Source organism: Scyliorhinus canicula, chromosome 10 (genome assembly GCF_902713615.1).
Source record: "Scyliorhinus canicula chromosome 10, sScyCan1.1, whole genome shotgun sequence".
NCBI classification, from domain to species: Eukaryota; Metazoa; Chordata; class Chondrichthyes; order Carcharhiniformes; family Scyliorhinidae; genus Scyliorhinus; species Scyliorhinus canicula.
In genome coordinates this window covers 43,181,576-43,758,291 of record NC_052155.1, presented here as the reverse complement: position 1 = coordinate 43,758,291, position 576,716 = coordinate 43,181,576, and the positions used below count along the sequence as shown (strand labels likewise).

The window sequence follows — 576,716 nt, the reverse complement described above, 5'->3', positions numbered from 1 at the left end:
GATTGGGTCTGTACTCATTGGAGTTTAGAAGAATGAGAGGCAACTTTATTGAGACATATAGGATTATTAGGGGGTTTGACATAAGACCATAAGACATAGGAGCAGAATTAGGCCACACGGCCCATCGAATCTGATCCACCATTCAATCATGGCTGATATTTTTCTCATCCCCATTCTCCTGCTTTCTCCCCATAACCGCTGATCTCCTTATTAATCAAGAACCTATCTATCTCTGTCTTAAAGGCCAGCACATCCTTCCTTAGATATGGGGCCCAAAACTACTCACAGCACTCCAAATGGGGTCTGCCAGAGCCTTATATGGCATCAGAAGTACATCTCTGGTCTTGTATTATAGCCCTCTTGACATGAATGCTAACATTGCATTTGCCTTCTTAACTGCAGACTTAACCTGTACATTAACCTTAAGAGAATCGTGAACAAGGACCTCACAAGTCCCTTTGTGCTTCTGATTTCCGAAGCATTTCCCCATTTAGAAAATAGTCTATGCCTCCATTCCTCCTTCCAAAGTGCATAACCTCACACTTTTCCACATTGTATTCCATCTGCCACTTCTTTGCCCATTTTCCTAGCTTGTCCAAATCCTTCTGCAGCCCCCTTGCTTCTTCAATGCTACCTGTCCCTCTACAGATCTTTGTATCATCTATAAACTTAGCAACAGTGCCTTCAGTTCTTTTTTCCAGAACATTAATGTATATTGTGAAAAGATGTGGTCCCAGCACAGACTCCTGAGGCACACCACTAGTCACTGGCTGCCATCCTGAGAAATACCCCTTTATCCCCACACTCTGCCTTCTTCCAGTCAGCCAATCCTTTATCCATGGCAGGATCGTACCCTTAACACCATGGGCTCTAAACTTATTTAACCGTCTCCTATGTGGCACCTTGTCTCAGTATTACGGTGGCTGAGAGGACATTTGATGAGGACTCGAATACTGAGGTAGTATGGGCTGAGTTAAGAAACAGGAAAGGAGAGGTCACCCTGTTAGGGCTTTTCTATAGGCCTCCGAAAAGTTCCAGAGATGTAGAGGAAAGGATTGCAAAGATGATTCTGGATAGTTAGCGAAAATAACAGGGTAGTTGTTATGGGGGACTTTAACTTTCCAAATATTGACTGGAAACACAATAGTTCGAGTACTTTAGATGGGTCCGTGTTTGTCCAATGTGTGCAGGAGGGTTTCCTGATGCAGTATGTAGATAGGCCAACAAGAGGCGAGGCCGTATTGGATTTGGTACTGGGTAATGAACCAGGACAGGTGTTAGATTTGGAGGTAGGTGAGCACTTTGGTGATAGTGACCACAATTCGATTACGTTTACTTTAGCGATGGAAAGGGATAGGTACACACCGCAGGGCAAGAGGAAAGGCAATTATGATGCAATGAGGCAAGACTTAGGATGCATCGGCTGGAGAGGAAAACTGCTGGGGATGGACATAATGGAAATGTGGAGCATGTTCAAGAACAGCTACTGCGTGTCCTGGATAAGTATGTACCTGTTAGGCAGGGAGGAAGTCGTCGAGCGAGGGAACCATGGGTTACTAAAGCAGTTGAAATACTTGTCAAGAGGAAGAAGGAGGCTTATGTGAAGGTGAGACGAGATGGTTCAGTTGGGTCGCTTGAGAATTACAAGTTAGCTAGGAAGGCTCTAAAGAGAGAGCTAAGAAGAGCCAAGCGAGGACATGAGAAGTCTTTGGCAGGTAGGATCAAGGATAACCCTAAAGCTTTCTATAGGTATGTCAGGAATAAAAGAATGACTAAGGTCATTCGAGCAGAGAGATCTCGGTGTCCATGTCCATAGATCCCTGAAAGTTGCCATCCAAGTTGAGAGGGTTGTTAAGAAGGCGTACGGTGTGTTAGCTTTTATTGGTAGAGGAATTGAGTTTCGGAGCCATGAGGTCATGTTGCAGTTGTACAAAACTCTGGTGCGGCCGCATTTGGAGTATTGCGTGCAGTTCTAGTCGCCACATTATAGGAAGGATGTGGAAGCATTGGAAAGGGTGCAGAGGGGATTACAAGGATGTTGCCTGGTATGGAGGGAAGATCATATGAGGAGGGTCAGTCAAGGACAGTAGTGGGAAGTTGTGCGTGGAGTCCGAGGAAATAGGAGAGATGTTAAATGAATATTTTTCGTCTGTATTCACACAGGAAAAAGACAAAGTTGTCGAGGAGAATACTGAGATACAGGCTACTAGTCTAGAAGGGCTTGAGGTTCATAAGGAGGAGGTGTTAGCGATTCTGGAAAGTGTGAAAATAGATAAGTCCCCTGGGCCGGATGGGATTTATCCTAGGATTCTCTGGGAAGCTAGGGAGGAGATTGCTGAGCCTTTGGCTTTGATCTTTAAGTCATCTTTGTCTACAGGAATAGTGCCAGAGGACTGGAGGATAGCAAATGTTGTCCCCTTATTCAAGAAGGGGAGTAGAGATAACCCCGGTAACTATAGACCAGTGAGCCTTATTTCTGTTGTGGGAAAAGTCTTAGAAAGGTTTATAAGAGATAGGATGTATAATCATCTGGAAAGGAATAATTTGATTAGAGATAGTCAACATGGTTTTGTGAAGGGTAGGTCGTACCTCACAAACCTCATTGAGTTCTTCGAGAAGGTGACCAAACAGGTGGATGAGGGTAAAGCAGTTGATGTGGTGTATATGATTTCAGAAAAGCGTTTGCTAAGGTTCCCCACGGTAGGCTTTTTGCAGAAAATACAGAGGCATGGGATTCAGGGTGATTTAGCAGTTTGGATCAGAAATTGGCTAGCTGATAGAAGACAAAGGGTGGTGGTTGATGGGAAATGTTCTGACTGGTGTCCAGTTACTAGTGGTGTACCACAAGGATCTGTTTTGGGGCCGCTGCTGTTTGTCATTTTTATAAATGACCTTGAGGAGGGCGTAGAAGGATGGGTGAGTAAATTTGTAGATGACACTAAAGTCGGTGGAGTTGTGGACAGTGCAGAAGGATGTTACAGGTTACAGAGGGACATAGATAAGCTGCAGAGCTGGGCTGACAGGTGGCAAATGGAGTTTAATGCAGAAAAGTGTGAGGTGATTCATTTTGGAAGGAATAACAGGAAGACAGAGTACTGGGCTAATGGTAAGATTCTTGGTAGTGTCGACGAGCAGAGAGATCTCGGTGTCCATGTCCATAGATCCCTGAAAGTTGCCATCCAAGTTGAGAGGGTTGTTAAGAAGGCGTACGGTGTGTTAGCTTTTATTGGTAGAGGAATTGAGTTTCGGAGCCATGAGGTCATGTTGCAGTTGTACAAAACTCTGGTGCGGCCGCATTTGGAGTATTGCGTGCAGTTCTAGTCGCCACATTATAGGAAGGATGTGGAAGCATTGGAAAGGGTGCAGAGGGGATTTACAAGGATGTTGCCTGGTATGGAGGGAAGATCATATGAGGAAGGCTGAAGGACATGAGGCTGTTTTCATTAGAGAGAAGAAGGTTAAGAGGTGACTTAATTGAGGCATACAAGATGATCAGAGGATTAGATAGGGTGGACATTGAGAGCCTTTTTCCTCGGATGGTGATGACCAGCACGAGGGGACATAGCTTTAAATTGAGGGGAGATAGATATAGGACAGATGTCAGAGGTAGGTTCTTTACGCAGAGAGTAGTAAGGGCGTGGAATGCCCTGCCTGCAACAGTAGTGGACTCGCCAACACTAAACGCATTCAAATGGTCATTGGATAGGCATATGGACGATAAGGGAATAGTGTAGAGGGACTTTAGAGGGGTTTCACAGGACGGCGCAACATCTAGGGCCGAAGGGCCTGTACTGCGCTGTAATGTTCTATGTTCTATGTTGTCTAGGCCTCTGGAAATCTATATAAATCACGTCCACTGATTCTCCTTTGTCTAACTTCTTTGTTACCTCCTCAAAGAAAGATTTGTTAGACATGACCTCCCCTTGACGAAGCCTTAGCTGACTCAGTCCTATTTTATCATGCGCTTCCAATTATCTGCGATTTCACCTGTAATAGTGGACTCTAAAATCTTACCAATGACCAAAGTGAGGCTAACCGGCCTATAATTCCCGTCTTCTGCCTCCCTCCCTTCTTAAACAGCAGCGTTACATTAGCCACTTTCTAGACATGGTAGATGCTGATAGGTTGTTTGCCCTTGTGGGAGAGTCCAGAGGGAATAATCTCAGACAAAGGGGTCACCCATTTAAGACAGAGATGAGGAAGAATTTCTTCTCTCAGAGGGTAGTGAATCTGTGGAATTCTTTACCACAGAGGGCTGTGGAGGCTGAGTCATTAGGTATGTTCAAGGCCAGCAAAGGAATCAAGTGTTATGGGGATAAGGCGGGAAAGTGGAGTTGAGGATTATCTTTTCAGGTCAGTCATGATCTCAGTGAATGGCAGAATAGACTCAATTGGCTGAATGGCCTACTTCTGTTCCTACTTCTTATGATCTTTTGTAATACCTCTTTCCAATTCTATATAATTCTGCAAGTTTATTAATATTGCACACCTCTTCTCAGTGTTGCCCATCTCTCCTTACACGCCAGAGATGTTGTGGCCGACTGTAACATTTAAGATCAGTTAGTGAGATCAGCAAACACATCAGGGAGTTTACAGCAATCCAGGCAATTAACCTGTGTTTTTCCTAAACCCTGTGAGTTCACACCTACTGAGATAACAGAGGTAGTTACAATACATCAAGTAGAATTTTTTTCAGAAGTGGTGTAAATTGTATAATTTCCTAGCATACATGAAAAAGCGAAACATCGAGGGCTGCATTCTCCGTTTCAGCGGCTATGTGCTGGTGCAAGCGGAGCATGTGTGATCTTTTACGACCAAAAACTCAGCGTGAAACCCCTACTGATTCCGGGACCGGTGAGGGGCTAGCACCAGCGTCGGGTGAAACCCCCGCCTCCCGCACCAAAAACGGCTGGGGAAAGGCCGGGTCCTGGTCCGTACATGCGCACAGCTGACGACCTGCAGAGGTTGCGCTGTACAACATGGCGCCGGCCAACTGCGACCCCACTGCCTTCCTCCTGCCCACCCCCCACCAGTCCCCCCAACCCTCGCAGAAGCCCCCTCCCCCGGCCAATGACATGGACCCCGGCCAGGTGTGGCGGAACTGGACACAGTCCGCAGCCGCCATGCTGGGTTCCTGCACGGCTGAGACCACACATGTCCCGCGCCATTGCGATCTCGACCCATCGGGGGCGGAACATCGCGGGAGTGCTAGCCAATGACGCGCCAATGCCGTTGCAATGGCAAGTGCCGCGCAACGCCATGACTCCATTTTGGAGGGGACGAAGCATGGCTGACTGGCATCAAACTGGCGCCGGCCCCAATATGGGCATTGGAGCCCGTTCCCTGCCTGATCGCCGAACACGATTTCGGCGTCGGGCAACAGAGAATCCTACCCAGCATCTTCTGCATCTCTTAGATGTGACTCGGGGCATTTCACATACATTGACTCACTTTGAAGTGCCGTGATTGCTTCAGTGTAACCAAATACAACAGCCCTTCAGGCATAGCAAGATCCCACAAACAGCTACCTGGTGAACACCAGTTGATCTGTTTTTGGTGGTTTTCTTCCCACCTTTACTTTGAAAGAATGGAAGAAAAAGTAGATTTATATAGCACCTTTCATACCCTTAAGCTCTTCATGGGCAATGAACTATTTTTGATATGGAGTCATTGTTGTTATAAAAGCAAAACTATCAAAAGTAGCATTGGATCTTTAACCTGCACATGAATCAGTGGAACAAAGAGGCTGTACCTTGGTTTGACATTGTCATTAAAAGATAATCCATCTGTTTAGCGGTGTTTTCAGTCCCTTTAACTCTGGCATCATTGGTGAATCCAAGCAGGCTGAACTTTCACTCCAGTCTCCTCTATTTCTGCACTGCATGTCTGAATGGAACTTCTTTCTAAGCAGCAAAATCAAGAGCCATACTGAGGGTAGCAGAATTCCCTGTCTTGCATTTGTCAACCAGCAAACAAATTACCAGATTAGTTCTGGATTTATTGTCACGTGTACCAAGGTACAGTTAAAAGTATTGTTCTGCGTACAATCTAGACAGTTCATTACATACATGAAAAAACATAGGACATACATAAATACACAGGGTAAAGACATAGACATTGGGTGAAGCATACACAGTACAGTGGTAACAACAGTAGAGAATATGCATAGAGAGATCAGTTCAATCCATAAGAGGGTCATTCAGGAGTCTGGTAACAGCGGGGAAGAAGCTGTTTTTGAATCTGTTGGTGCGTGTCCTCAGACTTTTGTACCTTCTGCCTAATGGAAGAGGTTGGAAGAGAGAATAACTCGTGTGGGAGAGGTCTTTGATTATGCTGCCCATTTTCCCAAGGCAGCGGGAGGTGTAGACAGAGTCAATGGATGGGAGGTAGGTTCGTGTGATGGACTGGGCTGTGTTCGTAACTCTCTGTAGTTTCTTACAGTCTAGGGCCGAGCAGTTGCCATACCAGGCTGCGATGCAGCCAGATAAGGTGATGATTTCTATGGTGCATCTGTAAAAATTGGTAAGAGTCAATGTGGACATGCCAAATTTCCTTAGTTTCCTGAGGAAGTATAGGAGCTGTTGTGTTTCTTGGTCATAGTGTTGACGTGGGTGGACCAAGACAGATTTTTGGTGATGTGTACATCTAGGAATTTGAAGCTTTCAACCATCTTCACCTCAGAACCATTGATTGGCAGTCATGTTGCAGCTGTATAGAACTTTAGTTAGGCCACACTTGGAGTATAGTGTTCAATTCTGGTCTCCACACTACCAGAAGGATGTGGAGGCTTTAGAGTAGGTGCAGAAGAGATTTACCAGGATGTTGCCTGTAATGGAGGGCATTAGCTATGAGGAGAGGTGAATAAACTTGGATTGTTCTTATTGGAACGACAGAGGTTGAGGGGTGACCTGATAGAGGTCTACAAAATTATGAGGGGCATAGACAGGGTGGATAGTCAGAGACTTTTTCCCAGGTGTCAATTACGAAGGGGCATAGGTTTAAGGTACGAGGGGCAAGGTTTAGAGGAGATGTATGAGGCAAGTTTTTTTACACAGAGGGTAGTGGGTGCCTGGAACTTGCTGCTGGAGGAGGTGGTGGAAGCAGGGACGATAGTGACATTTAGGAGGCATCTTGACAAATACATGAATAGGATGGGAATAGAGGGATACGGACCCCGGAAGTGTAGAAGATTTTACTTTAGATGGGCAGTATGGTCGGCGCAGGTTCATAGATCATAGAATTTACAGTGCAGAAGGAGGCCATTTGGCCCATCGAGTCTGCACCGGCTCTTGGAAAGAGCACCCTACCCAAGGTCAACACCTCCACCCTATCCCCATAACCCAGCAACCCAGTAACCCCACCCAACACTAAGGGCAATTTTGGACACTAAGGGCAATTTATCATGGCCAATCCACCTAACCTGCACATCTTTGTGACTGTGGGAGGAAACCGGAGCACCCGGAGGAAACCCACGCACACACGGGGAGGATGTGCAGACTCCGCATAGACAGTGACCCAAGCCGGAATCGAACCTGGGACCCTGGAGCTGTGAAGCGATTGTGCTATCCACAATGCTACCGTGCTGCCCACAGGTTTGGAGGGCTGAAGGGCCTGTTCCTGTACTGTACTTTTCTTTGTTCTTTGTTCTTTGATGCAGGCAGGAGTGTGTACAACACTTAGCTTCCTGAAGTTGATGTGGAGATGCCGGTGTTGGACTGGGGTGATGACCAGCTCCTTAGTTTGCTGACATTGAGGGAGAGGTTGTTGTCATTGCGCCATGGCACTAAATTCTCTATCTCCCTCCTGTACTCTGACTCATCGTTGTTTGAGATCCGACCCACTATGGTCGTGTCAGCAGCAAACTTGTAGATGGAGCCATATTTTGCCACACAGTCATGTGTGCATAGGGAGTATAGTTGGGGGCTAGGTACGCAGCCTTGCGGGGCCCCAGTACTGAGGACTGTCGTGGAGGAGGTGTTGTTGTTTATCCTTACTGATTGTAATCTATGGGTCAAGAAGTCGAGGATCCAGTTGCAGAGGATAGGAGCCAAGTCCTAGGTTTTGGAATTTGGATATGAGCTTGGCTGTGATTATGGTGTTGAAGGCGGAGCTGTAATCAATGAATAGGAGTCTGATGTAGAAGTCCTTGTTGTCGAGATGCTCAGGGATGAGTGTAGGGCCAGGGAGATAGCTGTGGACAGGTTGTGGTGGTATGCGAATTGCAGTGGATCAAGACATTCAGGAAGTATGGAGTTGATGTGCCTCATGACCAACCTCTTGAAGCACTTTATAATGATAGATGTCAAGGCCACCCGACGGTAGTTGTCTGGTTGCCTGGTTCTTCTTTGGCACCGGTATGATGGTGGTCTTCTTGAAACAGGTGGGAACTTTGGAACAGAGTAGGGAGAGGTTGAAGATGTCCATGATCACACCAGCCAGTTGGTCCACACACATAGTGGTTAGCATCAATGCTTCACAGTTCCAGGGTCCCAGGTTCGGTTCCCGGCTGGGTCACTGTCTGTGCGGAGTCTGCACGTCCTCCCCGTGTGTGCGTGGGTTTCCTCCGGGTGCTCCGGTTTCCTCCCACAGTCCAAAGATGTGCAGGTTAGGTGGATTGGCCATGCTAAATTGCCCGTAGTGTCCTAAAAAGTAAGGTTAAGGGGGAGTTGTTGGGTTACGGGTATAGGGTGGATACGTGAGTTTGAGTAGGGTGATCATTGCTCGGCACAACATCGAGGGCCGAAGGGCCTGTTCTGTGCTGTACTGTTCTAAATTCTAAAGGATCTGAGTGTATGACCAGGGACTCAGTCAGGACCCATTGCTTTCCATACGTTCACTTTCAAGAAGGCCGATCTGACTTCTGAGGCTGTGGCAGTAAGTATGGGTATGTCTGATGCTGTTGGAGCAGTTGACAACAGTTTGTTGGCTTCCTGCTCAAAATGAGCATAGAATGCATTGAGTTCATCGGTGAGGAGTGCGCTGTTGCTGGAGATTCTACTCCGCTTTGCCTTGTATCCTATTATGTTGTTTAAGCTTTGCCACAACCGAAGAGAGTCCGTGTCGTTAGACTGTGACTCTAGCTTGTCTCTTGGTGTCCCTGATGGCTGTGTGGAGGTCGTACCTAGATTTGTTGTATAGATCAGGGTAGCTTGTCTTGAAAGCCTCAGACCTGGAATTCAGTAGGAAGTGGATCTCCTGGTTAAACCATGGTCTTTTGTTCGGAAATGCACATACTACCTTCTTTGGCACACAATCATCGACATACTTAGTGATGAAGTCTGTGACTCCAAGCAATCGTGTAGGAGTTCTTCCGTTGCCTCGGACCAGCATTACAGGACCTTCTTAACCAAATTCTCCTGCTTAAGTTTTGCTTCTATGCTGGGAGGAGGAACACCGTCTTGTGGTCTGATTTTCCCAAGTGGGATGGATCGGTAGGCGCCCTTGATATTTGTGTAACAGTGATCAGGGATGTTGGTGCCCCTGGTGGGAGATGTGTTAGTGGAACTTTGGCAATGCACTCTTGAGTTTGGCCTGGTTGAAGTCCTCGGTCACGGTGAACAAGGCCTCCGGGTATTCTGTTTCACTGTTATTTATAGCGGTGTACAATTCAGCAAGTGCCTTGTTCACTTCCATCTGGGAGGGGATGTAAACCACTGTGAAGGTGGCAGAAGTGACCTCCCATGGAAGATAGTATGGGCAGCACTTCACAGTCAGGTATTCCAAGTCCGGGGAACAGTAGTTTGCCAGGGTCTCCACATCTGAGCACCAAGAGGAGTTGCTGAGAAGACAAACCCTCCACCCTTTACCTTGCCCAATGCCGCCATGCGATCCATCTGGTGGACTGAGAATGGCACAGTCCAGTGAGGCAGGAGTGAGATATGTCTCTGTGAAACAGAGCACACAGCAGTCTCTCACTTCCCTCTGAGAGGTAAGTGTTGTTTTAGCTCGTCCAGTTTGTTTTCAATCGCTGGGAGGTTTGACAGGAGTATGCTGGGGAGAGGAGACTTGAAACCACGTTTTCCTCACTTCTTCAGTCGGCGGCTGCTTCTGGATGGTCCCGGGATCCGATGGGATAAATCGGATCTTGTGGAACGTAAGTGGTTGCGCCTGGCGGAGTCGCAGGCACTGGTTGCAATTCTGGGTCGGTGGTGGGGCATATTCGCGATCCAGAAGGTGTTGCGAGGATGGGTGTACTTCAGCATGTTCGGGTCCTCGTGTAGGGACTTCACTGTTTTGGGGGTGTTTAGGCCGGGTTTGGTGTCACAGTCAAGGTCTTCCTGGGTCAGGTTTGGCCGAGTCATGTGGTCGGTTCCAGCGTCGGTGGTCGGGTCGATCAATCCTGAGGTTAAGGACTCGATGCAGGCCTGGTTGATTCTTCTTCTGCTGGTGAGTCAAGGTGCTGGGCGAGCCTCTGCAGGTCAGGTCGGGTCAGTCCGGTTCTCATGGTTAGGGACCAGATCGGACAACCGGGAGCTGGGTTGGGCACTTTGAGAACCGGAGGCGCTTCGTGGGCCGGGTCGGGCGCTCCAGGAGCCAGATCCATTCCTACGCAACGTTGGGGTTGGGTCTCTTCCACTTCCACATTGACGTCAGAGTCAGGTCACTGGACGAGTCCTGCTGGGTTGGGTCATGTCGGGTCATATGGGTCGGCCCACAGACATTGTAGGATCTCCAGAGCCGTAAGTAAACATAAAAGAGCATGGTTGAAGATAGTATTAGTTTTAGTATTACGTTTTAAAAGGTTAGTATGATTATAAAAGACATGGGAAGATGATCTGTGGAGGAGAGCTCACAGAGAGTCTTTTGTTAAATATAAATTTAGAGTACCTAAATCTTTTTTTCCAATTAAGGGGCAATTTGGCATGGCAAATGCACCTACCCTGCACATCTTTTTGGGTTGTGAGGGTGAGACCTACAGATACACGGGAAAATGTGCAAACTCCACACTGATAGTGATCCGGGGACGGGATCGAAACGGGGTCCTCGATGATGTTAGGCAGCAGCACTAACCACTGCGCCATTGTGCTGCACTGCACACAGAGAGTTGCCACACTCTGGCACCATCTTGGATTGGCTTGGAACTAGAACAAACAGACTGAACCTTGGTTTGACATCACCATTAAAAGATAATCCATCTGTATAGCTTTAATATTGCACTAGAGTATTTAAACTCGTGCTAAAGCTCTGGGTGGAACTTATAACCTTGCAACCTTGAGGCAAAAGTGCAATTTATTCACAGGAATGAGTAATGCTGATATGACCATCTTTATTTCCCATTCTTAGCAGCAATAAGGAGGTGATAGCTTGCCTTCTTGAACTACAGCAGACAAAGGCAGCATTAGAACAGTACCATCCAGTCAAGGACCCAAGTGGTTTCAGTCCCTTTAACTCTGGCATCATTGGTGAATACAAGCAGGCTGAACTTTCACTCCAATCTCCTCTATTGCCACACTCCTTGTCTCAATGGAGCTTCTTTATCAGCAGGAAAATGGGCACCACGGTAGCACAGTGGTTAGTACTGTGGCTTCACAGCGCCAGAGTCCCAGGTTTGATTCCCGGCTGGGTCACTGTCTGTGCAGAGTCTGCACGTTCTCCCCAGGTCTGGGTTTCCTCCGGGTCCTCCGGTTTCCTCCCACTAATCCTGAAAGACGTGCTGTTAGGCAATTTGGACATTCTGAATTCTCCCTCTGTGTACCCGAACAGGCGCCGGAATGTGGCGACTACAGGCTTTTCACAGCAACTTCATTGCAATGTTAATGTAAGCCTACTTGTGACAATAAAGATTATTATTATTAAGAGCCATATTGAGTGCCTTGCATTTGTCAACCAAAGAACAAATTACCAGATTTATTTAATTCAATTACAGGAGCATACTATGGTATTCAAAACAAGGTGGTACAATAAGCACTACCTATTTGTCGATGATCTGCTGCTTGACAGCATCATAATATGCTCCGACTATAAAAAATATAAGAAATAGGAGTAGGAGTCAGTAATTTGGACTCTCTAGCCTACTCTGTCATTCTATAACATCATAGTTGATTTGACACAGCCATAAATCTACTTTCCAGCTGCCGTCCACCTTACTCCCATAACCCTTGGTTCCCCTGTAGATCAAAAATCTGTCTAACTCTGCCTTGAATTCATTCAATGATTCAGCATCAACTGCTCACTGTCGAAGAGAATTCTAAAGTTTCATGACTTTCTGGGAGAGGAAATTCCTCCTTATCTACGCCCCTTTTTATGAGAACCCCTTATTCTAAAATGGTTTCCCTTGTTCTAGATCCATCCATGAGGGGAGATATCCTCTCAGCATCTACAATGCCAAGCACCCTCACAATCTTAAGTTTCATTCTTCTAAACTTGAATGAGTATCGGCCCAACTTGCTCAACCTTTCCACATAAGATAAACATTTTATTCCAGGAATCAACCACTGAACCTTCGCAGAACTGCCTCAAATGCAGAGGAAACAGAGTTAATGTTTCAGGTCGATGACCTTTCTGTTCAACCCTGTAGACTAACTCTTCTGTCATTCAATCACTTCTATTGTGCACCTATTTCAAGCCTTCCTCTGTTCTTGCCCCACCCACTCCTTGCTCAAAACCTATTACATCTCAAACTTTTCCCAGTTCTGATTAAAGTTAACCATCTGAACAGTTAGCTGTGTTTCTGTTTCCATAATGTTGCCTGACCTGCTGAGTGCTTCCAACATTTTATGTTTTTATTGCATTTGCCTTTTGAATTACTTGTCATACCTGCACGCTAGCTCTTGGAGTTTCATGTGCGAGGGGTTTCAGAGCCCTCTGTACCACAGCATTTTGCAGTCTCTCTCTATTTAAATAATATTTTATTTTCTATTCTTTCTGCCAAAATAGACAAAATAGAAAATTTTTTGCCCACTCATTTGACCAATATATATTTCTTTGGGTGTTTCTCACACCTTGGGGCGGCCCAGTACCACAGTGCCAGGGACCTGGGTTCAATTCTTGGCTTGGGTCACTGTCTCTGCGGAGTCTGCATGTTCTCTCTGTGTCTGTGTGGGTATCCTCCGGGTACTCCGGTTTCCTCTCACAAGTCCCAAAAGAAGTGCTTGTTAGGTAATTTGGACATTTTGAATTCTCCCTCCGAGTACCGAACAGGCGCCGTGGCGACTAGGGGTTTTCACAGTAACTTCATTGCAGTGTTAATGTAAGCCTAGCTGTGACAATAATGCAGATTATTATTATTATTTTCATTAAATATATTTACAATGATCAGTTCCAAGAATAAACACCCCATGAACTCTCAGGACGACAAATCTCCTTTAATTCTCCAACTCAATGATGTCACTCCCTGGCTGAATGGACGGAGTCTCATTGTGAAGCCGCGCCTCCTTGCCCGAGCCCGAGTGCACTGCATTCCCGCCTACCCTTCCCTCCGATTGGTTGGTAGCTTCCTATTTGTCGCGTTGCCAAGGGCGACGGAGGGTGCGATTGGCTTGGGCGGCCGTCTGTCAATCCGCCTTGACCAAAGGGGAGGGGTTGAGAGACATCCGGGAGATCGGGTCGTGGGTCTCGAGCGGAGCTAGGGAGAGAGGCGGTTGCTGTTTGAGGGCTGAGACGGACTGGGGGGGTGGGTGAAAGAGAAAGTGAATGAGAGAGAGAGAAAAAAAGTAATCACCGGTGGGGTAAGGAAGGAAGGAAGGGTGCAGGCATCACCGGGTTCAGAGATTTAAACTGCCGCCGGAACGATTTGTATTTTTTTGTCATTTGATTGCGGGCAGGCTGGAGTGGGATGACGGAGAGCGAGCTGCGAGGGAATGGCAGCGTTCGCAAGGTGAGACTGCGAGCGGGCGGCGGGCCGCGTTTCCAGGGAGACGGGCACCTGTCAGCGGGCTGGTGCGTGTGGGCTTTACAGATGGGCAGAGTGCAAGGCACCGAGTCTGTGCCGCTTTGATGGAACATGTACTGTTGTCACTCACAATGCCGAGAGAGTGCAGCATAAAAGTGTAACACACAATATATACTCTTACAAAGTACAGCCAGAGTGGAACATATTCTATTGAAAATGTGCGGAGTGTAATACACTAATCATTGATACAGGGGGAGTGCAAGATTTTGTAGACTGTATTGAAAATGTAGGGAGCGTAACACACAATATACACTAGTTTACGCAGCGTATAATGATATACACTAGTGTATGCAGAGCACTATCAGTGATTGTTGTAAAAACCCATCGGGTTCACTGATGTCAATTTAGGGAAGGAAATCTGCCCTTGCATGCAATGTGCTGGACTCTTAACTGTCCTCTGAAATGCTATGAACAGTGGTTAGCACTGTTGCTTCACAGCTCCAGGGTCCCAAGTTCGATCCCGGCTTAGGTCACTGTCTTTGCGGTGTCTGTGTGTGGGTTTCCTCCGGGTGATCTGGCTCTGTTTTCCTCCCACAAGTCCCCAAAGACGTGGGGCGAAATTCTCCGACCCCCGGCAGGGTCGGAGAATCGCCTGGGTGCGCCTAAAATCCTGCCCCCGCCGTGGCAGAGATTCTCCGCCACCCGGGAAGTGGCGGGGGCAGGAATCTCACCCCGCCGATCGGAGAGGCCCCTGCGGCGATTCTCCGGCCCGGATGGGCCGAGGTCCCGCCGCTGGGAGGCCTCTCCCGCCGCCGAGGTTTAAACCACCTCTGGAACAGCGGGCACAGTGGCGCGAGCAGGCCCCCGGGGTCCTGGGGGGGCGGGGGGCGATTGGACCCCGGGAGGTGCCCCCACGGTGGCCTGGCCCGCGATCGGGGGCCCCCGATCAGGGGCCGGGCCAGTGCCCTCGGTGCACTATGTTCCTCCGCGACCGCCACGGCCTCCACCATGGCGGAAGCGGAAGGGAACACCACATCGCGCATGCGCCGACCGGCGAAAGCCTTTCGGCCAACCCCGCTGCTGAGTGCGCCGGGTGTTTGCGCCAGTCTTCTGGTGCAAACCGCTCCGGCGCGGGGTTGGCCCCCAAAGGTGGGGAGAATTCCCCACCTTTGGGAGGCGTAACCCCTGAGTGGTTGGCGTCACTCCCCTACTCCGGCACCCTCCGTCACGCCGGGTAGGGGAGAATGCCGCCCGTGCTGTTAGGTCATTTGGACATTCTGAATTCTCCCCGTGTCCCTGAACAGGTGCCAGAGTGTAGTTTTTCAGAGTAACTTCATTGCAGTGTTAATGTAAGCCAACTTGTGACAATAATAAAGATTATTATGATGAAATGGCCTGGCAAGCCACTCAGTTCAAGGGCAATTAAAGATGGGCAATGTGAAAGATTTTTTTAAATTAATGAATTTGTGAAAGAAGATTTTTGCTACCATATATAATCTTGTGAATGTTGTTCTCATGTAAAAGTGACTTCTGGCTTAAAAACTCAATTTTTAATTTACATTGTAAATGTAGAACCCAGTTTTTCAGGGATCTTGCCATTTTGTGATAATTATTGGATTAATAACTATGAATCATTAATTTGAGGGCACACATAGGAACATGTAGATTTTCTCTCCATTAATTCTAGCGATAATCTCTATCTCCCAACCAATCGACAAAACACATGGGACGGGATTCTCTCAACCCTGGGCCGGGCCAGAGAATCCCCGCGACCGGGCAATGCTGCACCGATGCCGGCACGCGATTCTCCGCAGTGTGGAGAATCGGCGCCACTGGTGCTGGCAGGGTTGGCACGGCCAGGTCGTGGGCCGCTCTACGCGGCCGGCCTGCCGATTCTCGGCCCGGGATGGAGTGAGCGGCCGTTGTGGAAATGATGAGTCCCGCCGGCGCCGTTCTAACCTGCTCTCAACCGGCGGAAACTCAGCATGGAAGAGGCGGGTGGTGGCTTGTGGGGGAAGGAGGCGGGCTCCGACCCTGGGGGGCCTCCGATGTGGCCTGGCCCTTGATCGGGGCCCACCAATCGGCGGGCGGACTCTCTGGCTGGGGGACTCATTTCCTACATGCCGGCCCCTGTAGCCCTGCGCCATGTTGTGTCGGAGCCGGAGCGTTGAAGGAGGCCACTGTGCATGCGTGCGTTGGTGCCACTGCGCATGCGCAGATTCCCCCTATGGGGGCCAGAATTAGTCCTGGGAGTGGCCCGTTCACGCCGTCGTTAAACGCGACAGCATTTACGATGGCGTGGACACTGCCACGGGATGAGAGAATCCCGCCCATGATCTATCACAATGCCTTTTGGAAAGTATAGCAAGTATGCAGCTTAATTTAAACTGGAGAACAGAAGTAGCCGCATGGATTAACAAGAATCGGCAAAATGGTCATGTTCTCATCTGTGGAGGCATCTAACCCAATGCCCTGAGAGAAATGTAGAAAGATGATATTCCAAAATTCAAGGCTGGTTGGGGTTGTACAAGATTCCTGAAAAGGCACAACTTCCTCCATCAGGAAATAAATTGCACAGCATCTGCACCTTCGCTCAATGGTAAAATCATCAAATTCTGCGATTTTGTCATCAGGGGCGAAATTCTCCGACCCCACGCAGGGTCGGAGAATCGGCCGGCAGCGGCGTTAATCCCGCTCCCGCAGGGTTTTTAATTCTCTGACCGGCCAAAACCGGCGCTGTGCAAATCCCGCCGGCAGCCTCTGAAAACAGCTGGCGCCGGCGGGATTTCATTATATTTTTGTTTCCACAAATCTCCGGCCCGGATGGGCCGAAGTCCCGCCGACGTGGCCACGGGTCACGTCGGCGAAAATCACAGTAGCTTTAAAACGGCGTCAACCATCTTCCGTTCAGTGTCGGGGGGGGGGGGGGGGGGGTTGCGGCATCGGGGGGGGGGGGGGTTGCGGCATGGGGGGGGGTTTGGGGGCAGCAGCGTGCAGAGAGGGGGGGGCGACGGATGCCCGGGGCCAACGCACCGTCGCCCCCCCCTCTGTACGCCGCTGCCCCCTACCCCTACCACCCCCCCTCACCACCCCTACCACCCCCCCTCACCACCCCTACCCCCCTCCCCACCACCCCTACCCCCCTCCCCACCACCCCAACGCCGCCCCCCCATCTCTCGCAACGCCGCAACCCCCCACCCTCAACGCCGCAACCCCCCCTCATCGCCGCAACCCCCCCTCTCAACGCCGGGTCCCCCCCCGCCCCCTCAACGCCGGTACCCACACCCCGTCCCCCTCCCTCTGAAGGCCGGTACCCACACCCCCCCCTCCTTCTGAAGGCCGGTACCCAAACCCCCCCTCTCTCCTCCTCCCCCCCTTCCTTCCTCCTCTCCCCCCCTTCCTACCTCCTCTCCCCCCCTTCCTACCTCCTCCCCCCCCTTCCTTCCTCCTCTCCCCCCCCTTCCTTCCTCCTCCCCCCCCTTCCTTCCTCCTCCCCCCCCCTTCCTTCCTCCTCCCCCCCCTTCCTTCCTCCTCCCCCCCCTTCCTTCCTTCCTCCCCCTCTCCTTCCTCCTCCCCCCTTCCTTCCTCCTCCCCCCTTCCTTCCTCCGTTAGTGGGGGGGGGGGGGTGCGCGGCGTTGGAGGGGGGTAGGGGTGGTGAAGGGGGTAGGGGTGTTGAGGGAAGGGGGTTGGGGTAATGGCAGCTGCGTGCAGAAGGGGGGCGACGGTGCGTTGGCCCCGGGCATCCGTCGCCCCCTCCTCTGCACGCCGCTGCCCCTACCCCAACCCCCCCCCCCTCACCACCCCTACCCCCTTCACCACCCCTTCCCCCCTCCAACGCCGCCCCCCTCCAACGCCGCCCCTCTGCTCAACTCAACACCGCAACCCCCCCCTCTCAGGCTCACCGCCGCAAACCCCCCCCCCTCTCGCTCAACTCAGACGCCGCAAACCCATCAACGCCGTGTCTGTCTCTGCTCCTCCTCCCCTCTCCCCCCCCCCCGCCCCAATGCCGGTCTGTCTCTCTCCTCCTCCATCCTCCCCCCCCCCCCCCCCCCAAATTCCGGGTCAGTCCTTCTCCTCCTCCTCCCCCCCCCCCCCAACTGCCGGGTCTGCCCTTCTCATCCTCCTCCTCCCCCCCCCCCCCCCCAATGCCGGTCTGGCTGTCTCTCGCTCGCTCTGGCTCCCCCCCCCCTCCCCAAAGTGCAGTGTCAGTCCTCTGTCTCCTCCTCCTCCCCCCCCACCCCCCAAACGCCGGTCAGTCTCCTCTCTCCTCCTCCTTTCGCCCCCCCCCCAAATGCCGGGTCAGTCTCTCATCCTGCCTCCCCCCCCACCCCCCCCCCCCCAAAACCCAAAAGCGCCCGGGTTCTTCACCACTTCCAGCAGCGGGTGAAACTGACGCGTATCGCGTCAGTCCGCTTGCTGGCCCCTCCGGGAACGGAGAATAGCCGCCTAAAAGAAGGCCCCCACGCCGGAGTCATCTACACCAATTTGCTCGCCGGAAAATCGGCGTTACGACGGTCTGCAGAGAATTTCCCCCTGATCTGAGAAAGCCAACATTGGTAATGTACGTGGATCATTGATAAATTTTGATGTGCAACAAACAAGACCGTTATCAATGTTGTTGAAAAACTGTCCTTGTAAAGTCCGCTCCCAGGACTAATTCTGGCTCTCATAGGGGGATCCGCGCATGCGCAGTGGCGCCAACGCACGCATGCACAGTGGCCTCCTTCACAACGCCTTGGCTTGGTGCAATGGTTAGCACTGTTGCCTCATGGCACCAAGGACCCGGGTCGATCCTGGCCTTGGGTCACTGTTCGTGTGGTGTTTACACATTCCAACCCCTGTCTGCGTGGGGCCTCGCCCCCACAAGCCACAGATGTGCAGGGTAGGTGAATTGGCCGCTTTAAATTGCCCCTTGATTGGAAAAAAGGTTTTAAAAGAAAGGCTAGTGGCTATGGCCCTCCACAATTGCTGCGATGAATCAGGACCTGGACTGGGTCCTGGGTCGTTATCCGGTGAGTCAGTTCTGGTTGTTCTGGTCTTTCTCTCTATGGGAGAACTTGGGTCTGAGTACAACCTTAACTTGGTGCTGATACTCCCTCATTATTTTTTTGACTGTATAATTGATCCAGGTTCGTTCTGGACTTGGATAGGGTTGGATCACGTTTGGGGTGCGCATGTAATTCCTCTTGGAGCTTGCTTCTCATGGCTTGTTATTTTTGTGGGTATGATTTAATCCATTGTTTTTGTTTGCCACATTGCAGTTGATTCTTGTATCTAAAAGCTATGGCTGTGGCGCGTGCCAGAGCGATGTATTTGTCTGTTGGTGTCCACCTATGGCGCGCACATCCAAACTGGCTGTTGGCCACCTGCGTCATGGGAGGTGTGTGCACTGTCCTGCGTTTGTGATGTTTTCATTACTGTTCTTCTCATGGTTTCTGGTATTCGGTTTCGCCCACTGATTGTACCTAGCCAGTTGTGATGTTGTTTCCCTGTTCCATTTTGTGTTCATGTATTGAGCCTTTTGCTCCGCTCTCCATATGTATATTATTTTGTAATTTTGTTATGTTTGTTTCTAATATGTAAAATTCTAATAAAGCTTCTTTTTAGAAAAAGAAACAACCCCTCAAAAGTATTACCCTTGTAAAAGTCAAATTTGCCATTTGCCTTAAAAATTGGTCTTCCAAGAGTTCGACTTTTACATGAAATGCAAAGATTTATTGGCATGCTGAATTTTTTGTCATGCAGTTGTTGAAACGAACACTATTAAATCTTTTATGCAAAAAATGGCTTGGTATTTGAAGCAACAGAAGAGTCATGGTTATGGAGAGAGCAAATGGAGTTGATTGGATTGCTTCAGCAAAATAGGCTGCACAGCCACAATGGGTTCCTTCTATTCTGTAAACCTCTTTTTGTTATTAGATAATTAATATACTGTGCCAAAGTTGATCTGAACCGTTTTAGACATCTTAAGTTTAGGCTGTTTTAAAGCCGTTCACTGAGCCTCTGAGTACCCATGTTGTAATACCCAGTTGTAACAGCTGAGCATGAAGTAGTATTAGGTTGGGGGTATTAGTTCAAATATTAGAGCGCTTGCTTAGCATGAGTGAGGTAATGGGATCAATGCCCACATTCTCCACCTTGATTTAAGGGCAGTACCGTGGCATAATGGTTAGCACTGCTGCCCCACAGTGCCAGGGACGTGGGTTTAATTCCGTCCTTGGGTAACTGTGTGGAGTGTGTACGTTCTCCCCGTGTATGCAGGTGTTTCCTCCAGGTGCTCCAGTTTCCTCCCACAGTCCAATGATGTGCAGGTTAAGTGAATTTGCCATACTAAATTGCCCTTTCATGTCCAAAAAAGTGTAGGTTAGGTTACAGGGGTGCAGGAATGGGCCTAGGTAGGGTGCTCTTTCAGAGGGTCAGTGGAGACTCGGCCAAATGGCCTCCTTCTGTACTCCAAGGAGTCTATGATTTTGCGTCGAAAGTGGCAGCTAAAGTTTTATATTGTAGACAACCGATGTTTGATACACCAAAGCCTAACTACATGTTCTTAAAGAGAATATTGTTGTCTTCATTTAGTTTCAACTCCTTATCTTTAGCTTTGCTGGAATGGTCTAATTAGCATCATGGGAGCTCCTTCATTAAATTATCATGATCTAAATTACAGAGATTGAGGGCTGTTGTACAAACCAACACTTAGAAAGCCAAATGTCACCAACCTGAATGAAAGAATAATAAGAGATTTAGTAGAAGTGAATGAGACCTCAGAGACTCTGCAGCCTTTAGCCAGCCTTGTTATAATGACTGACTGATCTCACTGGGAGACATCTTTCTTCAACCACTCTCCTTCTCCTCCTCCTCCTCCCCCCCCCCCCCCCCCCCCCCCCCCGCCAAAGCTCAGTTGAGGTTAGACAAATGGTGGATTAGGGAATTAAAGACACATTCTGCATATAATGCCTTGCTATCCCCTGCCCAACACCACCTTGAAGAGTTTCATATTGTTTCAGAGGTTCAGAGTTAACAGTTTATCTCTTTGAGAATGTTACTAGTCACCTGCACTGAGAAACTGTTCATGGTGTTTTTACTGATTTCTGTAGGATATCCACTCTCTTAAAAGTCTTCCTGTGGATAAAATATGTACCTGTATTCCACTTAATCCTGATGTCAATGCTGAAACTGAGCTTCTGTATCCTGTGGGAAATGTTGAATGGCAGGTTCAGTTTTGAACTATAATTAGAATAAGATTGGAATAACAGCTGCTTGCAGGAGAAGCTATTGAAAAATATTTTTTATCTTGTTTACATAACAGTAATAATTTGATGATTTGGAGCTGTTCCTTTAAAGTGTAGTATTTATTGAATTGATACCTCTAGCATAAGCCTCTGAATGTGTTGTGACAGAATAACCATTGAACAGGTGCTAACATCAAGTTCTTGGAGAAGGTGCAGATTTGATTTTACTGGGGAAAAAAATGTAGTTATGTTGGCATCAGTTATGTTGATAAACTAGAATTGTTCGTAGTGTCAAGAAGGATAAAGGGAGATTTATTCTTTATTTCAGGGGATCTTGGCGTCACTGGCAAGGCCACTATTTGTTGTCCATCCCCAACTGCCCTTGACACCTTGGTGGTGAGCCACCATCTTGAACCACGACAGTCCATCTAGTGCAAGTACACCCGTAGTGCCGTTAGGGAGTTGGTCAGAGTTTTGCAGCGAGAGTTCCAAGTCAGGATGGTTTGTGGCTTGGAGGGAAATTTGCAGTTGTTTCATGTGTCTGCTGCTCTTCTCCATCTTGGTAGTAGAGGTTGCAGGTTTGAAAAGTGCTGTCCGAGAGATATTGGTGAATTATTACAGTGAATCTTGTAGATCCAGTAAGAAGTCTTACAACACCAGGTTAAAGTCCAACAGGTTTATTTGGAATCACTAGCTTGCGGAGCACAGCCCCTTCATCAGGTGAGTGAAAATGGTACACGTTGCTGCTGCAGGGTGTTAATGGTGGAGGGAGTGAATGTTTAAGGTGGTGAATAGGGTGCCAATCAAGCAGGCTGATATGTCCTGCATGGTGTCATACCTAGTGATTTAATTCATGCTAATGCCTCAACCTCCTGTGCCCTGAAGCTGAGTACTACAAACTGTGATCTTGTGTGGTTTGAGCTGCAAATCATTCTGGCAAGTGGAGTGTATTTCATCACTTCTCAGATTTGTGCCTTCTAGATGGTAGACAGACTTTGGAGAGTAAGGAACTTGGTCTCTCGTTGTCTTGGACCCCTTGCCACTGGATCAAGGCCTTGTTCCGTCAAGTCTGTGTGGTAGCTGGTTTGCAATGGCCACCCCATGTTAAAACAACTCGCACACAGGTATCCTCCACCCTGAAGCTCCAGACTTGGAACATCAAGACTAGATGGGGTGGATGCAGGGAGGATGTTCCCAGTGATGGGTGTGTCCAGAACCAGGGGTCACACTCTGAGGGTTCAGGGTGGACCATTTGACGAGGAGACATTTCTTCACCCCAAGACTGGTGAGCCTGTGGAATTCATTACCACAGGAAGTAGTTGAGGCTAAGACATTGAATACATTCCAAGAGGCGGCTAGATGTCGCATTTGAGGTCAATGGAATCGAGGGTTATGGGGAGAAAACAAAGTACGCTATTGAGTTGGATGATCAGCCAAGATCGTGACGAGTGGTGGAGATGGCTTGAAGGACCGAATGGCCTCCTCCTGCTCCTATCTTCCATGTTTCTATGACCCTCATGGACAGCCCCAACAGCAACGACATACTGCTACCATTACTTAGGAGATTGGACATTGGTGTTCTTAGCAAGACCCGGCTGGCAGGGAAAGGCCAGCAACAAGCTGTCAGTTGCACCTTCTTCAGGGAAGGTAGACTAGAAGAAGAGAGCCACGTCCACAGGGCCGGTTTCACCATTTAAGAATGAACTAGTTGGCTGTTTCATAGACTCCCCTTGCGATAAACAAATGCCTACAGCTCACCCTAGCCCAGAACCAATGCACTGCAGTCTTCAACACGGATGTCCCAACACTAAACCACAATAAGGATTCCTACGTCACACTCCTATTCGTTGACTACAGCTCTGTATTCAACACCATAATCCCAGCCAAGCTCATATTAAAGCTCCAAAACCTAGGACTTGGCTCCTCCCCTCTGCAACTGGATCCTCAACTTCCTGACCCGTAGACCACAATCGGGAAGGAGAAACAACAACACCTCCTTCACGATAGTCCTCAATACTGGGGCCCTGCAAGACTGCATACTTAACTCTCTACTATACTCCCCATGCACACGACTGTGTGGCAAAATGTGGCTCCAACTCAATCTAGAAGTTTGCTGATGACATGACAGTAGTGGGTCAGATCTCGAACAACAATGAGTCGGAGTACAGAAGGGAGATAGAGAACCTAGTGGAGTGGTGTAACAATAACAATCTCTCCCTCAATGTCAGCAAGACTAAGGGGCAGGTCATTGACTTCAGGAAGCAACATATATCGCACACAGCCCTGTCTGTATCAGTGGTGCCAAGGTGGAGATGGTTGACTGTTTCAAATTCCTAGGTGTGCACATCACCAACAATCTATCCTGGTCTACCCATATCGCCGCTACGACCAAGAAAGCACAACAGCGCCTATACTTCCTCAGGAAACTAAGGGAATTTGGCAGGTCCACATTGACTCTTACCAACTTTTACAGATGCACCTTGGAAAGCATCCTATCTGGCTATATCACAGCCTGGTATGGCAACTGCTTGGCCCAAGACCGTACGAAACTACAGAGAGTCGTGAACACAGCCCAATCCATCACGCAAACCTGCCTCCCACTCATTGACTCTGTCTACACCTCCCAGTGCCTTGGGAAAGCGGTCAGCATAATCAAAGACCCCTCCCACCTAGGTTATTCACTCTTTCAACTTCTTCCATCAGGCAGGAGATACCGAGAACCCACAGTAACGGGTTCAAAAAAACTTTTCCCCTGCTGTAACCAGACTTCTGACTGACTCTCTTATGGACTGATCTGATCTGATCTCTTCACACCAGAGTAACACTGCACTCTGTATGAACATACGAACTAGGAGCAGGTGTAGGCCATCTGGCCCCTCGAGCCTGCTCCACCATTCAATGAAGTCATGGCTGATCTTTTGTGGACTCAGCTCCACTTTCCGGCCCGAACTCCATAACCCTTAATCCTTTATTCTTCAAAAAACTATCTATCTTTATGTGTCTATGTGTATTTATGTTGTACTATGTGTTTTTTTCATGTATGGAATGATCTGTCTGGACTGTACGCAGAACAATACTTTTCACTGTACCTTGGTACATTTGACAATAAAACAAATCCAGACAGACTAGTCCAGTGACTTCTTTTTAGTCCAGCCTTGAATAATCCTGGGTCTGATCCCATGGCACAGTTGATCCTTTTTGATGAATTCAACACCAAGTTGGAAAGGGACATGCTCTGGGGAAGTTTAGTTGATAGAGAGGGAGAACACATTTCTGTTGACAGTGGCAACAAAAACAGAACCTCCATTATTGTGGCAAACCAGAACAATGTCTTTTAAAGAAAACCAAAATTGAGGCCACTCAAAGACCCTGATCAAGCCTATACAGCCAGCACCCCACTACAAACCTGATGACTTCTGTGACCCAGAGAGGTAGTTCCACAGTGCCCGGTCTCCCCCAAAGCATCCAGATTCGTGTTATGGGAGAGGTATTTTCAGAAACCCCAAAATGTATCATGGAGTTCACCACCCCCACCTTCAATGGATTGTTTGCTTTTGAAGCACACAGCTTGTTCCCCAGGTGTAGTATTACAATTATGGACACATGGTTTTTAAAACAAGCTTTAAAACATGTTTATTCCATGAACTCAAATTAACCTTTAAATAAACATTGGATCTCTTAACACCCCTTAGTTCAAAGATAACCCCGAAAATAATACAACTCCACCCAATCCTGCAAACTGTTCCTTTCCAAAAGACTTAACAAATCCTTCAAACAGAAGCACATTAGATTTATATTCAATACTGAGACCTTTTTACAATTCCGATTTCACCAAAGGATTAAGAGATAGTCCTTCTTGGCAGAGATCACCAGCAATGCAGCTCACAGCCACACCCAAGCTTTCTTCAAACTGAAACTAAAACTCCCAAAAAGCAGAAGTGAGCTCAGCTCCCCCCCCCTCCCCCCCCCCCCCCCCCCCCCCCCACCGTGACATTACTTCAGTAATATGATCAGCTTGATTTCTTAAAGGTGCATTTCTTAAACATCCAATTCTTAAAGGCACTCTCACATGACATTCTGCACCTGAAAAGAGACGCTTGCCCACTCAATCAGGAAACTGCAAGACTGTCTCAATGAGGATAACAGGGAGATCTGGAGCTGATGAGCCGTAAGCACAAGTCTTTGCTAAACCTGAAGCAGCAACCCAACCCGAGAGCAAGGCAGTCTGATGCAGGCTGAAGTCCAGCAAAAAGAAATCTGTGCCCTAAAGAACAGATGGTAAGTGGAGAAAGTGCAGGAGATACTGCACTTAGACGACAACCATGACAAGTGAGGTTTCATTAATTCAGTGAAGATCAACTGCAGCCCAAGCACCCAATTCCCCACGCCATTGCTGGCCAAGAACAGAGAGACAGTCAGCGTCCACTGAAAGAAGCACTTCGAAGACTTCCTTAACATATACTCTGTTTTCAACACGGGTGTCCTTTATTCCATCCAGCATTCTACCCACCACCACCTCCTTAGCACAACCTAAACCTGGTACAAGATTTTTTAAAAAGGCCGTCCAACAGCTAAAGAACGGCAAGGCATCAGGAGCTTATGGAATCCCTGATGAAGACTAGCTTTGAGTTCCAGATCTTTAATTGATGAATTGAATTTAAATAGAGGGTGATGACAGACGGCTGATTTAGTATCTGGAAGCCAGTGACTAGTGGCATACCACAGGGATCTGTGCTTGGCCCCCTGTTGTTTGTCCTTTTATATAAATGACATGGATGACTATGTGAGGGTAAGGATCAAAGTTTGCGGATGACACAAAGATTGACCGGGTGGTTAACAGTGAGAGTGTGTGTCTTGGGTTACAGGAAGATGTAGATGGGATGACCAAATGGTCAGCCTGAAAAGTGTGAGGTGATACACCTTTTTGGAAGGAGTAATTTAGCAAGGAAGTATACTATGAAAGGTCTGACACTGAAAAGTTCTGAAAAACAAAGGGACCTAGAAGTGTTTGCCCAGAGATATCTGAAGGCAGTAGGGCAGGTTAATCGGGTGGTGAAAAAGGCTTATGGGACAGTCGCTTTTCGCAATCGGGGCATAGATTTTAAAAAGCAGGGAGGTCATGATGGAGCTGTATAGAGCTTTGATGAGGCCACAGCTGGAGTACTGTGTTCAATTCTGGTCACCACATTATAGGAAATATGCAAATGCCGCGGGGGTGGGGGGGGGGGGGGGGGGGGGTGGGAAGAGAAGTTTCACCGGAATGCTGGCTGGGATGGAACATTTGGAGAAGTTTGATAGGCTTGGGTTGTTTTCTCTGGCGCGAAGACTGAACTGATTGAGGTGTACAAGACTATGAGGGGAATGGACAGGGTGGATCGGGAGCAGCTGCTCCCCTTAGTTGAAGGTTCAGTTATGAGGGGACATAAAAGTAAAGGGTGGGAGGTTTAGGAGGGGATTTGAAGAAAAATACTTTTACCCAGAAAATGGTGATGGTCTGGAATGCAATGCCCGGGAGGGTGGTAGAGGCAGGATGCCTCACATTCTTTTTAAAAAGTACCTGGATGAGTACTTGGCATGCCATAACATTCAAGGCTATGGGCCAAGTGTTGACAAGTGGGATTAGGTGGGCAGGCCAGTGCCTTTCTTGCATCTGTGCACTCAATGGGCCGAAGGGCCTCTTCTGCACTGTAGTACCCTGTGATTCTGTAAATGAGCAATGCAAAGGCACATTGGATCAAATTGCCTCCCTTTGTGCTGTATGTATCTGAGTGTTTTTATACTTTATAAACTTTCACTTTATTTGATTTCAGGGCTGTGATCCCTTTGCACAGACTCAGCGGAGCAAGCTGCAGCACCGCCGCGCTCGGATTAACCAGCAGATTAACAAAGAGATGCGAATGCGAGCAGGAGCTGAAAATCTATTACGGTGAGTATTGTTATTTAGCTAATAACAGATGACAGAACTTGTCCCACAGACAATTGTCTGAGTTTAAGTGTTGTTATTTTTTTAAATAAAAAGTCCTTTTTCTGTATTTAGTAATCTTGATGGCAATGGGCATAAAACGAAGGAGGAAAGATCCATCAAATTGGCTTGTATTTTCACGGTGTAATTTGTACACATCATTATTCCCATCTGCTATGCTACTTCCAGTCACGTATTCTCATGCGACAGATAAATGTTTTGGTCAGTTGAGGAAAACAACTCTGGTATCAACGAACCCCCTGTGTGCTGTTATGCTGGTCATACTCACAAACTCATCCAACTATCTTTTGATTCCATTCAGTCACTGTACATTTCAGCATCTTATTTCATGGTTTGCTGATGTGATGGAGGAATTCTCTCAACAGCAAACTTGTATTCCCCAACTGAAGTCAGTTGCTTTCCTATAGAATTTTGGAGTTGATTTGGTTCAGGTTTACACTTTGTGGAATATCTTTTAGCTTCAAAGAGAGTGAGAGATCTTTGCTGTCTTTGGATTGGATTGGATTTGTTTATTGTCACGTGTACCGAGGTACAGTGAAAAGTATTTTTCTGCAAGCAGCTCAACAGATCATTCAGTACATGGAAGAAAAGGGAATTAAACAAAATTCAAGAAAATACATGAGAATACATAATAGGGCAACACAAGATATACAATGTAACTACATAAGCATTGGCATCGGTTGAAGCATACAGGGTGTAGTGTTAATGAGGTCAGTCAATAAGAGGGTCATTTAGGAGTCTGGTGACAGTGGGGAAGAAGCTGTTTTTGAGTCAGTTCGTGCGTCTTCTCAGACTTCTGAATCTCCTGCCCGATGGAAGAAGTTGGAAAAGTGAGTAAGCCGGGTGGGAGGGATCCTTGATTATGCTGCCCGCTTTCCCCCCGCAGCGGGAGGTGTAGATGGAGTCCATGGATGGGAGGCGGGTTCGTGTGATGGACTGGGCGGTATTCACGACTCTCTGAAGTTCATTGCGGTCCTGGGCCGAGCAGTTGCCATACCAGGCTGTGATGCAGCCCGATAGGATGCTTTCTATAGTGCATCTGTAAAAGTTGGTAAGGGTTAATGTGGACATGCCGAATTTCTTTAGTTTCCTGAGGAAGTATAGGCGCCGTTGTGCTTTCTTGGTGATAGCGTCGACGTGAGTGGACCAGGACAGATATTTTGTGATGTGCACCCCTAGGAATTTGAAACTGCTAACCATCTCCACCTCGGCCCCGTTGATGCTGACAGGGGTGTGTACAGTACTTTGCTTCCTGAAGTCGATGACCAGCTCTTTAGTTTTGCTGGCATTGAGGGAGAGATTGTTGTCCTTGCATCACTCCACTAGGTTCTCTGTCTCCCTCCTGTATTTGGACTCGTCGTTTTTCGAGATCCGGCCCACTATGGTCGTATCGTCAGCAAACTTGTAGATGGAATTGGAACCAAGTTTTGCCACGTAGTCGTGTGTGTACAAGGAGTAGAGTAGGGGGCTAAGTATGCAGCCTTGCGGGGCACCGGTATTGAGGACTATTGTGGAGGAGGTGTTGGTGTTCATTCTTACTGATTGTGGTCTGTTGGTCAGAAAGTCAAGGAGCCAGTTGCAGAGTGGAGAGCCAAGTCCTAGGTTTTGGAGCTTTGATATGAGCTTGGCTGGGATTATGGTGTTGAAGGCGGAGCTGTAGTCAATAAATAGGAGTCTGATGTAGGAGTCCTTGTTTTCGAGATGCTCTAGGGATGAGTGTAGGGCCAGGGAAATGGCGTCTGATGTGGACCGGTTGCGACGGTATGCGAATTGAAGTGGGTCAAGGCATTCCGGGAGTATGGAGGTGATGCGCTTCATGATCAGCCTCTCGAAGCACTTCGTTACAACTGACGTCAGGGCCACCGGGCGGTAGTCATTGAGGCATGTTGCCTGGTTCTTTGGTACCGGTATGATGGCGGTCTTCTTGAAGCAGGTGGGGACCTCGGAGTGGAGTAGGGATAGGTTAAAGATGTCTGTGAATACCTCTTCCAGCTGGTATGCGCAGGCTCTGAGTGCACGACCAGGGATCCCGTCCGGGCCCGTCGCCTTTTTAGATGACTGTGATGTTCGTTTTTTAAAGCTCCTGTCCATATATTCCCAGAAAGAAATTCAATTAGCATGTCTTGCAGTCATTGTTGCAGATCAAGTAATTTTTGATATTTTTTCACCTCTGAAACCTTTGACACATTTCAAGATAGAAGTCAACAGGAGGCAGGGGTATCCTCCAGAGGAGGTTAAGAATGTCGAATGAGTATCTGGCTGATTCGCAGTTCCCATTTTCTTGATAGAACCTCAACTGATCTAAGCCCCAGCACTTAGCATTTTTAGTGCCTTTCTTTCAAGAAAGTTTGCCTTTGAAAAGAACTTTGACAATTCCCCCCCCCCCCCCAACTTCATGTCACAGATCTCCAGTGCAATTCATATAGAAACATTCCAGAGAAATGGTCAACTTATAATGTCAGACATCTGGTGGCAGCCATTTTTGAAAAAACGGGACTTTAAACTGTGCTTAGCTGTTGAAATTGTAGATGAAGTTGCAGTTTCTTGTCGTCGTGTTGCTTTTACTTAACTGCTCAGTTTTAATAACCTTTGCTCTAGAGTCGCCAGGTATCTTTCTGATACCACCACGAGGTTCAAAGCCAAGTGCTGATCAATAACTCAATACACCAGTTAGTAAGTTTCAAATCAAAACACATTTATTATACACACAGTCAATCACTACTCATGCATAAAACTCTACTTACTAGACCAGGGGTGGGCAAACTTTTCCGTGCAAGGGCCGCATTCAGAAATTCACAATTCACAAAGGGCCGCATAGTATATTAAGTAAAATAATTACTTCACCCGGTTATGATTCTGGGCGCCTCATATAGAACATAGAACAGTACAGCACAGAACAGGCCCTTCGGCCCTCGACGTTGTGCCAAGCAATGATCACCCTACTCAAGTCAACGTATCCACCCTATACCAGTAAGTAACCCAACAGCCCCCCCCACCCATTAACCTTTTAAAAAAAAAAATTAAAAAAAAAAAAATTTTTTTTTTAAAAATTTTTTTTTTTTTTTTTTTTAAATGACTTGGTGGGCCGCAGAAATACCTTTGGCGGGCCGCATGCGGCCCGCGGGCCGTAGTTTGCCCACCCTGTACTAGACTATCACTATAACAGAGGCCTAAACTTAGCTTTCAAATGGCCCACCAGGTCAGAGGAACAATGGCCTTTTGTCCAGGTCTGAATCTGCTGGCTTCAAAGCTAGTATGGAATAGTAGCTAGGAACGTCTATCTCGTAGCGTGCGTTGACTGGAGACTTACTTGGTTGGTGCAGCTGCTAGGTAGGTTTCTCCTTGCTGAGAGTCACGGTCAAGAGTTCTTCGAGAACTGCCAAGAGAGCCTGCCAAGAGAGCGAACTGAACTTGGGGACTCTATAGTCCCCAGGGGTTTCGCGCCCTTGTGGGCGGATCCCGGACCTGGTCCCAATTAATTGGACCATGTCCCAATCGGCTCTATCGGTTTCTCCAATACTGGAGCTGTTCCCTGATCGCTGGGCGGTTCCTATGTGTCCATTGGCCTTCCTTTGTCCTGGCTCCTGCTGACGCTGGGGAGTCTGTCTTGGTCCCGATTGCTTCAATGTTTCTAATTGTTCCTGGGGATTGCTCATTAGTATGTAGATGGCTTTTGGTTTCGGTTCTGTCTGGGTTCTGCAAGTCTTAATACACAGGAAACCTTGCACCTGCTTGTTTTCCTGTACCTGGCCGATTTTCCCTGCATTCTTTGCGGGCCTCCTTTTTGGAATCGGGAAGTGGCCACCGCAGGTGGCTACAGTCGTGACAGTGTTAGGAATGTTGTGACAGTGTTAGAAATGATACTGGCAATAAAGACTGACAAGTCCCCAGGGACTGATTGATTGTTACACCCCAGGTTTTAATAGAAGAATGCAAGAAAACTGCAAATCTTCATTATTTAAGAAGTGTGAGAGAGAGAGAATAGGAAACTTGAGACCTGTTAGTACTATGGTGATGAAGTTGTTGGAATCTAACATTTTAGGAGCTCACAGAATGGTTAAACATGCCCAAGGGCCTGAATGACCGACTCCCGTTTTTTTTTTCACTGTAACATATTTCTGGATAAATTAGGATAGACGCTTTGTGTGTCTATCTTGTAACTGTTGCATGTTTGATTTACTTCTTTTAAAATATATTCTGGACAGTTAATGGTTTAGCACAGGGCTAAATCGCTGGCTTTGAAAGCAGACCAAGGCAGGCCAGCAGCACTGTTTAATTCCATACCAGCCTCCTCGAACAGGTGCCGGAATGTGGAGACTAGGAGCTTTTCACAGTAACTTCATTTGAAGCCTACAATAAGCGATTTTCATTTCATTTCATGAAATATACCATTCGGTGCAGTGTTAAGCTATGCAAATTAGGGATAGTTTAGGTTCAATTCTCGTTCTGTGCTGAATTAGTTTTTAGTCAGCATAGCAGTAGGAACACCCTGTTCCCCTTGGCTAAAGAAAGCCAAAAGTTTAGTCCTGATGCCAATGCTAAATACAAACCAGTGACCCAAACTGCTGCATTTGTATTCTGCAAACTCGATGTCACCCAGAATTCTGATAAAAGGTCACTCTGAAAGGTTAACTCCGTTTCCTTCTCCACCGATGATGCCAGACCCAAGTGAGTATTTCCAGTGTTTTCTGTGTTTATTTCTGATTTCCGATATCTGCAATATTCTGCTTTGGTTTCAAATTTGCTCAGCAGCTCAGCCATGCTGCCTTTCACCCCCAAAGTTTTATAGACCGTTGCATTCATTTGTTTGTTTTGCATATGATCAATGACCCCTTTATCAAAGGTGCTCTATAAATGCAAGCTCCTGTTGTTTATTCCCTTAGTAATTTACCAAGTTTAGTGAATGCCACAAAAATCTATAACTTGATGGTCCAAAACGAAGAGTAGACAGCTCCACAAGAGTATCCAGATGTTCCATGTCACTGCTAAAAGCCTGGCTGTTCAAGTGGCAGGGTCTATTTCTGTATGTTGATGATGTTTGAAGCATTGTTGTTTTTCAAATTCATCACTTGCTATTTGCATATGTTTCTGTAAATATTCCTTCCAGAAATTGATCTGCTTTAGCTGCTCCAATTTTCAATTAAGACTGACTGAAGTTGCCAACTGTGCATAAGCTTCACATGATTAAATCAATTAAAGTACATATTTATTTCTCTTCTGTGGTGTAATGCATATGTGCAGAGGGAGTGTGTTTTGCAATTCAAGGCCCAGGAATCAAAAGTACAATTTTTTTTGGAGGGGGTTATTCCCCTGCACCACCACCGTGTTTGTTTTCCCCCCCGCCCCCCAGTTTTCTCAGTCTTTAATACTATAACAACTTATAACTATATAGCACCTTTTAATGCAGAAAAATATCATGACACCATGACAGATGAGGCATGAGTCCTATGAATTTTGTTAATGCTACTCTAACTGATCATTCAAACCTGTACAAGAACTTTCTGGTGCCCCAGGATGAGAATGCGAACAGTGATTTACTTTTGATTCCCTATCACACCGTACTGTTAAGATCTTTTGCATTTACCTTAGCTGGGAGACTAGGCCTTGGTTTCACACATTGCCCAAAAGAGGTCACATCCGGCAACTCCACACGAGCTAAGTACTACGATTATGGCTGGATTATGACCTTCAGGCTGCAGTAACCCACGATCTCTTACTTGGAGGCAAGAGTGTCAACTTCAAGTTGATAAATTGAAATTTCAGTTCTCTGTGCTGTCCTAGTTCCCACTGTTGTTTTTCAATTTAGCAATGAGAATAATTCTAAATGATCGGCATGTAATTTTTGTCCATTTTAAATTTCTGACGATACTGCAGAGCTACAACTAACAACAAGGTGAAGGAAAATGTGACTCTGGAATTGAGTTTTGTGAACTCAAATTTGCAGCTCTTGAAGGAGGAACTAGAGGAACTGAACAGCTCGGTGGAAGTTTATCAGAATGAAAAGTAAGTATTTTTCTATGTTTATGCTTTATATCATGACTGTATTTCACATTTTAAATTTAATCCTATAGGTGTCCTCGGTCTACCAAACCCAAGTTAAACGAATAAAAACACAGTGATTGATCTCCTCAGCCTTCTGCAGCAGAGTCCCACAGGTTCACCACCCTCTGGCTGAAGAAATTCCTCCTCGTCTCTGTTTTAAAGGATCGTCCCTTTCGTCTGAGGTTGTGCCCTCTGGTTCTAGCTTTTCCCAATAGTGGAAACATCCTATCCAGGCTCTAACCATGCGAGGACAATTCAGCATTTCATCTGGCCATACTGCAATATGTTCCATCACTTCAGTTTTTATTTTAAATTATGATTTGCTTTTTAGTATCTACATTTAACTGTGCTGTTAAAACACAGTTTGATTAAAAGCATGGCATGCGGAAACAAAGGTCATTTTGGGATGGTTTTTATATTTTATTTTGTTATCAGGATAGCACCATGACTAGTGGGGAAGTAAAATAATAACTTGTGATGACAGCTGGAGAAAGAGTTGATGGTTCGGACCCTTGCACCTATTGCTATGCTTTCTTCTTTTCCGTTGACAATATTTATTTTTAATCTGGAGAGTTGAACATTTGGTTTTTGCTGCTTAGGTTTCCTACATGTGAGTGTCACCTATGACATAAATATTACATCACCTATGACCGATATATAAACGGTTTTATGTATTGCCCTTCTGAACAGTGCTAATCTGACTCTGGCATTTATAGGAGTCCTTTGGATACTTGTAATAGAGGAATCATTGGAATTGAATGTGAGTTACTTCCTTAAAATGTAATGAGTTGTAATGCCATTGGTGTGCGATATTTATCATCATGAATTTGTGGCATGCTCCATTCGAATTCTTAATCTCAATAAGATTCTATAACAGTAATATCTGCATGAGAGACAAGTATCCGTTTATTTCGCCTTTCCTGTATCCCTTATTAACATAAATCCATTAAAAAATCTGCAATGGTCTTCTGTTGCACCATTGAAGAGAATTAAAATGCTGAATGAAGATGAGGGGCGTGATTCTCCGACCCCCACGCCAGGTGGGAGAATCGCGGGAGTGCCGGGTGATTCCCGCCACTCCACCCTGGCACCCGCACGCGATTCTCTTTTCTCTCTCTTCCCCCCCCCCCGGGTTGCGGCTTCTGCCGGCCTATTTCCCTACCGTTCCGCCAGGAAGTCCAGGAAAGGCTGCCACCGCCGAAAGAACCCCTGTACTGATCCCCTCAGGGCAAATTTCACCTTCTCCAATTTGATAAACCCCGCCATATCATTGATCCAGGCTTCCACGCTTGGGGGCCTTGCATCCTTCCATTGAAGCAAGATCCTCCGCCGAGCTACTAGGGACGCAAAGGCCAGGACACCGGCCTCTTTCGCCTCCTGCACTCCCGGCTCCACTGCAACCCCAAAAATTGCGAGTCCCTGGCTTGACCCTGGATCCCACCACTCTCGACACCGGCCTTGCTACCCCCTTCCAAAATTCCCCCAGCGCTGGGCATGCCCAAACATATGGGTGTGGTTGGCTGGGCTCCCCGAGCACCTAGCACACCTGTCTTCACCCCCGAAAAACCTACTCATCCTCGTCCCAGTCATGTGGGCCCTATGCAGCACCTTGAGCTGTATGAGGCTAAGCCTCGTACAAGAAGAGGAGGAATTCACCCTTTCCAGGGCATCCGCCCACGTCCCCTCCTCAATCTCCTCACCCAGCTCCTCTTCCCATTTACCCTTCAGCTCCTCCACCGAGGCCTCGTCTACCTCCTGCATTACACGGTATATGTCCAAACTCCTCCCTCCTCCAACCTACACCCCCGAGAGCACCCTGTCCCGTACCCCACGTGGGGGCAGCAAGGGGAACCCCTCCACCTGCCGCCTGGCAAACGCCCTAACCTGCATGTACCTAAACATGTTCCCCGGGGGAGCCCAAACTTCCCCTCTAACTCCCCCAAGCTCGCGAACGTCCCATCCACAAACAGGTCCCTTAACCTCCTAATACTTACTCTGTGCCAGCCCAGAAATCCGCCATCGATGCTCCCTGGAACAAACCGATTGTTCCCCCGTATCGGGGACTCCATCGAGCCCCCCACTTCTCCCCTGTGCCGTCTCCATTGCCCCCAAATTTTGAGGGTAGCCGCCACCACCGGGTTCGTGGTATACCTCGTTGGAGGGAGTGGCAACGGCGCCGTTACCAGCGCCTCCAGGCTCGTGCCCACACAGGACGCCATCTCGATCCTCTTCCATGCTGCCCCTTCCCCGTCCATTACCCACTTGCGCACCATCGCTGCCCCGTTCCAAGAACACCCTTCTCACCCTTGGAGTCCCATGCGCCCACACAAATCCCGTAATACTCCTGTTAACTCTCCTAAAAAAGGCCTTCGGGATAAGGATTGGAAGGCAACAGGAACAAAAACCTCGGGAGCACCGTCATCTTGACGGACTGCACCCTACCCGCCAGTGACAGCGGTAACATATCCCACCTTTTGAACTCCTGCTCCACCAACCTTGTGAGGTTGAGCTTGTGCAGGGACCCCCAGCTCCCAGCCACCTGGACTCCTAGGTACCTGAAGCTCCTCCCTGTCTGCTTCAGTGGGAGCCTACCAATTCCCTCCTCCTGATCCCCCGGGTGCACCACGAACAACTCGCTCTTGCCCAGGTTGAGCTTATACCCAGAGAAGCCCACAAATTCGCTGAGAATCCTCATCACCTCCGGCATCGCCGTTTCTAATGGTCGAGCGGTGATTCTCCGGCCCGGAATGGGCCGAGCGGCCTGCCCAATCCGACCGGTTCACTCCAGCGCCAACCACACCTGGTCGCTGCCGGTGTGAACAGTGCGCGAACACTGCGTGTGCGGCCTGTGGGGGGGGGGAGGATCGAGCACCAGGGGGGTGCTCAGTAGGGGTCTGGCCCGCGATCGGTACCCACTGACCGGCGGGCCGGCGTCTCTAAAAGACGCACTCTTTTTCCTCCCCCGCCCCGCAAGATCACTCCGACATGTCTTGCGGGGCGCCCGCGGGGAATACGGCAACCGCACATGTGCGGTTTGGCGCCGGACAACATGCGCATGCGCGGGTGATGTCATTTAAGCGCCTCCGGCCGCGTCATGTACACGGCGCCAAGGCACGGCGCGCAACATTGATGCTGCGCCGCTCCTAGCCCCCTGGGGGTGGGAGAATAGGGGGCGAGGAGCGGCCTCCGACGCCGGAGTGAAACACTCCGGTTTTCACTCCGGCGTCGGCACTTTGTCTCCCGTTGGGAGAATTTTGCCCGAGATGCTTCACTACAGAGGGGGGACAAAATCACATGATTGTGAATGATAGTGACATGGTTGTCTAATTTTATTTAATAATCCTGAATACTGAAAAGCTTTCCTATTTTCTGTATATTTTTGATATTAATTGTGTGCTCTTCTGCTCAGTGTAACATGTATAGAAGCACAAAATAGGTGCCCTGAATATGGCACCTATTAATTTTGGCCAATGGGAAAATTACCTGTTGGATAAACATTAAAGAGCAGTTTCACCTACCTTTATAATTTGGCATTGTTTAGCTCTTTGATCTATTGCTTCCTTTGTAATTGAACATTGCTGGTATTGAGTCACTGTTGTGTGAGTCACTGTTGAGGTGTAGTAAACAGGGCGTTGTCATGCAACCTTTTTATCAAAGGTGCAGAAACTTGATTTATGGCACATCTCATAATGAGCAAAATGTTGCACCGCTTCTCTATTTAGCTTCTAAAGGTGGATTCTATTATCTTCTGTGATGATTTGGACTTTCTTTAAGAAGCTCTTGATTTGTTAAGGGCAAGTACCATACCTGAGCACCATTTTTGTTTTCTCCTCCTGTTAACGAAACAACTTGATTTAGGCTCTTTGTGATAACAGAATTCAAATTGGTAACTCGCCATACAGAGGATTGTGGATGTAAACATGTAGTTTACCAATTTGTGATGCAACATGCTAGGACTTTAGTGATCATACTGGTATGTCTTGTATTGACCGGCATTTTATTCAGAATGCACCATTAAGCTTGTGTTGAAATTAAGAGTCCCAACTCCAATTCTTACACCGACTCAAAAGAGGGTGATATTTTATCTGTGTGCCATTCCCAATGGCAGAACCAGAAGTGGGTGACATTTCGGGAGCTGGCTCCCACGCGATCCTAATTAAAACATTTCAAGTGATGACAGTGGGCACCAAAAACATGTGCGATCATGTGACCAAGGAAACTTTTCAGAGTTGAAATCCACCATCTGCTGGCAACGCAGCAGATACAGGTCGGCTAGAAAGGAGCCCCCCTGACAAACTGGGAGCCTCTATAATACAGCCACCACTTCCCTGCCCATCTGTATTGCCATTTCCAGAAGGCATTTGATAACGTGCCATATTAAAGGTTATTGCAGGAAATAAGCTCATGTTATTCGGGGTAACGTCTTGGCATGGATAGAAGATTGGCTGGCTAACAGGAAGCAGAGAGTAGCCATAAATGGGTCTTTTCAGGTCGGCAAGATGTAATTTGTGGTGTCCCACAGGGATCAGTGCTGGGTTTTCAACTGTTTACAATTTATATTAATGACTCGGAAGGGTTTGAAGGGATGGTTGCCACATTTGCTGATGACAAAAAATGTGTAGGAAAGTAAGTTGTGAAGGGGGGTGCATAAGGAGGCTACAAAAATATATAGATAGGCAAAGATAAGGCAAATGGAATATAATGTGGGAAAATATGAAATTGTCCGTTTTGGCAGGAAGAATAAAATGCATATTATCTAAATGGTGAGAGATTGCAGAGCTGCAAGGTGCAGAGAGATCTGGACCCGAGTGATGAATCGCAAAAGGCAATTAATTAAGAACACAAATAGGGAGGTCATGTTTCAGTTGTACAGGGCACCACCAGTGAGACCACATCTGGAGAACTGTGTACGGTATTGGTCACCTTATTTAAGGAAACATGCAAATACATTGGAAGCAGTAGGAGAAGGTTTACCAGACTAATACCTGGAATGTGTGGGTTGTTTCATGAGGAAAGGTTGGACAGGCTACACTTGTATCCACAGGAGTTCAGAAGAATAAGAGGTGACTTGAGTGGAGCATATCACATCTGAGAGATCTTGACGGTGGATGTGGAGAGGATGTTTCCTCTTCTGGGAGAATCTAGAACTAGGGATCACTGTTGTAAAAATAAGGAGTCGCCTATTTAAAACGGAGATGAGGTGAAATTATTTCACTAGACGGTTGAGTCTTTGGAATGCTCACCCTGAAAAGGTGGTAACAGAGTCTTCTAATTTTTAAGGCAGTGGTGGATAGATTCTTGGTAAGCAAGGGGGTGATAGAGTATCAACGGTAGGCGAGATGCAGATTTGAGGTTACTATCAGATCAACCATTCTCTTATTAAATGGTGGGTCAGGCTTGAAGGGTGAATAGCCAACTCCTGCTCGTTTGTAGGTTCAAATTTACATGGTCTTATTGAGAGCACAAATTTAAATTTCACTTGTAAACATTGCACATCACATTGATTTCACTTAATTCATACGTGCACCATTGTTATTTGATGAGTTAAGAATAGCTTAGTGAGAGTGCTAAGTGCACTGGCACTCCTCATGATTGGCACGCATTGATAGTCACAGGGGAGTTGGAGGCCATTTTTTTATTGTGGAAGAAACACTGTCATGTTTTTATTGGACTGGGGCAAGAGACTGGGGCTGAGACTGGGGCTCACCCCAGTCCAACGCCGGCATCTCCACATCATGTTTTTATTTGTTCACTTTTATTGAATGTTTAGCTCACTTGGCTAAATCGCTGGCTTTTAAAGCAGGCCAGCAGCCCGGTTCGATTCCCGTACCAGCCTCCCCGGACAGGCGCCGGGATGTGGCGACTAGGGGCTTTTCACAGTAACTTCATTGAAGCCTACTCGTGACAATAAGCGATTTTCATTTTTTCATTTCATTAGTGTTCAATGTTGCACTTGACGCTCTGTTCGACATGGCCGACCTTACTGGCTTAGCTGACCCTCTCTATTATACATTAGAAAAGGAGATTTCCAAGATCACACTCAGCAGGGATAATAAAATGTTATAGGTGAAATGAAACCCCTGCAAAGATGGTTCAGGATCTAATCTCTTGGTCATGGTCGGCTGATTGATGTCCGTCCAAGTGTGACGCAGATGGTGCCAGGACCAGTATTCACTAGTGAATCTCCACCCCTCTTGCTCTTCTGGGTGGCAGAGAACACATGATCAACAATAGCTAGCAGAGAGTGATCTATGTTCCAAGAAGACAGTGGGGTTCTGGCGATGGGACCAAGATCATATAAGGTGCTGCATTTCTTGGGGAAATCTGGTGCACATCAAGTTGTCCCTGGTATCCCATGCACTTCTCTCCATGGCCCTGCTATCCAGTAAAGACTTGTCCATATTCATGGACTTCTCCTCTGGCATCAATTCATCCTCCAATCTGTTACAATAATTCTAGTGTGTTATATTGTCATGCTGCAGAGTGCACAGCAGATCACATCTATTCGTGAGACCCTCTGTGGTGTGTACTGCAGAGCCCTTCCAGACTGGTCAAGATAGTGGAAGTGTATTTTCAATCAGTCGATGGTTTGTTGAATGATGGCTCTAGTGGTGGCATCAGCTACATTGTCATACTCTTGTACTGTACTCTGTTGATGCCTCAATTATGTCATCAACCAATTCCTTGTCACCCAGAATCCCAGCTGTCAACCAGCTGCTGCCTCCAACAGCTCTGGAACTTGAGTTCAGCAAAATATGAGTTATGACAGCTCTCTGGGAAACCAGCACAGACCTGCTTGATTCTTGCCTCTGGCCACACACTATTTGCACAAAGTGAAAGCTTGGGATTCTCACATGCCGTTGGATGGTCCCAGGGAGCTCGAATGGTAACATAAATGCAGTTGATGATTCCATGCACTCTAAGGAAAGGAGAAATGACTGAAAAATCAAAATGCCATTGCTGGTTGGCTGTCTCCATCTGTGGAATAATTAATGAATTAATTTGTGTGATGGTAGAGGGTCACCTTGTTTATGCAGCTGTGGGTGGCAGCATATATGATAAGCCATATATGTCATCCATGGAGCCCTGGTGAAGAATAAATTATTGTCAGTCATCTAGAGAGCCCCTGGCATAGGGTTCCCTCCAAATCCATGTGTATGCAAGTCTTGGTGTCCAAACCCCCACATCAGTGGCCACTTCTTGGGACAATCTCTGTCATCTCTGACATTGCCTTCTAAAATCTACAGGCAGTTAGTTCTTGTCCTGAGGAGGTCTTGATGCACCAGTACTTGTCTTCAATGATGTCTTCCCTGAATGGCTGTATGCTGACCAATCTCTTCCTCTGGTGCTGCTTACTGCTGGCGATGCAGCCTCTGCTATTGACTGACAAAAGCCCTCCTTTTGAGGTTGCGGGAAGGTTGGGTGTGAAAGTCACAGGTGCTCTATCAATTAAACTATGTGGAGAAGGCAGATGATATGAGAAAATGTGCATCCATGGATTTCGCAGATGTTTTGGGGACGTACCAAAAATAGTCATTTTAGTAGAAGTCGTTAACCAGCATTCTCTTTCTGTCACTTTCATCCTTGTCCCCATCACCCTTAATCTTCCCTTTATAACCCTTCAACCACTTTTTCTCCAACCCCCATTACTCTGGACTCCGTCCTCCAACTGCAAATGTTATTTCTGCCACTGAGCCTTCGCCTAGCCCCATCAACATTTCCTCCTCTGATCCTATACCCTCCGTGCATAATCCTTGAATCTGTTAGATCTTGTTACCTGCACTTCGAGACCATCAATTATCCCAACCTCAAACTGGATCTGCTCCCTTCAGAATCAACCTACCCCTTTTGACTGTCAATGTTCCCTCTGCCAGCCAACACTGAGATGGACCCACTTGTGAACTGTACTGACCCTGCCAGTTCACCCCTGACACACCCTTGCCGGTCCTGAGCCTCCACGCAGGTTTACATTCTCCTGCTCCCCTCCCTCATGTCACAAGGTTAAATTTTTTTAAATGCTGACCTCCGACACAATTTCACAAAGCCAATTGTTGCAGGACACCTTTAAATGAATGTGAATTCCTGTGCTGTGCTGATTTAATATGCTGACTTAATATGGGGTGTCATTGCAAAATGTTTGAATACAAGAATTCATGGCAAGCCTGTATTACAAGTAGGCATCACGGTAACACAGTGGTTAGCACAATTGCTTCACAGTACCAGGGACCTGCGTTTGATTCCCGCCTTGGGTCACTGTCTGTGCGGAGTCTGCATGTTCTCCCCGTGTCTGTGTGGGTTTCCTTGGGTGCTCTGGTTTCCTCACACGGTCCAAAGATGTGCAGGTTAGGTGGATTGGCCATGCTAAATTGTACTTGGTGTCCAAAAAAGGTTAGGTGGGGTTACTGGATTACGGGATAGGGTGGAGCTCTGGGCTTAAGTGGGCCGCTCTTTCCAAGGGCTGCTGCTGACTCAATGGGCCGAGTGGCCTCCTTCTGCACTGTAAATCTATGATTTCTATCGGAACCCACCACAGGTCGGTGGGAGGCCAGTTCTGCCACGTCACTGACGTCTCTGCATCTCAACCTGCCATTGGGAAACAGAAATTATGGCTCCCGTCTAATTAAGTCAGCCTACACATTTCCCACTCATAAAGTACCATAAGATGCCACCAAGTCTGTGATCGTGTGACTCCAGAGAAGGGCAGCACTTGCCAATGGGAAGAAAATAATTGGCTGCACGCTGCAATTTCCTGAGATGCACTGTCCATCATTAACCACTCTTCGCTCGAAGTCATTGCTTGAAGTATCTACCTCCATCTGTCTTCCTTTCCTTCAATAATCTTATCCCTTTAAAATGACCCCTGGTCACTACTGTTTAATCTGTAATAAAAACAAAATGCAGGGAAATCTCAGCAGGCCATAGAATCTGTGTTTTAGTTTCAAAGGAGTGTTGATATATTAACTGAGAAATGCTGGATAATAATAATAATTGCTTATTGTCACAAGTAGGCTTAAATGAAGTTACTGTGGAAAAAGCCCCAAGTTACCACATTCCGGCGCCTGTTCGGGAAGGCTGGTACGGGAACTGAACCCGCGCTGCTGGCATTGTTCTGCATTACAAGCCAGCTGTCCTTCAAGAAAACGATAAACTCAGGTCTGGAAGTATCTGAAGAGAGAAACAAGTTAATGTTTGGAGTCCAAATTACCCTTCTACAGAACTATTTTAATGTCTTCCCTTCTCTCTCATTCTTTTCAACCTTGATGGTGGCCTTCCCTATCTTTCTCTGCACAATTTAAAAAAAAAACAGAAGCCCTGTATTACTGATTTGATAAGTGTATGTTTGGATCTATGATCAGTCATCAATGTAGATAGTGAGACAACATTCTTTTGCAGTTGCAAAGGGAAAGAAACCTTTACCCAAGTGAGGCATTTTTCTAAATCATTTGCTTGCATCTGATTAAAGACCATCATTGATAACAGCGTAGGATTAAAATGCCTCCCGATACTGGGAACCCCTCTCAAGGTGAACTTGATTTTTTCCAACCTAACAAATTCTGCGAATTCCCACACCCCCCGGTTCGGCAACTGAGTCCCTCCATTCCAACAAGATCCGTCTCCGGGCTACATGGGAGGCAAAGACCAAGACATCGGCCTCTCGCCACCTGGACCCCTGGGTCTTCCGACACTCAAAGAAATTGGCACTTCTGGATTCGGGACAACCTTCATCCTCAGCACCTCTGACCTAACGTCAGCAAATCTCTGCCACAATCCCTCCTGTTTCAAACCGGCCCAAAACATGTGGATGTGGTCCGTGCACCCGCGCACCGCTAATACTGATCCTCCACCCCCTCAAAAAGCCTACTTATTCTGACCACCATCATATGCGCCCTGTGGACTACTTTGAATTGAATAAGGCGAAGCCTAGCGCACAAAGAGGATGCATTTACTCTCCTCAAAGCCTCCTCCCACAGCCCAGCCTCCAATTCCCTCCCTAGGGCTTCCTTCCGCTTCCGCTTAGACTCACCTATCAGGATGCCCTCCCAGTCCATTAATTCCTTGTAGGTCTCTGCCCTACCTTCACCAACCCCTGTTTTTGACACCACCTTGTCCTGCAACCCCGGGAGCGGCAGGTTGGAAAGGACGGCACCAGTTTCCTCACATAATCTCACACCTGTAAGTACCGGAGCCCATTCCCACTGGGCAGCTCATACTCCTGTACTAATCCCTCCAAGATCGCCTCTTTTGTCACTTTCTAGTTAAATTCTGCTTCAATGATTCCTGCAGCTACACTTGCACATAAAAAGAATAACATTAGGGCACATTGTCATTGTGATTGCTGCTGTGCTTGCCCGTTGAGCTGTGGTAGTGCTGTCATTTAGTCCTTACAACGATTCAAGAATTGTACTGACAGATATACTTCAGATTCAGTTAAAAAAATTAGCATATACCAATCATTTGTTATTTATTTATGTCCAGTCATAACTATCGATTATGTTTGCATCATACATAGTTTATGAGAACAATTAACCAATTTCAACAAGTGCACGTTTATTTAATGATATCCGATCAGTGCAAAGACATGTACATGCTGCCTCTTTATTACTCACCGGCTTCCCATTATCAAGAATATGGTTATCAATCACCTCCCCTTAAGTATAATGGCCTTCAGGGCAGCACAGTGATTAGCATAGCTTCCGACGGCACTGAGGACCTGGGTTTGAATCCTGGCCCTGGGTCACTGTCCTTGTGGAGTTTGCACATTCTCCCCGTGTCTGCGTGGGTTTCACCCCCACAACCCAAAGATATGCAGGGTAGGCAGTTTGGCCACTCTAAATTGCCCCTTAATGGAAAAAAATAATTGGGTACTCTAAATTTTTTTTTTTTTTTTTAAAGTATAATGGCCTTCTCAAGGTATAAATGTCCGCTGCAATAATAATTTTTTAAATACATAAGAGTACCCAATTTCTTTTCCCAATTAAGGGGCAATTTAACGTGGCCAATTCACCTACCCTGCGCATCTTTGGGTTGTGGGGCTGAAACCCACGCAGACGCTGGGAGAATGTGCAAACTCCACAAGGACAGTGGGCCGGGATTGAACCCTGATCCTCAATGCCGTATGTGGCAGTGCTAACCACTGTGTCACTCCGGCAATGACAATTCTGTATGATTGACTCCCCTCCAGACAACTTGATATCGATACAAAGTGGGGAAAAGAACCCACTTTGTCCATAGCCACACTGTTGTTTATCTCTTTATTGGGGCCCCATCATCAGCAGTGTCCTTGGGATATTTTCCTACAGTTAACAACTTCAGCTAAACAGCTTGTGCATGTAATAAAAATTGATACAGAAAACGTTTAACCCCTTCAGCGAGTTTTGAAACTAATTCTGATATGTCTAAAACTACACCCTTTCAACAATTCTGGTAAGAACAAGTGAATTTTGAAGAATGTCCCTGTAAGACTGTGGATTTCCATTGATTGAGTATTTGAAGGGCGGCACAGTGGTTAGTGCTGTTGCCTCACAGCGTCAGGGACTGGGGTTCAATTCCAACCTTGGGTGACTGTCTGTGTAGAGATTGCACGTTCTCCCTGTGTCTGTGTGGGTTTCCTCCAGGTGCTCTGATTTCCGTCCGCACTCCAAAGATGTGCAGGTTAGGTGGATTGGCCATGCTGAATTTCCCTTAGTGTTCAAAGATGTGCAAATTAGGTGGGGTTATGGCGATAGGGTGGGGGAGTGGGCCTAGGTAGGGTGCTCTTTCAGAGGTTCGGTGCAGACCTGATGGGCCAAATGGCCTCCTTCTGCACTGTAGGAATTCTGAATCTATGAAGTCAGTGCATTCTTTGAGAGTTATAAAGAATCTATAATGGGGGCGGTGCAAGTCATATAGCAACATAATTATTCAATTGTCAAATTAACAGTTGCTTTCAGGCAAAACTGTAATTAAATTGTATTTCTACCAAACTGAAGGTGAAAGGAAAAACTACCAACTTTTTGAATCTGAAACATAAACTGAAACTGTTGGAAATACAGAATGCTAGTCAGTATCCATAACGATAAAGGACATGTAATATAGTTTATGGTGTGTATCTTTTGTAAGAATCAGTTAGGGTGAATGCACACCCAAAACTTCAACCTATCATTTCTAACAATCTGAAACATTATCAATGAAACTGCTTGCCAATGTGGATGAACTTCGCACTGGACTGCTGCAGGTCACGAATTGAAAAGAATAGTGCATAGCATTTTAGCGGAGTTGATTATTTTTTAAAAGAATTCTTTCATGGGATGTGGCCTTTTTTGACGAGGCCAACACTTTTATTGTCCATCCTTAATTGCACTTGGTGGTGGTGAGCTGCTGCCTTGAACTGTTGAAGTCCTTGTGATGTATGGTAGCCCACAGTATTGTTCGGGAGGGAGTTTCTGGATTTTGACCCAGTGACAGTGAAGGAACGGCAATCTAATTCAGATCAGGATGGTGTGTGGCTTGGAGGGGTTCTTCCAGGCGACAGTGTTCCCATATCTGCTGCCCTTGCCCTTCTATGTGGTAGAGAACAATGTTTTGGAAGATGATGTTGAAGCGGCCTTGGTGAGCTGTTGCAATGCATCTTGTAGATGGTATAAGCCGCCACCATGCACCAGTATGGACACGAGGGGCTTTTCACAGTAACTTCATTGCAGTGTTAATGTAAGTCTACTTGTGACAATAACATTATGAAAAAAATGATTATTATTATGAAGCCTGTGATGATAGTGGCATACTTGTCTAGGTTGGCCACTTAGTTCTTGAATATGGACCTGTCCACTGACTCCAAGCTGTCGGGTAGGAGCTCTTCTGTTGCCTCAGACCAGCATTGCACGACCTTCTTAACCAGATTCTCCCACTTAAATTTCTGCTTGTATGCCTGAAGAAGGAGCACTGTCTGATATTCTGAAATGCGGTTGGGGGATGGAGCGGTAGGTGCCCTTGATGGTTGTGTAGCAGTGGTCAGGGATGTGAGGGTCCCTGGTGTAACAGGAGATGTGTTGGTGGAATTTTGGCAGGACACCCTTGAGGTTGGCCTTATTGAAGTCCCTAGCCACGATGATCACGGTCTCCAGTATTCCATTTCCAGATTGTTTATAGCTGTGTACAATTCATCAAGCGCATTCTTCACTTCTGCCTGGGATAAAATGTAGACTGCTGTGATGATGACAGAAGTGAACCGTTGTGGATTGTAGTATAGGCGGAACTTCACAGTCAGATAACAAAGGGACCAGGGTGTTCGTGTACGCTGAAAGCAAGCATGCAGATACAGCAAACAGTTAAGGCAAGTGGTGTGGTGGCCCTCATTGCAAGAGGACTTGAGTACAGGAGCAAGGATGTCTTACTGCAGTTGTACAGGGCCTTGGTGAGACCACACCTGGAGTATTGTGTGTAGTTTTAGCCTCCTTATCCAAGAAAAGATATAATTGCTTTAGAGGAAATACAACAGTTTCCTAGGATGCCTGGATTGACGTATGTGAGATTTATTTAAAAACTCATGGAATGTGGGCATGGTTGACTAGACCGGCATTTATTGCCCATCCCTACTTGTCCTTCAGAAGGTGGTGGTGAGCTGCTGCCTTGAACCGCTGCAGTTCCTGAGGTGTAAGTCCACCCATAGTGCTCTTAGGGAGGGAGTTCCAGGATTTTGACCCAGCAACAGTGAATGAACACTTCTGTTCTCTCTCTCTAAAAACCTGCAAAAGGGGCCTTTCTCTTTACATAGCCAGTTAAACCTGCAGGAAATTCCAGTTCAGCACCATCTGCAGGCAAGAGGGGCTGTTTGAAAACATTTTAAAACTCTCATATTGAAAACTCTAGTCTTATCTCCATAAGGCTGATAGTTAACCTGCTGGAGGTGGAGGCAAGTCAGAATTTAACAGACCTGAGGTGGATCTTCCATGTGAAGACCCAAGTAAATACAAGTTAAAGTGACTCCCTAGAGGGGATCCCACAGCCTGAGAGTCCTGCCTGAATATTCCAGCAAGAAGAACCTAGTTAGCAATTCATCTGGTGATTTTAGCACTCCGTGTCCTGGGAAGATAGCCAGCTTCAACAATTTCAATATTAGCAACAAGGACACTCGTCTTTCTTTGTTTCTTCCATTTTAATTCCAATTTTACCCCTTTCCCTTAATTCCGATTTTACCCCTTGTGCGCATGTGCGCACGCGCTTGGATTGAGGGTGGAGAATTAAAAAGGGAGAGTAATAGGTTAGTTTACCAATATAATTATTGCATGTATTATCTCTCGTTATAAATAAGCAGTTTTCTTTTGTTTCACTTACAAATCTGGTGCCTGTTGATCATGGGAGCAGTTAAGAGTCAAAGATCTCAAAAACTATATACAAATTATCAATTAATTCACTTGTGTTGGGATTCTGGGGTGCCTGTGGGGCTGGAATTGACCGTGCACAAGCCCAGGGTGTCGTAACAATATGGTCATTGTGTCAAAGGCTGTAAACGGGTCAAGACGAATAAAGATGGAGAGGGATGAGGTCCCCATTAATTTGTAGTTAAGATCCACTTTGGAAGATACAGTGGTGTTGGGCTTTTGCTGCTTCTATGGGTATGAAGTTACAATTCTGCAAAACATGTAGAAGTTGGAAAATGTATTATGAATTAGACAACAATGTGCTTCATAGGAAGGTAGACCAAGAGTATATAAATTTAATTAATCTCTTTAAATTAAAAGCAGAAGTGAAGAACTGCTTTTTCAAAGACCTGTGAGTGAAATAGTCTTCTGGACAGTATAGCAGTAGGACAAATATTCAGAATGTAGCTGAATGCTGTACTGGAAGAATTAGTACAATAGAGGACTGGAGGAACAAGCTTCGCTGGGTCGCATGACATTTCTTGTTCCTGACTTAATGATTTTTACATAATTTATCTCTAGCTATATTGTGTTAGCAGGCAAGCAGATTCCTTTTGTTTTCTTTGACAGAGCATTAGCTGGCTGCTGTTTCCAATAGCAACTTATATTTCTGCAATTAAGTTTTTATTTGCTTTTGCTGTTCTTCATACCGTGTAATCCAGGACAATAGTGTTGTGTTTGTCTATAAAAGAGCTTTATTCACGCAGCCAGTTCATTGCTTATTTCTGGTTAGATATAAGCTCATTAATGAAGTGATGACCTCTTTCCCCTCCAGTAATTAAAGCTCAAAAGGTTCCTTTGTTATTATTTAGTTAAGTACTGACGTCACAAAAGAACAGCTGTTGTTTATTTTTACATCAAGAATGTAATATTTCCTGAAAAGCTGACAAAATTGTATGTTAATTAAATTAAAGAGAGTCTGTGTTGAAGCTCTCCCCCATGTGTTATCCTGCACATTCCTAAGTTCTTAAACTGTTGTATTGCCTTTTCATTATTTGCAATTTCCTTTGTCTTGAAATACAGCTTCGAAACTGCCGCACAGATCAGAAAAGTCATTTTAAAGCCCGAGCTAATCTTAGTCAAGATGGCTGTAGGGTGCTGCATATGGCCTCCGAGCCACTTGGCTTAAACTTTCCAGCCAAACTTTCAATTTCTGATTGTTATTCAATGACCCTTTCGGCAAAGTGCAAATATGTTGCACGCATAGTCATATAGCCTGCCAACACTCGCTCAGTGTCAAAAATGAAGAATGGCTTATGTTCCAGAAAGCCAAGTGATAAAAGATAGAATTACAGCCAATGTTTATTCACTTTTTTAAGGATTCATTTGCAGAGATACACATTACAAACATGAATCTCTGAACCCAATAACCACATGGCTGTCTGATCCTATTTTATTGTGATTCTAAAATAGGAGCATAAGTGAGTACACAATTAAAGCCCACCACAATCAACATCCTGGGGGTTACCAGTGATCAGAAACTGAACTGGACTAGCCATTTAATACTGTAGCTACCAGGGCAGGTCAACGGCTAGGAATCCGACGAGTATCTCACCTCCTGTCCCTGCCCCCACCACCAAAGCCTGTCCACCATCTACAAGGTACAAGTCATGTATGTAATGGAATACTCTCCTCTTGTCTGGATGAGTGCAGCTCCAACAATACTCAAGAAGCTTAACACCATCCAGGGCAAAGCAGCCTGCTTGATTGTTACCCCTCCGCAAATATTCAAACACTCCTCCACTGAAGAGCAATGGCAGCGATGTGTACCATCTACAGGATGCACTGCAGTAACTCACCAAGGTTCCTTTAGACAGCACTTTCTTAACTCATGTCCTTCTAGATGGTCGTGGTCAAGAGCAGCAGATACTTGGGAACCCCACCACCTGGAGGTTCCCCCCCCAAGTTACTCACCATCCTGACTTGGAAGTAAATCGCCGTTCCTTCACTCGCTGGGACAAAATCTTGAAACTCCATTCCTAATAGCCCATTGGGTGTACCTACACCTCAAGGACTATAGCGGTTCAGGAAGGCAACAAATCACCACCTTCTGAAGGGAACTAGGGATGGGTAATAAATGCTGGCCTAATCAGTGATGCCCACATCCAGTAAATGAATTTTAAAAAACATGCTTACAATTAACTGATTTATTTTAATTTTTAAAACAATTTAAAATTAGTGTTTAATTGTCCTTTGCAATTGCACTGTTTCTGTAGATATCACATCATCTCTCTCTGATGCCATAGTACGATTAAATGAGATGGGAGATGTCTGAACATAATCGTGTTATAATATTGTTATGTCTGTCTGGGCTAGTGCGCGGTTAATTCTAGCCCCACTTGACCTCGAGTAACACACAATTGAAATTAATAAATAATACTTACAAAACACCTCAAAGTCTTTGGCCCTCGTCTCCAAATTAACTGCAATCACCAGGTTTGTAAAATTTAAACACAACTTTATTAATACAAGAGCAAGATTAAATATGCCGCAGATACATTGGGTTAACTATTATCGCATTCTTAACCCCCCCCCCCTTTAAACTAGCCCCACACTCTATATATGTACACACACACACACACACACAAGACAGTGAAGCACAGAGGGAGAAAGAGGGGTGAAAAATACAATAATAAATAAAAGAGATAAAAGCCTTTGTTGCAGATAAATGTCTTCGAGATTCATGTTTGTAATGTGTATCTCTGCAAATGAATCCTTAAAAAAGTGAATAAACATTGGCTGCAATTCTATCTTTTATCACTTAGCTTTCTGGAACATAAAGCCATTCTTCCTTCAATTTAGGCTTTCAGTTAGAGGTTTATTTGCTTTCAGTCTAATGGTTTTAACTGTATTCATTCAGGTCTCTGTAATTTCAGAAATACAGCTGTTTTGCAGATTTTCTGGCAAAACGAGAGATAGAGGAAGAGACTCTGTCAGCTCCTTTCCTCAGAGTCCAGTATTCCCGAGCTCTATCTGAAAGTGGATTTTGACCTGAGATGGGTGTTGTTTGAGTGGAGATGAGGGTAGCCGTTTAGGGTTATTGATAAGCACTGTTTAACTGGTAATTGAAAGCTATTTGTCTTTATCATAAAGTTAGTAATACTGTGTTAGTAATAAAGTTTGTTTTAGTATACCATATCCCTATTTGTGCATGAAATCACTCTTGGAGCAAAGTATTCTTTTCTCACAGTCTTACAAATTAAACAAAATATTGGGTTTCTGTCCGGTATCCTAGCAACTGTTGGGGTCTGGTCCTAGAACGTAATGCGTAGGACAAGTTTTTTAAAAATTCTATTTGGAAAAAGTAGAGGTTGATGATGAAGATCCTATAGGATTTTTTATTTCATTGTCACATGCCAAGTAGATCTTCTAAATTCAAGTATTGAGATGGCAGTGAAGATGCCTGTATCTCTGCATTGTAACCAGGATTTCAAAGATATATGATGCTGAGCATGTGAGCATTTTGCTTTAATTCTATTTGAACTGTGCGATGGGTGGAAAATAGCAGTAGACGTGCAGATTTTTATCCTCATCATGTCTGACGGATCCAATTTGAGCTCTATTGGTTATAGGTGTGCTGATGGTGGAAATGGTGAGAGTAGTTGAAAGTAATGAATTAATGAACATTTATTGCAAATAGTTTAAGACTTGTGATTTTTCCTATGAAGTGTTAATAATAATATATGAAAATACATGGATACATAGAAGATAGGAGCAGGAGGCCTTTTAAGAGATGAATTTCAGGAATGCTTCACCCCATAGCCCTCAATATTCTTTAATTTTTACTGATCGCTGTCTTTTTCACTGTCTTTATTTATCATGCTGCATTTTATTGTTCTGAATTAAGTATTTATTTTTGAAGGGGGAGTGCTTCATTGAAACAGATGTCCCTGACTTTTTTAAGCAGGTGGGTGTTACCTGCATGATTTTCTATTTTTCAATCTATAGTCATAAACTTGCAATAAATGGAACTGCAGTGGCGAGAGAGTTTAGAGGAAAGACCTTGGAAATAATACATCTATTTCAATGTCTAGACAATGTGATGCAGCAATTTACTGAAGTTAATTGATTATTGCAGAAAAGAGAGATGCTGACCAAGCTTTTCAACTTGTACTCATCAGGACAGATCAGTCATCAGGACAGATCAGTCATTGAACTTTGAACGCGACACTACAAGTTGCTATTTTGATGACTAGAATATATGCCCAAATGAATAGTGTAGCCATGGGATCCACTCTAAGTCTAAAAGTTTTCATGAATGTGTTTTTGATCGAATGAGCCCTAACCAACTACCCCATGATTCTTTCTGATAAGTAGATAATAGATTTGTGATCTTTGAATCTGCAGCTGCAGGTAAATATTTCCTCCATATACTCCATCCATACATTAACTTCTGTGATGGATGGAACAGTATAACGTGCTAGTTGAGAAATCCGCTAGTGGGTCCTTCACGAACTGTCTGTCGCAAGCCTATCTTCACTCGTCAATAAACCCGGATCCACTTAGCTTCATATGCTAAGATTGCCCTTATCACTAATCTTTGAAATAGGTTCCTTAGCCATTTGGATCACCTTGCAAGCCTGACACAGAAATAGAGTGCATCAAAGCTAGCCTGCAAAGCAATGCCTTCAGATCATTGTTCACTGTGTATTGCACAAACTTGCAAATGGGCCAAATCTGGCACTTTTGGGCTTGAATAGTGTCTGGTCTACCTCAAATTAACCTGGAAAAGCAAAGTATCTCAAAGATTTGAACAATAGTTTCACGCTGCTACTATGCGGAGGCTACTTGACTGGTAATTTCCACCAATTGGATGTTGCTGTCAGTCCAAAAAGACTGATACGCAATTGAGCACATCGTGTATGAATTTCAGCTAGTGTGATGCCAGGTATGTCGGCCGTATTTCCTAGTAATTAGCTGAACGAATCCATGTTCCTTCACTTTTCCACTTCATAATAGGCAAAGCACGGGCTGTTCTCAACCAGTCCATATTTGAAAAGCACAAAACAAAACTTTGACTATTAGACGTGATTCTGCCATTGGGCAGCACTTGCTGAAAAATTCTGAATGTCCTAATTGCTACTCGAACAACCAATTTAAGATAATCAGTTGAACTCGTGGCTCATTTATGCTAGCTTGAAGCATTAGGGATCTGTTCTCTGCAAATAAAAGGAATATGTTCAAGCCTTGCACCTTTTTTGCATTACCCGGTTAACTACAGTTTTTGGTTACTTTCTCTATGGCAATTCCTCATCCAATCGGAGTTGACTTGCTACCCAATCATCACCCTTTTCTCTTGTTTATAATAAGAGTTTCTATACTTTAAAGTAAAGAGTCAACAAAATGAGTGTTGGTCCTACCGAAAGTGAGCCTGGGAAATTAATATGGAAAATAGGAGACGGCAGATGAATTGAACTGGTATTTTGCATTATTGTTCACTATAGAGAATACAGGTAACATCCTATAAATAGCTGTGGAATTGGAATGGAGAAGAGAAGTCTGGAAAATTACAATCATCAGGGACGTTCTACTGAGCAAATTGTTGGAACTGTAGGTTAAGTCCCTGGGTCCTGGTGGATTTGATTCTAGGGTCTTAAAAGAAATGACTAGTGAGATAGTTGATGCATTGATTTTAATTTTCCCAAATGTGCTAGATTCGGGGAAGGTTCTATGAGATTGGAAAATAACTAATGTAACTTTTTTTTAAAGGTGGGGAGACAAAGCAGAAACTATAGGTCAGTTAGCTTAACTTCTGTCTGAGGCAAAATGTCAGTAGCTATTATTAAATGTGTTGAAGGGCACTTGGATAAAATAAAGATAATCAGGCATAGTTTATATAATCTTTATTAGTGTCACAAGTAGGCTTACATTAACACTGCAGTGATGTTACTGTCCCCTAGCCGCCACACTACGGCGCCTTTTCGGGAACATTGAGGGAGAATTCAGAATGTGCAATTCACTAACAAGCACGTCTTTCGGGACTTGCGGGACGAAACTGGAGCACCCAGAGGAAACCCACGCAGACACAGGGAGAACTTGCAAATTCCTCACAGACTACTGGCAGACAATGACCCAAGCCGGGAATTGAATCTGGGACCCTGGTGCTGTGAAGCAACAGTGCTAACCACTGTGCTACCATGCCACCCATTCTCCTCCAACTCTCTTCTCTGTTTTCCTCACTGCTCTGCTGCACCTCAGTAGATCTGCAACCATCAGATTGCCACAGACATGGAGATGATCTACAGGACAAACAGGAAATCGTTCAACCTGCAATCCAAAAACAGAAACACTCCATCACAGAGTTTCTCCCATGCAAATGACTGCACATATTCAGAAACTGGGCTCCAGGTCCATAGAATCCCTATGGTGCCGAACGAGGCCATTTGGCCCATTTGAGTCTGCACCGACCCTCCGAAAGAGCAGTGTATCTTGGGCCCACTTCCCCGCATGGTTCCTGCAACCCCACACATTGATCATGTCCAATCCACCTAACCCTCACAGCTTTGGACTGTGGGAGGAAGCAGAAGCACCTGGAGGAACCCCATCCAGACACTGGAAGAACGTGCAAACTCCACACAGTCACCCAAGGCCGGAATCAAACCCTGGTCCCTGGCACTGTTGAGGCTGCAGTACTAACCACTGTGCCGCCATGCTGCACATTGTTGACTGCTCCTCCAAACATGTGAGAAAATGGAGCTTTCTCTTACAATCCGAGAAACTAAGATCATATTTCAACCAGCTACCTCAGGAGAAAACAAACCACATTGATTAAAATTGATGAGATCCTGGAAAATCTGGAGTACTTTCCGTATCTCAAGATCCTCTTCTTGATGATGTCAGGCACAGCAATAAAATTTATCATCACCTTGAACGTGCCAGCTCAACTTTAGGCCTACCGAGGAAATTAATATTTGAGGACCAGGATCTCCGTCCCGAAGCTGAGTTCATGGTTTATTGGACTGTAGTGATCCCACACTCCTATATGCTCCGGATGCTTGGAAAACCAGCAGCAAGCACGTCCAAAACCCTGGAGAAGTCCCACCAATGGTGTCTTCACAAAATCTCCAAATCTGGTGGCAAGAAAAGTGGTCCAACAGCAGTTTCCTACCCAAGCCAATCTGCCCAGCATTGAGGTGCTAATCACTCAAAATCGGCTCCATTGGGCAGGACATGTCGTTTGTATAACACCAGATTCCGAAGCAACTGCTTTATTGAGAACTCAGTTGTGACAGAAGACTTGCAGGAGGAAAGTGGAAACACTTTAAGGGATGTCTCAAAGAACCCCTGAAGAAGTCAAACATCCCTGATTTGTGACTGACCAAAATGGAGAAGGTCCATCGGGAAGGCTCGAAACTCTTCAAAAAACTTTGGGTGAAGTTCAGGCGCGAAGGGAGCATGCAAACTCCAAACTGTACCAACTCTTCAAGCACCATCTGTCCCACATACAGTAGAGTCAGCCAAACGCACGTTAGACTTATCAATTATCTCTGAACCTATTGAACTGGAGTGGAAGCAATTCATCCTTGATCCCTAGTCATATAGTATGTCAGACTGAGTGCTAGACTTCTAGATTGGAAAATTAGAATTGGACAAAGTGCCAAAGAGCCAAGAGGAACCTGTGAAACCCAGTGATAGCAGTATCAGGAGAACTCAAACAAATGAGCTGTTGACTTATTAAAACATTCGATAAATGCCAGTACTTACAGTCCAATTTCTTGTGAAATTTGTCCCAGATGGAACACAGTTGTGATGTTGAGTTGTTAACCTGTGCTGTGGTTAAATACTCTGAAAGGGAAACAGTCTAAATAAGCTTATTTATTAGAGGTGAAATATTGTTGTTGAAAGATTCTGCTGACTGAGGGCTGCTTGTTTTTTCAGGAGAGGCTATATTGTTTTGAAAGGTCCAAAACAACAAAACAATTGTACAGTTGTAATTGATCAGTTACAATCTGTTCTTTTTATACAAAGTATAATGTCCAAATATCCAATAAGTGATTGGTATTCCATAACCTTTATGAAAATAATTTCACGTAGGAAGTGGCAAATTATTTAGCATAGGCAGTGGCAAATTGTGGTGGAAAATCAATCTCAAATCTGTCAATCTAAATTGCTGAGCAGACTGCATTTCGTGAGTCTTTGAGTCCGAATGCAGAAAGTTTATAATGTCGAATGTGAACTGTAGTTTTGTTGCCAGATTTGTGTTGTTTGCTGACAGCAGGTGAATTACTTCAAGTGATGTCATTTACTGAATGCTGGCCAGGCTAATCAGTTCAAGGCATGATGCCATCTGGACAAACAGTTCAAATGAGAAGAGGCAAGCAACTTAGTCTTTTAGTGAAGTGTTGTATTGGAGATTTAATGGTGTTAAACACTGCGTTTCCAGGGACTGTTCATAACTCCTGTTTTCACCTTTCCAGTCTCATGAAGGCTTACTGCTTCTAAAGTTACTGGGTAGTAAGCTGCCGTAAATAAAATTATAGAGTCATAGGGCAGAATTTTATACCCTCCCCTATAGTGAGTTTGGTGGCTGCCTCCACCCAGATTAAGTCTGTCGTGGGAAGGCACAATTAATGCCCACTTAAGGACCTTATTACCAGTAACTGCGGCAGGTAGGAGGGCTTTCCATGCAAGGGAACATGCCAGTCAGATCCTGGGGTGTTTGCTTGCAGGCTCAGGGGAAATAAAGCCCGTCCCTAGCCTTTTCAGTGCCTGAATGACACAAGTCGGTGGGCCTTGTCAGAGGTGACCTAAAGGTCTTTCTGCCGCTCCAGCCAGCGGCCAAGACCTATCATCACCTCCAAGATTCTGTCCATGGAAACAAGTCATTCAACACGAGTAGTAAATGCCAACAGTTTGGCTGCCATCCATCTTTCTTCAGCTAACACTATCAGTGCATCCTTCTATTCCTTTCTTATCTGCTTATCTACCTTCCCCTAGCTTAAATGCATCTAAGCTTTTCCCCTCAACTACTGCTTGTGGTAGTGCGTTCCATATTCTAACCACTACGGTAAATAATTTTCTCTCTTGATTTTATTGATGAGTCGTGTGTAGTTCATAGTTTTGCCCTCGCCCACATGTGGCCCATCTCCCACAGGAGAGAAACAGCACAGAAACAGACCATTTGGCCCAACCAATCCATATCAGTCTTCTCTGTCCACCCTACCAAGTCCTTTCACAAACCTTAAAGACCACTATCACGTCACTACTCTGCCTTATCTTTTCCAGGGAAAAAGCTGAGCCAGTTTAGCCCCTCCTGTGTGAATTCTTTTTACACTTAATGTATCCCTTTATCCTTCATTATGATATGAAGACCAAGTTGCACACAGCACTCTCATGTGTGCTCTAATCAAGATTTTCCTGCCTACAAATTTTGTTCCATGGGACAAAGTAGATGGGGAGAAACTAACCCCATTGTCAGAAGGGTCAAGAACCGGAATGTGCCAGTTTTTAGTGTGTATGGAAAAAGAAACAAAGGCAACATGAGGAAAATCTTTTCTAAGCAGATTGTGGTTTGTTTCTGTAGGCACTGCCAGAGAGTGTAGTGGAGGCTCATTTAATTGTGGCTTTCAAGAAGAGTTGCTAAATTACCTAAAGAGAAGAAAAATTGCAGAGCTGCAGGGAATGAAAAGTTGTCTTCCTCTTGCAGTGAGCTGGTATGGAAAGGATAGGTCAAATGGCCTCTTTCTGTGCTGTAGCCTTTCTATGGTTCTGTTTGTCCAAATCACCCAGATGGTCATTGTTGAGTAAATCCAAACTGAGAGCTGACAAACCAAACCCTGCAGTGAATATCACAACTAATTTTGATCCAGTGATTGCTGCAAAGATTCTTTTCAGCAGATATCAATGGATAGCACTCAGCAGTGAGAATCCTGGTTCATTTTCTCCTTTCTTATCCCTTGGACACTGGGCTCAATATTTGTCCGAAGTGCCATTCTAATTGAAATCAGCGAACTCTGCATACCTTAAGTGCAGGTTCTGTGATTTAATGGTTTGTATAATTATGCCATCACAAAGCTGCTACAAGTTTGCCTGGCAGCTAAAATTTCTGATTTGGGCACTATTTCCATGTCGAAGTTGGACCAGGCTATGTCTGCACTGGAACTATGACCATTGTCACAATGTGGCATGAAGATCCTTTTAAAATGAATTATTTGGCAGAAAGTTGCTTCTGCATCCAAAATGGATTGTGAGCAAGAAGGCAGAAAGTAAAATTGAACAATAAAAGTGAAAATTGGAATGAGATAAAGTGTTGACAGTGAAGTTAAAATAAGAAAGGTTCAGTTGAACACAGACCATCTGTCAGATACACTGCAGACACTCGACAAGGTTCCTAAGGCAGCACATTCCAAACCCACGACCACTACCATCTAGAAGGACAAGAGCAGCAGATACCTGGGGCGGAATTCTTCGACTCTCCCGGGGGGTCGTAGAATAGCCCGGGGCCGGCGTCAATCCCGCCCCCGCCGTGGCCCGAATTCTCCGCCACCCGGGAATCGGCGGGGGCGGGAATCACGCCGCGCTGGTCGGTGGGCCCCCCGCGCCGATTCTCCGGCCTGCGATGAGCCGAAGTCCCACTGCTGACAGGCCAATCCCACCGGCGGGAATCGAAGCACGTCTGGTGCCGGCGGGATTGGCAGCGCCAGGGTCCTGGGGGGGCACGCGGGCCGATCTAGCCCAGGGGGGTGTCCCCACGGTCCCCTAGCCCGCGATCGGGGCCCACCAATCGGTGGGCGAGCCTGTGCCTTGGGGCACTCTTTTTGTTTCTTCCGCCCCGCCATTGCCTTCACCATGGCGGGGGCGGAAGAGACCCCTTCCCCAGCGCATGCGCCGGTCTGGCGTCAGCGGCTGCTGACACTCCGGCACATGCGTGTACTTCCGCTGGCCGGCGAAGGCCTTTTGGCCCAGGCTGGCAGGGCGCCAAAGGCCATTTGCAGGAGCCACTCCGGCGCGGGTCTAGCCCCTAAATTCCGCATCTTTGTGGAGGCCAGACGCCGGAGTGGTTATCGGCACTCCACAACGCCAGGACCCCCTGCCCCGCCGGGTAGGGGAGAATCCCGGCCCTGGTTCTCCATTTCTTGGAGGTTCCCCTCCATGTCACTCACCACCTTGAGTTGGAAATATATTACCTTTACATCACTGTTGCTGGGTCAAAATCCTGGTACTCCCTCCCTAACAGCACTGTGGGTGTACCTACACCTCAGGGACTTTAACTGTTCAAGAAGGCAACTCACCACCACCTTCTGAAGGGCAATTAGGGATGGCAATAAATGCTGGACTAACCAGCAACACCCACATCCTGTAAAAAAAAATGTATTATTGTATTGGTTCTGTAATGAATTTGGTGATGTTCTAAATTTAGTTTTTTTTCAATGTTAATTTTAAATATCTGAGAAACAAAATATATAAAAGCATAAATATTGAGCAAAAGATAGATCTTGCCATATTCTGAACTCATTGTAATTCATAGAATCATTTTTTTTCCCAAAGGCCCTCCTGTAGTAAGACAGGATAACAAGGCAGCCTTTTCTTTGTAATCCTCCAGATGTTCCAACCAGCAGACTGAAAGAGAAAAACATTTATACAATTTGGGCTGTATTTGATCCTGGGCTGTATTTGATCCTGGAGGCAGGCAAACAATCACACTTGTACATGCATCCCTGTGATGTTATTCAGGAGAAGTCAGAATTGGTATCAAATCGGTAACTAACCTGCATTCATTTGTGTATGGCCTCTGAAAGCCTGTGGTAGCCGTTTACTTGGGGAAAATAAACTCTACTTTTCCTTTGTTTTTTCCTTGAAATCATAGAATTCTGTAGGGCAAATTGGAGACCCTTTGGCCCATTTTGATGGTTCCAGCTCTCTGAAGAATTATCGGTGTTCAGAAAATCTCCCCTTTTGATATTTTCTTCATGATCTTAAAATTATTGACTGAAAAGTGAAGTAGTTTATCCCAAATTACTTTCCTTACAGAATTGTGAACAGTTCTAATAGATTTCCCCTGAAACTCAATCATTCTATTTAAAAGTACACCAGCTTCTCCTACTGGTGCCGAAAGGCAATTTGTATATGATGTAACTGGGCACTGGTGGTGAGGGTATTGCGATTGATAGGGTTGAACATATCAAATTCTAGGAAGTAATAAAGGAGGCATAATAAGGAGGGCAATAATCACAGTCACTTGAGAATGTCATTTGTGACTTGGCCAGGGGGGTAATGCAGGGAAATTGCATAGTAAGGTATAGGAAAATTTTAAGTAATGCAATCTGGTTTGCTGAAACCCAAGATCCCCCTTCAGTCCTAAAACAGCTTGATAACTTTTGCATTAATGTCATACAGGGATATCAACCCTATTATGGCTAAGATCCTGAAGTTCCCTTCACAGTTACCTATTCAATCATTCCCAGAATGTCAAAGGTAAAATTTGTTGTGTTTTAAAAAAAATAATTTTTATTGGAATTTTTTTACGGAAAATATGCAACAAAATAACCCATAACAACTGTAACACCCCCCAGACCGTATAACGTAGACATACAACGCATGTATCATATCCCCCCCACCCCTCCAACCCCAACAAGAGAACTTAAAAATAAATTTAAATTAAATAAACAAACATAGTCACTGTCCCCCCCACCTTTTCCCTCCCCCCTCCCCCCCCCGGGTTGCTGCTGCTACTGTCCCAGTACCCTATCGTTGAGCCAGAAAGTCGAGGGAAGGTTGCCACCGCCTAAAGAACCCTTGTACCAATCCTCTCGGGGCGAATTTGACCTTCTCTAGCTTAATAAAACCCGCCATGTCATTGATCCAGGTCTCCCCGCTTGGGGGCCTCGCATACTTCCATTGTAGCAAAATCCTTCGCCGGGCTACTAGGGACGCAAAGGCCAGCACACCGGCCTCTTTCGCCTCCTGCACTCCCGGCTCCACCCCAACCCCAAAAATCGCGAGTCCCCATCCTGGCTTGACCCTGGATCCCACCACCCTTGACACCGTCCTCGCCACCCCCTTCCAGAACTCCTCCAGTGCCAGGCATGCCCAGAACATATGGGCATGGTTCGCTGGACTCCCCGAGCACCTAACACACCTGTCTTCACCCCCAAAGAACCTACTCATCCTCGTCCCAGTCATGTGGGCCCGGTGCAGCACCTTGAATTGGATGAGGCTAAGCCGCGCACACGAGGAGGAAGAATTAACCCTATCCAGGGCATCAGCCCATGTCCCATCCTCGATCTGTTCTCCCTCCCACTTAGTTTTCAGCTCCTCTACTGACGCCTCCTCCACCTCCTGAATAACCTTGTAGATATCAGATATCTTCCCCTCTCCGACCCAGACCCCCGAAAGCACCCTGTCACTCACCCCCCTCGCGGGAAGCGAAGGGAGTCCCTCCACCTGCCGTCTAGCAAATGCCTTTACCTGAACATGTTTCCCGGGGGAGCCCAAATTTCTCCTCCAACTCCCCCAGGATCACAAACCTCCCATCAATAAACAGGTCCCTCAGCTGTCTGATGCCCGCTCTGTGCCAACCCTGAAATCCCCCATCAATGTTCCCCGGGACGAACCTATGGTTCCCCCTTAACGGAGCCTCCATCGAGCTCCCCTATGTCGCCTGCACTGCCCCCAAATCTTGAGGGTAGCCGCCACTACCGGACTCGTGGTATACCTCGTAGGAGGGAGCGGCCACGGCGCCGTTACCAGGGCCCTCAGGCTTGTATCTTCACTGGACGCCCTCTCCATCCGTTTCCATGCTGCCCCCTCCCCCTCCATCACCCACTTGCGCACCATCGACACATTGGCCGCCCAGTAGTACCCCGAGAGATTGGGCAATGCCAGCCCCCCCCCCCCCCATCTCTACCCCGCTCCAAGATGACCACCTTCACCCTCGGGGTGCCATGCGCCCAAACAAATCCCATGATGCTGCTGCTCACCCTTTTAAAAAAGGCCCTAGGGATAAAGATGGGCAAGCACTGGAAGAGGAACAAGAACCTTGGGAGAACCGTCATTTTGACGGACTGCACTCTACCCGCCAACGATAGCGGCACCATGTCCCACCTTTTAAATTCCTCCTCCATCTGCTCCACCAGCCTGGTAAAATTAAGCTTGTGGAGAGTCCCCCAACTCCTGGCCACCTGCGCCCCCAGATACCTGAAACTCTTCACTGCCCTCTTAAACGGGAGCCTCCCAATTCCCTCCTCCTGATCTCCCGGGTGTACTACAAATAACTCGCTCTTGCCTAAATTTAACTTATAGCCCGAGAAGCCCCCAAATTCTGCTAACAGCTCCATCACCCCCAGAATTCCCCCTTCTGGGTCCGCCACATACAACAGCAGGTCGTCCGCATACAGCGATACCCGATGTTCGTCCCCACCCCGCACCAGACCCCTCCATCTCCCTGACTCCCTCAACACCATAGCCAGAGGTTCAATCGCCAGAGCAAAGAGCAAGGGGAACAGGGGGCACCCCTGCCTGGTCCCACGGTAGAGCCTAAAGTACTCCGATCTCCTTCCATTTGTAACTACACTCGCCATCGGAGCCGCGTAGAGCAGCCTCACCCATTTGATGAATCCCTCCCCAAATCCGAACCGCTCCAACACCTCCCACAGGTACCCCCACTCACATCTATCAAACGCTTTCTCTGCATCCAGCGCCGCCACTATCTCCGCCTCCCCCTCCACTGCCGGCATCATGATAACATTTAGCAGTCTCCGCACATTCGTGTTGAGCTGCCGTCCCTTGACAAATCCTGTCTGATCTTCGTGTATCACCCCTGGCACACAATCCTCTATCCTGGTGGCCAGGATCTTCGGCAGCAACTTGGCGTCAACATTGAGGAGCGAGATAGGCCTGTATGATCCACACTGCAAGGGGTCCTTATCCCGCTTTAGGATCAGAGAGATCAGTGCCCGCGACATCGTCGGGGGCAAAGCCCCCCCCCCCCCCCCCATGCCTCATTGAAGGCTCGCACCAACAGGGAGCCCACCAGATCCGCATACTTTTTATAAAATTCCACCGGGAACCCGTCCGGCCCCGGGGCCTTACCTGACTGCATTTGTCCAATCCCCCTGACTAGCTCCTCCAACTCTATCGGCGCCCCCAGCCCCTCTACCAGCTCCTCTTGAACCCTTGGGAAACATAGCCTGTTCATGAAGCTCTCCATCCTCCCTCTCCCCATCGGAGGTTCCGACCGGTACAGTTCCTCGTATTTGTTGCCTTTTTTGAGTGATCTAAAAATATCTCTATTACTAATTGTGGGTTGTAGAATGGTCTGATAGTGCTGAGTTGGAAAGAGTGCTGAGTTGGAAAGAGTTTATCAAAAGCTTCTATTCCACCCTCCACCTGCTGCTACCCCTTTACTCATTAAATAGTGTTTTTCATGACATTCATTCTTCTGAAGTTGTGTGAACAGGAAATAATCGGTGATGTGTGATAAGGTTTTGATATTGTGCTTTCTGCCTTCACTGCTTGAGCATACAATCCAGTATAATCCATTGAAGTTATTCATTTTTGGCTAGTTGCGATTGATTACTGCTGCTCATTATTAAAATAAACCCCCCAAATAGAGTGAAAGTAATGATCTTGACTTTTTGTGGCCTGAGTATGTATTTCGGCATTACCAAGGATCTCACAGCACTTCTCATTTACCAAACATATGGTAAACAACCAATCAAACATGTAATTATACAATATCATTTTGACTTGTCATTATATTAGAGATCACCCTCTAAATTAATTTAGTCTTAATCTGCCACATGCATTTAAAGGGTCAATAGTTAGTTACTGTAGTAGAAAATAGAGATTAATTATACATTTGAGAATCTCTGTTTGTGTTACAGTGAATCTATTAATGTTCCCATGATTCCTCTGGGCCTGAAGGAGACAAAAGAAGTGGAATTAACAATGCCTCTGAAGGTTAGTGATTCTGTTGTTTCGACTAAGTTGGGAGGGGTGAGTTGACTCCTCTTTGTCCCACAGTTGATTTGATTATAACTTTGACATGTAAAAAAAATGTGACATTGCCAATTCCCTTTCTACTTAACAGCGTATAGCTCGGTGTAAGAATTAAGCTAGCCAGATTCCTTGAGTAACAAGTAAGGAGTTTGTTCTATTACTGAAACTCGCTCAGGTAAAGATACAGAAATTATTAACAAAAGGTTCAAAATGTCCAACTTCCCACTAATGCAAAAAAAGCACAACTTCCCACAAAAGGAACTAAAACTTTACAGTGTACCAGATTTTAAAAGTTGGCCAATTAATAACGGTAGGAAAGGTTATTCCCAGATTGTCTGAATGATTGATTGCAACTAAAGGCTCATTTTTTAGTGTCTCACTAAGGCAGTCACTCTGCAATCATAGCTGGTTGATTCTCTTTTCTCTTAAACCACTGGTGTTGAATTGGAATCCTCCTTTAAAATCTCTTGGTTTGCAGCAATGCAGTCTTCTGGGAGGTTTTCAGAACTATAAGGCACAGCCTGTTGAGGGAGGTTACAGAGAGAGTTGGGGGGAAGGGGTGTGTGTGGCTGCAGTGGCAGTCTCTATCTGTTAGTTGAAATCCAGTATATTTTATGCTTATCATAGCCATTGTCTCTGACTGTGTCTCCGTAAAGTGACTCGTGGTTTTCACAAATGTAACTTAGTAGCTGTTGTAACCCAATGTCCTTCATTTAGCACAAAATGTTATTTTCAGAAAGTTCAATATATCCAGCAGATGTCATGATAAATGAATATTCTACATGGCACATCCTCGTAACAGTATAATGAAGTGACAGTATAATGAAGTGACATATCTGTAGAAATATTTATCTTGCTGTCCCTTTTTAAAACTTGCTTCAGTGGGTCATGAATTTCCTTCTGCTCATTTTCACCAGTCCTGTTGTGCTTAGTCAGCAGGAAGTTCCTGACTTGATTTAAACTCCCAACTGAATATTCAGCGAAATTCTTCATCTATATTGCAGATACAATTTGGGTATCAGTTTTTGGGAATAGAACAACAAAGATGTTCCTTTTGACTGCAAAGGGCAGGTTTTTGAGTATGAATACATATAGCTTCAACAAGCATATGTGAATCACATTGTGACCCTGACTGATCATCTTAAATTGGTTATTTCTGTAATTCTTAGCACACTTGGAATTGTTCAGCAAATTCTGTCCAATTGCAGAATCATCTAATGTTAGACATGTTCTGAGTTTTGCAAGCATGAGTTGGTTGAGTACGGTCAGAATAGCCAAAAGAACATCCTGTTTAATACAATCCACCAATCATTGGGATGTACAGCCTAAGTACCAGGCATTGCACTGGAGATGTAAAGTAAGCACCATAACCACTGCATGATACAATTCTTAATAACTCCATTTTTCACTTGTTGGGAAAATCCAACATGGGCATTTTAAAAAAAACTAAAGAATGGGTATAAATTTGAGTATACTCTTATAATTATTTGCTTGCATCCATATTGATCCAGTATAAATTGGTTTCAAAGTAAATTTTTATCCTCGTCACTTTTCCATAAGGAAGAGCAAAATGATCTAAATTCGAACTCTGGGCCCATAGGGGAAAAATGGCATTATAATTCTGAAGGGTCTCAAGTGAAATTAGTTTGGTGCAGTGTCACTCAGTGCCTTGCATACATGAGACCACAGCACTCTACTAATTGGCACCAAACTGATAATATGTCTTTGCCACACTTTTACGACTCTGTATAAGAGGTGTAAAAGAAAGTGTGGATTTCACATATGTGGGGTGCAGTGGAGATTTGAAGCACCTTTCTAGTCTGAAAGAACATTTTCATGTGACCCAACATTGTGCTTAAAGATATTTGATTTGCCACAGCTGACTTTTCTCAGTTTAGTGACTGCAATACATCCACAAAGAATTTAGAAAATCTGATTTTGTTTTAGCCTTGCCTGATTAAATCTGTACAAAAGTTCATTGTGATAGATAACAGATTAAAAAGGTAGTCAAAAATTGCACTGTCCTCCCCTGAGATCAACAAACTCAGTAATTCATTTTTTGAGAAATCTGATCTTGCCTGACATTAAATACAGATATACAAGGAAATGTTCTTGAAATAAATTTCAAATAATTCTTCATGTAGTCCTACTTCCTTTTTTTGATAGGATGTTATTGAAGAACACTACAATGAAGCAGCCTGCAAGTACGAGAAGGAATTGAAGGAACTTATGGATCTCCGACAGGTTACTATGCTTCCTTTTGGGAAATAGTGAGATATATGTTCCGGCATCAATAAAAATACTCAACTGTTACAGTGCAATGTGGGTTAATAGCCAAAGAAAAAGGACAGCATTTAATGAAAGGCGCTTGAGCTGGATGGGAGGCAGGGTGGATGTGGGAGGGTGGTGGAACCAGTAGAAACATGTGCAAATGTGCTGGGTGGAAGTCCAGGCAGCTGGAGGCCATGGTTCCAAGCTGTAGTGTTAGGCAGCCATTGACAAATTGAGGCCCTTAAGAGCCTCATCCCGCCAAGAGGTTTTCCTGTGTGGATTAGTGACAGGTGGGAAAGTCCCTCCTTAACAGAACCTGGTTCATTGAACCATGCTTCCCATAGCTCAGGGGTGGGCAAACTTTTCCGTGCAAGGGCCGCATTCAGAAATTCACAATTCACAAAGGGCCGCATAGTATATTAAGTAAAATAATTACTTCACCCGGTTATGATTCTGGGCGCCTCATATAGAACATAGAACAGTACAGCACAGAACAGGCCCTTCGGCCCTCGACGTTGTGCCAAGCAATGATCACCCTACTCAAGTAAACGTATCCACCCTATACCAGTAAGTAACCCAACAGCTCCCCCACCCATTAACCTTTTTAAAAAAAAAAAAAAAAAAAAATTTTTTTTAAAAAAAATTTTTTTTTTTTTTTTTTTAATGACTTGGTGGGCCGCAGAAATACCTTTGGCGGGCCACATGCGGCCCGCGGGCCGTAGTTTGCCCACCCCTGCCATAGCTGCTAGCCTCTGGCCACCTGTTCCTGAGCGGTGGAAGACCCGCCTAATCTCTTTTAATTGGTTGGACATAAAGAACAGATTTTCCAGCCTCCCCACCACTTTTTTCTCAGCAGCAGAAGGTGGCATGCTGTTCGCTGGCCGTGGGATTCCCTGCTGTCGCCACTTGTCAATGAGAATTCTCATTGAAGCTTAGCCATGTCGCCGATTATCTCGTGGGTCAGGGGTGCACTGGCAGTGGGACCAGAGAATCCCGCCGCCAGCGAATGGCTGGAGAATTCCAACCATAATGACAGGAGGCCAGCCGTTGTTCTACTGAGCAGGCTTTCTACACTCCTGAATTTTTACCGGGAAGGTAGGTACTGTGGCACCACTAAAATCCAGCCCTATGACCCTGAGGTTTGAAGTTTGGGGCAATGAAATGAAAACCGAAAATGCTGGAAATACTCAGCCGTCAAGAAGCTTCTTTGGAGTGAGAAAAGCACAGTTAATGTTTTGAGTCCAATATGACTTCTTTGGAAGAATGTTAAAAAATTTGAGCAACATTGGAACTTGTGTTTTTGAAGTTTATTTGCTTCTTTTCTCTCCTATACCTTGTAATAATCATGACTTGGAGTTTAGGCAGAAAAACTGCTTCTGGGCCACTGCCAGTGCTTTCCAGAAATGAATTCCAGGGAGTAAGTTGACTGCTGTAAGAAATTTCCCTTATGTGTGATTTGGTCTTTGTTCAGTTAAGCATGTTGTGGAGATTTAAAGGTACAAAGCCAAGTTCCACACCCAGTGCTACAGTATGCTAGAACACAGTTGCTTGTTAAACCTGAGACTTAAAACTTAGTGGTACCATTTTCTTTGTTTCAGGCAATGCGCACTCCAACCAGGAATGAAGCTGGGATTGAGCTTCTCATGGAATACTACAACCAGCTTTACTTCATTGATAACCGTTTCTTCCCACCCAATAAAAACATGGGTATCTTTTTCCATTGGTAAATATCCTATTCAATGTTTATTGTTGTCGTAGTTACTTGAACTGTTGCTGAAACACTGAATATTTTAGCACAATCTTGGTCAGTCATTTGTGGTAAATAACATTTTAAGTGAGCCTTGACATGTCTGGAAAACGAGACATGGTATAGCTTTATTGACTAGTAGGATTCAACAGCAAAATGAGCAATATGGGAACCTGCCTTTGCTTTAAATAGAACACTCAACATAATATAAAGTCGGCGCAGTTTGTAGTTTCCTGCTGTGCACTGCTTAGATCACATCAGGCAGTTGAGTGAGGCTTTGAGAGTCATGCCATACATAACATTTATCAGAGACTGCCAGATGATGGTGAAAGAGTAGAAACATTACAGACTTTTTTCTTGTTTTGGGACAGTTCACATTGTAAGAGTCCTTTTGTTTCCATTTTCTTTTTATTTTATTAATTTTGGTCCGTTGACCCAGCTGAGGATTCTAGCTCAAGCAGCCTGCTTGTCAGAATATTGTGTTCCTAGGTTTAGTATTTTAGAAAAACTGACTCGTTGGTGCAGAGTGAATCTTAGGAACCAGCTTTGGAGGAAGTTGCTTCGGTTGGTTGGTTGGCAACCTGTGGGTTGACCGAGAAAAGCATTCTACTTTGGGCAGCATGGTAGCATAGTGGTTAGCACTATGGCTTCAAAGCGCCAGGGTCCCCGGTTCGATTCCTGGCTTGGGTAAGTGTCTGTCCGGAGTCTGCACGTTCTCCTAGTGTCTGTGTGGGTTTCCTCTGCGTGCTCCAGTTTCCACAAGTCCCGAAAGACATTTTATTAGGTAATTTGGACATTCTGAATTCTCCCTCTGTGTACCCAAACAGGCGCTGGAATGTGGCAACTAGGGGCTTTTCACAGTAACTTCATTGCAGTGTTAATGTAAGCCTACTTGTGACAATAAAGATTATTATTATTATTACCTCACAACAGTCAGTGATTTGTTCCTGCGTGATGCTTTCTGAGGACACTTGGCAGAAGTGTTTAGACCTTGGAAGTGAAAGTGACAGTCTCTCTCTCTCTCTTGCTGCTGAAGTAAAGCACTTTTTTTTTGTTCTAAAACCAGGGAATGCCTGGCACATCTTTGCTGCAAACTTGAAATAATCCTAAATCTACAGAGAAAGTGGACACCTTGCCAGAGAAAAACTATCTCAAGCCTAGAAGGAAGAAGTACTGAAACAAAAGCTTGAATTCTAAAACGATATTAGCTGGAAGCCATATTAGTGCAGCAAAGAGTGCATGTGTGTAAAATATTACTTGTGTTAAAGTTACAAACCTGGTGACTGTAAATTATTGGGTTCAGGCAAAGATCTCCGGTATTTTAAAATAACGTCTATTTCACTTTGTTGTGACTCCGGTTCAAGTGGGGCTGGAATTGACTGTACGCTACCCAGCATGTTGTACAAGTCCAGTATTTTACTAGTTGCTTACTGCACCTTTCTGGTCCTGTGTTATTATCTCAAATTGTAAATAAGTGTGACTGCTGGGTTCACTTGGAAAATAAGAATCGAACATTGCATTTTTTCAGAGTAGATAGCAGAATATTGTGGATATCCTATAGAAACATTGGTAATATATACCTCAGTTGAAGGTTCATTATTTGCTATACAGCTCACGGCCCCTTTCATGCCATATATTAAGGGTGCAGTTTTTGTTCCAAAACAAACTTGACCTGATTTTGAAAATTGTCTTTTTCTTTTGTGAAGGCCCAAGGCGTAACATGAGATTATTTCAGTCTATGAATCAATAAATACTTCAAGGTGAGGATTCTTGCGGGAAGGAGATGCATTTGTGGAGATCAATCTGAAAAAGATATTTCATTTATATATTTTTTTTAACTGGTTGTATTGTACTTGGTTGATTTTATGCTATTTTCTGGACTGTAATGCAGATAATACAAAGTAAAATAAGAGCAAAGTATTTTAAAATATTTATGGGATCTTTACATTGCTGGCAAGGTCAGTATTTATTGCCCAGGTCAAAGCGCACTTGAGTAGGTAATGTGAGCTGCTATCTTGAATTGTTGCAGACATGTGAGGCTGGATTCTCCGTTTCTAAAACTCGGTGTTGATGCCAACAGAGAATCCATGGACTTTTACAACAGAAAAACTGGTGTCGCACCTGGACTGATTCCACTACCATTGAGGTTCTGGCACCGATACCGCGTGGACCACACTCTATTCTACTGAAAAATGGTGCGGAATATGCCAGGTCCATGATCGACACTCGGGAGGCCGACAAGCTGCAGCAGCACATACACTTTGCACTCCCTACACACACTTTTTAGCCCAGCCAAAAACGGACCCAGGGTAGTGTCCTGGGGGGACATCTATATGGCCCGTGGCACTAAGTTCACAGTGGGCCGTTAGCGGTGTGTGCAGCTGCATAGCTGCCTTTCTAACTGTGGCAATGGTGCTCCGTGCCTGTCCACCCTCCACTACTCCCCCAGCCCTGGCAGAAGGCCCAGTGGCACAACTGTCAGCGCACTCTGGCCATATTGGACACTTTCCGTAGCCCCCCCCCCCCCTCTCCCTCAGCAGCCACCACATCAGTTTCACGATTTTTAAAAGCAGAAGTCAACCATGCCATCAGGAACTCGACCCATCGGAGGCAGAGAATCGCGGAGGCCCTAAAGAGTACATAGAACTCATAGAATTTACAGTGCAGAAGGAGGCCATTCGGCCCATAGAGTCTGCACCGGCTCTTGGAAAGAGCACCCTACCCACGCCCACGCCCCCACTCTATACTCATAATCCAGTAACCCCAACCAACACCAAGGGCAATTTAGCTTGACCAATCCACCTAACCTGCACATCTTTGGACTGTGGGAGGAAATCGGAGCACCCGGAAGAAACCCACGCACACACTGGGAGAACGTGCAGACTCCGCACAGACAGTGACTCAAGCCGGGAATCGAACCTGGGACACTGGAGCTGTGAATCAATTGTGCTAACCACTATGCTACCGTGCTGTACAGGGTCGGGCCTGCTAATATGCAAACAGTGCCTACTGTACGTGCGGAGTGAAAGCATAATTTTCAAGATAACGGAGAATTGTGATTTGGCGTCAACTCGACGCCTGCTGCGATTTTGATGTCGGAAACTATTCTCTGCCAAATCGCATTTCCTGATTTCAACGTCAGCTACCAGAGATTCGCGCCCGTGATGTAAGTTAGGGAAGGAGCTCCACGAATTATATCCAGCGACAGTGAAAGAAGGATAATATACTTTCAAGTCAAGGGAGGAAGGGAGGATCTTGAAGGCGTGGTTGTTCCCATGTGCTTGCTGCCCTTTATTCTTAGAGGTGATGAGAGGTTACGGGTTTGGAAGGCCACCTGTCGAATGAGTTTTGATGAATTGCTGCAATACTTATAGATGGTACGTGCTGCTGCCACATTGGTGGTGGAGATAATTGAATGTTTAATGTGGTGGATGGGATGCCAATCAAGCAGTCTGCTTTGTCTTGGATGGTATCAAACTGCTGGGGTGTTGCTATTTATATCTGAAATTCCCAGCAAAGGACTACTACTAAAAGAGTGGCAAATTGTAGTTTACTAGCTTCGCAGAGCCACTGTGCCTCCTCTGTTTGCATTTTTTTCCTTGAGCTAATCCTTTACTTTTTTGTGTTGGCTTCTCTCTCATTTACTTTGGCCCTTCAAACTCCTGCTACTATCTCCCTACCTACCTTCATTTCCAGTTTTCTTTAGCATATCTTACACATACCTTTTCCCATTGGAGAATATTGGGGAAGTGCTGAAAGGATTCTCTGGCTGCAATGAACCACATGAAGAACATTCCTTCCGTGGCCAACAAGTCCTGGCATGAAATTTGAACTTGGCCCAGAGGTACAGACACTACCATAGACCATAAGATGTAGATACTTCTATCTGCCTGCATCACAGGCTAGTACAGTAACTGCTCGGCCCAAGACCGTAAGAACTAAAGAGAGTCGTGAACACAGCCCAGTCTATCACGCAAGACCGCCTCCCATCCATTGACTCCTATCTACACCTCCTGCTGCCTTGGGAAAGCTGGCAGCATAATCAATGACTCCTCCCACCCAAGTTATTCTCTCTTCCAACCTCTTCCATTGAACAGGAGATACAAAAGAGAACATGCACTAACAGGTTCAAAAAACAGCTTCCCCGCTGTTACCAGACTCCTGAATGATCCTCTTACGGACTGATCTCTCCACACACTTCTACTGAGTAGTACTACACTCCGTATGCTTCGCCCAACCCCTCTGTCTATGTATTTACATTGTGTATTTATCGTATGTCCTTTTTTATGTAGGTTTTTTTTCATGTATGGAACAATCTGTCTAGACTGTACGCAAAGCAATACTTTTCACTGTACCTCTGTACACATGACAGGATTAGCCAACCCTCTGTCCATGCCAACACCATGGGCTCATCTTATTTAGTAGTCTTTTGTGCAGTACTGGGGTCCTGAGTCTTAACAAAGGAAACTACGATGATATGAGGTGTGAGTTGGCTTTGATTGATTGGGGAATGTTACTTAAAGGGATGACAGTGGATCGACAATGGGAAACATTCAGGAAGCGCATGGGGGAACTGCAACAATTGTTCCTGACTGGCACAAAAGTGCAACAAGACCTGGGTGTCTTCGTACACCAATCACTGAACGTAACCATGCAGGTGCAACAGGCGGTAACATTGGCAAATGGTATGCTGGTCTTCATTGCAAGAGGATTCGAGGACAGCAGCAAGAATGTCTTGCTGCAATTATATATGGCCTTTGTGAGGTCACACCTGGAATATTGTGTGCAGCTTTGGTCTCCTTATCCAAGGAAGGATGTTCTTGCTCTAGAAGAAGTGCAGTGAAGGTTTACCAGACTGATTCCTGAGATGGCGGGACTGATGAATGAGGAGAGATTGAACTGGTTCGGATTTTATTCGCTGGAGTTCAGTAGAATGAGGGGGATCTCATAGAAACCTATATAATTCTAACAGGACTAGATGGGGTAGATTCAGGAAGGATGTTCCTAATGGTGTGTGTGTTCAGAGCCAGGGGTCACAGTCTGAGGACACAGGGTAAACCATTCAGGACAAAGATGAGGCGATATTCCTTCACCCAAAGAGTGGTGAGCCTGTGGAATTAGTTCCCACAAGAAGTAATTGAGTCCAAAACTATGTTTTCAAGAAGCAGTTAGATATAGCACTTGGTGCGAAGGGGATCAAATGATTTTGGAGGGTAGAGAATGTAACCGCGCTATTCAAAAAGGGAGGTAGAGAGAAAACAGGCAACAATAGACTAGTGAGTCTAACATCGGTAGTAGGGAAGTTGCTGGAGTCCATTCTCAAGGATTTCATTTTTAAAAAAAATTTTTTTATTGGAATTATTTACAGAAAATATAAAAATATGTAACAACAAGCAATAATATGCAACAAACTACCCCATAACACCCGCAATTCCCCCCAAACCGTAACAACACATGTATCCCATCCCCCCCAACCCCACCAAGAGAACTTAACCATAAATTAAAATTAAATAAATCAAATTTAAATAAAATAAACAAACATAGTCATCCCCCCCGGGTTGCTGCTGCTACTGTCCCAGTACTCTATCGTTGAGCCAGAAAGTCGAGGAAAGGTTGCCACCGCCTGAAGAACCCTTGCACCGATCCTCTCAGGGCGAATTTGACCTTCTCTAGCTTAATGAAACCCGCCATGTCATTGATCCAGGTCTCCACGCTTGGGGGCCTCGCATCCTTCCATTGTAGCAAAATCCTACGCCGGGCTACTAGGGACGGAAAGGCCAGCACACCGGCCTCTTTCGCCTCCTGCACTCCCGGCTCTACCCCAACTCCAAAGATCGCGAGTCCCCATCCTGGCTTGACCCTGGATCCCACCACCCTTGACACCGTCCTCGCCACCCCCTTCCAGAACTCCTCCAGTGCCGTGCATGCCCAGAACATATGGGCATGGTTCGCTGGACTCCCCGAGCACCTGACACACCTATCTTCACCCCCAAAGAACCTACTCATCCTCGTCCCAGTCATGTGGGCCCTATGCAGCACCTTGAATTGAATGAGGCCAAGCCGCGCACACGAGGAGGAAGAATTAACCCTCTCCAGGGCATCAGCCCATATCCCGTCTTCGATCTGTTCCCCCAGTTCCCCCTCCCACTTAATTTTTAGCTCCTCTACTGACGCCTCTTCTACCTCCTGCATAAGCTTGTAGATATCGGATATCTTCCCCTCCCCGACCCAGACCCCCCAAAGCACCCTGTCACTCACCCCCCTCGCGGGAAGAGCAGGGAATCCCTCCACCTGCTGTCTAGCAAATGCCTTTACCTGCAGATACCTGAACATGTTTCCCGGGGGAGCCCAAATTTCTCCTCCAACTCCCCCAGGCTCGCAAACCTCCCGTCGATAAACAGATCCCTCAGCTGTCTAATGCCCGCTCTGTACCACCCCTGAAATCCCCCATCCATGTTCCCCGGGACGAACCTATGTTTCCCCCTTAACGGAGCCTCTATCGAGCCCCCCACTTCTCCCCTATGTCGCCTCCACTGCCCCCAAATCTTGAGGGTAGCCGCCACCACCGGACTCGTGGTATACCTCGTGGGAGGGAGCGGCCACGGCGCCGTTACCAGGGCCCCCAGGCTTGTATCCCCACAGGACACTCTCTCCATCCGTTTCCATGCTGCCCCCTCCCCCTCCATCACCCACTTGCGCACCATCGACACGTTGGCCGCCCAGTAGTACCCCGAGAGATTGGGCAATGCCAGCCCCCCCCCCATCTCTACCCCGCTCCAAGATGACCTTCTTCACCCTCGGGGTGCCATGCGCCCAAACAAATCCCATGATGCTGCTGGTCACCCTTTTAAAGATGGGCAAGCACTGGAAGAGGAACAAGAACCTCGGGAGAACCGTCATTTTGACGGATTGCACTCTGCCCGCCAACGACAGCGGTACCATGTCCCACCTTTTAAATTCCTCCTCCATCTGCTCCACTAGTCTGGTGAAGTTAAGCTTATGGAGAGTCCCCCAACTCCTGGACACCAGCACCCCCAGGTACCTGAAACTCTTCACTGCCCTCCTAAAAGGGAGCCTCCCAATTCCCTCCTCTTGATCTCCCGGGTGCACTACAAATACCTCGCTCTTTCCTAAATTTAGCTTGTATCCCGAAAAGCCCCCAAATTCTGCTAACAGCTCCATCACCCCCGACATTCCCCCCTCTGGGTCCGCCACATATAGCAGCAGGTCCCGATACCCGGTGTTCCTCCCCACCCCGCACCAGACCCCTCCATCTCCCTGACTCCCTCAACGCCATAGCCAGCGGTTCAATCGCCAGTGCAAAGAGCAGGGGGGACAGGGGGCACCCCTGCCTGGTCCCACGATAGAGCCTAAAGTACTCCGATCTCCTTCCATTTGTGACTACACTCGCCATCGGAGCCGCGTAGAGCAGCCTCACCCATTTGATGAATCCCTCCCCAAATCCAAACCTCTCCAGCACCTCCCACAGGTACCCCCACTCAACTCTATCAAACGCTTTCTCTGCATCCAGCGCCACCACTATCTCCGCCTCCCCCTCCACTGCCGGCATCATGATAACATTGAGCAGTCTCCGCACATTCGTGTTGAGCCTCCCCCTCCCATGCCTCATTGAAGGTTCGCACCAGCAAGGGGACCCACCATATCCGCATACTTTTTGTAAAATTCCGCCGGGAACCCGTCCGGCCCCGGGGCCTTACCTGACTGCATTTGTCCAATCCCCCTGACTAGCTCCTCCAGCTCTATCGGTGCCCCCAGCCCCTCTTGAACCCTTGGGAAACATAGCCTGTTCATGAAGCTCTCCATCCCCTCTCTCCCCCTCGGAGGTTCCAACTGGTACAGTTCCTCGTAAAAATCCCCAAAGACCCCGTTTACTTCTGTCCCCTTCTGCACTACATTTCCACCCCCATCCTTCACTCCACCAATTTCCCTAGCTGCATCTCGCCTACGGAGCTGATGCGCCAACATCCTGCTCGCCTCTCTCCATACTCATATACCGCGCCCTGCGCCCTCCTCCACTGTGTCTCCGCCTTTCTGGTGGTCAACAAGTGTAATTTGGCCTGCAAACTGCGCCACTCTCCCAGCAACCCTTCCTCCGGTGCCTTCGCATATCTCCTGTCCACATCCAGGAGCTCTCCGACCAGTCTCTCCCTCTCCTTCCTCTCCCTCCTTTCCCTGTGGGCCCGGATGGAGATCAGCTCCCCCCGGATCACTGCTTTCAGAGCCTCCCAGACCATCCCCACCCGGACCTCCCCCATATCATTGGTATCCAGATACCCCTCAATGCTTCTCCGAACCCTCTTACACACCTCCTCCTCCGCCAGCATCCCCACATCCAGGCGCCAGAGCGGGCGCTGGTCCCGCGCCTCTCCCATCTCCAGATCAACCCAGTGCGGGGCATGGTCCGAAATATTGCCGAGTACTCGGCATCCTGCACCCTCGGAATCAATCCCCTGCTCAGGACAAAAAAGTCTATCCGGGAATACACCCTATGGACATGAGAGAAAAAGGAATACTCCTGCACTCTCGGTCTCCCAAACCTCCAGGGATCCACCCCTCCCATCTGGTCCATGTATCCCCTCAGCACTTTGGCCGCCGCCGGTCTCCTGCCCGTCCTTGAACTGGACCGGTCCAGTGTGGGATCCAGCACTGTGTTAAAATCTCCCCCCATGATCAGGCCCCCTGCCTCCAGGTCCGGGATGCGGCCCAACAATCGCCTCATGAAGCCAGCATCATCCCAATTCGGGGCATATACGTTCACCAGCACCACCTTCTCTCCCTGCAGCCTACCCTTCACCATGATATATCTGCCCTCCTTGTCCGACACCACCTCAGCCGCCTCGAACGCCACCCTCTTCCCCACCAGAATCGCCACCCCCCGGTTCTTCGCGTCCAATCCTGAGTGATAAACCTGCCCCACCCACCCCTTCCTCAGACGAACCTGGTCCGCCACCTTCAGGTGGGTCTCCTGGAGCATAGCCACGTCCGCCTTCAACCCCCTCAGATGAGAAAATACCCTGGTTCTCTTAACCGGCCCGTTCAGCCCCCTCACGTTCCAGGTAATCAGTCGGATCAGAGGGCAACCCGCCCCCCTCCCCCGCCGACTAGCCATAGCTTATCAGATGTTCGCCCCAGGCCAGCACACCCCGCCCGACCCGTTCCCCATGGCGATAACGCCTCTCCTCTTCTCTCTTCCCCCCCCCCCGGGCTCCTTCCTGGTCATTCCAGCAGCAACCCGGTATCCCCCGTTCCCCCCCCCCCCCCATCCCCTCCCCCAGGCTAGGACCTCTCCTAGCCGCGACACACCCTCCATAGTACTTCCGTGAGTCAGCTGACTTCTGCTGACCCCGGCAGCTCCTGCCAACGCCCATCCCCTCCCGGCATGGGGTCATCCCCCTCTTGCCACACCTCCTTGGCACCGCTTCAGCGCGGGAAAGAAGACCACTAGAGGCCCCTCCCCCACCACCAGCTCCAGCCCCCCTGCCCCGCAGCGCGGGAAACCAGAGGAAAGCCCGCGCTTTCACACTGCCACACCCCACCCTTCTGACGCAGTTCCCCAAAATCCAGTTTCATCTCAATCCCCAGCCCCGTACAGAAGAGAACATATAAAACACAAACCCCCAACATTCCCCACCTAACCCACAACCATACCCAACAGACAAACCCACCCGTAAACAGAGCAAAAAGAAAACCAGCATACATAACACACATGTCGAAGTTAAAAAAGATGAAACAAAACAGCAACAGCGGAAACAACAACGGCCATAGTATGTCCCCAGACCCTAGTTCGAGTCCAGCTTCTCCACCTGTACAAAGGCCCACGCCTCCTCCGGGAACTCGAAGTAATGGTGCCGGTCCTTGTATGTCACCCACAGGCGCGCAGGCTGCAACATTCCAAACCTGACCTGCTTGGCATGAAGCACCGCCTTCGTCCGGTTGAACTCGGCCCGCCGCTTAGCCACCTCCGCACTCCAGTCCTGGTAGATCCTCACTACCAAATTCTCCCATTTACTGCTCCTCTCTATCTTGGCCCAGCGCAGCACACACTCCCGGTCACTGAATCAATGGAACCGCACCAGCACCGCCCTCGGGGGCTCATTTGCCTTGGGCCTCCTGGCCATCACTCTGTGAGCTCCCTCAAGCTCCAAGGGCAAATGGAAGGACCCCGCTCCCATCAACGAGCTCAGCATCGTGGTCACATACGCCGGGAGATCCGACCCCTCCAGCCCCTCCGCCAGGTGCAGGATCCTCAGATTCTTTCACCTTGTGCGAATGTCCAGCTCCTCCAAGCGGTCTTGCCACTTTTTATGAAGTGCCTCGTGCAACTCCACTTTCCCCACGAGGACCACGGCCTCCTCCTCCCTTTCAACGGCCTGCTGCTGCAACTCCCGAATAGACACCTCCTGGGCCGCCTGGGTCCCAAGCAGCCTGTTCGTAGTTGCATTCATGGAGTCCAGCAGCTCAGCCTTCAGCTCCGCAAAACAACGCAGGAGAGAGGCCTACTGCTCCTGCGCCCACTTCCACCAGTCCTCGGGTGTTGCGCCGGCCGCCATTTTGTTGTTCTTCCCCCGTTATTTTTACGGAGATGCTGCAGCTTCTTCCTTCGTCCCACTCCGGGTGAGCACCATATAGTGTGGGGCAAGTTCCTCCAGGCACCTTCCCCCACCAGCGCCGTTTGGGGCCCTCGAAACGGCCCAAAAGTCCCTAAATAGCGGGAGCTGCCGAACATGCGGCTTAGCTCCGCAGAGCCGCAACCGGAAGTCCATTCTCAAGGATTTCATAACACAGCATTTGGAAAGTAGTGGTGTAATCCGGCAAAGTCAGCAAGAATTTACAAAAGGAAAATCATGCTTGACAAATCTACAGGAACTCTTTGAAGATGTAACTAATAGAGTTGATCAGGGAGAACGGGTGGATCTGGTTTATTTTGACTTTCAGAAGGATTTCAACAAGGTCTCACATAGCAGATTAAATGTCAAGTTAGAGGGCATGGGATTCCGGGTAGTGTCTTGATGGATAGAAAGCTGATTAGCAGACAGGAAGCAAAAAGTTAGAACAAATGGATCTTTTTCTGATTGGCAGGCAGTGACTACTGGGGTACCAAGGATCTGTGCTCGGACCCCGACTGTTCATATTATACATTAATGATTTGGACAAGAGAACTAAATGCATTATCTCCAAATTTGCAGATGATACTAAGTTGGGTGGGAGGGTGAGCTGTGAGGAGGATGCAAAGATGCTTCAGAGGGATTTGGACTGGCTGAGTGAGTGTGCACATGCATGGCTGATGCAGCATAATGTGGATAAATCTGAGGTTATCCACTTCGGTAGCAAAAATAGGAAGACAGATTATTTTTTTAATGTGTGTAAATTGAAAAGAGGTGGATACACTGCGAGACCTCAGTGTCCATGTGCCTCAGCCGCTGAAAGTAAGTGCACAGGTACAGCAGGCAGTAAAGAAGGCAATTGGTATGTTAGCATTAGGTAATTTGGACATTCTAAATTCTCCCTCTTGTGCCCCGAACAGGCACCAGAACGTGGCGAGTCGGGGCTTTTCACAGTAACTTCATTGCAGATTTTAATGTAAGCCTACTTATGACAATAAAGATTATTATTAATACGGTGAGAGGATTTGAGTATAGGAATAGCGATGTTTTACTGCAATTGTATAGGGCATTGGTGAGGCCACCCCTGGAGGATTGGCTGCAGTTTAAATGTCCTCATCTGAGGAAGGATGTTCTTGTTATGGAAGGAGTGCAACAATGGTTTACCAGGCTGATTCCTGGGATGGCGGGACTGTCATATGAGGAGATACTAAGTCGGTTAAGATTACATTCATTGGAGTTTAGAAAAGTGAGAGGGGATCTCATAGAACAAAATTCTAACAGGATTAGATGGGGTAGATTCAGAAAGAATGTTCTCGATGGTAGGGGAGTCAGAACTAAGGGTCATAGTTTGAGGATTAACCTTTTAGGACTGAGGTGAGGAGAAATCTCTTCAGTCAGAGTGGTGAATCTGTGGAATTTGCTACCACAAAAGTAGTTGAGGCCAAAAACGTTCCGTAATTTCAAGAAGGAATTAGATACAGCTCTTGGGGCTAAAGGGATATGGGGGTGGGGGGAGGCGCGATTAGGGTATTGAATTTGATGATCGGCCATGATCATAATGAACGACGGAGCAGGCTCAAAGAGCCGAATTACCTTCTGCTCCTATTTTCTATGTTTATATCTAATCCTTTTTGGAAATCCAATTATTTGCATCTACTCGTTCCCCTTTATCCTGCTTGTTACCATCTCAAAGACTCCTAATAAATTTGTCAGGCATGGATTTCTCCTTCATGAAGCTATGCTGACTCTGCTTGATTATATTATATATTTCTAAATACTCTGCGTACATTTCCCAATGACGGATGTTAAGCTAACTGGCCTATGGTTACCTGTTTTTTTTTTTTGTCTCCCTCCATTCTTGAATAAGGGTGTTACATTGGCAGTTTTCCAATCCACTGGAACTTATTCCGCATTTAAGGATTCTTGGAAGAGTACTACTAGTGCATTCACTATCTCTATAACTACTTCTTTAACTATCCTGGGATGCAACACATCAGGTCCAGGGGACCTATCAGCCTTTAACCCCTTAGTTTCCTTGGTACTTTTTCTCTCGTGATAGTTAGTGTATTTATTCACCCCCTCCTTTCTGCTCCTTGATTATTTGGTATTTTTGGAATATTGTCAGTGTCTTCCACTCCTGTGCCATTTCCTGCTTCCTCATTATTATTTGCACTGTCTCGTTGTCTAAGGAGTATTTATTTAGCTCCTGTGCCATTTCCTGCTTCCCCATTATTATTTGCACTGTCTCATTGTCTAAGGAGCCTATGTTCACTTTAGCCTCTCTCTTCCTTTTTATGAGCACGATCTGCTGGCGCTGGCGGGATCTTCTGCTCCGTCCCTTGGTGCACCCTGGCAATGGTTTTCATTTTTATATTACTTGCTAGTTTACCCTCCCTTTACCTTTTTTTTTCTTTGGTTGTTTTTTAAAACTTGAAAATGGAGGAGTGGTAATCCTCTGTTTACCACTAATCTTTGCCACATTTTATGTTTTCTATGTCAGTTTAATATTATCCTTAACTTCCTCGATTTAATCATGGTTGAGGTTCTATAAGACCTCCTAAATGATTGTTTTTAATTCAAGTCTGGGGTGACCCTCGTCTTGGCAGATGGTAGTCAATTGAATCGGTTTGTTTCAGCTAGGAGTACTCTTGCCTTAGTCAGAACATTGTTGATTGACGCTTTGCTCTGGGGCACCAGTACATTATCAAGGTTAATTTTCTAGTTTTGGATAGATTGTTGCATTGTTACGAGATGTTATCCAAAAATTAAGCATTAAAGCTTGTTCCAATCTGAATATTTAGGTAGATGTAAAATGTCCCAGTCAATTATTTGAAGAAGATTGGGGAGTTCGGCATTCTCGTCATTTCGATTCCTCTTTCAACCAAGCCTACTAAAACTAAATTAATTGACCATTTATTTTATTGCTACGTGTATGATTTGGTTGCAAGCAAAGTATATGTTCCTTCTGCCAATATAAATCAGTAGTCACAGGAGTTAACTGTTAAATTTAAATGATACAAATGTTTTGAGGGGTGAATAAGGGGTTATATTGGTAAGTCAATATATCAAACCTGCTGTATGGAAAACTGCAGCACCAAACTTTGTAAAGTAAAGGATTCACAATTGTCCTATGTAAGCGGAGTGAGGATTTGCATCATGATAGAAATCATTTGTAGCTTTTTGATGTTTCTGATTTGAAAATGCTTTATGTTTAAACAGTGTGCTTTAAAGTAAATTGACATTTGGAAAAAAGAGGAGATTGCAGTGTTAATTCGTGAATTTCCACAATAAGAGCATTAATCAATTTGTTATCTCTCTGAATCAGCTTAATAAACATCCACACCTAAAATGTTGGGAGTTAACCTATAAGTGGTGAAGCTAGTATCTCCCCTTGGAGGAGGGAGTAGCTGTTTTAGTTGACTGACCTACTAGAGAGTTCTTGCATGAGGAAAGAGTTGAAGGCACCATCCGTCCATTTCCTATAAATGCAGTTGAGAAAAATAAAAATCATAATTTGGTCTAAACTGAGACTGTGGGCTGGATTTTACAGGTACGTGCCAGCTAAAAAGTCAGTCGTGAACCTGTCCTTATTTACCTGTGCTTATTTTACTAATCTTTTAAGGGGAATAAGTTTATTTTAATTAAGTGAAGTGTTTTCACATCTGTTATTCTGTTTGTTCACTTGTGTGGTTTGCAATGTGAGATTACTCCATGTCCACTCAATGAATGCAGAAATCTTCTTACTGACCGCCCATTATCACATTTTCTGTTTACAGCCAGCACAGCAGTTTACACCTGTTGATTGGCTGCGTACATCATAAAGAGCCCAGCATCATTGTTACGACCCTCTGGGCTAGTACGTGGTCAATTTCAACCCCACTTGACCCAGAGTTGCAACACAATTGAAACAAATAAATTCTTTGAAAACACCCAAAGTCTTTGACGTGTCCGTAGCTGCCCAAAACCTACAGTCACTAGGTTTGTAAATTGAAACACAAGTTTATTAATAATTGAATATGCAGCAAATATAACTGTTAACTATTCTCTAATTCCATATATATATGTGCAAGACACTCGAAAGACCAGCAGAGAAGGGGGGGGGGGGGTAAAATAATAAGTAAAATATAAGAATCTTTGCTTCAGATGGGTGTTTCTAGCACACCTTTCTTTACTTTAGGCGTTCAGTGCGAGATTTCTGCTTTCCATATATTGAATAATTTAATGGGATTAAAGCAGACAAGTCTCCAGGACCTGATGGTCTGCATCCTAGGGTATTAAAGGAGGTGGCAGCAGAGGTGGTGAATGCATTGGTTGTGATATTTCAAAATCCCCTGGATTCTGGAAAGGTCCCGGTTGATTTGAAACACGCTAATGTAACTTCCCTATTCAAAAAGGACGAGAGGTAAAAAGTAGGAAACTATAGACCGGTTAGCTTGACCTCTGTGGTGGGGACGTTGCTGGAATCAATCATTAAGGAGGAGATGACAGAACATTTGGAATGACAAAGCTCAATCCACCATTGTCAGCATGATTTTATGAAAGGTAAGATATGATTGAGAACTGTTTACAATCTGTATAAATGATCTGCAAGCAGGGACAGAGTGTAACATATCAAAATTTACAGATAATACTAAAATAGACGGGAAAGCAGTCAGTGAAGAGAAGATAAAGGTTTTGCAGACCGATATAGATAGGCTAGGAGAATGGGCCAAAATTGGTCAGATGGAGTTTAATGTGGATAAATGTGAGGTCATCCATTTTGGCTGAAAAAATAGGAAGGCAAATTATTATCTCAATGGAAAGCAAGATGCGTCTGGGCAGAGAGATCTGGGTTGCTTTGTTCATGAATTGCAGAAAGTCGGTATGCAGGCACAGCATGCAATAAAAAAGACAAATGGAATTTTAGCATTTATTGCAAAAGTACTGGAATGGAAAAGTAGAGAAGCATTGTTGCATTTATTCAGGGTGTAGGTGAAACCACATTTGGAGTATTGTATCCAGTTTTGATCTCCTTATTTGAGGAAGGATGTGGTAGCATTGGAGGCAGTTCAAAGGAGGTTCACAGATTGATTCCAGGGATGAAAAGGTTGACATGTGAAAGATTGAACAGTTTGGGCTTACACTCTCTGGAGTTTAGAGGAGTGAGAGGGGATCTGATTGAGGTACATAAAATATAAAGAGGGATTTGGTAAAGTAAACGTAGACCAAATGTTACCCCTTATGGGGCATTCTAGAATGAGAGGTCACGTAGTTTGAGAGGCAGTAGGTTTAAAACTTAGATGAGGAGGAACTGCTTCTCGCAGAGGTTGGTGAGTCTGAATCATTAAATGGTTTCAAGAAGGAGATGGATATAGATATATTTCTGATTTTTTTTTAAAAACAGGTGAAAGGGATATGGGAAACAGACATGGTGGATCAGAGACCAGGAAGAGATCAGCCATGATCTGATTGAATGGCGGAGCAGGCTCGAAGGGCTGTATGCCTACTTCTAATTCCTATGTTCCAGTCTGTTTTCACTGTAGATTCATTCATGTCTCTGCAGTTTCAGAAACACAGCAACTATCCAGATTTTCTGGAGAAAACACGAGAGAGAGAGCAGGTCCTTGTCTCTGTGTCCAGGTCTCCAACCTAGTCCCTTGCTCTCTGAAAATCTTCCCACTCAGGCAGGACGCAACCACCGCCTGTTACCTGGCAGAATGCAACCTTTTGGCCAATTGATCAGTGTCCCACTGTTCTCTCGGGTGCTGAAAGCCAGCGAGATTACCCTGCTTGACTTAAAGATATATTTTCATTAAGTATCTATGGATCAAAATGATAATAGCATAATTATAGAACAGGAAAATAAGCGAATCAACATGAAGGGTCCTTGCATTGTAACATCCTACAGCTTAAAGCATATTTTAAAGGGAGAGGTACATTGTAGCTAGAGCAGTTGCTGAGAGTCCTTTGTGACCTGAACTTAGCCTGGGAAGGAGAGAAGAATTGCTGAACATATCAACATGGGAAGAGAATGGGAACAAAGTTTTCCAATGTTGCACTGAAGGCCATGGTGGAGAGCATGTTAAAGGGAAGATGCATTTTGGCTGCTAATGAAGCAGACATAATAACACAATGCAACAAATAACTAACCACTGTAGACAGCACACACCAAGGATTTCTAATGTTGGTGGAAAGGAGGAGAGATGTCCTTTTTCTACAGATCTTCCAGACACCATGAAGAGGCAGTGGGAGTGGGTAACCAAGAAAGTAAATGACAAACATTTAGCCCTAAGGATATGAATGTAGGACTGTAAGAAGTTTAATGACTTCACTGTCGGTGGGATATGGCATCATTAAAAGCCATATCTCACTAACTGCATCTGTTTGCTTCAGCCACTGCTCATTCACCAACAATTTACCAATGCAGATCCATGCCTAATATTCCATACATATCTCACCCTTAGCATTTTTTCACACCTCATATCTCACAGCTTGCACACACTTCCAGCCATTCAACCATGGCTGCTGCATCACCTAAATGACTTACACACTCACTGGCACTCTTCCATCTCTTGCATGAGAAGGTGGTGCACCATTGGAGTCAGCAGGAGCTATCTGGTAGAGAACAGGCGTACCTGCATATTTGAACTCTCATGGAGAAGATGGTGTTAGCCATTATCAAAATAGTTATGGATGATGCTATGGTCAGCAGCAGGGTTGAATCCTATAATAGGTGGCATTTTCCTTGTACCTGAGCCTCTTTCACATTCCTATTCTGACCTGTAAACGTGCACTTTTGTTTCCCCCACTGCACCCCAATCTTTTTTTTGCAGCTACCCAAGAACTGCAACCCGGCAGGCAGTGGAGAGAAAACCAAGGAGACAGCGCTGATGAAGAAAGACTTGATATCCCACTTGCCACCTACTCTGATACTGACACTATTCTCTATGGCATAGAGGCAGGATCTGTCTGTGGTTTAAAATAAAACTAGTACAAGTGAGCTGTAACCAGGGCAGAAAAGAATGATAGCACAGGTACAAGCTCACTGGAGGTGGAGATTGCACATGAAGGTTCTGCCAGAGAAATGTGCGTACACTAGGCTAGATTTAGATTTGGATTTATTGTCACGTGTACTGCGTTTCAGTGAAAAGTATGGTTCTGCGTACAGTCCAGGCAAATCGGTATAGACTTGGGTGAAGCATATAGAATATAGTTCTACCACAGTAAAGAAGATGAGTAGTGAGATCAATTCAGTCCATAGGAGGATCATTCAGGAGTTTGGTAACAGCAGGGAAGAAGCTGCTTTTGAATCTGTGTTTGTGTGTTCTCAGACTTTTGTATCGATGGCAGACAGATTAACCTGGGAGGGAGGGGTCTTTGATTATGCTGCCCACTTTCCCAAGGCAGCGGGAGATGTCGGCCAGAGTCAGTGCCGGTTTCGCGTGATGGACTGGGATGTGTTCACAACTCTCTGTGGTTTCTTACGGCCTTGTGCCGAGCAGTTGCCATCCAAAGCTGTGATGGAGCCAGATCGGATGCTTTCTATAGTGCTTCTGTCTACAGCAGAAGGCTGATGAGTCTGTCCCAAAATGCTTGATGCTTATGGAATGCTGCCAGAAAGCGGTGATCAATGGCATGGAGGTGTTGGCATCAACTTAAGCCCAGAGCTTGAAGCCCATTCTTTCCTACATGGGGTTGGTGGCTACCTCCACCAGCACACTTGGGGACCCAATCATGATGCAGGATCTAATCAATGCCTCCAGTTTCATTGAAGCACCAGTACCTTTCACAGAATAATAATAATATTTATTATTGTCAGAAGTATAGAATTTACAGTGCAGAAGGAGGCCATTCGGCCCATCGAGTCTGCAACGGCTCTTGGAAAGATCACCCCACCCAAGGTCCACAACCCCACCCAACACTAAGGGCAATTTTGACACTGAGGGCAATTTATCAGGGCCAATCCACCTAACCTGCACATCTTTGGACTGTGGGAGGAAACCTGAGCACCCGGAGGAAACCCGCGCACACACGGGGAGAACGTGCAAACTCCGCACAGACAGTGACCCAAGCCGGGATTCGAACCTGGGACCCTGGAGATGTGAAGCAATTGTGCTAACCACAATGCTACCATGCTGCCTACATTAACTCTGCAATGAAGTTACTGTAAAAATCCCCTTAGTCGCCACACTCCGGATACACTGAGGGAGAATTCAGAATGTTCAATTCACCGCGTCTTTCGGGTCTTGTGGGAGGAAACCGAAGCACCCGAAGGAAACCCACGCAGACACTGGGAGAACATACAGATTCCGCACAGACAGTGACCCAAGTCGGGAATCAAACCTGGGACCCTGGTGCAGTGAAGCAACGCTGCTTTGACAAAGGGTCATCTGGACTCGAAACATTGGCTCTTTTCTCTCCCTACAGATGCTGTCAGACCTGCTGAGATTTTCCAGCATTTTCTTTGGTTTCAGATTGCAGCATCTGCAGTAATTTGCTTTTACCCAATGCTAACACATGTGCTACCGTACCGTGCATTGAAAGCTCAAATTGCTGCTATTATGTCTCTGGTCACCAGTGTTGAAAGAGGCTTGTAGGTTTCCATAGCTATCCAACAATCTGTCCTCTAACGGATTATTAGAATTGCTGAGGTCCTGCTCTAGGAGTAGTAGTGGCTACAGTTACATGAATCTGCCAGCTTCTCTCCGGGCGACAGCATTTATGATCACAGTCCTTTTACTCTGTCCATGATCATGCTGTTGCCTGCCAGCCACCCAGCCCAAGCTGCTGCTGTCCTTGCCAATATGGTGCAGATTGAAATTGGGTCTCCAAAAATCCAGTGCTGCTTGAAGGCATTCCTAAACTCATTCAACCTTTGACCAGCAATACCTCAACCATTGGGGTAGCACTGCATAATAGAACTGGGACAGGCAAAGGCACATGAAAGGCAGGAGCAAAGAAATGCACAAGGAGAATTCTGTGCAAGTTGGCTTGGTTTAATTTTTTAAAATTGGTTTGGTATGTATCTTGTGTTTGGATTTTATTTTCACATTGTGGCTAAGTGATGGTCATTGACAGAGAAAAGGTATGCATGGTGAGATTGTTGGTGAATTTTCTTTATTTATTCATCTGAGGAAGGAGCAGTGCTCTGAAAGCTAGTGTTTGAAACAAACCTGTTGGACTTTAACCTGGTGTTGTAAGACTTCTTACTCTGCTCACCCCAGTCCAACGTCGTCATCTCCACATCATTCTTTATTTATGGAATGTGAGCGCCGCTAGCTAGGCTACCATTTATTGCCCATCTCTAGTTGCCCTTGAGACGGTGGTGGCCTTCTTGCCCTGCTGCAATCCCTGAAGTGTAGGTACACTCACTGTGCTATTAGGGAGGGAATTCCAGGATTTTAACCCAGTGACCGTGAAGGAAATGCAATATATTTCCAAGTCAGGATGGTGAGTGGCTTGGAGGTGGTCTCAGGGTAGATGGTAGTGGATTTGGGAGGTGCCGCTGAAGGATCTTTGGTGAGTTCCAGGAGTACATCATAGAAAGTACTCACTGTTCATCGATGGGATCGAGTGTTTAAGCAAGCTGCTTCGTCTTGAATGGTGTCGAGTGTTAGTTGGAGCTGCACTGGGTGAATGGATAATTGGGGTTCAGGGTATTGATATGGCATTCAAATTATTTCTTCGTGTAGTGCCAGGGCAGATAGAGCCATCTAAGTTGCAGCCTCCTTCCTCTTCCTCTGCTTTGGTCACTATTTACTACATGTTCGGCCTTTTTAATTTGGGGAATTGGTTGGAGCATAGAGCTCAAATAGCACAACTGACATCAAATCAACGTTACATACGGATTAATGTCATAATCCACTGCTCTACATATTTTTGGTGGATGTTAACTGCGCACGTGCTAATGCCTTTCACAAGATGGTATCCAAGATCATTTTGAGTCCCAACAGCACACATTTTTACCCAGTCCAATTTGTAGTCTCTTATCTCTAAAGGAAACAGAATGTTCTTCTGTTTGTTGGGAGGCTAATGAAATGTTTATGAGAGATTGCACAAAAGACAATATCGAGCTCCGATCCCTGGGTTACGTATAATTGGATATTGGGCAGTACAGACACACTCCTAAATGTAAGGTGCTTATGGCTGTGGTCAACACCACCCTACCTAAGAAAATAATTAAGGCAGATCCAAACAGAAGCACTGCCAATTTTAGCCTTGCATCATGAGAGATAAATTTTCTGTTCAAAGTTTCAAAATGATATATTAACCCATTTTGTTTCCCTTTTCTCCTCCCCAATAAATTGACAGGTATGACTCTTTGACTGGTGTTCCTTCCTACCAGCGGGCTCTGGCTTTTGAAAAAGGAAGCGTACTCTTCAATATCGGTGCACTATATACACAGATTGGTGCACGGCAGGACCGGACAACCAAGGAGGGCATCGATCATGCTATTGAAGCCTTTCAAAAGGCGGCAGGTAGGTTTGCATTGGATGGGTGGAATACGTGTTTAATTAACAGAACAAGCAGATGAAAGTAAAACATTGAGCCTAACTATGTGCAACAATGGGTGGGATTTACCGACCACCCCGCTGCATGTTTTCCAGCTGCGGCCCGCCAGCGGGATCAGCGGGCGGTACGGTAGCACAGTGGTTAGCACTGTTGCTTCACAGCGCCAGGAACCGGGGTTCGATTCCCGGCTTGGGTCGCTGTCTGTGCAGAGTCTGCACATTCTCCCCGTGTCTGTCTGGGTTTCCTCCGGGTGCTCTAGTTTCCTCCCACAATTCCTGAAAGTTGTGCTTGTTAGGTGAATTGAACATTCTGAATTCTGCCCCAGTGTACCCGACAAGCGCCATAGTGTGGCGACTAGGGGATTTTCACAGTGGCTTCATTGCAGTGTTAATGTAATCCTACTTGTGACACTAATAATTATTATATTCTGGATTATTATCTACCAACCCTGCCGTTGTCAACGGGATTTCCCGGCGTCAGCATCCCTCATCGCTGGGAAACCCGTGTGTCAGTGTGGGACGGAATTTCCCAGCAACGTGAACAGCTGGTAAATCCCGCCCAATGTTTTATGCTGAATGCCAATCGATGGACTACGAATTCCACAAAGATAATGTACATTGCCACAAAAGAGTGATACTTGCCTTCCTTGTTGTTTTGATTTCAAAATCACTCTTATTTCAACTTCCTTTTCCCTACTCCTAAACGTTATTGACGTCTGATAGCTTTAAAAAAAGATTTATTTGGCCCCTGAAATTTGTAAGATCCATGGGTGAGATTCTCTGTCAGACGATGCCGGAATCGGGAAACGCGATTGGTTGGAGTATCGGCTCCGACTCCGAAATCGTGACGGCCGCTGATTTCACGACAAATCGCAATTCTCTGATGCCTTGACAGAGGCGTCAATGCGTTCCAGAATGTATGTACGGTAAACACTTTTGGCTTATCATTAGCGTGCCCGTCCGATATACTCCGGGACCTCCGCGATTCTCCGCCCCCACTGGGGCAATTTTCCAACGGCAAGGTTCACTTGTGCTTTTAAAAATCGTGAAACCGGCATCATGACTGATGAGGAAGAGAGAGAGAGGAGGTAGGACACTGGGAGACGTAACTGTGGACAGCCGGGCCGAACACAGGCTAGGGGTAAGGGAGGCCCTGCCAGAGCCGAATGGAGAGATTGTGGCCACTGGGGCGGTGTCCATTAATGATCTGGGAGAAGGAACTGAAGGCACTATTGCTAAATTTGCAGATGATACAAAGATCTGCAGAGGGACAGGTAGTATTGAGGAAGCAAGGGGGCTGCAGAAGGATTTGGACAAGCTAGGAGAGTGGGCAATGAAGTGGCAAATGAAATACAATGCGGAAAAGTGTGAGGTTAAGCACTTTGGTAGGAGGAATTTAGGCATAGACTATTTTCGAAATGGGGAAATGCTTAGGAAATCAGAAGCACAAAGGGACTTGAGAGTCCTTGTTCACGATTCTCTTAAGGTTAACGTGCAGGTTCAGTCGGCAGATAAGGCAACTGCAATGTTAGCATTCATGTCAAGGGCTAGAATAAAAGACCAGGGGGGTACTTCTGAGGGCTGTATAGGGCTCTGATCAGACCCCATTTGGAGTATTCTGAGCAGTTTTGGGCTCCGTATCTAAGGAAGGATGTGCTGGCCTTGGAAAGGGTCCAGAGGAGGTTCACAAAAATGATCCCTGGAATGAAGAACTTGTCGTATGAGGAACGGTTGAGGACTCTGGGTCTGTACTCGTTGGAGTTTAGAAGGATGAGGGGGATCTTATTGAAACTGTGAGGATACTGTTGAGGCCTGGATAGAGTGGACGTGGATAAACTAGAACCAGAGGACACCATCTCAGACAAAAGGGACGTTCCTTTAAAACAGAAATGAGGAGGAATTTCTTTCGCCAGAGGGAGGCAAATCTGTGGAACTTTTTGCAGCAGAAGGCTGTGGATGCCAAATCACTGAGTTTCTTTAAGACAGAGATAGATAGGTTCTTGAATAATAAGGGGATCAGTGGTTATGGGGAGAATGGGGATAAGAAAATATCAGCCATGATTGAATGGTGGATCAGACTCGAAGGGCCAAGTGGCCTAATTCTGCTCCTATGTCTTATGATCTTATGGACTTGCGGACCGCAATTGCTGCAGCCTGCAAGGCTGCCATCTTGCTGCGCACCCAACTGGCCAACCACTTTGGCCTTGATTCTGCATAGTGACACTGGCCGTATGGGTTCCCCCGCCCCCCACTCCCCACCGGGGGGAGACATGCAGGGGCAGAGTCTACATTGCCAACTGAGAGCACCATGTAATCCGTTGGACCTGCGTGGACATGTGGGTAAGCACAATCTTTCGCCCCCCTGCAGACAATGGATATTGGAATTCAACCAGCAATCCGTAGCACAGTGGTTAGTACTGTTGCTTCACAGCTCCAGGGTCCCAGGTTCGATTCCCGGCTTGGGCGGAGTCTGCACGTTCTCCCCCTGCTTGCGTGTGTTTCCTCCGGGTGCACCGGTTTCCTACCGCTAGTCCCGAAAGACGAGCTGTTAGGTAATTTGGACGTTCTGAATTCTCCCTCTGTGTACCCGAACAAGCGCCGGAATGTGGCGACTAGGGACTTTTCACAGTAACTTCATTACAGTGTTAATGTAAGCCTACTTGTGACAATAAAGATTATTTTTTTAAAATGGTGGCCTTCCTGCTATTCGCCGCAGCCCTGTGGGGTGCACTGCAGCTGCACGAGCTGGAGCTGCTCGAGGTGGAGGAAGTTGCAGCAGCAGAGCACGTCCCATAGGAACAGGAAGGAGCCGCTGAGGATGGAGAGCGGGCCGCCCAACAAGCCGAGGAGGAAGAAACGCAAAGGAGGGACCGCTTGAGGCCTCGTGGACTGGCATCGCTTGTCATTCGAGGACCTGCTAGACTGAGCATGGCGTTGAAGACTCCGGCTGGGCAGGGGCACAGTATGACATATCTGCCAGATCATGGGGCACCTGGCACCGTGGGGGAGGACACCCGCTACCAGTGGCCGTCAAGGTGACAGTCACACAATGTTTTACGCCACGTGGTCCTTCCAGGCGCCGAGTAGAGACCTGTCTGGAATCTCACAGAGCTAGGTGCACAGGTGCATCCGTGCCCTCACGGAAGCCCTATATGCCCAGTCGGCTCAATGCATCCATTTCCAATGTGGACCGAGCCCACTAGGGTGCACGGGCAGCGAGGTTTGCCACCATCACAGCCATCACAGGGGGTGATTGACAGGATGTATGTCACTCTACGAGCACCTGCAGAGGACAGACCGCTCTACACAAACGAAAAGGGATTCCACTCGATGAACATGCAGCTGATATTTGACGGTCAGCTGCCATCATGCACGTGTAATCATAGAATTTACTGTAAAAATGGAGGCCATTCAGCCCATCAAGTCTGTACCGGCTCTTTGAAAGAGCACCCTACCTAAGCCCACACCTCCACCCTAGCCCCATAACCCAGTAACCCGACCCAACACTAAGGGCAATTTAGCATGACCAATCCACCTAACCCACACATCTTTGGACTATGGGAGGAAACCTGAGCACCCAGAGCAAACCCACGCACACACAGGGAGAACGTGCAGACTCCACACAGACAGTGAACCAAGCTGGGAATCGAACCTGGGACCCTGGAGTTGTGAAGCAATTGTGCTATCCAACATGCTGCCGTGCTGCGCCCAATACCCGGGCAGTGTGCACGGTGCCTTCATCCTGGCACACCCGACAATTTCCGGCCTCTTCGAGACGGCATCTTTCTCTTCTCTCTCTTCCCCCCCCCCCCCCCCCCCCCCCCCCCCCCACCCACCCGTTGGCTCTCGGCGACAGGGATCATCCGCTGCCAACATGGCTGATGATGCTTATCTGAAGGCCACTGACCAACGCGGAGACCCGTTACAGCGACGCCCATGCCAATATCGGCACCTACCTCAGCTCTTTACACTTCCACAAACAATTTCTCTGTAATGTGCCTTGCACATCTTTGTTGAAACCTCTCCTAGCTCCCACCTATCACTGATCTTCTACTCTGGTCCAACTATTCCACTCCCATTTATTAAAACACGTATATAATCTATTACAGTTCTCCCCCACTTAACTCTGCAGAAGAGTCATACAGACTGGAAACATTAATTCTGTTTCTCTCTCCACGGAGAGAATTTCTGATTTCCCAGTGTTGTTCGTTTCACTTGCTGTTCTGTGACTGATGAAGCCTTGGCGTCCAGCTTGAGATCCAAATGGACGAAAATTTGATCCTATATTGCAGCACGGTAGCACAGAGGGCAGCACTGTTGCTTCACAGCTCCAGGGTCCCAGGTTTGATTCCCGGCTTGGGTCACTGTTTGTGTGTGCACGTTCTCCCCGTGTCTGCTTGGGTTTCCTCCGAGTGCTCAGGTTTCCTCCCACATGTCCTGAAAGATGTGCTGTTAGGTCATTTGGACATTCTGAATTCTCCCTCGGTGTACCCGAACAGGCGCCTGGGCCCTGACGCTGTGAAGCCACAGTGCTAACTACTGTGCTTCTGTGCTGCCGTCAGTCAACATCACCAAAATAGATTATCTGATTATGCTTGATGTCTGTGGGAGCTGGTCGCTTAAATTATTTGCTGTTTTTCCTACATTGCCACAGCAACAACACTTTTAAAAAACATTCTTATTTACAACAAGGTGCTTTTGAGATATACGGTGGTTGTAAATGTGCTGTATAAATTGAAGTGTTTTTTAGAGTTGGCAATTCTCAGCCAGAATAGCAGTTACCACAATCGCACCTAAGGTAGAAAGGGAGGAAATCAGACCACCTTCTTTCTTTTAATAGTTAAGCAATAACATGCTGAAGACTGTTGTTGCCAACCAGTCAGCTAAGAATGGAACTTATTATGGCTTTACCCTCCAAAATACCTCCTTTTGTATTGGCCTTATTCTATTCTTTTCATGCAGTTTGATGGTTTCCAAGATTCATTGGGCCTGCTGACGGTTAATTTCCACATTAAGTTATGGGGTCTGAAGGTGCCCATGGAATCATACCAAAGCAAAATTTGGAGCCATCAGAAACTGACAACAAATTTCGAAGACCATTTAGTTTGATTCAGTTGAATCTAAATCAAAAAGGTTGTGGATTCAGGACATAATGAGCACATAATCCATGCTGACACTTCTGTACAGTATTGAAGCAGCGTTGAATTGTCCCAAGATGCTTCTTTTGGGTTCGTAGTTAAACTAAAGCAAAATCAACATTCTTAGGTGACTGTTAAGATCTCTTGACATGATTTGAAGAGAAGCCATTTTCAATCATTCTTGGCCTTGGAAAATTTGCTTGGTTACCTGTAAAGATCAAAAACATAATGTCCAGTTGCTTAACCTCTTGGCTTCTTTACTCAAAAGTAGTTTTTGGACATGGGATGCTTTGCAGAGATCATTGTGTCTGTCAAGACAAAAGTATAATAACACTTTAAGGAAGACGTGAGAGCTAGCAAAGAGTTGCTGTTTGCCTGATGGACCACCTGTGTTAAGAACTTCTAAGAGGGATGCTCTCCTGTGCATCTGGATGCCATCACCAAAAAAATGTTGTTCAACTGGACATTCATTTCTTTTACTATTTGTATATCTTGTGAGAATATCAGCTACCTCACTTACCTCCATAAAAGTGTCTGCACTTGCAAAGTAATGAACTGGATGTGAAACATTTTAGGGCATGCTGAAGACATGAATGTGATTCAGGTTGATGCCATCTTTTTCTCCAAGCACCACCTGTATTGTATTCTAAACATTGCTTATATTACATAGGATTGTTGTGTTCCATAATTATAGTACAAATATGTCATGTCCTATTCACCAGGTGCATTGAACTACTTGAAAGAAAATTTCTCCAATGCACCAAGCCTTGACATGAGCACACCATCCCTCAACATGCTGGTACGTCTGATGATTGCACAAGTACAGGAGTGCGTCTTTGAAAAAGTGATGGTGGCGGGAGTTAAGGATGAGTTCTTGATGCAACTACAGAGTGCACAGGAAGCTGCAAGGGTAAGATGTTCCTCCCACTTGCGCTATCTGCGTTTATTGAGAAATTAGTGCAAGCCATTTTCCATTATCACTACACAGACACCAATAATAACTTAAGTTATTGACTTTTTAAAAAGTTTAATAAGTAATTGTCTGCACTTTTTCCAAGGGTCTCTATTGATTTTGATCTTTGCCTTTATAAATGTGATTCTCCTTGCAACTAATAATTAATGGAGATGGTTGCTAGGTGGAGACAAAATATTATTTAAAATATGTTAATTTGTTTTTTGATTTTACTCTGTATTGTGGACAAATTTTTATAACATAAATTCACCCACTATAAACAGTGGACACTATATACCTGATCCAAGGATGGGTTTCCAAAGGTATCTCCTTTCAGATTGTGTCAGTGAGATTGGGTTCACGTTTTAAAAAATGTATTTAATGTATTATCTATCTAGGGTGTACATGAAATCATTAACTTTTTAGATTTTGTTTTTGCTACGCTGATATTCCTAGCTCCCAATATGCAGGTCTCACATGATTAGCAGCAGCCAACCCCAAAGTAAAAGACTTGAGAGTTTGAAATGATGACTTGAAAGCAGAGGATATTACCATCCGATCTGAGCTTGGACTTTACACTCGCGAGTGATTTTCTGTAGCATGACTATCAGTAAGGGAATCCTTGCCTGCTTTTTAAAAAATGTTGTTCTCCTTAGCGCAAGGTTGCTGAAGCTATTTGTAGTATCTTGACTGAGTTAAGTGAATGTGGTTATTATTTCTTTGTGACATGTTACCAAAAGAGATTTGAGGACATTTGTGAGAAAATTGGGAAGACTTGTCTATTCTTAATCTTTGCATGACTGACATTACAATTCCTCACAGGATACCCATTTTAGGGCAATCTGCAGGCAGGGACCACTCTATTTGAAGGCAGCATGATTGGTACAATCACTACAAATACAGTAACATAGTCTTAATTTTGCTGTCATGAATCATTATTTTTTGCTTTGTAGGTGGCTGATGTGTACTCCTTGGTCTATCAGACAATGACGCAACCCCCAGTGAAAAACTACGTCCCGTTCTCTTGGACGACCATGGTTCAGGTCAAATCCGAGTATTTCAAGGCAGTTTCTCACTATTTTGCAGCAGTTGCTCTGTGTGACCATATAAGTAAGTATTGTGAAAAAATCTGATGGTTGTAATGAGATTAAAGGGAAATATTTTAATACTAATCAATCTCCATTGGCATAGAACACAGGGGACACAATTGAATAGCTTTATCGGATGAAATTGGATTAAGGGGCATGATGATAATTGGAACTTTAAATCCTTTCTTCACATTTTATTTTTAAAATCTCTGTATGGCACCTGTACTTTAGGGGGGGGTGCTCTAATTTCAGGTTTACAAAGGTAGGTTCCATCATAAAAGTTGGCATGAATATAAATGAAAAGTTCCTAATATATAGTATTTATCCATAAAGCATCATATCTACTTGTTAAAGATACAGCAGCATTGGAACAGGGTAAGATCACAGAGGACATCTGCAACTTATTAAAAGTTAGGAGGTTTCTGAAACATGACCAAAAAGGGGCAGGTTATCCACTCGAAGACTTAAACCTTTCTATCTTGACTGGTTACTATACTGCTCAAGTATGAGACAGCACTGAAAACTTTAACACTAATGTCTTTACTCGATTTAAACGATGCGCCCATTAACAAATCAAATACATTACAAAACCTACATGTTACAAGGCATCATACGGTTATCCACTTTGGTCGGAGAAAGAAAAAGGCAACTTATTGTCTCAATGGAGAGAAACTTCAAAATATTTAGGTGCAGAAGGCTCTGGGTGTCCTCGTGAACGAATCTCAGAAAGTTAGTGTGCAGGTGAAGCAGAAGGCAAATGGAATTTTGGCATTCATTCACTGTACTGTGTCGAGTTTTGGGCCCTCACTGAGGAAGGATGTAGTTGCATTAGAGGCGGATCAGAGAAGGTCAACTGGATAGATTCCAGGGATGAAGGACTTGTCTTATGAAGAGAGACTGAGTAGATTAGGCCTACTACTCTGGAGCTTAGAAGAATGAGAGGAGATATGATCGAGGTATATAAGATGCTTAAAGGGATTGGCAGGGTAGAGGTGGAACAGATGTTTCCCCTTGTTGGGCATTCTAGAACAAGAGACCATAGTTTTAGGCCAAGGGATGGCAGATTTAAAATAGAAATGAGAATGAAGTCGTAAATCTGTAGAATTTTCTACCCGGAGTGCAGTGGACGTTGGAATGCTGCACAAAATTAAGGCAAAGATATATAGCTTTTTAATTAGAGGGATGAAGGGTTAAGGGGAGTAGCCAGTAATGTGGAGATGAGGGCAAGATGAGATCAGCCATGATCGTATTGATTGGCGGAACAAGCTCAAACGGGCTGAATTGCCTACTCCTGTTCCTCTTCTCAAGTTCTACTTGTGGTTTTTTTTTATCACCCAGCAAGCAGCTAACGTCCTGCTAATTGTACTTCCAGCAACTGAGCAAGTTGCCTTGACTTAAACATCATGGGTGGGATTCTCCGTTGCCCGATGCCAAGATCGTAATTGCCGATCGGGTGGGAAATTGATTCCGGTATCTGAATCGGGGGCTGGCGCCGGTTTGCCGGCTGTTTCCGATTCTCTACCCCCCTCCAAACTGGCATCATCATGACATGCGCTGCACGCAGTCGCAAAGCCGTTGGCACATCATCGGCCAGCCCACTCGCGATGCTCCGCCCCCGATAGGCCGAGTTCCCGACGGCACGGGACATGTATGGTCTGAGCCGGCGTGCTAGCTGCGAACTGTGTCTAGCGCAGCCACACTCGATTAGGGTCAATGCCGCTGGCCGGGGGATTGGCTGTCAGGGCTGGGGGGATCAGTGAGGAGTGGCCAGGAGGTGGGCTGTGAGGTCGTGGTCGGCGGGTTAGGTTTAGCGGACAGCCAGTGCCGTGTTGTTTGCCATGACCGGGGCAGGTCGTCAGCCGTGCTCATGCGCGGCCCGAGACCCGGCCATTCTCCGGCCTTTTGTGAAACAGGCAGCAGGTGTTTCAGTCGGCACCGGTGCTGGCTCCTCAACGGTACCGGAATCGGTGAGGGGTCAGCGTCGGATTTCCTGTTGTGAAAGTCGACACGTTCTACACTGGCGACAGCACTTAGTTTCCAGAATGGAGAATCCAGCCCCACATCTTTTGCAATGACCTTCATCCTAAAGTGAGCAAAATGTTTAACTAACAAGATCATACCATCCTATCATAATTCACCTTAAGCTACAATTGTCCAATGAAGTATCTAACTCTTGGTTCAAACGCCAATATTGACAATTCGCATATGTTTAAACTTCTTTAGTAATTTGCATTCACCTGCATGTTACATTTGTTTTAGAGATCCTTATCGGCAACTTTCTTAGCTGGTCTCTCGAGAGCACATTTTCTGACCATTGCACAATTAAACAATCCAAACCTTTTAAGGCTCCTTCCAAACCGTTTCTTGGAGAATTAGGTAGTTAATTTGACAAAAAATATGTTAACTAAACGTGTCTCCAGGTTTCCCTGCATTACAAAAGGAGGTATCATCAAGTAGTGCCTGTCTGTGTATCTCTCTGTCTGTGTGTCGCGCTCTCTCTCTGTCTGTGTGTCGCGCTCTCTCTCTGTCTGTGTGTCGCGCTCTCTCTCTGTCTGTGTGTCGCGCTCTCTCTCTGTCTGTGTGTCGCGCTCTCTCTCTGTCTGTGTGTCGCGCTCTCTCTCTGTCTGTGTGTCGCGCTCTCTCTCTGTCTGTGTGTCGCGCTCTCTCTCTGTCTGTGTGTCGCGCTCTCTCTCTCTCTGTGTGTCGCGCTCTCTCTCTCTCTGTGTGTCGCGCTCTCTCTCGGTGTGTCGCGCTCTCTCTCTGTCTGTGTGTCGCGCTCTCTCTCTGTCTGTGTGTATCGCTCTCTCTGTCTGTGTGTCGCGCTCTCTCTCTGTCTGTGTGTCGCGCTCTCTCTCTGTCTGTGTGTCGCGCTCTCTCTCTGTCTGTGTGTATCGCTCTCTCTGTCTGTGTGTCGCGCTCTCTCTGTCTGTGTGTCGCGCTCTCTCTCTGTCTGTGTGTCGCGCTCTCTCTCTGTCTGTGTGTCGCGCTCTCTCTCTGTCTGTGTGTCGCGCTCTCTCTCTGTCTGTGTGTCGCGCTCTTCTCTCGTCTGTGTGTCGCGGCTCTCTCTCTGTCTGTGTGTCTCGCTTCTCTCTCTGTCTTGTGTGTCTGCGCTCTCTCTCTGTCTGCTGTGTCGCGCTCTCTCTCTGTCTGTGTGTGTCGCGCTTCTCTCTCTGTCTGTGTGTCGTCGCTCTACTCTCTGTCTGTGTGTTTTTTTTTCGCGCTCTCTCTCTGTCTGTGTGTCGCGGCTCTCTCTCGTCTGTGTGTCGCGCTCTCTCTCTGTCTGTGTGTCGCGCTCTCTCTCTGTCTGTGGTGTCGCGCTCTCTCTTCTGGTCTGTGTGTATCGCTCTCTCTGTCTGTGTGTCGCGCTCTCTCTCTGTCTGTGTGTCGCGCTCTCTCTCTGTCTGTGTGTCGCGCTCTCTCTCTGTCTGTGTATCGCTCTCTCTGTCTGTGTGTCGCGCTCTCTCTCTGTCTGTGTGTACGTCGCGCTCTCTCTCTGTCTGTGTGTCGCGCTCTCTCTCTGTCTGTGTATCGCTCTCTCTGTCTGTGTATCGCTCTCTGTGTGTGTGTGTGTCGCTCTGTGTGTGTGTGTGTCGCTCTGTGTGTGTGTGTGTCGCTCTGTGTGTGTGTGTGTGTGTCGCTCTGTGTGTGTGTGTGTGTGTGTGTCGCTCTGTGTGTGTGTGTGTCGCTCTGTGTGTGTGTGTGTCGCTCTCTGTGTGTGTGTGTCGCTCTGTGTGTGTGTGTGTCGCTCTGTGTGTGTGTGTGTCGCTCTGTGTGTGTGTGTGTCGCTCTCTGTGTGTGTGTGTGTCGCTCTCTGTGTGTGTCGCTCTCTGTGTGTGTCGCTCTCTGTGTGTGTCGCTCTCTGTGTGTGTCGCTCTCTGTGTGTGTGTGTGTCGCTCTCTGTGTGTGTGTGTCGCTCTCTGTGTGTGTGTGTCGCTCTCTGTGTGTGTGTGTCGCTCTGTGTGTGTGTGTGTCGCTCTGTGTGTCGCTCTCTGTGTGTGTGTGTCGCTCTCTGTGTGTGTGTGTCGCTCTCTGTGTGTGTGTGTCGCTCTCTGTGTGTGTGTGTCGCTCTCTGTGTGTGTGTGTCGCTCTCTGTGTGTGTGTGTCGCTCTCTGTGTGTGTGTGTCGCTCTCTGTGTGTGTGTGTCGCTCTCTGTGTGTGTGTGTCGCTCTCTGTGTGTGTGTGTGTCGCTCTCTGTGTGTGTCGCTCTCTGTGTGTGTCGCTCTCTGTGTGTGTCGCTCTCTGTGTGTGTCGCTCTCTGTGTGTGTCGCTCTCTGTGTGTGTCGCTCTCTGTGTGTGTCGCTCTCTGTGTGTGTGTCGCTCTCTGTGTGTGTGTCGCTCTCTGTGTGTGTGTCGCTCTCTGTGTGTGTGTCGCTCTCTGTGTGTGTGTGTCGCTCTCTGTGTGTGTGTGTCGCTCTCTGTGTGTGTGTGTCGCTCTCTGTGTGTGTCGCTCTCTGTGTGTGTCGCTCTCTGTGTGTGTCGCTCTCTGTGTGTGTCGCTCTCTGTGTGTGTCGCTCTCTGTGTGTGTCGCTCTCTGTGTGTGCCGCTCTCTGTGTGTGTCGCTCTCTGTGTGTGTCGCTCTCTGTGTGTGTCGCTCTCTGTGTGTCTCGCTCTCTGTGTGTGCCGCTCTCTGTGTGTGTCGCTCTCTGTGTGTGTCGCTCTCTGTGTGTGTCGCTCTCTGTGTGTGTCGCTCTCTGTGTGTGTGTGTCGCTCTCTGTGTGTGTGTGTCGCTCTCTGTGTGTGTGTGTCGCTCTCTGTGTGTGTGTGTGTCGCTCTCTGTGTGTGTCGCTCTCTGTGTGTGTCGCTCTCTGTGTGTGCCGCTCTCTGTGTGTGTGTGTCGCTCTCTGTGTGTGTGTGTCGCTCTCTGTGTGTGTCGCTCTCTGTGTGTGTGTGTCGCTCTCTGTGTGTGTGTGTCGCTCTCTGTGTGTGTGTGTGTCGCTCTCTGTGTGTGTCGCTCTCTGTGTGTGTCGCTCTCTGTGTGTGCCGCTCTCTGTGTGTGTCGCTCTCTGTGTGTGTCGCTCTCTGTGTGTGTCGCTCTCTGTGTGTGTCGCTCTCTGTGTGTGTCGCTCTCTGTGTGTGTCGCTCTCTGTGTGTGTCGCTCTCTGTGTGTGTCGCTCTCTGTGTGTGTCGCTCTCTGTGTGTGCCGCTCTCTGTGTGTGCCGCTCTCTGTGTGTGCCGCTCTCTGTGTGTGTCGCTCTCTGTGTGTGTCGCTCTCTGTGTGTGTCGCTCTCTGTGTGTGTCGCTCTCTGTGTGTGTCGCTCTCTGTGTGTGTCGCTCTCTGTGTGTGTCGCTCTCTGTGTGTGTCGCTCTCTGTGTGTGTCGCTCTCTGTGTGTGTCGCTCTCTGTGTGTGTCGCTCTCTGTGTGTGTCGCTCTCTGTGTGTGTGTGTCGCTCTCTGTGTGTGTCGCTCTCTGTGTGTGTGTGTCGCTCTCTGTGTGTGTGTGTCGCTCTCTGTGTGTGTGTGTCGCTCTCTGTGTGTGTGTGTCGCTCTCTGTGTGTGTGTGTCGCTCTCTGTGTGTGTGTGTCGCTCTCTGTGTGTGTGTGTCGCTCTCTGTGTGTGTGTGTCGCTCTCTGTGTGTGTGTGTCGCTCTCTGTGTGTGTGTGTCGCTCTCTGTGTGTGTGTGTCGCTCTCTGTGTGTCTCTCTCTGTGTGTGTGTGTCGCTCTCTGTGTGTGTGTGTCGCTCTCTGTGTGTGTCGCTCTCTGTGTGTGTCGCTCTCTGTGTGTGTCGCTCTCTGTGTGTGCCGCTCTCTGTGGTGTGTGTCGCTCTCTGTGTGTGTGTGTCGCTCTCTGTGTGTGTGTGTCGCTCTCTGGTGTGTGTGTCGCTCTCTGTGTGTGTGTCTCTGTGTGTGTGTGTCGCTCTCTGTGTGTGTGTGTCGCTCTCTGTGTGTGTGTGTCGCTCTCTGTGTGTGTGTGTCGCTCTCTGTGTGTGCCGCTCTCTGTGTGTGCCGCTCTCTGTGTGTGTGTGTCGCTCTGTGTGTGTGTGTGTCGCTCTGTGTGTGTGTGTGTCGCTCTCTGTGTGTGTGTGTCGCTCTCTGTGTGTGTGTCGCTCTCTGTGTGTGTGTGTCGCTCTCTGTGTGTGTGTCGCTCTCTGTGTGTGTGTCGCTCTCTGTGTGTGTGTGTCGCTCTCTGTGTGTGTGTGTCGCTCTCTGTGTGTGTGTGTCGCTCTCTGTGTGTGTGTCGCTCTCTGTGTGTGTGTGTCGCTCTCTGTGTGTGTGTGTCGCTCTCTGTGTGTGTGTGCCGCTCTCTGTGTGTGTGTGCCGCTCTCTGTGTGTGCCGCTCTCTGTGTGTGCCGCTCTCTGTGTGTGCCGCTCTCTGTGTGTGCCGCTCTCTGTGTGTGCCGCTCTCTGTGTGTGCCGCTCTCTGCGTTAGAAGACTTTCTGCGTGATTTAAAAGCCCTTGCTCGGGACTGTAATTTTCAGGCTGTAACAGCCTCCTAACATATGGAACTTGCTGTACATGATGTATACGTTGCAGGGCTTAGGTCTAACTATGTGCACCAGCGATTGCTTGAAAAAGGGGCCCATAACTTGGAGGACACGGTAGAGTTAGCTACGACTGTGGAGGTTGCGTTCCGCAGTTTGAACTCATTCCCCGCGGACCAAGCAACCCCATCGTGGGCCCCCGACCAGCGACTGCCCCAGGCCTGCGCCGCGCGTCCACCCACCCACTATGGAGCGCCAGCGTGCCATTTTTGTGGCCAGCCCCAACACCCACGGCAGCACTGCCCGGCCCGGAACGCGACCTGGAGCCGCAAAGGACACTATGCCCGAGTATGCCTCGCAAATTCAAAAACTCCAAACTCCCCCGCAGTCCAGAGCACTCGCCTCCCGAACTCACAGGCCCGCAGGCCCCGTAATGATGCAGCGTGTCTGCCGACTCCGCTCCCACCCGACATGTGCGACTCATGGGGGCCGCCATCTTGGCAACCCTCCTCCACGCGGCCGGCCACGTGCGATCCATGGGGGCCGCCATCTTCCTCGCCGCCCGCCATGTGCGATCAACGGGGGCCGCCATCTTGGCCATCAACCGAACCGAACCTCGACGACTATGACCTCAGCGGACAGTCATCACGGGGCCACTCCAGCACAGCTGATTCGAGCCGCCGACTACCCGCAACTCAACGCAGTCACGTTGGACCAGTCGCGTCCGAAGCACCTCCCGAGCTCGATGATGTCCGTTAAAATCAGTAGGTACAGGACACCGTGCCTCTTTGACTCCGGGAGCACCGAGAGCTTCCTACATCCTGACCTGGTAAGACGCTGTTCGCTCCCTATCTTCCCTGCACGGCAAACTATCTCCCTCGCCTCGGGCTCACACTCAGTAGACATACAAGGGCGCACTGTTGCGACCCTAACGGTTCAGGGCGCCAGCTACTCTAATTTTCAGCTGTACATACTCCCCTACCTCTGCGCCCCACTCTTACTTGGACTCGACTTCCAATGTAATCTCAAGAGCCTCACACTCAGCTTCGGCGGACCTCTACCTCCACTCATTATCTGCAGTCTAGCGACACTAAAATCGACACCCCTCCACTCTTCGCTAATCTCACTTCGAACTGCAAACCCGTAGCCACTCGCAGCAGGCGGTGTAGCCTGCAGGACAGGGTATTTATCAGATCCGAGGTCCAACATGAGGGAGTCATAGAGGCCAGTGACGGCCCCTGGAGAGCTCAGGTGGTGGTCGTCAAGACCGGGGGAAAGTTCCGAATGGTGGTTGATTATAGCCAAACCATTAACCGGTTCACGCACCTCGATGCGTACTCCCTCCCCAGAATTACAGACATGGTTAATCAGATCACCCAGTACCGCATATTCTCCACGGTGGATCTGAAGTCCGCTTACCACCAGCTCCCAATCCGGACCGCCACTACACAGCGTTCGAGGCAGATGGCCGCCTCTTCCACTTCCTCCGGGTCCCCTTTGGCGTCACGAATGGGGTCTCAGTGTTCCAACGAACAATGGACCGAATGGTGGACCAGTACAGGCTGCGGGCCATGTTTCGTACTTGGACAATGTCACCATCTGCGGCCATGATCAGCAGGACCATGACGCCAACCTCCACCGATTTCTCCAAACCGCCCAGAAACTCAATCTCACCAATAATACGGAGAAATGCGTTTTCCGCACTACCAGACTAGCCATCCTTGGCTACGTCGTGGAAAACGGAGTCCTGGGTCCTGACCCAGACCGTATGCGCCCCCTCTTACAACTCCCTCGCCCTCATTGTCACAGGGCCCTCAAGAGGTGCCTGCGATTTTTCTCTCATTATGCCCAATGGGTCCCCCAGTATGCGGACAAAGCCCGCCCACTATTTAAGACCACACTCTTCCCACTGTCGGCTGAGGCCCGCCTGGCCTTCAACAGCATTAAGAAGGACATCGCCAAAGCCGCCATGCGGGCGGTGGATGAATCCGTCCCCTTTCAAGTGGAGAGCGACGTCTCAGAGGTCGCTCTCGCCGCCACGCTAAATAAGGCAGGGAGACCAGTTGCCTTCTTCTCCCGAACCCTCTCTGCTTCGGAACTTCGACACTCCTCAGTCGAAAAGGAAGCTCAAGCCATTGTGGAAGCCGCACGGCACTGGAGGCACTACCTCGCAGGTAGGAGGTTTACCCTCATCACCGACCAAAGATCGGTTGCCTTCATGTTTGACAACTCGCAAAGGGGCAAAATTAAAAATGATAAAATCTTGCGGTGGAGGATCGAACTCTCCACCTATAATTACGATATCATGTATCGACCGGGGAAGCTCAACGAGCCCCCAGATGCCCTGTCCCGCGGCACATGCGCCAGCGCGCAAGACGACCGCCTGAAGGCTATCCACAATGACCTCTGCCACCCGGGAGTCACCCGGCTCGCCCACTACGTCAAAGCCCGAAATCTGCCTTTCTCCACCGAGGAGGTCAAAGCCATCACCAGGGATTGCCCGATCTGCGCGGAGTGCAAACCGCACTTCTATTAACCAGACAAGGCCCACCAGGTAAAGGCATCCCGGCCCTTTGAACGCCTGAGCATCGATTTCAAAGGGCCACTCCCCTCGACCAATCGGAATGTGTACTTTTTGAACGTCATCGATGAGTTCTCCCGCTTCCCCTTTGCCATCCCGTGCCCCGATATGACCTCCCACACAGTCATCGGAGCCTTGCACAGTGTCTTCACCCTGTTCAGTTTCCCCAGCTACGTACACAGCGACAGGGGTTCGTCCTTTATGAGCGACGAGCTGCATCAGTACCTGCTCGACAAGGGCATCGCCTCGAGCATGACTACCAGCTACAACCACTGGGGGAACGGGCAGAGGAGAGGGAGAACGCAACGGTCTGGAAGACCGTCCTATTGACCCTCCGGTCCAGGAATTTCCTGACCTCCCATTGGCAGGAGGTCCTCCTCGACACGCTCCATGCAATTCGGTCCCTCCTATGCACCGCCACCAACCAGACCCCTCACAAACAACTATTTGTTTTCTCTAGGGGCACTACCACGGGGGCTTCGCTCCCATCCTGGTTGAGGACACCGGGCCCGGTTCTCCTCCGGAAGCACGTCCGGTCACATAAAACAGACCCGCTAGTGGAGCGAGTTCTACTGCTTCATTCAAACCCCCAATACGCCTTTATTGAATTCCCCAACGGCCATCAGGATACCGTTTCCCTTCGTGACCTGGCCCCTGCAGGATCCAACACTACCACCACCGCCGAGGTACCCCTCACACTACACCCCCACCCAACCCCTCACGCCCTGCGCCCCCGCGCCTGTAGGTTCCCTGCCCACGCTCGGCGCCCCCGCGCCTATGGCCTTTAAATATGAATAATGGAGTCTTTCTGCCAGAGGCAGTGGCAGAGAGAGGTCTCGCGCCCAGCACCTACACTGTACATGCCCTGTACATCCGTGCTTTGGGCGTGAAATCATGGAGGAAAGATTCCTCCATTTTGTAGCTGCCAGCAAACAAGCAACAGGACTATGTGAAGAACTGAAAATGCATTATTTTGTAATAAGAGAGGGCCAGAGACACAAACAGGCCAGACTCTTACAATTTAATCTGCTGGAGAGAGCTTCACAGGAGAATCCATGGCAGAACAAAGCAGTGCTGGTGTGAGCTGTATCCAGAGCTCTGGGGTCTCTGGTGAACAAACAATTAAGAAGAAACTGAAATCAGGAACAAAGCAGTATAAAGATGATTTATTGAGGTATGGCTTTAATTGTGCCAATGCAAATCAGGATGCAAAGCCCATGTGTGTGTTTTATGCAAGGAAGTACAGGCAAATGAAAGTTTTAAACCCGCAAATCTTCAAAGGCATTTGAAGACTAAACAAGGCGAGTTCGAGGAAAAACCTCTTGATTTTTTTCAAAGGATGTCGCAAGAATTTAAATCATCAGCTGAAACCTTAAGCAGAAACGTAGCATTGAAATACAAAGCAAGTGAGACCGTGAGGACCAAGCAGGCGCACTTGCCGCATTAAAGGTAATCAATAATGGTGTGTCACGAAGGTCGGCTGGCGTGGGTCATGAACACTGGTCGGCGTGGGTCCCGAAGGTCAGCCGGCTGGTATAAATGCGTCCCGGGGAAAAAAGTTTGAAAAACCTGACCATCTGGTTCAACTGAATTAGCATTGTTAAAAACATATAAGTTTGTTATCTTTGTGTTCCAAGACATGATATCATGATATCGCCAGATTTTAGTGTATGTAAAAATTCTTCAATATTCTATCTTAATATCCAAGCAAGGCAGAACTTTTAAACGTTTCTGATTATTGCTTTGAATTCACTTTATAACTTGGGCTTCTTGATAAACATTCCATAGTTTTAACTATTATAGACCAAAACCTCTGTAATTATAGAATCTCTACAATGCAAAAGGAGGCCATTTGGCCCATTTGAGTCTGCACCAGCCCTCTGAAAGAATTCTTCACCCAAACTGGCTCTACTGCCCTCTGCTGTGACCTAGCGAGCTACTCAGTTCAAGGGCAATTAGGGATGGGCAACAAATACTGGTCTTGCCACTGGTGTCTATATTCCATGAAATGATTTTAAAAAAACAAATGGATGGAGAGAAAAATGTTGCTCTCTCAAAAACTTCTCCAAACTGCCGATTTAAACAAAACAAATCAATTGCATTTTTGCTGAGTCCTGTGTGGAGCCTTCGCCCAAAAGAATTACAGTGGGAATACTGCTCTCACAAATCCCTGTTGAACACCACCTGACAGCTAATTTTAAACTGATGTTGCAGGTATCTGGGAACAAAGTAATTACCAATAGAAGCTTACATTTATGTAGCTTTCCTCATAAAATTGTGACCTGTAACTTCCAGGTTCCCCATTGTCAGATTTGGGGAGTATCCCAAAGATGAGTATCTTCCCTCTCTAAGTTCCCGGGTAAGGGTTTACGCAGGATTTGTCCAGAAATACCAAGTTCCCTTGGAAAATTGCGCTGCACTGGGAACCACCCAACATAGTGATTTAAATCATAAGTTTGGATGGTTCTGCCAGTGTAACGCTAATAATTACTCCGAGTTAGAAGAAATAAAACCACTTCTAACTATTTTGAAAACTCAGTTGGAGCCCCACAGGGCACAGGTCCCCCCCCCCCCCTCCTTCCAACCTGTACACATCGCCTCACTGACTTGGCGTGTACCCCCCATCCTGATTCGCCCAACCCGACCTGACACCCCCCCCCCCCCGACCCCCCACTGACCCAATCCACCCCGTCACTGCTCCCCCCCCCCCCCCCCCCCCCCCCCAACCTGGCTCCTTCCTACCCTTCCAACCATATGTCTCCCCTTCCGCTGAGCTGGGACTTATTTTCTCCCTGACGTCAATTTCGCTGTCCCTTTAAACTACCTACTTTGTGGCAGCTAATGCATTACAAAAAGGGGTGTAGTCTCTGAGTCCACTGGTGCTAGACTGCACTGGAGCCTGGGGGGACTGCAGGTCCCAAGCACCCCGGCCGTAGGAAGTTGGAACAAATTTTTCCAGAGCGGGTAAGTGTGATTTAAACCCTTGTAATTCCAGTGGACCATCGCTTTGCGCCGCTGGATGGAAGTTATGGCCTAATATCCCTGGATAATTTACCAACTGAAAGGTAGGAAGTGTAGGCACATAATGGGAGACATTGAAGGCATGTTAAATGGGAAGTTTTGAGAGAGTCCTTTTTAAAGCAAGAGAGAGCATGATGGCAGGGCAATTCCAGAAACACAGATATAATGATTGAAAATTGATCAGCTATTTAGCACGGAGATAAGAAATTCCTTCCATGAAGTGGTTGAGGATCTTTGGAATGTTCTATCCAGAGGGCAGTGGATGTTCAGTTATTGAGTCTATTCAAAACAGACTGATAGATTTTTGAATACTAAGGGACAGTGGGGTAGTCTGGCAAGGTGGAATTGAGGTGGAAGGCCAGCCAATATTGCACTAATGGTGGAACAGGGCTGAAATGCAACTACTATTTGTTATGCTCTTCTGGAAGGTTGTCCTCCTGGTATATGTAAAAAACCTTAATTCAGAGTCCTTGGAATAGCAGATGTGCTCTGGTAAGGACTGGAAAAAATCCAAAATATGTTAGCTGAGGCCTTGTAGGGCATTGACAAGTACAAGGTCTTGAAATTGATTCACTGAGAAGCAGGTGACAGTGGAGCTTGGGGAAGAAGGATATAATGAAAGTGTGCTGCTTTATGCAGGCGAGGACTCTGGCGAAGAGCATCTCGATTAGCTGGTATCGATGTGCAAACAGGATGAAAGACTGGCAAGAAGTGCATTGGAGTAATGAAGAGATAATTATTTGAGTAATGGTAAGGTAAATTAATGCTACTTAATTTCGGCCTAAGTGGACAGTGAATAAATAGACATGTAAGTGCTGAATAACTGGGGAGAAATCTTTGCTTCAGGGAGAATTGGGAAGATAAAACGGCAGATTAAACTGGATTGTTTTGCATATTCTTTTAAGTGGGTCCTGACGATGAAGAAAGTGAACAAGTGAAGGCCCTTCAGCAATTACATGTGACGATGCCGGAGGGTCCCTCGTTAATCACAGTACTGAGAGATAAAGAAGAGCGACGTAAACTAGGTATGCAATGATTTTGCAAGACAAATATTTCCATATATTGTTGTAATATATTATCCACACCTGTATCTCAATGTTATCTTTATTCTAAGTTAATTTAATAAATCTATTAACTTTGAAAAGCTGAGCCTATTGAAAGTGAGGCATAATTGCCCAGATCTCTGCTGAAGTCATAAGTAGCAGTAATTCCATGAGCGGGATTCTCTGTACCGTGATGCGCCCCCGCCGGCAGCGGGATTCTCCGTCCCGCAAGCTGGCCAATGGGATTTCCCTTTGTGGGCAGCTCCACGCCATTGGGAAATCCCTGGATATGGGTGCGCTCCTGCCGCAACGGACAATCCAGCCCTGTATATTTGCAATCTATCATGTAAAAACAACTCAAGTTTGCACATTTTTAAACTTGAACTGCTGCTACACTTGGATCCCTGAAGCTGCGAGCCATCACTACCTCCACCTTCTGTCAACAACCTTTGGTCTGCCACCATAAGCCTAGTCTGCCTTCGAAGATCATCAAGCCACCTACCATCTGTCATGATATGCACCGATGCACATCATGAGGTAGAAGCAGGCAGTGACAGATACCCAGGTGAGCCAATCAACATACAGAACAGAACACAACCAATCACCAGACAGAACACCAGAGGGGGGCTTCCAACTATAAAGCATATGAGGCATCAGCACTCTGCCTCTTTCCACTGGTGACAACTGTAGTGACAGTCGGGGCGTACATATCAATCAACACCTTCTGCACGTGGATCAGAGCTAGCCTGGTCTAGATAGTTAGAGTTAGTTTACTTAGAGTAGTAGAGAGTCAACCCACAGGTAGCTGTGTGTTTTGTTCCAGAAGTTCAATAAATCTTATTGAACCAAAGCCTACGTTTGGTGTTTGCTTTATCGTTTATCTGCAGTCCGTGTTACCCCAAGGTGAATAACACGACACCATCATCCTTGATCAACGGTCTGTCAACCTAGATCTGCCTCTGCCACTCTTGACCCTAGCCTCTGTCGTTCTTGAGCTTCCTTCGGCAGAAAGTGACATTCTGTTCGCATCCAGTTTCCTCCCTCTCTTTCCCCCATGACCCTTAAGTCACCACGACCTGACCTACCCATCTCTCTCCCTTCCTCCCTCGGTCAGCCAGACCCTAACATCCCTGTGCAACCACCAGTCAAACTCACTGCAACAGCTCAGCTTTCTCTCCTCTGGTCCAACAAAGTTCCTTACACAAGAAATACAACTCTCACTCACTTCAAATCCACCAGGAAGACCACCTTGCCTGCTGCATGTACCCTTAACTAGTCTTGAACATGAAGGTACATACTTCTCATTTGCTTCCAACTGAATCGCAAAGGTACAATTTAATCTGCTGCCCAAGTGTTTTAATGAGTATGCATGACATGCTAATGTATTAAAAACAGGTTCCTGCTGCTTGCTGTCAGGAACCATGATCCATTTTCATCCACCTGCCAACTTAGACAACTTTCTTCTGTCGTTGGAAAGCTGAGATCTTGCCTTCCACACAAATGCCCTCGCCCACCTTGTTTTCCATCCCAGAAGATTCACTAGATTCATTCTGTAGACTACAGGTTTGACCTTCTGATGAACTGTTTAGAACTGAAACGTTAATTCATCCTTTTCTCTCTACAGATGCTAACTAACTTGCTTATGTATTTCAGTTATTATCTAATTTTGTTTCAGATTTCCTTCTTGTACTGTCTGTCCAACAGACTGAGTGGTGATATATTGTTGCCAAAGTCTGACGATGCTAAATAGAGAAAGTGAAACTTTTTTTGAAGATTCTTATTATTTCACATGTTCGCATTTCTCTGTTCGTTTTCATTAACTGGTTAATTATGAGGACTTCATTGGGAAAAGGAGGTTTGAACAATACAGCACAGGAACAGGTCCTTTGACCTACCAAAATGCATTACCTCACATTTGTCCGGATTAAACTCCATTTGCCATTTCTCTGCCCAAGTCTCCAACCTATCTATGTCCTGCCGTATCCCTTTATACCCATCTTATTCATGTATTTGTCGAGATGCCTTTTGAACGCCGTTAATGTATCTGCTTCCACAACCTCCCCTGGCAGCGTGTTCCAGGCACTCGCCTCGCACATCTCCTCTAAACGTTGCCCAGCGAACCTTAAACCTATGCTCCCTAGTGACTGACCCCTCCTCCCTTGGAAAGAGTGCCTGCCCATCCACTCTATTCATGCCCTTAATAATCTCTTTTTTTTAATATGTTTATTAAGGCGTTTATAAATAAATATCAAACAAAACCACAACCAGGATGAAAAAGATAACCAACAAATAACAAACAGGAGAACACAGCATAACTCAATAAATAGCCAACAATCGTGCTGCGCCCTCACTACCATATACCCCCACCCTCTCTGCCTCCACTTTTTCCAGTTAACCCATTTCCCCTGCGCAACTCATCCACCAGATCTTCCAAACTCGGGACATTGCCCTCCGCACAAAAATCTCCAAACCTCTTAATCCCCGCCCTCCACCAACCCTGAAAACCCCCTCCAGTTCACCCGGAATGAACCTGTGATTCCCACAGATCGGGGCCCAAATCGAAGCCCCCTCAAACTTATAGCACTGTCCCCACACCCTCAGCAGCTCATTTGCCTGCAGCCTCCTCCTCCTCCACCTCGAGAGGCCAGCTTGTCCCATCAGCTTCTCCAACATTCCAGCCACATACGTGGCAGCGTCCGCTCTCTCGATGCCTTCAGGCATTCCTACAATCCTTACGTTCTGCCTCCAGGAGCAGTTCTCAAGGTCCTCCACCTGCAGCCATCTCTGTTATCCCTCATTACTCCCACCTTGGCTGCCAGCGAAGCCAGCTCCTTGTGCTCCCCCCACTGCCTCCTCCCCTTTACAGATGGTCTGACCTTGGCACTCCAGCCTCTACGCCACTCGATCAATCCCAGATTTCAACACCTCTACCGCCTTGGCTAGGTCCTCATGGGCCTCTCTCCTCTGCTGGCTAAATTTCACAGTTAAGAAGTCCACCAGTTGGTCCGTCGACCATTCGGCCATCAGCATCGGCCCTACACCCTCTGTCACCTTAAGCAGTTTCGCACAAAGATTCACAAGCACCAGCTGTTCCCTTCTCCTTGCCCCACTTCTGGTCCTTGAATCCATCTATCAGTCCCACCAGTGGAATCAGATTCCCCTCGGACACGCCCTACACCTTTTTAGCCAGACATCCACCCTCCAAACAGGGGAAAAGGTCTGAAAAAAACAGCCTCCAGCAGGAGCTGCCAGATGTGCAACTGCTCACACCATGGCCGCCACTGGATGTCTGGCCTCATAATCTTGTAGACCTCTATCAGATTGCCCTACAACCTCTGTCGTTCTAATGAAAACAGTCTGAGTCATTCATCCTCTCTGCATAGCTAACACCCTCCAGACCAGGCAATATCAAGGTAAATCACCTCTGCACCCTCTCCAAAACCTCCACATCCCTCTGCTAGTGTCGCGTCCAGAATTGTGTGCAATATTCTAAGTGCGGCCTTACCAAGGTTCTATACAACTGTTGCATGACTTGCCAGTTTTTATACTCTATGCCCCATCCAATGAAAACAAGCATTCCTTATGCTTTCTTGACTACCTTGTCCACTTATGTTGCCACTTTCAAAGATCTGTTGACCTGTACGCCCAGATCTCTGACTTTCTATATTCCTAAGAGTTTTGCCATTTACTGTATATTTTCCCTCCCTCCATGTTAGACCTACCAAAGTGCATAACCTCGCATTTGTCTGGATTAAACTCCATTTGCCATTTCTCTGCCCAAGACTCCGACCTATCTATATCCTGCTGTATCCTCTGATAATCCTCAACACTATCTGCCACTCCACCAACCTTGGTGTCATCCGCGAACTTACTAATCAGACCAGCTACATTTTCCTCCACATTGTTTATGTAAACTACAAACAACAGAGGCCCCAGCACCGATCCCTGTGGGACACCACTAGTCACAACTTTCCATTCAGGAAAAATACCCTTCTACCGCTACCCTTATCCTTCTGTGACCGAGCCAGTTCTGTATATATCTTGCCACCTCACCTCTGATTGCGTGTGACTGCACCTTTTGGGCGGGATTCTCTCGGGCCGGGCCAGAGAATCCTCGCGACCGGCATGAATTGCGCCATGCTGCCCCAACGTGGGATGTGATTCTCCACAGAACAGAGAATCGGTGCAGCACCGGTCGGGGGCCACTCTACACATATCCCCGCCGATTCTCGTCCCAAGATGGGCCGAGAGGCCGTTGCAAAAAACCCGTCCCGCCGGCGCCATTCTAGCCTGCTCTCAGCCGGTGGGACCTGGGCTTGGAAGGGTCCGGGGGTCGGCCTGTTGGGGGGGATGGGAGATCGACCCCAGGGGGTGGCCTCCGTTGTGGCCTGGCCCGCGATCAGGACCCACCGATCGGCGGGCCGGTCTCTCGGGCTGGGGGCCTCCTTTCTTCCGCGCCAGCCCCTTTGGCCCTATGCCATGTTGCGTCAGGGCCGGCACGGAGGGGAGCCACTGCGCATGCACGTGTTGGCACCAGTGCCACTGCGCATGTGCGGACCCCGTGGCACCCAGTTGATGCCAGGATCAGCAGCTGCAGCGGCGTGGGCCGCTCCAGTGCCATGCTGGCCCACTGTAGGGGCCAGAATTGCTGATCCTGAGGCCATGTTGACGACGTTGAGAAACGTAACGGCATTTCTGACGGCGTCAACACTTAGCCTCAGGATCAGAGAATCCCGCCCCATGTACCTGTCTGCCATGAGGCACCTTGTCAAAGGCTTTACTGAAGTCCATGTAAACAACATCCACCGCCCTCCCCTCATCAATTATCTTTATCACCTCCTCAAAAAAATTCAGATCAAGTTAGGGGAGCACGACCTCCCCTTCACAAAACCATGCTGTCTATCGCTGATGAGTCCATTTGTTTCCAAACGGGTTTTGCTTGGCCTGGCGGCATTTGAAAAATATATGATTCATTAACAGCATGTTATCTTCCATTCTCTTGCAATGCAACACTCATTTGGAGCCAATTAGCAGAAAGAACTTAAGACTTGGGGTTAATTGTGTCCCTGATTGCACTCCCACCCTTCTGTCCCCAATATTCTATGGTGGCAATTGGGGGCTCAGCATGATTAGGACTGTGGCATGAACCTATATCCTGAATCGTATTGTAATTTTTTTATTTTCACACAGTCCTACTTATAGCTTCACTGAATCCATTTGCTAAATTTACACCAGACTATTGATACTTTGTGACTTTCAGAAACCAGGTCAAGTCTTCCAAAAGTTAATTTCAATCAGCATTCCTAATCCCTAAATTTGAAACGGAATGAAAGTCTGTTATATCAGTAAAGATTGGGTTTCCATCTTGAATCCATTAAGGTGAAAGGACCATTATGAACCTAATATATCACTAACCAATAGAATTACTGTTTGATTTACGTAATCACAGCAATAAATATTCTTCTGACTATCTCTTTAATCCTTTCCCCCACTTTAATTTTAATAGGGAAGGCACATTTGAAGAAAGCAATAATTAAGCATGAAGAAGCAATGAGGATTCACAGTCTGTGTCGGATTCTGAGGAAGATGGATATCCTGCAGGAGGTGCTAGCTCTTGTCCACAAACGATCACTGAAGAAGTACTCTGAAATCGATCATGAGGATGACTTTTTTGATACTGCTGAAGCTCCAGAAATTCATCGTAAGTTAATATTTTTATATTGATGATGTGCTGCAATATTAAGGCAGTTCAGCCCAGCAAATAATGAAAAATGTAATGAAATGAAAATTGCTTATTGTCGCAAGTGGGCTTCAAATGAAGTTACTGTGAAAAGCCTCTAGTGGCCACATTCCGGCCCCTGTTCAGGGACGCTGGTACGGAAATTGAACCTGCGCTGCTGGCCTGCCTTGGTCTGCTTTAAAAGCCAGCTATTTAGCCTTGTGCTAAACCAGCCCCTTTTTAAGGGAACAATATCTAAATTCAACAGCTTTAGAGTCTAACTCCATAGGTTCCTGGAGAGGTTGGGCTTCTGTAAGTATTGGGGTTCCATCGTGTTTTTTATGATACAAATCAGAATTCATATTTTACTATGATGAGCTCAAATGGAATTCTGCAGGTTCATAGCAGAAAAATGATCATGTAAGCAGATAGATTCATAAAATCTCACCTGGTTATTGCCCTCTGGTGAAGGGAAACTGCCATACCAGTCTGAGCAACGCATGACTTCAGTTACATATAACATGGTTGACTGTTAATACTCTGCTGTTACATAGCAAGCCCCTTACTGCAACTGAGGAACATTGAATGTGACTGTGTCAGTATCGACCCACACCCTGACAAATAAAACAAAGAAACCAAAGTGTTGCTTTCAGTGTTTTACCACTGTCAGCGACACATAATATCAAATCTTGGATCTTCTGATGTAAAAGACACTTTTAATGCATCAGTGTGCTTTTTAACTCATCAGGGCAAGTATCAAATACTGCATAAAGCTACTGTAGTGCAAGTATGTATTTCAGTTCTAGAGAAACACCACTTACTGCGTCAATGTAATTTCCACCCGACTGAAGAAGCTCAACACCATCCAAAACAAAGCAGCCTACTTGATTGCTCCACAAACATTCAATCCCTCCACCACCAATGAACAGTGGCAAAAATAAAAGCAAATTACTGCGGATGCTGGAATCTGAAACAAAAGGGAAAGTCTGGCAGCATCTGTAGGGAGAGAAAAGAGCTAACGTTTCGAATCCGATAACTCTTTGTCAAAGCTAACAGACAGAGTGGGAAGTATTTATACTGTGGAGTGAGAATGAAAGATGAGTCATAGCCACAGAAACCCAGGCAAACTGGGTGCTAATGGCCACAGATACTAAGGAGAAAGAGTGTTAATGGCAGTCCCGATGTGGAGATGCCGGCGTTGGACTGGGGTGAGCACAGTAAGAAGTCTTACAACACCAGGTTAAAGTCCAACAGGTTTGTTTCAAACACGAGCTTTCGGAGCACGGCTCCTTCTTCAGGTGAATGGAAAGGCTTGTTCCAGAAATGTTTATATAGACACAGTCAGAGATGCCCCGGAATGCGAGCACCTGCAGGCAATCAAATCATCAAAGATGCAGAGAGAGAGGTAACTCCAGGTTAAAGAGGTGTGAATTGTCCCAAGCCAGTTCAGTCGGTAGGCCTCTGCAAGTCCAGGCTTGTTGGTGGGGGCCGAATGTAATGCGACATGAATCCCAGATCCCGGTTGAGTCCGCATTCATGCGTGCGGAACTTAGCTATAAGTTTTTGCTCAGCAATTTTGCGTTGTCGCGTCTCCTGAAGGCCTCCTTGTAGAATGCTGACCCGGAGATCAGAGGCTGAATGTCCTTGACTGCTGAAGTGTTCCCCAACTGGAAGGGAACAGTCCTGCCTGTTGATAGTCGCACGATGCCCGTTTATTCGTTGTCGCAGTGTCTGCATGGTCTCGCCAATGTACCACGCTTCGGGACATCCTTTCCTGCAGCGTATGAGGTAGACTACATTGGTCGAGTCGCACGAGTATGCGCCGCGTACCTGGTGGGTGGTGTTTCCACGTGTAATGGTGGTGTCCATGTCGATGATCTGGCATGTCTTGCAGAGATTACCCTGGCAGGGTTTTGTGGTGTTGTGGTTGCTGTTCTGAAGGCTGGGTAATTTGCTGCAAACAATGGTTTGTTTGAGGTTGCGCGGTTGTTTGAAGGCCAGTAGTGGGGGTGTGGGGATGACCTTGGCAAGATGTCCATCCTCGCTGATGATGTATTGGAGGCTGCGAAGAAGATGTCGTAGTTTCTCCGCCCCAGGAAAGTACTGGACGACGAAGGGTACTCTGTCAGTGGTGTCCCGTGTTTGTCTTCTGAGGAGGTCGGTGCGGTTTTTTGCTGTGGCGCGGTGGAACTGTCGATCAATGAGTCGAGCGCCATATCCCGTTCGTACGAGGGCATCTTTCAGCATCTGTAGGTGTCTGTTGCGCTCCTCCTTGTCTGAGCAGATCCTGTGTATACGGAGGGCTTGTCCATAGGGGATGGCTTCTTTAATGTGTTTCGGGTGAAAGCTGGAGAAGTGGAGCATCGTGAGATTATCTGTGGGCTTGCGGTAAAGCGAGGTGCTGAGGTGACCGTCCTTGATGGAGACGAGTGTGTCCAAGAATGGAACTGAATTTGGAGAATAGTCCATGGTGAGTTTGATGGTGGGATGGAACTTATTGATGTCATCGTGTAGTCGTTCCAGTGATGTCTCGCCGTGGGTCCAAAGGAAAAAAATGTCATCGATGTATCTGGTGTATAGCATCGGTTGAAAGTCCTGTGTGGTGAGGAAGTCCTGTTCAAACTTGTGCATGAATGGCAGTCCCCAGAGAGGACAAAGGATGTGAAAGGTCAAACAGCAGGGAAACTAACATCAGAGGATGAACTGTAGGTGTTGGGTGAGGAGAAGGGGGAAGCAAAGAGGAGAAAGGTGGATAAGATTGGGGGGGGGGGGGGGATTAAATGTATATTAAGAAAGAAAGAAATGGTAAAAGACAGTTAAAATGAAATAAAAACAAATGGGTCAAGGTGGGACTGATCATCTGAAGTTGTTGAATTCGATGTTCAGGCCGGAAGACTGTAGTGTGCCTAACCAGAAGATGAGATATTGTTCATCCAGTTTGCGTTGCGCTTCACTCGAGCATTGCAGCAGGCCAAGAACAGACATGTGGGCATAGGAGCAGGGTCTTTTGTTAAAATGGCAAGCAACAGGAAGGTCAGGATCCTGAATATGCACAGACTGAAGATGCTTAGCAAAGCGATCACCCAGTCTGCGTTTGGTCTCTCCGATATAGAGGAGACTACATTGGGAGCAGCAAATGCAATAGACCAGATTGAAAGAGGTGCAAGTGAAAAGCTGCTTAACCTGGAATGAGTGTTTTGGGCCTGGAATGTTAAGCATGGAAGAGGTGAAGGGGCATGTGTTACACCTGCGATTGCATGGGAAGGTGCCATGGGTGATGGGAGAGGTACTGGGTATGGTGGAGGAGTGGACTAGTGTTGCAGGCAGGGCATTTCACGCCCTTACTACTCTCTGAGTAAAGAATCTACCTCTGACATCTGTCCTATATCTATCTCCCCTCAATTTAAAGCTATGTCCCCTCGTGCTGGACATCACCATCCGCGGGAGAAGGCTCTCAATGTCCACCCTATCTAATCCTCTGATCATCTTGTATGCCTCAATTAAGTCACCTTTTAATCTTCTTCACTCTAACGAAAACAGCCTCAAGTCCTTCAGCCTTTCCTCGTAAGATCTTCCCTCCATACCAGGCAACATCCTTGTAAATCTCCTCTGTAACCTTTCCCATGCTTCCACATCCTTCCTATAATGCGGCGACCAGAACTGCACGCAATACTCCAAATGCGGCTGCACCAGAGTTTTGTACAACTGCAACATGACCTCATGGCCCCGAAACTCAATTCCTCTACCAATAAAAGCTATCACACCGTACGCCTTCTTAACAACCCTCTCAACCTGGGTGGCAACTTTCAGGGATCTATGGACATGGCCACTGAGATCTCTCTGCTCGTCCACACTACCAAGAATCCTACCATTAGCCCAGTACTCTGTCTTCCTGTTATTCCTTCCAAAATGAATCACCTCACACTTTTCTGCATTAAACTCCATTTGCCACCTGTCAGCCCAGGTCTGCAGCTTATCTATGTCCCTCTGTAACTTGTAACATCCTTCTGCACTGTCCACAACTCCACCGACTTTAGTGTCATCTGCAAATTTACTCACCCATCCTTCTACGCCCTCCTCCAGGTCATTTATAAAAATTACAAACAGCAGCAGCCCCAAAACAGATCCTTGTGGTACACCACTAGTAACTGGACACCAGTCTGAACATTTCCCATCAACCACCACCCTTTGTCTTCTGTCAGCTAGCCAATTTCTGTTCCAAACTGCTAAATCACTCTGAATCCCATGCCTCTGTATTTTCTGCAATAGCCTACCGTGGGGAACCTTATCAAACGCTTTACTGAAATCCATATACACCACATCAACTGCTTTACCCTCATCCACCTGTTTGGTCCCCTTCTCAAAGAACTCAATAAGGTTTGTGAGGCACGACCTACCCTTCACAAAACCATGTTGACTATCTCTAATCAAATTATTCTTTTCCAGATGATTATACATCCTATCTCTTATAAACTTTTCCAAGACTTTTCCCACAACAGAAGTAAGGCTCACTGGTTTATAGTTACCGGGGTTATCTCTACTCCCCTTCTTGAACAAGGGGACAACATTTGCTATCCTCCAGTCTTCTGGCACTATTCCTGTAGACAAAGATGACTTAAAGATCAAAGCCAAAGGCTCCGCAATCTCCTCCCTAGCTTCCCAGAGAATCCTAGGATAAATCCTATCCGGCCCAGGGGACTTATCTATTTTCACACTTTTTCCAGAATCGCTAACACCTCCTCCTTATGAACCTCAAGCCCTTCTAGTCTAGTAGCCTGTATCTCAGTATTCTCCTCTACAACATTGTCTTTTTCCTGTGTGAATACAGACGAAAAATACTCATTTAGCACCTCTCCTATCTCCTCGGACTCCACGCACAACTTCCCACTACTGTCCTTGACTGGCCCTACTCTTACCCTAGTCATTCTTTTATTCCTGATATATCTATAGAAAGCTTTAGGGTTATCCTTGATCCTACCTGCCAAAGACTTCTCATGTCCTCCCCTGTCTCTTCTTAGCTCTCTCTTTAGAGCCTTCCTAGCTAACTTGTAACTCTCAAGCGCCCTAACTGAACCATCACGTCTCATCTTTACATAAGCCTCCTTCTTCCTTTTGACAAGTGTTTCAACGGCTTTAGTAAACCATGGTTCCCTCGCTCGACCACTTTCTCCCTGCCTAACAGGTACATACTTATCAAGGACACGCAGTAGCTGTTCCTTGAACATGCTCCACATTTCCATTGTGCCCATTCCCTGCAGCTTTCTTCTCCAGCTGACACATCCTAAGTCTTGCCTCATCGCATCATAATTGCCTTTCCCCCAGATATGACTCTTGCCTTGCTGTATATACCTATCCCTTTCCATCACTAAAGTAAATGTAATCGAATTGTGGTCACTATCACCAAAGTGCTCACCTACCTCCAAATCTGACATCTGTCCTGGTTCATTACCCAGTACCAAATCCAATACGGCCTCGCCTCTCGTTGGACTATCTACATACTGCGTCAGGAAACCCTCCTGCACACATTGGACAAAAACGGACCCATCTAAAGTACTCGAACTATAGTGCTTCCAGTCAATATTTGGAAAGTTAAAGTCCCCCAAAACAACTACCCTGTTACTTTCGCTCCTATCCAGAATCATCTTTGCAATCCTTTCCTCTACATCTCTGGAACTTTACGGAGGCCTATAGATAACCCCTAACAGGGTGACCTCTCCTTTCCTCTTTCTTAACTCAGCCCATACTACCTCAGTATTCGAGTCCTCATCAAATGTCCTCTCAGCCACCGTAATACTGTCCTTGACTAACAATGCCACCCCTCCCCCTCTCTTACCACCTTCCCTGAGCTTACTGAAATATCTAAATCCAGGCACCTGCAACAACCATTCCTCGCCCTGCTCTATCCATGTCTCCGAAATGGCCACAACATCAAAGTCCCAGATACCAACCCACGCCGCAAGCTCACCCACCTTATTCCGGATGCTCCTGGCATTAAAGTAGACGCACTTTAAACCACCCCCCTCTCCCAGAATGAGCCCCAATCCAGGAATCTGAAACCCTCCCTCCTGCACCATCCCTGCAGCCACGTGTTCAACTGCTCTCTCTCCCTATTCCTCGACTCGCTAACACGTGGCACGGGTAACAACCCAGAGATAATAACTCTGTTTGTCCTGGATCTAAGTTTCCACCCTAGCTCCCTGAATTCCTGCCTTACATCCCTATCCATTTTCCTACTTATGTCGTTGGTACCCATGTGGACCACGACTTGGAGCTGCTCCCCCTCCCCTTAAGGATCCCGAAAACACGATCCGAGACATCGCGGACCCTGGCACCTGGAGGCAACACACCAACCGCGAGTCTCTCTCGTTCCCACAGAATCTCCTATCTATCCCCCTAACTATGGAGTCTCCAATGACTAACGTTCTTCTCCTCTTTCCCCCCCCCCCCACTTCCCTTCTGAGCAACAGGAACAGACTCTGTGCCAGAGACCTGTACCCCATGGCTGACCCCTGGTAAGTCGTCCCCCCCCAACAGTATCCAAAGCGGTTACTAAGGGGAACGACCACAGGGGTTCCCTGTACTGACTGCTTCTCCCAGCCCCTCACACCATCACCCATCTATCTTTATTCTTTGGCGTAACTACCTACCTGAAGCTTCTATCTATGACCACCTCTGTCTCCCGAATGATCCGAAGTTCATCCAGCTGCAGCTCCAGTTCCCTAACACAGTTTTTGAGGAGCTGGAGTTGGGATTTTTCTCATCCCCATTCACCTGGGAACACTGCCACCTGGATGTTCCCTCCAAGTCACTCACCATCCTGTCTTAGAAATGTATTGCTTTTCCTTCACCATTGCTTGGTCAAAATCCTGGAATCCCTCCCACAGCACTGGGCCAACACCTCTGGGACTGCAACAATTCAAGAAGGCAGCTCACCACCATCATATCAAGGGCAATTAGCAATGAGCAATAAATGGCCTAGCCAGCGATGCCCCTATCCTATAAATGAACTTTAAAAACAACTTTCACACTTCTGCTCTAATAGTTAATTTAGGACTAAATTAATGGTAGTGTTGGCAACAGGTCCATGGTACTGCATTAGAATAGGAGAAGGCCATTCTGCCCCTTCAGATGGTTTCACTATTCAATTAGTTCATGTCTGATTGCACACAACTCAAGTTTTGTGCTTTTAATCTATATCCTTTGATATCCTTGACTAATAAAAATCTGCCAATCTCAATGCTGAAAATTTCAGTTCACCCAATATTCTCAGCTTTTTGTGGGTAGAATTCTAGATTGAACCTGATCAAGCTGATATTGTGTAGATTGAGTTCAACCAATCAGCGGAGCAGGTTTCCCATTATTTTCCTGAATTGAAACTTGTTCTCCGAGGCAGAAGGACAGCACCATGGAGTCCCTTGACGATCACCCACTGAGTCATTTTCTTGAAGGCTGGGGAGGGAAGAAGCAATTTCAGTCTACTATACATTCTATAAGCAAATTAAATTCGCCAATTAAGCATTCATTTTCCTTTGCAGCAAAAACACAACAGAAACCCGATATTAAAACTCCAAACTTCTCCAAGGTGAAAGTCACAGATATCTTTCACAGACTGGTAAGTAGAATGTTCATCTGTCACGAACAAATTAATGCTTTTATTTTTGATGTCTCGTTTCCCACTTAATGTGGTCAGTGAAAACCTGTATTGCAGTAGATTTGTTCTCCACTCCTAAAGCTGTAATCCCACCATTTGCCGTTGGCTGCAACCAGAGGCAGGGATAAAGGGAGGGAGGTGAAGAGCTCCTCCCTGAGTCTCAATGCAACTTCAGTGCACCAAGAGGCTCAACGAACATAATCTTCAACGGGCGACAAATCCAGGAAAAGCAGCATCAACCTCTGTACGTGGCCTTCTTCGATCTCGCAAAGACCTTCGACTCTGTCAACTGTGAGGGATTAGAACATAGAACATAAAGAAATACAGCACAGAACGGGACCTTGGCCTCCGATGTTGTGCCGAACTTTTGTCCTAGATTAAGAACAAATTAATCTACACCCCATCATTCTACCATAATCCATGTACCTATCCAATAGCCGCTTGAAGGTCCCTAATGTTTCCGACTCAACTACTTCCACAGGCAGTGCATTCCATGCCCCCACTACTCTCTGGGTAAAGAACCTACCTCTGACATCCCCCCCTATATCTTCCACCATTCACCTTAAATTTATGTCTCCTTGTAATGGTTTGTTCCACCCAGGGAAAAAGTCTCTGACTGTCTACTCTATCTATTCCCCTGATCATCTTATAAACCTCTATCAAGTCGCCCCTCATCCTTCTCCGTCCTAATGAGAAAAAGCCGAGCACCCTCAACCTTTCCTCGTAAGACCTACTCTCCATTCCAGGCAATATCCTGGTAAATCTCCTTTGCACCTTTTCCAAAGCTTCCACATCCTTCCTAAAACGAGGCGACCAGAACTGCACACAGTACTCCAAATGTGGCCTTACCAAGGTTTTATAGAGCTGCATCATCACCTCACGGCTCTTAAATTCAATCCCTCTGCTAATGAACGCTAGCACACCATCGGCCTTCTTCGCAGCTCTATTCACTTGAGTGGCAACTTTCAAAGATCTATGAACATAGACCCCAAGATTTCTCTGCTCCTCCACATTGCCAAGAACCCTACCGTTAACCCTGTATTCCGCATTCATATTTGTCCTTCCAAAATGGACGACCTCACACTTTTCAGGGTTAAACTCCATCTGCCACTTCTCAGCCCAGCTCTGCATCCTATCTATGTCTCTTTGCAGGCGACAACAGCCCTCCTTGATATCCACAACTCCACCAATCTTTGTATCGTCTGCAAATTTACTGACCCACCCTTCAACTCCCTCATCCAAGTCATTCATGAAAATCACAAACAGCAGAGGACCCAGAACTGATCCCTGCGGTACGCCACTGGTAACTGGGCTCCAGGCTGAATATTTGTCATCCACCACCACTCTCTGACTTCTATCGGTTAGCCAGTTCGTTATCCAACTGGGCAAATTTCCCACTATCCCATGCCTCCTTACTTTCTGCATAAGCCTACCATGGGGAACTTTATCAAATGCCTTACTAAAATCCATGTACACCACATCCACTGCTTTACCTTCATCCACGTGCTTGGTCACCTCCTCAAAGAATTCAATAAGACTTGTGAGGCAAGACCTACCCCTCACAAATCCGTGCTGACTATCCCTAATCAAGCAGTGTCTTTCCAGATGCTCAGAAATCCTATCCCTCAGTACCCTTTCCATTACTTTGCCTACCACCAAAGTAAGACTAACAGGCCTATAATTCCTAGGGTTATCCCTATTCCCTTTTTTGAACAGGGCATGACATTTTCCACTCTCCAATGACCTGGTACCACCCCTGTTGACAGTGAGGATGAAAAGATCATTGCCAACGGCTCTGTAATTTTATCTCTTGCTTCCCATAGAATCCTTGGATATATCCCGTCAGGCCCGGGGGACTAGTCTATCCTCAAGTTTTTCAAAATGCCCAACACATCTTCCTTCCCAACAAATATCTCCTCGAGCTTACCAGTCTGTTTCACAGTGTCCTCTCCAACAATATGGCCCTCTCATTTGTAAATACTGAAGAAAAGTACTCGTTCAAGACCTCTCCTATCTCTTCTGACTCAATACACAATCTCCCGCTACTGTCCTTTATCGGACCACCCTCGCTCTAGTCATTCTCATATTTCTCACATATGTGTAAAAGGCCTTGTGGTTTTCCTTGATTCTACCCGCCAAAGATTTTTCATGCCCTCTCTTAGCTCTCCTAATCCCTTTCTTCAGTTCCCTCCTGGCTCTCTTGTATCCCTCAAGCGCCCTGTCTGAACCTTGTTTCCTCAGCCTCACATAAGTATCCTTCTTCCTCTTAACAAGACGTTCAACCTCTCTTGTCAACCATGGTTCCCTCACTCGACCATCTCTTCCCTGCCTGACAGGGACATACATATCAAGGACACATAGTATCTGTTCCTTGAACAAGTTCCACATTTCAATTGTGTCCTTCCCTGACAGCCTATGTTCCCAACTTGTGCACTTCAGTTCTTGTCTGACAGCATCGTATTTACCCTTCCCCCAATTGTAAACCTTGCCCTGTTGCACGCACCTATCCCCCTCCATTACTAAAGTGAAAGTCACAGAATTGTGGTCACTATCTCCAAAATGCTCCCCCACTCACAAATCTATCACTTGCCCTGGTTCATTACCAAGTACCAAATCCAATATGGCATCCCCTCTGGTCAGACAATCTACATACTGTGTTAGAAAAGCTTCCTGGACAAACTGCACAAACACCACCCCATCCAAACTATTTGATCTAAAGAGTTTCCACTCAATATTTGGGAAGTTGAAGTCACCCATGACTACTACCCTGTGACTTCTGCACCTTTCCAAAATCTGTTTCCCAATCTGTTCCTCCACATCTCTGCTGCTATTGGGGGGTCTATAGAAAACTCCCAACAAGATGACTGCTCCTTTCCTATTCCTGACTTCAACCCATACTACCTCAGTCGGCAGATCCTCCTTGAACTGTTTTTCTGCAGCTGTTATACTATCTCTAATTAATAATGCACCCCCCCCCCACCTCTTTTACCACCGTCCCTAATCTTATTGAAACATCTATAACCAGGAACCTCCAACAACCATTTCTGCCCCTCTTCTATCCAAGTTGCCGTGATGGCCACCACATCATAGTCCCAAGTACCGATCCATGCCTTAAGTTCACCCACCTTATTCCTGATGCTTCTTGCGTTGAAGTATGCACACTTCAACCCATCTCCGTGCCTGCAAGTACTCTCCTTTGTCAGTGTTACCTTCCCCACTGCCTCACTACACGCTTTGACGTCCTGAACATCGGCTACCTTAGTTGCTGGACGACAGGGGTTCCCATTCCCCTGCCAAATTAGTTTAAACCCTCCCGAAGACTACTAGAAAACCTCCCCCCCCCCCCAGGATATTGGTGCCCCTCTGGTTCAGATGCAACCCGTCCTGCTTGTACAGGTCCCACCTTCCCCAGAATGCACTCCAATTATCCAAATACCTAAAGCCCTCCTTCCTACACCATTCCTGCAGCCATGTGTTCAACTGCACTCTCTCCCTATTCCTAGCCTCGCTATCACGTGGCACCGACAACAAACCAGAAATGACAACTCTGTCTGTCCTGGCTTTTAACTTCCAGCCTAACTCCCTAAACTCGTTTATTACATCCACACCCCTTTTCCTACCTACGTCGTTGGTACCAATGTGCACCACGACTTCTGGCTGCTCACCCTCCCCCTTAAGGATCCTGAAGACACGATCCGAGACATCCCTAGCACCCGGGAGGCAACATATCTTCCGGGAGTTTAGCTCGCAACCACAGAATCTCCTATCTATTCCCCTAACCATTGAGTCTCCTATCACTATTGCTTTTCTATTCTCCCCCTTCCCTTCTGAGCCCCAGAGCCAGACTTCCCCCGGTAGATCCCCCCCCCCAAAACAGCATCCAAAACGGTATACTTGTTTTGAAGGGGAACGGCCACGAGGGGTCCCTGCACTGTCTGCCCGTTCGTTTTCTTTCCCCTGACTGTAATCCAGCTACTCTTGTCCTGTACCTTGGGTGTGGCTACCTCCCTGTAACTCTTCTCTATTACCCCCTCTGCCTCCCGGATGATCCGAAGTTGCTCCAGCTCCAATCTCCTAACACTGTCTCTGAGGAGCTGTAGTTGGGTGCACGTCCCGCAGGTATAGTCAGCGGGGACACCAGTCGTATCCCTCACCACCCACATCCTACAGGAGGAGCATGAACTGCCCTAGCCTCCATCCCCTCTTCCCTTACAGAATACAGCTGCACTGTGGACCAACTGGAACTCCGCACTCCGACTCTGCTCCAAGTCATCTGTACTCTCTGTAAACTCCCGGCTCCCTTCACGCTCTTTGAGGAAATGTAGGAAATGAAATGAAAGGATCACCTTACTCCTTCCTCACCTAACTCCCTCAGGCACCAAACTCTCACTGTAGCACTGAAATGCACCCAAATTCAGTACTCCCTCAGTCACCAAACTCTCACTATAGCACCCAAATTCAGCACTCCCTCAGTCACCAAACTCTCACTATAGCACTCAAATGCACCCAAATTCAGCACTCCCTCAGTCACCAAACTCTCACTATAGCACTCAAATGCACCCAAATTCAGCACTCAGTGCAAACAAAGTCTGCACTGTAACTAGCTCAGATTTATACTGTGACTCTAGCCACTGAAACTGGCCTAATCCAATTAACTAATTAACAAGCTCCAGCTGCAAGTAGTTACAAGTAGAACCTTATTTACAGCTGATTGAAAATTCACTTTCTTCTCAACCAAACAGCAACTTTTAAGTTAATTAACTCAATAAAAGAAAGACTAGACTTTAGATACAAATAAAAATAAACGCTTAATATCTCTGTCACCAAACTCTCACTATAGCACTCAAATGCACCCAAATTCAGCACTCAGTGCAAATTTGTGGAACATCCTCTTTGTCACCATTCTCCACCTGCTCCATGATGACATGCAAGCTGAGATCCTCACCAACGCAACCACCACAGACCCAAAATGTGTGAAAACTGATGTCAAACAGTGCTGCTTCATCGCACCAAGGCTCCTCTCCATCTTCCTTGCAGCAACACTCCACTCCATCACCCTGAAGTTCCCTGCTGTAGTGGAGCTAACCTACCAGACAAGTGAAAAACTTAAATCTCTGCCTTTAGGCCAGAACCAAGACCATCCCAAACTCTGTCCGAGCTGCATTATGCAGACGACGCCTGTGGGTGTGCACAGAGGCATCAACGCATTTACAAAAGCATATGAGAGAATGGGCCTCAGACTAAATATCCGGAAAACAAAGGTTATCTACCAGCCCGCTCCTGCCGCAGGAACTGCCTCCCAATCATCAAGATCCACAATGTGTCCCTGGGCAATATGGATCATTTCCCATGCCTCGGGAGCTTTTTCTCGGCACAAACAGACGTTGGCGATGAAATCCAGCATGGACTCCAATGCACTCTTCAGATGCCTGGTGAATAGAGTGTTTGAAGACCGAGAACACAAATCCAGCACCAGGCTCATAGTCTACAGAGCAGTCGTGGTCCCCACCCTCCTGCATTCATCAGAAACATGGAAAATGTACAGCAAATACCTCAAATCCCTGGAGAGATATCACCAATGTTGCCTCCGTAAAATCCTGCAGATCCACTGGCAGGATAGGCGTACCAACGTGGCTAATATCTCCATTATCGAGGCACTGTTCCCACTCGGCCAACTGTGCTGGGCCGGCCACATTGCCCACATGCCCGACACAAGACTCTCAAAACAAGTGCTCTACACCGAGCTTTGGCAAGCGATCACTAGGAGGATACAGGAAACACTGCAAGGGCATTCTGAAAGCATCCCTAAATAAACATCCCCATCGACATGTGGGAATCGCTTGCCTTGGAAGCAAAAACTGGAGAAGAAGCATCCGCGAAGGCATCAATCACCTCCAGCGTCGCAGGGTGTTGAACTCGGAGACCAAGCGTAAACAACAAAGAGCGGAGAATCCAGAGCATCCCACCCCACCTCATCAAATACCACTGCCAAACCTGTGACAGTCTGCGGATCCATGATTGGACTGGTTAGCTACTGCACAACCACCTCCCGGAGTGGAGGAGGTCATCCTTTACCCTGAAGGACTGCCCAAAAAGAAGGTAGTGGAGTAACTTGGAAAGGTGACATGCACCATTTTTCCAAAACTGTCTTTGTCCACACAGTTAGTTAATGAGATTAGGGAGGGTATTTTCAGTTGGGTGAATTTCAAGGTCAGCACAAGTGGCAGACTAAAGGAACACGCTAATAATTGAAGCGACTGGATGTCAACTTGTGTCCTCCTCTCTGTGGTTAACATGCATTGCAGTATGTTTGTTTCCAACTCATAACATTGAGTTCCCACCATTTGCTGTTGGCTGCAGCCAGAGGCAGGGGTGAAGGGAGGGAGATGGAATGCTTCCAAGGGGCATCCAACTGGCTGGACCCAAAACCTCCATCCTCCCGGATGAATGATCATTCAGTCATCGTTTCTATGCTGCCACGGTAATGGTCTCTCTATAGAATCTTGTAGGTAGTGGAGACATGTGAAAAAGTGTCCACCTAAAGCTTCTTGCACATGGCTTTCATGACCCTGGTTGAAGAGCAATGTTTCTATTTGTGATCATTTCTGAACAGGAGGAACACCCATCTCTGGTCCACTCGGGTATCTTTTACCTGGTGGGATGGGGATATCATGTCTAGACCGAGGCCAGGTGAAAAACGTAGCACTTGCCTGCTGGCTTTGGAAGTGAAATCTATAGAGGAAATTCTCAGTAAATGTGTCACTCCAATTCGTTCACACATTCATTGAGGCACCAGTGACTCTATGGGAGCAGCAGGGCCCCTCGTTCAATAGCCTAATTGAGGCATCGGGAAAGGTGGCTTTCCTCAACGGAAGTGCTACGGCAAGCCTTCCTCAACAGTTCCTGCCGGTTCTCAAGTCAGCGGGTGAGCTCCAGTCGCAAAGATTCAATTCTACCCTATGGTTCTAAATTTTGGCACAGCAAACTCTAATGTGATATATTGTCCCATTATACTGCTTTTGTGGTTAGCTTTTCATTTCTTTTTATATTGAAAAATTACTTTTATTTTCATTCACTTGTCTCCTTTACCACAGATGTAGCTTGGATTCAAGATTATCTGCCCATCCCTGCTATGGAGCAGTAAATTGTCTCCATTGAAGTTAATAAAGTAGGGGTACTACTTTGTTAGTGGTATCATTAGTTACACAGGTCATTTTAACATTTGTCATGCATTGAACAGACAGAAGGAAGATGGATGTGAGCAACTTCATCTCATGGCATTATGTACCTAAACAGTAATCAGAGATCACTCTAAAGTGCATTTATAAACAATATATCTTTCCTTTTTTCTTCTTTTTGCCTTCTTTCCTTTTAAAGGGGCCTTTGTCAGTTTTCTCTGCCAAGAACCGATGGACCCCAGCTACAGAAGTTCACCTGAAAAAAAGTGAAAAAGGATTTGGATTTACTCTACGTGGAGATTCACCTGTCCTTATCGCAGGAGTTGTCCCTGATGGCTCTGCAGATGTAGGCATACATTGCTGTATTTTACATGTGATGTGATTATTTTTGTATCTCCATATTTATACAATCTTTAAAAAGAGAATGACTTCAAAAAATGAACCAAGCTGATAGAAATGCACAGCGGTTACAACACCAGAGGCTAGCCATTCATCTCGACTATCTTCTATCACTGGTTGCCTTTCATGTGAGCAAACCGTCATATTTACCCTCGCAATTCCAATATCTCTGGTTCTTATCCCTTCATCCACACATCTAATCTGTGGAATCACAGCATGGCTGCAGCACAGAAGGTTGGCCTGTCGTCTCGATGCTGGCCCTCTGAAGGAGCAACACACCTCATGCCACTCCCCTGCCTTTAGAGCTTGCAGATTTTTCCTTTTCAGATAATGATCCAGTTCTGGTTTGAAAGCCTCGATTGACCCTGCTTCCACCACACTCTCAGCAAGTGCATTCCAGATCCAAACTTGCTGTGTAAAAATCTTTTCCTCATGTCACAGTTGTTTCTTTTGCCAATTCCCTTAAATCTGTGCCCTCTGGTTCTCGATCCTTCTACCAATACCTTCAATAATTTATACACACATGCAATCTCTGCTTCTGCACCCTCTTTAGAATTGCTCCTTTTATTTTATCTCTCTGAACACTTCCCACCAAAATGAATTACTTCACACTTCTGTGCATTAAGTTTCAACTTCCACTCGTCCACTGCCATTGGTCACCCATTCCATTTCTTTCTGCATGCTCTTAAGCTGCAGGATAACCACATCTATATATGTACTATCCACAAAACTGTTAAAGTCGCAGATGTGCTGCAGTGATACCAGCTGTTGCTCGAGCTCCGCAATTCGGAATTAGAGCTGCTTTTTAGAAGGGAATCGGTTGAGAGCAGGAACACTGAGTGATTGTTTTCTCCTCTTTTGTCATGTGACACGACGAACAATTGTAACACTCACTCGGCAACTCAACATAGCCAGTGGACTGGTCATTCTGGTCTTTTTTTTCTAATTCATTCATAGGCTGTGGGCATTGCTGGCAAGGCCAGCACTTGTTTCCAATCCCTAATTACACTTGAACTGAGTGGCTGGCTTGGCCATTTCAGAGGGCAGTTGAGAATCAATCACATTGCTGTGGTCTGGAGTCACATATATAGCTCAGACCAGGTAAGGAGGGCAGATTTCCTTCCCTAAGGATAGGTGTTTTTGTACGACAATTGACAATGGTTTAATCGAACCCAAATCCCAGAGCATTCAATACGATCATGGCCGACCTGATTGTGGCTGCGACTGCACTTTTCTTCCAACGGATATACCCTTTGACTCTCAACCTTTAAAAGTATTCAATGACCCCCTGCGATCACCGCTTTCTGGGAAAGTGTTCCACAGACTCATGACCTTCCGAGAGAAAGATTCTCATCTCAGTCCTAAATGAGAGACCCTTTTATTAAACATGTCCCCTAATTCTAGTCTCTCCCATGCTGAAATATCCTTTCAGCATCCACCCTGTCAACTCCCCTCAGGATCTTGTATGTTTAAATAAGGTCATTTCTCAGAAGTTAGCACTGCTGCCTCACGGCGCCAGAGACCCAGGTTCGATTCCAACCTTGGGTGACTGCCTGTGTGGCGTTTATCTATGTGGGTTTCCTGCCCTACAGATTGACTCGATCTATAATTCCCACAGCCTCGGAAAGGCAGCCAGCATAATTAAGGACCCACGCTCCGCGGACATACTCTCTTCCACCTTCTTCGGTCAGGAAATAGATACCAAAGTTTGAGGTCACGTACCAACCGACTCAAGAACAGCTTCTTCCCTATTGCCATCAGACTTTTGAATGTACCTACCTCGTAATAAGTTGATCTTTTCTCTACACCTTGCTATAACTAACATTATATTCTATAGTCTATCCTTCCTTCCCTATGTACGGTATGCATTGTTTGTACAGCATGCAAGAAACAATACTTTTCACTGTATACTAATAATACATGTGACAATAATAAATCCAATCAAATTCGGGTGCTCCCGTTTCCTCCCGCAGTCCAAAGATGCGCAGGTTAGGTGAATTGGCCATGCTAAATTTTCCCTTGGTATCCAAAGGTTAGCTGGGGGTACAGGGATGGGGCAGGGAAGTGGACCGAGATAGGGTGCTCTTTTAGAGGGTCGGTGCAGGCTTGATGGGCTGAATGTCCTCCTTCTGCACTGTGGTGCTTCTAAACTGTAATGGATATAGTCCGGGTATCTGTTGAGTGAGCCTTCTCTGAACTGCTTCTTGTGCATTTAAATGCTTTCTTAAATAAGGGGACCAAAACTGTGCTCTTACCAACTGTAGCAAACCATCATGCTTACATATTCTATTCCCCTTGCAATAAGTCACAACATTCCATTTATTTCCTTAATCACTTGCTATACCTGCATACTAACTTTTGTGATTCATGTCCCAAGAAACCGATTTCTCTGTAATACAGGCTCCTGGTGTCTCTCACCATTTAAACAATTTGCTGCTTTTCTATTCTTCCTGCCAAAGTGAACAAGTTCATATTTTGCAACATTATACTCCACCTGCCAAATTTTTGCCAACTCACTTAATGAATTGATAATCCTTTGCAGGCCCGCTTCAAGACTTACTTTTGGTCCCTTCGTCCAAGTCATTGAAATAAATTGTAAATAGTTGAGGCTCCAGCATTCATCCCTATGGCTGCCGTCACATCTTGCCAGCCTGAAAATGACACATTTTTGCCCACACTCTTTTTCCTGTTAAGTAACCAATCCTCTATCCATGCTAGCATATTGCCCCCTACAATATTATTTTGCATAGCCACCTTTAATTTGGCACTTTCTCAAATGCTTTCTGGAAATCTAATTACAGAACATCCACAGGCCTCCTCTACCTGCTTTGCTTATTGCTTGTTCAAAGATCACCAATAAATTAGTCAAACATGATTTCCCTTCCACAAAATCAATTTTTTCTCTTCCTATTTTTACTGAGTCATCTTCTGTTAAGATGTGGAAAATTGGATTGTAATCTGTTCCCAGACTGCTGCCATTTCAATTCAGTGGAGTGAGGAAAAAAAACTCCTTCCCTCTCTGTTTTCCTGTTTTCCCACAACAAACGTGAAAACCCTTCTGGGGAGTCTCGGGTGTTTCTTTTTATTTGTTCATGGGATGTGGGTATCGCTAGCAAGGCCAGCATTTGTTGCCTGTCACTAATTGCCTTTGAACCGAGTGCCTTGCTAGGCCATTTCAGAGGGCATTTAAGATTCAACCACATTGCTGTGGATCTGCCATGTAGGTCAGACCAGGTACGGTGGCAGATTTTCTTTCCTAAAGGACAATAATGAACCAGATGGGTGTTGACAAGAATCGACAATAGTTTTATGGTCATCATTAGATTTTTAATAAGAGTGTGAACACTTGAATTGGCAGTTCGATGTGACATATTTCTTATTACTTGGAGCAATACTGCATAAGTTCCGATCTGTAATTCTTGTGCTCTTCTGTAATAATGAGAGATGAATTGGAACTGACACGTGTTTTATTAACTTTCCTAGGAAGCTGGTCTCCGAGAAGGAGACTACCTTGTGTCAGTGAACCAACAAGATTGCAAATGGTCCAAGCACACTGATGTAGTTCAGTTATTGAAAAATATCAGCACAGAGGGTGTGAGTATTGGGGTGATAACCCTAATCACCTCTGAGCAACACAATGTAAGTATTTACCATTCAGATATCATTGTTGATTTTTACACGTGCTGGTTGTTGTGGGAGTCAGTATTGTAATTAGCATGTCACCGTGCATAAAAAATAGCTTGGTGGATAAGTAATTTATAGTTACTTTTTTGGAAATCTGCAGAAAGAACCTCAACATTGGGAGATGAAGCCTTAAAGCAGGTGGCGATGGCAGCTGGAAAGCCTGGGACAATCCTGCCTTGGCTGTTTCCTGGAGCCTCAAGCCAACAACCAATTAACTGCCTGGCACCAGTGCTCCTGTCCCTTTAAGCTCAACGATCCCACCTTGAGTTATTGGCCTGTCGGACGGTCTGTGACACTCTTATCATAAAGTAGTAGGATGCAGGTTTGTCCCCATGATCTGTAAGACAATGTGCTACCAATTTCAGCCAATGTGGAGAGGGTCCAAGAGGATGTCAGTTAAGACTTCTTTGAATGAGAATTGAAAATTAAGATAGAGTTGTCATAGTGGAGGGGAATGGGGAGGATACTCCCAAGACCAATAACTTTCAGAGCAAGGTGGAGGGTTGAGCAGATTGCCCATCTGTTCCCTCTCCTTGCTTTACCGAACTGGCCATTCTTCATGCAGCACTACTAGGAGCAGTGGCTAGTGCTGGTACTGCATCAAGGTTAGAGCAACAGCATTGGAAGCAAACATGGTGAGTAGGGTCAGGTAGATGGATCCGGTCGGTCAGTGGTGGAAGTTGTTGATGAGGGTAGGGGCTGGGTTTCCACAAGGTGGCCTTTGCCACGAGGAAGTCTTTCCATGAGAGACACGGTGCCTAATCAGGAGAGCAACCCCACGCCTCTTCAGTTTTCACTGCTGCAGGCATGCTTGCATGGAGTCAGGAAGGCAACAGGCACTCCCTCCAGATTCAAAGAAGCCTCCCTGCCTCTCTGGGCCACAATAAATCTGCTGCCAGTATGTACTGGTTAAAATTAAATATAATCTCTGCTTCAAAATAAAACAAAAATTATAAAGCACTCTTGATAGATTTGTTGTATCTGAATGTAATACTGACCACTGGAAACTAGACAAAGAACCAGGTCCCTTTACTTTTGTTTTATTATTCTATGGGACATGGTCATTGCTGGCTCGGCCAGTATTTATATTACCCGTCTTCCATTACACTTAAGTTGGTGGTGAGCTACCTTCTTGAACCACTGCAGTCCATGTGATAACTTTTACTGTTGCTCACTTCAAATGAGGTAGTGATAAAGACAATGTCTGAATGCAATATGGGCCTCAGCTCTAGGTTAGATATATGAAAAATCAGTCCCTGTCACTACAATTCACTGGCTTCGTGTTGGATGACAATATGATTCTGAGCTCTTCCAGAGGGTGAAAAAGTGAATAAATCTCCAACATTTTGTGTCTGGGTACTATTGCATGAAGAATGGCCAGTTGGGCAAAGAATGTAGAGAGAGCAGATGGGCAATTTGCTCAACTCTCCATCTTGCTCTGAACGTTATTGGGTCTTTGGAACATTCCTCCACTATGACGACTCTCACTATAATGACTCTATCTTATTTTCCAATTCTCATTCAGGGAAGTCTTAACTGACTCCTCTTGGCCCCTCTCCACATTGGCATGGCTGAAATTGGTAGCACACTGTCTTGTAGATCACTGGGATAAACCTGCATCCTATGACTTTGTAATAGAGTGTCACAGGACCTCTGATAGACCAATATAGGTCAATAACTCTTCAAGGTGAGATCATTGATGTATTCTGTTTTTTCCTGAAAAATGTTCTACTCTTGTTAGCTTATGTGTTATCCTTGTGTTAGCTGACATGTATTGAGTCCTGGTTGAACAATGGCTCAATTTTTAAATTCTCATCCTTGTTTTCAAATCCATTGTGATCTCTATAATTCCCTCCAGCCCACAATGCTCTAAATTATCTGCGTTGCTCCAATTATGGCCCCTTAAAAATGCCTTATTTTAATAATTGCACCATTGATGGCTGTGACTTCAATAGCCCTAGTGCTGGAATTCCCTCCCAAAAACTCGCTCTTGCTCTCTCTCCCTCTCCTCTTCTAAGGTCTTTATTCACCTGAGGAAGGAGCAGTGCTCTGAAAGCTAGTGATTTAACACAAACCTGTTGGACTTTAACCTGGTGTTGTAAGACTTCTTACTGTGCTCACCCCAGTCCAACGCCGGCATCTCCACATCATCTCTTCTAAGGTGTTCTTTACAACCTACCTTTTTGACCAAGCTTTTGGTTATCTGCCCGAAAGTCTCTTTATGTGACTCGGCGTCAATTGTTTGTTTTACAATGCACCTTTGGATTTTAGTTGATACATTAAAAGGCACTGTTGAAGTTCTATTAGATTGTCAATCTGCAAATTAAAATTCATTAAACAAGCTAATTAAGGGCATTTCTTTCTGACAGTATTTTCACTGAACAATTTGCCAGAGGTGGTTATCATCATTCTGCTCTTCTTTCCAGCAAACTGACAGAAAATCACTTCTAGGTACAATGACCTCGGCAAGCATCTTCTCTGGGAATGATAAAGAGAACAGCAGGAAAATTGCTGATTCTAGCAAGAGTCCAGGCTTGCTGCTCACCTGGAACAAGAAGAAAAATTCTGGCAAGGATGGCAGCACTTTCAGCTTACCCTTCATTGCTGTAACAGACGATGGATCATTCTACTGAAGAGTTTTATCATTCCTAACTTATGAGAATTATTATCCAGCTCCACAAACATACCCATCTCAACTGAGGATGCAGAATGGTTCTTTAGAAATTCATCTCATCTTGAAGCCCTATTAATCATGCACTAGAAGATGTGTTATCACTCAAATCCTTTCATAGGGGAGGCAGTGACATTGTGGTAATGTCATTGGACTAGCAATCCAGAGGTCAAGGTTGATCCTCTGGGGACATGGGTTCAAATCCCATTATGGCAGCTGGCATTTAAATTCAATTAATTAATTAATCTGGAATCCGCAATGATAATCATTAATGTAAAAACTCCTCTGGTTCACTAATGTCATCCTTACCTGGTCTGTCTTAGAAGTGACTCCAGAACCACAGCATTGTGGTGACTCTGAAATGGCCTGTGAAGCCACTCCGATACGGCAAACTGCTACAAAGTCTTATTGCATATGTATTAAACTTACAAACTATTGCTTTACTGGAAAACTTGTTTGTAGAAGACAATGGTATTGGGGCATGATGGTGAGGTGAGAGGAAGTCAGACACAACTAACGAGGCTTCAATATTTTGTAATAGATTAGGTAAAGTGGAAGAACTTTCAATGTCAGGCTTGATGAAAGGTTGACCCAAAATATTTGTCTTTCTCTTTAAGATCTGAGCATTTCTCGCATTTTATATATCTAACGTATATACTTGTGTAAAGTAGGAATTTTTAGATTAATGTTTTAGGCAAAAGGTAGGTTGATTTACACACAAGTAATATTCTTGTGGGGTTTAAATCCATGCATGTTGAAGGGACAACTGTTACCTTGAAACATGAAAAATCTTTTTCAATTACCTGTAAGCTATGCCATGCTTTCAGTAGACTAATTACTGGTTGCCATAACCTCAATTTTTCTTGAATACGAGGGCAAAACCACACACCATCGCCATGTTTCACTTTAAGTGTAAAATGAAATATTGGGCGTGATTCTCCGCTCCCCGCGCCGGGTGGGAGAATCGCGGGTGGGCACCCCGTCTAATTTCACGACCCCCTGGCGCCCCCCCGCAATTCTCTCCCCCCCCCCCCCCCCTCGGAAGAATCGGCGCTCGCCGTTTCTCACGGCGACCAGCGATTCTCCGACCCGGATGGGCCAAGCGGCCTGCCGTTCGCGACCGTTTCACGACGGCGGCAACCACACTTGGTCGCTGCCAGGGCTTGTAGGGGGCCTGGTGGGGAATGAGCACCACAACTGTGCTCGGGAGGGGACAGGCCCGTGATCGGTGCCCACCGATCATCGGGCTGGCGTCTCAATCGGACGCACTATTTCCCCTCTGCCGCCCCGCAAGATCAAGCCGCCACGTCTTGCGGGGCAGCTGAAGGGAAAGACGGCCACTGCGCATGCACGGGTTCAAGCTGTCAGCCGTTGTGGCGTCAGCCGCGCATGCGCGGGTTGGAGCCAGCCAACCTGTGCATGCGCGGCTGACGTCACATAGGCGCCGGCATCGCGTCACTCTCGGCGCGGCGGCCGAAAGTTACGGAGCGCCGCTCCTAGCCCCGCCGGGAGGGGAGAATAGAGGGCAAGGAGCGGCCTCCGAGGCCGTCGTGAAACTCGGCCGAGTTCACGACGGCCCTCCCTATTTTCCCGGGAGCAGAGAATTCCGCCCATTATCTCTCATTTCAATTGACATTAATTGAAAAGACATCCTTGCCCATCGTCCCTTGGAGCACAGGAAAATGTGCATAATCTAAACAAATTAGTACATTGAACCAGAAGAGGAAATTAAAATTACAGGTAGTAACTGGTTATTTATCATGAATACTTTGACATCAGCTTTGACAAAGAGTCATCTGGACTCGAAAAGTTCGCTCTTTTCCCTCCCTACAGATGCTGCCAGACCTGCTGTGATTTTCCAGCATTTTCTCTTTGATTACTTATCATGACATTGGCTGGATTATAGGGCAGAATTGGCAGAAATGTAGCTTCTGACTTGACAACAGTTAGTTGTGTTGTTTTTTTTTTTACTGGCATCCTTCCAAGGAATGGGTTTTTCATCTCATTTGGCATTATAAGATGCAATATGGGGCATGATTTTGCGGCCACGTTGCTTTGAAGGGTAAGCAGAACGCTGCCGGATTATCCCGGGAGAGGCCTGCACAAGCGTCCCGACAGCCTCTGCGCCTTGCGAGTTTCACCGGAGTCCTATGAACTGTCAGAGTCAGAACTCCACCCTAAATGGGCAAGACTGAATGACCCTCACGGAAGTAGGTTGTAAGCCTACTTACATCCTACTCACCAGCGATCCACCGGCTTCCATCAATTCACAGGCCTCCCCAGGGAGGCTGCAGCCAGACGCCGATCAGTTCTGGTCCACACAAACTTGGACCAGACGGCACGAAATGCAGGGGTCTCCCAGCCCATTGGAGACCCCTGGGTGGTCAGGGTAAACGCAAGCTGGCACCCTGGCCCTCCCCTTGGAACATGGGCACCTTGGCACTGCCAATGTGTCTGGATAGCATGGCCAAGCCAGCAAGAACACTGCCTGGGTTCCAGGGTGGCAGTGTAAGGATGTCTGAATGCCAGGGTGGCACTGCCAAGGGTCAGGGCGAGGTAAAACCTTTACCAGATCTCTCATCATGACGAGCCTCATCTAAATTGGAGCTTGTGCTTTTCTCCTTCAGTCAAAGTTTTATTTTTGTCTTGTGATACTCCCTGTTCACAGCTTGTTGTGATCTGTCTTCAATAAAAACAATGATGATCTAGAAAGAAGCACCCATACCAGCAGATTATCAGAAGGTAATATATTATTCAAAATAGTATCTAAGTGTTCACTTATTCGAGCCTTTCTCTCAGTTTGCTTCTCCATAAAATCTACACATTGGAACCCACCTAAAATGCTATTTACTTCCCACCCCTTTCTGACTGAAACAAAGCAAGTTATATATTAGGAAGTCATGCTGGGTTTAGCTTGGTAGAATTAATTTGGTTTAATCCTTGCTGCTGTCATACAGAGATTATCTCAACGACAAAAACTTAGAAAAGACCTAAAATGTGCTTTTAGATTTTAATCTCTTTATTGTTTTTCTTTAACGTTCAGTTTATGCCTAAAAGAGAGACAGCTGAACTCCGATCTGGAATACGACAGAATGATCTTCATCTTCAGTCTACCATTGTTTCAGAGACTTGAATCATTGGTGTGAAATTCTATCAAAACGTATATTTTTCAAAAAATATACTAGATTCAATTTGATTCTGCAAATGTTTTGAATGGAAGAAACTACATACTATGGGGACGATTCTCCGATATGGTGGCCAAGTGTTGGCGCTGTCGTGAACGCTGTCGCTAAATGGGCGCCGCGCCAATCTGCGCATGCGCAGTTGGACCAGCTCAATCCTGCACATGCGCAGTTGGGCCGCGCCATCCTGCACATGCGCGGGGAAATTCTTATGCGCGCCGGCCCCAACCCAACATGGGGTCGGTGTTCAGGGGCCGACCACGCTGGAAAGTAGGCCTGGGGGCTAGAGGCCGGCCCGCCGAATGGTGGGCCCCTATCATGGGCCAGACCCCACCGGAGGCCCCCCTGGGTGAGGGAGCCCCCTGCCCCTCCCCACAAGCCGCCGCGCCCCCTGAGCGTTCCCGCAGAGTTCCCGCCGGCAGCGACCAGGGGTGAACGGCGCCGGCGGGCCTCTGTCGTGTCGGAGCGGCCGCTCGGCCCATCCAGACCGGAGAATCGGCGGCGCAAATGCCGCCGATTGTCCGCACCTCAGAGAATTGCGCACCGGCGTCGTGGCGCGGTTGCTCCGATTCTCCGGCGCGGGGCTCGGAGAATCGCCCCCGATAAATGCTAACAGCTGTTGAGCCTCACAATACTGTAACTTCATGGTTTGTGACTAATAGCAGAGCCTAAAGCAGTAATCCTGTGGAATTGGATTTGGACAAGGTTAGGACTACATTCTAAATGGAGTCATCTTTAACTGCCTACCCTATCTGATATATTTAACTTTCAAACCGGCAGAAAGTGAAAGTCTGACATTCAGCACAAAGATTCACTGAAATGTGCTGCCTTGTTTTCAATGTGTGAATATGTAGCACTTAGTTGCATCTTTTTTTAAAGAAATCATTTTTTAGTAGGTGTTAGTCCTTTACCGATGGCTGAAGCTAACTACAGTTGACAATGTAGAAAAAGTTCATTTATGGGTGACTGACTTGCTTTGGAGAAGCATGTGAGGAATTTACTTGTGTCATGTCCATTCTCTCTTCTGGCACACTTATCTGGGGTTTTTTTTGTAAGAAAACTTTTCAAAGTCTTTCTTGAGTGCATTGCGTAAATCTGATTTTTCATACTGCAACATAAAACTCATTTAACTGAATACTTGGTTTAGTTCCTGAAGAACAGTTTGATCAGTTCAGTTTGCTGGAGGAACAAGGAGGTGGGGGAGATGGTTTACAGTTACAGTTTCTCATGCACACATGATTGAGTTGATCAAATCAGTAAATAAGCAGAACTGTGAAAAAGAAAAAATCACTTGTATTATGTATTTCATAACTGCAGGGCATCGTAAAATGCTTTACCACCAATGAAACACTTTGGAGGTATAGTGACTGTTGTAATAGGGTTCCTGTCATTGCATGGCAGGAGCTCTGTTTCGTCACTGGGAGGGAGAGGGGAAATCCCGCCAGTATGGATGCCATTTTGGGACTCCCCCCTCGATTCGCCGTCCCAGTTGCCTTTTCCATCCACCAAAAACTGAAGCGGAAATTCCACCCCCCCCCAAACCAATGACATTGATGAGGAAATTGGTTAAATGTACAGCCTGATCTCTAGAGTAGTTTGAAGTTGTTTGAGTAACTTGTAATGACCAGCTTATTAGCAGTTTATTGAAAGAAGTGTTTGTCACCCCAGTGCATGTGTGGAATCCCTTGTCTTTGCTGCCCACCTTTCTGTGGAAGGTACAGCTCCGATCTGGAACTAGAATCGCTCCAGCCTCCGCCTCAGTGGGTTAAATAAAATAATTGTATCAACTGCACACTCTTAAACAAGTGAATTCTTGCTTGATATGAATGATAGCCATGTATGCTTTGGATGCTGTTAACAATTACTTAAGAAATTTGGTGCCAGGCTTGATGCTAATCTGAAAGTTTCAGGAAAATTGGGCTGAATTCTCCACACCCCAATGCCAAAATCGTGTTCGGCGACGGGGCAGAGAATCCAGTTTCCCATACGAAATCGGGAACGGCGCCATTCTGCGATTCTCCGCCCCCCAAAAAGCGGAGTACTCTGGGCGTACACCGTGCCAATTATCCACCACCTCGGGCCATCGCCTGAGGCCCGCCCCGCTATTCTCCCTCCATCCCTGACTGGCCGAATTCCGGACAGCGTGGACTATTCATGGCCCCACCGTTCGTGATACCCGCATGGTGGCTATGGACTCAGTCCGCGACGCCACGGTTGGGGAAGGGACGATCGGAGGGTAGGGGCGCCTCATTCGGGACTGGGGCTATGTGTGCGGGTGGTCCGGGTTGGGCCAGCGGCCAATCGGAGGCACTATTTTGGGGGTCCAAGTCCACGGGTTGAGTGCGCTATGGAGCATGGTGCGGCCACTAGAGGCAGCTGCCGTGCGCATGCCTGGCCTCTGCCTGCTAGCCCCCTGCAAGGCTGTGAATCTGCACTATTCGCGACGGCATGGGGACATGGTCCCAAATACAGAGAATCCAGCCTATTATCTTTTTTTTCACTACTGCACCTGAGCACTCATATACATTTATTTGTGTAAATATTTTACAACAACATTCCCTTGGTGTATGAGAGGTTTATTCATCTCCTGTCTTGAATTCAGGACCAGTGATTGGCTGCCATTTTCATTAACAGCTGATATTCTGACAAGCCTCAATTGCCGCCAACTTTCAAAATTCTGCCCTACAATGCAAACTGAGTAAATTCAGAGCAACATAATTTTAAATGTAGAAACAGGATATCGAAATTTTTCAGTTCCGAGTCCATATTCGGTTATCTCAGAACATTGTTTTTTTTCCTGTCCAAACTGTTTTCTGTTTTTTAAATGATTTTGATTACAATAAAATTCAGCAATTTTGTAACATTTTAAAATAAAGCCTCTGTTAGCAGAACTAAAAAGTTGTAGGTTAAGTCTTTTTTTGGAGGATTGGTCCATCTGTACATTCAGCTTCATGAAATAACACAGATTTTTGGATGTTGAAAGTCTACTCTTAATTCTAAGTCACTTAATTCAATAATTTGGATTTTTAGCATGAAGTTTCCACCTAATTAAATTTAAACAATATTAATAATCGCATAATAAACTTGCCAAAATGCCTTTGATTAGAGCAGTCTGTATTTGCTATTAAGATTGTACTATAATACTTTAATTGGGACAGGTAGAGTTTCTTAATATCTTTGTTCACAAATCTAGCTATTTACAGTGGATTGGTCACTTGCAAACATATAGTTTGTTGACACAAGTGAAACACCTGAGGGGTTTAGATGATGATCCTAAACCAAGAAAATAAAGTTTAGTACTTTAGAAACAACATCTAAATGCCAATCATACTTTGCTGTTTTGAATAGATTGATAAATACATTTTAATCTATTTCAATGGTTATTGCTAATCCATTTCCTATTATTCTTATATTAATATTTTCTATTACTAGCACCATAGCTGTTAATTTATTCCATTATGGGAAGAGTGGATGCTTGTTACTTTGATACCAGGATTGTAATGGGGCCGAATTTTATTTTTCTTAAAGAAAATGCATTATTTTACTGGAAAATGATGCTTATTAGTGCATGCACATTCCCATTTTGGATAGAATGGCCTAAGCACAAATTAAAATTAAATATAGGTTTCTACTAATGCAAGGGTTAAGTTGTCTGTTCCTTAGAGCAGATGGGAAAGTATCCTGCACTAAACACCATGAGCTCAGGTTAACCTTTGCTTTTTATGCAGACAGCTTTGCTGTGCTTCATCAGCATTCATAATTTTTTTCCCATCTTAAACTCAATTACTTTTACGTTGTGTGTAACATTGGGTATATTGCACATTTTCTAAATGTGGAACAAGGGATGAGTTTTGTTGGGACATCCAAGGCGTCACCCACCGATCAGAGAACCGGCAAGGACCCCCCTTCAGTTCTATGGGGGAGGCCTGATGGTAAAGTGCCCTTCAGGCACACGCATTTAATTGGCCATGGTTGGACTTTTCCTGCAATTGAAGTCCCTGGTAGCGGAAATCCTGCCTATGAGACATGCTAGCCAATCAGAGGCCAGCAACTCCTCATGGCGCCAGCGGGAGCTGTGTCTGCTGGCAGCACTGCATCCACCTGAGGCCGAGGGTCACAGAACGAACCAAGGACACACCATAGGTAAATGATGGTGGGATATGGGTCACAAGGAAGAAGTCAGAGGCAAAAGCAGGGAGATGGCTTTCATCAGCCTGCACCCCAGCCTGATGCTAGGTTCCTCAATTGGGCACACATTGCCTGATAGCGAGACAATTTAAACCGAAAGGTAGCTGACAAACTGAGCATGTTTGCAGGATGGCCTTCCAAGGACATGCCACCTCCATTTAATACTATAGTATGGTGTGGTGTTTTTATTACAACAGGTTTGTAAAAATTGCCAGCTGATTATGCATGCAGCATTTCTTGTCCCATTGTAGTTAGCTCCACCATGAAAACAATTTGGAAACTATCTCAATCACTTGATTGTGTTACCAAAATAGTTAACAATGTAGAAAAGTAGAAGTTACCTTTATATTCATGTGTGTATGCAGAAATGATCAATGTGCAAGTACAGATGTTAGGATCCTTGAATGGTGACTAAATTGTGATTAAGTTTGTACATGCATACAATTTTACAACTGATTTTATGGAAAAATGTATGCATTTTGTAGAGCACTGGTTAAATCCAAGTTGTTTAAGGCCTTTCAAAATTTACACTACCACCTAAACCTGTGAGATATGCATTGCTGCCGAAACCAACAACTCATCTTCTGTCCATCCTAAGTTTGTATAAGGTACGAGAGCAATAATTGTCAAAACTTGACATGCCAATTTTTTCCCCCCATCTGGCGCTTGTAATGTGAGGTTGTTCTGCATTCATAGCCATGACTTGGCCTTTTTTGTGGTGCAAAGAAAGCAAATATTTTATTTTATTCAAGGTCCCAAGGTGTACATGGACTAGATGTTGATGAGGGTGTTGCCTGCAGCATTGAAAAACTAGATGAGATGAAGTTGATGAACTGAATTTGCTAATATCACACACAATGGTAAATTCTGAGGCATTATTTGCATTTAGGTGGCTATTTTAGAAATATTTAAAGCACATGCATGGCTTAGCTGTATTAAATCATTGTTTTGTCCTTTGAAGTCACACTACATGAATATCACAGCTCTAATAAAAGTTATAATTTTTGCTTTTTATGTGCATCTACTTGTGATCAGTGTTGAATGCTAACCCTTGCACTTTGATCTGGAGATTTTGGATATTTGTTCACAGACTTGGAAGTATTGCAAATTAAAAGAATCGCGTCACATTCTTTTTTCCTACTTTCACTTTCTTCTAACCTTCAATTTCTCGTTGTAAAGATAATTTATTTATGAAAAGGTCAGCAATATTGACCTCAGCCCTTGTATTACTCATTGAATTTCAAGATATCTGCATCACTACTTGACCTTGAGATAGTGGTGGTGGCCTTTATTGAACTACTGTAGTTCTTGCACTAAGGTACTCTCTCAATGTTGTTCCAGGATTTTGCAGTTGCTAATGTTGTGCTGTGCAAATCAAGTCACAAGAATTTATAGGATGGTAAATTACTGTTGGACCCAACAAGTATCCACTGAATCAACCTCAACCATACCTACAGCATTTCCATTAGATCTGTATTGTCTTTTCCTTACAGAATTATGTTCATTGTAACCTGATCCTATTTATAAAACCTTGTGCTTTGATGGGAGCTGTAAATTATAATCTACTCAAATCATTATTAAAAGAGTTACTTTTTACTCTTCCAATGGTTGGCATCTGAGTGGCACACTCAAATAGAACTATTTTTCACACTAATCGTTCCCAGTCTATCGGATAATTTTGTGCAAAATGGACAACTTCTAATAGATATGATGCAGTTGTCTCGGTAATGTTTTAAACTACAAGCACATTTATTTAATAAGATACAGGAGAATCCACCAATCATAACCAAACTAAATTTCATAAATTTTTGTATGTGAGTGCAGGTAAGACCAAAAGCAAATCTATTTTTAAAAACTGCCAAGTGTCTAATTCATGTTGAGTAATTGTACATCCATTTCTGAATGTCTGAAATAATGTTTACTTGTGTCTAAGAAATGTCCGACGTGTATGTCTGTAGTCATTTTAATGGTACAATATGTATTTTTTAGGTTTCTCAGATGATGACTACTTGTAATCCAAGTGATAAGATTCTATTTCTGTATCATGACTGTACTATGAATAAACTGAGACATGTTAATACTTGTTTATCTGTTTCGCACATTTTGGCTACACCAGATTTTCATATGTTTTGGCCTAATGAGAATGAAACTGAATGTAATTTAGCCAGGATGTGAATTAACAACTTTGTCTCCTGAAAATGGTGGGTCTTGTTAGAATTCAATTCCTCTGAAACAGATAGCTGGTTCAGTACCTTATGAAGTGTGAGCTTAGGGCCATACTAGTCTGAAAACGCCTGATCTTGCTAAGAAGACTTGGTCGGGCCTGGCTAATACTTGGATGGGAGACAGTCAGAGAATACCAGGTGCAAAAATTCAACATCGTTGGAGACATTGACAAAGAACATGAAAATACAAGAATTAAGAGTCGGGAGTCTGGCCCCCTCTCATTTCGTAAAATCATAGCTAATATTGAACCACAACTCCACTTTTCTGCTTGATCCTTTGAATCCCTGGAATCCCATAATATTAATCAGGGCTCTGAATATATTCAATGACTGAATATCCACACCTCTCTGGGGTAGAGAATTTCATGGAAACTCAACCATCTTGAGTGAAGAAATTTCCCCTAATTCAAGGGCTGTTTGACTGTGGTAGGGAAAGTATTTGCACTACTGACTTCCGGAAGAGTACCTCTGGAGGTTATAATGAAATCATAAATCAGTTTCAAAAACAGAAATTACCGCACAATCTCAGCAGGTCTGACAGCATGTGTGGAGAGAAAAGGGAGCTAATGTTTTGAGTCTGGATGACACTTTGTCAAAGCTGGAGAGAACTGGAAATAGGGTTGTGGGGGGGAGGCGGGCGTGAAGCAGCAGGACTGGATAGACGACCAGCGATAGGTGGAGATTGACAAAGATATGGACAGAAAGACAAAGGGTATGTAAATGGGAGTGATTAAGACTTAAGAAGGGTGCCGATAGTGGCACATAAAGAGTCAAAAGGCAACTAGGAACAGGGAACATATGTGCCAAGTAGGATGGGGGGTGGACAATGGTGAGGGGAAAACAGGTCGATGGAAGAAATGAAAATAAATTGCGAAAAATAAAAATAGAATCTTCTGATTAGCCAGACACATTACAGCCTTCTGGACTTAATATTTAGTTCAACAACTTGAGACTGAACTCTCCTCCACCTTCACCCCATTTTTATTTCTATCAGTTTCTTTTCACAGATGCTGTCAGACCTGCTGAGATAGTCCAGAGTTTTCTGTTTTTGTTTCGGATTCCAGCATCCACAATAATTTGCTTTTATTATCATAAATCGGTTTATAATTTTATTGCACAATATTTGTTGCAAACAGAAAGAACATGTCCATCCTTTTCAACTTTTTCTGTACCTTTTTCAACTCCCCAAAAGCTGGAGAGATGGCCATTCTCTGGTTCATTCGCCAGGACAATGCCTTGACCAATAAAGAGTTGACTTGCCTGGTTTGAATTTAAACGAAAGCTTGGCACTCAGCTGTTCCCTGGTGCATTCACCATGGCAAGGACTCTACAAATCCGAGTCCACTTGTCAACCAATTCGCACCCTCCTGGAGTATAAATTCCTGTTATCTTTGAGATTTCGTATTCTTGCAATTCTGTCTTAATAACTTGCGACAGCATGTCTTTTTCTTCCAGTAATTCTCAAGTTCTGTTCTACCAAGTGACTATTTAAAATTGAAATATGGAATAATAATGAGACACTCTGCCTTATTATTATACATAAGTGCCAACCAGTCTCTTTGAAGCAGGCTGGCGACCCACCCACCCTGCTTCAGTTAAAGCTGGAAGTGGGTGGTTTTGGGTCAGGGTTTTTGATTTTGATTACCTAAACCCTCACCCCCACTCCCGACACAACTGAGTGCGAACGTGTGCATGGTTTTTAGTTAAAATTCTCTTTAACATCGCAGGTCGATGATTTTGCAACAATTAGAAAAAGTTAGAAAAGCACGTACAAAGGCAGGGAAAATGCAGGATGGAAAGGACAAGAGGGATATCTTAGGGTGAAAGGTAGAAGACTCGAAAGAGCGAGTGCATTTAGCTGCATGTTTCCTAGCGCTCGCAGTTATACAATGTGAGTCGCGTTGTACAGGGGCCTCATCTGGGGGGGGGGTAGGAATGCACAGCCAAGGTCTCGCAAAGCCCGTTTTGTATATTGGCTGAGGTCTCCGAAATGATCCCAGAATCCACCCCCCAGCCCGAACGGACTAATGAACTACCAACACTAATTAACTCATGTAGAGCTGCTGCAAAATAAATCTGTCTCTGAGCACGATCTACTTCCAACTCCCATAACCAGAGTCACATGGTGGGTTAACACTAGTTGGAGGTCGTGCATAATATTATGTGCATAACTGCTTCATGTGTATCATCACATCCCCTTCAGAGAGTGAAATTATTTTTTTTAAAATAAATTTTATTAAGATTTTCACAAAATCTAAACAACAAAACAATATTAACAAAACAACCATGGTAAAAACCCAAGAACAACAACCACCCAACTACAAAAGCAACTACAAAAACAAAAATAAAGAAAACAACAAAAAGGGAAGAGATAACACCCGCCACATCCAACATACCCATGTACACAATTCTCCCTCCCACCGAACCAAACCCCTCCCCCCCCCGCCCCCCGCCCCGGGTTGCTGCTGCTGCCGGCCTATTTCCCTACCGTTCTGCCAGGAAGTCCAGGAAAGGCTGCCACCGCCAAAAGAACCCCTGTACTGATCCCCTCAGGGCGAATTTCACCTTCTCCAATTTGAGAAACCCCACCATATCATTGATCCAGGCCTCCACGCTTGGGGGCCTCGCATCCTTCCACTGAAGAAGAATCCTCCGCCGGGCTACTAGGAACGCAAAAGACAGAACACCGGCCTCTTTCGCCTCCTGCACTCCCGGCTCCACTGCAACCCCAAAAATTGCGAGTCCCCAGGCTGGTTTGACCCTGGATCCTACCACCCTCGACACCATTTGCTGGGCTCCCCAAGCACCTAGCACACCTGTCTTCGCCCCCGAAAAATCTACTCATCCTCGTCCCAGTCATGTGGGCCCTGTGCAGCACCTTGAACTGTATGAGGCTAAGCCTCACACAGGAAGAGGAGGAATTCACCCTTTCCAGGGCATCCGCCCACGTCCCCTCCTCAATCTCCTCACCCAGCTCCTCTTCCCATTAACCCATCAGCTCCTCCACCGAGGCCGCGTCTACCTTCTGCATTATGCGGTATACGTCCGAAATCCTCCCTCCTCCAACCCACACCCCCGAGAGCACCCTGTCCCGTACCCCACATGGGGGCAACAGAGGGAACCCCTCCACCAGCCGCCTGGCAAACGCCCTAACCTGCATGTACCTAAACATGTTCCCCGGGGGGAGCCCAAACTTCCCCTCCAACTCACCCAGGCTAGCGAACCTCCCATCCACAAACAGGTCCCTCAACCTCCTCATACCTACCCTGTGCCAGCCCAGAAATCCGCCATCGATGCTCCCTGGAACAAACTGGTGGTTCCCCTGTATCGGGGACTCCATCGAGCCCCCCACCTCCCCCCTATGCCGTCTCAATTGCCCCCAAATTTTGAGGGTAGCCGCCACCACCGGGCTTGTGGTATACCTCGTTGGAGAGAGCGGCAACGGTGCCGTTACCAGCGCCTCCAGGCTCGCGGCCACACAGGACGCCATCTCCATCCTCTTCCATGCTGCCCCTTCCCCGTCCATTACCTACTTATGCACCATCGCTGCGTTGGCAGCCCAATAGTACCCACAGAGGTTGGGCAGTGCCAGACCCCCCCCCATCCATCCCTGCCCCGCTCCAAAAACACCCTTCTCACCCTCGGAGTCCCATGCGCCCATACAAATCCCGTAATACTCCTGTTAACTCTCCTAAAAAAGGCCTTCGGGATAAGGATGGGAAGGCACTGGAACAGGAACAAAAACCTCGGGAGCACCGTCATCTTGACAGACTGCACCCTACCCGCCAGCGACAGCGGTAACATATCCCACCTTTTAAACTCCTCCTCCATTTGCTCCACCAACCTTGTGAGGTTAAGCTTATGCAGGGCACCCCAGCTCCTAGCCACCTGGACTCCCAGGTACCTAAAGCTCCTCCCTGCCTGCTTCAGTGGGAGCCTACCAATCCCCTCCTCCTGATCCCCCGGGTGCACCACGAACAGCTCGCTCTTACCCAGGTTGAGCTTGTACCCAGAAAAGCCCCCAAATTCGCTGAGAATCCTCATCACCTCCGGCATTCCCCCCACCAGGTCCGCCACATACAGCAACAGGTCGTCCACATAAAGCGACACTCGATGCTCCTCCCCACCCCGCACCAGGCCCCTCCAGTTACCCGACTCCCTCAACGCCATGGCCAGAGGCTCAATTGCTAACGCAAAGAGCAAGGGGGACAGGGGACACCCCTGTCTCGTCCCCTGGTGCAGCCGAAAGTACACCGACCTCCTCCTATTCGAGGCTACACTCGCCATCGGGGCCTCATAAAGCAGCCTCACCCAACGGACAAACCCCTCCCCAAACCCAAACCTTTCCAACACCTCCCACAGATACCCCCACTCAACCCTATCAAAGGCCTTCTCCGCGTCTAATGCCACCACTATCTCCGCCTCCCCTTCCACAGCCGGCATCATTATAACATTCAGAAGCCTTCATATGTTGGTATTCAACTGCCTTCCCTTTACAAACCCCGTCTGGTCCTCGTGAATGACCCCCGGCACACAATCCTCTATCCTTGTAGCTAAGATCTTTGCCAACAACTTGGCGTCTACTTTTAGCAGCGAGATCGGCCTATATGACCCACACTGCAGAGGGTCCTTGTCCCGCTTAAGGATCAAGGAAATCAGCGCCCGTGACATAGTTGGGGGCAAAGCCCCCCCCCTCCCTTGCCTCGTTAAGGGTCCAAACCAACAGGGGGCCCAACAGGTCCGCATACATTTTATAAAATTCGGCCAGAAACCCATCCGGCCCCGGCGCCTTCCCCGACTGCATGTTCCCTATCCCTTTAACCAGCTCCTCCAGCTCAATCGACACCCCCAGTCCCTCCACCTGCCCCGCCTCCACCTTCGGAAATCACAGCTTGTCCAAGAAGCGCCCCATTCCCCCCCCCCCTCCACCGGGGGTTCAGACCGGTACAGTTCCCCATAAAAGTCCCTAGAGACCCCATTAACGTCTACCCCACTCCGCACCACCTTCCCATCTCTATCCTTCACTCCCCCAATCTCCCTGGCCGCGTCTCGCTTTCGGAGCTGGTGTGCCAGCATCCTACTCACCTTCTCCCCGTATTCATACACCGCCCCCTGTGCTTTCCTCCACTGAGCTTCCGCCTTTCTGGTGGTCAGTAGATCGAACCTGGCCTGAAGGCTATGCCGCTCCCCCAGCAATCCCTCCTCCGGAGCCTCCGCATATCTCCTGTCCACCCTCACCATCTCCCCCACCAATCTCTCCCTCTCCCTCTGCTCTCCTCTCTCCCTATGGGTTCAGATGGAAATCAACTCCCCTCTAATCACCACCTTCAATGCCTCCCAGACCGTCCCCACTCGGACCTCCCCGTTATCGTTGGCCTCAAGGTACCTCTTGATACACCCCCCGACCCCTCCCGGCCACCTCCTCGTCTGCCAGCAGCCCCACCTCCAAGCGCCAGAGCGGACGCTGGTCCCTCTCCTCCCCCAGCCCGAGGTCCACCCAGTGCGGGGCATGATCCGAAATGGCTATGGCAGAATATTCAGCATCCTCCACCCTCGAAACCAGCCCCATGCTCAGGACAAAAAAAATCAATCCTGGAATAGGCCTTATGCACGTGGGAGAAAAATGAGTACTCCCTGGCCCTTGGCCTCGCAAACCTCCAGGGATCCACCCCTCCCATCTGATCCATAAACCCCCTCAACACTTTAGCCTCCGCCGGCCTCCTACCCGTCCGGGACCTGGATCGATCCAATGGGGGATCCAGCACCGTGGTGAAGTCCCCCCCCCATGATCAGGCCCCCCGCCTCCAGATCCGGAATGCGGCCCAACATGCGCCGCATAAACCCCGCCTCGTCCCAGTTTTGGGGCGTAAACATTCACCAGCACCACCCGCTCCCCCTGCAGCTTACCACTCACCATCACATACCTCCCGCCACTGTCAGCCACCACATTTGACGCCTCAAACGACACCCTCTTTCCCACCAGGATCGCCACCCCCCGATTCTTCTCATCCAGCCCACCCATTCCTTCCTCAGTCGAACCTGGTCCGCCACCTTCAAGTGCGTCTCTTGGAGCATGGCCACATCCGCCTTCAGCCCCTTCAAGTGCGTAAACATCCAGGCCCGCTTGACCGGCCCGTTCAGCCCCCTCGCATTCGAGGTTATCAGCCGGATCAGAGGGCTCCCTGCCCCCTTCCCTGCCGACTAGCCATAACCCATCCCCTGCCCGCCACTGGCCAGCGCCCCCCCGCTCGGTCTGTTCCCCACGGCGGCAACACCCCCTCCCCCCCCCCCCCCCCCCCACCAGCGCCCCCTGCATATTCCAGCCCTTCCTGGCCATTTCAGCAGCAACCCGTACCCGCCCCCACCCCCCCACCCTCCCCAAGGCTAGGACCCCTCCTGGCCGTGCCCCCCCCCCCCCCCTCCATAGCACGCCCGTGAGCCAGCTAACTTCTGCTGACCCCGGCGACTCCGGCCACACCTCTGGCCCCTCCCCACGTGGGGCTACTCCTCCTCCTCCGTGCCCATCAGCAGGCCCTCCCCCCCCCCCCCCCCCCCCCCCGCGCTTGTGCGGGAAAATAACAACCAGCAAAGGCCCGCACTTCTCAGCCCCGACCTCGCCCCCATCACCCCACAGCGCGGGAAAACAGAGGAAAGCCCGCGCTTTCGCCCTGCCCAACCCTGCCTCCTCTAGGGCAACTCCCATTGCCGGTCCCCACCACCAGCTCCCAGCACTCCCAGTTTACCTCCCTGCCCGAACCCGTCCACCAGACCCAAACAAATAGACATAAAGACATCGCCCCACCCACCCTAAAACCAACACACAGGTATATGAATGGGCGGGAACAGAGGGAAGTAGACCTTGGAAAATAGGAGACAGGTTTAGATAAAGGATCTGGATCGGCGCAGGCTGGGAGGGCCGAAGGGCCTGTTCCTGTGCTGTAATTTTCTTTGTTCTTTGTTCTTTGCATGAAACAGAGAAGCCCCCCTCCAAAAAAAAATAGACACAGTTACATTTACATACAAAACCCCCATCCCTGACCTTCAGTTTGAGTCCAATTTCTCGGCCTGCACAAAGGCCCATGCCTCCTCCGGGGACTCAAAATAATGGTGACGGTCCTTGTAGGTGACCCACAGACGCGCCGGCTGCAACATGCCAAACTTCAAACTCTGTCTGTGGAGCACCGCCTTCGTCCGGTAGTACCCGGCCCTCCGCTTAGCCACCTCCGCAATCCAGTCCTGGTAGATCCGCACTACCATGTTCTCCCACTTGCTGCTCCGCTCCTTCTTGGCCCACCTAAGCACGCACTCCCGGTCAACGAACCGGTGGAACCGCACCAGCACCGCCCGCAGCGGCTCATTCGGCTTGGGCCTCTTGGCCAGTATTCTGTGGGCCCCCTCCAGCTCCAGGGGCCCCTGGAAGGACCCAGCTCCCATCAGCGAGTTCAACAAAACAACCACATAGGCCGCTAGGTCCGACCCCTCCAGCCCCTCCGTGAGGCCCAGGATCCGTAAATTTTTCCGCCTCGATTGGTTGTCCAGCTCCTCGAACAGCTCCCGCCACTTTTTATGGAGCACCTCATGCGTCTCCACCTTCCCCGCGAGGGCCGCGGCCTCATCCTCCCGTTCGGAGGCCTGCTGCTGCAGCTCCCGGATTGCGGCCCCCTGGGCTGTCTGAGTCTCCAGCAGCTTACCGGTGGTAGCCTTCAGCGACTCCAGCAGCTCCACCTTAAGCTCCTGGAAGCAGCGCCGAAGAGTCTCCTGCTGCTCCTGCGCCCACTTCCTCCACTCCTCGAGGGCTCCGCCGTCCGCCATTTTGTTTACCTTCCCCCGCTTTTCCAGAGGCGCTGCCACCGCTTTTCTGCTCACCCCACTCCTGGTCCGGACCATAGGACCCTGGGGATCTACTGCAGACCCCTTCCCACGTCGGGAATCGTCGAGAAAGCTCCGTTGGGGGCCCTGAAAAGAGCCCCAAAGTCCGTTTCTAGCGGGAGCTGCCAAACGTGCGGCTTAGCTCCGCATAGCCGCAACCGGAAGTCCAGAGAGTGAAATTATTTACATACATTGGAGTATTCTTTACATACTTGATGATATGCATAACTATTTACATGTTCAAAATTCTTTTTATAGTCTGTCATAAGCCAGTCTTTCTGGCTTGTGCCTTATTCTTGTAGACCTTCTCAGAGTCTTCTGATCTTGCAACGGTTCTTCATTTTCTGTATCAGTTGTAGGTTGAATTTGATGTTCCTTGTGTATTGATGTGTCATCCTCTTGTTGTGTTTGTTCCGTGTGTTCTTCAGATGTTTCAGGACTGTTGCATGCTTCCTCTGATGGATGCATATAATGGTTTGAGCCATTTCATAGTCTCATCGGTAAACCTTTTTGCAGATTTGGCTTGAAATCTCTCCCTTGCAGCGTTTTTACATCGGAGAGGTTGGTGAGGTTGGCCCGTGTACCCGTGTCGAGCTTGACTGTTATAACTGTACCATTTATTTTCAATGGCACTGTCCATTTATCCTCATGATTCTCTACCTTTAATCCACTATTACAGCAGATTGATACAAAAACATTGTTATTTGGTGTGACTTGAGTCTCCCTCTCTTCGCTGGAGATGATGTCCACAAAGAATTTGTCCTCTAGGCACACTTCATCATTGGCCCTGATACTCTTTGTCTGCTCAGGTCTTCTTGAATAACATTGGGTTGCAAAATTATTTCTGCCATTGCAAATATCACATGTTTTTCCATACGAAAGTCATTGCTGCAGCCAATGCTGTTTGCCACATTGCAAACATAAAATGGAGGTTGGCCGCTCAAAATGGCCACCTACACTGGCTGCGTCACCGCACTAATGGCATCTGCCACCTCTTCTGTCTTCGCGCCAAAATGCCTTAGATTCAACGTGTTGAGAAGTTTTGCAGCAAGCTCACTCGCGTGACTTATTTAAATCACACTTTCAAGTTGCAGATCTTGGGCTGGATTCTCCCCTACCCGGCGTGACAGAGGGTCCCGGCGTAGGGGAGTGGCGTCAACCACTCAGGGGTCGGGCCTCCCCAAAGGTGGGGAATTCTCCCCACCAGCCCCGCGCCAGAGCAGTTGGCACCAGAAGACTGGCGCCAAAAACCGGCGCCCCCGGCAGCGGGGCTGGCCGAAAGGCTTTCACCGGTCGGCGCATGCGCCGGCAGTGACGTCAGCGGCAGCGCATGCGCGATGTGGGTTTCTCTTCCGCTTTCGCCATGGCGGAGGCCGTGGCTGCCTCGGAAGGAGAAAGAGTGCACCCAGGGCACTGGCTCGGAGTCTGAGCGGGGGGCCCCGATCGCGGCCCAGGCCACCGTGGGGCACCCCCCCCCCGGGGTTCGATTGCCCCCCGCCCCCCCCCCCCAGGACCCCGGGGGCCTGCTCGCGCCGCTGATCCCGCCATTCCAGAGGTGGATTAAACCTCGGCGGCGGGAGAGGCCTCCCAGCGGCGGGACTTCGGCCTGTTGGGGGTCGGAGAATTTCGCCCCTTTTTCCAGAAGCCACTCGCTTAGAGATTAGAGATTCCGAAAACTATTTGATCTCATATCATCGACGCCTGGAGTGTGCTGAAGTTGTACGACTGCGCCTTAAATCGCAAGTCAGTAAGGAAGCTATCGAATGCCTCTCTCTTTTTAGGAGAGCAGTGGCGATCAGATTGTTTCGGCACTTTATCGAAGCTTTTGCTGTCAGCCTCATTTTCAAAAACAAAAGTTTTGAAGATCTCAATTGCTTGTGGACCTGCTACAGTGAGCAGCAACGCAATCCGTCTCTCATCGAGGTGTGCCGACAGCCCAAGGGCTGCAACAGAGTTTAAACTGTTGCTGAACACTCTCCAATTTTCATCTATGGTACCAGTAATCTGAAGCTATTTAGGTACCTTGATGCCTTCCATCCCTTTGCCGCACATTGAGTACGAGATGACAAGGTTAATAGCAAGGATGCATTTTCTTCTTTTTCTTTGAAAGTTATCTTCCGTGGGTTGGATTTGCTCTTATTTCTCTCAGTACATCATCACTCTAGATACCAGGTCATGGTCTGTAGACTGGCTGAAGACAAAATTCATGTGTTCAGAAGTAACAGATCAAGTTTGCCCCTGATCGTTGAAAATTCGCCGATAGCTCCTCCAAATTAGCTAACCATCCCTCCACCAATAGATCCCCAAACCTCTCGAGGCTCTGTCCCTTCCACGACCTGTACAGTACAAAGAGGTGGTTGCCACAGATAGGGGCCAGCAATGACATGGAGCACAATTTATAATGTTACCTAAATTGCCTCTCTATCCTTGGAGTGGACATCACCACTGCGTTAGAAGAATATGTCCCGGGACAGAAAAGCAGCAAAGCCATTGCCAAAGCCCTTAAACTAGAGCCCCTACAAGAGCTCATCTCCATCTGTCCCATATGGAGCTCGGCTCCCCAATCCACTCCAGCACCTTCTCGATGTTTGCCGCCCAATAGTAAACACAAGTTGCCTAACGCTAGAAACTCCTGACCACTGGTTCCTCTGAAGGAATGCCCTACGGCTTGCTGGGCTCTTTCTTTCCTAAATGAAGCAGGCACTAACTTATTAATTGCAGCAAAAAAAGATTTAGAGAGAAAATAGAGAGACATTAAAAAATAAATTAAAAGCTTGGGAGGATATTCATTTTTATAGTCTGGATCCTGCCCATCAAGGACTGAGGGAGGTTATCCCAATTCTGCAAGTCGGACCTCACCCTGCTCATGAGAATAGCGTCATCCAATCTATGGAGTAAGGGCCAATCATGGGCTACTTGGATACCTAGATAACAAAAGCTACCTCTTGCAAAATGTTACGGTCATAACGCCAGATTTGTTCCCCTCCTCAGGGGATTGACCAGAAAATATCCATTCTTCTTCAGGTTCAGTTTGCACCCCGAAAAGGAGCCAAAGTTCCTGAGCTTAATTATTTCATCCACAGACGAGACTAGATCCGTAATATACAGAAACAGGTCATCAGTATATAAGGAGACCCTATGTTCCCTTCCACGTCCCACATCCCCACCTTATCCCCCTCTATTTACCCCAAGATCTTGGCGTTATGGCCAAAGGCTCAATCGGCAATGCAGACAGGAGTGGAGACAGTGAACATCCTGCCTTGTACCCCTAATCAATAAGAAACAAGCCTTGCTCAAAGCATTAGTGTGTACACTGACCGTGAGGCCCCAAGATAGTAGCGCACAACAAATTTCCCAAGGACCTCAAAAAGATATTCCCAATCCAACCTCTCGAATGCCTTCTCAGCATCCATGGACACAATTACCTCTCGGAGACTGGAGAGGTGTAAGGATAATATTTAACAGCCACACTATATTATCTGATAGTTGCAAATCCTTAACCAAGCCTGCCTGGTCTTCTGCAATCACCCCTGAGACACAGGGCTTCAATCGCAGCACCAACACATTCGCCAGTAGTTTGGCGTCAACGTTGAAAGAGATATGGATCTATATGATCCACATTCTGTGAGGTCCTTATCCTTCTTCAGAATGAGAGAGATAGAGGCCTGTGAAAGTGCGGCGGGTAAGAAACCCAGTAACAAGTGCTCATTAAACTTTTTTTTTTTTTTAAATAATTTTTATTGAATTTTTCAAAATACAAACATTTTAACCCCCCCTACATTTACATTTAAATTATAACAAAACAAAGTCAAACCCCCCTACTTAACAAGAAAAAGAAAAAGAATCCCCCCCCCCCCCTACCCGCGCATCCCCCCCCCCCCCCCGCCGGCGAACCGACAGTCAGACCAACTTATCATTTCTAGCAGCGTCCTCGGGCAGGCCTTGCCCGTGCCACCGCCGCTACCGTACTTCCTTCGTCGTTTTCCCCCCCTCCCCCCCCCCCCTCCCTCCCTCCCGCCCTCCCCTCCCCTCCCGGGTTGCTGCTGTCATGGCCTCAGTTTCTATCTCTGATCCAAGAGGTCTAGGAAGGGTTGCCATCGCCTGGAAAACCCCTGCACCGACCCTCTCAGGGCGAATTTGATCCTTTCCAATTGGATGAAGTTTGCCATGTCGTTTAACCAGGTGTTAACACTCGGAGGCCTTTCGTCCCTCCACTGAATCAGGATCCTCCTCCGAGCCACCAAGGACGCAAAGGCTAATATTCCAGCCTCCCTCGCCTCCTGTACCCCCGGTTCCACCCCAACCCCGAAGATCGCAAGTCCCCATCCTGGCTTGACCCTGGACCCCACCACTCTCGACACCGTCCCTGCCACCCCCTTCCAGAACTCCTCCAGTGCCGGACATGCCCAAAACATATGTGCATGATTCGCAGGGCTTCCCGAACATCTAATACACCTGTCTTCACCCCCGAAAAACCGACTCATCCTTGTCCCCGTCATGTGGGCTCTATGCAGTACCTTAAATTGAATGAGACTCAGTCTCGCACATGACGACGACGAGTTGACCCTCTCTAGGGCGTCTGCCCATGTCCCGTCCTCTATCTGTTCCCCCAGCTCTAACTCCCACTTATCTTTCAGCTCCTCTACTGGTACCTCCTCCACCTCCTGCATAATCTTATAGATGTCCGAGATCTTCCCCTCCCCGACCCAGACCCCTGATAGCACCCTATCACTCACCCCCCTGTCGGGGAGCGCGGGGAACCCCGCTACCTGTCGTCTGGCAAATGCCTTCACTTGGAGGTACCTGAACGTGTTCCCCGGGGGGAGCCCAAATTTCTCCTCCAGCTCTCCCAGGCTCGCAAACCTCCCCTCTATAAACAAGTCCCTCAGTTGTCTAATACCCGCCCTCTGCCAGCTCTGGAATCCCCCTCCTGTGTTTCCCGGCGCAAATCTGTGGTTCCCTCTTAGTGGTGCCCCTATCAGACCTCCCACTTCCCCCCTGTGTCGCCTCCACTGCCCCCAGATCTTGAGGGTGGCCGCCACCACCGGGCTCGTGGTATACCTCGTGGGAGGGAGCGGCCATGGTGCCGTTACCAGTGCCCCTAAGCTTATGTTGCCGCAGGACGCCCTCTCCATGCGCTTCCAGGCTGCCCCCTCCCCTTCCATCATCCACTTTCGTACCATCGATGCATTTGCCGCCCAGTAATATCCGGAAAGGTTGGGTAACGCCAGCCCTCCACTATCCCTACTCCGCTCCAAAAAGACCCTTCTAACTCTCGGGGTGCCATGTGCCCACACATACCCCATGATACTACTCGTTACCTTCTTGAAAAAGGCCCTGGGGAGGAAGATGGGCAGACACTGGAACAAAAACAAGAACCTCGGGAGGACCGTCATTTTAACTGACTGCACCCTCCCTGCTAGCGACAGCGGCACCATGTCCCACCTCTTAAACTCCTCCTCCATCTGCTCCACCAGTCTGGAAAAGTTCAACTTGTGTAGGGTCCCCCAGTTCTTTGCCACCTGCACCCCCAAATACCTAAAACTTTTAACTGCTCTTTTGAAGGGGAGCCTCCCAATTCCCTCCCCTTGGTCTCCCGGGTGTATTACAAAGACCTCACTTTTCCCCAGATTTAATTTATATCCCGAAAAGTCCCCGAACTCCGCTAGTATCCCCATTACCTCCGGCATTCCCCCCTCCGGGTCTGCCACATACAACAACAAATCATCCGCATAGAGCGAGACCCGATGTTCCTCCCCTCCCCTTGTCAGTCCTCTCCACCCCCCTGAACCCCTCAGTGCCATCGCCAATGGCTCAATCGCTAATGCAAAGAGTAAGGGAGATAGGGGACATCCCTGCCTAGTACCTCGATGCAGCCCAAAATATTCTGACCTCCTCCCGTTTGTTACCACACTTGCCATCGGAGCTGAATAGAGCAGTTTTACCCACTTGATAAATCCCTCCCCAAACCCAAACCTTTCCAACGTCTCCCACAAGTATTCCCACTCCACCCTGTCAAATGCCTTCTCCGCGTCCAGCGCTACCACTATCTCCGCCTCCCCTTCCACTGCTGGCATCATAATCACATTTAACAATCTCCGAACATTTGTGTTAAGTTGGCGTCCCTTCACGAACCCCGTCTGGTCTTCATGGACTACCCCTGGCACACAGTCCTCTATCCTGGTTGCCAGGACCTTTGCTAACAGCTTGGCATCTACATTTAAGAGGGAGATAGGCCTGTAGGACCCGCACTGGACCGGGTCCTTGTCCCGCTTCAAAATCAAGGAGATCAGGGCCTGCGACATTGTTGGAGGCAGAGCCCCCCCCTCGCGCGCCTCATTGAAGGCTCGCACCAGCACTGGACCCACCAAGTCCACAAATTTCCTGTAAAACTCCACCGGGAACCCATCCGGCCCCGGCGCCTTCCCCGCCTGCATCTGGCCTATCCCTTTAATTAGCTCCTGCAGCTCTATCGGCGCCCCCAACCCTTCCACCAGCTCCTCCTGTACCTTTGGGAACCCCAATTTGTCGAGAAAGTTCTTCATTCCCCCTCTCCTCTTCGGCGGTTCAGACCTATACAATTCCCTATAGAAGTCCCTAAAGACCCTATTCACCTCTTGCCCCTTCTGCACTACATCCCCACCCCTCTCTCTCACTCCCCCAATCTCTCTGGCTGCATCTCGCTTACGAAGCTGGTGTGCCAGCATCCTGCTCGCCTTTTCCCCGTACTCATACGCCGCACCCTGCGCCCTTCTCCACTGCATTTCCGCCTTCCTAGTGGTCAGTAGGTCGAACCTGGCCTGCAAGCTACGCCGCTCCCTTAATAGCCCCTCCTCTGGCGCCGCCGCATATTTCCTATCTACTTCTAGGAGCTCCCCCACCAGCCTCTCCCTTTCCTGCCTCTCCTTCCTCTCTCTGTGCGCCCTTATGGAGATCAGCTCTCCTCTAATCACTGCTTTCAAGGCCTCCCAGACCGTCCCCACCTGCACCTCACCTGTGTCATTCGTACCCAGATAGTTCTCAATGCCCGTTCTCACCCTTCTGCACACCTCTTCGTCCGCCAACAGCCCTACATCCAGGCGCCACAACGGGCGTTGGTCCCGCGCCTCCCCCATGTCCACGTCCACCCAATGTGGTGCATGGTCCGATATCGCAATGGCCGAGTACTCCGTGTCCTGCACTCTCGGTATCAGCCCCCTGTTCAATACGAAAAAATCGATCCTAGAGTACACTCTGTGGACGTGGGAGAAAAAAGAATACTCCCTCGCCCTAGGCCTACCAAATCTCCATGGGTCTACCCCTCCCATCTGCTCCATGAACCCCCTTAACACCTCTGCCGCTGCCGGCCTCCTATTCGTCCTGGAACTCGATCTATCCAGCCCAGGGTCTAACACCGTATTAAAGTCCCCTCCCATGATCAGGCCCCCTGCCTCCAGTCCCGGGATGAGGCCCAGCAGGCGCCTCATAAAACCCGCGTCGTCCCAGTTCGGGGCATACACATTTACCAGTACCACACTCTCTCCCTGCAGCCTACCCCTCACCATCACGTACCTGCCCTCCTTGTCTGCCACCACCTCTGCCGCCACAAACGACACTCTCTTTCCCACCAAAATCGCCACCCCCCCGGTTCTTGATATCCAAGCCTGAGTGGAACACCTGTCCCACCCACCCCCTTCTCAGGCGGACCTGATCTGCTACCCTCAAATGAGTCTCCTGCAGCATTGCTACATCAGCCTTCAGTCCCTTCAGGTGTGAGAAGACCCTTGATCTTTTGACCGGCCCATTCAGCCCCCTTACGTTCCACGTGATCAATCGGGTCGCAGAGCGACCCGTCCCTACTCCCTGTCGATTAGCCATGTCTTGTCCCTTGCTCGCCCCGGGTCATCCCTTCTTTTCTGACCCGCTTCCCATAGCGATGGCCCCCCCCCCCCACCCCCCCCCGGCTCTCCCCTTCTCGTCCCTGGTCTTTCTAGCAGCAACCCGGTGTCCCCCCCCAGTCCCCCCCCCCTTCCCCCCCCCCCCCCCCCCTGGCTAGGACCCCTCCTAGCCGCGATGTACCCCACATCGTACTCCCGAGAGTCAGCTGGTCTCCGCTGACCCGGCTGCTCCTGCCACATTCCGACTCCTCCCGGTTCACCCCATCTGCGCCCGTGAAAGATCCCCTTAAAACCCCCGAGAAAGACCCGCATAATCAACCCGCTCCCCCCCCGTCCCGTCTCCCCAACTTAACGATATAAATACAAATACCCAATGGCAACTAAATACATAAATACTTAACTACATACTTAAATAACAAAATAATTAACTAACTATCAACTAACCGCGTGCCCAACCATCACCCTCCATCAAACAGTATACATAACCGCAGATAACCATAACCCGAAAAGAAAAAAAAAGAACCAAAAAACCCCCCCAAGCACCCAAAGAAAAAGGGTAAGAGAGGTAAATAACTAAGGGAAATTGGAAACGGGAAAAAACACCCCATAAGAAGCCAACGACCCACAATAGAGATTTCAACAGTACAAATATACAGAAACACCCAACAACTCGAAACCTTCAAAATATTCAGAAAAGTCAACCGTTCGAGAAAAAACACCCCAAACACTCCACGAAACTGTTACCCAGTTCCGACCTGGCCTGAAAAAGAAAAGGGCCACTTGCACAATCAAGAGTCCCCCGGCGGCTACGACCGCCGGTGCTCCCAGGTTTTAGTTCGTGTCCAACTTTTCCTCTTGTACAAAGGTCCAGGCCTCCTCTGGGGACTCGAAATAATGATGTTGGTCCTTGTAGGTGACCCACAAGCGCGCCGGTTGCAACATTCCAAATTTGATCTTTTTCGCGTGCAGCACCGCCTTTGTCCGGTTGTACCGGGCCCGCCGCTTTGCCACCTCCGCACTCCAGTCCTGGTACACCCTTACCGTCGAGTTCTGCCACTTGCTGCTTTTCTCCCTTTTAGCCCACCTCAGGACTTTCTCTCGATCACTTAGCCGCTGGAACCGCACCAGCACCACCCTCGGGGGCTCGTTTGCCCTAGGCCTCCTGGCCATGACCCGGTATGCCTCTTCCAATTCCAGGGGCGCCGGACCGGCCCCTTCCCCCATCAGGGAGCTCAACATCTCCGCCACATATCCCGGGAGATCCGACCCCTCCAGGCCTTCTTCCAGGCCCAGGATCCTCAAATTTTTCCTCCTCATCCGAGTGTCCAGCTCCTCGAAGCGGCTCTGCCACTTCATGTGGAGTGCCTCGTGCGCCTCCACCTTTGCCCCGATGACTGTGGCCTCCTCCTCCCTCGCGGCCATCTCCTGCTGCAGATCTTTAATCGACGCCTCTTGGATCGCCTGGGCTCCCACCAACCTGGTGGCCGTCGCGTTCATGGACTCTAAGAGTTCCACTTTCATCTCCGTGAAAAAACGGAGGAGAGCGGCCTGCTGCTCCTCCGCCCATTTCTTCCACTCCTCCGGTGCACCGCCGGCCGCCATTTTGATTTTCTTCCCCCGCTTTTTTTGGGGAGCTGCTGCCGTTTTTCTTGCCGCTCCACTCCGGGTACCGACCATAAAATCGGTCTAGTTCTCCTCAGGGGACCTTCCCCCACCGGGATTCGTTTTTTCAGCGCCGTTGGGGCCCTCCAATTGGCCCAAAAACACCTTTGTTGCAGGAGCTTCCAAATGTGCGGCTTAGCTAGTCATAGCCGCAACCGGAAGTCTGCTCATTAAACTTGTCGACCAATACGTCATTAAGTGGCCGGCGAACATCTTATAAAATTTGATGGGGAACCTATCAAGGTTGGAGGCTTTACTCGTTTGCATCAATCCAATGCCGTTCAATACAGTATGGTAACTTGTGGATAGCACAATTGCTTCACAGCTCCAGGGTCCCAGGTTCGATTCCGGCTTGGGTCACTGTCTGTGTGGAGTCTACACATCATCCTGGTGTGTGCGTGGGTTTCCTCCGGGTGCTCCGGTTTCCTCCCACAATCCAAAGATGTGCAGGTTAGGTGGATTGGCCACAATAAATTGCCCTTAGTGTCCAAAATTGCCTTTAGTGTTGGGTGGGGTTACTGGGTTATGGGATAGGGTGGAGGTGTTGACCTTGGGTAGGATGCTGTTTCCAAGAGCCGGTGCAGACTCGATGGGCCGAATGGCCTCCTTCTGCACTGTAAATTCTATGAAAAACTATGAAAACTTCCTCAAGGCTCAACAGGGCATCTAACTCCTCTCTTCCCTTTCTCTCCACAACTGGGAAGGACAATCCATCTAGGTACGCGGACATGACCGAACCATTCTCCAGTGGCTCTGCTGTATAGAAATTGATGTAAAATGCCTCAAGGCCGCATTAACGCCTCTCAGGATGGAAAACAAGCTGCTGCATGAATACAAAAAACCAAAGAACAAAGAAAAGTACAGCACAGGAACAGGCCCTTCGACCCTCCAAGCCTGCGCCGACCATGCTGCCTGGCTAAACTAAAATCTTCTACACTTCTGGGGTCCGTATCCCTCTATTCCCATCCTATTCATGTATTTGTCAAGATGCCCCTTAAACGTTACTATCGTCCCAGCTTCCACCACCTACTCCGGCAGCGAGTTCCAGGCACCCACTACCCTCTGTATAAAAAAACTTAACTCGTACATCTCTTCAAAACCTTGTCCCTCGCACCTTAAACCTATGCCCCCTAGTAATTGGCCCCTCTACCCTGGAAAAAAGTTTCTGACTATCCACTTTGTCTATGCCCCTCATAATTTTGTAGACCTCTATCAGGTCGCCTCTCAACCTCCTTCGTTCCAGTGAGAAGAATCCAAGTTTATTCAACCTCTCCTCATAGCTAATGCCCTCCATACCCGGCAACATCCTGGTAAATCTCTTCTGCACTCTCTCTAAAGCCCCACATCCTTCTGGTACTGTGGCGACCAGAATTGAACACTAAACTCCAAGTGTGGCCTAACTAAGGTTCTATACAGCTGCAATATGACTTGCCAATTTTTATACTCAATGCCCCGGCCAATGAGGGTCTTGACTACCTTCTCCACCTGTGTTGCCCCTTTCAGTGACCTGTGGACCTGTATACCAAGATCTCTCTGATTGTCAATATTCTTGAGGGTTCTACCATTCAATGTATATTCCCTACCTGTATTAGACCTGACAAAATGCATTACCTCACATTTGTCCGGATTAAACTCCATCTGCCATCTTGCCGCCCAAGTCTGCAAACAATCTAAATCCTGCTGTATCCTCTGACAGTCCTCATCGCGATCCGCACTTCCATCAACCTTTGTGTCATCCGCAAACTTACTAATCAGACCAGTTACATTTTCCTCCAAATCATTTATATATACTATGAACAGCAAAGGTCCCAGCACTGATCCCTGCGGAACACCAGTAGTCACAGCCCTCCAATCAGAAAAGCACCCTTCCATTGCTACTCTCTGCTTTCTATGACCTAACCAGTTCTGTATACATCTTGCCAGCTCACCTCTGATCCCGTGTGACTTCACCTTTTGTACCAGTATGCCATGAGGGACCTTGTTAATGGTCTTACTGAAGTCCATATAGATAACATCCACTGCCCTTCCTGCATTAACCATCTCTGTGACCTACTTGAAAACCTCTATCAAATTAATGAGACACGACCTCCCTTTCACAAAACCGTCCTGCCTCTCGCTAATATGACCGCTTGCTTCCAAATGGGAGTAGATCCTGTCTCGAAGCATTCTCTCCAGTAATTTCCCTACCACTGATGTAAGGCTCACCGACCTGTGGTTCCTTGTAGTTCTTGATCTGTATGACCTGCCGAGACGCTGCCTGCCACCTCAGCTGGTGGGCTAAAGATGGCTGCCCCCCCCCCCCCCTCCCATCCCCCCCCCCCCCCCAATCGCGTAAAATATGCTCTGTAAAATATTGGCGATCACACCCAGGAGTTGCTGCCGCTCCACGGTTGCTTCCTTAACCCTTGGGTGTAAAAACCGCCATGGGTCTGCCCCCGCTCTCCCCACCCCCAATTTGCTGCATAAAGGCCAGAATTACCTTTGCTCCCCCTGAGAGAGCCAAGCCAGTTTAGGGTCCAATACACAGTTGAAGTCCCCTCCACAAACTAGTCGGTGCATCTGCATGTCAGGAATGGAAGCCAAGAGCCTCTTAACAAATGCCGCATCATCTCAATTTGGTGCGTAGACATTTCCCGGTATCACCAACGTACCCGCCAAAGATCTCCTGACCATCACCTATCTGCCGTTGGAATTCACCACAATCTTGGTGGCCGAAAAAAGAACCCGTTTGTTAAATAAAATCGCCGTACCTCGAGTTCTTCCATCAAAGCCCGAATGAAATACTTGGCTCACCCCCCACTTCCGCATGGGGTCTGGTCTGATCGTTTTCCCGCAAGTGAGTTGTCATAATATACACACAGGTATATGATGGCGCACAGACAGACATTGATTGACACACAGGATGACCAGTGAACACACAGAACACAGCAGCCAATCACCAGACAGGACACGACCCATAAAGCCAGAGGGCACTAGTTTTCCCGCTCTCTTGGGATCCAGCCTCTGAGACAGTCAGAGCCCGTGAGCAACAGCTAGAACATACACCATGTGGTAGTAAGATTGTCTGGTCAGGTTAACCTCAGGTCTCCAGTCAAGTCAGCATAATGTCAACCCACAGTTAAAGTATGTATGATAGTTAAGAATTCAATAAAATAGAGTTGCATTTAGAACATAAGAACATAAGAACTAGGAGCAGGAGTAGGCCATCTGGCCCCTCGAGCCTGCTCCGCCATTCAATGAGATCATGGCTGATCTTTTGTGGACTCAGCTCCACTTTCCGGCCTGAGCACCATAACCCTTAATCCCTTTATTCTTCAAAAAACTATCTATCTTTACCTTAAAAACATTCAGTGAAGGAGCCTCAACTGCTTCACTGGGCAAGGAATTCCATAGATTCACAACCCTTTAGGTGAATAAGTTCCTCCTAAACTCAGTCCTAAATCTACTTCCCCTTATTTGAGGCTATGCCCCCTAGTTCTGCTTTCGCCCGCCAGTGGAAACAACCTGCCTACATCTATCCTATCTATTCCCTTCATAATTTTATATGTTTCTAGCACGGTAGCCTTGTGGATAGCACAATTGCTTCACAGCTCCAGGGTCCCAGGTTCAATTCCGGCTTGGGTCACTGTCTGTGTTGAGTCTGCACATCCTCCCCGTGTGTGCGTGGGTTTCCTCCGGGTGCTCCGGTTTCCTACCACAGTCCAAAGATGTGCAGGTTAGGTGGATTGGCCATGCTAAATTGCCCTTAGTGTCCAAAATTGCCATTAGTGTTGGGTGGGGTTACTGGGTTATGGGGATAAGGTGGAGGTGTTGACCTTGGGTAGGGTGCTCTTTCCAAGAGCTGGTGCAGACTCGATGGGCCGAATGGCCTCCTTCTGCACTGTAAATTCTATGATATCTATGATATCCTTCTAAATTCCAACGAGTACAGTCCCAGTCTATTCAACCTCTCCTCGTAATCCAACCCCTTCAGCTCTGGGATTAACCTAGTGAATCTCCTCTGCACACCCTCCAGTGCTAGTACGTCCTTTCTCAAGTAAGGAGACCAAAACTGAACACAATACTCTAGGTGTGGCCTCACTAACACCTTATACAATTTCAGCATAACCTCCCTAGTCTTAAACTCCATCCCTCTAGCAATGAAGGACAAAATTCCATTTGCCTTCTTAATCCCCTGTTGCACCTGTAAACCAACTTTTTGTGACTCATGCACTAGCGCACCCAGGTTTCTCTGCACAGCAGCATGCTTTAATATTTTGTCATTTAAATAATAATCCCGTTTGCTGTTATTCCTACCAAAATGGATAACCTCACATTTGTCAACATTGTATTCCATCTCCTAGACCCTAGCCCATTCACTTAACCTATCCAAATCCCTTTGCAGACTTCCAGTATCCTCTGAACTTTTCGCTTCATCACTCACCTTAGTGTCGTCTGCAAACGTGGACACATTGCCCTTGGTCCCCAACTCCAAATCATCTATGTAAATTGTGAACAATTGTGGGCCCAACACTGATCCCTGAGGGACACCCAAGAGGGACTTCCAAGTCTGTCTCTCTCACTGCTGCAGTCAATGCAGTCCTCGCAGACCCAGCTTACCCAACACATCATGATACCAGTGAGTCATGCCCAAGTCTGACGGACCTACCTTGAGATAGTCCAGCAATCCTTTGACCAGCGATCAGCCATCCGGTAACATGGACAGCGTTCACCCTCCCCCGCAGCTCCGCATCGCCGGCAACCTCGGTGTTAACTGGAAGATTTTCAAGCAGAAGTTCCAGCTGTATCTGGAAGCCACCACCTCAAAGCTGCATCGGATGCCAGGAAGATCGCTCTCTTCCTTGCAACAGCCGGGGACCACGCTGTCCACATCTTTAACTCTCTCACCTTTGCTGAAGGCGAGGACAAGACAAAGTTTAAAACAGTCCTGCTGATGTTCGACAGCCACTGTGACATCGAAGTCAAAGAGATCTTTGAACGCTATGTGTTCCAGCAGAGGCTTCAGGGTAAGGATGAACCTTTTCAGTCCTTCTTAACCCATCTCCGTATCCTCGCGCAGTCCTGCAACTATGGCTCCACTTCCGACTCTATCATCCGCGACCAGATCGTTTTCAGGGTCCACTCCGATCCCCTTCGCCAGCAGCTCCATAAAGTTAAGCAGCTCACCCATACCATCGCCATCGAAACCTGCATCCTCCACGAGCACGCTAACATCCGGTATTCCCATATAAAGGCGACAGAGACGGCGCGGCAAGTCCCCCACGATGCGGAGCGGGTGCAGGCCGTAAAGCAGCTCCAGGGCCTGAGTCTGGATGAGGGTGGCCATTTTGCGTGCTTTTCCCGGGCTCCTGCGCATGCATGCCACGACCAAGGAGACGGCGAGGCCGACGACCGAACTGCGCAGGTGCGCACATCGTTCGACCGCATGCGCGGTGGCGCACGGAGTGTCCTGACATCAGCGCCATGACGTGCAAGAACTGTGGCTCCGCCCATTTAAAGCGGCAATGTCCTGTGAAATCTCGACGCTGTCTGCAGTGTGGCAAACTTGGCCACTACGCAGCACTGTGCGGATTTGCTCTACTGCCCAACACACAGCGATCCCAGCCACAGCGTGGGAACGTCCGGTCAGTACAGCAACCCGTTGCAGACTCCGACTCCAACATGGTTCCAGATACCGACACCGAGGGTCTCACATCCCCATTCCGGGTGGGCATCATCACCAAGCATACGATGCTTTCCGCCAAAAAGGTCAAACAACTCCCAGTGATGAGCATTGATCCGGATGATGAGTGGCGTGCCACCCTTACAGTCAAGAAGGCTCACATACGCTTCAGGCTGGACACCGGCGCTTCAGTGAACCTCATTTCCAAGTCTGACCTCGAAACCATCCGCGTCAAGCCGAGCATTCTTCCATCGGCCTGACAGCTTCTCGACTACAATGGCAATGCCATTGCTGCCAGTGGCTCATGCCAGCTTGCGGTACCGCATCGTTCTTCAAAAGCAACCCTGCGTTTTGAAATTGTAGGATCCAACAGAGCTTCCTTGCTCGGTGTTCAGGCCTGCAAAATCCTGAACCTAGTGTAGCGGGTTCACACCATGTCATCCGCAGAGGCAACGGCCTCGCCAAATGTCAACTTCCAAACCCAGTTAGATGACATCATCGCACAATACCACAGCGTCTTCGAAGGTATGGGCACACTCCCTTACCGAAACAAGATACTGCTGAAACCGAATGCCACACCTGTGGTTCATGCACCGCGTTGGGTGCCAGCATCCCTTAAGGACCGCCTCAAGCAACAGCTGCAAAACCTCCAGGACCAGGGCGTCATTTCTAAGGTCATGGAACCCACAGACTGGGTTAGCTCCATGGTTTCTGTCAAAAAACTGTCAGGGGAACTTGGCATTTGTATCGACCCCAAAGATTTGAGCCGTAACATCGAGAGGGAACACTACCCTATACCTAAAGGAGAAAAGCTCACCAGCGAGATGGCTCACGCCAAGTTTCTCACTAAGCTGGATGCCTCCAAGGGGTTTTGGCAAATACAGCTGGACGCGTCCAGTCGAAAGCTGTGCACATTCAATACCCCGTTCGGTCGCTACTGTTACAACCGGATACCCTTTGGCATCATCTCCGCCTCGGAGGTGTTCCACCGCATAATGGAGGAAATGATGGAGGGCATCGAGGGGGTGCGAGTGTACGTCGATGAAATAATTATCTGGTCCACGACTCCTCAGGAGCACATCGATCGCCTCAAGCGAGTGTTCCACAGGATCCACGAGCATGGCCTCCGACTCAATTGAGCCAAATGCTCGTTCAGTCAAGCAGAAATAAAGTTCCTTGGTGACCATATTTCACAGTTCGATGTGCAGCCAGATGCAGACAAGGTGTCGGCGATCAACATCATGATGACCCCGAAGGACAAGAAGGCGGTCCTCGGCTTCCTAGGGATGGTCAACTTCCTTGGAAAGTTTATCCCCAACCTTACATCACACACCACAGCTCTCCGCAATCTCGTTAAAATAACTACGGACTTCCAGTGGCTCCCCGCTCATGAGCAAGAGTGGCGTGAGCTCAGGTTGAAACTCACCAAGGCCCTGGTGCTGGCGTTTTTTGACCCCGCCAAGGAGACGAAGATCTCCACCGACGCGAGCCAGGCTGGCATTGGGGAAGTACTCCTCCAGCGGGACGAATCCTCCTCCTGGGCCCCAGTCGCATATGCCTCTAGAGCCATGACACCTACTGAGCAACGATACGCTCAGATTGAAAAAGAATGCCTGGGCCTCCTCACAGGGATCGACAAGTTCCATGATTATGTGTATGGACTCCCCAAATTCACGGTCGAGACGGACCACAGGCCATTGGTTCACATCATCCAAAAAGACCTCAATGATATGACGCCATGGCTACAACGTATCCTACTCAAACTCCGCCGCTACGATTTCGACCTGGTCTACACCCCGGGCAAAGAGCTCATTGTGGCCGACGCACTCTCTCGGACCATCACCACACCGTGTGAGCAGTCGGACTTTGTCTGTCAGATAGACACTCAGGTGGAATTTTGTGCATCCAACTTTCCGGCCACTGATGAAAGGGTCGTGCAAATTCGTCTGGAGACGGCCAGTGATCCTTTACTCCAGCGGGTCATACGACATCTCACGGATGGTTGGCAAAAGGGGCAGTGCCCCCAGTTCTATAATGTAAAGGACGATCTACCGGTAGTGGACGGCATACTAATGAAGCTGGACAGGATAGTAATCCCACAGAGTATGCGAGGGCTAGTCCTCGGCCAAATCCACAAGGGTCACCTGGGGGTTGAAAAGTGTCGCCTTTGGGCCCGAGAGGCAGTATATTGGCCAGGCATCAGTCAGGATATCGGCGACACAGTCCTCAGTTGCCCAACGTGTCAAAGGTTCCAGTCGGCTCAGCCTAAAGAGACTCTACAGCCGTTTGAACTGGCGTCCTCCCCATGGTCCAAAGTTGGTATTGACCTCTTTCATGCAAAGGGCCGAGACTATGTCCTCCTCGTGGACTACTTTTCTAACTACCCCGAGGTGGTCAGACTGACTGACCTCACATCAGCAACAGTAATCAAGGCATGCAAAGAGACTTTTGCCCGTCATGGCATTCCACTTACAGTTATGACTGATAATGGCCTTGTTTCTACTGCCAGGAGTGGACGGACTTTGCCCGGCTGTACAATTTTACGCACGTCACTTCAAGCCCCCACTGCCCCCAGTCGAATGGAAAGGCTGAAAAGGGGGTCCACATCGTTAAAAGACTGTTGTGCAAAGCTGCTGACTCGGGTTCGGATTTCAACCTGGCGCTGTTAGCCTACCGGCGACTCCTTTGTCCGCTGGCCTGGCCCTAGCACAGCTCGAATGAACCACACACTATGGACGACGGTGCCAGCTATCCACATCCCGGACCTTGACAATTTTCCGGTCCTGCAGAGGATGCAGCAGTCTCGGGCCCAATGCAAGTCGGCATACGACGCCCATGCCACAGATCTCCCAGCTCCGGTCCCTGCTGACCGAGTTCGTGTTCGGTTACCTGACGGTGGCTGGTCTGCCACAGCTGTGGTGGTTAAGCAAGTGGCCCTGAGATCATTCCTCGTTCGCATGCATGATGGATCCTTTCTTCGGCATAATAGGCGGGCACTGCGGCTACTTCCACGCCCGCCACCTGAACGGGATGTCCCGCCTGCTGGTTCCTCAAGACACGCCCTTCCACGAGGCCACCGATCTGCCAGTTCTTTTACCGACCTCTACATTGGAGGCAGTTCCGCCCGTTCAAGTGCAGGCGGCCCCTGACCCACCCTTGAGGCGGTCAACCAGAATTCGTCGCCCACCACAGAGACTGAATTTATAGACTGAATTTATGGACTGAATGTTGCATTACCTTGTGATCCGTTTACACATCTGTACATGTTGTTTCTTTCTAATTTTTTATCTGCCCTCTATCTGCACTAGACACCTTCCCATGTAAATACGTTCACATACTTTGTATATAGTCAGACTCCTGTACACACACACTCATTATTTATTGACCTACACACATTTTTTCAAAAAGTAAAAAAAAAGGGGGGTGAGATGTCATAATATACACGCACGACCACTATAAAGCCAGAGGGCACTAATTTTTCCCTCTCTGGGGATGCAGCCTCTGAGACAGTCAGAGCCCGTGAGCAACAACTAGAACATACACCATGTGGTAATAAGATAGTCTGGTCAGGTTAGCCTCAGGTCTCCAATTAACTCAGCATAGTGTCAACCCACAGTTAAAGTATGTATGATAGTTAAGAGTTCAATAAAATCGAGTTGCATTTCTTCAAGTGTTGGAAGCCTGTCTCTCTCACTACTGCAGTAAACGCAGTCCTCGCAGACCCAGCTTACCCAACTCATCATGAGTCTCCTGCAAAAACACCATGGGGGCGATTCTCCGAGCCCCGCGGCGAGCCAGAGAATCACCTTAACCGCGCCACGACACCCTGACGCCAGCGCGCGATTCTCCGAGGTACGGAGAATCGGCGCCATTTGCGCTGGCGCGTTTCACACGCCGCCAGCTGCAGGCCGCTGAAATCCGCGGGGCCGCCGATTCTCCGGCCCGGATGGGCTGAGCGGCCGCGCAGATACAACAGAGTCCCACCGGCGCCATTCACCCCTGGTCGCTGCCAGCGGAAATTCTGCGCGAAGGGTCGAGGGGCCGCTTGTGGGGGGGTCCTCCGATGGGGTCTGGCCAACGATCGGGGCCCACCGATCGGCGAGCTGGCCTTTCCCCCCCTCGGGCCTACTTTCCTGCGCGGCCAGCCCCTGAACCCGGACGCCATGTTGAGTCGGGGCCGGCGCGGCACCCATTTGGCTCCGGGAAGGAGGCTGAAGCGCGGGAACTGCTCCAGTGCCGTTCTGGCCCCTGTGGGGGACAGAATCGGTCGTCCCCGTGCCTGTTTCGCGCCGACATGAAATGTGACGGCATTCACAATGGCGCGAACACTTCGTCTCCATTTTGGAGAATCCCCCCCCCCCCCCCCCCCATATCCGCACTTCGATTCTTTAGGTGAGCAAAAGCTCTTGACCATTTTGCCGGGTCATCCAACTCCCTTACATTCCAGGTGACCAACCATATTGTAGGCCTCCCAGCCCCCGCCCCCCGCTCATCCTGGAGTCAGTAATTTCCACCGCAAGGGATTATCAAGTAACTATTCCAAAAATTTAACATGGCCAACACCCACCCAAGATAGCTGCCAAATCCACCATCAAAGTGAAACAAAGAAATCCCATAGTCACCATCAGCAAACTAATCCCTCCCCCCCTCACCCAGCAACATCCCACCCAAATATACACATTGAAGTCATACTGATGATCACTACCCCCTCCTCCCAAGCCCCAACCCCCAACCGCAAACAGATGCTTAGCTACTTGAACCAAGTGAAGCTGGTTCAACGGCTACAGCTTCTCCCCCTCTCACTCCTGTTAGCTAGCTGAATTTATTGTCATCAGACTCACCATGGACTACTCTCCAAAATCAGTTGCATTCTTGGACACACTCATCTCGATCAAGGACGGTCACCTCAGCACTTCGCTTTACCGCAAGCCCACAGATAACCTCACGATGCTCCACTTCTCCACCTTCCACCCTAAACACATTAAAGAAGCCATCCCCAATGGATAAGCTCTCCGTATACACAGGATCTCAGACGAGGAGGAGCGTAACAGACATCTGCAGATGCTGAAAGATGCCCTCGTACGAATGGGATATGGCGCTCGACTCATCAATCAACAGTTCCAACGCGCCACAGCAAAAAACCGCACCGACCTCCTCAGAAGACAAACACGGGACACAACTGACAGAGTACCCTTTGTTGTCCAGTACTTTCTCGGAGCGGAGAAACTACGACATCTTCTTCACAGCCTTCAACACATCATCGATGAAGATGAACATCTTGCCAAGGTCATCCCCACACCCCCTCTACTTGCCTTCAAACAACCGCGCAACCTCAAACAAACCATTGTTTGCAGCAAACTACCCAGCCTTCACAATAGCGACCACGACACCACACAACTCTGCCAGGGCAATCTCTGCAAGACATGCCAGATCATCAACATGGATACCACTATTATACGTGAGAACACCACCCACCAGGTACACGGTACATACTCGTGCGACTCGGCCAACGTTGTCTACCTCATGCGCTGCAGGAAAGGATGTCCCGAAGCGTGGTACATTGGCGAGACCATGCAGACGCTGCGACAATGAATGAACGGGCATCGCGCGACAATCACCAGGCAGGAATGTTCCCTTCCAGTCGGGGAACACTTCAGCAGTCAGGGGCATTCGGCCTCTGATCTCCGGTTAAGCGTTCTCCAAGGCGACCTTCAGGACATACGACAACGCAGAATTGCCGAGCAGAAACTTATAGCCAAGTTCCGCACGCATGAGTGTGGCCTCAACCGGGATCTTGGATTCATGTCGCATTACATCCATCCCCCCCCCCACCATCTGGCCTGGGTTTGCAAAATCCTACCAACTGTCCTGGCCTGAGACAATTCACACCTCTTTAACCTGGGATTACCCCTATCTCTGGATCTGTAAAGATTTGATTACCCGCAAATGCTCGCATTCCAAGTATTGTCTGGCATCTTTGACTTTGTCTATAAATATGTTTCTGGAACATACCTCTCCATTCACCTGAGGAAGGAGCAGTGCTCCAAAAGCTTGTGTTTGAAACAAACCTGTTGGACTTTAACCTGTTGTTGTAAGACTTCTTACTGTGCTCACCCCAGTCCAACACCGGCATCTCCACATCATGAATGTATTGTTAGCAGGGCAGCTCTCTTCCCTTCCACCACCCCCCGCCCCCCAGGATAAAGAAAAAGACAATTTAATTGCTCACTCCTGAGATTAAAACGTACCTCATTAAACAGTACCCCGACAAAACTGAATTCCCAACAGGAGCTATATATTTCCAACTATAATACATGAGACATTACGGGCGGATCCTCAGACGTCCTGCCGGGCTGGAGAATCGCCGGGGGATGGCTTGAATCCCGCCCCGCCGCCCCGATGCCGGCTGCTGAATACTCTGGCGCCGGTTTTTTGGCAGGTGCAGGAATCGCGTCGCACCAGTCAGGGGTCGTTGACAGTGGCCCACCCCCCGGCGATTCTCCGCTCCGTGATGGGCCGAGCGGCAGCCCATTTTCGGCCTCTTCCTCCAGCGTAAATTACACAAGGTTCTTACCGTCGGGACCTGGCTCTGTGGGCGGCCTGCGGAGTCCTCGGGGGGGGGGGGGGGTGATCTGGCCTATGTGGGGGGCACTCACGGGTCCTGGCCTGCGACCAGGGCCCACCAATCTGTTGGCGGGCCTGTGCCGTGGTGGCACTGTTTCCCTCCGTGTCGGCCGCTGTGAAGCTCCGCCATGGCCGGCGCGGAGAAGAAACACACTGCGCATGCGCAAGAATCATGCAGCAATTCTGCGAACACGCTGGCGCTCCTGCACAACTTGCGCCGGCTGGCGGAGGCCCTTTGGTGCTGGGTGGCACGGCGCCAATCACTCCATCGCCGGCCTAGCCCCCGAACGTGTGGAGGATTCTGCATCTTCCTGGCGGCTGGACGCCAGAGTGGTTCACGCCACTCTTTGGCACCGGTTCGGCCCACCCGCCGGATACCAGTGAATCCCGCCCTACTTTTCATAGAACCATAGAATCCCTACAGCGTAGAAGGAAGACATTCGGCCCATTGAATTTGCACCGAACCTCCAAAAACCACCCTGCTGAGACCCATGCCCACCCAGTAACCCCACCTACCTTTTTGACATTAAGGAGAAATTTAACATGGCCAATCCACCTACATCGCACGTCTTTGGACTGTGGGAGGAAACCGGAGCACCCAGAAAAAACCCACGCAGATACTGGGAGAAAGTACAAACTCCACAGTCACCCAAGGTCGAAATCAAACCTGCGTCCCTGGCACTGTAAGGCAAGAGTGCTAACCATTGTGGTACCGTCCCACCTATCTTTTAGCAGTTAGCCATCGACCAATATACATATTACATGTGAAGCAAAAATCCCCTATCATCACCAAGAACAGAAAAACAGAAATTTACCAATATATATCGACAACTCTGTACAGGATATCCCAACACACTTTCCAAATCTTGTTAAAGGTCGTCCACACCCTCGCCAGTTCAGCTCCAACGTCCTGATAGATCCTTACAAGATTACCTTCCCACTTCGAGTCTCGATGTTTCTAGTCCCACTTCAGGAGCCGCATCTTCTCCTGAAAGCCATGAAAGTGATCAATGACTGCATGGTGTTTTGTTTGGCTGGGGCATCTGACAAAGTGTCTGACGGGCCCTGTCCAACTCTGGAGGGAACGCGAGACTTCCACCATCATTTTTCCAAACATCTGTGAAATATACGCTGTAGGATTCAGGCCCTCCAGCAACCCCATGACTCTGAGGTTCTGCCTCCTCGACCAATTCGCGAGATCGTCGACTTTGGCCTTCAACCTCTTGTTCTCGTTGGCCAGACCGCAATCTCAGCTTCCAGTGAAGCAATTGGCTCACCATGCCTCGACAGTGCATTCTCCACACCCTCTAGCACCTTGCAATGTTTCTTCACTGTCTTGGCAGTCTTTTCCAGTCTCAACCGGGTGGACCCTAGGACTCCTCAATTGACTTTTTCAGGCTCTCCGACATCACTTTCCACTGTTATCAAAGTGCATGTCAAATTATTTTGCCAGCATATGTTGAATTATATGGCCAGCATATTAGAGAGCACATCTGTCATTATCGTGAAGCCAGCCACTGCAGAAGCAGCCTCCGGCGTTAGCTCCTCAGAGGAACTGCGTGATGCCTCTGAGTCAGTCGACGAATTGCCTTCTAACAGCTTCTTACCTCCTTTATTTGGCATCGATTAGACCTTGTATGATCAAACAAATATGTTTTCTACAAGATTTTCCCCGAAGACCTGGGCAAAAAGATTTAAAATCAAGGATCCTGGTGGGAGCTACCTAGTGAGCGTCCTCTCCTCACATGCTGCCATCAGAAATCCCAATTAACACACCAGGATGAAGTCTTGGGGCTTGTCAGCCTTTAGTCTAATAGTTTTCTCAGTACCATTTCCCTGGTGGTTGTAATTGCTTCAAGTTCCTCCCTCCCTTTCACTTGATTTACAAGTATTTCTGGGATGTTATTTGTGTCTTCTACAGTGAAAACAGACACAAGGAGCATGATCTACTCGAATGGGAACAGAGTCCCTTAATGCGCGCTGTAATGAACTCCAATTGGCTTTATTGGTTGGCCAATTGGAGTATGAGCTCCCTCAATGATAGCTCATTGAGGGGGCCCATATAAGCACCTGTGTAGGCTTTGTGAGCCAGTCTTAAGTCGGCTGGACTGCTAGCAGCACTGTTTGTAGCTGCTCCTGTAATATTGTTATTGTAAATAAATATTGGTGTGGTGATGGAACTCCTGCCTCCCGTGGATTACTACACGCGCGATTAGCCGGCTGTTTAGAAACACAGAAAATAGGTGCAGGAGTAGGCCTTCAGGGTACCTTTGAGCTTGATCTGCACCATGGGAAACTGCCAGCATGGCACTGCCAGCCTGGCACCCTGGCAGTTCCCCACCTGCTGGCCAGGATATAACACAGGTGGCACTTCCAAGGTGGCACTAGTAGTGTCAGGGTGCCACCCTGCCCAGAGAGCAAGTACCTGGCGGCCTCCAATCTCCTGGGAGATTCCCATGAATACGATTCTGTCTGGTTCCCCTTTGTGGAGACCAGCACTGAACGGCGCTCGCCCGAGATCTCCAAGGCAAGGGTTAGATCCCACGCCTAGGGTAGATCGTGGGAGTCCATATTAGACTGAGACTTTTGAATCGACCTACCTCGTATTAAATTGATTTTTTTCTCTACATCCTAGTTATGACTGTAACATTACATTCTGTAGTCTCTCCGTTTCCCTATGTACAGTATGCGTTGTCTATTGCATGCAAAAAACAATATTTTTCATGAAATGAAATGAAAATTGCTTTTTGTCACGAGTAGGCTTCAAATGAAGTTGCTGTGAAAAACCCCTAGTTGCCACATTCGGGGAGGCTGTTACAGGAATCGAACCGTGCTGCTGGCCTGCTTGGTCTGCTTTCAAAGCCAGTGATTTAGACCTGTGCTAAACAGCCCCATTGTATACTACTGCATGTGACAATAATAAAACAAATCAAAATAAAAAAAATAAAAAAAGCAGGCAGTAAAGAAGACAAATGGTATGTTGGCCTTCATAGCGAGACTATTTGATTATAGGAATGGGGATGTTTTACTGCAATTGTATAGGGCATTGATGAGATCACACCTGGAGTATTGTGTGCAGTTTTGGTTTCCTTATCTGAGGAAGAATGTTCTTGCTATGGAGGGGGTGCAGCAAAGATTTACCAGACTGATTCTTGGGATGGCAGGACTGTCATATGAGGAGGGACGAAGTCGGTTAGGATTATATTCATTGGAGTTTAGAAAAGTGAGCGGGGCATTGGACTGGGGTGAGCACAGTAAGAAGTCTTACAACACTAGGTTAAAAGGGCTGATAAAGCAGACCAGGGCAGGCCAGCAGCATGAGTTCAATTCCTGTACCAGCCTCCCTGAACAGGCACCGGAATGTGGCGACTAGGGGCTTTTCACAGTAACTTCATTGAAGCCTACTGGTGACAATAAGTGATTTTCATTTCATTTCATAAAGTCCAACAGGTTTGTTTCAAATCACTAGCTTTTGGAGCACAGCTCCTTCCTCAGGTGATTCAAAACAAACCTGTTGGAGTTTAACCTGGTGTTGGAAGACTTCTTACTTTATTATGGGTATAACAAATAGATGGCCGGTAAGAACTACATGTCCCACAGCTCTTTGCGGGTAATGGGTACTGGTCCCGCAAATCATCATTGCCCGAGGCTGAAGCGGATTGGCGGACAGGAGTCGCCCGCCACTTCCGGGTGGCTGAGGGCACTGTCACTCATCGGCGGGCTCCTCCGCGACGTGTGACGTCAGGCCGAGCTACGTTATGACGTCCGGCGTCGTCGGCCGGGGCTTCAAGCGTGAGAAGCGGCGTTAGGTGTCTGTCGTTCTTGAGTGGGCCGGTGGCATGGAGGAACGAGCAGCCTTAGAGAGGCAGATCCAGCTACTCACCGGTGAGTGTCAGTGAGCCCGCTGCGCCGGGGAATGGACGCCACCCACCTGGGTGATGGTGACAATCGGCCCTGTGTCTCTTGTATGTAAACAGACAGACCCATGGGTAAACCGAGTGTCCTCTTCACAGGCCCCTAATCCTGGGTTGCCATCTCTGTATGTGTCGATTGACTACGATCGGTGGAATTAACCATGGTAAAGGTGTTAATCTATTGAAATTCAGTGTTTGTACTGCTGCTGTCTCAGCTGGGCTGGCGCCTCTCTTGCCTCTTTTATAACAGGGGGTAATTGTTGAGCCCCATCCAGTGACCTAACCCCAGAACCCGGGCTGACACTCCAGTGCAGCGCTGGCGGCCAGCCAGTTGCACCGTTAGTCTTTGCAGATGAGGTGCCAAGCCGAATTTGCCTTTCTTTTGTTTTTAGCCCTCTCGGGTGATTAGTGTGTTTGTGCTCTCGAAAAGATTCCCAAGACACTCCCCGAGAATAGAGCATGGGGAGTTCTTCCTGCTTTCCAGGTCAAAAATAAAACAACGGCAGCACGGTAGCACAGTGGTTAGCACTGCTGCTTCACAGCTACAGGGTCCAGGTTCGATTCCTGGCTTGGGTCACTGTCTGTGTGGAGTCTGCACGTTCTCCCCGTGTGTGCGTGGGTTTCCTCCGGGTGCTCCGGTTTCCTCCCACAGTCCAAAGATGCGCAGGTTAGGTGGACTGGCCCTTGGTGACCAAAATTGTTAGGTGGGGTTACAGGGTGGGGTGCTCTTTCTGGGAGCTGGTGCAGACTTGATGGGCCGAAGGGTCTTCTGCACTGTAAATTCTATGATAGCTTGTTTTATAATTGTTTCTGTAAAGTAATTCAACATCCCAAGGTGCTTGGCAGGATTGGTATAAAGCAAAAATAGCCAATTTATAGTTCTATAACCATGGTTAAAATATTATTTTGTCAATTTATTTGAATGCTGTGTGTGGGATATTGTTTGCAAATTGGCTCTTCTGTTTACCACATTACAATTGTAACTGCATTTCAAAAAATACTCCATTGTGGGACAGGTTAATCAGATGGTTTTAAAACCTAATTGTTATTTTCTCTTAATGTAATAACTCTTACTTTTTGCCTGTTATGAGAATGAAAGTGGAACTTTGAGACAAATTTGTTTTATTTTGAATAAGTGTTCAGCATGGAATTAAGTAATGATAAATGATGGTCAATTTCATCAGTAAACTGAATTTAAATCAGTCCAGGCAGATACAGACAGAAAATTCTGTTTATAAACGCTGCACTGAACAGAGGAACTTTCTTTCCTCAAACCTGTCTGAGAAAAATAGTAGATGTGGAAAAGTTGCGGATCTGTACACTGCAAGAACAGGACAATCAAACCACTATTGAATGCTAACTCTGCAATGCATGGAGGAAATGTGCAAGTTGCCACATAGCAATTTGGGATGTGAATGAAGAGTGGATGTTAGAACATATGCCTTAGAATTTTTTAAGAGTCTAATCAACCGAAAAAAGTTGTTTGAAAGTGTTAACATAGAATCTGCAGTGCAGTAGGAGCCATTTGGCCCATTGAGTCTGCACCTGCCCTTGGAAAGAGCACCCTGCTTAAGCCAATGCCTCCACCCTATCCCCGTAACCCAGTGACCCCACCTAACCTTTTGGACACTAAGGGGCAATTTAGCATGCCCAATCCACCTAACCTGCACATCTTTGGACTGTGGGAGGAAACCGGAGCACCCGTAGGAAACCCACGCAGATGTGGGGAGAAAGTGCAAAGTCCTCACAATCACCTGAGCCGGAATTGAACCCGGGTCCCTGGAGCTGTGAGGGGGCAATGCTAATTGTGTTTTGGAATATATGATTATCTCACAAGGTTTTGCTGTAATTGTTGCTGCAAGTGTAATTTTAATTGTCAGTTATTATTGCATGCTTATTGCATCTCAACATCAGAATCAGGCTGTGAACTCTATTGTATTGAGGAGTAACAACAAAAACTAACTGGCTATTTCTGTCTGGAATATATTTCAATTTGGCTTACTGTTTTTAAAAAAATGGTGTTGATTGGGAGACAAATGGTAACCTGAACTCCCCTGACTTCGAAAAAGTGCCTTAGGATGTTTATATCCACCTGAGACAGCAAGCAGAATCTTGGTTCAGTGTTTTATCTGAGTGGTATCTTTCATATTGTATTCTCTCAGCACTGCATTGGAGTGTCAGCATAAATGAATGTACACAAGTCTCGGGAGTGGGGTTTGAACTTGCAACCTCTGATTCAGCTGAGAGTGTGACCACTGAGGCAAACTGTCAGTAAATGGTCCCTTGTGCCTGGCTCATTTTGTAGTCCTCTCGTCTATTGAGCCACAAGGTTAAGAGTCCAAGGGCTACTTTACGGCTGGAACAATTTAGGACTCTACTGTTCTGCAAAGAAAGACCTTGAGGATCCTCGCGATATCTTAAAAGACTTCATCAATGACGTTTGAGTATAGGCATGGTATAATTTTAGAAAACTTTCAGATGTGCTTGGAACCACTAACATGGTGATTCAGAGATGGGAATGTGATAAATTAACCGAATGAATTCGGTTAATAGTCCGGAGAGAATGAATTCTCTCCGGACTAGTGCGGAGTCTGCACATCCTCCCCGTGTGTGCGTGGGTTTCCTCCGATGTGCAGGTTAGGTGGATTGGCCATGATAAATTGTCCTTAGTGTCCAGGGTTGCCCTTGGTGTTGGGTGGGGTTACTGGGTTGTGGGGATAGGGTGGAGTTGTTGACCTTGGGTGGGGTGCTCTTTCCAAGAGCCGGTGCAGACTCGATGGGCTGAATGGCCTCCTTCTGCACTGTAAATTCTACGATAGCATCTATGATAGCATCTATGATAGTCATTCATTCATTTTCTGTTTAGGGCTGTGCGTTATATGGCTGCTGTGTTTGCTTGCAGAATAGGCAACAGTCACTTTCATGGATTATCACAGAATCCTACAGTGCAGAAGAGGCTTTTTGGCCCATCGAGTCTGCACCGTCACATGAAAGGCACTGTCCTATGCACTTAATCCCACTTCTCAGCAGTTGTCAATAGCTTTGAATGTTATGGCATACCAAGTACTCATCCAGGTACTTTTAAAGGATTTGAGTCATCCCGCCTCTACCACACTCCAGGCTGTGCATCCCAGAGTGTCACCACTTTGAGTAAAAAGGTTATTACTCTGGTAGTGCAGCCTAGACCATTACCAAAAGGATTTTTGCTTAACCCCCCCCCCAAACTTCCCACCCCTCACTTTGAACTTGTGTCCCCCTCGTAACTGACCCTTCAACGAAGGGAAACAGTTGCTCCCTGTCCATGCCGCTCATAATCTTGTACACCTCAATCAGGTCGATCCTCAGTCTTCTCTGCTTCAGAGAAAACAACCCAAGCCTATCAACCTCTCCATAACTTAAATAGATGCAGCCTGTTGAGACACAGGAGAAATGGTCGCGACTCCTATAATTGCAAGTCTTTCTATAATAGCCTCTGCCTCATTAAAGTATTGCTATAATTATTCAAACTAATGTTTTTTTTTTCTTTTCACCCCACAGCTCTTATCAGCAATCACAAGAATGTGCATGGAGATGTACCTGCATGTGCAGAACCTAGTAACTCACATACACAAGGGTCATGGACTAGTAGTAATCCTAAATATACACCTGTCTGCTCACAGCAAGTTCCTGTGCATCATGGACCAGAAGCTAGCAGCTCGTGGCGGACAAAGTACTCTCTGGTCAATAAAAAAACCATCAACACCAGTGGCGAGGCACCTGCTAATGTGTCTCGAAGTGAGATGATGCCTGCTAATACACGCGAGTTGAGCAGTGTTGGCAAATGTATAGTGGGGGCTCGCGGACCAGAAGGAGGAAGCTTGAGAAACAAGTCCTGCAGAACAGTTCAAGCAACTCCAAAAACACAGTCTTTATTGGCCCTGAACTCTGAGCTTGCAGTGAAAAACAATAAGCTATTAGCACTGAAGGAGAAGTTGCACAAAGTGAAAATGGCCAGAAGGATGGACAGAATAGGTGCCAAGCCATCTCTCCCTGCAGAAAGGTCTCCCCTAGAAAGTGCGAGCAAGCAGACTGAAGAGCGACGAGCGATGAAAATGGCAGAACAAATTACTGTTGAAATAGCAGGAAGAACTGAGGCTAGCATTCCCCCCAGCTGTTGTGGAGTGACACTGCATGGATTGACTAAAATCCAACCTGTTGAGTCGAGTTACTGTGCCGACGCAGGTACCAAGGCATCAATGCACAAGCTTCAAAAAAACCCCATAAAGGGTCAAATTCACTGCATTGCTGGCACTACAACAGGTGGAGCAGCGGGTAAATTCCAGCAAGCTGTTGAGTCAAGTGATGCTGCCCACATAGGTCCTGCGGCATCAACAGGCAAGTTACAGAAAGCATCCCTAATATGTAAAATTGATCAGTTGGATGAAAAGGCCAAGAATGATTGTGTAGTGTCAGGAAAACTTCAGAACATTTTGAATTCTGTGGACCCAGTACCTTGTAGTTCTTCCCCAGTTAAAAGATCCCAATATACATGGCAGAAAAAAAAAGATGTCTGTGTAGATTCTGGATGCCAGAATGAGACTTTGAAGACCGTAAGGGAGTCAGTCTCCATTAATACGTCCCAGATTCAAACATGTGTGGTTGGAGGCCGTTTGAAATCAAAAGCCCCATTTCCACATAAAGTACTTAAGAAACAAAGGAATAACACTCCTGTTTGCAGCAGAGTGTGCAAGGGAAGGAAAGCAAATTATGTTTGGGTTTCAAACACTGCTAAACCAAGCCAGCCTGTGAAATCCAGTGAGATGGCTCTAAAGTCTGTCTCACCAAAGTTGGTCAAAAGTGCCACAAAGTATGTTGCCATGGGAGAAGATGGTACAACACTCAATCCAAACCTGGAGCTCAGATCTTCGGGAAAGCAGAAAAAGGCCGGGTGCTGTCATAAGAGAGGAGCTTTGTTGAACAAATACCGCTGGAAAGCAGCGGAGATGGATTCCCCTTCAAAGTCTCTCTATCAATGGGAGTCGCGGGACTCTGACCAGACAGGACCTTCAGGGCACCGGATGCGATCCATAGCACTGAAGAAGGCTGAGTCCGCCACAGATGCCCTGAAAAAGACATTCAGTGGGTCTGGATTTTCTCATTACAAAGTGAAGAGCAAAACTAAAATAATCCGAAGTGGAACTTTGAGGTGAGTCTGTGCATTTGAACTTCTAATAACTTCTCTGCTGCGATTTTAAATCAATGTATTATAATGTGAAGCATCTCTGGACATTTTAGTACACTAATGGCTGCAGCTAACTGCAAGTTTTGCTGTTATTCAGAATAATCAGATGGTTTTGTGCAAAATAGTAGGTAAAAGAAGATTTTAGACAGAAATACTAAAGACATTTTTTTTAAAAAGAAAAAGTATAAACGACTGAGATGAGATTATTGTAGCCAGCAAGTAGTCCCACTGAACAATGATCTATTGATTACAATACTGTACTATTTTAAATAGCATCTGACGTGGCTATACTGTTTCTGAAATGTTTTGCTTTTTTTCAAAACATGTTGCTGTGGGGACTTTGTGCTCTTAAATAAATTGGATATTTATTAATTGGGGGGAGAAACAGTTTTGATGCATCTAATCAGTGAATTTATAGCAATGCCAGGAAACACATGACTATGCAATGCGACTCTCATTGAGTAAGGGGCCTGAACGATGAATGCGTGGTCGAGGCAGCACAGAGCCTCATTTTGTACAGTGGGGCACTCCGCTCGCTGGAACTTCCCATTGTAGTGAGAGACAGCACGGTAGCACAGTTGGTAGCACTGTTGCTTCACAGCCCCAGTGTCCCAGGTTTGATTCCCGGCTTGTGTCACTGTCTGTGCGGAGTCTGCATGTTCTCCCTATGTCTGCATGGGTTTCCTCCGGATGCTCTGGTTTCCACCCATAAGTCCCGAAAGACGTGCTGTTAGGTAATTTGAACATTCTGAATTCTCCCTCGTGTACCCAAAAAGGCGCCGGAATGTGGCGACTAGGGGTTTTTTACAGTAACTTCATTGCAGTGTTAATGTAAGCCTACCTGTGACAATAAACATTATTATTATTAGACTAGGACAACATTTTTAAATGACATCCTGATCTCAGATGCCCCTAAAACAATCCCCAACACCGTTGGTGTGGGGTCCAGTGCTGAACGGCGCTTATCTGAGGTCTCTGAGCCGAAGGGGTTGAATCCCAAACATCTGGTGCCTCGGGAATCTGCCCGTTATTGAGGCTTGCTGTCTTGCTCTAATATGCAGATTTGCTTAAAAATTGATCCTGGCACAACATGGCCATTGGATTGCACCCTTCCTCACACACTGGCAGACGGGCTTTGGGGAGTCAGATATCCACAATTCTTGAAACCACAATATTTATACAGTTGGTCCAGATGAGTTTCTGATCAATGGTGAATTCGCCACTGATGTTTCCATTGAATGTCAAAGGGAGATGGTGAGAATTTCTCATTTTGGAGATGATCTTTACTAGATGGTCCATGTCCACTCCATCAAGGTAGATAATGCAGCATTTTCTCACGAAAAGTGTTTTAGTTATTTTTGTAATGGTTTATTTATAATGAGTTAGTGATATGGAGAATCTTTATTTTAACCCAGGGATTATGACACAAAGCCACGTCTCCCTTCTTCTCTGGACTCCAGTATTTAGAAGTGGCTTATATCTGAATGTTGAGTGAAATCTTTATCTAGTTACTGTCATTAGACTTTTAAAAAAAATTTGCTTATCAAGTTAGATTATTTGGAAGCAATTCAATTTAAAAGTAACATAGAAACATCATTCTATAAATGCACCTTCTCCTACATGGTAGCAAGGTAATGGTGTTGTTGACTAAACCATGAAAATGAATTGACTTTTACTCGCGTATATATGATAACTGCTTTGTGAGGATCCACTTCCACTGTGTTTGGAAGCTTAGATGTTGGTATGCAGACATTGCATGAGGCAAACGCATCAGTGGTAGAAAGCTTTGAGAATTAGAGGTCCAAACTCATCCGTTTACCTAAGCTTCCAATTTACCATATACCATGCCTCACATCAACTAGTATATCAATCATTTATCATTCTGCGGAGGAGGATAAGCTGGGTGAACATGCATTTCATTATTTGGTGATGATGTGATTCACACATGAATCTGGTAATGTGCTTACTCAGAATATGGAGCTGATCCAACATGGCATTGCTCAAGGACCAAACAAATTGCCTACATTAGTGTTTTTCAAACTTTTTTCCTGGGACCCACTTTTGCCAACCGCCGACCATCACGACCCACGCTGGATGACCTTTGCGACACTTGCCATGTTCGCTGACCTTTAATGCGAAAGGGGAGCCTGCTTGGTCCACACGATCTCACTCCAATCAGGTTCACGGGAGGAGAGGAAAGTGCAGAGTTCAGCTCGTTCGTTTATGCTGTCTTTATCTTTTGGGAGAATGGAAAATCCAACCTCGCAGATGTTGGTCGTCATGAAGGGCAATAGCAAAAAAAATGCTTATTTTACTTAGCACTGGATACTCCTGGGAGATGCTACTCTAGAATCCTGACAGCCTCGTGGACTTTTGGCATGTTTTTAATGTGCTGCCACAGGTCAGGTATAGCAGCTTGGGCATTTCATTTGGAGTCAGCTGTAAGTTAATAACTGACTTTGGGGTCTCAACCTCAAAAGGAATTTTTCACCCACCACTTCGCTTTCAAAATCTGAAACTTTTCTCTTAATTTCAGTACTTCCTACATATAAAACACACATAGGCTTTGCGTTGGCATAATTGACAAAACCTTAACTCAAGAAATCATCTTTATACTACTTTGTTCCCAAGTTAAGTTTCTTCTTTGTAGGCTGTTCACCAGAGGTTCTGGAGCTTTGGACAGAGCTAACATTAGCACTGCGCTGTCCTGCCGTGGACTCTCCTGTGCAACTCTCTCCAGCAGATTCAGATGTGAGATCCTGGCGAGTAGGTCTTTTTATGTCTCTGACCGTCTCTTCCTTGTAACAAAATGATCAATCTTCACAGTCCTTGTAACTTGCTTGCTAGCAGCTGGAAAATGGAAGAAGCTTTCCTTTGTGGTTTTGTGTGAAAAGCACGTACATACAGGTTGATTGACGTCAAATGTACATGCAGGGTATGCTGACCTCCTTAATGCTGCTGCTGATGATCGGAAGACTGCACACAGCCTCATTTGGTTTTCATTTTAAAGCTGGTAGAGGTCACCATTCTCAATTTAAATGCTGGTAGTGATTGTTGGGCGCTTACTCCACGATCGAGACCACTGTGGGAACGCTGCGACCGATTGCTCTGCGACCCACCCGCGGGCCATGACCCGTACTTTGAAAAACTGTGGTCTTCTTATAATTCTCACTCTGCTTTATTCCACGCTTGATTTTTGAACCTGTGTCTCTGGCTTTCTGTTTGTATTCCACTCAATGGCTGTCATGCACTTATTTGGTGTCTGTCCGTCATTCTTTTTATCTCATTCCATCTCGGTTCTCCCACATGCTCCTCTAATGCAAGGACAATCAAAATCCATTTAATCTCTCTTGTAATTTAAATCTTCGAGTTCAGTTACCATTCAGCACGTTGCATTCCCTACATGTGCTACCATTTACTACAGTGGAGCCTATTCACTTAATTTATCAAAATATCTTTATAAAGTCATGCTTCCATCTACTCTATAAATATAGGTCTGTACTTGTGAGACAGCAATCTCACGGTTACAAGAGTGGAGGCAAGAAACATTGCATAATTGAACAATGAAATCAAATCACAGGAACAATTTGTGAAATGAGGTGACCTCTCAATCGAGGTGTTGCCCCACAAAGTTGCTGGACAATCTGAAAAGTGGATCATTGGATTTCAGTTAATGTTGGTTACTTTTTTCTTTTCAAGTGCTTTCATCTGGATCAGGAGAGCTGGCCTGGAATAGTTTTGGGGTATGCAGTAAGGGAACACTGAATAATTAATAATAATAATATTTATTAGTGTCACAAGTAGGCTTACATCAGGGGTGGGCAAACTACGGCCCGCGGGCCGCATGCGGCCCGCCAAAGGTATTTCTGCGGCCCACCAAGTCATTAAAAAAAAAAGATTTTAAAAAAGAAAATTTTTTTTTTTTTTTTTTAATTTTTTTTTTAAAGGTTAATGGGGGGGGGGGGGGGGGGGGGGGGCTGTTGAGTTACTTACTGATATAGGGTGGATACGTTGACTTGAGTAGGGTGATCATTGCTCGGCACAACGTCGAGGGCCGAAGGGCCTGTTCTGTGCTGTACTGTTCTATGTTCTATATGAGGCGCCCAGAATCATAACCGGGTGAAGTAATTATTTTACTTAATATACTATGCGGCCCTTTGTGAATTGTGAATTTCTGAATGTGGCCCTTGCACGGAAAAGTTTGCCCACCCCTGGCTTACATAAACACTCGGTGAAGTTACTGTGAAAATCCCCGAGTCGCCACACTCCGGCGCCTGTTCGGGTACACTGATGGAGAATTCAGAATAAGACCATAAGACATAGAAGCAGAATTAGGCCACTCGGCCCATCGAGTCTGCTCAATCATGGCTGATATTTTTCTCATCCCCATTCTCCTACCTTCTCCCCATAACCCCAATACCCCCTTATTAATCAAGAACCTATCTATCTCTATCTTAAAGAGACTCGGTGATTTGGCCTCCACAGCCTTCCTGCGGCAAAGAGTTCCACAGATTCACCACCCTCTGAAGAAATTCCTCCTCATCTCTGTTTTAAAGGATCATCCCTTTAGTCTGAGATTGTGTCCTTTGGTTCTAGTTTTTCCTATTAGTGGAAACATCCTCTCCACATCCACTCTATCCAGGCCTCGCAGTATCCTGAAAGTTTCAATAAGATCCCCCCTCATCCTTCTAAACTCCAACGAATACAGACCCAGAGTCCTCAACTGTTCCTCATACCACAAATTCTTCATTTCAGGGATCATTCTTGTGAACCTCCTCTGGGCCCTTTCCAAGGCAGCGCATCTTTCCTTAGATACGGGGCCCAAAACCTCTCACAATACTACAAATGGGGTCTGACCAGAGCCTTCTACAGCCTCAGAAGTACATCCCTGGTCTTGTATTCTAGCCCTCTTGCCATGAATGCTATCATTGCATTTGTCTTCTTAACTGCAGACTGAACCTGCACATTAACCTTAAGAGAATCATGAACAAGGCCTCCCAAGACCATAGAAAGCATCCTATCTGGCTGCATCACAGCCTGGTATGGTAACTGCTCACCAAGACCGCCAGAAACTTCAGAGAGTCGTGAACACAGCCCAGTACATCACACAAACCTGCCTCCCATCCATTGATTCTATCTAACCTCCCGCTGCATGGGGAAAACGGGCAGCATTACCAAAGACCCCTCACTCTCCGCTTACTCACTCTTCCGACTTCTTCTAACGGGCAGGAGATACAAAGTGTGAGAACACGCACAAACAGACTCAAAAACAGCTTCTTCCCCGCTGTTACCAGACTCCTAAATGACCCTCTTATGGACTGACCTGATTAACACTACACCCCTGTATGTTTCACCCAATACTGGTGTTTATGTAGTTACATTGTGTACCTTGTGTATTTTCTATTTACTATTATGTATTTTATTTTATATTCATGTACTTAATGATCTGATAAGCTGCTCGCAGAAAAATACTTTTCACCGTACCTTTGTACTCGTGACAATAAACAAAAATCCAAATCCTAAAATCCAAGTCCCTTTGTGCTTCTGATTTCCTAAGAATTTCCCCATTTAGAAAATAGTCTAGCCTAAATTCCTCCTTCCAAAGTGCATAACGTCACACTTTTCCATATTGTATTTCATTTGCCACTTCACTGCCCACTCTCCCAGCTTGACAAATCCTTCTGCAGCTCCTTGCTTCCTCAATACTACCTGTCCCTCTCCAAATCTTTGTATCATCTGCAAACTTAGCAACATCTTCAGTTCCTTCTTCGAGATTATTAATGCATATTGTGAAAAGTTGTGGTCCCAGCACAGACCCCTGAGGCATACCATTAATCACCGGCTGCCATCCTGAAAAAGACCCCTTTATCTCCACTCTGCCTTCTGCCAGTCAGCTAATCCTCTATCCATGCTGGGAGCATAACACCATGGGCTCTTAACTTATTGAGCAATCTCCTTGTGGCACCTTGTCAAAATCTGGAAATCTAGATAAATCACATCCACTGATTCTCCTTTGTCTAACTTTCTTGTTACCTCCTCAAAGAACTCTAATAGATTTGTCAGACATGCCCTCCCTTTAACAAAGCCGTGCTGACTCGGTCCCATTTTGTCATACACTTCCAAGTACTCTGCGATCTCATCTTTAATAAGGACTGTAAAATCTTACCAATGACCGAAGTCAGGCTATCCGGCCTATAATTTCCAGTCTTCTGCCTCCCTCCCTTCTTAAACAGCGGTGTTACATTAGCCACTTTTCAGTCCTCTGGGATCCCCCCCCGATTCTCCTGGAGCTCTGGCATCCTACTGGTGTCTTCCACCGTGAAGACTGATGCAAAGTAACTATTCCGTTCATCTGCCATTTCTTTGTTTTCCTATTATTACTTCTCCAGCCACGTTTTCCAGTGGTGCAATGTTTATTTTTGCCTCTCTCTTACCTTTTCATATATTGAAAAAAAACTCTTCCTATCTTAGGTGAATGTCCAATTCACCTAAGAAGCACGTCTTTCAGGACTTGTGGGAGGAAATCGGAGCATGGGGAGAACGTGCAGACTCCGCACAGACAGTGACCCAAGCCGGTAATGGAACCTGAGACCTTGGCGCTGCGAAGCAACAATGCTAACCACTAAGCTACTGTGCTCTCTGCATCATCAAAAGACAAACTGACATCCCCTTGTTCAATGATCTCCTCTGTCTCATGTCCCCCGCTTGCCCTGATTAATGTCTGAGCTTTCTAACACTGATGGAAGAAAGTGGATTCTCACCGGCAGTTACTATATGTACTTTTGTAAAAGGCAAATATTTGGATGGTTTCTGATTGTGTTACAACAAAAGATACATGGAACAAGTTAGAATTAAAACCACTTTGAGCTTCTGGATAATTATTGTGCTATTCCACCTTGACCCCCATGCGTCTTCCTTCCCTGGGCTACTGCCTGCTGAAGAGCCTAGTTTATAACATCATCCTGGTTTTTCTTTACATAGTGCTCCTCATCTCGTATTCCACAACTCTTTGATCTATTTCTTGCAGCTACATTTGCCCATTGAGCCTTCATCGTGGGACGATAACACCTTTCTGAAATTTCTCTTTGCGGAGTGTTTTGCGCCATCAACTGTTAATTTTGTGTCACCTGCCATTGTTAGGATCCCAAACGAGAACTCGTTTTTTGCACTTTGTAAAACTGAGTGGAAGGCATTCTGCACCACAGGAGAGAGAACTGCGACCAATAGATTATATGTTAAAACAAACCTTGATTCAAACACAGAATTAACCACATTAACAACAGAGAAATAGCTTCACAGTCCACAGATACAACAGTTCTTTTTTTAAAAATTTAGATTACCCAATTATTTTTTTTCTATTAAGGGGCAATTTAGTGTGGCCAATCCACCTACTTTGCACATTTTTGGGTTGTGGGGGCGAAACCCACGCAGACACGGGGAGAATGTGCAAACTCCACACGGACGGTGACCCAGAGCCGGGATCGAACCTGGGACCTCAGCGCCGTGAGGCGGTTGTGCTAACCACTAGGCCACCGTGCTGCCCCCAGATACAACAGTTCTGAAGTGAAAGAAGAAGACTGTGACTTACTACTTAAACGTGCCACCATATTCTAATTAGCAACGCAATATAGTTCCAAGACCACTCATCAAAGTTAATAAACCATGACCAAACTCCACAATACCCTTCATAAATTATCTACATCCCAGTTGTCCTTTAAACATGAGCACAATTCCATTAGCTAGCTAGCTGTAAACCAGTAAATGGTTTTCAAATTTATTAGCAGATCACTTCACCTGCAAATCAATGATTGGCTCACTTTTATGACACCTTTAATTTTTATCCTGCCCTGTATAGAGTTTGCTGCTTAAACATAAAGGCCGCCTTGCCAATTGGCCCACTCGCCATCATATAGACAGATGGACCATGTAAAATCCCAGTCAATTGGTATTTAAATAATTAAATTGGCATCTTGATTGTCAATGGGCGAGCTTGCAACTCACGCATGCCTGCTGACCAATTGTGCAAGAGCGCAATTATGCCAGAACACGTGCCCAACGTCGTCTTGCACGATTTTACACACTTCCAGGTCGGGAGTGCAATGTTTTCAGGCATTTTACAGGAGACTCTGGTCCTGACCAACAATGCTGCTGCATCATATTAAATCACCAGAGGTTAGCAATGAGTTATTGAGGCACCTTAATTTCATCTGATTCCTTACCATTGCAGCCAAAATGTGGGGCGTGTTATCTTTGAACCTTTAGTATCCCCTTATGCTCCAGCACAGCATCAATGAACCTTCAGTATCCCCTTATGCTCCAGCGTAGCAAATGTTTCTTAAATGGTCTGAATTATTTTCCTCATCTGGATCAAGTACATCAATTCCTATTGCACACCTATGTTTGCTTTGTTTCAGTTTCATAGGTGCTTTCGCCCTTTTGTCATTTCAAATTGTGGTAATGATTTGGATTTTTCTTTGATATTGTTCTATATGCTTCCTCTCTTTTCAAAACAAAGTTTGTTCAAGCTGAAATACCTAGAATTGCCCCGCTTCATTGTACAAGATAGAATCATGGAAACATAGAGTACAGAAGTAGGCCATACAGCCCTTCATGCCTAGACTCTCCTAAAAAGCAGTGCTGAGTTTCACAGCCTCACTTATTCTCCATAACACTAGGCTTGTCATCAAGTTCAACTCCCTTTTAAAATCATGGATGGAATCAGTTTCCACCACCTTTTTCAGCTTGGGTGTTCCAGATCCTGACAACTGAGTGGCAGCCATACAGCAAGCACTAATTAGAGGGAAGGTGGATTGATAGTGGCGTCATTGATTTGTAGGGAAGCATACGTCCAAAATTGTACATGGCACATTCCCCAAAAAAAGAAGAGACAGCACTTGAGCTGTTTTTGCTGGTGTTGTTTGAAAGACAGATGTAGGCCAGGACACCGGGGAGACCTTCCTGCTCAAAAAAAGATAAGCTTTTAGGACTGAGGTAACAAAAAATTGCTTCACCCAGAGAGTGGTGAATCTGGATATTATTACCACAGAAAGTAGTTGAAGCCAAAACATTGTGTAATTTCAAGAAGGAATTAGATATAGCTCTTGGGACTAAATGGACATGCGGCCGGGGGGGGGGGGGGGGGGGGGGGGGGGGGGGGGGGGAGAGAAGAGAAGAGAAGAGAAGAGAAGGGGGTGTGTGGAGGAGAGGCAGAAGAGAAGGAAGGCGGGACCAGCTATTGAATTTGATGATCAGCCATGATGATGAATGGTGGAACAGGCTTGAAGGGCCGAATGGTCTATTCCTGCTTCTATCTTCTATGTATGATTCTATGTAAAAAAGGGTGTTTTTATTACATCTGAATAAGGACACAGCCTCCGTCAAGGGGCTGATTTCCATGACATTAAAGTACTCCCTCTACAGCAATTAATGCTCATCATAGATTGTATGTTCAAATTGTGGAGTGTGGCTTGACCTTGTGTCATACGCAGAGGTGAGGATATTGCTGTTATTCCAAGTTGGCATTTAAAGTCATGATTATTTGAGCTCAGTTCTTGCAAGCCTCCATCATTTCTTGATGTCCTACAGCACAGCTACTGTTAGAGGGACCACTAACAAATTTCGCCACTGACTTCTTTTCCTTTCTGTATCTTGTGTTTATCTACTGAGCCAAGATCATTTTTCATCCACCGTTATTATCAAAGCTGCCCCACCCCACACCCTTATCCTTTCTTCCCGTCCTTCTGAAATGTCAAATACACATAAATATCCAGTTCCCAACTTTGTTCACTTAGCAACGTCGCTGTGATGGCCATTATATAACCGGTTGTGCTTTGTGCTATCAATTTATACATCTTGTTGCAAGTAGTGTTGTGCATTCAGATCAAAAGCCTTTAAATCTGTCTAGTTATGTTTCCCTACTCTGATCCTATTTGCAGGTGCACCCTTTAATGTTTGCATGCCCTGTCCCATCCTGTCACGCTCTAATTATCTTTACTTGAATTGCAACCCTGCACTATTGCCTTGTCCTTTTTCATTAACTTTCCCAGTCTCTCCTCTTGTAACCCTCCCCCCAGTCCATGCCTTCCAAGAAATGGTTGTCACTGCTGAAGGGCCTTGCATTGGAGCGGGGAGGTTTTCAGTCCAGAATATCCAGGCTATGTTGGAATCTCCTATCCATAGGCAAATGAATGGTGTTTAATGGATTGTGCTGCTTTCCATCTCTTCAGAGCATTTATCATTCTGACATTTATTTTGCAAGCTCACCGACTGAGAGGAGGATTAGTCATAGTGGACCGCTGATGGTAAAAAATCGGTACTTGCTCACCAGGAAGAGCCCTGCACATGGAAAATCTTCCCCTACTCTGAAAAAGACACCTGGGAAAGGATTTGTGCAAATCAGTAAACACAGACTACGGAGGCTGCCATCATCAGGACTGCACGGAACTACAAAACCAGGTAGGGAACTGGTACTTGATTGAAGGATGTCTTGATAAATTGTCTGTCATATATATTTTAACACGTATCTGTGAAATAGTAATGATGGGCAAGTGCCATTTAAAAAAAAAAAGAAGATTCTTGCCAACTCTGGCATGATGTGAACCAGAAATATTTCTCAGGCAATGATGGTGCCTTGAAGTGTGCGTGATTTTGCACTTTCTTCGTGTGCCGTTTATTAATTGATGAGAGGAACCAAAGTCAAAATCTCCACAGTAATTGAATTGAAGTTGAAATAAGGTGCATTTCTTCCTTTACCTGTCCTGGGCATACTACAAAGGTATTCCCGTACCAGCCTCCCCGAACAGGCTCCGGAATATGGAGACTAGGGGCTTTTCACAGTAGCTTCATTAAAGCCGGCTTGTGACAATAAGCGAGTTTCATTTTAATTTTTTTGTGCTGAGAGTGCTGTGCATTGAGTGGTCGTTGTTTCCAAGTACGACCTGGGTCTGAAACCAGTCGGTGGTCTAAAATGATTGTTTATAAAAGTCAGAACACTATATCTTGAATAAACTTTGATACTATGACTCATTGGGCCCAGATAGGGTTGGTGCAGACCTGGCGGCTGAATGGCCTCCTTCTACACTGTAGGGATTCTATGCTGATGTCTATGAATACCAAGTAGAGACCTCTGCTGGAGAATCATGCAGCTGGACAGAATCAGCCATGGTAGGAACATAGTCCCTATGTGTAAAAGACATTTACTTTCTCCTGCACTATCTTAGTGGTCGCAAAATAAGACAATGATTATTGAGTTGTTGATTAATTATAGCGATCAGTCTCTGTCAATTAGTTTACAATAGATCCAGCCAGAAGGTGAGGAAAACCTCTGTGATGGGTGGCTTTAGGAACAATGAGTCCAAAGGCATTACTTCCCCTCAAGCTTGTCATAATTACCACTCGTGATATCCAGGCATAGTTAAACTTGGTTTGTTTGTTATGATCTGGTTTTATTTTTAGAAAGGCCTTTTTATGCTCCGAGATTAGGCATTATCCTGGTCTTGTGTGTCTACTTGCAGAGGTTAATTTGAGTGCGTAGATTGAGATTTCTTTTCTTGTTGGATGTGTACAGCATCTTTTCACAATGACAGTTGCATTAGCCCTTGCTCCACATTTTGAATCAGTTCTTTCAACGATTAGATTATTTCATTAGATTTGGTGCAAGCTCTGTTACTAAGCAAGGATTTGTATTCATCATTGACCAGTGGTATTGATGTATCTATTTGTTTTCTTCAGCATGTGTCGATTGTGTTGGCAGTACTGAGTAAACAAGTGAATGTTGCTTTGAAGTTTTTTTTCTGTTCTCTGCCCACATCTCTCACATCCAATGCCATATTTATTGCCTACCCCTTAATCCGATGTTTCAGGATGAGCTGCCTTTTGTGTAGTATATTATTTTGTAACCCAGAATTCAGGAGTTAAAATTCCACCATAAGAAATTGTGAAATTGAGATCAATAAATTTGGGATCTGCAGTTAGCACCAGAAATGACTGCGAAAGGTACTTCATTATCATCAAAAAGGAATGGTAAACAGTCCAAAATCTGCCATCACTGCCTGGCCTATGCACAGCTCTCATCCACATAAATACAAAATCAATATTTCTGCATTTTCTGCTTTTATTTTTCATACATATTACTTGGTTGACTTTGAAATGACCGAGCAAGCCAGTCAGATATATCAGAAAAATTTAACACAACATCCTAATATTCATAGTTCATACATTAATTTTATGAAGTACAGGTTAAAAAGGGACTTCATTGATAGATAAATTAGTTTGATATTTTCTGAGGTACTTCAATTACAAATAATAGCACGTGGCTATCATCTTGAATATCATGCACTTGGAGAGATTTAAACTGGACATTTAGGGAAATATTGCGACAGCGTGTCAAGGAGATTGGAGATGGGTGGTGGTTTGCATGGATGGCATGTTAAGTCTTGGATTTTGAGGGAGAGAAGTGAAACAGAAGATTTTGCAGGAGAGTGTTAATATCGGCTAACATATAAGCCAGAGAGGGAAGTTGAATGGTCAGCAGTTTAGTGGGATTAGGATCAAGGGAGCAGGACATGATGAGCTCGATGGGGAGGTAGTAATTTTGAGAATAATGAAACTTGCTTGCACTCTACTGCTCAACAGTTGTGCACATGTTTTACTGTGGGTTGCATAAATATCAGAAAGTGCAACTCAGACCATTGACCAGACTTCAAACTTGCCAGTTGATACAGCTCTGTACTGCATAGGGCATCATATTGGGGCCACTCTGGCCTCACGGTTGAATACCTGAGCTGTCACAGGAAGAGTTTAATAAAACATTATATTAAGATGAGAAAAGGGAGTGAATTTGCTGCATGGATAGTTTGTATTTGAGAATTTATTTAGGTCCCCTGTTTTCATTTTATCAAATCATTCCATTATTTGGAGGCTGAGGGTGGTTATTTGGATTTGGATTCATTTATTGTCACATGTATCAAGGTACAATGAAAAGTATTTTTCTGCGTGCAGCTCGAACAAATCATTTGTACATGAAAAGAAAATAGGGCAACACAAGGTACACAGTGTAACTACATAAACACCGGTATCAGGTGAAGTGTACAGGTAGTGTTAATCAGGTCAGTCCATAAGAGGGTCGTTTAGGAGTCTGGTAACAGCGGGGAAGAAGCTGTTTTTGAATCTGTTTGTGCGTATTCTCAGACTTTTGTATCTCCAACCCGATGGAAGAAGTTGGAAGAGTGAGTAAGCTGGGTGGGAGGGGTCTTTGATTATGCTGCCCGCTTTCCCAAGACAGCGGGAGGTGTAGACAGAGTCAATGAATGGGAGGCGGGTTTGTGTGATGGACTGGGCGGTGTTCACGACTCTCTTGAAGTTTGTTGCGGTCTTGCGTCAAGCAGTTGCCATACCAGGCTGTGATGCAGCCAGATAGGATGCTTTCTATGGTGCACCTGTAAAAGTTGGTAAGAGTCAATGTGGACCTGATGATTTTTCTCAGCTTCCTGAGGAATTATAGGCGCTGTTGTGCTTTCTTGGTCGTAGCATTGACATGCGTGGACCAGGACAGATTGTTGGTGATGTGCACACCCAGGAGTTTGAAGCTGTCAACCATCTCTGCCTTGGCTCCATTGATGCAGACAGGAGTGTGTGCGATACTTTTCTTCCTGAAGACAATGACCAGCTCTTTAGTTTTGCTGGCATTGAGGGAGAGATTGTTGTCCTTGCATCACTCCACTTGGTTCTCTATCTCCCTCCTGTACTCTGACTCGTCCATGTTCGAGATCTGACACACTACGGTCATGTCATCAGCAAACTTGTAAATGGAGTGGAGCCAAGTTTTGCCACGCAGTCGTGTGTGTACAGGGAGTATATTAGCGGGCTTAGTGCGCAGTCTTGTGGGGTCCCGGTATTGAGGACTATTGTGGAAGAGGTGTTGTTTTTTATTCTTACTGATTGTTGTCTATGGGTCATGAAGTCGAGGATCCAGTTGCAGAGTGAGGAGCCAAGTCCTAGGTTTTGGAGTTTTCATATGAGCTTGGCTGGGATTATGGACTTGAAGGCGGAGCTGTAGTCAATAAATAGGAGTCTGATGTAGGAGTCCTTGTTGTCGAGATGCCCCAGGGATGAGCATAGGGACAGGGAGATGGCGTCTGCTGTGGACCCGTTGCGGCGGTATGCGAATTGCAGTGGATCTAGGCATTCTGGGAGTATGGAGTTGACGTGCCTCGACCAACCTCTCGAAGCACTTCATTACGATTGATGTTGGGGCCATCAGACATTTGAGTCATTTGAGGCATTTGAGGCACATTGAGGTATTGTGTTTACATGTGAATGTGACGAGAATCAGGAATTGAGAGAATGCTTGTTGATCCTGCAAAGCTGCTGAACAATAATGAGCAGCAACTACAGACCTCCAGTAGGGGACAGCATCGCTCTCTTATGCTGCAACCCTTCCAGCCTCTAATTGATTGCCCAATTTTCTCTTTATGTGGAAGGAGATAGATATCAAGTAATTTGCAGCAATAACGTGCTCGCACTTGGCCTGCTCTATTCCCGTGTTCATTTCCGATTGCAGATGAAACGCTAATATATAATTATCCTTGCAAATTGGATTGCTTTAAATAAAGAGACGTGTTTGGCCGAGAGGGATGATCCCATTTCCTTGAGTTACTGCAAACTGTAATTGCCGCGTTCAATCAATTTGCAGCATTAGAAATTCCATCACTATCAACATCAAGCCTCATTCCTTTTGATAGCTAAAAGCCAAGCCATTTCTCCACTTCAACCTTCTCTTTTTTTTTAAACAGCTGAATTAATCAGACTAGATTTAAACATTTGCTCACATGAAGAGGTCAGGGCTGGTAGTATATAGTCTTACAGATAACGGTTAATGAAAAGGAAATTAAATTACTAATAACCACCATGCCGAATTAAAATGCTAAAATTGACTATGTCCAGAGAGTTATCTTAGTGGGAAGTGCTCTGTGTTTCTGTTTTATATTAACATCAATATGCTTCATAGCGCATTGACCATTAACACTGAGAAATATTTGACTACATCTGTCTCTATCTGGCACTGTTCAATACCTCCGCTGCTACTATTCTGACTGGCCTACAGGCCAGCGCTCTTTGTCGAGGCCTCGATCTTACCTTTGATTGAGGACGATCCTGTGGACCTACTGCACCGTACATATCTGCATCTGTGTTTCATCTCTGCATCGCTGACCATTTCTGTAAGCAGACCTTGGATTCCATGCAGTGTGCCTTCTTTTACCCAGTTTTAAATATAAAATGAACAGAAATTCCTAGCCGCTTTGACGATTTCCTGGACGATGCACAAGACAGTAAACCAAATGGTCCCTCGAGCCTGCTCTGCTATTCATTACAATCATGGCTGGCTTTGGGCTTCAACTGCACTTTCCCACCTGCTCCCCAATCCCTTAATCCCTAAATAGAACAAGAATCTTTCCTAATCCTAGCCTGAAATATATTCATCGATGGGTAATCAGCAACGTTCTGAGGTAGACAGTTTCAAAGATTCACAATGCTTTTTAAGTGAACAAATTTCTCCTCCTCTTAATCCTAAATGATCAGCCTCCCATCTTGAGATGGTGTTTATATATTTTCTATACCTCAACCAGTGGAAACAACCCATATGTCTACCAGGTCAACCCCCTCGGAATCTTGTAGGTTTCAATTAGATCACCACTCATTCTTCCAAACGCCAGAGAATGTAGGCCCAATTTATTCAGCCTCTTATCATAGAACAACTCTCTCAACCAAGGGTTCAATCTAGTGAACCTTTCCTGTACCGCCACCTAATGCAAGTATAGACTTTCTTGAATTTGGAGACCAGAACTGCACACAGTGTTCCAAGTATGGTCTCAACAAAACCTTGTCAATTGTATCAAGATTTTATTTTTATACTCCGACTCCCTTGCAATAAAGGCCAACATTCCATTTGTCTTCCCAATTGTTTGCTGCACCTGCATGCTAACTTTGTGATCTTTTTATGAGCACAACAAGTCTCTCTGAACAGCAACATTAAAAAGAGAATCTGCTCTTACATAGATTGTACAGTGCAGAAGGAGGCCATTCGACCCATCGAGTCTGCACCAACTCTTGGAAAGAGCATCCTACTTAGGCCCATGCTGCTACCCTATCCCCGTAACCCAGTAACCTCCTCCTAACCTTTTTTTTGGACACTAAGGGAAATTTATCATGGCCAATCCACCTAACCAGCACATCTTGGGACTGGTAGAAAACTGGAGCACCCGGAGGAAACCCATGCAGACATGGGGAGAAGGTGCAAACTCCGCACAAACAGTGACCCAAGCCGGGAATCGAACCTGGGACCCTGGAGCTGTGAACCAACTGTGCTAGCCACTACTACCGTGCTGCCCACAATCTATCCTTATAACCAAAGGAATAGCCTCACACCATCTTAGGTTATACTCCATCTGCCATCTTGTTGCCCATTCATTGACGCATCAATATCTCTTTGCAGCCTCTGTGTCTTCCTCGCTGATTATATTTCCACCTAGCTTTGTATCAACTTGGCCCATAACCTTGTTTGCCTTGGGATCGCAAGTGCACATCTAAATGTTATGAGGGTCTCTGCCTCCACCACCCTTTCAGGCAGCGAGTTCCAAACTCCCACCACCCTCTGGGTAAAAATGTTTTTCATCAAATCCCCTCTCAACCTCCTGCTGCTTAACTAAATCTATTCCACCAAGGGAAAAAGTTTATTCCTATCTGCTCTATCTATGCCTCTCATGTTTTATACATCTCAATCAGATTCCCCCCTCCGCCTCCTTTGCTCCAAGGAAAACAATCCCAGTCTATCCAATCTCTCATCATAACTAAAACTCTCCAGCCTAGTCAACATCTTGGTAAATGTCCTCTGCACCCTTTCCAGTGCTATCCCATCCATCCTATAATGTGAGTTCCAGAACTGCACACAATACTCTAGCTGTGGCCTAACCAACGTTATATACAGTTACTGTTAAAATCTCCTAGTCTCCACACTATGACACCTGTTCGGGTACCCTGACGGAGAATTCAGAATGTCCAATTCACCTAACAAGCACGTTTTTTGGGACTTGTGGGAGGAAACTGGGGCACCCGGAGGAAACGCAAGCAGGCACAGGGAGAACGTGCAGACTAAACACAGACAGTGACCCAAGCAGGAATTTTACCCGGGTCCCTGGAGCGGTGAAGCAATAGTGCTAACCACTGCACTATCGTACAGCCCTAAACGAGAGGCTTTTTAACAAGTATAAGGGGAGCAAGTCTGCAGAGGCATTAATAGAGTACAGAAAGTGCATGATAGAGCTCAAGAACAAAGAATAATACAGCATAGGAGCAGGCTCTTCGGCCCTCCAAGCCTGTACCACCGGTCATGATACCAACTGTTGCCAAAACCCGTAGCACTTGTGTTGTGTCCCTCTATACCCATCCTATCCATATGTTTATCAACATGCCTTTTGAACGCTGTTAATGTATCTGCTTCCACAACCTCCCTGGCAACGCCTTCCAGGCACTCCCCACCCTCTGCGTAAAAAAAAAAAACCTGCCCAGCACATCTCCTCTAAATCTTGCCCCACGGACCTTAAACCTATACACCCTGGTGAGTGACCCCTCCACCTTGGGAAAGAGTGCCTGCCCATCCACTCTATCCATGCCCCTCATAATCCTGTAGACCTCTATCAGGTCCATAAGACCATAAGACAGGAATAGAATAAGGCCACTCGGTCCATCGAGTCTGCTCCGCCGTTCAATCGTGGCTTCAAGCTCTCAGCAGATCAGTCAGCATCCGTGGAAAGAACAGATGAATTCATGCTTTAGGTGTGGATCCGTTGTCAGAATTCTAGGGTCTTCTATAGAAGAAAACAGCTGGCGATAGCCCATTATATTTTTGTTGTTGTTGGAGAACAAAGAGCACTGAATCCCAGTTTTGTCAATATCCCATAACCACCAAGACAGTGTAAGAGGTATATGGAGCAACAAGTCTGCCGAGCATCAGGCGTGAAAAGGAAAGCAGACTTGGAATGAGTTGTTACGAATGTTATGGGTGCTGCAGATATTAGAGATTGATTAGGCTGTGCCTTTCCATTTTATCTTCCCATGTGACCTTTATGATGTTTTCCTTGGAAATGGAATGCAAAGGTTGTCTGAGCCATGCACCTGCACATGAGTGGCATCTTTGCTGGCAGGATAAGCTGGAAGATTTCTGTTCTGCTACCATGAATGCATAATACTCCCTCTGCATCCTGGCTGATATTTAGCAGAGGTTGGCCAGCTGAACAGGTTTGATTGATGGACTTTCTGTTACTTAAACCTTTTAACCTTCTGCTTGAGCCATTAGCATCAAACCACAGTAGCTACCTGAATGCCAGACTGCGAACTTCCTATCATCCTTTGGCAATGCTGTGCATTTTGACCTCAAATTTCTAAGTCCACTCTTCCTGTGCAGTGGTTGAAATCTCATTCCCTGTACCCTGAGCTTTGGTTTATTTTCCTTCACCTTTCGAACCTACTTCAAATGGATAGTTTTAATTATTTGTAAACTAATCCTTTGGCAGCTGCTGTGGCTTCTCAGTTCTGACTACAACCTATGTTGGTGATCGGCCGTTACACGTCGTCCTACCCACTTATTCAGTCACTTAGTCTATTTTCACTTTGCTGCATTCTTGGTGCTGTGGTCATACTCCATTCCAATTTATAGCAAATATGTCCTTTATTTCCTCAGAATATGGGTTCAGCTTCTGTATTTGCTATTCAGGTATACTTTGTAAGATAGCTCTTTCTAAGTGTATTCAGTTTAAGGTGATTTTGCTACATTTCCTTATCACAAGCTGTTCCAACTCTGTCCTCTGTGATCTTACAGGAAGTAGGGACATATCTTGTTTTTCTTCTTGGGGCAGTCCCCCCGGGTGGAGGATGGTTTGCTTCTACTCCGGGCGGTGGGTTCTGCAGCGGTCGAATAGGCCAATTCTGGATCTGTTGACTCTGGCAGGTGGTGTTTGATGAGGTGGGTGGGACACTGGATACTGCGCTCTCTTTCCGCTGTTTATGCTTGGCCTCTGACAGCTCCACCCTGTGACGCTCGACGTGATTGACACCTTCGTGGATGCTTCTTCTCCAGTTTGTGTGTTCTCCGGAAAACTATTCCTGCGTGTCGATGGGGACGTTGCATTTATTTATGGAGGCTTTCCGAGTGTCCTTGTTGCATTTCCTCTGCCCTCCTCGTGATCGCTTGCCAATGCCGAGCTTGGAGTAGAACACTTGCTTTGGGAGTCTTGTGTCAGGCATTCGGACAATGTGGCTTGCCCATCGCAACTTTTGAGTGTGACCAATGCCTCGATATTGGGGATATCGTCCTGGGAGAGGACACTCTCATTACTCCTAACCTTCCAGTGGATTTTCAGAATTTAGCAAAGGCAATATTGGTGATATCTCTCCAGAGATTTGAGGTGTCTGCTGTACATTATCCATGTTTCTGATGCATACAGGAGGGCAGGGACCATGGCCTCGCTGCTGCTCCTCACGCTCTTTGACCCTGCGTGCTCGCCCCTCTTGCCCTGCTGCTGCTCCTCACGCTCTTTGGGCTTCTGTACTCCACCCCTCTTGCCATCGGTTCCCTGTTCCAAATTGTCCTTTGACAAACTGCTTACCCCTGTTCTGCCATTAACACATTCTGATCTCTGAATGTGTCACTATCACCCTTCTTAGTCAATGTCACCACCATTTTGATTTGATTTGATGTGGTTTGATTTGATTTATTATTGTCACATGTATTAATGTCCAGTGAAAAGTGTTATTTCTTGCATGCTATACAGACAACGCATACCGTACATAGGGAAGGAAGGAGAGACTACAGAATGTAATCTTGCAGTCATAACTGGGATGTAGAGAAAATATCAACTTAATTTAAACATTCCCTTTTTGTCCATGACAACTTTGTCAATCTCTACCCATCGCTGGTCCTCTATCCAGCCTTGCGTCTCCCCAACAGGACAAATCTCATCCAGTCTTCAGTTCTCCCTAACTTTGACAAAGAATCATCCAGACTCAAAATGTTATCTCCATTATCTGTCCACAGATGCTGTCAGACCTGCAAGATTTGGGCAGCACGGTAGCATAGTGGTTAGCATAATTGCTTCACAGCTCCAGGGTCCCAGGTTCGATTCCCGGCTTGGGTCACTGTCTGTGCGTAGTCTGCACGTTCTCCCCTTGTGTGTATGGGTTTCCACCGGGTGCTCCGGTTTTCTCCCACAGTCCAAAGATGTGCAGATTAGGTGGATTGGCCAAGCTAAATTGCCCTTAGTGTCCAAAATTGCCCTTCGTGTGGATGGGGTTACTGGGTAATGGGGATAGGGTGAAGGTGTGGGCTTGGGTAGGGTGCTCTTTCTAAGAGCCGGTGCAGACTTGATGGGCCGAATGGCCTCCTTCTGCACTGTAAATTCTATAAAACTCTAAAATTATCCAGTATTTTCTGTTTTTGTTGCAGAGGTACAAACCGTACTCTTGGCATTTAACCAGCTTAGGTGTTTAAACTCTTCCAATCCCTTTACAGTGGCAAACCTTAGAGATTATTAAAAAATAAAAGCTTTCATTTTCCTCAAATGAATTTATGTTTAGCTTGCGAATTAAAAGTACACTGAAATGGAATAAGATCCATATAAATCAAGCACAGTGCCATGATTCATCTTGCAATATAGGCAAGCTATTTTATCTCTCTCCAGTTTTCACTCAGGAGGTTTTGCAGGTTTTTCAGGGAGTGGGGGAAATCAGTCCATCACTGGGCTAGAGAGCTGACTGTCATTTGGCATCACACACTGAGTTCTGAAGCTCAGCAATTGAGACTGGGGAGACGTCGAGAACAAGTGAGCCATTCCCCACAAATTCCAGCGCAGAGGCGCAGAGTTCCAGAGCTTAAATCTAATAATGGGCTGCCGTACAACATTTACCTATAATCTTATTGTAATCGTTTGATACTCAAAACACATTATTCATGCATCACACTGTGCATGTGATAGTGAGTCAGCCTGACACTGCAGGGCTATACACTATAGGATGTTTTTTTGTTGTGCCGCAGTCACACAGAACTACAACAATGTACATTTATACTGCACCTTTAACTGAGAAAAACCAATACAGAGAATCCCATAGCAAGGCAATCTCAACTCACTGAACATGCAGTTGCCATGCCATGAACATGAGCAAGTCAAAATTCTCAAGTAGAACCCTCCAGCTAGCAGGCTGAACAGAGGAGGAGAACAAAATGTGACTTTTTGTGATGGGCTTTAAAAGAACGATATCCTGCTGACATTGTCATTTCATAACTCACTCAAAGAAGCAACCAAGGCCAATGGAAATATACTCCAGAGAGAGCCAGAGATTAAAAGAGAGGATGAAAGTATGCTGCATCCAGGTCATCGTGACTCCCATTCATTCTGAAGCTCTCCTTCTCTTCTCACTCCAAACTCAACAATTTCATGCTTGCACTCCCTGGTGTACATGTCCCGACATATTTTGAAAGTTGCCATAGTACCAGAGGACTATGGAATGCTCTCTCCTTTCTTGAGACAGAGCTGACTGGTGGTGATTTAACCTGAGGGCCACCATACCCCAGACGAGGGGCAAGGTTGAGGGCTTGGCCTTCATGGATAACCTTGCCCAGTATGGGAATTGAATCTGCGCTGTTAGCATCGCTCCGCATCATGAACCGGCCTCCAGCCAACTGAGCTAAGAATGTGTTCAGGCGGACGGGCTAAGCAGTATGTCAAAGGACAATTTGGAACAGGGAACAGATGGCCCTTGTGGGGTGGGGGGAGTGGAGACGATGGTGAGGGAAAAACGGATCAATGGAAGAAATGAAAATAAATCGATAGAAATAAAAATGGTGTGAAGGTGGAGGAGAGAGTTCAGTCTGAGATTGTTGAACTTGTATCCGGAAGGCTGTAACATACCAAATTGAAAGATGAGGTGCTGTTCCTCCAGTTTGCATTGGGCTGCACTGGAATATTGCAGCTGGCAAAGGACGGACATGTGGACATGAGAGCAGGATGGTAAGTTGAAATGGCAAGCGACAGGAAGGTCTGGATCCCGCTTGCCAAAGACTTTCGGCAAAGCGGTCACCCAGTCGGCCTTTAGACTCTTCAATATAGAGTAGACCGCATTGGGCAGAGCGAATGCAATTAACCGACCAGATTGAAGGAAGTGCACGTGAGGCACTTCCTCGCCTAAAAAGAGTGTTTAGGACCTGGAAGGTGAACAACAAGTAGATAAAGGGACAGTTGTTGTATCTTCTACGATTTGAATGGGAAGGTGTTGGGGTTGATGGTGATGGAGGAGTGGGCCAGGTTATCCCAGAGGGAATGGTCCCTCTGGAATGCTGACAGGAGACGTGAGGGGAAGATGTGTTTTGTGGTGGGATCATGGTGGAGTTGGTGGAAATGGCTGAGGATGATCCTTTGAATGCAGAGGCTGGTGGGCTGAAAAGTAAGGACAAGGGGGACCCTATTTTGGTTCTGGGAGGGAGGGGAAGGGTGAACATAGAGGTGTGGGATATTAGTTGGACAGGGTTGAGGAAATATAAATGTCTTAAATCAGAAGATTGTGAATTTTTGAAATTCTCAACCCCAGAAGGCTGTGAATGCATTGTTATTGACAATGTACAAGGCTGAGATTGATTAATTTTTAATTCTGAGGGACACTGGGAGAGCAAAAAAATTGGAGTTGAGGTCGACTATCAGCTTTGGACTTATTGCAAGGTGGACCAAGCTTGATAGGCCATATGGCCGGCACCTGGTCTTATTTCTTGTACTCTTTACCACAGGAAGTAGTTGATGCTAAAACGTTGAATATATTCAAGAAGTGGCTGGATATAGCACTTGGGGAGAATGGGATCAAAGGCTATGGGGAGAATGCAGGATTAGGCTATTGAGTTGGATGATCAGCCATGATTGAGATGAATGGCAGAGCAGGCACGAAAGGCCAAAAGGCCTCCTCCTGCTCCTATCTTCTATGTATCTATGTATTTAGGGTGCATATATTTGGACTGGATGTCTCGAAATTTGCCATTTCAGTTAGACCCTTTTAAAAAAAAAAAAACAATGCTTGTGCATGGGATGTGAATGACCCTGTCAAGACCACATTAAGAATCAATTGTGTAGCATAGGGTAGAGTCTCATTCAAGTCAAAGCAGGTACTGTTGGCTATTTCCCCCCTGAAGGATATTCATGAACCAGTGTGACAACAGTTACAACAGCCTTCATGATAATTAACAAATTTACATAATTTTTCTGCCTTGAATTCATTGCTTTTGGGTCATTAGGCAAGACCATTGGCTGCCATACCCTATTTGCGTAAACCAAAACCGTGGCTTATGAGTTGTTGGAAGTGCCATTGTTCTATTTGTGTCAGATGGTGCACAAATATGAGCCCAGGAACAGAATTATACAGGACCCTTGAAGTGCTCATAGCAGATTTTTAGAAAAAAGGAAGAAAATTCAGTCCTGTAGTCATAAGAGAGTAGTGGGGAAAACAGTGAGAAATCCTATAAGGTGGCTAGTGGAACCACAATCAAGGAACATAAAATATTGATAAGCTAAAATATTATTTCCTCAGAAGTTTTCATCAGGGAAGATTCGAACAGCATGTGCGATATAATCAGTGATGGGGCCAATTACTACCACATGTGAAGTTGGTTGTAAGGGTTCAAAACATATAAATCTCAAGAGATTGGCTGTATTTACCTTCTTATGATACCCAAGTTCGAAGAAGACAAGGTTGTGCATGCTGCTATGTTCAGAACGGACCTCGAGAATGATGTTCAGATTTTGTACAGGAGAATATTCGAACACTGAAGGAAATCCGAGAAGAGCTGCTTCAAAGGCTGCCTGTAACTAAGGAGTAGAGTATGAGAAAATGCTGGTGAAATTGGGAATATTCATTCTTGAAAGCAAACAGTTAAGTGTGCATGCTTGACAGAGGCATTGTAAATGGCAAACAACATTGGAGAGGTAAATTCTGAACTGAAGCAAGGTAATGGTGGAAGGCAAATTTAAATTTGGCACTAACCGCAACATGACTGATGCAGGAAAGGGACCTCATACAATCATAGAATTTACAGTGCAGAAGGAGGCCATTCGGCCCATCGAGTCTGCACTGGCCCTTACAAAGAGCACCCTACTGAACTCCACGTATCTACCCTATCCCCATAACCCAGTTGCCCTCACTTAACATTTTTTGGATACTGAGGGCAATTTAGCATGGCAAATCCACCAAACCTGCACATCTTTGGACTGTGGGAGGAAACTGGAGCACCCGGTGGAAACCCACGCAGACACGGGGAGAACGTGCAGACTCCGCACAGCCAGTGACCCAGCCGGGATTCGAACCTGGGACCCTGGAGCTGTGAAGCAACTGTGTTAACCACTATGCTACCGTGCTGCCCCTCTCCTACATTGGTAAGAGGAGGCAATAATTGTGAAATATATAAAATAAGTAATTAGATGTAGAGATGGGTGGGGGTGAACATCCTCAAATTTTATGATAAATACAGTGTATCCTTAATAATTCTAAGGGTCTTTTGGACTTTACAATCTGGTGTTTCTTATGGGCCAGATTTTGCAATGTTAATAATGGTGACATATTCATCGTTCAGAGGCTCTACAACCTCTGAAGTGTGCACGTGCATGCTGTAGTGTGCAAATCAACGTTGTGGTGGGCTAGCTAACTCCTATTACCAAGGTTTGTGACTTAAAACAGAAGTTTGGAACAGCATGAATTTGGGTCCGTGTCTACTAATGGACTAATTACGTTTCAAAATTTTACCTCCGCATTTCCAGCTGTAAGGCCCTCCCCCCGAATTATGAATATTTAATACAACCATTTAAAAAGTTAAAATGCATTGATTTTTCTTCACATGAAACCTTTTAAAAGTTAACGTTTTGACTGAAAAGTAAAATCTGACTTTTTAGCATGATTTGCCACACTTTTTATAAGTCACCTTTTTAAGATCACCTCAAGATGATTGTACTCAATATAAAAAGTTTTAAAGTTATACTTTTGTAAAATTCTCATGTCTACTAAATCTGATTTTCCAATGCTGCTTTCTGCTTTATAACGCTTTTGTGGTGCACTGACTATAACCAGGTTGCAATATGCCTGTCGTTTTCACCTGCATAAGACAGCACTGCTGGAATTTGCTGCAACCACTATTGGGAGAGAACCAAATTTCTTGCTTGAGGATCACGATAAGTTTGTGTGAGGATTTATTTGATTTCAGTAGTGGCGACCACAACATCCGGGATCCTTAATTCAATGCTAACTTCTCGAGGTGGAATTCTTATACTGCAGCAGTCGTAGGGACCATGAATGTATTGGATGATACAGCGCAGACGAGGCCATTTGGCTCATCGCGCCTAACCTAGTTGTTGGTAGAGATACCACTGCACTTTTCTTTTCTCCCATAGCCCTCCATCAGGACTTAACTTGAACAGAGACCCAACAAGTCTCCATTCACCATATCGCTTCTCAGCTTGGTTATTCTCACATTGAGTGGAGTTGAAGGTGAAGTTTTTCACCTACTCCAAATAAAAGGTGCTGCTATGGATACCTGCATGGGCTCTAGCTGTGACCACATTTGTATGGGATACGCGGAATACTCCAAATTCCAACCCCACCTGGGCCCCATACCTGATCTCTTCTCCAGTATATTTATGATTGCATTGACATCACACCCTGCTCTCGCCATGAACTGGACAATTTAATTGGCTTTGTTTCCAATTTCCATCCGTCCCTCCTTTACCTGGTCCATCTTTGACTCTTCCCTTCCCTTCCTGGATTTCTGTCCCAAGTTCTGGGGATAGGCTATCAACTAATATTCATTACAAACCCCGGATTCACACAGTGATCTTGACTGCACTTCTGCACCCCTTGCTTCTTGTACTCTTATACTCGATTCCATTTTCCCAAATTCTTATCTCCATCCAAACGATGTAATCACTTTACTATCACTTTGGATATATCTTCCTTTTTCATGAATGGTTTCCCCAGACAACCGATCAGAACCCTCCGTTGTGTCTAATCTATTTCTCACACTTTTGCTCTTGCCCCATCCCCTCTACAGAATTATAATAGGATTTCCATGGTCCTTCCATTGTTGGGAAAATAATAATGGTTTTAAGGCAGGGGTTTTCAAACTCGGGGTCGCGACCTGTGGGTGGGTGGTGGGCAGGTTTCGGGAGGGTCGAGGCTCTTGGTGCCAGCGCTCCCGATCGCGGGAGAAAGGCAACAGTCACGACTGGGTTTTAAAAATGCCATCTGTGACAGACTTTTGAGATTGCCGGACATCCCGGGCTTGTGTGCCGGATCAAGCAGCACGCAGGCCCGGAGCCCTGCGGGGTGGATTACCTCCTCTTGACATCAGTGCGCTGTCTAGGGCCAGTCTTTTTTCAGCAAACGACAGAGTCCACCCACCGGAAGCAGCAGCAGAGAGCAGATCACACACCCCTTACACTAATGTCGTGTTCTGGGTGCTAGATAGATTCCTCCATTTTGCATCTACCAGCAGTGCTGGTGTGAACTCCAGGTGTCAACTCTGATGAACAACCCATGAAGAAGCTGAAAACAGATACAAAGCAGCATAAAGGTGACTACTTGAGATGTGGGCTTATTAATTGTGCCACTGCAAATCAGGATTCATGTGTGTTGTATGCAGGGAAGCACTGGCAAATGAAAGTTTAAATCCCTCAAAACTTCAGAGACATTTGAAGACTAAATATGACGAGTTCGTGGACAAACATCTTGTATTCTTTCAATGGAGGACGTGAGATCTTAAATCATCAGCTGAAGTCATTATCAGAAATGTAACGTTGAATAACAAAGGAAGAGAGATTGTGAGGACCAAGCAGGCTTACCTGTCATATTAAAGATAATGGTGGGTCGCAAAGGTCGGCCGGTGCGGGTCCTGAAGGATGGCTGGTTGGTAAAAATGGGTCCTGGGCAAAAAGTTTGAAAAACATTGTTTCAAGGGATTTATATTTGTAGGGTAAACATTCAAAATAAGGGATATATATTTGTAGGGTAAACATTTGAAATAAGGTATAATTTTAAGTGGGTTTTATTTAATGTTTCTGTGCCTGGTAGGCTAAAACCTATAATTTTCTGGACAAACATGTTTGTATGCGTGGGTGTTGGTTTCAATTCCAACTGTGATTCTATTGGGTTAGACAGCGCTACAACACAAGAGTAAATAAACCAGAAGTGATTGCTTAGCAACTGGGGCCTTGTAAGGTACAGAAGCTTGAAAACTTGAAGAATTCCTTTTAAATTAAATAGCATTTACTTCTACATCTTGCAATTTAGTATGCTGCATTTGCTTCTCACGATGTGGATTCCACAACACTGGGAGGCTAAACATAGATGGGGTGACTGCTTTACAGAACATCTACATTCAGCCCACAAGCACTGTCACTTGTGATTTCAGTTCTTCATTTTACTCCCACTTTGACCATTCTGTCTTTGGTCTCCTACAGTATCTCAATGAAGCTCAAGGAACGGCACCTCATCTTTTGCTGCAGCACTCTACGGCCTTCTGGACTCAATATAGAGTTCAACAGTTTTGGATCATAATCTCTGCCTCCATTTTGTTCTACGTTTTGTTTTTCTGTTTGATTCTTTTATCTCTTTTCACATTCGGATGGTTCACATTTTATCTGGAAACATGCTTTATTTCTTTACTTTCCTCATTAACATGCTCTTCAGGTTTGGCTTTGAATTTATTGCCACGTGTACCAAAGTACAGTGAAAAGTATTCTGCGTACGGTCCAGACAGATTTTTCCATGCATGAAAAAGCATAAATACACAATATATGTAAACACAGACATCGGGTGAAACATACAGAGTGTAGTAGATGTGTGAAGAGATCAGTTCAGTTCATAAGAGGATTTGGTACCATGAGTCCTTTTAAAAAAAAAGAAAAAATACACTTTGTCTTTTTGTCTTACACTCATTGGGACAATTGGCGAGAATACACCAAGTTACATTTCTTTCTATCTTCAGTTCTGATGAAAGGACATCAACCTGAAATGTTAACTCTGTTTCTCCCCACAGATGCTGCTAGATCTGCTGAGTGTTTCCAACATTTTCTGCTTTTATTTCAAATTTCCAACATTCGCAGTATTTGGCTTTTGTAAAAGTGTTTCCATGGCTCATTGCTAACCTCTCGTGGCAATAATGTGGTATTGCAACAATATTATGTAGTATCAGAGATTATCTGTGCTTGACTCATTTATACAGTCATGTAGGGAGGTCAAAACAAAAACATGAACTAGTGGTCATGTATGTATCATTTGTGAGGAACAGGGAAAGTGATCACTAACTATAAGGCAATGTTTTTCATTACATGTTCTACTTATTATCAAGTATATTTTCCTGGGACAAAGCCATGAGTAACGGTGCCTCATTTTGCAGTCTGATGTACAGCTTCTGTTATTTTTTGGTTAATCTCTTTTACAGTGAATCAAATTACAGTTCTTGACTTCATTTCCGTGCCTGAGATATTACTTTACAATAGATTCAGGAACTCTGTATTACCCACCAATTTCACTGAGACAGGAGGAGGAGTGAAGAAATTCCATTTGTTATTGCCAAAGGTTGTCTTAGTGATTTTTCTCCCCCTTGGATTGTGATATATTGCCAATATCGCTTCCCCACCCCATCCCCACTTTTTCCCGTAGTGGAAGAGTACGCAATAAATAGGGGTTGGTTACCCATATGCTGAGTGAAGTCTTTATTTGGTTACTGTCATTGGACTCTTGAGTTGGTCGATGTGGAGGCAATCCAAAGCCTTCAGATGTAAATCATTAAGTTCTCACGTCTCCTGTCTCGCTTTCCATGTCACATTTATAATTTTGAATGTTTAGCCACCACACAGTACACACTCAAAGTTCACATACTTGGCACAAGGCAGGCCTGGTTTCACTGAAGGCTGCTGGTAATGGTGTCTTCTTTCCTGTCAAGAACGTGTTGCCGCATATCCAAGGATTGCGGGGAGGTCTGACAACTCAGTAACTTTAGACTCTGCTTTGAGAGGTTGCTGCCTGGCAGGCATTCCATGATTGGCACCTGCACATCTCATTTACTAAGAGGTTTTGTTTAAAAAATGTGACTTAAACTCCCATCACAGTTTATCACTTGCTACCCGTGTGAAACATTTGCTTGTACCCATGTGAAACATTTGCTTGTACCCATGTGAAACATTTGCTTGTAAACGTACGCTATTTAAATCGGTATGATCTCTACATCACATCTCAATGGCCTGCTTTACGACTAAATGATATCGCTTGCACTGGAGATTTTTCTTTTCTGATCTTAGAAATTTTAATTTTCCACTTTATTGTTTATCCTGTTTTGTGAATTCTGAAAGGAAGTTATAGTATATAAGAAGTTAGTCAAGTTCCACACAGGTTGACGTATATGCAGACAAGTGCAAGGTTGTGATGCCAGCTATATCCTTGTCTAAACATGCCAGCAGAGGGAGAATTAAAAATAGAACCAGTATCTCCCTTTCCTACCCTGTCATACACCTCTGGCTTTGATTGCTGTCTCTCAGCCTAATTCCTTGTCAGGCTATCATGTCTTTTCACCTTTTTTCTGCCCCTGACCAATCCATCCTCAGCAAGGGCCTTAGTTTCACCTTCCTAAAACCTCAGCTAAACAATAACTGGCTTGCATGTTATTTTTATTAACTAAGGTCCCCATTTTCCACCTGTATTTCCAGCTTTGCTTATCATTTAGTTTTAATTTCTGAGGAAGGGTCTGGACCAAAAATATGTCTTTTTTTCTCCTCCTAACATTTTCTCTTTTTAGGTCATATATCCAGCATTTTACAGTTTTTCTTCCCTTTTTTTGCACAAATATGATTACACAATAAGAGGGCAAATCACCTAACCTGGCACTTGAAGACAAATGAAAAGCAATATGAAACTTTACAAAAAAATTTTAACCACTAGTTTTTCGGAGTTTCAGGGTTGGGGTACTGGGACCTTGGATGTAACCATGTCCACTGTCTGGCCATATCTCAGCATAGCCTTTACAACTCAGAATGGCAAAGTTAAACCGATAAAATGCAGTTAAAGACTAGTGTGTTATTGGATTGGATTGGATTTGTTTATTGTCACGTGTACAGAGTACAGTGAAAAGTATTTTTCTGCGAGCAGCTCAACAGATCATTAAGTACGTGGGAAGAAAAGGGAATAAAAGAAAATACCTAATAGGGCAACACAAGGTATCCAATGTAACTACATAATTGTTTCTGGTAGGTTCTTATCCAAACTGAATCCTTTGACTCTAGCCTTCTAACAGTTGATTTCCAGTATTGCCTGATACAATTTTGTCTCTCGTTCAATATCGGTATTATATGCTTCAGGGTTATGTCTTATCCTGAACTTGGATGATTCTGGAGTTTTCACATTTTTCCTGTGTCTGCGTGGGGTTCCTCTGGATTCTCCAGTTTCCCCTCTCAGTCCAAAGATGTGCAGGTTAGATGGATTGGTCGTGCTAAGTTGCCTTCTAATGTCCAAACGTTAGGTGGGATTACGGGGATAGGGCAGGGGAGTAGGCCTCGTTAGGGCACTCTTTCGGAGGGTCGGTGCAGATTTGATGGATCAAATGGTCGCCTTCTGCACTGTAGGAGTGGTGCAGCTTATCCTGTACGTGCATGAAGTCAGGAATGATGTGACATGTCCTGTATATGGATCGAGCTAAGAATGGTAAAGTAAATGTTCACCAACCGTATACTGAAACACCATTCAAATATACTCTACCACTACTGGGAAAGTTATTTGAGGGGGTGGGCCATTTTACTCACTATTTGTGTAATGTGACTCTAAGCCATTCGCTTTGGCACATATTCCTTTAATATTTCAGATGTGGCTTCTATTTGATGATCTGCAAAATGGGATTGGCATTCAGAAAGCAATCACGTTAATGAAAGATCATGAGTAAAATACTTCAATTCCTCTTCTCTGGCAGAGCAGCATGGTGAAGTGTGCAAAATGAAATCCTGTGCTGTTAGCAAAAACTGAATGAAGAATCCAGTCACGCATCGCCAAATAATCAGAAATATTATATGCCAACTCGAGGAGGTCAGTGCATACAAAATGAGAAGGGAAACTGGCTATTTTGTTCCCCTGCAGTTGTTGAAAGTGGACAAGTATGCGTATCAGGTTCAGCTCGTTCCAGGGTACCTTCTGGTGATCAGATATGAACAGGTGCACTGCAGATGAGGCCGGATTACTCCAGATCCCTCAGTACATTCCAGCTCCATTAACACTTCAACTCTTCATCTGAGGCCTAAGCCATATCATAATGCACCACCCGAAGAGAATGAAAGTTCTGAGGAGAAAATGCTGGAAAATCTCAGCAAGTCTGGCAGCATCTGTAGAGAGAGAAAGGAGCTAACATTTCGAGTCCGATGACTCTTTGTCAAAGCTGAGCTTTGACAAAGTATCCCTCCTAATGTTTTAGATATTAAGGGGCAATTTAACATAGCCAATCCACCTAACCTGTACATATTTGCACTGTGCAAGGAAACCGGAGCACCCAGAGGAAACCCTGCAGACACGGGGAGACACGGCAAACTTCACACAGACGGTCACCCAAGGCCGGAACTGAACTTGGGTCCCTAGTGTTGTGAGGCGACAGTGCTAACCACTGTGCCACCATGTTGTCATGCAGTTAAACATGCTGACTAGTTTTTACTGAAAGTTGGGTGAATGCAACCATTGTTTTTTTGAGAACTTTGAGCTAGCTTATAGGGAACACCTTTTATCGGCTGTAATAATTAAGGACAATGGCGGAGTGGTGTAAATCGTCCACCAGTTTGCAGCGAATCGAAACTGATATGATGTCTTTTATTCTGCAAATATCTGTGCTTTTAAAAATTAATAGTAGCATGTGACATTAATGCGCCATTATAATAGGGTTCCCAGAATATTTCCGATCCATGCTGTAACTTCAGTTGTAATGAAGTGCTTCCAGAGGTTGGTCATGAAGCGCATCAACTCCATACTCCCAGAACGCCTTGATCCACTGCAATTCGCATACTGCCACAAGCTGTCCACAGCAGACGCCATCTCCCTGGCCCTATACTCATCCCTAGTGCATCTCAACAACAAGGACTTCTACATCAGACTCCTATTTATTGACTAGAGCTCCACTTCAACACTAAAATCCCAGCCAAGCTCATATCAAAGCTCCAAAACCTAGGCTCCTCACTCTGCAACTGGATCCTCGACTTTCTGACCCACAAACAACAACAACTCCTCCACAATAGTCCTCAATACCAGGGCCCCGCAAGGCTGCGTACTTAGCCCTCTACTATACTCCCTGTACACACACGACTGCGTGGCAAAATTTGATTCCAACTCCATCTACAAGTTTCCTGACGATACGGCCATAGTTGATCGGATCTTAAATAACGACGAGTCAGAATACAGGAGGGAGTTAGAGACCCTAGTGGAGTGGTGCAGTGACAACAATCTATCCCTCAATGCCAGCAAAACAAAAGAGCTGGTCATTGACTTCAGGAAGCAAAGTACTGTACACACCCCAGTCAGCATCAACAGGGCCGAGGTGGAGATGGTTAGCAGCTTCAAATTCCTAGGTAATACATCATCAAAGATCTGTCCTGGTCCACCCCACGTCGACGCTACCACCAAGAAAGCACAACAGCGCCTATATTTCCTCAGGAATATAAGGAAATTCAGCATGTCCACATTAACTCTTACCGACGTTTACAGATGCAGCATAGTAAGCATCCTATCTGGCTGCATCACAGCCTGGTATGGCAACTGCTCGGCCCAGAAAAGCAAGAAACTTCAGAGAGTCGAGAACACAGCCCAGTTCATCACACGAACCTGCCTCCCATCCATTGACTCCTTCTACACCTCCCGCTGCCTGGGAAAGCGGGCAGCATAATCAAAGACCCCTCCCACCCGGCTTACTCACTCTTCCAACTTCTTCCATCGGGCAGGAGATACAAATGTCTGAGAACACGCTCAAACAGCTTCTTCTCCACTGTTACGAGACTCCTAAATGACCCTCTTATGGACTGACCTCATTAACACTACACCCCTGTATGCTTCACCCAATGCCGGTGTTTATGTAGTTACATTGTGTGGCTTGTGTTGCCATATTATGTATTTTCTGTTTATATTCATGCACTTAATGATCTGTTCAGCTGCTCGCAGAAAAATACTTTTCACTCTACCTCGGTGCACGTGACAATAAACAATCCAATCCAAATAAATCAGGGTCTCGTTGGCTTTTAAAACTCGAGTATGAAATATCCTTGCCACTGCTTGATTTAGTTGGACTTCTCTTCTAATCTTTCCACCCTTGATGGTATTTTGGACTACTGCACTTGCTCAATAGTCAGGAAACAGTGTACTACAGACTGCACTTGCTAGAAAGATGGTGGGATGTATCCCTATAAGAGCATTTAAAAAAAAAAAAATCAATTTATGTCTTTTGTAAATCATCTATTCATTAATAAATGCTTGTAACATTAAAATCACCAAAGGGGATTATTTAAGCCCTCAGGTTGATTTATTTAATTTAATATTGGCTGCATGGCAACATTAAATTTCAATTCAATTATTTTAATTTTTTTATCCAAGTGTGTTCAGTTTTCTGAAAATCCCTGTTTAACAGCTTTAATGCTCCTGCAGACCTTAGTAATTAAGTGTGGTTCAGGGGAAAGGGTAGTAATCAGAAAATTAATTACTGGTTTACAAATTACAGTAATTGCCTGCAGCCTAAGGCTTGATTTGTGCAACTGGTAATGTTTTTTTTTAACCCATTAGTAATGAATGGATACATCACAATGTCCTAAACTCGATTCCTGCTCAGTGCTGAGTTGGCTAATCTCTGTCAACATGGCAACAAAAGGCTGCAGTGTCCGCAGCGGGGTTTCTCAGTCCTGATTTGTTTAGTAATCCATGCTGGTAAGTGTATACAAACCTATGGTTTGGTTATTCAGGGAGGAAGCAGGGGTGGGCTTTATATCATTTCCATATGCATTTTGGTTGGGAAGGAGATTAAATCCAGCCCTCTTGTGTTTGAATAGCTTGCCAGTTAACTAACCCCCATGTGACGAATGGCCACTTGGGCTAGATACTGACCACTCGCTACTGTTTGAGATTGTCTCCCAGTGCCATCATGGAAGAAGATAAAGCTGGTCAAGCATTTTTAAAAAAAAAAAGGGAAAGTAACTGAAAGACACCTGAGTTGAGATCCTAATCATTCCATCTTCCCCTCCCCTCCTGTCAAAGATTGACTAATTTACATGCTATCAGACTGCTGGCCCACTCGTAGCTCATAAGTGGAATTCCATAGCAAATGCCTGAGCGTGGTAACTGCTGTCGGCTGAAAATATAACTGTTCCTGAGCAGCTCGAGTAGCAAATTTAGGAATACATATGAGATCCTGTTTCAGCAGTGCCTCAAAATGAAAAGTTTTCAAGTGGAAGATTGGTGGAGCAAGAGTTGAGTGAGAGGCAAGGCAATCTGATTGAAACTGATATCCTCTTTCAGATGGTTAATTAGGATTTTTATCATTTTGAGCTTTTGAACATTTTGTGTTATACGATGTGTGCGCGCATGTGCTAGCTTTAGTCTTTTCTACATGAGCACTCCCTGCCCAGTGTTGCAGTCCTTGAGTTGCGTTAATCTCACTTCACATTTTAAATTCACATGTCTAAGATTTACACCTGGATTTACTGCTAAAACTTGATTTTTGTTTTCCCATTTGGACTTATTTGTTTTAAACCTGTTTTTGTTCTACTGGTGAAGCCTGATCTGTGCAGTTTGGAACAAGCCTGAACTCTGTGTTTGATTTACTTGATGACAGATCTGATTTGTGAAACCCAATACTCGAGCCCTCCCCTCCATGAGGTCTAATGCATTTCGATCATCTTCAGTATTCAGATTAGTGCAAATAACTTTCAATTCAATCTATTATGCTGAAATTTCTTCCTACCATCAGTCTTAAAAGGCAAATAAACTTTTTTTAATGTGGCTTTATTTTAAACATTGGTCCCAATTAAGATTCCCAGTAAAATCACTTGCAAACAACCAAGTATCAGTGTCTTGCACCAGAGGCCATGGCGTTTGCGGATTAGAAAGCAATGCTAAAAGAGAGCAGAATTGCATACCAGATTTTAGCTGTAAATTATCATTCTGGATGTAAAACCCTGCACATGAAGTCATACACGGCAAGGCAAAAATGTCAACTTGTATTAATATAACAGTGTTAATGTGAAAAATATCTCCAAACACTTCTCAGATCCCATTAAAACATAGATTAAGAACTTAACCAAAGAGGTGGGTTTTAAGGAGGTCTCAAAGGAGGAGAGGGAAGTAGCGGGGTAGAGGGTGTAGACACATCATGTGGGGCCTAACTGGCTCAAGACACTTCCAATGGTGGGATGACCGGCTGTGAAATATACAAGAGACCATTGTCAGTTGAGTATGGGAGCGGAGTGATGGCCAAGTGTGGGATCAAGGAGTTAGAAGGACAGAGTCCGTGTCAGACAGGGAGGACACCCTAAAGCTAATTAAATACAATAATGGGAATTCAGAATTTGCATCCATTCGGTGTTGGGTGATTTAATGTAGGATATGATGCAGGCATTAGTTTGGAAGTTGGACTACTGAAATAGTCGAGTCTGAAAGTGATAAATATATGCCTGAGGACTTCAATGATAGATGGCGGAGATGGGCGATGTTACAAAGGTGGAATTAGCTATTTTCTGAGTTGGAGACTTACTGGGTTAATAGTTTAGGTCAGAATCGAGTAGGATGCGAAGGTTGAGAACAGTCTGTTGAAGCTAATAAACTGGCCGGAAAGTTGGAATAGAATCATTGGCAGAGGCTGAAGCCAAGTGACATTGGTATTCCCAGTATTTAGCTGAGAGAAATTATTGCTCATCCAAGATTGTTGAACAAACATTTGGGCAAGTCTATGGAAATGGAATACTCAAGTGAAGTAATAGTGTGGTAGAGTTAATTGTCATCAGTATTATTGTGGAAACTAACCCCTTTATCTGTAGGTGGTTTATCCCAGGGAAAGTACATGGCTGTATGGAAAGGGAGAACATTTGAGAAAGATCCTTGGGAGATAACCTTTTGGAATGTCAGCTGGCATGAGCATTAGAAAGGCAAGTTGTGTGAGACTGGGGTCGAGGGAGCAGGAGTTGTGTAATGGAAGAAATGAGCTCAGAGAAGACAGATGGTTGAGAAGCTAGAGCAAGGCCGAGGGCAGGGATCGTAGTAGCAAGAGTGTGCATTTTAGAAAGTGCTTTACCACGTACTCCAGGCATCTTGTATGTTACTTTTTTGAAGTGTAGTCACTTCCAACAAAGATGGCAGCCAGTTTGCATGAAGCAAGATACTGCAAAGCAAACAGCTTAAATTGATTTTCTTGTATTATTTGAGAAAGGATTGTTGTCTAGAGCATTGAGAGCTTCCTAGTCCTTGAGTAGTTAATTGAATAATTAATCAGAGCTCGGCTGACTTTAATCCCTCCTCTTACCCAAACTCCCTGATGTATGGCTTTCTGTAGCTTGTCCCAATGTGCTGATGAGTAGCAGTTTTAGATTAAAGCAGCGATTTAACATAGTCTGGCAGTCTTACAGTTATCATTTTGTACTGTAGAATTTGTGGTGTTATGTTTCATCATTTTTAAAATGGAATATTTGCCTGAATAAAATTGGGTCTCTATGCTTGGCAGTACGTTAGCTTCAGGCACTGGAACTGCATTGCACTGCATTGTACTGTGAAGTGAAAGAGCACTCTACCCAGGTGCACTACCCAATCCACCCCACCCTATCCCTGTAACCTAACCTGCACATCCCTGGACACTAAGGGGAAATTTAGCATTGCCAATCCACCTACCCTGCACACCTTTGGAGTGTGGGAGGAAACCAGAACACCCTGAGGAAATGCACACAGGCACAGGGAGAAAGTGCAAATTTCCCACACATAGTAACCCAAGGTCGGAATTGAAACTGGGTCCTTGGTGCTATAATGCAGCAGTGCTAACCACCGCCATCCCTTTAATGTGTGTTGTAAAGCACTTTGGTCAAATGCCTTTTAAAAACCCATGCATAGAATATCCACTCTGCTATTTCATCAACCCTCTGTTGCCACAACAAAATATCATCAGATATCAGTTGGGCATTAAAATGAAAACAAAATACAACAAATACTGGAGATCTGAAATATAAACAAAGTGCTGAAAAGACTCAGCAGGTCTGGCAGCTGAAGATAGAAACTAAAGTTTATGTTTCTGTCAACATTGGGGTAGCACGGTGGCGCAGTCGTTAGCACTGTTGCCCCACAGCGCCAAGGACCTGGGTTCAATTCCAGCCTTGGGTGACTGTCTATACGGAATTTGCACTTTCTCTCTGTGTCTGCATGGGTTTCCTCCAGGTGTTCCGGTTTCCCCCCACAGTCCAAAGATGTGCAGGTTAGGTGGATTGGCCATGCTAAATTGCCCCTGATGGTCCAAAAGTTTAGGTGGGGTTACTGGGTTACAGGGATTGGGTGGGCCAAGGTAGGGTCCTCTTTCCGAGGGTTCGTGCAGGCTCGATGGGTTGAATGGCCTCCTTCTGCAGTGGAGGGATTCTATGATTCCTTTAGCGTACAATATGAATACTCTTTGGAACTAGAGAGGCAGAAATGTGATGGGTTTACTGACGTACCCACATGCTGCCCTGGGGCTAGTGACAGTGCTCAGGACTGGAAAGTCTGATCAGTTTATTTTGTTTTCATCCATCATGGTTTGCAGATGTCAGTGCAAAAGATGGTACCTCCAACTGTAGATCGCTGACCTGGAGGTAAGAATGAGCCATTGAACCAAGGGTGTCAGCTTGAAAGTAGCACTGGGCCTTCTCTATGAACTGCTGAACGCCCTGTGCTGATGCTCCCAGTGTGGTGTTTAGGCATCAAATTTAAAGATTAGGAGTGGGATTTTCCAATAATGGTGCTATGTCCCCACGCCGGCGTGAAAACAAGCACCAACGACTCTGGCATCAACGGCCCCCGAAAGTGAGGAATTCTCACCTTCCTAGGGGTCTAGGTTGGCGCCGGAGTGGTCCCTGTAACTCCACCTGGCGCGGAACGACCCATGCGATGCGCGGAATGGCCCATGTGATGCGTGGAACGGCCCGCTCGTGATGATGCCAGGTGGTGATGCCAGGATTATGCTGCTTTGCCCTTGGTATTCAGTATTAGAGATTTGGGATCTGCAGTCGATGTAAGCTAGGCTGCATAATTTCTGTGCGTATGGCTAAAGTGTTTTATTTAAGTCATTAGATCGCACCTGATTGAAAGGAGCAGCATCAGACGATTTAATATTGTGGGCCTTTGAGGTAAGCAGCTGGAAGCTATTTGAAAGCACAATGAGCTGGTAACTAGAAAGTGTAAATTGATTTTCAACTCCAAAACAATTAAGTAAGAGATCAGTTTTTAATACAGTATGCATGGAATATCGCATAAGCAACAGTGGTAGAACCTAAATTTATAACTGTCTTTAACAGTAGGTAAATGTTTGGAGGAAAAATGACAGACAAATGTATCCAAGCGGATACGTTTTACAGCATGGACGTGATAAACCAAATAATTTGTGCTATAGAAGGTTATAATTTTATGATTATTGTTACCAATACTACACTTGCTTAGTGACAGCATTGTTCTTATTCAACCACTGACATTTAAACTTACCTCAAATGGTTGTTCAGTTTCCATCATTTTATAAAGTTTATGCATTGATGAACAAGTCACAAAATTACAGAATTGTTAGAGCGGACAAGAGGCTGTTACGACAACCGCAAAGGCCATGGGGGATCATCAAATATCTCCCTGTGGGGTTTGTGGAATATGAAATTGAGTGGGCAGAGGCTCGCCCAATAGGAATATTTGACGGGAAATGGTGAAGATCAAGGAGAAATGGGAGGAGGAGTTGGGGGGCAAGACAGGATGGAAGTGTGGGGTGAGGTGCTGCGCAGGGTGAATTCGACCTCCTCGTGTGCGAGGATGAGTTTGATACAGTTTAAGGTGATACACAGGGTGCAAATGACTCGGGCGAGGATGGGTGGGTTCTTCCAGGGATGGCAGACGAGTAAGTGTGGGTGAGGACCAATGAACAAGGTACATCTGATGTGGGATTGTGAAAAGTTGGAGAGGTACTGGGAGGGGATGTTCCGGACGCTAGCGAAGATTGCGGGGGTAGAGGCCGAGTCGGATCCTATGGTGTCAATTTTTAGGGTATCGGAAATGCCGGAGCTGATGGAGGGGAGGAAGGCCGGTGTGGTGGCCGTCACTTCACTAGTTGCCCAGCGAAGTATTTTATTGGAATAGTGGTCGACAACGCCACCTGGGATGGCCGCCTGGCTAGGGGAACTGTAAGACTTACTCCAGTTGGAGAAGATTAAGTTTGAATTGAGGGGATCAGCAGAGGGTTTTGAGACACGATGGGGACTGTTTACGACCATGTTTGAGGAATTGTTTGTCATGGGGGTAGGGGAAGGTGGTAAAAAGGGTGTATAAACTGAGATGTGGAGAATATTCTCCGACTTCTTTATGTTTTTATACTTTTGAATATGTTTGGAATAAAATACATATTAAAAAAAGGAACTATTAGCCGGGAGACTAAAACCTGTAGCCCAGACCAGGATCAGGATTCCCGATGGTCGCCAGGCTGGGTGCAAGCATTGTACGCTGCGGCTATTTTCCTTCTCCAAATAACTAGAATTTGTATGAAGCTTGGCCTCGGCAAAGTTATTAGAGAGGCCATTCGTCTAATCACGTCAGCACCGGCTCTCCGAATGAGCATTTCATCTAGCGCCATCCTCCTGCCATATCCCTGGAGCCCTACACATGTTCATTTCAATATTAATATAATATAATAGTAATCTTTATTGTCACCAGTAGACTTGCATTGCAATGAAGTTACTGAGAAAAGCCCCTAGTCGCCACATTCCGGCGCCTGTTTGGGTACAGAGAGGGAGAATTCAGAATGTCCAAAATACCGAACAGTGCGTCTTTCGGGACTAGTGCGAGGAAACCAGAGCACTCGGAGGAAACCCACGGAGACGCGGGGAGAACGTGCAGACTCCGCACGGATAGTTACCCAGCCGGGAATCGAACATGGAACCCTGGTGCTGTGAAGCCACCGTGCTGCCCAGTTAATCATCTAATTCCCTCTTGAAAGCCTCAATTGAACCTGCCTCAACCACACTCTCGGAAATGCATTCCAAATCCTAATCATTCACCGTGCAGAAAAAATAAATTCTCATATCGATTTTGGCTCTTTTACAAATTACTTTAAATCTGTGTCCTCTGGTTCTCAATCCTTCCACCAATGGGAACAGTTTCCACCTATTTATTCTTTCTGGGTCCGTCATGGTTTTATCGAATTGCCTCTCAGCCTTGCTTCCAAGAAAAAGAGTTCCAACTTCTCCAATCCATCTTCATAACTGAAGTTTCTCATCCCTGGAGTCATTCTTGTAAACCTCTTCTGCATTCTCTTGAATGCCTTCACTTCCTTCCTAAAATTCAGCAGCCAGAACTGTAAGCAGTACACCAACTGAGGTCTAATAGTGTTTTACACAAGCCCTTGTACTCTATGCTCCTATTAATAAATGCTAAGATTGTGTATGCTGCTTTAACTGCTCTCTCAACCTGTCCTGCCCCCTTTAATGACTTATGCACATTTACACCCAAGTCCCTCTGCTGCTGCACCCCCTTTTGAGTAGTGCCCTTTATTTTGTACTGTTTCTAGATGTCCTTCTTATCCCAAAGTGTATCACCTAGCATTTCTCCACATTGAACATCTGCCATTTATCTGTCCACTTCACCAGCTTGTCTATGTCCTTGTGAAGTTCTGCGCTGTCTGCCTCACTGTTTACAATGCTTCCAAGTTTTCTATGGTCCACAAATTCTGAAATTATTTCCTGTATGCCAAGATGTAGCTTGTTAATATATAACGGGAAAAGAAAGAGTCTTAATTCTAAAAAAATAAAATTGATTGACAAGGGAAGGGCTGTGGATGTTGTCTATATGTACTTAAGTAAAGCATTTTATAAGGTCCCTGATGGCAAGCTGGTGCAAAAGGTTAGATTACATGGGGTCAGGGGTGAACTAGGTGGATGGATCCAGAACTGGCTTGGCCATAGAAGACAGAGGGTAGCAGTGGAAGGGTGTTTTTCCAAATGGAGGTCTGTAACTAGTGGTGTTCCACAGGGATCAGTTTCCGAATGGAGGTCTGTAACTAGTGGTGTTCCACAGGGATCAGTGCTGGGACCGTTGCTCTTTGTAATATATATAGATGACTTGGAAGAAAATGTAGCCGGTCTGATTAGCAAATTTGCAGATGATACTAAGATTGCAGGAGTTGCGGATAGTGAGGAGGATTGTCCGAGAGTACAACAGGATATAGACAGGTTGCAAAATGTATAGATGGGCAGAGAAATGGCAGATGGAATTTAACCCGGACAAATGCGAGGTGATGCATTTTGGTGGGTCCAATTCAGGTGGGAGCTATAAAATAAATGACAGAACCATCAGGAGCATAGAGGTACAGAGATCTGGGCGTGCAGATCCACAGATCCTTAAAAGTGGCAGCACAGGTGGAAATGGTGGTGAAGAAAGCACATGGCATGCTTGCCTTCATAGGACGGGATATCAAGTATAAAAGCTTGAAAATTATATTACAATTATATGGAACGTTGGTTAGGCCACATTTGGAATACTGTGTCCAATTCTGGTCACCGCACTGGGGCATAAACTTCGCAATTTGCTGTTCTCTGGCACCACTCCTGAGAATTATAGCCCATGCCGCTGCAATTTCAACTCTCACTTCTCTCAGTATATCATCCGGTCTTGGTGCGTCGTCGACAGTCTATCCAGTACCACTATCATATCCATTTTCAACCCTTCTAGTGACTGAATTTCCTTCTCTTTCACCTCTGGGTAACATCTTCTTCCTTGGTAAAGACATGCCCCATGCCACCGTGTGTAAATCCCCTTTTTGGTCCCTAATCAGCTATACTACTCCTTTAACTGTCCTTTTACTATTTATATGTCTGTAGAAGACTTTGGGATTCAGAGTTATACAGTACAGAAGAGGCCCTTTGGCCCATCAAGTCTTCACTGACAAAAATACACTAATCCCATTTTCCAGCATTTTGGCCCACAGCCTTGAATGTTGTGACATTTCAGATGCTTATTCACGTACTTTTTAAAGGTTGTGATGTTTCCCACCTCTACTACCCTCCCAGGCAGTGTATTCCAGACTCCCACAAAACTGTGGATGAAAAAGCTTTTCCTCAAATCGCCTCTAAACCTCATGTCCCTCGCCTTAAAATTATGCTTCCACAATATTGACCCTTCAACTAAGGGGAACAGCTGTTAAGTATCCACCCTGTCCATAGCTCTCATATTCTTATACACTTCCATCAGGTCTCCCTCAGCCTTTAAAGAAAACAACCTGAGCCTATCCAGCCTCTTTTCATAGCTCAAATGCTCCATCCCAGGCTAGATCCTGGTGAATCTCCTTTGCACTCTCTCCAGTGCAATCACACCTTTCCTATAGTTGGGAGACCAGAACTGCAAACAGTACTACAGCTGTGGCCTAAGCAAAACTTTGTACAGCTCGAATATAATTTCCCTGCTTTTATGATCTGTGCCACGACTGATAAACGCAAGTGCCCCGTATACTTTCTTAACTCCTCTATTGATCTGTCATGCCGCCTTCAGGGATCTGTGCACCAGCACCCCAAGATCCCTGTTCCTCTGAGCTTCCTGGTGTCCTGCCGTTCATTGTGTAATCTCTTGTCTTGTTACTCCTTCCAAACCTTGCAGTTTTCAGAGTAAAATTCCATCTGACCAACCCGTCTATATCTTCCTATAACCCAAGAGCTTCTTCACTGATCCCTGTGATATGGCACTGGACACTGGCCTCCAGTTTCATAAACAGCCTCCTACCTGAACCCTTGTACCATTAAGCCAGTTTAGGATCCAACACGCCAAGCTATCCTGGATCCCATCTGATTTTACCTTCTTTATCGGTCTCCCATATGGGATCTTATCAAAGGCTTTGCTGCAATCCATGTAAACTACATCAACGGCACTGGAAAAATTCAATCAAATTTGTTAGGCATGACCTCCTTCTGACAAAGCCATGCTGACTATCCCTGATCAAACCTCGCCTCTCCCAAGTCGAGATTAACTCTCTCCTCGCCGGCAAAATTTTCTCCAGTAGATTCCCTACCACTGATGAGATTCACTGGTCGGTAATTCCCCGATTTATCTCTACTGCCCCCCTCTACCAGCCTCTCATGTTGCACCTTGTTAAATGCCTTTTGGAAATATCTACAGGTTCCCGTCTAGCTACTCTCCCTTTTACATCCTCAAAGAATTCAAGAAATTTGTCAAACATGATTTACCTTTCATAAAACTGTTGACTAGGTTTGATTAAATTCAGCTTACCTAAATGATTAGCTATTTCCTCTTTGATTATTGATTCCAGCGTCTTGCCAAAATTAGATGTTAAATTAACTGATCTATAGTTCCCTGCCTTCTGCATTTCTCCCTTTTTGAACAAGGGCATCAAGTTGACTGTTTTCCAATCTTCCAGTACCCTCCCAGAATTTAGCAAGTTAAGGCTGCTGAAGCCTCCAATATCTCTTCACTCCCTGGGCTGGATTCTTCCATCCCGCCTGCTGCACGATCACCACGGGTGGGACGCGGACCATGTAAAGGTCCATTGATCTCAGGCGGGAATTTTGGTTGCCCTGCTATGGAGGCATGGGCAGAAGTAGAGTGCTCTTTCCAAGAGCTGGTGCAGACTCTGTGGACCAAATGGCCGCCTTCTGCACTGCAAATTCTATGATTTTATTATTCCATGTATTGCTTATTATAATTACTTGTCACTATTGTGCTGGCTCTGACTTAGCCTTAGTGCTTCTCAGTTAATCCCTTAATATTACAATTTTGTAATTTACAACTATATAGGGTCAGTCACTCAAGGTAGTTCCTTACTAGCCAAGTCCGGGTCACCCAATCAGCTGCTTCATCTTGCCCCACGTCACTTTCTAAATCCTGACGTTACCTCAGGAGCTCTACCTCTGCATTCAGTGATGGTTTGTTATGCTGCTCCTTTTCTCCCCTCCTCTCCAATCAGCTGCTCCCCTCCAGATTTACACACACCTCAGCCTCCAGTTCTCTGTGTCTCTGGCCCTCCCTTTTATGTTAGCTGCTAGTCTCTTATCATTCTCCCTCTTGCTTCTCATTTGCTTTTTCGACTCTTAACCTTTCTGAACCTTCTCCATTCAGCTTGGTTCTCAATTGTAATTTCTAGCTGATGTCTGTCGGGTAATCCTTAGAAGCATCTTCGGTGTCAACTGGGACCCTAGTGGACAATGTGTTAATGGTGTCAAAACTGTACTATGGAATGGTGGCCACTTAACCATATTGAGCTGATAGTCGCCAGCTATATTAATATAAAGAACACTGGTATCCTAGTGCGTTTGAAATGGTTAATTTGATGGTGAATGAAGCGGTAAAGAAATAGTTGACTGTACCCAAGATTGTTTTACTGCAAGAATAAAGAATGCAAAAGCAAGGTACTGAGGCTGAGTTCTGCAATCAAACCTTTACTCATTTCTTAACAAGACCACTCCTGTAAAACACAACTGTTAAACACTCCAATGTTAGTCATGCTATAAAAAGCTTTGGCTTTTGTATATTTTTACATATTTTGTGTGACTATATAAACATATTTACAGAAGAAAACTGGAGAACTGAGTGGAGTAGGAAATTGAAGTCCATGTATTTTATACACTAACTCAGTTTTTAGTAATTCTAATGTACAGTGAAACGTTATCTTACTGGAGATACCATTGCTTTCTGTGGTACTCTATGCGCTGTACCTACATTGTCCTTTAGGGGGAGCTCTCAGTACACAGTTAGCTATGAAAAACAGTTGATCGCAGAACTTCAATGAAATTCTGTTTATTTATTTGAAAATATTTCTTGACAATCTTCTTGCCTTAAACTCCTCCCCTGAAGTTATTGGGGTAATGTTCGACATACACTTGGCTACCTTCAGGTTCCTTGCCCGACTGACTATTAGTCGCACATGGCACTGAACACTGCATGTTGGCTAGCTGTAACATTGTGGTTGACTATCCTTAATTTATGTCACTTCAAGAATGAGATTGCTAATGCTAAACAGAAGTCCTGGACTCTTATTTCCCCTCTCCTACTTAACACCGAGAACTGCAGAGACTATTCATACATTGCTAATCTCGATTTATACTTGTGTGTAGTTTTATTCTCTCGTAGCTTTAATTTGCATGCTCATTAAATATTAGATTTTATGGCAAGTGGCACAAAATATAAAGCCAAGATGCAACAGTGACTGCATAAAACTTTGTAAGACCACAGTTTTGTGTGCAGTTTTGGGCTCTTACTATCGGGAGGATCTTGAGTCAATAGAGATTGCAGCTCGCATGTTCACTAGGATGCAGAAACAAAAGGACAATACAAAGAAAGATTTAATCACTTGGAATATTTCTTAAAACTGAGGAGATTGAGGTATGATTTGAGTAGTGATTAATATAATTGGGACAACATTGATGGGGAGAGACTAATTTCCATGATATCATATAATTTACAGTGCAGAAGGAGGCCATTCGGCCCATTGAGTCTGCACCGGCTCTTGGAAAGAGCACCCCACCCAAGGCCAGCACCTCCACCCTATTCCCATAACCCAGTAACCCCACCCAACACTAAGGGCAATTTTGGACACGTAAGGGCAATTTATCAAGGCCAATCCACCTAACCTGCACATCTTTGGACTGTGGGAGGAAACCGGAGCAGCCGGAGGAAACCCACGCACACACTGGGAGGATGTGCAGACTCCGCACAGACAGTGACCCAAGCCAGAATCGAACCTGGGACCCTGGAGCTGTGAAGCAATTGTGCTATCCACAGTGCTACCGTGCTGCCCTGATACATCTAGAATGAGGGCCCATATGTGTATATGAGTTATAGGACAGAAATTGGGGAAAAAACTTTTTACATGTTGAGGCTACAGATTGTATGTACAGAATGACCACGTTGAGCTTTAAGAACAGTTTAGAAATGTTGAAGGAAAGGGATGTTTGGGCATGGGGTTTGGACTGAGACTTGTGCGAATTAAAAGCATAAGTGTTACAAATATTAAGTTTACAGTGTTGTTATACTTTGGGACTGTCTCTTTTAGTATAAGGTAAAATAGTAGAATGAAGGGGGTCATGTAACCTGCTGTGGGTGCTACCCGACAACAAGCTTGCTTCGCTTGGCTGCAAAATGTTATAGGGAGGCCTTGGTTTGTTCACTGGGAAGAAGGTGCAAGATTGATGTATTGATTTGAATCAGTTAGGATTGTATTCGCTGTAGTTCAGAAGAATGAGGGGGGTATCTCGTAGAAACCAATAAAATTCTAACAGGGCTAGGCAGGGTAGATGCAGGAAGAATGTTCCTGATGGTGGGGATGTCCAGAACCAGGGGTCACAGTCTGAGTCTACTGGGTAGGCCATTTAGGACTGAGATGAGGAGACATTCCTTCAACCAGAGAATGGTGAGCCTGGGGAATTCACTACCACAGGAAGTATTTGAGGCCAAAACATTGCATGTTTTCAAGAAGCAGTTAGATATAGCACTTGGGGCGAAAGGGATCAAAGGTTATGGGGATAAGCCGGATCAGGCTATTGAGTTGGATGATCAGCCACATTCCTAATCCATATTCAGGCTCGAAGGACCGGATGGCCACCTCCTGCCCCTATTTTCTGTGCTGATTGTGGGTTGGCTGTTCATCTCCAAGTCTCTCAGAAAGCGGTTAGGAATGCCAGGTTTTATAAATTATTGTTTTTCAAATTGTCGATCTAATTGAAAGCATGAATGGAATTGGAATTCACCTTGCCATGGAGATGGGTTTGGAGAGGCTCAAAGTCCATAGCAAGCCATTGCTGTACCAGGTTACAGGGTTTTTCTAAAGATGTCAGAGAGACGTATTTGGGAATATGAAGTGTCCACTTTGGGTATGGATATTGTATAATATGACTGACAAGATTCCTCTCCCACCCAATCTCCTCTCCATCTAATCATTTTCAGGCCCTTAGGTGCTTGTTGCCATTTGCTCGCTCTCCCAAATGGCTGTCCTGAATGTACCAGCCTAAATTCTGGGTACTAATATTCTCTTTGTGCAGGTATCAGTTTCTGCTCATAACCCAACAGGGGTTCACAGTTAAACATTTTTAAACCTCAAAGCTTCTGGCTACAAAGATTAAAAGTTCACACTCTTGTTTTAAACCTTTCTCTAAGCAAACAAGTGTAGCCGGCAACAGCATTTTAATTTTAAAGTCTTAAATTTGCGTTTCTTTATAACCATTAAACATTTTTAATAAAATTAAATTTCACTTTGTAAAATGCCTCAATGGCAAATAATGAAAAAAATTGAAGCTGGGACCTCCTTGGTCTCTAATTTTTTTTTGTAAGTCTCTTGAATTTATATGGCACTTTTGCAAGCTCAGGATTTTTCAAAGTGCTTCATGACCAATGAAGTACTTTTGGAGTATAGTCATTTGTATTACAGGGAAACACAGCAGCCACGTTGCAAGCAACAGGATTCCACAAGCAGAATGACAGGATGAACAGATACCTGTTTGATAGTTGCTGGTTGGATCTTGGGGAGACCTCCCCTGCTGTTCAGATACAGTTGTGAGGTTCTTTATGCGCACCCAAGACGGTCTTGCAAACTTAAATGATCGGTACTCCCTTACAACTGCGTTGGGGTTCCAGCCATGAATATGACCGCAGAGAGGACTTTGTGCCAGAGGGAAGTACATACACTAACTGAGTCATTGTAAAACATTCCAGAATTATTGTCTAAAAGTAACCAGATCACTTATTGCATTGCTCAGGCAAAAATGTTAAATGTAAATATTGTGCACAATATTCAAAATAATCTACTCTATCCCTTAATTCTTTGTCATTTCTTTTCCTGACAGCTTTTTTCAACATTTCTTCTCTTGTATTATTTTGGTTTCAATCCTCAGTTTCTTCTTATACCTATTATTGTTACAATCCCACTTGATGTTACAACTGGACGGGGCGATTCCAGAATGGAACTCTAGCTTAAAAGACCAGAGCTTTTACTTTTAACAAAAAAAGTGTGGAGGAACAGAGTCACAGAACCGCGAATTGGATTTAGCAACAAGGAAAAATATTATTAAATGTGGAAAGTTGGATTATTGTACAGTACTCCTTTATTCCTCCATTAGCTTAATAAATACATACTTTTATTCCTCCTTTAGCTTAGCAAATACACACAAAATTTAAGATGAATACAGATTACAAACTACATCTTAAACTACTATGGTCCCATTAACACACAGTACCTTTTGAACAAACCAATTGGCTGTGGTCAAATAAACGTACTAGTCCGCTCTGAACCCAAGGGGCTGGTTTAGCACAGTGGGATAATCAGCTGGCTTGTAATGCAGAACAAGGCCAGCAGGGCAGGTTCAATTCCCGTACTGGCCTCCCCGAACAGGCGCCGGAATGTGGCGGCTAGGGTCTTTTCACTGTAACTTCATTGAAGCCTACTTGTGACAATAAGCAATCATTATTATTAAGTCCCCCCCCCCCCCCCCCCCCCCCCCCCCCCCCCCCCCCCAGCTGATGATTGTGACAGGAGAGTTTCCAAATTGTACACCTAAAAGCAAGCTTTAAAATTACCTCCCATAATAATAATGCTTTATCTTGGTTTGCTTTCCAGGTATTCCAAATTACATTTTTAAACAAAGCTTCCACTCCACTTTTAACAGTGAATCCAGTCTAGGATTTTGCATCAACCCCTTTAGGATTGTTTTGGCTTGACTGTTGTGAAAACTTTTCGCAATTGCTTTAACTCTCCATTCTAAGACTGTATTAAAATGGCAAAAGACTTTTGATTTACCTTTTGAACACTGCTGACACACTTTTAAAATCTGGTTACTGCAATTGTTTCTTTAACTCAGAGCACTTTGTTTACTCTTCCTTGAATTCTTCTGAACAGTACCTTGGTTTCTGTTTACTTGATTGTATTAAACGTTCTTTCTGTCCCAATTCCTTTGTTGTTTGGATTGCATCTTGTTATTTAGCTTGCACCGTTGCAACTCCCTTATCCTAGCCAGCTTCTCTTGGCAGATTTGAGAACTGTTCACTCCCCAGTGTCCTGTTGCGAACTGCTCTGGCTTCCAGTTCAAACTAAGATCAAAAGAAAGCCCTTCCCTCTGGAAAGTGGCTTCCTGGTGCGAATCAACAACTTAGAACAGTTTAGACTTTGGGTGGTGGCCATGCAGTGAGAGATTGCACATAATGTGTCTTTCACAAGCAGAATGGATCTCCTGCATGCGGACTTGATTTTTCACCCTTTTTGCCCGCTTAGTGGGTGGTATGTAGGTTAAAAAGTGATATAGTGGAAGAGTTAGGATTCCTCCTCCGATGTGGGATGTCTAAAGGTTACCAAACGAGGTGTGTATTGAGTAAAGGGCACTCTTCGGACTCCGAAGACACATGTGGCGCAGGAGAGAAAAACATGGTGGTGGGACCTGTGGGGTCATTGCCCACTCAATGGCTAACCAAGGTTGGCGGTTTTTCTGATGGAAGAGATTATAAAGCAAAGGCAGGCAGTCACAGATGATCTGGAAAAAGTGACTGAGCCCTCAGATGTGGATTCTCATCGGCTGATTATGGGGGGTGGGGGTAGAATTTTATTTGTGTACTTGAGGGCAGCATGGTGGCCTAGTGGTTAGCACAACCGCCTCACGGCGCTGAGGTCCCAGGTTCGATCCCGGCTCTGGGTCACTGTCCGTGTGGAGTTTGCATATTCTCCCCATGTCTGCGTGGGTTTCGCCCCCACAACCCAAAAATGTGCAGAGTAGGTGGATTGGCCACGCTAAATTGCCCCTTAATTGGAAAAAATAATTGGGTAATCTAAATTTATAAAAAAAAATAAAAAATTTGTGTACTTGATGGAGAAGGAGTTCTTCTTTTTCTCACGTGCACCGGGTTTACTCCCCCATTGACTTTATCGTAGTGGGTAAGGCACTATTCCCTGGGGTGAATATTTGGCAGTTGTCATATTCGACCACACTAGGGGGCAGTGGGGTGGCGCAGTGGTGTGGTTAGCAATTCTGCCTGATGAGAACCCGGGTTCGATCCTGGCCCTGCATCACTGTCCATGTGGACTTTGCACATTCTCCCTATGTCTACATGGGTCTCACCCCACAACTTAAAAATGTACAGGGTAGATGGATTGCCCCTTAATTGGAAAAAAAAGTATTCAGCTACACTTTGCACTATGTGGATATGTATTTGGTGGGGCTGCATCTAGCGACCCATTTGGAGGCTGGATATAGCATTGTTGGTGGATAAGAGAGCGTGTGGGGGGATAGCTGCTTCTATTGGAACGTACGTAGTGTTTAATAAGAGCGAGGAGGTCTCTCTTCCCACCTTCTGAGAGGTGTCAATGGTGGTGATTAGGGGAGAGCTGATGGAATCATAAAGTCATAGAGGTTTACAGCATGGAAACAGACACAACGGGCGGGATTCTCCGAGCCCTGCGCGGGCCGGAGAATTGCCACAACTGCGCCACGCCGCCCCGACGGCGGCACACGATTCTCCGGTCGCGGACCGCTGTCCATGGCTGGGCAGCCGATTCCCCGGCCTTGATGGGCCGAGCGGCCGCACGGAAACGGCAGAGTCCCGCGGGCGCTGTCCACACCCACTCGCAGCCGGCGGGAACTCTGCGTGGGGGGTGGGGCTCCGATGGGGTCTGGCATGATCGGGGCCCACCTCCAGTCCCAGACCTATTTTGTTGCCCGGCCCCTGAACCCCTGCGCCATATTGCGTTGAGGCCGGTGCATTGAGGAAGTCCTCCGTGCATGCGCGGGTTGGGGCAGCACCACTGCGTGAACCGCTCCAGCGCCGCACAGGTGGCCAGAATCGGTAGTGGCTGCGCCTGTTTTGCGCCGTCGTGAAACGCGACGGTGTTCATGATGGCGCGGACACTCTGTCTCTATTTTGGAGAATCCCGCCCAACTTGTCCATGCCGCCCAATTTTTACCTCTAAGCTAGTCCCAATTGCCTGCGTTTGGCCCATATCCCTCAATAGCTATCTTACTCATAACTATCTAAATGCTTTTTGACGGGCAAAATTTTTCCCACCTCTACTACTGTCTCTGGCAGCTCGTTCCAGACACTCAGCGCCCTCGGTGTGGAAAAAATTACCCCTTTGGCCCTTTTTGTATTTATCCCCTCTTACCGTAAACGTATGCACTCTAATTTTAGACTTCCCTACCTTTGGGAAAAGATGTTGACTATCTACCTTATCTATACCCCTCATTATTTTATAGACCTATATAAGATCGCTACTAAGCCTCCTATGCTTCAGGGTTAAAAAGTCCCAGATTATCCACCCTCTCCTTGTAACTCAAACCATCAAGTCCTGGTAGCATCCTCGCAAATCCTATCTGCACTCTTTCTAGTTTAATATCTTTTCTATAAGAGGATGACCAGAACTGTACACTGTATTCCATATCATACTAATGTATTATACAACTTCAACAAGATGTCCCAACTCCAGTGTTCAATCTCTCAATTAAGGCTCACCGGTATAAGGTGGGAAGGATAGAGAGGCAGAGGTTGATTTATTCTGGCAGTGGTCCAGCAATTCTCAGCTATCCCAAAGGAGCAGTTGTTGATGGAGTGGAAGAAGCTTCACATGGAGTTCAAATTGTTATCAACGTGGAAAGCAGTTGGCCAACTTCGTCGTGTTTGAAGGGCGTCCTATGAGCCTGAAGAGAAGGCCAGCCGGTCATTGGCTCAGTTAAGACGGCAGGCACATCTCAGGAGATAGTGCAAATTAAGGAAGGACCCACGGAGGGAGGAGTGGTTTCTGATTCAGTGAGGGTAAATGAGATTGTACAGGTCTGAGGGTGGCTCTGACATAATGCAATTCTTGAATGGTTTTGACTTCCTGGTGGTGGAGAGGGAGAAACTGCAAGGGCTGAGGCTGCACTTGGGCTAGAAGAAATTATGAGGTGCATTGGTTCTGTGCAGTCTGGGAAGCCTCCAGGCCTGGATGGATTCCCAATGGAATTTTGAAAAATGTGCGACGGAGTCAGGGCCACGCCTACTGGGATGCTCAACAATTTGTTATCCTTGCGGGTGCTGCCAACAACATTGGCACATGTTTCTATCTCTTTAATCCTGAAGAAGGATAAGGATATAGACTGTGGGTCATCCGCCCATATCTCTGTTGAATGCCGAAGTGCAAAGTTATTGGTGTATGTGCTGGCAATTCTCTTGGAGGAATCTTTGCTGGGGATAGTTGCTGAGGGTCAGACGGGGTTTGTGAAGGGTCGATAATTGTCATCAAATTTGAGGAGACCTTTGAATGTGGTGATCTCGCCCCTGTCTGGTTTGGAGCTGGAGGTAGTAGTCTCCATGGATCCAGAGAAAGCATTTGACCGGATAGAATGGGAGTATCTCTGGGGCTGTTTGCGTTTGGACCAGGGTTCATCTAGTGGATCAAATTGTTGTATCAAGCTCCCACTGCGAGTGTTCGAACCAACGTTTTAAGCTCTGGGTGCTTTTGACTGAATAGAGGAGTAATAATAATCATCTTTATTAGTGTCACTAGTAGGTTTACGTTAACACTGCAATTAAGTTACTGTGAAAATTCCCTAGCTGCTACTCTATGGTGCCTGTTCGGGTACGCGTAGGGAGAATTCAGCATGCCCAATTCACCAAACAAGCACACCTTTTGGACTTGAGCACCCGGAGGAAACCCACGCAGACACAGGAAGATTGTGCAGTCTCTGCACAGACAGTAATCCAAGCCAGGAATCGAACTGGGGTCCCTGGCGCTGTGAAGCAACAGTGCTCACCAGTGTGCTACCGTACTGTGCCCATACATGTTAGATATCTGGCCTTTAAGACAAAATGCCACTCAGGAGTTTTGGTTAGCAGATGGAAGCCCATGAAATTAAGGGGAAATTTGTAGCATGGATAAAGAATTGGCAGTGGCAGGAGTGTGGTGGTAGATGGGTGTTTTGCAGATTGTGAAATGGTCACTTTTGGTCTGTTACTCTTTAATCTTTATGTAAAAAAAAAGGACCTAGACTCAGGGTAGGAAACATTAGGAACAAGGCAGGTGTGTCCACTTTCCCTGTTACTTTTTTCATTGGTAATTTAACCACTGGCTATTACAGAGGTCATCCACAGAGTGGAAGAGTATAGAGAGGGGGAGGTATGGAGTCTATATGCGGACGACTTACTGTTGTATGTAACAGACCCTCTCCCCAGTTTGGGAAAGATTATGGTGATATTAAGTAATCTGGTTCCTTCTCCGGTTGTAAACTCTTATGTGGGGAAGAGTGAGGTGTTCCCGATGAACCTTCAGGGATATAGTGCGGGTCTGGAGCAATTGCCATTTTGGCAGTCCAGGTCGAGTTTTAGATATTTGGGAATACAAGTGGCTCACGATTGGACATTGTTGCATCAGCTAAATCTGACCGGTCTGGTAGAAGGTATAAAGAGAGATTTGAAAGCTGGGATGCCCTCCTGTTATCGTTGGCGGGAAGGGTTTAAATGGTGAAAATGACGGTCCTTCAAAATTATTATTTATGTTCCAGAATCTCCCGATCTTTTTACCTAAATCTTTTTTTTTGTGAACGTTAACAAACTTATTTGACCTTTGTATGGGCGGGCAAGACACCTCTGGTTCGGAGAGTGTTTTTGCAGAGGGATAGGCAGCTTGGTGGGGGGAGGGGGGTGCATCGGCATTGCCTAATTTTATGAATTTCTACTGGGTGGCCAATAGCAAGAAGGTTGAAAATGGGTTGTGGAGTAAGGGTCGGTTTGGAGACAGATGGAGTAGCCTTCCTGCACAGGAACACGTCTTTGAGGCATTGCTGATGGCTCCTCTTCTGCTCTCACCATCCAGGTACTCTATGATTCGGGTGGTAAACCTCCTTAAGAACCAGTTTAGGCAACAGGGAATTTTCATAGTAACTTCATTGCAGTGTTTATGCAAGCCTTTTGTGACACTAATAAAGATTATTATTTTAAGCTGGAGTTGATGTTGTTAATGGCTGATATGTGGGAACCACAGATTTATCCCATAGGGAATGGACTCGTCCAAGGTCTGCAAACAGGAGGGGGTAAAGAGGTTTGGGATTTATTTGTGGAGAGTAGGTTTGCAAGTCTGGAGGAACTGGTGGAAAGGTTTCTGCTTGCAGGGGTGGGGGAATGGGTTAACTTTGTTCAAAAGGAGCTTTCTAAGTTTCCTCTCTGATGGGGGGAAAAAATTAGTTCTGTTTGTATCCCTCTTTAAGCACAATAAAATCACAGTTAGAACTGAAACAAACTTCACACATACAAACACCTTTGTCCAGCATGAACCTAGCTATGTTTAACCCTTCCAGGCGCAAACATTAAATTAAGTCCACTTAAAACTATGCCTTGTTTCTAATGTTTACCAATACAAATATAAATCCCTTAAAACTACCTTTTTATTTTCTTAATGTTTTCTTATGAAAGATTATACTTCTTTCATAATTACTACTTTCAGTTAAAGTCAGCAACAACACTTTTGCATCCTGTGGAGTCTGCACATTCTTCCCTTGTCTGCGTTGGTTTCCTCCGGGTGCTCCGGTTTCCTCCCACAAATCCCAAAAGACGTGCTGTTGAGTGAATTGGACATTCTGAATTCTCCCTCGATGTATCCGAACAGGCGCCGGAGTGTGGCTACTAAGGGATTTTCACAGTAACTTCATTGCAGTGTTAATGTAAGCTTACTTATGACAATAAATATTATTATTATTATTAAATCAGAATGTTGGTTCAAGTCTAACTCAAGAGTTATAACATGTAATATAAAAGTAAAATTCTGCAGATGCTGGAAATCTGAAGTAGAAACCATGCTTGAAATACTCAACAGGTCTGGCGGCATCTGTGGAAAAAGCAAAATAGTTGAACATGATTTTTCTCATGCTGAGATCCACATTGAATGCCGTGCATCACCCATGATGACTAACTGTCCCTTATTTTACTGGATTGTTCTGTAATTGAGCCCACTGCCCCAGGTATTCGAGATACTGTTTTTCATGGAATCCATCCTTTTAAATCTTGCATACGTGCAGTAATGCTCCCATTTGCCAACTGACAAGTAACATTTGTACCACACAAGTGTTAGACAATAACCATTGTCTCTTGGCATTCAATGGCATTACCATCACTGAATCGCCACTGTCAACACCTTGGACATTGACCAACAACCGAATTGGATGAGTCATATAAATACTGTAGCTGCAAGAGCAGGTCAGACGTTCAATCCTGCAGTGACTAACTCTCCTCCTGTCTTCGCAAAGCCTGTCTACCACCTACAAGGCACAAGTCAGGAATGTGATGCAATGCTCCACTTGCCTGGATGAGTGCAGCTCCAACAGCACTCAAGAAGCTTGATACCAAAAGGAAGAATCATGCAGAAAGAGTGTGGAAATTTAATTAATTAGATAGCTCTTCCAAAGAGCCAACTTAAGAATGATGGGCTGAATGGCAACCTACATTGCTGTAAAATTCAATGATCTCAAAAGGCAGACTGTCTGGTCATGGATGTAACTTTGTGCACGTATTGGATGCTATGTTTGAACAAAGAACATTACAGCACAGGACCAGGCCCGTTGGCTCTCCAAGCCCGAGCAGATCCAGATTCCTTATTTAGATCTACTACTTATTGCCCAAACAATCTGATCCCTCCATTCTCCGCCCGTTCATGTGTCTATCAAGATGCATCTTAAACGTTGCTCTCATGCCTGCCTCCGCCATCTCCAGCGCATTCCAGGCACCCACCACTCTCCGCGTGATAAAGGTTCTCCGCACATCTCCCCTAAACCTTTCCGCTCTCACCCTGAACCTGTGCTCCCCTGTAATTGAGTCTTCCACCCTGGGAAAAAGCTTCTGACTTTTCACCTTATCTATACTTCTCGGAAGTTTGTAGACCTCAATCAGGTCTCTCCTCAGTCTCTCGTCTGTCCAACAAAAATAATCCGAGTTTATTCAACTACTTCTTATAGTTTACACCCTCCAGACCAGGCAAAATCCTGGTAAACCTTCTTTGCACTCTACGTCTTTCAAGTAGTGTGGCTACCAGAACTGCAAATGTGGCCTAACTAAAGTTTTATACGACTGCAACATGATCGTCCAACTCTTGTACTCAATGCCTCGGCCGATGAAAGCAAGCATGCCGTGCACTTTCTTGACCACCTTATCCACCTGCTTGCCACTTTGATGGAACTATGGATTGGGAGGCCCAGATCCCTCTTTATGTCAATGCCCCTGAGGGTTCGGCCATTTATTGTATAATTTACACCTCAATGTGATCTTCCAAAATGCATCACCTCACATTTGTGCGGATTGAACTCCATCTGCCATTTCTCTGCCAACTCTCTAATCTATCTTTATTCTGCTGTATTGTCTGACAGTCCACTTCACTATCTGCAACTCCCCCTATATTTTCCTCTGGATCATTTTATATGTATATTACAAACAGTGTCCCGGGCACTGATCCCTGTGGAACATCACCAGTTACAGATCTCCATTCTGAAGCACACCCTTCCACTGTTACACTCTGTCTCCTGTTGCCAAACCAGTTCTTTACCCATCTAGCTAGCACACCCCGAATCCCATGCGACTTTAGCTTTTATACCAGTCTGCCATGAGGGACCTTGTCATATGCCTTACTTTTTTAAAATGTATTTTATTACAAACGTGTATCAAAGCAGGTTACAGCAAATAAACACCCCGGGAAACATACTTGCGAACAATCAACTATACAGTCTGCACAGATTTTTTCCCCCTTCTTCACCCTCCCCACCCCCTGTGACGAACAGCTGCTCAAACACAGTCACAAACATCCCCCACCTTTTCTCAAACTCCCCTGCTGAGCCCCTTAATTTCATACTTTATCTTCTCCAACCGCAGGAAGTCGTACAGGTAACCCAACCATGCCACTACCCCCGGTGGCGATGCCGACCGCCACTCCAGCAAAATTCACTGCCATGCAATCAGAGAGGTGAAGGCCATGACATCGGCCTTCCTCCTCTCCATGAGCTCCGGCTTCTCTGAAAACCCCAAATATCTCCACCAAAAGGTCCTGGTCCACCTCCTCCTCCACTATGCTGACTAAGACTGCGAACACCCCCGCCCAGAATCTTACCAATTTTTTACAACGCCAAAACATTCGTGCATGATCCGCTGGCCCCTGCCCATGCCTCTCACACTCATCTGCTACCCCCTGAAAGAACCCACTCATTCTTGCCCGAGTCATATGCACCCTGTGCACCACCTTAAACTGTATCAGGCTCATCCTTGCACAAGAGGAGGTCCCGTTTACCCTTCGCACTGCCTCACTCCATATTCCCCAATTGATCTCCCCTGCCAACTCCGCTTCCCATTTCTCCTTGATCTTCACCACCCGCTCATCTCCTTGCTCCCCCAGCCACTTGTATATATCCCAATTCTTCCCTCTGCTTCCACATCCGGAAGCAGCAGTTGCTCCAGCAACCGAGGGAACCCCCTCCAGACCTTTCGCACAAAGTCCCTAACCTGTAGATACCTGAACTCGCTATCCCTCAGCAGCTCTAACCTCTCCCTTAGCTCCTCCAGACTGGCGAACCCTTCCTCCATATACAAATCCCTCACCTTGACCAGTCCCACTTCCCTCCACCTCCTGAATACACTATCCATCTCCCCTCTTTGTGCCACTTTGCGAAAAAAAGGTATTTTGGTATAAAGATTGGGAGAGCCTGAAAGATAAACAAGAACCTCGGCATAATATTCATTTTCACCACTTGGACCCACCCCACCAATGTTAAGTGCAGTGTATCCCACCTACTAAGATCCTCCCTGGCCTCCTCCACCAGCTTTGTTAAGTTCCATTTATGGAGCCCCGTCCATTCCGTCGTTACCTGAATTCCCAAATACCTAAACCTATCCCTCTCTACCATAAATGGCATCCCCACCTAAATTAGCCCGCTGTGCCAACTCATTCATCGGGAATACCTCGCTTTTCCCTGCATTCAATTTGTACCCCGAGAACCCTCCAAACCTCTCCAACAGGCTCATATCATTTGTCCTCGCCCTTGGTGCCACATACAGCAACCGCACCCATGCCAAAAATCTCGGCCAAAACCCAAACCTTCCCAAAACTTTGAACAAGTACCGCCGCTCCACCCGATCAAATGCCTTCTCCGCGTCCATGGACACCATCACCTCCGGTATCAGTGCCCCCAACGGATTCATCACCACATTCAACAGCCGTCTTATATTACTCGTGAGTTGCTTGTCCTTCACGAAGCCTGTTAGATCTTCTGCAACCACCCCCGGGATGCAGTTCTTGACCCCTCCCCCTCCAACAACTTAGTAAATACTTTCACATCCGTGTTCAATAGTAATATGGGTCTATACGACCCACATTCCATCGGATCCTTCTCTTTTTTTTGGAATTAGTGTGATTACTGCATGCATCATCGTCTCCGGCAACTCCCCCTTCTCCAGTGCTTCATTAAACGCACCCAACAGATGCGGTGCCAGGTCTGTCGCAAATTCCTTATAAAACTTTGCCAGGTACCCATCGGGCCCAGGGACCTTCCCCGACTTCATACCCCTGATACTATCCAGTACCTCCCTCAGCCCCAGGGGCGCCTCCACCGCTTGCCACTTTGCTTCCTCCATCTGGGGAAATTCCAGCTGGTCCAGTAACCGCCCCATGTCCATCTCCTCTACCCCCGGGTCGGCCTCGTAAAGTCCCTGGTGGTATTTCCTAAATGCCTCTTTTATCTTCCCTGGTTCCGACCCCAATATCCAACCCCAATTCCTATCTTGTCAAATGTCTTATTAAAGTCCATGTAGACGACATGCACTGCCTTTCCCATGTCAATTAATTTTGTAACCTTCTCAAAAAACTCAATCAAGTTAGTAAGACATGACCTTCCCTGCACAAAGCCATGTTGCCTATCACTAAAGTCCACTCGCTTCCAAATGTGAATAAATCCTGTCCCTCAGTATCGTCTCCAACAGCTTCTCCATCACGGACATCAGGCTCACTGGCCTAGAATATCTGAATTACCCCTGCTTCCCTTGTTAAACAAAGGCACATCATTGGCTATTCTCCAGTCCCCTGGCACCTCGCTTGTGGTCAAAGATGATGCAAAGATATCTGTTAAGCCCCCAGCTATTTCCCCCCCCCCGCCTCCCACAGTAACCTGGGATATATCCAATCCAGCCCAGAGGGTTTGTCTACCTTAACGCATTTTAAGATATCGAACACTTCCTCCTTCATTATGCTGACATATCCTACAGTATTCACACACCCATCCCTGACATCAACATCCGTCATGTCCCGCTCTTTGGTGAATTTGGCAAAGTACTCATTAAGGATCTCCCCTACTTCCTCTGACTCCACGCATAACTTTCCTCCTTTGTCCTTGAGTGGGCCTACTATTTTCCTAGCTACCTTCTTGTTCCTTATTTATGTATGAAAGGCCTTGGGATTTTCCTTGACCCGGCTTGCCAATGGGTATCAACACTAATTATACTTCAGATGTAATCCTTTGGCTGTGACAAAATAAATGCCACATATTATTTCCTACCTTGAGGTGATGTCACATTACCGTTTAAAGTTCTATTTCCCCCTGTGGAATGGAAGTCGGATTGCCTAATTTGCAAGTAAATATCCTTCCCAAAATGGGAGCATAATACTATGCCAACCTTGTGACTGGTCTCCCCTGTTCAATTTTGCACTTGGTGGTGTTTACTTGGTGGTGCTGTGAGGCAGATGCAGTGCCTGCAGACCTGGCAGTGCCCCTGAAAATCCATCAGTTGTCCATTTGCACTGTAGCCAGAACAAGATGACATTGCTCAGTGGGTGTGACGGTGTGCAAATGAAGAAAAGTACCTTTGCCAGTACTTAACCAGTTAAAATTGCCTCGATTAGCAATACAGAGAGCTAATGAACTTCTCACTTTCTTCTTGCGGTTAGGGTTAGGCATTTTCACCATTATCTAGAGCCAAGTGGAAAAATCACAGCACATATTGTCAGGCTTATTTTTCCATGTTTTATCAGCAAGCCTGGGTTGGCTGGTCAATTATGCTCAAAAGTATTGCAAACCTGTTTGGTTCAGGCAGATGAGTTGGAACTTCCATTTCTGAGGATGCCATCCTGCAGTTATTTGAGCCTTCTCTCTCCCATGCATGTTTTTACCTTACTTTCAGGAATACCTTAAAAACCTACCTTTTGGATTTGTATCTTCCAATACTCTGCTTGGCATCCCTATCCCCACTTTGGAATCCACACTCGAGGTTCTAATATATGGAAGCAAAGTGTTCTGCAAATAGGAGTTACCATAGAAAAATAAATGAAGGTTAGCTGATTACAACATGGTTGAAACATGTTAACATGCCTTTCTGATTAAGGATATGCACAAACTGTCTGTCTTTCTCAGCCAAATGTTTGGCTCATTGCTCCCTATTTCCATGGTTTTCTGATTCCATTTCAGCCTTGTTGGTTTTCTTTATCATTATTATTGTTTTGTTCTGGTAACTGGTCTTTGGCGGAGTTGTCCTCACTCCTTTTGAGATAACCCAGGGGCCCATTTCAATAGTTTTAAAAAGGAAAGTATTTAATTCTGTTGAATCCTTTTGGAAGCTTTGAAACTGGAAGCTGGTGACACATTAACTTTTAACCATCAGACAAGTGCTGAAAGATGGGGACAGGCAGTTCATCTGTTGTTGGTGTAAGTATACTTAATGTAGTGCTTGATTGAGGTATATTTGGTAAATAAAGCGCTGGAGGTGTGTGAATTAATGAACTGGAAATGGACTCTGAACAGAAGCAATAGAAAGGGATTCAGCTCGAGAGATTGATGGGCTGCGCTGATGTTCAGCACAAGCCATGGTTTGTCCACTTGCCAGTGAAATTAATCCTGAGCTGCTTTAATCTGTCAGTGCTCCAACTGTGATTACTCCTCCCCTCTTGTCGTCTCCTCCCCACCCCCCCACCCACATAAATAAGTTCAGTAGTAGATGCTGGGAGCACATCCCAGCGCTGCTTCTTGTGAAACTCAAACTAGGTATCAAAGCAGCAACTCCAAAATGCTTCTGATTCTTTGTTTCTTCTCTTTTTTACATTCCCATGGCATCCCTACCACTACCAAATGTCATGTAGACAGGTGCAAAATACATGGGACCTTTTTCCCCTCTAGCACTTACAACATGAAATGTATTACACCCTTCCTGTTTGTAGCCCAATCTTTTCCAGCATCGTTGTCAAGCCCTTACTTCCCACATTATTGTCTTCCTCGTACAATTTCCAAATTTGGGTATTGCTGATAAAAAACACGTGTCAAAGATTCTCGTCTTGCATTCACAGAACACTTCACAAGAATATCAGTATGAAGGGGGAAAACAAAGTTGTATACGGTATGAGTAGAGAATGCTCATTGGTTGGCAAGTGGATCCAAATTGGTAGAAGCATTGCCATGGAGAATGCACCAGTTAAAATCATAGAATCTCTACAATTCAGAAGGAGGCCATTCGGCCCACCAAGTCTGCACCGACCCTGCAAAAGAGCAATCTACTTAGGCCCACTCCATTTGATTTCATTTCATTTATTATTGTCACATGTATTAGTATACAGTGAAAAGTATTGTTTCTTGCATGATATACAGACAACGCATACCATACATAGGGAAGGAAGGAGCCACTGCAGAATGTAATGTTACAGTCATAGCTAGAATGTAGAGAAAAGATCAACTTAATACAAGGTAGGTCCATTCAAAAGTCTGATGGCAGCAGGGAAGAAACTTTTCTTGAGTCGGTTGGTACGTGACCTCAAACTTTTGTATCTTTTTCCTGACTTAAGAAGGTGGAAGAGAGTATGTCCGAGGTGCGTGGGGTCCTTAATTATGCTGACTGCCTTTCCGAGGCAGTGGGAATTATAGACAGAGTCAATGGTTGGGAGACTGGTTTGCGTGATGGACTGGGCTACATTCACAACCGTTTGTAGTTTCCTGTGGTCTTGGGGCCCATAGCCCCGTATCCACCCCTTATCCCTGTAACCCTGTAATTTAGCATCGCCAATCCAACTAACATGCACGTTTTGGACTGTGGGAGGAAAGTGGAGCACCCGGAGGAAACCCACGCAAACATGGAGAATGTACAAACTGCACACAAGTTCCCCAAGGCTGGAATTGAACTTGATGCTGTGAGAGCAGGGCTAACCACTGCGTGCCACTCAGTTGATGGTGACTGACTGGTAATTCCCAAGCATTGTTTGAAAGTTAACACCAGGCAGCTTGACCCTGATTGGTCAAGACATTGTCCTCTGGACTGAATCGGCAAATGGCTGTCATTTATTTTGTTTAGCTGAAACAGGCGCAATGTGTGCCCGTGTTCTTCCTGGTGCATTGAGGAGGGAGTGAATGAGTTGGGGGGAGGGGGGGGGGGGGTGGAGGTGCTTCTGAGGTTGGAGTTGAGGTGCATTGTTAGTGCAGAATAGTGCTTTAGTCTGTATCTGGCTGTTTCTGGGAGTGTTTGATGTTGACAGGTGTCTGAAGCGGGAAGAGCTCAATTCTCCTGAAGTGATATCCCAACCTTTAATGAAAACAAAACATTGGGGGAATGTTTGCTTCGGGTGGTAATGTAAAATATATAATATTAGCTCAGCTGCCCATTTTTCACCTCTTCTAATTAAAAATAGGTGGATGAATCGGGGGAGCACGGTAGCATGGTGTTAGCATAAATGCTTCACAGCTCCAGGGTCCCAGGTTCGATTCCCGGCTGGGTCACTGTCTGTGTGGAGTCTGCACGTCCTCCCCGTGTGTGCGTGGGTTTCCTCCGGGTGCTCCGGTTTCCTCCCACAGTCCAAAGATGTGCGGGTTAGGTGGATTGGCCATGCTAAATTGCCCGTAGTGTCCTAATGGTAAGGTTAAGGGGGGGAGTTGTTGGGTTACAGGTATAGGGTGGATACGTGGGTTTGAGTAGGGTGATCATTGCTCGGCACAACATCGAGGGCCGAAGGGCCTGTTCTGTGCTGTACTGTTCTATGTTCTATGAATCAATATTGCTTCCTTTACCCTTGTAACCTTGTAAAAAATTATCCCATTACTATTTTATTCCTGAAGTTTTCAGATTACGTTTAATGCTAAACCATGGCCACCCCAGAATGGCATGTGTAAATGGTACCTGTAGCTCGGATAGCCATCACTTATCTCTGACTTATTGTTGCAGTTAAAATTATATGAAATCGATAAAGCAGCAAAACTTATTCTGTATTTAACATGGAATAACATTTTTGGCCCTTTTACTTTTGATGTCTTGTTCTGCACTTGATAGAGTTGGACCTTAAGGTTTGGCAATAAAGTACATGAACATTTGCTGCTGAAAGTAGAGGGGGTTTATTTTAAACCATGATATATCATGTTATATGTAACTAGATCTGTAGATCTCGTTTCTGGAGCATGACTATGCTTACTTATCTGTTAATTAATTACAGTTGTCACTTTTAAAACAGAAGTAGTGAAATTTGTAGATGGCATAGGTACATACCTTGCGTTTCAGGGCCAAGTACAAAGGTTAGATCCAACATTATATCTCAAATTGCTACTGCTAGATTTTGGTATTTTGAAGCTTTGAAATCCTCCCTTTCCAAAACTCCTATTCTGTAAACTTCAGTCAGAACAAACTAGTAATAGGTGATTTAAGTGCAAGTGAGGTGGTGTTGTTACCCGATTATTGACTTAAACTACAGAGGTGGTAGTGTAGTGGTATTTTACCGTACTAGTGACCCAGGCTAATACTCTGGGGAAGCAGGTTTGAATCCCATCGTGGAAGATGGTGAAATTTGAATTCAATAAAATAATTCTGGACTTAAAATCTGATGATGACCATGGAACCATTGTCAATTGTTGTAAAAGTCCATCTGGTTCATAGGGAGGGAAACATACCATCCTTGCCTGGTCTGACTCCAGATCGTCAGTAATGTGGTTGATTCATAAATGCCCTTCAGTTCAAGGTTAATCATAGGGATATTGGATCAGGAGTAAGCCATTCAGCCCCTTGAGCCTATCCTGCTATTCAATGAGTTCATGGCTGATGTGTGGGCGAACTCCTTGGGCACGATTCTCCGCTCCCCACGCCCGGTGGGGGAATCGCGGGAGGGCCGGGCGACTCACGACACGCCACCCTGGCCACCCACGCTCACCGAATCGGCGCTTGCCGTTTTTCACGGCGACCGGCGATTCTCCGGCCCGTATGGGCCGAGCGGCCTGCTGTTCCCGACCGGTTCACGACTACGGCAACCACACCTGGTCGCTGCCGTCGTGAACATGGGCGCCAGATGCTTGTTTGTGGCTTGTGGGGGGCGGAGAGGGGAGTGAGCACCACTGCCGTGCTCGGGAGGGGACTGGCCCACGATCGGTGCCCACCGATCGTCGGGCCGGCAACTCAATGGGACGCACTCTTTCCCCTTGACGCAAGTGTCAAGGCCCGGCAGCCGAGAATAACGGAGGGCCGCTCCTAGCCCCCCGGGTGGGGGTGAATAAGGTGCGAGGAGCGGCCTCCGAGGCCGTCGTGAAACTCGGCCGAGTTCACGCCGGCCTTCCCGATTCATCCCGGGAGCGGAGAATTCCGCCCCATATATCTGCTTTTGGCTCATATCCCTTGATACCTTTGCTTAACAAAACTTTATCTATCTCAGATTTAAAATTAACAACTGTTCTAACTTCAACTGCTGTTTGTGGGAGAGAATTCCAAACCTCTTCCATCTTTTGCATGACGAAGTGCTTCCTAACATCTCTCCTGAATGGTCTGCCCCTAAGTTTTAGTCCATACCTCCTAGTTTTAGAATCTCCAACCAGTGGAAATAGTTTTATCTTCATCATCCCTGTCTTTTACTGTTAATAGCTTGAAGACTTCTATCAGATCACCCCTTAACCGTCTACATTCTAGTGAAAATGGTTCTAATTTGAGTAATCTCCCCATTTACTCAACCCTGGTTATCCAGGTATCATTTTAGTAAACGTATGTTGCACTCCCTTCAAGGCAAAAATATCTGTACTAAGGTGTCGTGCTCAGAACTGCTCACCGTTCTCCAAGTGGGGCCTAACCAGTGTTCTATATAGCTGCAGCATAACCCCTGTGTCTTTATATTCCAATCCTCTAGATATGAAGGCTCGCATTCCATTAGCCTTTTTGATTATTTTCTGCATTTGTTCGTGGCATTTTAATGGTCTATGCATTTGAACCCCCAAGTCGTTTTGGACATCCACTGTACCTAGCCGCCCCATTTAGATGCACCCTGCTCTATCCTTTTTTGATGGATAACCTCACACTTTGCTCACATGAATTCCACCTGCCACATTCGCCTAGTCTTTTAATATCTCCTTGCAATTTTATGCTATCATCCAGAATGTCTACAATGCCGCCTAACTTTGTATCATCAGAAAATGTGGATATATGACTTTCTATGCAATCATCCAAGTTGTTAATGAATAATGTAAATAATTGAGGCCCCAACACGTCCCTGTGGTACATCACTAGTCATACCCTGCCAATTAGAGTAATTACTCATCATCCTTCCTTTCTGTCACATGCCACTCAACCAATTTCCTAAGCATGTCAAGAATGTGCACTCAACTCCATGGGCTTCCACCTTCGTTAACAGTCTCTTGTGTGGGACTTTATCAGATGTCTTCTGGAAGTCCATATGAATAACATTCATAAACATTCCCCTGTCCACTACCTTAGTCACCTCTTCAAAAAATTCAGTGAGATTTGTCAGGCATGATCTTTCCTTCACGAATCCATGCTGGCTCTCCCTGATCGACTGAGGTTTCTTTGAGGTGTGTAGTTACTCTATCCCTGATTATAGACACCAGCAGTTTCCCCACCACAGATTTTACGCCATCCGGTCTGTAATTCACTGGCTTACCCCTTTTAATTCTTTAAAAAGTGGAATGACATGTGCAATTTTCCAATCTAAAGGCATTACTCTTGAATCTAAGGAACTCTGAACTCTGAAAGATTATAGTTACAATTTGCTCCCCTACTTCTTTTTTAACTCTCTCGGATGGAAACCATCAGGGCCTGGGAATTTGTCATTCATTTAGTTCTATTAATTTCCGAGTTACTGATGCTGTGCTTATGCTTATGTTAATTTTATTAAGTCCCTGTCCTCTATCGACTACTATTTTTTTGGGAAAAGTAATTGTTCAGCATGTCTGCCATTTCCCATTATCAATGACAATATTTCCATTTCCAGCTTTTAGTGGGCCTACATTGCTCTTGACCACCTGCTTTCCCTTTATGTAACTGTAACTGTAAAATTTCTTATTCATTTTGATGTCCCTTGCAAGTTTCCTTTCATAATCCCTTTTAGTAGCACGTATAAACTGATTTGTGACCAGTACTTGACTTGTATCTGTGCTATGTTTTGCATTTTTAAGCCCTTTCTTTTAGTTTTAGAACATAGAACATAGAACAGTACAGCACAGAACAGGCCCTTCGGCCCTCGATGTTGTGCCGAGCAATGATCCCCCTACTCAAACCCACGTATCCACCCTATACCCGTAACCCAACACCCAACAACACCCACCCCCCTCCCATCCCATGGCTGAATGGATAAAAATGGTCCACTCTATTGTGAATCCATTTTGAATGTGGTGAAGTCATTATTAGAATAGTTACAAGTCAATTTCTGTTGGTAAGGGAAATTTGTTCAATGCTTGTAAATTGCTAACTTCAAGTCCATCTGTAGATCTCTTGCCAACAGAAATCAGACTGTAACTGCTCGGGATACCTTTTTCTGTACACTTTGAGACATTGGCATCCAACATCAGAATTGATACTAGGGCAGCACGGTGGCCTAGTGGTTATCACAACCGCCTCACGGCGCTGAGGTCCCAGGTTCGATCCCGGCTCTGGGTCACTGTCCGTGTGGAGTTTGCACGTTCTCCCCGTGTCTGCGTGGGTTTCGCCCCCACAACCCAAAAATGTGCAGAGTAGGTGGATTGGCCACGCTAAATTGCCCCTTAATTGGAAAAAATAATTGGCTAATCTAAATTTATAAAAAAAAAGAATTGATACTGACACACTCAGAAACTTGCTATAAATCTATTGATAAATGAAGATTAGAATCACAGAAAAGTTACAGCACAGAAGAAGGCCATTCGGCCCAACTTGTCCAGCCTGAGGACACCCAGGTGCCCTTTCTAATCCCACCATCCTGCACCCGGTTCAAAGCCCAGTAGCTTAGAGCATATAAGGTGCAGATCCACGTACTTTTTAAAACAGCTCAGGGTCTCTGTCTCCTCCACCAACTTGGTCAGCTAATTCCAGATACCCACGACTCTCTGCGTAAAGATAGTTCTTCCTCATGTTCTTCTACATCTTCTCTTATCTTGAATCTATGTCCCCTGATTCTAGTATTCTCCACCAAGGGAAACAATTTTATCCTGTCCCCTCTATCTCTTCCCCTCATAATTTTGTACACCTCAATTAAATTACCCTTCAGCCACCTTTGTTCCAAGGAAAATAACCGCAATCTATCTAATCTCTCCTTGTAGCTACACTTTTCTAGCCCTGGCAACATTCTTGTAAACCTCCTCTGTTTTATTTCTCCAGAGAAATAACATCCTTCCTGTAATGTGGTGACCAGAACTGCACACTACTGTGTGCACCAGCTATGGCCTCACCAGCGTCTTGTATAATTCCAACATTACATCCTTACTTTTATATTCTATACCTCTGTACATTGTTATGGGCCAGAGTTTAGAGGACCCCAAAGTGTATCACGGAGTTCACCTGACCCACAACTTTTAATAGATTGTGCTTTGGGGAGCACACGGACCACTCTACAGGTGTGGTATAGCAGAAATGGAAAAGTATTTTTTGAAGCAAAACAATGTTTATTCTATGAACTCAAGTTAACCTTTTTAAAACATACAGTGAATATCTCAGCAACCATCAATTCAAATACAACCCCCCAAAGAATACAACACTAAGTAATCCTTAATAACTTGCTAAACAACATCCAGAAGGCAAAAGAAACACCTTTTAACAGAAGCACATCAGGTTTACATTCACTACTGAAAACATTTATAATTCTGAATTCACCAAATGATCAAGAGATATTATTTTCATGGCAGAGAGAACAACAGTACACCTGCATTGTCTGGCTTCAGCTCCAACACTGAAAACGAAACTAAAACACACCCTACAGCAAACATCCTAAAACGAAAGTAAAATGCTGACAGACAGCCCAGTTCCACCCACTCTGACATCACTGCAGTAATAAACACCCATTTCTTAAAGGTACTCTCACTGCAGATACTTATATACATACCGATGTATAAACACCCATTTCTTAAAGGTACTCTCACATGACACAATGAAGGAGCGCATTCCATGTGCTTTCTTAACAACCGTGTCTACTTGAACTGCTGTCTTTAGGGATCGGTGTACTTGTATGCCAAGATCTCTCACTTCATCTACCCCTCTTAGTATATTTCCATTTATTGTCTACTCGCTATAAGTGTTTGACCTCCTTAAATGCATGACCTTACACTTCTCTGTTTTAAATTCTATCAGCCACCTTATCGCCACTCAACCAATACCTCTATATCATTCTGGAGATTGGAGCTATCCTTGACACTGTCCACCACTCCGTAAATCTTTGTGTCGTCTGCAAATTTCCCAATTGTGCTCCCCGCGTTCATGTCCAAATTATTAATATAACACAAACAGTAAGGGTCCCAACACCGAGCCCTGTGGAATATCACTTGAAACAACTTTTCAATTGCAAGGGCAGCCATCATCCATTACCCTTTTGTTTCCGGTTACTAAGGCAACTTTTTATCCAGTTCGCCACATTGCCCTGTATCCCATGGGCTTTCACTTTCTTGACCAAGCTGCCATGTGGGACTTTGTCAAACGCCTTGAGAAAATCCATGTACATAGCATACACTACACTATCTTCATCAACCCTTCTTGTCACTGCCTCAAATAATTCAATCAAATTTGTGAGGCAAGACCTTCCTTTAACTAATCCATGCTGAATATCCCTGACTAGTCCATGCCTTTCTTTGTGACAGTTAATCCTATCTCTCAGCATTGATTATAGTAATTTGCCAACTACTGATGTAAGACTAACTGGCCTATAATTGTTTGGCATTTCCTTCAATCCCTTTTTAAACAATGGGACCATGTTTGCATTTCTCAAGTCTGCTGGTACCACCCCTGTATCTAGTGAGGATTGGATAATCATCCTTAGAACATTTGCTATCTCTTCCCTGATCTCCTTCAATAGCCTCAGAAGTAATCCATCTGGTCCTGGTGGCTTATCAACTTTCAAGGATTCCAATCCTTTGCGGACTTCCTCTCTCTTTATGCTTATCCATCCAATATCTGTGTTCCTCCTGGACTACTATATCTGCATTGTCTATTTCCCTTGTAAACACGGAGGTAAAATATTCATTTAAAACCCTTCCCACAGGCTCTGCATCGACGCACAAGTTCCCTTCTTCATCTCTGATAGTTCCCACTTTTTTCTTAACTAACTGTTTACCGGGCAGCTCGGTGGCTCAGTGTTTAGCAGTGCTGCCTCACGGCGCCGAGGTCCCAGGTTCGATGCCGCTCTGGGTCACTGTCCGTGTGGAGTTTGCACATTCTCTCCCTGTTTGCGTGTGTTTCACCCCCACAACCCAAAGATGTGCTTGATAGGTGGATTGACCACACTAATTTGCCCCTTCATTGGAAAAAATGAATTGGTACTCTAAATTTATTTAAAAAACTAACTGTTTACCGTTAATATATTGGTGAAACATCTTTGGATTTTCTTTACTTGCGGATCGTTTTTCATGCCCTCTCTTTGGTTTCCTTATTTCCTTTCGGACTTTGTCCTTGCACTTTCTATATTCATCTTGGCTATCTGCAGTGCTTTAGTTCTTTTTTGCCTATCATATGCTTTCTTTTTCTATTTGATCTTCCCCTGTATTCCTCTAGACACCCAGGGGGTCTAGAATTGGCAGCAGCACTCTTATTTTTGGAGCCGACATGTTTACCGTGTACACTTAGGATCCTCTCCTTTTAGTGCTTCCCACTGGTTTTCCACTGATTTATCCTCGAGCAATGCTGGCCAGTTCACCTCAGCCAAGATTCTTCTCATTTCTGCAAAATTTGCCTTCCTCAGTTCAAAATTTTTACTCCTGCTTTATCTCTGTCCTTTTCCATGGTAATATTAAATCTAACTGAATTGTGATCACTATCCCTGATATGATCGCCAACTGTCACTTCATCCATTTGCCCTTCTTTGTTCCCCAAGACTAGGTCCAGAATTGCATCGCCTCTCATTGGGTTTGTCGCTAATTGGTTGGAAAACGTTTCCTGGACATACTGCATGAATTTTGCTCCTTAGTTCCCCTTATATTATTTGAATCCCAGTGATATTGGGATAGTTATTCTCCGACTATTATTGCCCTCTTGTTACAGGCAGAAATTTACCTACGTATCTTATAAAATCTTTATTAGTGTTGCCAGTAGGCTTGCGTTAACACTGCAATGAAGTTGCTGTGGAAATCCCCGAGTCGTGACATTACGGCGCCTGTTCAGGTACACTGAGGGTGAATTCACCTAACAAGCGCATCTTTTACTTGATCTTCTATCTGTCTTTCACTATTTGGGGTTCATGTAGTACACTGCCAGTAGTGTGAGTGCCCCTTTTCTATTTCTAAGTTCAATCCATAAAGCCTCATTTGTTGACTCGTTTAGTATATCAGCCATTCTCACAACTGGTGTTCAGTAAATTTCATCATAGTTTCAAAGGCAAGGAATGAGTCAAAGTGCAATAATGAAGAGGTTATGGAAAAAATACCTTCTGCCTATCAATGTGAATGACTTCAAAGGAGAATCTACTTAATACAATTTGAGCATCTGTAACTATACCGATTTTATTTATTGAGAATGTGGTTTATCAATATTGACCTGAATGTGTTCTGTCTGTTGGAACACACTGCAGTTTGAGGACTTAGCAGCCGAGTATGGATGAGACTGTGAAGTGAGTGTGTTGGTGCGCCTACATAAATTAGTTTTCTTTGATGCATTGATTGATTTTTTTGTTAGTATCCAGTGTGCACAACACCAGATAGCGCATGTGTGCGGCAGGATTGTGCAGAAGAAAATGACGAGGGTCTTCAAGAGCCTCATCATCAGATTGAAAGCAAAATACGACTGACGCTCAAGATCTGAAATGAAAACAATGTTGGAAATCCTCAGGTCTGGCAGCATCTGTAGAGGAAGAAACAGAGTTAAAGTTTCAAGTCCAGTAGGACTTCTTCTTAACTAAATTCTTATCAACAGAAATGGGATTATTAGGTAAATTAAAATTCACCCGGCCATGAGGGATGCCACAAGTACAAGAGCATAACTACACAGCATGTTCAGGAAAGAAAGTTGGAAAGTGTTAAATAGAATTTATTTTAACATACGGGATAAGCTGAATAGGTGCAATGCTGTAAAATTTATTGTTAAAATAATTCTATTTAACACTTCCCAACTTTCTTTCCTGAACATGCTGTGTAGTTATGCTCTAGTGCCTATTAGCTACAGGAATCCAAAAACTAATCCCGTTGCGTCACTCCTCAAAACCTTGTATCTTTCTTTGTTCCCAATGTTTACTAACACTAAAAATGAAAGTAGAATGTGAGCAGCCTTGAATAAGGGAAAATGGGAACACTTGTAAGAAGTTGCATTGAACCAGTTGTAAATTGATGAGATTTAAGGAGTGCTGTCCACCACTCCTTGTCACCTATCTACATGAAAATGTTGCTTATTTCTTAAGAGGTAGCAGAGGTCAGTGTGTTAGAATGCTCTTCTTCCATGGTTTTTTTTCAAACCCATGACAGATTGCAAGGGAATTTCTCTGGAAATAGCCTTCTTATTCCTGGTGAGAGTGCAGGCTCCACATCAGAATTATTTATCGCTTATTCACTGACTGACACTATACTGCTTTGCATGTTTGCATCCACTTTTTGAAGGTGTTTGTTCAACTTGAAGCAGCATGTGACAGCTAACTGCAACATAATTTGGAGAATTTGACCATTGCTACCTGAAAGCTCTGGCAAACAGATCAACAATGAGGCTTGTACTTTTACATTTTCGATAAGTAGATTAAATTCCTGGTGTGTTCAGATGAGTAGAGCTGTCATTTAAGAACGCAAGAAATCATTTGAGGTTCAAACCATATTGGTATTCATTGGACAATATGTAATGTCTTGGGCCAAGCAGTTGCCATACCATGCTGTGATGCAGCCAGATAGGATGCTTTCTATGCTGCACGTGTAAAAATTGGTAAGTCAGTGTGGATATGCCAAATTTCCTTAGTTTCCTAAGGAAGTATAGGCGCTGTTGTGCTTTTTTGGTCGAAGTGGGTGGACCAGGACAGATTTCCAGCTGTGGCCTAACTCAATGTTTCATACGGTCCGATTATTATATCCCTCCTTTTGTGTTCCAATACCTCACCCAATTAAGGAAATCATTCCATATGCAGGGAGGCATGGTGGCACAGTGTTAGGACTGCTGCCTCACAATGTCAGTAACCCAACCTTTGGTGACTGCATGGATTTCCTCCGGGTGCTCTCGTTTCCTTCCACAGTCCAAAGATGTGCAGGTTAGGTGAATTGCTCCTTAGTGTCCCTCGGTCAGATCGGGTTAGGGATGGGGCATGGGCCTAGGTAGGGTGCTCTTTCAGACGATCAGTGCAAACCCAACGGACTGAATGGCCTCCTGCACAGTAGGGATTCTGTGAATTGACCACATTGTTCACCTGTCCTGTCACTTTCAAGGACTTGTGGACATGCACTCCAAGGTCGCTCATTCCTCGACCCCTCTCAATATCTTCCCATTTATCCCATGGCTTCTGTTTTTCTGACCAGTCTGCCATGTGGGACCTCGTCAAATATACTTTACTAAAATTCCATTGCCCTTTTTGTTCCTCAAAAAACCAGTAAAGTGTGACCTTCCTCAAACAAAATCATGCTGACTCCCTGACCAATCCGTTCCTTTCCAAATGACAATTTGTCCTGTGTCTCAGAAAAAAAAAGTTACTCAGGAAAAGTTAGTATGCAGTTACTGTAAGTGATTAGGAAGGCAAATGGAATGTTGGCATTTATTGCAAAGTAAGAAGTCTTACAACACCAGGTTAAAGTCCAACAGGTTTGTTTCAAACACAAGCTTTTGGAACACTGCTCCTTCCCTTTATTGCAAAGGGAATGGAACCTAAAAGTAGGGATGTTTTGCTACAGATGCACAGGGCATTGATGAGAATGCAGCTAAAATACTGGGTACAGTTTTGTCTCCTTATTTATCAAAGGATATAAATCCATTAGAAGTATATCAGTGAAAGTTCACTAGACTGATACGTCGGATGGGGTGGGCTATCTAAGCTGCATGAAAAGATTGGACAGGTTGGGCCTGTATTTATTGGAGTTTAGAAAAATAAGAGATGATCTTATTAAAACATATAGGATCCTGAGGGGGCATGATAGAGTGGATGTTTCACTTTGTGGGAGAGATTAGAACTCAGCGACAAGTGGTCACAACATTTATTTTCCTGAGGTTTGTGAATCTTTGGAACTTTCTTCCCTGAAGAGCGATGCAGGGTCAGTGAATATTTTTAAGACAGAGGTAGATTGATCCTTGAATAATAGGGAAATCCAGTTTCTCGGGGGTAGGTGCAATGTGGAGTTGAGGTCGCAATCGGGTCAGCCATAATCTTTTATTGAATCGCGAAGCAGGCTTGAGAAGCTGAATAGCCTACTCTTTCTAATTTTGTATGTTCATATGTATGTACTTAATTCAAAGAAGGAGTAAGGAGTTCTTCCTGTATCATAGCTAGCATTGATCCCTTAAGTCAGCACGACCAAAACACATTGTTATTGATATGATTATGATGTATGTAAATTTGCTGCCATTTTGCCAATATAATGCAAATCTATGCTTTTAAATAATTAATTGGCTGGGAAGCAATTTGGTGTACGCTGAAGCATTTAAAAATACTTTTTTAAATACATGATCTTCTAATTTCTTAGGCTGGACTACTGTGCACAGACCAAACAACAGTTGTAACCATGTCTCTGCAAAACCAGAGGATTTATTTGTGCTTGGTTGTGTAGCCACATTCCAGTGATTGTTTCGAAGATATAATAACCAAATTTGATGCCTCTGTGGCCGTTGTTAAGATATCTCCCAAGATGTTGAGCAGTGCATGCCTTAGAATAAATTTGGTGCGTAAACATCTCCACTGTGCCAGAATATTATATATCCAAATTACACTGTTATTCACTTTGAATTTTCTTTTTAAATATGGAAAAGCTTGGATATGGAATTTCAAAGTAGGTGGAGACTGAGACCATTGTACCTGTGCCAGCTCTTGATTTAGATTTGTCACTTGTACCGAGGTACAGTGTAAAGTTCTGTTCTGAACATAGAACATATAGTGCAGAAGGAGGCCATTCGGCCCATCGAGTCTGCACTGACCCACTTAAGCCCTCACTTCCACCCTATCCCCGTAACCCAATAACCCCTCCTATCCTTTTTGGATACTAAGGGCAATTTATCATGGCCAATCCACCTAACCTGCACGTCTTTGGACTGTGGAAGGAAACCGGAGCACCCGGAGGAAACCCACGCAGACTCGGGGAGAACGTGCAGACTCCGCACAAATAGTGACCCAGCAGGGAATTAAACCTAGGCCCCTGGTGCTGTGAAGCCACAGTGCTATCCACTTGTGCTACCGTGCTGCTTATAGTCCAGACAGATCATTCCATACATGAAAACATGGAATATACTATAAATAATGGTTATAAAAGATGTAGAAAGAGGATCTTTCACAGGAGACAGGATAAATGGTCAATTAGCCAGTGCACATGGAGATTAATTAAATAAGTTTGCACTTGTTTTGGAAAGTTTGTCACAATAGTGAATGTATACTGTCTGAATTCTCTCCCTTCATATCCTAAAACATTAGTAGATTCTGCTCAACATCTGTCCCCAAAGATGAACCATATCCCATAATCATAAAGGGCTTAAGCACTAGAAGGTGGCAGGTGGAATAAGACCACAAGACATAAGAGCAGAATTAGGCCATTCGGAGTCCGCACCGCCATTCAATCATTGCTGATATTTTTCTCACCCCCATTCTCCTGCCTTCTCCCCGTAAACCATGATCCCCTTATTAATCAAAAACCTATCTATCTCTGTCTTAAAAACACTGTGATTGGCTTCCACAGCCTTCTGTGGCAGAGTTCCACAGATTCACCACCCTCTGGTTGAAGAAATTCTTCTTCTTCTCTGTTTTAAAGGATCGTCTCTTTCATCTGAGATGGTGTCCTCTAGTTCTAGTTTTTCCTGCAAGTGGAAATATCCTCTCCACATCCACTCTATCCAGGCCTCGCAGCATCCTGTAAGTTTCAATAAGATCCCCCCTCATCCTTCTAAACTCCAACAAGTACAGACCCAGAGTCCTCAACCGATCCTCACATGACAAACTCTTAATTCCAGGGATCACTCTTGTGAACCTCCTCTGAACCATTTCCAAGGCCAGCACATCCTTCCTTAGAAACGGGGCCCAAAACTCCTCACAATACTCCAAAGGGGGTCTAACCAGAGTCTATACAGCTTCAGAAGTACATCCTTGCTCTTGTATTCTAGCCCTCTCGACATAAATTTTAACATTGCATTTGCCTTACTAACTGCCGACTGAACCTCACGTTAATCTTAAGAGCATCTTGAAGAAGGACTTGAGAAAATAGTGTCTGCCTCCATTTCTCCTTCCAAAGTGCATAACCTCACATCTTTCCACATCGTATTCCATCTTCCACTTCTTTGCCCACTCTCCTAGCCTGTCCCAAGTCCTTCTGCAGCCCCCTATTTCCTCAATACTACCTGTCCCTCTGCATATCTTTGTATCATATGCTGCATGCCAAGTTGTTGCCATGATTCACTGTAAGAAAATGGTGACACTTAACTAATTCGGAACAAGAAGGAATGGTCTCAATTTACTTTGGACATCAACACTTTTGGCATGTCGTGCCATGTAAGAGGAGGATAGTGTTGGGCTTTGGGAGGGTCGGGGTGGCAGTGTGGCTGGTGTGCATTCCAGTCCTACGTATTGTCAGTGGGGAGCCCAGAAGGTTCCTCCACCACAAGGAAAGGAAGTGGTGGAGAGTATGTTGCTCCTGCCCCAGAGTCACTCTGAGGCCTGGCTCAGGAGCCAGCCCTCTATCTGCCTCTGATCTAATGAATATTGTAAACTCTCAGGTCTTTTACACATTTAATTGGATTGTAATAAATTGTGACATCTGATAGACATTGAGCTGATCAGAGAGAAACATAGAAAATAGGTGCAAAAGTAGGCCCTTTGAGCCTGCAGCATCATCCAACATGATCATTGCTGATTATGCAAATTCAGTATCCCACTCCAGCTTTCTCTGCATGCTCCTTGATCCCTTTAGCCGCAAAGGCCACCAGGGCGAGATCCCAGTTTCAATCTGTGTTCTGTTTTGATTAAGCCATGGGGCTTTACAAGATGTGGTATGCATGAAATTCCGACTGCTGATCACTACGTGTTAATTGAAAGTGTAAATATATGTATCTGTGGATATTGAGTGAGGACACTCTCATTGTATAGAAAGAAATACCACACAACAGGGGCTACTTAACTGAAGTTTTTAAAGAGAGGAAAAGCTGTTTATTTCCCATTTATTATTAGGATGGATGCTCTAAATCCGTAAAGGGAACAGTTTATTCACAGCATTACACAATCCGCATTAGCCTGAAACTTGAGGGGTTGGGACTATTGAATACTCCACTTAATATCTAAATGTGGCATACATTTTATACCCTTTCCACCCACCATCGCAAACTTCAAAATTGTGATAGAATGCAAAATATTGTTTTTTCATTCACCAGTTTTAATAGAGCCACATTGCTTGGATTATATCCTCTTCATCATCAAGACCATCTACTTTCACCTCTGTAACATTGCATGCCTTCACCCCTACCATTATTCATTCGCGGAAGCATCATCATGCTTCTATTATCTCTGTGAAGGCATTGGAAAAAGTGCAGAAAAGATTCATGAGAATGGTTCCAGGAATGAGGAACTTTAGTTATAAAGAAGAGAAGGTGGAGAGATTTGATAGAGGTATTCAAAATCATGAGGAGTTTGGGCAGACTAGATAAAGAGAAACGGTTTTCCCCTCAAGGATGAGAATGAGAGGGAGATTTAAAGTAATTATCAGGAGAAGCAAAGGCGACATGTGGAAATACTTTTTCATGCAGCAAGTGGTTAAGGCCTGGAATGCATTAGCTGAGAATGTGGTGGAGTCATGTTCAACCAAGGCATTCAAATGGGAATTAGATCGTTATTTGAAAAGGAAGAATGTGCAGAGTTATGGAGAGAAGGCAGTGAAAATGTGGGTAGCACAGTGGTCAGCACAGTTGCTTCACAGCTCCAGGGTCCCAGGTTCAATTCCCGGCTTGGGTCACTATCTGTGCAAAGTCTGCATGTTCTCCCGTGTCTACGTGGGTTTCCTCCGGGTGCTCCGGTTTCCTCCCACAGTCCAAAAATGTGCAGGTTAGGTGGATTGGCAATGATAAATTGCCCTTACTGTCCAAAAAGATTGGGTGGGGGTTACTGGGTTACAGGGATAGGGTGGAGGGTGTGCTCTTTCCAATAGCCGGTGCAGACCCAATGGGCCAAATGGCCTCCTTCTGCACTGTAAATTCTATGAATATAAATTCTATGAATGGCAGAATGTGAATTGGTCATTCTGAGAGGAGGACACAATGGGCCGAATAGCCTTATGCACTGTAATAATTCTGTGATTCTAGCTTCCAATATTCCTATATACTCCTGGACAGCTTCCCATCTCCGTAAACACCGAACATCAAGTTCTTTGAATGTAAGATAGTTTATTAACAAAATGAACACGTGGAAAGATAATTAATGAACTACAATACAAACGGTAATGAATAAGTGAATTCAGTGAATGTTCCTGGAGCTACTTCTAATGCAACTGTCCTAGTACGCCGTACTACCAACTGCCGGATCTCTGGAGTCACATGGTAGATATCTATGGCCACCTGCTGGTCGGAGGATGTATCAATAACTATATATATTAATAGATAACTATATAAATTACTGTGCACATGCATATCACCACAATTATAGCTTCCAACATTCCTGTATGCTCCTGAACAGCTTCCCACCCCTGTACATTTGAGCTCTTCAAAGGTTCTGCTGCTCATACATAGTTCACTCATTACATATGACCTGCAATGGCTCAGTCTGGCATACCTTGATTTTTAGAAAGAAGAATTCTCATTCTTGTTTTGTTCAACATGACACTTAAATTTGACCAGTTTTACAGGTTTTTGGTCATCTGCCTTATTATCTTCCTATGCCCTGGTGTCAGATATTAGTCGATGATGATTTTTTGACATGCCCTGGGATGTTTCGCGACTTTAAAAATACTATATCAGTGGAAGTTCTTGCTTTGGGGAGCAATTGTCATACCTCCCCCTCTCTTGTGACCATTGGCATGGTTGTTGCTACAAGTGGCTCTGTGCCTCTTAACATTACTGTAGGATACTGTCCAACTGGAGTCAGTTCTCCCTCTTTTTTTTGTAAGATAGCATTAGCATGGCCCTTGATGAAAGTTAGAATAATACTGCAGTAAACCTTTATTTACAGATTGGTAATTTGCAACCCATCAGTTTGTCCTGTCATCTGTTATTTTTGTTACCACAGAATAGCAAAAGTCAAGTTGCGCAGCTTTTATGAATTTCCATGCTGCCTGGTCCTCCGCCCTCTCTAAAAGGGAGTATCAAATCCTGAGTGAATCTGAAGTCCCTGCTTATACAGGGCCTTCTACAAATAACAAATAAATTGAATCAAATCTGAAATTGGACATTCAGCAATTTGTCATACATTTGTCAGCAGGTACGTTCCAGGTACACAGGGCTCCCTCATTTTCTGGAATGCTGTTTTTAAATATGCTGGACAATATAGCAGGACATCATTTAAAAAGATGCTTGCATCATTTTAGGCCATGGCTCTGGAAAGTCTAGTGATCCCAAAGACGTACCCCAGATGGAGTGTCAGCAGCTGTCGTGGTGTCGTATGCACCTAGTTGAACACCATCAAGTTCACTGATGTGAAGATCATGTAGATGCCAGAAAGGCTCATCCAAGCTTCAGTCATTTGCTCATGAGTAGTATAGTGTTCCTTGTTGCAAGTGCAGGAACAAGGGACAAGTAATAAAGATTTACTGCTGACTAACTGCCATTCCAAGTAGGCCAGAATATTTTTGTAAAAATTTGTTCTTGGGATGTGGGCATCGCTGGCTGGGCCATCCCTAATCGCTCTTTTTTAAAAATATTTTTATTCTCCTTTTTCACATTTTCTCCCGAATTTACACCCACCAACAATAAACAATAATCAGCAACAGATATGTCAATCCCTATAACAATAACAACGATCCCATCCTCCCTCCAACCCCCCAAACATCAGCCCGCATGTTTACATAAACAAATGACAAAAAGGAATCAGGGATTACCCATAGTTATCCTTAATATACACAGCCCCCCTCCCCCCACCTCCCCCCAACTAATGTTCGATGTTATCCAGTTCTTGAAAGTGCATAATAAATAATGCCCATGACTTGTAGAACCCCTCCGAGCTTCCCCTCAGTTCAAACTTAACCTTTTCAAGAGTCAAGTATTCCAACAGGCCCCCCTGTCACTCCAGGGCACAGGGTGGAGAGGCTGCTCTCCATCCCAGCAGGATCCGTCTTCGGGCGATCAACGAGGCGAAGGCTACGATATCTGCCTCCGCACCCATTTCCAACTCTGGCTGGTCCACCACCCCGAATATTGCCTCCCAGGGACCCGGGTCCAGTTTCACGTGCACCACCTTGGAAATTACCCTAAAAATCTCCTTCCAATACTCCTCTAGCTTTGGACAGGACCAAAACATATGAACGTGATTCGTGGGGGCCCCCCCGCAATGCTTCCACACATCTTCTACTCCTTCAAAGAATCGGCTCATCCTCGCCTTCATGAGGTGTGCTCTGTAAATTACCTTCAGCTGCATGAGCCCCAACCTCGCACATGAGGTGGAGGCATTTACTCTCCGGAGCACCTCACACCAGACCCCCTCCTCTACACCTCTTCCAACTCTTCCTCCCACTTTGCTTTGATCCCTTCCAGTGGTGCCTTAGTCTCTTCCAAAATAGTTCCGTACACCGTTGACACTACCACTTTCTCCAGTCCCCTTGTTGTCAGCACCTCCTCCAGCAATGTGGAGGCCAGCTCCTCCGGGAAGCTCTGTATCTCCTTCCTGGCAAAATCCCGAACCAGGATGTATCTGAACATTTCTCCCTGCTCCAACCCATACTTTGCTTCCAGCTCCCTCAATCCTGCAAATCGGCCACTAAGAAACAAATCTTTTAGCGTCTTAATCCCCTTCTCATCCCATTTTCGAATACTTCCATCCCACTTCCCTGGCTCAAATCTGTGGTTCCTCCGAATCGGCATTTCCCTTGACCCTGCCCCCAACCCGAAGTGTTGACGAAACTGCCTCCAGATTTTCAATGAAGCTATTATTACCGGACACCCTGATTATTTCCCCGGAGCTATCTGGAGCGGCGCTGTTGCTAGTGCTTTCAGTCCCGACCCCCTGCACAAACATTCCTCCATTCTGACCCACTGGGAATCAACCCCTCTGACCCAGCTCCGCACCTTCTCCACATTCACCGCCCTGTAGTAGTACATTAGGTTCGGGAGACCCAAACCCCTGCCTGCCTTCCCCTCTATAACAGCACCTTTCTCACTCTGGTCACCTTCCCTCCCCATATGAACGAGGTAATCCTTCCCTCAATCTCCCTGAAAAAAGCCTTTGGCAGGAAAATCGGTAGGCATTGAAAAATAAACAGAAATCGCGGCAACACGTTAATTTTAACCGCCTGTACCTGACCCGCCAGTGACAGAGGGAGACTATCCCACCTTGCTAGGTCGGCTTTCACTCTCCCCACCAAAGTAGTGATGTTGTATCTGCGAAGCCTCCCCCACTCCCGGACAACCTGCACCCCCAGATACCTAAAGTGAGTCCCTGCCCCCACCCCCGACCGAGACACCACAAAATACTCACTCTTGTCCAGGTTCAGCTTGTACCCCGAGAACGACCCAAATACTCGCAGTGGCTCCAATATTCCTCCTATCGACGCACTCTGTTCCGACACATACAGCAGCAAGTCGTCGGCATATAAGGACAACCTATGCTCTAACCCTCCCCCGCACTATTCCTTTCCATGCTCCCGAACTTCTTAATGCGATGGCCAACGGCTCAATCGCAAGTGCAAACAGCAGGGGAGACATAAGACATTCCTGCCTCGTCCCACGGTGGAGAGAAAACTATCTCGAGCTGATATTGTTTGCGCAGACACTCGCCTTCGGCTCCTTATACAATAGCTTTACTCAGTTCACAAATCTTGGTCCAATCCCAAACCGCTCCAGAACTGCAATCGGGTACCCCCATTCTACCCGGTCAAAAGTCTTCTCGGCGTCCAATGCCACAACCACCTCTGTTTCCTTCCCTTCCGCCGGTGCCATAACGACATTCAAAACCCTCCTAATGTTCGTAAACAGCTGCCTCCCTTTCACGAACCCCGTCTGATCCTCACCTATCACCTTTGGGAGGCACTCCTCCAGCCTACCCGCCAGTACCTTCGCCAATACTTTTGCGTCCACATTCAGAAGTGATATGGGCCTATACGACCCACACCGTCTGATCATTATCTTTTTTTAGCAACAGTGAAATCGATGCCTGCCCCAAGGTTTGTGGCATCACCCCCTTTCCTATCGCCTCTTCAAACATCCCTACCATCAGGGGTGCCAATGTATCCTTGAATTTTTTATAATATTCCACCGGAAATCCATCCGGCCCTGCCACCTTCCCCGACTGCATCCTCCCAATCACATCCTTTAGCTCCTGCTCCACTATTGCTCCTTCTAATGTAGCCCTGTCCCCCTCCCCTAGTCTCGGGTACTCCAACCCATCTAGAAATTCCTGCATCTCACGGTCTCCCCCGGGTGGCTCTGACATGTACAACCTGTCATAAAACTCCTCAAAAACGTTGTTAATCAGCTCCATGCGCCACCACCAACTTTCCTGCCCTATACCTCACCTGAAGAATTTCCCTTGCCGCTGCCTCCCTCCGGAGCTGACCTGCGAACATACGCCCTGCCTTATCTCCATGTTCATAAACAGCACCCCTTGCTCGTCTCAGTTGGTGCACCACCTTCCTGGTGGACAGTCGGTCGAAGCTCGCCTGTAGTTCCTTCCTCTTTTCCAGTTCGCTGGGTCCCCATCTTCTGCATTACTCCTATCTACCTCAAACATCTCACCTATTAGCCTCTGCCGCTCCACCCTCTCCTCTTTGTCCACCCTGGCCTTAAACAAAGTTACCTCACCCCTCACCACCACGTTTAGAGCCTCCCGGACAACAGCCTTTGACACCTCACCCGTGCAGTTGAAACCTACATATTCCTTAATTATCTTTTCAATTTTCTCACAGAATACTTGGTTCCCCAAAAGTCCCACATCCAGTTTCCGCCCGGCCTCTGCGCTACTCTCTTCTCCAGTACCATATCCACCCAATGTGGAGCGTGATCTGACACTGCAATTGCAGAGTATTCCGACCCCTTGACCCCAGCCAGCAAAGCCTTTCCCACCACAAAAAAGTCGATTAACAGCGCCACTAATCTCCCCTCCAGTGCCCCTATCACAATCGCATATCTACCCCTCTGATCTGCCGCCACCTTCTCCATCTGGAAGCGTACCCTTTCGCTGACCAACACCGCTACCCCTCTAGCCCATCCATCAAATCCAGAGTGAAACACTTGGCTAACCCAACCCTTTTTACGTCTCACCTGGTCCTTCACCCTCAAGTGAGTCTCCTGCAGCATTGCTACATCGGCTTTCAAACTTTTAAGATGCGCAAGCACCCTTGACCTTTTGACCGGACCTCCTAGCCCTCTCACCTTCCACGTGACTATCCTTACTGGGGGTCTCTCACACCCCCGCCCCCGTCACCTTTCTTATCCATCATCATAGGCCCATTGAAGCCTGCTGTCCAGGCTCCAACGTTCGCAGCCCTCCTCTCAACTCACCTCCGTTCACTAGCTGACTTTAGTTAGTTAGCGCGGGTGGCTCCCCCCGCCAAGATATATCGTCCACTTCCACCCAGTCCCAGATAAAGAAAAAAAAACAACACCAACAATCCAACCCATACAATTCACTAACATAACATTTAACCGTCGCAACACAGAACACCAATCAGCCCACCATTAACTTGAACTCTGTAACAATGCAAAGAGAAGTAAATTACAATACACATCAGTAAAAAGAAAGTTGTAGCATTTATACATTTTCCAGCTGCTCAAACACAGTCCACAGTCTCTCTTCCAGTTCCGCTCCTCACTTCTGTCCCAAGCCTTCTGTCCTCACGAACACCTCAGCCCCCTCCGCTGTCTGAAAATAAAGTTTTTGGCGTAAAACGTTACTCTCAACTTTGCTGGGTACACCATACCAAATCACACCCCCTTCTTGTACAATGCCGCCTTCACTTGCCCAAACGCCGCTTGTCTTTTTGCCAACTCCACTGTCAAGTCCTGGTAGATCCGAACCGCAGTACCATCCCACAGCACCTCACGCTTCTGCTTCGCCCAGCTTAATACCTTCTCCTTCATGCAGAACTTATGGTAGCAGATAATTACTGCTGTTGGCGGCTCGTTCACTTTGGGCTTCGGCCTTGATGACCGATGAGCTCGGCCTAGTTCGTACCGGGAGGGGTTCTCACCCTCCACCATCAGCACCGCCAACTTCTTAGTGAAGTATTGTGTTGGCCTTGGGCCCTCTGTCCCTTCGGGCAAGCCCACAATTCTCAAATTGTGCCGCCTTGAGCGGTTCTCCAAGTCTTTGAGCTGTGCTCGGAGTCCTCTGTTGACCTCCACCACCTGCCGCAGCTCGACCCCATTGAGGTGGCCTGGTCGCTGTGTCGTGACACGGCCTCCTCCACTTCCTTCATCTTGTTGTCCTGCTCTCTCACCTCGGCTGATGTCTTTGCCACCGCCACCCTCACCGGGGCGATTGCCTCCTCCACCAATGACTTCAATGCGACCACCGTCTCCTTCCTCAAGGCCTCCATGTGCCTCGCGAACTGCTTTTCGAGCTCCACAGCCATCACCTCGGTCATCTTCTCCACTGTAAGTAGTGCGGCCCTGCCTTGGAGTTCGGCTTCCGCCATCCTGTCAGCACTTTTGCTCGTCCTCTCATTCAGCGGCGAACCCGCATTTCCTCCTTTCTTCGACGCTGCTCTTCTCCTCCTTTAGCGGCTTATTGTTTTTTTTTCTTTTCTCTTCTCTCCTCTTCCACCCACCTGTCCTTCATCAATCTGAATTATTCTTTTTTTTTGAAAAAAAAACAGATTTTACTTGCTTCACACACAAAAAAAAAGGGGAAAAAAAAACTTTCAACAAACTTCTTTAAACCTTCTTTCTTCCTCCTCTACATTCCTCCAGAGCTCCCCTGGGACCGGTCTTCAGCCTTTCTTCATCCTCGGTGGGAGCCATTCGATGTGGGACACCCCACCTATATCGTGCCCTGGCCTTGGGCCTGCCGCCTCGGCCTCCTTGTAGCTCCGCCCCTACTGCTCCGAACTCCACGCAGCGCTGGGCCCGCCCAGCGCCTTAGCCGCTGTCGCCCGGGGTTCTTCACCGGTTTTTAAACCGGCCCCGCTAGCTGCCAGTGACGGCCCCAAAGGCAGATGATAGTTGGGTGGGGTGGGGGGTGTGAGTGAAGACTCGGGGAAATCCCCGAAATTGCTGCAAATCGTGGCCACCGGTGGGAGCTCCTCTTACTGCGGCCGCCCTCCTCGCCCACGCCACCGGAAGCTCATCTCTAATTGCCCTTGAACTGAGTGGCATTTCAGTGGGGGGTTGGGGGGGGGGGGGGTGAGAGAGGGGTGGCAGTTAAGAGTCAACCACACCACTGTGTGGGTCTAGAGTCACAAGTAGGCCAGACCAGGTAAGGATGGCAAATTTCCTTCCCAGAAGGACATTAGTGAACCAGATGGGTTTTTACGACAATCCACAATGATTTCATGGTCATCATTAGACTTCTAATTCCAAATTTTTATTGAATTCAAATTTCACCATCTGCCATGGTGGGATTCGAACCTGGGACTTCAGAGCATTACCCTGGATCTCTGGATTATTGGTCCAGTGACAATACCACCGCCTCCCCTCATGTATCTTGTTACATGTCTGCCTCAGATAAAAAAGTGCACAGTTGATTCTTTTATCAGCTGAGGTGGACCAGCAAAATCTTCCTTATTAAGGTAGAAAGTTTGAACACACAATTATGGTAATCCCAATTCAATGAGATATCATTTATGAGATAGTAGGTTTCCCCATTCTCTGTCCCAAGGACTAATACCACAGGCTTTAGGCTTTTCTACAGTGTATCTAGCCCACGTAGAATTGTTAGAGCACACCATTCTTGCTCTCCAGCACGATAGGGGCTGTTTAGCACAGGGCTAAATCGCTGGCTTTGAAAGCAGGCCAGCAGCAAAGTTCGATTCCCGTAACAGCCTCCCCGAACAGGCGCCGGAATGTGGCGACTAGGGGCTTTTCACAGTAACTTCATATGAAGCCTACTCGTGACAATAAGCGATTTTCATTTCATTTTCATATAATAGTCTCCTTAATCAATATTGCCACCCCCTTCTTTCTATCCTTCCTGATTTTTCTTGAGCATCTTGTATCCAGGATATTTAGTTACTCAGCGCTGGATTCTTCGGTCATGCCTGTCACAGGATCGCCACGGACAGGACGCGGACCATGTGGAAGCTCAGTAACCTCGGGCGGGAATTTCCAATCGGCGGGCTAACTCGGCTGAAGAATCCCGTCCTCGGTCCTGCCTTTTTTTTTCCAGCCAGGTCTTTGTTATCATTATGGGCATCACATTCCCATGTGGTGATTCGAGCCTGTAGTTCACCATCTTATTTACTACATCTTGTGCATTTAGAACAGTACAGCACAGAACAGGCCCTTCGGCCCTCGATGTTGTGCCGAGCAATGATCACCCTACTCAAACTCACATATCCACCATATACCCGTAACCCAACAACTCCCCCTTAACCTTACTTTTTAGGACACTACGGGCAATTTAGCATGGCCAATCCACCTAACCCGCACATCTTTGGACTGTGGGAGGAAACCGGAGCACCCGGAGGAAACCCACGCACACACGGGGAGGACGTGCAGACTCCACAGAGACAGTGACCCAGCCGGGAACTGAACCTGGGACCCTGGAGCTGTGAAGCATTGATGCTAACCACTATGCGTAAATGCAGTGTGACATCAAGTTCAAACATTGTTGCAATTCCCTTTAGTCAGAACATTGAATACAGGAATTGGAATGTCTTGTTACAGTAATCTAATAATAATCTTTATTAGTGTCACAAGTAGGCATACATTAACGCTGCAATGAAGTTACTGTGAAAATCCCCTAGTTGCCACATTCCGGCGCCTGTTCGGGTAGAAGGAGGGAGAATTCCCAATGTCCAATTCACCTAACAAGTACGTCGTTTGAGACTTGTGGGAGGAAGCCGGTGTGCCTGGAGGAAACCCACACAGTCTCTGGGAGAACGTGCAGACTCCACACAGACAGTGACCCAAGCGGGAATCGAACCCGGGTACTTGCTGCTGTGAAGCAACAGTGCTAACCACTGTGCTACTGTACCACCCATAAAATGAAAGCCCGAACAGGGACTTGAACCCTGGATGCTCTGAAGCTGTACAAGTCATTAGTGAAGCCACACTTGGAATACTGTGTACAGTTCTGGTCACCCTTTTATAGAAAGGATATTATTGAACTAGAAAGAGTGCAGAAAAGATTTACTAGGATGCTACCAGGACTTGGATGGTTTGAGTTATAAGGAGAGGCAAGATAGACTGGGACTTTTTTCCCTGGAGTGTAGGAGCCTCGGGTGATCTTATAGAAGTCTATAAAATAATGAGGGGCATAGATAAGGTAGATAGTCGCCATTTGTTTCCCCAAAGGTAGGAGAGTATAAAACTAGAGAGCATAGGTTTAAGGTGAGTGAGGAGAAATACAAAAGGGTCAAGAGTGGCAATTTTTTTCACAGAGGCTGATGAGTGTCTGGAGCGAGCTGCCAGAGGCAGTAGTAAAGACGGATTCAATTTTGTCCTTTAAAAAGCATTTAGACAGTTATATGGGTAAGATGTGTATAGAGGGATATGGGCCAAATGCGGGCAATTGGGACTAGCTTAGTGGTAAAAACTGGGCATCATGGACAAGTTGGGCCTCTATGACTCTTGCGTATGTAACTGGACCAAATATTGGGTCATACTAGAGGGAGTATAACTCAATTTTCATGACAATTCTACTGGTCCTTTAAATAAAAATGCACTGTTGGTTTACTGGTGGTCTTTTTACACCTGAAATCAATTTGGTGAATAATTTTCATAAGCTGTTGTGGATGGTAGTGAAGAAAGAAAATGATACTTTGATGCCTAACCTTGGCTCAATAGTCGAACTCTAACCTCTGAGCTTATGGTTTTAAGTCATACTTAATGCACTGACATTCCAGTGAGTGATTGATTGATTTGATTTATTGTCTGTCAGGTGTACCGAGGTACAGTGAAAAGTAATGTTCTGCGTACAGTCTAGACATGAAAAAACATAGGACATACGATAAATACACAATGAAAGTACATGGACACAGACATCGGGTGAAGGATACTGAGTGTAGTACTGCTCAGAAGAGAAGATACGAAGAGATCAGTTCAGTCCATAAGAGGGCCATTCAGGAGTCTGGTAACAGCGGCGAAGAAGTTGTTTTTGAACCTGTTCGCGCGTGTTCTCAGACTTTTATATCTCCTGCCCTTTGGAAGAGGTTGAAAGAAAGAATAACCTGGGTGGGAGGGGTTATGCTGCCCGCTTTCCCAAGGCAGTGGGAGGTGTGGACAGAGTCAATGGGTGAGAGGCGGTTTTGCGTGATTGACTGGGCTGTGTTCATGACTCTCTGTGGTTTCTTATGGTCTTGGGCCAAGCAGTTGCCATACCAGGCTGTGATGCAGCCAGATAGGATGCTTTCTACGGCGCATCTGTAAAGATTGTAAGAGTCAATGAAATTCCTTAGTTTCCTGAAGATGTATCGGCTTTCTTGTGCTTTTTTTGGTCGTAGTGTCGACGTGGTGGACTAGGACATGTTGCTGTTGATGTGCACACCTAGGAATTTGAAGCAGTCAACTATCACCACCTTGGCACCATTGATGCAGACGGGTGTGTAGAATACCAGCTCCTTACTCTTGCTGACGTTGGGGGCCCTAAATCTGTACTCTAAATCATCATTGTTTGAGATCCGACCCACTGCGGTCGTGTCACCAGCAAACTTGTAGATGGAGTTGGAGCCAAATTTTGCCACACAGTCATGTATAGGGAGTATAGTAGGGGTGAAGTAGTTAGCCTCGCGGGGCCCCAGTATTGAGGACTATCATGGAGGAGGCGTTGTTGTTTACTGTGGTCTAGTGGTCAGGAACAAACATAGAACATAGAACAATCAGTGCCGAAGGAGGCCACTTCGGCCCATCGGCACCGACCCACTTAAGCCCTCACTTCTACCCCATCCCCGGAACCCTATAACCCCTCCTAACCTTTTTGGTCACTAAGGGCAATTTATCATGGCCAATCCACCTAAACTGCACATCCTTGGACTGTAGGAGGAAACCGGAGCACCCGTTGGAAACCCACGCAGACACTGGGAGAACGTGCAGACTCCGCACTGACAGTGATCCAGTGGGGAATCGAACCTGGGACTCTGGTGCTGTGAAGCCACAGTGCTAGCCACCTGTGCTACCTTGCTGCCCTCAGTCGAGGATCTAGTTGCAGAGGGTGGACTTTGATATGAGCTTGGCTGGGATTATGGCGTTGAAGGCAGAGCTGTAGTCAATGAATAGGAGTCTTGACGTAGGAGGCCTTGTTGTCGAGATGCTCCAGGGATGAATGTTGGGTCAGGGAGATGGCGTCTGCTGTGGACCGCTTGTTACATTATGCAAATTGCAGTGGATCAAGGCATTCTGGGAGTATGGAGTTGATGTGTCTCATGACCAACCTCTCGGAGCACTGAGTGCTGCTCTCTCTCAGGCATCATCTTTTGGTTGAGACAATCCAAGGTCCCATGTCATTATTTTGAAGAAGAGAAGGGGAGTTCTCCTGGTGACTTAGACAATATTTTTTCCTAAGTTATCTTAAACACCGTCTGGCCATTTATTTGTGGCAACTTGCTGTGTTGAAATTAGCTGCCATGTTTCTTACATTACAATAGTGATGGAATATACTTCAAAGTGTTTTGCTTTAGGATATTGAAGAACATTTTATATGATTCTATAAATGCAAGTTTATAGAATCATATAAAAATCATATAAAAATGCAAGTTTCCTCTGCAAGGAGGAAATTGTTGAACTAAAAAAAAAAGGAGTTAACTTGATTCAGTTTTGAGCACTTGTATTCAAAGTCGAAAGATTGTGGGATCAGGTACAAGACATGGTCACATATCTAAACCGACAATTTTAGTGCACTGCTTGATTATTCGAGGAGCTATTTTTCAGATGTCAATTTAAACTTCCTCTTCCATTAGTTCAAATGGAACCATGACATGCCCCATGACACTATTTGAAGAAGATCAAAAGATTTTCCCAGTTTCCTCGCCAATATTTGTCTCAACTAAGGACAGATTAGCTGGTGATTTAGCTCATTTGCTGTGTGAGAATCTGCTGTGACACTTGTCTACATTGCGACAGCGGCTACACTTCAAAAAGTAATTAAGTGATTGTGCTGTTGGGGACATTTGGGAAACCTAAGGACATGGAACATGGTCTGAGATTGCATATATTTTTGCCTGATAAGGTAGAATTCATGTTAAAAAGAAAAATAGTAGGGAGCGTCTCTGACATTTATAAGGAGCTTATGGGGTCGGAGGAGACGCAGACCGAGGAGCTGAAGCGCAGGTGGGAGGAGGAGCTGGGAGGTGAGATAGAGGATGGTCTATGGGCAGACGCGTTGAGTAGAGTCAACACGTCCGCAACATGTGCCAGGCTCAGCCTGATACAATTTAAGGTTGTGCACCGGGCTCACATGACAGTGGCCCGGATGAGCAGATTCTTTGGGGTGGAGGACAGGTGCACAAAATGTGCGGGAGGACCTGCGAACCATGTCCACATGTTTTGGACATGTCCAAAGCTTCGGGGATTTTGGCAGGGGTTTGCGGATGTCATGTCCAAGGTTTTAAAAACAAGGGCGTCGCTGAGTCCAGAGGTGGTGATTTTCAGGGTGTCAGAAGATCCAGGAATTCAGGAGGAGAAAGAGGCAGATGTTCTGGCCTTTGCTTCCCTGGTAGCCCAGAGACGGATACTATTGGCATGAGGGACTCAAAGCCCCCGAAGTCGGAGACCTGGCTATCGGACATGGCTAGCTTTGTTTGAATGGAGAAAATTAAGTTCGCCTTGAGAAGTTCAAAAAAAAATAGTTGTTGCACATTCGCAGAGTTGGAATGCTTTAAAATGCAAGCATTTTGTAATGCAGTCGCGCACAAATTTTTTGTGCCCATAAACAATGGGCATGAAAATTGCCTTGAAGTTGCTGAACTTGCCAATTCAAATAAGCGGAATTGACAACACATAGTTAAAGCAACAGGATCTCCGAAATCCCTCCTGAGTTAATAACTACATGTAGTGATGTTAATTCATCTCCATCGCACTGTTGAGCCTTCTTATTCCTCCAGCTTAGTGCTCTGGATGAACACATTCTGTATAGAGAAAAATAATAGCATGCACAAGAAGAAAGCATTGAAGTAGATCACAGTGACTTCATTTTCATAACCGGGGATTGCTGAGTGCACTGGACTTCCTTGATGCAGGTATTGGTCAAGATTCGCGGAGTCCAAATTTAGAACCTGGCTTTTCCCGAGGAACCTATGACCTAAAGCTGCATCCTATCAGGCCTGTCTTTGCTAAAATCTTATCAAGCCACTTGTTGAGCCACAGTGACGATGTTAGATGGGTAATAGGGACAGTACTTATAATGTCTCGGTGAATTTCAAGCACATGAATGTTGTTCAGCATTCATATGAATGCTGTTACAAAACCTCTATGATATCAGAACAGATTGATATTCTGCTGACAGTGGCTGCTGCTTAGCACCAAGGACCACACATGTGATATATATACCTGTAGCGTCCAATGGATCAGGAAGCTACCACCCTGCCAAACAGCTAGCTATGGTTCCAAGATCAAGTTGTGATGTCAGCATAATGAGATCCATGTTTCGCCGACTATTCATTTGGGATTTAGTACCCACTTCCCACCCCCATCCTCAGTAGTTCAAGCTTACCACTGTAAGATGATCTACTGCGAGACTGCAAAGCACTACCATTTTGTGCAGATAGGTAAAATGTCAAAGGCCAATCAATTGATCTTCAGCAATAATTGTCAAAAATCAGACCCAATGTAGTAGGATGTCAATCATCTCCTTAATAGATATTCCAAGTGGCTTTGTCTTGTCCAACTGTATAGCCATTAAGTAGTACATAACAGGAAGGAAAGTTGAAAAGCAATATTACATGGGGTTCTTTGCTGTACTCTACATGGAATTTTGACAGCACCTATTTATCATTTCTCTGGACTGGAAAAGCATTACTGCATTAATGGGTGGCTGGTGGATTAGTTATCAATTTTTTGATGGTTAACACTTTCCTTAAAAATTTGTGTCCACTTGTTTAGTCTGTGAACCTGCACAGTTGCAGTTGGGGAGTGTGTAGATTACCACCTATAAATTGTGATGCGGCATTCACTCGGGATGTGGGTTAGGGGGAGAATAGAGGAGAGACAGCAAATGATTGATCCGTAACCTTTGATTTATCCAATGTATAAGAATGTTGCACAATATGTTATGCAGACTAACACATGTCCGGTTAAAGGTAGAATAATCTACCCGAATGGGAACAGTCTCCTAACATGCGCACTCAGAGCACCGAGAAACCCAATGCTATTGAACGGGGTTCAATTTGGGTAGATTTGGGGCCTCAGCAGGGAACTTGGCGACGAGGCCACACTTAGTCCTAGAGCAGAGCTCCTCAGTGCAGGAAATGGCATCCCAATCTCTTGCCCCCCCTTCCGCACCCGCACAGGACACCCCGGGCCTGATCACCATTGGAGAAACAAATGGCAGCTTGGCACCTCCAGCCTGATGCCTTGGCAGTGCCCTTGCCAGCTGGCAGTGCCACCTGGGCACCTTGGCAGTGCCAGGCTTGCATCCAGGCTGGGAGTGCCAAGGTGTCTGGGTGGTACCAGCAGTGCCAGGGTGCCATCCTGCCCGGAGGACAAGCACCTGGGGCCTCCAATCCTAGGGAGACCCTCACAAGTGCCGTTCCGTGTGCTCCCGTTTATGGAAGCCAGCACTGAACTGCGCTAACCCAAGGTCTCCAAGGTGAAGGGGTTAGACCTCAACGCCTTGGGTAGATTGTGGGAGTGCATATTAGAGTTAGACTAGCTGTCTTGATCTAATATGCATATTTGCTAAAATGTGATCCACGCACAATGGGATGGATTCATAGCGCGACGTCTCGCGAGATTGCATGATCCCATTCAAAAGTTTTGGTTTTATGAATTGGGACAGACTTCAAGAGTAAAGAAGGAATTATATATTTATACAAAATATTGGTTAGACCACAGTTGATATACTGTGTAATTGTCATTGTAAAAAGGATACGCTGCCCTCTACTACCTCAGTAATGTACTTTACCACTCCCTCTCCTTCTCCCCCCCCCCCCGACTTTAGGAAGAGAAGTTTTGTTAAGCCTCGTCGCCATTTCGTATTCCTGAAAATTATTGTATTGCAAATTCTTGAAGTATAACATAGTCGAGACTTCAAATTCTAGGAACAGCAGGATTGATCTGCTTACAGGAACTGTGTGATTGTTCCATTTCCATGTCTGAGTGAGGTTGTCAAATTGTGACCACTTTATGCTGTAGACCCCTTGCCATGAAGGAAATGGGCTGCGACTAAAAGTAATTTTATAAATTATGCTTTCAGGCAGAGGAGACTCATCCTTTCAGTTCTAGTGCAAAAGGTCATTATGCTGTCTAGCCAGGCCACTCTCTTCCTTATTCTTCCCTCTCCCATAATATGTTCTTCTTGTGTCTTTAATAAATAGAGATCTTAAATAATAATGTAAGCAGATCAATTCAATTTTTCTTGCAGTTTGAAAAGGTACAGTTATGTTTTTTTTTTCCTCACAATCTATTGAAAAACTTTTTGGTAAAAGCCAAATAAACTAGTCCCCTTTCAATAGCACTCCATCTTCTACTGCTGCATCTTTCAATTAATTTTTACTCCAGAAACAGATCTAATTGCCTCATGATCATTTTTGAAATTTATGCAAGCTTCTGTGGCCTTACCTACCAGCATATTTTACAGCTGTACTTGGATGATAGAGTTTCGCCTGCCGTTTGTCTTGCACATAGCTTTCTCATTTTAAACTTATTTTTAAGCAGTGAATAATTTAGATGTGTCATGTTGGTCGAGGCCCAGGAGAGCAAGTACCACTGAGCATGGACCATTGGATGCTCAATTTCCTCTCTAGGGTGATGATTATTTAGCTGAACTTTCTGTGCGCATCTGTGAAAGTCCATGAGGGCTGCATCAGCCTGGTGATGACTGCGGCACAGCTTTGCAAGCGACAGTAGGTTGGATTCTGCTCTCATTCTGCAGTTTCAGCAGTTTATGCCTTGCCCACTTATTAACCACAATCTCTTTTTTTCTCTCCTGTCATGATGAATAGTGTTCATAACATGCTCAAACAACACTAACACGGTATTGCTCTTCCTCTCTTGCTGCAATAATGTTCTTAATTAGAAGAATCTAATGAGATCGATTAGTCATTAGCCCTGACCTCGTTGGCCCGTGGTGTGTTGTCAGCTGATAACGGGGGAGCTCAGAATATTGTTGGTAATAAAATGTGAGCACTTGGTTAGAGTGATATGTGTCACTGTGGAATTAGTCTTTTATGACCAATAATAGACAGATTTTGCACTGAGCTGGTGCTGCTCTCTGTCAACAAGGAAGTTCCACTTCACCAGTGCCATGACTGAAAGTAATCTCACCCGTCTTCTCTGATCTAGCATCAGTGGAATGTTGGGTCTTGGTTGATCGCCTGGTCCTTTTCTAGAGCTCCATGGACAGTCCAAAAAGTGCACTAAGTCAAAATGAGAGATTTTGTGCTCTAGTGTTAAATACCCATGTCACAGCCCCCAGCACAATGTTCATGTGGTCTACAAAATAGTCTACTTCCAGAAGTATCAGCTAATTTTTGATTCCAAAAGCTGTTTTGCTATGAGGATAGTGTCAACCTGAATGCAGAAGAGTGGCATGCATAGGTTACTGTCCCCGGGCTTACACCCTAACCGTTTATTCAAGTGTTTTTTGTGTAGTATTCAGTCTCTCATGACTGGTTCTCAACAGGCCTGACCAAGTAAGCACAGGCCCTTCAAAATACTTAATCCATCCAGATACTGCGGAATTCCGATTATTATAGAATGGTGAACAGCTGTCTTCTCCAAGGAGTCTCCTCGATTGTTCAAGGGTTGCTGAATCCTGCTTAAGCTGTGATTCTTACACGAGGGTGAGGTGAGGCAAGCCCTCAGTTTATTTCAGCCTGTACGGGAATAGAAACCTGTACTGTTGACATTATTTTGAACTACCTGTTAGCTCCCAAGCTAACCAGCCCCTGGAGCAGCTATAAGGAAGTTATTTCTTGCAGGATTTTCTGTCTCCTACTTCTGGAGATGTTTTATTGCTCAATAGCAACTTGCTCCGCATCAGAATGTTATTTGTTTGGAAATCCTGATAACATGGGATCACAATTGAACCCAATCCTGTTTTTGTTCAATTTTCAAAATCAAGAATTAGTTTATTAGGGTAAATAAGAATGAATCATTTCTGGTGTCAGAAGGATTGGGAAGCAGAGGTTCCAGATTTTAAGTAATTGACAAAATAACCCGAGGCGACAGGAGGGGAAAACTTGTGATCTGAAATGCACCCTGAAAAAAAGGTGGTATGAGCAGATAACAAGAGTAACAACACGCTGAGGGGGTAGTCACTTATGGGATGTTTGGCTGGCTTCCTTACTCTTGAAAACCTAGGTGTGGAGATCAATCCTAGCTAATATCACTTAAATCGGCATAGACCAGGGACTGAACTCTTCCTGTTTTGTATTACGTAAATTCACTGAGCTATCAGTTGTGAGGAAGGTCAAAGAGGTTAATTCATTTTTAAGATTAGAAACAGAATAAAGTTGATCCAGGGCTGGTTTAGCACAGGGCTAAATCGCTGGCTTTGAAAGGAGACCAAGGCAGGCCAGCAGCACGGTTCAATTCCCGTACCAGCCTCCCTGAATAGGCACCAGAATGTGGCGACAAGGGGCTTTTCACAGCAACTTCATTGCAGTGTTAATGTAAGCCTACTTGTGACAATAAAGATTATTATTGAGATTATTATATATTAGGTTCTGGAGCGAGAAGGATTTGAAGGATTTAGCAAAAACAGAGCTTGTCAGCAAAGGACAGGCTTGTTCCCTGTCCCTAACCTCAAAATATTTGTATTGTTACATAATTTAGTGAAATATGTTTCTCCTGGTGGCGCATAAAAATGGCACAAAACCCTTGTCTGAATAAGGCTTCATCCTCCACCAGTCATCAATCATAGATTCTGGGGAGTCGGTAACAGACTTGTGATCCTGCACTGACATAACAGAAAAGCCAAATGAGGGGTTGGGTAGCTAAAGCAATCAAAAATAGCTGGGCCTCTTTTGTATAAGGGGCTTTTTCTTTTGGTGAAATGTTTGAGTGGGGAATACACTGCATCTCAGACTAAAATTACTACTTTTTTTATATTTGTGTGTCACCCAGTTGGCCAACCTGTCTGTTGAAGCATTCATCTTGAATGTAAGGGTCAGATTTACATTTGTGTCTCTTTCCCCAATTCAGTAAGTTTTTAGATATATTAGAATTCAGAAAGCAGAGTACAAAATGATGGAAATACATAAATTTTCAGGGGAAAACATACAGGGCGGGATTCTCTCAGCCCTGGACCAGGCCGAAGAATCCCCACGACCGGGCCGCACTGGCCCCGGCGGCGGCACGCGATTCTCTGCAGAACGCCGGTCGCGGGCCGCTCTACGCGGCCCCCCGTGATTCTCCGGCCCGGATGGGCCAAGTGGCCGTGAGAAAAAAACCGCGTCCCGCCGGCGCCGTTCTAACCTGCTCTGAGCCGGCAGGAATTCAGCTTTGAAGGGTCCGGGTGTGTGTGTGTGTGTGTGTGTGTGGCTCCGACCCCAGGTTGCCTCTGATGCGGCCTGGCCCGCGATCAGGGCCCGCCAATTGGCGGGCCGGCCTCTCTAGCTGGGGACCTCCTTTCCTATACGCCGGCCCCTGTAGCATTGTGCCATGTTGCGTTGGGGCCGACGAGTTGAAGGAGGCCACTGTGCCTGCGCGCGTTGGTGCCAGCGCCACTGTGCATGTGCGGATCCCGCGGCGCACAGTTCGCGCCGGGATCAGCAGCTGGAGCGGCATGAACCGCTCCAGCACTGTGCTAGCACCCTGTCCTGGCCAGAATTAGTCTTGTCAGCGGCCCGTTCACGCTGTCGTAAAATGCGACGGCGTTTATGACGACGTGGACACTCTGCCATGGGATTAGAGAATCCAGCCCAGGAAACCTGTTCTGAACTGAAGCTATATAGAGTGAAGAATGGCAATTGCTTTTAATTATCAATTGCAAAACTATCAGAGACCTGGGATCACAAATTCACTAGTCTGAGGATATGGGGTAGACCATTTAGGACAGAGATGAGGAGAAATTTCTTAATCAAGAAAGTGGTGAGCCTGTGGAATTTCTTACCACAGGAAGTAGTTGAGGCCAAAACATTGTATGTTTTCAAGAAGCAGTCAGATATAGCACTTGGGGCGAAGGAGATCAAAGGATATGGGGAGAAAGGAATGGGCTATTCAGTTGGCTGATCAGCCATGATCATAATGAATGGCACAGCAGACTTGAAAGGCCAAATGACCTCTTCCTGCCTGCTCCTATTTTCTCTGTTTCTGTTGCTTACCAGGTCATTTCATACTACATTTGAGGCAGTATTTCTAAAAGATTCATTCAAGGGATGTGGGCATCGCTGATAAAGAACAAAGAAAAGTACAGCACAGGAACAGGCCCTTCAGCCCTTCAAGCCTGCGCCGACCATGCTGCCCGTCTAACCAAAAACCATCTACACTTCCGAAGTCCGTATCCATCGATTCCCATCCTATTCATGTATTTGTCAAGATGCCCCTTAAACCTCACTATCGACCCTGCTTCCACCACCTCCTCCTGCAGGGAGATCCAGGCATCCACTACCCTCTTGTGTAAACAAAAAACTTCCCTTACACATCTCCTAAACTTTGCTTCTCGCACCGTAAAACTATGTCCCCTATTAATTGACTCTTACCACCCTGGGAAAAAGCTTCTGACTATCCACGCTGTTCAGGCCCCTCATAACTTGTAGACTTCTATCATGCGTCCCTCAACCTCATCGTTCCACTGAGAACAAACCAGGTTTATCCAACCTCTCCTCCTAGCTAATGCCCTCCATACCAAGCATCATTCTTGTAAACCTCTTCTGTACCCTCTCCAAAGACTCTATATCTTTCTGGTCGGTAGGTGACCAGAATTGAACACTATGATCCAAGTGTGGCCTAATGAAGGTTCTATACAGCTGCAGCATGACTTACCAATTTTTATATTCAATGCCCCAACTGATTAAGGCAAGCATGCCATATGCCTTCCTGATTACCTTATCCACCTGCGTTGCCCCTTTCAGTGACCTGTGGACCTGTACACCCAGATCCCTCTGACTGTCAATACTCTTAAAGGGTTCTGTCACTTACTGTATATTTCCCACCTGTATTAGACTTTGCAAAATGCAGTACCTCACATTTTGTCCGGATTAAACCCCCATCAGCCATCTCTCTGCCCAAGTCTCCAACCAATCTATATCCTGCTGTATCCTCTGACAGTCCTCGTCCTCTTCCTCAGGGCCAGCATTTATTGTCCTTGAACTGAATGACTATTTCAGAGGGCATTTAAGAGTCAAGCACATTGCTGTGGGCCAAAGGTTTCATGGTTATCATTAGACCTTTAATTCCAGGATTCTATTGAATTCAAGTTTCACCATCTACCATGAGCCTGGATTCCTAGCCTAGTGACAATACCACTACCCCATCACCTCCCCTGTGTAAGTGTGGGACCAGAGTCGTATGTAGAGCTAAGTAGCGCTTGCCGATTCTCTTCCCTGAAGGACTAGTGAATCAATGGGTTTTTACAACTTTCACGTTTTAAGTTAGGAACAGGTGTAGGCCATTCAACCCCTTCAACAAGTTCGACTATTCAGTTTGACCATATTTGATCTGTTAATGTCCTGTCCTAACAAAAATCTTACTATTCCAGTTTTGAAATATACAATTGACCTAAGCTCAACAACTTTTTAGAGGAGAGTTCCAAAGGTCCACAACCCTTTGAGTGAAGTGTATCTTGAAATTAGCCATGAACAGCCCAGATCAAATCATTTTTTCCTGGATTCCTCCACCAGATAAAATAGTTATTCCATGCCTATGCTGTTAAATTCTTCAATTCAGATTATTTTCAGTTTTGTAAATTGTCATGGTGAGGTTGAACTTGGAACCTCTTAGTTTGGAGTCCAGTACCATAACCTGCCAGGCTACCATACATGAAACAAGAATTTTCTTTTCTCAGTAATTCTTATTGTGTTTATTACTCCATTAATGTGTTCAATTTATTTATTCATAAAATACTTTTTAATGCTTGTGCAGGTGTAATTTTCTCCTCCTCGGTGAAGAGCCCTTCAAATAACCGATTCATCAATACGAGGTATAAAATAGTGAAGAAGAATACAGGCTGGAATAGTTCATTGCCAGGAGCCTCTTGCGGTGTCTCCTGGAAGACAAAGAAGGTCAATGGCTGGAGCTCGAGGTAATCTTCTGTTTCAAAACTAATTGTGTATGCACGACTTAGTCAGGTGCTTGTCACTGTTTCTCTTCAGTGCCCTTCGGGTTAAAGATTTTAGTAGTGGAAGCAAAAGGCGCCACCCTGACCCTGCCTGAGGTCCACACATAAGTACTTTCAGTAGAAGGTGCTGATGTCCAGCTGGTTTCATCTGTTCTGCCCCAGAGCTGCTGTGCCCAATTGCAACACCCCTATTGCTGCAGTATTCAACCTTCAATGAACCTAGGCTGCTCAATTACTCCTAAGATAAATGGATTCAGCCCTGGAGAGGCCTTTTGCATCTGATCCTAAAAGCCAATGTGGCCATTGCAGTTCTCGCCAGTCCTAGCGATCCTTAGTTGTACCAAATGTGAATTATGCTTCTTTACCTTAGTTTTCTGCGATTATGGGTTCATTTAGTAATTTTTGGCCAACTGAAAGTTAACTTTTATGAGACATGGTATTAGTGTTTTTACTTAGCAGAACAATATGCATCCTATTCTCCTTGGGAACTTTTTGAAATCCTTGAACCCTCCTAGTTTAGGTAAAAAAAAACAGCAAAAAATAATCACACTATTCTTGGTCTCTTTTTTTTTTTGCTGCCCTTTAAAAATAACCCCAGCGATGAGGTCAGTCAGAAATGAGAATCACGTTAGTCCGTCTGTAAAATTCATTTGAGTGAAGTTGATCCCTGTAAACACGTGTGGATTACAAACTCACTGTCCCTTACTGTAATTGCTGCTTCAGCTGTGTGGTGAACCGTGAAACTTTTAAACTGGTTACTTAGGCATCAGCTATGGTACTTCCAATAAGCATTTCCTGTTGAATTTAAGTTCAAGTTATTTGCTTTCATTTTACCCGCTTTATGCTGCAGAACTCATTATCTTTCTCATTTTTATAAAAACTTTTATGCATTTATACAATTTTTGCAGAAATAAAACTACAGTAAATGACTCCGTTATTGCACATGCAGACTAATCATGTGAATACAGTAATCTGATTATTTTGAAAACAAGTCCAATAATTTGAAGAAACAAAAACAAAAAAGTGAGTAATTAAATTATCAATTGAGCAACACCAGAGAAAAATAGTGAAACTGCCTAATAATTAACATTAAGCAGTCAAAGCACAAAGGAACTTGCATATCACCCGTGGCATTATTTGCAGTAACACAAGTGATATTTTACTATAACAGGACTGTCCTGCTTCATGGTGCACAGCTTATGATGTAACACAAGAAATGGGAACATGAGCAGACAATATGGTCTGTTGATCCTGATCCACCATTCAGCACGATCATGGTTGATGATGGGTTTTAGCTCTGTTTTCCTGCTCACCCCTTCCCCGTATTCCTTTTTACCTGAGACACCAAAAATCTGTCTTGAATGTATTCAACAATGGAGTATTCGCAAACCTCCGGGTTAGAGAATTCTAAAGAATCATCACCCTTTGCGTGAAGAAATTTCTCCTCGTCTTAGTCCTAAATGCTCAGACCCTTATCCTAAGACTGTGCCCCATGTTTAAGGTTATGAAACTAGTGGAAACAATCTCCCAGCGTCTACCCCATCAAGCCCCTTCAGAATTTTGTAGGTTTCAATGAGATTGCCTCTCATTCTTAAACTCCAGGTTCATAGGCACAATTTACTCAGCCTCTCATCATGGGAAAACTCGCCCACCCTCCCAGGAACCAATTTAGTGAACCTCCATTGTACTGCCTGCATTGCACGTTCCAGATGTGGTCATACTAAAATCCTGTACATCTGGATCACAACTTACTTATTCGTGTACTCCAATCCCCTTGCAAGAAAGAACAACATGCTTCCTTACTGCTTGCTGTACCTGCATGCCAACTTTCTGGGTTCCTTGTGCAAGTTCCTCTAAACAGCAACATTTACAAGCTTGAAAAAAAGTATTCTGCTTTTATTTTATTTGTTCATGGGATGTGGGCATCGCTGGCTGGGTCAGCATTTATTGTCCATCCCTGAGGACATTTAAGAGCACGTATAGGCTAGAACAGGTAAGGACGTTGGATTCCTTCCAGAAGAGGACTTTAGTGAACCAGACGTGTTTTTACAACAATGATTTCATGGTCATTCCTGACTTAATTCCCGATTTTTATTGAATTCAAATTTCACCATTTGCTGTGTTGGAATTCGAACCAGGCCCCCAGAACATTACCGTGGGTCTCTGGATTACTAGAGTGACAATTCCACTGCGCCACTGCCTCCTTTCCTTGGTGAAAAGCTTGAAAGTTTCCAACATTGTTTGTTGGCCACTTACTTAACTTGTCTATATTTCTTTTCAGTCTTTGTGTCCTCTCAAAGCTCACCTTTCCACCTAATGCTTGATACATTACTCTCTGTCATAGAGTCATAAAGTTCAAAAGCACAGAAAAGACCCTTCAGCCCATCGTGTCAGCGCCGGTCAAAAACAACCACAAAACTATTTGAATCCCATTTTTGAGCACTTCACCCGTAGCATTATATGTCTTGGCATTGCAAGTGCACATCTAAATACTTCTTAAATGTTAAGAGGGTCTCTATCTTCTCCACCCTCTCAGGCAACGAGTTCCAGACTCCCATCACCGTCTGGGTGAAAAGCTTTTTCCTCACATCTTCTCTAAACCTCCTTAAATCTATGCCCCCGGTCAGAGAACAAATCACGGACAAAAATACAACTTAGGAACAGGCCCTTTGGCCCTCCAAGCTTTGCCGACCATGCTGCCCGTCTAAACTAAAATCTTACACACTTTGTGGGCCTGTATCCCTCTATTCCCATCCTATTCATGTATTTGTCAAGATGGCCCTTAAAGTCACTATCGTCCCTGCTTCCACCACCTGCTCCTGCAGCGAGTTCCAGGCACCCACTACCCTCTGTGTAAAAAAAAAAAAAAATTAATAAAAACTTGCCTTGTACATCTCCTTTAAACCTTGCCCCTCGCACCTTAAACCTATGCACCCTAGTAATTGACCCCTCTACCCTGGGAAAAAGCCTCTGACTACTCTGTCTATGCCCCTCATAATTTTGTAGACCTCTATCAGGTCACCCCTCAGCCTCCGTCGTTCCAGTGAGAACAAACCGAGTTTATTCAACCGCCCCTCATACCTAATGCCCTCCATACCAGGCAGCATCCTGGCAAATCTCTTCGGCACCCTCTCTAAAGCCTCCACATCCTTCTGATAGAGTGGCGACCAGAATTGAACACCATACTCCAAGTGTGGCCTAACTAAGGTTCTATACAGCTGCAACATGACTTGTCAATTCTTATACTCAATGGCCCGGCCAATGAGGGCAAGCATGCCGTATCCCTTCTTGACTACCTTCTCCACCTGTGTTGCCCCTTTCAGTGACCTGTGGATTTGTACACCAACATCTCTGACTGTCAATACCCTTGAGGATTCTACCATTCACTGTATATTCCCTACCTGCATTAGACCTTCCAAAATGCATTACGTCACATTTGTCTGGATTAAATTCCATCTGCCATCTCTCCACCCAAGTCTCCAAACGATCTAAATCCTGCTGTATCCTCTGACGGTCCTCATCGCGATCTGCAATTCCACCAACCTTTGTGTCGTCTGCAAACTTGCTAATCAGACCAGTTACATTTTCCTTCAACGAGAACAACCCCAGTTTATCCAATCTCTCTTTATACTCCAGCCCAGGCAACATCCTGGTAAATCTCCTCTGCACCCTTTCCAATGCTCTCACATTCTGCCTATAATGTGGATTCCAGAACTGCATACAATACTCTAGGTGTGGCCTAACCAACATTTCGTACAGTTCCAACATAATCTCCCAGCTCTTAAATCTATGCCTCGGCTAATAAAGGCAAGTATACCATATGCCTTCTTAACCACTATCCACCTGCTCTAGTTCCTTAAGGGACCAGTGTATATGCATACCAAGGCCCCCCTGATCCTCCGTACTTTCCAGGCCCCCCCACTATCATGTATTCATTTGCCTTGTTTGTCGTGCCCAAGTGCATCACCTCACACCTATCCAGATTGAATTCTGTTTTCCACTGATCAGACCATCTCACCAGCCTGTCTATATCCTATAATCTAAAGCTACCCTCCTCCGTATTTAACCACCCCACCAATTTTCATTTTATCTGCGAACTTTCTGATCAACCCTCCTACATTAATGTCTGAATCATTTATTTGAACCAGAAACAGCAAGAGCCCCAACACTGATCTCAGCGGGACCCCACTGGACACAGGCTTCTGGTCAGAAAAACACCCCTCAACCATCACCCTTTGCTTCCTGCCACACAGCCAATTCTAGATCCAATATGCCAAATTTCCTTGGATCCCATGGGCTCTTATCTTTTCTATTAGTCTCCCATGTGGGACCTTTATCGCATCTAAGTCATTAATATGGATTATAAATAATCGAGGCCCAGCAGTGACCCTTATGGCATTCCACTGGTTGCAGTCTGATCATTTAAAAATGCCCCGTTTATGCTCATTCTGCTTTCTATCTTTAACTGTCCTCAACCGATGCTGATTTATTACCGTCAACTCCATGAGCCCTATCTTGCTGAGATAAGATGGCACCTTATCAAATGTCCTTGGAATTTTAGATAATACTACATCTACTGATTTCCCTTTCTGTACACTACTAGTTCCTCAAAAAATTCATCAATTTGTCAAAAAGGATTTTTCTTCAAAATAAGTTGACATGGTTTTACTTCTAATACCATGATTTTCTCAGTGCTTTGTTAAGGCTTCCTTAATAATAGATTCCAGCACTTTTCCTGACAAATAACCTGCAATGGTTTCATGGTCATCATTAGACTTGAACCCGGGTCCCAAGAGCTGTGAGACAGCAGTGCTAACCACTGTGCCACCGTGTTGCCTTTTTTTTTGAAAGCTCTCATAGCTTGGAGATAAAGGAGGAAAACTCACCAACTACTGAAGGCTGTAAAAAAGGAAAATGGGTACCTCATATGTGTCTACAACAAATTCCCACATGAAAGAAATTCCAGACTACACGGTCTTTCTACGTCTCACTCTGACACAGTCTCCTCTTCATGCACCCCCTTACTCCAAAGAGATCTGAAAAACTTGTCTGCTTATATAGTAAGAAGTCTTACAACACCAGGTTAAAGTCCAAGGTGTGTAAGACGTCTTACTGTGCCCACCCCATGTCTAATGCTGGCATCTCCACATCATGCTTATATAGTGCCTCTAATGAGTCACCATCTAGCTTAGCTTCTTACTACTGTAATTAATGCCTATAGAACCAACCACTTTCAGCTAATTGATTATTAACTGCCACTGCCAGGCAGGTCTCTGTTTGCAAGGCTATTTACCTACTTTGAATCATAGAATCACAACAGTGCAGAAGGAGGCCATGCGACTCATTGAGTCTGCATCATCAAGTCACTTCACCTTGGTCCATCCTGCCCTATTACCTTACCCCAACATAACCTTTTGGACATGAGGGGCAATTTAGCATTGCAAAGCCACCTAACCTTCACATCTTTGCACTGTGGGAGGAAACCGGAGCACCTGGAGGAAACCCACGCACACACTGGGAGAAATTGCAGACAACATACAGATGGTCACCCAAGGTCGAAATCGAACCCAGGTCCCTGACTCTGTGAGGCAGCATTGCTAACCACTGTGCCCCCCCAAGTTCAATGTTCCATGTCTGGTGCCCTTTGGTGTTTACAGCTCATAGGATCTGTCAACAGACTGTCAAAATTAACTGGCATAACTGCCAAAATCAACTGTCATTTAAACGTCCTGCCCATGCTTTAATGGGGTTACCAGTCCTTCATCGTTTTTATACGTTGATTCTTGCATATGCTAGCACTATAGAGAGGTAATCTGGGCTTAGCTGGCAATAGGCATTGGAATGTTTACTTCTATTTATTGGATCTTTCCTGTAGCCTAGGAAAACAAATGTTTTGAAAGGGAAGATATTTTGCAGCTCTGGGGTATGGGGATGGAATCCGAAGCATTGAACAGATGGAGGTACCACAGTCTTGGAGCAATGGTGGTTTTTGTCAGTACTAGAGGTGGAAGGTCCCAGCATGTGGTTCAGAATGGGCACTGGGTTTTGAGCACTCGCTTTAAGGACACAGATTTGGCTGCACCTCAAGGAGGTCATATGGTCTGGCAGCAATGGAGAGGCTGGCAGCAGAGAGCTTTTAAGATATTAAAACACTGGAAGGTAACAGGACCTATTAATTTTAGAGGGGCCTGAGAACGTTAACATGGAATTCCAGTGGTTTTGGGAGGACATAATCAACCGAAAAATGTGGCTTACATGTCTAGGCATCTCCCAACCTGAAGTCTGGTTTTAAGCACAAATCTGCTGTTTCTGTATTTGCCAAAAATGCTAAATTGTAGTTGGTGAACATGTTTCCATAAAATAGCTTTCAGGTGCAAAACCGATTTTAGGCCACAATCCATGGTGAAGAATCGTGTCAAAGTGGAGTTGTTAACATTACCCAACGAAAACAACCAAACATTTGTTGTCCATTGCATTTTAATATGATTTTGGCAAATGAAAATCAACAATTCTCTTGAGACAGAAAGTGGCTTCCGAAAGAGAATTGTTTCTGTATTCAGAAATTGCAAACAATGCACGTGCTCAGACTCCAGCATCTCTCTGAAGTTGACTGATTGATCGTACTTGGTCAAATTATCAACATCAAGCCATTAATATGACCTTCACTTAAAATAAAATCAATATTGTGATTCAAAACACAAGTCTACAGAATTTACAGAAAACATTTTGATATACTACCATATGCTAGTAATAGCTGTTCAGACAGATTTATGGCATTTTAATTCTTATTACCTGTTCTATTCGAGCTATTTCTTATATATTCTCTTTTCACTATTTGACTTGCGCGTTTTAATTTGTGTTGCAGTCACTGCTTCATTTACAGTAAAGATTTCCATGCTGTAATAACTTTGGGGAGGGGAGAAAATTCAAACTTTGGCCTTCATTCTCTGGTGATTATCTTCCGTCTTTGTCTCCCTTTGGGATAATCAGCCAATGGAAACCATCTGTCACTGTTCACACAAATTGTGGACTAATCTTGAAAATGTCTATTTTGTTCCCCATTAACTTTCTATTCACAAGTTGAAAAGGCCCACATTTTTTCCACTTTCATAACCTTTTTCTCAATCTGATTGTTGCAGTACTGATACCAAGGAATGCTCTTCTGATAATGCAATGTCTAACCAATGTCATGAACAAGCTCAACATTACTCCTTTCTCTTTTATTCATTCCACTGTTAGATCCAGAATACGGTTTTAATGGCCTTGACCAGCTGCTCTCCCATCATGTAACTGTACCCATAGCTCTCTGTTCTGCCCTTTTAAAAGTCTTAGCAACAGAACGTATAACCAAAGTGTTCTTTTTCCCAAAATGTGAGAGAAGTTTGTAGCATGAGCATGTTTGGTCATGTCATTGTGAAATATTTGGTTTGAAGCTTTAGGTCTAAGTTTAAAATGAATCAGGTGGACATTGAATAGCTAAAAATCTGAAATGGGAACTTAACCTGCCTTGAACCTGCTCTTTTCTGGTTTTAAAAGAGGTTTGGTAAGTGGACTAGTCTGTTCTTGGAAGATGAAATCTTGTATGTAAGCTGTGCAGCCACATCTCAACATGGTACATATTTTAAATGCATGTTGACTGAATTCCTCTGGCCTCTGGACCCGGTGAGAGGAGCTAGATCCATAAATAATTACAGCACTGCTTGTCTGTTAAAAGACAGGACTTTTTTTTTTCAGGTCACCAAGCTAATTTTGTAAATCTTCCTCCACCTCCATTCTTCCTTCAATAAAGCTCCTCCACCTTGTCTGATTTCCCTGGATTACTAATCTTCGGAGACCTTTTAAAAAATAAAATAAAATCTAGAGTACCCAATAATTGTTTTCCAATTAAGGGGCAATTTTAGCGTGGTCAATCCACCTATCCTGCACATATTTGGGTTGTGAAACCCACGCAGACACGGGAGAATGTGCAAACTCCACACGGACAGTGGCCCAAGGCTGGAATTCGAACCCAGGTCCTCAGCGCCATAGGCAGCAATGCTAACCACTGTGCCACTGTGCTGTCCCTAATCTTCGGAGACCTTCTCATGATTTCTGATACCCCCCCCCGAGTTGTGACCTTGTCTGGAGTACTTCCTCCGTTGACAGGTAGTTAAGCCTGTCAGAAGGCCTGCCTCTGGGAATGATTTCTGTTTTTTAAATAAAAACAAACACACGTCATAAAAATTACAACTCCACAGCTCACTGGGAGAAACCAAATTTCTGAACTCCCTGGGCTGAGGGAAATATTGAAGAATCAAATTTTTCTAAAATATGTTTTAAGCAAATTAATTGCTTCACCATTGTCTTTCTAAGGGTTTGACATTTGGCTGTATTACAGTTAACTTGAAAACATGGTAAATTGAAATATCAGCCAATCGAAAGCAATATCTATTGAGCTGATATAAATTTGCATTGTGTGGGTACATAGTTTGATACAAAGGACATGTGGATACTTATACTATGCCGAATGTGTTGGTCACATTGCAAAGTCGCATACATACCAGTTTGGAAATTTGATTTTGCAATGTAGTTTTTCAGACGCTAAACTGATCCCTTCGCCGCCAATGTAGTGAACGGAATGCACACCTTATTGCGAGGTAGAATTGCACTGCCCTCTTTTTTTTTCTAAAAAAAAATCCATTTGCCATTACATATTCAATTAAGGTACCTAAGATATATTCAAAATAATATTCTGTTTCCCCAATGCACCATTCTCCCAAACTACTGACAGTGGTGGAGCACTTGTAGTCATGGATGTGCAAGGGACCACAATTAGAGGAGCACATATATAACTTGGGGGGGCTGAGAAAGGGAGGGACAAGCCTGAAGAGCATTGGCACTGGTTGCCATAAATAGGTATTCCACTCCCAGCATTGATATAGAGTACAATGTGTGTTTTGTATAATGCCTACGCCTCATTTATTGAAGGTCCTATGCAATCAATTAGTATTGAAGACGTTGAGCTAAGGTAAAATCTTTCCTTTATTGTGCTGTGCACACATAAACATAGTCTTATCCGTTGCTCAAGTTTACATTTATTACCCTGTTTAGTTTTTTTTACTGTTTATACTCTAAACTCTAATGAGGCCATTAGTCAAAGGCTTTCTGGAAATCGAGCTACCTTATCTGCCTGCCAGCCTGTTCTTCGTGATTGAAATTATCCAACAAACATGCACCAAGTTAAAGTTGTAGATCTCTATTAGTCCATAAATGTACAGCTATGTCTCATCTGTTTACTTAATATATCTTCTTGTCAGGTGCAAGCCTCAGCTGAATATAAGGCACATCTTTCTGTAGTCTTTATTTGGTGGAAAATAAAAGTTTCCTGCTGGAGAGGTTGAAAGATGCGTATTTATGTTGAGTATTACGCTTTGCGTTCTCTTAGAAAAAACTTGTGGAAGAGAGGTTAGGTTTCCAAACCAGTTTATACCAGTAGACAAACAAATGGTTATTATGTGAGATGAGAAGTTGTTTCTCTGAGGTCACAATTCATGACCCACACCTGGTTGGTTATTCAGAGAATCTTGGTGTTGGAAACCAATTTTGAACTCTGGCGGAAGCTTTTACAGATCAGGACACCGTACCTGCCATCCAAGTATGTTGAACAACAGAAAACTGCAATAAGTGAACACTGCTGTCTTGAGATGAGGAGGAATCCTTTCAGCCAGAGGGTGGTGAATCTGTGGAACTCTTTGCCGCAGAAGGCTGTGGAGGCCAATTCACTGACTCTTTAGAACATAGAACAGTACAGCACAGAACAGGCCCTTCGGCCCTCGATGTTGTGCCGAACAATGATCACCCCACTTAAACCCACGTAACCCGTATACCCGTAACCCAACAATCCCCCCATTAACCTTACACTACGGGCAATTTTAGCATGGCCAATCCACCTAACCCGCACATCTTTGGACTGTGGGAGGAAACCGGAGCACCCGGAGGAAACCCACGCGCACACGGGGAGGACGTGCAGACTCCACACAGACAGTGACCCAGCCGGGAATCGAACCTGGGACCCTGGAGCTGTGAAGCATTGATGATAACCACCATGCTACCGTGAGGCCCCCTTTAAGGCAAAGATAGATAGGTTCTTGATTAATAAGGGGATCAGGGGTTATGGGGAGAAGGCAGGAGAATGCGGATGAGAAAAATATCAGCCATGATTGAATGGCGGAGCAGACTGAATGGGCCAAGTGGCCTAATTCTGCTCCTATGTCTTATGGTCTTATGATATGATGGCACCAGAAACGACAATGGCAAACCCAGCCCTGCCGACCCTGCAAAGTCCTCCTTAATAATATCTGGGGGCTTGTGCCAAAGTTGGGAACGCTGTCTCAGACTAGTTAAGCAACAGGCTGACATAGTCATACTCACAGAATCATACCTTACAGTGAATGTCCCAGACGTCACTATTAGCATTCCTGGATCTGTCCTGCCTCACTGGCAGGAGAGACCCAGCAGAGGTGGTGCACAGTGGTATACAGTCGGGAGGGAGATGCCTGGGAATCCTCAGTATTGGCTCTGGACCCCATGAAGTCTCATGGCTTCAGGTTAAACACGGGCAAGGAAACCTCCTCCTGATTACCATGTACCGGCCACCATCAGCTGATGAATCAGTACTCCTCCATGTTGAACATCACTTGGAGGAAGCACTGTGGGTGGCAAGGGTGCAGAATATGCTCTCGATGGGGGACTTCAATGTCCATCACCAAGAGTCGCTCAGTGGTACCACCACAGACCGAGCTGGCCGGGTCGTAAAGGACATAACTGCTAGACTGGGATTGCAGCAGGTAGTGAGGGAACCAATAGGAGGGAAAAACATACTTGATCTCATCCTCGCCAATCTGCCCGCTGCAGATGCATCTGTCCATGACACTATCAGTAGAAGTAACCACCGCACAGTCCTTGTGGAGATAAAGTCCCGTCTTCACATTGAGGAAACCCTCCATTGTGTTGTGTGACACTATCTCTGTGCTAAATGGGATAGACTTTGAACAGATATAGCAACTCGAGATTGGGCATCCATGAGCCAGAAGTGCCGAGTGGATGATCCACCTTGGTCTCCTCCGGAGGTCCACAGTATCACATATGTCAGTCTTCAGCCAATACAATTCACTCCACGTGATATCAAGAAATGGCTGAAAGCACTAGATCCTGCAAAGACGATGAACCCTGACAATATTCCGGCAATCGTACTGGAGACCTGTGCTCCAGGACTTGCTGCACCTCTAGCCAAGCTGTTCCAGTATATCTACAAGATTGGCATCTACCCGGCAATGTGGAAAGTTGCCCTGGTGTGTCGAAACAGGAAAGCCCAATCCAGGCAATTACCACCCTATCAGTCAACTCTCCATCATCAGCAAAGTGATGGCAGGAATCATCAACAGTGCTATCAAGCGGCACTTATTCAGCAATAACCTCATGGATGCTCAGTTTGGGTTCCACAAGGGTCACATAGATCCGGACCTCATTACAGCCTTGCTTCAAATATGGACAAAAGAGCTGAATGCCAGAGGTGAGGTGAGAATGACTGCCCTTGACATCAAGGCAGCATTTGACCGAGTATGGCTGGTTGAAGTCATACCTGGCATAAAGGAAGATGGTTGTGGTGGTTGTAAGTCGATCATCTCAATTCCAGGACATCACTGCAGGAGTTCATCAAGGTAGTGTCCAAGGCCCAACCATCTCCAGCTGCTTCATCAATGACCTCCCTTCCATCATAAGGTCAGAAGTGAGGATGTTCACGGATGACTGCACAACGTTCAGCACCATTCATAATTCTTCCATTAATAAAGCAATCCATATCCAAATGCAGCAAGACCTGGATACATAGATACATAGAAGGGCCTTTTGGCCCTTCGAGCCTGCTCCGCCATTCATCGCGACCATGGCTGATCATCTAACTCAATAGCCTAATCCTGCTTTCTCCCCATAACCTTTGATCCCATTCTCCCCAAGTGCTGTATCCAGCTGCCTCTTGAATATATTCAAAGTTTTAGCATCAACTACTTCCTGTGGTAATGAATTCCATAGGCTCACCACTCTATGTAAATGAGTCCTCAGGCTGAATCCTCAGACTGTGACCCCTGGTTCTGGACACACTTATCATTGGTAACATCTTCCCTGTATCTACCCTGTCTAATCCTGTTAGAATTTTATAAGTCTCTATGAGATCCCCCTAATTCTTCTGAACTCCAGCGAGAACAATCCCAACCTAGTCAATCTCTCCTCGTATGACAGTCCCGCCATCCCTGGAATCAGTCTGGTGAACCTTCGCTGCACTCCCTTGAGAGCAAGAACATCCTTCCTCAGAGAAGGAGACCAAAACTGCACACAATACTCCAAGTGTGGCCTCACCAAGGCCCTGTATAATTGCAGCAACACATCCCTGCTTCTATACTCGAAACCTCGTGCAATGAAGGCCAACATACCATTAGCCTTCCTTACCGCCTGCTGCACCTGCATGCTTACCTTCAGCGAATGGTGCACAAGGACACCCAGGTCCCGCTGCACACTCCCCTCTCCCAATTTACAACCATTCAGGTAGTAATCTGCCTTCCTGTTTTTGCTTCCAACATTAATAACCTCACACTTATCCAAATTATACTGCATCTGCCATTGGTTTGCCCACTCCCCCAACCTGTCCAGATCTTGCTGTAGGATCCCTGCAACCTCGTCACAATTCACCCTCCCACCTAATTTGGTATCATCTGTAAACTTTGAGATTTTACATTTTGTAATAATATCCAGACTTGGGCTGACAAGTGGCAAGTTACATTCCCCCCACAATCAACATCCTGGAGGTTAACGTTGATCAGAAACTGAACTGGATTGGCCATATTAATACTGTGGCTACTAGGGCAGTTCAAAGACTACTAATCCTGCAGCGAGTAACTCGCCTCCTGACTCTCTGCTCCCCAAAGTCTGTCCACTATCTACAAGGCAGTAGTCTAATGGAATACTCTCCGCTTGCCTAGATGAGAGCAGCTCTAACAACACACCAGCTTGACATCATCCAGGGCAAAGCAGCCCGCTTGATTGCTACCCTTTCCACAACATTCAAACCCTCCACCATCTACAAGATGCATTGCAGTTGCTCCCCAAGGTTCCTGAGACAACACCTTCCAAACAGACGACCACTACCACCTAGAAGGACAAGAGCAGCAGTTACCTGGGAACAGGGCCGGCTCAAGGCACCGGCAACTCGGGCAGTCGCCCGGGGCGCCATGTGCTTGGGAGCGCCAGAGACTCGGGTCCCGCGCATGCGCAGTTGGGCCGGTGCCAACCAGCGCATGCGCGGTGGCCGCCCGCCCCCAGGGCGGCCCCCCGGCTCGGTCCGCCCCACCGCTCAGTCCCCCCCGCCCCCCCTCGGGTCCGCCCCCCCGCCCCGCCCTCGGGTCCGCCCCCCGCCCCGCCCTCGGGTCCGCCCCCCCTTCGGGTCCGCCCCACGCGTCCGCCCCCCCGCGTGTCCGCCCCCCCCCTCGGGTCCGCCCCCCCCCGCGGGTCCGCCCCCCCCTCCTCGGCCCCCCCCGCCCCCCTCGGCCCCCCCCGCCCCCCTCGGACCCCCCCACCCCCCCCAAGGGCGCCGAAGTTCAGCTTGCCCGGGGCGCCAGCAACCCTAGAGCCGGCGCTGCCTGGGAACCCCACACCTGGATGTTCCCCTCCAAGTCACTCACCATCCTGACTTGGAAATATATCGATGTTCCTTCACTGTCTTTGGGGCAACATCCTGGAACTCCCTCCCTAACAGCACAGTGGGTGTACCCACACAGGACTGCAGCGGTTCAAGAAGGCAACCACCACCTTCTGAAGGGCAACTAGGGATGGCCAATAAATGCTGGCCTTAGCAGCGATGCCCACATCCCGTAAATGTATATTTTTAAAAATGCTATACTTTTAAATTTAATTAAACAACCAACCAGAGGGAGCTGGCACTCATTTTGTGTTCATTTTATAAATTGCATAACGAAAGTTGTACTGGTTTTTATTAAATGGCGCTGTTTAGCACAGGGCTAAATCGCTGGCTTTTAAAGCAGACCAAGCAGGCCAGCAGCACGGTTCAATTCCCGTAACAGCCTCCCAAAACAGGCGCCGGAATGTGGCGACTAGGGGCTTTTCACAGTAACTTCATTTGAAGCCTACTTGTGACAATAAGCAATTTTCATTTCATTTCATTTCATTTTCATTTCATTACGCACATTGTGCTATCTGTTTTATCCACTCTGGAATAAAAGTTTGCAGTTTAAACCTGTGTTGACAGTGTCTGCTTTGGGAGAGATGACAGGAATACATCTAAAACAGAGATGACAGTAATACATTTAAATCTGGTCCATTTATCAAGATAATTTGACAGTACACCTGAGTTGTTCTTGTGGCACGGGTATATAGAAGATAGCGAGAGTCAACTTTCTCTAAAGACTCAGATGACACGGGAGCAACTGATGCTACTGTAACTAAGATGATATCTATGGTAGGCAACCATGATAGCTATAATATACGAGTATTGGGTGTAACAAAGGTTAATGTGGGACTGGAGGACAGGACCATCCAGAGTATGATGTAAAGAGACAAGTGACAGTAGATAAGAGACAGAGTTGTAAGGAGAGACTTGAGTAGGAGTTAACATGGAATTAGCTGCTAGATTGGGCTACACTTTGTATATGTGTAAATAGTTATGTGGTACCAGTAAACACTACTGTTCAATCATACAAACTTCTGAACTTCTAATTGAGACCCACTGAACAAACTCTTACAACATGGTGGCAGTTGATGCACGGCCCCAGAACCACAAAAGCTGGTGAAGGACCTGGAATCTGAAAAACTGCACCTGAACCGAACACAATTGGAGATTACCTAAAGAGAAACTCCATTGTAGACTTGGAGGCTGAAGGGCAGAAGAAAATCCACTGTGCAGTTAAAGGACCCCACCAGAGCACATGGAGGACCATTGTAAATCCTAATCGATTGCATAAAGGATTTGGCAGCAGTGAGCGAAAAATTGATTTCTAGGGTTGAATGAGTCTTTAAAATTCTTCGGTCTATTACTTGGTCAGAGCAGTCAGTTTTGTGAATCACTGCGGCCAGCCTGTGTTCCAAGACCGTGCTATGCGATGCGGTGGCCGCACTCCATTGGGGAAATTTTTTTAAAAACTGAACCAAAGCCAGGATTCACCTTTTTTAATTACTCTACTGATTTCCAAAAAGGTTCTAAAGAGCCCAAGTCATTCATTGAAATATTTGCTGCAAGTAATTGATCTCTTTTGAGGTTGAATCCGCCATTGCCACAGCAGCTAACCAAAATGGGGCGACACAGTGGTTAGCACCTCTGCCTCACAGTGCCAGTGATCCGGGTTCAATTCCGACCTCGGGTGTCTCTGTGTGGAATTTACACTTCCTCTCCGTGTCTGCGTGAGTTCCTCTGGCTGCTCCGTTTTCCTCCCACAATCCAAAGATGTGCAGGTTAGGTGGATTAGCCGTGCTCAATTGCCCCTTAGTGCCTCGAGGTTACTGGGTTATAGGGATAGAGTGGGGGCCTGACCTAGGTAAGGTGCTCTTTCGGAGGGCCGGTGCAGACTTGATGGGCTGAATGGCATCCTACTGGACTGTAGGCATTCTATAAAAACCCTATAAAATCCGGAAGAAACATTGGAGAAACAGTTATTAAAGCAGAATCTTTAAAAGCGAAACATCATTCCCATATCGGCATCCTCGAACAGGCGCCGGAATGTGGGTACTAGAGGCTTTGCACAGCTTCATTGAAGCCTACTTGTGACAATAAGCGATTTTCATTTCATAATTTAAAGCTGTAATGTCCTGAGCTCAAAAGCAACCATTGATAATGAATCGACCAGATTACAAGGGCCAGACTAGGTGCAAAATTGGAAGCTTAGGTGAAAAAAAACTTTCAAGATACGTGATAGCTACAGGATTAGATAAGACAAGAGAGAGGCTGAATAAGTGAATACATTACTCAGTCGACTTAGATTCTCTCGTGTTAGCTGGTGATATCATGGTGAGGCAAGTACCGAATTAATCCTCAGATGAAGATGTTCTGAAATCCTTTGATACCTACTTTAAGATGTAATAACGTTTTAGGGTGAGCAGTGTTCAACAGCCTGAAGACCCTGGTGCCTAAAACTAATTATACAGAAGGCTGGAGGAGACCTTAAGTTAAGAGCGCATACAAGACCAAATAATGGTTGGAGTGGCTGATGACTCCCTTTTGGACATGCTTTGTAAATATTCATCATTCATGGGGTGTGGGCACTGCTGGCTGGGCCAAAATTTATTGTCCATCCTTAATTGCCCTTGGGAAGGTGGTGGTGAGCTGCCTCCTTGAACCACTGCAGCTGGTATAGCTGAACGCACAGTGCTGTTAGGGAAGGAGTTTCCGGATTTTGATCCAGCCACAGTGAAGCAACAATAACATATTTTCACGTCCGGATAGTGAGGAGCTTAGAGGTGGTGATCCCATGTCTGTTTCCCTTGTCCTTTTAGATGGTAGTGGCCGTGGGTTTGAAAGATGCTGCCTAAAGATGCTTAGTGAGTTCCTGCAATACAGCTGGTACACACTGCTGCCATTGTGTGTTGGTGGTGAAGGGAGTGTGTGTTTGTGGATGTGGTGCCACTTGTGGGTTTTTTGGTCGTGGATGGTGTCAAGCAACTTGAATATTGTTGGTACTGCACTCATCCAGGCAAGTGGAGACTATTCAATTGCACTCCTGGCTTGTGCCTCTCGGGTGTACAGGCTTTGGGGAGTCGGGAGGTGAGTTACTCGCTACAGGACTCCTAGTCACTAACCTGATCTTATAGCCACCATATTTATATGGCTAGTCCATTTAAGTTTCTGGTCAATGGATGTTGATGGTGGGGGATTCAACGATGGCATGTCATTGAATGCTTTGGGGCAGTCGTTAGATTCTCTCGTGTTAGAGATGATCATTGCCTGTCATTGTGTAACATGAATGTTACTTGCCCCTTTCAACCAAAGCTTGGATATGGTCCAGGTCTAGTTTTGCTGGCGCTTGTTGATGCCACACTTGGTCAAATGCTGCCTTGATATTGAGGGCAGTCACTCTTTCCGCACATCTGGAGTTCAGCTGTTTTGTCCATGTTTGCGCCAAAGCTGTAATGAGGTCAGGAGTTGAGTCGCCCTAGCGGAAACAAAAGTGAGTGTCACTGTGCAGGTAATTGCAAAGTGAGTGCAGCTTGATAGCACCGTTGATGACCCCTTCCATCATTTTAATGATGATTGAGAGTTGACTGATGGGGTGGTAATTGACCGGGTTGGATTTCTCCTGCATTTTGTGTACGGGACATACCTAGGCAGTTTTCCACATTGCCACGTAGATGCTACTGTTGTAACTGTGCTGGAACCGCTTAGCTTTGGGTGCGACAAGTTCTGGAGCACCAATCTTTAATACTATAGTTACATTAAGGAAAAGAAGAGGTCTAGCTTTTCAAAAAATATAAATGTAACTTTGTATATGGAATTTTGGATACGGTTCTGGTCACCACATTAAAGGAAGGACCTAATTGCACTGGAGAGAGTGCAGAGGAGATTTACAAGAAGGTTGCCAGGGCTTGAGCATTCCAGCTGTGAGAAAAGATTGGATAGGCTGGGGTTGTTTCCCTTAGAACAGAGGAAGTTAATGGGTGACCTAACTGTGGTGTACACAATTAAGAGGGGCTTAGATAGGGTTAACAGGAATGATTTGTTTCCCCTAGCTGAGAGGTCAATTATTAGGAGGTATAGATTTAAGATGATTGGTGGAAGAATTAGAAGGGACATGAGGAAAACCTTTTTCACGCAGAAGGTGGTGGGTGTCTGGAATTTATTGCCTAAGTTGGTGGTTGAGACTGAAATGCTCAACTCATTTAAAGGGGATCTGCATCTGAAGGCTACGTATCAGGTGCTGGAAAATGGGATTAAAATGAATGGTCAATTTCTCTGGTCTCATTTTTTGGCTGGTGCAGACATGATGGGCTGAATGGCCACAGTAATGTTTCTGTTATTCTAAAATACCTTGTAGGCAAGAGCAATGTCAGCAATCTATGTGCAGTGTTTGAAATGCACCCAGCTAGGATACTTCGCAAAGCGCTGCAAGTCTTAAGATATTGAGGCATGTGAAGGATCCTGAAACAGTCCATACATGCTTCTTGGCTAAGATGAGGCCAAAGGTATGATGTGATGTGATGCATGACAGTAGGCAGGAGACTGAATTCTATGGAGACTCTCGAGTAGGAGTCAACATTGAGAGAGGATGCTAAGCCCATGTGCCTGTTCATGCCATGATAAATATCAGACCTGCTTAATAAAATTGTAACAACTGGACAAAATGACCACAATGAGGGTCACTCAGCCGGCGGAATGCGGTTCCAGAATCTTTCCAGTTCTAAAGCCAATGGGCCAGTTCGCATCTGTGCTGGCCAGACACATCCCAACAAGGCAGTGACAAGTGAACAACTTGAGTTAGCTCCTCATTTGTGCGATACTTTATACATAGGTTTTACAAATAAACACTACCGTTTAACCTTACAAGCCTGAACCCCTCTTGAACAAGCCTTTGCAACAATGGCTCACTTGGGTAGTAATAATAGCAACAAATTGGGATATTAAGGACACTGGATAACGGCAAAGTAGTTCCTTGAGATGTAATAAAATATGGACACCAAGCCATTAAGGTATTTGAAGTGATCAAAGGATGGTCAGAGAAGAGATTCTGGCTTCTGGCACAGTGAGCACTGCTGCCTCAGTGCCAGGACCTGGGTTCAATTCCGACCTTGGGTGAATGTATGTGTGGAGTTTGCACCCCCCCCCCCCCCCCCCCCCCCATGTTTGCGTGGAGATCCCCCGGGTAGTCCGGTTTCCTCCCACCATTCAACGATGCGCAGATTAGGTAAATTGGCCATGCTAAATAACCCCTTAATGTCCAAAGTTTAGGTGGGGTTATGGAGATAGGGAAGGGGAGTGGGCCTCGGTTAGGGTGGTCTGCAAGGGGCTGGTTTAGCACAGGGCTAAATCGCTGGCTTTGAAAGCTGACCAAGGTAGGCCAGCAGCACGGTTCAATTCCCGTACCAGCCTCCCCGAACAGGCGCCGGAATGTGGCGACTAGGGGCTTTCACAGTAACTTCATTTGAAGCCTACTTGTGACAATAAGCGATTTTCATTTCATTTTTCATTTTCATTTCATTTTCTTTCGGAGGGTTGGCGTAGGCCCGATGGGCTGAATGGCCTCATTCTGCGCTGTAGGTACTGTGCCGGCACTTTTACTTTTCTTTTTCAAAAAAAGCATGGTCAACATTCTTTACTCAGATAGCATCATTAATACAGATTAACAGGCTATTCATCTGTATGCTGTTTATGGAACTTTGCTGTGCACAAATTGGCTGCTACATTTTCCTACATCGTAATAGTGACTCCACTTCAAAAGTAGTTCAATGACTGTGAAGAGCTTTGGAAGTAGAAGACACAAGATAAATCAGTCTTCTTGTAAATTGTAGAAGAAACCAGAAGAAAAATTGAAGGGGCTGCAATCCCTGGAGGTCATTCAAAATGACCGCTGTGCTATTCAATAAGTGGGTAAATCAGATATTTCTCCGAGCTCCAATTAGGATATGCAAGATAACCCATCTAAGTTATTCAATCATTGTATTTCATATCCTGTATTGGAAAGGAAATTCTCAAATACAAAAACAGCATGACAAAGAATTATTGGATTCTCCTCTTCACTCTTATGTACCCCATCTTCTTTTTCCTTTCTCCCTTGCTGGACACTCTTTGCTCTGCTCTTGTTTTCTACTTTCCTCCCTCTCTCTCGCATGTTTGTCCCTTTCTTTTCACTCCCTTTATTTGTTTCTTTCCCTCCTTTTGTCTCTTATCTCTGTCACCACTTTTGTTTCTCTCTTCCTTTGTCTCTTTCTCTATTTTTGTCCCATTTTTGTATGTCTCTTGTTCGTTCCCCCCCCCCCCCCCCCCCCCCCCCCACCCCGTGACATCTTTGTGGTCTCTTACCCCCTTCTCAGTCTCTGAGCCTCTTTGCCCCCTTTCTTCCCCCTTTGTGTAACTCTCTGTCCCTCTCCTTGACCTACATTCTCGCCCTTTTGCCCCCCGCCCCCCCAATGCCCTACTATTTTCCTTCTCGTTCACACCCTTTTTGTGGCAGACAGGCATCCTTTTTGTATAGATTTTCTCATAATGTGGTTCGCAATAGATGGAGTCAGCCTTTGCAATTATGTTTTCTTCCAACATTTATTACTTTGTAAACATTTAAAAATTATTTTTGTATCTTTTTAATTCCAATTGCTATTAATTACAATTAATCTCACTTCAAGATCTTTATTTTTCCAAGGTCAAGAATTTAAAAGGATTACATCAATATAATTGTCTTGTTTTTTTCATATTGTTTGCAGCTGTTTACTTCACTCTTGTAGTTTAATTAAAAATGAACGTTAATGGTATATAAGGCCCATGTATACTTAGTGTTGTACAAGGCGATGAATTAACACGTACACAGGCGAATGACCGGATTGGTGAATCATCCTGAATTGATATTATTTCGGTTACTATGCACTCAACAATTTGCTCCAGCCTTAATGTCATCAGCACTTTTGTTTATGTAAAATTACAGCTGTTTCCAAATAATAGCAAAATGTACAAAGCACATAGTGTCATCTTTATCATTCTTTTCTGCTATGTAGCATCCCCTTTCACCATAAATAACTTCTGTGTATCTGATGTTTTAAATGTGCCTGTAACAGATTGGATTTCAGGTCAATCATGATCTCGTTGAATGGCACAGCAGACCCGATGGGCTGAAGGCCTACTTCTGCTCCCATGTCTTATCTCATTGTTAAAATGCAAATTTGTGCTTCCCCAACATTGCAAGAACCGTGTTTGTATATTAGCCTAACCATCGGGAAAACCACCTGGGGACATTTTTAACTTGAATTTTTTTAATGTTAGTGTCACAAAATTGTCTCTTAGCTCACATTACAAATGTAACAGGAATTTGGATGCGATGTGTGGAGCTATCTTTAAGCAGTGTGCCAAATGAGGTGCAATTTGGAGCAAACAATATAATTGCTTCTGCTGCTTGTGCCAATCTAAAACAGTTGATCGTTTCAGATCCTGTTGTACTACAATACAACAAATTCATTACCATCGGGAGACTGGTGGAATCAATGAATATTTATAGACTTCTCTCCTTCAATGGGCAGGCAATGTGGCAAAACAATTTCAAAAGCCATCAAAGGTTTAGAGAGATACTAAAGGGATGGCAATAAATGCTGGCCTTGCCAGTGATACCCACATCCTATGAATGGAAGAAAGACCCAATGATGGGTAGCAATTTATGTAGAGGTAAATGGTGATTGGTTCAAAACTCTACCCAGGCTGCAAAGGATTTTCCTGGAGTGTGTTCCCAGTGTTTGACAAAGGGGAAATGGATTCAGCCAAAAAAATTGTAGTCGATGAAATTGTAGTGACTGGCAGCACAACCTTCATAAGTAACTAGGGATCTTCCTGTATAAAAGGGGCTAGTACAAGATGGACTAGACTTTGGTCAAGTAAGGACAAAGAGATCTCTAAAGAACATTGAAATAGCAGTGCAAAATTGGGTGAAAGACAACAAGCAACTGGATCAGAGATGAGACAGACTTTGGAGTAGAAGATTTTGTGACATGCAATATGGACTTTGATATCCAGATGGATGCATAAAACTGGAAATCAGGAATACAGAGACTCTAAAGGAGACAGATCTACAATAAAATGAATGTTCGTTAACATTAGAAGCATTAAAATAAGATGTTGGGACTGGAGGCCGTTGTATTAGGGAACCACAATACAATGGGATATTAGCAACTTTGCTAAATCCAGATGATGGAACTAAATACAATCGGGTATAGAGTGTTTATTTTAAAAAATGAACTTAACAGGATGAAAATAGCTCTGTCACAGATATATGTGAGGTAAATTAAGTTGATCCAGTGGGAAACTGTAAACTACAACATGAATAAATCTGGTTAGACATCTCTAATGCAAAAATAATCCAAGGTAACACTTTGGGTACTTTATAGACCACCAAGTCAGCAGAGGTAGAAAGAAAATTTGCTGTAGAAGAGAAAAAGAATAGGTCATGGGCGCAATTCTCCTATCGGGAGACTAAGTCCCGACGCCGGAGTGAAAACCGGAGAGTTTCACTCCGGCGACGGAGGTCGCTCCCAGCCCCCTATTCTCCTGCCCCCGGGGGGCTGGGAGCGGTGCCGGGCCATTTACACCCTCCGGGTCTTGGCGCCGCGTAAATGATGTCACCCGCGCATGCGCAGGTTGGCCGGCGCCAGCCAGCGCATGCGCAGTTGCCGTCCTCCCCGCAAGAAGATGTCGGATGGATCTTGCAGGGCGGCAGAGGAAAGGAGGTCCTCCTTCAGAGATGCGGCCCGCCGATCGGTGGGCACTGATCGGTGGGCCAGACCCCTTTTGAGGCCCCCCCCCCGGTGCAAGACACCCCCTCCCCCTCCCACAGGTCGCCCCCCCCAGCGTTCCCGCGCTGTTCCTGCCGGCACCGACCAGGTGTGGACGGCGGCGGCGGGAACCTGTCTTGTTGGGCAGGCTGCTCGGCCCATCTGGGCTGGAGAATCGGCGCTTGCCCGTTACAAATGGCGAGCAGCGATTCTCCCAGCAGCCAGCCGTGAATCGCGCTGCGCCAGTTTGGGGGGGGTGGAAGAATCGGGAGCCGGGGTGGCGTGGCGGGACTCGCTCGGCGCCACGGCGATTCTCCCACCCGGCGTGGGGTGGGAGAATTCCGCCCGAGGAATCTTGTATTAATGAGCGACTTCATGCAATTTAATATAAACTTTGAAAAGTCAAGAAATTTAGAGATAATAGACAGTGGTGCAGGCCTTTCAGCTCATCGAGTCTGCACTGGCCCTTGGAAAGAGCATCCTACTTAAACCCACGCCTCCACCCTAACCCAGTAACCCCATCTAACCTTTTATTGAGTGCTTCAGGCCTTCTATGAGAGAGAGATTGCTTCTTGACCTGGTGTGTCAGGGAAACCACATGAGGCAATGTTAATTTTGACATGACCCAAGTCTGCACAAAGTGGAAGATATAGTGACCACAGAATATTCATGTTTAATGTGATGTGAGAGACCGTAATACCTAAGAACAGGAGCTGTGGCTGAAGTCAATGCAGTTGGGAAACAGTTAAAGTAAATAGATTTGCGGTGGTGGGATCTTCAACAACAACAACAGTAAAAGAAAAATGGGAGGCTTTTCAATATTTGATGCTGAATGCACAGAATATTTCCAAACCAACAAATTCAAACTAAATAACAGGACCCAAAATTATTAACAAATGAGAAGGGAAAATTAGAAAACAGTATGCTCTTGTGGTTTGGTAGGAAATAAACAACATCCTAGCTGTGTAAACATAGAAGAGTGGGAAAAGAATATCTAGTCCATTAAGCTAGCTCCAGCCAGACATGTTACAGCCAAATATGCCAATTAATTATGAGTTTTGTAGAGCTCCATCATGACCTCACTGCTTTTGTAATCTATGCCTTGATTGATAATCTATGCCTCGAATGATAAAGGCATGTCCCATATCCTATTCACCACCCTATTAACCTGCCCTTCTGTCCTCTTGAGATCTATGGATAAACATACCAAGAACTTCCCAGTGTCATGCCATTCATTGAATATATCCTTGTCACATTACTCCTTCTAAATGGTATCACCTCACACTTTTCAGGGTTAAATTTAATCTGCAACGTTTCTGCCCATTTGACCCCCCCCCCCCCCCCCCCCCCCAATGACACTGCTCACATAGCATTTAGTTTATTTTATGGGATTTACTTATTTTAAAAATATATTCTCTTATGGGCTTGACACTGCCAAAGTAACCGTTCTTTTACTGAGTAACAGTACTTACCATAAGGTCACATAGGACGCACCTCTACTTGCTCAGCCACTATTGTGCCTAGCAACAACAAAAAAAAAATCAATTAGCCAATCTGAGTCCAGCCTCTCTGAGCTTTGGCTACTGATAGGCTGACTAGTGAGCCTAACACAAGCCAATACTCAGAAGAGGCTCTGACTAGTTAATTTGATTTTTAATTTTTTTTTGATTTGTTGCTGAGGCACTCTCAATTACCACACGAAAGTTAGGTCAGTAATCAAAGGCTTTAATAAGCAGTGAACAATGGCAGCCTCCATGAGAAGTGTGCTCGCAAAATGGAGTCTCATCTTAAGTACTGTTTCCCAGGGGGCGTAGCCAGAGGCGGAGTCCCCCAGGGTTCCAAGCCTCTTAAAGGGGCAATGTATTCCGATCATCACAAGCCTCTTAAAGGGGCAAGGTATTCCGATCATCACAGTTGCCTTTTCTCTTTCTCGCATCTTGGGTTCTTCAGTTGACTGCGTGTACATTTTAGTTCGCACATTAAAAACCTGCCTAAGCAGAATCCTGGAGACCTCTCACAGTTCCCTAGGTTTCCATGGAACCTCATATGGGAATCCCTGTTGCTCTTCATTCCCTCATCTAAGTTATTGATATAGCTGAGAGCATTCCACCAATGACCCCCCCCCCCCCCCCATGCCATCCCATGAAGGACCCTCTGTGCACATTGATCAATCCTGAAACCATGCTAAAGTGTTGCCCTGAACCCCATGAGCCCTCATCTTGTCTAACAACCTCTTGTATGACACTGTAGAAACACGGTAAAATGTTATGACACAGAAGAACGGTCCATGCTGGCCTAATCCCACTTTCTAGTTCTCACCAGTACAAACATAAGCAAATTGAATGCCTCTGAAAATTCAAGTATATTACATAAGTGTTTCCCCCTTATCTACCTTGCTAGTTACACGCTCAAAAAAACTTTGTGTCAAACAGAATTTCCCTTCCATTGAAGCATGATGACACTGTTTTACGAGATTGACTTTCTAAGGACCCTGTTGGGATATCCTTAATAGCTGCCATATTGTATTTTTAAATGTAATAAGACTCTTTCATTCACTTATTTTGCTTGAATCTATTTGAATAATAGATGGTCACCACCACCCCCACCCCTGATCCCTCCAAATAATTTTGCACTGTAAAGTTTTCCTAAGATTATCATAAAGCTGGAAATACTCATTTCTGTATTATTCCCTCAGAATCCTTGCACGCCAGAAGCATGGCTGATAGCTTTGAATATCAGTCTGTGTAATCATTTTAGGAACATCGGAAGGTGGGACTTAGGAGCAGTGATAGGCTATTCGGCTCTTCAAGCCTGTTCTGCCATTCAGTAAGATCATGGCTTATCCAGTTGTGGTCTCAACATTTTCCTGTCTGCCCCCCCATAACACTTCTTGACTCCCTTGTCTATCAAAAATATATCTATCTCTGCCTTGAAAAAATTCACCAGCCTCCACTGCTCTAACTTTGTTACCTAATTCTGATCTCTCCCGTCAAGCGTTCCCCCGCCCCCCCCCCGGCAAACAGCCAGCTCATCCTTGACTTTGTCAAATGCAAACTGTGCACCACCTTCAACTGTATCAACCCCAGCCTCATGCACAAGGTTGAGGCATTCACCCTCTGCAGCATCTCACACCATAGTCCCTCCTCCGGCACCATTCCCAACTCTTCCTCCACTTAACCCCCTCCATAGATACTTCATCCTCCTCCAAAATCCTCCCCTAAATCAACCAAATGACTCCAGTCTCCAACTCCATTACCAACAACACCACCTCCAACAACGAGGATGCAGGCGCTATTGGAAAGGTCGGGAAAAGCTTTCCAGCAAACTATGAATCTCAATGACAGAGCTTCAACACCCTCTGTGATGGAGAATTCCAAAGATTCACCACCCTCTGAGTGAAATAATTTCTCCTTATTTCAACCCCAAAGAACTTGCCCCTTATTCTGGGACTCTGTAACCTGATTCTGGAACACTCCCCCTCCAAGCCAGGGTGAACATAATTTTTGCAATTTTGTATGTTTTAATGAGGGGCAGCACGGTAGCATGGTGGTTAGCATAAATGCTTCACAGCTCCAGGGTCCCAGGTTCAGTTCCCGGCTGGGTCACTGTCTCTGTGGAGTCTGCACGTCCTCCCCGTGTGTGCGTGGGTTTCCTCCGGGTGCTCCGGTTTCCTCCCACAGTCCAAAGATGTGCAGGTTAGGTGGATTGGCCATGCTAAATTGCCCGTAGTGTCCTAAAAAGTAAGGTTAAGGGGGGTGGGGTTGTTGGGTTACGGGTGTAGGGTGGATACGTGTGTTTGAGTAGGGTGAACATTGCTCGGCACAACATCGAGGGCCGAAGGGCCTGTTCTGTGCTGTACTGTTCTATGTTCTATGAGATCACTTTTTATTCTTCAAAATTCCAGAGAATAAAGACCCAGTCTAGTTAATCTTTCCTTGTAGGACAATCTCTCCATTTCAGGAATTAGTTTGGTGAATCTTCATTGCACTTCTCGTTATCTCTCCATGGGCAACCAAAGCTGCACACAGTACTTCAGGTTTGGTCCCACCAAGGCTCTGTGTAATTACAGTAAATACTCTGTACTCTTATACTCAAATCCTATTGTAACAATGTAACAAATACCATCTGCTTTCTTAATTGCTTGCTGTAATTCCATGCTAGCTTTCAGTGACTCGTGAACCAAGGATGCCCAGTTCCTTTGAAATTCACCAACAGTTCTCACCCTTTTGCCATTCAAGAAATACTGGGGGCGGGATTCTCCGACCCTCCGCACCAGAATCGTGCGCGACAGCGGAGAATAGCTGTACATGTCGGAAATCCAGCGCGACGGCACTTTCGCGGACCCGGCAGTCATGCATGCGCGGTCGGCGTGGCGCCGGTGGGGGGCCGTTTGAACAGGCCCCTGCGGCGATTCTCCGCGGTCAACCAGCTGAACTCCCGCCGGCGTGGTTTACATCTGGTACCACCCGGCAGGAGCTGGGACCCGCGGCCGCGTTGGGGGGTTGGGGAATCTGATTCCCGGGGGGGGGGGGGGGGGGGGAGACGTCAGTGGTGGCCAGGCCCGCGATCGAGAGCCACCGATCGGTGGGCCATCGCGATCTAGAGGGACCTACCGTACTCCGCTTGGGGCCACTGTGTGGCTCCGCCATGTCGGCGGCACCCGCGCTGAGGTTGGCCGCTGCACGCATGCGCGGACCCGCTTGTGGCCGCCGTGCGCATGCTCTGACCCGCCTGTGGCCGCCGTGCACATGCGCAGCCATGCGGTCTGGACAGCAGGGCACCGTCGGCAGTCAGAGTGCGGGACGCACGTCGGGGCTCTGCTAGCCCCCTGGAAAACGGAGAATCACCCCGGACTTTCGAGGAAAAAGTCCGGAGTGATTCTCTCCCGTTTTCCAGCAGCCATGGGAACTTAGTCCCCAAAAGGGAGAATCCCGGCCTCTGTATTTCTATCCTTCCTACCAAAGTGAAAAACCTCCCATTTCTTCACATTGTAGGCAGCACGGTAGCATGGTGGTTAGCATAAATGCTTCACAGCTCCAGGGTCCCAGGTTCGATTCCCGGTTGGGTCACTGTCTGTGCAGAGTCTGCACGTCCTCCCCGTGTGTGCGTGGGTTTCCTCCGGGTGCTCCGGTTTCCTCCCACAGTCCAAAGATGTGCGGGTTAGGTGGATTGGCCATGCTAAATTGCCCGTAGTGTCCTAAAAAGTAAGGTTAAGGGGGGGTTGTTGGGTTACGGGTATAGGGTGGATACGTGGGTTTGAGTAGGGTGATCATTGCTCGGCACAACATCGAGGGCCGAAGGGCCTGTTCTGTGCTGTACTGTTCTATGTTCTATGTATTCCAACTACCAAATGTTTGCCCACTCACTTAGTCGTTCAAAATCCACGTGAAGCATCTTTGCATCCTTCTTGGAGCTCACACTTCCTGGTTTTGTCTCATCTGCAAACTTGGAAATATTAAATGTAATCCCCACAACCAAGTAGATCGTGAATAACTGAGGCCCAAGCACTAATCCTTGTGTTACCCTACTAGTCGTTACCTACTAACCTGAAAATGACCTATTTATTCCTCTGTTTTCAGTCCGTTGACCAGTTCTCGGTCCATATATTGCCTCCATCACATGTGCTATAATTTTGCTTCCTAACCTCCTTATCAAAACCTTTCTGTAAATCTAAATATACTGTAAGATGTAGGAGCAGATGTAGACCATTAGACCCATTGAGTCTGCTCCACCATTCAGTGACATCAAGGCTGATCTGATATAATCCTCAACTCCACTTTTCCTCCTTATCCCCATGACCTTTGATTCCGTTACTGATTGAAAATCTGTCTATCTCCACCTTGAACTTACTTAATGACCTAGCCACTAGAGCTCTCTGCGGTAAAAAATTCCACAGGTTCACCACCCTCTTGAGAGAAGAAATTGCACCTCGTCTGTGTCTTGAATGGATAGCTCCTTACTCTGAGATTATTCCCTCTGGTCTCCCACAGGTCTGACTCTCCCACAGGAGGAAACCTTCTCAGCATCCACCCTGTCAAGTCCCCTGAGAACCTTGCTTATCTCAATAAGATCGCTTCTCATTTTTCTAAACTCCAATGAGTGTACGCCCAACCTACTTAACCTCTCCTCAACCTAATGAACCTCCTCTGGACTGCTTCCAATGCCAGTATATCTTTTGTTCGATAAGGGGTCAGTCTAGTTTTAGCAGTACTTCCCTATTCCTATACTCCATTCCCTTTGAAATAAACAGTGGCAGCCTGGTCTACCATCTACAAGATGCACTGCAGTAACTCGCCAAGATTCCTTAGACAGCACCTTCCAAACCCACGACCACGGCCATCTAGAAGGACAAAGAGCAGCAGATATCTGGGAACTCCACCACCTGGAGGTTCCCCTCCAAGTCACTCACCATTCTGACTTGAAAATATATCACCGTTCCTTCACTGTTGCTGGGGAAACATCTTGGAACTCTCTCCCTAACAGCACAGTGGGTGTACCAGTACCTCGGGGATTGTAGGGGTTCAAGGCAACTCGCCACCTTCTGAAGGGCAACTAGGAATGAGAAATAAATCCTGGCCTAACCAGCGATGCCCACATCCTATAAAATATTTTTTTTAAACTTAGCCGCAAATTAATTAATCTACATATTGTAAATATATAAAACCATCCTGAAAAGATTATCCCTTTATTTTTCTAAGTATTTTGTATTGGTTCTGATATGTCTCTTAAAAGCTCAGTCTTACATTTTTTACACCTGAGCCATATAATAATTTTTACTTCTATTTTTCTGAATTCCCTTCCTAAAGCCCACATCTGGTCAGAGGAGATATATTAAGATCAAGAAACCCGATCCCATTCTGGGCCACTATAATATTTTGGCAATTAGGACCTCAATGAGGCTCCAGCTAAGACCAGCTATGCAACAGTCCCAATTAACTGTGCAGGTGCACAGTCATGCAACTGTCTGAAAGCTACCATGCATGCTTTGTTCCTTGATAAATAACACTTGCACGGCCACACACAATCAAAACGTATTGTGCTTGAAAATGAACGGTGCAGAACAATTATATTTTGAAGGAAGCTACTTAACACTCAAAGGTTGTGGCCTAATGATGTAATCGGCACTGCAACCTATTTTTAACCTCCCCACAGGGGGAGGCCCACCCTTTCCAGTATGAGAGGACGACTTGCTAAAAGTGACCCAGGTATATATTTTTAAACTTTGTCTGCTTTAAATAAAAGGTTGCATTTATATCGTACATTTTATGACTACCAGCTGTCTCAAAACACTTAATAATCAATTAAGTACTTTTGAAGGGTTGTCCCAATTGTAACGCAAGAAGCACGACAGCCGATCTGCGCACCGCAAGCTCCCACAAACAGCAATTGAACAAATTTGCTTTGGCTTTTTTTTTGGATTAATTTGATTAATGGATAAATGTTGACTTGGGCACTGTGGAAAAACTCCCTGCTCTTCTTCAGAATGGTGCCATGGACCATTTACATCTATTTCAGAGGGCGCACAGCCTCTGTTTTAAGTATCATCTGAAAGCCGGCACCTCCAGCAGTGCAGCACTCCCTTGGTATTGCATGAGTGCCAGCTTTGCTTTTTATACTCCAGTCTGAAGGTGGATTTGAACCCACTACCTTTGGCCTCAGAGCTACGAAATCAGCCACAGCTTATGGGCTACGAGAATCTGGAGTGCTCACGTTAGGCCTTGTTTAAAAAAAAGAGCTTTCCCCATTTGATGTGCCATCAATGAACACAAGACTAGTAGTGAACAAAACTGAGGCTTTAATAAGCTAAACAGAAAGCCTCCTGGCCTCTGATCCCGAACTGGGGCAGGGCCGGAGGTCAGCCACCTTTATACCGAGCCTGAGGGGAGAGGAAGCCATCAGGCAGTGGTTTACCACTATACATGTAGTACAGTAACAGTTTATGACAATGCATATAATATACTAACAGTGATTTACCACATTCACCCTCTGTTTAAAAAAAAAAAAAGAGTCCAGCGGGGGTGAAGTGGACTTGAAGGTCATGTCTGTCGGGGGCCTTGAACTTCCGCTGTGATCACCTCAGTCCTGGCTGTCGTGTGGAGTGGACACTGGTGTCGAGACCTGTGCGTCCGGGAGCATCTTCTTCACCCAGTAGTTCAGTTGGTGGGGGGGGGGGGGGGGGGGGGGGGGGGGGTGATGATGGCCGGTGGGCCTGCGGGTGGATGTAGCTGGGTAGTGGTGGAGGGAGACGGTGTAGGGTGGGGGTGGTGATGATGGCCGGTGGGCCTGCGGGTGGATGTAGCTGGGTAGTGGTGGAGGGAGACGGTGTGGGGGGGGGGGGGGGGGGGGGGGGGGGGGGGGGGGTGATGGTCGCTGGGGAACCTTCAGGTCCCAAATCCCGGAAGGAGACTGTGTCCTGCCGCCCGTCATGATGTGCCACATAGGTATATTGTGGATTGGCATAGAGGAGCAGGACCTTATCAACGAGGGGATCCAATTTATGACTCCTCGCATGCTTCCAGAGGAGACAGGTCCTGGGACTGTCAGCCAGGATGGGAGCGAGACCCCGGAGGTGGACTTCCTGGGGAAGGCAAACATACGTTCGTGAGGGGTCTAATTTGTGGCGGTGCACGGGAGCGACTGGATGGAGTGGAGCGCATCGGGGAGGACCTCCTGCCAGCGGGAGACTGGGAGACTTCTAGACCGTAGGGCCAGAAGGACGGCTTTCCAGACCGTCGCGTTCTCCCTCTCCACCTGGCCGTTGCCTTGGGGGTTATAGCTGGTCATCCTGCTTGAGGCGATGCCTTTGATGAGCAGGAACTGACACAACTCGCCGCTCATGAAGGAGGAACCCCGATCGCATTGGATGTAGGTGGGGAACACGAACAAGGTGAAGAGACTGTGCCGGGCCTTGATGACAGTGGCAGAGGTCATGTCAGGGCATGGGATGGCGAAAGGGAAAAGTGAGTACTCGTCAACAATGTTGAGGAAGTACACGTTACGGTCAGTGGAGAGGAGGGACCCTTTGAAGTCGATGCTGAGGCGCTAAAGGGGTGGGAGGCCTTTACCAGGTGCGCTCTGTCGGGCCAATAGAAGAGCGGTTTGCACTCCGTGCAGACCTGGTAGTCCCTGGTCACGGTTCTGACCTCCTCGATGGAGTAAGGCAGGTTGCGAGCCTTGATAAAATGAAAAAAACGGGTGACCCCTAGGTGACAGAGGTCATTGTGGAGGCCACGAAGTCGGTGTACTTGTGCGTTGGCACATGTACCGCGGGATAGGGCATCTGGGGGCTCATTGAGCTTCCCAGGTCGGTACAAGATATCGTAGTTGTAGGTGGAGCGTTTGATCCTCCACCTCAGAATCTTGTCATTCTTGATCTTGCACCCGCTGTGTATTATTAAACATGAAGGCAACCGACTGTTGGTTAGTGAGGAGAGTGAATCGCCTGCCAGCCAGGTAATGCCTCCAATGTCGCCCAGCTTCTACAATGGCTTGGGCTTCCTTTTCGACGGAGGAGTGTCGAATTTCAAAGGCATACGGGAGAAGAAAGCCACGGGCCTGCCAGCCTGGTTGAGGGTAGCGGCCAGGGCAAAGTCCGATGCATCGCTCTCCACCTGGAATGGAATGGACAGGTCCACAGCGTGCATCGCGGCTTTGGCAATATCTGCCTTGATGCGGTTGAAGGCTAGGCGGGCTTCAGCCGTCAGGGGAAAAATGGTGGATTTAATGAGTGGGCGGGCCTTGCCCGCATAATTGGGGAACTACTGGACATAGTAAGAGAAGAACCCCAGGCATCTCTTCAGGGCCTTGGGGCAGTGGGGGAGGGGAAGTTCCATGAGGGAGCACATGCGTTCGGGGTTGGGCCCTAGGACTCCGTTTTCCACAACATAGCCAAGGATGGCAAGACGGGTTGTGAGAACAACGCATTTCTCCTTATTGTATGTGAGGTTAAGGAGCTTAGCGCTGTGGAGGAAATGCCGGAGGTTTGCGTCATGGTCCTGCTGGTCATGGCCGCAGATGGTGACATTATCTAGGTACGGGAACATGGCCCACAGCCCGTAATGGTCAACTATTCGGTCCATTTCTCGCTGGAAGACTGAGACCCCATTGGTGACGATGAAGGGAACCCTGAGGAAGTGGTAGAGGCGGCCATCTGCCTCAAAGGCAGTGTATTGGCGGTCCTCGGGCTGGATAGGGAGCTGGTGGTACGCAGACTTCAAGTCAACTGTGGAGAAGACTCAATACTGCGCAATCTGATTGACGATGTCAGATAAGCGGGGGAGGGGGTACGCATCGAGCTGCGTGTACCGGTTGATGGTCTGATTGTAGTCGAAGACCATCCGGTGCTTCTCCCCAGTCTTGCCAACTACCACATGGGCTCTCCAGGGGCTGGTAATGGCCTCGATGATCCCCTCGGTCGCTGGACCTCTGACCTGATAAAGGCCCTGTCCCGGGCACTGTATCATCTGCTTCTAGTGGCGACGGGCTTACAGTCCGGCGTGAGGTTAGCGAAGAGTGACGGTGGGGCGACCTTAACGGTCGCTAGGCTACAGGCGGTGGGGGCGGTGGGGGGGGGGGGGGGCAGGGGTCCACCGAACTTTGAGGTAAGGCTTTGGAGGTGGCACTGGAAGCCAAGCCCAAGTAATAGAGCAGTGCAGAGATGGGGGAGGACATAGAGCTTAAAGTTAGTGTACTCTACGCCGTGTACCGAAAGGGTCGCAACACAGAACCCCTGGATTTCTGGGTAGCGGGTAAAATTGGGAGGGAGCAGCACCTTACCGTATCTGGGTGGATAAAGCTGTCTGTGCTCCCTGAGTCGAAGAGGCAGGCTGTCTCGTGTCCATTGATCCGGACGGTTATCGTGGATTTCGTGAGGTGAGACTGGTCGAATGTGATGGAGGCGAGCTTCGGAAGATAGATGGGTGGGCCGGTCAGAGGTAGCGGTGGCCAGCATACGACTGGGTGAGCAGGGCTCCCGGGAGGCTGCAGAGTGATCCCAAGATGGCGGCCCCCATGGGTCACGTGTGATGGGTGGCATTGAAGGTGGCGTCAAAGATGGCAGCCCCCATGGGTCACGTGTGGCGGGTGAAATAAAAGATTGTGGCAAAGATGGTGGCCCCCCCACGGGTTGCACGCGGTGGGTGGCAGCAAAGATGGCAGCGCCCACGGGTTGCACATGGCGGGTGGCGCGGCAGCTGGGGGCAACCCCGACAGGCAACAGGCAGTGCTGTTGGGCCTAGGAACTTTAGGGACAGGTCAGACCTGGCAGACTTTGGCGAAGTGGCCCTTCCTCCCACACCGGTTGCAAATCGCATTCCGTGCAGGGCAGCGTTTTGGGATGCTTACCCAGGCCGCAAAAGTAGCATTTTGGGCTTCTGGCATTGGCGGGCTGCACTCGAGTCAGATGATGGCGGCGCCTACGAAGTCCACGAGGGTGCCGCGCGGTCAGAGGTGTAGGCCTCCTTGTTCTGGAAAGCCACTTCCAGCGGGTTTGAGAGCTGCGCTGTCTCTGGGTGGCCGAGTGCACCCCCTTCTAGCAAGCGCAAGTAAGCTTCGAAGCAGCTTAGCCAGTACTCGAATGTCACTGTGGCGTCGGCTGCTTGTGTGTCCAGCTCCAGGCGATCAGGCTTAAGTACGAATTCATCTTCGAAGTTTAACTTATTAAATTGATGTGCCATCAATGAACACAAGATGAGTAGTGAACAAAACTGAGGCTTTAATAAGCTAAACAGAGAGCCTCTTGACCTCTGATCCTGAACTGGGGCAGGGTCGTAGGTCAGCTACCTTTATACCGAGAACGAGGGGAGGCGGAGCCATCAGGTAGTGGTTCACCACAAAACATGTAGTACAGTAATAGTTTACCACAATACATGTAATATACTAACAGTGGTTTACCACACCATTCCAATCACAGGCCTGATCTGTCAGGCTGCCTTGATTGTCAGCCTCAACTTCAAGCCTTTTTCTTCCCCCCATCTCCCATTAATCCACGTTCCATCTCCACACTACTTTCCCTCAACTCGAGTTCAATGATCCAAGAGGCCTGTCTTCATGGCTACCCAGTTGCAGCCTCAACCACTTATCCCTGCTGAATGAATGTCAGCCACACAGCCAATCTGTCTGATGTTGGCATGGTAGTCTGCATTGATTTATATAATTGAGACTGTAAGTTAATATCGGTAAGGCTCCCATGTTCCAGGCCTATAAAACCTTGCTGTGTTCTTTGCCTACGAGTGTGCTCCCATGCACCCAGTCCCTTCCCTTGCAAATTAATATTGGGGCTTATCTGTCTTCATCCACAAAAGGCTCATGAGCAATGTTTCCTGTAAGTTGTACAGCTGCATAGCAAGTCCCTGTGCAGCCTACACACAAGTCAGCCCTTTAAGTTACCAAGCAAAAAAATTTCAAGGAGCTCTGTACTTAAATAAATCATCCATGCACTTCCAAAACAAAAAGAGGAAAGGTTGCTCATGAGTAAACACAAATTATAAGCAATCTTCAAACATCAGTGCTGCCTCTATAGAAGGTATAATCACGTTTGAGGTCCAGTGTCCTGCTTCCACAATCTTAAATCTTTTGAATTCTTGAATTATGACTTGAATCCTATTGGTAATTTTACATTTTATGCATGTGTTTTGATTGCTATTGATTTGAGATTCACTTGTCTATAATTTCTTGATGGACACTTTTTAAATATCTGGAGTACATTAATTTTCATTCCTGGGGTGCAAGCCAGGTATTTGTGACACTCAAAATAATTAACTAGAGTATTTTCTCATTACTGTCCTTATTTTCAAGGATTCCAGAGTGTATCCCATTTGGCCAAGGTATCTTAGACACATTTAAAAGCTTGAGTGGCTTTCATAACATGTACTGTTGTTCTCGGCAATGAATTCTGCTTTTGCAGCAGTTTAAGGCTGGGAGGATCAGGTGATCCATCTGGTATGGAGAGAGACATATTTAATTGGGAACAGGACTGTTTAACAAAAAAGTACAATTTGGTTATAAATAGAGATTAAAAGGACACCACCCACTGAGCCATCAATGTTTCTACCATTAATAATACTGTGGATTAACTTCATATCTGACATCTGCTTTTTTAATGAAGGAAGGAAAGCATTCCTGATACATGTTAATATAATTGTGTGTATGTGTGTTTCATGACTTGCTATTCATCGTGTGGAGAATGCAGTAAATATTGATTTGCCTGGATTTTTCAATTAAAATCACTCCACGATCACATAAAATATTACTACACATTGAGATTAGGTTTACCAATCACTTCCTAAGTCATTAAAAAAAAAAGTGCGTTTCTCATGACTCCTACTTTCATCACTGTAATAAATATGAAGTATATTTCTGGTCAGTTACCCCCCTGACTTTTCCTTCTGGTAACAGGGAGGGGTTGAGTAGAAGTGAGCACGACGGAGAGATTGATCAAATACAAGAAGCTGAAGACTTGATTGTAATAAGCTGTAGGATGTTGCACCTAGTGATTTAATTTGTGGTTAAACTATCTGTTCAGATCGCATACACTGGAGTAGTCAGCATTTAATTGGTAAGATACTAGATTTAACAGCGAGGGAGCTGGGACTGGAAAAATGGAGCATATAAATTACTCCCCTGACTTCAAAAATATAGATATAATCTCAACATTAACTACATTAATAGTAGCAGAAGCTGAGTTAAGAGAGCCATAAAGCATTGGTCAGAAGATTATAAATTACATCCCTCCCTCCTGCCTGCACGTAATTTCCACAACCATCCTGAAATTCAGCTTGCATGTATTACTGCCAGTGTTATGAGGCTGAATTAGCAGGGCTGATCTGCATGTTTTACATTATAGAAACAGCAATCACATTGACTATACCTAATAATTTGTGTCTACTTTACTGGTCACCTTAAGACTCAGTTTAATCCGTTTTAGTGCTTTATTATTGATTTAAACAGGATATGAAATTGAAGGTAATTGCTCCAACATCAGTAATACAGTACTTAATTTTTAGTGTGGGTTGGTCTTGCACAGTTTCCAATTCCAATTTGGTTTAGATTTCATTCAACCAATCCCACTGATTTGTATGTATGCATGTCTGTGTTTTTGAAACTTTTTTTTGTGAAAACGTTCTATTTCCCCCCCTCCCCAATAGTTCCACTTTGTATTAGTTAAGAAATTGCTAAGATTGCAAGAATTCAAACTTGAATGTAGAATGAAAACCATTGTCACCGTACACATTTTTAGGCTGAAGTTTACGTAATTGGTATAGTTTGATTTTCCCCCATTCAGCTCGCTAATATCAGATAGCATGGAATGATTGTATATACAGTGGCCTAACATAACTGTGTCCATCATGAATCTGAATTGACAGCTTAAGGTGTGAAACCCTTTTTATTTTACTTATCTTCCTGCAGACAATTTCATCTCTCCCTGTTTATTGAGCTCTAACACAACGATTGGTGCAATACACGGGTGGATGCTTTATCTTCACTATAAATGCCTTGGGTGTTTTTGTATTTTTATTATCTACAGTGTGAAGCTATATAAAGACTAGATGGCAAATTGCATTGAATGTAAAATTGATATTGGTTTTTCAAACACTAATTGGTGTTCCTGCAATGGTATCCATTATAAGTGCCTGTTGATGGTACGTGAGTACCTAAGGCTAGACTCAGCCCCATTGCTCATCAAACCCAATCTGCTGTACATGTTACAATAGTAACTTGCATTTAAATATCACCTTTTAGCGTAGTGTTCCTATGATGCGCCTGGAGACATTTGATATCTGACAAAAAAGACAGCTACATGAGATATTGGGTGACAAACATATTGGTCAAAGGTAACTTCAAGAAATGTCTTAAAGGAGGAGAGAGAGGTTGAAAGGTTTAGGAAGGGAATTTCAGAGCTTTGGGCGTCAGCTGAAGACCACTGCCAATGCTGGGACAACAGAAGCTCAAGATGCAGGAGGACAGAATTAGAAATTGGAGGATTGTAGTGCTGGAGGTCTTCAGGTGACTTTACTCACAGCCAGGTGCTGTATCATACCTTTTCTGTGTTTCTTGGTTGTCTTGTAACAGATGAAAAGGACAGAACTTGCGCTTATATAAAATCTTTCTCGATCCCAGGAAATCTCAAAACGATTGCTTCTTAATGTACAGTCCCTCCTGTTATGTAGACACATTCAGCAGCCAATTGCTGATGACAAGATCCCACAAACAGCAAAAGAATGAATAGCCAGGTGATCCCGTAACAGCCTCCCCGAACAGGTGCCGGAATGTGGCGACTAGGGGCTTTTCACAGTAGCTTCATTTGAGGCCTACTCGTGACAATAAGGGATTTTCATTTCATTTCATTTCATCTGACTTAAATGTTATCAGTTGGAGAAGGAATGCTTTCCAAGCATATACTCTGATTATCTTTGAATTATGCCATTAGATCTTTTCCACCTACCAGAGCTGGCAGGTGAACCCAGTGAAAATGTCTTTAGTCAGCACAATATAGCAACAATTTTTGTTTACTTATGTTATAGCCCCAGCGGAGGTCACAGTATAGGAACCATCAGGTTTCCCATACCTTCGGGGGAATACGTAAATGGAGGGGCAGCCCCTCTAGTTTGAAAACCCCGATCTGGAAGCAGGTCGGGGAAGGAGACCTTCCAGGGAGTGGTGGTTTGATTGTAAGTGATAATAGACCTCGTTGTGCTCCTACCTATGGCTTATGCATGGCTGCTCACCTCAGGTTCTTCCTTTTCTGATTCTGTGGGAAGGCTAACATGATTTGGAAGGATAGGAAAATGGCTCCCAAAATCAAATTGCTTGGTTTGACGAGGATGTCTACAGCTGACGTCAGAATTTATTTCTGTGCTTATCTCAAGCCAGTAAGAAGTCTTACAACACCAGGTTAAAGTCCAACAGGTTTGTTTCAAACACGAGCTTTCGGAGCACGGCTCCTTCTTCACCTGAAGAAGGAGCCGTGCTCCGAAAGCTCGTGTTTGAAACAAACCTGTTGGACTTTAACCTGGTGTTGTAAGACTTCTTACTGTGCTCACCCCAGTCCAACGCCGGCATCTCCACATCATATCTCAAGCCAGGCATTCTGTTCTATAAAGAAAATTAAAATTGGGAGTAGAGATGAGAAAATATTACCTTGGGAGTTCAAATATTGTCATTTGAAACTTAAAAATCATAATCATTCTCAGCTGTCATTTTTTTCCACTTTCTCCTAAATTTTATCTTCTACCCTTCAATTCTCTATTGAAGCCATTGGCTCCCCATGAGATTCAGGTGGTATTTGTCCTCTGCTGCGTTATCCAAGCGACTATTAATTATATTTGACCTTTAATGATATGTTTAACTATTCACCTGCAGAAGAGGAGGGTAAATAGTAATAAGGCGTGGGATCCCAAAAGTTTCTCCTACACTTCAATACCCCAATATATTGAAATAAATGTTAACAACCCCTTCATTGCCTGGGCTGAGACCAGCTAATTCAGTGGTTTAAACTGGAACCCTTCTTTTCTGTATGTATCAGTATGATAGTGTATTTCCATAATTAACATTTGGGAGATACTGTGTAATCCACAGACCACTTGCTCAGCTGACTCTTTGTTTACCTGACTTAGGCATCATCTTGATTGATTATAAATAACTGATTAATTATTGCTCACCTAGGGTGTGAGATGGATACAAAGGGTGGAATTTTCTTGTAGTTCCTGCCGGCAGATCTTTTGGTCCCATCGAAGGTGAACTCCCGCAGATTTCCCTGGAATGGGGGTGGGGGGTGCATTCGATAGGGAAGCCTGTTGACAATGGCAGGACCAGAAGATCCTGCCGCTGGCCAGTGGCAGATTGCCTCTGTCACCACAAAACATGTGGCGGGGTGGAAAACCCCACTCAAAGTTTTTGTACTTTCACCCAGCTGCACTGGATAGGTCAGAATTTTCTTTCGATAGTGTTACTAGATGTCTAATTCAGCTGGAATAGTTTTGATTGAGCATTAAATGTGCAGGCAAATTGTTCAGAGTTACTTGAGGTTGAGGAAAAATGTACTGTTTTGATTAATGTATTTATTTCACTGAGGTTGGAAATTTCCATTGAAGAACAAATGTTCTAATTTCAGATAACAATTATTTTGGCTACCTTCTCATGTCTCATGGTCTTTTAAAGAGGCATGATCACCTTGCAAATCTCTAAATCGCCTACACACATAGGAGACCATATTATTTAATGTTGGCTTAAACTGCACGTTATCTTCTGTATTCTATAGGCATTTAAAAATAATATTTGTCACCACCAAACAACTGCGTTTTGATTAACATTTTTTTATCTCCTGCCTTTTATGAGCCTGGCTGTTTGCTGAAATATAGCCCTTGCCTTGTGTGTCTTGGTTTAAAAAATGTGGCTTCAGTGCTTTCCTCTTTTTTGATCTTTTAGAAATTGTGTTGTAATATTGTAATAATTTAGATGTTTGCAATGCAGCATGTCCCTTTTCACGGTAGCTTTATCTGGTGACCACCATAGCAATGCTTGAAAGCTTTTCCAACAGTTTTCCAGGCCATGTTTAGTTTTATTGTCACCTATCCAAAAAACCTCAGTGGCCCTTTGTTTTTAAGAACAAGGTTCAACTGCAGCCTATTTTTAAGCGTTGTTTTAGTTGACCTTTTTTTTAACCAAATAGCTGGGATCAGGATTCTTCCTGAACTTTCTCATCATTTGGCTTATGTCTTTCCCCACCTCCAAGCTCTTCAAGCTGATGCTTTTTATAGATAAGCTCTTGGGAGTATACATAAAAGGTTTACCATACTTCAAATCTTAAATGAACCAGCTGGGAGAAAAGTACTGCAGCACAAAATCCCATTTTTTTCTAAGGCACAAGATTGCTTTACATCTACCGAAAAACAGCAATTAGTAGAGGCTTTCAAATGGGTACCAAGTAGTCCTATAGGATCACTTTTCTGTTGACATGCATTGTCACAAAAATCAGAAGATGCGCTTTCATAACTTAGTATTTGCAATTTCTCTTGTTCTTTGTTTGTTGAAACGTGAAAAGGTGATACAATAATGAAGTACCTAGTGGAATAGTGGTACAGAAAATAGCTGCTTTGGATTTTGTGACAAATTGTTTTCAAATTATTCTCTCTGTTATATAAAATGCCTACTTCGACCTCTATAACTCCCACCTATTCACCTTCATGCTTGCTAACCTAAATGAGATCCTGACCCAATAACTCTAAAGTCCCGCATGAATCCAAATTTTGTACTATTAGCGGCAAATTTTCATTGTTTCATGAACAATAGCATATCCTCTTTAGGGTACCCTGTATGTTTTCACAAAGTTGTGACTGAGAAAGAACTAAAAGTACTGGAAAGTCTGACTATACAACACATACTGTGTCATGATACCTTAACCACTTTAAAGAGCCCTAGCTCTTCACCGACTATGCACTACCTCTCCTCTTGACTCCATTTAAGTCTTCAGTTTTTGGAAGACTCAAATACTGCTCCCATAAAGAGAGCAACTCATCTAGCACAGTTCTCAATTACTGTACAAGATGCAGAATAAAAAAATTGTCTGGTAGGAGAATTTCTAGCATTAAAGGTCTTTTAAAACTTTCTGTCACAATCTTCCTTGCCTATCTCAGTTTTATCGGTAAACCTGTCTCTCGGAGCTTTCCACTTCACAGCAATCTGTGTGTGTGGTATATTGAAAAACCTGAGCATTTCATTATACTGCCCTCTTAGCCCCCTCTGTAGGGGAGGTGTAAATAAAGGGCATGATTCTCAAAAAGGGAACAATGTACCCTCGCGAACGCGCTTAGCCACGTGATTCCTGGCGCTCGTAGTGCCGAGAAACTCATGGCTATTCACCGAGACTTGCTTTGTATAAAGGACCTGAGTGGGGAATGCCCCATTTTATACAGTGGGGAGCTCCACTCGCCGAAGCACCCCAGTGTAGCGAGAGATCAGAAGCCATTTTTAAATGATGTCCCGATCTCCGAGGCCCTGAAAAGATCCCTGACCCCTCCACAAGCCCGAATGCACTATGGGAGGTTGCCCCCCCCCCCCCCCCTGGCAGTGTCAACCTGGCACTCTGGCAGTGCCAATGCCAGCTGGCAATGCAACCTTGGCATTGTCAAGGTGCAAGGCTAGCACTGACAGGGTGCCCTGGTGGCACCAGCAGTGCCAGGTGACCACCCTTCCAAAAGGGCATGCAGTTGGTGGCCTCCAATCCCCCAAGAGACCCCCACAAGCGCCGTTCCGTCAGGTCCACGTTTTTGGGGATCAGTGCTGAATGGCGCTCGCCTGGTCTCTGAGGCGAAGCGATAGAATGCCAAAGCCTCAGGTATCCCGGGAATCTGTACATTAGAATGAGGCTTACTGCCTCGCTCTAATAAGCAGATTTGGCAAAACGTGATCCTGCCTATTGTGGGCGGGATTTACATTGCAAAGTCTCACGAGACTGCGTTGGATCTCGTACGGCATGGTGAGCTGGGTAGATCACCAGAGCGTGGTCTCCTGGCTTTCATCGGCCAAGCAGTGCTGTGGCGAGCAGCTTTTCCAGCCCTGCGTGGCCATTGGATCGTGCCCAAAGTCAGTTCAGTAATGGCTATGTGCAGTTGAGCATGTTACTCAGTGCAATACATAACACTCTTCCCCTAATTTTCCACCCTTGCTGAGTAGACATCAAGACTACTATTTCAATTCTTTCTTTGCAAGACTTTTTAGCTGTAGCATTTCTCACCACCTTCCATTTTTCTTTCTACAATCTTCAGGTTTTTAAAACCTAAATTTGGCATCATGGGAGCATATTTACTTTGTTTTCTCCTTTCCTTCGAAAAGAAGGACAGTGGGACCAGATCTTTCACTCTGGCATTGACTGACGCTCCACATTAATCTGAAGTAAGAAGTACCTTTGAATGATGTGATCATGATCCAGTATTGTTTTTTTTCTTTGATCCCACTCTTCAGCTTTGATTCTTGTTGGTAACATGGCCTTTCAACCAAATTTCTTCCTCAAAAATAACCAAATCAATCATTCATCCTTGCTGAACTCCTGATTTGTGCCCTCCAATTTTGAATACAGTGAAAATTAGGAACAGAAGAGGGATAGAAATATTTTAATGTATTTAACTCTGTCAAGACACAGAAACACAATGGTTTTGACATATGCATTTCAGGCTTAAATGCGACAGTCTGTATTTGTCTTGAAGCAAAGCGATATCTCTCCAGGATGTTTAAAATTGAATGTACTTTGCATCTCGATTAACTCTTGTACCAAGATTCATACAGAGCAAGAGACATCCGGGGTGGGTTTTGCCGGCTGTTCCCTCTCTGGTGCATGGGTTTCCCAGTGCCAAGGGGCGCAGTGAACGCAAAATCCCGTTGACGATGGCGGGACTGGTAGATCCTGCTGCCGGGCCGCCTCCGCTGCTGAAAAACACATGGCGGGGTAGTTGGTAAATCCCGCCTACAGTGTACATAAAACTTTCCTCTTTGAAAGTGACTTAAACTTAATTAGGAGTATCCATCTACTTTGGCAACACTAGCCTATTCTCCTACAGTAATGTCACACTACTTTTTGTAATGGGGTCAGAGAGATGAGCTTTATTGAAATAGCGCACAAGAGCTCTTCTGGTACGATATGCTGCTAATATTTATTCCCCCAACCGACATTCACTATTTTAATGATTTTGGAACCTTGATGTGCGCAAATTGTCACATTTCTCTGTGCTGCAACATCACTCCAGTTCAAAAGTAATTAAATGGCTGTGAATTGCCTTCAGATGCCCTGAGGATATCAACTGTGCCAGAAAATGTAGGTTCTTTCTTTCTGCATTTGTTGGAACGTTTTTACAAATGTGAGATACATCAAATACCAGAGGCTGAATTTTCCATTCATGGATCATTTCCTGTATAGAATTACAGAATCCCTACAGGTGTAGAAGGAGGCCATTCGGCCCATCGACTCTGCACCAACTCTTCAAATGACCACCCTACCTCGACCCAATCCCCCATCCCCCCGTCCTATTTCTGCAACCCCAGCCTAAGGGGCAATTTAGCATGGCCAATCTGCCTAACTTGCATATCTTTGGATTGTGGGACGCACCTGGAGTAAACCTGTGCAGACATGGGGAGAATGAGCAAACTCCACACAGATGGTCATCCGATGTCAGAATCCAACCTGTGTCCCAGGTGTTGTGACGCAGCACGGCTAACCATCGTGCCACCGTGCCATGTGCCACATGCCACTGTGCCACCATATCATGGGAGTGTCTTCTTCATGAAGGCAGAAATAGACAACAAAATTCATCATGGCCTCCATTTTGCCTGCACCGTCTTTGGCCAGCTGAGGAAAAGAATATTTGAGGTAGATGGATCTCAAACCTGGGGCTAAGCTCACGGTTTACTGGGCAGCAATGATTCCTTTGCACACTATGTTTCGGAGACTTGGAAAATTTGGTACTACCAGCGGTCCCTTCGCAGGATCCTCCAAATCTGGTGGCAAGAAAGGTGGTCAAAAAGCAGAATTATTTCCCAAGTCCTGCATCCAAGTGCAAATCACTCAAAATCAGCTCTTCTGGGTGGGACTTATCAATAGTATACCTATTACCAGATTCCCAAAACAATTGCTCTACTTGGATTTCTGTCTTGATGGGTGACACGCAGGAAGATAGCAGAAACGCCTTAGGGTTGTCCTCAAAGCGTCCGTGAAGAGGTCAGACATCCACCAATTCATGGGAGACACAGGCTTCTGACCGACAAGAGGATTTATTTGGGAAAGCACCAAACATGCTGAGAGACTTTGTCAGGAAACCGCAGAGATTAAGGGATTGGAGTGAGCACACAAACCTCCAAACAACTCATTTACCATCTGACCCACATGTGCAAATTGCCCATTGGCCGTATCTGCCATCTCCGAATGCATTGAACTGAGGCAGATCTTGAGGATGGTGAGTGAAGCCCTGAAAGGAGAGAGCTTGTTGCAGGAAGTGAGAGAGTTGAGCCTCAAATTGGACAGCAAACACGTTTCCATTATCGATTAAATGCTCAGCCCTCAGAACACCTGATTTTGAAATTAGTTTGTCATTGGCAGTTTTCTGATCCATAAACAAATCTGGCTCATTTGATACCCACCTCCATGTCAAAAGGTCAGCCCAAGGTTTTTGCGATGGGAAGTCCTAAAGGCTATGCTCACAAACCTGCAATTATTTCGAACATTATCATGGCTTTCTGGAAATTGGCCATCTGCCGAGTGGAATAAATGTGGGAGGCCGAAGAAAACGGAAGGCGAGAATTTCAGTAAGAGACACTTACATTTATCTTGCGCATTATCAGACATCTGAAACATTTCAATGGACTTTTCAGATGATCAATTACTTTGGAGTGTAATTTCGCCAAATACAGCAGTTATATCACCAAAAGGGTTGAATTATATGGAGCACTGTCCTTCTCTCTTCTCTTCTCCCCCCAATAAACCCATCAATTAATAGGCTGGCTGGAGGCGGAACCTTTACCCTTCTAGATAAGGTGACCCTGCCTCGGAGCAGCCAACCAACAAGTGGCCGGCTGCTCTCCAAATCCACAGTGCCCCTGGGAGTGTTTGGTACTTGAGAAGGCACTAAGAACAAACAAAGAAAATTACAGCACAGGAACAGGCCCTTCGGCCCTCCCAGCCTGCGCCGATCCAGATCCTTTATCTAAACCTGTTGCCTATTTTCCAAGGATCTACTTCTCTCTGTTCCCCGCCCGTTCATATATCTGTCCAGATGCATCTTAAATGATGCTATCGTGCCTGCCTCTACCACCTCCGCTGGTAAAGCGTTCCAGGCACCCACCACCCTCTGCGTAAAAAAACTTTCCACACACATCTCCCTTAAACTTTCCCCCTCTCACCTCGAAATCGTGACCCCTTGTAATTGACACCCCCACTCTTGGAAAAAGCTTGTTGCTATCCACCCTGTCCATACCTCTCATAATTTTGTAGACCTCAATCAGGTCCCCCCTCAACCTCCGTCTTTCCAATGAAAGCAATCCTAATCTACTCAACCTTTCTTCATAGCTAGCACCCTCCATACCAGGCAACATCCTGGTGAACCTCCTCTACACCCTCTCTAAAGCATCCACATCCTCTGGTAATGTGGCGACCAGAACTGCACGCAGTATTCCAAATGTGGCCTAACCAAAGTCCTATACAACTGTAACATGACCTGCTGACTCTTGTACTCAGTACCCCGTCCGACCACTCTTATCGACCTGCGTTGCCACCTTCAGGGTACTATGGACCTGAACTCCCAGATCTCTCTGTACATCAATTTTCCCCAGGACTCTTCCATTGACCATATAGTCTGCTCTTGAGTTAGATCTTCCAAAATGCATCACCTCGCATTTGCCTGGATTGAACTCCATCTGCCATTTCTCTGCCCAACTCTCCAATTTATCTGTATTTTGCTGTATTCTCTGACAGTCGTCCTCGCTATCTGCAACTCCACCAATCTTAGTATCATCTGCAAACTTGCTCATCAGACCACTTATACCTTCGTCCAGATCATTTATGTATATCACAAACAACAGTGGTCGAGCACGGATCCCTGTGGAACACCGCTAGTCACCTTTCTCCATTTTGAGACACTCCCTTCCACCACTACTCTCTGTCTCCTGTTGCCCAGCCAGTTCTTTATCCATCTAGCTAGTACACCCTGAACCATACGACTTCACTTTTTCCATCAACCTGCGATGGGAAACTTTATCAAATGCTTTACTGAAGTCCATGTATATGACATCTGCAGCCCTTCCCTCATCAATTAACTTTGTCACTTCTTCAAACAATTTCACTTCCTCAAAGTGCCGGATCCAGTCCAGCAGGTGAGTCATAGGTGTGCCCTGGTGCCAAGCTGACAGTCCACAGCAAAGGGGGTGGGGTACTGGGTTTCAAAGGACATTGGGAGGAGGTGAGAGTATCATGAGGGAGGGGCGGGGGGAGCTTTCTGGGCCCAGTGGCTCATTTAAGGAGGGACCCACTCTTCCTACGAATCTTTCCTTCCCCACCTGCCCACCATTAGCATGTGCAGTGAAATCTGTCACATGGCATGGGAATGAATTGCCTACTTAAGTGTCCCAGCTGGCCTACTGGTGCATGAGCTGTCGACACCACCAGTGCTATTTGTAAAATTGTGGTGGGGACATGCGTTGGTACATCAGCGACCCACTGGATTTTACGTGCCCCTTTGCCTTCAGATTAACGGCTTTGAAACTTGCAAGTTCGTTAACCACTATCGGGGGAGCTTATCTTCCAGCCCATAGTTCAGTTTTGTTTTGGGTGTTATTGATTGAGGAACGATTACGAGTATAGCACCACAACCATCTCTGATCCTTTTCTAATGGTTGTGGAATCTTTAATTTCTTGAACCTTGGCATTGGCAGATAAAGCTTTGTGTTAAGATCCACTGACGAATGTCTCCACTGACGAGTGTCTGCTCCGTTTATGTGCTCAAATCTTGGAACAGGACTTGGTGCTTTCCTCTGTCAGACAATGTAGGTTTATTCTGGAGCCAAGCTAATTTTATATCAGGCAAGAATGATTTTATATTGAAACCCTTCACTGTGCTACTGGTTACTATATGCAGCACAGTAGGGGGAAAAATCGTCCTCAAAAGGCTTGAACTGTCACAAAGCATTAGAGGTTATTTGTGCAGTTAATGACTCCAGTAGTGAAATGAATTGAAACCCCCTCATACACTTTGACTGTTATTGACCACAAACTGCAAAGTGATAGATACATGTTGCTCTGGGACAATTCTTTTTCTTCCACCGGCTTTTTAAAAAATCATTTGTATCCAGTCTCTCCTTGTGTTTATTATCGTCGACTCTTACTTGACGCTCTTTGTGTAGGGCTTCAGCTTGCCACACAACCTCGGAGTCAAGGTTATGGTGATAAATTCTCCAGTATTGTCACTTCTATTCTGAGGAAATTGGTTTGGTGCTTTCACATTGAAGGGAGATAATTTGCTGCAGTCTTTCAAATGGATTAGAAATGGATTGAAGTTAGAGTTCATGCCTCCCATTACACTGTGCAAAGGGAAGTGTCTTAAGGCAGTGTACACACTCCAGCCTTCATTATGTGCACTTAATACCTTTCCTTTTTGTCACTTAATGAAATTTCCCACAGAACACGTCTTGCTAACTAAAGCCTTTAGATTACAGAACTCGTTTTCATGGAAAAGAAATTACAGGACATACCATGTCGAGGGCGGGAGAACTTTCCAAGTCCATGCCCTTTCTATTATTTCATTAGTTTTATACTCTCTTTTATATATAAGGCTCATTTAGAAATTTCATTCCCTGAGTTAGGGCAACAATTTAGTGGAGTAGTTTGACACTGGTTTGATTGAAAAGTGTTCCTCTGCTTCAGAATGCCTGCCCCTATTCTTGTGTCCTTGTCAAAATGGTCTGGAACACACAGCTTAAAGATACAGAACTGACAGCAGAAATCTCCACATTCACAACAGACTCTTTCAATATGAAGCTCATTTGGCTTGATATAAAATATATTTTTTGATTCAGAATATTGTGTAAATGTAAGCTGGCTGTTGAATTTATGTACTGGAAGTCGCACCCTGTTAAAGTTAACCAACTGCAAATGATATAAAAGGTGGGGGGGGGGGAAAGAAAATCACAATAATGGATGTGTGGGACAGATTCCTGACAAAAGAAGTTGAGGCCAAGATAATTAACGTTTTCATAAAGCACCCAAATAATTAACAGTTTAGGAATAGGTTTAGTTGTCAAAAATAGATTTTTGTTGGCAGCACGGTGGCGCAGTGGTTAGCACTGCTGTCTCACGGCGCCGAGGTCCCAGGTTCGATCCCGGCTCTGGGTCATTGTCTGTGTGGAGTTTGCACATTCTCCCCGTGTTTGCATGGGTTTCACCCCCACAACCCAAAGATGTGCAGGTAGGTGGATTGGTCACGCTAAAATTGCCCTTTAATTGGAAAAAATGAATTGTGTACTCTAAATTTATTTTTTAAAAAATAGATTTTTCACTTAAATAATTAAATATTTAATCGAACATGTTGGGAAGGGGAATAAGTGAAAGTTACGATAGGAGGGGTTTAGTCTAGAACATAATTGACCAGAGTTGAATTGCGAAGGTGCTTTGATTGAAGAATATTCTGGACGTTTGCTTCATTATCTTTAATGATCAGGGAGTATTTGCAGATCTTTACGAAGAAAGATGATTGCAAATGAGCTATATTGCAGCCTATTGAATATAAAACATTTTTTGATTTTAATAAGAATTTAATAAAAATTCTTGGCAAAGCAAACACACAATTATTTTAATTGATGTTTAAGTTTTTATTGTCTTCACAAAATGAATGTTTATCTGTGTGCATGTACCTTAGAAGTTTTCAATGTTCCCCATGACAATGCTACCCGACAATATGATGAGAAGAAGAAACATTCTAGGGGAAACACCTTTGTATTTTATCTGCAATATGCCAACACTGGTAGTGCAAAACATTGCAAGCTGAGAGATGAGGCTGTAAAGGCAGTCCGCTGACTTGTTGACACTATTGTTTCCTGGTGAAATATTGAAAATATGTTATAAACAGGGGATTGGGTCCTGAACCAAGGCGCAATATCCTATTTTCAACAAAATAACTCCAAAATGTTGTATTCAATGAGTTATAGATGAATAATATTTCAACATATTTATTGACATTTAAAAAATATAGAAATGTACAGGTATTTGCCATGTAGTATTGAACAGTAAATTATCTGAAGCACACACAAATCTTTAAAAGCCTTAAAATAATTTGCCGTCTTTATTCCTGGGCTCATGGGTGAGTGGATTTTGGTTGAAGATTTTGAAAGGTTGTTGGCTGGAGTCGTCTTTAGATTCTTTGCTTCAGGTTTTTTTGGAGTTTTCTCTGCTCTCTTAAAGTATGTGGCCAAAAAGTGTGGACCAATGTTCTCCTCTTGTAATTGCCTCTGTAGCAGCTGTACGTGTTGTGTATGCCCCTATTCACTGATGCGCTGTGTTCAATGTTAGGGTCATGTTCCTTGTAGCTTGTCCTTCAGGATAGTCGCGATAATCATTGGGGGATAGCCAAGGCTCCCCCAGTTCTAGTTTGTGTCTTACGTTTTTCAGACCCCTTGATTATTTCCATTTTTATTTGCATTGGAATTACTCTACTTTGCTGAGGAGAAGAAGAAACATCTCTCGCACCAATTTGACACACTCCTGCCATTATTATGGGAAATTATAAGGAAGAGTTTGGAAAACCAAAGGCACCAAGTACTGACTGCAAATGTGTGTTGAATAGCAACTGAACGTCTATGCACATGCACAGTCTGCACACCAGTAGCGTGACGCCATGAGGTTGAAACCAACATGGGAAAGTTGGAACTGGATGTCAATTCACAAACGTAAACGCCATTCATCATAACTCAAACGTTGTGAAGTTCAGGGCTGCCTGTATTCTTCTGCATTATGTAGGAATGTACTTTTTGGTGAAGAATATAATATTTCTCCACAAATTTGGACAAATTGCTAGCCATTTCATGGCATGTTTCTGTTTTTACCGGCTGCTTGGAAGCTAAAGATGGCGGTTGCCTTTCCTGAAGTAGGAATTCTGGCTGGTACCCCCGTGACATGGCTCACTTTCATTGTGGACCTTTTCGACAGTAATTTCTTGAATCAAAAATCTTTGCTTGGTTTTTAGCAGGACATGGAGTTGAGATAGCATCCTGCTGTAGAAATGCTGGCAAGAGGTTCATATCCAACTTGCCATTCATAAAGCTGTGATTCACTTTAGTTCCTGCTGCAGCTTCTGTAGCAAGGAAAATCATACGGTAACACTATTTGTCAGCGGCAACGATCATGGCAATTATAGGAAATATATTCCAGGTAACCAAATGAATTGGGCGCCTCCAAAGTCAGCCATTTATACCGAAAGGGATTATCAACAGTTACATAGAAAGTACAGCAACCAGGCCCACCCAAGATGGCCACCAAACCCACTAACCAGATTAAACCAAGAAAAATCTGCAGTCACCATCAGAAAATTACCCTTTTACTCCCTCCCCCTGCTCTTCCCTGTCTTCAGACACTAGTATACACAAATTTGCACACAGAAAATAGTAAGTAAAGTTAACATAAACCACTCAAACCTACTTCTAATAAACCTAATCACAAGTAGAATAAAAGCACTAAGCTCATTATCTAAAACGAAACAAATATGGTGAGCTGCAGTCAACACCTCAGAACGATTCCCGTTGCTAACTCTTCGGCTAGCAGGGTGGTTCCTGCCCAGAGTGAAGAAAAATGCTTGCAGAAAGAAAACAAAGTATAAAAACCCCTTTAAAACATAGTACTCCAACAGGGAGCTCTATATTTTCACAACAGTTAAAACAAATTGTACAGAAAACCCACCTAAAAATTGAACCCCATACCCAAGTCTAACTTGCAAAACAGTCAACTCAAACAAGAACAGAAAAATGCAGACATGAATAAGGAACCCTAACAATTCCACATTTCAACATGCTCATCCCCAATATCCAAAAAGCTGTCCCGTACCAGCCTCCCCGGACAGGCGCCGGAATGTGGCGACTAGGGGCTTTTCACAGTAACTTCATTGAAGCCTACTCATGACAATAAGCAATTTTCATTTTCATTTCATAGTGGGGCCACCTCATGCACATCTCCTCTCTTCCCCACCCAAAAAACACACACACACACACAATATCATGTCACTGGAAGTTTCCAACCATGAATTTCATAATTTATTTGTAAATGATCTTAATCCCCTATTTAGATTGCTGCCTTGCAGTTACTGCCAGTTAGTTTGATGAGATTACATCCTTCAATTCACTTTGAGGTGTCTGGAGGTGTCTATGTTAAATCTAAGTTACAAAGTCACCTGAATCTCTCAATTAAATGTAATTGTGTAACCAGCTCCCAATTATCCCTAACATATAAAAAACAGTGGAATCTCTTTTTTAACTGACTTGTAATAACTTAAAGCTATCGATTTATGTTTTCTTGTGTGATAAACAACTTTAAACATCTGTTAATATGTAATACAGGAAATGAAGAGCGCCATACATTAGTCGCACTAATGCTTGAATAATGTATTCTGTTCCCTCTCCGTTTCACTATCCTGTTCAGACCAGTCGATAATTCTTCCTGGGATGGCACTTCCATCCTACTAGGAACCTCTGCGGAATCTCCTCGACATGCCCCATCAATCTATCATATGTTGGAATTGGATGCTCCATCCCATGATATGCTGTCATCTTGCTTCAAGCTTTGCCAGTTTTATGCTTCTGTGTTGAAGAATTCCTTTTAATTTGTCTGTATTCATAATTGAATTAATCCAATTTGATAGTTATGTAGGAGTTGCTGACGACATTTTACTTTTACATGTTTTGTGCTGTCAGTTGATGTTTCTGACTTAGTATTATTAGCTTGTGAAAAGTGAAAATCGCTTATTGTCACGAGTAGGCTTCAATGAAGTTACTGTGAAAAGCCCCTAGTCGCCACATTCCGGCGCCTGTTCGGGGAGGCTGTTACGGGAATCGAACCGTGCTGCTGGCTTGCTTGGTCTGCTTTAAAAGCCAGCGATTTAGCCCTGTGCTAAACAGCCCCTTGTGACTATATGGAGCTGTATTTGCATGTAATAAATGCAGATTATTTTGTTAATCGTACTTGAGTTTAATTATCAGGGCTAAATGGGCTAAATTAAAAGCACAGTTTGCAAAGACTAGGCTTGCGTTTCCTTGATTATTGGGTACGCTAATTGACATGTTGGGATGATTTAAAAGGATTTGATAGGTTGGATGGTTAGAGACCTTTCCTCTTGTTGGGGTGGCCCTGAACCTTAAATTGTAGCTAGGCTGATCATGAGTGATTGCAGATTCACAGCATGCGGCAGAAATCTGAAACACCCCGTCTGCAGCAAAAAGGCTGTTGAGGGTAGGTCAATTTAAATTTTTAAAACTGAAATTAACAGATTAGTATTAAGGTATGTGGAATTAAGACAGGTGAGTAAAGTGAAATACAGATCAACCATGATTTGATTGAATGGATGAACAGGACCAAAGGTTTGAAATGGCTTATTCCCATTCCTCAGTTTACAAGCAACGAAGTGCTCTTGAGATGGAGTCTCTGTTATAATACAGGAAACACAGCAGCCAGTTTGCACATAAGGTCCCACAAAGAGCAGCAAGATAAATGACCTGATAATCTGATTTAGTAGTGTTAGTTAAATAGTAAATATATGTTGCGCCCTAAGAAGTCACTCCCATTCTTGTAGAGTGTCTTGGGATTGTGAGACATTGCAGCTGCAACTTGAAATGGGGCAGGAGTGTCTGGAAAATGCTGGAGAACGATATCCACAGGACTTACTCTTTAATAATGTCAGCAGTATGAATCTTGGCCCAGACAGCAGGAGAACCTCCTACCTCTCGCTCTAATATTGACTTTAGAATAGTACATCCACTTAACTGGGTGGACAGTTGTTTCATCTGAATGATTGCACCTCCAGCAGTGTGTCGCTCCCTTGGTATTGCACTGAACTGTTAACCTAGATTATGAGATCAGTCCTTGCAGTGAGCTTTAAACGTGTTGGGCAAGATTCTCCGTTAGCCGACGCTGAAATCGGGAAAGGCGATTGGGTGGAGAGTCGGTTCCGACGCCGAAATTGCGGCAGGCGCCGATTTGACTCCAAATCGCAATGCTCCAGCACCACAACATCGGTGTCAATGCGTTCCGGAATGCAAGTACGGTAGACACAGTTTGCATATCATTAGCGAGCACGACCCCAGGGCCTCTGCGATTCTCCGCCTCTGATGGGCCAAGTTCCTGATGGCGTGGTTCACTTGTGGTTTTAAAAATTGTGTCTGCTGAGAGAGAGGGCGTATGGGGTGTCCAACATCGCCATAGTTTTCTGACAGTTGTGGGTTTGTCCTTTTGAGGGGAGATTTAGTTGAATAGACCTATATTTCTTGGAGTTTAGAACAAGATGTTGTCTAATTGAAATATATAAACTTTTAAGTGGCTTGATGAGGTAGATGCTGAGAATATTTTGCTGGGCTGACGTGGTAAATGTTTCAGAATAAGGTGTTGGCCATGTAGGACCGAGATGAGGAGAAATTTTTTGCTTCTAACTTTGCGAAACTTTGGAATGTTCGACCCAGATAATAGTGGATGCTCAGTCATCGATTATATTCAGGCTAAGGTTGATAAATTTCTGAGTACTGTACTCGGGTAATTAAAGGTTATGGGGATTGTAGGATGAGATAGATCAGTCTAGGTTTTGTTGATTTGTGAAACAGGTTGAAGGACCAAATGCCCGACATCTATTTCTATTATTTTCTTACTGTTTTTTACAAATGGCATTGACATACTGCAGTTGTGGTGACTGAGATGGGTCTGTAGTGTGAATGAAGTGTTCTCCTCCACTTGCTGTTCATTTTTCTGAAAGATACTTTGGAGCTGTATGAATGCAGATAATAATTACCTTCTTACTATATGCTGTCATTTAATTTTCCATGTCCTACAATAGCAGCGAAATCTTGAGTTTTTGGATTAAAAAGATAAAAAGAAACTATGCTATTGACAGAGACCAATGGAGACTTGATGGACGTAGTTTAAGTTGGAAGTGTTTTTTCACCAGGATCACATCCCATTCTTGTTTTGTTGAAGCTTTCTCTTTCCTTTCCTTGCAGGTCACCACTTCTGAACCGAGCAAGACTGAGCAGCAATTATAGATTCCTTCAGCAGAGATGGAAGATGAAAGGCATGCGCTGCATCGGGGGAGTGCTGTACCGTGTTTCAGCCAATAAGCTTTCTAAAAGCTGTGCCAATCCCATCAAAAGTGGAGTCACGAGTGCAAGGAGCACTGTGAAATCAGGTAAAGCGACAAATTGCCCTGAAATGATCAATAAACGAGGACACTTCGACTGCGATCCAAACCTGGTAGAATTGAAAATAATTTTAAATACCCAATACTTGAGTTTATTTCCTGATTTTAATCATTTGAATGTCCTGTGTTGTCTCCTTGAGAGACTGTGATGTAAATGTAATGATATGGAAGGGTCTGCTTTTTAAATGATTTGCTGAGAAATCAGAAGCACTCGAAAAAGCAGTGATGGATATATTTGTGTTATGACCACATTTAAAGTAGGGATGCAAATGCTGCACAAAATCATACAACTGTTACAGCATAGAATGAAGCCGTTCACCCCGAAGAAGCAAGTCACCTCATGCCACTCCCTTGCCTTTTACCTGTAGCACTGCATGATCTTTCTTTTCGGATGTTTATTCAATTCTCTCATGAATTCCTGGACTGAATCTGCCTCCACCACACTCTCAGGCAGTGCATTTTAGATCTGAAGTACTCGCTATGCACAAAAGATTTTTTCCCGCATGTCATCATTACTTCTTTTGCCAATTACCTTAATTCTATTCCCTATGGTTCTCAATCGTTCCACCAGTGGGAACTGTTTTTCCCTATCTACACTGTCCACGCCCTTCAAAGTTTTGAATACTTCTGTCAAATCTCCTGAATCTTCTCCTCTCCAAGGAAATTCTCCAATCTACTTATGTACCGTAACTGAAATTCTCATCGTGTATTCTTTTCTGTACTCTCTCGAATGCCTTCATATCTTTCATAAAGTGTGATGCCCAGAACTGGGCAGAGGCAGTGGCATAGTGGTATTATCGCTGACGAATAATCCAGAGACCCAAAGTCATGCTCTGGGGTCCTGGGTTCAAATCCCGCCATGACAGATGTTGCAATTTGAATTCAATTTTTTTTAAATTGGAAAATCTGGCATTAAAAGTCTAAGGATGACCATGAAATCATGGTTGATTATCGTAAAACCCATCTGGATCACTAATGTCCTTTAGGGAAAGAAATCTGACGTCCTTATCTGGTCTGACCTACATGAGTCTCCCGATCCACAGCAATGTTGACTCTTAAATGCCCTCCGGGATGGGCAATAAATGCTGGCCCAGCCAGTGACGCCCATATCCCATGAACAAATTTTTTAAAAAGTTGAGGCCGAACCGGTGTTCTGTACAAGTTCAACATAATGTCTTTGCTTTTGTACTCTATGCCTCCATTAATAATACCTAGGATGTTGCATGATTTATTAACCAGTCTCAACCTGTCCTGCATTCTCTTCAGAATTGTACCCTTCATTACCTCCGTGTACTTCCAAAACGAATCACTTCACATTTCTACATTACATTTAATCTGCCATTCGTCCCCCATTCCATCAACCTGTCTATATTCTTTTCATAAAGAGTAGGAGAAGAACATTTGGCGCATTGAACATGCTCTGCCATTCAGTAAGATTATGGCTGATCTGATTGTGACCTTGACTCCACTTTCCTGCCTCTTCCCCATAACCCTGGACTTCCTTGTCAATGAAACATTTGTCTAAGTTAGCCTTGAATATATTCCATAAATCAGGCTCCATTTTTCTCTGGAAGAGAATTCCCGAAACAAACAACCCGAAGGAAGAAGAAATTGCGACTTAGGGAGTGTGAAATGCTCCAGCTCGCGCCGCTGGTAGCAGAGTTCCGATGAGGCAGAGATTCCAGTGGTTGTTACGGTGCCAATTGGTTACCAATGCTCTGGCTACTCTGGGGCGCAATCAAGGTTCGTGCCCCACTTGGCAGGTTGGCCAGCATATTCTCTGGGTCTGCATGAATCTCTGGTCCTCTGTGCTGGGAATCACATGAGTGAGAATTACTCCTGGTCCTAACAAATGTGGCCCTGATGCGGTAGACCTCACAGTGGGCCAAGGGAGTACCTCTTGAAGGGAGTTGTCCCCAAAGTCCATCAGAGGGCCACGCCCAACAGAGACCCCTTAAATAAAAAGACCCCCCACCAAGAAGACAGACACCCATCAGGAAGCCCCCAGAAGGCATACACCTGTCAGGAAGTTAGAGAGCAGTCCATACACATTCAATGAAAACATTATTGCTTTAACACTTACTTGGGCAATACATCTGCTGGCTCAAACAAAGAAAGCACCACCTATCAATTCCTGGAGAGAAAACCAGTCAGCTGTGTTTAAATCCCCTCAAATCTTTGAGCTGCAAACCATTCATTTGTCTTTAATATTAATATTACTAGGCTGTGATAGACAGCTTTCATACACGCTGCTTTCAGCATTGTTACACTTATCTTTCTTCATGGTTGAGTAACTCAAAGTTCTCTAATGACAATGCTTATAAACATTGATTGATTGATATTTATTGTCACATGTACAGAAGTACAGTGAAAAGTAGTTTTCTGCGGCCAAGGGAACGTACACAGTATGTACATAGTAGACAGAAGAATAATCGACAGAGTACATTGACAAATGGTACATCAACAAATAGTGATCAGTTACAGTGCGTAACAAGGGACCAAACAAGCAATACATGAGCAAGAGCAGCAGAGGGCATCATGAATAATGTTCATACAGGGAACAGATCAGTCTGAGGGAGAGTCGTTGAGGAGTCTCGTAGCTGTGGGGAAGAAGCCGTTCCTGTCTGGATGTGCGGGTCTTCAGACGTCAGTATCTTCTGCCTGATGGAAGGGTCTGGAAGAAGGCAAAGCCGGGGTGTGAGTGATCTCCGACATTGCTGTCTGCCTTCCTGAGGCAGCGGGAGATGTAGACAGAGTCAATGGGAGGATGTCAAGCTTCTGTGATGTGTTGGGCTGAGTTCAGCAAACTCTGCAGTTTCTTGCGATCTTGGGCCGAGCAGTTGCCATACCAAGCTGTAATTCAGCTGGATAGGATACCCTCTATGGTACATCTGTAGAAGTTTGTGAGAGTTGATGCCGACATGCCAAATTTCTTTAGCTTCCGTAGGAAGTTGAAACGTTGTTGGGCTTTCTTGACTGTTGCATCAACGTGAGTGGACCAGGACAGACTGTTGGCGATGGTGACCCCCATATCGACCATCTCCACTTCAGAGCCATTGATGTAGACAGGCAATTGATCTATCTCCCTTCTGTAGTCTGATTTGTCGTTGTTTGAGATACGACCCACCACTGTCGTATTATCTGCAAACTTATAGATCGAGTTGGAATTGAATCTTGCCACACAGACGTGTGTGTGTATAGGGAATACAGTAGAGGACTGAGCACACATCCTTACGGGACCTTGGTGTTGAGGACTATTGTGGAGGAGGTGCTGTTACCTATCCTGACAGATTGCAGTCTGTTGGTGAGGAACTCAAGGATCCGGCTGCACAGGGAGGGGTCAAGTCTAAGGTTGCAGAGTTTGATTATTAGTCTCGTCGGGATAATGGTGTTGAAGGCGGAGCTGTAGTCTATGAAAAGCAGTCTGACGTAGGTGTCCTTGTTGTCGAGATGTTCGAGTGTTGATTGTTGGACCAGAGAGATAGCATCTGCTGTGGATCGGTTGCCACGGTAGGCGAACTGCAGTGGATCGAGACCGTCTGGGAGGCTGGCGTTCATCCGCCGCCTCATGACTAACTGCTCTAAGCATTTTATGAGAACAGACTCGGGACGACCGGTAGTCATTGAGGCATGCTACCTTGTTCTTTGGTACTGATATTATGGTGGTCTTCTTGAAGCAGGTGGGGACCTCCGAGCGGAGACGATATCTGCAAATACACTTGCCAGCTGGCCAGCGAAGGCTCTGAGTGCTCACCCAGGGACTCCGTTGGGGCCCATCACTTTCCGCGGGTTTAATTTCAAGAAGGCAGCTCTTAACCTCCGAGGCTGTGATAGTGGATATGAGTGTATCCAGGGCTGTTGGGGAAGGTGGCATGATGTATTGGCTGACTGTTCAAAGCAGGCATAGGACTTGTTCAGTTCATCGGGGAGGGATGTTCCAGCCCCACTGATTCCACCTGGCCTTGCTTTGTAACTTGTGATATCATGTAAGCCCTGCCATAGACATCGTTGGCCTGGGACTCTAGTTTGATCAGGTATTGTCTTTTTGCATCCCTGATGGCTTTCCGTACGTTGTACCTGGATTTCTTATACAGGTCAGGGTCGTCAGACTTGAACGCCTCCATCTGGGACTTTAGCAGGGAGTGGATCTTTGGTTGAGCCAGGGTTTCTGATTGGGAAACACCCATATTGTCTTCTTTGGTACATAGTCCTCGACACACTTACTGGTGAAGTCTGTGATGGTGGTTGCGTACTTGTCCAGGTTAGCTGCTGCGGCTTTGAATATAGACCAGTCCACAGACTCCAAGCAATCGCGGAGAATGTCCTCTGATGCCTCGGACCAGCATGGCACGGCTTTCTTGACTGGTTCAACACGCTTGAGCTGCTGTTTGTAAGCCGGAAGTAGGAGTACCGACTTAGATCGAATTTGCCAAAGTGTGGTTGGGGAATGGAGCAGTAGGCACATTTGATGCTCGTGTAGCAGTGGTCCAGGGGAAATTCAAGCTTTGAGTGACAGCTCCTGGACCACTTCAAACAGAATTAAGTGCTGTTAATTTCTAGTTGACCACATCAAAATCATGGAGCCATAATGGGAGGTGATTGGAAATTCACATTTATGCCTTTAACTCACCAAACTCACTTATCACACTCTTGTGTATTCTCATATATACACAGTAACCCAAAGTTAGAATTTATTACTTTAGCTCTTACTCTGAACTCACTTTTTTTAATAAACATTTTGTTGGGGTATTTTTTGGTATTATAACAACACAGTAAACAATGTACATGAAACTATAAACATAGTGCAAAAGGCGTCTCCCTCCCTTCCAGGTCTCACCTTTATTAACCCCCTACTCTAAGCTAAATTAACCCCCCCACTTCTGATGAAGATTAATTTTCCGCGAAGAAGTCGACGAACGGTCGCCACCTCCGGTCGAACCCTAACAGTGACCCTCTCTGGGCGAACTTGATTTTCTCCAAACAGAGAAAGCTAGCCATGTCCGATAGCCAGGGCTCCGACTTCGGGAGCTTTGAGTTCTTCCAAGCTAATAGTATCAGTCTCCGGGCTACCAGGGAAGCAAAGGCCAGAATGTCTGCCTCTTTCTCCTCCTGGATTCCCAGGTCTTCTGACATCCCAAAAATCGCCATCTCTGGACTCAACGCCACCCTTGTTTTTAACACCATGGACATGACATCTGCAAACCCCTGCCAAAATCCCCTAAGCTTCGGACATACCCAGAACATGTGTACATGGTTCGCTGGTCCTCCCGCACATTTTGCACACCTGTCTTCCACCCCAAAGAATCTGCTCATCCGGGCCACTGTCATATGAGCCCGGTGAACGACCTTGAATTGTATCAGGCTGAGCCTGGCACATGTTGCGGACGCGTTGACTCTACACAACGCGTCTGCCCATAGGCCATCCTCTGTCTCTCCTCCCAGCTCCTCCTCCCACTTGCGCTTCAGCTCCTCGGTCTGCGTCTCCCCATACCCCATAAGTTCCTTGTAAATGTCCGAGACGCTCCCTTCTCCTACCCACCCTCTGGAAACTACCCTGTCCTGAATTCCCCTTAGCGGTAGGAGCGGGAAGGTTGACACCTGTTTACGTAGGAAGTCCCGCACCTGCAGTTACCTGAATTTGTTTCCCCTCGACAACCCGACCTTCTCCTCCAGCGTCCTCATACTCGGAAAGCTCCCCTCTACAAACATATCCCCCATCCTCTCAGTCCCTGCTCTCTGCCATAACCGGACCCCCCATCCATCCTTCCCAGGGCAAACAAGTGATTATTACAGATTGGGGACCAGACCGATGCTCCCTCTGCTCCCACATGTCTCCTCCATTATCCCCAGTCTCTCGGGGCCACCACCACCACGGGGCTGGTGGAGTACTGTGCTGGCGGGAATGGCAGAGGTGCAGTTACCAACGCCCCCAAACTGGTGCCCTTGCATGAACCCGCCTCCATACGCTCCCATGCTGACCCCTCCCCCACCTCCCACTTCCTGATCATGGCTATATTCGCCGCTAAAATTTGGCTGTGCCAGCCCGGCCTCTCCCCGACTCCACTCAAGCATTACTTTCCTTACCCGCGGGGTCTTGCCCGCCCAAACAAAGCCAGTGATCACTTTGTTGACCCGTTTAAAAAAAGGACCACGGAATAAAGATTGGGAGACATTGAAACACGTAAGGGAATCTCGGGAGGACCGTCATCTTCACCGCCTGCACCCTCGCAGCTAATGACAACGGGAGCGCGTCCCATCATTTGGTCTACTGGCCGGACCAGATTTAATTTATACAGTCGGTCCCATTCCCGTGCCACTTGAATGCCTAGGTACCTATAGTTTCCCCCTACTAATCTTAAACGGCAGCTCCCCCAATCGCCTCTCCTGTCCCCAAGCCTGGACCGCAAACATCTCACTTTTCCCCATATTTAGCCTATACCCCAAAAACCGGCTAAATTCCCCCAGAATCCTCATGATTTCTTCCATCCCCTCTAATGGGTCCGATACATACAGAAGCAGGTCGCCTGTATAGAGCGAGACTCTGTGATCTCCCCCCAGACCAGCCCCTTGAGGCTCTCGGAGCAGTTGCCAACGGCTCTATAGCTAGCGCGAACAACAGTGGGGAGAGGGGGCATCCCTGTCTCGTCCCCTGGTGCAGTCTAAAATAGTCCGATGTTGTTCTATTCGTCCGTACTTGTCTGATACCACAACCTGGCCCAGTCAATACAGCCCCGCCCAAATACGAACCATCCCAGTACCTCCCACAGATAATCCCATTCTACCCAATCAAAAGCCTTTTCTGCATCCTTTGCGATCACTACCTCCACCTCCCTACCTTCCGAGGGCATCATGATCACATCTTCTTACATTGACCAGAAACTGCCTAACCTTAACAAACCCCGTCTGGTCCTCTCCAATAACGTCCGGAACGCAATCCTCAATGCGGGAGGACAAAATTTTGGCTAACAGTTTGGCATCCACATTCAATAGGGATATCGGCCTGTCGGACCCCCACAGCTCCAGGTTCCTGTCCTGCTTCAGAATCAGCGAAATCGTGGCCTGTGACATCGTTGGGGGCAGCAACCCTCTTTCCCTTGCCTCATTGAACATCCTCATCAACACTGGCCCCAATATTCCAGAGAACTCCACTGGGTACCCGTCCGGCCCCGGGGCTTTACCCGCCTGCATGGCCTTCAGACCCTCCACTATCTCTTTCAACCCGATCGGGGCCCCCAGCCCTTCTACCAGCTCCCTGTCCACAGTTGGGAAATTCAGCCCCCCCAAGAAGTGCCTGCGGCCACGTAGGGGTTTCCGACCTATACAGCCTACTGTAGAAATGCCTAAACGCCTTATTCACCCCTGCTGAATCTCCAACCAGGTTCCCATCTCCGTCATTTACTTTCCCTATCTCCCTGGCTGCCTCCCTCTTTCTAAGCTGCTGTGCAAGCATTCTGCTGGCCTTCTCTTCATACTCCTAGATCGCTCCCCTCGCCTTTCTCAGCTGCTCCACCGCCCTCCCTGTGGTTAACAAGCCAAACTCCGCCTGTAGCTTCCGTCGTTCCCTTAAAAGCCCTGCCTCTGGGGTCTCCGCATACCTCCTATCGATCTGTAGTATCTCCTTTACCAGTCGGTCCGTCTCTGCCCTGCCCACCTTCTCCCTATGGGCCCGTATCGAGATCAGCTCCCCTCTGACCACTGCCTTCAGTGCTTCCCAGACCACTGCTGCTGAAATTTCCCCCGTGTCGTTAACCTGCAGGTAGCTCTGAATACATTTCCTCAGCCGCTTGCACACCCCTTCATCAGCCAAAAGTCCCACATCTAACCTCCAGTGCAGGCGCTGGTTACTGTCTTTACTAACCTGCAGGTCAACCCAGTGTGGTGCATGGTCTGAGATTGTGATCGGCGAGTACCCTGTGTCCACCACCTCTGCCAGTAAGGCCCTGCTCAAAATGCAGAAATCGATCCGGGAGTACGCTTTATGCACGTGTGAGTAGAAGGAGAACTCCTTCACCCTCGCTTGCCCAAATCTCCATAGATCCATCCACCCCCCCATCTGCTCCATGAACCCTTTTAGTTCCTTTGCTATTGCTGGCACCCTGCCCGTTTTCGAGCTTGACCGGTCCAAGCCAGGGTCAATAATTGAGTTAAAGTCCCCTCCCATGACCAACCTGTGCGCATCCAGGTCCGGTATCTTTCCCAGCATCCTCTTCATAAACTCTACATCATCCCAATTTGGCGCAAACACATTTACTAATACCACCTGCCCCCCCCCCCCCTCCAATTTCCCAATGACCATAATGTACCGACCTCCCACATCTGAAACTATTCTACCCGTCTCAAACACCACCCGCTTATTGATCAGGATCGCAACCCCTCTAGTCTTTGAATCCAGTCCCAAGTGAAAGACCTGACTGACTCAGCCTTTCCTCAATCTAATCTGGTCAGTTTCTCTAAGGTGTGTCTCCTGCAACATTACCACGTCCGCCTTCAGTTCCCTAAGATGCACGAACACACGTGCCCTCTTGACCGGCCCATTTAGCCCTCATCATTCAAGATGATCCGCCTAGTTGGGGGGGGCTTATTGCCACACACACACACACACCCCCCCCCCCCCCCCCCCCCCCTTTGCCGATCAGACATCCCCTTTTTTGGGCCCGCCTCCAGCCCTTGCTCCGCGCCTCCACCGGTCTGTCCCCAGGCGGCCTCCGCCCCCAAACTCCTCTCTGTCCCTTGGCCCAAGTCCCTCCCTCGTCAGCAGAACATCCCCCCCCCCCCCCCCCCCCCCAGTATCAACACTCTGTAACCCAACCCCTTTGATAAACCGAACATATGCACACCTCCCACTGCGCTTCCGTGAGCTAGCCCGCCCAGCTAGCCCCCGCTCATACAAACATACTCCAACATCAATTGATCCCCCACACAGTTGCCCGACAGAAAAACATCAAAATTTAAACAAGCACACCTCCATCGCTCAACAGTGCAAATGGAAACTTTAACTCACTCAGCTCTGCCACTGGTCCAAATCCCAAATCAATGCAGAAGACATTACAAACAGCTTCCACAAAACAAAAATGGAGAAACTTTCTTTAAAGAACAGAGAAACAAAAAGGAAAAAAACCATGAACGTTGCAGCAAAGTTCAAAAGTTCCCAGTCCACCACTAGTCTTTTCCTTTTCTCGAAGTCCAACACGTCCTCAGACGACTCAAAATAAAAGTGCTGTTCCTCGTACATGACCCAGAGATGGGCCGGATACAACAGTCCGAACTTCATCTTTCTTAAAAAGGATCGACCTAATCTGGTTGAAGCCTGCTCTTCTCCTGGCCACCTCCACACACAGGTCTTGGTAGACCCGCAGGATACTATTTTCCCACTTACAGCTCCGTGTCTGCTTGGCCCACTGTAGAATGCGCTCCTTATCCAAGTACCTGTGGAATCTCACCACCATTGCTCTCCGGGGGTCTCCCATTCGCGGCGCTCTGTGAGCCCTTTCCACCTCCAAGGGTGGGGAGAATGCCCCATCCTCCAGCAGCGTCTCAAACATATCTGCGATGTATGCCCCAGCGTCCGCTCCTTCGGACCCCTCCAGGAGCCCCACGATTCTCAACTTCTGTTGGCAGGACCTATTCTCTAGGTCCTCCACCTTCTCCAGGAGCTTCTTCTGCTGGTCTCTCAGCATACCCACCTCCAACTCCACTGTAGTTTCATGTTCCTCCTGCTCAGCCAGCGCCTTCTCCACCTTCTGGATCGCCCGATCTTGGGCGTCCAATCGATACTCCAGCCGCTCAATCGACTCTTTTATCGGGTCCAAGCAGTCCTGTTTCTGCTTAGCAAAGCCTTCCTGAATAACGTGCATCAGCTGCTCCGTTGACTGCTGGGTCGACAAACCAGAGGTCCGGTCCTCCGCCATGCTGTCTCCCGCTGCAGCTTCAGCCCAAGCCTTCTCTGTCTTTCTGATTCTGCTTTTACGAGCACTTCTAGTCCTTCTCTCCATGCACCGATGTGGGAATTCAGTACACAATTACCTCTGTCTTCAGTTTTACAGTTCAAGTCCGGTAGAAAATCAGGGGAAAAGGTCCAAACGTCCGACCCAAGCTGGAGCCACCAAATGTGCGACTTACTCCTTCATAGCCGCCACCGGAAGTCGACTCTGAACTCACTTAAAAACTTAATACACCCTACTTTAGTCCTATCAGTCACTCCCAGTATTCTGTGCACCTCAGTATTCCTCCCCAATATTGCTCCTTGGTTCCAATATCTCTGCCAAGTTAGCTTAAACCCTCCCAGCAGAACTTGCAAATCAAGGAATTTAACCTTGCTCTTTTTAGGTGCAACTGACCCTGTCTTTACAGGTCTCATCTCCCTCAGAGTTGGTCTCAATGTCCAGGAATCTAACCCCCCCCCCGCCCGGCCGCACAATCTTTCCAGTCACACATTCCTCATCTTTATCCTCTTATACTCGCGTGTGATACCAGGAGTAATCCAGGGAGTGCTACTTATGACTTCCTGCTTGCTAATTTCCTATTTAGCTCCCTAAACTCTGACTTCAAGACGGAATCACTGTTTCCCCTGCATTTTCCATACCACTGGCTGGCGTTTCATCTCTTTCTCCTCTCCCCTGTAATCATCCTTGGCCCTGGCAACGGGGAGGCACAATCCATCCTGGATTCATGTCCGCAGCTGCAGAAACACTTATGTCCCCCAACTATTGAGTTTGTATCGCGTTTGTTCTTCCAGGTGTCTTTGTGGCAGGTCTCCACCACCCTGTACAGCTGAGCCACCCTTGGTACCGTGGACTTTGTTTTGGTTTCATTCCCCAGATGAGCCAACATTTTCATCAGTATTTTTAACTGAATACTGGTTGGAGACTGAGGTGCACTCAAAGGATTCCTGAACTATTTGCCTGTTTCTTCCTGTCTGTCTAGTCACCCATTCCCTCTTTCCCTGTATACTCTCTTGCTGCAGGATGAATGTAATCTTGCTTTCCTTGGAGCCCTCATCCTCACAGATGCACCACAACGACACCTCCAAAAACCGAAACTTGAGCCGCTGCAACTGATGACACTTTCTGCACATATGGTGTGCGATTCTCCGCTCCCCACGCCGGGTGGGAGAATCACGGGAGGGCCGGGCGACTCACGAGACGCCCCCATGGCGACCGGCGATTCTCCGGCCCGGATGGGCTGAGCGGTCTGCCGTTCGCGACCGGTTCACGACGGCGGCAACCACACCTGGTCGCTGCCGACATGAACATGGCGCCAAAAGCTGGATTGAACCTTGTGGGGGGCGGAGAGGGGAGTGAGCACCACGGCCGTGCTCGGGAGGGAACTGGTCTCAAAGGGACGCACTCTTTCCCCTCTGCCGCCCCGCAAGATCAAGCCACCACGTCTTGCGGGGCAGCGGAGGGGAAGACGGAGTATTGTGTGCAGTTCTGGTCGCCACATTATAGGAAGGATGTGGAAGCATTGGAAAGGGTACAGAGGAGATTTACAAGAATGTTGCCTGGTATGGAGGGAAGATCATATGAGGAAAGGCTGAAGGACTTGAGGCTGTTTTCGTTAGAGAGAAGCAGGCTAAGAGGGGACTTAATTGAGGCATACAAGATGATCAGAGAATTAGATAGGGTGGACATCGAGAGCCTTTTTCCTTGGATGGTGATGTCCAGCACGAGGGGACATAACTTTAAATTGAGGGGAGATAGATGTAGGACAGATGTCAGAGGTAGGTTCTTTACTCAGAGAGTAGTAAGGGCGTGGAATGCCCTGCCTGCAACAGTAGTGGACTCGCCAACACTAAACGCATTCAAATGGTCATTGGATAAGCATATGGACGATAAGGGAATAGTGTAGAGGGACTTTAGAGGGGTTTCACAGGACGGTGCAACATCGTGGGCCAAAGGGCCTGTACTGCGCTGTAATGTTCTATGTTCTAACCGCGCATGCGTGGGTTTGAGCCGTCAGCCATCGTGACGTCAGCCGCGCATGCGGGGGCTGGAGCCGGCCTATCTGCGCATGCGCGGCTGACGTCACTTAGGCGCGCCGGCCGCGTCATTCTCGGCGCGCTGCCTTGACCCAGCGGCCGAGAGGTACGGAGGGCCGCTCCTAGCCCCCCGGGTGGGGGTGAATTAGGTGCGAGGAGCGGCCGCCGAGGCCGTCGTGAAACTTGGCTGAGTTCACGACGGCCTTCCCGATTTTTCGCAGAAGCGGAGAATTCCGCCCATGGTTTTCCAGGACATGGGAAGTGTCCTGGAATTCTAATATAGCACAGTCTGTGCACTCCAGAGGTCAGAGCAGTCCTGCTATTCCCCTAACTATTAGATAATAAACCTTGCTCACACTAATAAACTTTACTAAAATAAGAAAATTCACCTGCTGCTCATGTCACTTAAATATAGGGAAGCTAACTAAGTACCTTAGTTTTAGCATGATTTGTACAGACTTTTAGCATGTTGAATATTAAATTGCAAGTACATTAAACAAGTAACCTCTTTTATTGTAATTATAAGAGCTAGTTTTCTTTGAAAATCAATCTAATAAAACATTTATATGATTCCAAGGTGGTACTCCCCAGTTTTTCCTTTATTTCATCATGAAATCACAAGTATGAAACAGGCCGTTGGCAACTCCAGCTTAATCTGTTGCCCTGCTGAAACATTTTTTTTCCTTTGTATAACAACACTTGCAATCAGCCTGATTCCTGGATATTGATCAAGTTACTCTATTCCCCTTTCCTCAGCAGAAAATGGTGAGGAAATGCTGCTCAAATGTCTGGTTGATTATCAAAGCTTCCAGAAAGCAAGTGAAAACGCCCTTTCTAAAAGTAATGTTATTGTCCCCATGGTTGCTTTCTTTCCTCTTCACTGCCTCGACAGTGAGTTGTTTGAAATTTGGGAAGAATCATGGCCACTCACCGATCTGTGCCACCAGTTTATTGCAGCACCCCTTGAGCAAGACTTGGATTGGGATTCTGCCCCTGAACTAGTATCAGCCTGAACCCATATCCCTGAAAAATCATTAGAACTTGCATTGCTTTGAGCTGAACTAGACTCACAGAGGAATACTATGCACTATTAAATTCATTCTTTTCTTTTCCCTCATTAACTAATTAACGTTACATTTAGTTCTTCACCCACTTAATTTAACATATGGTATGTTGTGCAGACTTGTGGAACATGGTTTGCATCCCACTTTGCTGCTCATGAATTATCAGCTCACCTCACTCAAGAGATTAAATTATTTCTCATAGATTCTTGTGTTATATCCTCCATCTCTTTGCTTGTTCAGTCTCCTGAGGAAGATTGAAGAGCTGCAAGTAAACCTGTGGTTACCTCCCTCAAAATTAAATGAATGGGTAGAGAGTTTGTGTTAATAGAATTGTGCACAGTCAATTCCATGTTCCAAGGCTGTGATTTTGCTTTAAAGCAAAGGAAAGTGTTGGAGGATTTCTTTTGCTCCTAATATCTTTCAGGATTTGTGTATAAGAGTTTTCACTGATACTTTAAAATTTTGAATTATCTTCTTCTACATTGACGTGCCATGTTCTATTTCATTACTGCTGGCTGCTTCCGGAGACAACCAGTTCATCCTCTAGTGCTTCAATTGAGTACAATGGGAGCCTACCTGGATTGACCCATTATAGGCAAGTCTTGATACTGACTGTTTTGCGTCTGGTACAAATCTGCCTTGGGTGGTTTGTTCATTTCATGAGACTTAGACCTATAACTTCCAGGCTCCCCAGTGTCACATTTAGGAGGCACCCCAATGAAATAGCCCAATAGGGCAGCACGGTGGCATAGTAGTTAGCACTACTGCCTCACAGCGCCCGGGCCCAGGGTTCAATGGTGGTCTTGGGTGACTGTGGAGTTTGCACTTTTCATAGATTATCATTGAATTTACAGTGCAGAAGGAGGCCATTCGGCCCATCGAGTCTGCACCGGCTCTTGGAAAGAGCCCCCTACCCAAGGTCAACACCTCCACCCTATCCCCATAACCCAGTTACCCCACCCAACACTAAGGGCAATTTATCGTGGCCAATCCACCTAACCTGCACATCTTTGGACTGTGGGAGGAAACTGGAGCACCCGGAGGAAACCCACGCACACACTGGGAGGATGTGCAGACTCCGCACAGACAGTGACCCAAGCCGGAATCGAACCTGGGACCCTGGAGCTGTGAAGCGATTGTGCTGTCCACAATGCTACCGTGCTGCCCTTAACCTTTAACCCTGTATCTGCGTGGGTTTCCTTTGGGTACTCCAGTTTCCTCCCACACTCCAAAGATGTGCAGGTTAGCTGGATTGGCCATGCTAAATTGCCCCTTAGTGTCCAAGGTTTTGTAGCTTAGGTGGGTTTATGGGGGTGAGGCAGGGGAGTGGGCCTACATAGGGTGCTCTAGGGTCGGTGCAGACTCGATGGGCAGAATAGCCTCCTGCACTGTAGGAATTCTATGATTTGGTCTTTCACTATTCCTCATAGCTCAGCTGAACACAGTTTTCTCCAATTAAGTCTCCTGGGTTGCTGTGGCATTTTTATTTTGAATGCTTTCCTTTTAAGCAATGTCTGCAATTAATGTTGCAGCCTCTGCAATTCTTGCCTCTGCCTTTCTTTACTACTTGATTTTTTTTGAATAAGTGTGATGTCATGAGGTCCGAGGTGATAATCTCTCAGTCAGTGTACCCTTTCTATGTTTCTTTCTGCTCATTACACTATCTGCATGGGCCTTATACAAACTCCCTCAAACTACCATCATGACCTAGTTATTGTAGTGCAGAATTTGTGTCCAGACAATGCCCTTCAATTTGCTTCCTGCATATATCCAAATAGCGGTAATTTTGAGAATGGTCCTGTAGCCAGTGAGAGTTGAATTCTCTCTTCAGGTACTGAGGCCAATTTGAGTGCACGACAGCTGGGATTAACCAACAGCATGACAGGAAATTAAAATTTAGATCTTATACACTGAATAATTCCCAGTGATGCATTTCCCAGTAATGGGGATGGTGGTGGTGTGTTACAGATCCCTCGGGGTCTGAGTTGCTGTGGCAGTGTGCACTTTCACCTGAATGTGGTCTGGAACTATGGATAGCGGTGTTCCACGCTCTAGCTTTCCATCACATGGCTGATCAAGAGTCTCTCCTGCTCTTACCATTTGCCATTGTCATGTATTAAAGGATGCGCAAGTCAATTATCAACCTTTTTGAGCGGGTTATGACTGCACCGTCCCTGGCCATCAAGTCCTGAAGTGCGACTCGAACTAGAGTTTCTGACTCCAAGGCAAGGACACTACCCACAGTACCACAAGACCTCAGTAATGGAGGTACATAATTCCAAGTTTAAGAATCATCTATGGCACTGTTAAAACTTTGTATTAGAGAGGAATGGTGCTTTTTTTAAAAAACAGTCTTGTCCCAAGTTTTGGAATAGTTTAGCAGGAGACAGCAAAAGAGAAAGAAGCTTTGTGGTCAACTTTCTATTCAATCATCACTTTGCCCAGCTGATGATGTGCATCCAGCAACAATTTCAAGCCTAAACTTAAACTTTATACTTGCAAAAACCTGGCCTTCCCAAATGTAGCAGTTTTTGCTCCATCTCTCCATTGCATGAGATCTGGCATAAGAAAGAAGCTGAATTAGACCAATATGGAAGTTGCTAAACTGACCTTGAGACAAAGCTTGGCATATACAAGGGAGACTGAGAGAAGACTCATTAGAGAAGACATGACTTCCGTTCCAAGAAAACTCTAGAATTATAGTTATTTTCCTGCACAATGGTATTCCGGTTGATGCTTTGCTGCAATAATAGCACCATCTGAAATTCTAGGGCTATAAAGCCTGTCTAATAGTCAAATTCTAAGTTTCTTAGCCATATTTATGAGGTAGTCAAGATAACTTGTACTGATCGCTGGTGTCGTATGGGTCTCTGCAAGGTCAGCCTTGCTGCTCATACAGTGGTATAACCAAGAAGATCCCCTAAAGTAATAGTTTCCAAACTTTTTTCCCTGGGACCCACTTTTGCCAACTGACCGACCTTCGCTTGGTCGCCGTGTTCGCTTACCTTTAATGCGAAAGGGGAGCCTACTTAGTCCTCACCATGTCACCCCAATCAGGTTCACAGGAGGAGAGGGCAATGCACATATCAAGTGCAGAGTTCAGCCAATTCCTTTAAATCGTCTTCTTTGTGAGAACGGAAAATTCAACCTCGCACATGTAGGTCATTGTGAGGGCAATAGCAACAAAATGCTTGTTTTACTCCCCACTAGTTTCCCGTTGAGGGCACTCCATTTTGTAGTGGAGGTGCACATAGTAAAATCCCGCCAGCAGGAATGGCCAGAAAATCCCACCCACTGTATTTTGGTGGCATGTTATCACAGTGGTTAGCACTGTTGCTTCACAGCGCCAGGGACCCGGGTACCCGGTTTGGTTCACTGTGCAGAGTCTGCACATTCTCCCCTTCTCTGCTTGGGTTTCCTCTGGGTGCTCCGGTTTCCTCCCCCACGTCCCGAAAGCCGTGCTGTTTGGTGAATTGGACATTCTGAATTCTCCCTCTGTGTACCCGAACTGGCACTGACCGGAATGTGGCGACTAGGGGCTTTTCACAGTAACTTCATTGCGGTGTTAATGTAAGCCTGCTTGTGACACTAAAGATTATTATTGTTTCTCCCACTTATGAAAATTAATTTTGGGTTGAATTTGTCACAATATACACCAGTATATCATGGTGCAGACACACACTGATGGACACACACGGGGCCAATCAACATGTACAAACACCACAGCCAATCACCAGTTAGAATACACACACTATAAAGGCAGGGGGCACCACGGTTCCCGCTCATTCTGGGTGCTGCCTCTCAGTGTAACAAGAACTCATCCAGCCCAGCACAGACTCGCACCACGTGCTGAGAGAATCAACTGGTTCGGACCAGGCCTAGGTCTCTAGTTTAAGTTAGCATCATTTAGACCCACAGTCATCGTGTGTTAGTTAGTTAGGAGGTAGTTAATCAAATTGAGTTGAACCTTCATCAGTGTTGGAAGTATCTGTTCATCTCTCAAGCCTACACTAGCCAACACTTCATAATTTTCTCTTAAATACTGACTGAGCCACTAAAATTGCTGAGCCCAAAAGTACAAGATGCTGGAACAACATCACTGGAGACTTATGTCAGGTCTTCAGTAAGATTTCTTAATCACATCCTATCACATAGCTGGAAGTATTTAGAAAATGTGTAACCCAATGAGTTACTGGGGCAGTGGCTTGTTAAGCAAGCATACATAGCAGCTCTTCTGCGTCAGTCTAAAACTACAAAAATAACCACTGATAGAAAAGCAAAACACATAATTTTTTCGAGGAGTCTAAATATAGAGTCACATTGGGTTCAAAACATTATTCCACAGATACTGCCAGACCTGCTGAACATTTCCAACACTTTCTGCAAAAATAACCTTTGTCTCTTTTTAGTGGTTTGATGGTTAAAAGGGAAAATTGTTCAACAGGGCATCTAAAAGCTACCAGCTCTCCATTGCTTCTCTAACTTCGGGCGGATCCCTCGGTTTTAAAGCCTCATGAAAAAGAAAGCAGCATTATGCATTGAAGTATCAGTTTACATTTTGAGCTCAAGCCTGATATGGGACAAGAGTGTTCCAATCTGAACTAGAAGGAAGTGCTGCAACTGAGCCAATTTAGCATGTGTTTAATTATGGATTTATGATGGAACTGGTTTGGTAGATTCGGAAAATGGGGTACTTATAGGGAAGCCAGATAGGTCTGGATAGAGATTTGCCTGAGTCACATCTAGGCCAGCTTTTTCTTTTCTGACCTCTCTGATATCCTGCATGCAATTATGTATACGCACATCAGATTTATATGTGTTCAATTATTTTAAATGCATAATTTTGTTTCCTAAATGTCACAATGACACCACTGTTGTAGAAGAACATACAGTGCAGAAGGAGGCCATTCGGCCCATCAAGTCTGCACCGACCCATTTAAGCCCTCACTTCCACCCTATCCCCGTAATCCAATAACCCCTCCTAACCTTTTTTGGTCACTAAGGGCAATTTATCATGGCCAATCCACCTAACCTGCATGTCTTTGGACTGTGGGAAGAAACTGGAGCACCCAGAGGAAACCCACGCAGACTCAGGGAAAATGTGCAAACCCCGCACAGACAGTGATCCAGCGGGGAATCGAACCTGGGACCCTGGCGCTGTGAAGCCACAGTGCTGCCCAATGTACTGTGTTATGGCCATAGTACTGATGCACACAGGACATCTAGTTCCTTGACTAGTAAGATGATTTATTAACAGGATTGACACATGGAAAGATAACTAACGAGTTGTGAAACAAACCGTAACGGATAAATGAATTCAGTGATTTCTGCTGGAGCTACTTCTAGTGCGTCCATCCTTTTGTACGACTTACTACCAACTGCCAGATATCTCAATTCACATGGCAGATCTCTTATCGCCACCAGCTGGTTAGAGGTCACATCAATAACTATACATTGATAGACAACTATATACAAAACTGTGCACAGGCATATCATCACACACTGGCCATATTTTCCTAGGCTGCCAAATAATGTCCCACTCGCCACCCCCCCCACCAGTCTCTCCAGCCCTCGCTGCAGCCCCTCCCTCGGCCAGGGGCTCGCCTGGACACAGTCCGCAGTTGCCACGCTGGGTCCACGAGAAACAGAACAAATCAAACGTGTTCTGCGCCTTCGGGAACCCGGTCCATCGGGGGAGGGCCTCCGGTGACGTCCTGAGGCCATCCCAACGGCATGCGGTGCAATCCTCAAGTACGCCGTTTTGAGGGGTGGAGCATCGCAAAAGCGGAGCCGTCCACTATTTTGCCGCAAACTGGGATTCTCCAGCCGATCGCCGAATGCGATTTTGCCGTCGGTGACCAGAGAATCCTGCCCATGAAGTGCTAACAGACTGAGAATAAGGACTTCTTGAAATGAAATTTGATGTGGAAAAGAATTGGGTGCTAAATAGACTAGACTAGTGATCTGTTGTCACTACAAAATGTAGGAGTTTTATGCAGCTAGTTATTGTGGTCTATGGGAACCAATGAGGTCGATAAAGAAAGGCAGGGAGTTCTGCAAAATCAACTGAGGAGTTTAGGATTTTGTAGATGGCATCATGATTACTTTTTCTGTTTTTCATGAAGGTAAAGGGAAATCAATGCATGGCTAAAAGTATGGTTTTGAGGATCCATAGACATCCTACAGTGCAGAAAGTGGCCATCGAGTGTGCACCTATCCTCTGAAAGTGCACTCTACCGAAGCCCACTCCCCCACTCCCATATAGGATTATAAGGATTTGTAGGAATAACTAAATTTTTAATTTGGTAGACTTTAATTATCCTCTAACCATTGTAGTGATCTGCATATCTGTGTGTGACAAGGGGTCAATGTAAATGCAATACAACTGAGCAATCACTCGAGGGAGCACGGGAGATGTATAAATACAGACAAACACAAAGTCAGGGACTCTTCACAGGAACGGCAGCTGGTGAGCTGGACACAGACAGGCAGCTCAGATGTAACATAGTATAAGCGCTGGAGAAAGAACCAACTCAAAATAAAGCATCTACTTCAACTGTAAGACTACGAGCTTTATTCAGACACCAGGACTACATATGGAACAGGCGACTTCAGAACGCTTACCATAAGATTACACAAAATGCAGGCAAAGAAAGATCAAAATGACAAGAAAACTCGTACCGGACATTCGACGTGGGAGAACTTATCTGATTTAATGGAATTTGTTGGAACACCACCGCAGCTGAACACAACCGGTAATTTAAGTCATAGCTGGAAAAGGTTTAAACAAATGTTCGACATATATATCATAGCTTATGATTTGCAAACAGCCTCAGAAGAAATGAAAATAGCACTGCTCCTCGCAGGACATAAAGCTAGAGAACTATATAACAGCTTTAAATATTTGAAAGGTGAAGACAACACCAAATTAGAAGTAATACTGAAAAACTTTGAAGAGTCCTGTAACACCAGTAACAATGCTGCTTTAAGACATTCAATGCTTGGAGACCAAATTGCACGGGAATGAGTGATGTGAAACTGAAACAGCCATTACCAGAACAGAAATCGCAATTGACAAGTGCAGATCGCAAGAAAAAAGTAACTTCAAGTGCTTACCTAGAAAAAACGCCGATAAAGTTCTTCTCCACGTGTCTAATGAAGTTAAAAGGGCGTCTGAGCACATTTTAAACTGCCCGGGGAACAAAAGACACAAAGCTGGGTCTGCGCATGCGCAGGAAACCGCAGGCGCACATGCACAGTTAAAATCATCCTTTTTGCACGAAGACCGTTCTGCCATGCTCAAGCCGCGCATGCACAGTTTAAAAAAAAAAAAGTTTTTGCCGCAGATCGATCTGTGCATGCACAAGCCGCGCATGCGCAGTCAGCAGAACATCGAACACCGTGCGCCGATCGATCTGCGCATGCGCACGCCACGCATTCGCAGTTGAAAGAAAGACTGCACAGTGCAGAGATGGCTCTGCGCATGCGCAGTTTATAAAAAAGAGCACAGTAAAGGAAAATTGAATTGCGCAAGCACAATTTATTCCTCCGCTTTATGTCACAGGGGTCATGACATCATCAGATGCAGACCGCACCCACTTAAAGAGGAAATGCCTGAAAATCACAAACCAGACTTTTGAAGGCACAAAACCACCAAATTCAACCTCAAAAGGTACAACATTGCCTGAACTTCTACCAGCAGTTGAAAATAACTTTAGCAGCACCCTGGAACAAGCGGTTTGCACCACCCAAAGTGAAGAGCGCAATGACAAATCCAAAACCAAAGAAGATGATTTGTTCATTGAACATGAAGAGAACGATAACAAATCTGAAACAAAAAAAAGATGATTTGTTTATCGAACAATACTACTCAGACATGGCTGAGTAATTTGGATATGCTGATCAAAGCATCAGCAACACGGTTTCAAAGTTCAACACAACTTTACTCATGGTAGATGAACCCAATACCATGATGCAATGTCAGGTTGTCAATACATTGGATGGCAGCAACCTGTCAAATACCCAAGACGAAAACAATGCCACATAGAGAGTACTGGCTGATTCCGTTGAGAGAGCACAGATCGACTCCACAGAGAGAACACAACATGACTCCACAGAGAGAGCGACGCAAGCCTCCACAGACAGCTTAGTTGACAGACTCCAAAATGGAAGCAATTAAAGACTCCATAGTGAACGCCATGCATGAACAAGACCATGAAGATCTACCCACCGTATCTGAGCAATCAGAAGCAGACTATGAAAGACTACCAAGTTCACATAATCAACAAGAAGTCAATGTAACTGTCTGTGAAAACAGTGACATTGTGATCACAATCGACATACAGGATGTGCAGGATCACAGCGAGACTGACAGGTCTCTGCTCGTCTGTACAGAAGCATTCAACAATCAGAGTAGGGCTACTCATGAGTCCAGAGAGACCATGTCAATTGAAACCTCATCCACTCTAAACGACCGACAAGAAAATTAAATCTTGAAGATTTTGACTCTCGAAGAGGAGCACCAAGAAACCAAAGATGATTCAAATGTATCGGGAATAACTCCAGAAGAGGAGAACTAAGGATGCAAAGAAGAGGAATCAAATCCACCACAGATGACCGATGTCACCAAGATCAATGCAACATCAGATCAATCTCACAATCCTCAAGAAGAAACGCTCAATGAAACAGCAGATACCACAGAGGACACTGACACCAGTAACTTGGAGAATGACTCAAATTATCCACACAGAGCAGTCATTGAGCGCAATAAGAACAATAAGAAGCACAACAGAAACAAGAACAACAACAGCAACAACAAGAAGCACAACAAGACAAACAACAAAAACTACAAGCACAACTACAAGAACAGCAACAAGAAGCATAACAAAGACAACAACAGCAGCAACAACGATAATAACAAACACAACAAAAACAACAAGAACGACAACGAAAATAAGAGACAGAAACAGCAGAAACAACAACAATGAAACAACGACCTGTACAACATGGTACAACTCCGTACATGAAGGACAATGCAACATTACACTCAAAAACAATGACAAGAGCACAAGCGTACCATGGCATAACAATGAATCTCACAAATTTGCATTTGCTCCAGAACAAACGAGCACACCAGCTTTCAAGGCAGACGACACACTAAATCGATACCACAAGCTGGTACGGGAATAAAGCTCATCGTCTTAGAGTTGAAGTAGATGCTTTATTTTGAGTTCCCGTATCAGCTTCCCCGAACAGGCGCTGGAATGTGGCGACTAGGGGCTTTTCACAGTAACTTCATTTGAAGCCTACTTGTGACAATAAGCGATTTTCATTTTTCATTTTTTTATTTTTCATTTCAAAGCACAGAAAAAAGTCCACGTCAGTCAACATCAGTGGTTCGACCATTCGAACACTTCGTGATGACTTGTTGGTTACTTAAAACACAAGAACACTGACAACATTCACAAAGAAGTTACAATATCAATATCACCACGTCAACAACAAAAAAAAACACAACCGAACAAATTCATAAAGTTTGGACTCATAAATGTTTTTATTAAGATTGGACTCCTAAATATTAATTGGCTTTTTATAATAACCAATATCATCACCACTTGTACAGATATACATATCATAGGTAATCTAACTGTTCTGTACAATTTTCTTAGACTGGACAGAAAATATGTAAAGGAAAAAAAGGGGGGATGTAGTGATCTGCATAGCTGTGTATATATACAAGGGGCCAATGTAAATGCAATATGACTAAGCAATCACTAGAAGGAGCACGGGAGACGTATAAATACAGCCAAACAGGAAGTCAGGGACTCTTCACAGGAACGGCAGCTGGTTGGCAGGACACAGTCAGGCAGCTCAGATGTAACATAGTATAAGCGCTGGAGAGAGAACAAACTCAAAATAAAACATCTACTTCAACTGTAAGACGACGAGCTTTATTCCTGTACCAGCTTCCCTGACCAGGTGCCAGAATGTGGCGACGAGGGACTTTTCACTGTAACTTCGTTTGAAGCCTACTTGTGACAATAAGCGATTTTCATTTCATCTGCATTTCATTTATTCAGACTCGAGGAATAACACAACCATGAGAGGGAATAAATTGAGACAAACAGAAAGGAATTCAAAAAAAATTCAGTACACCTATCTCTAAGAATGTTAGTAGGTCTATAAAGGCAGAGTAAGAAGTCTCACAACACCAGGTTAAATTCCAACAGGTTTATTTCGAATCACGAGCTTTTGGAGCACTGCTCCTTCCTCAGGTGAATGAAGAGGTGGATTCCGGAAATATATAGACAAAGTCAAAGATGCAATATGATACTTTGAATGCGAGTCTTTGCTGGTAATTAAGTCTACAGGTCCAGACGGAGCAATTGGAGACAGGGATAATCACAGGTTAAAGAGGTGTGAATTGTCTCAAGCCAGGATGGTGGGTAGGATTTCGCAACCCAGGCCAGATGGTGGGGGGGTGAATGTAATGCGACATGAATCCAAGGAACCGGTTGAGACTGCACTCATGTGTGCGGAACTTAGCTATACCTTTCTGCTCGGCGATTCTGCGTTGTCGTGCGTCCTGAAGCCGCCTTGGAGAACGCTTACCCGAAGATCAGAGGCGGAATGCCCTTGACTGCTGAAGTTTTCCCTGACTGGAAGGGAACATTCCTGCCTGGCGATTGTCACGTGATGTCCGTTCATCCGTTGTCGCAGAGTCTGCATGGTCTTGCCAATGTACCACACTTCAGGACATCCTTTCCTGTAGCGTATGAGGTAGACGACGTTGGCCGAGTCTCATGAGTATGTACCGCGTACCTGGAGGGTGGTGTTCTCACGTGTAATGGTGGTACCCATGTCTATGATCTGGCACGTCTTGCAGAGATTGACATGGCAGGGTTGTGTGGTGTCGTGGTCACTGTTCTGAAGGCTAGGTAGTTTTCTGCAAACAATGATTTGTTTGAGGTTGTTTGAAGTCAAGTAGTGGGGATGTGGGGATGACCTCTGCAAGATGTTCATCTTCATCGATGACATGTTGAAGGCTGCGAAGAAGATGTCGTAGTTTCTCCGCTCCGGGGAAGTACTGGACGACGAAGGGTACTCTGTCGGCTGTGTCCTGCGGAGGTCAGTGCGGTTTTTTGCTGTGGGGTCTTGGAACTGTCAATCAATGAGACGAGCGCCATAACCCATTCGTATGAGGGCATCTTTCAGCATCTGTAGATGTCTCTTACGCTTCTCGTCTGAGCAGATTCTGTGTATACAGAGGGCTTGTCCATAGAGGATGTCTTCTTTAATGTATTTAGGGTCACATTACAGACAGTTACCCGCAGATCCGACCAAGGAACACACCCGACAAATCAACAGACTGATCACGACATTGGGTCGCATAGACAGTCACCCAAGCCGGCAATCGAACCCGGGACCCTGGCACTATGTAGCAACAGTGCTAACCACTGTGCTACCATGTCGGCCACTTATAAGTTGTACGTAATGGTATAGCTTCGATAGGTTAGCTAAATGTTGATGAACACCTCAGGAGAAGTGACCACAATTTAACAAGATTTAAGACCAATTTAAGATTGGTGGGCCCTGATCGCGGGCCAGACACCATCGGAGACCTCCCCGGTGAGGGAGCATGCCCCCCCCCAACTCCGCAGGCCGCACCCCGAGCGTTCCCGCAGACTTCCCGCCGGCAGCAACCGGGGTGAACAGTGCTGGCGGGACTCTGTCGTGTCGAAGCGGCCGCTCAGCCCATTCGAGCCGGAGAATCGGCAGCCCCGCCGATTCCAGCGGCCGGCGCCACGCCAAACACACCGGCGCAAATGGTGCCGATTCTCCGCATTTCGGAGAATCGCGCGCCGGCACGGGGCGTTACTCCAATTCTCCGGCCTGTCACGGGGCTCGGAGAATCGCCCCCAGAATCTCTTCAGAATTTTCTCCATTAGTTTCCCTACCGCAGACATGAGACTCACTGGCATGTGGTTCACTGGCTTATCCCTACAGCCTTTCTTAAATAGTGGGCCACATTCACGGTTCTCCAGTCCTCTGGCACTTCTCCAGTGCCCAGAGAAGAATTAAGTTTGTATCAGGGCCGTTGTAATCTCCTTCCTCGCCTCCCACAGCAACCTAGGACACAATTCGTCCAGACCTGAAGATTTCTCAACTTTTAAGCCTGCCAACACCTCCACTACCTTGTCTCTCCCTATGGCAACTTGCTCAATTACCTCAGTCTCTCTCCCCGAGTTCCATATCTGCCTCCTCATTGTCCTGGTTGACGTCCGATGCCCGTACCAGTGACCTCTGGCTCCACCCACAGATTCACCCCCCTGACAACCCTCCGAGTTTGCTGAGGAGGTCACACATGTTAGATGGGTGAAAATGTAGGGTACATGGTCTTTATCTTGTTATAGATGAGTATTAAATTAGTGGAAGGATAGCACGCTGGATTAAACATTGCTTTGAGGAGACAAACCAGAATAGGATAAGACATTTTCTCAGATAAATTGGAAGGGGTTAGTGGGTTCAGTTCTTGGATCACTTTTGTTCTTTATACATTTCAATAGTTTAGATATAGACCTAGAGGGGGTAATGTTCAAATTTACCAATGTACAAAAATAGGATATATCAGAGATCAGAGGGTTAGATAGGGTGGACAGCGAGAGCCTTCTCCCGCGGATGGAGGTGGCTAGCACGAGGGGACATAGCCTTAAATTGAGGGGTAATAGATATAGGACAGAGGTCAGAGGTGGGTTTTTTACGCAGAGTGGTGAGGCCGTGGAATGCCCTACCTGCAACAGTAGTGAACTCGCCAACATTGAGGGCATTTAAAAATTTATTGGATAAGCATATGGATGATAAGGGCATAGTGTAGGTTAGATGGCCTTTAGTTTTTTTTCCATGTCGGTGCAACATCGAGGGCCGAAGGGCCTGTACTGCGCTGTATCGTTCTATGTCCATCACTTATTTGAGAAATTCAAATGCAGACAGTTATTGATAAGAAGGGGGCATGGATTTAAAACGTTAAAGATGCAATTCGATGCCAGTGTGTGTTTGGTGAGGCACTGGAGTTGGGATAAAAACAGTAATCCTACTTTGAATGGAATGTTCAGTGCTATGGAAGAGCAGAAAGATTTGGAGGCAATGGTTCACATGACATTAGCAGCATCACTTCCATTTGATAAGGCAGTAAAAAAAAAACGAATTGAATTTGAGGTTTCATCTCAAGGCATACAATAAAATGTCAAGAGGTAATGATGCTATTTAAGACCTTAAGACCTCACTACTACAGTACTAGGCTGCACATTATAGAAAGGATATTAATGTAGGATGCCTAATATAAAGAAATACAAATATATTGGGACATTGTTAGAACAATATAGATTAGGAGCTGAAATGGAAGTAGTGTTTAACGTAATGAAAGTGTGGGACAGGTTAGATAGAAATAGATTTTAGAGGGTAGGGGAAATAATCTACGCACACAGTTGCGAAGCTGTGGTTTTCCCTTCAAGTTAGTTGCCGCAGATTCAAGTTCAGATTGGGATGGTTGATGAAAGGATAAGAATAGGCTGGATACTCGTGATTACAACTGTTTGCTTGTAAAAAAGGGCAAACATTGACACATTTTTGTTGGGTTGAATGGTCTGCTTTTCAGTTTGCAAATTGTATATTTTGTGGTGTAACTTACTAAGTTTTGTTTAAACAGTAATTCTATCAGTAGGCTTGTGTATTGCATGTTTAAAGACAATGGGTAGTTTGCTTTCATTGAAATGGTCAATTAACCTGATTGAGGTGTTCAGCTACTGTGTAAGTTGAAAGGAGGATCCCTCTGAATGAATTTAAAATGTCCGTATTTGCTCCAGGTATATAGGCCAGGTTTCCCGTGTTGACCCTGTCTCCAAATATTTCATTTAATTTCCTTATCTTGAGCATTGTGCCTTCATTGCCTTTTGTGACAGTTTCTTACTGCCTGAATATGATAAACCTGCCCAAATTAGTTAACATAAGCACTTATTCAAAATTGAACAGATGGGAAACCAGGTTGACAACACCTTTGTCATTGATAATTCCAGTCAACCAAGCACAGGTCTTCTGCTATTAAATTGTACTTTTTCAGTTTGAATGTGGACAGGTTGTCATGTAACTAAAGTCATTTTCTATTGCTTGCGGAGTCCTACTGCCCTTTGATTTGTGTAAAATACAAGTTGTTGGGATGAATGCTATTAGAGAGAGAAAAGTAATCTATGTACGCACATGAGAAATAATCGTAGGACACGGGCACTTTAATTCCCAATCATACAGTGCAGAAGAAGACCATTCGGCCCATTGAAGTCGGCACCGACCGTCCGAAAGAGCACCCAACCTGGCCCACTACCTTGCATCATCGCTGTAACGCCTCCTAACCCACGCATATTTGGACCGGAGGAAGCCCACGCAGACACGGGGAGAATGTACAAACTTCACACAGTCACCCAAGGCCGTAATTGAACCCGGATCTTGGTGTTGTGAGGCCGCAATGGTAACCACTCTGCCACCATGCTGCCCATTGACCATTCACCCAAGTTTACTTTAATTTTAGATCCAATTTATTTACAAATTAGAATCGGGGGCAGTGTTGGAACAGAATCATACTCTACCAATCGTTCAGTCCTGCTAGTTTAAAACGCCATGGTTGGAACCCCTCCATCTCACTGCATGATGTCATTAAGGCTGTATCCATGCAATACACCTCATATCCATGCGCTACACCTCATATCCAAATACTACAATCAAATACATCTGGAATAGTTTCTCTCCCTGTCATGTCAATCTCCTTCACTGAGCTTGGAATGCTAAAATAAACATTTGTAAGAAATATCTCATTAGTCAGTTACCTCTAACATTGCTGTGCTGTTACAAAGAGCTGTGAGGAACAGCTCTCCTCTCATTTACAGTACAGAAGGAGGCCATTCAGCACATCAAGTCTGCACTGACCACATCGACTTGGAAAGAGCATCCGACTTAAGCCCCACACCTACACCCTATCACCTTTATCCCCGTAACCCAGTAACCAAACCTAACCTTTTTGGACACTAAGGGCAATTTAGAATGGCCAATCCAACCTGCAAATCTTTGAACTGTGTGAGGAAACCGGAGCATACGGCGGAAATCCACGCACACACAGGAGAACGTGCAGGCTCCACACAGTCAGTGACCCAAGCTGGGCAAATGAACCTGGGACCCTGGAACTGTGACGTAACTGTGCTAACCACTATGCGACCGTGCTGCCCATTTTAATCTAGCCAGGCTCTGGCTCTCCAGCATCAGTCTGTTTACTGTATTTAATCATTATTATGTGCCCCGAGATGCAAATAGTCAATACAGGAACTCTTGCCACTTATCAGGTACCCATTATCAGGTTCAGGTGTACCAAGGTCAGGTAAAGCAGAAACATATATCGAATATAGCTTCCCCTTTACTCTTCTCAAAGAAAATGCCTTAGCACTAGTCTTAAAGATTCTGAATACCCATCTGAACATTCAGAAGAAGGAGCTGTGATTAATATTTCTTCTTCCCCTTTTGTCCCATTTGACAAAGGTTGGGCTTGGTCATAATTTCCTCCCTGCTGCGATCCCAAATCATTGCCTCTTTACCCTTTTTAGAAGTGCAGGTCTGTAAATTCTGGGTGACCTCAAGCTCAGACATATCTCTGATTGCCTGCCTTGCTAAATAGTCTGCCAGCCATCGCAGTTCAAGCTGTAAATAATGAGCGGGGTGGTATACGGGCAGATCTCATAGACCAGCAAGCTCATAAGCGAGAATGGGAAATCATGTGTTAGAGTACACTCGGATGATGGATGTCAAGTGTAGCTTAGTAGTAAAACTCTTACTTTTTGACAATAGGTTCAAGCTCTATTTCAGATTCTTGACCACAGAATCTAGGTTGGCAATTACGTGCAGTACTGAGGAGGAGCTATATTGTGTGCAGTGCTGTCTTTTGGATGAGCCATTAAACTGCGGCCCTATCTGCCTCCTCAGCTGGATGTAAAAGATCCCCTTACACTACTTTGAAGAAGGGCAACAAAGTTATCCCTGGTATCCGAACTAACATTTATACCTCAACAACATCGCTAAAACTAATTACCCAGTCGTATCACTTGCTGTTTGTGGGACCTTGCTTTGCACAAATTGTCTGTCACATTTCCTACATTACAACAATGATTACATATCAAAAGAACTTTATTGGTAGTAGAGTACCTTAAGATGTCCTGTGGTGGTGAAAGCAACTATATAAAGACTTTCCATTCTTTTTACAATAACTGTGGTGTAGAGAATAGGTCAGAAAACCAAGTTGTAGGTGGGAAACGAGGCATTTGAAAAAGAAAGCATGTGCATGTGGAAAACAGGTTGCATTGCACAGGCAGCAAAGACAGCAAACAGCTGACTTTTATTTGTTAAGTTGCAATGATCAAAATTAACCTAGTTTCTGCTACCCTATAAACTGAACTACGAGATTCAAAACATTGAATCATTTTCACTGTCAACTTCAAATAGGAGCAGCGTGCAGATTTACATTACTTTACTTTCCTTGGTAGTTTTATCTGTGATTTCTCATCTCTAATCAAATGAGAAATAGTCTAATATATAAGATGAAAGAAGACCATTAGTGCTACGTTCATAGAGAAAATGCTGGCAATGCGAAGGCATTAGCGAGAGGTGGTAGCAGAGTGATTGGACAACATTAAAATACACGTGGAAGCTACGTTTGTGAATTTTATCTCGAAGTCCCATGAACATAGAACATTACAGCGCAGTACAGGCCCTTCGGCCCTCGATGAAGCTGAAGAACAGAAGGGGATGATGCCCTGGGCCAAACAGTACAAGACCATGATGGCACCAAGGGAGAATCTGTGATGTCGACAGATAAAGTTGCATGTTTCCATCATTTTTCTGTTCCTGCAGTTTATGATCAGTTAAAAGGAATAGGCATAATGCAGTTTTCCTCATTCTATATTTTACTTTCTAATCAATTAAGTGCAATGTTCAAAGTGTTGATCAATCACAGTCATGTTGGTCCCTATGTTAATATTCAGTCAGTTAAAATATGCTCTTGCAGATGTATATACAGCTTTGATTCTATAACTTGTAACCCCCTTCCATAAGGTTTTGTTGAATTATTATGGTTTTCCATTTCTCTTTATGGGGAAGGAATAGATGTGGAGAATAGAGTTTTGCATTTGGTTCTCTTGCTCAAGTCTGCTGTTGTTATCAGTATCTGTGGAGTTTCTAATCCGCTTTATGCAGCTGATTTCAGATATACAGCATTTTGTATTTGAGGAAACTTAAGTGAACTGGGTCCATATTGCACAGCATATTGAGTGAAATGAAATAAAAGTTGCCATGGTCCCCGAGGGCCATAGGCTGCTCTCTCCTTTAAGAGAGAACTGACTGGTGGTGATTTAACCTGAGAGTCACCATATCTCAGGTGAGATATGGTTAACCTCGTCTGGTATGGGAATTGAACCCGTGCTGTTGGGGTCGCTCCTCATCAGGAACCAGCTAACTGACCCCTAAACCATATTGAGGAGATGAGATAGTTGAAGAGCAGGCGGTTCAGTTACACCAAGCTTTATGTTTTAAAGCTACAGATTGCAAGAGGAAGGATAGACTGAAGCAGTCTGACTGTTATTTTTTCTCTCCTTCCCTTCCTTCGAACAGTCAGGTTGGAAGCTGATTTCGATAGCAGTGGTCTCTATTTTTCCAGCTGCCTGACCAAAGCGGTTGCTCATCGCCACATTGCAAGGTTAGTTAATGCATTTCTTCATTGTCTTAGTTAATGATCAGTTCATTTTTATTTTATTTTGTGGATCTTCATGATTTGTGTGCTGCGAGGAATTGTTAATGTTAAATGTATTGTTGGAGGTTGAATCTTTGAGTACAATCAATGTCAATTGTATATTAATCTATTGTGTCTCAGCAATGCTGGCATGAAAGGCAGTCCTGGGAAATATTGCCATGGCTGCATACGTTTTTGCAACACAGCATCTGATGGTATGTCAAACCACATACAGATTGAAAGTGGCAGGTGATTCAAAGTGAAATGACCAGATGGCCTGCAAAGCGGTCACTTAATCTGCATTTAGTCTTCCCAATGCATAGGAGACCCCATTGTAAGCAGTGAATACAGTGTACTAAATTGAAAAAGTGTTTGGGGCCTTGGACAGTGAAAAGGGAGCAGTTAAAGATGTTGTATCTCCTGCACTTGCATGGAAAGATGTTATGGGAAGGGGAGGAAGCTTAGGGGTGGTAAAGGAGTGGACCATGGTTTCATGAGGGTGCAGTCACTTTGGAATGCAAAAAGAGGCGGGGAAGATGTGTATGTTAATGGCATCACACTAGAGGTGGTAAAGGTGGAGATTGATGCATCGAATGTGGGAGCTGGGGACAAGGGGAACTGTATTGTGGTTCTGAGAGGTGGGGGAAGGGGTGAAAGCAGAAGTGTGGAAATGGAGTAGACATGGTTTGGGGCCCTTTTAACCTGTTGAGGGAATAGGATGACATCCGAAGCGCTGGTATGGAAAGCATGCACAATAAGAACAGATGAGATGGAGGCAGAGATACTGGGAGATGAATAGCATCCTGCAGGAAGCTGGGTATGAGGAAGTGCAGTCAGGGTAGCCGTGGGAGACAGTGGGATTCTAGTAGATATTGGTTGATAGTACAGGCAAGTTGAAGAAGGCAAGCATTGGAAATCGACTATGCGAAGGCAGTGAAAGGTGGAAATGGAAACAAAGTGAATGAAACTTTCCAGTTTAGGGTGCGGGCAAGAAACAGCACCAATACAGCCATCTATATGCCAGAAAGAAATTAAGGAAGGAAATTGAAGCATGTTTTCCTGAGCTGTGCGACCGTATTGCACCACTGAGGTTTCCGCACAAGCCAAGCGCAAGTTGACCTTGTGGTGATATGCATCACTGTAAATACACAAGGGGTTAATGTAAATACACTACAACTAAGTAAACATGAGAGGGAGCACCGCAGGTGTTATGACATGCAGACATACAGCTAATGAACACATAGAATAGGAGATGACCAATGTGCAGTCAAGACACCCAGAGGTGACACTACCACAAGGGGGCATTTACACAACCCATATAAAAGGACAGGGCACAGATGCTCTTTCCCTTTCCACAGGCGACACTTAGAGAGGAGGACAGGGGCAGATCAGAAGCATCACACCCACCATGTGGCTTAGAGCGGACTGGTTAATTAGACTGAGTTACTATAGCAAGATTAGCAGGAGAGTCGAGCTCATAGAGAACTGTGCTAATGGTTCAATAAATCACATTGAACTTACTTCGAAGTCTGGAGAATCTTTTGGTCAAAGTTGCAGCCTGTGTTATCCCAGAGTATATAACACAACAGACCTCGAGCTGTCACTCAAAATTTTGTAAATGTTCTGTGCATTTAAACAAATCGGGAGTGCTGTACAAAATAATTAGTGGATGCAATGGGCCTGAGTAGGACTGGAATAAAAATTATTCCATATGTTCCAAAAAAAGCAAGTATCACTAGGATACATATGAGTTTCCATCCCAACATCTCTTGTATGACATAGGTAAGTGGAATCTAAGGTGAAGTTGTTCAATGTGAGAACGAGTTCAACAAAGTAGTGGTGGGCAGGAAATGTTGGACTTTCACTCAAGGAAGAAATGGCATCAGACTAGCAGAATGAGGAACGGAAGCGTTGAGGGAGTGAAGATGAAAAGAAGAAAACTAGGGTCAGGAAACTGTTACTGACTGGAAGAGCCAGAGATGTAGGTGGGAAGAGACTGAACAGGAGAAAAAAGTAGAGCCCAGATGGGACGCAAGTTCAAAAAAAAACACAAAGAAAATTGCAGCACAGGAACAGGCCCTTCGGCCTTCCCAGCCTGCGCAGATCCAGATCCTTTATCTAAACCTGTTGCCTATTTTCAAGGATCTACTTCCCTCTGTTCCCCGCCCGTTCATATATCTGTCCAGATGCATCTTAAATGATGCTATTGTGCCCGCCTCTACCACCTCCGCTGGCAAAGCATTCCAGGCACCCACCACCCTCTGCGTAAAAAACCTTCCACGCACATCTCCCTTAAACTTTCCCCCTCTCACCTTGAAATCGTGACCCCTTGTAATTGACACCCCCACTCTTGGAAAAAGCTTGTTGCTATCCACCTTGTCCATACCTCTCATAATTTTGTAGACCTCAATCAGATCTCCCCTCAACTTCCGTCTTTCCAATAAAAACAATCCTAATCTACTCAACCTTTCTTCATAGCTAGCACCCTCCATACCAGGCAACATCCTGGTGAACCTCCTCTGCACCCTCTCTAAAGCATCCACATCCTTCTGGTAATGTGGCGACCAGAACTGCACGCAGTATTCCAAATGTGGCCTAACCAAAGTCCGTTACAACTGTAACATGACCTGCCGACTCTTGTACTCAATACCCCGTCCGATGAAGGCAAGCATGCTGTATGCCTTCTTCACCACTCTATCGACCTGCGTTGCCACCTTCAGGGTACAATGGACCTGAACTCCCAGATCTCTCTGTACATCAATTTTCCCCAGGACCCTTCCATTGACCGTATAGTCCGCTCTTGAATTAGATCTTCCAAAATGCATCACCTCGCATTTGCCTGGATTGAACTCCTTCTGCTATTTCTCTGCCCAACTCCCCAATCTATCTATATTTTGCTGTATTCTCTGACAGTCCGCCTCACTATCTGCAACTCCACCAATCTTAGTATCATCTGCAAACTTGCTCATCAGACCACATATACCTTCTTCCAGATCATTTATGTACATCACAAACAACAGTGGTCGAGCACGGATCCCTGTGGAGCACCACTAGTCACCTTTCTCCATTTTGAGACACTCCCTTCCACCACTACTCTCTGTCTCCTGTTGCCCAGCCAGTTCTTTATCCATCTAGCTAGTACACCCTGAACCCCATACGACTTCACTTTTTCCATCACCCTGCCATGGGAAACTTTATCAAATGCTTTACTGAAGTCCATGTATATGACATCTACAGCCCTTCCCTCATCAATTAACTTTGTCACTTCCTCAAGAACAGGAAGAATAGATCAAGAGCAAGTTTAGGCAAAATGATAGGCAAATCAGGCATGTCCAGGTTGGGGATTTTGGAAAGAAGGTAGAAATGGGACGAGGTTGGAGTTTGGGGAGAGAAAATGTACTGAGGAGATATGTCATTGACAGTTTTGGAAACTATTGCTTAATGTTCAGTGGTGAGGTCAAGAGGAAGGTTAGAATGAAGTGTCAGAGAGCTGGCATTCTGCATCCACAAGGTCAGTTTGCCAATTAGATTTCATGATCTTGGACCTTGAACATTGGAGTGTTGCAAGTTCAAAGGGATATAAATTGGAGTGGGTGAGGGGAGCAGAGAAATTGAGGCAGCTGATGTCACCCCAGCAATTCTCATTGAAAAGATCTAGAGAAGATAATATACTAGAGGGAGGGGTTTGTTTGAACAAGAACATTCCTGGCCAAAGGAATAGGTGTGGAATCAAATCCTCAAAAGATCACCACATTTGCCTTTTTACCTTTTTGCCAGGAGTATGTAGTACTTCAATATTTAAAAAGCCTCTCCTCTCTCTTTAGTTCACCACCAGCTTTGCTAACTGTGGGTCTACAAGACTATCTTCCTGCCACTCTGGTTGCTCTTCCGAGTGAGACTACAATCCCACTCCATGTTGCACATGTGGCAGGTGTTCGCACCTCCTGGTTCACACCAAGCCCTCTACTTGTCGCCTTTACTCATTCTTGTACTACTTGACTAATTCGCAAACTCTCTGTAAAATGTCTGCAGAACCCATTTTGAGAAAAACTAGAATTAGATCATTGCTGATCTGTACATCAGCCCGTTTACCTTCCGTTGCTCCTTTGGCATCCTTACATCGATCTCAGTCTTGAAAATTTCAATAGACCCTGCACCGCACCAGTTGGTGGGGAAGAGTTCCAAATTCCTACTACCTTTTGTGTGAAGTTACCTTCCTGATTTCAGTCATGAATGTCCTGGTTCTATTTTAAGGTTATCCCCTCTTGTTCTGGATTGCGCCACCAGAAGAAATTAATCTTATTTTATTGTTTTTATAAATTCAGAATACCCAATTCTTTTTTTTTCCAATTAAGGGGCAATTTTGAGTGGCCAATCCACCTACCCTGCACACATCTTTGGGTTGTGGGGGTGAGACCCACGCAGGCACGGGGCGAATGTGCAAACTCCACACGGACAGTGACCCGGGACCGGGATTGAACCCCTGTCTTTGGCACCGTGAGGCAGCGGTGCTAACCACTGCGCCACCATGCCGCCCCCACACCATCAGAAGAAACAAATCTTTTATCTACTCTCTGTTTGTCACGTTAAACGTATCCATTAGATCACCCATCAACCATTTAAACTCAAGGTATTGCAAACCAAATTTATGCAACCTGTCCTCATAATTTATTCCTAATAGCTCCAGTATCATTCTAGTGAACCTAATCTATTGATGGCCGATATATCCCGCTTGAGTTGTTGTATGCAGAATTGAACAGAGTATTGCAGATGGGGTATGACCAAGGCTCTTTACACTGAAGCATAACTTCCTGCTCTTTACTTCCCTTAAGATAAAGACCAACATTCCATTTTTGATTTATTTGATGTTTTTTAACTTTGCACTAGCTTTTAGAAACCCACTGTCTTGCAACTACTTTGTTTACAAGCAAAGTATATTGTCAGGATTCAAGATGCCTGTAAGTCTGCACCAACAGGTAAGACCTGGGCCATAGAATGCTGGGATGCAGGCTGGCCACAATTCTGAACATGGCATCTGAAGTAGGCCATGCTGCCGTCAGTGAGGTGCCATCTGGAGACCAGGAGCTTCCCAACAAGACAAGAGGTCTTGGAAAAAAAACCTAGGAGTATACAGGTACAGGGTGACTCTGTTATAGCCCCATAATTATGAACAGAGTCCCTGTAGTGCAGAAAGAGGCCATTTGGCTCATCAAGTCTGCACCGACCCTCCGACAGAGCACCCTACTTAGGACAACCTGTGCACCCTATCCCCATTACCTTGTAACCACACCAAGCCTTTGAGGGGCAATTTAGTCAATCAACCTAACCTGCACATCTTTGGACTGTGGGAGGAAACCGGATACCTACGCAGACACGGGGAGAATGTGCGAACTCCGCAGTCACCTGATGTCTGAATCAAACCCAGGTCACTGGCGCTGTGAGGCAGCAGTGCTAAGCACCGTGCCACTCTCTCCTTCCTGCCAAACACAATGGTTAAAAAAAGTAGAAAAGCTTTAGCAGAGAAACCAGTCGGAATTTCTAAAAATTCTGAAATATTTTGCAGACTTATAGGGGCAACCTTATCTTTGGGATTGTTCTTATGGATTTGAATGCAATTAAGGTCATTAAGGGTTTCCTAATCCCAAGCTACTTAGGCCTTTATACATTGTTTTCTCAGTCATGAATCCAGGCAGCCTTCCAAGACTAAATCAACCAGATAAGCCAGAGTAACTGGGTTATCCTTGCTCCCTGTGTACAAGAGGCTGCTTGCACTTTGCTCTTTTTCCTCGTGCCTTGTGTGATGCCACTGCATCCAAAATGTTGAGCTTGCAATGGAAGGAATTACCAGTTGCTCTTGTCTTCACTGTGCACATGTTTCCCTCAATTAGATTTTGCTTTTGAAGTTATCTATTTATTTTTAAAGGGCTACTACCAGTGTTAAATTAAATTAACATTTATTGGAAAGTTTCCTATAACCTAACCAAGTATTGTGTGTCCGTAGTCGTGCTGTGCAGCGTAGCTTGACTATAATCCGACTGGCCAAGCAGAAGAAATCCAAGAAGAAAGAATACTGCATGTACTACAACAGATTTGGAAAGTGTAATCGAGGGGACAGTTGTCCTTACATACATGACCCTGAAAAAGTTGCAGTCTGCACAAGGTGGGTTTATATTACTGAATTTGATTTCTATTAACCATATACAGGGTGAAATTTATTTTGCTGATCAAACAGAAATACCATTATAAAATTTAAAAATTAGATTAATTGAGGATATTTACAGAGACATTCAGCATGCACCAAGAGAGTGCAAAGTGGAAACCCCATTGTTTTGCAGGACTGTGTTCATATCAGATGTCCGAATAATGCCGAGAAAAATTTGGATGGCACTGTTCCCATGTTAAACCAGACTTGCTTTGTCTGTATATAACTGGTGTATATGACATTGCAGTAGGACACTTTAATGCTGAAAACTTCCATTTTATCTGCCGCTGTATCAACTGACTAGTTTAATTTCTCTCCTTATTTTAGTGGTATTATATTCATTATGCAAAGTGACTGCTACTTGGAACATTAGCAAGACATTTCACTTTCAGGGCCATAGGAAACCGCAGGGCAGTTTTTAATCTCCACTTTCTTTTTGGCAGATTCCTACGTGGAACATGCAAAAAAACTGATGGGACATGCCCTTTTTCACACAAAGTTTCAAAAGATAAGGTAAAGATTGTTTTGTATCAAAAGAAATCATCTTGAACAATTGTCACTTTCATTAAGACCGATTCCTTAATGCTGCATTGATGGTTAAGTTGACAAGTGTATCATACTTTCACACAAAGAATAACCTAGTCTGTGCTGACCATTCTTGTGACAGTTACATAGAAACATACATAGAAAATAGAAGCAGGAGTAGGCCATTCAGCCCTTTGAGCCTGCTCCGTTATTCATTATGATCATGGCTGATCATCAAATTCAATACCCTGATCCTGCCTCCCTTCCAGCACCCCCCCCCCCCCCTTCCAGCCCTAAGAGCTATATTTAATTTCTTCTTGAAATTACACAACATTTTAGCCTCAACTACTTTCTGTGGTAGTGAATTCCACAGATTCACCATTCTCTGGGTGAAGATATTTCTCCTCACCTCCGTCCTAAAGGTTTGCCCCTTATCCTTAATCTATAGCCCCTGGTTCTGGACTCTGCTGCACCTGCGCGCTTATTTCCAGTGACTGTTTGCAAGAGGACACCTAGGTCTCGCTGAATATCCACCTATTTGAATAATAATCTGCCTGCAAGTGGATAACCTCACATTTATCCTCATTATACTGCATCTGGCAGGCATATGCCCACTCACTCAGCCTGTCCAAATCCTGCAGTAGCATCTCTGCATCCTCCTCACAGCTCACCTTCCCACCCAACTTTGTATCATCTGCGAATTTGGAGATAATTAATTTAGTTCCCTCGTCTAAATCATTACTATATAATGTGAAGGGTTGAGGTCGTAGCACGTTCCCTGCAGAATCCCACTAGTCGCTGACTGCCAATCAGAAAAAAAAACATTTATTCCAACTCTTTGCATCCTGTCTGCTAACCAGCTTTTTGTCCATCTCAAGACACCACCCACAATCCCATGTGCTTTAACTTTACATAGTAATTTGCTGTGTGAAACCTTGTCGAAAGCCTTCTGAAAATCTAAAGAAACCACATCCACTGGTTCTTCCTTGTCAACACTACTAGTTGCATCAGTTATACGGATTGGCTAATTCACCTCATCGCCCGTAAACCAGTAATGGGGTAACTCAGCCAGCGCTTCTCCTTGTGATCACCGCAAAATGATTGAGCCTGGAATGTGGACAATGGAATCAAATATGCCTGTAATGTCCCTTCCCTAATCGTTGTGATTAATGAAGGTCACTATGAAATTGCCTAAGAGACAGAGAGCAGTGGTCAATAATTTATTGTTTACAAACTGGAAGAGAGTATGCAGTGGTGTTAGGACCCTTTCTCTTTTTGATATATATCAATGACCTGGACTTTGGAAGTATAGGAAACAATGAGGAGGATAGAAACAGACTTGGAAAGGACATTGACTGCAGAAATGGGCAGACACTGGCAGATGAAATATAATGCAGAAGTGTGAAGTGATACATTTTGATAGGAAGGATAAGGATCAACAATTAATATAAGTTAAATTGTATAAATTGAAAGGTATAGGAATAGAGACAGGAAGTAAATCTTTGAGAGTGGCAATGAAAGTTCAAAGACATGTCAAAAAGGTGTTAGGTTTCTTGGCTTTATTGTTTGAAGCAGAGAGGACGAAAGGAAGGAAATTATGCAAAACATGTTTTTAAAAACATCAGTTAAGCTGAAATATTGTGCCCAATTATGGGCACCACATTTTAGGAAAGATGCCAAGACTTAGAGAAGATGTAGAAGAGATTTATTATGCTGGTAGCAAGGGTAGAAACATCAGTTAAGTAAAGAGACCAGCGAAATTGGAAGAAGACATGAAAAAGAGATTTGATGGAGAGGAGTTCAAAATCATGTACTGTTTTGATAGTTTAAGTAGGGAGAAACTATTTTGAGTGGCAGGAAGATCAGTAACAGAGGATACAGATTTAAGGATCAGCAGGACTAGAGACGACATCAGGTTTTTTTTTTAACGACACAAAGCACAGAAAAGTATTTTTTTGAAGTGTGGTCATTGTTGTAATGCAGGAAATGTAACATTCAGTTTGCACATGGCAATCTTTCAAACAGCAGTGTGATAATGACCAGGGTAATCTGTTTTTATGATAATGATTCATAGATAAATATTGGCCAGGACATAAGGGAATGACTCCCCTGCTCAAGAATAGGGGCTGGTTTAGCACAGTAGGCTAAACAGCTGGCTTGTAAAGCAGAACAAGGCCAGCAGAACAAGGCCAGCCTCCCCGAACAGGTGCCTATTGCCTTCATATGAAGCCTACCTGTGACAATAAACCATTTTCATTTCATTTCATTTCAATAGTGCTGTGGTATATTTTACATCCATCTAAGGAGGCAGCCAGAGGCTCATTTAAAACCTCATCTGAAGAATCCTACCTCTGATATTGCAGCGCACCTTAATGCTGCTCTGAATTGCCAGCCTAGGTCCTTGTGCCCAAATGTCTGTAGGGAACTTAAACTCAACCTGTGAACTCAGAGGCAAGAGGTTACAGCCGATACTCCAACCTCTTCTGTGTACATTATGCTACGATTTTAACACTTGCATCACAGACTATTCATGAAGAAAGACCACTGGAGAAAAGGCAGCTGATGGTAGTGGCAATTGTAGAAAGTACGAGTCAGCATCTCTTGGAAGAGAGGAGAGAAAATTGGCAATGGGGAAGAAAGTAATTTTGCTAGTAGATTTGCTAATCAACTTGAAATGCAGCATAATCGAGCACTTAGCTCAGTGGTGGGCAACCTGCACTCCGTGGAGGCAGCCAAATGTGGCCCATCTGGGTTCTGAGTGTGATTCACAAATACTGGAAGAAGCTTTCCTTTCTGATGCAGTCATGGCAGGTAAATGTGATCTCTTTTTGTGAATTGCAGCAAGAGACAGCTCCCTTGGGCTGTGTCAGCATCAGACAGATCAGATACAGTGATAGCTGCCATTCATGATGTCAAAAGAATTGAATAAAGTAAAAATATTTAATCAGATTTTACTCCACTTCCATCTGTAGTGTAATAAATAGCAAATGATTTGCATAACAAGAGTGTATCAAACAATACCGGATATGTTGCGAACCATAAAAGTGAAATGTTTTATCAACAGCTTCTAACATCAAATGCTTCTCTGCTCAGTAATGCTCCTAAATAAGTTTGTGTTCCCTTTCCTTTCCAATCTTCTTCCCTCCTGCTATTGTGTGGAAAGCTAGCAGCAAGTTTTATTTTAATGTTATCCAGTATGCACACACTTGTAAGATCACGTGTTCATACATTTTTCTTTCTAGTGTGCAAAATCTTTCTCACACTCCCTCCCATACTCATTCTATCTTGCAGCTTCATATTTGTTCTCACTTTCTGTCTCAAACCTAGTTCTCCCCCTCTTCCCCCCTCCCCCGCACACTTCTTCAATCACTTTCACTATCTCCCACACTTGCTGTCCTACTCATTCCCACTATCACAATTTTGCATCTGGTCCATCATCAAGACTTAGTGAATATTGATCAGAAGGAAATTAAACTCATTTGTTCCTCTATCCCCACCACACTCCTGCACCCTTCCCCCAATAAAAGTCAGGAAAGCCTTTGTTAGTACATTTGTTATTCTTTATTCTTCAGAATTCAAACATAACAAATTTAATGAGCCTCCCGTAATGAAGCTAAGGGATAAATTCTAAAATATTCTGATTCATATGCGAACAACAGATATTTAGTCAAGAAATTGCACATGAGATGCATATAAATTAAGGTATAAAATGTTGCTGTGATCTGAAGAGAGTTAATCTGCAACTTGGCTGGTTTTAGCAAAACCACTCTTGAAGGCACTGTCTCTCATCTTGTCTTGTTTAAAAGGCATGTTTTTTTCTGCTTCTCATTCCTGAAGGTACAGTCATGTTTATTTCTGAATCGATTGGCAATGATCCTTACAACCGTTGTGTGGAACAGCATTAAAAAAAAATGTCTGCTTGGATATATCAAACACAATTGCAAGTTTCCTTCAATCTTGCACTGGCATTGATACATAATGTCCCAAAATCACTTGACAGTCTATAATTACCTCAAGTATAATCACTGTTGCTATGCATACCAATGTTTTTTGATACTGTCAGTTGGGAAGAATTTCTATAGGGTTGGGCAATAAATATTGGCTTTGCCAGGGGCACAAACATCCTGAAAACAGTGTCTCTGATTTTGCTGTGTAAGGAGCAGAACAATGAATTTCCAAAACAAATCCAGTGATTTTGAGAAGGTGGAGTTGGGTCACTTTAAACCGCTATGAGTGAAGGTACACCCAAAAAGCTGTTAAGTAGGGAGTTCCAGGATTTTAACCCTGTGACACTATTTTTGTCCAAGCTAAGTTGATGTGTGACTTGGAATGGAAATAATAGGTGATGTTATTCACATGCATCTGCAGCTCCTGTTGGCTCGGTGGTGGAGGTCATAAGATGAGAAGTTACTGTTGAAGAGCCCTTTGGAATATAGAACAATAGAACATTACAGGCCCTTCGGACCTCGATGTTGCGCCGACCTATGAAACCAATCTAAAGCCCATCTACACTATGCAATTATCATCCATATGTTTATCCAATGACCATTTAAATGCCCTTAATGTTGACGAATCCACTACTGTTGTAGGCAGGGCATTCCATGCCCTTACTACTTTGAGTAAAGAACCTACCTCTGACATCTGTCCTATATCTATTTCCCCTCAATTTAAAGCTATGTCCCCTCATGCTAGCCATCACTATCCGAGGAAAAAGGCTCTCACTGTCCACCCTATCTAATCCTCTGATCATCTTGTATGCCTCAATTAAGTCACCTCTTAACCTTCTTCTCTCTAATGAAAACAGCCTCAAGTTCCTCAGCCTTTCCTCATAAGATCTTCCCTCCATACCAGGCAACGTCCTGGTAATTCTCCTCTGCACCCTTTCCAATGCTTCCACATCCTTCCAATAATGCGCCAACCAGAAGTGCACGCAATATTCCAAATGCAGCCACACCAGATTTTGTACAGCTGCAACATGACCTCATGTCTCCGAAACTCGGTCCCTCTACCAATAAAAGCTAACACACCGTACATCTTCGTAACAACCCTATCAACCTGGGTGGCAACTTTTAGGGATCTATGTACATGGACACCGAGATCTCTCTGCTCACCCACACTACCAAGAACCTTACCATTAGCCCAGTACTCTGTATTCCTATTACTCCTTCCAAAATGAATCACGTCACACTTTTCTGCATTAAATTCCATTTGCCACTTCTCAGCCCAGCTCTGCAGCTTATCTATGTCCCTCTGTAACGTGCAACGTCCTTCCGCACTGTCCACAACTCCACCGACTTTAGTATCTGGTTTAGCTCACTCAGCTAAATCGCTGGCTTTTAAAGCAGATCAAGCAGGCCAGCAGCACGGTTCGATTCCCGTACCAGCCTCCCCGGACAGGCACCGTAATGTGGCGACTAGGGGCTTTTCACAGTAACTTCATTGAAGCCTACTCGTGACAATAAGCGATTTTCATTCATCATCCGCAAATTTACTCACCCATCCTTCTACGCCCTCCTCCAGGTCATTTATAAAAATAACAAACAGCAGTGGCCCCAAAACAGATCCTTGTGGTACACCACTAGTAACTGAACTCCAGGCTGGACATTTCCCATCAATCACCACCCTCTGTCTTCTTACATCTAGCCCATTTCTGATCCAAACCGCTAAATCACCCTCAGTCCCATGCCACCATATTTTCTGCAAAAGCCTACCGCGGGGAATCTTATCAAACGCTTTACTGAAATCCATATACACCACATCAACTGCTTTACCCTCGTCCACCTGTTTGGTCACCTTCTCAAAGAACTGCAGTACATCCTGTAGATTGTACACATTGCTGTCACGGTACACCGGTGGTGGAGTGAGTGGAGATGCTCGTGGATGGGTTGCCAATCAACTGGACTGCTTTATCTTTGGTATTTAGCTGCTTTTGTTGCTGCAGCTGCAAGTAATCTTGAAAATGGAGAGTATTTCACTACACTCCTGACCCGTGCTTTGTGACGACAACAATCCCTCTCTCAACGTCAGCAAAACTAAGGAGCTGGTCATTGTCTTCAGGGAGCGAGTAAGAAGTCTTACAACACCAGGTTAAAGTCCGAAAGGTTTGTTTCGAATTGCTAGCTTTCAGGTAGCGAAGTATTGTGCACCCCATGTCTGCACCAATCTCCCTTTATAACTTAAATATTCCATCCCAGGCAACATTCTGGTGAATCTTCTCTGCACACCCTCCAGTGCAATCACATCCTTCCTATAATGTTGCGACCAGAATTGCGCACACTACTCCAGCTGTGGCCTCACCAAAGTTCTACACAAATCCATCATAATAGCGAGTGTCCCATTTGCCTTTTTCATCATCTGCCCTTCTGCCTTCAGAGACCTATGGAAAAACACGCCAAGGTCCCTTTATTCTTTGGAACTTTCCAGTGTCAGATCTTTCATTGTAGACTTCCTTGTTAAATTACTCCTCCAAAGTGTATCACTTCACACTTTTCACCTGATGAAGGAGCTGCGCTCAAAAAGCTAGTGATTCGAATCAAACCTGTTGGACTTTAACCTGATGGTGTAAGACTTCTTAGCGATAGGAGGCAGAGGGTGATGGTTGAAGATTATTTTTGTGGCTGGAAGCCTATGTCCAATGGTGTTCTGCAGGCATCAGTGCTGGGCCCCTTGTTGTTTGTAGTCTCCATTAATGATCTGGATGTGAATGTAGGAAGTATGATAAGTAAGTTTGCAGATGACACTAAACTTTTTGGTGTGGTAAGTAGTGAGGAGCAAGGTCTTGGATTACAGGACGATATAGATAGAACATAGAACAGTACAGCACAGAACAGGCCCTTCGGCCTTGATATTGTGCCGAGCATTGTCCGAAACCAAGATTAAGCTATCCCACTCCCTGTCGTTCTGGTGTGCTCCATGTGCCTATCCAATAACCGCTTGAAAGTTCCTAAAGTGTCCGACTCCACTATCACAGCAGGCAGTCCATTCCACACCCTAACCACTCTGAGTAAAGAACCTACCTCGGACATCCCTCCTATATCTCCCTCCCTGAACCTTATAGTTATGCCCCCTTTTAACAGCTACATCCACCCTGGGCTGGTTGGATGGGAAATAGAGTGGCAAATGGAATTTAACCATGAAAAATGTGAGATAATGCATTTTAGGAGGACTAAAAAGGCAAGGGAATAGTCAATGAATGGTCAGACCCTAGGAAGCACAGAGGATCAAAGGGACCTTGGCATGCATGTCCACTGATCTCTGAAAACAGCAGAACAGGTAGATAAAATGGTTAAGAAGGCCTGTGGGATTTTTGCCTTTATTAACCGAGGCATTGAATATATGATGTGGCGATGCCAATGTTGGACTGGATGGGCACAGTAAGAAGTCTTACAACACCAGGTTAAAGTCCACCAAGTTTGTTTGGAGTCGCTAGCTTTCAGAGCGCAGCTCCTTCATTGGATTTTAACCTGCTATTTAATATATGAGCAGGGAGGTTATTAACCGCGGCATTGAATATATGAGTAGGGGGATTATGCTGGAGCTGTATAAAACACTGCTCAGGCCCCAGCTGGAGTACTGTGTACAGTTCTGGTTGCCACACTATAGAAAGGAAGTGATTGCATTGGAGAAGGTGCAGAGAAGAGTCACCAGGATGTTCCCAGGGCTGAAGCGCTTCAGCATTCAAGAGAGGCCGAATAGGCTGCGGCTGTTTCCCCGGTAGCAGCGTGGGCTGAGGGGGGACCTGATTGAAATGTGTAAAATTATGAGGGACATAGGGTGGATAGGAAGGTAATTTTCCTCTGAGTGAGTGGAGGGGCCAATGAGCAGAGGACATGGATTTAAGGTAATGGGAAGGAGGTTTAGAGGAGATGTGAGAAAAACGTTTTTCACCCAGAGAGTGGTTGGAATCTCTGCCAGAGAGGGTGGTAGAGGCGGGAACCCTCACAACCTTTAAGTATTTAGGTGAGCATTTGAAATGCCATTGCAAACTAGGCTACGTTGTGCAGGAAAATGGGATTGGAATAGTTGGGTCTAATGGTCAACCTGGACGTGGTGGGCAGAAGATTCTCTTTTTGTGGTTTAAAACTCAGACTTTATAATTTACTTTGCACAGCCCCTTCTTATCCCTAGAATGGAAGAAAGGTAATTAATATAACAATTGAAGGTAGTTGGACCTAAGGTGCTGAAGGTAGTTGATTATAGTTGGACAGATATTTGGAGTTTAAGAGAAAAATCAAATAATGGAGACACTGCAGTTGGCAGGACTAGGTCTAATCTTGCTTTTCAAATTTTTATGCCATCCACCTTTATTTTACCTGTGCGGTTCTGCAGTACCATAAGAGAGAGTGGAAGAGTTTTGAGGGCAGCAGTTGAGATCAGCATACAAATGTGTACCCTTCAAACCCTTTACCAGCAGCCTCGGGACAGGAAACACTCTGTTTAAGTACTGCAGACGGCCACAGGTCAGAAAAAACCTGAGTGTTATTTGCAAACTACAAGACCAGCATGTTTGATTTATTACTTATGGGAGCAGGAAGCCGCTAGGAAGCAGAAACCTTGCTCCCAGTTCCACTGCTCCCCGTTAACCTGCATTATTACAAAGAGTGGTGCCGTTAGGGCCATTCATCATACTCTCCGGCAGAAAGAACAAAGCCAATACCTCGGCAAAACTAATTTTTTACAACTCCTAAATAGACTGCAAAACAAAAACGTGAAAAATCAAATTGGCAAAGATTAGAGCAGTATATTTCTGTAACTATTAAGTGCTCTAGTTGGCATGTTTGTAAGTCTACATGGTTAGAAATGTTTACTACCCTTTCTGCAGAGGGTTTTTCTGTTCTTTAACTTGAGCCATTATTGTTGCAGAGGCATTATTGTTGCAGTGACTGCACAATGGCAAGTAGCCATTATTAACCCCCCCAAACCTTGTTCCAGTCTTCCATATGATTCTTTGGTTTCGTTATTCCCAAACCGAGAGTGGACCACTGTTGAGTCGCTGACCACAACTGACAGAAGCCCACAGTGATACCCTCTGCAGGGAGGAAAGCTAAAGGTGGGAGATGTAGACTGCATGCACTCTACAGCTTTCGTGGCAATCCTGAGCTAATTTTACAGTAGTTTCGGCCTGACTTGACTTTGAAGTGACATTCGCTGGAAGCAGTAGACACACCTCACTTCGGTTGACACTGCAAAATAGTGCAAGTCCAGTTCCATGTCAAACCTGATCTGCCAAGTATCTGTAAGTTAATTTTAACTTTATCTCTTTATCAGTGTGTATAAAACAGCAACTGGCTGCTTTGTTCTTGTTAACCATTAATATGTCTTAGTTTATGGAAAGAGTTTTGCTCATACATGTATGAGCAGAGCATTTTCTTTGTCAGAGTTGAGGGTGAATTCTGCAAGAATTGGCATTGCTCATTGTATCACTGCAATGAATTAGTGAGACTGAGATATAGGTGGTTTGCATGTTTCTGAAGGTGGCCACCCCACAGTGTGCAGGCAGAGTGGGAATGGGTGATCGTTAGACAGCCAAGGAGGAGCAAGCAGGTAATGCAGCAATTCCCTAAGTGCACCTCGCTCTCTAACTGCTATTCTGTTCTGAATACTGGTGAGAGTAATAGCTCTTCTGAAAAAGCACAGCCAGAGATAGGTCCATGACACCATGGGTAGCTCAGCTAGAGGTGGTGGGGATGGTTCAGGAAAGCAACAACGATAGAGTATTCCATAGTTAAGGAAGAGACTGATTCTGCAGTCACAAGCATGATTCCATGATGGTGTGTTGCCTTCCAGATGCCAGTGTCTAGATTGTCATAAAGTGGCTGCACAACCTTCTAAGTGGCGAGGTAAACAGCCAGCGATTGTGATATGAATATAGTGTTGCAAACAGATTTTAGCAAGCTAGGAAAGAGACTAAGAAGCAGGACACCAAAGGCAATGATCTCAAGATTACCCCCAATGCCATACATGGCTGGGGAGATGGTGGAGAAGGGAGGATGTTAGATTCCTAGGACATTGGATCCGGTTCTGGGGAATATTGCACCTATACTGACTGGATCAGGATCCATGCAGGGCAATTTGCTAGTGCTGTGGGAGAAGGTTTATACAATAAACATATTACAATAGGAATATGATGTGGTGATAACGAGAGATGCATGTTCCCATGATGGAGAAAGGTAGGTCAACCAATGCCAGAACTTCCTCGATGATAAAAGAAATACGATGAAGGTGAATAACAGTGTGTGTGACAGATGTCAGGTTGCTGAACCAGGCTGAATATAGAAAGTTCAGAGAGGAAGTGGGAAAGGAAATAAAGGTGACAAAGAGAATTTGCGAAGAAAATGGCAGCTAGCATGAAAGGGAATTCAACGTTTTCTGTTGGCATAGAAATAGGTGATGGGTAGGTAAAGACGGGTGAGGCTGATTCTGGACCAAAAAAGGAATCTACACATGGAGGCAGACCATGGAGGCTGAGGAATTAAATGAGTATTTTGCTTCTGTCTTTACCAAGATACATCCTGGTGTGACCACAGTGAATGAAAAGGTAGTTTGAGATGCTGAGTTGACTGAGAATTGACAAAGAGAAGATATTAGAAAGGTTTTTTTAGTTCTTTCATGGGGTGTGAGCATTGCTGGCAAAGCTGTTACTTGTTGCCCCTCCCTAATTACCCTTGAGAAGTTGGTGGGTAGCCACTTTCTTGAACCACCAACCCATTTGGTATAGGGACACCCACAGTGCTAAAAGACTAACTGTGTTTAAAAGTTGCTAAATCACCATATTGTGGAAATTATGATAAAGACAAATTCTTCGAGGTTCAATTTGAGGAAATTTATTTACACAAATATTTGCAGAGAGAGAGTGTTCTGGCTGCATAGCCAGTTCACAGCACTCTGAGATTCGACCGAAGAAAGCATTGGCGGGATTCTCCGAGCCCCGCGCCGGGCCGGAGAATCGCCGCATGCGCGCCACACCGCCCTGATGCCGGCACGCGATTCTCCGAGGAGTGGAGAATCGGCGGCATTTGCGTTGGCGCGGTGCCGGTCGAGGGCCGCTCTCCGCGGCCGGGCCGCTGATTCTCCGGCCTTGATGGACAGAGTCCCGCCAGCGCCATTCACACCTGCTTGCAGCCAACGGGAACTCTGCGAGTAGGGTCGGGGACGCCATGTTGCGTCGGGGCCGACGCGTTGAGGAAGTGCCCTGCACATTTGGGGTTGGTGCGGCGCCACTGCGCATGCGCAGGTTGACGCAGCGCCCAGTTGGCGCCGGGAAGGGAGGCTGGAGCGACGTGAACCGCTCCTGCGCCAAATTGGTAGTGCCCGTGCCCGTTTTGCGCCGTCGTGAAATGCAACGGCGTTCACGACAGCGCAGACACTCTGCCTCCATTTCGGAGAATCCCGCCCCATATCTTTATAGTCTGAAATACCAGCTTGAAGTAAACAGCCATGTTGATATTAAATAGACCTTGGAATGTATGTAAGATGAAATACATAGTACATATGTTCTTGCCCTTGGCTAAAAATAACTCGTGTACACATTTTGTTATCTTTCGGACAACAATAATAAGGCAGAGACCAAAGTATTAAGCAGTATTTTGTTTACGTTACCTGACCTCCTTATTTTCTTCCAAAGGCAGTGTTAAACTATATAGTCAAGCACTTTCCCAACATGCTTTTAAGTTGGAAACTCATTAATTTCCCTTCCATAATTCTCTCCTTGTTGATCTTTTGATTAACGTGTTATGAGCATGGTACCAAGGAGGCTAAGGCTGCTCCCGCGTTCGTACAATAAAAATATCTTGCGCAACATTAAAACAGTAACCATATGACAATCAAGATTACAATGCCGATTATAATCCAGAACACAGTCCTCTGTTCTAATGATCCTAACCACCCGAAGCTCATCCCTCATTTTGATGTAATCTTGTTACCTCTCTATGAATATGATCCACCAGATTATCAATTTTCCCTGAGTTATCAGGGATGTACGTGCAACAGTCACTTCTAATCAGGGCACAAGTACCTCCCTTTTCAGCTAACAAGAAATCAAGGGCCATTCTATTCTGCAGGGCAACTGCTCTTATAGCAACTATCTCAGTTTCGATCTGGTTACCAGCATCTGCAGTGCCATTAGCTACCTGCTCAAGCATGTCTCGTAGTTCACGTAGTTGGTTGCATTAGTGGCTATTCCTAATGGTGGTATCATTATTCCCAGCATTTGTGCCCATGTCATAATACCTTGTGTCGTCCTGTGATGGGGATGGTCCTGCAATTGCTGAGCGTGATGCACATAAGGGACTACGTATCCCAAATAGCAGGAGCCTTCCCACTTTTCTGGTAACCGAGTGTATGTCTTATGGCCACAGATAAAACACGCGCCGTTATATGCGGTCAGGTTTCTTTTGCTATCAGTCATCATTAGTCTAATCGGATCCCCTTCCCAGGAGCCTCCACCAGTTCGATTTTCAACTCCTGACCAATCAAAGATGAATAGTCCTTTAGCTGTAAGGTGCAACATAGGGGGTTGCCAATTCAAGGTCTGATCACACTGACTCGTGCCTACTGAGTGGGTCCCATATGTTCTATGATTCTTAAAGCATATACTTCCTTTTGGAACTCCAGTATAGTTGGGAAGGATCAACCAGGGCGGTTGACGTGTTACATTAAATCTAGGCCCCCACCATTCCTCAAACCTATTCATATCGTATCCAGTTAATCTCCAATCTAACATATTCTGTGTATCTTCATCATTTCCTGTACTATTTCGTCTTAGAGCCCATTCTGCTATCTCTTTACTGGTGAATGGGATAGGACGCACAGGGAAGGCCTCCCCAGAATCGGGGAATTTGTGTACAAACCCAACAACTGAATTTATTTACCCTATCTGCTATGAGTGGGACATGTATATTAAGGTGTTAGTATGCAGTTTACCTTCTACATGATTTTGGATTAGTATGATAATACATAAGAACAATAGTGCCGTCATTCTCTCAGGTCAGCGTTTCGCTCGTGTACTCAATGTTCTGTATGGTGTAGTTTACACCAAGTTGCGTGGATCCAAATCTGGACTTTCTTTTCCATTAATGGCTGTTCGGGTTGTTAGCAGCACTTGGTAGGGTCCTTTCCACCTAGGAGAAAAATAATCTTTGATTAGTGCTTTCACATATACTTGATCTCCAGGTTTAAAGGGTGTGTATTTCCCTCTTTTGGATGCATCTGAGCTGTTGCACCTTTTCATGTTTTTTTTCTCTCAGCAGTTTCACACATGGCCTGGGCACATTTTAGTGATGCCTCATCTGCCCATATTAAGGCTGCTGCCATTGGAGTCATTGGGGGTTTAGTTCCAGTTGTCATGGGATGTTCCATTAATATCTCATACGGGGTTACACCCGTATTACGATTTCTATGATTTCTCAGGGCATACGTTACTATGGGTATGGCATCTGGCCATAAAAGCCCTTTTTGTTTACACACTTTTGTAACTGCAGTTGTAATTATTCCATCCGCCCTTTCCACCATTCCTGAGGAGTGTGGCTGATATGGCATATGCAATTTCCAATCAAATCCCATGGCTTCTGTTAGGGCTTTGGTAATTTGCTAGTGAAATTAGTTCCCCTGTCACTGTTAATACCCATTGGTATCCCAAACCTAGGTATTATTTCCTTTAACAGAATATTTACCATTATTCTAGCATCATCTCTTTTGGTTGGAAAAACCTCTACCCACCGTGAAAACATGTCCACTATCACCGATTATTGCTCTGGAAAATCAACAATGTGCGGGCTACTTTTTCAATTGTTACCATAATATCTCGAGCATACCATTGTTGACATATGGACCAGATAGGATGCATCTGAGGATGCTGGGGGAATTAAGGGTCCAAATTGCAGAGATACTGGCCAGAATCTTCCAACCTTAACCATCTTCCACCACCAATATACAGAATTGTGTACCATCTGCAAGATGTATTGCAGCAATTCACCAAAACTCTTTCAACAGCACCATCCAAACCTGTGACCCCCTACCACCTCAAAGGACATGGGAATATCATCACCTTCAAGTTCCCCTCCAAGCCACACACCACCCTGACTTGGACTATATTGCTGTTCCTTCAATGTTGCTGAGTCAATCCTGGAACTCCCCAGCAGCACTGTAGGTGTACCTTACACTACATGAATTGCAGCAGTTCTCGGCAGTGGCTCACCACTAATTTATTGAGGGCAATTAAGAATGGCAATAAATGTTGGCCTAGCCAGTGATGGGCAAATTCTGTGGAAAAAAAAAAAAATAAATAACTACACCTTAGTTGGTGATGGGGGGTGTTGGGTGCATGGTGCCAGGGAGCTGGAAATTTACACATGTTGCACCTTTGTTCGAACAAAGAAAAGTACAGCACAGGAGCAGGCCCTTTGGCCCTCCAAGCCTGCACGAACATGCTGCCCGTCTAAGCTAAAATCTACACTTCCGGGGTCTGTATCCCTCTATTCCCATCCTATTCATGTATCTGTCAAGATGCCCCTTAAACATCACTTTGTCCCTGCTTCTACCACCTCATCCAGCAGCGAGTTCCAGGCACCCACTACCCTCTGTGTTAAAAACTTGCCTCGTACATCGCCTCTAAACCTTGCCCCTCGCACCTTAAACCATTGACCCTCTACCCTGGGGAAAAGCCTCTGACTATCGACTCTGTCTATGCCCCTCATAATTTTGTAGACCTCTATCAGGTCCCCCTCAACCTCCGTCGTTCCAGTGAGAACAAACCGAGTTTATTCAACCTCTCCTCTTGGCTAATGCCCTCTATACCAGGCAACATCCTGGTAAATCTCTTCTGCACCCTCTCTAAAGCCTCCACATCCTTCTGGTAGTGTGGCGACCAGAATTGAACATTATACTTCCAAGTGTGGCCTAACTAAGGTTCTATACAGCTGCCACATGACTTGCCAATGTTTCTACTCTGTCCCTGTCAATGAAGGCAAGCATGCCGTATGCCTTCTTGACTACCTTCTCCACCTGTGTTGCCACTTTCAGTGACCTGTGGACCTGTACACCTAGATCTCTCTGACTGTCCATATTCTTGAGGGTTCTACCATTCACTGTATATTCCCTACCTGTATTAAACCTTCCAAAATGCATTACCTCACATTTGTCCAGATTAAACTCCATCTGCCATCTCTCCGTTCAAGTCTCCAAATGATCTAAATCCTGCTGTATCCACTGACAGTCCACATTGCTATCCACAATTCCACCAACCTTTGTGTCGTCTGCAAATTTACTAATCAGACCAGTTACATTTTTCTCCAAATTATTTATATATACTACGAACAGCAAAGATCCCAGCACTGATCCTTGCAGAACACCACGAGTCACAGCCCTCCAATCAGAAAAGCACCCTTACATTGCTACTCGCTGCCTTCTATGACCTAGCCAGTTCTGTATTCATCTTGCCAGCTCACCTCTGATCCCGTGTGATTTTACCTTTTGTACCAGTCTGCCATGAGGGACCTTGTCAAAGGCCTTACTGAAGTCCATTTGGACAACATCCACTGCCCTTCCTGTATCAATCATCTTTGTGACCTCCTTGAAAAACTCTTATCAAGTTAGTGAGACATGACCTCCTCTTCATAAAACCGTGCTGCTTCTCGCTAATACTTCCACTTGCTTCCAAATGGGAGTAGATCCTGTCTCGAAGAATTCTCTTCAGTAATTTCCCTATCACTGACGTAAGGCTCACGAGCCTATAGTTCCCTGGATTATCCTTGCTACCCTTCTTAAACAAAGGAACACAATTGGCTATTCTCCAGTCCTCCAGGACATCACCTGAAGACAGTGAGGATCCAAAGATTTCTGTCAAGGCTCAACAATTTCCTCCCTCGCCTCCTTCAGTATTCTGGGGTAGATCCCATCAGGCCCTGTGGACTTATCCACCTTAATATTTTTCAAAACACCCAATACCTATTTTTGGATCTCAATGTGACCCAGGCTATCTACACACCCTTCTCCAAACTCAACATCCACAAATACCTTCTCTTCGGTGAATACTGATGCAAAGTATTCATTTAGTACCTCGCCCATTTCCTCTGGCTCCAAAAAAAGGTGAAAGAATAAATCCAGCAACTCCAACCCAATCAGTTTAGTATCAACAGTGAATAAACTTTTAGAAATTATCATCTGGGACACATTTAACAATCACTTGGACAAGTTGGATTAATTAAGGATAGCTAGGATAGATTTGTTAAAGGTAAATCGTGTTCAACAAACTTGATTGGTTTTTCTGATGATATAACAGAGGGTTGATGTCACAGAATCTTAATGCAGATGGAGGTGAGTCTGCTCTGGCTCTCTGAATAAGCATTTTACCTAGTCCCACCACTGTGCCTTTTCCCCATAACCTTGAACATTATTTATTTTCAGATAGCAATCTATTTCTGTTTTGAATACCTCAATCAAACCGCCTCTGCCACACTCTCAGGAAGTTCATTCTGGGCTCCAACAGCCTCTGGGTGAAAATATTTTTCATCACCATCACTTCTACTCCTTTTACCCATTATTTTGAATCTGTGTCTACTAGTTCTTGATTTATTCTGTATATGGAACAGTTTCCCACAATGTTCAGTGTCCGTACCCCTAGTGATCTTGAATACCTCTATCAAGGCTCCTCTAAGCCTTCTGTACTCCAGGAAAACATACTCACCTCTTCAGTCTATTCTCATTCACTATTGTTTATCCCTGGAATTATTCTTGTGAATCTCCTTTGTACCCTCTAGAATTCTTCCGCATTCTCCTTCACGTATGGCACCCATAGCTGAGTGCAGTACTCCAGATTAGGCCTAACTGGTGTTTTACACAAGTTACACCAACTTTTTATTGTGCTCAATGCCCCCGTTAATAAATCCTTAGATGCTATATCCTTTATTAACTGCTGTCTGAACATGCCCTGCTACAATCAATCACTTTGTCTCTTTGGTCCTTCACCTTCTTAAAAGTTTCTCCTTTTATTTTATTCTCTCTCTCTCTCCACATTCTTCCTGCCAAAATGAATCCTCACACTTCTCTGGATTAAGCTTTATTTGCCATTTGTCTGTCCAATTCACCAACATGTCCCTATGAAGTTCAAGACTATCCTCATCACAGCTGCCAACCCTTCCAATCTTCTTACCATCCTAAAATTTTGAAACCATGCCCTGTACACGGAGGCTAGATCATTCATATGTCAAGAAAAGCAAGGGTCCAAACGCTGACCTCTGGGGAACTCGACTACAAACCTTCCCTCACTCTTTGTAAAGAAAAAAAACAACAAATTGTCATTAGTTTGTTTTGTGTCACTCAGCCAATTTCTGGTTGTGCCTATTGTCTTTTTTTATTCCAGAGCTAGAATTTTGTTCACGCGTCTGTTGTGTGAGACTATATCAAAAACCTTTTGAAAATCCATGCACACTACATCAACTGTGTTGCCCTTATCAACATTCACTTTTGCCTCTTCAAAACAACTCCAGTGAGTTTCCTTAAGGAAAGCCAGCATGAATTTCCTTGATTATCCTTAATTACTTGTTGTATCTTGTATCCTGGAATGATTAATACCTCACCCTGTCATTTTTGAGCCAGGCCTCCTTTATCACGACAAACTATTCTCATGTGCCTATGTGCACCTTGTTCACCAATGTTATGTACCATGATTTGTGTACTTACATACATGCAATGTTAACCTGAATTTTTTTGAATTAGTTTTTACGGGATGTGGGCTTCGCTAACTAGGTCAGCATTTTTTGGTCGTCCCTAATTGCCCCCCCCCCCGAGAGGTTGTAGGTGAGCTGCTGCCTTGAACTGCTGCAGTCCATGCAGTGTAGGTATACCCACTTGCTGTTAGGTAGGGCGTTCCAGGAATTTGACCCAACGACAGTGAAGGATCGGCAATATATTTCCAAGTCAGGGTGGTGAATGACGTGGAGGGGAACTTGGAGGTGGTGTCCCCATGTGTCTGCTGCCCTTGCCCTTCTGGATAGTAGTGACCATGAGTTTGGAAGGTGCTGGCTAAGGAGCCTGGGTGAGTTCCTGCAGTGCATCTTATTGCTGGTGCACACTGTTGCTACTGTGCATTGGTGGTGCAGGAGTGAATGTTTGTTGGAGGGGTGCCAATCGAAAGGGCTGCTTGGTCTGGGATGGTGTGTAGCTTTTTAAGTGTTGTTGGAGCGGAACTCATTCAAGTAAGTGGAAAATATTCCATCAGACTTCTGATTTGTGTCTTGTAGATGGTGGACAGGGTTTGGGGAGTCAGGAGGTGAGTTACTCACCACAGGATTCCTAGCCTCTGACCTGCTGCTGTAACCACAGTATTTATATGGCGAGTCCAGTTCAGTTTCTGGTCAATAGTAATCCCCAGGATGTTGATAAGTGCAGGATTCAGTGATGGTAATGCCATTGAATGTCAAGGATTGTTTGATTCTCTCTTGCTGGAGATGGCCGTTGCCTGGTACTTGTGTGGCGCGAAGGTTACTTGACACTTGTCAGTCCAAGCCTGGATATTGACAGGTCTTGCTATATTTGCACGTGGAATGCTTCAGTGTCTGAGGAGTCGCGAATAGTGCTGAACATTATGCAATCATGTTACTGTATTCACCTTAGTCTGAACCTATGTTATACCTAGGCGGTTTCCCTCAATCCTTTGTGCACTTTATTTCTCCTTCCTGTGTAAGTGATTTTGTCCTGTACTATATTTTTCAGAAGCTTCCCTACCACTGAAATCAAACTGGTCTATAGTTACCGACATTATCCATGCACCCCTTTTTGAATAAGGGTATAACATTTGCAGTTTTCCAGTCTTCTGGCACGACCCTTGTGTTTAAGGAAGACTGGAAGGTTATCACCAGTGCCTCTGCAATTTCCACACTCACCTCCCTCAATATCATTGGATTAATCTCATCCAGTCATGGTACTTTATCAGTTTTAAATAGCGATAGACTTTCTAATGCCTCCTCCTTCTCAATTGCACTAAAGAACTGTTCCCAACAAACACTGATGGGTAGAATCAATTTGAGGCTTTGAACACAACCAGATGTTCAGCCACCTGTTGAAACTTTGAAACAGCCAAGGAAGACTGAGCTGAACTTCAATGAAAATGTATTACAACAGTGAAGATATTTCACAAAGTCTTATTGAGTTCCAAACTAGACTAGCCCTTGGCTATTGTACAGTTTAGAAAGCACTTAATCCACTGGGTAATGAACTCTAATGCATCTATTGACTTTTCAACTTTCACAATGCTGTTACTTCCCTTGCCAATTATCAGAAGTAACAACCTGGCAATCACAATAATTAATGGTTGCTTACCATTCCAAATCAAAGCTCTAGCATCACTCATTGTAGTATAAACAGATGTATCATTCATTATGATACGTGAAGGAGGTGTGTGTACTGACCTTTCATACAGTTTCCATCTTCTGCTTCACGATTCACATCGCCTATTGAAATCCGCTCTCCCAACAAAATTGCGAAAGGTCTGAAATGCTGACATCTGCAATAGTGCCTGAAATCCTGCACTGGAATTAGGGGCAGGAATCCTGGTTTTGGAGCTACCCGCCGAGCACTTTTCAGTCCTATGTCGGGATGAGAAAATCCAACCCCTTGTGTATGTATCAACCTCTTTGGCCTGCTTTTCAAAACTTTCCCTGTTCCCTACTTAAAATAATTGTGAAAGTAAACCTAAAGTAATGTTTTCTTAAACACCGAGCAGTAGGACAAGCAAACACAAGCTTAAACTTGTGCGGGGACCAAGTGAATACAAGGTAGTGTTACTGGAGTACGATCAGTGGTGATATGGTTGTCGAGGGCAATTGAAGGACCTCCCCAGGTGTAGGGTAATCTTAAACCACCTTTGACATTTATTGTTTTTTTTAAAGAAATTTGATGGTGATCCTGCTGAAGTGATTGAGAGAGGAAGTTTTAAGCAAATACTTTTCTCTACAGTCATAAAATTACTGGGAACTCTACATTTAGGCAAACAAAATGTGCATTATATTGCCAACAGTTATTCCGAAGTCTGCAGGAAATTGAGAACGTTTGCAAATTGTTATCCGGCAAGTCTTTTTACTCTATGGTTTTTATAGTTGATTGAGCAAATCATCACTTTATTGTGTCCAGCTTTCCATTTGTGTTCAGCTAGAGAAAACTAGTTAGCATTGTTTATTTACTCCTTTTTTCTGTTAAACAGCATCCATTTTATTCACAAACACTTCTAGATTGAAAACAGTACCTTTGCTACAATGTACTCCCCTGTTCCACCGCTTCCATTTTGAGTCAAAGGTTTAACTCTCCAAGTTTTTTATTGCCCCTCTATTTTATCAATAATTTATTCTTCCTGAGTTCTAATGTCCCATCCTATGCATTGATCGCCCTGCATCAACTCAGTGGACTGAAACCAAGACCTGGCTCAGCTTACTCCACTTTAACTCGCTTCTGTGTTCAAGCCAGGCAGAATGTAAAAGGGAAAGGGTAGCCTTGATTGTAAAGGATGACATGAGGACATTTGTAAGAAAGGATCATTGCTGAGAAGATCCTAAAATATGGGATGAGATTAGGAATAGCAAAGGTCAGGATTGGATTGGATTGGATTGGATTTGTTTATTGTCACGTGTACCGAGGTACAGTGAAAAGTATTTTTCTGCAAGCAGCTCAACAGATCATTCAGTACATGGGAAGAAAAGGGAATTGAACAGAATTCAAGAAAATACATGAGAATACATAATAAGGCAACACAAGATATACAATGTAACTACATAAGCATTGACATCGGATGAAGCAGTCAGGGTGTAGTGTTAATGAGGACAGTCCATAAAAGGGTCATTTAGGAGTCTGGTGACAGTGGGGAAGAAGCTGTTTTTGAGTCTGTTCGTCCGTGTTCTCAGACTTCTGAATCTCCTGCCCGATGGAAGAAGTTGGAAAAGTGAGTAAGCCGGGTGGGAGGGATCCTTGATTATGCTGCCTGCTTTCCCCCGGCAGCGGGAGGTGTAGATGGAATCAATGGATGGGAGGCAGGTTCGTGTGATGGACTGGGCGGTATTCACGACTCTCTGAAGTTCCTTGCGGTCCTGGGCCGAGCAGTTGCCATACCAGGCTGTGATGCAGCCCGAGAGGATGCTCTCTATAGTGCATCTGTAAAAGTTGGTAAGGGTTAATGTGGACATGCCAAATTTCCTTAGTTTCCTGAGGAAGTAAAGGCGCTGTTGTGCTTTCTTGGTGATAGCGTCGACATGAGTGGACCAGGATAGATTTTTGGTGATGTGCACCCCTAGGAATTTGAAACTGCTCACTATCTCTACCTCGGCTCCGTTGATGCTGACAGGGGTGTATACAGTACTATGCTTCCTGAAGTCAATGACCAGCTCTTTAGTTTTGCTGGCATTAAGGGAGAGATTGTTGTCGTTGCACCACTCCACTAAGTTCTCTGTCTCCCTCCTGTATTCAGACTCGTCGTTGTTCGAGATCCGGCCCACTATGGTCGTATCGTCAGCAAACTTGTAGATGGAGTTGGAACCAAGTTTTGCCATGCAGTCGTGTGTGTACAGGGAGTAGAGTAGGGGGCTAAGTACGCAGCCTTGCGGGGCACCGGTGTTGAGGACTATTGTGGAGGAGGTGTTGGTGTTCATTCTTACTGACTGTGGTCTGTTGGTCAGAAAGTCAAGGATCCAGTTGCAGAGTGGAGAGCCAAGTCCTAGGTTTTGGAGCTTTGATATGAGCTTGGCTGGGATTATGGTGTTGAAGGCGGAGCTGTAGTCAATAAATAAGAGTCTGATGTAGGAAATGCCAATGGGATAGTAATAAACCCCCAAATAGCAGGTTAAAGGCAAAGCATTAAATAAGAAATTATTGAAACTGGTACCAAAAGCATTGTAATAATTGTGGGGGATTTTAATCTTTATAGACACTGGACATGTTAACTTGGTAAAGGTGAACCAGAAGAAGAGTTTGAAGAGTGCTTTTGAGACAGTTTCCTGGAGAAATGCCTTGTGCAAACAACTAGGCATGAAGTTATTAAATATCCATATTGTACAATGCAGCAGGAGTTATTAGTAATGTCATAGTAACAAATCTGGCTGGGGAATAGTGATCATGATCCAATTGAATATTATGTTTATTCCAATCACAAATAAGAATCCTAAACTTCTGTAAATGAAGAGTTGATTGAGGAAATGGACTAAAATGTATATTGGTAAATAAACAGTGGGAAGCATTTAAATAAATAATTCAAAATGTTCAACAAAAATTCAGCAAGAAAGATCTATCTGTGGCTTATTAAGGAGGTTATGAATATTAAATGAGGCTTTGAATGTTGCGAAGAATAGTATTAAGCCTGCAAATTGGGAGTGTTTTAGAAAACAGCAAAGGGCCACCAAAAGGTTGTGCAAAAGGGGAGAAAAATAGAATGTGAGCTTTTTTTTAAATTCAGAGTACCCAATTCTTTTTTTTTTCATTGTGGCAGGATGGCAAAGTGGTTAGCACTGTTGCCTCACCGCGTCAGGGTCCCAGGTTCAATTCTGAACCTCGGGTGATTGTCTGTGTGGAGTTTGCACTTTCTCCCTGTGTCTGCGTGGGTTTCCTCCAGGTGCTCCGGTTTCCTTCCGCAATCCAAAAATGTGCAGGTTAGGTGAATTGACCATGCTAAATTTGCCCAAAACATTAGGTGGTGTTACGGGGATAGGAGCCGGGGATTGGGCCATGGTAGCGTGCTCTGTTGGAGCAAGATCTGGTGCAGACATGATGGGCGGAATGGCCTCCTTCTGCTCTGCAGGGATTCTATGAAAAATTAAGGGGCAATTAATGATTATTATTATAGAACATAGAACAGTACAGCACAGAACAGGCCCTTCGGCCCTCGATGTTGTGCCGAGTAATGATCACCCTACTCAAACCCACGTATCCAACCTATACCCATAACCCAACAACCCTCCCCCCTTAACCTTACTTTTAAGGACACTACGGGCAATTTAGCATGGCCAATCCACCTAACCCGCACATCTTTGGACTGTGGGAGGAATCCGGAGCGCCCGGAAGAACCCCACGCACACATGGGGAGGACGTGCAGACTCCGCACAGACAGTGACCCAGCCGGGAACCGAACCTGGGACCCTGGAGCTGTGAAGCATTTATGCTAACCACCATGCTACCGTGCTGCCCTCGTTATTATAATGATATTATAATAATAATCATCTTTATTAGTGTCACAAGTAGGCTTACATTAACACTGCAATGAAGTTACTGTGAAAATCCCCTAGTCGCCACACTCGGTGCCTGTTCGGGTACACTGAGGGAGAATTCAGAATGTCGAATTAGCATAACAAGCATGCCTTTCGAGACTTGTGGGAGGAAATTGGAACGCCCGAAGGAAATCCACGCAGACACAGGGAGATTGTGCAGACTCCGCATAACCCAAGCCACAAATCGAACCCGGGTCCCTGGCGCTGTGAAGAAATAGTGCTAATCGTGGTCAATCCACATGTCCTGCACATCTTTGGGTGAGACACATGCAGACACGGAGAGAATGTGCAAACTTCTCACGGGCAGTGACCCGGGCTGGGATCGAACCCGGGTCGTCTGCACTGTGAGGCAGCAGTGCTAACGACTGAGCCATTGTGCCGCCCTGAGTGAGAGTAAATTAAGGGAGATGGTGCACAGTAATGGACAAGTAATTCAGAATTCCAGGCCAGTCCTCTGGGTAGATGGGTTCAAATCACAATACGGCAGCTGATGGAATTTATCTGAAATTGTAAGTTAGCCCATCGGTGACCACGACAGTTATCATCGATTGTGGCAAAACCCACCTGGTTCACGAATGTACTTTAGGGAAGAAAATCTGCCATCCATGTCTGTTTTGGCCTTTATGTGACTCCAGATTCACAGCAATGCAGTTGACTGTTAACTGTCCTCTGAAATGGCCGAGCAAGCCATTCAGTTCCTGGGCAGTTAGAAATGGGCAACAAATTAAAAGGAGACAAGCTAAAGTAAAACAAAGTCCCTTAAAAGCAGAGGCAGGAGAGGTTATCTTGGAAATAAAGAAATAGCAAAGACAGTGAACAAATATTTTGTTTTTCTTCGCAGTACATTTTATACCCGAAACCGAGGGTAACCTGGGGCTGATAATAATGAGGAAATTAAGCTACTGAATAGCAGCAGAGAATAGTACTGGAGAAACTTAAGGGGCTTAAATTTGACAAATCCTCAGAATGCGATGGCTTGTGTCCTAATTGTCTAAATTGATCTTTGAAGCCTCAAAGAATTATCCCAAAAATGGAGTCCACTTGTGTGTCAAATACAAAAGTGAACTACTGGTGTAAGTGTGTGAGTGATTGACGTTTGGAAAAATCATTGTATCTGATACAGAGAGTGGATGGGTCTTAAACTCATGAGCATCTTCACAACACAGCCCATATAGTCTGCTAGAATCAGTTCCCTTGCGGCTAGTTATAAGCTACGGGTAAGTAAACACATTTGCAGATGAAAATTTCAGGCTGACTACCAATCCACGTATAATATTTTATGACCAAAAAGGGGGGATATGCCAAGTGTATGCAAAGCAATTAAAAGACTTACACAGAGTGGCAAAACCATTCAGCTGCTTGGAACCAGCCCATGCTGAGTTCGAAAGGAGAGTGAGAAGAAACAAATAATAACATCACAGGAAAACTGGAAGTTGATTGGTTAGTAAGAACCTGTTGTTGGGGACTGTCTTTAACAATAATAATAATAACAATAATAACCTTTAGTTGTCACAAGTATGAAGTTACTGTGAAAATTGCTGTAAATTAGAAAGGCACATTATTTTTAAAGAAGTAGCTAAACTTGGATTTTAGTGATAAGCACCAGGAATAAGCAAAAAATCAGGGCGAGTATGATAAAGCAATACAAAGTAAAATTAGGTTAACTTAGGGGAAGCAAAGACATGGCAGGGCAGCTCAGTCCAGTGGAATGCATGTCCCATAATATGTGGCAAGTCCTGGACACTAGCAGTACCCTCGATGGCCAGATGTGCACTGTCAGGTGCAGAAACTTGAGCTCCAGGTTTCCAAGCTCGAGTGGCAGCTGGGGTCACTACGGTTTATTCGCGAGGCTGCTAGCTAAGTGGATAGCACAGAGAGGTGGTCATATCGCAGCTTGGGGGCCTCAAGGCAGAAAGGAAATGGGTGACAGCAGACAGTCCAAGAGAACGAAGCAGGTAATGCAGGGGCCCCCTTGCATCCCGTTCAGAAATCAGTTATCTGTTTTGGAAGCTAGTGCGGGCCCTGGCTCCTCAAAGGAGTGGAGTCAGAGCCAGGTTTGTGGCAACACAAAGTGGCTTGGCTGGGGCTGGAAAAAGAAAGGAAGAATGATAGTGATGGGGATTGGTTAGTTAGGGGAAAAGACAGGCATTTTTGTGGCCATAGACATAACCTGAAGATGGTATGTGTCCTTCCTGGTACCCAGGCCACAGAGCAGCTGTGGGACATTCTTCTGGGGTGGGGTAAACAGCCAGAGGCCGTGCTCCATATTGGTATTATTGACTTGGGTAGGAAGGGGAATGTGGTTCTGCAATCAGAACTTGGGTTAGCTTGGTAAAAAAAATTAACGAGCAGGAGCTCAAATGTCCTAATCTCCGTATTATTCCCAGTGCCATGATCAAGTGAATACAGACACAGAAGGATAAAACGGATGAATGTGTGGCTGGAAAGATGGTGCAGGAGGGGGGGGCTTTAGTTTCCTGGGACATGGAAATACCTCTGGGTACGATGGCACTTAGTAGGTAGATAAAAGGGGAACTAGTAAATCTAGTATACGTGAATATCCAATAAGGTATCGTCCAAAGGTTTGATATATGCTAAGGGCTGATGGGGTTGGGGCTAATATATTAGCATGGACATATGTTCGGGAACAGGAAGCAAAGTGTAGGGATAAACGGAGCTTTTTCCAATTTTCAGGCATTAGCAGATGGAATGCGGTAAGAATCTGTGCGAGAGCCTCAGCTTGTAATCTACATTCTTGATTTAGACAAAGGGACAGGGAGCAATGTATCCAAGTTTGCGAGTGAGAATGCCGCTGCTTCTTTTGCCAATTACCTTAAATACTGCGTCCTCTTGTTCTCCATCCTTTCACCATCTACTCTGTCCAGACCCCTCATAATTTTGAACACTTCCATCAAATCTTCTTCCAACCTTCTCTTTGAGGAAAACAATCCCAACTTCTCCAATCAGTCTACATAACTGAAATTCCTCACCCCCACGGAACCATTCTCATGATTTTGTTTCTGCACTTTTTCTATTGCTTTCACATGTGTCCTATAGTGTGGCGCCCAGAGCTGAACGCAATAATCCAGTTGAGGCAAAACCCAATATTCCATACAAGTTTAACTTAACTTCCATACTTTTAACAGAGAACTCCTCCTCCATCCTAACTTTGAATATTTCATCTTTAATGAGGATCTTTTTCAACTTCCCAAACTTCCTTTTTAAGTGGCACCTTTCCTCCTTACCACAGACGTCACCTTGCTTTTTAAAGTTTGCTCTTGCACTGTGTGTTAAGTTAGCTAGCTCTAGGTAATAGTACAGATAATATAACTGTTGAAAGGAATATGTGCTGTTTCTGCACCATCAGTGCTCAAAAATAAGCTATTCACAGATGACAAAATCCGAATATGTAATAAACAGATGGATAAACTTGTTCTGTAGATTAGTAGAGGCAAGGACAGAAGCCATTGCCCATTATTGTGTGTTTTCTCTCTGTTTATGGGGAATCCGTATTTCCCTCTATAATAAAGCTTGAAAATTCAGTTGTATGCATTTTAGGACCTCTTGTTATGTTCGGCTACATTAGTTTCCATGTCTGATTCCCTTGTATAAATGCTATATAATATCAAGGGGACGCTTCAGAACCTTTTGTTAATGGATGTAGTGTCTTCATATTTGATACCTTGAAGCACCAGGGTATAACATTGGTTAATTGAAATAACAGTGCAAGTTTCTCTTGTTTCAGCTTCATACTAAGAAAAGTGTGCATGCGTCAAACTATTAAATTGGCTGTAAAAATGCTGATTTTAGAGAATTTTTGTTCTGTTAAATCTCAATTTTCTAATATTATCTATAGATTAGAGCTGGGGTGTTTTGATCGTTTTGTGTTTATTAATGATTTAATTGCCTTTTGGAGCTTCAGAGACAGGATAGACTATTAAAATTGAATATCAACCACCACTTCTAATTGAATATTAATCACCACTTCTGAGTTTAAAAACGAATGTTGTGTAATTAATTTCATTCAAGAGCACTTTATTGCCTCAAATGGGAACTGGTTTACTGGGGCTTTGACCCTCCTGACTCGAGCATCCAGGTGAGAGCAAGGAGAAATAAGGGGATGAGTGTGACCATAACATGATAGAAATGTTCAGCAAGATGGAGAGTGATGTAGTTGATTCTGAGACTAGGGTCCTGAATCTTAATAAAGGGAACTACGACAATATGAGATATGAGTTGGCTATGATAGATTGGAAAACATTACTGAAAGAGTTGTCGGTGAGCAGGCAATGGCAGACATTCAAAGAGCGCATGGGTGAACAGCAACAAATGCTTATTCCTGTCCGGCACAAAAGTAAAAGTTGGCTCACCAAGGAAACAAACCATGGCTCACCAGGGAAATTAGAAATAGTATCAGATACAAGGAAGAAGCATGCAAATTGGCCAAGATAAATCCTGAGGATTGGGAGCATATTAGATTTCACCAAAGCAGCACCAAGGGATTAAGTAAGAAGGGGAAAATAGAGTACGAGAGTAAGCTCGCGGGGAACATATAAACAGACTGTAAAGGTTTCTATAGATATGTGAAGAGAAAAGGATTAGTGAAGGCAAATGTAGGTTACAGTCAGATATGGCTATTTATAATGGGGAACAAAGAAATGGTTGATCAACTAAATACATGCTTTGGTTCTGTCTTCACAACAAAGATCGCAAATAAGAGAGGTCAGTATTATTGGCGAAATGTTGTTGGGGAAATTGATCCTAATCACGCTTTCTAGGGGTCTTTGTTCCCTTTTGGGAGAATTATGCCCAATATATAAAAAATTGCAAATGAGGCACAGTTGGGTGGGAGGGTGAGCTGTGATGAGGATGCAGAGATCCTTCAGTGTGATTTGGACAAGTTGAGCGAGAGGGCAAATGAATGGCCGATGCAGTATAATTTGGATAACTGTGACGTTATCCACATTGGTAGCAGAAATGGGAAGGCAGACTATTATCTGAATGGCCATAAATTAGGAGAGGGGAATATGCAACGAGACCTGGGTGCCCTCGTACACCAGTCACTGAAGGTAAGCATGCAGGTGCAGCGGGCAGTAAAGAAGGCAAATTATATGCTGGCCTTCATAGCAAGAGGACTCGAGTAGAGGAGCATGGCTGTCTTGCTGCAATCTTTCAGGGCCCTGGTAAGGCCACACCTGGAATATTGTGTGCAGTTTTGGTCTCCATATCTGAGGAAGGATTTCCTTGCTCTGGAGAGAGTGCAGAGATGGTTTACTCGACTGATTCCTGGGATGGCAGGACAAACGTATGAGGAGAGATTGAGTCGATTAGCATTGTATTTGCTGGGATTGTATCAAAAGAATGAAGGTAGATCTCAGAGAAACCAATATAATTCTAACAGAACTAGACCGAGTAGATGCAAGAAGGATGTTCCTGATGGTGGGGGTGTCCAGAACCAGGGTTAACAATCTGAGGATACGGGGTAGACTGTTTAGGACAGAGGTGAGGAGAAACATCTTCATCCAGAGAGTGGTCAGCCTCTGGAATTTGCTACCACAAAAAGTAATTGAGGTCAACACATTGTATGTTTTCACAAAGCAGTTAGATATACCCCATGAAGTTTCATGGCTTCAGGTTAAACATGGGCAAGGAAACCTCCTGCTGATTGCCATGTACTGGCCACCATCAGCTGATGAATCAGTACTCCTCCATGTTGAACACCACTTGAAGGAAGCACTGAGGTTGACAACGGTGCAGAATATTCTCTGGATGGAGGACTTCAATATCCATCACCACGAGTGGCTCGGTAGTACCACCACAGACTGAGCTGGCCGGGTCCTAAAGGACATAGCTGCTAGACTGGGACTGCAGCAGGTGGTGAGGGAACCAACAAGAAGGAAAAACATACTTGACCTCATCCTCACCAACCTGCCTGCTGCAGATGTATCTGTCCATGACAGTATTGGTAGAAGTGATTACTGCACAGTCCTTGTGGGAGAAAATCCCATCTTCACATCGAGGAAGCCAGCCATCATGTTGTGTGGGCCTACCACCATGCTAAATAGGATAGACTTCAAACAGATCTAGCAACTCAAGACTGGGAATCCTAGAGGCACTGTCGGCCATCAGCGGCAGCAGAATTGTATTCAACCACAATCTGCAACCTCATGGCCCGGCGTATCCTCCACTCTACCATTACCACCAAGACGGGATCAATCTTGGTTCAATGGAGAGTGCAGGAGAGCATGCTCAGGCATACCGAAAAATGAGGTGTCAACCTGGTGAAGTTATAACACAGGATTCCTTGTGTGCCAATACAGCATAAGCAACAAGTAATAGACAGAGTTAAGCGATTCCACAACGAACAGCATCAGATCTAAACTCTAGTCCTACCTCATCCAGCTGTGAATGGTGGTGGACAATTAAAACAACTAACTGAAGAAAGAGGCTCCACAAATATCCCCATCCTCAATGATTTAGGAGCCCAGTACATCTGTGCAAAATTCAAGGCTGAGGCATTCACAACAATCTTCAGCCAGAAGTCGCCAATGGATAATTCATCTTGGTCTCCTCCAGTAGTCCCCAACATCACATATGTCAGTCTTCAGCCAATACAATTCACTCCACGTCATATCAAGAAATGGCTGAAGGCACTAGATACTGCAAAGGCAATGGGCCCTTCCAGTTTCCCGCCAATAGTCTGAAAACTTGTGCTCCAGAACTTGTTGCACACCTAGCCAAGCTGAACCAGTGCAGCTACAACACTGGCATCTACCCAGCAACTTGGAAAGTTGCCCAGGTGTGTCCTGTACACAAGAAACAGGACAAATCCAACCCAGCCAATTACCGCCCTATCAATCTACTCTCCATCATCAGCAAAGTGACGGAGGAGTCATCAACAGTGCTAGCAAGTGGCATTTAATTAGCTCACGGATGCTCAGTTTTGGTTCTGCCAGGGTCACACAGCTCCTGACCTCATTACAGCCTTGCTTCAGACATGGACAAAAGAGCTGAATGCCAGAGGTGAGGTGAGAGTGACTGCCCTTGACATCAAGACAGCATTTGACCGAGCATGGCATCCACGAGCCCTAGCTAAACTGGAGTCCATGGGAATCGGGGAAAAGTCTCCGCTGGTTGGAGTCAAACCTGGCACAAAGGAACATAGTTATGGTGGTTGGAGGCCAATCATCTCAACTCCAGGACATCACTGCAGGAATTCCTCAGGGCAGTATCCTAGGCCCAACCATCTCCGGCTGCTTCATCAAATGACCTTCCTTCCATCATGAGGTCAGAAATGGGGATATTTGCGGATGACTGTTCAATTTTCAGCACATTCGTGACTCCTTCATTAATGAAGCAGTCCATATCCAAATGAAGTAAGACGTGGGCAATATCCAGGCTTGGGCTGACCAAGTGGCAAGGTATATTCACGCCAGGTAATGACCATCTCCTAAAAGAGAGGATCTAACCACCGCCCCATGACATTCAGTGGTATTACCATCGTGGAATACCCCATAATCAACATCCTGGGGTTACCGTTGATCAGAAACTGAACTGAATTAGCCACATTAATAATGTGGCTCCTGGGCAGGTCAAAGACTATGAATCCTACAGCAAGTAACTCACCTCCTGACACCCCCCAAGCCTGTCCACCAGCTACAAGACGCAAGGCAACAGTGTAATGGAATAATCTCCCCTTGCCTGGATGAGTGCGGCTCCAACAATACTCCAGAAGCTCAACATCATCCAGGGCAAAGCAGCCCGCTTGAGTGCCCCTCCTTCCACAAACATTCAAACCCACCAACAAACAGTAGCAGCTATGTGTACTATCTCTAAGATACACTGCAGTAACTAAAAGAATAAGAGCAGCGGATGCCTGGGAATCCAACCACCTGGAGTTTCCCCTCCAAGTCACTCACCACCCTGACTTGGAAATATATCGCCGCTGCTTCACTGTCACTGGGGCAAAATTATGGGGCGAAATTCTCCGCTCCCGAGATAAATCGGGAAGGCCGTCCTGAACTCGGCCGAGTTTCACGACGGCCTCGGAGGCCGCTCCTTGCACCTAATTCACCCGGGGGGCTAGGAGCGGCGTCCGTAAATCTCGGCTGCCGGGCCTTGATGCTTGCGTCAAGGCGGTGCGCCGAGAATGACGCGACGGCGGCGCCTATGTGACGTCAGCCGCGCATGCGCAGGTTGGTCGGCTCCAACCCGCGCATGCGGGGCTGATATCACGACTGCTGACGGCTCCAACCCACGCATGCGCGGTTGCCGTCTTCCCCTCCGCTGCCCCGCAAAATGTGGCGGCTTGATCTTGCGGGGCGGCGGAGTGGAAAGAGTGTGTCGCTTTGAGGTGCCGGCCCGACGATCGGTGGGCACCGATCGCGGGCCAGTCCCCTCCCGAGCACAGCTGAGGTGCTCACTCCCCTCTCCGCCCCCCACAAGCTTCAAACCAGCGTTTTGTGCCCAAGTTCACGACGGCAGCGACCAGGTGTGGTTGCCGCCGTCATGAACCGGTCGGGAACGGCAGGCCGCTCGGCCCATCCGGGCCGGAGAATCACCGGTCGCCGCGAAAAGCGGCGATTCTCCGGGGGGGGGGGAAATCGCTGGGGGCATGTCGTGAGTCGCCCGGCCCTCCCGCGATTCTCCCACCCGGAGTGGGGAGCAGAAAATTCCGCCCATGGAACTCCCTCCCTAACAACAGCCTACCTTCTGAAGGGCAAATAGGAATTTTCAATGAATGCTGGCCTAACCAGCGACATTCACAACCCGTAAAAACTACCGTAATTTCCGGACTATAAAGCGCACCTGATTATAAGCCGCACCCACTGATTTTTTAAAAAATTGTTATTTTGAACATAAATAAGCCGCACACGTATATAAGCCGCAGGTGCTTACCGGTACATTGAAACAAATGAGCTTTACACAGGCTTTAACGAAATACGGCTTGTAACAAAAATAAAACATTAGCGGTAAAGAATAGCCTCCCAAGAAAGTCATTGGTCACTGTGGAGCGAAATCAATCCGATTAAGCTCTTAAGATTAACATAGAATCATCAGTTTGAAACATTAAAAATATATAATAAAAATGAATAAATAAATCATGTGTAAAAAGAAGTCTTTTATTACTGATCGTAATCAAGATATCACCAACCCAGGTGATCACAGTCACTATCCTCCTCTTGTGCACTGAAACCACTGAAGTCATCTCCTTCGGTGTCAGAGTTGAATAGCCTCAGAATTGCTTCATCCGATGTTGAATTGTTTTCATTGTCGCTCTCGTCACTTTCATCCGGAGACAAATTTCCCGCTGAGCTCATGCTGCCCTCTTCAACACGTAGCAATCCAGAACACAGGTGAAGTGCGTTTTTTCATGCCCAGTTGTTTTCAGCACGACGGATGATTCACCTTTCCTGTTGACTGTCCGAGTGAGAGGCAGGTCAAACGTCAGAGGAACCTCATCCATATTTATGATATTGTGCAGGCCAATGGAATGCTCCGCTATCTTTGCATCAGTGAATTTGCGGAAGTTTGAAATTTTTTCCTCGTAGTCGGGAGGGAGCTGCTGACACAAACTCGTCCGTACCCTGATGGACAGGCCTTTATGTCTCATAAATCTGAGACACCACGATGGTCCACCTCTAAAATTCTCAAACTTCATTGCGGTGGCGATTGTTTTGGCTTTCAGTCGGATCTGTACAGTTGAAACACCTCGGCCGTCTGCTCTCTGCATGTTGACCCAGTCTTCAAGCTCATTTTCTAGTTTGAGCCATCTGCTTTTCTTCCCTCTGAAAGCTTTAGTTGTCTTTTTGCACTGAGTCAATTCCTCACGCTGCTGTTTCCAACGTCTTATCATCGACTCATTAAGACCAAGCTCTAGTGCAGCAGCTCTATTTCCTTTTCCAACAGCCAGATCGATCGCCTTCAACTTGAAAGCTGCAACATATGCATTTCTCCGTGTCTTTGCCATGATGAGGGTGACAAAATGACTACCGTAATCAGAATGATGGGATGTTTGAGCGCGCTCGATTTAATCTAAACAGTAAACTAAAAAGTTACATTGTTTTACCATAACCCGTTAAGCAATTTCATTGGTTTAGTGAAAGCGGGAAAAATCCATAAATAAGCCGCGTCGTTGTATAAGCCGCGTCGTTGTATAAGCCGCGAGGGAAAAAAGTAGCGGCTTATAGTCTGGAAATTACGGTAATTTTAAAAAACTTGCGGCGAAGGGGGTTGAAGGATATGGGGAAAAGGTGGGCTCATGCTATTGAGTTAGATGATCAGCCATGATCATAATAAATGGCTGCGCAGGCTCAAAGCAACAAATGGCCTCTTGCTGCTCCTATTATATGTGCATCGTGAAACAGAAACTCCAAAATAGGGAAGGCATGTTTGCATATTTGTACCTTAGATGCATGTGAGCAAGAGTAATGTGCGGCCAGAGGGAGGGGACAAGGCCAGCAGCTGAGATAATGCACTGTGCGCCAGAGCCGCCACTACCACCAAGCTTGTGGAGTACCGGGCCGCGAGAACGACAGATGAGCTGTTACGAATGCCCCCAAACTTGTGCCCTTATACGATGCCGCCTCTACTTGCTCCCACACACCCCCCACCCCTTCCCCCCACTACCCACTTCCTGATCATGGCTATATTTGCCGCCCAGTAGTAGTTACTAAAGTTCGGCAGTGCCAGCCCACCTACCCCTCGACTCTGCTCCACCAGCATTTTCTTTACTCGTGGGTTTTACCAGCCCACACAAAACTAGAGATCACCTTATTCACCCGTTTAAAAAAGGCCTTTGGTATAAAAATAGGGAGGCACTGGAAAACAAATAAAAATCTCGGGAGGACCGTCAATTTCACAGTCTGTAACCTCCCCGCCAGTGACAGTGGGAGCATGTCTCACCTCCGGAAGTCCTACTTCATTTGTTCAACTAGCCGGGTCGAATTTAACTTATGTAGCTGCTCCCATCCCCGTACCACCTGAATTCCCAAATAACGGAAACTCCCTCCCACCACTCTGAACGGCAGCTCCTCCATTCTCCTATCCTGTCCCCTCGTCTGGATCACAAACACCTCAATTTTACCCATATTCAATTTGTACCCAGAAACCCGGCCAACTTGGCCTATTCCTGGTCTCATTTCTTATGTTCTTAAATTGAAATTAAAATTTTTCTCCATTTTTTTTGGTTGGTTGCATGAGAAGCCTTTCCTAAAGGGTTAATTAAACAGTTTCTGGAATTCCTATCACGGGAACATCCTAAAGACTTGTTGTAAATGCTTGTGTTGTCAAATAAATAAATTTGTACTTGGGAAGTTTAAAGACTGAAAATTAACTAGCAACTCAACTAGTGCAGACTGGCCTGGATTTTCGTTCCCAAGGCTGGAGCACGGAGTTGGGGAAATTTTCCTACCCAGAGAATTGCCTTGAACAGCCGGATTTTTATTATGGGAAAACCATAGAGCAGTACAGATGCGCCATTTAGCCTTGCATGGCTAATGTAACTCAATAAATGGAGGGATTGCAAGGAGTTCTTACTGTTAGGTGGGAATGGATGGAAGTGTTGCTCGGAAGAGACATCAATCAAGAGCCAGGCGTGTACCAACTGTAATATTGTCCATCTGGTTGGTGACACTGGAATAGACAGCCCATCATTGGCCTTCCAGAAGAAAATATACTCATTACTGCTGTCTCCTTGCATTGTAATGAAGGATCACACTACAGTACGGATGGATATCCTATGGAATTTTATAAGAAGTTTTCTGGAATTCTGGAATTTGCATCTGCAAATTTACACTTTTTTCCCTCATCTAAATCAGCAGTATACATTATGAATTGCTGGGGTCCCAGCATTGATCCCTGCAGTCACTGCCTGCCAATTTGAAACAGACCCGTTAATTCCTACTCTTTTTTTTTTCCTGTCTGCCAACCTGTTTTCTGCCCATCCCAATGTACTAACTCTAATCCCATGTGCTTTAATTTTACATGCTGAACGCTTTGAGGGACTTTGTCAAAAGCCTTCTCAAAAGTCCAGATAAACCACATCCTCTGGCCCCCTCATTAACTTTACTAGTTACATCCTCGAAGAATTCAGTAGATTTGTCAAGCACGATTTCCCCTTCATAAATTCATGCTGACTCTGTCTGATCCTGCGACTGTCTTCTAAGTATTCAGCTATAAAATCTTTGATAATAGATTCTATAATTTTACCGTCTTCAGGCTTGCTGATCTAAAATTCCCTGCTTTCTCTCTATCTCCTTTTTTAAATCGTGGAGTTACATTAGTTACCCTCCAATTTGTAGGAACTGTTCCAGAGTCTATAGAATCCTGGAAGATGACCACCAATACAGCCGCTATTTCTAGAGCCACTTCCTTTGGTACACTGAGATATAGATTATCAGGCTCTTGGGATTTATTAGCCTTCAATCCCATCAATTTTTTCAACACCATTTTTCTACTAATATTGATCTCCTTCAGTTCCTCCCTCTCACTAACCCCTGCATTCCCCAACATTTCTGGGTATATTATTTGTGTCCTTATTTGTGAAGACTGAACCAAAGTATGTATTTAGTGGCTTAATAATTTTCAACATTGAAATGTTTTTACACTCCAGCCCTATGCCTGACATGGAATGTATATTGTAAACACCAAGAGTATTATAATTGAGACATCTAAGAGTGGAGATGAGTTGAATTTTATTGCACTTTCTGTAATCTTTAAGTCAGTGTTTTGTTGTGTACTTTACAAATTTTAGGAATAAAGTATAACTTTGGGGGGAAATTTATAGCTGATCTCAGCAGGGCTAGGAACGGGAAAATTTGGTGAAGACTCGTATTCGTATAGAATCCCTACAGTGTAGAAGCAGGCTATTTGACCCACCGACCCTTTGAAAGAGTACCCTACTCTGGCCCACTGCCCTGCCCCCACCTCCATAACCCCACTTAACCTGCACATCCTTTGGACTGTGGGATGAAAACGGAGCATCCGGAGGAAACTCATGCAGAGTTTCCTCCGTGCAAACTCCACATAGTCCGTCACCCAAGACCGGAATCAAACCCGGGTCCTTGGTGCTGTGAGGCAGCAGTGCTAACCACCATGCCACCCATGGTGTATGTATGTATGTATGCCTGTACACAGAATCATACTTGCACTCTCACAACTTGTTTTACATGACCTGCAAGTATTTGCTGCTCCGATTCAGAAATGCGAAGGGTCAGTTGATGAACTATCACAAAGCTACTGTCCTGGAACCATTTCCAGCAATACTTAACTCCCTCACTAGGAAATATTGAAGGAGGAAAAATATGAAGAGAACGTCTTCCCTTGATCAGATCTCTTCTACCTTGTGACAGTAAGTGATTATTATTATATTCAGGAAGTCACTGTGCTGCAGATTTCCCTGCAAGTTTTCTCACCCTCTTTTTCAAGATTACCTTTTCTAAACGGTATTGCAAGATTTTGCAGATGAGACGTGGTCTGTTTCATTCTTTGACATATCTTCTATGTATGAACAATTTCTGATTGACACTAAAAATTGTTCACTGCTGTGAATACAAACCGTTTAAACATTTTCTTAATCATGCAGTTACATCTTCGGCATTGTAATGGGTATTAAATTATTACTTGGCCTTTGTTAAGCTTATTTGTAATTTTGGACATCAGAGAAAAGTGCACTCATCCTACAGTTCTTGTTCATCTTGGACAAAAATTCTGATGGAGTGAAAAGAGGCAGCATTACGTGGCATAATTGACTGCTTATCTTTATTCCTGAAAATTCCAGTGAGTAATTACTCCCTTGTGTGCATTGCATTGAAGTGTAGGAACAGGGCTCAACAGTTTAGCTCTTTGGTCTTAAATTACAATTGACACAACATACACATTCTTTTGGGGGTGGGAATTCAAGAATTCTGCTACTCTTTATGTAAGAAAGTACTTCCTGATTTCCCTTTTTAATGGGGTAGCTCTTTTTGAGATCGAGAACATTTTTGATTGAACATTAATGGTTCCAGGATTAGGATTACTATGTTTGACCCTTTGTGCTTTGGAAGTTTTGGATAATTATTATATAGGTATCCCCTGTTTTTTCAGCAGTTCTAATATGATGTTTTCATTTTAGTACATTTGTAAATGCACTGAGCAGATTCAGTATTTTTCTTTTAGAACTGCTACTCCCTGCCTCCTATGCCCCTCCCCGACCCTCCCGTTCATCACTTCTCCCTGACCATCCCATTAGCTGCCTGTCCAGATGTGTCAGGAGGCAGAACGCAGCAAGGAAGAGGTAAGTTGAAAGAATGAGTAAGTTATGAAAAGTTGATGAGGAATTTTAGGCGAGTTTGGTTCAAGGCAGCCAATAGACTTTTAATGTAATAATTAACGGCTAGGATCATAACCCTCCCCTATTCCATAGTTTCTTACGGGAAAGCCGATTTTGTTTGATACATTTTTGTTTAATATGCCATCTTTAGGAAAACATTGCGAGTGCTAAATGTGGGATACATTTACTAGACTGTAACTTTTATAGAGACATGAATTGTGGACATGGAATCTTTTACTATTTACTCTCCATGAAATTGGTCCTCTACAGTTGGGTATCAAAGCAAGGCAGTAGATGATCTATACCAGATAATAAGAATGCAATGATCCCAGAACACTTTGAACGCAGCATTACTAATATGCACTTAAATCTGTAAAAGCTCAGTTCTATGTTCCACAGAACCAAATTGATTGAGTGTAGCACCAGACTACCTGCATTCCAGTAAACAGATTATGGCAAGGACATGAAATTGTTGGTTGGTGGATAATGCATCTATGCAGATGTTCAATAAAAAATTACAACTTTCAGATCCTAAGGGACAGCATTCATTTAAAGGAAACTGAGAAACAATTGAAAATGCAAGTTTGTACTTTAAAAAGAAAGTAGCACTTGAAATTGAACTAGTTGGCCAGTCCTGTGCAGATGAACGTTTGTGATTTATTCTGTTTTCATTGATCAGCAATTGGAAAGCCTGACTCCGAAAGTTCAATGTTATTTTCTGCTTGCATTGTAGATGCCAGTTTGCTCTTACTACCTCCGAGGGATCTGCAGCAACAACAACTGTCCCTACAGCCACGTGTATGTGTCTAGGAAGGCTGAAGTTTGCCGAGACTTCCTGAAGGGATACTGCCCACTGGGAGAAAAGGTACATTAAAGCGAATAGAAAGGAAAGTTTACTGACTGTACTGTTTCATTACTCGTAGCTTTGGTTTGTGCCTTTTAAGAGGAGGCCCCTTATCAAAATGTTCTGTAACAGTTCTCCATTCTATTTTGTGTGTATGGTAGGGAGGGATAAATTTAATGTTCATCAGACGAGGGCTGTTAATGCTTTTTAGGCATAGGTGCCTAACATCAAACACTCTCACTTCGCGTTCTTGGGTGCTTAGTAAAGCTTCCCAGCTTTGTGCATCAGATTGAATCTTATTTAGCGTAGAATGTTTCGAGCAAGCAGACTCAAAGGGAACACCGGTCAGTCAATGCTGGACTCAAATGTAGTTACTAAAGATGAAAGAGCAGAATGCCAACACACTGCACTGTTCATCTCTCCCTGTTACTTCAGTCATTTAACCTTCACTCCTATTGAAATGACAAGCATTGACTGGTAATTTAATACCCTGTGGAACGCATTGGCTTTTGTTCCATCCTCCATGGAATATAAGTGGTGATGATGAATAACCTTGATTATAATGCAGGATTAACATTATAGAACCTCTGAATCGTCTTATCCAAATGATAATGGCGATCCACAAGAGTGAAACTGTGGTTGATCTTGTTGATTATCAGGTGACCTTTTTTCTTTTGTGTTTATCTTCTCCCTTCGCCCGCAGTCAAAATACTACCCAGCTTTAAACTTGCCCTAATAAACGTGATTGTTTTCAGGCGACTGCTGTAAGGACAGTGCAGCTCAGTCATCTGTGATCAAACCACTCTTTTTAAATGTGCTACTATCACAACTTTGGAGCTTGGTTGGTGAAGTCACTAAATATCTGCTAAATAGAACAGGCTAGGAAGGCCTTGTATCTCTTTGCATCAATAATCATGTACGTACTTAAATGCTGATAAGATGTATGCAATCTTGCGTAATGCTGCAATATCTCAGTAAACAGAGACAATTTTTTTGGGATGAAATAGACCTTAACCTACCAGCATATCCTTGAACTAATCCGAGCATGTAACCTCTGTATTAATCTGCAAGATATTATACGGTTATAAACATTTTATGGTGTTTGTGATTATGGAACCTATCTATACAAATCAACTTAATTATTTTTTTCAGAATTTTACATTGGTCTACATGAATCATTGTATGTTTGTGAACAGACACGCACACACATTAATGCATTGAGCCTGTTGAGGGGCTGGTTTAGCTCACTTGGTTAAATCGCTGGCTTTTAAAGCAGACCAAGCAGGCCAGCAGCACGGTTCGATTCCCGTACCAGCCTCCCTGGACAGGCGCCGGAATGTGGCGACTAGGGGCTTTTCACAGTAACTTCATTGAAGCCTACTCGTGACAATAAGCGATTTTCATTTCATTTTTTTCATTGAGATAGGTACAGGTCATTAGACAGTAATTTTTTCGGGTTGCTCTATCTGAGGTCTTTCCATTTATTTTACTGGCATTGGGGAGAGTCATTCTTTGCACTGCCTGGAAAGATCTATCATTAACATCTTCTGTTAAGTTGCTACAAAGATATTGTTGGATATTATTAAGAACAAACTGAAGTCGTGAAGGACACAATACAAGTGCCGTTTTTGCCCCCCTCAAACCCCTTAACACTGAGATGGTTAGAGAGAGGGGAAATTGCTCATTTTAACCCTTGTGTATTGAAAAACATCTGTGGTGTTTACTTGATATACTGTATTGTGGAATACAAATGCTGACTGTCATTTTTATAGTTACACAGTGAAATAGAAGGTGGTGAAAAAATAATTTTGTAGACCCCCCCCCCCCCCCAATGCCCCAGAGGATTGAGGCTATATATATAAATATCCAGAAGCGCTGATCCTGTATATCTTTTCCCAAGGAGCCTAAATGCCACTCTGGGCTTTCAGCAGGTTAAGTAATCTCTAAATAACGCCAGAAGTGCTGACTGTCATTACTGGTTTGGTGTTAAAATGCTGCAAGAAACCCCAGAGAATTAACATTTTCTGAATCAAGTGAAGAGTATTAATTGTATGCTTCCATTTTACTAACAAATAATCACATCCAACGTCTACCCAAAGGTCCCAATTTTTCTCATCTTCTGGGTGAATTGACCCCTCTTCCAGTTGTGACCCCACCCCTCTTTCATAAAACAAAACTTGGCAGTGATGGAAACCAATGGTGTTTATTGTCCAACGTAGCTGCTGTGGTGGGGCTGAAAGTTTATCTTTAGCTAGGGTTAATTGTAAGGTACCAGATGTAGGGGCGGCACAGTAGCACAGTGGTTAGCACCATTGCTTCACAGCACCAGGGACCCGGGTTCGATTCCCGGCTTGGTCACTCTCTGTGCGGAGTCTGCACGTCCTCTCCGTGTCCAGGTGGGTTTCCTCAGGGTGCTCTGGTTTCCTCCCACAAGTCACACAAGGTGTGCTTGTTAGGTGGTGTTGGAGGGAAGAAATAGTCAGAGTCGTTTCTCGACCGTGTGGAGTTGTAAAAGTTGCGTTTATTCGGAACAGCTGTGTGCACACAGGAGAGACAAATTCTGCAGCTACCCTTAGCTCTCAAAAGTCAGCTCTGATCATATTCAGAGTTACATGCATATATATTTTAAGTTCTTTCAGAGTTACAAGTAGGCTTTGGCGTCATCGATTCATTCGGAACAATACAAGGTGATCAGTACGCATATTTTCTGGGCTCTTTAATGGGAAAACGATCAACTAATACAATGCTTCTTTACAGTCTCCTGGATTCTGTTCAACATATTTCCCTTAACCTGAACTCCTTGATGGGGTGTTAATGTATTTGTATTTCCTGCTCTGGGCTGGACAGTGAACCTCTTACAGCTGGAGACATGGTTTCTGTAACGTAGGTCCCCATTCTTATCCTAATGTCCTGGAGGATGATTGAATTATCCCGAGTGCCGGTGACTTTTCTTTAAGATTCAACATTTTAACCCCTTGCCTACTGGTTTTTACCTTGACCTGTGCTGCTATAATATTCGAGACATCTTTATTATTACTTATATCAATTCTGTGACACATATAGAAATTTCTTCCGCTAACAGGTGATTTGGACATTCTGAATTCTCCCTCAGTGTTCCCGAGCAGGCGCCATAATGTGGCGGCTTGGGGATTTTCACAGTAACTTCATTGCAGTGTTAATGCAAGCCTACTTGTGACACTAGTAAAGATTTTATAGCTATCTCCATCCTACATAAGAAATAAACATCTATGACTCTAAATTATATTCCACAAAGCCGCTCCAGGCACAGGACCTCATTTCACCTTTCCTGTATCGCTGAAGCTGTGGGTAGTTTTATGATTTTTTTTTTCAAAGCATTGTCTCGGGCAGGAAAAGCAAAGGGTAGCCTGCCAACTGCCATGGCATTTTTTCCTGCTAAATTTTGAAGCACTTTGAAACATAAATGCAACGGCCAGGGTACTGTCTGAGCATGACCTCTCAACCCTGTCGTTACCTGTGTGCTCCTGGCAGCGACTGTTTGCCAGGTCCCCATTTATCAGGACCGATTGTAAACCCCACTGGCGTGGAAAAAACATACATTGGGTGGGGGGGTATATATTAATTAATATATTTAAATGTATGGTAATGGACTTGGCTACCTTTCATGCGGTAGCCTCATTATATCATTGGCAGGAACAATTGACGATGAAATCCCGCCGATGTGAACGTTGTTTTGGGGCGCCCCCTCAATTCTCCGCTTCCATCACCATTTCCACCCGCCAAAATGGAGGTGGAATATCCTTCCCAGTGTGTTTAATGCAATAACTTTTGTTTAAGAATCATGACTAAGAGCATACATATATTTGCAGAAATTAATTGAGCCCGATCAGTACGTCACAGACGAGGCTTTCCTAATTTTGGTTCATCTCTCTTTTGTAGTTGACCATTATAATTGTGTCTGTAAATATCCATCGCCTCCTCTGGACCTGATAGTTAGAGGTAGATCACATTTTTCAGTGTGTCTCTGTGTCTTAAGCGTAGCTTCAAATCCTACATCCTATCTAGCACCAGGACCACCATTTCCCCCTTTGCAACAAAGCTTGTGTATGTTCCCATTTCACTCTCCCCGTCAAAACCTGCAATAATACTTCAGCTGTGTTTCTGGCCATTTTTGGTTTCATAGTTTCTACAACATTTTTTTTCACTTGGATGTTTTGGGACATGCTTTCAATCTGTGATTCACCTGCAACTTTTCCAAGCATTGTGCAAAGTGACAATATAGCATGAGTGAGTTTTTAATGGATCCTTCTTTTTATGGCTCAGATTGTTGTTGGATTAGAAAACCATCCATATGTGTATAATTAATCAATTTGACATTGGGAGAGGTAATAGTCTCCCCAAAATTTCCTCTAATTTCCAAAGTTCTGCTTTCTGAAACAAACTATTTGATCCAAACTTAGTTGATTCCTGTCCTGTCCTGTCCCCAAGTTTTGTTTGTTTGCCAAAGTAGTATCAGAGCTTGACATTTGAATAGCTTTAGCCCAATAATTAATTTGAAGATAAAATTGCATTCTTGGCAAAAATAATGAGGCTTTACCTTTTCCAAATTGAAATGTATTTATTGAATGTGACTTCAGAAATGTTTTGAAAGAAACACCTTGCATTTATATAGCAACTCTTAAGCCCTCCGGCTACCTCAAAGTGCGACACAGACAAATATTTTTATTAATTTTTAAGGGTTGTTGGGCTTTAATGTCCAGGCTAGCATTCATTGCCCATCCCTAGTTGCCCTTGAGAAGATGGTGGTATTGAGCTGCCCTCTTGAACAATTGCAATCCCTGAAGTGTAAACCGCAGTGTTTATAAAGATCTAGCTATGATTGACAGCTCTTGATCTCCTGATCAAATGTAGTTCAGTGCTTTCTGCTAAGAAAAGAAGTGAAAGCTCAACTTCTAAATACTTATAAATATTGAAGTTTGGTTCACAACAGGGTGCTTGGGATGCATTCAAGCGTGAAGGGAAATTAAAACAAACAATCCAGTCATCTGGCTGTATAGAAACAAATACCCTGTCAATTGCAACCTACTGAAAGCTAATTCTTTTTGAAAGTGAAGAGAAGCCTTGCAGATCAAAGGATCTGAGGGGATTTAAAGCTCTGTAATGTGCTTTGACTTTCTGACAGCAGATGTAAAGGGCAGGTAAGTGATAAATCAGTGATTTCTCACTGTTTCTGCCTGGACTGCTCTTTAGCTTCCAGGCAGGGTGACTGATGTGGAAATTTGGGGGGGGGGGGGGGGAGAGCAGACGATTCTCTGATATGGTGGGGAGGGAACGGATCTCTGATAAGGGGGGGGCAGTGGGCCTCTGATATGGTGGGGGAGGAGACGGGTACCTGATATGGTGGGGGGAGGAGACGGGTCTCTGATATGGTGGGGCAAGAGACAGTTCTCTAATATGGTGGGGGGGAGAGACGGGTCTCTGATATGGTGGGGAGGGGAAGACGGGTCTCTGATTTGGTGGGAAAGGAGACGGGTCTCTGTCATGGTGGGGGAGGGTTTAATTCATTTTTTTGGGATATGGGCTTCGCTAACTAGGCGACCATTTGTTGCCCATCCCTAATTGCCCTTAAGAAGGTAGCGGTGAGCTGCCTTCTTGAACTGTTACATCCATGTGGTGGAGACACACCACTGTGGTATGAGGGAGAGAGTTCCAGGATTTTGACCCAGCGACAGTGAAGGTAATAAATAATTCGAAGTAGAGGCTTGACCAGGGAGAAACTCCCCAGGGTCCCCCAAAAAGTGACTAAGTGTGGTTAGATAGCGTGTAGAACATGCTGACAGAGCCAGCAGGAAATATCCAGCAAAACCCACCACAAATGACACTTAGAAACGTTTCCATTAGATTATGTCCGATAGTGTAAATGTGCTGCTATTTCAAAAGAATTCCATTTAATGGGAACCCTTTCTGAATTACCCATATTAGCATGTACAGTCATTATTATCCTCTTTTTGGGAAAGAAGAAAGGGGATGGGAGAATGGAATAGAAGGAAAGAGATTGTTCCTGGAAATTAAAATTTTATCCACTTGTCGATCTGTTGAGCTGCCCAGCAATCTTGGGTCAAATTCATTGCAACTTTTCCCTGCAGTGTGACTTCATTTCCAACTTCAGAGGAGCACGCTTTAATACAAAGTGGCATTTCAGCTTCTCACCATAGCGATCTACAAGGCCTCCTTCTCAGTAGGACAGCCAACTTAGTGCTGATTGCTCTCGACTAAGAGTAATTTCTGTGCCCCACATGTGTAAATATTATCTTGTATAGGTGAAAATGTGAAATCAGAAATTAGGAAAGTTTAAAAATTGGAAATTCACACATCCTCTGAAAGAAATTGGTCAAAGGCTGGAGTAGAGACCCTTGAGCATGAGCTTTTTATCCCCACCAAAAAGTTTCATATATTTTCAGATGATGACTGACTTGTGTATTTCCATTGCATGTTTTTTCTTTCCAGTTTAATTTGAGAACCACCCAAAAACAATCAGTTTTACCTCCATACAGGATTCCACCTCTATGATTTTTTAAAAAGCGACATGCTATCGGAAAGAAAGAACTTGAAGCTTGACTGCTCTGTCTTCGTGGGGTTAGGAGAATTAGAAACCTGTTGAGGGACTTGCCTTATGCTGTAATACGCACCATCAATCAAGCATCAGGCCACAACTGCAACCTGACAGAAAGAGACTGGTGATAAGTCAGAAGGGTGAGATATGGAGGAAAAAAAAACCCATAAAAAAATGCTCTTTCACAAGCAGCTGACAGAAGATATGGGACTGAAAGTGGATTAGTGAAATCCATTAGTTAAATATGAATAGATACCTCTTAGAATGAGCAAGGATTTACACAGATAATCATCGAGGTGATAGACTTCTTTAATGGGTGCAATTTGTTAAATAGGTTTTCAATTGTAACAGTAGCATAAAGAGTGATCTTATCTACATTTTACACACTGCTTTATTAAAAATGTGGGACACTGAATTTGCAAAGTTGGTTCTTAATTGAATGAAATCTTATAATTGATGTCAAGTGCTTTAACAATCTCTAATATAGTATCGTTTAGTATAGATTTCCAGCTTGAGAGTCCTAGGTTTAAAGACTGGCTCTCATGTTGATGTTCATCCTTAGTCTCGGATGTCATGCAGAGTGCAGATTATTTCACTCTACAGTGGTATTGCCACTGGACTAGTAATCCAGAGACCTAGAGTAATTCTCTGGTGTCCCGAGTTTGAATCTCCCCATGGCAAGTGGTGGAATATGAATTCAATAAAATCTGGAATTAAAAATCTCGTGATGAAACCATTGGCAATTGTCGAAAAAAAACATCAGATTCACTCATGTCATTTTACGGAAGGAAATCTTTTCTTCCTACCTGCTCTGGCCTGTACTTGACTCCAGACACATAGTAATGTGGTTGGTTGCCTCTTAAATGCCCTCTGAAATGGCCACCAGTTCAAAGGCAATTAGGGATGGACAATAAATGCTGGCTGGTCAACGACACCACATCCCATGAATGAATTTTTTTTTAAAGTTGCAATGGGAAAGCAACATAGAAAATAGGAGCAGGCATAGGTAAGTTGACCCTTCGAGCCTGCTCTGCCATTCAGTATGATCATGGCTAATCGTCTATCTCAATACCATACTCACATGCGCTCCCCATATCCCATGGCGCCTTTAGAGTGTAGAAATTGATCTGTTTCTTCCTTAGATATATTAAGTGACTTTGCCTCCACAACCTTTTGTGGTAAAGAATTCCACAGGTTCATCACCCTCTGAGTGAAGAGCTTTCTTCTCACCTCAAGAGGATGAGGAAGGTGGTTTTCCCTGAGGTAAGAAAACTGGAAGAGGAAATTGCACTTGCTTTCTTTACAAAATAACAACCATTTAGATTCATGGAGGATCTTTAATGAAGCTAAACGTGCTAGGACTATTATCAGACTAAGTTTGTTAACAAGCTACATAAGGCGATATTTTGGAGGAGGCTGTAGTGTTGTCATTGGATTAGTAGTAATCCAGGCTAATGCTCAGGGATCCCAAGTTTGAATCCCACCATGGCAGATGGTGAAATATAAATCAAATAAAATGGAATTAAAAGTCTAATGATGAACCATGACACCATTGTCGATTGTTGTAAAAATCCACCTGGTTCGCTAATGCCCTTGAGGGATGGAAATCTTCCATCCTTACCTGGTCTGGCTTGCATTTGACTCCAGACGCATAGCAATGTGGTTGACTCTTAACTGCTTCCCTAAGAGTAATTAGGGATGGGGAATAAATGCTGGCCCAGCCAGTGGCTCCAACGCTACCTGAATGAAATTTTAAAAAATTAGGGTGTGACCAAAAATCTGGTTGGAGGTGGATTTGAAGGAGAGCCTTGAAGGAGAGAAAAGTGGGAGAGATTTAGGAACTGAGGGCTTCGGCGACTGAAGGCACAGTGACCACTGGTGGCTTAATGGCAGGAAACGGTGTTAGTCGAAGGCTATTTATGTGACTGCAAGCCCTGTGTCCAGTGGTGTTTCACAGGGATCTTTGCTGGGTCCCTTGCTGTTTGTAGTGTACATAATGATCCAGATGGGAATGTGGGAGATATGATCAGAAAGTTCACAGATGACATGAATATTGGTATGGTAAATAGCGAGGAAGAAAGCCTTAGATTGCAGGACAATATAGATGTGCTGGTCAGATGGGCAGAACAGTGGTAAATGGAATTTAACCCTGAAAAGTGTATGGTGATGCATTTTGGGAGGACAAACAAGGCAAGGGAATACACAATGAACAGTAGAATATCAGGAAGTACAGAGGGCCAGAGGGACCTTGGAGTGCATATCCATAGATCCCTGAAGATAGCAGGACCAGTAGACCCTGGTTAAAAAGGCATATGGGATACCTACCTTTATTTGCCAAGGCATAGAATATAAGAGCAGGGAGGTCATGATGGAACTGTATAAAAAGCATATTAGGCCACAGCCAGAGTGCTGTGTGCAGTTATGGTCACCACACTAAGAAGATTGTGATTGGGCTAGAAAGGGTGCAGAGGAGATTCACCAGGATGTTACCTGATCAGGAGCATTTCAGCTGTGAAGAGAGGCTGGTTTGGCCAGGATTGTTCATCTTAGAGCCGAGAAGGCGGATTGAGATGTACAAAGTTATGAGTGACATAGATAGGGTAGATGGGAAGAATTTTTCCCCCTAGTCCAGAAGTCAATAACCAAGGAGCATAGATTTAAGTTAATGAACATGGGATTTAGAGGAGATTTGAGGAAAAGCTATTTCACCCAAAGGGTGGTGGAAATCTGGAACTCACTGCCTGAAAGGGTGGTAGATGCTGAAGCCTCCCAAACATTTATAAAGCATTTAGATGAGCATTTGAAACGCCATAGCATACAAGGCTACTGACCCTGGGCAGCACGGTAGCACAGCAGTTAGCACTGTTACCTCACAGTGCAAGGGACCTGGGTTTGATTCCCGGCTTGGGTCACTGTCTGTGTGGAGTCTGCACGTTCTTCCCTTGTCTGTGTAGTTTTCCTCAGTGCTCCGGTTTCCTCCCTCAACTCCTGAAAGACGTGCTGTTAGGTAATTTGGACATTTTGAATTCTCCCTGTGAGTACCTGAACTGGCGCCGGAATGTGGCAACGAGGGGCTTTTCACAGTAACTTCACTGCAATGTTAATGTAAGCCTACTTGTGACACTAATAAAGATTATTATTACCCAAGTGCTGAAAAATAGTATTAGAATAGGTAGGTGCTTGATGGCTGGTGCAGACATGATGGATCGAAGAACCTCTTTCTGTAAATCTCTATGACTCTAAATGCGCCAAAGAATGATGGCTCTATTTGGGACTAAAGGCTACTCTCCAATAAAAGCAGAAGTGGTGGCAGACTGTCCAGTTAATTTTTCTTATTGAGAGGAAAAATGGTGACGGTTTTACACCTTGGAAACATAACGGGTATCATTTCACTGGTGCTTGTGAGGGCAATGGCTTTTAAGCATCTAGAGCAAAAAATAACACATTCTTGTTTAGTGCAAAACAAAAAGTTTTGGCAACATGTGTCTCTTTTCAACAATACAAGATTACTGTTGATTTCTATTTGTATGAATTATGACATTATTTTCTCATCCACTAATGATATTGACTCAAATTTAATGATACTGACAAACTTCCACTACCACCTCCTCATGACTGAGCTGTGTATGAATGTCAGCATGTTTTAGGACCCTGAAGGGTTTCAGTACTTTCCTCACATGACATACATGTGTGCTTGCAGGCGTCCACCCCAACTCCATAACTAAAGATGTTGAGGCTGAATGTTGTGACACTATTATCAAATCCGTTCATATCAACAGACTTAGCCGATCAGGGACTGAACCGGAAACATTCCTAGCTCATAACAGGCAGACACGGGCAGCACGGTAGCATGGTGGTTAGCATAATTGCTTCCCCACTCCAGGGTCCCAGGTTCGATTCCCGGCTTGGGTCACTGTCTGTGTGGAGTCTGCACGTTCTCCCCGTGTGTGCGTGGGTTTCCTCCGGGTGCTCCGGTTTCCTCCCACAGTCCAAAGATGTGCAGGTAAGTTGGATTGGCCATGCTAAATTGCCCTTAGTGTGCAAAATTGCCCTTAGTGTTGGGTGGGGTTACTGGGTTATGGGGATAGGGTGGAGGTGTTAACCTTGGGTAGGGATGCTCTTTCAAAGAGCCGGTGCAGACTCAATGGGCCGAATGGCCTCCTGCACTGTAAATTCTATGAATCACATTAGTCTCAACCCTTGCCCCTTTTACCTTTGCCCTTCTTGATGTACACAATTTTAAAGTTGAAATTAAATGTGCTACCTCACAATTTGCAGTACTGTATATTATGTTTAGCTGCACTCAATGTAATTGTTATTGGGAAGCTGATCCCAGTTGCTGCCCTTGACCTTTTATGCCATATTACTAGGCCAAAATAACTTAATCTGCTGGAGCCTGAGCTCCACATGTGAAAGACCCACATCCCAGAGGTTTTTTAAAAAACATTAAAAAGTAGGTTTTGTCTTGTTTCTTCTTGGGTGTAAATACAAGCATTTTCCTCATCCCTCCCAAATATGCTGCAATCAAATTCAATTTGTCATGTCCAAGTCAAATTGACAATAGCGGCTATGCATTTATAATGTGATCCTCATATTTAGGATGATGTCTCCGATATTTCCACAAGATGGAAGAAAATAACTTGGTAGTTGTAAAACATGGGGTAAGGGAGAGGATAGGAGAAATTAGGGTGACCAAAATAATGCACTGTCAGAATTTGAAGGGAGAAGGTGGAGGGAACGGGAGATGGACTGAATGGATGGGTGTCAATCGTGCAGCACAGGGAGCAAAAGGTTAGGTGGAGAACAAAACTGAACATAAGGGAATAAAGGTAGGGGTGATGTGCGGCTATGTTAAGGTTATGAATTTTGAAATGAAGGTGTTATAGCTTGCAAGGATGAAAAGGTTAATGGGGTGATAATGGTGAGTGTTGTACTTTGTTAATGTGGATGTGTTCATGATATTTTGCATGGGTAAAAGAACATAGAACAGTACAGCACAGAACAGGCCCTTCGGCCCTCAATGTTGTGCCGAGCCATGATCACCCTACTCAAACCCACGTATCCACCCTATACCCGTAACCCAACAACCCCCCTTAACCTTACTTTTATTAGGACACTACGGGCAATTTAGCATGGCCAATCCACCTAACCCGCACATCTTTGGACTGTGGGAGGAAACCGGAGCACCCGGAGGAAACCCACGCACACAGGGGGAGGACGTGCAGACTCCACACAGACAGTGACCCAGCCGGGAATCGAACCTGGGACCCTGGAGCTGTGAAGCATTTATGCTAACCACCATGCTACCCTGCTGCCCCATAAAGCTTGGAGAGGCAGTCGGCAGTTAGATTAACAAAGTCCCTACGTGGAAATTAGATGATAGACTAGCATTTTGGCAAAACAGGATTGGAGATGGGCAGGTGTACTGGGAGTGGAATCGATATTTTGACAACACAGCCTCATCCATGAATTGGAGTGCGGGGGTGTTCCCCTCCAACCCAATGGCCATACTGGACTCGAGACTCCTGAATTACTAACTTTAGTCAGTCAGCTGAGGAGGTCTCCATGCTGAGGTCCCCTCACATTTGGCTCGCGGCTTTGGCACCATCCACCTATCCCAGTGGAGTTGTCAGCTTGAAATCACTGCAAAACTCTGAGCAGCGAGCACAAAATGGCCAGTTAGGAGACTGCTTCCCAGGAGGATGGACTGGCAGGTGCACTGATGACATGGGTTGGCTCAGGACCGTATGGTCCAACGTCAGGGTCTCGGCCATTGCTGGGAAATCCAACCCAGTATTTCAGGTCAATGATTTTTCCTCAGAACCCATGATTGAAGGTCATTAACTTGCCAAGTTAACTCTCCACAGATGTTGCCAGACCTGCTCAGTATTTCCAGCATTTCATTTCAGTGATTGTCATTCCGTTATTAAGCTTTATCGTGGATGTTGTCACGTTTATATTGGTGAGATGCAGAGGCAGCTGGCCATCTTGTTGAGAGATCCTTAAACTGAAACAAAATAACCTTCATTTACTGTGTTTTATAAAAATATCCAGGCAATAATTTCAAGGCTTCAGCCTGATGATGATTGTGAGATTTCTTTGTCCAGGCCTCTAATTTATGTTTATATAGAATCAAAGAATTGAATTGAATTCCAAATTCACAGCAGCAATTCCATCACTATATGGATTAAAAACTGACATTGGCTAAATCAGTTTTCATAAATTTGTGGCTTTGATGATAGCTAAACTTTTATTCATTCTTGGGATGCAGGCGTCACTGGCTAGACCAGCATTTATTGTCCATCCCTAATTGCCCTCGAGAAGGTGGTGGTGAGCTGCCTTCTTCAACCACTGCAATCCATGTCGTGACCACTGCAATCCGTATAGTGACCACTGCAGTCCGTGTGGTGACCGCTGCGATCCGTGTGATGTAGGTGCACCAACAGTGCTGTTAGGGAGGGAGTTCCGAGATTTTGACCGAGCAACAGTAAAGGAATCACATGAGTAAGTTCCAACCTGTAACTCACTGCCAAGTATGTAAACTGCTGCAGCCTTAGTATTATATCCTAGCCTGTATCTCACACTGGCATATATATACGGTCCTACATATAAATCACCTGGACCCCTCAATTGAATTTCAATCTGTAATTTTCAAAACAGTCCCTTTGACTATTTTTAAAGATGCACAGTATTTTGCCATCATCCAAGAGCTATGATTAAGTCAACTCCTTCACCAGACTATTTCTTCATACTTGAGGATTTATTGCTTTCTGTATTATCCCTTTAATTTCTATGTTGTAGTTCTCCTTTGGGTATCTAATATTTTGTACATTAACTTTCAGAATCTAGTCTGTAACTTCCAGGATTTTGTTTTTTTGCATAAATCACCACAGCTCATCAATAAGATTTCAGCTAATAATGTTTCAAAAATATCCCATCATTCATAGGTATCAGAAGCAGGCTGTTTAGCCTCTTGAGACATTCAGTGAAATCATGGCTTATCTGCAACTTAATTCCACATTTTGACCTTTGGCCCATATCCCGTCACACCTTTCACTAACAAAACTATCCGATTTAAAATTAACAATTGCCCTAACACACTTGCTGTTTGCGCAAGAGAATTTCAAACTTCTACTGTTCTTTATGTTTAAATATGTTTCCACACAAAGGTGGACCAGATGAACGGCACCCAGGGATCTCCCAGGACCCTGCATGGTCAGGGAAAGGGCAGTGTGGCCCCTGGCCCTCCCCTGGAATGTAGGCACCTTAGCACTGCCAGCCTAGCACTGCCTGGTTGGCGGTGCCAGTGTGGCACTGCCAAGGGTCAGGGCCGGAGGGGCCATGTCCATGAAAGGAGGGTGGGAGAGGGTATAAAGGGTGGGAGGGATGCAGAATAGGTAAGAAAGGGCCTCTGGGGGTTTGGGCGGAGGGTCCTGGAAGGGGGAGGCTGTAAGGGAGCGTGGGGAACCTGAAAAGGGAGCCCCCCCAGTGACCCTATAGTGGGGTGTCCTCATTTGGGAGTGGTGTGGGGTGATGCTTGTGGTGTGGGGTCGACATTTCCCATAGGTGGTGTCAGTGAGGGATCCACAAGCTCACTTAAGAGATCAGAGCACCCTATCAAAATGGCAGCTCGATCTCTGAGGTGCCGGTCTCCCCAGCAGTTCAGCTACCCAGCGATGAAAATAATTTGAAGGGTGCGATTCTGTGGCCGTAGTGTGCTCAAGGGAGAGAGCAACGTGGCCATTGAATGCTGGGAGAGGTTTCCAGTGAGCCTCCTGACATCCTCCGTGCCTCACGGGATTCTCTGAAGTCCCGCGAGACGTTGGTCAGGACTCCGCCCCAAATAGGCGTAACCAAATGGCGCTCCCGGAAGTAGGTAGTAAACCTACTTATGATCTACTCGCGCCGATCAGTGCTGGTCCACACAAACGTGGACCAGGCAGAACAGCATCCCCGGTGGGGTCTCCCGGGCTATCGGAGACCCCTGGGTGGTCAGGTTAAGTGCAGGGTGGCTCCCTGGCTGTCCCCTGGAATGTGGGTTCCTTGGCACTGCGCAGGTGGCACTTTGACACTGCCACCCTGGTACTTTCAAGGTGTCTGGGTGGCACTGCCAAGCTAGCGGGAGCACTGCCTGGATGCCAGGATGGCAGTGCATGAGTGCCATGCCCACAAAACGAAGATGGGGCGGGGTTAAAGGGTGGGGGAGTGCAGGGCAGGTAAGCAGGGGCTTCATGAGAGGTTGGAGAGGTGATGTGTGGAGGTCCTGGAAGAGAGATGTTGCTGTAATGGGCCTTGGAGGTGCCTGAAGAGTGGGGACTCCCAGTGACCCCATGGTAGGATATCCTTACTTGGAGGGTGTATGGTAGTGTCTGTATGTGGAGTGACATTGACCATGGGTAGAGGGTGTGGGGGATCCACAAGCTCACTTCGAGATCGGGCACCCTATCGAAATAGTGGCCCGATCTCTCCGTTCAGCTCCCCAGTGCTGAAAGAAATTCTGGGCGGGATTCTCTCAGCCCAGGCCGGGCCAGCGATCGGGACCTACCTATAGGAGAGCCGGCCTCTCGGGCTAGGGACCTCTTTTGCTCTTCACTGGCCCCTGTCGCCCTACGACATGTTGCGTCAGGGCCGGCACAGAGAAGGGAGCTACCGCGCATGCGCACAATCGCGCTAGTCCCACAGCGCATGGACGCATTGCCACTAGTCCCACTGCGCATGCGCAGACCCACGGCGCCCATCTGATGCTGGGATCAGCAGCCGGAGTGACATGGGTCGCTCCAGTGCCATGCTGGCCCCCTGTAGGGGTCAGAATCGCTGATCCTGTGGGAATGTTGACGCCGTCGTATTTCACAACAGCGTTTACGACGGCGTCAACACTTAGCCTCAGGATCAGAGAATCCCGCCCTCCAAGTGTGGACTAAACCGGTGAGAAAGTCCCCGGGGCACAAAAACGTGACTAGGCTGGGTTTTCCAATTTCCCCTCCCCCGACTATCGCGGCGCTGAACTCAGCCCACAGCCGCCATGCGAGATGTCCCACGCCGTTGGGGACTCGGCCCATCTGAGGCGGAGCATCGTGGGTGGGCCTCAGATGACGTCCTGAGGCCATCCATACTATGCCGTTTTTGAGGCGGCAGAACATCGCAAAAACAGCACCACCCCCGATTCCGCTGTAAAAGGGGATTCTCCGGCAGGGGTTGTTTAGCACACTGGGCTAAATCGCTGGCTTTGAAAGCAGACCAACGCAGGCCAGTAGCACGGTTCGATTCCCGTAACAGCCTCCCCGAACAGGTGCCGGAATGTGGCGACTAGGGGCTTTTCACAGTAACTTCATTGAAGCCTACTCGTGACAATAAGCGATTTTCATTTTCATCTGGCGAACGCGATTTTGGCGATTGGAGAATGCAGTCCACTAAGTGTCATTGAATAGCAGTGGGTAACCCGCTGGCAGAGTCGGTGGGAATCTCCCTGAAAAACCCGACACAAATTAACTTAGAAGTTTTTGGGGAGAATCGTGCCCTTAGAAACCTTTCCATTCGACCCCGCACTTTGAATGAGGAAGTACATGTTAGAATTTTAATTGAAGTGAGAGGCATTTTGACCTATTTTACTCCGTTAACTTTGACAACTCACCAACAGACCACAATCTGTCAGGATAGGTAACAGCACCTCCTTCACGATAGTCCTCAACATCGGAGCCCCGCAAGGATGTGTGCTCAGTCCTTTACTGCACTCTCTATACCCACATGACTGTGTGGCAAGATTTAACTCCAACTCAATCTATAAGTTTGCGGATGATACGACTGGTGGGGCGTATCTCAAACAACGACGAATCAGACTACAGGAGGGAGATAAATCACTTGATTGCATGGCGTATCGAAAACTACCTCGCCTTTTTGTTCTTTGTTCTCTAAATGTCGGAAAGACCAAGAAGCTGATCACCGACTTCAGGATGCGTAGCATGGCCCCCACTCCCGTCTGTATCAATGGCTCCGAAATGGAGATGGTCGATAGCTTTAAGTTCCTGGGGGTCACCATCACCAACAGTTTATCCTGGTCCACCCACGTTGATGCAACGGTCAAGAAAGCCCAACAACGTCTCTACTTCCTACGGAAGCTAAAGAAATTTGGCATGTCTGCATCGACCCTTTCAAACTTCTGCAGATTTGCAATAGAGGGCTTCCTATCCGGCTGCATCACAGCCTGGCATAGCAACTGCTCAGTCCAAGATCGCAAGTAACTGCAGAGTGTGATGAACGTAGCCCAACGCATCACACAAGCTTGCCACCCCCACATTGATTCTGTATGCACCTCTCGCTGCCTCAGGAAGGCAGAGAGCATTGTCAGAGACCCGTCCCACCCAGGCATTGCCTTCTTCCAGACCTTTCCATCAGGCAGAAGGTACAGAAGTCTGAAGATCCGCACATCCAGACATAGGGATAGCTTCTTCCCCACAGCTACAAGACTCCCCCTCAGACTGATCTGTTCCCTGTAATAACACCATTCACGATACCCTATGCTGCTCTTGCTCATGTATTTGCTTTGTTTGGTCCCTTGTTCCGCACTGTAACCAATCACTGTTTGTCGATGTATCATTTGACAATGTACTCTGTTGATTATTCTTTTTGTCTGCTGTGTATGTTCCCCCGGCCGCAGAAAAATACTTTTCACTGTACTTCGGTACATGTGACAAGAAATCAAATCAAATCAAGCTGGGCCTTGAACTCCTCCCATTTAAGGAGTTATTGTTTTCTGTATTGCCCCCTTCCTCAGTATGGGCCTGGTCATAAGCAAATCCCAAAGGGGATTGTTTGACTGATAATAGACAGCTAACATTGTGCTTATCCTCTAGATTTGAACGCAGCATTCCATTCGACTTTGTTGACTATTTTCTGTATCTGTTTATGACCTGCACCCCGAAGTGTCTCTCAATCCTCCAGTCGTTCTAGCTTTTTATCATTTAGAAAGCACTCCGATCTATCATGTTTAGGTCCAAAGTGGATTTGTCAGGTTTGCCCATTCTTATAGAGATACTGATAGATTACTCTTCTATCTGTACTGTTTAGAAAGCGGCCTATCTTTGTCTCATTGACAAATTAGGATATATGACTTTCCATCCCCTTACCTATGTCAATACAGTGAATAGTTGACCTCCTAGAACCGATCCTTGTGAGACAGCACTAGTCACATTCTGCCAATTAGGGAACCTGCTCATTATCCTTACTCTCTGTCTCCTGCCATTCAGCCAATTTCCTAAGCAAGTCAATAATTTGCCTTCAATTCCATGGGCTTTTCTAGGCAGCTGTTGCTGTTTGGTTGTCAATTGTATTTTTTTTCCATGTTCACTTTTAATGGAAATGTTTCTTCTCCCTCGCGTGTTTTGTATTTGCTACAAAATGGAAGTGACTCTGGTAAAAACTGAAGAGAAGAAAACATAAGATTGTTCTCATGTAACTGAGAACATTTAATTAGCCACTCCTACTGTGCTAGTTGATCCTCAATATTCATCCCGTGTGATGATTTACGATAACTAAGGCACGCATCAGTTTTTATGGGTTGAATTGATCCTGCAGGAATTTGCTATCTGGAACAGACTATATTACAAGAGTGTAATGGACTCTGCTGTGAAATTCCATTTTTACAGTCACTAAATATTTGGGATGGCAATACATTCTTTAAAAAGCCTGTTGTGTTGCCAGATTTGTCTGCTCATTACCAGCAGTTACTTTTTGTTTCAATTCTTTTAATTAAATGCTGGATACCAAAATAAATGAACCTCAAACACACAAACTGTCTGCTGAGCCTCACGTCATGACTAACATTTTCAAGGCAGCCTGTGGAGTTGAGATGTAGGGGTGACGAGCTGTTTTACTTTCACAACATGCTCCGATCTACCAATGCCCAAATGGAAAAGTCATTGATTCCTTAGCTCCTGGGATTTAGGGGGGGGGGAATGACTTAGTGATAATGTCACTAAATTACTAATCCAGAGGCCCAGCTAATGTTCTGCGGACATGGGTTCAATTAATTAATCGGGAATTGAAATCCAAAGCGTGATTTACCGGGCCTGTTAGCCATAGGCACAAATCCTATAATGCTCACTAAATATCGCGAGAGACCAAAATCGGGGTTTATGCCAGCGAGATATCTGAACGCGATCTTCTCGGGCCCTCCCCGATGACACGATCAGATTCATACCCAGGAAGGGAGCAAACCTGATTTGCATCAATTTGAAACCATTGTATTATACTTCACGAAGATAGCATTGCATCTTCAGATCTCATTGAATCCTCCCACCCACCAGGGGTGATGTCATGTGGGCACAAATATTACTGCTTCTTAAAAGACAGGACCAGGCAGCATGACCTCCAAGAGAGAGGAAGGAAGTGAGCCCCAGAAAGTCTAGGAGGACAGAACTCAATGTCCAGCTCGGGATCTGGGTCTGGGGGTGGAGGTGGTGAGTAGGAGTCTGGGATGGGGGTCACGGCTATTGCCTGTGCTGTTACAAAGTTCTTACAGGCCTGTGTGAGTCTGTTGCCTGTGGCTTGGGGGTTGGGGGTATGGGCCACCTGAGTAAGAAGGGTACCTATTTGCTTTGCCTATCCCTGAAGCAGAAAGCAATTCTTCCCTCTAACATTCCTGAGACTCCTGCTCATCAAACTAATTGGCCATTAAAAGTTAACTCTTAACAATGTCAACTGCCCACAGTCTCAAAGCGGGGATCAAGGATAGGTTTCAGAGGGGCTGTGTTTGTTTATGTGTCAGATCGCAGTGCCTGCCACTGAGGATCCATTAGCCTCCAAGGTGAACATCACTGACAAGTGGCCCCTTCCCATGAGAGACGGGCCACCATATAAATGTCATGTCAGAACCCCTCAGTGATATTGAGAAAAAGGGAGGGGAGAACCAGACTGGAGACCAAAGGCGATTCTGACTGGGCAAGGGCACAATTCCAGAGTCTGTCAGCACTTGTGACGTGAGTGAACATTGTGTGCTGGATAAGCTGAGGGACTGACTGCTTCCAGGTTTGGGAGGCCAATGGATAAAGAGGGGTACTTTTTTTTAATATAAATTTCGAGGACCCAATTATTTTTTTCAATTAAGGGGCAATTTAGAGTGGCCAATTCATTTACCTTGCACATCTTTTTGGGTTGTGTGGGTTGTTATATTACGATGTTGTAATATATATATATTACCCTTTAACTAGCCGAGTGGTTGAAATATAGCCGTAGGTTTCCAGTGATGATAAAGTAATTTAATGCGTAATATAAAATAATCTTGAGTTCTTTTTACTTAATACTAAACTAGTAAACAAACAAATAACTGTAAATCAAACTAGTAAATAAGATAAAGATAATTACTGATATATATTAACTTCTTCTCTCTAGCTCTGTACTCTCTGCACTCCACACACACACACACACACACACACACACACACACACTCCCCGAGGAAAGAGCGGGGAAACATTTATATAGGTCCTGATAGTGTGGCCATCTAGTGTTCAGTTGCCTGTATTAGCTTAACATAGTCTGATCATGTATTACTACATACAGAGATCACTACATCCCCACTTTTTTAAAAACATTTTCTTGTGTATACATAAGAAAATTTACATGAGAAATGGAGTGATTTACACAGTACAGTAAACACTAGAATTATGTTAAAGTTCATCGATTAAGTTGATTTGGCTTTCTTCTCCTTCTTGTATATCTTAATTTCAATGGTGAGGAAGAAGCTTTAAAGTTCTTGCTCAGTGATGAAGTAGAATGTTGTTTTTGATCAACATTTCTTAAAACAGATTGATGTAAATCAAGATCAGGAAAAACTGGTGTGTGAACCTTAACTTGAAGAAGGTCACAACGATTTCTTCTGATTAACACGTCATCTGATGTATTTACCAGATATGATCCAGGTGAAACCTGTCTAAGAACTAGAGCAGTATCTGACCAACCTCCTTCATAAAGTCTTATGCAAACATAATCATCAACTTCAAGACGTTTCAGATTCTTGGCATGTTGATCATAGTACTGTTTCTGTTTCTGACGTTGATGATGCATTTGTTTCACATCATATTGATCAAGAATATGTAGCTGAGGTAGTGTTGTTCTGATGTTCCTGTTAAACAACATCTGTGCTGGCAATAATCCTGTGGTCAGACGTTAACAAGGAGTAGAAGTCAGATTGTGAGTCTCTGGGTTTACTTAATTACTGCTTAATTATATGAACGCCTTTCTCAACCTTTCCGTTAGATTTCGGGAAATGAGGGCTTGAGGTGATATTTCTGAAATTGAAATTCCCAATTGTGAAAACACGGACCATTATCTGACATTATGGTTTGAGGTATACCATGTCTAGCAAAGATGTCTTTGCATGCCTGAATAACAGTTGTGGATGTGAGATCATTTCGTTTCATGACTTCTAGAAAATGTGAATAATAGTCAATGAATAAAATGTAATCTCTGCCATATGAATGAAAGAGGTCGATACCTACTTTCACTCATGGTGATAATGTAATATGTTGCTGCAATTTTTCTTTGCACTGTTTACTTTGGTGTTTCTGGCAGGTGGAAAAGGAAATAATCATGTCTGTGATGTCTTGATTAATACCTGGCCAATAACTCGATTGCCTGGCTCTGCGTTTACATTTCTCTATGCCTAGGTGACCTTCATGAAGTTGGTGAGCATTTCTGACTTCATACTCTCTGGAATGACAAATCTGTCATGTCGCAGTAGAATACCATCGAATATCATCAGTTCAGACTATATACTCTCGTATTGTGGACACTGACCTTTTGGCCATCCATTCTGCAAGTGATGGATTACTCTGGTCAAAGTGGCATCCTTCTGTGTACCTCACATATTTGTTGAAGTTTGTGATCGGACGCAGGAAGTAATTCTTTAAACAACTGTAGATGAGCATCAATGTCATTTATTGATTCTGCTAGTGTGATCTCTGTGTCAGTTGATCTGGAAAGAGTGTCAGCTATGATCAACTCTTTACCTGGAGTATAGATAAGGTTAAAATCATATCTACGCCGTTTCATCATAAGTTGTTGTGTTCTAGGTGTCATATCATTAAGATTTTTATCAATAATATTGACAAGTGGACGATAGTCTGTTTCCACAGAAAATTTTGGTAAGCCGTACAGATAATCATGAAATTTGGTTATTCCAGTAACAAGTCAAAGACTCACTTTCTCCATCTGAGTGTACCTACATTCAGTTGAGGTCATTGATCTTGGGCGTTGGCTATGGGAACTCAGTTGTTGTGGTGGATGTCCTGTTGTAGCAAACCGGGCATCAATGCCATTCTGACTGGCATCAGTTGAAATTTTAGTGGGTTTAGTCGGATCAAAAAATGTCAAGTTTGGAGCTGTTGTTTCAAATCTAACCATTCTTCATTGTGACGCTGAGTCCATTTGGAATCAGTGTTTTTCTTGATTAGCTGACGTAATGCAGTAGTTCTGGTGGAAAGATTTGATATGAATTTCCCCAGGAAGTTCGCACATCCTAGAAAATGCAAAACATCCTTCTTATCTTTCGGTTGTTGCATTGTTTTAATTGCTTCAACTTTGTCATTGTCAGGTGTGATGCCATGAGCTGATATGTTGTCACCAAGAAAGTTTAGAGATGAGATGGCAAACGTGCACTTTGATGGTTGAATTTTAAACCATCCGTATGCATCCTTTCAAAGACCTTTCTGAGTCGAACCATGTGTTCTTCTGCTGTCGCAGACCAGCTGATTATGTCATCAATATAAACATGAACACCTTGAATGTTCTCTGTCATTTGCTCCATTTATACGAAGAAATATTTCTGATGCAGAAATAATACCGAAGGGCATTCTATCGAAACCATACCTTCCAGAGGAGCTTGCTGGAGCCATCAAGCTGCATCTGCCAGAATCCTTGATATGCATCTAATTTAGTGAAGATTTTGGCATTGGCCATTTCGGAGGTGATTTCCTCTCTTTTAGGCTTTGGGTAGTGCTCTCAACAAATATTTCTGTTGAGATCTTTAGGATCCATGCATATCCTTATGCCACCACATGTTTTTTTAACACAGACTAGGGAACTCACCCAATCAGTTGGTTGCGCCACCTTTGATATAATCCCATGAGCTTGCAGTCTTGAGAGTTCAGCTTTCAGTCGTTCTCTGAGAGGTGCTGGTACTCTTCTCGGTGGATGTTTTACTCGCTTGGCATCTTTTTTAAGAAGAATTTTATATTGATATGGCAGTGTGCCCATGCCATAAAAAACATCAGGGTATTATTTTAATAATTGCTGGATGTCATCTTCCTTGTAGATGTCTCAGAAGTATTCCGGAAGATTCTCTGAATCAGCTGTAAATCTTTACATGCCTGAGCACCCAATAGCGAAGATCAGTGATCATCCAGTATTTCAAACCTCAATTTTTTGTAAATGTCCCTGTTGCTGGCATTGAGCTAACACGAGCCATGCGGAATACTTTGATTACCATTGTAATCTTTCAATGAGCATTCCGCAGGAACTATGTTGTAGTCACCTGTGATTATAGACAAGTCTTTGGAATTTAGAAAATTTGCTGAAGCGCCTGTATCTAATTTGAAAATTATAGGACAATTGTTGATACGTACTGTAGTCATCCACTCATTGCTAACGATGTTGACTTGTTGATTGTTTGTTGCTTGAAGAGTTTTCTTAGCTGCGTGAAGAGCTTTCTTTGTTGCAAGAAGATGTGTTTTTTTTGCTTGAAGATCTGTCTTCGCTGATGCTTCAATTACTCTGACAAAGATGGTATTTTCCAAGGAAAAAATTTCATCACCTTGGGAAAGATCTTGTGGGGAATTTATTGTTTCATCTGTTTCAACTGCTCTCACTTTGTAATTCTTCTTGTGTGTAGGAGGGAGATACTTTGCTGAAGACTGGCATTGAGAAGCATAATGATTCATCTTGAAACATGTCAAACATCATTTTCCAAAAGCTGGGCAGTTTCCCTTTAAATGGGCGTTGCCACATCTGTGACCCGTCATCACACTGTCGCCGTGACGCATCATTGATGTTCATGCATGCGCAGACCCCTTTTGCGGTGTCTCGCATTTCTGTGTGAAGTGTGCATGTCCCGAGTTGGAAAATGCATGCGCAAGATGGCTGCCGTCTCGATCGTGCTTCTGTGGTGCCTGCACCATTTTTATTTTCTCAGCCTCGTGGTGGACTTTTTCTTTCGGATTAAACTCTTGAGCATTGACTTTTACTTGGTTCACTGGAGATGCATTTTTGAATTGCAATTTTCAACAAGATCATTTTGACATAGTAAGGTTCTCTTAAAGATTCATCTGTTATACCATAAACGATTTGGTCTCTCATGAGAGAGCCATGCAGACCAGCAGAATTACAGGTCAGAGCTAGGAGTTTTAGATCAGTTATAAAGTTGTTAACAGATTCCACAACTATTTGCACTTGCTTATGAAATCGGAAGCACTCTAAAATTTAGTTACTTTGCATTCTGCAGTGATCATCGAATTTGGTGATTATATGTTCAAATTTGGTTTTATCTTCACCTGCAGCAAAAATAAATGAGTTATCGATTTCAATTGCCTGCTGTCCTGCTAGGGACACAAGCAAAGCGATTTGTCTAGCCTCTGAAGCAGTATTTAGATCACTAGCGTTCAGATAAAGCTGGAATTGTTGCTGAAACTGTCTCCAATTAAGAATAAGGTTACCGGTTGTCTTGAGATGTCTGGGAGCCTGCACTTTATCCATCGAAAATCGATCCGTAGTCGAGGATTCAGTTTCTGCGATGGGTTCGCCAATCGAATAGTCAGTATCGACACTTTATCTTCTTTGATTGAATTCTAGTCTTTCTTAAAGCTTTTTAAACCTGGTACCATGTTATATTACGGTGTTGTAATATATTACTCTTTCTATTTAGCCAAGTTGTTGAAATACAGCTGTAGTCTTCCAGTGATAATGTAATGAATAAACTTGAGTTATTTTTACTTGATACTAAACTAGTACACAAACAAATAACTGTAGATCTAACTATTAAATAAGATAAAGATAATTACTGATATCTATTAACTTCTTCTCTCTAGCTCTGTACTCTCTGCACTCCAGAGACACACTCCCCTAGGAGAGAGTGGGAAAACATTTATATAGGTCCTGATAGCGTGCTCATCTAGTGTTCAGTTGCCTGTACTAGCTTAACTTAGTCTGATCATGTATTACTACATACAGAGATCACTACAGGGGTGAGATCCATGCAGACACGGGGAGAATGTGCAAACTCCACGGACAGTGACCCGGGCTGGGATAGAACCCGGATCCTCAGCGCCATGAGGCACCAGTGCTAACCACTGCACCACCGTGCTGCCCGGGGAGATAGTGCTGTTGAGTGGAAGCAACACCAACCAGTCTGTGTGTGTGTGTTCCTCTCTCTCTCTCTCTCTCTCTCTCTCTCTGTCGGTGTGTGTCACTTTCTCTCTGTGAGTGTGTGCGTCTCTCTCTTTCTGTCTGTGTGCGTGACTCTCTCTCTGTCTTTGTGTGCGTCTCTCTCTGTCTTTGTGTGCGTCTGTCTCTCTGTCTGTGTGTGCATCTGGCTCTGTGTGTGTGCGTCTCTCACGCTGTCCGTGTGTGTCTCTGTCTGTATGTGCATCTCTCTCTGTCTGTGTATGTGTGTCTCTCTGTCTGTGTGCGTCTGTCTCTCTCTGTGTGCGTCTTTCTCTCTGTCTGTGTGCGTCTCACTCTGTCTTTGTGTGCGTCTCACTCTGTCTTTGTGTGCGTCTGTCTCTGTGTGTGCATCTGGCTCTCTGTGTGCGTCTCTCACGCTGTCTGTGCGTGTGTGTCTCTCTGTCTGTGTGCGTCTGTCTCTCTGTCTGTGTGCGTCTTTCTCTCTGTGTGCGCCTCACTCTGCCGGTGTGTGCGTCTCACTCTGTCGGTGTGTGCGTCTCACTCTGTCGGTGTGTGCGTCTCACTCTGTCGGTGTGTGCGTCTCACTCTGTCGGTGTGTGCGTCTCACTCTGTCGGTGTGTGCGTCTCACTCTGTCGGTGTGTGCGTCTCACTCTGTCGGTGTGTGCGTCTCACTCTGTCGGTGTGTGCGTCTCACTCTGCCGGTGTGTGCGTCTCACTCTGCCGGTGTGTGCGTCTCACTCTGCCGGTGTGTGCGTCTCACTCTGCCGGTGTGTGCGTCTCACTCTGTCGGTGTGTGCGTTTCTCGCTGTCGGTGTGTGCGTCTCTCGCTGTCTCTGTGCGTCTCTCGCTCTCTGTGTGTGCGTCTCTCGCTGTCTCTGTGTGCGTCTCTCGCTCTCTGTGTGTGCATCACTCTGTCTGTGTGTGCGTCTCTCTCTCTGTCTGTGTGCATCTCTGTCTTTGTGCGTCTCTCTCTGTCTGTGTGCGTCTCTCTCTGTCTGTGTGCGTCTCTCTCTGTCTGTGTGTGCGTCTCTCTCTCTCTGTCTGTGTGTGCGTCTCTGTCTGTGTGCATCTCTCGCTGTCTGTGTGCGTCTGTCTGTGTGTGGATCTCTCTCTCTGTGCGTCTCTCTCGCTGTCTGTGCGTCTCTCTCGCTGTCTGTGCGTCTCTCTCGCTGTCTGTGGCTCTCTCTCGCTGTCTGTGGCTCTCTCTCGCTGTCTGTGGCTCTCTCTCGCTGTCTGTGGCTCTCTCTCGCTGTCTGTGGCTCTCTCTCGCTGTCTGTGGCTCTCTCTCGCTGTCTGTGGCTCTCTCTCGCTGTCTGTGGCTCTCTCTCGCTGTCTGTGGCTCTCTCTCGCTGTCTGTGCGTCTCTCTCGCTGTCTGTGCGTCTCTCTCGCTGTCTGTGCGTCTCTCTCGCTGTCTGTGCGTCTCTCGCTGTCTGTGCGTCTCTCTCGCTGTCTGTGCGTGCGTCTCTCTCGCTGTCTGTGCGTGCGTCTCTCTCGCTGTCTGTGCGTGCGTCTCTCTCGCTGTCTGTGCGTGCGTCTCTCTCGCTGTCTGTGCGTGCGTCTCTCTCGCTGTCTGTGCGTGCGTCTCTCTCGCTGTCTGTGCGTGCGTCTCTCTCGCTGTCTGTGCGTGCGTCTCTCTCGCTGTCTGTGCGTGCGTCTCTCTCGCTGTCTGTGCGTGCGTCTCTCTCGCTGTCTGTGCGTGCGTCTCTCTCTCTGCCTGTGCGTGCGTCTCTCTCGCTGTCTGTGTGTGCGTCTCTCTCTCTCTCTGTCTGTGCGTGCGTCTCCCTCTCTGTCTGTGTGTGCGTCTCTCTCGCTGTCTGTGCGTGCGTCTCTCTCGCTGTCTGTGCGTGCGTCTCTCTCGCTGTCTGTGCGTGCGTCTCTCTCGCTGTCTGTGCGTGCGTCTCTCTCGCTGTCTGTGCGTGCGTCTCTCTCGCTGTCTGTGCGTGCGTCTCTCTCGCTGTCTGTGTGTGCGTCTCTGTGTGTGCGTCTCTCTGTCTGTGTGTGCGTCTCTCTCTCCCTGTGCATCTCTCTGTCTGTGTGTGCGTCTCTCTGTGTGTGCGTCTCTCTGTGTGTGCGTCTCTCTGTGTGTGCGTCTCTCTGTGTGTGCGTCTCTCTGTGTGTGCGTCTCTCTGTCTGTGTGTGCGTCTCTCTGTCTGTGTGTGCGTCTCTCTGTCTGTGTGTGCGTCTCTCTGTCTGTGTGTGCGTCTCTCTGTCTGTGTGTGCGTCTCTCTGTCTGTGTGTGCGTCTCTCTGTCTGTGTGTGCGTCTCTCTGTCTGTGTGTGCGTCTCTCTGTCTGTGTGTGCGTCTCTCTGTCTGTGTGTGCGTCTCTCTCTCTGTCTGTGTGTGCGTCTCTCTGTCTGTGTGTGCGTCTCTCTGTCTGTGTGTGCGTCTCTCTGTCTGTGTGTGCGTCTCTCTGTCTGTCTGTGTGTGCGTCTCTCTGTCTGTGTGTGCGTCTCTCTGTCTGTGTGTGCGTCTCTCTGTCTGTGTGTGCGTCTCTCTGTCTGTGTGTGCGTCTCTCTCACTGTATGTGCGTCTCTCTCTCTCACTGTGTGTGCGTCCCTCTCTCTCACTGTGTGTGCGTCTCTCTCTCTCACTGTGTGTGCGTCTCTCTCTCTCACTGTGTGTGCGTCTCTCTCTCTCACTGTGTGTGCGTCTCTCTCTCTCACTGTGTGTGCGTCTCTCTCTCTCACTGTGTGTGCGTCTCTCTCTGTCTTTGTGTGTCTCTCTGTCTTTGTGCGTCTCTCTCGCTGTCTGTGTGCGTCTCTGTCTGTGTGTGCGTCTCTGTGTGTGTGCATCTCTCTGTCTGTGTGTGCATCTCTCTCTCTCTGTGCATAGAACATAGAACAGTACAGCACAGAACAGGCCCTTCGGCCCTCAATGTTGTGCCGAGCCATGATCACCCTACTCAAACCCACGTATCCACCCTATACCCGTAACCCAACAACCCCCCCTTAACCTTACTTTTATTAGGACACTACGGGCAATTTAGCATGGCTAATCCACCTAACCCATCTGTCTGTGTGTGCATCTCTCTGTCTGTGTGTGCGTCTCTCTGTCTGTGTGTGCGTCTCTCTGTCTGTGTGTGCGTCTCTCTGTCTGTGTGTGCGTCTCTCTCGCTGTGTGTGCGTCTCTCTGTCTTTGTGTGTCTCTCTCTCTCTCTCTCTCTCTCTGTGTCTCTCTCTCTCTGTGCGTCTCTCTCTGTCTGTGTGCGTCTCTCTCTCTGTCTGTGTATGTCTCTGTGTGTGTGCATCTCTCTGTCTCTGTGCGCGTCTCTCTCTCTGTGTGCATCTCTCTCTGTGTGCGTATCTCTCTCTCTCTCTCTGTGTGCGTCTCTCTCTGTGTGTGCGTCTCTCTCTCTCTCTGTGCGTCTCTCTCTCTCTCTGTGCGTCTCTCTGTGTGTGCGTCTCTCTCTCTCTCTCTCTCTGTGCGTCTCTCTCTGTGTGTGCGTCTCTCTCTCTGCATCTCTCTGTGTGTGCGTCTGTCTGTCTCTGTCTCTCCTCTCTGTCTGTGTGTATCTGTGTATGTGTGTATGTCTCTGTCTATGTATGTACGTGTCTCTCTCTCTCGCGCTCTCTGTCTGTGTGTGTCTCTCCCTCTCTCTCACCTCTCTCTGTGTGTCTCCCTCTGTCTGTCTGTCTCTCTCTCTCTCTCTCCCTCTCTCTGCCTCTGTCAGTCTCCCTCTCTCTGCCTCTGTCTGTCTTTTTCTTAAATTTAGGGTATCCAATAGTTTTTTTTCCAATTAAGGGGCAATTTAAAATCGCCAATCCCCCCTCCCCCCCCCCCCCCCCCCCCCTCTCTCTCTCTCTCTCTCTCTCTCTCTCTCGCTCTCTCGCTCTCTCGCTCTCTCTCTCTCTCTTCATGTGTGTCTCTGTCTCTGTGTCTGATCCCTTGATAAAGTGCCAGTGGCGATGCTTATTTTTCTTATTACAGTGCAGGAGCACAAACTGTAGCAGCAATGAGCGGCAGCACCTAGGAAAAGCCCAGAGCCAGGGGACCGCAGAGCAGGCTCAGGGTCCGGAGGCCCTAACAGCCAAAGAGGGGGCATGAAAGCGCAGAAGGAGACAGAGGGTATAAAGGACCCTTGTGTCCTTCATTGAGCTGTCAGATAATATGTGCCGTGGGAGACTCTACCTCATCAGGGAGACTCTGCATTACGTGTGCCGCATTCTTTCTAACTTGGCGCCTGTGGCCGTGAAGGTAACAGCAGCCCTCAACCTCTATGCAACAGGGTTGTTCCAGGCTCTCCTGTGTAGAATTTCTCAGGCATCCACCCATAAGTGCATCAGTGAGGTGATGGATGCACTCTAAGCAAGGGCCTTCGGCTTCATTCATTTTGATCTAGACCAGGCCCAGCAGGACGAGAGGACTATGGAATTCAGCATCATAGCTGGTCTGCCACTGGTGCAGTGGGTGATCGATTGCACTCGTATCGCTTTACATACCCGTGGCATTAGAGTGTCCTCGTCATCAACAGGAAGGGATCCACTACCTCTGGTGATGTGTGACCACCAGATGAGAATCTTGCATGTGTGGCCATTTTCCAGGGAGGATACTTGACAGCTACATTCTCGGGCAATTGCAAATCCCTGGAATTTTCGAGGGCCACCCCAGGTTGCAGGGATTGCGTGTAGGAGGCAAGAGATATCCCCTTGGGTCTTGGCTGATAACGCCATTGTGGAGACCTGAGACGGAAGCAGAGGCTTGATACAAGGTACTCGGTGCCACCCGGTCTCTGATAGAGCGGTGCATCTGCTTCCTTAAAAGGCCCTTCAGCTACCTTGACAGATCCAGTGGGGTCCTTCAGTCCCCAAGGGGTTTCCTGCATCGTGGTTGTCAGCTGTGCCCTACCTGGCTTCACAAAGGGGCAAAAACCTTACCGATGAAGACCTGGAGGACGCCACATTTCCTCAGATGAGGAGGAAGCCTTGAAGGGAGTAGAGGAAGAGACCAATGAGAAGACAGAGGATGGAAGCTAGGCGGGGGCAAGGGCTTGCATCAGCAGGAGGGCTAGGGATGCCCTCATCGCTTCATGCAATAGGGCAGGCATCGTGTCTAACAGCGCTACAACCCCTCCCCGAGTCCGTCATGGTCCTCTGGGACTGACCCATGCTTTGGAGTTCTCCATAATGGATCTGATCTGTTGCCTCAGGCTTTCCACTGCAGATGCCACCCATGCAGTGTTGGCCTGGGTACCACGAATTGCCAACAACTTACGTGACAGAAGGCTTTGGGACTCCTCCATTCGGCCTAGCAGTCGCAGGAGGGTCGCTGACAACCCTTCTTGGTATTCCTGGCTCAGCTTTTGCATCTCCAGCAGCTGAGGAACAAACGTGTCCGGAGGCACGGCCCTTCCTTGGGGCATAGTTCTGTCCATCAGACCATCTACTGTTTGATCCCTGGGACACACCTGCCTGGCTCCATCTGATGTGCATCAGAAGCTGTGCAGAAAATGACCCAGAAGCCTGCTTGCTAAGTTCACCCACTGAAGTGTGCATCACTGCAATGGAGGATGGTGTGAGTGAAAGCTGTGATGCTTCATCCTTGTCCTCCGATGTCTTCTCCAAGGTGGTGTCAAGGGTAGAAGGTGTGATACTGTTGATAGACGGGCTAGGCTCTTCAGTTGATGTTTCTGTAAGGGACATGTTTTTAGTGCATAACCTGATCGAGGGTTTGGACTACAAAGACTTCACTTGACAGTGGTCATCTAGATGAAGGTGCAGTGGCTCCTCACTTTTCTGTCCTAGGCCAACCTCGCCCTCAGCGCAGGCCTGCTGCTGCTCCGCCCAATCCTCTCCTCTCCTGGAGTCAGGATCCTTAGCTCAGGCATCCCGTTACCCACGGCAATTGGTCATTCCAATGGTCTCCTGGATGGAAGCTTGATGACACTTGGCATGCAGGCTTCATGAAACCTGGGAACTGCGGTTACACGGAGGGGTTCTGATGAAGAGTGCCCGGGGGGGGTTTGAGGATGCTGGTGGGAGGTCGAGTGCCAGGGCCCTGCAAACTGGCAGCATGTGGGATCTTTCTGGGGGTGGGGTGGGGTGGTGGGGGGGAGGGAATTTTCAGAAGGAAGGAGTGAAGCGAGGAGACCAGAGCCACTTTTACCCTTGCTGATCTTGGGTCATTCATCTTTTTCTGACATTGCACGCCCACCCTCTTGGTCAGGCAGCTGCACTAACTAGTGTCCCAAACGGGATTCCTTACTTGCTGGAGGGCCTCCTGCCAGCCCGAGGGTATATTCTCCTCCACTGCATCCAGCAAACAGCTGAGGGCCCCCTCTGTGGAATCTAGGAGCTGGCTTCCGAGTTGCCACCCTCCTGGTTTGAATGAGAACTAGTGCTGTGGAGCGTTTAAATGCAGCGTCCCATTTATTGAAGTGCTCAGATGACCCCTGGGGTCGGCAAATCAGACGTTTTGCATCTCCGGCATGGTGCTTTTCATGTGGGGGAGAAACTATTTTTCAAAGTACCGGTGAGAATCGGCCTGATTTTCTTGCCAAAAATTACACTTTGCCATTTATGGGCAAGAATATTGCCCCTTGCCTCAGTGGTGGTGGCCATAGAGCTATCATCGATTAGCATTTAAAAAAAATACCTGGTTCATTAATGTCCTTAGGGAAGGAAATCTGCCAGCTGTACCTGGCCTACATCCAACTCCAGACCCACAGCAATGTGGTTGACTCTTAACTGCACTTTGATTAGGCCCACTCAGTTCAAGGGCGATTAGGGATGGGCAGAAAATGCTTTTTAACAATGCCCACGTCCCATTAAATAACTTTTTAAAAGCTGCAACCGAAGGCCCACAAAACCGAGGGGTCCAATGCATTCAAATTGCAGCCTTGCTCTGATTTGCTGTCAACTCTGGTTCAATCATCCCGTTTGCCTCTTTGATTCCTAAAACTGATTTATTCTCAAGAGTAGACTTAGTTATATTTGCTGCACATGCCTCTACATGTGAGTCTCCCCTCTCCGATGTCTTTTTTGAGATCTCTAAGCTCCCCTTTCAGATGATGTTGTATTCCTGCTGGGATTATTACTTCAAAACCCAAGGTTTATTTTAATATAATATAGAAATCAACTAATTAAACTTTGGGGTGTGGGGAGCACTAAGGGAGATTAGTGCCCACTTTTGCCTTGGACCTGTTTATTTAGAGTTGTGTATGTTTCAGGGATCTCTTTGCAGACTGCAAAGGCAGGCCTTAGTGGGTTTTAAATATATCTGAAGAATTGGGAACCAGTTTATGACACTTAAAAGAAAAATGCTTTCTTCTCCAGTGCAAGAAGAAACACACACTGGTCTGTCCGGAATTCTCCAGGACTGGGAGTTGCACACAAGGCTCCAAGTGCAAGTTGCAGCACCTGCAACGCAAAAACTACAAGAGGAAGCATACATCTGGAACCAGTCAGGATCGAGTAGCAGAGGAGTATGCAACTTCCAAGGGGATCAAACTTGCAAATGACACAGAAAGGTAAAACAGGGTTATCACTGAAGGGAGGTGACTTGAATGGGAGGTAGGAGTTTGGGCGGGGGAAGGGGGTTTGGATGGGAGGGAAATGGGGGTTGAAGGGGGAGGTAGCGGATGAGGCGGTGTTGTGTGATCGGGTTGGGTGGGGGGGCTGAGAGAAGGTGATGGGGCGAGGGGAAGGGAGGTGGTGGGTAAGTGCGGGTGGGGATGAGGAGGATTGGAGTGGAGGGGCAATGGGGCTAGGGGGAAGTTATGGGAAGATTGGGGGGATCGTGTGGGAGAGTTGAATGAGGGTTGGGTGGGGGGTGAGGAAGGTTGAGTGGGAGGAATGCGGGTGTGATTGGGAAATGGAGAGGGCTTTATGGGGGGGTGGTGGGAGGCAGTGGGTAGTTGGTGGGGAGCGTGTGGTACAGTGGGACATTTGGGGTGGGCTGCGGCTGGGTGGGATCACTTTTTAAGTTTTAAAAATTGTACGCTTCTCAAAATTTTGAATTTAAACCTGCAATCTAAATTTTCATGCTACCCTAAATTACTCAAAATTCTGATGACATGCTATGTTAATGTACCAGAATCTTGAGAATCTTGGGCCTTCTCAAAATAAATGCAAGAGACTAAAAGCCAGGAGTGATGCATAACAAGGTGTGGACTTGCCATCGCCCAAAATTAAATCCCTATTTGTAACTAGTAGATTGTTTTAAAAATGGTTTTGGTTCGCCCACTAAATTTAATGTGCCCAATTTCTATGGCAAGGGTGGCATGGTACCATGATGTTTAGCACTGTTGCTTCACAGCTCCAGGGTCCAAGGTTCAATTCCTGGCTTGGGTCACTCTCTGTGTGGATCCTGCATGTTCTCCCCGTGTCTGCGAGGGTTTCCTACGGGTTCCGGTTTCCTCCCACAGTCCAAAGATGTGCAGGTTAGGTGGATTGGTCATGCTAAATTGCCCTTGGTGTCCAAAAAGGTTTGGTGGGGTTACGAGGATAGGGTGAAGGTGTGCGCTTAAATAGGGTGGTCTTTCCAAGGCCGGTTCAGACTCGATGGGCCGAATGGCCTCCTTCTGCACTGTAAATTCTATGATCTCACTTCTGGGTGAAGGGGAAAAAACCCAGTTCTTGAGTTAAGACCATGCTAAACATTTCTTCACCATGAGTCACTCTTTGAAAAGTTCCAATCAACAATTCAATCTACATTTTTTCCGAGCTGCTGATGTATGTCTGATTGATAATGGAAAAGATCTTGTGCAGTTTATTTGGGTTGTAAGTACCTAATCTTTCCTCTAGATATGAATTTACTGTTACCGTCTCCATATAGTGCATTGTGCAGAACATGTTCATGAGGCAGTCACCCAAAATCAGTGTCATCATCATCTAAAGGGTGTACACAAATTAACACTGCATTATATTGTTGCTGCTCTTAATGCCCCATGCTGCATATATGTCAGATGATATTTGTTACTGGATGACAACAATGGGCATTGTCACCTTACTAGGACCTTTCTCTGAATGTTTGGTGGATTGATCGGTGAATCTTGAAAGGGAAAAGAATATCATGCATGATTGAGGGGGAGGTAAAAGCTGGGGGTGGGATTGGGAATTGGGGGAAGCAGGAAACGCACCAGGGCCCATGATGTGTCGTCCTGGTCCCGCCGTAGTGTCATGTGTTGCACAGTATAAAAGTCACTGCTTCTGTACATATGTGAGTGTGATCAGAGGTTGTTTCTCAATCCTTGCACTGGACTGTTATAATAGAAACTTCTAGGCTTCGGCACAACAAATCCTTAAGGTTTCTATACAAAAAACAGGTAATATTGTTCAAACACAAAGAATTAAGCCAACTCACACCGATGATACACCTCCGCTCATTAAATTCTCAATCTCAACCATGTAATTGAATTAGTGCCAAATATTACACGGTTAGGAGATGGGGAACGTTCTCCTCACTTTCACACTACTCCCAAGGTTTCAGTCCGAGAGATCCCAAGTGGTGGGGCAGAGCTACTAAGAAACAGGCAAGTTGCCAACTTGTGCCTGCAAGGGGCAGCACGGTAGCATTGTGGATAGCACAATTGCTTCACAGCTCCAGGGTCCCACGTTCGATTCCGGCTTGGGTCACTGTCTGTGCGGAGTCTGCACATCCTCCCCGTGTGTCCGTGGGTTTCCTCCGGGTACTCCGGTTTCCTCCCACAGTCCAAAGATGTGCAGGTTAGGTGGATTGGCCATGATAAATTGCCCTTAGTGTCCAAAATTGCCCTTAGTGTTGGGTGGGTTACTGGGTTCTGGGGATAGGGTGGAGGTGTTGACCTTGGGTAGGGTGCTCTTTCCAAGAGCCGGTGCAGACTCGATGGGCCGAATGGTCTCCTTCTGCACTGTAAATTCTATGATTAACTGATGGATGTAAAGATATGAAGAGGGGAAGGATAAAAAATAAATTATTTTGAATTAACTATTTCCAGTTGAATTGTCAAATGGGCGTTTCAAGCTCTGTACAGTTGCAAATTATATTTGTTGTCTGGATTGGATTTTGTTTATTGTCACATGTACCGAGGTACAGTGAAAAGTATTTTTCTGTGAGCAGTTCAACAGATCATTAAGTACATGGAAAGAAAAGAAAATACATAATAGGGCAACATAAGGTACACAATGTAACTACATAACACCGGCATCGGGTGAAGCATACAGGGATGTAGTGTTAATCAGGTCAGTCATCTGGTTGAGAATAGGGAGCAAGCAACCCTGAAATACATGCATTTCAAACAAGCTTGGAGTTTACTACACTCAAAAGGTTGAAGATTCTATACAGCAGGTAGGCTTACTTAACTAAAGAACTGGAGACATGGCATTTGCAATTAACAATTTCCCAGAATTTAAATATATTTGGAGTTGAAAGGTAATTAATTTGAATTTCTACCTGACAAGCCATGTGTGTCATATTGTCATGGGGATAAGTGGGGCTTCTTTGTTTTCAGTTTAGCTTTGTGAATTCTGTTAGAGCATAACTCGCAGGCAGAATTGGTTGAGTTTTTAAAAAAGCAACCAAGAGACTGTCAGTTTTGGTCTTATGAAAATTGTAGCTCCTTGGAAATCTAGAGATAATGCCCAGACCTACACCTGAGTAGGGTAAATGCTAGATATATAGTCCATGGCACGGCCTACAATTAATAGCTGGTATAAAGAACATTTGAAAAGGAGAAAAAAACAGCTGGAAGATTTGTTTAGCTTGAAGCCAAAGGAAGAAATCTACAGCAATCCTTTCAATAAAAGGCAGTTAACCATGTTGTAATTGGAGTTTCAGGAGTATTCAGCTTTGTTGCATTTTGAAACCATAGCAGTCGGCTATTGAAAACAGAGGGTGTTTTCATATGTGACGAAAGAGAAAATGCTGGAAAATCTCAGCAAGTCTGGCAGCACCTGTAGGGAGAGAAAAGAGCTAACGTTTCGAGTCCGATGACTCTTTGTCAAAGCTTTGACATAGAGTCATCGGACTTGAAACGTTAGCTCCTTTCTCTCCCTACAGATACTGCCAGACTTGCTGAGATTTTCCAGCGTTTTCCCTTTGGTTTCAGATTCCAGCATCTGCAGTAATTTGCTTTTATATGTTAGAAGCCATTATGAAGGAGTCACAGGGAGACCCATGTTTGAGCTGTGGAATCCAGAGTTGTGAGGTCAGTAAATAAATTGGAAGGTCACTGAGCGAAAAGGTAACGGAAGAACCCGCATAAAGCCTTGTACCTCAGTTGATAGCTGGAACACTGAAGAGATATCTGAGTGAATTCCAGAAAGCTGTGATAAATGTACCTTTTTGAGTTGGTCCCCGGGATAGTGAACCTTGAACATTGGATAACATGTGGGCATTTCTGGGGAGGGGGCGGTTTGGGAACATGTAATAATTGAGTAGCATACCAAAAAGGTGATTTTCCAATGAAACAGAATCATTTTGTCTGTAAGATTACTGGATTTTATATATATATTTTTTAAAGTTACCCTTGTTTTCTCAATCTCTCTTTGGCAGAGAACTGGAAGAGAAGACAGTGAGACAAGCATTGACCGAAAGAAGAACTAACTCTTCTACTGTCACTGGAGAATTGAGCAGCAGTAGCAGCAACCCGCATTGGCTGCCAGCATTCATTGCTCTTCACTCATCTGCATCCTCTGAAGAGAAAGCAGATTCTGAAGTAGAAGAAGAAAGGGCAGGCGAAGCACTGGGTATGTATTTATCTCTTTCAAATATTTGGACCTAATTTCATTTCGATTTACAATCGGGTTGTCTTTGTTCTGACACCCACAGATCCAGCAGAGAATTCTGACTAAGAATGAGTCAGGATCTGGTAAATATTTGCCTCCTTAACCCAAGGATGCCAAGTCTAATAATTCAAGTGCCAAACTAGTTTAGATCCGTTTACTCAATGCTCGTCACTCTTTAAACCTGAAACATTTGACTCTACTTGGTCACCTACATGTCACAAAATCATCAGCTTAAGTTTAGATGTCATATTTAATATATTCATAGATTTCATAGAATTTTCAGTGCAGAAGGAGGCCTGCACTTTCATAGGGGAACAGAAAAGTGGGACTTGAGCCCACCGGGTCAGAATCTGGCTGTCCTGCCAGCGATAATGCTCAGGGAGCAGCCTTAATTTATTCAGGCCGGGCTGCCCAGTATCTTCCCTGCCTCCCATAACGTGGGAGACCAGTCGGGAGTGGGTGGGAAGGCCATCTGCTTTATTTTAAGAGACCTCCACCTTCAAATACACAAGTGAGGGACTATAAAATCAAACCCATACACTGTGAAAAGAGTGCTGAAGGTTGGGAGAGGACAATTAACTTCATAGACTTTACGTGAAGAAACTATTTGGCACATTGTATTCGGTAGTGTTTGCTCCTCAGCTAGAAATGCTCTAATGCTGTTAGCATGCGAAACAGGTGGATCTTCCAGATTTGGCGTGTTTGTATCTGTCAGATATTGATCTGAACACAAAGCGCAACAATGTCATCTTTGAAATATCATGGACTGATTAAGCCAAATTGGCCAGAGAAAGCAGCCACCTTGGAGGGAAACATGCATGAGCAACAGTTAAGACCTCACGGCTATGATGCCTCTACAGCTGGTTTGCCTGGTTACACATTTTGATAAAGATGTGAAATTTTGTTCATATGCTTTCATGGGATGTTGGCATTGCTGGCTAGAACAGCTTTGTTGTGCATCCCTAATTCCCTCAAGAAGCCGGTGGTGAACATATAGAACATAGAACAGTACAGCACAGAACAGGCCCTTCGGCCCTCGATGTTGTGCCGAGCAATGATCACCCTACTTAAACCCACGTAACCCGTATACCCGTAACCCAACAATCCCCCCATTAACCTTACACTACGGGCAATTTAGCATGGCCAATCCACCTAACCCGCACATCTTTGGACTGTGGGAGGAAACCGGAGCACCCGGAGGAAACCCACGCACACACGGGGAGGACGTGCAGACTCCACACAGACAGTGACCCAGCCGGGAATCGAACCTGGGACCCTGGAGCTGTGAAGCATTGATGCTAACCACCATGCTACCGTGAGGCCCCTAACCTTGGAACTGCTGCAGTCCACCTGGTGTAGTTGCACCCACATTGTTGTTAAGAGAGTTTGACAAAGCTGGGTGTGCTGTTGTCATTTCCTTTGACTCAGGCAATACCCAGTGATCTGTCGGATTTCTTTGCCTTTTGACTTTTATGTAGTGGTTTGGTACAGCTGAGAGGATTCCTAGGCCATTTCAAATGGGAATTGAGAGTCAACTACATTGCTGATGTCAGTAGTGAGCATTTGAGAAAGGCACTGGCATGTGGCTAGTAAACTGACAGACTCACGGAGCCTTGTTTCCTTAAATCAATTGGCAATCTGAGCATTTCTCAAAAAAACTTTCCTTTAACCACTGCAAGGGTTAGAAGATTATCCTAAATGCATCCTGACTATTCCATCCATAGCAGCAAGCTACAGGGTTACAGAGTTATCTCCAAAATAGAATTTGGAGCTGTGAAATATTTAATTGCCTTAGTTTCCAGAGAAAGTTCTGAAAGGGTTTGTCACAGAAACAGACCTGGAGATAGCAAAGACCAAAGGGGGCAGTCCAGCAATCTGAATGATCTCTGCAAATTGAACAGAATGTAGATAAAGTAGCGGTGAAGATTTTGGAAAGTATTTGGGGTTACACAGGAGTTTATGGAGACGTTCATTACACATTATCAACTTCCCAAGTTAAGTGAAAATGCAGAAAATAGCTGGCTTTTTCAAAATATTCAACATCCACCCCTTTCACTGCACTGTGATTCTTAGATACATTGCAGCAACTCGCCAAGGTTATTTTGCCAGTATGTCGCTCCCCTTTGTGACATCTATCAGTTAGAAAGGCAAGAGCAGTCGTGGCATGGAAGCACCAAATTTCCCTGCAAATCGCACATCATCCTGACTTGGACATATATCACCATTCCTCCTTCATTCCTAGATAAATATCCTGAAATTCACTACTTTATACCATCGTGGGATCTCCACCACCGCAAGAAGAAGGTTCGCAATTGCATGCTTAGGAAAATCGCATGCTTAGGAAAATAATTTTTTAAATGTCCGTAACATTTTTACAATGCACTATTAAGCAATTCACTGTTTGAGATTGTGCCATTGGGCAGACAATTCATCCTGATGGTTTTCAGTCATTTACTGGAGTTTAGCTAACTACCCAAGCATTAAACAAAAACAGCTTGCCACTTTTGAGGCAATTCTAATTTTCCATATTTCATCCACTATTTAAATAGTTTGAAGCCAGCTTAAAAAATGTGCTGGGACTGATAATTTCGAGATGACTGCACTACTCACAGTTCATCTCATGCATGCGATAATTTAATTACTGATCATTTGCCGTACTTTAATTTGTTTGTGAAAAAGAACAAAAGTCTCAGGGAAGCGAGCAGATGTTTCTGTTTCCCAATTGCCCGTTTAGCGAGGAGTAAATGGCAGCATTCATTCTGGTACAGCCGGAGAGAGGAGAGAGAGATGGGTCTTTACAGCTTTGAGTGATTCCTTTTGTAAACATTTTCCGGAATATGCTTCTTTGAACAGTTATAAACAAGAGTTCAGCTCAGCAGGCAACAGGCTTCTGAGATCCCAGTACATGTCATTTTATTGTCATATTTCATGGTCATAATCATAATGGAAGGCGTTCACTACCAGCTTTTAACAGCACCACTGTGCGCACTTAACAGCTGAACAGGTTTGTTTGACATATCACTGGAGCATAGGTAATAAGGTGGTGCAAGGGATGAAACCCGACTTTCTTTAGAATAATTGATAGCTTTTGGATGTTACCATGTTGTGTCTATGTCAGATAATAGCTCAGATAAGGGAGAATTTAGCTGCCAGGTTTATGTTTGGTGAATTGTAATATATCCCAAAAAATGCCTTTGTTTAACCCCTTTCTGTCCTTCAATGCAATAGGTTTGACATTTCTTTTAAACGTTTTTCTCAGCTTTATCGCTTCATCTCCTGAAGCTATTGAAAGATGCTATTTATTATTCGTATGTACACCTAAATACTGAGTGCTGGCAGACTGTCGGTAAAGCCGAGCTGTATACGGACCTCTCGCAAAAACCACAGATTGCATTTACAGCGGGGGCTGGAGGAGGAGGCAGGGTTGCCGAATAGTGATCAGCAGCTGGAGCATCAAGTCAATTACCCCACGTTAATAAGGGCATTGAGACTGCTGCTACTAGAGAAATCAGTCAACACAGACTGAGACCCTTCCTTTTCTGTATGCCTCAGCTTCTCACTCGGGTTACTGGTTGAGCCATCAGAGCAGCCGTGTTAACCATCCATTTTGGGTGATATTTAAAGCAAGTAGGAAATATTCATTTATCTAGCCTTTCACAACTTCACACTGTTGGAGCTAACTTATGCACAACAATGTCCCTAAAACAATAGTTCATCAACGAGAATTACTTGGAGGGAACGTCCAGGTGATGATGTCCCCAAGTGTCCGCTGCCTTTGTCCCATGACATTAGCAGTTGTGAGTTTGGATGGTGCTATCGAAGCAGCCTTCGTGAGTTCCTGCAATGCACCTTGTTGTTAGTACACATTGTTGCTGCTACTGGGGGGGTCAGTGTTGGAGAGTGTTAATGTTTGTGGAAGGGATGCCAATCAAGTGGGCTGCTTCATCCTGGATGGTGTGTGTCAAGCTTTTTGAGTGTTGGAGCTGCACTCGTCCCAACAAATGGAAAGTATTCCATCGCACTCCTGAGGTGCGTCATATAGATGTTGAACAGGTTTTGGGAAGTAAAGAGGTGAGTTAAATGATGCAGGATTCATAGCCTTTGACCTGCTCTTGTAGTCACAATATTTACATGGCTAATCCAGTTCAGGTTCTGGTAAATCTCCTGGATGTTGATAGTGGGTTAACTCACCAATGATAATGCCACTGAATGTCAAGGGTTGATGGTTAGATTCTCTCTTGTTGGAGATGGTCATTGACTGATGCTTGTGTGGCATGAACACTCCTTGCCACTTATCAGCCCAAGTCTGAATGTTATCCAGATTTTTCTGCATTTGGACATGGACTATTGCTTCAGTACCTGAGGAATCACAAATGAAACAACATCCCCACTTCTAACCTTATGATGGAAGGAAAAAAACTAGTGAGGGTTTTCCCCCTTACTCTCATTGACTCCAGTTTAGCTAAGGCTCCTTGATGCCATACTCGGTCAAATGCTGCCTTGATGTCAAGGGCAGTCGCTCTCACCTCACCACTTGAATTTAACTCTTTTGTCCATGTCTGAAGCAAGGCTGTAATGAAGTCAGGAGCTGAGTGATCCTGGCGGAACTCAAACTGAGCATCAGTATACTTTCACCCACTGGCGGGTGAAAGCAGAACTAGGGGGCATAGCCTCAAAATAAGGGGAAGTAGATTTAGGACTGAGTTTCGGAGGAACTTCTTCACACAAAGGGTTGTGAATCTATGGAATTCCTTGCCCAGTGAAGCAGTTCAGGCGCCTTCGTTAAATGTTTTTAAGGTAAAGGTAGATAGTTTTTTGAAGAAAAAAGGGATTAAGGGTTATGGTGTTCGGGCCGGAAAGTGGAGCTGAGTCCACAAAAGATCAGCCATGATCTCATTGAATGGCAGAGCAGGCTCGAGGGGCCAGATGGCCTACTCCTGCTCCTAGTTCTTATGTTCTTATGTAAGTGCCAATTGATTGCCCTATTGATGACAGTTTCCATCATTTTACTGATGTTTGAAAGTAGAGTGATGAGGAGGTAATCGGCTGGGTTGGATTTGCCCTGCCTTTTGTGTACAAGACATACCTGACCAATTTTCCACATTGCCGGTTATATTCCAATGTTAAAGCTGTACTGGAACAGCTTGACTAGGAGTGCGGCAAGTTCTAAACTAAGTCTTCAGTACTATTTCCTTGTGCAAAAACCTTTTTCACGGTACCGTGTCAAATGTTTGTAAAAAATCCTTATTATCTACCCTGATTGTCGCAACCTCATGTAATTTTTTGTCAAGATTTGTCATATTATGATTTTCGAAGTGCCATTTTACCAGTTCCTTGAATTCCAGCATTTCATAAATACATAGATACATAGAAGACAGGAGCAGGAGGAGGCCTTTTGGCCCTTCAAGCCTACTCCGCCATTCATCACGATCATGGCTGATCATCCAACTCAATAGCCTAATCCTGCTTTCTCCCCATCGCCTTTGATCCCATTCTCCCCAACTGCTATATCCAGCCGCCTCTTGAATGTATTCAAAGTTTTAGCATCAACTACTTCCTGTGGTAATGAATTCCACATGCTCACCACTCTTTGTGTGAAGAAATGTCTCCTTATCTCTGTCCAAAATGTTTACCCTGAATCCTCAGGCTGTGACCCCCTGGTTCTGGACACACCCATTATTGATAACATCTTACCTGCATCTACCCTGTCTAGTCCTGTTGGAATTTTATAAGTCTCTATGAGATCTCCCCCCTCATTCTTCTGTACTCCAGCGAGAACAATCCCAACCTAGTCAATCTCTCCTCATATGACAGTCCCGCCATCCCTGGAATCAGTCTGGTGAACCTTCGCTGCACTCTCTCGAGAGCAAGAACATCCTTCCTCAGAGAAGAAGACCAAAACTGCACACAATACCCCAAGTGTGGCCTCACCAAGGCCCTGTACAATTGCAGCAACATATCCCTGCTTCTATACTCTTGCAATGAAGGCCAACATACCATTAGTTTTCTTTACCGCCTGCTGCACCTGCATGCTTACCTTCAGCAAATGGTATACAAGGACACCCAGGTCCCGCTGCACACTCCCCTCGCCCAATTTACAACTATTCGGGTAGCAATCTGCCTTGCTGTTTTTGCTTTCAAAATAAATAACCTCACACTTATCCAAATTATACTGCATCTGCCCACTCGCCCAACCTGTCCAGATCTTGTTGTAGGATCCCTGCATCCTTGTCACAATTCACCCTCCCACCTAATTTGGTATCATCTGCAAACTTTGAGATGTTACATTTTGTTCCCCCATCCAAATCAGTAATATATATTGTGAATAGCTGGGGTCCCAGCACCGATCCCTGAGGTACCCCACTGGTTACTGCCTGCCAATTTGAAAAGGATCCATTAATCCCTACTCTTTGTTTCCTCTCTGCCAATCAGTTTTCTATCCACCTCAATACATTTCCCCAAATCCCATGTGCTTTAATTTTGCACAATAATCTCTTATGCGGGACTTCGTCAAACGCCTTCTGAAAGGCCAAATATACCACATCGACTGGCTCCCCCTTGTCGACTGTACTGGTTACCTCTTCAAAGAATTCCAACAGATTTGTCAAGCATGATTTTCCCTTCGTAAATGCATGCTGACTCTGACTGATCCTGCCACTGCTTTCTAAATGTTCCGCCATAAAGTCCTTGATAATGGATTCAAGCATTTTCCCCACTACCGATGTTAGGCTTACTGGGCGAGAATTCCCTGCTTTCTCTCTACCTCCCTTTTTGAATATCGGAGTGATGTGAGCTACCCTTCAATCTGCAGGGACAGTTCCAGAGTCTATAGAATCCCGGAAGATGACAACCAATGCATCCACTATTTCCTGAGCCACCTCCTTAAGCACTCTGGGATGCAGATTCTCAGGCCCTGGGGATTTATCTGCCTTCAATCCCATCAGTTTTCCCAGCGCCATTTCTCTACTAATGTTGATCGCCCTCAGTTCTTCCCTCTCACTAAACCTTTCATTCTCCAACATTTCTGGGATCTGATTTGTGTCCTCGTTTGTGAAGACAGAACCAAAGTATGTATTCTATTGCTCAGCCATTTCTTTGTCCCTTATTATGCAATCCCCTGTTTCTGTCTGTAGTGGGCTGACATTTCTCTTTACCAATCTCTTTCTCTTCACATATCTGTAGAAACTCTTAGCGTCAGTCTTTATGTTCCCTGCAAGCTTCCTTTCGTACTGTACTTTCCCCTTCTTAATCAATCCCTTTGTCCTTCGTTGCTGAATTCTAAACTGCTCCCAATCCTCAGACCTATTATTTTTCTTGGCCAATCTGTATGCTTCTTCCTTGTATCGGATACTATTTCTAATTTTCTTTGCAAGCCATGGATTGGCCCTCTTACCCCCATTGCTTTTGTGCTCATTTCCCAATGAGCGATATCAGGATAACTGACCTGCCAGTCCATTTTCTCTCTCCCTTTTTTCTTGTACTGCAATATTACATTTACTACTTCCCAATCCACTTGGACCATTCCAGAATCTTGGAAATCCAGAAAACTTGTGGCTTTTAATCCCATTAATTTCTCTCTTACCTTTTACTAATATCAATTAATTTAAGTTCCTTACTCTTGTTAGATCCTTGGTTTCCTGCTATTTTTGGTATGTGGTTTTGAGTTTCTCACTGTGATGACAGGCACAAATATCTGTTTAGCACCATTGCTATTTCATTAATGTCCAATGTTTTCTCCTGTCTCAGTCTCTACCCTTACTTTCGCTATTCTCATCCTTTTTACATACTTGGAGAAGCTATTGGAATATGTGTTTATATTTCCTGCTCCTTTTTTCTCATTCTATTTCACTCCTCTTTATCAAATTTCTATCATTCTTTGCTGGTTTCGAAAACTTTCTCAGTCGTCAGGCTTGGTACTCTTCTTGGCAATAAATAGCCTCTTGTAATCTTCATGGTAAGTCATGGAACTTTTGCTCTGTTTCTGTCTTCAAAGATGCTAGCAGACTTAACGATTATTTCCAGCACAGCAGTATTTTATCTTTCTTGAGAATATGGCTTATATGCTGAGCTTTTTATATGCTGTGCCAAAGGAGTCCATCTTACATTTCAAGACCATCATGTTGTCCTTAAATACAGATGAACTGATCCTTGAAGCCTAGGCAACTCTATTATCTTTAGCTTATATTCTGGTTTTCCCTATTCTCACAGAATTGTTACAGCATACAATTGGCCAATTGTGTTGGCATTGTCTTGTTATGTGGAGTTAGATGTTTTTTTTAAATGGCTGCATTTAGCATTGTTACCTCTTTGGATAAATCCTAACTCAAACGGTGATATTTGATTGTAGCAACAACTTAAAATATATGCAAATTACCGGCCTTCGGGTTTAAATTTAACATGTATGCAGCTACATGGGCATCTCTGCACAAAGCCATCTGTATATACTGAATTATTACTTTTTAAGTTGCAATAGGAAATGCTGTCGTTGAGGCAGATTCTTGCCTTGCCTGTTGTAACATTTTGTCTCCCTGTCGACATTTTAGCATTTTGCGAAATGTTGAGCACAGCAGTCCAAGAGAGTAGAATTAACATCGTCACAGACCTAGTAATTAACCTAGTGTGCTTCAACAAATATGTCATTTAAACTAATTCTGTCCCCTCACTCATTCAGCTTGACAAACTCTTTTTAGCAGACTCAAATGTTGAAATAAACTATTTTGAATAAAACAAAATAAGAAAGCCATTTTGGTATTTTTTTTTAAGGTCTCTGATTATTTGGGGGGAAATGTTGGAGAGCTGCCACATTGCAGGGAGATCCTGATTGAAGAATGACTGCTTTATAAAATTCCAGTTCAGTACTGAGGGAGTTCTGTGTTTCTGGAGGTGCCATCATTTAAGACCCTGCCTGTCTATAAGCTGTAAGACATAGGAGCAGGAGTAGGCCATTCAGCCCATCACCGGCTCGTTGGTCTAGAGGTAAGAGTCTCGCTTCGGGGTTTGTGCTGTACTAATTTGTGAGAGGTCCCGGGTTCAAATCCCGGACGGGCCCTTTGATGTTGTTTCTGTGGGCAGCACGGTAGCACAAGTGGATGTGGCTTCACAGCCCCAGGGTCCCAGGTTCAATTCCCTGCTGGGTCACTGTCTGTGCACGTTTGCACGTTTTCCCCGTGTTTGCGTGGGTTTCCTCCGGGTGTTCCGGTTTCCTCCCACAGTCCAAAGACGTGCAGGTTAGGTGGATTGGCCATGATAAATTTCCCTTAATGACCAAAAAGGTTAAGAGGTGTTATTGGGTTAAGTGGGTCAGTGCAGACTCGATGGGCCGAATGGGCTCCTTCTGCACTGTATGTTCTATGAAAAGATCCCGTGTCACTCTCTGCAGAATAGTAGGAAGTTATTTTGTTGTCCAAGTCAACATTCCTCCCTCAGCCAAATTACAAAACGAATTTGCCATACTGATGTGCGCAAAAGATAGCTGTCATATTTGTCCAAGTAACTAGCACTAAGCTAAAAGGTAGTTCAGTACCCCAGCCAACATTTCTCCTTCAACTATTATAAAAATAGATTAATTTGTTATTTACAGGATCCTGCTGTGTGGAAATGGACCCGTTGTATTTTTCTACATACCAACTGTGCATATGCTGCAGCATAGGCTGGAAATGCTTCAAGATATCTTAAAGTGTACATATTTATTCTTTAATTTTCCGCTGGCTTTAGGAAAATGAAAAGCTCCACCATAATGCCACGTGGAGCAACCTAAAATTAAAAATTTAATTTAGACTTCAGTGGTGTAATTTTGAGATGAAATGCAGTGGCGGACACCTGCCCTGCTGCCAGAATGGCAGGAATCTGCAGCAGCTGCAGCACTCGGACCCTAATTAATTATGCACAACTCCGTCCCCCTCCGATTGTCCTGGCGGGTTGTCAGCTGTTTCGTCCACCCGTCCTCAGTTAATGGGTTCAAAGGTCCTGGTGCCATATTTAAATACCAGTCCAGTACACTTCTATCACTCTCTTCAGCCCACCTGGCTTCGCCAGACCATTCAGGATGTCAGCAATCCAACAGGAAAAGGATAGCAACATTGATAAGAATTACGAATTCAGTTCCTCAATTCAACCGTCCTCCCGAACCCATTACCAAGCAGCGACCGTGTCCCACTTAGACCTCTACCTGCTGCTTTTAGAGTCTTTATGTATCCCCTTCCAGTAAACAATGTAATATCCCTTTGACGTGAGCTTTTCATTTAACCTAGTCTGGGTCCAACTTCTTCCTCCCTCCCCGTCCTTGCCCCTCCCTCAGTCTTCTCTCTGCCTTCCACTGTTTGTCTACTTCATCCAGCCCCTTGCTCCTCTGCTTGCCATTGCCCTCCTCACATTACCCCTCTGTGATGATATGCATAAAACAATTCTGTACATAATATACACGACCTCCGACCACCAGGTGGCAGTGCAAATGTACCACTTGACTGTGTGTCTGGGGAATTGGGAGTAAGTTGTGTTGTTGGGTAGACATATTTTGCAATAGCTCTATATTAGTGTTAGTAGTTTGTTATTTATTTATTCCAGTTATCTTTACCATGCAGTTACTTCATAACTTATTTAAACTAGATGTTCTGTAGTACATCATTCACATCAACCAGTCTACAGAACATGACACCCCCCCACCTTGCCTTCATCAAACTACCCCCACTCCCCGACTTCTCCTCACACTCCACTCCTAGTCTTTTTTTAAAATAAATTTGGAGTGTCCAATTATTTTTTTTTCCAATTAAGGGGCAATTTAGCGTGGTCAATCCACTTACCCTGTGCTGTGTTTTATCTTTGTGTTGTGGGGGTGAGACCCACGCAGACACGAAGAGAATGTGCACACTCCACACAGACAGGGACCCGGGGCCAGGATCAAACCCGGGTCCTCAGCGCCGTGAGGCAGCAGTGCTACTCACTGCGCCACAGTGCCGCCCACTCCTCCCCTAGTCAAACTTCAGGTCTTTGCTGCAGTGGCCACGCGAGCCCCACTGCACAATGCTCTGCTGTTCTGTGGGACCAGGGAAGCAGGAGAACCTTGCACTTCCCCGACACAGTACTGAATCAAGACAGTGACACAGGAGGATCCATGAATCCAGCAACACAATAATAATCTTTATTAGTGTCACAAGTAGTCTTACATTAACACTGCAATGAAGTTACTGTGAAAATCCCCTAGTCACCACATTCCGACATTTGTTCGGATCCACTGAGGGAGAATTCGGAATGTCTATTTCACCTAACAAGCACGTCTTTCGGAACTTTGTGGGAGGAAACCCAAGCAGACACGTGCAGACTCCGCACAGACAGTAACCCAAGATGGGAATCGAACCTGGGTCCCTGGCATTGTGAAGCAACAGTGCTAACCACTGTGCTTCTGTGCCGCCCACATGGTTCTGCCCATGAAGACTAGATCGGCTTGGAATTGGAGGCAGGAATCAGTCTGCCCTGACAGAATGGTGAACAGTGCCTCAGGAGCAGGGAGGCACTATGGCAGTGTTAAACTCACCTCGAAATCTCAGCGAATTGAGGGCAGACCTGTACATGCCACTCATTAGCAATTGGGTTTGACGCTGATTGGAAGGCCTGATGGGATGCCGGCGGGTAGCTGTTTTAATGAGCCATTCATGAGATACCAATGAAAGCAAATGGCTTTCGTGCCAGCTGCCAGCAGAATGGCCAATTTGCCAAAATCCCACCATTGGGAGAATTGCAACGTTATTTTATTTCAGCAGTTTCCCACTTTTTGGCTCCTGGTAGATTTTCCACACCTACCCGCCACCAAACCTGCCTCTGGCGGGTTGGGAAAATTCCGCCCAAAATACCTCTTATTTTAGACCGTTTTTAATAATGTTCTTTGTCGGTGGGTATCTTACTACAAGTAAATAGATTGCTATCTAAACAGATTAACTGGTTATCTCCCCTAATAGAGCTATACATGAGCTGGAAGTGCTTTAATCTGAACAGAGTTGAGACTGCCCAAACGCAGTTGAAAACATTAAATTGAATAGCCGGTCCCCTGATAATTTGGCGCAGTAATGAACTACGCAAACCTCCATTCTATGCTGAGTTTGCTAATCTCTAAATGGGCTGCTGCTAGGGAAGAAGGAATGTGAAAAGAGGAGTGCCTGCGCTGGGAAGTGGAGTGAAATTGCTTTCTACTCCTAATTACAGTCCAGAGACTTTAACATGACTCAGGCAAGATGGGCCAGAGTCAAACTCGACTGCGATGTTTCTCTTTCTGCTCCCTCCATGAACTTCCCTCCATTCAACCCCAAAACTAGACAGTCATGCTGTACAGAAATGCTGGCATATGTGGAAACATACTGATTGTGAGTCACAACTTTAAAGAAAAGATGGTAAAAAAGACATGCACCAGGACAAGAGATTTAACCAAAAATAATTATAAGAAACATAAAACGTACAAGAGTTAAATACTTCTATGGCATAAAACCGTCCAACGTTGTTGGGCTTCAGTCTGCTTGACTCTGCAAGGGTACATACAGATAATTATGCTGAACTTGGTGATCACTTAGCATTTTGTTGATGTATGGGTATTTTATTAAGGGCAGAGAGCTGCTAAATAGACTGCACGGTTTTTACATAAATTAGTGAAAAAGTCATGAATCAATGCCAGAGCCAGTTACGTCCCAAATAAAGTTTGTTTATATCCATCGCCTAAAAACGTGTCAGGGCAGTCTGAATGTATTTTAAAGCGTTTGAAAGCTTTGGGAAAATATCGATACAGCTTAACAAAAGCAATTTCTAGCAGACAAAGGGATAAAAATGAATGTTAAATCCACCCTTCAGGGTGGTGGGTTGTAAAACGTGTTCTGAATATTTGAACTCTTGGTACAACTGATCTTTCAGTATGATTTTGTTGCATGTCATTCCCACTTTTGATATTTCGTGGGCTTAAAATTCTGCCCTGGATACTAGCAGATTTACATTGAATGAACGTGTATAAAATTCCTTTGCTCCATTCTTTTTTTTGAAGCAAGCTGGCTAACACTTCCATTAAAATAATATAGAAAGGAATTTCACATCAATATGTTCAGGATTCACCACTATCCTGTAACATAATATCAAGGCTCTTGTATCAGTTTCATTTTTATTTTTATTTTGTTTTCCATTTTCTTGGAATTATACCCTCCCCAATCCATGCTACTCTCCTCCGCATAATCCTCCTGGCGCAGATTTTCAACAGTGTGACTACAATCTGACTCTGAGAAAATGCATTGTAAGGACTCCTTTTTAATCTGTACCTGTCTGCAATTCCTACTTGGAGCCAAGAGCTCCATTTGGCCATGGATTGACCCCAATGAACTTTTAAACGACGATATAGTTTACTCACTTAATCTTCATATGTCAGCCAAGGTAAGGCACGGCTGGGAAAGCAGAACATCTAGTCAGCAACTACTGACTATCTCTAACACACTCGGGTGATGTATGGGGTGGCTACAGAATATGCAGCTCTGCATTCATTACCCTGAAAATAGAACTCGGCATTAACTGCAACCATGTGACATAATCATCTCCCACACTAATTGTATGGATGCTTTTGAGGAAGAATGCCAAGTTGCTGCCTGCTAACTTATGCATCTGTGGGAATATAATTACAGTGGGAATTATTAAATCTCTTCACACTTGTGTGGACTGGAGGAGAAAGTAATGGAGCACTATGCTATACCACCCCCTGCAGTTTGGCTCAAAAATAACTTGCATTTCTATAAAACTCCATCTACAAGTGTACCTGAGTACTCTGTGGCGCAACCACCGAAGGCCAGAAAATAAATTTTTGTTTACTGAACTATTAGGAACATCCTATTATGGATACAGGAAATACTGGAAATATTCAGCAGGTCTGGCATAGAACCAGCATTAACATTTCAGGTGGGTGGATGACTATTCATCCAAGCGCCTGAACCTTTATTCACTTTGGGCTATCTGGGGCTGAGTGGGAAGATTAACAGCTTCAAGTGAAAAATCTACAGCTTTAATTCCATTAATGAGCCAGGCTGCCTGGTCAGTCAAGAAAAGTTCCTTGAACTAGGTGCTGTTTTGCCTGACTCAAACCTGGGCTTACTTAGACCAGCGTTCTCAAACTGGGGTCTGCAGGGACCTTCCAGGGACCTGTGACGCAAGACTTCCCATGGGTGGCCACAATCAAAGGCACTGTAATCAAGAATAAGTGAGTGAATGGCAGCCAGAGGTAAGCTGTGCTTCGCTAATGCCCTCTGATCTTCTGCTCGCTGTGGAATACTTCCCCATTGCTTCTGTTCTTCCCTACTCTAGTGCTTTTTCACCTTCTGCTCTTCCTGGGCTCCTGCTCTCTCCACTCTCCTGTTAAGAATAAACAGACTCTGGAGTGGAAAGTAGACACACCCATCTTCCTGATATAATAATAATCTTTATTAGTGTCACAAGTAGGCTTACATTAATACTGCAATGAAGTTGCTGTGTAAATTGTCACACTACAGCATCTGTTTGGGTACACCGAGGGAGAATTCAGAATGTGCAATTCACCGAACAAGCACGTCTTTCGGGACTTGTGGGAGTCACTACTTTCTTAAAAGTACTATTAACGAAAGTGTGTTTTATGTACAGCACTTCCATGTTACAAGTTTCATCATTGAGATGAGTATCTTTGATTGCTAATCATTTGAAAATAGATTCTTCAACCAAAGGATTTGAGGACCACTGAGTTAGAAAGCCTGTTGAGGTCACCATGTATATGTTTTGCTCTTGGCCCCATCTCCAGACTAATATCCTGCTGATTTAATTGAATATTTCAGGACGTGAAAAGAGTTTTTTTTAAATTAGCATTTTGCAAATATATTCAACGGATTGTATTGTCCTCTTCAATCTTTAATTTATCATTCATAGCAAGAAAAAGCTCTTGTAAATTATTCAGCTTCCTGAATTGCTTTGTCATTGGATGGTGGTGGTGTTTATTTTTGCTGCAGAAACACACTCCGAACAGTACAGCTTTAATGATGTCACCCAGTTGTGCATTTTTGTTTTGGATTTAGTGATGTGCAAAAGTAGCAAATGTGATGTGAGAAAAATCTTTTTTGCACGCCGAGTGGTTTGGTCTGGAATGCTCTGCCTGGAAGAGTGGTGGAGGCTGGATCAATTAAGGCATTAGATGATTACTTGAATAGAAACAATATGTAGGAGAATGGCATTAAGCCAAGATGCTCATTTGGAGAGCCCCTGTAGAGACAATGGGCCAAATGGCCTCCTGTGCCGTAACAAGACCGTGATTTAATGAAATCTATGCAAATACTCACTCTGAAGGGATTCCACGTTTGTCTCTGCCTATGTATCACTTCAGGTAACAATGAAGTTCTTGATGTTTTCACATTGTGTTGGGTGTCTGTCATTATGGGTGCTGAAATCTGCTAAGCACCTCAGGGACATATTCATGCTCTGTATCTTGATCACTGCAAATGCTTGAAATTTAACTGGTTAGAATACACAAGTGTAAAGGAAAACACCTGATTTTCCTCCCATTAATTGCGATAGAAGAAAATCATAACGGTTCCTTTCTAATTACTATATTTCTAAAATTCATGGTGTGCAGGGTATCAATGCATGTGGGCACAGATTCCGGATGATCTCTACATGCTTAACACCCCATAGTGATAAATATACATAAAGTCTACATACTTTACGCACAAAGCTCATTCAGACCTGATTCTCATGCTAAGTAGGGGAAAGTCCCTCAATGCACGTGGAGGCATCAACAGGGTTCCATACATTTGACGCTTTTTGCAACTGGCATTTAAAAGGAAGGAGGCAAAAAAAAACTCTACAATCTCCAACGACCATCTCCTCCACCTCACGTACTTTGGCCTCCAATTTCCAATCTACAGTTTGCTGCAATTGATTTTTTTTAAATCAAAACAGGCAAATCTTTAAACGTGGTGCAGCTGTTTGTGTCCAATAGCTCAGTTCCATGAACTCTGAACTCTTTCTTCATGTTATGCTTCTTGTTGGAGACACCAATGTGAGGTCAGGTAATTTAAATATTCAATGAGGTGAAGGCTTGGGACCAAGAACAGTAACATTTTGCATGTAGTTCATGTTTTGGTCAAGTATATGCACTGTTATTTATTGTATTTAGTAACTGTATTCTAATTCGCCCAATCCACTTAAGTATATAAGTTAAAAATACAAGCATGTAGTTTAGTATATTGACTCAACATATAGAATTTGTTTGCAATTTATTTTTATACTTCAGTGCCACAAATATATATCTTGAACTCTGATCTCTGCTCCCAACGCACTGAGCAATTTCTTCCTCTTCATGCATTTTTGTGGTGCTTATTACTGTTTCCAGCAACTAAAAAGCCTGAAGGTTTTTAAACTAAATTTGTGTGTTTCTGAATCTTGATTGTGCATTTCCATAGTCAGCATTTCTACAGCAAATATTTGGGTTCAAATAATAAATAAGTATTTAAATTAGTTTGCACAATCAATTAAGTAGTTGTCTTTCAGCCTAGAACCTGCATTCTGACAAATCTTTCATCTGACTGTTGACCACAGGGTCCTAATGAGTTGGGTAAACTTAATCGAGTTCCTAATGAGCATGAGCTCACAGCAAAAAGATGTTTTAAAAACTGCTGCCAGTTTTGCACTAAGTTGACAGTTTTACTGAGAAGCGGCAAGATGGTTGATATGGGAAATAAACAAAATGTTGCGTGGTACAATAGAGGGAGCTGTTTTGAAGTTGAAGCTGAGATTTATTGTTGAGGTACAGCAGTGGAAACCATGCTGTACTTTGCCTGGCAGAGCCAAGTGCTGATACTGAGGACCCACAAACTAAATCATTGCAATCCCCAGTACTAATTCGGCTGAGGAGTACCTTGGAGAGATATGTAAACATAATGAAATGTTTGTGTCTAATCCCAAGACTGTAATGGCTGAGAGACGGGGTCCTCGTACGATCTGAAGCCAAAAGATCATTAAAAAAAGTGCGAAAGGCAGCAGTTTTTAAAGGGAGCCTTAATTACAGTAGCAGTTTGTTCGCAATGCAGGGCACAAACAACCTAATAAAGTGACTGCTGTTTTTATGCTGCTGCTATTAAAGCTGAGTAATTGATTGTGCGTTGTGCACATTAAGAAATTGTGTTGATGCTGAGTGAGGCTTGCATTGAAGATAAATCAGTTTGCTTCATAATGTTGGTAACAAGGCTCCCAATCCTCATTTTATTACATCAGGGACTTTTCTTTCGTTAGAAATTCAAGTGGTATTACAATTGGAGTATTGCAAAATAATGGTGCAGGTAACATCATAACCACACAAACAAAGCTTGTTTTGCCAGCCAAACCCTGAATTTCAGTTAGTCTCAGGTACCCAATATGTATCTCCTCCCCTCCCTGGCGTGTTTCGAGATGGCGGGAGGTGGCCTGCTGTTGACCAGCGGCGGAATCTTCTGGCCCTGCCGCTGTTGATGGGATTTCCCACTGAATCCCGTGGCAGCAGTTCACTGTCAGCAAGACTAGAAGATCCCGCTGGATAGAATGGCCAGAAAATCCATTCTCCTTCATCGTCTCTTACCCCCCCCCCCCCCCCCCCCCCACCACCACCACCACCACCACCCATAGTTCTTTTTTCCTTAATTTTTGTATGTGAACATCACTGAGGCTGGAATGTATTCCCATTCCTAATTGCCTTGAGAAGAACCATGTCTTAATTGTGATTTTGCTAGATCACTGCTGACGGCAGTTTTAAGAGTCAAGTTGGGGGTAGAGGCTAGGTTCACCATTAGGCCAGGCCAAATAAGACAACATATTCCCTTTCCCAAAGAACAGTTGTGAGTAAAAAGGGTTTTTACAACAATATGGCTGCTGCTTGGTCATTTTTAATGGTACCAGATTTTTATTTCCAGATTTGTTTCTTGAATCAAATTTAAATTCATGTTGCACTTGAACTCACTTTCTCAAAATTATTAGTTCACACTTCTTGATTACTAATCCAGTAATTTAACCGCTACTGTACTATATTCAAGAGGCTAATGATCTCTACCATCAAAATCCTGGTGGTATCATAGACCTCATTCTGTCATTCTACATGTCTTGCCCTTGGCTGCTTCACTGAGGCATGCTGTCATTTTAACCTGGTACTTAAGTGTTCACTTAAGGATTCCATTTTTTGTTGGTCTAGTTTCCTGTTTTATTCAGCCTTGCGTATCTGCTTGTTTGTGTCATACTGTTCCTTTTCTTAACACATCAGTTCAAACTGTAGTGACAGTCAGTCCAATGTGCAACATTCAGTATAGTGTCTCATTATTACGTGAATATTACAGACTTTCAATACTTGATAGGTTTCTTTTTCAAGCATAATGGAAATTTACTGGATGAAAACTTTATGCAGACTAAATGCAGAAACATACACACTATCGCCCACATGAGTGCTTTCCAGCACCTGGTATGTATAAAGAATGCTTCCATTTGACTTTCCAAGTCACTAACTATTTGCTAGAGATTGGTGGATAAACATGAGTCCCTTCAGAGAACACATTGATATCAAATCATGATGCTAACTTTCAGAGCTGACTTAAAAGGAAGGAAAAGAGCAATTTTCCACATAATTGCCCCCTACCTTCAATTTTAGTACTCTTTCCCAACCTTCAATTTTAGTTTTTAAGAACAAGTACAAATATTTACTCAAAAACTGATCCCTCACTGTGAGTAGACAACTATTTTTCGTGGTACGATTTTCTATGAGAAAGTAAACCTTTCAAAGTGTGCTGCTTTTTGAAACATACACCTGGGGCTTTATGTAATATTGAATAGCTTCGGCAGTTCTCTGTTGTAAACAAATTTCCTCAAATTATACTCCGTTAAATATATGTTTGAAACACTTCAAGGCCAAGCGTGAAGGAAGATTTGAATGGAATATATTTGTTTCCTTTAATGTACATTTGTTTTTGAATTGCTTCAAGGAAGAAATGGGAGTAGCAGGAAAGTTCTGGTGGAAATTAAAACTCATTCCCAGCCACCTGATAGTTTTTCAATGTTGCAAATGCCTGGTTGAAAATGAAGCAGAGACGAGGGGAGGGATTTCACTAATGGTAACAAAGTTCCATAGCGAGCGCGTTTAGCCATGTGTTTCGTAGCACAATAAAAAAGCGCTTGCATTATATATAGGGAATGAGCAGCCGAAGCTGCACATAGTCCCATTTTGTGCATTTGAGGAGCTCCGCTCGCTGGAACTCCTCAGTTTAGCGAGAGATCAGGACACTCATTTTTGAATGACGTCCTGATCTCTAGACCCCCGAAGCAAGACCCGCGCAGGGCACCCTCAGCCGGATCACCACCACACAAACAATGCCAGCTTGGCACCTTGGCAGTGCCAACTTGACAGTGCCAGGCTGGAACCCAGCTCACACTGCCATGGTTGGCAGTGCCAGGGTACCACCCTGCCAACAGGACATGCACCTGGGGGCCTCTGATTCCCACAGGTGCCGGTTCGTCTGGAGACCGTGGGCGGGATTCTCTGACCCTCCGCCGGGTCGGAGAATCCCGGGGGAGGGGGGACGCAAATGCTGCCCCGACGTTGGCTGCCGTATTCTCCGGCAACGGTTTTCGGGCAGGGTTCATGCCACGCCGTTCGGGGGCCGTTGGCAGTGCCCCGCCCCGGGCAATTCTCAGGGCCCCGATGGGCCGAGCAGCCGTCGGATTCTGGCCAGTCCCGCCGGCGTGGATTAGAATGGTCCCACACGGCGGGACCTGGCAGGTAAGTCGGCTGGTGCGGACCTCGCGGGGGGATCTGACCCCGGGGAGGCCCTCACGGTGGCCTGGCCCGCGATCGAGGCCCACCGATCTGCAGGCGGGCCTGTAACGTGGGGGCACTTCTACCTTCTGCGCCGGCCCCTATAGGGCTATGCCATGGCCAGCGCAGAGAATACACCACCCAGCGCATGCACCAGAATACACCGGCGGTTCCACGCATGCACAGGATCACGTCGGCCCTTTGGCGGACTCGTGCAGTCCTTTCGCCGCCGGCTGGCGCGGCGTCAACCCCTCCAGCGTTCACCTAGCCCCACAGAAGTGCGGAACATTCGGCTACTTATGGTCGCCCGGACGCCGGAGTGGTTTGCGCTGTTTTTGACGCCGGCGTCGGGCCATCGCACCGATTGTGGAGATCCTGCATCAGTTTCTTTTTCCAAAAAATATACTTTATTCATAAAATCTATAATAAACATTACAGAACATTTCGGATTGTCTGGACTGTACATTTCCATCAAAGTTACACATTCCCTTGACTTTCTTCCATTCAGTTGGGATGAAATTACACACATATCCCTCTTTATGTTACAATTCTTTCTTAAATATTTACATTATCATGTTTCTTTTATACATTGGAGTGTTAATGACCCAGACCGAGGGGTTTTACACTGTTACCCACCCCTCGGTGTACATTTGCTGGTAAGACCTTACACAGTGGTCTTTCCCCATTGCGTCTTGGCGGCAGCTGCCCCAAGCTTGAGTGCGTCCCTCAGCACGTAGTCCTGGACCTTGGAATGTGCCAGTCTGCAACACTCGGTCGAGGACAGTTCTTTGCACTGGAAGATCAGCAAGTTTTGGGCAGACCAAAGAGCGTCTTTCACCGAGTTGATGACCTTCCAGCAGCAGTTGATGTTTGTTTCGGTGTGTGTCCCTGGAAACAGTGCGTAGAGCACAGAGTCCTGTGTCACAGAGCTGCTCGGGATGAACCTTGACAAATACCACTGCAACTCTCCAGAACTTACTTGCAAAGGCACATTCCACAAGGAGGTGGGTGACTGTCTCATTTCCCCCACAGCCACTCCGAGGGCAGCATGCAACGGCGCTGAGCCTTCGGGTGTACATGAAGATTCTGACGGGGAGGGCACTTCTCACCACCAGCCAAGCTAGGCCAGTCAAGGACAGTAGTGGGAAGTTGTGCGTGGAGTCCGAGGAGATAGGAGAGGTGCTAAATGAGTATTTTTCGTCCGTATTCGCACAGGAAAAATACAATGTTGTCGAGGAGAATACTGAGATACAGGCTACTAGACTAGAATGGCTTGAGGTTCATAAGGAGGAGGTGTTAGCGATTCTGGAAAGTGAAAATAGTTAAGTCCCCTGGGCCGGATGGGATTTATCCTAGGATTCTCTGGGAAGCTAGGGAGGAGATTGCTGAGCCTTTGGCTTTGATCTTTAAGTCATCTTTGTCTACAGGAATAGTGCCAGAAGATGGAGGATAGCAAATGTTGTCCCCTTGTTCAAGAAGGGGAGTAGAGATAACCCCGGAAACTATAGACCAGTGTGCCGTAGTTCTGTTGTGGGAAAAGTCTTGGAAAGGTTTATAAGAGATAGGATGTATAATCATCTGGAAAGGAATAATTTGATTAGAGATGGTCAACATGGTTTTGTGAAGGGTAGGTCGTGCCTCACAAACCTCATTGAGTTCTTCGAGAAGTTGACCAAACAGGTGGATGAGGGTAAAGCGGTTGATGTGGTGTATATTGATTTCAGTAAAGCGTTTGATAAGGTTCCCCACGGTAGGCTATTGCAGAAAATACAGAGGCATGGGATTCAGGGTGATTTAGCAGTTTGGATCAGAAATTGGCTAGCTGACAGAAGACAAAGGGTGGTGGTTGATGGGAAATGTTCAGACTGGTGTCCAGTTACTAGTGGTGTACCACAAGGATCTGTTTTGGGGCCACTATTGTTTGTCATTTTTATAAATGACCTGGAGGAGGGCGTGGAAGGATGGGTGAGTAAATTTGCAGATTACACTAAAATCGATGGAATTGTGGACAGTGCAGAAGGATGTTACAAGTTACAGAGGGACATAGATAAGCTGCAGAGATGGGCTGACAGGTGGCAAATGGAGTTTAATGCAGAAAAGTGTGAGGTGATTCATTTTGGAAAGAATAACAGGAAGACAGAGTACTGGGCTAATGGTAAGATTCTTGGTAGTGTAGACGCGCAGAGAGATCTCGGTGTCCATGTCCATAGATCCCTGAAAGTTGCCACCCAGGTTGAGAGGGTTGTTAAGAAGGCGTACAGTGTGTTAGCTTTTATTGGTAGAGGAATTGAGTTTCGGAGCCATGAGGTCATGTTGCAGTTGTACAAAACTCTGGTGCGGCCGCATTTGGAGTATTGTGTGCAGTTCTGGTCGCCACGTTATAGGAAGGATGTGGAAGCATTGGAAAGGGTACAGAGGAGATTTACAAGGATGTTGCATGGTATGGAGGGAAGATCTTATGAGGAAAGGCTGAAGGACTTGAGGCTGTTTTCGTTAGAGAGAAGAAGGTTAAAAGGTGACTTAATTGAGGCATACAAGATGATCAGAGGATTAGATAGGGTGGACATTGAGAGCCTTTTTCCTCAGATGGTGATGTCCAGCACGAGGGGGACATAGCTTTAAATTGAGGGGAGATAGATATAGGACAGATGTCAGAGGTAGATTCTTTACTCAGAGTAGTAAGTGCGTGGAATGCCCTGCCTGCAACAGTAGTGGACTAGGCAACACTAAACGCATTCAAATGGTCATTGGATAGGCATATGGACGATAAGGGAATAGTGTAGATGGGCTTTAGAGGGGTTTCACAGGTCGGCACAACATTGAGGGCCAAAGGGCCTGTACTGCGCTGTAATGTTCTATGTTCATAACACCGAGGACAGGTAGAACCACAGTATGTAGTGACACTTGGTGTTTGCATACCGGGGGTCCACGCAGAGCTTGATGCAGCTGCACACAAAGGTGGCCATCAGGATGAGGGAGACATTCCTCCCTCCTTTATCCAGAGGTTTGTACATGGTGTCCCTTCGGACACGTCCATCTTGGATCTCCAGATGAATTTGAAGATGGCCCAGGTGACTGCTGCGGCGTAGGGTCGGGTAATGGGCAAGACCTGCACTACGTGCAGTAACACCGAGTACCTCGCACCTGATGACTAGGGTTTTGCCCGTAATGGAGAGGGAGCGTTGCTCCCACCAGTCCAGTTTCTGTCTTACCTTGGTAATGCACTCCTCCCAGTTTTTGGTGCACGCCCCAGCCACTCCGAACCATATCCCCAGCATCTTCAGGTAATCTGCCCTGACGGTGAAGGAGACAAAGGACCGGTTGACCCAGTTCCCAAAGAACATGGCCTTGCTCTTGCCTCGGTTTACCTTGGCTCCTGAGGCCAGTTCAAACTGGTCGCAGGCATTCAAGAGCCTGCGTACAGACGCGGGATCTGAGCAGAAGACGGCAACGTCGTCCATGTACAGGGAGGCCTTGACTTGCACGCCTCCGCTGCCTGGGATCGTCCCCCCTCTTATACCTGGATCCTTCCTGATGGACTCGGCAAAAGATTCTATGCAGCACACAAACAGGGCCGAGGAGAGAGGGCAGCCCTGCCTGACTCCAGATTTGATCTGGAACTTTTCTGATTCCCACCCATTGATTGAGACTGGGCTATAGATGTTTGCGTAGAGCAGTTTGATCCAATTGCAAATTCCCTCCCCAAACCCCATTTTGGAGAGCACATCCATCATGTAGGTGTGCGATATTCTGTCAAAAGCCTTCTCCTTGTCAAGGCTGATGAGGCAGGTGTCCACCCTCCTGTCCTGCACGTAGGCGATCGTATCCCTGAGTAGCGCGAGGCTATCAGAGATCTTCCTGCCGGGTACAGCACAGGCCTGGTCAGGGTGGATCACCGACTCCAGAGCAGACCTGACCCGATTGCCGATGACCTTGGCTAGAATTTTATAATCCACATTCAATAGTGAAATGGGTCGCCAATTTCGAATTTCTTCCCTTTCCCCCTTCTGCTTGTAGATGAGGGTGATGATGCCTTTCCTCATGGATTCTGACATGTTGCCGTCCCGAAGCATACTTTCGTACACTTCCAGCAGGTCTGGGCCCATCCAGTCCCACAGAGCCGAATACATCTCAGCCGCCAAACTGTCGCTTCTGGGAGTTTTTCTCGTCTCAAAGGACTTGACGGCCTTTGTCAGCTTGTCCAGAGTTAGCGGTTTGTCCAGGTTTTCCCGCTCGCTGTCACCCAAGACCTCAGTGATAGACGACAGGAAGGTCTGGGAAACAGTGCTATCTGTTGGCTTCAGATCATACAGTCTGGCATAAAAGGATTTACTGATCCTCGGGGTGTCAGACTGCGATGACTTTACAGAGCTATCTACTTCCTTCAGGCTGCTGATCACAGAGGTCTCTCTGTGCATCTTTTGGAGGAAGAAGCGTGAGCACTTTTCATCCTGCTCCACGGAGCAGACTCTGGAACGGAAGATAACCTTGGAGGCCTCCGAGGTGTAGAGCGAGGCTTGCTGGCTCTTCACCTCTTGGAGATCCGTCTTGACATCAACCCCCATCAACTGCAGCTGAAGCAAATTCTGCATACTTTTATGGAGCCTGGACATGGCCCCTCGTCTCTCTCTCACCTTTTGAACGCCTTTGAGGATGAAAAACCTTTTGATGTTCCCCTTGATTGCTTCCCACCAGAGATGTTGGTGACTCAAAGAGGGGTTTCACGGTTCTCCAACCTTTGTAATCCCTTTTAAGTTCCTCGAGGTTCTCTGGAGTCAACAGTTTTACATTCAGCGTCCATGTCCCCTGCACGCCCCCTGGTTTTCCTGCAGGTGGCAGTCAGCCAGTAGGAGGCAGTGGTCAGAGAAGAACACCGGTTTAACATCGGTGGACCTGACCGTGAAAGCACGGGACACAAAGAAGAAGTCTATCCTGGAGTGGACGGACCCGTCTGGCCGTGACCATGTGTATCTACGCTGCGCTCCGTCTGCAGGGTTGCTGAAGACGTCGAGCAGAAACAGTCTTGTACCGTTTCCATCAGGAGTCTGGACGTAGCGTCTAGTTTGCTGTCAGCTCTGCTGGATCGTCCAGCCACTTCGATGATGGAGTTGAAGTCACCGCCCAGAATGACCGGCTTGGAAGTTGCTGAAGGACTGCCAGCCGCTCACTCTTTACGGCCGGGTGGTACACATTAATTACTCTGAGAGGGGCGTTTTTGTATTTGACGTCTGCTACGAGGAGGTGTCCGCCCACCACCTCCTTAACGTCGGAGATGGTGAAGTTGCCTCCCCGTAGCAGAATACCTAGGCCGGAGCAACGACAGTCGTTTCCTCCTGACCAGATGGATTGCCCGTGGGTCCACCACCTCGACCAGCGCCTGTAGTTGCTGAGATGCGGAATCCCACACTCCTGCAGGAACAGTAGGTCGGCTTTCACGTTTGCTAAGTTGCTGAGTGTGGCTACACACGCGAAGTATCTTTAATGCTTCGCACAATAATAGATGCAATTTTAAACCCCATTTTAAAAAGGTAGATTTACTAGTCTCAGAGCCCACAGTCTATAAAGTTGGGTGTTCCAGCTGTTCAATGTTCCCCAGCATGCCGGTGGTGCTCGCAAACTGTTGCACAGTTGCAGGGCTGAGAAAGCTGTCCTGGTCCGCACTGGGCCCGTGAACTTGACGGATATGCATTGGGGGGTAGTGTAACCCTGGCATCCGTCGTGGCAGTTAGTGGGTGGTGGGGTTGAAGTCCGGTTTTCACCTGGGTTGTTGCTGCTTCTTAATTTCTGGAGCTGGTCTGTGACCTTGTTTTCGATTTCCGGCGTTTGGTGGGTGTCGGTCACATTGCTGTTCCCATCGGCCAGAGGTTGGTGATCTCGGCGTGTTTTATTTTCCTTCCTGTCTGTGGTCTGGGGGGGGGGGGTCTGTGCATCCCGTTCCACATTGGTACTTTGCCTCTTTAATTGAGGCTGATTCTTAGCTTGTTTTTCCTCATCGGAGAAGGTGTCGGCGCTAAGGCCGCTAGCTGGAAATTGCCGCTTTTTGCCATTCACCATCAGGGGTTTCTTCAGTTTATTTTTCTGTTTCCTCTTTCGTTTGTCCCTGTTCACCGTTTCCCAACGCCTTTCATTCTTCGTTCCATCCTCTTCCATTGAGTCTTGCTCGTCAGATGAGGTTGGGGTTGAGTTGTCAGGGTGTGCAGGGTTCTCCACTTTTTGTTGAGAGCCCTTCTGTTGATATTCAGCATTCTGTGCTGTGGTGTCTTTGTCAATGGAGGGTGCATGAACCTCCTCTGTGGTTGCCTTTTGGACTCTGTCGCTGATGATTTGTGAGTACGTTGCCCCGCGTTTTGGGCAGGCCCTGTAAAGATGGCCGGCCTCCCCACACAGGTTGCAGCACTTGTCTTCCTTGCAGTCCTTTGTCATGTGTCCCTCCTGCCTGTAGTTTTTGCAGAAGGTGACAGTGCAGTTGGTGGCAATAAACCCCATTTTGCCACAGGTGCGACATACTCGTGGCATCCCACGTAGTAGAGGTAGCCGCAATTTTCTCCAATGGCGAAACTGGAGAGGGGATGCAGGATGTTTCCATTGCTGTCCGTTCTCAGGGTCACCTTGACCTGGTGCTCACTTGTCCAGATGCCAAAGGTGTCCTTCAGTTGCACGCTGTTACTTTTCAGCTCGACGTACCTGGCGAGGAACGTGAGCAGATCAGACACAGGGACGTGGGGGTTAAATGTGTGAGTGTAATAACCCGGTTTTGCTGCGACGGTAGCGTGAACAGGAGCTCCGCAGTCAGGATAGACGGGGGGCTCTGGTTGCCTTTTTCTTTAAACACGTTCAAGAATTTGATGCAAGCTGCAACACTTTGAAGGTGACGTCGAAATATCCATTGTTGTCTTGCAAGCAGAAGATATCCGTTGCTTGAAACCCGCACCACTCGAGCAGCACCCGCTTCACGAAGAAATTCCGATCCACAGGCGACTCCCCTTCCGACTTCTTCACTGTAACTCGGACAGTGTTTCGCACTCCCCAGCCTGGTGGTCGGGATGCAGCTGCAGCCATAGCTCACCCGTTGAGTCTAAACTGTATCGGCGTTAGGCCGAAACCAGAGGCTTAGACCAGCATGAAGATCCACCAATGGCAGCAGAGCTGAAAATGTTTCCTCTGCAATGCCTTAAATCCCTCCGTGTTCTCCAATCGACATCAAAATCCTCAGCTTCCCTTGATCAAGTGTGCGCTTGATCTTAGCCAAAAGGCCGAGAAGCGATCCTGCATCAGTACACTACTGTATGGCATTCGCCTAAGGTTTCAGAGGTAAAGGAGATAGATCCCACGCCTCGAGTACCTTGGGAATCTGAGCATTAAAGTGAAACTAGCTGTCTCGCTTTAACATGTAGATTTTCTTTAAAAATTGATCGCGCCCACAAGGGGTGGAATTTACGTTGCAATGTCTTGCAGGATTGCATTAGATCTTGCGAGCCAGGTAGATCCGGGAGCGGGGTCTCCTGGCTTCTATAGGCCACACTGCGCTTCTTTAATATGCAGCGTGGCTGTAAAATCACGCCCATGGATTTCTTGCTTAAACCTGAAAGGAGTACTCCTGCTCTTTGTGATCCAGAAGAGATTCTGAGTAAAGTAACTTACCTTGCCCCTTCTGACTAGTCAACACCTCCCGCTGTGGTTCTGCTGCCAAACTGCAGATGGTGCAGTAATCCCCCTGCCTTGAACTAAAGATTATGTGACAGCACCAATGACAATAAAGATTAAGTAGGTCCCTGCCTGACTTTAGCGAGGGCCTCATCAATACCATGAGTCAAAGTCATAAAAAGTTACAGCGGCCAGGTGGATTGTAACTGGAATCTTCAAATTTTAACACCTCCCATTTACCCTCATCCCCACATACCAACAAATTCTCTTTGGACAAAGAGTTAAAATCCCACCGCAGTCTTACCCGTAGCTGGTTTTATGATTCATGGTAAGTTTACTCCATCATTGCTGTTATTCCTAAAAAGTCTTTGGAATATTGAAACTGCTTATTGGTCCTCTGTTGTTGTATTCAACCACGATGGAACATATGCATGGGATTACAAGCATGCCTTTTGCTCAGGCTTCTCGAAAACAGCAGCTTTTTGGAACAAAGGTGCTTTCCTTTTACAAATATTGTAACTTTAAAATTTAGCTTTGTTGTAAAATCACAGTGGATCTAATGTATAGCACTCTTGTCAGCACATGCTGTCAGCATCTAGTTCAAGCTTGTCTAACCAGTGTCCCACGGTCTGGATTGTAGACCCCAACCCCTATGGACAGCCCACCTAACATGGTTGGACATGCAACAAGAGTCCAGTGAATGGGCTTAGATTTGCAAAATGCTGCTTGCTGCTCATTCAGTCCCAGATTTGTTTCTTCCTGCATTTTCTGTAGTGAGCCGATCAGCAGCAAATGCACAGCGAAACCAACCTGTGATTGAACATTGGAAAGGTAAGTTTTTCAATTTTAGTTCTCTGCCTCCAGAGATCCGAGCATGGCAGTAAGTACAGAGGTGAGACTGGGGTCTGAGGGAGTGGGGATGCAGAGAGAGCACGAGCTTGGGGGCCAGAGGGAGCCAGGGAGAGAGTGCGGCCTAGGGAGAATCGGACTAAGAACAAGGCCTGGGGGAGCTGGAACAAGAGTGGAAGGGACGCCCTAAGGCAAGAGCAAAGGACCTAGGGGCCAGGAGAGTGGGCCCACCAGAAGTGTGTGTGTAGCTCACTCTCAGTCTCAGGTTTCTCATTGACCCTCAGCCCCTCATACCAACATGCACACTCACACGCTAATGGTCATTTTATTTATTACTCTTTTTAAAAAAATTATCTATTTATTGCTTTGACATTACATCTTTTTGCCCAGCAAATTGTTTCATTTTATAACACTGTTTTTCTTAAAATACAAGTTTAACGTTGCACCAAACCTTATGGCCAGAATTTTCCAGTCCTTCCTGCCAGCGTGATCTTCCAGTCCCATCAACAGTGACACCCCCAGCGGCAGAGAATGCAGGGTATGTAGGGGTAACACGGTGACACAGGGGTAGCACGGTGACACAGTGGTTAGGACTGCTGTCTCACAGCGTCAGGGATCCGTCTTCACATCCGACCTTGAATGACTGTGGATTTTGCATGTTCCTCCCATGATTGCGTGGGCTTCCTCCCACGGCCAAAAAAGTGCAGGTTCGGTGGATCGACCTTGCTAAATTGCTCCTTGGTGTTCAAAGGTTAGCTGGGGGTTACAGGGATAGTGCGAGAGTGTAGGCCTAGGTAGGGTGCTCTTTCAGAGGATTGGTGCGGACTCAATGGGCCAAATGACCTCCTTCTGCACTGTAGGGATTCTATGTAAAACCCTGAAGACATCAGCAGGACCAGAGGGTCCCGCTGACGACCAATGGCATGCCGCTTCTGCTGCCGGAAAGTATGCCATGGGGGGCTGGAAAATCCTGCCCTATCTTTCTGAAATTTGCTCATTGGCTCCTTGAATGAGAAAAAATTGAAATGTCGCTCCCCATGTGAAAAAGTTGAACAAGCCTGATCTAGTTTCCTGAGCGAATGCGATGATATAGCAGCTTTAACTTGCTTTGTAATTTGTGACCCCTTCTGATGAAGCCATGATTAGGGCAAAGGTTGCAGTAGATGTTAAAGGGGGCTGAAATTCTACGGCCAGATTAATCTTTAGCCCAAGTGTTGGGAGAAGAATGTGATAGAACCGGGATACATTCCATTTAAAGGAGGCCAGGAAATTTGGGAATGGAAGTTGTGAACAATCTTCTATCTGCACACATCTCAAGGATGCATGACTCCACTCCAAAAGGAAATTCTGCTCAGTACGTCTTGTTAGACCTGACAAAACCTGCAACTAATCTAAAAAGCTGACATACTGAAAAAGCCAGGAGTCCTCCTGTGCAAAAGGTACACCGTTCAGATAGGATGCTTCCTAGGTTACTGAAGGAGGATGGAAGTTATGGCGGTTCTGCAACAGCCTTCCAATACTAGAATGTTTGCAGCACTGAAGAAGGCCATTTGGCCCATTGAGCCAGTTGGCTTGCCCTGAGCAATTTAGCTAGTCCCACATTCCTGCCCTTTTCACAAAGCTCTTTAATTTGATTCTCTTTGGGTGCTTATCCAATTCTCTTCGAAAGCAACAATTGAATCTGCCTCACCATTATGTATTCCAAGTGGTAACCATTCGCTGTGTAAAAAAGATTTGCCTCGTGTCGCTTTTGGTTCTTTTGCCAATTACCTTAAATCTGTGTCCTCTTCTTCTTGATCCCAGTTGGAAGTGTTTTCCCCTCCATTTTGTCTGGACCCCGCATAGTTTTGAATTTCTATTGAATTTCCTTTCAAAACTAATTTTCTCTCAGGAAACTAGCCCCACCTTCACCAATCTCTCCATCCCCTCATCCCTGGAACCATTCATGTGTATTTTTTCTACACCCTTTCTAATTCCTTCACATCCTTTTTAAAGTGCAATGCACAGACTTGAAAACAATTCTCCAGCCAATGTTTTCTAAAGGTTCACTGCAACTTTCTTATCTTTGCCTTTATTCATAAAGCATAGGATCCCATATGCCTTTTTAACTCTTGTCTCAACCTGCTCTGCCACCTTCAACTATTTGTGCACATATTGTCCCAGTTCTTGTTATGTATACTTGGCTGAGAACGCAATCATTAGGAAACAGGGGAAACATTGCTTGATTGACAGCTCAAGCTCACTGCAGTCAATGTCACAATATTTAGCTACAGAAGGTGAAGTGATTTCAAGAGCTTGTGGTTTTTGTTATTGATGCTTTAAAAGCTGTGGATGATTGACATTCGTTTTGCCTTCTAGTGGAAAGACTTTTTATAACAAAGTAAAAAGTAATGAATTGATTACTTATTTAAGCTTTTTTTTCATATCCTACTGTCACTATAGGATTTATTAGTTCCATACAGTGTATAGTCGGTCCATGGGCATGGAAGTGCCAGAGCTGAGCATAGGAAGCATGAGGATCCGTAGTTGGTGGATGGAAGGATAGAGCTTGGGATAGGAGGCATGAGGAGGACCTTTTGAACTTGGCTTTGAAAAGATCCCCACATGCAGATTAGGGTTCACGACTCCTGAGGTGCCATGAACCATGACTCCTGCCTGACTCCATGAAGATTGAATAGAACATTTCTATCTCCTCAATGGAGCTGGCCAGGTTGGGAGTGCTGGATGCAGTCTCTTGACAGGAACCAGCTAGCACCCTTTAAAGGCACTCCCAAAAATCAGACAGCCCAGGAATCCCAGAATCGAGACCCACCTGCCATTTTTAAAGGGTTTCCAAGACTCAGTGAAAATCCGGACCCATATTTCCATATACCTATTTGCACCTGCAGATCACCAACCTCCACCATTATGGGGAGGGTTGCAAACAATAGTGGTGGGAAAGTCCAAGAACAAAATTAATTAGCATTGGGAAAATTCTGGGCAAAGCAAATAAATTATATGGATTTATTCAAAGCAAATTGTGTTTAACATAAATCATTGATTAAGTGCCAAGAGGGTTAATGGGCTGGATTCTCCATTGGCAGGATCCTCCGTTTGGCCAGCATTGCACTCATGCTCGCGGATTTCCTGACGGCGTGGGGGTCCACACAATGGGAAATCCAATTGGCCGGCTGCTGGGACAAAGGAACCCGCTGCCGGCAGGAGCGCACCGTACCAGGAAACAGTTGCAGTGGGACAGAGAATCCCGCCCAATCTTTCTCAGGTGGACTTTCAAAAGGCATTTGACAAAACACCACATAATAGACATGGAATTAAAGGGACAGTGGGAGCACGCATATATGATTGGCTAAGGGACAGAGGGGAGAGAGTAGTTGTGAATGGTTGTGTTTAGACTGAAGAGAGGCATGCAGTATTGTTTCCTAGGGTCAGTATCATGAACATTGGTCTTTTTGATCATCATTAATGAACTGGATTTGGTGTAAATAGCATGGTTTCAATGTTGCAGGTGATAAAAACTCAAAAAAACCAAACAATGAGAGGAATCGTAACAAATTTCATAATACATACAGGCGAGTGAAATTGTAGCAATAAAGAGGGCAGGATTTCATGGGTGTCAGGGTTTCCTGCCATGCCGCTGACAAAATTGCCATAAAACTTGCCCATGCTCCAGACAACTGCCCCGCAGCCAGTTAGCGCTCCGAGATTTGAGATGGGCTTTCCAGGACTTTGTGTGGAGGTGACGGGTGGGTACACTTGACCTACACTTGGAAAGCACTCCACCTCCCCTTTCCCATCAGAGACCCAAGGAGGCTTACCAGCCAGGTTCCTTGCCTATCACCAACTTCTTCCAGCCGGCTGCAAAATAACAACTGGGTGGCGAGTGTCCCTCAACTGCCCATTAAACTGGCTACTTAAGAGTCTCAATTGGCACACTGGTGGGTGGGCAATCCAAGGCTGCACGTTAAATCATAGCCAAGGCATTTGTGGGGGTAGAGGTTGGCAAAGCCATTCACGGAATTTTACCCACCTATAAAGTCTCCTGGGCTGGGGACTATGGCATTCTACCCAGAGAATTGTGAAGTGATGCATTTTTTTCCACCGACTGAGACAATGACATGCATTCAGGTATCACTTCTAAGCAGTCAAATGACTTGGTGCACTGCACAGGAATATAACCAGTACAGAGCCAATATCCTGGTCAGAAGAAGGTTTTAGAGAACACCTAAAAGATGAGAGGGGGAGGTGGAGAGGTTTCGGCAAAAATTCCCAGAATTTGGGCTCCGCGGGCTGAACGCACAGCTGGCAATAGAGGAACTGAGGTTGCATAAGAGGCCAGAGTTATCGGAATGCAGGGTTGTAGAACTGGTTGAGATTACAAAAATAGGCATACGAGGCCATGCCCTCTTAGAGAAGAAATTCTTCCTCCATCTCAATCTTGAATTGGCACCCCTTTATTCTGAGACTATGCCCTCTGGTTCCATGAGGACTGTTCCATGAGGGGAAACATCGTCTCAGCATTTACCCCTTCAGAATCCTATATGTTTCAATGAGATCACCTCTTATTCTTCCAAATTTCAGTGAGTAGAGTATCAACCTTTGCTCATAAGACAATCCCTCCATACCGGGGGTCATCCTAGTGAACCTTCTCTGAACCGCCTCCAATGAAATAATAACTCTCCTCAAATAAGGGACTAAAACTGCTCTCAACATTCTAGGTTTCACCAGTACCTTGTATAGTTGCAGTAAGATTTCCCTACACATATACTCCAATCCCCTGGAAATTAGTTTCTGAATGAGAACCTGAATCCATCTGAATGGGAATCTGAATTACAGTGCAAAAATACAGTGCAGAAAAAGCCCTTTGGCCCATCGAGTCTGCACTGCCGCATGAAAAGCTCCTGATCTGCCAATCCTAATCCCATTTGCCAGCAATTGGCTCATATCCTCGCATGTTAAGACATGCCAAGTACTCATCCAGGTACTTTTAAAAGGATGTGAGGCAACCCGCCTCCACCGTCCTCCCTGACAGTGTGTTCCAGAACATCACCACCCTCTTGAACTAGTGTACTCTCAGAACCGACCCTTCAACTGAGGGAAACAGCTGTTCTCTATCCACCCTGTCCAGGCCCTCATAATCTTATACACCTGGATCAGGTCGCCCCTCTTTTTCTGCTCCAGCGAAAACAACCGAAGCCTATCCAACCTCTCCCATAATGTTCAATTCCAGGTAACATCCTGATGAAACGCCTCTGCACCCGCTCCAGTGCAATCACATCCTTCCTATAATGTGGTGACCAGAACTGCACACAGTACTCCAGCTGTGGCTTCACCAATGTTCTATGTAACTCCGACATGATTTCCTTGCTTTAGTAATCTATGCCACAATTGATAAAGGCAAGTGTACCATATGCCTTTTTCGCCACCCTATTAACCTGCCCTTCTGCCTTCAGAGATCTATTTACAAAAACGCCAAGGTCCCTTTGTTCCTCAGGACTTCCCAGTGTGGTGTCATTCACTGAATATTTCCTTATCAAATTAATCCTTCCAATGTGTAACACCTCACACTTATCAGGATTAAATTCCATCTGCCATTTTCCTGCCCATTTGACCATCCCGACTATATCTTTGTGTAACCCAAGACTCTCAGCCTCACTGTTACCCACCCGGCCTACCTTTGTGCCATCCGCAAACTTACTGATCCTACCTCCCACATAGTCATCTCAGTCATTTATATAAATGACGAATAATAAGGGATCCAGCACAGATCCCTGTTGGACGCCACTGGACACTGGTTTCCAGTCACGAAAGCAGCTGTCTATTATCACCCTCTGTCTCCTACAGCTTAGCTAGCTTTGAATCCACCTTATCAAGTTACCCTGTATCCTATTGCATTTGCCTTCTTTATAAGTTTCCCATGTGGGACCTTGTCAAATGTTTTGCTGAAATCCATGTAAACTAATCAACTGCACTACTCTCATCTGCACACTTAGTCACGTGCTTAAAATATTCAATCAAATTTGTTGGGCATGATCTTCCTCTGACAAAGCCATGCTGACCTTTCCTGATTAAACCTTGCCTCTCCAAGTGGAGATAGATTCTTTTCTTCAGAATTTTCTCCAATAGTTTCCCGACCACTGACATAAGACTCACTGGCCTGGAGTTCCCTGACTTATCCCTACAGCCTTTCTTAAATAGTGGGACCACATTTGCGATTCTCCAGTCCTCTGGCACCTCTCCCATAGTAAGAAGTTTTACAACACCAGGCTGAAGTCCAACATGTTTGTTTCAAACACTAGCTTTCAGAGCACTGCTACTTCCTCAGGTGAATGAAGACTCTGGTTGAGACTTACTCAAAATTCACCTGAGGAAGGAGCAGTGCTCCGAAAGCTAGTGTTTGAAACAAACATGTTGGACTTTAACCTGGTGTTGTAAGACTTCTTACTGTGCTCACCCCAGTCCAACGCCGGCATCTCCACATCACCTCTCCCATAGCCAGAGAATAATTATAATTTTGGATCCGGGCCCCTGTGATCTCCTCCCTCACCTCCCACAGCAACCTGGGACACAATCCGTCCTGACCTGGGGATTTTTCCACTTTTAGGAGTGCCAACACCTCCAATACCTTGTCCCTCCCTATGACAACTTGCTCAATAACCTCATAGTCTCTCTCCCCGAGTTCCATATCTGCCTCCTCATTGTCTTGGGTGAAGACAGATGTGAAATATTAATTTAACACCCTACCAATGTCCTCTGGCTCCACCCACATATTCCCCCTTGGTCCCTAATGGGCCCTTCTTCCCTAGTTATCCTCTTCCCATCGATATACTTATAGAATATCTTGGGATTTTCCTTGCTTCTACCAGCTAGAGAATTCTCATATCCTCTCTTTGCTCCCCTAATTGCTTCCTTAAGCTCCATCATTCCGTTAGCCTTCCTGATTAACTGCTGCACCTGTGTGCTAGCTTTGTGTTTTGTACACAAGTTCCCCCAAGTCCCTTTGTGCTGCACTTTCTGCAGTTTTTCCATTTAAATAATACTGTTCTTTTCTCCCTTCCAAAATGAACAACTTCACATTTTCCCACATTATACTCCATTTGCCAATTGTTTTCCCACTTAACTTAACCTATCAATATCTCTCTGCATACTGTATCCCTCTGCCAACTTGCCTTTCCACCCATTTTTGTGTCATTATAAATTTGGTTGCAGTACATTTGCTTCATACCTTAGTCATTCATACAGATTGTAAACTGTTGCTGTCCCAGAACTGATCCCTGTAGAACCCCACTGGGTTACAGGTTGTCAACCTGATAAAGAACATCACCATGGGCTTAATCTTTTGTGAGATGCCTTGTCTAACGCCTTCTGGAAGTCTAAATACAGCACATCTACTAGTTCCCCTCTATCCACTCTGGTTGAGACTGCCTCAAAATTCTAATAAATTAATCAGACACTATTTCCCTTTCATGACTCTGCTTGATTAGAATATGATTTTCCAAATGTGCTGCCAATACTGCCTTAATAAATTGATTCCATCATTTTTCCAACAATATATGTTAGGTTAATCGACTGATTTTTGCCTCTCTCCCATTTTGAATAGGAGTGTCACATTGGGAGTTTTCCAATCTTTCCGCTCTTTCTCCAGAATCCAAGAACTTTTGGAAAATTACAACCAATGCATCCACTATCACTGTAGCTTTTTCTTTTAAGATCCTAGGATGTAAGCCATCAGAGCCAGAGGACTTATCTGTCTTTAGCCCCATTAGTTTGTCGAATACTACTTGAGTGATGGTGTTGATATTTAAGTCTTCCCTTGTATTATTTAATATTAATGGAACGTTCGAAGCATCTTCCACCGTAAAGTCTCTACCGCATTTTGCCAGCCGAACGGTCTCACTGAATTTGAAGTTCCATGTCTTTAACACAAGCTGTCTAAACTTTGATTACAGATTCCCACTGGACTCAATTTAGGATTAATATACTTGTTTATGATGCACTCTGCAACTCATGTGGAACCTCACAGCATGTATTAACTTAACTCCCTCTAATACGGAGAGTATTTAGTTGCTGAATGATTAAATGGTGAACAGTGCATTGTAATTGTATATAATATACTTTGTCTAGTGGACACAATGCTCCCACATAAAATTAATTACTTGCAGGACCTCCAAACCCTTATGCCCACTCCACATAGGGGAAATCACAGGTCCATATAAACATGTTCTTACACCTTCTCAACTTTTCTCTGTAAAATGTATATGTATATTTAGTTATAGAAATAACTTTTCACACAACTTTCATCTCATTCTCCAAAATTCTATCCATGATGATGTAAATTGGTACACAGCAAATTTAATATGTGTTCCATAAACCCTTGCTGTCATTGCCAGGATAGCACCCATAGCCTCTGAGGAATTGTTCCGACTTGACATCCAGTCCCTGAGAGCTCATTACATCCACATTTCTTTTTCTCTTTTTTAAATGAGCCACTGGGACCTAGCGGCAGTGGCTGGATGTTGTCCCTACATCTGTGTTACAGATTTCTATTTTTACTTGGTGGAAGTGCGGGGAATTATAAATACAGAATTATGGCACTTCAAAGCTGTGCTGAGCTCGCTGATAGCAATGAGTCCGTGTAATGAAATTCAAACCTTGTGTCAAATTAAATGTTTTTAGTGGTAATTGCTGTTCTTATAAGTACACTGGAGTGTGTTGTGTTTTACATGCAGTGCTTTTTTGGGTTCTCCATTCTCTCCCTCTCTTGAAGCTACTGAGTTATGCTGAAGTACAGTTCAACAAGTAGCTGCTGCATTCTCATCGAAGGGTCAGTCATGGTTCTGGGATGGCACTGCCACCTGTGATTCAGAAGCTTATGGGTCAAGTCCCTTTCCAGAGATATAGGGCAGGATTCTCCAATAAGGGGGCTATGTCCTCACGTAGGCGTGAAAACTGGCACCAACCACTCCGGTGTCAACAGCCCCCCGAAAGTGAGGAATTCTCCACTTTCTAGGGGGCTGGGTTGATGCCGGAGTGGTTCCCGCAGCTCCAGCCAGCGCCGAAGGGCCGGCGTGCGTCCGAGCATGCGCGGGGGTTCCCTTCTCCGGGTCGGCCCCCGGGCAATATGGCGGAGCCCTACAGGGGCCTGGCGCGGAGGAAAGAAGGCCACCAGGAAACCAGCCTGCCCGCCGATTGTTAGGCCCCCATCGCGGGCCAGGCCACCGACCAGCGTGGCGGGAATCCCGCCGGCGCCCGAAAAACGGCGGCAGAGAATAGAGAAGCCGGCGACGGTGTGGGATTCGCGCCTTCCCCCGGGGATTCTCCGACCCGACACAGGTTCAGAGAATCCCGCCCATAGGCTGACATCTCTGCAGCATCAAAGGAGTTTAGCCTGTTAGAGCTGCTTTCTTTCAGATGAGAAGTTAAACCAAGGACCTATCTGCCCTTATGAGGTGGATGTAAAGGAGCCCATGACATTATTTGTAGAGAGTGGGGGAGTTCTCCCAGTTCACTGGCTGATATTTATCCCTCAACTAATATTAAAACACATTGTTTATGTTACTACTGTTTGTAGACTCTTGCTGTGTAAATTGGCTGTCATGTTTGTTAATTGGCAACAATGATGCATATACTATCTGTAAAGTATATTGGGATGTTCTGCTAACATGAAAGATGGTACATGAATGTAAGTTTGTCTTTAACCCTTCATTAGTGAATGTCAGCTGAGGAAAATATAACAGCCATAACTAAGTGCTATTTTTTCTCAAACATTGTTATTGATATTCTTATACGCCTGCTTCTCTGATAATCATAGAATCCCCACAGTGTAGAGGGAGGCCATTTGGCTCATCAAGTACCCCAACCCTCTGTCCGCGACCTAGGCTCACTCTCCCCATAACTCCACCTAACCTTTGGATACAAAGGGACAATTTAGAATGGCTAGTCCACCTAACCTGCATATCTTTGGACTGTGGAAGGAAACCGGAACACCAGGAGGAAACCCACGTAGACATTGGGAGAATATGCAAACTCAACACAGACAGTCATCCAAGATTAGAATTGAACCTGGGTCCCTGGCACTGTGAGGCAGTAGTGATTACCACTGTGCCACCATGCCACCCTTTTGTCCTTACATCCTCAGTGCCAACTCGCCCAGTATCCACCATTTGCAGACTACTGATGCCATGCTGAGATAAAATAAAGTTCTAAGCATGTATTACAGACTTCACTGCAAGAAAAAAAATCTAAAAGCCCATTCAACACATTGAAATCCCATCAAGTAACCAATCTTTCATAAAAGCATTTGCATTCATAGTCCCAAATCAAAACAACTAATCTCTGTATAAGCACCATCATCTTTCATAGCTTTTCATAGAATTTACAGTGCAGAAGGAGGCCATTCGGCCCATCGAGTCTGCACCGGCTCTTGGAAAGAGTACCCTACCCAAGGTCAACACCTCCACCCTATCCCATTACCCAGTAAACCCACCCAACACGAAGGGCAATTTTGGACGTGATAAGTTGCGGTAGCAGTCGAGCAGAAATATATATATATATGTATATCTTTTAAGTCGTTATATTGGTTTTGATTTATAGGAACATTGTACAGTAGTATAGAGATATCTGCAGAATGGGCGTGTTATATATATATATATATATATATATATATAAATAATATACACAATAACAAAGAAAGAAAAACAAAACTACACAACTATAGGAGTATACACAGGTACGTATATAGGGGCAGCTCGTGTTTAAATATAGATACTGGGAATGGGGAGGCCTGGCTTAAGGTCTCCCCTCCGTGTTGGACTTACTTTGTGTGTGTCACCTCCTAGTATTAAAACATACCGGGGCATATTTAGCGCCACCTGGGAATACATTTGGTGTGGTCACACCCATGTATCTATCTCATGTAAAAAAAACTACAGAGCGTCATGAACACAACCCAGTTCATTACGTGAAACAGCCTCCCATCCATTCCCACTGCCTTGGGAAAGCGAGCAGCATAATCAAAGACCCCTCCCACCTGGGATATTCTCTCTTCCAACCTCTCCCATTGGGCAAGAGATAGAAAAGTCTGAGAACACGCACTAACAGATTCAAAGATAGTTTTTCCCCCGCTGTTACCAGACTCTTAAATTACCCTCTTATGGACTGAATTGATTTCCCCACACATCTTCTCTACTGAGTAGTACTACATTCCTTATGCTTCACCCGATGTCTGTGTCTATGTATTTACATTGCGTATTTATCTTGTATCCTATGTGTATTAATCTTGTATCCTATGTATTTTCATGTATGGAACAATCTTGGACTGTATACAGAACAATATTTTTCACTGTACCTCCGTACACGTGACAAATCCAACTCCTTTGTCCTCTCCTGGCTCCTCTGCCTTGTTGCCCTGCAGCCTGGTTGGTATATCCCCTTCTCCTCCCCAGCCTCCTTACCTCCTCAAGGAACCCTAGCCAAATTGAAATCCATGGGAACAGGTGGGAACTCACCACTGGTTGGGGTCAAACCTAACAAAGAAGATGGTTGTAGTTGTCAATGGTCAATAATCTCTGTCGAGGACATGGCTGCAGGGGTTCCTCAGGGTTGAATCCTCGGCTTAACCATTGTCTGTTGCTTCATTAATGATCTTTCCTCCATCAGGTCAGAACTGAGGATGTTTCTTAATGATTTCACAATGTTCAGTACTATTCACAACTCCTCAGGTACTGAACCAGATCGTGCCCGCATACAGCAGGATCTGGACAACATATTGTCTTGAGTTGACAAGTGATTGTCACATTGTTAGGGTAGCACAGTGGTTAGCACAGTTGCTTTACTGCTCCAGGGTTCCAGGTTTGATTCCTGGCTTGGGTCACTTGTCTGTGCGGAGTTGTTCTCCCTGTGTCTGCCTGGATTTCCTCCGGGTGCTCCGGTTTCCTCCCACAGCCCAAAGATGTGCATGGTCGGTGGATTGGTCATGCTAAATTGCCCTTAGTGTCCAAAAAAGGTTAGGTGGGGTTACGGGGATAGGGTGGAGGTATGAGTACAGGGTGGAAGTATGGGCTTAGGTAGGGTGATCTTTCCAAGGGCCTGTGCAGACTTGATGGGCTGAATGGCCTCCTTCTGCACTGTAAATTCTATGATTCTAAGTGCAAGGCAATGGCCACCTCCAGCAAAAGAGATTCTAACCATTTAGCCTTGGCGTTAAACGGTATTACCGTCGCTGAGTTTCCCACCATTAATATTCTGAAGATTACCATTGACTGGAAACATTTATGAACCCTTCCAATCAACATCATTGGGACGTGCGCCATACTTAGTCACAAGGCCGTTATTGTGTCATCAGCCGGCCCACACGCGATGCTCCGTCCCCGATAGGCCGAGTTCCCGACGGAGCAGGCCATGTGTGGTCAAAGTTGGCGGGAACCTGGCATGCTGGCTGTGGACAGTATCCAGCACCCCCACACTCATCTGGGATTCGTGCTGCTGGCCAGTGGGGGGGTGCTGCACGAGCTGGAGGGAGTGGTGGGGGATGGCCGGGGGGGTGGGCTCTGGGATCGTGGTGGGCGAGTTAGGGTTCCAGCACGGCCGGTGCAGCTCGTCAGCCCTGCGCATGCACAGCCAGGGACTCGCTGATTCGCCGGCCGTTTTTCGCATGATCCGCGGGTGTTCCAAGTGGCTCTGGTGCTAGACCCTCACCAGAACCCGTGAGGGGTTCGCGCCAATTTTCCCGTCATGAATTGCCTGCAGATTCTCCTTTGGCACTGGCACTTAGCCTCAGGAACGGAGAATTCCGCCCCCTGTCTACTTTCAGAAACTTGCAGTTGCTGGTGTTTGCTGCTCTTCCAATCACAGTCTATTTCTCTCCCATTTTGTTGCTGTTAAGCTCAATAGTGAGCCCGGCAGCAGCAAACATGGGAAAGGAACTGTAATTGGAGGAGCAGTCCCCTGCAGCAATCTTCAGACTCACTGACCCATCTCACCAACATTTCAACCAGGTCTCCACAGGTCACATGGAGGGATAGTGGGCCATGGTTGCAGAAGCTTGACGTAGGAACACAAAGGCAGCAGATGGATGGGGACCCGTGCATCTGAAAGTTTCCCTCCAGGTCACTTGGGACTATACCATCGCTGTTGCCAACTCAAAATCCTGGAAGTCCTTCCCTAACAGTATTGTGGGTGTACCTACACCACGTGGACTGCAGTAGTTCAAGAAAGCGGCTCACCACTGCTTTTGCCAGGGAATTGGAGATGGATAATAAATGCTGGTCTTGCCAGCAACATCCAAATCCTGAGAATGAATATGAAGAAATAATTGTTGTTTAAATTTGAGGTTTGTTTGACATTGTGTGTGAGGGGCTGTTAAGGCGTTTCGGCATCCAGCTGAACCAATTTTAGTATTACAACCATACAGATCAGGAATCAATAGCAAGGGAGCATATACTGAGGATTATTAGAAGTGGAATACTTCAACAAGGTGATTATTGAGGTAGAAATTATGGCCGGGATTCTCTAACCCGTCGGAGAATCAGCGGGGGACAGGGGGGTGCAGTGGGGAGTGCGAGAATCGCACCACGCTGCCCTGGCACCGCCTTACCGATTCTCGGGCGGCACGGATCGCCGCCGTGCCGGTCGGCCCCCCCAACGATTCTCCAGGCATCGACGGGCCGAATGCCCGCCGAGTTCGGCCGAGTCCCGCCGGTGTGATTTACACATGGTCCCACCTGGTGGGACCTCGGAGTTCTGCCTGTGGGGGCCGTCCAGGTTTTGGGGGGGGGGGGGGGGGGGGGTGGAGAGGATCCAACCCCAGGGGTGACATCCATGGTGGCCTGGCCCCGATCAGGGCCTACCGATTGGTGAGCGGGCTTGTTCCGTGGGCTAGTTCCGTGGTGGCCTATGTTCCTCTGCGCCAGGCCCCTGTAGGGCTCCGCCATATTGCCCGGGGGCCAGCACGGAAACGGGAACCCACGCGCATGCGCAAACTGGCGCCGGCCATGGCGCGCATGCGCGAACTCGCGCTGGCCATGGCGCACCGGCTTTCGGGTGCTGAAGCTGCGGTCACCACTCTTGTGCCGTACTAGCCCCCTAGGAAGAGGTGGATACCTGCCACTTGAGGCCCGTTGACACCAGAGTGGCTCGCGCCGCTTTTCACGCCGGCGTGAACTTGGCCGCGAGATGGAAGAATCCCGGCCTATGTATTTTGAAATAGGAATTGGACCACTATTTGCAAAGACCAAAAGTGTAAAAAGATACTGGAAATGGACAAGGAAATGGAAATGGATTAACTGAAACCAGGTGCACAGCTGGTACTAACACAGTTGTGATGGGCCAAATAGTTAAATTGTTTGCTATAAATCCTATAATTCTGTTGCTATTATGTGGGGATGCCAGCGTTGGATTGGGGTGGGCACAGTAAGAAGTCTCACAACAGCGGGTTAAAGTCCAACTGATTTATTTTGAATCACTAGCTTTCGGAGTGCAGCACCTTCCTCAGGTGAATGAAGCTTGCTATTAACCACCTTCCTTTTCTCTTGCAGGGAAACCAATTCAGATCAAGCCCAGATTGTGATCAACTTCTGAAGGCAAAACTGTATCAACATCCACCAAGTAGCTGGGAAACAGAAAGGAAACTTGCTCGATACGATTTATTTATCTTAAGATGACTAGCGGATGATACAATTCCTACTATTGTTTTGCACAAGCATTTTACGTGTGATTTTTCTCTTGTACATGATCCAGATTGTGGGCCTGGAAGAAAACCTTCAGGAACATCTCCGTTACAAATGTAGCACTGTTTACTCATCATTTCCACCTCCCATTCAAGGGGAATGAAAGTAATTGTATTTGAGCAACGATTCTGGTATGAATTGGCTGTTCAGTTTCCGAGCCATGGAGTATGTTTTGGGGTTATTTTTCTGTCCCACAACAGTGGAGCAACATTTATAAATTGTGGTCTTTATAACGTTGTAGATTCTCAGTTTTGTTTTAAACTCAGCTGCCTCCAGTTTTATTAAATATGGTAGAGTTTGATTCCTGTTATTTTGTCTGGTGTGCAGTACTGGGAACTTTGCCTTGCCTAAGTATGCTTGTGTATGTTGGGAGCTTTACTCCACATGTAACCCATAACCTGACTTGGGAATTCTTGGTATTTACATTGAATGGTAAGGCGAAAAACTGTTTCGTTCTCCAGTAGTAGAATACCTAAATAAATTCTAAATTTGCCACTCAAAAAAATTAAACCCAATCCAAGCCATTTCTAGCTACCATTGAATCCGATTTGTAACTGTGAACTAGCAACCGTCAAGCTGCTTAGATACATTATTTCATCTCCTTGTTGAGTTTTTAATTATGGTAATGGTGATAGTTGATGAAGAGTGCATTTTGTTTGATATGTAGCGGTGTCTATGAAGTTAACAATTTTCAATCTTTCTTTGTAACCAGGATCTGTCAACAGTCTATATTTTTAAGACTGAGATTATGCACTGCCTTCATATCCAATATATTAGAATGGACAAGATTTCAAAATATTGCTGCTCGATGCCATGGATTAGGATTCCATTCAAGTCCCAATCTATTCAGCAACAATGTGCTCGGAATCTGTGACGTGGCAGAGCAAAGGAGAATGGAAAATTTGCAGGGTTGTCTCAGCTGGGTAATCTTTGGCACCTTTGGCAACTGTTCACACCAAGTGTTTAGCAAGTCAGTGCAGACATTACTACCTGTCATCTTAGCGGCCAGGTTGACAAAGAATAAAACAGAAAAATAGAAAGCAAGGGAAGCTTAAAAAGAATAATACCTCAAGGAGCAAAAATAGAATTGTTTTACAGGCATAAACACATCAGCTTTGTATGTGTATGTTAGGATAGAAATGGGTTATAGTATCTATTGAGAGGAATAATTTGCATTTAATATATTTCATTTTGCACTCTGCAAGAAATGCACGCTAAAGATTTTGATACTTAAGAAATTTCAGTACCTCCATACTGAGTTCCTGATTGTGCCTATACCGGGTTCAAAAGCACCTACATCATGGAGCTACTAAATAAGCTGACTTAATTGGATAGCAATGTCAGTTCATTCAAGTGATTTTATGATGTTCCAGGTCTATTGTAAATGAATTGCAGTCTAGAGCAATTCTCAATGGCGGGAGAAACAGAATAAATTCAGTCTATTCCTCTGTGCAGTAATTGATAACGAAAGGATAAGAGGAGAACTGAGGTGAGTTTTTCTTTGCCCCATTGGGCTGTGCTGCCCAAATGGTAAGAGAGGCAAACCCCGCACCCCCACCATCACAAACTTGGAGAGACACTCGGAAGTGTTGTGAACTACAGGACTAAGAGCTAGAAAGTCGGATTAGATTGGGCTACTCGTGACCAGCACAAACAAGAGGGGCCGAATGGCCTCCCCCTGTGCTGTAGCTTTTCGGTGCTCCTGGATAATGTTAAAACAAAAAATGGGAGACTTGCATTTTTATAGCGCCTTTCATGGCTGATTTAAAGAAGTGTTCTCACTGCTGGAATGTACAAAACATTAGGGCAGCACGGTAGCATTGTGGTTAGCACAATGGCTTCACAGCTCTGGGGTCCCAGGTTCGATTCCCGGTTTGGGTCGCTGTCTGTGCGGAGTCTGCACGTTCTCCCCGTGGGTGCGTGGGTTTCCTCCCATGGTCCGGGGATGTGCAGGTTAGGTGGATTGGTCATGCTAAATTGTCCTTAGTGTCCAAAATTGCCCTTAGTGTTGGGTGTGGTTACTGGCTAATGGGGATACGGTGTAGGCTTGGGTAGGATGCTCTTTCCAAGAGCCAGTGCAGACTCGATGGGCCAAAAGGCCTCCTGCACTGTAAATTCTGTGAAAACATGAAAAGAGGCAGAAGGGGAGATTTTTAAAAATGTACATATATAAAAAATGCTTAGGAAATTAATGGAACTTACACTTTTTAGCACCATTCTAAGTAAGTGCTATGCACCGACAGCCCTGCAGGCTCGGGCAGTTTCGCCATATTATGGGGCCGAAGTTGATTTTAAATCGCAAGCCATCATAGGCTTTTGGCGCAGGCTCCGAGATCTCTGCATACATTGGACTAAGTTGTGATGTGTTGTGAAACACAGGCCTCCACATCTGACAATATAAGCTTGGTTATATGCTTATTACTGTTTAGGGAAGAGGAACTGTTGGTGTGGAGAAGCAAAAACAGTGTAGTGAGGGCTGCACGGTGACGCAGTGGTTAGCATTGCTGTCTCACGGCGCTGAGGTCCCAGGTTCAATCCCTGCACCGGTTCACTGTCTGTGTGGAGTTTGCACATTCTCCCCGTGTTTGCGTGGGTTTCGCCCCCACAACCCAAAGATGTGCAGGATAGGCTGATTGGCCACACTAAATTGCCCCTTAATTGGAAGAATGAAGTGAGTACTCTAAATTTATAAAAAAAATAAAATTAAAATAAAAAAAGAGTAGTGATATTCCCTTTGACATTGTATTAAAAAATGCATACCATTATTATGACAGTTCATCATATGAATGCTCTTTGTTTTTCATTGACTGCATGTTGTTTCCTAGAGAATTAATTTCTGTTTCATACTTGTTAAATATATTATATTTTTTTCTGGTTGTTTATAAATAAATTTTGCTGATGATCGAGCCTTTTGTTTTCCAAAGATCAAACATGCTTTCAAAATCAACTATTCAGCGGAGTTCCTGCAAAATTTGTAAAACTACAGAGATGCATTTCTGAGCCAGACAGTGGAGAATTATAATGAATCAGAGGTCAACAACGCTTTAATTATTAACAAATGCAAGTCATAATGAAAGAAAACGCATGTATTTATCCAGTACATCCTCCCAACTATCCCAAAGCACCTTACAACGACTGAATTATTTTTGAAGTGTACTTCACCATCATTATAGAGGCAAACGCAATAGCTAATCTTCCCATCGCAAATTAGATTAAATCAGGAGTTTGTAAATTGATAGGACTGGTTAAAGGATAAACCACGAGAAGCAGAGTTAATATTTGAAATCAATCACTTTTCATCAAAGCTGAGATAAGATATACATGTAATACATCCTGGTTCATGAGTCGACAATATGAAGAATGCTCGGACTGGTGTTCTAGTGAGCTGGATAACCAGCAAAATAGAGGTAATTTTAAACTAATTGGTCGGCGCAAGGGATCAAATTTGGGAAGGTGTGATATCCCAAAGAGTAGGGACAAGGCAAGAGAAAAAGGTACCAATATATGCTATTATGACACCCTGGGCAAGTGCGCGGTCAATTCCAGCGCCACTCAAAAAACAAAGAAAATTGCAGCACTGGAACAGGCCCTTCAGCCCTCCAAGCCTGCAAGGACCATGCTGCCCATCTGAGCTAAAACCCCCTACCCTTCCAGGGACTATATCCCTCTCTTCCCGTCCTATTCATGCATTTGTCAAGACGCCCCTTAAAAGGCACTGTCGTACCTGGTTCCAGGCTCCCCCCACCCTCTGTGGTGCCTTGTACATGTTGTCTCATAGATCTCCTTTAAACCTTAAACCTATGCCTCCTAGTAATTGACTCTTCCACCCTGGGAAAAAGCTTCTGACGATCCACTCTGTCCATGCCCCTCATAATCTTGTAGACTTTTATCTGGTCGCCCCTCAACCTGTGTCATTCCAGTGAGAACAAACCAAGTTTATCCAACCTCTCCTCATAGCTAATGCCCTCCATACCAGGCAATATGCTGATAAATCTTTTCTGTAACCTCTCCAAAGCCTCCACATTTTTCTGGTAGTGTGGCGACCAGGATTGAACACTATATTCCAAGTGTGACCTAACTAAGATTCCATAAAGCTGCAACATGACTTGCCAATTTTTAAACTCAATGCCATGACCTTCTTGACTACCTTCTCCACCTTTGTTGCCAGTTTAAGTGACCTGTATACCTGTACACCCAGATCCCTCTGCCTATCAATACTCTTAAGGGTTTTGCCATTTCCTGCATGTTTCCCATCTATATTAGCCCTTCCAAAATGCATTACCTCATATTTCTCGTCCCAGAGAAACTAATACAAGAGAATTAACCAGTAATTCTTAAAAAAATATCTGAAATCTTTGGCCCTTGGCTGTCAAATAATTACAGTCACCAGGTTTATAAGTTGAAACACAATTACTATTTATTTATAACAAGAACAAATGTGAAATCCGCAGTAAGTACAGCAGCTTAATGAAATGAAAATTGCTTATTGTCACGAGTAGGCTTCAATGAAGTTACTGTGAAAAGCCCCTAGTCGCCACATTCCGGTGCCTGTTCAGGGAGGCTGGTACGGGAATCGAACCGTGCTGCTGGCCTGCCTTGGTCTGCTTTAAAAGCCAGCGATTTAGTCCAGTCTGCTAAAACCTGACTTCCCCTTTAACTACACCATCTTCTACCAACACAGACAAACACGGGTGGAAAGGATGATGAGCTCTTCAGTGCACTTTCTTCACAGTATAAGTGTGGTTTAAAGTTTCTAGCTTCCAGCGTAAAGATCTTCCTTGCAGTTAGCAATATCTTACTCGGCTTTTCCAGGAGAGCTTCAGAGCAGCCTGTTCTGCAGAGAGGATTATCAGATTCTGGTCTCTTCTTGCATCAGCCTTTTCTGCAGAGAGAGTTGGTTCTCACAGTGGTGAGAATTCGCTGGTTATTTTTGGAAAAAATGGGGAGAAAGACAGCTTTTCTCTCTTAGCTGCCAAAAGCAAAACTGAAGGCTTTTTAGGTCCCTGAGCCATTTCAGTGGGAACAGGTCCATTAAACATCCATGTATCCTCCCTCTGTCACTGGCAGGTTGGGTACAGGCGGTTAAAATGAATGTGTTGCCGCAATTTCTGTTTATTTTTCAATGCCTGCCAATTTTCCTGCCAAAGGCTTTTTTCAGAGAGATTGAGGGAAGGATTACTTTGTTCATATGGGGAGGGAAGGTGGCCAGAGTTAGAAAGGTGCTGCTACAGAGGGGAAGGTAGGCAGGAGGTTTGGGTCTTCTGAACCTGATGTATTACTACTGGGCGGTGAATGTGGAGAAGGTGCGGAGCTGGGTCAGAGGGGTTGATTCCCAGTGGGGCAGAATGGAGGAGAGTTTGTGCAGGGGGTCGGGTTTGATAGCACTAGCAACAGCGCCGCTCCCGATGGCCCCGGGGAAATACTCAGGGAGTCCGGTAATAATAGATTCATTGAGAATTTGGAAGCAGTTTCACCAACACTTCGGGTTGGGGGCAGGGTCAAGGGAAATGCCGATTCGGGGGAAACCACAGATTTGAGCCAGGGAAGTGATGGAATTTCCTGCGATGGAAATTTTCGGAAAAGGGAGGAGAAGGGGATTGAGACACAAAGATTTGTTTCTTAGGGGGCAGTTTGCAGGATTGAAGGAGCTGGTAGCGAAGTATGGGCTGGAGCAGGGGGAAATGTTTAGATACATGCAGGTTCGAGATTTGCCAGAAAGGAGATACAGAGCTTCCCAGCGGAGCCAGCCTCCATATTGCTGGAGGAGGTGCTGACGACAGGAGGACTGGAGAATGGGGTAGTGTCAGCGGTGTATGGAGCTATTTTGGAAGAGGAAAAGGCACCACTGGAAGGGATCAAAGCAAAGTGAGGAAGAGTTGGGAGAGGATATGTAGGAGGGGTTCTGGTGTGAGGTGCTCCAGAGAGTGAATGCCTCCACCTCGTACGCGAGGTTGGGACTGATACAGCTGAAGGTGGTATACAGAGCACACCTCACGAGGGCGAGAATGAGTCGATTCTTTGAAGGAATAGAAGATTTGTGTGAACGTTGCCGGGGGGGGGGGGGGGGCACTATTAACGTTCATATGTTTTGGCTCTGTCCAAAGCTTAGAGGATTACTGGAAGGAGGTTTTCAGGGTAATTTCTAAAGTGTTTCACGTGAAACTGGACCCGGGCGCCCGGGAGACCATATTCGGGGTCGGACCAGCCAGGCAGGGTTGGAAATGGGTGCAAAGGCAGATGTTGTAGCCTTTGCCTCGTTGGTCGCCCAAAGACAGATCCTGATAGGTTGGAGAGCAACCTCTCTACCCTGTTCCCTGGCATGGCGGGGGGACCTGTTGAAATTCTTGACTCTTGAGAAGGTTAAGTTTGAACTGAGGGGAAGGATGGAGGGGTTCTACAATTCATGGGCATTATTCATTCAGCACTTTCAAGAACTGAATAACATTGAACATTAGTTGGGGGGGGGGGGGGTGGGTGGGAGCGTGGCTGTGTGTATTAATGGTGACTATGGGTGATCCCTAATTCCCTTTTGCCATTTATTTGTGTGAACATGCGGGCTAATGTTTGGGGTTTGGTGAGAGGGTGGGATTGTTGTTATTGATATGGGGATTGACATATTTGTTACTGATTATTGTTTATTGTTGGTGGGTGTAAATTTGGGAGAAAATGTGAAAAAGAATAAAAAAATATATATTTTTTTTAATTGCAACAGCAGAAATAAAAGAAAGGGGGAGTAAGGGAATAAACAGGAAGGGCCCTCACAATCCCCTACCCCCACCCCAAAGAATGAAACTTCAGGACATGGATGTTCGATTACAACATATGCAAGACATAAATCACAAATACATACCCATCTAAATAATCCCCGTTATACAAGTCTCCATCCCATCCTCTACATTGGTAACTGGGCACTCTTTAAATGTCTGTCAGATCATCCACATTCATGTTATCCTTTCTGGGATTACGTACAATTTTAATATTGAATTATTATAATAAACTCCAACAAAATAATCTTACGTTCTGCGTTTTAAGCTTCTCTATAAGTGCAAGTGGAATGTGTTCTGTAAAAGTCCTGGGTGGCCAGCACCGGTTCATCCTCTAACATGGTCGTCAATCTCCCAAACTGTTCTGTGGACCACAGTGGTTTTGCCTTCCTCTGCAACATGAATTGTATTTTAATCTCTATCTGAGCCAGCCTCTGTGGTTTTAGTTGAGATGGATGGATACGGCTTAATTGGTTCAGAGTTTCTTGGGCGGGATTCTCCCTTCTGGAGACGCAAGTCCCCACGCCCTCCGGAAAACGGGCGAGGATCTAGTGGGTCTATTAGGTAACAGCTGTTTATCATTCCCTCATAATTGCACCCAAAATCAAAGTCAAAACACTTCTGACTCTTTACCACCAGCATTACTATTAAATTTGACTTCTCTTTGCTATAGTCACTTTCAGTCTTAGAATTTTCAGAATCTGGTTCTCTAATAGGTCTTATTGTGAGGAATCATTCCTGTATAGATAGTTTCATCAGTATCAGCTGAATCACATTCAGGAATCGGAGGGAAAACCAAATCCTTGGCGGGATTCTCTGATCCTGAGGCTGAGTGTTGACGCCGTCGGAAACGCCGTTGTGTTTCTCGACGGCATCAACACGGCTCCAGGATCAGCAATTCTGCCCCCTACAGCCGTTCCAGCTGCTGATCCGACTGTGGAATGGGCGCCGGGGGATGCATGCATGCGCAGTGGGTCCGACGCGAACCCGTGCATGCGCAGTCCCACCGGTGTGATTTCCGCGCATGCGCGATGTCTCCCTTGTCTGCACCGGCCCCGACGCAACATGGCGCAGGAGTACGGGGCCGGCGCGGAAGAAAGGAGAGCAGGAGACAGACAGGCTGGCCCGCCGATCGGTGGGCTCCGATCACGGGCCAGGCCACATCGGAGTAACCCCCACCCGACCACCCGAACCTTCAACGCTGAGTTCCCGCCGGCTGGGAGCAGGTGTGGATGGCGCCGGCGAGACTCTGCGTTTCTACGACGGCCGCTCGGCCCATCCTGGCCCGTGAATCGGCGGGCCGGCCGCGTAGAGCAGCCCGCGACCGGCACCGTGCCAACCACGCCGGCGCGTGTCGGCATTGGGGCGGTGTGGTACGATTTGCGCCGGTCGCGGGGATTCTCCGGCCTGGTCCCGAGCTGAGAGAATCCTGTCCCCTTTTCCAGTATGAGAGTTTGAGGAGCACCTTGTTATGCGTTTGGCTACATTAGTTGAGGAAAATAGGGTGACCATCCCCTTCGATGAAAACCCAGGTAGATCTCTCACCTCCTCATTCCTCACTTGATATGTGATCAATGCCTGTCAACATTTCCTTCTTTGAGTCACTTACTTCCCATTGAGTTTTCCTAACTCCTACATGTCCTACTGTTGGCATCTCATGTCTATCTGCAGTACTTCCCTTGGACTCTCTGCAATCATTGGTGAAGCTACAACCTTCACTCCTGCCAAATCATTCCCAAAAAGTAAATCTACTTCTACTGGGAATTCCTGAACTACTCCGACAGCTACTGGACCTGACACTAAATCACACTCCAATTGTACTTTATGCAATGGAACTGGGATACAATTTCCACCTATCCCATTCACTATTAGCTCAGCTTTCTTTGAGCTCTCCAGAGGGAAAACCAAAACCTTTTCCAGCATGAGAGTTTGAGTAGCACCTTGTTATGGGGTTGGCTACAAGAGTTGCGGAAAATAGGGTGACCATTCCCTTTGATGAAAACCCGGCATATCTCGCATCTACCTCATTCCTCACACCTGCTCCCACAGCAATGTTTATTCCATGTCTCCTCAGTCCAGTTAAAGCTAGAGTCCGCCCTGTAGTATTTTCCAGTTTTTCTGCCTTTTTCAGAATCCTCCTTGTGAACTCCACAAGTTCCACGGCTTTTCTTCAACTTCCAACATGCAGAACGAACCTAACATACCTTGTTACAATGGCAACTCCTGGCTTGCGAGTCTCACCTTCATTCCCAGCTACCCTTTCACTGTCCCACTTCCTAACCTTTTCAAAGTTATGGCGGTGATGGAACAAAGGTTTAAATTTATGGATTTGCTCATAATTGTCGGCCATAAGAACTGCCTGCCAAGCAGTCTTCAACTTGAATCCTTACTATAGGAGGTAGGGAATTCTTAAACTCCTCTAAGATATACTCTCTTAGTGCCTCATGGGTAGTTTAAACTCCCAATGCTCTTACCCATCTATCAAAATTATTCTGCTTCACCCTTTCAAATTCTGCATACGTCTGTCCCGCTATCTCCTTAGATTCCAAAACTTTGATATCATTTCATATACATCCAGTATAGCCCTTCTTACCATGTCATAATTCTTAGACTCCCGCTCTGACATTATTTAAAATTTCCTGTGCCCGGCCCGTCAGTTTACTCTGCATGGGTAATGTCCACTTTTCACTTGGACACACCATTTGGATTGCTACTGTCATAAAAGCCAGAAAATGGTTTCTACCTCATTCTCATTGAATTTTGGGAGGGCCTGTATAAATGTATACAAATCGCCACTGGGTTCCGTTCTCGGATAAAGTTCTCCTCTACTTTCTGGCACCTTTCCATACATTTGTAGTGCCTCGCTCTCCCAGTCTCTTTTGATTGATATTTTGATTGATATTTCATTGTCACATGTACTGAAGTACAGTGAAAAGTATTTTTCTGCAGCCAAGGGAACGTACACCGTACGTGCATAATAGACAAAAGAATAATCGACAGAGTACATTGACAAATGGTCAATAGCGTTGTGAATAGTGTTCTTACAGGGAACAGATCAGTCCAAGGGAGAGTCATTGAGGAGTCTAGTAGCTGTGGGGAAGAAGCTGTTGCTATGTCTGGATGTGCGGGTCTTCAGACTTCTGTATCTTCTGCCTGATGGAAGGGTCTGGAAGAGGGCAAAGCCTGGGTGGGGGGGGGGGCTTGATAATGCTGTCTGCCTTCCTGAGGCAACGGGAGGTGTACATTTAATCAATGTGAGGATGGCAAGCTTGTGTGATGCATTGGGCTGAGTTCACCACACTGCAGTTTCTTGCGAACTTGGGCCGAGCAGTTGTCATACCAAGCTGTAATTCAGCCGGATAGGATGCTCTCTATGGCACATCTGTAGAAGTTTGTGAGAGGCGATGCAGACATGCCAAATTTCTTTAGCTTCCGTAGGAAGTAGAGACGTTCTTGACTGTTGCATTAACGTGAGTGGACCAGGACAGACTGTTGGTGATGGTGACCCCCAGGAACTTAAAGTTATCGACCATCTCTACACAGAGCCATTGATGTAGACAGGGGTGAGGGTGTTGTACTATGCTTCCTGAAGTCGATGATCAGTTCCTTAATTTTTCCAACATTTAGTGAGAGTTTGTTTTCGGTACACCATGCAACCAAATGATCTATCTCCCTTCTGTAGTCTGATTCAACGTTGTTTGAGCTATGACCCACCACAGTCATATCATCTGCAAATATAGATTGAATTGGAATTGAATCTTGACGCACAGTCGTGTGTGTATAGGGAGTGCAGTAGAGGGCTTAGCACACATCCTTGCAGGGCTCTGGTGTTGAGGACTATTGTGGAGGAGGTGCTGTGACCTATCCTCACAGATGTGGTCTGTTGGTGAAGAAGTCAAGGATCCAGCTGCACCGGGAGGGGTCAAGTCTAAGGTTGCAGAGTTTGGTTATTAATCTTGTTGGGATGATGGTTTTGGAGGTGGAGCAGTAGTCTATGAACAGCAGTCTGATGTAGGTGTCCTTGTTGTCGAGATTTTCGAGTGTTAATTGTAGGGCCAGAGAGAGATAGCATCTGCTGTGAATCGGTTGCTGAGGTAGGCGAATTGCAATGGATTGAGACCATCTGGGAGGCTGGCGTGGATCCGTTTCATGACTAGCCACTTGAAGCATTTCATGATAACAGACGTCAGGGCCACCGGTTGGTGGTTGTTGAGACACGCTACCTTATTCTTCTTTGGAATTGGTATTATGGTCGTCTTCTTGAAGCAGGTGGGGACCTCAGCGGAGCAGTGAGGTGTTCAAGATATCTGCGAATACATTCGCCAGCTGGTTAACGGAGGTTCTGAGTGCTCACCCAGAGACTCTGTCGGGGGCCGTCGCTTTCCGCGGGTTTACTTTTACCTCTCTCTTTATCTCCATTTCTTTTGCTCTTTATTTTTGCTTCAGCTCCAAGTCCTTTTGCACCATCTCCATTTTTATTTTAAATTCCTTTTCATGCTCTAACTGCAACCAAATTCTCTCCAGCTCAACTTGCCCAACAAAAAAAGTCCTTAATGCTCCACTATTTTGTGGGCTCATCTGTGTTCCTAGCATCTTTTTCCAAAAGACCATAAGACATAGGGGCAGAATTAGACCACTTGGCCCATCGAGTCTGCTCCGCCATTCAATCATGGCTGATATTTTCTCATCCCCATTCTCCTGCCCTCTCCCCATAACCCCTGATCCCCTTATTGACCAAGAACCTATCTATCTCTGTCTTAAAGACACTCAGTGATTTGGCCTCCACAGTCTTCTGTGGCAAAGAGTTCCACAGATTAACCACCCTCTGGCTGAAGAAATTCCTCCTCATCTCTGTTTTAAATGATCGTTCCTTTAGTCTGAGGTGGTGTCCTCTGCTTCTAGTTTCTCCTACAAGTAGAAACATCCTCTCCGCGTCCACTCTATCCAGACCTCCCAGAATCCTGTAAGTTTCAATAAGATCCCCATTCATCCTTCTAAACTCCCAACGAGTACAAACCCAGAGTCCTCAACCATTCCTCATACCACAAGTTCTTCATTCCAGGGATCATTCTTATAAACCTCCTCTGGACCCTTTCAAAGGCCAGCACATACTTCCTGAGATACGCGGCCCAAAACTGCTCACAATACTCCAAATGGGGTCCGACCAGAGCCTTATACACCCTCAGAAGTACATCCCTGGTCTTGTATTCTAGCCCTCTTGACATGAATGCTAACATTGCATTTGCCTTCTTAACTGCAGACTTAACCTGTACATTAACCTTAAGAGAATCGTGAACAAGGACCTCACAAGTCCCTTTGTGCTTCTGATTTCCGAAGCATTTCCCCATTTAGAAAATAGTCTATGCCTAAATTCCTCCTTCCAAAGTGCATAACCTCACACTTTTCCACATTGTATTTCATTTGCCATTTCACTGCCCACTCTCTTAGCTTGTCTAAATCCTTCTGCAGCCCCCTTACTTCCTCAATACTACCTGGCCCTCTACAGATCTTTATATCATCTGCAAACTTAGCACCAGTTCCTTCTTCCAGATCATTAATGTATATTGTGAAAAGTTGTGGTCCCAGCACAGACCCCTGAGGTACACCACTAGTCACCGGCTGCCATCCTGAATCAGACCCCTTTATCCCAACTCTCTGCCTTCTGCCAGTCAGCCAATCCTCTATCCATGCCTGGAAATCGAAATAAATAACGTCCACTAATTCTCCTTTGTCTAACTTCCTTGTTTAACTCCTCAAAGAACTCTTAACAGATTTATCAGACATGACCTCCCTTTGACAAAGCCGTGCTGACTCAGTCCTATTTTACCATGCACTTTCAAGTACTTTGCAATCTCATCTTTAATAACAGACTCTAAAATCTTACCAATGACTGAAGTCTGGCCAATCGGCCTATAATTTCCCGTCTTCTGCCTCCCTCCCGTCTTAAACAGCGGTGTTACATTAGCCTCATTCCAATCCTCTGAGACCATTCCTGCCTCTAGTGATTCCTGAACGATCGCCACCAATGGCTCCATAATCTCCTCAGCTATCTCGTTTAGAACCCTGGGGTGTCGTCCATCCGGTCCAGGTGACTTATCCACATTCAGACCTTTCAGTTGACCCAGAACCTTCTCCTTAGTGATGGCCACTGCACTCACCTCTGCCCTCTGATTCTCTTGGAGCTCTGGCATTCCATTGGTGTAATCCAACGTGAAGATTGATGCAAAGTAACTATTCAGTTCGTCTGCCATTTCTTTGTTTTCTGTTACTATGTCTCCTGCCACATTTTCCAGTGGTCCAATGTCAATTTTTGCCTTTATCTTACCTTTCATATATTGAAAGAAACTTCCTATCTTCTTTTATATTACGAGCTATCTTGCACTCATATTTCATCTTCTTTCCCCTTATTGCTTTTTTATTTACCCTCTGCTCGCTTTTAAATGATTCCCAATCCGATTAGCACGGTAGCATTGTGGATAGCACAATCGCTTCACAGCTCCAGCGTCCCAGGTTCGATTCCGGCTTGGGTCACTGTCTGTGCGGAGTCTGCACGTTCTCCCCGTGTGTGCGTGGGTTTCCTCCGGGTGCTCCGGTTTCCTCCCACAGTCCAAAGATGTGCAGGTTAGGTGGATTGGCCATGATAAATTGCCCTTAGAGACCAAAATTGCCCTTAGTGTTGGGTGGGGTTACTGGGTTATGGGGATAGGGTGGAGTTGTTGACCTTGGGTAGGGTGCTCTTTCCAAGAGTCGGTGCAGACTCGATGGGCTGAATGGCCTCCTTCTGCACTGTAAATTCTATGATTCTATGGCTTCCCACTAATCCTTGCCACTTTGTATGCTTTTTCTTTTGCTTTTATGCTGTCCTTGACTTCCCTCGTCAACCATGGATGCCTTGTCCTGCCCTTAACATGTTTCTTCCTCCTTGGGATGAATTTCTGCTGTGCCTCCCGAATAACCCCCAAAATCACCTGCCATTCCTGTTCCAATGTCTTCCCTGCTAGTCTCCTTTTCCAATCAAATCTGTCCAGCTCCTCCCTCATGTCTTTGTAGTTACGCTTATTTAATTGTAATACCGTTACATCTGACTCCAGCTTCTCCCTCTCAAACTGCAGGGTATCATATTGTCACTGCTCCCTGAGTGTTCCTTCACCTTAAGACCCCGAATCAAGTCTGCCTCATTACACATCACCAAATCCAGAATTACCTGTTCCCTAGTAGGCTCCAAAAAAAATCACTTAAACATTCCACAAATCCCTTTTCTTGGGACCTACTGCCAACCTGATTTTCCCAGTCCATGTGCATATTGAAGTCACTCATGATTGTTGTGATATTGTCATTTTAACATGCTTTCTCTATCTCCTGACTTATTTTTTGCCCCACATCCTGACTACTGCTAGGGGGCCTGTACATACGATTCCTCAACTCTACCCACAGAGATTCTATGCCTTCTGATTCTATATTGCTCCTTGCTATCGATTTAACTTCATTCCTTAATAACAATGCAGACCCGCCCCCTTTGCCTATCTGCCTGTCCTTTCGATGGGACACATATCCTTGTATATTTAGATCCCAGCCCTGATCCCCTTGCAGCCATGTCTCTGTGATGCCCACATCGTACTCGCCAGTTTCATTGTGTGCAACAAGCTCATTTACCTTCTGTATACTGCGCGCATTAAGGTCCAATACCCTCAGTACTGCATTGACCACCTCCCTTGGAACATTGCAGCAGGCCAAGGACAGATATGTGGGCATGGGAGCAGGGTCTTTTGTTAAAATGGCAATCAACAGGAAGGTCAGGATCCTGAATTCATAAAGACCGAGGGTGCTCAGCAAAGCGATCATCCAGCCTATGTTTGGTCTCCCCGATATAAAGGAGGCCACATTGGGAACAGTAAATGCAATAGACCAAATTGCACAAGGTGCAAGTGAAGCACTGCTTAACCTGGAATGAGTGTTTTGGGCCTGGGATGCTAAGCATGGAAGAGGTAAAGGGGCAGGTGTTACACCTTCTGCGATTGCATGGAAAGGTGGCATGGGTGATAGGAGAGGTGTTGAGTATGATGGAGGAGTGGACTAAATTATCCCAGAGAGAACGGTCTCGGTTCACAGGGTGTGAAGGAAAGATATGTTTGGGAGTGGTATCACACTGGAGTTGGCGAAAATAGTGGAGGATTATACGGAGGCTGCTGGGGTGAAATGTGAGAACAAGGGGCCTCTATCATTCTGGAACGGACAGTCCCATGATTGTGGAGATTAAGTCACATAGCCAGGGACTACATGAGGGGTTGTCGGCGAGCATCCAGCACCTGCTAGTGCAGTAGGAGGAGTCGAACCACGAGTAGGAGCAGGAGATGGTGCTGACAATGCGTGCCACCCAGGCCAACACCGCATGGGTGGCTTCTGCAGTGGAGGCATTGAGGGCGACGGCTTCAGCTATGGATCAGCATGTCCGAGGCCTGGAGCATTCTGTGCAGATGCTAGTCGAGGCCCAGGTCAAGCTTGCCGCTTCACAGGCAGCCATGTGCCAGAACCACCTGAACATCACAGCGGCACTTCTGAGCAGGGCCCAGACACGGCAGGCCATGGCTGGGAATGTCGGCAGCATTGCCCAGGCACTAGCTAGCGTGGTGCAGACACAGAGGGAGGTGGCCCAGTCCCAGAGGGAGATGGCACAGTCACTGACTGATGTGACACAAACCCAGAAGTTAGTGGCATAGTGAGTGTGTGATGTGGTGCAGTCCCAGACGGAGATGGTGCACTCCCTGTGCTCCATAGCTGTGAGCATGCAGACCCTGATCGAGACCAGAGCGAGCCTCTAGGACTGTTAGTGTCGGGGGAGCCTCGGGATAGTTCTGCTCGCACCCTAATACCATGGAGTAGCCCAGGGGCCATTGGACACCTCGAGGGAGGAGAAGGTAATCGGGCCCGTGTCGGTGACTCCGCAGAGGAGGTGCCGGAACACTGGAACACCGCAGCACCTCGGGCCCCTCCCCTGTCCTTGGTGCATCTGGTGGGCAGCGGGCAGAACAGGGCAGTACCATTCCATCTGGGATACTCGAGCATCAGCCGGGCCCATCCAGGTCCGGTCGCCCCGCCCACCAAAGGGAACCCAGGTTGCATGGCAGGAATAAAGGCAGGCCGCGTCCACACCATCTGGGAATTCACCTAGATGTAGCATTACAGCCCAGAGGGACAGAAAGTTAGACACCAGTTAAGTTGGCACATGAGCAGGGCACGGTGTAATTATAGGGCTAGGGCACACACCTGTATATATATTGTCACATTAAACACCTGTTCTCACAGTTACAACCTGCCCCGTTTGCTCTGTCAGATGGGTGGGCAGGTCTGGGCTCGCCAGAGAGTGGGCGGGGGTGAGGGGCAAGCGATGTTTTTGATGGCCTACCCCACCCCCACAGGCACCGCCCCAAAGATTCGTTGGCACCCTGTGATGGAATGGCAAGCTCGGCATGCAGGGATCACTGAGTTGGACTGTGGCAGGAGTCAGACGTTGTCAAATGATGTGGAGCACCAGAGCTCATCACAGAGCGGGTTGTCATCATCCTCTATCCCATGGACCAGACCCAGTGTTACTGCCGACCCAGGGCCTGTACCCTGTAGTGTGGTAGATATGTATCATGGAGGGGGTTGCAGGCAGAGAGATGGCTGGGGGTGGTGGGGGGTAGTGGGATGCGATACCCTTGCCCCAGGCCAATTCCCCCCCCCACCCCCATCCACCCAGTCGGTGAACCTGGAGGGAATCAGAGCGTCTCTTGAGTGTTCCAGTGCAGACTCAATGGGCTGAATGGCCTCCTTCTGCCCTGTAAATTCAATGATTCTATGACCCAGGCGCACACTGTGTGCGGCCTCCCATGCCTGCCTGAACCAATGTCCTGCCCAAACTCGCTCTGCCCCGCATCCCCCTCATCGGTCGCGCCTGGTGTTCCAGTGGTGGACAAGTCCCCAGGACCAGATGGGATCTATCCCAGATTGCTGAGGGAAGCGAGGGTCGAAATAGCTGGGGCCTTAACAGATATCTTTGCAGCATCTTTGAGCACGGGTGAGGTCCCGGAGGACTGGAGAATTGCTAATGTTGTCCCTTTGTTTAAGAAGGGTAGCAGGGATAATCCAGGGAATTATAGACCTGTGAGCTTGACGTCAGTGGTAGGCAAACTGTTGGAGAAGATACTGAGGGATAGGATCTATTCACATCTGGAAGAAAATAGACTTATCCGTGATAGGCAGCATGGTTTTGTGCAGGGAAGGTCATGTCTTACAAACCTAATAGAATTCTTTGAGGAAGTGACAAAGTTGATTGATGAGGGAAGGGCTGTAGATGTCGTATACATGGACTTTAGTAAGGCGTTTGATAAGGTTTCCCATGGCAGGTTGATGGAAAAAGTGAAGTCGTATGGGGTTCAGGGTGTACTAGTTAGATGGATAAAGAACTGGCTGGGCAACAGGAGACAGAGAGTAGTGGTGGAAGGGAGTGTCTCAAAATGGAGAAGGGTGACTAGTGGTGTTCCACAGGGATCCGTGCTCGGACCACTGTTGTTTGTGATCTACATAAATGACCTGGAGGAAGGTATAGGTGGTCTGATTACCAAGTTTGCAGATGATACTAAGATTGGAGGAGTTGCAGATAGCGAGGAGGACTGTCAAAGAATACAACAAAATATAGATAGATTGGAGAGTTGGGCAGAGAAATGGCAGATGGAGTTCAATCCAGGCAAATGCGAGGTGATGCATTTTGGAAGATCAAATTCAAGAGCGGACTATATGGTCAATGGAAGGGTCTTGGGGAAAATTGATGTGCAGAGAGATCTGGGAGTTCAGGTCCATTGTACCCTGAAGGTGGCAACGCAGGTTGATAGAGTGGTCAAGAAGGCATACAGCATGCTTGCCTTCATCGGACGGGGTATTGAGTACAAGAGTCGGCAGGTCATGTTACAGTTGTATAGGACTTTGGTTCGGCCACATTTGGAATACTGCGTGCAGTTCTGGTCGCCACATTACCAGAAGGATGTGGATGCCTTGGAGAGGGTGCAGAGGAGGTTCACCAGGATGTTGCCTGGTAAGGAGGGTGCTAGCTATGAAGAAAGGTTGAGTAGATTAGGATTGTTTTTATTGGAAAGACGGAGGTTGAGGGGGGACCTGATTGAGGTCTACAAAATTATGAGAGGTATGGACAGGGTGGATAGCAACAAGCTTTTTCCAAGAGTGGGGGTGTCAATTACAAGGGGTCATGGTTTCGAGGTGAGAGGGGGAAAGTTTAAGGGAGATGTGTGTGGAAAGTTTTTTTACGCAGAGGGTGGTGGATGCCTGGAACGCTTTACCAGCGGAGGTGGTAGAGGTGGGCACGATAGCATCATTTAAGAAGCATCTAGACAGGTATATGAATGAGCGGGAACAGAGGGAAGTAGACCTTGGAAAATAGGAGACAGGTTTAGATAAAGGATCTGGATCGGCGCAGGCTGGGAGGGCCGAAGGGCCTGTTCCTGTGCTGTAATTTTCTTTGTTCTTTGTTCTTTGTTCCTCCATATCGCCCCTCTGCTGTGCAATGTTGTGGAGGACACAGCAGGCCACCACGATGTGGGCGACCCTTTTTTCATCATACTGCATGGCCCTTCCAGAGTGGTCCAGACACCTGAACTACATCTTCATATCAAGCACCACTTGATCATGTTCCTGCGTGGCATGGGAATCAGTGTAGAGGGTTTCAGCGTCGGTCTGTGGCCTACAGATAGGCGTCATCAGCCACAACCACAGTGAATAACCTCTGTCACCCAGGAGCCAACCCCGCAGCTGGGGGTAGGGGGGAACAGCATCTCAAACATATGAGGAATCATCGCGTGTGCCAGGGTGAAGGCGTCGTACACACTACCTGGGAAACGGCGCAGACCTGCATGATGCGCAGCTGATGGTTACATATCAGTTGCACTTTCATCGAGGGGAACCTCTTTCGGTTTGTGTAGAGCTGCTTATCATCTGCAGAAGCTTGTCGGGGGTCATGCATCACTACTCTCTGCCTGTCAATCGGAAAAGACCATTTATTCTAACCTTTTACTTCCTGTCTGCTAACCAGCTTTCTGTTCATCTCAAGAAACCATCCCCAATTCCTTGCCGTCTGTGTGGAGCTAAGAAACAATAATTGAGAAAAACATTAGTGGGAGTTCTCTATTGGCCTCCACATAGTAGTGGTAAGGTAGAGGATGGTCTAAAACAGGAAATGTGAGATGCATGCAAAAAGGGTGTTACAGTAATCATGGGGGACTTTGAACAATTTAGATTGGGCAAACAAAATTAGCACATTTTAGACTGTGGCAGATGAATTCCTGGAGTGTGTACACACTTTTTTTTAGATCAGTATGTTGAGGAACAAATTGAGGAACTTTCTATCCTAGATTTGGCACTATGCATTGAGAAGGGGTTAATAATCTTGTTTAGTATGGTCTTTTAGGGAACAGTGACCATAACATACAGATGGAGGGTGAGAAAGTAAAATCAAATACTAGTGTTTTGTGTTTAAACAAAGGAGATTACAAGGGGATGAGAGAAGAACTAGCTAAGGTAGACTGGGAGCTAAGACTTTATGGTGGAACAGTTGAGGAACAGTGGAGAACCTTCCAAGCGATTTTTCACAGTGCTCAGCAAAGGTTTATACCAACAAAAAGGAAGGACGGAAGAAAGAGGGAAAATCGACCGTGGATATCTAAGGAAATAAGGGAGAGTATCAAATTGAAGGAAAAAGCATATAAAGTGGCAAAGAGTGCTGGGAGATTAGAGGACTGGGAAATCTTTAGGGGGCAACAGAAAGCTACTAAAAAAGCTATAAAGAAGAGTAAGATAGAGTATGAGAGTAAACTTGCTCAGAATATAAAAACAGACAGTAAAAGTTTTTACAAATATATAAGACAAAAAAGAGTGGCTAAGGTAAATATTGGTCCCTTGGAGGATGAGAAGGGAGTTTTAATAATGGGAAATGAGGAAATGGCTGAGGAACTGAACAGGTTTTTTGGGTCGGTCTTCACAGTGGAAGACACAAATAACTGCCAGTGACTGATAGAAATGAGGCTATGACAGGTGAGGACCTTGAGAGGATTGTTATCACTAAGGAGGGAGTGATGGGCAAGCTAATGGGGCTAAAGGTAGACAAGTCTCCTGGCCCTGATGGAATGCATCCCAGAGTGCTAAAAGAGATGGCTAGGGAAATTGCAGATGCACTAGTGATAATTTACCGAAATTCACTAGACTCTGGGGTGGTCCCGGTGGATTGGAAATTAGCAAACGTGACGCCACTGTTTAAAAAAGGAGGTAGGCAGAAAGCAGGAAATTATAGGCCAGTGAGCTTAACTTCGGTAGTAGGGAAGGTGCTGGAATCTATCATCAAGGAAGAAATAGCGAGGCATCTGGATAGAAATTGTCCCATCGGGCAGACGCAGCATGGGTTCGTAAAGGGCAGGTCATGCCTAACTAATTTAGTGGAATTTTTTGAGGACATTACCAGTGCAGTAGATAACGGGGAGCCGATGGATGTGGTATATCTGGATTTCCAGAAAGCCTTTGACAAGGTGCCACACAAAAGGTTGCTGCATAACATAAAGATGCATGGCATTAAGGGTAAAGTAGTAGCATGGATAGAGGATTGGTTAATTAATAGAAAGCAAAGAGTTGGGATAAATGGGTGTTTCTCTGGTTGGCAATCAGTAGCTAGTGGTGTCCCTCAGGGATCCGTGTTGGGCCCACAATTGTTCACAATTTACATAGATGATTTGGAGTTGGGGACCAAGGGCAATGTGTCCAAGTTTGCGGATGACACTAAGATGAGTGGTAAAGCGAAAAGTGCAGAGGATACTGGAAGTCTGCAGAGGGATTTGGATAGGTTAAGTGAATGGGCTAGGGTCTGGCAGATGGAATACAATGTTGACAAATGTGAGGTTATCCATTTTGGTAGGAATAACAGCAAACGGGATTATTATTTAAACGATAAAATATTAAAGCATGCCGCTGTTCAGAGAGACTTGGGTGTGCTAGTGCATGAGTCACAGAAGGTTGGTTTACAAGTGCAACAGGTGATTAAGAAGGCAAATGGAATTTTGTCCTTCATTGCTAGAGGGATGGAGTTTAAGACTAGGGAGGTTATGTTGCAATTGTATAAGGTGTTAGTGCGGCCACACCTGGAGTATTGTGTTCAGTTTTGGTCTCCTTACTTGAGAAAGGACGTACTGGCGCTGGAGGGTGTGCAGAGGAGATTCACTAGGTTAATCCCAGAGCTGAAGGGGTTGGATTTTGAGGAGAGGTTGAGTAGACTGGGACTGTACTCGTTGGAATTTAGAAGGATGAGGGGGGATCTTATATAAACATTTAAAATTATGAAGGGAATAGATAGGATAGATGTGGGCAGGTTGTTTCCACTGGCGGGTGACAGCAGAACTAGGGGACATAGCCTCAAAATAAGGGGAAGTAGATTTAGGACTGAGTTTAGGAGGAACTTTTTCACCCAAAGGGTTGTGAATCTATGGAATTCCTTGCCCAGTGAAGCAGTTGAGGCTCCTTCATTACATGTTTTTAAGGTAAAGATAGATAGTTTTTTGAAGAATAAAGGGATTAAGGGTTATGGTGTTCGGGCCGGAAAGTGGAGCTGAGTCCACAAAGGATCAGCCATGATCTCATTGAATGGCGGAGCAGGCTCGAGGGGCCAGATGGCCTACTCCTGCTCCTAGTTCTTATGTTCTTATGTTCTTCTTATGTTCTTATAACATGATAGAATTCTTCAGTAGGATGAAAAGGGAAGAAGTCCCATCTAAAACTAAAGTCCTAAATCTAAAAAAGGGAAACTGCAAAGGTACGATGCATAAATTGGCTAAAATAGATTGGGAAACTTCATTAAAGGGCATGACAGTGGATTTGCAATGGCTAATATTTATGGAATAATGTATATCGGGGCTAGTCTAGCGCAGTGGGCTAAACAGCTGGCTTGTAATGCAGAACAATGCCAGCAGCGTGGGTTCAATTCCCATACCGGCCTCCCCGAACAGGTGCCAGAATCTGGCGACGAGGGGCTTTTCACAGTAACTTAATTGAAGTCTACTTGTGACAATAAGCGATTATTATTATTATTATTATTGCAACAGTTGTACTTTCCTTCCTGGTGCAAAATTACAACAAGAAAAGCAGCCCAACCAAGGCTAGCTAAAGAAATTAAGAATGATATTAGATCCAAACAGAGTCATATAAAGTTGTTAATCTGAAGATTCAGACCAGTTCAGAATTCAGCAAAGGAGGACCAAGAGGATTAATTAAGAGAGGAAAAATGGAATAGGAATGAAATCTTGGCAGTAACATAAAAACGGACTGTAAAAACCTACAAAAATATGTAAAAAGAAAAAGATTAGTGAAGCCAAATTTAGGTGTCCTGCAGCCCGAAACAGGAGAATTTATAACAGAGAACGAGGAAATGGCCAAACAATTGAAAAGCCGCTTTAGTTCTGAATTCATAGAGGAAGACACAAATAACTTCCCAGAAATGCTAAGGAATCAAGGGTATAGTGAAAAGGAGGAATTTAAGGAAATTAGTATTCCTGGAAAAATAGTGCAGGAGAAACCTATGGGACTGAAAGCTGCCAAATCCTCAGGACTTGATAATCTACGTCTTAGGGTACGAAAGGAGGTGGCCATAGAAATAGTGGGTGTGTTGGCTGTCATTTTTAAAAATTCTGTAGGTTCTGGAACAGTCCAGGCAGATTGGAGGGTGGCAAATGTAACCCCGCTATTTAAAAAAGGAAGGAAAGAGGAAACAAGGAATTACAGAGCAGAGCTTGGCAAAACATAGCACTGAGCTCAACGTAGCACTCCTAAAACTTTGACTAGCTTGGCATACTCTTGGGATCAAACTTGAATCTTTCTTAGTTAATGGGTAGAAATCTAATGGAAAGTTAACAAGGTTAGCGGTGAATTTGAGATGAAAATAAAATAACAGAAAGGTAACAAAACTAGCAGGCACCTTGAGGAGTAGCGAGATGGGATTTGCCCAGTAGCAGGATTAGCAGGAATCCTTTTAAAAATTCATTCATGGGATGTGGGTGCCGCTGGCTGCCCATCCCTGAGGGTATTTAAGAGTTAATCACATCACTATGGATCTGGAGTTACCTGTCGGCCAGACCAATTAAGGACGGCAGATTTCCTTCCCTGCAGGACAATAGTGAACTAAATGGGTTTTTATTACAATTGACGATGGGTTCATGGTTATCTCTAGATTTTTAGTTCCAGATATTTATTGAATTCAAATTTCACCATCTGCCATAGTGGGATTCGATTGTGGGCCCCCAGAGTACGACTCTGGGTCTCTGGATTACTAGCCCAGTGCCAATACCACTACACCACCACCTCCCCAATATCGAGAGACATTGAGGCCATATGGCCATATCAAAAACATTGTTTACCAGAGATCAGTGGAGCCAATGAATGATAACTTCTAACAGCAAGCAATTCGAGTGAGGTAGACAACAGAATCCACAGAGGGGAATATGAAAGAGATTGAACAGTACCATTGTTCGCATTATCATTGGAAAAGAGGCCAGTTCCATCCTTGACAAAGCCATGAAGGCCTATTCCAGCTAACATTTAGAGCCATGGGAGATTGCATATATTCTCCTCTAAAAGACATAAAGCTGGATTCTCCGATTCTGGGGCTCTGTCCCCACGCCACCATTTTATGTCAGGAAAACTTGCTCAAAACGGCCAGCAATTTCCTGTTTTGCTGCGGGATAGCAGGATGGCAGGGTAGAGCTCTAGCTGCCAATATGCCCTGGAGAATTGCCGGGTCCGTGGCCATGCATGCGCACGGTGACGGCCTGCAGTGGCCGTGCCATGCTACATGGCGGCAGTCGCTCACAGACCCGGCCCGCAAAATAGTTCCCCCCCCCCCTCTCGGCTGGCTCGCGTGCCCCAGACCACCCCCCCCCCCCCCCCCCCCCACAGTGCCCCTAGCCCCGGGGGCAGAGCAGAGGCGGGTGGGTCTCAGGCAATGTTCTGAGGTCGTCGATACATGGTATGGCGTATTCTCCGAGTACGTCGCTTTGGAGGGGGCGGAGCATCGCGAAAGCAGTGCCGCCCTCGATTTGGTCAGAAACTTGGATTCTCCAGCTGATCGCCAAATGCGATTTCGGCGTCGGCGACCAGTGAATCCAGCCCATAGTTTCATGCCTTCGCTAAACCAGGAAGAGATATTTTCCCAGATTTGTTCCCTTGAGCGATATTGTGTGGTAATTATTAACGGGATTTGACCCATATAGAGTTACTAAAATTGGATGTTGCTTGGGAAAAGGGGTGTCTCAGTGAGTTAAGGGAATGTAGATATATTTTGGGAACAAGAGGTAACTTCAGATAAAACAGTGTGTCTAGTTATCCATAAACTGAAGTGTTGCACTGTACATCGTCTTTTGTTGAGTTTCCTTTTCTTTTACTTCAATAAATATTCTTTATCAATTGTTTAGACAACGACTGGACTGCTTCCTCACATTATTCCACACAAAACTACACCACAAAGAACCAGTGTTTCAAGTTATCTTTTTGAGTTTTGAGACACCTTTGCAGGTAAAATCAGTGGGGTTCTTAATGCTCACCTGAATCAAAAGATTGTTCAACTCCCATAACAGACTTAAGTGGATACTTTGGTATGAGGTTCAGTGCAGTACCATGATTTTATTATATCAGCAATGTTGTTGTTCAGATGACCATAAGACAAAGAAGCAGAATTAGGCCATTCGGCCTATCGAATCTGCTCTGCTATTCAATCATGGCTGATATGTTTCTCATCCCCATTCTTTGCCTTCTTCCCATAACCCTTGATGCCCTTATTAATCAAGAACCTATCTATCTCTGTCTTAAAAACACTCAGTGACTTGGTCTCCACAGCCTTCTGCAGCAAAGAGTTCTACAGCTTCACCACCCTCTGGCTGAAGAAATTCCTCCTCATCTCTAGTTTAAAGGATCGTCCATTTAGAACAAAGAACAAAGAACAAAGAAAATTACAACACAGGAACAGGCCCTTCGGCCCTCCCAGCCTGCGCCGATCCAGATCCTTTATCTAAACCTGTCGCCTATTTTCCAAGGTCTACTTCCCTCTGTTCCCGCCCATTCATATACCTGTCTAGATGCTTCTTAAATGATGCTATCGTGCCCGCCTCTACCACCTCCGCTGGTAAAGCGTTCCAGGCACCCACCACCCTCTGTGTAAAAAACCTTCCACGCACATCTCCCTTAAACTTTCCCCTTCTCACCTTGAAATCGTGACCATAAGACCATAAGACCATAAGACATAGGAGTGGAAGTAAGGCCATTCGGCCCATCGAGTCCACTCCGCCATTCAATCATGGCTGATGGGCATTTCAACTCCACCTACCAGCATTCTCCCCGTAGCCCTTAATTCCTCGTGACATCAAGAATTTATCTATCTCTGCCTTGAAGCCATTTAGCGTCCCGGCCTCCACTGCACTCCGCGGCAAAGAATTCCACAGGCCCACCACTCTCTGGCTGAAGAAATGTCTCCGCATTTCTGTTCTGAATTTACCCCCTCTAATTCTAAGGCTGTGCCCACGGGTCCTCGTCTCCTCGCCTAACGGAAACAGTTTCTTTGCGTCCACCCTTTCTAAGCCATGTATTATCTTGTAAGTTTCTATTAGATCTCCCCTTAACCTTCTAAACTCCAATGAATACAATCCCAGGATCCTCAGCCGTTCATCATATGTTAGACCCGCCATTCCAGGGATCATCCGTGTGAATCTCCGCTGGACACGCTCCAGTGCCAGTATGTCCTTCCTGAGATGTGGGGCCCAAAACTGGACACAGTACTCCAAATGGGGCCTAACCAGAGCCTTATAAAGGCTCAGTAGCACGTCGCTGCTTTTATATTCCAACCCTCTTGAGATAAATGACAACATTGCATTCGCTTTCTTAATCACAGATTCAACCTGCATGTTTACCTTTAGGGAATCCTCGACTAGCACTCCCAGATCCCTTTGTACTTTGGCATTATGAATTTTCTCACCGTTTAGAAAGTAGTCTATGCTTGGATTCTTTTTTCCAAAATGCAAGACCTCACATTTTCTCATGTTGAATTGCATCAGCCATTTCCTGCACCACTCTCCCAAACTGTCTAGATCCTTCTGCAGCCTCCCCACTTCCTCAGCACTACCTGCCTGACCACCTAACTTTGTATCATCGGCAAACTTCGCTAGAATGCCCCCAGTCCCTTCATCCAGATCATTAATATATATGGTGAACAGCTGCGGCCCCAACACTGAACCCTGTGGGACACCGCTGGTCACCGGCTGCCATTCCGAAAAAGAACCTTTTATCCCAACTCTCTGCCTTCTGTCAGACAGCCAATCCTCAACCCATGCCAGTAGCTCACCTCGAACACCATGGACCCTCACCTTACTCAGCAGCCTCCTGTGTGGCACCTTATCAAAGGCCTTTTGGAAATCCAGATAGACCACATCCACTGGGTTTCCCTGGTCTAACCTACTTGTCACCTCCTCAAAGAATTCTAACAAGTTCGTCAGGCACGACCTCCCCTTACTAAATCCATGTTGACTTGTTCTAATCCGACCCTGCTCTTCCAAGAATTTAGAAATCTCATCCTTAACGATCGATTCTAGAATTTTACCAACAACCGAGGTTAGGCTAATTGGCCTATAATTTTCCATCTTTTGTCTTGATCCTTTCTTGAACAAGGGGGTTACAACAGCGATCTTCCAATCGTTCGGGACTTTCCCTGACTCCAGTGATTTTTGAAAGATCTCAACGAACGCTTCCGCTATTTCTTCAGCCACCTCCCTCAGAACTCTAGGGTGTAGCCCATCGGGGCCAGGAGATTTGTCAATTTTAAGACCTTTTAGCTTTTTTAGCACCATCTCTTTTGTAATGGCAACCATACTCAACTCAGCCCCCGACCCTCTATAATTTTTGGGATATTACTCATGTCTTCCACTGTGAAGACAGACGCAAAGTACTTATTAAGTTCTCCAGCCATTTCCTCGTCTCCCATCACTAGCCATCCGGAATCAGTTTGAATTGGCCAAATGTCTACTTTGGCCTGTCGTTTGTTTCTTATGTATTGAAAGAAACTTTTACTATCATTTCTTATATTACTGGCTAGCCTGCCTTCATATTTGATCCTCTCCTTCCTTATTTGTCTCTTTGTTAACCTCTGTTTGTTTTTGTAGTCTTCCCAATCTTCTGATTTCCCAGTGCTTTTGGCCACTTTATAGGATCTCTCTTTTTCTTTGATACATTTCCTGACCTCCTTTGTCAGCCATGGCTGTCTAATCCCTCCCCGGATCATCTTTCTTTTCTTGGGGATGAACCACTGTACAGTGTCCTCAATTATGCATACAAACTCCTGCCATTTTTGCTCTGCTGTCTTCCCCACTAGGGTCTGCTTCCAGTCGATTTTCGCCAGTTCCTCTCTCATGCCCTCGTAATTACCTTTATTTAACTGTAACACCATTACATCCGATTTTGCCTTCTCTCTTTCAAACTGCAGACTGAACTCAACCATATTATGATCACTGCTTCCTAAGTGTTCCCTTACTTTAAGATCTTTTATAAAGCCTGGTTCATTACATAGCACTAGGTCCAGAATAGCCTGCTCCCTTGTGGGCTCCATGACAAGCTGTTCCAAAAAGCCATCTTGTAAGCATTCCATGAATTCCTTTTCTTTGGATCCACTGGCTACGTTATTTACCCAATCCACCTGCATATTGAAGTCCCCCATGATCACCGTGACCTTGCCTTTCTGACATGCCTTTTCTATTTCCCGGTACATGTTGCGCCCCTGGTCCTGACCACTTGTAACTGACACCCCCACTCTTGGGAAAAGCTTGTTGCTATCCACCCTGTCCATACCTCTCATAATTTTGTAGATCTCAATCAGGTCCCCCCTCAACCTCCGTCTTTCCAATGAAAACAATCCTAATCTACTCAACCTTTCTTCATAGCTAGCACCCTCCATACCAGGCAACATCCTGGTGAACCTCCTCTGCACCCTCTCCAAGGCATCCACATCCTTCTGGTAATGTGGCGATCAGAACTGCACGCAGTATTCCAAATGTGGCCGAACCAAAGTCCTATACAACTGTAACATGACCTGCCAACTCTTGTACTCAATACCCCGTCCGATGAAGGCAAGCATGTTGTATGCCTTCTTGACCACTCTATCAACCTGCGTTGCCACCTTCAGGGTACAATGGACCTGAACTCCCAGATCTCTCTGCACATCAATTTTCCCCAAGACCCTTCCATTGACCATATAGTCCGCTCTTGAATTTGATCTTCCAAAATGCATCACCTCGCATTTGCCTGGATTGAACTCCATCTGCCATTTCTCTGCCCAACTCTCCAATCTATCTATATTTTGTTGTATTCTCTGACAGTCCTCCTCACTATCTGCAACTCCACCAATCTTAGTATCATCTGCAAACTTGGTAATCAGACCACCTATACCTTCCTCCAGGTCATTTATGTAGATCACAAACAACAGTGGTCCGAGCACGGATCCCTGTGGAACACCACTAGTCACCCTTCTCCATTTTGAGACACTCCCTTCCACCACTACTCTCTGTCTCCTGTTGCCCAGCCAGTTCTTTATCCATCTAGCTAGTACACCCTGAACCCCATACGACTTCACTTTTTCCATCAACCTGCCATGGGAAACCTTATCAAACGCCTTACTAAAGTCCATGTATACGACATCTACAGCCCTTCCCTCATCAATCAACTTTGTCACTTCCTCAAAGAATTCTATTAGGTTTGTAAGACATGACCTTCCCTGCACAAAACCATGCTGCCTATCACTGATAAGTCTATTTTCTTCCAGATGTGAATAGATCCTATCCCTCAGTATCTTCTCCAACAGTTTGCCTACCACTGACGTCAAGCTCACAGGTCTATAATTCCCTGGATTATCCCTGCTACCCTTCTTAAACAAAGGGACAACATTAGCAATTCTCCAGTCCTCCGGGACCTCACCCGTGCTCAAGGATGCTGCAAAGATATCTGTTAAGGCCCCAGCTATTTCGACCCTCGCTTCCCTCAGTAACCTGGGATAGATCCCATCCGGTCCTGGGGACTTGTCCACCTTAATGTCTTTTAGAATACCCAAAACTTCCCCCTTCCGTATGACAACTTGACCGAGAGTATTTAAACATCCATCCCTAGCCTCAACATCCGTCTTGTCCCTCTCCTTTGTGAATGCCGATGCAAAGTACTCATTAAGAATCTCACCCATTTCCTCTGACTCCACGCATAAATTTCCTCTTTTGTCTTTAAGTGGGCCAATCCTTTCTCTAGTTACCCTCTTCCTCCTTACATATGAATAAAATGCTTTGGGATTTTCCTTAACCCTGTTAGCCAAAGATATTTCATGATCCCTTTTAGCCCTCTTTATTGCGCGTTTGAGATTCGTCCTACTTTCCCGATATTCCTCCAAAGCTTCATCAGTTTTGAGTTGCCTCGATCCTATGTATGCTTCCTTTTTCATCTTAGCTAGTCTCACAATTTCACCCGTCATCCATGGTTCCCTAATCTTGCCATTTCTATCTTTCATTTTCACAGGAACATGTCTGTCCTGCACTCTAATCAACCTTTCCTTAAAAGACTTCCACATTTCAAATGTGGATTTACCCTTAAACAGCTGCTCCCAATCCACATTCCCTAGCTCCTGCCGAATTTTTATATACTCTGCCTTTCCCCAATTTAGCACTCTTCCTTTCGGACCCCTCCTGTCCTTGTCCATGAGTATTCTAAAACTTACGGAATTGTGATCACTATTCCCAAAGTAATCACTGACTGAAACATCAACCACCTGGCCGGGATCATTCCCCAATACCAGGTCCAGTATGGCCCCTTCCCGAGTTGGACTATTTACATACTGCTCTAAAAAACTCTCCTGGATGCTCTTTACAAACTCTGCTCCATCTACGCTTCCAAAACTACACGAATCCCATTCAATGTTGGGGAAGTTAAAATCTCCCATCACAACCACCCTATTGCTCCTATATTTCTCTATAATCTGTCTGCATATTTGTACCTCTACTCATGCTTGCTTTTGGGAGGCCTGTAGTACAGTCCCAACAATGTTACTGCACCCTTCCTATTTCTCACCTCCACCCATATTGCCTCAGTGCTCGAATCCTCCATCGTGCCCTCCTTAATCACAGCTGTGATATCATCTCTGACGAGTAATGCAACTCCTCCACCCCTTTTACCTCCCTCTCTATCCCTCCTGAAGCATCTATACCCTGGGATATTCAGTTGCCAGTCCTGCCCTTCCCTCAACCAAGTCTCAGTAATACCAATAACATCATATTCCCAGGTACTGATCCAAGCCCTACGTTCATCTGCCTTACCTGCTACACTTCTCGCATTAAAACAAATGCACCTCAGACCACCTTTGCGTTCATCATCTCTTCCCTGTCTACTCTCCCCCTTAGTCACATTGAGTTTATTGTCTTGTACCTTACTGGCTTTAGTTGCTACTTCTTTACTGACCTCTAACTTCCTAATCTGGTTCCCATCCCCCACCACATTAGTTTAAAACCTCCACAACTGTGTTAGCAAAAGCACCCCCTAGGACATTGGTTCCAGTCCTGCCCAGGTGTAGACCATCCGGTTTGTAATGGTCCCACTGCCCCCAGAACCGGTTCCAATGTCCCAAAAATCTGAACCCCTCCCTCCTGCACCATCTCTCAAGCCGCGTATTCATTCTGACTATTCTTGAATTTCTACTCTGACTGTCCCGTGGCACTGGTAGCAATCCTGAGATTACTATCTTTGAGGTCCTACTTTTTAACTTATCTCCTAACTCCCTAAATTCTGATTGTAGGACCTCATCCCTTTTTTTTTACCTATATCGTTGGTGCCTCCATGCACCACGACAACTGGTTGTTCACCCTCCCCCTTCAGTATGTCCTGCAGCCGATCGGAGACATCCCTGACCCGAGCACCCGGGAGGCAACATACCATTCGGGAGTCTCGTTTACGACCACAGAAACGCCTGTCTTCTCCCCTTACAATTGAATCCCCTATGACTATAGCCCTGCCAGTCTTTTTCCTGCCCTTCTGTGCAGCAGAGCCAGCCATGGTGCCATAAGCCTGGCTACCACTGCCTTCCCCTGGTGAGTCATCTCCCCCAACAGCATCCAAAACGGTATACCTGTTTTGGAGGGAGATGACCGCAGGGGACACCTGCACTGCCTTCCTGCTCTTTCTCTGCCTTTTGGTCACCCATTCCCTGTCTCCGTCACCAATCCTAATCTGCGGTGTGACCAACTCACTGAACGTGCTATCCACGACCTCCTCAACATCGCGGATGCTCCAAAGTGAGTCCATCCGCAGCTCCAGAGCTGTCATGCGGTCTAACAGGAGCTGCAGCTGGACACACTTCCCGCACATGAAGGAGTCAGAGGCATCGGCCGCGTCCCTGAACTCCCACATTGAGCACGAGGAGCACGACACGGGTCTGGGATCTCCTGCCATTTTTACCCTTTACCTTAACTGATTACAAATATAGTATCAAATAATAAATAAGTGAAAGGAATAAAGATTTTACTTACCAATCACAATACTCACCAACACACGAAGAGTTAAATTTCTCCCAGCAACTGCTAATTGGAGCACTTTCCTTGCCAGTCAATCAGGTCACTGCTTTGCTGTGATGTCACCCTTCAAGGTAAGTTTTTAAAGATATAAACTTACCTTCCGACAACCACGGTTGTTTTTTTTTTTGTTTAGAGGTGGGGTTAGGGTGGTAAACACTGAGGAAGTGTCCCAGGTTTAATTGTCACTTGACAACAGCCCCTTCACAAACCACCTTCAAATTAGGCTGACGCACTGCACGTATGCAAATCTGCCCGGAACAGCCAATCAGTAGCTCCGCTCTGCTGCCCTCTGCTGGATTGTCTGAGATTTAGTCTGAGATTGTAAGACCACAAGACATAGGAGCAGAATTAGGCCACTCGGCCCATCGAGTGTGGTCCACAATTCAATCATGGCTATTTTTCTCATCCCCATTCTCCTGCTTTTCCCCATAACCCCTGATCCCCTTATTAATCAAGAACCTATCTATCTCTGTCTTAAAGACACTCAGTGATTTGGCCTCCACAGCCTTCTGTGGCAATGAGTTCCACAGATTCACCACCCTCTGGCTGAAGATTGAAAGGATCGTCCCTTCAGTCTGAAGCTGTGCCCTCAGGCTTTAGCTTCTCTTACTGGTGGAAACATCCCCCCCATGTTCATTCCATCCAGGCCTCTCAGTATTCCAGATGAGGCCTGGAATTAAGGCCCAACTGCCTCTCTGGATAAAAGTGTGATCTTAGAATATTCTCTGAATTAGTGGATTGATGTGCTAACAATTGCACACAGAAACACGAAACGGTACAAAAGAGGCTTTATTACCGTGAGATGTTATTCCCTCAAGTGGAGCTGTAAAATGGCAGCTCAGGAGACCTCATGGATATTTATACTGCTCCCTGTGGGCGGAGCTAGCCGGCAGGGGCTTACCGACAAACTATGCAGGGGCTTACCGACAAACCTGTAATAGCAGGTACTATTGTACATCCCCTAATAAGGGCACACACATATACAGTGGTATTACCACATTCACCCCCTGTTAAGAATGAGTCCGGCGGGGTGACGTGCAACTATAATACATAAGCAGTGATTTATTTACAGAGGGGGGGCGGGAGAAAAAAAATCAGGTGTCCATCTTGCAACCCGGTGCCCGTCATAGGTTGAGTCTGTCCGGTGGTCTGACGGTTCATTGAGAGCGACGCAGCAGCGATGGCGATGTATGCACAGGTGGTGTCGGCGTCGACGGCATCGGTGCTGGCGGTGTTGGTGCTGGCCAGTGGCTGGACGACTCCGGGAGCGTGCCGAAATCTTCCATGTCCTCTAGTGTGGACAGGGGTACGAGGGATGGACCTGGTGGGGCTGATGTTGGGGGCGCCGGGGAAAAGGAGGGTGGCGCGTGGGTGGGGAGGTGTGTGGGCGTGGGATCGGCACCCGAGGGAGCCAGGTCCCTGGGCGGGACTGTATCCTGGCGGCCGTCGGGGAACTCCACGTAGGCATACTGGGGGTTTGCGTGGATCAGGCGTACCCTGTCCACCAGAGGGTCCACCTTGTAGAGTCTGACATGCCTACGAAGTAGGACGGGCCCTGGAGCTGCGAGCCACATCGGGAGCGACTTTCTAGGGACTTTCTAGGGAAGGGAAAAACACGTTCATGGGTTGTGTTGTTAGTAGCGGTGCACAGCAGTGACCGAATGAAGTGGAGCGCATCAGGGAGGACCTGCTGCCAGCGAGCGGCTGGGATGTTCCTGGACCGTAGGGCCAGCTGGACGGCCCTCCATACCGTCCCGTTCTCCCTTTCTACCTGCCCTTTTCCCCGGGGGTTGTAGCTGGTCGTCCTGCTGGAGGCAATACCCCTGCTGAGCAGGAACTGACGCAGCTCATCGCTCATGAATGAGGATCCCCTGTCACTGTGGATGTAGTCGGGGAAACCGAACAGAGCGAATATGGAATCGAGGGCCTTGATGACAGTGGCAGACGTCATATCCGGGCATGGGATGGCGAAGGGGAGCCTAGCGAATTCATCGACCACACTAAGGATGTAGGTGTTGCGGTCGGTGGAGGGGAGGGGCCCTTTGAAATCCACGCTGATGCGTTCAAAGGGGCGGGATGCTTTCACCAGGCGCGCGCGGTCTGACCGGTAGAAGCTTGCACTCCGCACAGACCTGGCAGTCGCTGGTGACGGTCCGTACTTCCTCGACGGAGTAGGGCAGATTGCGGGCTTTGATTAGGTGGTACAAACGAGTGACCCCCGGATGGCAAAGGCTCTCGTGCAAGGCATGGAGCTGGTTCACTTGTGCGCTGGCACATGTACCTCGGGAGAGGGCGTCTAGGGGCTCATCGAGCTTGCCGGGGCGATACAAGATCTCGTAATTATAGGTGGAGAGCTCAATTCTCCACCGCAAGATTTTATCATTTTTGATCTTGCTCCGTTGCGTGTTGTTGAACATGAAGGCTACCAACCGTTGGTCAGTGAGGAGAGTGAACCTCCTGCCGGCCAGGTTATGCCTCCAGTGCCGCACCACCTCAACGATTGCCTGGGTCTCCTTTTCAACTGAGGAATGTCGAATTTCGGAGGCATGGAGGGTGCGGGAAAAGAATGCCACGGGTCGGCCTGCCTGGTTTAGAGTGACGGCAAGGGCGACATCTGAAGCATCACTCTCTACTTGGAAGAGCAGTGTCTCATCTACTGCTTGCATCCCGGCCTTGGCTATGTCGGAGCGAATACGGATGAAGGCCTGTTGTGCCTCGGCCATGAGGGGAAATTGCGTGGACTGGATCAGTGGGCGGACCTTGTCCGCGTATTGTGGGACCCACTGGGCGTAGTAAGAAAAGAACCCTAGGCATCGTTTGAGAGCCTTGGGACAGTGGGGGAGGGGAGCTCCATGAGGGGGCGCATGCGGTCGGGATCGGGCCCCAGTAGTCCGTTGTGGACTACGTAGCCGAGGATGGCTAAGCGGTCTGTGCTGAATACTCACTTCTCCTTGTCATAAGTTAGATTGAGGAGAGATGCGGTGTGGAGAAATTTGGCAAGGTTGGCGTCATGGTCCTGCTGGTCGTGGCCGCAGATGGTGACATTATCTAAGTACGGAAACGTGGCCCGCAGTCCGTACCGGTCAACCATTCGGTCCATTTCTCGTTGAAAGACCGAGACCCCGTTAGTGACGCCAAAGGGAACCCTAAGAAATTGATAGAGGCGACCGTCCGCCTCGAAGGCAGTGTAGGGACGGTCCGATTTACGGATGGGGAGCTGGTGGTCGGCGGATTTCAGGTCAATTGTTGAGAAGACCCGGTACTGTGCAATCTGATTGACCATATCAGATATGCGAGGGAGCGGGTACGCGTCGAGCTGCGTGTACGGGTTGATGGTCTGGCTGTAGTCCACGACTATCCTGTGTTTCTCCCCAGTTTTAACCACCACCACTTGGGCTCTCCAGGGGCTGTTGCTGGCCTCGATAATACCCTCCCGAAGCAGTCGCTGGACTTCGGACCTGATGAAGGTCCTGTCCTTGGTGCTGTACCGTCTGCTCCTGGTGGCGACGGGCTTGCAATCTGCAGCCAGATTGGTAAAGAGAGAGGGAGGGTCAACCTTGAGGGTCGTGAGCCCGCAAAGGGTGAATGGGGGTAAGGGTCCACCGAATTTGAGGGTGAGGCTCTGGAGGTTACATTGGAAGTCCAGGCCCAGTAAAAGTGTTGCACAGAGGTTGGGGAGGACGTACAGGTGGAAATGGCTGAATTCCACGCCTTGTACGGTGAGTCTGACCAGACAGAAGCCCTGGATCGGGACAGAGAGGGATCCGGAGGACAGGGAGATCCGCTGGTTGGCGGGATGGACCACAAGGGAGCAGCGCCTTACCTTGATGGATGAATGAAGCTATCGGTGTTCCCGGAGTCAAGTAGGCAGTAGGTCGCGTGGCCGTTGATGAGCACCGTCGTTGAAGCGGTGGCCAGGTTGCAAGGACGGGATTGGTCGAGCGTCATGGAGGCAAGTAGCGGGTGATCGTCCGAAGAGTCTGAAGATTCCGATGTGTAGCGGCAGCGACCCGGGTCCCGTGATCCAGTCCCGAGGGGAGGACAAAGTGGCGTCGTCCGGAGTACCTGCGGGGAAGAAAATGGCGGCGCCCATGCAGTGCACGTTGTGGGGTGGGGCCAGATGACGGCAACCATGGAGCGCATGTTGAGGGGGCGGGGCAGGATGGCGGCACCCATGGTGCGCACATTGCGGGGTGGCGAAAGATGGCGGCACCCACTGATCGCACGTGGCCCCAGGAGCTGCGGACGGCGGGGGCCATTGTGCGATCGGCTGGGGAGAGGGGGAGAGGTTGGGTGCGATAGAGGCAACAGCGCGGGCCTGACACACCGCTGCAAAGTGGCCTTTCTTGCCACAAGATTTGCAGGTCGCGGCGCGGGCCGGGCAGCGCCAGCGGGGGTGCTTCTGTTGGCCACAGAAGTAGCAGCGGGAACCCCCAGGATGCGCGGCATGGTGAGCAGCGCAGGCATACTGCGCGGGAGCGGCCCCAGTTGGGGGGGGTCGGTAGCGGGGTCCACAAGGGGTAGGATGGGTGGGCCGCGCGGCGGGCGGGGTAGGACTGCACGTTACGGGAAGCAGCCGTCATAGAGAGCGCTAAAGTCTTTGTCGCTGCTAGATCGAGTGCGGCCCCTTCCAGCAGTCGTTGCCGGATGGGGTCCGATGCAATTCCCGTCACAAAAGCATTTCGCATGAGGAGATTGGAATGTTCCATAGCCGTGACGGCCTGGCACTCGCAGTCCCGTACTAGAGGGATAAGGGCCCGCCAGAAGTCCTCAATCGACTCACCCGGTTGCTGGACGCGAGTGGCGAGTACATGTCTCGCAAATAGAGTGTTCGTCGACTGGACATCATTTTTTTTGAGCAGTTCCATAGCCCAGATGTAGGTCGGCGCATCTTGTATCAGCGGGAACATGCTGGAGCTCAGTCTGGAGTAAAGTAGTTGAATTTTCTGAGCCTCCGATGGTGCAGTGTCCGCTGAGGAGATGTAGGCTTCGAAGACAGCCAGCCAGTGGTTAAAGTCTTTCCTGGCGTTCGGCGATTGCGGATCCAGCTGCAGGCGGTCGGGTTTTATTCTGATGTCCATGATTAGGGAAATCTCACGGTAATAAATTGCAATTGTTAGCGCATCAATTTATTACCGTGAGATGTTATTCCTTCAAGTGGAGCTGTAAAATGGCAGCTCAGGAGACCTCATGGATTTTTATACTGCTCCCTGTGGGCGGAGCTAGCCGGCAGGGGCTTACCGACAAACTATGCAGGGGCTTACCGACAAACCTGTAATAGCCGGTACTATTGTACATCCCCTAATAGAGGCACACACATATATATACAGTGGTATTACCACATGGATGAAGAACAGGGAATTATGGAATCATGGACAGCATTTCTCTCTCAATCAACGCAAATAAAAAGAGATTTTCAGTGTGTAAATTGACTGCTGTATTGCGGACATAACAAAGTTATCATTTGGTCATAAAACACTAAGGAATATGCAAAGAAAGTGATAAATTGCTGCATGAGGCTCAGGTTTTCCTTTCTGTAAATTTCAGTGTTTGCACCAGACACTCCATTTACCCTTTCAGACGGAAGGGATTTCAAGAAAATTGTTTGTTTCTGTTCCAATCCATAAACTTGTTGGGATGAGAAGGTGGAAGATACAAAATCCCTTTCCTGTTTAAGCAATCTCTTGCCAAACCTAAAAATATCAGTGGCTTGAGTGACAGGGAGAGTATCACTAATGTTAATCCTTTAATGTCTTGGCCCCATCTATATATGCAGCTGTTAATGAAAAACCATGTGCATTGACGTGTGTGCAAGCCGAAGACAGAGCTGATAATCTTTCTCTGTTGGTATGGCTCCAGAGAAACACATTCCAATTCCATCCAAAACTGTGATGATGACTTGAACCTACTGGATATGTGGAAGCTGATTACAAAGCAAGTAATCCAATCACAGGGTGTTGAGAGTTTCAAAAACTAAATGCATGAGAATGAGTTAGAGGCTGGAATCAAATCGATGGTTTGCATGAGATGCATTGGTAGCTTTGGGCTGAGTTACTGGCCTGAATCTAAATGAGGGTTTTGGGTAAGTTAATGAACAACGAGGTAGAAATCAGAATAACCAACAAGGTGAGTTTGCTAATTAATTGTTCTGGAGTTTTATAAAGAAAATAAATAAATTACAATTATAATAGAACCTCTTATATTCTCAGGACATTCTACAATGTTTCACATTGAATGAAACTCTTTTGAAGTGATGGTCACTGCAGTGGGTAAATTCAGCGCCCAGAGAATGCACAGCAAGATCACACAAACAGCAGTGAGATAAATGGCCTGAATCGGAGTGTTGGTTACATGAAATGTATTCGGGTGCTCCTCTTTGAATCGTGCCAAGGGGTCTTTTACATTCACCTGAGAAGGCAAACATTTGTATTCTGCGATTAGTTGAAGCAGTTTTGGATCTGTATTGTGTTTTCTCCCATGGGACAACTCTGATTTATCAGGCCAGAGAAAACTGCGTATTGCAGACTGGGTGAGACGGTGGCACAAATCAGGTTATACCAAATGGGCTTTCTCTCACCTCTGAGTCACAATACTATTACTTTAAACTCAGCTCCAGAAACATGAGCACATAACTTAAGTGCTGGAAAAGATCTTGAAACGTCTTCTGTTTATTCCTCGCGCTCCTCTGAATTGTGTTTCGCCTACACAGCCTTCCTTCTTCCTGCTTCTTATATTGAGATCAAGACTTGTCTTCTACACTAACTTGTTTTTCTGCAGGAAATCTTTATTTCCTCGTATAATCAAACATTTGTGTCATCTGCATTCCTATCCTATTCAACTCCAGCGCTGTCCCACATGTCAACCTTAGTCCTTTACGTCAGTGACTAAATAAATTAAACATATAAAGTTATCTTTACATTGGTGTTTTCCTGTAAACAAGTGTTTCTTTTTTTTTAAATTTAGAGTACCCAATTATTTTTTTTTCCAATTAAGGGGCAATTTAGCGTGGCTAATCCACCTACCCTGCACATCTTTGGATTGTGGGGGTGAAACCCATGCAGACATGGGGAGAATGTGCAAACTCCACACGGACAGTGACCCAGGGCCGGGATTCGAACCCGGCTCCTCAGTGCCGCAGTTCCAGTGCTAACCACTGCACCACATGCCACCCGGAGAAGTGCTTTTAATTTAGATTTAGATTTTAGATTTAGAATTATTGTCACGTGCAGCAATGCTAACCACTGTGCCACATGCCGCCCCTAACAACTGTTTCAAGTTGCTGATAGGAACACATGTTAATACCTCGGTGAGGCACAACAGTGCTAAAGCCCTTTCCGAATCTCCAGGCCTACAAAATTAAGAAGTGTTAATACGACTGAATTGCCTGCACCTCATGATGGTTGCCAGAGTCTGGGATAACAGAATTGAAACCACCACTTTTCCTTGATTAAGTGCAAGCTCATTAACTCTTAGAGGAAATCATGGCCGACTCTAATTCTGTCATGCCCAACACTCTGTGCACACATTCAGCTCCACAGTCAGAAGATGCTAAGACTAATTTATAATCTAAATTAGTTAATTCAGGAGCCAGGACGCACTGAGGATATGGAAAACACTATGGGTGCGAATTATCGGCCTTATTGCGCCTGACTCGGGACGTGTTGAGGCCGCAAATCTCACGGAGACCGCTAACGGGATCTTGTGAGGCGTCACGATTTGGATTCCGTCCATTGAGGTCGGGATCCTGATTTGCATATTCAAGTAGGTAGTTAGTCTCACTTGAATATGTCTACACCAGATCTACCCAGCACGGGGACTGAACAGCCTCGCTTCGGAACCTCAAGTGGGGGTCGTTTAGCGCTGGTTTCCACAAACATGGACCAGGCGTACTGTTACTTGGGGAGAGCTCCCAAACAATCGGGTGCCCCAGGGTGGTCTGGCTCTGGGCAGTGTAGCACCGTGGCACCCCCAATGACACCGTGGCATTGCCAGCCTGACACCCTGGCAGTGCCACCCATGTGCCACCCTGGCACTAATTGGTGAGTTGGGGAATGGGGGTGGTGGTCCAGAGGTTGTGGTGAGGGGTCTAAAATGGCACCCAGATCTCTTCTTGCCCTGGTGAGCGGAGCTTGTTAGTACGGGAATGAGCCTATGTATGGCCTTGGTGGGGTGTTCCTCACCGAGGCCCAGACTGAAGCAGTCTTGTTTAAAGCAGAGTTACTCTCAGCGCTGTAAGCTCCGGGAAACACTCGGCTAAATGCCCCCGACACGAGTGTTAAATCGAGCCCTTTTTGATTGCAAATTCCTTTATCCAATCCACTCAGTAGGATTCCAGTCTATAAACCACTCCCATTTTCCAATTACTACTCAATTCTATTACTCTATCTAAACCATCTGAACCCCTCACTCAGATGCAAACCTAAAACATGTTATCAGATATCTTTGATTCTATATATAAACCTCTAGTCTAGATTCCAGTTTATTACGAATGTTCTCTCCAAGCAGCTAAACTGAAACATGCCGTGCAGAAGTTAGCCCCTTTAAGTTAGCACACATTGAGTTGCCATGTAAATAAATTTGAAGGACTCCACTTAAATCGCACACTACAAAAAATACAAGATACGTTGTCTGTAGCCCACCCCCAGGTCTCCATTATTCTATGTAAAATAGACTATTCCATTGATAAGCTACCTATTCAGTGACTTATCCCTTATTTACATTCATGCATTCCCCACTTACAGCCCTGCCCCCTAGTCACATCCATGATTCTCATTGACATTCCTGTCCCCTACTATTTATGATTTCCCCTGTTTTAGTTCACGCTTTCTCACATTCACAGCTCCTCTTCCTGTTTTATAGTCATGATTTTGCGTATTCGCCATCGTGAGTTATTTAATCATGGATCACCCCATTCCCAGAGCTGTGCCCCCCCCACCCCGCCGTCTCCCCTCCCCTTTGCCCACTCCTTTTGTACCAACTGATCCCATGTTCACCCAACTCATTCCCTTTGTGGTAAGAAAACTTGAGAATATCTTTTCTCCCACTTAATTTTGTTCCTTTCTCAACGAAAACAGATTGAGCTCCATAACTTCTCTGTGGCTATTTCATTTTAAAGCTGCTATCATCCTTGTGACCTTGCTCTGAACCCTCACAGATACATCGGACTAACTTAGAAGAACAATGGCCAAAACTGGGCTCATTGTGGATTAATTCAATTCGATTTTGTTTTACGTTTGAGCTAGTAATTATGCTGCCAAGCGCAGAATTGAGCCATTCAGAACCAGCAGATCCCAGTTTTGATTTCTGGTCTATGCTGAGTTAACATATTGGGCTGTGGAAACACTCCAATTCACCACATCAGTCAGGTTTCCTGATTGCTATCCAATGGCTCATCGTGTGTCAAGTGAGAATCGAGCCAAGTTTGGCTATGACGCCCCATGCGGTCAACTAACATTAGTCTAAGCTGGCAGGCAGCGAATTAACCCCTTAAATATTGTGAAAAAAAGACATGTTGCCAAACATTTTCATCTTGCGCGCACCAGGACAAACTCAAGAAGGTAAAACTATCAAATGATCACAACTACTTACACTTCAGGATAAACGGTTGCCGAGTGATTGGCAAGTCCAATCAACGCCCTTGTCTCCTGTGGTATAAATTGCTGCGGTTGTTTGACATTTGGAATTCTTGCATTTGTCCTGATCAGTGTCTGATGAAAAGCTTCAGTAACATGCCTCTCTTTTTTTTTTAGGAATATTCAAGTTCTTTACCACTTCAGTGACTGAAGCCCTAATGAGGATACGGCATCCCACCGGCAGTTAACAACGTCAATAGAGAAGGGGTAATGTTAACCGCAATCCTGTTTAACGTTAGATTTTATTGTGGAATGACTTAATATCTATTTTAAAAAGACATAACCAATGGGCAGGAGGTGCTGACAGGCTGGATCAGCAAGATAGATGGAAGAGCACTTGTGCATCTGGTTAGAGTAACTTAAGCCCAGCAAATCACGTCAGATGCATCAGGCATCCCGGAGTACCTCAGAATATCTGGGTTTGTCCCAATTTATAATTATTTGAAACCCGCTGACTTTAGCATTGCATATTGGCAATCTGGACCTCGTACATGGTGTTATTAAACTTTCTGTCTCGGTGTTAGATGGTGGTCTGGGATCGGGGGTGAAGTTGGTGGGGTGGGAGAGTTATATTTGAACTGGAGGTTCTAATTACTTTGCTGGTTCAATGCAAAATGGTGCAGTTGAATAAATCAATTTAAACTTCAGATCACAACACAGTCAATTGCTCAGCTCGTGAAACCTTAAAAGGTCAGATCTGAGTCCCCTCCCCTGATCTTTTCAGGGCAAAAATAGAAACGCTACAGATTTAAAGAATAGTCATATTGGACTCCAAACGTTAACTCTGTTTCTCTTTCCACAGATGCTGCCGGACCTGCTAAGCTTTTCCAGCACTTTGAATTTATTTCAGATCTCCAGCATCTGCAGTATTTTACTTTTTATGGGGATCGGTTATCTCAGTTGGCTGGACGGCTGGTTCGTGATGCGGAGCGACGCGCGCGTTCAATTCCCATACTGGCTGAGGTTATTCATGAAGGCCTCGCCTTCTCAAACTTGTCCCTTGCCTGAGGTGTGGTGAACCTCAGGTTAAATCACCACCCCCCCTCAAAAGGGAGAGCAACCTATGGTCATCTGGGACTGTGGTGACATTTATATTTAGATTTTATTACAATTAGTGTCAGTATCTCTGATGTATGCTGATATGGGTGGGACGTGACTGATGCCATTGTCTTTACTCTATACTGAGGTGGTGCAGCTAGTGTCGGTAGGCCAGCTGTTAACTTGAAGCAGGCCTGCAGCAATTAACTGCTCCCAGCGAGTCGATTCTCCACACGGTAAGCCAGGAAGATGATTTTAACGGTCAGGCCTCATTTGCGTGTCACCAGTTCACTTTTTACCTGGAGCCAGTGTGAAGGAAGAGTGACATAGCTGTTGGAAGGCAATGCTATAGCAGGTGGCAGAGAGGGAGCTTTGGAATGTCACACAGGAGGGAAGGTGAGGTGGTGCCATTTAGGATAAGGCGGAGTGGAAACACTCCTACTGCTCTTGACCAGGGCCAGAGAGAAAAATCATTGACCTGGGCGCCTCTCCTGTTTTGGAGTCACCTATTCCTCAACCCTGCCCCCCTTTCAACAGGTTTAACCCTCCTTCTCAATCATGTAGACTACTTTGTCTCCTTTCAGGCCTAACCAATCAATTGACCAAACAGTTACAGAAAAGTTTGACTCTAATGATAACTCCCATTGTTAGCATCTGGTTCCAAATATTGTCTGATTATATATGCAGCGTGGTTCATTAATATTCAGAGCAGCAACAATATAATGCTGGTTTAGTTTGTTTGCGCCTAATAGGTGGTTCCACCGTGACTATTAAACAACCAGAGAACACACATCGTACTTTAACAGCATCGTTAACAGAAATATTGTTAATTTGACACAAAATATCCTATTAGTTATTTATGGCACCATGCAGATAAAACTGATTTTGGGTGACTGCCTTATTGACATGTTCTGCACATTGCACCATATATCCGCCTAGTTGTACATGTTGACAATGGCTAGGAACTCCTAGCAGGTGGAGACCTAAGCATTGTCTGTATACCGTAATGCAATGACAGAGGATAGGACGGACTTGAATCTGGCCTGCAGGCAGTGGAGGTTGAACAGATTCCCGTTTGTTCTGTAGTTTAGCTCCACTCCAGCAGGGAATTTGCTGAGGGCGAGACAGAGCATTACAGCAAGGAAGATCGAGAAGAGCGTTGGTGCAAGGATACAGACTTGCTTGACCCCAATCCGAATGTGAATTAGCTCTGTGGTGGATCCATTGGTCAGGATCACGATTTGCATGTCACAGGATCATAGAATTCCTGCAATGCAGAAGGATGCCATTCGGCCCATCGAGCCTGCACCGCCCCTCTGAAGAGCATCTCACCTAGGCCCACTCCCACGTACAATCCCTGCAACCCCATCTAACCTGCACATCCCTGCACCCTGAGGGGAAATTGAGCATGGCCAATTCACCTAAACTGCACTTCGTTGGACTGTGGGAAGAAACCGGAGCACCTGGAGGAATCCCACGCATACATGGGGAGAAAGTACAAACTCCACCCCCTGTCATGATGGAGCAGGCGGAGGATGATGACAAATTCTTGGGGACAGCTGAAACAAAGGGGATGCTCCATATTCCCTCACATTGAAAGTATCAAAGGTCTTTGTGAAGTCAAAGAAGAATTGTTCCCTACATTTCTCTGGTAGTTTCCGAGTGGTGAAGATCATGTGTGCAGTGCACCTCAGTGGATGAAACTCCTGTTTCAACTCTTGGAGGAGCTCTTCAGCCACAGGGAGAAGGTGAATAAGGAGGACTCTTACAATCACCTTCCCTGTGACCAACAGCAGGGAAATATCTCTGTAGTTACTGTAGTCGGACTTGTCAATTTTCTTGAAGATGGTCATGATTACTGTGTCTCAGAGATCTCCTGTGTATTTTCTCCTCCTTCTAGATGAGGAAAATGAGGTGAAGTATTTACGGCAATGGTTATTCTCCGCCATGTTTTAGTGCTATGGTGGGAATTCCATCTGCTCCTGATGCCTTGTTGTCCTTTAGCTGTTGGGTGGCCTTTACCACCTCGTGCCGGGTTGGAGTTATGCCGAGATGGTGGTGGGTAGCTGAGTGGAGTCGAGGACACTCTGCTACCCACTCGCGTTGAAGATGTTCCGCGGGATTCTCCGGCGGTGGGATCCTCCACTTCGCCGGCAACACACCCACGCCTGCGGGTTTCCCAATGGCGTGGGATTGCCACAATGGGAAACCCTATTGGTTGGCTGCTGTAATGGAGGATCCCGCTGCTGGCGGGGGCGCGCTGTGCCGGTAAACGGGGCTGGCGGGACGGAGAATCTCACCCAGAGTCTCTGTTAAGGAGGTCTTCTAAGTGCTCCTTCCAGCAGGCCCTGACTGCCTCTCTTTTCTTGTTGGGCACCCTTTTTGTCCAGCAGTGGGATAGGGCCTTGGGTGCTTGGGCTGTTAGTGGTCTTGAGTGTGCTAAAGAAACCTCAAATGTCATGGTTATCAGCTAACTGCTGGATCTCCTGTGCTTTCTCCACCCGCCATCTTTCCTTTCGGTCACGGATATTTTTACTGGACCTTAGCCTTAAATCGTCTGTAGAGCTGCCTTCCTGCTCTCGAGTTGGGTTGCTGTTTCCGCTTCAGAAAAACCTTGCGCCTCTAACTTATCAACTACAGATCTCCTGGTCCTCATTGAACCAGTCCTAGTATCTCCTGGTCGAGTGACCAAGTGTCATTTGAGCTGCTGATTATGGAGGTCTGGACACTCTAAGTCCCTGAATCACCAGAAGGTACCAGTATTGTACTGAGGCGCTTGGCTAAATAGGGCTCTCTTATCAGGGTCTTTGCCTCCGTATTGATTTTCCTGTGGCATTGTTTCTGTTGCCATTGCTGTTTTGGGCTACATTGATATTGATCACAAAGCGGATTAGAAGGTGGTCCATCCAGCAGTCATTGACTCCTCTCATGGTGCGGGCAAAAAGCACATCTTTGTGTTCCCTCCCTCAGACGATGATGTAATTGAGCAGGTGCAGGTGCTGAGAGGGGGGCATTGCCATGGAACCTTGCACGTCTCTCTGATGGAACAAGGAGTTTGTTATGACAAGGCCTTGTTCTAGGCATTTTGTCAGGGGCAGGGTACCATAGATGGTGGATTTCCCTACCGCCTCTGTGCCAATTACTTCCCCAAAGGTCTATGTCCTTTCCAACTCTGGCAATGAAGTCCGCAAGGAGCATCAGCTTGTTGCCTTTTGGGACCAGGGCCAAGGATTGGTCAAGTCTATAGCTTCTAGTGTTGGGACGCACATGCTGAGGACTGTATAACACTGCTTCTGGGCTAGGGTGGGCTGGACAGTCATGAGGCATTTGTTTATTCCACAGGAGGATTTTCTGAGATGGACGACTAGCTCATTTTAAATCGCAAAGTCAAAACTGTGGAGGTGGCGATCTTCTCATTTACTTTTGTAAAAGGTTGTACCCAAACAGGCGTCGGAATGTGGTAACTAGGGGATTTTCACAGTAAGTTCATTGCAGTGTTCATTGCAGTGTTAATGTAAGCCTACTTGTGACAATAAAATTATTATTATAATTGTAGGTATAACTGCCACCTTGTTACTTGAGCTAGCATTCCGCTGCCTGGCGGGTCTTGCTTAGGGTCACAACACCTGAGCTCCCAGGCAATGATAGCAGTACTGTGATAAATGTAGCACTTTCAGATATATTGTATTATATATATTTGGTGCGGTAAGAGTTAAAAGCCTGGGTTAATGCGTGACTGCTGCAGTCATGTTTTAAAAAATCCTGGTTTGAAAGACAACTAGGCTTTTTAAAAATGAAATGAAAATCGCTTATTGTCACGAGTAGGCTTCAATGAAGTTACTGTGAAAAGCCCCTAGTCGCCACATTCCGGCGCCTGTCCGGGGAGGCTGGTACGGTAATCGGACCGTGCTGCTGGCCTGCTTGGTCTGCTTTAAAAGCCAGCGATTTAGCCTTGTGAGCTAAACCAGCCCCTGGTTTTAGAGCCAGATGTCCAATTAAAGCATCGTAAAAGTATGGCATAGATAATGGACTTTTATTTATATTAAAGGGATTCCCTGGGGACTAGATAGAGACATTCGGCGGAGTTCTCTTTTCCTGAGACCAAGTGTCGAGGCTGGGGCAGAATCCACATGGAACACAATCGATTCCAATGAGAAATGGTGAGAGATTTGCCGGGTCCGTGATTGACACTTTGGAAGATGAAAAGCCGCAGTTGCATACACTTCACTCCCCACACACACCATCCCAGTCAACAAGATGACACTGGTTGCTCTGGAGTGCACCCATCCCGCTGATGGATCGGCTGAGGCCAGAGGGCATCTAGGGGGGTGACCGGGGGGGGGGGGGGGGGGGGGGGGAACTCGTATGACTTTGGCCCTAAGTTCACAGTGGGCAGTCAGGGCATGCGCAGCTGCATGGCTGCCTTGCAGGCCACGGCAATGGTGTTCTGAGCCCATCTCCCCCGACCCCACAGCCCATCTCCTAGCCACCCCCCGCTACTCCCCCAGCCCTGGCAGAAGCCCCCTGGCCAGCAACCTATGGAGATGTTGGACACTTTCTGAACTCCCTCTCTCTCCCTCAGCAGCCACGATATTTAAAAGCACAAGAGAACCTCGCCATCGGGAATTTGCCCCGGTGGAGGTGGAGAACCTCGGAGGTCCCGGGGAATATCAGGTCAGGCCCACTAGTGATAAGCCAGCGGCATTTACTGTACTTGAGGCGTGGAACACATGATTTTGGTTTCAAAACCAACTCTCTACCTAATCACTTTTCCCAATTCCGGCGTCAACTGACAGAGAATCCTGCCCATAATGTTCAGCTTAGTGAGATGATGTAGTTAATGGGAGGAGCCAGGGGCTGAAGCAGTTACGTGTTGAGGATTTTAGAGTTAGTTTTTGACTGGAAGGGGAGCTGAGAAGGTTTCTGAAGAATACAGCCAGAGATTCTGTATTATTCTGACAGGGGATCGGGTCTCCTTCTTTCAAGTACTCTCAAAAGATCTCTCTTCCTCAAAGTGGAGTATCCAAGACATCTCCATACAGCAAGTATTCCTGAGTCTGCTAACTGTATTTAAAAATGGATTGAGACCTCAGATAGTTTTTGTTGTTTGAGTGGAAATAAAGATTGCAGATAAGGGTTATTGTGTCACAGTATTGATTAGCATTGTGTAAGGGGTAATTGAAAGCTATTTGGTTGCGTGATGTTAAAGACATTTCAATACAGTGTTAGTAATGAAGTTTCTTTTAATCTACCATATTCCTATTTTTGTGTGAAATCACCCCTGGAGTGAGGTATCCTTTCCTCACAGTCTTACAAAATTAAAACAAAATATTGGGGTTTCTGTCCAGTATCCTAGCCACTGTTGGGGATCGTCTAGGAAGAATAGAGGCATTGACTATTTTTTAAATGGCTAAGACTTCGGAATTATGAAGCACAAAGGGACTTTGGAGTCCTATTTCCGGATTTTCTTAAGGTTAACGTGAAGGTTCAGTCGGCAGTTCGGAAGGCAAATGCAATGTTAGCATTCATTTCAAGAGGGCTAGACTAGAGTGGGCGTGCAGAAGATGTTTCCACTAATACGAGAGACTAGAACCCAAAAACACAGCCTCAGAGTGAAGGGCCGATCCTTTAAAATTGAGATGAGAAGGAATTTCTGCAACCAGAGGGTGGTGAATCTGTGGAACTCTTTGCCGCAGAAGGCTGTGGAGGCCTAATCACTGAGTGTCTTTAAGACAGAGATAGATAGGTTCTTGATTATCAATAAGATCAGAAGTTACGGAGAGAAGCAGGGAATGGGGATGAGAAAATTATCAGCCGATTGAATGGCGGAGCAGATTTAATGGGCTGAATGGCCACTTTGGCTCTTGTATCTTATGGTCCTATGGTAATAGGACACTATTCCGGTCTGTTGCTATTGGTATTGTCCACGAGGGTCATGCTGTTCCAAAATTCACTTTCAGGGTTGGAAAATGTCTGTCCATGAGTTATTTTAGTGTGGGGAGACAGTTGTACAACAGCTACCACATGGGCTTGAAGGAGCAATCCAAGACAACTGGAGATCAGGCTTCACTGTATAGGCTTAGGACATTAAGTACACATACTCATTCTGCCCTCCTCTCTCCTTCCCATAGGACCTTTCACCCCACACTTCACAGAGAGCAGTTGCCTCTGCTCTCCTCACTGAAGTCTCTCTCTTTATACCCCGCTCTCCTCACTGAAGTCTCTGCCTTTATACCCCGCTCTCCTCACTAACTTCTCTCTCTGTATTCGCTCTCTCCTCACTGAAGTCTCTGCCTTTATACCCCGCTCTCCTCACTAACTTCTCTCTCTGTATTCGCTCTCTCCTCACTGAAGTCTCTGCCTTTATACCCCGCTCTCCTCACTAACTTCTCTCTCTGTATTCGCTCTCTCCTCACTGAAGTCTCTCTCTTTATACTCCCGCTCTCCTCACTGAAGTCTCTCTCTGTATTCGCGTTCTCCTCGCTGAAGTCTCTCTCTTTATAATCCGCTCTCCTTACTTAAGCCTCATTCTTTATACCCCGATCATGATCACTGGTGGGCCGGAACAACGGGGTATAAAAGGCAACCACATTGGGCCTCTTGGGTGCACTGTGACCAGGGCAATAGCAGACCAGTTCAGATGGCTAGTGGAATTACGTATAGTTACCGTAGTTAGATCTTGTTAACCTTATCACCAGTATCAAAGTTAAAGTAAAGAACTCATGCAATTATTGTTATAGTTACTCAATAAACCTTTTGTGACCACTGGACAAGTTTGAGTCTTCTTCATCGAGATTCGGAAGACCTCATCACTAACCAAGGTTTGAGTAACACATGTTACCCACCACACAGGTAACAAAACATGTTACCAGGCGTGTTGGCTTTAACAGAACTAATTAGATTAGGTTAGACAAAAAGAGAAGAAAATTCAGACCGGATATTCGACTGTGGAAGACTTTGCAGCAAATGGATCCTCGACGACTAACTATGGGACTCATTGGACCTCTAGGGCAGCTGAAAACAACCAGTAATTTAAGTTATGACTGGAAAAGATTTGAACAGAATTCCAAATATTTATTGCAGCTAATGATTTAAGCACGGTCTCTGATGCAACGAAAATAGCACTACTACTCTCAATAGGAGGGCATGAAGCTAGAGAAATCTATAATTGCTTTAATTACTTAGAAGGTGAAGACAACACCAAATTAGAAGTAATACTCAAAAAATGTGATGAACACTGCAAGAGTCAGCCTGGTGAGATGCTGGAAAGATTTAACTCTTGTCATAAATGCCAGAGAAATGGAGGGCCCATCACTGATTTTATTACAAATCTCAGGTTAATACCACAAGGCTGTGATTATGCTGATAACAGAGACACTATGATAATGGATCAATTAATTTATGGACTATGGACAAAAATTTGAAGGAAGAACTTTCACAAGATAAGTATTTAACTCTAGAAATTACTATACAAAAATGCCTTGCTTATGAACAAAAACAAAATCAATACTATGAGTCTTTACAAACACAGAATTGGTATCTAGAAAACAAAATCGGTAAAAATGGCGCGAATACTCGCCACGAGGCAGAGGCAGGATCTCACTCGATGCAACAGCACTTTTTGATTGGCAGCCAGCTTGAGCGAGAGCGTTCCGGCCAGTAGGCACATGCGCACTTATCAAAAAGAAGGAAAATGGCAAAATACACTGGAGAAGCCGTCCATGCGCAGTTGCGAAAAGAGAGCACAATAAAGGAAACTCGAATTGCGCATGTGCAATTGATTCCTACGCATGACGTCATGAGCGTCATGACGTCAGAGGACCCGGACCATGCCCACTTAAAAGGGAAATGCATGGAAATTAACAAAAAGAAATGTAAAGCTGCCCAATTTTCTTCCCTGCAAAGACAGAACAATGCCCTAACTTACACCAGCAGTTGAAAACAACTTTCATAAAACCCTGGAACAAGCAGTCTGCACCACCCAAAGTGAAGAGCACAATGACAAATCCGAAACCCATGAAGATGATTTGTTCATTGAATATGAAGAGAACGATAACAACTCCGAAACAAAAAGAGATGATTTGTCTACTGAATAATACACACAATACTACTCAGACATGGCTGAGTTATTCGGATATGCTGATCACAGCACCAGCAACACGACTGCAAAGCTCAACACGACTCTACTCATGGTAGATGATTCCAATGATGCCATGGCAGATTGTCGATACATTGGATGACAGCAATACCCGAGAAGAAGACAACACCACACAGCGAGCACAGGTCAACTCTACAGCGAGAACACTGCACAGCTCCACAGAGAGCAATGAAAGACTCCACAGAGAGAGCATTGAAGGGCTCCACAGAGAGAGCGATGAAAGACTCCACAGAGAGAGCAATGAAAGACTCCACAGAGAGAGCGACACAAGCCTTCACAGACAGCTCGGTGACAAACTCAAAAATGGAAGCAAGCAAACACTCCGTAGCGAATGCCATGCATGAAAAAGACTATGAACGTCTACCAAGCTCACGTGAGCAACAAAAAGACTATGACAGTCTACCCAGCTTATTTGAGCCACCAGAACCCAGCTCATTTAACCAACAAGAAGACAGTCTACCCAGCTTATTTGAGTCACCAGAAGAAGACTATGAAAGTCTACCAAGCTCATTTAACCAACAAGAAGACACTGAATGCATACCCACTGTATGTGAGACAAGTGGCGAAGAAATCACAATTCCCATACAAGATGTGTAGGATCAAAGTGAGACTAACAGATCTCAGCTCAAATGCACAGAAGCACTCAACAATCAGAGGAGGGCTACTTATGAGTCCAGAGAGACCACGTCAATTGAAATCTTGAAAATTTTGACTCCAGAAGAGGAGCACCAAGACCCACAAGAGAATGAAATTGTGAAGATTTTGACTCCAGAAGAGGAGCACCTAGACCCACAAGAAAATTAAATCTTGCAGATTTTGACTCCAGAAGAGGAGCACCAAGACCCACAAGAAAATGAAATTGTGAAGATTTTGACTCCCGAAGAGGAGCACTAAGAAACCAAAAGTGATTCAAATGAACCAGAAATAACTCCAGAAGAGGAGCACAAAGAAATCAATGATGAGTCAAGTGAACCAGAAATGACTCTAGCAGAGGAGTACCAAGGAAGCAAAGAAGAGGAATCAAATCAAAGGGCAGCACGGTAGCATTGTGGATAGCACAATTGCTTCACAGCTCCAGGGTCCCAGGTTCGATTCCGGCTTGGGTCACTGTCTGTGTAGAGTCTACACATCCTCCCTGTGTGTGCGTGGGTTTCCTCCGGATGCTCCGGTTTCCTCCCACAGTCCAAAGATGTGCAGGTTAGGTGGATTGGCCATGATAAATTGTTCTTAGTGTCCAAAACTACCCTTAGTATTGGGTGGGGTTACTGGGTTATGGTGATAGGGTGGAGGTGTTGACCTTGCGTAGGGTGCTCTTTCCAGGAGCCGGTGCAGACTCGATGGGCCGAATGGCCTCCTTCTGCACTGTAAATTCTATGAAATCCATCACAAATCACTGATGTCACCAATATCAATGCAACATCAGATCATTTTCACAATTCTCAAGAAGAAACGCTCAATGTAACAGATACCACAACGAACACTGACACCAATAACTGTGACAATGACTCAAATCATCCACACGGAACACTCATTGAGCGCAACATGAACAACAAACACCGCAAGATGCACAGCAGAAACAAGAACAACAATAGCAACAACAAAAACAACATGCAGCGCAACAAAGAACAATAAAGACAACAAAAAACATAACAGGTACAACAAGCACGACAAGAAAAACGACAAGAGTAGCGATGAAAACAACAAAAACAGAAACAACAAGCACGACAAAACAAAACAAGAACGACACAACAAGAACGACAACAAAAACAACAAACACAGAAACAACAGAAACATCAACAATGAAACAACGACTTGTACAACATAGTACAACTCTGCACATGAAGGACAATGCCACAGCACACTGCAAAACAATGACAAGATTACAAACATGTCAAGGCATGACAAAGAATCTCACAAATTTACATCTGCTGCAGAACAGCAAACACGCCAGCTTTCAAGGCAGATGACAGACGAGATCAATACTGCAAGCACAGGAAAAGGTCAAGGTCAGACGACAAAGTTGACATCCATAATCAATACCGCAAGCACAGAAAAAAGTCCAGGTCAGACAATGGTGCAACACAGAATCGCTATCACAGGTAATAGAGGAAAAAAAAGAAAGTCTAAATCAGACAACAAAGTGATTCGGCCTCCCCGAATAGGCGTCGGAATGTGGCGACTAGGGGCTTTTCACAGTAACTTCATTTGAAGCCTACTTGTGACAATAAGCGATTTTCATTTTTCATTTCATTTCATGATGACTGATGGTCACTTAAAAACAAGAACACTGACGACATTCACAAAGAAATAATGACATCAACATCACCACTTCAACAACAGAAGAGGAAAGCAACTCAACCGAACAAATTCATGAAGTTTGAACTCACAAATTGTTTTATTAAAATTGGACTCATAATTATTAATTGGCTTTGAATAATGATCAAGATCATCACAACTTGTACATAACATCATTTATCTACCTATTTCACGCAAGCGAAAAAACCTTAGAGACTATGTGTATTCACATTTGACGGACTAACTCATTGATTTTATGTAATGCATTTGCAAACTGCATCCATTATGTTTGTTCAATTTTCTTTACAACATACAGAAAATATGTAACACGAAAAAAGGGAAATGTAGTGATCTCTATATGTGCATGTACACAAGGAGTTAATGTGTAATCAGTAGCACCACATGATCACTAGAGGGCCGGACCAACAGCGGTATAAAAGGCAACCACATTGGGTCTCTGAATCTCTTGGGTGCACTGTGACCAGGGCAATAGCAGACCAGTTCAGATGGCTAGTGGAGTTACATATAGTTCGCGTAGTTAGATCTTGTTAACTTTATCACTAGTATCAAAGTTAAAGTAAAGAACTCATGCAATTATTGTTATAGTTACTCAATAAACCTTTTGTTACTACTGGACGAGTTTGAGTCTTCTTCATCGAGATTCAGAAGACCTCATCACTAATCAAGGTTTGAGTGGCGCATGTTGCCCACCACAGGTAACAAAACATTCACTAAAGTCTCGCTCTTTATATGCCACTCTCCTCACTGAAGTCTCTCACTTTATACCCCGCCTTCCCCACTGAGATCTCTGTCTTTATACCCCTTCTCCTCACTGAAATCTCTTTTTTATACCCTGCTCTCTTCACTGAAGTCTCTCTCTTCATACCCGCCCTCCTTGCTGAAGTCTCTCTCTTCTTACCCCGCTCTCCTCACTAAAGTCTCTCTCTTTATACGCCACTCTCCTCGCTGATGTCTCTCTCTTTATAACCCGCGCTCCTCACTGAAGTCTCTCTCTTTAAACACACTCTCCTCACTGATGTCTTTCTCTTTGTACCCGCTCTCCTCACTTAAGCCTCTCTCTCTCTTGACTAAAGTCTCGCTCTTTACACAGTGCTCTCCTCACTGAATTCTCTCTCTTTATACCTCACTCTCCTCACTAGTCTCTATCTTTATACCTCACTCTCCTCACTGGTCTCTATCTTTATACCACACTCTCCTCACTGAAGTCTCTCTCTTCTTACCCCGCTCTCCTCACTGAAGCCTCTCTCTGTATACCCCACCCTCCTCACTGAAGTCTCTTCTTTATACACCTCTCTCCTCACTGACTTCTCACTCTTTATATCCCTGTCTCCTCACTGAAGCCTCTCTCTTTATAACTGCTGTCCTCACTGATGTCTCTCCCTTTATACCCCACACCCCTCACTGATGTCTCTCCGTTTACAGCCTGCTCTCCTCACTGATGTCTCTCCGTTTACAGCCTGCTCTCCTCACTGAAGTCTCTCTCTATATACCGCACTGTGCTCACTAAAATCTCTCTCTTTATACCCCGTGTCTTCACTGACATCTCTCTCTTTATACCCCGCTCTCCTCATTGAGACCTCTATCTTTATACCCCCTCTCCTCAGTGAAGCCTCTCTTTATACACCTCTCTCCTCACTGAAGCCTCTCTCTTTACACCCCGCTGCCCTCACTGAAGTGTCACTCTTCTGGGCTCAGCCTGATGGTATTCCCTCCCGTGCATGAAAGTTGAACCAAATCATTCTTCCAGGACGATCACTGATCAATGCTAGGGGCGAGAGCTATCTGCCGTGTTATGCCTAAATGGCAGCACGCACGGAGCAACGTGGCCAGTAGATGCCGGGAGATCCGTCTTCCGGGATTTAACCGGCTCGCCATGCCTCACGAGATTTAATGCAAGAGGTCACGATGTGAATCGCACCCCCTGTGGACATTTCACTTTTTGGTACATCTGCATATTGGAGTGAGACATAGCTGTCTCACTCTAGTATGCACACCCACGATCTACCCAAGGTGATGGGAGCTAACCTTTGCTCCCTGGAGATCTTGGGTGAGCGCCATTCAGTTCTGGTCTCCACAAATGAAGACCAGATGGAATGGCACTCATGGGGGTCTCCCAGGGGATTGGAAGACACTGGGTGCTTGCCCTCTGGGCAGACACTGTCACTTGGGTGCCAGCCTGGCACTGCCAAGGTGCCCTGGCAGCATTGCTAGCTGGAAGGGGCACTGTCAGGGTGCCAGGCTGGCACTACCAATGTGCCAAGCTGGCATTTTTCCCACGCTGTAGACTGGGTCCGGGGGGGGGGTGACGCCTGCTGAGATTGTAAGCAGCTGTCAGGATGATGATCAATCATGCGCTGCTTGCGGCTCTATTGGGTGAAGTTTAAACACTGCTTGCAATTCTATTGGATAAGTTTAAAAGAAGCAGCTTCAGGGATTGGATCGCGTTCAACTGGGGTGGGCTATTGATTTTTGAACATTGTATAATTATTGTGCTCGGCTCTTTGTTCGGGAGAACAGGTCTTGGCTGATATCCAGTCTGTTCTCCGTGTACATGTAACAAGCTTGATTAAATAGCCATCTTGTCCAGGTTGTGGTGTTTTTGTTTCTCTCTGTACTGAGCTGAGTCACAGGGAATAGCCCCACGTGGAAGCTGACTCAATACACAAATCCTGAAACTGCTCATACAGGGGATACCCTATGCTGTTGTGGCAGGATTGTGGGTGTGGGGCCTGAGGACCCCCTTATAGGTGAGCTGGGGTTTTGGGAGGGGTTCGGGGGTCACATCATGGGGTTGCGAGATTATGACATTATTTAAAAATGGCGTTCTCATTTCCTTTTGTTCTGAGGAGTTCGGTGAGTTGAGCTCCTCAGTGCAGAAAACAGGACTAAGTGTGGCCTTGTTGGGGCATTTCCACTGAGGCCCTGTATCCACCCGAATGGGCGTTCAATAGCATGAACATTCATGCCACACAAATGCCAGATAATGATCATCTCCGATAAGACAAGATCCAATCATCTCCCCATGACATTCAATGCATTATCATTGCTGAAACCCCCCTATTAAAATCCTGAGGATTATTATTGATTGGAAACTGAACTGGATAAGTCATACAAATACTGTGGCTACAAGAACAGGTCAGAGGTTGGGAATTCCTTGGCGAGTAACTCATTCTTGACTCCACAAGGCCTGTCCAACATCTACAAGGCACAAATCAGGAGTGTGATGGAATGCTCTCCACTTGCCTGGATGGGTGCAGCACCAACAACACTCAAGAAGCTCAACACCATCGAGGACAAAGGTTGATTGGCACCCCATTCATCACCTTCAACATTCACTCCATCCACCACCGACGCATAGTGAGACCATTGTTTACCATCTACAAGATGCACTTCAGTAACTCATCAAGGCTCCTTCAAAAGGTCCTTCCAAGTCTGTGGCTACTACGACCATAAGGACAAGGGCTGCAGATGTGTGGGAACACCACCACCTGCAAGTTCCTCTCCAGGCCGCAAACAACCCTGACTTGAACCCATATTGCCGTTCCTTCACTGCCACTGGATCGAAGTCCTGAACCTCCCTTCGTAACAGCACTGTGGGTGTACCTACACCACATGGGCTATAGTGGCTCCAGAGGCGGCTCACCACCACCTTCTCAATAGCAATTAGGGATAGAAAATAAATCCTGGACTAGCCAGTGGTTCCTATATCAAGTGAAAGAACTTTTAAAATGGCCGGACTGTGAGTTAGTCGTGATCTTGATCTCAACTATTGCGATGTTACATGGGATCTCTACCTTTAATCAAAGGTTACCACCTCAGGGGCTGGTTTAGCACAGTAGGGGCTGGTTGAGCACAGGGCTAAATCGCTGGCTTTTAAAGCAGACCAAGGCAGGCCAGCACCACGATTGAATTCCCGTACCAGCCTCCCCAAACAAGCTTGATTAAATAGCCACCTTGTCCAGGTTGTGGTGTTTTTGTTTCTCTCTGTACTGAGCAGGAGAATGTGGCGACTAGGGGCTTTTCACGGTAACTTCATTTGAAGCCTACTTGTGACAATAAGCGATTTTCATTTCATTTTTTTTCACCTTTAAATAAATTCAACAGCCAGCACAACAATTGTTTTTATTTATTCCCTTCTCATATAGAAACATTCTGCTTTAACTGATACTTACCAGTAGGGGCCAGTATAAGAGATTGTTGGCTGAGACTGTATTATAAATAATAATGTATCATTTTAAGGAAGGATACATTCTGCAGACTGTCCCTGAAAGATTGTCATGATATATTTTCCTGAGTGACTATGTATCTGTCAAGCATTGTTGTGGTATAGCTAATTCCTCTGCCCAACTTTACTATAAAATTGTGGTGTCAAAGTAAAAGGTATTTTCATATAAAAGACATTTGAAACGTGTGCTGATGATAATCCACTGTCCCTCCTTGCTGGACAATTCCGAATAGTCTAAATGCACCCCGCCCCCCCCCCCCCCACCTTGCCTATCATTGTCAGCCTACAAACCTCAGACAGACTCTGAGAAATTGATGGCTCCCTCAGTGGGTTCAGGTTGGCGTGGTAATTAGCCATGGCACCCAGAGATTCCAGGGTTCTGTTCCGGGTTAGTTGATCTTCAGGAAGAACAGGAGCAAATATTGAAACTTGGTGAAGGAAGAAGATAAATCATATGAACATGAATAGGCAATTCACCCCTTGAACCTGCTCCAACATTCAGCTGTGCCTCAACCCGAACTACCTACGTTTTCTCCAGAGCCCTCGATACCCTTATCCAGCAAAACCCAAGAGATCTCAGTCTTGAAACACTTAATTGACCCATCTTCTGGAAGAGAAAATTTCAAACTTCCATTGTTCTCTGTGTGAAGAAGTGTTTCCTTATTTTACTCCTGAATGATGTGGAGATGCTGGCTTTGGACTGGGGTGAGCACAATAAGATGTCTTCCAACACCAGGTTAAAGTCCAACAGGTTTGTTTCGAATCACTAACTTTCGGAGCACTGCTCCCTCCTCAGCTCCTTCCTCCTTCACCTGAGGAAGGAGCAGTGCTCCGAAAGCTAGTGATTCGAAACAAACCTGTTGGACTTTAACCTGGTGTTGTACGACTTCTTATTGTTACTCTTGGATGGTCTGGCTCTAATTTTAAGATAGAGGATAGATTTGGAGAAACAATCAAAGAGTTTTTAACATTTTAAACACCTTAATCAGATCTCGCCTTAGCTTCCAAAACGTGGATGCTGACCTGGAGTTTCTTTTTAAGAAGGGTCACAAGTTCAGCTTTGGACTGGGAGGAAGCTGGCTATTTTCCAAGAACTCACCTGACCAGCATTGTACTTGAGGGGGAAAGAGCCATTTGTTTGTTTGAACTGTAACCACTTTAATTGCTGGGGAAAAGACTGGTAGAGGTAAAGGCTAATGATTTATTGAAAATCACATGACAGAGACCAGCTTTAAGCTTTGGGCCTGTTGTATTTGAAATCAGTGTGTCTTAGGGAATAAGCCTGAAAGGAAGACTGTATTAACTCACACTATCCCTGCCTTGCATGAAATTCAGGTGGTTATCAACTTGCTGCCAGAGAATCCTCATCTAAGTGTAAGTCTTCTGCAGTTGGAAACCTGAAAAGCTGAGATGAGAAGAATTGATCCAGCTCCATTTTCTCCTCCGGGCCGAAGACCCATTGGTGAGAACCTCCAGACAGGGCAGCACTGTGGCTTCACAGCTCCAGGGTCCCAGGTTCGATTCCCCGCTGGGTCACTGTCTGTGCGGAGTCTGCACGTTCTCCCCGTGTCTGCATGTGTTTCCTCCGGGTGCTCTGGTTTCCTCCCACAATCCAAAGACGTGCAGGTTAGGTGGATTGGCCATGCTAAATTGCCCTTAGTGTCCAAAAAAAGGTGAGGAGGGGTTATTGGGTTATGGGGATAGGGTGGAAGTGAGGGTTTAAGTGGGTCGGTGCAGACTTGATGGGCCAAACGGCCTCCTTCTGCACTGTATGCTCTATGTTCTATGTATCTAGTGGGACCAATGGCTCTTCTTCACACGTGGGAGTTCCAGATCAACAGTATTGAAACCATGCGAGCATTATCCTTTATGTTATAAAGCCCAAATCTGCAGAGAGTCTTATCTGTTTGTCCTTTGCTTGTTTGTGTGTGTGCACGTACACATGCTGTGGTATTTTCTATTTATTTATTCAATTTAGAGTACCCAATTCTTTTTTTTCAAAAAGGGGAAATTTAGCGTGGCGAATCCACCTACCCGCCACATCTTTGGATCGTGGGTGTGAGACTCACGCAGACACAGGGAGAATGTGTAAATTCCACATGGACAGTGACCTGGGGCTGGGATCGAACCCAGGTGCTCGGTGCCGTGAGGCAGCAGTGCTAACCAGATGGCTATACTTCCAGATTGCAACTGTGTGTATACCAGTTCTTGCAATTTGTTTTTAAAAAAGTTTTGTAATGAACCCATCATGCTGAGTTTATTGAAAGGTGCCTTATTAAGTCTCTTTTATTCTGAACATAATAGAACAGAAGGTAAATAATTGGCCATTTTGGTGAGTTAACATTCTAAACTAATGGTGTGACCTAATAATAATAATCTTTATTAGTATCACAAGTAGGCTTATATTAACACTGCAATGAAGTTACTGTGAAAAGCCCCTAGTCGCCATATTCTGGTGATTGTTCAGGTACACTGAGGGAGAATTCAGAATGTCCAAATTACTTAACAGCACATCTCTCGGGACTTGTGGGAGGAAACCGGAGCACCCGGAGGAAACCCACGCAGACACAAGGCGAAAGTGCAGATTCCACACAGACAGTGACCCAAGTCAAGAATCGAACCTGGGATCCTGGCGCTGTGAAACAACAGTGCCAACCACTGTTCTACCGTGCCACCCTGTTGAGTAATGGGGCTAAATAAACTAGACCCGTTCCATCCCGGTCATGACAATCTGCAGTGCATTCCCTGTAAGTACATTATTATCCTTCCTGAGGTGCTGTGCCTGAATGCAGTATTCCTGATAGAGTATCACCAAGGCCCTTGGTTATACTCTCAAGTGAACTGCCATCCCTTTTTTTCCCAATCCCCCTTGAAATAATTTGCCTTCCTAATTGATTTTTGTGCCTGTGTCACATGCTTTTGGCCCGTGAATAGCCAATATTTCTCTTCCTGATTGTTAAATGCTGATTGTTCTGCTCTAAAACATGTGGAAAGACTACAGCCCAAACATTTGTAGAGACAGAAGGGCGCCACAATTTAGTCAAAGTACATCCAGAGCCCTGAATCCGGATGTCCCGCTGACAAACCCGGCACCCACCATTTACACCAAGGCTGGGGGGGTTGTTGGGGAGAGAGGGGAAGGAGATATTCCACACATCCATGGCTCATAGATGCAGCAGCACATTTCAAAGTGCAGCTGCCTTCAATCAGAAGTGTTTTTGTTACTCGGATTTCCAAAACATACATTTGAAGATATCAAGTACCCTTTTGGAGAGGTCCAGGTACCCCATTGGAATTGTTAAGAGTAGACATCAATGTGCATAGAAGTTGGATAAAGTATATGAAGCTGTCAAGTAATTTAAACACCCTGCCCTTTAAATGTTGAACAAAAAGCAGCCCACAGTTGAAATAAATCATCAATAGATATTGTTGACATAAGCCTTGGGTTATTACTATAGCATTAGTGTTGTTTTATTGTTTCCACAATCTACCGTTATCAAATTGGTAGTGGGGGAGGGGGGCAAGGCTTTAAGTTTGCAGTTTGATTGACAGAACCATGTGGTTTTACAGGGATGAGCTGTCTTTGATGTGGGAGATATGAAAATAGAGATGTTTGTTGTAGGGGATTAAGTACTTGAAGGTATTTATGAGTTTTAAGTGGACTTATATCAATCAGACTTGTTTTTAATGTCATGAAATCTGTAATAGATACTTAGAACTTAATTCAATCTCAGTACAGTTCCTGAGGTCTGTCCATGGTGGATGCTACTTGGGTTGGCATGAATGTAAGGTCCAAGCATGGTGGGTGGACATGAGTTGGCACTTCATTGGCACAGGAGCTGCAAAGAGCCAGGGGTTGATTGAGAGATCATGGGTTTGGCATCAGGGGTATGAAGGGTCACGGGGTAGGTACAAGGGTATAAGTTGGCATGGAGGGAGTATGGAACCATGGGGTGGATGAGGGCATGAGGTTGTATGAGTTGGCATTGATAGGGCATGAGGAATATGGGGGTGGGGGGTGAGGGGATGTGAGGAGCGAGGGTTAAAGGATAGAGGGTTGTTTATTATTTTACTAGAGCACTGAGGTGGGCCTTTTAACCAGCCCACCTTATAACTTGGCAATCTCTGCAGCTGCCTCCACATTATTTCCGGGAGTGGCTGGCTAGCCTCCATTTAGCACCCACCACCATCACCTGCAACAATAATCTTAGTGTTTGGGAAGGTTTCTCCCGAGTCAGGTTTGGGGAGTCGGGAATTATCCAGTCACTGCATACCTGATTGGGGAGTGGAAATACAGATTTAAGGTGGCAACATTCAATAAACTTCAAAAGCCCTTACCCTGACTGGCAGAACTCCAGTCCACATTGTCATAATACACTCATGTATATAGTGAGATGCAGACAGGCAGTGATTGACACATAGGATGACCAATGAACACACAACACAGAACAACCAATCATCAGACAGGACACCACCACTATAAAGCCCACAGGGCATTAAGACTCTCCCTCTCTCAGGACCCAGCGACTGAGACAGTCAGAGTGCACAAGTTAGTGAGCTCTATTACCATGCGGTAGCTAGTAAGTCTGGTCAAGCCAGTAAGAGGTCATCAGTTGGATTAGTAGAGTGTCAACCCACAGCTGAACATGTACAACAATCCACTAGTTAAATAAAACAGTGTTGGATCATCTCCTGTGTGAGACGTTTGTTTCTAGCTTCACTGCATCCAGTTGCAGTCAACGTCGAACCAAACTGCCTAACACATCACACATTACGTAGTTGACTCCTAATGACTTCGGAGAGACCTGACCTGTCACTCAGTTGTGAAAATTATATTTCAGAGCAGAGAGCTTAGAGTGATGTTCAGACAGCACTGTAAGAAAAGAATGGGGGAGATTGAGCTGGGATTGAGGGAACTGTCATGGTTGCTGTGTCCAACATTGGCCGATATTTCCAGTCAGTGGGATCTTCCGGCCTCGCCATCTGCGAGCCCCCATCGCGTGTTCCCCAGCGGCAGAGGGTATGACCGTTGACAAGAGCAGAACTGGAAGGCCTCAGGAGCCACAAAAATCACTTCACAGTCAATACAGGCATATATTGGAGTTCCCTCCAGTCCTGAAGCATTTCTGTCTCCACTTATGCTGCCAGACCTGCTGAGTACTTCCAGCATTTTCTGAATTTATTTCAGATTTACAGCACCCACAGTCTTTTGCTTTTGTTTATTTCTGTTTTGCAGTGTTTGAGGCTGGTTAGGATGACAAGGGTAAGGAGGAAAAGGGGGGGTGAGGCAGGATTTCCACCCCTCAGGAGCAGGAGGTTGTTGGCTGACAGCTTTACAGAACTTCAGGACAGAGGCGTATAACATTGGGTCAAGATTCAGTACGTGTAAGGCGGGTGTTGTCATGTGCCAAGCTGACAGGCCCCAGCGAGAGCGGCAATATGCTGGGGTTTGAGAGGCCTTTGGGGGTGGGCCATCTGGAGGGTTGTAAAGCATTGGGGGAGCCCTCCATTGGGTCTAGTACGCCTGTTAAGGAGGGATACCCCAGCCTCCTGCCAACCCGCACAGGGAAACCTGTTGGGTTGGGAGCTTGGCCTGGGACTTCCCTGCCACTAGTTAATCCTCATTGGCAGTGGGATGAGGTTCTTAAATGGGAATTAGTTGCCCACTTGCGATTAGCAGCCTGATGCCACCCCCACCATTGGTATAATTGCAATGGGGGCAGGGGCAGTTGGGTAAGCGACAGGCACTTCACCCATTGGATTTAATATGCTCCCCACTTCCAAAGTCACAGGTGGGGGAGCATGAAATTCAACTCAAAGAATCTTATCTCACAAAGCGTGCCATTCAGCCCAACTTAATTCTAGTTCTTTGACAGAGTTAGCCAGTTCGCCCCTTTCCCCTTCTTTTTACCCACGCTCTGCAATTTTTTTAATGTTCCAAATATATATTGAGTGCAATTGAATTGTGACCAGGGGTTGGATTCTGCGGCTCGCGCCACTGGTAGAGGAGTTCCCGATGCGGTGGGGAATCCAACATCGAGGAGAAACCTCCCCCCACCCACAATGCAAGACCTGCTCACCCAACCCCCACCAGACTACCCCCACCAGAGACACCCTAATTAAAGAGTCCCTCCTCAGAGACCCCCTAAATAAAGTGAACCCCTACAGTGACCCCCTAAATAAAGAGACCCCCAGAGACCCTCTAAATAAAGTGAACCCCTACAGTGATCCCCTAAATAAAGAGACCCCCAAAGACCCTCTAAATAAAGAGACCCCCTAGAGACCTCCTAAATAAAGAGACCTCCCCCTAGAGACCCCCTAGAAGAGAGACTCTTTTCAGCAAGCCCCCAGAAGAGAGGCCCCTGCCAGGAAGATAGAGAGCAGTCCAGACAAAGGCAGCAAATAAAAAATCACTGCTGTGCAATACACCTGCTGGTTCAGGCAGAGGAAGCAGCACCTGTCAATTCTTGGAAAGAAAATACCAGTCAGCTGGGTTTAAAACCCCTCAGATTATTGATCTGAAAGCGATTCAATCATTTCTCTTTGATATTGATTTGACTAGACTGTGATTGACAGCTTCCACACAGCCCTGCTGTCAGCATTGTTCTACACATCATCCTTCACAATTGAGTAACTTTTAACTAGTCAGCTGTGAAACTTGCCACAATGCCTGTACTGCTTCAAACAGAGTTAAGTGCTGTTAGTTTCGCAGCTGGCCACTTCAAAGTCACTAACCCACGAAGGGAGATGATTGGAAAGCACTTAATTCAGGAAATGAATGAATAGGTTGCAGATCATAGATTTCCCATTCGAACTGTCACCACCCCATTCACATAAGGGGGTTCCTGCCATGAAAGGTTGCAAACTCCGTTAACATACATTTATATCTAATTAGCGGGCTTCCCTGCTGTATTCCCCCCCCCCCCCCATTTTGGGATTTCTCCCCCTACCCTCCCTTTAAAAAACAGCACTCCAATCTCTCAGCAACTTAGGTAGCTGGTGGGACCCCACCCCACCAGCATGATGTTGTGGCACCCACCACGTAATTTCCTTTTCTGAAGTGCGTGAAAATACAGTGAGAAAATCCGGGAAAACAGCTGGCGAGCTGCCCTTCGCTTTTCCCATCTGAGGCAACACTTGGAGAAGAAATGAAAAAATTCCGACCTTTGTCATTCATGTGAAAGGAAACCCAGATCCTTCTGCACCACAAAATTCTGCAGTCTTTCTCCATTTAAATAATAGTGTTTTTCCATTCTTCCTACCATTTTCCCGCATGCTGCTTTTCTCATTTGGACCCCCACGACCGGGTGGGATCCACCTATGGCCTTGGGTGGTCAATATAACTCAACTTATTCGGTGTACACAATTCACTCACAGTTCGTTAGTGATATTGCTAAAATACTGGCTGAATTTTAACGGGTAGCTTATTGCTCAAAACATCCACCCCCTCCCCCCTAATTAGAAAAGTGATTGCAAAGCAACTGCCTATAAAAAACGTTGCCCTACCGTGTGTGGCAGTCCTGACCTTCAACGGTCATATAGGCTGGCAGCTCTCTCTGTCCCAGCAACACCAGAACTCAGTATTGGATGCTACCGGGACTGAAAGCAGTCTACAAAGATTACAGCATGGACCTTGGAAACAGGTAAGCTGGACCTTTTTGTGTAGGGGGAGATCAGGCCTGGTAGCACATTGGTTTGACTGCTGCTTCACAGACTCAGGGACTTGGGTTTAATTCTGGCTTTCGATGACCGCGTGGAATTTACATATTTTCCAGATTTCCCCCAGGTACTCTGGTTTCCTCCCACAGTCCAAAGGCGTGCAGATTCGGAAGATTGGTCATGCTAAAATTGCCCCTTAGTGTCCAGGGATGTGCAGGTTATGTGGGGTTGCAAGGTTATGGGGATAGGACAGGAAGTGGGCCTACTTAGGATGTTCTTTCAGAGGATCAGTGCAGACACGAAGGGCTGAATGACCTCCTTCTGCACTATATGGATTCTATGATTCTAGGCACCCTATACAGGGGTGGAGGGCAGGTTTGGAGACCAGACAGGGAGGCACAAAGTGGGGTGCGATCAAAGTGTGGGGACTTCTGTCGATGTGCCCTGGGTACCTCCCACCCCTAAGGAGGTAGCAACCCCTGGTCCTCCACACTTTCACCAAACCTTGATGAAAAAAATGGCCTTCCCACTCTTCCATTGCCCAGCATGTTATAGCAGTGGAAGTTGAGGGCCCTTTAAGGGCCTTAATATGTTTAAGGGCATGTGTGCTAGCAGGCATTTCCAACCCCCCCCCCCCCCCCCGCACTTGTAAAATGAGGATCAAATCAGGATGGGTGGGAAGGCAATGGCCTATTCACCCATTATACTTTACATGACCCCTGTTGAAACGTGCCTGGTTGGAAGATGTCAAATCCAACCCATTGTCTAATGTATGAAAAAAAACTGTCCTGTCCTGGCTTGTAGAGGCCTGGTATCATGGGATGTCCCATCTGTTTAGTACAATTCTGACATATCTGTCACCACTCATCTGCAACCGTTCAATGATGCCAACACCTCAGTAAATCCCTCTTTCTACTGCCCTCTACTTTGCCCTCTGTAAGAGATCTCTGTGGCTTTTCAATTGTGATCAAATGGCCAAAATGCTGACTGTTTCTTTTCTGGATGTCACTTTTTGCTCTTGCAATTTTAAGCACCTCCTCATTCACTTTATTGTCTGTATATGGAGTTTTAAGCGTCATCCACATTTCAAAGGCCCTTATTTCTCCCAGAGATCCTTGCTTGTTGTCCAGTTTTCTGAGACATACAAAAGTGCACAGAATGTCACATCTTATGAATTGTTTCCTTGTCATAAGCTTGTGTTTTCTTGTTAACACAGCCTTCATTATATAAAATATCATCGTTATAAACCAGAGTAACCTGAGTTTCATGAACAATTGGATTGAAGGTCCACTGGTAACTCAAGGTTCCATGTGGTTCAAATGTTGCACAATCTAACACAAATTTCCATAACACCATTAGAAATAAAGGACTAAAGAAACAATTTGAAATGTGTCAACTCATCAACAATGGAAACTTTCAATCATAATGAACTCACCCAATGGTTGTGTAACAAGATGTCAGTTTTGATTCAGTGGCAGCGCTCACATCTTTGAGATAGACGGTGATGATTTGAAGTTCCATTCCAGAGGCCTATGCGCAAAATCCAGGCCGGCATCCCAGTGCGGTGCTGAGGGTGCGCTGCACTCTCTGAATATCTGAGATATTAAACTGGGAATCAGGCGAAAGAAAAGATTGAGTGACAGCTTTGAAGAACAGTAGGGGGAGGTTATCCCCGATGTCTTAAGTGGTTGTCTTGTGAGGATAGGAATAACTGGGCTTGTTTCCACTTGAGCTGAGAGAAGAGTCAGGGGTGACTTGATTGAAGAATAAAAGATCCTAAAAAGTATTGACAAGTTGGATGTGGAAAGGATGTATCCTCTTGTGGGTGAGTCCAGAACTAAGGGGCGCTGTTTTAATGTTAGGGGTTGGTCTTTTGGGACGGAATTAGGAGAATTATTTTCTCTCAGATTCGGCTGTCTTTGGAACTCTCTGCTTCAGAAAGCAGTGGAGGCGGGGGTAGATAGATTCTTGTTTGGCAAAGTATTGTAGTCATGAGGAGTCCCCAAAAAGGTTAGAAAGGGGCCTCACGGTAGCATGGTGGTTAGCATGGTGGGGGGGGGGGGGGGGGGGGGGGGTGGGGGGGTGGGGGGGGGGGGGGGGGTGAGGGCGGGTAACAACATTACGGAATCAAAGGTTATCGGATGTAGGTGGAATGTGGTACTCAAAAACCGATCAACCATGAACTTAATGAATGGCGGAGCGGGCTTGGGGAGCTGAATGGCCTACGTTAGTATGTTCAATTTAGTATGTTTGTCTGTCTTTAGCCAACAGTGTTTGACCAATACCTATAACAGATCATGTATAAATTGTTTCATTGTTGTGTGTGGGAGCTTGCTATGTGAAAATTGGCTGCTGCATTTTGTGCTTTACAGTAGTGACTACACTTCAAAAGTATTTCATTAGCTGTAAAGCGTTTTGGGTGGCCTGAGGTTGGGAAAAGCACTGACCAATTGCAAGCTTTAATTTACTTATACGATGCTTTAAGCAAACAAAGCTTCACTTTATCATGAAAATAATATGCTGTAATTTGCACAATATAATGTTTTCTGCCTTGTTTAAAAAATGCATCTTCTGACTAACGGTGAGCATCATTACACACCAAAAGTGAATGCAATAGGATTTAATTTCTACCCTAGTATGTCAAAAATGATCTTTTGGTGCAAACCACACATTGAAGATGTCACATGAGATTACATGTGTCACACTTTATGAAAATGTTGCAACCTTCAATTAATGTTTCAATCTGCAAAGTTCTCTGGCAAAACAAAAATTTAACTCTTGGTGATCTCAGCCTTGTTTGATTTTAACTGTTAGACTTTTGACCACCTTAAGCACAGATCTGAGAAACAGGATATAGTATCATGCAGCATGTTGTGTAATTCTCCTGCGAACGTGGGGCAGAAATTGTTTACTCTATAGACAGGAAGAGGTGCGGGTGCTCTGCCTGCATACCTCTCTCTGTGGGGGAGGCAATGGGACTAGTAATCCAGAGACCCAAGGTAATGCGCTGGGGACCTGGGTTCGAAAGCCCCCATGGCAGATGTTGAAATTTGAATGCAATAAAAATCTGGAATTAAAAATCCATTGATGACCCCAAAACCATTGTTGATTGTCGTAAAATCCATCTGGTTTACTAATCTCCTTTAGAGAAGGAAATCTGTCATCCTTAGCTGGTCAGATCAATTCTACATGTGACTCCAGATCTACTGTGTTTGGCTCTTAAATGAAGCGTCTGAAATTGCCGAGCAAGCCAATGAGGATAGGCAACAGATGATGGCGATGCCCATACCCCATCAACGAATAAAAAATAAATAATGTGGCAGCAGCCAAACTGGACAAGTTCTTTGTTAGATTTTTTTGTGATCTAGGCCCCGCTATTTGTGGGGAGTAAGTAGAGGAAAGTGACTCTCTGTGGCCAGGATGCCCCGAAATACAGGAAAGCAAGAACTGCTGTCCAATTTAATGGCAGGGTCTCCTATGAATTGTTTTATTCAGCTTCCTGCATGGGAACCATCCAGACTGTGATATTTACTGGTAGGTGGAAACTTGGTGTGCAGAGCCACATACAAAAGAACTGCAGAGGAGGTGGGCAAAATTGAGAGATCTCTGGGTAGGGAAAGGAGCAAACGTGGGTATGGTGATACATTCAATTTCTGGGTGAGGGAGAGGAGGGGGGACATTAAATTTCTGGGTGAGGGAGAGGAGGGGGAACTGACATTGTATCACTTGAGATTGCAGAGTTGGAGGAACATGATGGCAGGTTAACGAGGGAGGATGCACATCTGCTCCTCATGCCCTTCAGGCAGTCAGTACCTTTACTGGAGGCACACTCAGCAAGGATTGCAGCCAGCGTCACTATATTTAAGAATTTAATGGGGCGGGTGGATTGAAACTACCCAGTATTCTCAGATAAAATCTGTGTTTAAGCACATTTAGAGAGTCCACAAAGATGAGTGATTTGCGAAATGGGATATCACAGTGATGGGGTGGAATGTTATTTTGAGGTTGGTGTTACAGTAGATTGTTGGTGCATTGCTCAAATAAATTTTACTCTGCATCTGGACTGTGCTGTACCTGGCCATAAGTGTGTGTTAGTACTCTTATTTTTCTCTTCTAATAAGAATCGGTAGTCCGGTGGTGGGAGATGTCAGAAGTACAACTTTATTATTAGTTACTCACTGGTATACACTTGAATAAGAACTCTATAAAACTTAGAAATGAAATATCGGACAATACATTAAAAAAGTCAAGCACATGGAAAAAAGCATAAGGACGAAATAAATCACTATCCACATCAAACAGATAGATGATTCAAGAATTCAGGAACAAAGGACCTCATCCACGAGATCCTACTTTTAATAGAATTCTATCTCTGGTAACCCCTCATTTACGTTCATTGGCTTTTAATTCTCTGTTGAGATCTCCTGGTTTGTTCAAATGATTGTCTGTTATCTGAAGAATTACTTGTTAATGAAGCATTGGGCATTACTTAAGATTGACTGGTGTCTATCAAAACTAGCTTAGCATCTGCGTGCGCAGTCTTAGGAAAAATACTGGATACGTTTTTTCATACCTGCCATGTTGTACAGCTTGGCAGAGACCTTAAGAATAGATTAGTTGATTACACGGAGTAACCATCCGTTCTCAGTACTGAATACAATGGTTAATTCATTATATGAGAAAATGATTGGGTTCCCACAGTCAAGACACATTAAATATTTTTGCCTATTGGCTATATGCATTCAACTAGCCCTTATATGAATAAAAATATGAATAAAACTACTCTCTCCGTGTGCATGATGCGGACACTATGTGGCTTAAACTCTCAAAAGCTGACATTACTTACCCTGTTGTTCACAAAAAATGTATCCAAGAGAAAAACAAATTAAATATACAACAGAGGGTTGTGTGACTTTAGAACTCTCTGCCTCAGAAGGTGATGGAGGCAGGGTTATTGAATATTTTAAAGATAGAATCTTCTTAGGAAAGGGAATCAAAGGTCATCAGGGGTCTATGGGGGTGTGAAATGCAAACAGATCAGCCATGAACTTGTTAAATAGTGAAGCAGGCTCGAAGGGCCGAATGGCCTACTCCAGCTCCTGTTTTCGCATGTAATTTACTCAATTTAGTGTCAATGCAGTGAATGATGTAAGCTGGCTATCTGTAGATTTTTCAAAAGATGGGATGCAAGTTTATGTTTTTATTTTTTTCCGTGTTTCTGAGTGGGCTGCTTGCAAAGAGTGAATGAGAAACCAGAGACCTAACTAATGAGTAATTAGTTGCTCAGCCAAAAAACCCTACAGGTCCTTGCCATTCTCAATGGATCTTAAACATTTATTTTCAATGTGGCCTCTGCTTTGGCAACTGTACTCCTGTTGGTTTATAAATAACTATGTTTATATTTGTGTTAGCTATGACTGCTTCACCCTTCCCTCCTTGTTGATGAATATCAACCTCTTCTCTCTCCTCCACTTTTCTTACTAACCTTTTTCATACACTCTTTCCTGGTGCTGGAATATCCTCAGCTAGCAGGGCCTCCATGTTCAATAATTGTGCCTTCCAGCTTTGCACAGAGCAGTGACCATAAATGCTGAGTGCGAAGCAAATCTTCACGAACTTAGCCAATGCTTGTGTTGGTCAGTAATATCAAATAATCTGCACATTTATGCAGCTCAAACTGGATTAACTGCTGTCATGGGTGATGATGTGTTATGTACTCTGGGATAACACAGGGTGCAACTGGATGCAGCTTTAACCAAAAGATACTCCAGACCTTAAAGTTAGTTCAATCTGATTCATTGAACCAGTAGCACAGTTAGCACAGTTCTCTATGAGTTTGACTCTGCTAACCTAAGTGTGGTAACTCTGCCTGAACCAGACTAGCTCTTAGCCACGTACTGGAGGTGTGATACTGTACATACACCCTGACTCACTCTGTAGATGTTCATCAGTGGAAAGAGCCAGAGGTGAGTGCCTTGTGTCTTTTATAGTGAGATACCACCCCTGAGTGTCCTGCCTGCTCATTGGTCATGTCCTGTTCTCTGTGTTCATTAGCTGCCTGTCTGTGCCTGTCTGTATATCATTATCTTCATATTTGCATATCATGACAGGTGAGACCACGGGCCTCAAAGAGATATTGTGAAACCAGAAACAAAATAAAATTTGTAAGTGTAACCAATGGTCCCATCGCTGCTGGTGGGCTACTTAACTTTGGTATTCTATCATGTTCTGAAAATTCACACGCTGACAGGTGCCACGTGCGTTTGAGTTGTATCTGACCATGAGGGCCAGAATGAGAGAGAATCCCTCAATCAGCTCCCTGACAGCACCCAAAGAAAATCCTGCCAGATATGTTTCCCACTACTGGGGTGGCACAGTGATTAGCACTGCTGCCTCACAGCGCCTGAGTCCTGGGTTGGATTCTGATCTCCGACAGCTGTCTGTATGGAATTTGCACTTTCTCCCCCTGTCTGCGTGGGTTTCCTTTGGGTGCTCCAGTTTCCTCCCACATTCCAAAGATGTGCAGGTTATGTGGATTGGCCATGTTAAATTGCCCCTAGCTGGGGTTATGGGGATAGGGTGGAGGATTAGGACCAGGTAAGTTTCTCTTTCAGAGGATCGGTGCAGATTCGATGGGCTGAATGGTCTCCTTCTGCGCTGTTGATACCCAATGGTTTTAGTTGAATCTGTCTGGCTTAATATTTAATTTCCCCTTTCCTCTTCTTTCCTGGAGACATTGGCACGTACTGCTGCACTAATCCATAGCCACAGCCCACCATTCAGTACTACATTCCTTTTTTAAAAAATTTCCAATTAAGGGCCAATTTAGCGTAGCCAATCCACTTGCACATCTTTGAGTTGAGGGGGCAAGACCCACTCAGACACTAGGAGAATGTGCAGTACCACATTTCTCGGCAAAGGCAGTGGGTAGATTTCCCATGAGGATTCACTTGATCACCCTCTATTGCTTTGACTGGAGAAATGGCATCAACACCTACTATCCACGAATTACTAAAGGATCAGAGAAAAAACCCATAGAATTTGCTGATATAAGAGTTTTGGGAGTTCATTTGGCCATGAAGGTCAGCAAAATCAAGCCCAACCCTGCCCTCACCCAAGAACCTTGATCCCGTTCCACTGTTTATTTTAAAAATATTTGTTCAATGAATGTGGGCCTCACTGGCTAGGCCGCATTCATTTCCCAGCCCTAATTGCCCTTGAGAAAGCGGTGGTAAGCTGCTTTCGTGAACCACTGCAGTCCATGTTGTGTAGGTACACCCATAGTGCTGTTAGGGAGGGAGTTCCAGGATTTTGACCCAGTGACAGTGACGGACTGACGATATATTTTCAAGTCAGGATGGTGAGTGGCTTGGAGGGAACTTCCAGGTGGTGATGTTCCAAGGCATCTGCGGCTCTTGCTCTTCTAGATGGCAGTTGTCATGGGTTTGGAAGGTGCTGTCTAAGTAGCCTTGGTGAGTTCCTGCTGTTCATTTTGTAGATGGTACACACTGCTGCTACTGTGCATTGATGGTGGAGGGGGGGGGAGTGTTTGTGGTAGGGGTGCCAATCAAGCGGGCTGCTTTGTCCTGAATAGTGTTGAGCTTCTTGAGTGTTGTTGGAGCTGTACTCATCAGGCAACTGGAGAGAATTCCATTACACTCTTGATTTGTGCCTTGTGGATGGTGGACAGGCTTTGGGGAGCCAGGAGGTGAGTTACTGATCGTAGGATTCCTAGCCTCTGATTTGCTCTTGTAGCCATTGGGCAAGATTCTCCGCACTCCCGACGGTGCGGAGAATAGCGTGGCTCATAAAATTTTACGGCCACGCTGTTCTGACGCCCTCCCGCTATTCTCCCCCCCCCCCCCTGGCCCAACTCCCGACACGAATCGCTGCCGCCGTTTTTTTACGGCCGGCAGCGATTCACAGCTGATGGATGGGCCGAGTTCCCAGCCCTTTACGGCTGTTTTTACGAACGGCAAACACACCTGGTCTGGCCGTTCGTAAAAACGGCCGTAAACTCTCGCTTTTTATAACCATGGCACCGATTGGCACGGCAGTACCACGGCCGTGCCAAGGGTGCCATGGGCCCGCGATCGGTGGGCACCGATCGCGGGCAGCGGGCCCGATGCCCGCGCACTATTTGTCCTTCCGCCGCCCCGCAGTATCCATTCGCGGGGCGGCTGAGGGGCATCCCGGCCCGCGCATGCGCGGGTTTCGCGCAAATACGCAATGACGTCATCCGCGTATGCGCGGGTTGGAGTCTTCCAATCCGCGCATGCGCGGCTGACGTCATATGACGCGTCAGTCGGCGCTAACTCTGGCAAGCGGGCTTAACGAAATTCGTTAAGCCCGTGATGCATGAGTTTACGGCGTCGGGCTGCTAGCCCCGACCGGGGACCAGAATCGGTTCCCGGTCGGGAAGGGGGGGGGGCTGGCGTCAAACCCGCCCGGATTTGACGCCAGCCTTACGATTTCTCCCGGTTTGGGAGAATCGCGCCCATTGTATTTGTAAGTCTAGTCCAGTTCAGTTTCTTATCAATGGCAACTTGCAGAATGTTGCTAGTGGGTGAATTCAGTGATGGTAATGGCATTGAATGTCAATGGGAGATGTTAGATTCTTTCTTGTTGGTGATATCCTGGTGCTTGTGTAGCATGCATTTCAGTTGCCACTCGTCAGGCCAAGCCGTTTATTGTCACGTGTACCGAGGTACAGTGAAAAGTATTTTTCTGCAAGCAGCTCAACAGATCATTCAGTACATGGGAAGAAAAGGGAATTGAACAGAATTCAAGAAAATACATGAGAATACATAATAGGGCAACACAATATATACAATGTACTACATAAGCATTGGCATCGGATGAAGCAGACAAGGGTGTAGTGTTAATGACTACACCCTTGTCTGCTTCATCCGATGCCAATGAGGACCATAATGAGGACCATGAAACCATTGCCGATTTTCGTAAAAACGCATCTGTTCACTAATATCCTTCAGGGAAGGAAATCTGCCGTCCTTACCTGGTTTGGCCGACCTGTGACTCCAGACCCACACAGTAAAGCGATTAACTGTGAACTGTCCCCCCTCCTCCCACTGAAATGGCCTAGAAAGCCACTCAGTTCAAGGGCTATTAGGGATGGGCAACAAATGCTGCCCAAACCCACATCCCAAGAATTATTATTTTTTAAATCCCTTGAAAACCTACGTAACGAAAACCTGCCTTGAAGATTTTACTAGACTCAGCATCATTGAGAAAGAGAGTTCCACTGTGCAGTGATCAAAAACAGGAATCCTGGATAATTTTTCTTTTACCTTTTAAATCCCCCAGGGGCTGATAAAACTAACTGCAGTTAGTGAGATCAGTTCAATCAACACAGTCGAGGGTTTGATCTAAGATTTTCCTGATCTTTGTGGACTAGTTCTACTCGTGGTTTATTTATCTATTGATCCGATGGAACACGCCAGTGAATTTTTGCTATTTCCCCGGATGGCTTGCTTTACATTGAAATTGAAATATTCCTGTCAACTTTGTGTGATGTTCCCTTTCATCATTCAGATCAGGCAGACACAAAACAAGATCTGTTGGTGTTGTAGGTGATACTGAATGTGTGAATCTTCATCCCTTCAGAGAAGTATGAACATACCAACAGGAGTAGGACCATTGGCCTGTGCAGTTTACAGGAGTGAAGAGGTTATTCTGGACTGGTTAATCCAGAGATCTGGGGCTGGATTCTCCCAAAATGGGACTATGTCCCGGGCCGGCGTAAAAACACTGACATTTTACTCTGGAGATTCCTGGGAAAAGGTGGAGCTGATTCAATGACCTGCAGGGGGCTAGCAGGGACCCAGAGTAATTTGCGTAGCTTTAGCTTCCAGTTTTGAGTCTGCACGTGCGCACGGTGCCGTCTCCAGCGGTCGCACCGAGCGCCATGGCGGACTCAGACCGCGGAGGCAGACGTAGAAATTAGAGCCCACCCCGATCAGCCATGCGCCGAGGATATGACCGGGCGGGTACTAACCCCGGCCGCCTTTAAGGCCCCCCCCCCCCCCCCCGGTGTCTGAACCTCCCGCCCGCAGCCGCCATGCAAGTATCCCGACCGCCAATAGCAGGTTAGTTCCACGCCGTCGGAAACTCGGCCAGTCGGGAGCGGAGGATCGCTGGGCTGGCCTCTGTCAATGATCCCCCAGCCGCGTGGCGTACTCCACGATCACACCAATTCTCGGGTCCCGGAGAATCGCCGGAGTGGCACCGGGCCCGATTTTGGCGTGAAATTGGATTCCCCGGCGCGTGGCTGCGGAGAATCTAGCCCCTGGTCAAATAATCCAGAGTTTGTCTTCTGAAATTCCACAGTGGGCAGTTTGTGAATCTGAATTCCATTTTAAACATATGACAAATAATAAAAAAACTGGTGTCAGTGAAAGTAACTGCGATGCTTATGGATGGTTTTGAAAATCGAATTGATTGACTAATTTAGTTTGCAGAAGAAAATCCATTGAAACTGCCTTTTTTACCACCTATATGTGACTCCGATCGCCAAATATTGTCGGTGACTCTTAATGGCCATCTAAAGTGGGAGGGGAAACCGCTCCGTTTTTAGAAGAGTGACTAACCCGGGTGGGAAGGGTCTTTGATTATGGGGCCCACTTTCCCAGGGCAGTGGGAGGTGTAGACAAAGTCAATGGATGGGAGGCAGGTTCATGTGGTGGACTGGGTGGTGTTCATGACTCCCTGTAGTTTCTTCTTTTTTTTTCTATTTTTATAGCGTGAACACAGTCCCCCACTACCACTAATTTTGCAGTCACGTATCACTGCATTTGGAGACATCATAGGCATCAGCACACATTGCTTCCTGCAGTCAATGGCCACCTCTTAATTTTTGCTGACATTTGAGGGAGAGATTGTTGTTACACCACTCCACTAGATTCTCTATCTCCCTCCTGTACTCCGAATCATCATTGTTTGAGATCCGACCCACTACGGTCGTGTCCTCAGCAAACTTGTAGATGAAGTTGGAGCCAAATTTTGCCACACAGTCATGTGTGTATAAGGAGTATAGTAGGGAGCTAAGTACGCAGCCTTGCGGGGCCCCAGTATTGAGGACTAACGTGGAGCAGGTGTTGCTGTTCATCCTTACTGATTGTGGTCTATGGGTCAGAAATTTGAGGATCCAGTTGCAGAGTGAGGAGTCAAGTCCTAGGTTTTGGAGCTTTGATATAAGCTTGGCTGGGATTATGATGTTGAAGGCGGAGCTGTAGTGAATGAATAGGAGTTTGACGTAGGAGTCCTTGTTGTTGAGATGCTCTGGGGATGATTGTAAGGCCAGGGGGATGGCATCTGCTGTGGATCGGTTGTGGCGGTGTGCGAATTGCAGTGGATCTAGCCATTCTTGGAGTATGGAGTTGATGTGACTCATGACCATCCTCTCGAAGCACTTCATTACGATTAATGTCAAGGTAACCTCTACACCAGGGATTGCTCCAGGAAGCCCACCTGTCTCACCTCGATGGCCTGGAGGCGGTCGCAAGAGAATTTGGACACCCTTCCCCCCCCCCCCCCCCCCCCGAGAAACAACATTCACTGTAGGCAGAGGATAAACCTATTAGCGAGGGACACATCAGCAACAATTGGCTCATGGATACTTTAACATCACCATCTTTCAAACTGCACAAATGCCATCCTTAGCCCTTCCTGGGGAAGCATCACTGCACACATGCTCCCCAACCTCTGCTCCATCCTTTTTCAAGGGGGAAAGATCCCAGAGTGGAGGATGGGCAACATACAGGTGCTGTCCAAGTTCAAGGAGAATGCCGCTGAGTTGGCAAGAGAGGTTGATCCATGGGGAGCGTGAGATTAGCCTCTTCCAGCAAGCCAGTGTGGATAACCCTCCATGAGTTGATCACATCCTGGCATTCATAGCGAGTGACATGCAATCTTGTATCCAGCCTGCTCATGAACCAAATCTACCTTCTTTCTCTTACAGGTACCAGCAGGTCCAGACAGACCGGCAGGGGCAACATAAGCTCCAGTCTCCAGACCACCTCGGAGGAGGGTCACCGAAGACCTGTCACTGTGTTCATCCACATCCTCCACCAGCGCAGAAACACACAACTCGGTGGGTCATAGATTAGGCTTGAGGTCAATTTTTAGAGAACACCTCATTGACATGTCTCCATGGCTGTCAAAGGCAGTGACAGCCGAGGTCTCTGGCACTTGGAGGACTTCTGGAGATCGCCACCTGCTGAGTCTGAGTCAGATGATAAGCCTCTGGAAATGACCATTGAAATAATGCTGGCGGTGCAACATTAGGCAATGCAAAAATCAGGCAGAGTTGCAAGAGGCAGACAACAGACTAGAGATGAGGATGGAGGAATCTGTCCACATTCTGTCTGATATCATGGCTCTGATATACGAGCACCTTGAGGTCATGTTGGAAACGGTGACAAAGGCCTTGGAGACCTTGGTCCAGTAGATCATGTTGTATATGTGCTTGGATTGCCACACCATTGCTATAGGCATTGGTGGGATCCATAGTGGCTTCATTCCAAGAGCTGCTTCCATCGGGGAGTCAAGCAGGTGCCATCGGGCACTCATAGAGAGGAGGACCAGCAGCTGAAGACCGAGGCCATCCACTCAGCTGACTCCGAGTGTGTCCGGGCGATCCCAATCCCCTCTGCCTGTGACCCCTGTACACATCAAGGAGGGTGCACCTGCCTCACAGCAGGAGACCGAAAGCGGGCCAGGTCCTCCAGGTCTCAACTCTCCATAGAACATCTGCCAAAGTCATCACAGACAACAGAACATGGCAGACTCCAGGCTCCTTCCACCTCTGCTGCAGATGATAGGAATGCACCTAGACATAGCGGTAGGATTAGACAAATTAAAGAACATTGACATTACTTATGGGTCACGGTTTTTCAATCACTGTTTATATCATGCACCTTTGCAAATTAATTAGCTGTTTGTGAAAATGGTCCTGTTATTTGAAAGTGTTGTGCATTTACATCTATGTGTCCTCTTAGAGCAAGGGTGAGCCATGCTCCCATTCATTGATCGCGTCCTGTGTGAGTCCCACATTCATGCAGTTACTCGACCCTTGTGTTATATCAGAGAGGGGTGTCAAACTCTCTATTGCAAGTGCAAGTAGCCTCTATTCCTTACAAGACAATGGGCTGGATTCTCCAAAAATGGGGCTATGCCCCCATGCCAGCGTAAAAACTCTGGCATTTCACTCTGGACTTTCCCTAAGAAAGTCCTGAGCGATTCTCCAACCATGCAGGGCCCCGGAGTGCTTCTCACAGCTCTGGTTGTGGATACATGGGATAGATGGCCGTGTCAGGTTACCAGTAGTCTGCTCGATTATGGATTGTGTACGTTGCTTCTCTCCTCCAAGGTACTCTTGAGGACAGTGCAGAGGTGTCATGAGCCATTATTCGAGCGGTTACCACTTAACCCCAATATTATCCAGGGCCAGTGCATGATCAATTCCAGCCCCATGTGCCCCGGACTCAATTGAATAATTCAATAACTCTTCAAAAAATGCCCAATATATTTGGCCCTTGGCTGCCCAATAAGTACAGTCACCAGGTTTGTAAATTTAAAGACAATTCATATATATACACACACAAACACACAGACAGTACAAACAAACACAAAGGGGAAAAGAGGGGTGAAAGTAATAAATGAATGAATAAAGTGTCTTTGTTTCAGATGGTTGTCTTTAAGCACACCTTCTTCCAAAATAAGCTTTCCTGGAATTACCATAGAACCATAGAATAATTTGTAGTGCAGAAGGAGGCCATTCGGCCCTTCGAGTCAGCATCGATACTCTGAAAGAGTTCGCTCCCATACCCCATCTCCATAACCTCATTTAATCTGCACATCTTTAGGCACTAAGTGGAATGTATAGCATGCCACTGCACTGAATCGGCACATCTTTGGAAACCTGTGCACCCGGAGGAAACCCATACAGGCACGGGAGAAAGTGCAAACTCCACACAGACAGTGACCTGAGGCTGCAATTGAAGCTTGATCCCTGGCACTGTGTGGCAGCAGTGTGCCATTATGCGACCCTCAAGTTTTAATAAATCGTCTGGTTAAGGAGTTGAGTTGATCATAACTCTTGTATGATGGCAAAATACTGTGCATCTTTCAAAAATGGTCAAAGGGACTGATTTGAAAATTACAGGTTGGAATTCAATTGAGGGGTCCTGGTGATTTATATATAGGATAGTATATATAGGGGCAGCACGGTAGCATTGTGGATAGCACAACTGCTTCACAGCTCCAGGGTCCCAGGTTCGATTCCGGCTTGGGTCACTGTCTGTGCAGAGTCTGCACATCCTCCCCGTGTGTGCGTGGGTTTCCTCCAGGTGCTCCGGTTTCCTCCCACAGTCCAAAGATTTGCAGGTTAGGTGGATTGGCCATGATGAATTGCCCTTAGTGACCAAAATTGCCCTTAGTGTTGGGTGGGGTTACTGGGTTATGGGGATAGGGTGGAGCTGTTGACCTTGGGTAGGTTGCTCTTTCCAAGAGCGGTGCAGACTCGATAGGCCGAAAGGCCTCCTTCTGCACTGTAAATTCTATGCCAGTGTGAGATACAGGCTAGGATATAATACTAAGGCTGCAACAGTTTACATACTTGGCAGTGAGTTACAGGTTGGAACTTACTCATGTGATTCCTTTACTGTCGCTGGGTCAAAAAACCTGGAACTCCCTCCCTAACAGCACTGTGGGTGCACCTACATCACACGGATCGCAGCGGTCACCACACGGACTGCAGTGGTCACTATACGGATTGCAGTGGTCACGACATGGATTGCAGTGGCTGAAGAAGGCAGCTCACCACCACCTTCTCGAGGGAAATTAGGGATGGGCAATAAATGCTGGTCTAGCCAGTGACGCCTGCATCCCAAGAATGAATAAAAGTTTAGCTATCATCAAAGCCACAAATTTATGAAAACTGATTCAGCCAATGTCAGTTTTTAATACATATAGTGATGGAATTGCTGCTGTGAATTTGGAATTCAATTCAATTCTTTGATTCTATATAAACATAAATCAGAGGCCTGGACAAAGAAATCTCACAATCATCATTATTATTGCCTGGATATTTTTATAAAACACAGTAAATGAAGGTTATTTTGTTTCAGTTTAAGGATCTCTCAACAGGATGGCCAGCTGCCTCTGCATCTCACCAATATAAACGTGACAACATCCACGATAAAGCTTAATAACGGAATGACAATCACTGAAATGAAATGCTGGAAATACTAAGCAGGTCTGGCAACATCTGTGGAGAGTTAACTTGGCAAGTTAATGTCCTTCAATCATGGGTTCTGAGGAAAAATCATTGACCTGAAATACTGGGTTGGATTTCCCAGCAATGGCCGAGACCCTGACGTTGGACCATACGGTCCTGAGCCAACCCATGTCATCAGTGCACCTGCCAGTCCATCCTCCTGGGAAGCAGTCTCCTAACTGCCCATTTTGTGCTCGCTGCCCAGAGTTTTGCAGTGATTTCAAGCTGACAACTCCACTGGGATAGGTGGATGGTGCTAAAGCCGCGAGCCAAATGTGAGGGGACCTCAGCATGGAGACCTCCTCAGCTGACTGACTGAAGTTAGTAATTCAGGAGTCTCGAGGCCAGTATGGCCATTGGGTTGGAGGGGAACCCCCCCGCACTCCAATTCATGGATGAGGCTGTGTTGTCAAAATCTCGATTCCACTCCCAGTACACCTGCCCATCTCCAACCTGTTTTGCCAAAGCGTTAGTCATATCTGGTCAAGGTTTCTATTTGCAATCTGTGATTGTTTTTACTGCAGATTCATTCAGGTCTCTGCAGTTTCAGAAATACAGCAGCCTTTCTGGAGAAAACACGAGGCAGAGAGAAAGAGAGAGCAGGTCCTTTACCCCCAAGTGTCCAAGATTCAAACTGAACTTCCCCTGGCTCTCTGTTCATTCAGGTAGGACTCAATCACTAACTGTTACCGGGCAGAATATAACTCTTTTGCCAATTCATTGGCCACCAGCCAAACAATCGAATCGGGTCCCACCCCATATCTCGGGAGCCACAAAGTCTGAGTTCTCCAGTTTGAATACTGACACAAAATACTAGATTGCAACTTCTTGATTTCCTCAATCTCTCTGCTGCTTGACTTAGAGATACACGTCCATGGATCCATGGATCAAAATGATAACAAAAATAAAGAAAGGGGCAATAAGGGAAATCAACAGGAAGGTTCCTTCCATTAAGCAGCCATCCCTATAATCGCAGAGGCCCTTCGAGGCCCTCGGAGTGATCCGTGGTGAATTATGAAGATGGGAAATCCCAGGGGGCCTGGCACAGACACATATGATGAGCCGAGCCTCTGGTGATTGCACACCTGGGAACATTCAGGCACTGGAACTCTTTCCTATTAATGAACATAGAGCTTTTAAAACAACATGTGCGGAATCGATTGCACCCTGTATTCCAGGGAAGCTTGAGATATATGCAAACTTCACAAAACAATGAGCCTTATTTAAAGGGCATCTGTCATCTCCTTGTTACGTTTATGTGTTGAGACCTGTGAGATGCCCCATAATTCCCTGTGGATCCCTGGAACAATCGTCAGGCAAATGAATTGAGTGTAGTAGTGACCTTCAGTGGCGGAGGCAGGGAATGTCCTCCCAGTCCATGGGAAAAGTGATCCTCCAACAGAAAGTGGCAGATATGATCCACCACACTACGTGACAAGGGCAGGCAGGTGCAGCATTGTTTTTCACTCATATCAAGATAAGAAAGTTTTTTTCGGGAGACCCTTGTTCGTGTGAGTCATCTCCATATGATGATCTCCACATCCTCTGGGTCTTGCTGGGAGCAGGGAGTTCAGGCTGGGCTTCCTCTTGAAGCTGCAGGAGGCACTGCTGGGCCCTTCTCTCCTCGCTCATCACTGCCACCCAGAATGCAGCATGGCCTCCGGTATTCAATACTCCTCCTCCGTGTGGACTGATAGATTCAACAGATTAATTTTTTTTTTTATATTTAGAGTACCCAATTATTTTTTCCAATTAAGGGGCAATTTAGCATGGCCAATCCACCTACTCTGCACATTTTTGGGTTGTGGGGGCGAAACCCACACAGACACGGGGAGAATATGCAAACTCCACACGGACAGTGACCCAGAGCCGGGATCGAACCTGGGACCTCAGCGCCGTGAGGCGGTTGTGCTAACCACTAGGCCACCGTGCTGCCCCTATTCAACAGATTAATGAACAGTGGGTAAATATGGTAGACCTTCCACTCAGGAACAGAGAGCCACTGTTATGTCCTAGAGCTGCATCTGGGCTTTTAGCTTTTGGCTGGTACAGCCTTGTAGCTGAGGCGCTAACTCACATGATCTGGGGGGCCAAGATGCCAACCCAGAACCTTGAAATCTCAGTCCCACAGAGGTTGCAAGAGGTTTGGACACACTTGTGAAATATCCCACCTTACCAAAGACACTCCTGCAACTTCTAATCTGTTATGTTGATCAATCTGAACTTGCTTTTCAGCAATGATGGGATGCCCCTTCACCCATTATCCGTGCCAATTGGAGAACACATTGGCGGCTTTCATTGGTGTTCTGGAAGATAGACAGCAGCTGAGCTTCCTTAACGGTAAAGGCGTCGGCTCCATTTGCACCTTCTCAAGGAAGTCTTCCTCTTTTCCCTCAGCTCGGCCTCTATTTCACTGTTGTGATTCTAAGCAGTTTGAGCGGGCCCTTCATATACCAGCCGCAGGCCGCACCCAAACTGCCTCAAACCCCTCCTGTGCAAATTATTTTCCAGTTTCTATTTCAAACTGCACCACAGCTTCGGTTTCAAGATGGTGGTGCTTCATTTTTATTTTTTTATTTTTTTTTAATAAACAATTTTATTGAGGTAGTTTTTGGCTTTATAAACAGTTACAGACATCATCAGAAAGGAAGCAAAAAAGGCAAAAATGTGCAAACATCCACGTACTTTCAATACTTCCATCGTAACATATGGCACAAGCCCGCTCCCCTCCCACCGGTACTACCCGCCATATTTTCCCTCCTACTCTACTCTACCCCCGCCCCCCCCCTCCCCCCACCCCCCTCATGACGCTCACTCTCCCGCAAAGAAGTCAATAAATGGTTGCCACCTCCGGGTGAACCCCTGCACAGATTC

General features: G+C 45.7%; 2 protein-coding genes across 6 annotated transcripts; both read left to right on the top strand.

Moving 5' to 3' along the window:
* The first annotated feature begins 13,554 nt into the window (after positions 1-13,554).
* rhpn1 (rhophilin, Rho GTPase binding protein 1) lies at positions 13,555-137,126 on the top strand. Of its 4 annotated transcripts, none has more exons than XM_038808837.1 (16): positions 13,555-13,816; positions 26,871-26,986; positions 32,918-33,046; positions 51,344-51,388; positions 63,306-63,381; positions 65,587-65,664; positions 67,290-67,414; positions 88,354-88,520; positions 94,414-94,601; positions 95,597-95,753; positions 108,658-108,777; positions 114,302-114,496; positions 122,050-122,126; positions 129,543-129,689; positions 133,226-133,381; positions 135,853-137,126. In XM_038808837.1, the coding sequence occupies exons 1-16, from the start codon at positions 13,775-13,777 to the stop codon at positions 136,057-136,059; spliced, it is 2,025 nt and encodes a 674-aa protein (XP_038664765.1). In that variant the 5' UTR covers positions 13,555-13,774; the 3' UTR covers positions 136,060-137,126. The 4 variants fall into 4 exon arrangements, with proteins under 4 accessions (XP_038664765.1, XP_038664768.1, XP_038664767.1 ...); XM_038808840.1 differs by having other exon boundaries at positions 135,796-135,929; XM_038808839.1 differs by lacking the exon at positions 135,853-137,126 and adding an exon at positions 133,527-133,721.
* A 42,025-nt stretch (positions 137,127-179,151) lies between these two features.
* Positions 179,152-494,601, top strand: zc3h3 (zinc finger CCCH-type containing 3). 2 transcript variants are annotated; one of them, XM_038808835.1, is made up of 12 exons: positions 179,152-179,271; positions 182,838-184,485; positions 194,780-194,976; positions 283,804-283,963; positions 338,216-338,400; positions 369,151-369,235; positions 375,270-375,428; positions 375,914-375,983; positions 414,280-414,411; positions 446,646-446,839; positions 450,844-451,037; positions 493,905-494,601. In XM_038808835.1, the coding sequence occupies exons 1-12, from the start codon at positions 179,226-179,228 to the stop codon at positions 493,934-493,936; spliced, it is 3,102 nt and encodes a 1,033-aa protein (XP_038664763.1). In that variant the 5' UTR covers positions 179,152-179,225; the 3' UTR covers positions 493,937-494,601. The 2 variants fall into 2 exon arrangements, with proteins under 2 accessions (XP_038664763.1, XP_038664764.1); XM_038808836.1 differs by lacking the exon at positions 179,152-179,271 and adding an exon at positions 179,278-179,464.
* The last annotated feature ends 82,115 nt before the right edge of the window (positions 494,602-576,716 follow it).

Excerpts from the sequence above, each read along its gene's own strand:
- rhpn1 (XM_038808837.1), top strand. The coding sequence starts at position 13,775 with ATGACGGAGAGCGAGCTGCGAGGGAATGGCAGCGTTCGCAAG. Across the intron at positions 51,389-63,305 it reads TCCCTGACTTTTTTAAGCAG|TGAATCTATTAATGTTCCCA; the intron begins GTGGGTGTTACC and ends TTTGTGTTACAG. Across the intron at positions 122,127-129,542 it reads CAGATATCTTTCACAGACTG|GGGCCTTTGTCAGTTTTCTC; the intron begins GTAAGTAGAATG and ends TTCCTTTTAAAG.
- zc3h3 (XM_038808835.1), top strand. The coding sequence starts at position 179,226 with ATGGAGGAACGAGCAGCCTTAGAGAGGCAGATCCAGCTACTCACCG. Across the intron at positions 283,964-338,215 it reads GTCAATGGCTGGAGCTCGAG|GTCACCACTTCTGAACCGAG; the intron begins GTAATCTTCTGT and ends CTTTCCTTGCAG. Across the intron at positions 338,401-369,150 it reads AAGGAGCACTGTGAAATCAG|TCAGGTTGGAAGCTGATTTC; the intron begins GTAAAGCGACAA and ends TCCTTCGAACAG.